At 42.4% G+C, this 453,633-nt stretch overlaps 8 protein-coding genes and 2 long non-coding RNA genes across 22 annotated transcripts; 3 read left to right on the plus strand and 7 right to left on the minus strand.

Annotated features, from left to right (window-relative positions):
• Nucleotides 1–4,688: 4,688 nt before the first annotated feature.
• On the minus strand, nucleotides 4,689–15,636 carry LOC137153439 (uncharacterized). Its single transcript, XR_010919806.1, has 3 exons — nucleotides 15,397–15,636; nucleotides 14,946–15,058; nucleotides 4,689–4,979 (listed from the first exon to the last, which is right to left on the minus strand). It is a non-coding gene; the product is annotated as an uncharacterized lncRNA (long non-coding RNA).
• On the plus strand, nucleotides 8,764–68,838 carry MDH1B (malate dehydrogenase 1B). 2 transcript variants are annotated; one of them, XM_067548764.1, is made up of 13 exons: nucleotides 8,764–8,845; nucleotides 48,467–48,579; nucleotides 50,380–50,514; nucleotides 50,670–50,812; nucleotides 51,876–52,378; nucleotides 53,021–53,162; nucleotides 54,779–54,942; nucleotides 55,867–56,006; nucleotides 56,905–56,953; nucleotides 57,521–57,589; nucleotides 59,030–59,098; nucleotides 67,837–67,911; nucleotides 68,585–68,838. In XM_067548764.1, the coding sequence occupies exons 1-13, from the start codon at nucleotides 8,827–8,829 to the stop codon at nucleotides 68,659–68,661; spliced, it is 1,698 nt and encodes a 565-aa protein (XP_067404865.1). In that variant the 5' UTR covers nucleotides 8,764–8,826; the 3' UTR covers nucleotides 68,662–68,838. The 2 variants fall into 2 exon arrangements, with proteins under 2 accessions (XP_067404865.1, XP_067404866.1); XM_067548765.1 differs by lacking the exon at nucleotides 50,380–50,514.
• FASTKD2 (FAST kinase domains 2) lies at nucleotides 27,391–45,866 on the minus strand. 3 transcript variants are annotated; one of them, XM_067548761.1, is made up of 12 exons: nucleotides 45,602–45,866; nucleotides 42,681–43,494; nucleotides 41,162–41,265; nucleotides 39,025–39,133; nucleotides 37,139–37,262; nucleotides 34,988–35,127; nucleotides 34,023–34,192; nucleotides 33,361–33,524; nucleotides 31,420–31,644; nucleotides 30,428–30,515; nucleotides 28,139–28,253; nucleotides 27,391–27,690 (listed from the first exon to the last, which is right to left on the minus strand). In XM_067548761.1, the coding sequence occupies exons 2-12, from the start codon at nucleotides 43,395–43,397 to the stop codon at nucleotides 27,571–27,573; spliced, it is 2,076 nt and encodes a 691-aa protein (XP_067404862.1). In that variant the 5' UTR covers nucleotides 43,398–43,494; nucleotides 45,602–45,866; the 3' UTR covers nucleotides 27,391–27,570. The 3 variants fall into 3 exon arrangements, with proteins under 3 accessions (XP_067404862.1, XP_067404863.1, XP_067404864.1); XM_067548762.1 differs by having other exon boundaries at nucleotides 43,396–43,494; nucleotides 45,602–45,860; XM_067548763.1 differs by lacking the exon at nucleotides 42,681–43,494 and having other exon boundaries at nucleotides 45,602–45,860.
• A 6,755-nt stretch (nucleotides 68,839–75,593) lies between the features above and the next one.
• Nucleotides 75,594–119,686, plus strand: DYTN (dystrotelin). Its single transcript, XM_067548768.1, has 15 exons — nucleotides 75,594–75,645; nucleotides 78,575–78,649; nucleotides 88,247–88,448; nucleotides 90,244–90,329; nucleotides 90,688–90,776; nucleotides 91,736–91,807; nucleotides 92,161–92,324; nucleotides 94,559–94,670; nucleotides 96,714–96,862; nucleotides 98,382–98,550; nucleotides 102,051–102,121; nucleotides 111,058–111,217; nucleotides 112,785–113,289; nucleotides 117,248–117,397; nucleotides 119,153–119,686. The coding sequence occupies exons 1-14, from the start codon at nucleotides 75,627–75,629 to the stop codon at nucleotides 117,349–117,351; spliced, it is 1,977 nt and encodes a 658-aa protein (XP_067404869.1). The 5' UTR covers nucleotides 75,594–75,626; the 3' UTR covers nucleotides 117,352–117,397; nucleotides 119,153–119,686.
• LOC137153441 (uncharacterized) lies at nucleotides 94,765–117,299 on the minus strand. The gene is made up of 4 exons (XR_010919807.1): nucleotides 117,077–117,299; nucleotides 102,661–102,725; nucleotides 98,846–102,153; nucleotides 94,765–95,345 (listed from the first exon to the last, which is right to left on the minus strand). It is a non-coding gene; the product is annotated as an uncharacterized lncRNA (long non-coding RNA).
• A 17,235-nt stretch (nucleotides 119,687–136,921) lies between the features above and the next one.
• FAM237A (family with sequence similarity 237 member A) lies at nucleotides 136,922–141,488 on the minus strand (the record flags this gene model as incomplete). Its single annotated transcript, XM_067548769.1, has 2 exons — nucleotides 136,922–137,202; nucleotides 141,065–141,488. Coding segments are annotated over 2 exons (567 nt in total), but the record flags the coding sequence as incomplete, so codon positions are not given.
• Nucleotides 141,489–169,271: 27,783 nt separating this feature from the next.
• On the minus strand, nucleotides 169,272–408,761 carry ADAM23 (ADAM metallopeptidase domain 23). 4 transcript variants are annotated; one of them, XM_067548777.1, is made up of 26 exons: nucleotides 408,372–408,761; nucleotides 341,661–341,887; nucleotides 311,862–311,938; nucleotides 288,253–288,316; nucleotides 279,083–279,165; nucleotides 277,883–277,946; nucleotides 275,474–275,546; nucleotides 274,673–274,752; nucleotides 273,515–273,580; nucleotides 259,358–259,429; nucleotides 251,512–251,678; nucleotides 247,392–247,476; nucleotides 246,763–246,853; nucleotides 245,048–245,096; nucleotides 244,266–244,365; nucleotides 223,198–223,269; nucleotides 221,850–221,936; nucleotides 219,520–219,600; nucleotides 213,029–213,079; nucleotides 212,011–212,074; nucleotides 209,863–209,968; nucleotides 207,855–207,974; nucleotides 204,131–204,299; nucleotides 197,211–197,322; nucleotides 185,128–185,218; nucleotides 169,272–174,509 (listed from the first exon to the last, which is right to left on the minus strand). In XM_067548777.1, exons 1-26 carry the CDS (start codon nucleotides 408,397–408,399, stop codon nucleotides 174,461–174,463), a joined length of 2,328 nt encoding a protein of 775 aa, XP_067404878.1. In that variant the 5' UTR covers nucleotides 408,400–408,761; the 3' UTR covers nucleotides 169,272–174,460. The 4 variants fall into 4 exon arrangements, with proteins under 4 accessions (XP_067404878.1, XP_067404875.1, XP_067404879.1 ...); XM_067548774.1 differs by lacking the exon at nucleotides 408,372–408,761 and adding an exon at nucleotides 343,016–343,223; XM_067548775.1 differs by lacking the exons at nucleotides 169,272–174,509; nucleotides 185,128–185,218; nucleotides 408,372–408,761 and adding exons at nucleotides 190,263–191,012; nucleotides 343,016–343,223.
• On the minus strand, nucleotides 380,944–427,818 carry ZDBF2 (zinc finger DBF-type containing 2). Of its 4 annotated transcripts, XM_067548770.1 has the most exons (9): nucleotides 424,166–424,400; nucleotides 419,992–420,049; nucleotides 419,817–419,912; nucleotides 419,524–419,635; nucleotides 418,639–418,712; nucleotides 418,029–418,080; nucleotides 410,858–410,957; nucleotides 409,325–409,452; nucleotides 380,944–393,438 (listed from the first exon to the last, which is right to left on the minus strand). In XM_067548770.1, the coding sequence occupies exons 5-9, from the start codon at nucleotides 418,688–418,690 to the stop codon at nucleotides 390,654–390,656; spliced, it is 3,117 nt and encodes a 1,038-aa protein (XP_067404871.1). In that variant the 5' UTR covers nucleotides 418,691–418,712; nucleotides 419,524–419,635; nucleotides 419,817–419,912; nucleotides 419,992–420,049; nucleotides 424,166–424,400; the 3' UTR covers nucleotides 380,944–390,653. The 4 variants fall into 4 exon arrangements, with proteins under 4 accessions (XP_067404871.1, XP_067404873.1, XP_067404872.1 ...); XM_067548772.1 differs by having other exon boundaries at nucleotides 419,817–420,049; XM_067548771.1 differs by lacking the exon at nucleotides 424,166–424,400 and having other exon boundaries at nucleotides 419,817–419,898; nucleotides 419,992–420,438.
• A 4,843-nt stretch (nucleotides 427,819–432,661) lies between these two features.
• On the minus strand, nucleotides 432,662–451,198 carry LOC137153447 (zinc finger protein ZFP2-like). Of its 4 annotated transcripts, none has more exons than XM_067548782.1 (3): nucleotides 451,046–451,198; nucleotides 449,359–450,459; nucleotides 432,662–433,668 (listed from the first exon to the last, which is right to left on the minus strand). In XM_067548782.1, the coding sequence occupies exons 2-3, from the start codon at nucleotides 450,357–450,359 to the stop codon at nucleotides 432,840–432,842; spliced, it is 1,830 nt and encodes a 609-aa protein (XP_067404883.1). In that variant the 5' UTR covers nucleotides 450,360–450,459; nucleotides 451,046–451,198; the 3' UTR covers nucleotides 432,662–432,839. The 4 variants fall into 4 exon arrangements, 3 of the variants coding, with proteins under 3 accessions (XP_067404883.1, XP_067404882.1, XP_067404881.1); XM_067548781.1 differs by lacking the exons at nucleotides 449,359–450,459; nucleotides 451,046–451,198 and adding exons at nucleotides 434,277–434,384; nucleotides 437,730–437,884 and having other exon boundaries at nucleotides 432,662–433,966; XM_067548780.1 differs by lacking the exons at nucleotides 449,359–450,459; nucleotides 451,046–451,198 and adding exons at nucleotides 434,277–434,387; nucleotides 437,730–437,884 and having other exon boundaries at nucleotides 432,662–433,969.
• LOC137153446 (zinc finger and SCAN domain-containing protein 2-like) lies at nucleotides 442,990–444,776 on the plus strand. Its single transcript, XM_067548779.1, has one exon. It carries the CDS (start codon nucleotides 443,374–443,376, stop codon nucleotides 444,394–444,396), a length of 1,023 nt encoding a protein of 340 aa, XP_067404880.1. The 5' UTR covers nucleotides 442,990–443,373; the 3' UTR covers nucleotides 444,397–444,776.
• Nucleotides 451,199–453,633: the final 2,435 nt, after the last annotated feature.

Here is a 453,633-nt window from a genome sequence, read left to right on the forward strand (position 1 = left end):
CCAGTCTGTCTGCTAGCTATGATTTTTGCAGTGTGCTGTCCATATACTACTAATGGAAGCATCTTTGTTGGGGCATATAGGCTCACAACCAACACCACCTAAGCATACATGAACACTAAGGAGCATCCTTAGTGCAACTTAACCTAGGTCTCCAGAAATGAGAGGCTAGTGCAAAAACTCACTGACTCCTAACCTAATGCAAATCCAAGATCCAAATGTTTATGGGGGGGTATGAGAACTTTGTAACCTATCTGGATTTTGTAGCAATTCAAGAGCCTCCATTTTGGATGTGAGCTTAATTTCTTTCACTGTCTTTATCACTGCTCCCTCCCCAGCTTTGTGGCCATGAAAATAAATTGGCTTTGGCCTGTCATATCTGTGGAAGGAAATCATGGGCACAGCATGTCTTGTAAAAGCAATATGCTCAGTTTTATATTTTATTTATATTATAATTGGATTCCCCATCTGGTCAAGAAAAGCACTAAGCTCCAAAGAAGCCAAAAGAAAGGAGAGGGGAGGAGAGAGTGCTCTCAAGTTGTGTTACTGTTTACATGCACCAGGCTATCATGGAGAATCCAAAATGGATTCAGGGAAGTTTATTCTCAGGTCCATTAGCCCTTAGTCATTCTGTCCAGACTTCCAACAGCATATCACACAAGCAGCTTAAGCGAAGGAGAGTTTGAACTAGATGGGACTGAGACACAAAGAACCAGCTCCTCAGCTAGCATAAATTAGCATACTTCCATTGAAATCAACACAGCGAGGATGACTTTCAACAGTTGATGCTCTGGTTCAAAATCAGGATCCAATTAGGATACAAAGCCTGAAGTGTTTAGAGCCAAGGTGTTGGGTAGGGCCCAATCTCAGGTTTTCTCTTGTGGTGGAACCACTGGGTTATGCAAATAAATAAAAGTGGAGCGGCGTTTAGGGCTTAAGTGGTTTAACAGAAAATAGCTGCTGACAATCTGAATAGCTCTTGAAAATGGACACAGCTGTTTTTCACAAACTCTCAAGAAACTTATTTTTCCATCTTCTCTGCACATTGTATTATTCATTTCATATTATGCTGCCCCTGAGACATCTTAACTTTGCTGAACAAGGGCCATATTGGGAACTTGCTGTGAGCCATTGGACCACACTTAATTTACCTGGCATGGAGCAGAAAAAAGAGGCTGCTTAAATGGAGTTTCACATGACTGGGCGTGTAGTTTGTAGTTTGTCCACGTCTGTATTAAAGACGGGAGGTTATTGACAATATTCTAGAGTTCCCATCTGTCTAATTTTGGCCACCCTGTTCTAACCCAATGATCATCATTACAAATAAATGACTTCTGTGTGTCTTACTTATGTGAGTAAGACAAGCAGCATTTGGCTGCAGAACTTGTCAGAAAGCAAGTGGCTGAGTGTAAAAGTGATCTTGGGGGCCACAATAAAGAACAAAAATCTATTTTTTAATTAAGCAGGGACACTCTGCCAAATTCTGATTCACTCACAGGTGTAAATCAAAAGTAATCCCACCAATTTCAGTGGAGTTATGCCATGCTTATACCAGTGTAAATGAGATCAAAATGTATTTCTCTCCCCCCCCCCGGTCACTAAGCACTGAAAGAGAATCAAAGAAAAAACAACAAAGAAATACAAGACAAAGCCATGCAGAGGATTCAAGGAGCAGGTGGAGGAAGGGAGTTTGAGGAGAGATGTTATGATTAGGTAGTTTGTTTTCCTTTACAATTTCCTTTTGTAAACTGTGGGTGACCTAGTAGTTCCTGCATAATACAGTCTTCAGTGTAGTTCTCTAATGTATATAAGGATTCTGTTAAAGGCACAGAAAATAAATGAAAAAATCAATAACAGCAGGTGGAGATGAAATATAAACCCTCATATAACATACTTAAAGATCAATTTCCTGCAGCCCTACCTTTTAGGGGCTGTCACTGGCTCTTGCCATGATGATCCCTAACTATGCTGTGAGCACTTGTGCAAAGTGTCTGCCATGGGGTGCAACATAGGACTGCTTCCTCATAGCCTTCAGTGATCTCTTCACTATACATAGTGTGTGAGGCATCCTTGTAACAAAAGAAGGATGATCACTGTGCTGGCAGGAATGCAACAGCCAAAGATTTGCTTTTGCCGTACTGTCCTCCACCCCCTGCATACGGGAAATGCTATGGCTGAATTCCCTGGCCATGCCATTCGCTGGGTTCTTCTCCCTGTGTGCAGGTAAGACAATGAAGCACCATGGGCGGGTGCTGGTAAACCTGCTAATTAAACTTCGGACAACACATCGATTTTTATGTTTCTGTTGAAGTGAATTGCTGGTTAACACACATCTGGCTACTACATGTCGTGTCGGTGCAAACAGTTGTAAAGACCCCAAACGTCGGCAGCTTAAAACTTCCCCTTTAATTTTCAGGATCTCATAATGACTTTGAATCTGATAAGAAGTGTTTGCAGGGAACATCTAGCTATGTATGCAATCATGGGTTCATTTTATAATGTGTCTGTTATAACGCACAGAGGCCAGCTCATTTAGGCATCTCTTCCTATGGTGCAGCGACATCTGCTGGCAGTGGCAATTGCATTGGATGCATTCAGAACGCTGATAAATCTTACGTACAAAAGATTAAGGATTGTTCATGATCAGCCCTTGATAGTTTAAGGCCAGCTCATGATGATGGGCTCTTAATGTTCTGAAAACACAATTTACAAACGAAATGTAAAGACTTACAAGACACACCTTAAAACAAACATAAGTTTGGGGAGCGGTGTTCCTACGGGGAAAAGAGCTAATTAGTGCCACCATCTGCTGCGAGCCCGGTGCAGACACACTTCACTGTAAATTAATGCCTGCCATTGGAAGGGCAGTGCTCCAGGGAACCCACAGGAGTCAGTCTTACTTACACCATTTGGTGTTGGACTTCAGAAACCAAACAGTGGAGTCAGGATTGATTGGCTGGTAGTGAAGACAAATTTACAGTAAAATGACATTGATGTGCTCTGGGAAATTGGCAACAAAAGCTCATTTTAAAATGCGGTGTGGGGGAAAGGCTCTGGGATCTCTCTGATCAGCCCTTGTGATTAAAAGAGAGGAATGGTTTTGGGGTTAATGATAGTGAAGAACTTGGAATCAAGAGATCTGACTACTATTCCTGGTTTTGCCACAGATTTCCTGGGTGACCTTGAACAAATCACTTAGCTTCTCTGGGCAGGATAAAGCACTGAAGTTTGTCGGAAAATTGTGTTATCTTCCCCAGGAAATTTTTGTTTTCCCCAAACAAAAAGTTAAAATGAAAATTTTCGGTGTTCATCCAAAACATTTTCTATTTTCAATAAAAATTTGAATTTTTTCCCCCATGGAAGGTAGATTTTATTTTTTAAAATTGTTTTGCCCAAACCCCATTTTACTGTGAAAAAAGAAAAATTTTGACCAGCCCTACTTATCTGATCTACATCGGGGTCCTTTAGTGCTGTGAACAATTGGCTTACTTTAGTGACTAAAACAGGTGTTTATTCTCCCCCCCGCTTTCCCCCTGCAGTCAATAAAGCTAGAAAAGAGTGAGCTAGGGTCTGTTCTGGTTCAACTGCAGGAACATTGTTACTGGTGATGATGCCTGAGACTGTAAGACTCTGCTTGGCTTCAAATCTGAGTGAGTTTGCAGGACTGTCAGAAATCAATGGAGATGCATTGATTTATGTCTGCTGGGAATCTGGCCCATGAACTTGTTCACTAAGGACATTTGATGGGGCGTCACCAAAAAGCCAAGTGGGAAGCCCCACTATGTGTTTTTTAAGAAAGTTGCTTTGCAGAGTATACCCCTTTAAATACTGCACTTTTAGGGATTTCAGCCCAGTCTGTAGGGAAATATTTTTAACCCATATTGTGTTGTGGCAGAAAAATAAAGAAGTCCCCTTCTAGCCTAGTTTGTGGAGATAGGAATAGCTCCTCATTGTTCTCTTCACTCTTGTAGTTATGTACCAAGAATGCTTAATTTCTGTCTTTCATTTATTTGCCTAAATGCCTGAAAAAGAATGACAGGACCAAGTTTCTCCCACTCCTACAGCACCCCTTGTGCTTGGTTATGACCACCTTTGGTTTGTTATGATCTTTACCTGGTTTGAGTTGCCACAGCTTCTTGTAACAATCCCGCTGCCCTCACGTGCACGCAATTCAGGCCAGGAAAACAAGAATCAGCCCAACTTACTGAAGTGAGAACAGCGATGGCAGTAAGAGATCTCAATCTCGCTCACAGCCTGCTGGTGCCAACCATGGATGGGAAAATGACGGGTTTTGGCTGGTGAGTTCATTGTGGTGGGGGGATCATGAGAAGAGCAGGGCTATGCCTGACAGAATGGGCTGTGTCAATGGAAGGCAGTCACTGAGACCATGTCTAAGAGGGCAGTTTCCTCCCCTTGCATATTCAAACTGGCCTCTTGCGGAAACAACAAGCAAGGATTTTGAAATTAATATGGGCTTGCCTTAATGTAAACAAAGGAATGGAACCGAACCTTCTACAGTGACAGGTCCTGAAGAGCAGGGATTGTATTTACAGTCTTTCTTCATCCTTTCCTCCCCCTCCAAAATACCCCCAGATATTTAAAAACACTGGAGAACTCTTTGCATTTACAGTCATGGTCATTTATTTAAACGCTATCACATTTAGCTCCCTGGTAATGTCAATTTTTCCTTTCAAAAGGAAAATTCACTGCATGTGAGTTACTTATGACAAGGTCCATGCGAATAGGACACTTAGCCACAGCCACAGGCTGCCAGAGGTCACTGCTACCACACTGTTTGGGAAATACTTCTGATTTACATATTCTATGATGGTCATTGCAACGCAGCAGTCTCCTCCCATGTGGGCTGGATCTGGTCTGGCAGTAGGATAAATCCAGAGGCACACGGTCTGGCAGCTCAAACATGTAGGAGAATAGAATGCTAGTCACTTGAGTCCAATCCTGTGAGGAGGGAGAGTTCTTGTCTATGAATTTAAAAATACAGGTGAGACACATGTATTAGGACCATTCTTTATAAATGACCCTAGCCATAGTTTATCCAAGATTGTTACCAGATCCCTGAACCAAGCAGTATTATCACACCATAGATAGCCATACTTCACAGTGGGAAAACTTGTTCTAGATGAAGTATGTGATTGCATTAAAGATCTTTCCATAGAACGTGTGTAGGGCAAATACCCCTCCATAAAAGAGTATTATGCCATAACCAGAGATGCATATCCCTTCTTCTCAAGTCTTTGGCCTTAGCCACTATTGGAGACAAGATACAGGACTAAATGGACCATGATTTGTTCTGGTTTTGCATTTCCTTCATTGATACCATTTGGAATTTCCCGGTATATTCATTTTAGTGCAATCTTAGTCCAAACCTGAAAAATCCCTGACTGTTGTCTGTGGCAAGACCTCATTGTTCCTCTGCATTGTGGAGCTCTCGCACCCGGCACATTCCATGTCACTACCAACACTGGCCCAAGAGCAAACTAATTTCTAAACATGCCAGCGTTGCACAAGAAAAACACCTTATGTCCACACTCAAGACAGTGCAGGGCATGCATTAAAGCACATGCAACTCAAGGTCTGACTAATGCAGACATTGTGCCTGTGTAACTTACAAACATAAGGGAGTGCGTGTTTTCTACAGCCAGTGAATTGACACATTATGAATATTATCTACACCACCACCCCATCACTGTGACTCAACCCTTATTTGGAGGGAATATCTCTATGGGTAAAGGGGTAGCTGAGTCTCCATAACCTCTACTGAAACTGCCAATAAGAGTGCTAGCCATCATCATCTAATGCCTTCCATGACATGGATACCTGTCCAATGGGAATAGGCTGAGACCAACTTATTTCATACAGAACATAAAACAACTATCAGATGATAATGGCTGATAGTTACTATAGACCTGATCTGGATTTGAATCACTGACAGATAGGTATGGTGAAATCTCTTCTTCAGTGAAGTCAATAGGAGTTTTGCCATTACCTCCACAGGGGCCAGTATTTCACCCTATATCACATACCAGTCCCCTTGTGTGCCTGTAATACTCTCCTAAGGAGTTCTATATAAGAACTAGCATCTGACTGATCCTTTGTGGTGTCAGTTGTTTAACATATGAAAGGGGTCCACAAAGCATCCTACATTCAAATGGCTGCAGCTTACATACTCACCTAAACCAGCTCATTCATGATCACTCAAAGTGGAAGCAGAGTGAAACAGCATTATCGACCAACAAGGCACAGGGATTACCTTGCCCACCTCATGAAAAGAGAGAAATCTCAAAACACAAACTTACACAAAACCAAAGAGATAGGTCCCACTGTAAAATTGGTCCCGTGCTTTTCCGTCAGTGCAACAGTTGCTTTCTCTGCTGCTTCCATCCATAAGTGTGAAATAGAAACAAAGTCTTAATTGGTTTTGATGACCACATGAACTATTTGGAAAACACTCTGCAAAACTTCTGTCCAATTTTATTCACTCCTCTTTTGGGTAAAAGTTTGAAACTTTTGACAAAAAATGCTGAAATTTCAAAATTTGTCCAGCTAACAGATGCTCCTTTTTTATTGCAATGGTAGAACTGTGCAACTGGAGAAAGAGGATCTGCATAATAGATCTTCACTGTCAACAGAGTTCTGAGTGGTTGTGGCACTGATAGATAGGTACAATAGATCACAATCTATTGACCACTCTGTGGTACACGAGGCCCCCACTGCCACAGTATTTGACCTTCCCACAGTCTTTAATGTATTTATCCTCACAACACCACTGGGTGGTAGGGCAGTGCTATTATCCCCACTTTAGAGGAGAAACCGAGGCATAGTGTGGCTAAGTGACTTGCCCAAGGTCACTGAGAAAGCCTATGGCAGAGGAGGGACTCTAACCTAACTCTCCCAAGTCCGAGGCTAATGCCCTAAGTGCTGGACTTTTATAAACACACATTTTTAAACTGAATATATCAGGCCTGATTTTAAAACACTTAGCGTATGTTTACAGTGCAATTAAAAACCTGTGGCTGGCCCATGCAAACGCATTGGTGTGCATGATTGCCAGGACAGTATCCACAAATGCAAACTTTCTAATGGCATTCCTGGTAAAAATGTAGGTAAATGAGGCATGTCTTTTGGGTGACTTCCAAGGGTATGGCTACATGGCAATTAAAAACCCAGGGCTAGGCTGTGCCAGCTGGCTCGGGCTAAACGGCTGTTTAATGGCAGTGTAGATGTTCTGGCTCAGGTGACAGACTGAGGTCTGGGACCTTCCCACCTTGCAAGGTCCTAGAGTCCAGACTCCAGCTCGAGCCTGAATATCTAGCAGGAGACACTAGAAATTTGTTGGCACAGCCATGGCACACAAAACTGCAGATATATTTTCTGCACGTGTCACTGGATTTGAGGTTTTGAAAAACAGGCCCATCAGGGCATCCCCTCGGTAATAATATCCCTAATAATCAACTGCTAATTAGTGAAGATGAAGGATCAGGATTAGTTACTGAGATAGCTCAGCCAAAAAAGATTTGCAGTCACCACACAGCAATGTATAAGACTGAGATGAGAAGAGAATGCCCTAAAATAATAAATTAAGGATTTCAATGCTTCACAAGCTTCCAACCACACTGGAAGCTGCACGTGTTCTTTAAAGAACAGTTATTACTGATTTTTTTCCCTCTTGATACCTCATCTGTTCCTTAAGACAAATGCCAAGTCAATACCAATACATACTCTAATTTATTTGGTAAATACAGCAGTACTAAAGAGAGGCAAACGGGGCTGGGTATATTATTACATAGACATGAGACAAATTTTAACCATGGAGCAGATGATCAAGATGTACAGAGTTAATGCAAGCATAGTCCTTTACACTGACACTGAGAGTGGCTCTGTTGCCTTACCAAATCATGGTGGTTACTTGCCAAATCTGTCTTGTAACTGTATGGAATAAGAATGTAATGTCCATGAGAGTGAATAGTCAAGAAGCACAAAACATCACTCTTCCTTTTTTTCTATAAATCTGGCCACTGCTTTAGTCTCGGATTCTGATTCTGGTCCTGTTTCACAGGAAATGAGGCTGCTGCAGTTATGAGATGCACCAATACCTGTACAGGAATTAAAAACCAAAGCTAAGTAGAGATATTCACAAAACCCAATTTTGAGAGGATAGTGGCATTTCCATTATAGTCTTAAAATTGGGGACTAGATGGCTCACAGGGGTCTGGTAACATTGTGAATGAATGCACCCCTGTATTCATACCCTACACACTAATTTAATAATCTTTGTAAAAATATGCCATGTGAGGTATCATTTGAAAACTAATAACTCACTGTTCAATAATATCATGGTGAAATATGCATAGCTACATTCTGTGTAAAGTTATGAAATCCCCTCCATATGATGCTAAAGGCACATGTTCAAATTCACATAGCCCTGATTAAGTAGAACTGAGCAAGCAGGCCTGTCTGAAACAAAGAGATGTATGTTTACCTCAATTTACATATAAAGTGTAAACAGAGTCCTCAGACAGAGAGGGAAAAAAGACAAATAAAATCTGCATTTCAGCATGCACAGATGAAAAGAAACATCATGAAATCACCTTCCTCCACCAGACTCCATGTCTTCTTGCTCTCAGCTGAAAAGAACTTCAACTAGGATCACGCTCAGGAAAATGAATTTCAAAGGATAACTATAAAAATGAGGGACAAAAACACCCCAAGTTATCTCTCCTAATCTCTCTCTCTCTTTTCACCTAAGATGACAAGAGAAACAGCCATTGGACTTTGTGAGCAGACCCGGGCCTGAGAAGTTGGTCAGCAATGTTACTGGGAACATATGGTAAGCGACTTCATTTTGAACCAAGTCTAGTTTGTTAAGTTTAAAAAGCATTTTATCTTTATTTTTCTTGTAATTATTTCTGACATTAATGCCTCATTATTTGTACTCACTTAAAATCTCTCTTTGCAGTTAAATAAACTTGTTTTGCTCTTTAATCAAAATTGTGAATTGTTTGGGTAACTCCATTTGAGGTGGCAAGCTGTTGTGTGTTAATCCCCTTAGAGGGGCAATGGGCCTAGTAGATCTGGACTGACCAGGAGGGGGTGGACATTACTGAAGACACTTTTGGGGGGGAAACTCATGACTGGGAGTGTGTTGGGGTCACCCTGCAGGTAGTAACCAAGGCTGCTGAAGCCAGAGTGGGGCTGGTGTTTGGTGACAAGTTGCCAGGGTGAGAGATGTTGGATGCTCAGGGTGTGACTTGCATGCTGGCAGGCTGATTGTGAGTGACCCAAGTTGAAAGCTACTACAATGAAGCATTGTAAGGCACCCCAGGTTGCACAGCAGAGATGACACAGCCCCTCACTTTTCTGGACTGCACCCTGGAACGTCATAAACATACTGAGCCTTTCACTTCTCACTCCAAGATAAGGACTGACTGAAAGTAAATGCTACATAGATATGAAATGAGTTTCGTGGCCACAAACCCATTCCTAGAGAGAGAATCTAGCGGCCAGGTGTTGACATGATAAAAACACTTTGTTTGTGTGTACCACCACTGCTTGCACCTTCGGAGACCAAAAACTGCACTGGGGTCTGAGGCAATCTGTCACCCAGAGAAGTGGTTTCTCCAGGTTAGCACTGAGGAGCCGGTTGGTGAGGTGCTCTAAAGAAGCTTGCACTGTCACCTGTTGTCTGTGGATAAATAAAGGGCTTTATCCAATGACGTCAGTTTGACACCTTTCATAAGCACTGCATTCATTTCAAAGGGAGACAACTGAACTTAGGAAAAACATTAAAATTAATGCTGGTGGAAAATATTTTCATCAAACCTATTTTTCAATGGAAAATTGGATTGTCAACTAAATGAAACTTGTTTTGCAAATAGTGTCTATTTTCCATGGACAATTCCATTTTTTTTTTTAAATGAATGCCCCTGAACTGAAAAGTTTTTGGTTTTCCACCAAATAAAGAAAAATTTAATTTTAAACCTGAAATATTTCAATCTGCATTGCCACTGTGATGCCTCATGGGAGCTGTAGATAGGTTGTCTCCTGTCCCCCTTGTCTCCTCAATGAGTCAGCTCCTGAGCCAGACTCCATCTCCAATGAGACATTGAATCCATGGGCTGCTGCATGGTGCATCCATCACCTCTCCTAACCAAGAAGGGAGACCATGTTGCATCATGGGAGGTACAGTTTGACTAGGGAATCCAGCCCATAGAGAAGAATGGGAACATGAGGTAACTGAACCACAACTCCCATGAGCATCATGGCAGCACATCTGAATTGAACTACTTGAAATATTTTGGTATAATACCAAGTTTTTGAAAAGCTGGACAAAAAGTTGAAATGTTTGGGGGGGGGGGGGGGAACATCTTCTCAAATGTTAATTTATAGCTTGGATTGATAAGAGGGGCAAAAGGGGGAATTGCTCCTGCTTTTCAGATATTTTCTCATAACCTCCATTTCAAGAGGTCCAGTGGAATTTTTACTGGAGTTCAGCATTTCCCAGCAGTAATGAGAAGGCCTCCTGAAGTAAGGCAGGGATGGAAAGGAAATGCAGGGAAATCTGCTAAAAGATCTGTGTAAAACGTACGCCCTGATTTTCAGACATGGCCTATATTTTTGCAGAAGCCATTTTCCACCTACAAATTGCCCTTATATGTTTACAGCTATAATTCACTGCAAGCACAAACATTTGCAGTTAGATAACTGACTACTATTACTGTCAGTATCTAATGTTTGTACTTGCCTGGAATTAGAGGCACAGTTATTTAAGGAAGCAAAATTATTTGTGAGTTTGCAAAAACAAATGCCAGGCTGATGCCAGGTTGAAAATCAGGATCTTAATATTTTTGTAAACGAGATTTCAATTTATAAGCATCTCTTGAAGAAACCAAAAATGTGTGTTCCCTTGCAGCATGTGGAATACAAGATATACACTGCTCAGATGACAGTCTGTTGCTCTTGCTATATATTTATGTCTCAAAATCTGAAATTCTTGGAATTTACTGCACCAGGAGGCCTTGAAGGTATGGTTAAGATCTGTCCCAAAGCAGGTGCCATTCATATGTGGAGAACAGGATTTTTTCCACAGACATTCCTGATCAGAAATGGTTTCAGCTATGTAATAATACAGTGTACTGGAAAGTTAAAGATTAAAATGCTATAGCATTTGCACTTTTAGTGCATGCCTAGTAACACTTTTATTCAATGACACTGCTGTGTGTGGTGCATTTCTAAATATTGATCATGCCAGGTCATAGGATTTCTTCCCTGGCACTCCCCTACATTAGTGCAGGGATCCCAGTTTAAAAGACAGCCCTAGATTCTGGGGTACCTCAGTGTCTAAGAATGATTATAATGGAATCCAGGCTGTGTCTCAGATTCAATAAACTCATCTGATTTTTCTGTTGTCTGCCAATCTCCCCATTGCACATCAGTTCTGTGCCTCTGCCATGTAGTGGCCCTTGCCCTGTTTAGCAGCTGAGTTCAAACTCACACTATGCACTGCCTGTGCCCACTTCTTCACTGACTAACCAGTGTGACGGAATACAAGTAGTGGAGGTCTCCAAATCCTGATATTATTCAATCTAGTGAATTTGGATTTGGAAGGCACCAGCCTTAATGCAGACTCAGCTCAACAGGGAGAAAGATGGGTGCCATTTAGAGGCAACTGTGTTTACAGGGCCTCATGAGGGTTCCAACAGTATCTCCATGTTGATATACTGGGGAGAGGGGGAAATGGCCATGACTCAGAGAGCAATGATGGAGCTGTCTGTTTCTCCTACTGGTGTTACTGAAGCATGAGTAAGGATACAAAAAAGTGAGGGGTGAAGATTCCTCCATAATGTGTTCTCTTCCCCATGCAGTTAAGCTCAACTCTGAGGAAAAAACACCCTAGAAGAACTGAATATTTCTGGTGGGGGGAGGCCATCTACCCTGCGTACAGAGATTCCCCTTAGTTCTCTGCAGGCTTAGTGGGGTTCTCACTTGCTCAGATGTCAGAAAAAATACCCTCCCTATCTTTCTTGGTATCTGGAAGCCCACCCCAAACCAGAAAATCAGATCCTGGTATCTTCGACAGCATCCCATGGCAACTGTCTGATCAGTGCATAACTTCAGCCAGAGAGAGAGAGAACTGACTGCAACTTCCAGGGAGTCACTGGGGCTAATCAGCAATGAACACCTTTACACTGCAAAGGAAGGGGCTTCCAGACTCAAAGTGGCATTAAAAATAGTGGTACAATGTGACACTGTTGAAGGTATTCCCTCAGAGAAGTGAAGGGTTCATAAAAAAACTATTGGAGTCCACACCACTGAGGACTAGTAGAAGGCCTTGGCCCCTGCATAGTTTTGGGGCTAGAAAGGTGTGGATTTTTTCTCAGAAAAACTACCTTCCCTTCCTACCAAAGGAAGCTGCAAAATTCACATTTGGATACCTTTATTGTACCAGAAATGAATACAATATAAATACAGTGTACATCTATCTTTACAGTCCAGTTCCTGGGTTTTCATAACTTACTGTTGTCCAGGAATAGATATAACCATCGATATTGAGAAGTGGCAGGATATACATGTCCAAGTTCTGGAGGAAGCTTTTTAACTTTGGGTCAGATTTGTAATTTTGTAAAATCCGAGAAAAAAAGAGCACAAAAGACTAGCATCAGATCGTCTGATACAAATCAATCACTGGACATGAATTCATTTAGAATTAGCACGGAATGGTTGGCCACTCTGGAAAATCTCCTTGGGAAGAGACTCTACTTGTCCACAAAGCATACTGACATACCTATTGCACCTTCAAAGGCATTTCAAAAGTGATCAGATTAGATTTATAATGCTGTCTCCATTGGTACTATTTTGCATTATTGTAAGGTGCATAGACATTACAGTGAGAGGCACAGTATACCTATGGAACATTGCTGTACAACATCCTCTAGCTCTTCAATCATGGGATCAGAAATGGAAAATGGTTCCAGATTTCATGGTGGCTTTGTGAGGCACAAAGAGTCAAAGCACATCGAAGTCAATAGCAGGCTTCTCACTGACTTCAGTGGGCACTGGATCAGATCCAAGTTGAGGATGCAGCGTGCCAAATACTTTCATTTGTTATGTCCCAACCCCTGGTTTGAACTTGGGTCTCCAGAAGTGATCGTGTAATGCACTAATTCAAAGTCCAATCTGTCTCTAAAGAAATATCTTAATTTCTTATAAGTAGCAGCAGACACTGAGGAATCCATAGCTATCTGCAATTTTTATAGTGAAATGGGAAAAGGACTCACTTCTTTCACAAACCATTGGCAAAAGGCAGGAGAGAGCCATTCTCTGGCATGAATCCCACAGTCCATCTAAATAATTTTCTTGGCCTTATTTGATGGTTGACTTATCTAGGGAGTGTAAAAGTGATCTGTGGGAAAACTGTCAATAAAACAGCCTAACTTATTATAGTATGTGAAGTATGATCCTTGATATATTGCTTACCCATCTGCAATATTTACCATAACAGACTTCATTATGACAGGCTTTCCTCCCTAATAGCCCAATTTCTGCATCAACCCAGGTCAAGAATCTTAAAGTGTGCATTGAACAAAGAGTATCAATAAAGCAGCTTCTAATTCTTATATGGCTTCCTTCACTTATATTAGTCATTCCATAGACTGATTGTTCTAATTTTGAGGTTCTTTTCTAAGTAAGGGGAAAAGCAGAAAGAGAGAGAATCTAATTTTTCTCAGCGATGGAGACAGATCTTATAAGAATTGTCATGAAATAGTCAAGATAGAAAGGTCACAGATTATAGAGAAAAGTGAAAAACAAAAACCCTCCAGCACACACATTTATAGCAAACATACTTATGCCAGGTTGACTATGGTATACTATATTTCAAACAGGATTTTAGCCAAATCTGGTGTCTTCATATATAACAGTGGTATCAAAGACTGATGACAACTGTTGATACAAAAGATAGCAAACTTCTAAAGTGGATTTTCTAGGAGCTAAAACCTCTCCTGTTATTTCAGCGAACCCGGATAAGAATCTTTTAGAGAAGATTTGAACCCTGACATTTTGCATCATCATTTTATGGAGATACCCTTTATTTATCTTAACACTTTCCCCATTCACCTTCAGGTCATACATTAGCCCGTTCTCATATGTCATTCCTAGATAATGCTGTGTATCACTAGTTCACTAGGGCTCTCCTTTATCTGGTACATCCAGTGATAAATCTGAAACAGTAATGGGGAATTGTTGCTGTTAATAGGGAGTTCCCGTCTCTTTCTCCCCCGTTTCCCAATAGCAAATGTTTTATGTTTCTTAGCTATACAGTATATGTCTCTGAGCATATTGCAGATTGTGATACTACTTAGCACTATTCAAGACCAAATAAAGGGGGAAGACATTTCATTTACATCAAATTAAATATAAAGTAATACATTTCAGAAGGGGGCATTAAAAGTCAGTGTCACTGTAGGATAGCAAAAGCACTGCCTGGGATTTCTTTGGCACCCCTTTCAATGCTCCAACCCCATCGAAAGCCTTTCTGTTGACTTCACTGGGATTTGGATGATGCAGTCAAATCCTAAAACTATCATTGGGCTGATCCATCAGTCAGATGATTATTAATTTTTCCACATTTCAGTTCAGTAGCACTTACCAAAGGAAAACCATACAAATGTTTACAGTAAACACATCATGTGCCTAGAAGAGGAATTACCACAATGTTCTCTCCTGGCATGTATGCTCTAAATTGACTGTGAAATATACCAATGAGAACAACAGCCAACCTGTTATTCCTTGGTCTTCTCAGTGCATCCCATCTTCTCCGCTTTTACCTATTATCTTGCAAGCTTACTGGGAAAGGGATGATCATCACTTCATGTCTTGTTCAGTGCTGAGCACAGTGTCAGTGCTTAAATAAATCACAGTTTCCTTATTACCTCTTCCACTGGATGATATTCAGTGTAGGAGTAGCCCTTGGAACCCTCCAGTGATTGCTGCCCTCCCTCAGCGTGCTGCTGTCCAGCCATTCTTGTGCATCACGTATAAGGACCTTGAAGAAAAAATGAGAGAAAGATTGAAGTTCTGTAAACAACTAACTGAAGAATGATTTTGGTGGATACTTTGTCAACACCCTTAAATCAAAAACATGGCCTTTACACCATGGGCCACCTCAAGCCTCTTGCTTGTCTGGGCACTAGATATGGCAATAAAATAATAAAATAATAATAATAATTTCATTAGAACAGGTCAATGTGGTCTGAATATTGAAATTTTTAATAAAAAATTCAAATTTTGACCCCTCCCCTATTCTCACCCAACCCATCCCCTCCCTCAAAAAAAAAAAAAAAAAAAAGGCAACCACAAAGATGTTCAGGTTTTTTTCCTCACCAGCTATAGCCCTGGTTAGATTTTTTTTTTCCAATGATCAAAAAAATCAACTTGAAAGTTTGTCATTTGGGGGAAGGGGAAGTAGTTTTCAAAATAGTCACTTTTTAAAAACGTTTTTAGGAAGACTTCCCAATGGTGCTTTATTTGCAGATTTGCAAAATTATCTTTGCCCTGGAAAACAGATGATCCAGCAGGTTAGCCACAAATTAATTCACTGCATCATGGACCTGCTTCAGTGACTGCTTAAGTCACTGAAAGATTCCCATTGGCTCCAATTTGCCCTGGATCAAGCCCTGTGCTTTGGTAGAAAGACAACACAGCCATGTGCCCACTGTTATAAATCTGAAGTAAATGCTCAGAATAAGACTACTGCAAAAGTAATGTAAGTTCACACATTGATTTCATGCACTGAGAGCACTAGTAGGATACTCTGTTGTCTCAAGCACTGACTGGCATTTCTGAAAGGCTGCCCTTTTAACTTCTGAGAGTGCTTTCAGCTGAGCCTACAGCTGGGACACAGCCTCTGTGATTCCCTGAACATGGGACATCAATTATGGCCAGTTGTTTCACCAGGCCACACAAAGGAGGATGGGAAACCTCATATTTTCCTACACAATCATGTACAGGCAAGGCTCAATCCAGCCCTTTATTAGTAAATATCCTAGATACAGCTTTTTTAAGCTTACTTTTTCCTTAATTTCTATCCATAGTTAAATACAAATTTGTTCCATAGAAATAACTTTGCATCATGTTTCTTGTAAACATTGTTAGCTTCACTCACCAGCAAGGTATCGCAAAGATGCTGAAGTTGCTGGATGTGCTCAAATGTTTGTGGCACGACTCACAAAACTTGGTCCCTGGAAATAAGAGTAAAAAAATTAATTGAGCATCTGCTGAAAATTTTCACCTTTTCCATAAAGAGTTATTTTGTTATGCAGAAGGGAGTTAGCTCATATTACTGAGTCCTACTTCATTGAGAATAGTACTGGCTTATGAATTAATAGAATATTTTAGATATATGAAGGATCAAGTTCTGTAGATTCTCTGAGTACCTCAGTAGGGCCCTACATTACCTTTACTTATTTGCCAGTGCCCTGATCTTTCAAACACTTGAGCAATTTTATTCATCTTAGCCTCTGTAATTGCCGAGGTAATTGCTCACATGATTAAAACTGTCCATGTACTTAAGTATTTGCAGGACTAGGGGCTTAATAAAGTTGGCAATAATATAATGTGAGCTATTTACTCCATCAACCTTGACCTTTTTCTGTTCATGAATTATCCACAAATAAATTTAGTGCTTTGCATATTTATTCAAAATTGCTTGGCAAAAATTTCATGCAAACCGTTTCTTAATCAATAAGATGTTTACAAACTACTTGCTGTATGTTTGACTATTCATTATTTGTGGCTTGTGATGGGTCACCTAAAGTTTCCTGCAGGTAATTTTCCTGCTCCCTGATTGGTAGACTGAAACTTTAATAAACAGGAATATCTAATTAAAAAAAAAAATCAGTGATTTCACGATGACTGGATGAAGACTTCCTGTCTGGAGATGTATTTACAGGAGTAAGCCTGAGATTTTCACTTTCTGAAAATCTAGATGAAAAAAATATTGAAGATATACAGAGAATAAATAAAAAAGGCTACAAATGCAGTGGATGCAAATGTGTGGTTTCTATTCAAAGACTGTCATGCTGGCTGGATTGGGGGGCAGCATTTAGTATATTGTTTGACATCAGATATGCCATGTCAGCTACTGTTAGAAAGGCTACAATGTGCTAAGTAAGATTATAATGTTTATATTCATGTGTTATGTGTGTAATGGAAGTTATGGATATATTTGATATATCTGTATTTCAAATTGTGCTGTCTGGGTCACATTCCAGACAGGATGGCTGCAGAACAATAGCCTGCTCAATGGCCCATTGAGACACTCACAGGTGCAAGGGGCTCCGGAGGAGAAGTCAGGGATATACCTGATGAGTCACCATGACTTGCTCATGTGACTCTGGAGTCCATTTTGTGAAATTCCACAAAGAGCATGGCAAGGGTCAGAGGACATAAAAAGGCAGAGGCCTGGGATCCATCTTGTCTTCAGTTGGGTTCAGCCTTCAGCCACCTATCTACCTCTGGATCAAGTCATCTGCAACGGAAGCTGTGAAACAAAGGATTGAGACCCATCCAGATACTGGATGTACACCAGAGGGACTATACAAGCCTGCAAACTCCACAATTTTTCTAGAAACCTGATGTACATGGACTTTCAAATCATTTGTATATATCTGATTGCTTTAATCCTTTAACGTTTCTCTTATTGTTTGTTCCTTTCTTTTTATAATAAACCTTTAGTTTTAGTTACTAAAGGATTGGCTGGCAGCATGATATTTTGGGTAAGATCCAAACTTATATTGATCTGGTACTGTGGCTGATCCTTGGAGTCAGGAGGAACCTTTTTGGCAAAGAGTATAGAGTTTAAATAACTGGTCTCTTTACCGGACCTAGTGGCTAATTGGGAGCCAGAGACTGAAATGCAGTAAAGGGGGCTGTGTATATTTGTATACTGACTTCTTGATAACCAGTGTGGAGAATCAGAAGCACAGTTTGTGGCTGGTTGGGAAGTCTGGCTTCAGTGTCACCCCCCAGTGTTGGGAGAATCTGCTCTCCTTTTGCAGGCTGCCCTGACCTTATCATTTTCAGGTGGCTACCCTAGGCACAGAGGGGTCACAAAGACATCTTCCTAAATACTTTTTTTCTGAAATGTTAACCCAACTCAGCTTTCTAGTCGTGTAGCAAGCGGGTATGGAATTTCAAATTACATAAGGAGTTTTTAAAAGCAATAAATGAAAGATTTTGATGAGAGAATGTGCCATCATAACTAGGAGTAGATTTTCATGATTTTATGTTACATTAGATATGCAGAGGTAAAGTATCTTTAGAAGTGACCAGCTACTAAAATTATGAAATCAAAGAGGTACCAGAATATTTCTATTTCTTAGCAACCACTAGTTTACAATCTTCTCCCCTGATTTCAATGGGCTTTGGATCAAGTCCTTATAGTACATGTATTGTCAGGAAAGATTTTAAATGCAAAGATTCTACTATAATGGAAACTAATCACAAGAGCTTTGTGTAGCAAATCATTAATGATCACCAATATAATGTGCGCTTATTGCATGAGCAGTAATTGCTAACTGGGCATTTGCCCTCCCATCATAAATGTACGGTATCAGCTCAATACATGTGCAAAAAGAATTTGCTAACTCTCCCATTAGCTACCGAAAAAATAAAGGAAACATCTTAAAAATCCCTGCTCTTTTAAAAATATGCTGCTTGCTGATTAGTTGAAACACAAAACAGGTCCAGTTTCTCTGACAATTGGAATTGTACATACCAGGGATGAGTGTCACTCTGTTGCACTTTTGTCCATTAGGCAAAATAACACTTGCATTGCTAACTATTTGATACAACCACAGTAAAAGTCGATGCAATAGAACTGTGTAGATACATGATAAATGCCTCCTACTCTGAAAATGAATCTCTCAGCTGCAACTGGGAGTTTATTTTCCATAAATGCCTGGGCTTGCTTTGCTCTTTGTCTGTCAGAAAAGAAACAATATCCTGTAATGCTTTTCTGTCCCCATTGACATTATGTCTTAATTACACCAAATGAAAGAAATGCCAGACAGTCAGATTGCTGCCAGATGGCCGGCTCTTATTTACTGATAAACCTTTTACAATGGCCAACATGGAGGCAGATAATTTTTAACCGTATGCTAAGTTTATAAAGAATGTGCCAATTTATGATTATGGACTAGGTTTCTCAATGACAGAACTGCAAAATTGATCCATCAAGCCAATGAAGAACAGTTTTTCAATAATAGAAACACAATGAAGCATCCTCACTATACTAGACTACTAGTGTCACTATAAGCTGTGTGCTGATTGGCTGGTTAGAATTTCTACCATATATAGAGAGAGAGAGAGAGAGAGAGAGAGAGAGAGAGCGCGAGCGCACACATGGCAAATTAAGATAAAATAACATATCCTTGTTGGTGTTTTCCAGAGTCATTTTCAATGAGTTTCCTTTTATTTAAGTAGTACCCTGCTCCCAACTCAAAAACACAAGTTAGCTGGGCTGAGCTAGCTTTAATAATTCTATTCAAAGACTGGGCCAAGGCCCAAACCCAGTTTAGCTGGAAGCTCAGTCCCTGTCATCAATTAGAACCCAAGGTGACAAGTCCATTGCCAAAGAACCAAGCACACTGAATCCTATGGGAGGTTTTCCATTGAATTAAATAGGCTCTGGACCTGGCCCTAACAAAGATATTCTCTACAAGGAGAAGGGGTCTGTACCTACTGTGCTGGAGGTGTTGGATAGCTACCGGGAGAGGCAGGAACCCATTTAAATAAGCTGCCCATCACCTGAGCAGATCCTGATTTTCTGACGCTGCCTGTTGGGGCATCCCTGGACTATTGTTACTGTGGTAATTTCCACCACCGGGGTTGCTCAGTGTAATTCAAATGGTCTTGGTGTAACAATTACATAGAGACAATTGTTACGTAACAATTATATTTTAATATAGTATATATTAATAATTATATACTTATATTAATATAATTCTATATTACATTATAATAATTATAACAATATATTAATCTTATTAATAATATAACAACAATTATTACCGAGACAATTGTTGTTACAATTATAATGAGATAGTCTCGGTGTAATTCTAGTTATGGAATTAGACACTGATATTTTTCTTTCCTCACATCACATCCTTACCCCCAACTCACAGCAAATCCCAACCTGCTGTAAATCAATCTGTTATTAATTACATAGGACCAGATTTTCAAAGGTATTTAGAGGCCTCACGCTGAAGATAGGATTTCAATGGTAGTTAGGTGCCTAGCCAGCTTAGGCACTTTTGAAATCCCGCTAGGTACCTATCTGCAGTTTTAGGCACAAGTTGAAACCGAAAGCCTGCATCAGAATCTGCACAGATGGAGCTCCTTCCATGTCGAGGTAGGGCAGGCTTGAAAGCCAGTGTTTGAAATTGCTCCACATATATCGTGGACTCATTGTATGATGCATCACAAAGCCCTTGTAACTTGAAACACGCACTGGGACCTTACAGATGGTCTGAGTTCTGCTATTAAAATTGTGGACTTTATCAAGATGCAGCCCACAAAGGCACTTTTTTTGCAACGCTTTGTGCAGAAATGGGGGTGGAGTATGATGCTGTGTTGTTTCATATGGAAGTCAGGTGGCTATCCAGAGAGAAAATGTTGCAACATGCTTATGAACTGAGAAATTAAGTTCAACTTTTTCTACTGAATTTGAATTTCAGCAACATAGACACACTATGTGATCCCTGCTGGCTTGTGCTTTGGCTTACGTTGTTGATATTTTTGACAAACTAAATTCTCTAAATGTCTCATTGCAAGGAGCGGAAAGTACTATTTTTGATCTGTACAACAATTCAGCATTCAAGAGAAAGCAAGATCTCTGGAAAGCAAAGATTGAAACTGATTTCCATTCCCGTTGTTAACTGATGTGATAGATAAAACAGAATCTGAACTATTGAGTATTATGAAGCAAATCAAGAATCACTTGATTTTTCTCAGAGCCAATTTGGATATTTTCCTGAAGGAATTGCACCCCTGTATGACTGGATTATCCAACCTTGTAGTAGCTGAGGTAGTGATCTCTCCAATGACATTCAGGAGAAGCTGATTGAGTTTCAGAGTGATAGGACACTGGAAATTCATTTTGAAAAACAGTCTTCGGGGGATTTTTGGTTAAAGTTGGCTCAAAATATCCAGCTTTGTTAAAGTGTGATATCAAAGCTCTTTTACTGTTTGGTTCATCTTATTTGTGACAGCCTGGATCCTCTGCACTGACTGTGCTAAAGACAAAGTACAGTTCAAGACTGGAAGTGGAAACTATCTCAGAGTATCAGTTTCAAAGATCTCCCCACAAATTGATAAACTGTCAGCAGAGAAACAGACACCCCCTTCACATTAAGTGTCTGTGTATTTGAAACTTATAGGTGTAGGCAATTTAATTAAAGTTCTACTAAGCTCTCTCTTATGCTTATGAGTGGGCTATCTATTTTTGTCTGGGTTGGTGGGAGATACGACCAAAAATTGTAACTCAAACAGTGAGTCAACTAAAAAGTTTGAAAACCGCTGAGCTAGCGGATAATAGGGGATAACTAATAGCCAACATTGGTTCGTCAAGAACAAATAATGCCAAACAACCTAATTTACTACTTTGACAGTACTGGCCTACTGGATGGCGGGAAGCTGTAGATGCAATATATCCGGATTTTAGGCTTTTAACACGGTCCCACATGACATTCTCATAAGCAAACTAGGAAAATATAGTCTAGATGCAATTATTATAGGACAGGTGCACAACTGGCTGAAAGCCTATAGTCAAAGAGTTATCAATGGTTCAACATCAAATTGGGAGGACACCTCTAATGAGGTCCCACAGGAGTCCATCCTGGCTCTGGTCTATTTAATATTTTCATTACTGAGTTGGATAACGAAGTAATCCAACTTGCTTATAAAACTTGCTTATAAAATGCTTATAAAATTTGTGGGTGACACTAAGCTGGGAGTAGTTGCAAGCACACACTGCAGGACAGCAGAGTTAGACTTCAAAATGACCTTGACAAATTGGAGAATTGGTCTGAAATCAATAAGATGAAATTTAATACAGACAAGTGCAAAGTATTACCCTTAGGAAGGAAAAAAATCAAATGCACAAATACAAAATGGAATAACTGGCTAGGCAGTAGTACTACTGAAAAGGATCTGGGTATTATAGGAGATCACAGATTAAATGTGAGTCAATGAGATGCAATTGCAGGTGAAGATCATTCTGGGATGCATTAACAGGAATGGCCAATGTGATATCAGACACATAGATTAACACAATTTGTTGGAGAAGAGTCAACACGGCTTTTGTAAAGGGAAATCAGACCCCCAATTTATCAGAATTCTTTGAGAGGGTCAACAAACGTAGACAAGGGTGATCCAGTAGATGTAGTGTACCTGGCCTTTTAGAAAACCCTTGACCAAGTCCCTCACCAAAGGCTGTTAAGCAAAGTAAGCAGTCATGGGATAAGAGGGATGGTAACTGGATAAGACATGAAACAAAGGATAAGAATAAATGGTCACTTTTCAGGATGGAAAGAGATAAATAATGGTGTCCGCAGGGGATCTCTACTGGGACCACTGCTGTTCAACATATTCATAAATAATCTGGAAAAAAGGGAAAAAAACAGTGAGGTGGCAAAATTTGTGGATGATACAAAATTAGTCAAAATAGTTAAATCCAAAGCAGACGGTGGAGATCTCACAAAACTGGGTGACTGGACAACAAAAGGGCAGATGAAACTCATTGTTGATATATGCCAACTAATGCACATTGGAAAATATAATCCCAACTATACATACAAAACAATGGGATCTAAATTAGCTGTTACCTCTCAAAAAAGATCTTGGAGTCATTGTGGTCAGTTCTCTGAAAACAGCTGCTCAGTGTGCAGTGGCAGTCAAAAAACCTAACAGAATATTAGCAACAGGATACATAATAAGAGAAAATATCATAATGCCACTATATATCCATGGCATGTCCACACCTTGAATACTCCATGCAGTTCTGGTTGCCCCATCTCCATACAGTTTATATAAAAGATTATACACAAAAGGGACCTGACCTTGCCCCTTTTTCCATAAGAGCTTTTATTACTCATGTGAAAAAGTCAATTAAATTCAATGGGACTACTCACAAAAGCAAGGGTTAGAGAATTAAGCCCTATAAATTGTATTTTATGTTGTAACAAGAGGATGTCCAGGGAGTAGCAAACTATTGCTGATTGTAGCATGGAGAAACAGGAGGCAAGGAGAGCAATATCTGCAGCTGCCCTCTGATTGGTAAGATAGTTGTGTAATGCTTTGCCTACAGAGAGAAATAGCCTGGAATAGTTATGCCACAATAGCGCGCGTGTGGATGCTTATCCCACACTTAGGGATAGTCTATACTGCGAACTTACATCAGCAGCTACGTCTCTCAGAGATGTGAAAAAGCCACACCGGTGAGAAACGTAGATGTGCCAACCTAACCCCCAGAGTAGACAGTGTTGAGGCAAGAATTCCTCCATTGACCTAGCTATTTCCTCTTGGGGAAGTGGATTAACTACAGTGATGGGAGAACCCCTTCCGTCACTGTAGTGAGCGTCTACACTGAAGTGCTGCAGCTGTGCTGCTGTAACATTTTAAGTGTAGACGTACCCTACAAGTGCCTATGTGGCTTTAGCTTACTCCACTTTAATGAAACCACACAAAAGCATTCTTAGGGCTTGTGCACACTACCACTTTTGTCGGTATAACTTGTTGCTCAAAAAACTCACTCTGAGCGACATTAAGTTACACCAACAGAAGCACCAGCATGGACAGCGCTATGTCAGCAATAGAGCTTCTCCTGCTAACATAGTTACCACCACTCATGGAGGTGGTTTTATTATGCCAATGGGAGAGGTCTCTCTCATCAGCATAGCACAGCTACATGAGAGGTCTTACAGTGGTGCAGCTGCATCAGTACAGCTGTGCTGCTGTAAGCTTTCCAGTGTAGATATGGCCTAAGATTGAAATATCTATTGCACTTTAAATTCACTCTCTAGCTTATTTTGCAGATAGCTTCCCCATGTAGACAAACTCTTAGCTAATATTTCACAAACTCATAACAGGGAAATAGAATGTCACATGGGTCTTCTATTCAGATTTCCTTGTGACCCAAGGAATAAAACATGCTACCTCCTCGCATGGATCTGGCCAAATATATGCCAGCTCTAAGAAGCAGAGTCTACTCTCTCTTTAAAAAGGAAGTTACAGCTTCATCTCAAGTGGAACAGATCTGAGATACACTCTCCACATCCAGAACTGCTGTAATAAAATAGCCAATTAAAAGGACACTATTTACTACATCACAGCCTGCGTGACATTCACTTTGTTCAAAATCTCAGCTTTCATTTCAGAAAGAAGTGTCTAGTTATCATTAGAAAGAAAACTTTCCAAATGTGAACAGAGGGGAAAGACACAAGGCTGTCTTTCTGAGTCTGCAGCCAGCCTGAAACAATGGCTCAGAGAAATGTGAACTCCTCTGTCCCCTAATAATCTTGCTGGAGTAAGAACTAAAACAATCCTTTAGGGTCAACATTAACTTTATTCATTGATCATTTTAATTGATGAAATGGGTGGGAGAAAAGCCCAGAGTGCTGAGAAATTAGGAATTGCTGTGAGGAAAGAAACAGAAAAAAAAAGAATGATAAGGAAGAGGAAGAGAAAGAAAAATGAGTGAAGAAGAGGAAAAGTGGGTGGTGATCCCAAGAGGGGGCCACATGTTATCCCAATCAGTGATACTGAATGTGAAAACAAAGTACTTAATACACAATAGTAATTAATAAGTTGAATTATTGTATAATAGCCAAATTCTACACTTGATCAGTGTGCAAACTTTCCATTGACATCAGTGGAAACATAAGTATATACTCTGGCCCAAAATGCCTAAAAATGGAATTTGGCCTTCACTACTGACTGACACCTGAAAGTCTTGTTGCATTTCAGATGCTATGGCATGGTAACTTTTTAATGATCGCCACTGTACTGTGAATGATATCACACTCAAGCTAGAGGGAAATGCTAAGAGGCAAATTCAGTGGATGCCACTTAATAGGAATCCTGATGTTATCAACTTCCAGTTAATAGCAACATTTTGCCAGGAATTAATCCCGCTCCATTGACTTTAATGTTAATGGGATTCGGATATTGGCGATAGGCATGCTGCTAAGTGACAACTTTTTGATGTGCTTCCCTTGGTTGCAACTCTGCAAGCCTCCCGGGGCTGTAGCCAGGGAAGGAAGAATGGGGACATGCAGGCACAGCCAAGACAGCACAGGGAAAGATGCTGTACAGTCCCTCCACAGAAAGCCCCAGCATCTGAGCTGCACCGCCCTGCTTCCCAGACACAAGCAGGCTTGTGGGAAGGCAGGGGGAGGTACCAGGTGTGTCCCCAGTGCTTCATTCCCTGGCTGCAGCCCTACAAACTTACATTCTGCTTATTGGCAACCTTTGGATAACCACCACTTTTTGCTGGGAATTAAGAGGTTGCTAACAACCACTGTATGAGAGAAAGAATTGGGTAAAAGACTCAGGAAATCTAAAAAAAAACCCAAAGGCCTCAGTGGGAGCAGATATCTTTCATGACTATTCTATAGCTGAGTGTTTATAGCACTATATAGGCAAGATGCAGGAATAATACAAGCACCTAGTGATACAGCATGAGCAAGGTATGCATATGGCATGGAATATGCCTTCTATTTGGGGCTATTACATTATAATTAGTGTAATGAGGTGTATCATTGGTTCCACTCACTACTATTTTTTCCAGTGGTCACTCATTCAGTACAGTAGCCATGAATACTCTACATCTCTCATGTAGAGTTTTGATAGCAAACAAAATCACTTGCATGCCATCTTGGCTAGAAGAAAAAGAAAGGTTCATGCAGATAATCAGTATTTCTTGGTGTATCTGATCCAGAAAGAGGAATATCCCAGCAATGAGCAAATCTCTTTGGTCTGAAAATGCAGTTTTAAATCTCACAAGATCAGGTTTTCTGGAAAAGATTCCATGGTTCAGGGTTTCAGCCAGTCAAATACAGCAAGGACAGCTCTTCTTGTGGTGTGTTACCAGTCTTGATAACTCTGTATATATCTATAGTAGCAAGTTACCCTCCATAAACATATACCATATTCAGCTGACCTACTGCAAGAAGGGTAGGGCAGCAATTTAAAATAACACCTTTCTTTTTTTCACCTTAATCCTTTTACCACATCATTGCAAAGCTTCAACCACATCCTCAGCCGAATATAGAAACAAAGCAGCATGCAGTTCACAGCTCACCATGATGCAAAGCAAGAGCACCACCATTAGGTTACTGCAAAAGACTGCCATATTTTACTAGTTCTGGTTGAACAATATTGTTAACACAGGACAGATCATAACTCAGAAATGGGCAACAGATTTGCAAGACCTCATGTTTCAATATTGTTACTAAGTAAAAGCTCAAAATGCCCTATTCAAAATTGTAGTTCTTTAAAACAAAAAATACATTTTAATTTCTTTTTGGTCAAGTTTTCGTTGACTGATTCTAGAAGGCAACTATCAATTAATATTCTCAAGAACAGGATGGAAGAGCTATGCCTGCCTCTTCCACTCCTTCAACTTAGAGCATTACATCATCTTGGAACTTCTGGGTAAAGCAAATACTTACAGCAGTGGCCAATGTCACCAATTCCATAGCATTATTTTGGTTTATCCCCTACTACATAATGGGCCAGTGCAGATTGCACTGCATCACGTGATGAATCAAACTAAGTATTGTGCCCCCGCTGTAAGTAGTCTTGAAAGAGCTAATACTGAAACCCAAGTAGATGTCAGAAGTCAGTTTATAATGATACAAGGGTCACAACCTCACATCTATGAGTCTCAGAGCACTTTATAACAGGAGAAAGGGCTTCAGACTGAAGAAAAAGCTTGGAAAATAAGGAATCACTTGCTATCCCAGACTTCTTAAAATAAGAATAGAAAGTTATTTTCTGAATTACAAACTTGTCAGAGATGTGGGAGTTTTGATTTTCCAATCTAGTCAATATCTAATGATTTACTGCTTTTCTGGTTGGAGTTCTTACTGGAAGCTAATGACAGATTGACTTTTTTTATTTCATCCTCACTACAGCAAGAGCATTCATGGTCCCAACTACTCTGAAAGGTTGACACACTCCCCCAGTTCAAGAACACATGGGAAATTTGGCCCACTGAAGTAGCCTATAGGTAGTTTTAAAAAAAAGTCCGTGTTTTTTTTAAATTGAAGTCAATTATTGTTTAAGGAGCCTTATCTATAGCATTCTGAAATACAGTTTTGAAAGGAACTGTTTTTATTGCTAAAGAACTCCATCAGTAGATATAGTTGCATTTACAAACTTTCAACAGGATACAATATCTTGAGGCATTTTTCAGGAATATATGAAACTACTTCCCTCTTCTTGTGAAAGGCTGTGATGGGAAAAAAGCAGGAGACCCAAAGTTCTCTGTCCATTTTAACAATTATCCTGCAAATTCACACAAGAACCATGGAAAGCTTCGGCTGAATAGATTTTTCCCTTCAACCACTTAATTGCTTCTTCTTTCTTCAGTGTTTTAAACTTGTGGTAGTGTACCTTAGTGGAGAGGAGAGGAAGGGAAAAGGGTGCGTTAGTTCTGCTGCTAAACAACAAACTCACAGTGTCTTGTGAACCAACACACTCAGTAAAGGGAAACAGATGTAGTGAATCCCTGTATTCCAGAAAGTGATTGGTTCAGATCAGCAATTTCACATGAAAACAGGTGAATGAATCAATATCTGATCAAATTCATGCAAGGTTCTTAGATACCGGAATTCAGCAACTTGTGTTTTAGCTTTTGGAGAATTATGATGTAGCCCATGACAAAAAGGATCAAACTCCACCTGGACATAGCTTACCATCGTGGAGTCCCTTTGCCCTTTATAGCAACACAGAATACCACCACCTGTCAAGGAGTTTTTCTAGCAGTGCCAATTTGGGTTAAGCTCAACATACACATTATACATGTCACTATACTGATAAAAAGACCTAAATTTGGACTTACCAGTATCACATGATAGCCCAGTGCTTTCAGATGCCTTATCTTCATTGCCAGCATGCCTTGGGGATGACTTGTACCAACACAGAAATCAGATATATGACCACAGAGAACAGCCAATCTAAAGCCAAAAACAGTAATAATTTTTAAGGCAGCTCGCAAACAGCATTATGTTGGTGCAGTTTAAGTATTCTTCACAGTTAACTGTTCAGAGAGTGCCTTTAATACTAAGGAATAGCACTGCTGTGTTTGCTTATTACAAACACTTTTGTCCACTTCTAATTTAATCATTCTTTTGCTTCTCCAGACTTAAGCAACTAAACTTCCTCTCTCCTGTAACGAGTTTTATTTAGGTGCAGAGGTCTGCCTATGCAGTTCTTATGGCAGGATTGAATTCCTAGGCCTTAAGTCATTCTGCAATTAGGGTTGGAAAAGTTCAGAATGGTGCATTATGTGAAATAGAAGCATCCAAAATATGAGATTGCATCAGGGATTGCCAGATGCTGGGGCTGCCAGATGTTAGAGCTGGACAACAGGGGTAGATCACTCAGTTAATGGCCCTGTTCATCTGGCATTGGCTACTGTCAGAAGACAACAACATCGGTGCACAGGCTGTGGCCCTTTAAAACTCCTCCAGAGCACAGCTGACTTCCAGATTTTGGCTGTAACAGCAGCAGATCAGTAGCTCCCTGTGGCAACTTCTTTCTCAGGCTCCAGACTGACCCTCCAGACAGGGGGTAGTGGTGAAAACAGCTTCCTCCTCCCAGTGGGGTGGGGCATAAGGGGGGAGGGTGAAACAGCACAGACCCAGGCTGCTTCTGTTCTGCATGCCTAAGATGCAATACAGGCACAGTATAGTACAGGTATTTGCTTCCCCCCCCGCCCCCATCCGACTGCTGCCTGATTGCTTACTTCCATTTTCACATGGTGTTCAGTTGACGGGTCAGTTTGTAACTCTGGTATTCGTATCTTTGAGGTTCTACTGTATTAGTACAAAGACCACCAGCTCCCTTTTCCCCAACAGACAGACAGACAAATTCATTTGCACAAGGCCATGCATCACTTAGGTCCTACTTAATCTCTCAAAACAGGACTTAAGTGGAGCACAGGCCTTTGTGCTGAATTTCATCAACAGGGGATACGTTATTTTTAGGAATACTGCAGTTTTTGTATCATTATGGTCTCAAAGCCACAATTTAGGTTTCCTAGTTTGTAACATGGTCCAAGAATTGGGTCAATAGATTTACACATACTTCATTTTCTAAAACAGAGAACATTTCTTAGCACAGAGCTAAACTGGCCTCTCCATTCTAAAACGGATCAGAGAGACAGTTTTTCACTCAATGCATAATTAGACTGGAACTCTGCTACTGGATAAGCATCAAAGAGGTATTCAATATTTAACAGATAACAAGAATATTCACAGTTAAGGCAAAACAAAATTTAGGAAGGGAATCAAAACCTCATGTTTCAGGGTTTATGACAAACTCTAATTATTAAGAGAGGAAGCCCTGTTCTGATGCCCACAATTTAAACATGATGTTGATAAACTGGGGAGGGTTCAGAGACATAGGAATGATTAAAGGATTGAAAAACATGCCTTATAGCAACAAATTCAAAAAGCTCAATCTGTTCAGTTTAACACAGAGTGTTAATGGATGACTTGATCACAGTCTCTAAGTACCTACACATGGGGAACAGAAATGTGATAATGGGGGGAGGGGGGGTTGGTTTCAATGTAGTGGACAAAGGTATAACAAGATCCAATGGCTGGAAGCTGAAGCCAGACAAATTCAGACTGAAAATAAATGTGCAATGTTTTAGCAGTGAGGGTAATTAACCACTGGAACAATTTACCAAGGCACGTGGTGGATTCTCCATCACTGGCAATTTTTAAATCAAGTTTGGATGTATTTCTAAAAGATCTGCTCTAGTTCAAACAGGAATTAATTCAAGGAAGCTCTATGATCTATGTTAGGCAGGACATCAAACTAGATCACAGTGGTTGCCCTTCTTGTTTTATAACCTAGGAGACCTTTATGGGGGCAGATTATTGCACACCTACCCACTGTGGAGTTTCTTGCACTTTCAACTGAATCATCCAGTGCTGGGCCATTGAAGGCAGGATACTAGATTAGGACCTGGTCTGAACCTGTATGGTAATTCTTATGCTCCTCTGAGTGCATACAACACGTGAAATACTTGCTCTGCCTCTGAAGGTCAATGAGCCAGAAAAGCAACATGAAGAGCCTCATATGAAAATGGCCTGGAAAACTTGTAATCAAATAAAGGTACCTTTGAACATCTAAATCATCAGCAAGGTCATCTGCTTCAGTTACTGGAAGCACTTTTTTTCTGTCTGCATCCATTTTGATTTTAAAATCTGAAAGCAAAACAGTCAAGTATTAAATGCCACAAGAGGCTTTGACCATGACAAGATTTCAACATATTTCAAGGGGTCAATTACTGCATTTTTGTGACAGTTTGTATAATATTGCTGCTACTTTGAGAGCAACAAATAGATTCAGCTGGCGCGTTGAAAGTCAACAAAGGTGCTTGTAATCAGAAATCGTACATAAAGTACGTATAGGTGTATCAACTCAAGATTTACAGAAACAAGTTCTGACCAGGTTGCAATGAAACCTTACACAGATCCATACATATTCTCTGTCCATTTTATCACTGGGTTTGATAAACTTAGGAACAAAGTATTATAAGTGAGTCAGGTAGTAAGAGTAATTTGCAGATGCTATAATCACAGAAGTATAAACCTTGCATACAAAAGAAACCACACACCACGCAACTTTACTAAATTTATAAATGGTCTCTCAGTGAAGGTCATTCCCTGTTCTTTAGATCAAAGAAAAAGCAAACCTGTTCCAAAGCTAAAACAATAATTTTGAAGTCTCATATTTTGCCACTTTTATAGTGTTTTTTAATCCAAAGGTTAAAAAAATGTGTTAGCATTAAAAGGTCAGTGTTGTTTAAAATAGTTATGGCCTATTGAGTTTATATAGCATTAGCTACATCAAAAGCCAGATTTTAACCACTAAAAGTCCAATGCAAATTTACAAACTAGAGCAGTAACTATATTTTAGTGAACTGTCCATCTATTAACATGAATGTCATAGAAAATACAACCACAAAGGCATAACTGTCAAATAGACCTTGACACCAGAAATTTACATTTTTAAACATCTTATACTATGCGTAAATAGTTGCCAGTCCATTACTTTACCACTATAAATCAATATTCAAAGGCACATGACCATGAACCGGTTCCATACCAATTTTGTAATCATATGGCAGCTCGATATTTTGCTGAAACATGCTCTCATCTCCCAGAAGTTTAAGCAGAGCCTCCTGAACCTCAGGAAAACCATAAACCAAACGTAAGGAGGATTTCTTTATAAACACAGCTGCTGGTTTGGTGAATGAAGAAGGGCTATCAAGTTCCAGACACACGTTCACATAGTGCAGCATCATATTATTCTGCTCTTTCTTAATGCCATCTGTAAAAATGATCCAAAGATTATAATGAGTCCACTATATTACTTTGTATAAAACTTTATCTCATTAAATTCCCAATTTCATTGGCTACTATTTGCAGAAAGAATAGATTTCATCTTGTTGAGCAGATTAATTTCAAATTAGCAAAATAAAACTAATTGTTTCTTGAAAAGATGCCATCAAGACATTGTTAAAGCCTTCTTGTTCTATATATCTATCTAAACAATTTACATGACACCCATTACTGTAGAATCAACCCCCTGGGGAGGTAGGGCAGTGCTATTATTCCCATTGTACAGATGAAGAGCTGAGGCACAGAGTGGCTAAGTGACCTATCCAAGGTCAATGAGGAAGTCAGTGGCAGAGCAGAGTGTTGAACCCAGGGCTCGCAAGTCTTAGCTTACCACCCTAACCACTGGACCATCCACTCTTTGAAGTCTGAAAACTGTTCATTTACCCACTTTTTCCCTTCTATTGCACACAGCTACACAGATGTTATCCTGCTACAGCAAGGTTACTAAGTGAAAGACATTTATGTAAGCAAGACAGTACATAGGGAGGCTATTTTTTGTTTTTAAAAAAGACAAATACTTTAATGGATATTGATAAAACACATAAGAAGTCAAGTCACATTTTAGATGTCACTTTGAAAATGTTCTTTAACAACAGTACCAAATTATAGAGCTGGGCAAAATTTTTCAGTCAAATGGTAAATTCTCTGAAAAAATGCAGTTTTGGGGTGAGTGAAACTACTTGCAGATTTGGATCAAATTCAGTGACGTTTCAGACAAAAAGAAAAAAAGAAAAAAAAAAAGGAGAAAAATTTGCAAAAAATTTCATTTGACCTGAATGGAATTTTTTCCTTTCAGTGAGAAAAGACAACAACAACAACAAATCAGTTTCAGTTCAAAACAAAATGACTTTCCCCCCTTTGGTTCAGCCACTGAACAGAAGCGTCAATTATTCACTCAGCTGTACTGAACTATTCAGGATCCAAGTAGATAGCCCTTCACTTTCAACAAAACAGTCTATCAGAACTTTCCAGAGTACACACACTCTGCAAGCAATGTATACACTTACACCTTTACTCAGCATCAAACTAAGCTATTAGCTCAGTAGAATTAGAACATGAAGCTGAACCACTACTCTGAACTATTTCAATTAGGGTCCTTCATCCTAAAGCAAAACAGTCAAGCAACTTCTAACTACGAGTTATATTTTGAGCTAAACTTTGATTTAGCTGAAAAACATGCATCACTTTGGTTATTTTTTTTAATGTTCTTAGAAAACCTTGAATGTGTGTCATAGAAGTAAGAATCCACAATTTATTCACATTTGACTTACTACAACAAATCTTAAATTTTTATCCTTCTGTCCCACACACCATACAGAGTTACCTTGGAATCACTTTCCTCATTATTGAGATGTCTCATCTGAAAATTCTCTCTCCAACAGCACAACACACTCCAAAACCATTATGAGGGCATAGGTTCAGTGCTGAGTCTGAGGATACAATCTCCTGAATCACTAACACCTCCTCTTGCAGAATTCAGTTTTTTATTTCATATCTGATACTAACCAGTCTTGCCCCACTTAGCTTCTGAGCTTCAACACAACCAGACCCTAACAAGTGATTGTGCTGAAGCTACTACTACTACTCTTCTCTACACACTAGTTTGAATTTCAATGGCATAACACATGAAAAATTAATATCTGACCTGATGTTAGTAGCTCATTGAGGATGTCCTCTTGCAGGAGCTGATTAAGTGCAGGCTGTGGCAGATATCCTAAAGTGCAAAATGAAAACACTGCCTTCAGCAGATCTACATTAGAAATCCTGGGAAGGTACATATTCAAGGCATTACTGAGAGACTCCAGGAACCTTCAAAGGAAAAAGAGAGACATCTTTCATATAAATTTCTAAAAAAAACTCAGACTTTATTTAAAAATCACTATAAAATATAAATCAGTATTTTTCAAGTAAAAACCCAAACAGACATTCTGATTACTTTGGATAATCAGAACTCAAGTCCAGTACTTAAACTATGACTTCTAGGGCAGCATCTAAGTTTAGCTAGCCACAACCTGTTCATTACTTTTGTCAGTCAATCACTTGAGTGATGGGCACCCACTCTATTTTACATTACTTTGCTGTTTGGAAAAAAATGTGTATCTGCCTTTTTTTTTTTTTTTTTTTTTTTAAACAGGTGCAGTGACAGGTACAGCAAGTTCATCTCACAGATAAGTAAAATAGGACCAAGTGAGAATTATTTCACAACTGAAATCCAAGATTAGTAGCAGGTATTTTTTCAGATGACTGTTCAGACCCCCACATAACAACTATGTAATATAATACAAGGTGTTCTAAGCCAGAACCTACTCATTTTGGCATTTGGGAACATGATTGAGACGTGAATACGCCCGGAGAACAATCAGAATAGCCTTCAAGTCCAGTAATTCAGGATCATTTGTCACCTTCTCAGCAAAAATATCCATCAGCTCAACAGCTCGAAAGCCCAAATCCTCGAAGACAGACAGAAGTGGGGTAATCTAAAACCAAAAAAATAAAAGTATATGAAAACATTGTTTAAGGCTAAGAAACAACAAATTAAAACTAGAGTAAGAGCCTCAATATGGAAATTTACTTAATCTATTTCGTGTCATAGTTTCAGAGGGGTTTTTAAAAATGGAAATTAACTTTTAAAAACTAAGTCTTATCATGAGCATGACTAACTGTATTATTTATTACCATATTGCAATAAACAGGAAAGCAATAGGTTGTTGAACTCCCAAACACTATTATTAAAATATTTAAACTAATATTGTCTCAGTTTCCCTATGATCCTCCAGCTATGTGTCTGTAGCTCTCTGTTGTTTCTTGTCTTGCACTTAGATTGCAAGCTGTTTGGGGCAGGGATTGTCTTTTGGCTCTGTGTTTGCCCAGAGCCCAGCACGATGACATCCAGGTGCATGATGAGGTTCTACACAAATACAAATAATAACCACAGCTAATGTACCAATTTTATTAAAGATTTCCCTCTGCCAATTTGTGCAAATACACAATGTTGTTTCAAAGATATACATCAAGAAAGAGAAGTTTGAAGAGAAAAACTGCACTGTTTTTATGCCCTTTGAATTTTCTAACATCATGTAGTTTCACACAAAAAGACTGCCCACATATACAGCAAAACTGGAATTTATGCCCCACTTTAAACCCATTTCAGAATGCAAACTTAAGTACTGAGTCGCAACTAGCAACTTTACAAATTGTGTTTGTGTGCCTGTGCACACAGCTTACTGGCAGTTCTAGTGGTGTCACTATAAATCATGTGGTCACTAATTCACCTCGTCAGTGTTCCACATGAAGATTCCTGAAGTCACGTAGTTTGCCATTGCTGAACACAGAGCCACATTGTGGTACTGAAGGATGCTGCATGATCTTAGAACACGGATTGACTCCTCAAATGGAGTATGATAGATATTCTCTGTAACAGAGGAACAAAAAACAAAAAAAAGAACAATGATTGTGAGCTGCCAGTTTCAGGGCCTTAAAATATTTTGAATGGAGGTGCAGACTCTTTTGGAAATCATAGACATCGTCTGTGGACCCCCAGGGGTTCGTGGACCACAGGTTGAAAACCACTGATCTAAAGGTTCCAATGAGGCTGATGACCTATGTGGGTATCAGTATGATAACACAGGATGGAATTAGATTTTTTCAGTTTGTTTTCAAAACCCTAGGAAACTACACATACGGATGCGCACGCACATGCAAACCTCAAAACAAAATATATTAAAAGAAAAGTATCAAGGTTGCAAAGTCAAACACTAAAAAATTAGAAAATGCCAGAATTAAGGCTTCCTGTATAACCTTAATTCAATCCCCTTGTGCATATGCATTGTGATACAGTCTGTAATTTCATGATCACATACTATTTTTTCCACAAGACCTGTGCCTCATTCATTGCACAGGATGGATCTGATCAGATTATCAGGGTCATGTGATGAAGGAGATTGTCATCTGTAGGATCCCCTGATTAATTTGTTGCAGTAGTTGGAAGGTGTATATTGAATGAGACAGAGGACTGCAGAAATAAGAAGGATGGTCTCATGGTTAAGGACACTTGAAGGTCATCCTGGAGAACTGGATTCTATCCCTGCCTCTGTCTCAGCCATCCTACGTAATGCTGGGCAAACCACTTAATGCAACATGTTCCTCATTTCATGCATGCCCAACTTGAGACCCCGGGATCTGATTTGCAGGACTGAGCACTCACAGCTGCATGTGAAATCAAGAGGAGCTGTGCTTCAAACATATAAAGTGCTAGATAATGCTAAGTCCTCTGAAAAAAAGCAGGACCTATGCATCTCACATTGGGCACTCAAAATTAGTGGGCACTTCTGACCTTAATCTTTCTGTGCTTCAGTTCCCCATATTTAAAATTCAAATAATACCACCCCACTGATAGGTGCTGTAAAAATAAATCCACATCTGTGAAGCACTCAGATATTATAGTGATAAATGCCACAGAAAAGCAAATTAAGAAATTAATAATTCTGTCTTCAGAGCAGTATTTGAATAACATGTAGTAAATGAGGCCTAAACAATGAGGATAGAAAAAGGGTCCAGTAGCTTCTCATGCTATGAACACCATCCATCCTGCACACTAATTGAAGCAGGGGTAGGTTCCTGGATTGGTCCTCTTTTGGGTGTACGGTTGCTGGTGAGTATTTGCTTCAGGTTGGGGGGCTGTCTCTAAGCAAGGATAAGGTGTATCTACAAGGGGGCCAAATTAAGGTAGCACAGACAACCTGAATTCTGACATTTCCTACCTTTTGAGGACTTGACTTTGCAACATTAATGTTCTTTTAACACAGTTTTGGATGTAACAGTACATATTGATCAAATATGCCTATAATACTTATTGGAAGGATCTGAGTGGTGGTCAGAGTATTAATCTTCATTTCAAGTTCCTTTGGGCTAGATTGTCCCATCATTTATTAAGCAGAACTCAATTATGAAATCCACTTAATGAGTGAACATGTCCCCTTCTGTTTACTCCCTACTCCTACAACACAGACTTGTCAATTCGTACTATGATTTGCAAATTCCCAGTTCAGAAAATTTTAAAACCACATCTGAAACCACTGATTTTTCTTTCTGGCCTTTAATTTTCTTTTCCCCAAATTCTGTAAATAGGGAAAATGCTAACAGAATTTTAACTACAGAGCTATGAAGAGTGCCATTACAATCCACAGAGATGACATCTCATGGTATTAGTGAGGCCAAAGACCACAAGAACTAATTTATTTGATCATCAATCAGTCCTCCACAGTTTTTGTACTGCCCTTTGTCTGATGGATCTGCATTTTTAGACTAATACCCTTCAAAACAAACATGTTTCCTGGGCTTAAAAAGAAATTGGACTAATACAGTCTCATTAGGAAGAGTTAGAGGAGAGGAAAGGGGAAGTTTAAAAATTCACTTTTACTCACCAATTATTTTGTTACTGCAGGCATTCAGGATTGGAAAGGAGCAGTAATTCATCGCAGCCAGAGCACTAAATGTCTGTTGAGCATCTGAAGAACTAAAGCGGTCCAGCTCTTTCAAAATTTTATTCTAAAATTAATTCAATTTTATTAGAGTCTTCCTTCTTGACATTAGCAATCCAAGTTATCACTGCCTAAGGATGAAGTGAGTCGGAAAGATCAAAACCACTCCAATCCTGTATCCTCACCAGATTCACACTGAAGGAAGGGTCGGAAGTGGTGGAAGGAGCTTAAAGTATCTCCATCCAATCACTTTTCTTATAGAAACAACTGCAGCTAAGCAAATGTTTAGTGTGACCTGTCCTTAAACAAATTCTCAAGTGCTCCTGTTTCTTTCTTGAATAAAAATCAATATAAAAGAGGACACTATAATACTTATTACAGGTTACTATGTTTATAGTTTTCCTACCAGTGCTTGAAAGAATGGTGGATTGCTACTTAGCATGGATGGCATATTTACTGCTATTGCAGTCAGAATGATAGCTAGTCTTTGCAAGAGCTCTAAGTTATTCTAAATCCTTAGTAAATGACTTGCTATTTTCTATTGCCCTTTGTGGTACACCTTTAACAGATGTACACTAAATTAAACAAGTTTTAAAAAACTGGTGAAGCTAAAGTTAATAGGCTCACTTCTGATGTCATTTAAGCCACAGTAAATCAGGAGTGACTATGTTTGTATAGTTAGAGTTAAACAGGTGCAACTAACGGCAGAAATCAGGCCCACTAATTTCAGTTTCACCAGCTCTTAAAATATAGTTTCACCCAGTACATTCTCCCAGTACATAAATAAAGGGCAATGAAGAAATGTATCAATAATAGAAAAAAATGTCAAAACAGTAGTGGTTTTCAACCTTTCCAGACTACTGTACCCCTTTCAGGAATCAGATTTGTCTTGTGTACCCCAAGTTTCACCTCACTTAAAAACTACTTGCTTAAAAAAATCAGCCATAAAAATACAAAAGTGTCGCAACAAAAATGAGTCCTGTAGCACCTTAAAGACTAACAAATTTCTGCCTGCAACTGTTACTGAAAAATGGCTGCCTTTCTCATTTTTACCATATAATTATAAAGTAAATCAACTGGAATATAAATATTATACTTACATTTCAGTGTGGCATTTGACCCTGTTTTTCCACTTGTGAGCTTTGTCTGAAGCCCGAGCCCCGCTGCCCTGAAATGTGTTACTTAGTTTTGTGGGGCTCCAGGCAATTAACCTATTTGCCATGCTCTAATGCCGGCCCTGCAACCCCCAGGTTGAGAAACACTGATCCAGATGAGTTGAATACCCTTGGAAGACCTCTGCATACCCACAGGGGTACACATATCTCTGGTTGAGAACCACTGGTTTAAAAATACTGTATCAACCTCAGCTCCTTTCACTGAATTCAGAGAACATTATAAGAATCCCATTCTATTAGGAATAGGGCAGACGTAGTTACTTGTCTCTCAATAGCATGATTCATTACATAGAAAGCCCTCTTACAATGAAGCTCACAGATAGCTTCTGGTCTTCTATGCCACCAGTTTCTTACATAAACACCTCCATGCTTTCTACCCCTATGCATGGTTCGACCTTACCATCCCCTCCACACTTAAGTCCCTCCTGCAGACATACCTCTGCAGTATACTCATTTTAAAAAATGTTGTTTCCACTTCCTCAAATCACTATTTACTTGCCTACCTGTCCTTGGAGAAGTTACCATTCATTTTCAATGTCTGGAAAATGCGTAGCATTCAACAGGTGCTACCATAAACAACTAATAAATAATAACATAGGAGTAGTAGCTATGCAGCAGTAATAGTAGACCCCACCAATTATTTTCATCTTTTACCTCAATTTTCCTTTTGAGAGAGATCGGGGCATCTTTTCCAATGCATTTCATCAAGCTTTGCAACATAAAAACGTCACTAATCTTTGGAATTTGCTGCTCCACCAATATCCTGATAAGGAAAGCAATGGAGTCAGTTTAAGGAGGCCTAGTCTACATACAAGAGTTGCACCAGTACAGCTCTGCTTATTTCGGCAGGAGCAGGCACACATCTGTCTCCCATGGAGGTATCCTGAGTTAAAGTGGTATAGCTCCTCACTCCTCTTCCTCCCTCCACCCCCCCCCCTTTTTTTTTTTTTTAATTAAATTGGCATGGCTCTGGCTCTACATTGATGTAGTTACATTGACTTAGCAGCAATGAGGACATCTCCTGACACTAAAGTAACTACACCGGTGTAAGATCTCAGCAGGAGGACTTCTTACCATCTATTGCTCTGTGAAGAACTGACCTGTCTGGCAACCTTTCTAAACTTCACTGCATAGGCAGTGCAGGGGACCCTAGAATACCCACCCCCATTGCATCATGCTTACACTGATGCAGAATGCTGCTGTGAGGACACAGTGCTGCAACATACACCAATGCAAGCGGAGCAGAGTGAACATACTCCAGGGAAATAGAGGTATCAATTTAACTAAACCGATGTAACGTATCCCAGTACAATTTCTCTGTGGAGACGAGCCCTTAGTGACACGTGAAATTCAGGGGAGCCTTGTATAGGAGACAGCAAATTGGAGTAGATGGAAAGGAGAAATAGTGACACTATGAACTGTAGGAGAAGAACAGAATCTTAACATAGCAGAAGCCAAACCATCACACAGAGCTGGACTCTGATCTGGTGTATCTGTGGTTGCCATTTTGGCTCAGTGGGAAACAAAATGGCTAAAGAAACAAAACCAAACAAACAAAAAACCTCTTTAAATCAGCATTTTAAAAAAAAATCCAATATCAGAGCACTAGTTTTGGAAATTTCTATGTCTGTATGGCAGTGGAAGGTTTTGAAATTGATCCACTGAGATAGCCATTTCCCTGTAAATGGACAGGAGTTTGATTAACCAAGATGGATTCAAAGTCTTCTAAATGAAAAATGGATAGGGATAACTGACTTTCCTCCAAACTCCCAGAACTGAGCACCTGAACTTCTTATAGAATATGCTATTGTTATTTAACGAACGTGCTCATCCTCTTGCAACTGGATCTGAAATAGGATTGACACATACAATATAAATCCAATAATATGTTCTGCTAGAAGCTCAGGAACACTGTGTCTCTGCAGGGGTGAGCAGATGGGGCTTTAACAGAAAATCTGTATACAAAGACACCACACACAAACAAGTTATTCCGAAACAAGATTAGATGTAATGCATCTCCTGCCCCTATATTTGAATACATGCTGAATACAACTTAAAATGGTATTCCAACTCAACTACTTTTCTTACTGAAATCAACAGAATACCTAGCTGACACACAGGGCTTTTCACTAATAGATCTCAAAACACTATAGTTTTATCCTCACTCTACAAATGGAGAAACCGAGGCAGAGAGAGGTGAAGTGACTTGCCCAAGGTCACCCAGCAGGCCAGTGGCAGAGATGGGAATAAAACCCAGGTCTCCTGTGTCCCAATCCAGTGCTCTATCCTATCTCCAGCCTTTCTGTAGAGAATGCCAACAATGGTGTCAAAGAGATCTATTTGTTGCAGCTTCTATCTGATTGTAATGACTTGGACCCCAAATTCTGCAATGAGCTTCTAGGGGTGGACCCTGCACAGAGCACCCTTTCGGAGGGAGTCCATCCACACAGAATTCAATGTAGGATTAGAGTCATGGTCACTACAGAGCACCACAGATAGTCTAAGGCTAAAGTTACTTAAAGGTTCAAGTGTCTTCCTGCTTTGGACATTTCTACCATATTTTAGATATGAGCATACTGCGCTTATTACTAATACGTTCTGATACAATGGATCATTAAATCTTCAAGAAAATGCTAAAAATATAGATCAGAAAATATTAGTGTATTTTGGGCAGATGGGTAAAGATGATCACTCTCTTTTCATCCATGCTTATTTTCCACCAACAGAAATAAATGTTCACATGACAAGACTTGTAAGTAAGGAATCTGTCAAAAAAATTCATTGTTCTCACCATATTCCAGCTTGAAGGGCATCTACATTCCTGCTTTGTTCCATGATTGTTAAGGTGTTTGCCACAACAGAGAGACATCGGTTATCAAATTCATTGAGGCGCTCCTATTAAAGATATATTTTCAAGATGTTAGAAAATTCTTAAGACTAAGTGGTCGAATGGTCAATTTTTACCAGCTATCTTACCCTCATCACCTCCCCAACAAACAAAGAGAAAGGTCAAGTCACTGGGTCTGATTCTCCTTTGATCTACAAAAACCTCACTGATATAATTCTACTGACTTCTGTGTAGTTACTCCCAATTTACCCTGAGACAATGAGAAATCAGGCCAAAAAGAAAAAACACATTAAGGACAAAAGGAAGAGCTTGTGTAACGTACTATACATAGTATGGATAAAAGCTGGTGAAAGTTATACTGGTCATGTTCAAGATTTCCTCTCTGAAATGTTTAGAAAATATATAGCAGAGTTTTGAAGTACTGATTCAAGCACATCTGGGGCCCAACCTTGGTCATACTTGGTAGGGACCCTCCCCTCCATGTAATAAGTCTGTATCCTCTTTCCCCCTAAAAGCTGCAGGCTGCTTTATTAAAACACATACCACTCTCCAAAGTAGGATGGGTTGGCCAGGCACAGGGAATTAGGAGAAGAAGGTAGGGAGGTCAGGGATGGGGACAGACTGGTAGGGTGGAATGGAAAGGGAAGAAACAGGGAGAAGAAGTTGCACAGTGGGTTGGTGGGAGTTGTCGGGGGGAGGGCAGAGGGGGTTCTGAAGAAAGTCAAGGAAAAAAACCCTCAGGGCAACAACAGGTCCAGAAACGGAAAATCCCCCACCTAGCACAGCATGAAATAGTCATATGTAAGGTTAAGATTCTGTCACAGGTACTTTTAGTAAAAATCAGGAATAGGTCACGGGCAATAAAAAAATTCAGAGAAGCCACAACTTGTCCCTGACTGTTACTAAAAATACCTCCGGGGGGGGAGAGGAACAGAACTGCCGAGGCTTGCAGCTGCTCCAGTAGGCCAATCTGCTGCTCCAGTCCTGCCCCAAAAGGTACAGAATCTGATGACATTCAGAGGAAGTCCCTAGTTGGCAGCAGCAACTGTGGAAAGTCCTGTAAAAACCCTGAAGAAAAGGGAAGCACAATACAGCTAATTGTGGGCAGACCACAGAAAGCTCCCAGAGGCAGCGGGTAAAGCAACTGGGAATCAAGGACACTGCCCTCTCAAATCAAAGTATCAAAAATTCCTTTCCTCACAACTGCTCACTCTCAAACCTGCCTTATCTCATGTGAGGAGAAAGGAGAGAGGAAAGTTTTTCTCAGTCTGAAGCAGATCTAAAGTTCTGGCATGGCCTGAAGCGAATGTATTCTTTGAGTCCAGGAGAAACGAAAGGAAAGCATGGGCAGGACTCAGACTGCCAGCATTCATTTGGAGACCTTCTGAGACAGTAGCTTCCACAACCTGTAACAACTGGCCCTGGAATTTTATTCCAATCTTTAAAAGATTCCACTACTTACCTGACAGACCCTCAGCAAGGTCTGAACCAGTCGAGTGTCCTGGGATACCCCTAGCTTTACCAAAGCATGCAGACTGTGTACCAAGTCATCACACCACATGCTCCTAGACACTTGCATCAAATGCTGACATAGCTGCTTAAAGGCAGGATGTTTGAACATCAGTTCTCTCTCATAATGCTTCTGGTCTTTGGACATCTTTCTGGTGACCGTCCACATAGTAGTGAAACAACTACTACAATACTTGTAGGAAATAGCAGACGTCGAAGCTAAGTCTAATACATCACAGGGAGATGTGCATTTATGAAGGTCCTCAAAGAACTGCTGGGATTGACTCTTTTCACTCTTCACTACCAGATTCTCTTCAACAACACTTCTATCTTCTTCTAGGGGGCCCAAGGCACTAGAGGAGCTTTGCACAACATGTTCATCTAATAAAGTCTTCACTGCATTTTGTTCTTGTGCATTGCAATCATTTTTACTAAAATCAGGCCTCCCCTGAGACAGCAATCGGAGAGATGATTCAAGCCAGCAAGGAGAAACATTTAACAGGAATATCCTTAGGTTCATACTTGGTATTGCACTTTTATGTCTACTGATCCCTAACATGTATGTCCTCACTGCAGTTCTAAAGCTGGGACCCAGTTTAGAATCACATACATGAAAGCATCTGATTGTCCTTATCAAATAACCCACTTTACTGTTCATTTTTGCTAACATTTTATAAACAGCTTTCAAATGCCAGCTCAGAAGACGGAGGCTTAATCAAATTCAAGCAGTAGAAACAGGTCTTTGTACATCAGGCAGGATGCATAATCTGTGAAATCAATTGAAAATTATAAACTCATTAACAAGCTTTTAGTGTAAAGGTTAAAATACCACATCTACTAACATAACTTTTAGAGGGAGATCCTGAAACAGACAACTCTGGAAATAGTTCATTTTCATTTTTTATCAATCATGAGTTAGTGAATGTATTCTGCTCCTGATTCCACAATTCCACAGGGTTGCATGGTTACACAACTGTTGCAATTCCACACTGCAATTGAAGAAGGACAGGATTTGAAGAGAAACTGGACAGATTTAAACCCTGATCTTGCATCTGCATTGGCAGATTGTTTTCACTGAGTCTCCACGTACACTGTCACAGGGGTCTGTCCTCCTGGATGCACTTGCAGTACCAGGGCCAAAGTCTGCAATGTGTACCTTCATTTTCCTGATTCCCTTTTCCCCAAAGCCGTGCAGCACTCCTGATTTACCAGCAGTGATAAAACTGACACCTGCAAGTAATTCAGCAGTTGGACACCATAAAGATAGGAGAAACTAGATATGCCTGAGATAGATAGAAAACCACTACTATGAAAATAAACAGGACCAGCTGAAAGATAACTCCATAAATGCATAACTATTAGCAGCCTCCTCCACATTTCTTTGCACAACCCAAGGGCTTCTATCAGAGGTTGCATCTATTTTTGTGGTGCAGGTATAAGTCATGGATCCAGCGAACTCACGGGGAGTCTTGGGTGTTCAAGAAATATATGATCAAGATCTAATAACATTTGTAGTTATTAAACAAATTATGACAAGTAAATAAAGATCAAAATTCATGGAACAATCTGATCTACTGGGACCAGACAAGACTCCCTTTCTCTCATGAACAGCACTCCACAAGTGGAAGACACATTTTTGTACACATGGTAGAAATCTTCCAGGATTTTACTTTCAGAAATTCTGTGGAATTTCTGAAGGGAGCTGGATCACCTGTTCTATTCATTCCCTCTGAAGTACCTGGCATTGGCCACTGTCAGAAGACAGGATACTAGGCTAGATAGGCCATTGATCTGACCCAGTATGGCTGGTCTTATGTTATGACACTTTTTTATTTTTCAATCCACTTAAATCTACCATATGTTTTAATGAGATATAATTGAAGGTATGATTGTAAACAGAATTCTGTGCATTTCAGGGCAACATGGACTCCTTTGTTATGGCAGACTAGCAATTTTGCAGCAACTTCAAGCAAGATATAAATTAAACATTTTCTATAATTACATATGAAAGTTAACAACAATTAGTATGGTTTTCCTTTTTTATTGAATTTTGATTTTACAATATTGACAAATTTTTAATCATCAACATGATAACAACTGTGCAAAAACAAGAGTTGTATATTAGAAGTTGTATGGGGAAAATCCGGAGATTTGGGCAGCCAGATAGCAGTTGAGCATTTAAGTAACTGGAATGGCACTTCTTCCTTTTCCATTTGCAGATGCTGGCAGGGGACTTTAAGATGAAGGGGAGGCTTCAACCCCAACTTTTGTACCCCAGCAGCCAGCTGCCCCATTAACTGCATGTTTCTAATAACATGATCAGAAGCAAAAGAGTTAATGCTTGACATTTAAGCAGCTACCTTTAGGTTTCATTATGAACAACCTGTTGAAACCCACGGCCCGTGAGGCAGGTCACACACCTCTCTGGGGTGCTGTTTCAGGCTGCCTGCAGAGTCGGGCAGACACTGCTGCTTCGGCTAACTACCTCACTTTTACCATGCTATCCCTAAACCTGCAGTCACCACAAGGCTTCTGATGACCCTCCTTAAAAAAACCCCTCCGGGCCCGAAGCACCCTGGCACAGCCGGGGTGGATGCTGCGCCTCAGCTGCCCGATACACGAGCCCTCCCTGATCGCCGCGTTCCTGACACAGGAACTCCCCGTCGCTCGCTTCCTGGCCGAGCCTACGGAAACCTCCCCACCCCAATGGGGACCGGGGCAGACCCTCCTCGCGTCACCCGCCCGGGGCCGGTGGGGACCCCAAGGTCCCCGGACTCCCGTCTCAGTCCCGCCCGGGGCCTCCCCCTATTCCAAGGCAGCAGCCAGGCTGCTTCCCCCGAGACGACGCCGCCCCCGCCCCCGCCAGCCACTCACCGGGCGCGCGCACACTGGATGAAACGGGCAACCCGGCTACGCCTCACATGAGACCAACGGACCGCCTGGAGTCGCCATGATGATGCGGATGATGCCGCGCGTGCTCTCTGCAATTCTCGCGAGAACAACGCTACGGGGTGAAAACAGCCGGGGACAACCAACCAACTTCTCGCGCTCTCTTTAGCTCGGCGACGTTGCTAGGTGTCGCCGCCGCCACGTTGCTAAGCAACAGCCAGAATTCTGCTGCCGTGCCCAAGCTGCTCGTGCCCCGCCGCCAGCAGCGCCTCATGGCAAAATTCGTGCTGGCTGGTGAGAGAGACTCGGTCGCCGCTCCAGGGACTTGCCCAAGGGGCCGAGGACTCGGACGGGGAGTGGGAGGGGACCGACGTCCGGCGGTGGAGCTGAGGGGCTCAGGGGGCGGGGCCTGACTATGGTCGGGCGGAGTCTCGAGGTGGGGGCGGGGCACAAGGAGGGGTGGGACTGAGAGACGTGACTGATCCGTCATCGTCCTTTCCCTCGGTTCTCCTCGCGCTGCGGTCTGCGAAGGGAGCGAGATGGGGAAGGGCTAGAGATGGGACATAAGGGGCTAGTTAGAGGGAGGTGGGGGCAGTTGGTTAGAAGGGGCAGCTCGGTGCTTACTCAGTTCATGTCCTCCGGGCCCACCTTGGCTTGTTTCATGTTCTCTAGTGTTTTGCCCAGCCTGGTTGTAGGACTGTCTAGTGACCAGGCCCCATCTGCTCCTTTCTCACTGCCAGGGAGATTTCCCTTAAACCCACACTGCATGTTACCCTTCAGCACACTCAGCATTGTTGCCGGCCTTTTCAGAACTCCTCCTAGCTGTTACTGTCTATTGGGTTTCATTTCTCTCATCCATGGTATATTAGTATTTTTGATTATTTTATTCCAGATACATTACTTATTTTTTCAAGTGGAATTTCATTTTGTTATGTTCTGGCTGTTTTTTAAATTACTCTGTGTCCAATGGTAGCAATAAGTGAGGAATATAAATCATACAACTCCCAACTTGGTCTCATTTGGAAATTTCATATTCCTTTCTGTTGTGGTTCATTAATGAAGATTTTAAATAAAATAACCATAACAGTAACTGTTATGATTACACTTTCTTTATGGTTGTTCAGCCAGTTTTCAGGCACAGTTCCTAGCTAAACCAATTTGAATATAATTGGAGAGTAAGATGTCATGAAAAACTTTATCAAATGCTTTACAAAAATCAATATATTACCTCTACTGTTTTCCCCTCATCCACTAAAGTAATTGACTTAAATGGGACATAAAGTTAAGCAGGTGCTTAAATGCAATCCTGAATAGGGATGCTTTCCTGAGCTGAGGTTCAAGCATGTGTATCATCCAGAATGACTGATGTGTTCATATCTTTCAAGTCTTACTTGTAGAGTAGAATATTGCTGTTCTGCAGACTTTATAATTCTTAAAAGTAATGTTGGTGTCTTCCCATCTCAGCAGAAATGTAATACCACGGACAGCGCTGTAGTGATGTCACATATTACTGTGTCTTATTACATTTACAAAATATGCTACAGAATATTTAGAGTATGTCTACACTGCAGTTAAACACCCATGGCTGACCCATGTCAGTTGACTCAGGTTATGAGGCTGTAAAGTTGCAGCATAGATATTTGCATTTGGTCTGGAGTCTCGAACCCTCCCTGCTCACAGCATTGCAAAGCCCAGGCTCTATCCTGAGCCCGGATGTCTTCACTGCAGTTTTATAGCTCCTCAGCCCGAGCCCCATGAGCTCAAGTCAACTGACACAGGCCAGCCACAGGTGTTTAATTGCAATGTAGACATACTCTTAGAATTATATCCTGGAGTATGGTCATACATAATCAAAATGGCACTTGACATATATATGAACAGCATGCACTTATAATTCTGTATCCTTGCATTTTTAAAAATTGCTTTGTCACTTTGATCCTGTCTGCAAAGTTTTCCATGTGGGTAGTCCCCTGTTGACTTCACTTGGGCACCATGCCTGTGCAGTGCAGCTCAAAGGATTGTGGCCTAACTTGTAAAATTCAATTATCCCGATTAGAGTCTCCCTGTCATTAGTATGAATTAGTCAGGTGCTTCTTTTTAAAGAGACTCTTATACTTCTGGATTTCCAAGCTTCTTTTATTTTCTTGTTAAAGGCAGGGTTTTTTAAAAAACAAAAATTACAGTATCTCCTCTATTTCTGAGTCATCCTTAATTTCACCTCCCTCTTCATTTATTAATGGATCTTCTTTCTATTGTTACTCTCCCCCTCCCCCATATGTTCTCCTTAACCCTTTAAAGTTAAGCGTGTGCATAAGCACTTTTGTTGAATTGGAGTTTAAATGTCTTAGCTCCCTAAAATGTTCTTTCCTGATATGTAATATCATTATACAGGGCTGGATTTAGGGGCAGGTGACCCAGGTGACTGCCTGGGGTGCCGGGCTTAGAGGGCGACAGGCTCGGAGTGCTATTTATGTTAGCGACAAATAGGAAAATAGAACGTTTGAAGTAAAATGTTTCAGGTATTCTGTATGTGGATTCATTTTTCACTAATCTCCTAGAATGTTCTGGACCTTTGTAGAATCTCATGGAACCCTCCAGACGTTCTGAGAACTATATTTTCCTCAAACCTCAAATTGAGGGGTTGGGCACTGAAAATGCTCCTTGCCTTGGTCTAGTGCCGGCCTTGTCCTTCTACTACTGCTGACTGTAAGCCTACAGAAAACTGGTCCTGTAAATTACTCTTTCTTATTCCTTTTAAATCATAATGATTTTTTAAAATGTGTTTCTTAGGAGGCTTTTATCAATCATTCTAATAAATTCTAACAGTTATGCTAATTCCCTTATTTCCAGGTAGGGCAGACTGTCCATACTTTGCTAAGGCAGAACTTCTGGCTGACTATCTGCAGATTAATTTGCCTAACTTCAAAATATACAAGATTACTCAGCATCCTGACAAGTGGGAGGTAAGGGTTTTTAATTCCGTTCATTAATAGATGACCATGTGCTTTAAGCAGAGCATGGAATATGCCTCTGATCTATACTTTGCTTCCTTTGTTGCACATGTTGGCACCACTTTCTGGCTCTGAGAACTACAGAAGTCTGAAACACCACATTACTGTTGTAGATAGTCTGGGCTATTTGCAAATCATAATACAAAATATGAAACCAGAATGATTATCAGACTAAGATTATATTTTGGTATTAAAATGTTTTAAAAATTGCTATTTCCTTCAGTGTATAAGTGGCTGCTTTGCCTATTATATACTGGCCCTGTAATACTTGCATATTTCAGATATATATTCCTTCTCAGTCATTTGTCAATAAATCTGTGGAGAAGGAATTCTAGATTCTAACAGCTTTATGTTACAGTGTCTGAAAGTATTGAAATTAAAAGCCACATTCTCATTTACACTAAGTTCCTTTTACAGCACTTTGGTGGCATCATGTACATCACATTACACTGACAATACTATCTCATTGTTTCCTGGTGCTCATCTCTCTGTTTATTAGTATCAACCTTTTTTCTCTTGACTTAGACTGTGAGTTTGTTGGGGTGTGTTTGTACAGTGTCTAGGACAATGGGGTTCTGGTCCAAGACTGGGGCTGCTAGATGCTATAGTAATACAAATAATAAATTATAGTAGTAGCAGCATGTTGTAAAGTCTTGTTAGCGTAAATGAGAATCTGGCATTAAGTGCGTTAATGTGCAATGGATACAATCAGAAAGGTCCAGCTGAAGATAATTTCCCTTTTATTGTGGCTATAATATACTAGATCACATCCAGAGTAAATCAAACTCATTAAGAATCAGGATCATCAAACTATGAGATTACTTATGAAATTGATTTCCACTAATGTTTCTAATAACCAATTAAACTAAATCAGTACGCACTTTGTAGAGTGCAGCATAGTAAATAGTAGCTGTACTTGTATGGATGACAGTAGTTACAAAATAGCATTTGATAAAATACCTTTGAGAAGCTACAGTGAACAACTAGACAACTCTTTCAGCCTCATCTATTTAAAAGAAATTGAAACAATCTTTAATAATCAAAAGGGCAAAGAAAAAGACAATGGAAAAAGACAGTTGCCTCCTTCAACCCTTCCTTACTGAAGTGGCTTCTCTTGCATGTGTTACAGAAAAATTAAATCTCTTAGATGTAATTTCATTTATTATCTAACTGCAGGTAGCTATTCAGGGTAATGTTATATCTTATCTGCAGCCAAGAGACTAGGGAAAATTATTAGAAAAAAAATCCCAGATCTATCTCATGAGTCAGACAATGCTGTAAGAGAGGTTTTACTAATACTGTCACCTCTTAGATTTTGCTGAGTTCCTCAGTTAAGCACCACGCACACCTATAGTACTGAATAGGTAATAATCTTTGCTGCTTACTCCCCTTTCATCTTAAATAGAAATCCTAAACTGATTCTTGTTTCAAATGGTCTGTTGACACTACATGTTGCTGCAGTACTGCTAAACCAACTGAACAATACTTTTCATGATGATATGATCAAGGAGACGCAAGTACAATATTTTGTTCTCATGCTAATTAATTCCTTGCACAATACATCACAGCCATCTGGTTGGTAGCATTCCTTTGTTTTTCAAATGTTCACATTTGGGAGACCTGTGAAATATTCCACAGCTGTGCATTTAGAAAAATTACTATTTTACATTGGAAAGTACCAGCAATAATTTTAATTTTGCCTTTCTGCATATGAAAATATTATTAAAACTGTTTGGGGGGTGTTGCCTATAGCAGTGGCTTCATGACATCTGTGAAAAGAATGAATGGAAACACAAACGCTCTCCGATTGTTTGGAGGGAATTATTGGACCGTGGAGGGAAGGGCCTGCTTCTGGGAGGATTTAACGATTTTATGGAGCATGCACAGGTAACAAGACTCTCAGAACTGCTAATCCACATTTTGTATTCTTTTCTCATTCCTTCCTCCTTTTTCAGATGTTACATAAAATATTGTTATGTGGTAAAGCTTAGATGTGTTTGGGGTCACCCTCTGATTACTGAATGTTGTTTCCTCATTGTTAGCATTACTATGGCATCACCTCAGACATGTTGAGTGAGCAGATGCTGAGAATTGCAGAGGAGAATTTGCAGACCCATATAGAGAATGAGAAAGAAGAGGAAGACCGTAAAAGTCTTATCAACCCGTTGCAAGTCTGGATCAGCAGGTGAGAAAGCAAACAGACTGTGCACAGTAAGATTTCACTGATCTTTAGAATAATGCATTTCTTCTTATATAATACAATCTTCCTGCAGCTGATTAAATGAACATGGGGTTTGTACATAAAATACATTTTAATATTGTTTATAGGTACATAAATTGCTTGTAAAGTGTATCTTCTTCTTTGTAAACTATTTTTCTCTAAAATCCTAAACTGTAAAACACATTAAACACCAACTTCTGATGTCCCTTTTAACTAAATTCTAATGTAAATTAAAAAACCTTTTTTTGTAAAACATTGTCTACATCTATAACAATTTATTTAAAAATACTATAAATCATTAAATTGTTCAAACACTTGCTGATTTGTTTACTTGGATTAGGTTATATAGTCATTTTTACCACACTCATCACTATGGTTTATGGGCATTCAATAGCTATTCCAGAAGGTATTTCTATTTTGATTGCAGCTTCCAAAAAAAAGTAAGGTGAACTTAAAGGAACGCTATTGGGCCAAATTTAGCCCCCAAATGACCTTTGGAAAAAGAACATTTTTACAATATCGGAACCCAATAGAAATATTTTGATGAAATATTTTATTTTAAAGTATAGTGGAAATTTTTACATAAATAAATATTCCTATGTAGTGTTGGTATTCCAAATATTGCAGCATTATGCTAACACATGAACAGCAAAAATTAAATTGAATAGAAATAAAAGAAAAACGGATTGGGCTATTTACATTGTCCACCGTAATGGAAATGCAAAAAGGAAACAAGCAGCATAGAAGAGTAAATTAGACTTCAAAAGTTCTTGCACATTTATTAATTAGTTGAATTTTTTAAATATGATTTTTAATCTGAAGGGAAGCCTGATCTGTATTTATTTTTAACATGCTGATATGAAAGCAAGACTGAAAAATGATTTAAGGTAATGAGTCATTTGAATATTAGTCAACTTAGTCAACAAGATCAAGTTCTGTATCATCCATTTTTATAATACATTTTATAATACAAATGGCAGCATTTACTGATTAACAAAGATTTTCCATATCTAAATTTTCTCATCAGTGCATCAGCTCCTGCCTGCTACAACCTGATTCCATTATTGGCCAGTGGAGAAGTGTTTGGGATGGCAACAGAGGTTAGCATCCATCTGCTCGACAATAACCACTACAAGGAAATTCTGCATGATATTGTAATGGAGGCTCAAGATTTAGCATTCCCCCTCCTTCGCAGTGTCTCAATGTACACTGAATTAGATGATGCCTTTCTTCAGGCTGATGTTGTCATTTTACTTGATGATATTCTCCTACAACATGAGATCCCATCACTTGAAAACTGCATCAAACAGGTGACTGAGCAATGTAAGGTGTATGGTCCCCTGATTGAGAAGAACGCCAACAGCAGGGTCAAAGTTATTGTGACAGGGAAAACCTTTGTGAACCTTAGGGCATTAATGATTATGACATTTGCCCCATCCATTGACCCACAGAATATTATCGCCATGGCAATGTTATTGGAAAGCGCAGCTAAAGCCATGCTGGCCAGGAAACTGAATATGAATTCAGCAGGTGAGTAATTTGTATTTGTACTCTCCAATATCAGTCATAAACTGGGAACTTCAGTGGTTAAAATTATGCGTCTGAACATTTAGCACACATTTTCAATGCATGATGCAGTTGGAGTATATGTAAAAATACAGGTACACCCATTGCACCTGCAGAATGCCAGATTCGCATAAGACATACGCAGACGTTTGTAGGTAAAATGGATGCACACACATTTTTGCAGGTACAATCAGTGCCTTTCTTTGAAGTTAATATGCTGAGTATCCGATTTGGTTATTTGGGGAATTCAGGTATTTCCAAAGCTGTTTGATTTTTTTATTTAATTATCTTTTACCGGTCACCATTAAGAATCAGTGTTCTCTTGTATATGAGGCTTTAAAAGAAGTATTACCATGTTTGCAATTTGTTTTGATTTGTTATCCAGTAACTTAAATAGGCACTACGATGTACACCAATATATACAATAGCATCAGATATGTTAAAGTTCCTTCTTCAATTTATGTCTAGGTTTCATATATTAATGAGAGTTCTTTTGTGTTGTTGTAACAATTGTGAGGTAAAATAACTCCTGCTACTAGGCATTATGTGTTATGTAAATGCCTATCTTTCTGTTCACTACTCTTTATATATATTCTCCTGTTGCAGGAGTCAAAGATGTGACTGTTTGGGGTAATATCAGTGGCAAAAGCTACATTGATCTGTCTAAAGCCAAAGTTTACAGATATGACAGTGCAATTTGGGGTCCACCTAGTTTTTCACGCCCTTTGCTGGACATGATTTATGATGGGTACAGTATAGATTTATTTTTCATTATGATTCTTTAAATGTTACCAGTTTTCTTTTTTAATCCATATCAACTTGAGGCCTCTCACAAATACATGGAGTTTATATCAAATATGACACTTTCTAGCATAATACTAAAGGGACACAAATCAACTTGAAATAGAGCCATTTCCCAAAAATGAGTTAAAGTAGTTTCATGAACTACACTTATTTGTCTGTTCTCTGCCAATTTTTGAGATTAAAAAGTAGGAAATTGTATAAGGTTTTTTTTCTCTCCCATGTTACCATGTAAAGGACTACAGAAACAAGGAAAACTCACTACAGGCTAGATTTTCAAATGTATTTATACACCTAAATAAGCAGATAGGCACCTGGTGGGATTTTCAAAAGTGCCTAAGTGAACTAGGCACCTAGGTGCAGATCCACAAAGGTGCTTAGGCACCTAAATCCCATTTTTAGGCACCACAGCAATCCACAAAGTATTGCTCAGCTGCTGCCTAACTCTGTCGGTATCTAAACTCACTCAGTGAGTATGTTTTAATGTTCTGTAAGCGCCTATGTTTCTGCCTCTGGCTATGGCTCCTGCTTCCTCACTCTAGGCATCCGGGTGCCTACCTTGCACCTGAGCCCCAATACAATCCACAAATGGGGGAAGATAGGCACTTCTCCACTTAACTTACATGTGGGGCTTCATCCAGTAGGTATGCTCAGTGGTTGCCTCACAAGACAGCTGGGGTGGGGTCAGGGGCAGGGAAAGACTTCCCTTATAACCTTTAATCCAGTGGTTAGGGTATTCACCTGGGATGTGAGGAAAAGGGATTTGAACAGGGAGCTGTCACCTCACAGATGAGTGCTCTCACCACTGGTCTACAGGATATTCTGATGAGTGGCTCCCACAATCTCTGCTGCTGAAATTGTTCTACTTTCACTAAATAATTGAACATTAAATGGGTCGTAGAGAGTGAGACTGACTCTATAGCCCGGTGTTCAAGCCAGTGATCTGGGAGATGGCAAATTCCTGTTCAAACCCCTTCTCAGCAGGCCAAAGAGGGACTTGAACTGGTGGTCTCCCACATTCCAGGTGAGTGGTCTAACCCCTAGACTAAAGGTTATAGCTCCCTTAGCTATTTTGTGAGTTAGTCAGTCTCTATGCACACCTATCAGCTCAGGCCCTGCACTGGAGTTAGGCACAGGAGCACCTATCTTTCCTTGGTTCGTGGATCACTAGAAGAGATAGGCGCCTATTCTCCATGAGGGGGGTGAAGCTTAGAATCCGTGACTAAATCGTATCCTCAGTTATGATCAAGGTGTTGCAGATTCAGCATATTCCCTGGGCTACCTCAACCAACAGGGCCCCACTACAATTTAAAATTTCCCTGTGCTGAAAGAAGGCACGTGAATAAATTACCTGCACCTGCAACATCCTTCACCTCTGATAACAGGCCACTTATACCTCTGTGCTTTTATCTATGGCTATAGGTGACTAGCTTTAGGCACTCAAGAGTGAATTAGTCCATACTGACATCTCCCATTGTCTTTAGTTCTTATTTATTCTAGAAGACTACCTGATCTTAAGTCTTCCATAGTTGTATCAAAAAATCTCTCCTTTCTTGATGGCAGCAACTGGGTGCATTCAGAATTCGCGTCTGTACTGAGTACATTGAGTTCCCGGGAGCATCACTGCTTAGGCATGTCACCTGCTCATGTAATAGCCACATTGCTGAGATACTGGTATCAAGACTCTCCTCCCGGGGAGATTGTCTCAATGGGAATACTCAGTGAAGGTAAATTTTTATTTATAGTTCACACATACTCTGAAGATTTCTCTTTACTCTATAACTTCCTTCAGTAAGTGTAGTAGTAATTTTTTTACTCAGATCTTTATTTTAACAATTTTAAATTAAATCATGATACACTGAGACTAAGAACTTACTTCCTTAATACAAGCGCCTCCAAATCTAAGTACTTTTTTACAAGCATCTCACACAATTACTCATCTGTTTTTGTGGTTTCATTTTCCTGTCCATCTATTTTAAACCACTAATTCGATATATGATTTTCATATTCCTTATTGATTCTTTGGGCTACATTTTAAAGGAATATCCTTTAAGTGTGATTATGCATCCAAATACCTTTAGAAATATTTTTGTAAGTGCCATTTAAAGCACAGATGGAAATAAGGAATTTTGCATATCCATTGTTAAGGTACACAGTGATTTTGTGGATTCCTAATTAAAACATGCAGTTATGATAAATCAGGGAGTTCAGTGTTCTTAGTATTGTAAACTGAGAAAGGCAATAATTTGTCTATTTTAGGGTTTTATGCTGCTACTCATTACTATAGTATTTGAGCACATCAGTGTGTGGGTATGTCTACACTGCCGGGGCTGCATGGATCAGTGCAGCGGGATGGATTGAGCGGGCAATGGAGACCCGCTCAATTGATCCCGGAATTGCTCTCCAGCCAACACAATAAATACACGCCCCCCCCCCCCAAAAAAAAGAGTAAGGCTGTGTTGACCGGAGGGCATCTCCCATCAACGGAGCGCAGTGGAGACGCTGTGGTAAGGGAACATAAGTAAGTCAACGGGAGATACGCAAGCTACAGTGTGTAGCTTGCGTATCTCTTGTCCACGGCCTCCGGCAGTATAGACCAGGCCTAAGTTTTAATCAGAAAGAAACATGTTTTTGGGGAATTTTTTCTTTAGGTCAGTTTTGTGTCCCCGAGGGGATCGTCTTCTCCATGCCTGTGAGGTTCCAGGATGGTAGCTGGGAGGTCATTACAGAAACGGAAATTAATGAAGAAACTCAAGAAACTCTGAAGCGTTTAGCCCATGATCTGATACAGGTGATGTCACTCTCCATCTAGTATTATTTCCATTTGACCATCTGCTGGTGTGTCACAGAGTCCTTGGCAGCACCTCCTTCTGGCTGTTCTGGGGATTAGCTCTGCCAGGCCAGTGCTCCTTCCTGTAATTGCATTCCATCACTCTGACTCTATGGCCCACTCTCTTGCTCCAGGAGCTGCAGCTTCCTCTTTATGACTCAGCCCTCCATTCAAGTCACTAAGTGGTATTCCCTTCTGGGCTATAAAAATCTTTCCATACCAACAGTCTCAGGCAGTCTTTTCCTGCATTGCCCTGATTGTGCCACTTCCTCAGTGGCTGGTAGGGGAACCCAGGTTCACCTGTACTCTGGGTTCCAGTCCAGGGCCCTTATCTCTAGTAACAGGGGCCTGCTCACTCCCAGACCAGGTTGCTCTTACCTAGACTCCTTCCTACATCTTCCTACTACTCAGTTTTACCTTCTGGCTCCCTCCCTCTTTCGATTTATTAGCCAAAAAGAGTAACTTCAGGCTACTTGGCACTGTAGCCTCAAACACACCTCCATACTCCCAGGAAGTGACAGCAGACAATTCCCTTGCAGCCCCTTTCTGTTGTGCCACATGTGCAAATACTGAAGGCTGGGTTTTTTCAAAGCTTAGCTTATTTTGTGTTATCTGAGAAATGATAACAGCACTTTCTTTTCAGTTTGTCATTCACACTAGGTTGAAAATTGTTATTAATATTTGAATACAAGAGAAGGACTGATCTCAGAGTCCACCTTAATGTCATTCAGATTTTTATTCTCTTTAGTCATGTTGATTGTATGAAGGCTATATATTCATCAGAACATTTTAAATTTGTGCTATAAAATTGTAAGTATTATAAACAGTATATGATAATAAAGCTCTCTTTCTTATATAGGAAAAACAAGTTGCACTAGGGGAAATATCAATAATGTGTCCATATAAAGGTAAAACCATTAGTAGTAAATATTGGTTTAAAGCTATGCCGCATAACAGAGGACATAAAATAAGATTTTGAGAGGGATTTAAAGCAATGGGTGTGATGACTGGGTTATATGATTTTTTTTTCTTTTTCTATGGATTAAAATTCTGCCTTCTGAAGTTATTTTAAGTGCTGATATAAAGGTCCCAGATCCTACCATAATGTTATAAGCCCTTAGAGAGTGCAATGGTGGTGACAATCATGTTTTCGGTTGTTGATTTTCTAGCATTCAGAGACTATAAATATCATCATTTGGTTGAAGATAATTTCAAGATAAATCAAATGTAGGATTTGTATTTTGTCATTATTTAATATTAAACATAAAATCTCTTTCCATATTGAAATGACTAATTGGAAAATACTTTTGCAATATGTCCTGGTTAAAGTTTTTGAAGCCACTCTGATATACCATACCATCGGTTCTTTCGGCCTCTTCACTAACTATCTGCCATTAAAAAAAGGAGAACCTCAGATGCAGTAAGGGATGTTGTAAATGTGAATTTTGATCTTTTCATTTTGATGTTTGTTGCAGAAACTGCATTCAATGGCTTCAATCTGCTAGCACTGCTAGAAGAGGAAAATGTTCAAACACCCACAGAGGGTAGGCTAATAAACTAAATAAAAGCCCCTATTATTCCAGAGAAGATCATTTCGATATTTCACGGTTACATCTTGTCACTTCCTTAGGGGATCCCAATTACAACAAAGGAGAGATCTTTTATACCAGATCCACTTGGCTTCACTTAAAGCAAAATTCCCAGGTTACCATGACAGAGTTCAAGTGCATAACCACATAAACCGAACCCTATCAATACCTACAGAAAACTCCAGTATCCCTTCTCTACTTTGAGACATGAGCAGGAGTAGTTGGGCAGGACCTGCAAGCCACGTTACAATGCCATGGCAAACTGCCCAGCCTTCTCCAGTCTATTTTTCCCATCGAGAATACAAGGCCAGGTCTTAGTCCACCTCTTCCTATGCTTCATTTCTCACCAGTCTTGCTACTTGGATTCTCTGTCCTGTCACTGCAGGAAGATGACATGAGGGGAAAAAAAAGAACATCCACTAAGTTGAAAATTTCCTAACCTGAAAGCTGTGTGTATTCTTGGGTTTATTCCCTTTTCCTATTTTTTCTCACCTTTCTTCCATCTTCCAGTTTTATTTTCTTAACTACATTCCATTTTCTCTTTTTTCATCTTTTTACATTACAGTTCTCTCTCAATTTTAGTTTGTATTCTTTCCATGTATTTCTCACTATTGCTCTTTTCCTGGATCCTTCTCATTTCCACTGAATTTTTCCTATCTTATTTCCCAAATCTCTTTCCCTTTGCTCTCACAATGCCTCAGCTATCTCATTCCTTTTCTTATACAGGTGCTGCTGTCTGTTTCCCCTTGCCTAAATTGCTTTCCATCTCCCAGATCCCCTCAAATTCCTTCTTTTCCAGGTCATATCAACTCTTTTTTCCCTCAAAACTTTTCTTCTTTCTCATCACTCTATAGATGCACATACTGGGAGACGGGAAGAGGAGTGGGAGAGGTCTCTCTCCAGTTCCACACCCCCAGTGAGCACCTGGGTATTTTGCTCTCTCTTTGCAGCCCACAGCCCCAGTGATGGATTCTTGATGTATGCAGGATTCAGTGATCCACACTGACTACATCCTGGTGCTCTCAGAGATACACTTTCAGTGAGAACAGGACTCTTCCTACCTGGCTGGCATCTGGTGCCCCATGCTGCTCTTTTGCAAGACTGCCTCATCCCATTGTGACAAGAGAGGCCACACTGGCAGCTCAGCAGAGGAGCAACTCAGCTACAGGCAGTCAGCTAGCTAGTAGTAACCTAAATACTCGTGATAGGTGGAGACCCCCGCAAGTCAGATTTCCCCAAGGCTTTGGGGGATCTTAAAATCAAATCTTCATAGCATCAAGTTATTCAGATAATAGCAAAACATATCAAAATGACTTTCCTATCTCCTTGCATATTTAAATATGAGGAGATGTGTGTTTTAAAATACAGAGCATTCTATTATTTTGTTTGTTACAGACCTGGAAACTTTATCCAGTGGCTTACTTCAGCCAGAGAAAGGAGAAAAAGTCCAAACAACCAGAGATGGTAAACTATGTGTTCCAGAATATCATAGCATCTACAAAATTTTTCTTATTGAGAACATCTGAAGCCTGTAGCTCTTTATGCAGAAGCAGGTTGAAACCCAAAAACAGTGCAAACGTGACATTCCGAGACAAGAGGGCAAAGCTTCTTGGGATGAAATTCTGGTCCTACTGAAGTCAAAGCTCCCATTGATTTCAATGGGGCCAGAATTTCATCTTTTATGTTTAGTGGTTTGTAGCCTTGTAGGCCAACAAACTATTAAAAATCTTCCTTTACTGTCCAAAATCTTCCTTTACTGTCACATTAAAGTAATACTGAACAATGGTATTCACAGATAAAAAGAATTGTTTCACAGCCCCAAGCTGCTGCCTCCTCAGGAGGTCATAGATATAATAAATGGCAACTCCTTTGTAAGAATATATATAAACAAGGGGGCGTAGTTAAGGTTGAACTTTCTTTTTGAAAGTTATGTATCTAACTTTAGTTTTTTTGGTGAAATAGAAACTTACAGACACACTCACTGATAGCTAAATTGAGATGATAATCCTTTCCAGAAAGCATTCAAGAAAATACGTATAACATCAATTTCCAATAGGTCCTCCTACGAAATTGGTCATTAGGATGGTTTTTTCAATCCCACTGCAAATGGTTAGCTAAAGTTGTCTTATTGAACATATTGGTTTGTAATTTACACTTGTGGTCATAAAACAAGTGATGATATCCGAAACTTAAGACTACACTATCATATTTGATGACATTTGCAAAAATCTCCACATCCTCTTAAAACCCTCCCTATTAAACAGAATATCATCGATATCTTCCTTAAATATCACTAAAGAGAAGTAGCTTGTTCCACTAATCAAGAAATATATGTAGATGAAAACAAATGTTGCCTCTATTGTTATCTCCTATTAGGATCTGAACGAAAGTCCAGTGGGAGTCTTTTCCTTCATTTCAATGGGCAATTGTGGGTCTTTAATGGAGAAAGAAAGACTTATTGAACAAAAAATATATGCACTGTTTAATACTGATGAGGCCAGCAGGAGTCCTTTTGAAATGCTGAAAAACTCTTCTACTAGCCTATTCTCCTCCTCTAATACAACTAGACAAAAACCAGGCAAATACGAGAACAGTGGAAGAACATGGAAAATTGGAAATAATTCACTTGTGAATGTAAAGCATTTCATCCTCTAATTCTGTTTACTGCAGAAGCTGAAGTTTCTTCCAGTGACTTATTTCCTCCAGCCTCTAGAAGGAGAAAAATTCCAAACTCACACTGAAGATGTGCCAAGAAGCTTAATTAAATGACCCTTTTATTTGTTCATGGTCAAAAGAATGTCACAATATACTCTGTCACATTTACTTATTGCTTGCCTCTGTGCCAGATACCTTTTCTTTTAACTCCTCTATCTCTTTAGAAGTGTGAATGCTCAGCACTTCTTGGGTCTGATTTTTTTTAGAAGTATCCAATTGGGCACCCAAGAACAAATGCCCCAAAAATCACTGACCACTTTTGAGGAAATGGGCCTTTTCCTGACTATCATCAGTTTTCTCATTTATAAAATGATACTTAGCCACATTTGTAAAGCACTGTGACTATATTAGTACCAAGTATTCTTCTTTGAGGGCTGGTCCCTATTTTGATTCCATACGTGGATGTGCATACATGCCATCCACCAGAGTTGCAACTGTTTGTAGTAGTGTCTGTCGACCCGTGTGCGCGTTTTGTGTTGGCCCTGTGGTGCATCCAAGGTCTTATGAGGCTGCATGGGTCAATGCCCCTCTTACTGCCACATGGCCAGAATCAGAAAACCCTCTTCCTCTTTGCTCTTACTTGCTACGTAGCCTTCTTTTTGTCTGAACAAGACTGTTTTTCTAGTTCATTGTATGTAGTTCTTCAAGGTTTTTGTCTGTTAGTTAGCTTTCCATTACTTTACCCCATGCGGGGTGTCCTACCTGCCATGGGGAACTATGCCCTGGCAAGCCGGCTTTAAAACTGTACTTCATGCCCGTGCTCCATCTTCATGAGCGATGAGCACCACTGCTGCTTTTACTGCCTCGGTGAGGCCCACATCGTCCCTGTTGCTCCATTTGCTGCTCCTTTCCACCATGGACCTGTGAGACTTGAGAGTTTTGTCTCTGAAAGTACCTAATGGAGGAAGTGATGCACCTGCATGCGCCCTTGGATCTGGTATCGACGGATCTGACAGAGCGTCACGCCTCACCATCAGTGAGCACTTCTCCGGTTCCTTCCTGGGCAGCACCAATGGCACCAGCACCACCACCAACACCCCACTGTGCTCATAAGAAGCACAGCCATTGGCACAAGATCGTCTCCCTGATGGGGACCACCCCGAAATGCAACATTGCCTCCTTGAGCCGCGCCAGTTTGGGTAAGAAGTCATGTGTTGATCCAACTTCCCAAGAAGTCTCGGATGGAGCATAAAACTAAATGTCGCCAAGCCCAGATTGTATCATATTTGGCCTTTTCACCCCTGGCTCTGTCCACACCGCCAGGACAGTCTAGCCTTTTGTACCCAGCTCCGTGCATGCCCAGCCATTTGTCTGCACTTACGCCAACATCTGAACTGCTTCTGTCCTGTGCTAGCTCCCTTCCACATCTCGGATCACTGGTGGCTTTACAGCTTCCATCACTGGTGGACTAACTGCTACTGCTCAGTTAGTGCCCTGCTCCACTCCTGTTTGTGCCGTTGGTTCCGCAGGCTGGAACCTCATCTTAAACCTGCTTCATACCGACAGCACTGCCTGTCATGATGGCACCACCCTTAGCAGACCAGCCCTCTGATTCTAACTGGTCCTCAGAGCTGGAACCCATGTTTTCACATGTGCGATCGGATAGTCTGGAACCTCAACACCTGCCCTACTCACTAGTGCATGGGCCTCCATCCAGGCATGGTTCTGGTACTCCCGTGGGCCACTGGTACCCACTGACCTGTATGCCTGTTGGCATACTTGGGACCCCTACCACAGCTTCATTGTCAGCCTTTGATGCGCTCATCCTGCCTTCTCTTTCTCCTCCGGACAGCTACAGTCAGTACCAAGACTTGCTTTATCACATGGCTGGGGCCCTCAACTTCCCAGTTGAAGACATACAGGATCCACAGGACCATTTTCTGGGCATTCTTCAACTGGTAAGGCCTTCTCATACTGCTCTACCCATCCTTATTACCCTTCTCCAACCAGCTCAGGGTGTCTAGTATGCCCCAAGCTCATGTGCTCTCACTCCCAAGCCAGCAGAGTGATACTATTTTATCCGTGCCAAAGAAACAGATTTTCTTCTCCCTCCCACTACCCACCACAATTCTCTCATTGTTCAAATGGTAGCCAAGCGAACCAGACAGCATCACCTTAAGACCACCCCTCTGAATCGGGTGGCTAAAACACTCCACCTGCTTGAGCACAAGGTCTACTCATCGGTGGTTCTGCAATTCCATATTGCCGGTTACCAAGCTATTCTGGCAAAGTATGACTTTTTGTCATACTCCAAGCTGGCGGAGTTCCAGGCCTCCCTCTCGGAAGACAAACGAAGTCCCTCATTAATAAGGGCAGACTGGTAGCTAAGGTAGCCCTCCGACTGCAGTGGACATAGCAGACACCGCATCCTAGTTCCTGGCCTCAGGCATGGTACTTCACTGGGATTCCTCCAATTCTCCAATTTCCCTAAAGAGGTCCAGACTACCCTTCAGGACCTCTCTTTTGACAATTATAAACTATACAGTGACAAGATCGACAAGTCCCTCCATTTCTTTATGTACTCTCGCACCACACTCCGGTCATTTGTGCCTTTACACTCTGGCCCCAACCTGCCGACCAACACCGTCCTTTCACCCCCACTGTCCTGCCCATTACCTTCCACACCAGCAAGAACTGCCCCGGTCACTATCAACCATCCCAACAATCCTGCTATCCCGCCGCTATAGCCTCTGCCACCTCTGCTTTCCCACAGCATCCTTCCAAGCGCCCTGTGACAGGGCCAGACCTGATGGCTACAGGAGAGTAGTAGAGGGGGTCTATATTAGCCCCAGAATGAACAAATCCCTGTTCCCTGGGTGATCCATCTAGGGCTACTCCGGGGCAATTAGGCCAGCTGAGGCCAATCAAGGAGCTTGCCCCAGCAGTTAAAAGCCTCCCTGTCAGGCAGATGGGAGCAGCTGGAAGGGAGTTAGGAGAAGAAGCAGAGCAGAGCGGAGGAGAGCTGCTACAGGACTTGGAGCAACCACTGCCACATACTACCAGAGACAAGAGGGGGTACCTGTCTGGCTACGGCCAGGGATCCAAGGCACAGGCCTGAGAGAGAACCCCTCCCCACCCAGTTCCAGGAAGCAGACTGCGAGCAGTGGGGCCAAAGACAGGCGACCCAGGGAAGGGAGTAAGTCACCGACTGGGCAGTTTGAAGACTACTCCACACAGGGTCCCTGGGTTGGGGCCCGGGGCAGAGGGCGTGACCGGCCCCCCCCCCCCCCCCCCCCCCCCCCCCCGCTCCCACCCAGGCACATCATAGTCGTAGCCGAAGAGGGCACAGCACTCACAAGAGGGCTGAACAAGCCGCCCTTGCCACAACACCTTTTGAGTCCTCCCCCGAGAGCCGCAAACCTCCCTCCACCCCTCCTATGGTTCCTCCAGTTGTGGTCAGGGGTCGTTTTGCCCTCTTGGCCTGGCTGCTGGACATAGTATGCCAGAGGTGGCTAATAGAGTTCCTCCACTTTCCTCCTCATCATCCCCTCCATCCTATGGTTGACCAGGAGATCCCTCCCAACGCAATCTCCTCCAAAAGGAAGTTATTCACCCTACTCCAGAAGGGCAGACTGTGTCCCACACCACTACTGTGGCCATGGGTTCTACTCCTCCTATTTTCTTATACTGAAGAAAGGGGGAGCCTTCACCCCATTTTCGATCTCCAGGCACTAAACCAATTCATCTATGAGTTCCATTTCCAGATGATCACCCTCCCCCTCATCACCCTCTCCCTTTCATCTGGAGCCTGATTTGTGGCTCTCGACATCCACCTCTACATCACAAGTTCCTCCACTTCATGATGGGACTACCAGTTCTGGGTTCCTCCCTTTGGGATTGTACTGCTCTCTGCATCGTCACAAAGGTTTTTATAGTTGTTGCAGCCTACATGCGTTGCCTCGGCCACTCCTTGTTTCCATACCTGAACAACTGGCTCCTGGTTGAAGCTTCTGTGAAAGCCTACTTGCCACCATCCACACTCTGTGTGATCTCCTTGCCAGCTTGGGAATTTGTATCAATGAGGACAGGTCAATTCTTGTACCCATCCATGCTGTCACCTTCCTAGGGTCACCTCAGGACTCCCTTGCGGGACGAGCCTTTCTCCTGCCAGACTGTTTCACCATCTTCACTTCGCTCATCGCCCACCTACGTTGTCATCCCCACACGCCTCTGCGTCTTTCTTCTCGGCCAAATGGCAGCCTGCACTTCCATTACCCCTTATATCCGCCGCCACATGGGCTGCCTCCAGCTGTGGCTCCGGTTGCTCTACAACCCACAGATGGATCACCTCTGCAAGTCAGTTCTCATTCCCAAAATGGTCCTGGCTTCCCTCTCGTTGTGGTGCACTCCATCCAAAGTTCTGGCCGGTAATCCTGTTTAACACTCCCACACCCAGCACCACTTTCACCACGGAGCCTCCCTTGTGGAGTGGGAAGTCCACTTAGAGGGCTACACGGCCCAGGGCCTCTGGTCCCCCAGGGAAGTAAGGATGCACATCAATATTGTGGAACTGTAGGCTGTCCACCTTGCCTGCAAGGTGTTTCTACTCCTCCTTGACTCTCGCCACATTGAACTCCTTTCATACAACATGATGGCCAGGGTCTATATAAACAAACAAGGCAGTGTCTGATCTCCCTGTCCCTTTGCATGGAGGTGATACACCTCTGGAACTAGTGCCTCCACAATGGGATTACACTCCATGCTTCTCATCTTCCGGGCATCAACAACTCCCTCGCGGACACGTTCAGCCGCATCTTTTGCAACAATCATGAGTGGGAGCTGCCCAAGCCCACTCTCCACTCCATCTTCCATCAGTGAGGCACGCCATACTGGGATCTCTTTGTGACTACTGCCAACCATAAGCTTCCCTTCTTCTATTCCAGGGATGCTCTCAGGCCTGGCTCTCAGTGCGACACACTTCTTCTACCCCGGACAACTGAACTTTGCTACACCTTCCCCACCTATCTTGCTCCTCGCAAAGCCTTCACAAGATCCGGCGGGATTGGACAGTCCTCATTTTCATAGCTCCCTTTTGGACCTGCCAACACTGGTTCATCAACATCATTCACCTCTCCTCCTACCCTTCAATCCACCTTCCCTCTCCCCCAGATCTCCTCACACAGGCACATAGTCGGATCCAGCACTGCAACCGAGACCTTCTTTACCTCATGGCCTCGTATCGTAGCTGGATGGGGCTCGCGTGCTTCGCACCCGTGCATGATGTCCTTGTGCACAGCAGGTGACCATCCACCAACGCCTGCTACCAGATGAAGTTGTGATGCTTCACCGCATGGGCTTCCCGCCACCAGCACCCCCAGGACTCTGTTTTCATACCCACCATCCTTGATTACTTTCTCCACCTTAGGCTCTCGGGCTTCACCCATTCCTCAGTCAGGGTACACCTAACAGCACTCAGTGCCTTCTTACTGCCCGTGGATGGCTTTTCTGCCTTCAGCCACTTTTCCTTCCAGTCTGGAAGCCCACCTCCACTTAGGACCTTAACTTAGTCCTCTCTGTCCTCATCAGGCCACCTTTTGAGTCCCTGGCAACCTGCTCCCACACCCACCTCTCTATGAAGGTCATCTTTCTGGTAGACATTACCTCTGCTAGGCAAGTTAGCGAACTGGCAGCTATGCTAGCGAACCTGCCCTGCACTGTGTTCCATAAGGGCAAAGTTTACTTTCAGCTCCATCCCAAGTTTCCCCCCACAGATGTCCTCGCCATTCCACCCCAACTAATCCATTCACTTTCCAACCTTTTACCCCAAACCGCACGCCTCTGCCAGGAAGCACATGTTACATTCCCTCAATGTCCATCATGCACTGGATTTCTAGCTTCAATGCACCTGCGCTTTCTGAGCCTCACCATGGTGGAGCACTGCCGCAGCCACGCCCTTTCTTCGCAACACCTCTCCAAATAGATCTCCTGCTGTATCATGGAAAGTTACTCCCTCTCACATCTCTCTGCCCCCTGAAATCACTGCCCACTCCACACAGGCACAGACCATCACATCTACTTTTCTCGCAGATGTCCCATGGCAGGACATTTGTAGGGTGGCCACATGGCCCTCTGTCCACACCTTTACCACTTACTGTGCCATCACTCCAGCAACGGCAGCTGATGCAGCAGTCAGCTAAGCCATCCTATAGACTCTCACTTCAGGCGAGCCCTTGCTCTCACCTCCATGCTGAGTATTGCTCACTACGCTATCCATGTATGGAATCCACATAGGGACCAGCACTCGAAGAAGAAATGGAAGTTACTTACTGTAACTGGAGGTTCTTTGACATGTGTGGTCCCTATCTGGATTCCTATTCTGCCCCCCATCCCCTCTGCTGCGAGCTCTGTGACTGTCAGTAAGAGGGACATGGAGGGGCATCAACCCATGCAGCCTCATAAGACCTTGAATGCACATACAAGTCGACGGACACTACTACAAACAATTCCGGCTCCAGTGCATGGTGCACATGTACACCCATGTATGGAATCCAGGCCGGGAGCACGAATCTTGAAGAACCTCCAGTTACAGTAAGTAACCTCCATTTATTATTATTAATTATTATTCACAGAGAGACTATTAGTAAGCCAGACTGTTTCTAAGCATTGGTCAGTATTTAGACTAGATACCTATCTATCTAAAAATGACTGTTCACAAGGAGTTCTAAGTGCGAATGATAACCATTTACACATTTTAGTACCAAATGTCACAAATCACATGTATTTCGGTGATACATCGCATGCCAAAAGTCAAATGATGATCCTCTATTTTATTCAAAGAATGTCAATTTTTCTGAAGGCTTTTCCATAGTGCTTGTCACAGTACTATCTAAGCACCTCACATACATTACTGATTAAATGGTCAAGGCAAGATCACACAGGAAATCTGTGCCAGAAATGGGAACAGAATCCCTATCTGCTGAGTTCCTGCCGAGTGCATTAGCCACTATCAACCTTCCTCTCTTCATTCATTTCTAATCTATTCCACCTCTCATCTTCCTGAAGCCTTAGTCCTGGTCTACATTACACGTTTATGTTGGTATAACTGCATTGCTCAGGGGTTTGGATTTTCCACACCCCTGAGCTACATAGTTATACTGACCAAATCCCCGGTGTAGACAGCACTATGTTGACAGGAGGGCTTCTCCGGTTGATATACCTACCACTGTCAAGGAGGTAGAGTACTAGGCCAGTGGGAGAAGACCTTCTGTTGGCATAAATAAAGTTTTCACTAAGCGCTACAGCGGTGCAGCTGCACTGTTGTAGCACTGTAAGTGTAAACAAGCCCTCAGTTGCATATGTCTTGGTCAGGGTTCCTGAAGGAGTGTTGGAGAAGTGTCCTAGGCTGCTTTTGATACCTAATTTCACTCTCAGAAAAGGAAAGAGACCAATAAATTCAAATAAAATAGAGCAAAGAAAGAGCAATTCAAATCCAGGAATGAATGTTGTAAAGGTACAGCATTTTAGCCCTTTCATTTTGTTTATTACAGAACCTGAAGCTTCACCCAATGGATTACTTCAATCAGAGATACTGGAAGAAGACAAAGTCCAAGTGCCCATAGATGGTAGGCCAAGATGCTTAAATTTTTTTAAATTTTTTTTTATTGTTCATAATGTTCAATTTGCAGCTGTAACACCCTTTGACACACACACATACAAATCCTCAACTTTTCACAGGGGCCAGAAACAAAACAACAGAAAACTTTTGTAGGTAAACAGGATAGCAAAATACCAGGTCTGAATAGTTTATTCAATCACTGACCCAGTTGGTTTAATTTAAAAACAGAATATAAACATTTATCCATTCAGTTAATGGAAAATATAGCATAAACAATCCTAACAAGTATTAATAGCTTCTCAGTGGGAATACTGGTTGCGGAGCACTTTTGAATGTCTGGCCATATCATTTAGGTGCCTATATCGGAGATAAGCTCTTTGGAAAATCTGGTCAATGAAGTTTACTTGTTCCCTAAGGGAGTGTCTACACAGCAGCTCGGATGTATGATTCCCAACTCAGGTAGATATACACAGAGCTAGCGCATGTTCATCTACCTGAGGTGGGAATAACACCTCCCAGCTGCTGTGTAGACATTCCCTAAGATGGACATTTCCACACAGAGCATGATCTGGCTCCTAAAGAGCATCAGAAAACCAAGAACAAATAGGGTGAAACTCCAAAACAAGAGAACATGTCTTGAAAACCTAAAACATGTAAATATTTTAAATCTGTTTTTGCAGATCATGAATCTTCATCTGATGGCTTACTTCAATCAGAGACCAGTATGAGCAATGCAGAAAACAATGAAAACTCTTAAATCTTTTCTGATCAAGTAAACTACAACAAAGAATATGCTACAGTGCTTAGAACCTATTACTTCTGTGATCTGACAAATTCTGATGTGCCGCTTTGAATCTTCAGGGGTTTTCTTTTGTGGTAGTTATGAAAGAATGTATAGAAACTGGCAAATTTGTTGTATTAAAATAAGAAATTAAAATAAGTGACGCCTGTGTAGCATTAATGTTACATATTTAATGTGTAGTTTTACTCTGAGAAGTGACAGTAAAAATGGCATCTCCTCAACTCAACAAATCTGATTCTATATGCACAACAACAATGCATCAATTTAGTGACAAAAATACTCTTAGCTTTGTAGAGCCAACAGAACTAAGATTGAATAAGATGCATATTCTGTTCCATCTTGCACAGCATCAGCAGATTGTTTACTGAGTTCCAGTCAATTATACCTATGCCGTGCAAACCCATTGAAGAGAATGTTGTTCCACAGATAAAGCTGAGTCTCAGTTTGTCTTACAGAACCTTTATCAAAGATGCTGATGCAGAGATGAAAGCCCAACTTGATCTTCAGAATTCAGAATGAGTTGGCAGTTAAGAAATAAATCTTTTTCTTGTGTACTGGGCACATTTGATACAGAAATTATTGAGACAACATGGAAGCCATCATACCAACTTTGCAAAATCACTTTTCAGACTAAAATTTCACATAGAACAGAAAAGAGTCAGAGAATGAAATAAAACTGGGGCATTAAAATATTGAGGCTCTAAAGCAATAATTTCCTTTTTTTTTTTAAATTTTTGCTGGGGAAGTCAAGATACAATAGTAAAGAAAATCACCTTAGCTGGATACTATAGAGTTGTACTTTTTTTGTGCAGCTCCATAGGTTTTAAACTCACCCTCTCCTTAGATACATGCAAACCAAAAGAGCCTTTAGCATATCTGTACTTGACTTCAGTACCTGAGGATCATTAGTGGAGCCTGGGAGTCATATCTGGGCAGGGCCACGAAATCAATAGGAATACTCATGTAAGTAAGGGTTGCAGGATCTGGCATTCTGTAAGTGAATGAAATCAAAGGGTTATAATGAAAGCTTTTATGCAACCTATAGGAAACTCAGACTGGTTTTGCATATCCAAAAAATCATTTGAAAGGTTCACAAAACTTTAAACTCTGCAATGTTTGCGCAACCCACAGTAATTCACAAACAATACATTTTCAAGGGTCATTATTGTCACTTGCTAGAGGGGAAAATTCCATCCATATCTATTACAGTTAATAAAACAGTTTAAGTTAAATGTAGTGGTGCCAAGACCACTCCCTTTGTAAAGGGAACAGAGATGAATGAAACTTTACTGAGAGGTGTTCTCTGCCTGCTTATGGGCCAAGGCACAGCTCCCATTAAAGTCAGTGAAAGTTTTGCCTGGGTAGAGACCTAAGGATTTGGCCTTAATTTCTTGACAAAGTCATTAAAAGCATTTTCTTTCCAAATGTAAATTCTATGTAGCACAGTCTGATCAGCACAGCAAAAGTACATTTTGTTCTCAAGATTAGCTCTAGAAAATATAAGCAGTAATAAAATGGGAGATTTAATAGTCATACTCTGTGTGATCAGCCATGCTGTGGTTCTTGACATCCCAGACTCAGTTACAGGACAGCAGTGTTTTGGTCAGGGCAAGAATTATCTTTAATCACAAAAGTTCATTTCAATGCTTTTTAGTGCTTCACCTTAAAAGGAAGAAAAATTATATTTTTTCTTTCATTTTCCCCCTCCATTCATAATTTCATTCCATTAGTTTTGAAAGACATTACTTACATGCTTAAAGGTAAACAGATACTTAAGTCTTGGCTGAAATCAGGACCTTGGATAGCTGCAGTAGACCTTTTCATATCCACTCAGAGCTGATTGTACACTAATATTGGGAACGCCTTTATCTATTAAAAGATGTAGACTAAAATAAATTAAATGCCATTTTACATTCTTAATTTCTTTATGCTGAACATTTTGGAAACAGGATAACATTTTGCTATTATTTGCAGCAAACAAATAGTTTTTGAATAAATGCATTTCTGTTCAAATGGAGGCTCAGTCTCCTAATGGATAGAAAATCCATCTTACAGGGGAGAAAACCAAGATGAGTTCTTGGTTCTCTGCCAGTTGAGATGGACCAAATGGAAGAGGGAGTCTGGTGGGTCAAAAGAGAGAGAGTTTATGAGAAGAGTGTTCAAGTGACCTAAAGAAAGGTGGGAGCTTGGGTGTGGACAGGCAGATGGAAATGGACATTTAGTGTCTTACAGAAGGAGCAGCACAGATGGGAATAGTGTCATGGAGGCAACAAGTGAGGGACTTAAATTTCTCATGGGGGCAAGTGTCTCACTGGCAGAGTTCAAAAGTCTCCTGGGTGTCTTAGGAAAAGCATGTAGAAGTCAGATTTTTCCTGGGTCAAGGGCACTTCAACAGAAGGGCAGGTTTCAGGGAATACATGTGGCTCTACTCCAAACCAGTTTGTCAAATTTTCTTCAGAGTTTGTAGTTACATTCCCTTTGGCCTTCAGAGTATTTCTACCAATTTTTAGACTGGACTAGTTTTCTAAGCCAAAATTATAGGGTTGTTAAAATCTGACATAGTAACAGATAATGTATTTGTTCATACATTGTCAGATTTAGTACCTTTTAAACCATAAATAATTTCCAGTACATACTTTCTCATGAACTATTGTTTAATGCTACATATTCTGGGAATGTCTAGAGCATCGAGTTCTGATATACTGCTTGTCAGAATAACCGGAAATGCTTAATTTTAAAAACTTCTTTAAAATAAATGAATTTCTCTTGCCAATTTTAGCACACGCGTTGCACAAACTGTACCAATGTGTAAGCTTTTTGGTTGCACTAACAGTGCTTTACCTAAAGGGTTACATTACCAGTTAGGCTTATTATTTTCCCTGTTTTAGTTGTCAGACTAGCTGGTTGACACAGGACACTTTGCTTCCTGCCTTAGAGAAAATGACTCCCTCCAGCTTTTCAGTCTCCATAGCAACATCATGTTTCTCAGCAACCAGGAGATGCTTGTTTGTGTTCCCCCATTCTAGAAATATTACCTCGAAGTATAAGAAAAATGGCCTTTTGAAACACCGATCAAGGAAATTGTGTTTAATTATTAAGAATATTTATTATTAATTAATTACCCTTCTCTGTTTTGACTGCTGAGACAACATATGATGCCTTGAGCTGAGCCTTTCCCATGTACTGCCATGAACAGCATTCATTGAAAAGCAAAAGCTTTTAGAAGGGTGACTTGAATTAAGCTTTTAACTATTGTAAAACTACTGGACTACTTCCACAACACCTTGTGACTTCCAGGCCATTGGTAGATAATAGAGAAAGGTAAGAACCGCGACTGTATTTGAGAAGAGATTGTATTTACAAATACAGCAGGAGAAAAATTCCCTTTCCCCTCTGCTAAAATATAAGATAATGTTTTATATTAGACTTACTCTGTACTTAAATACACTGAACACACTGAATGTCACCTGATTCAGTTTTGCCTGACTATGGTCTGCAGGATTGGGCTTGTTGATCTACCATAGATTTCTTTGCCTTCCAGAATTTTAGTTAACCTTTCTATATGCTTTATCTTGATGAATTTCTCTTTTTTTTTAAAAAAAAAAAGGTGCTGCCAGGATGTAGTCTAAAGACTGCTTCTGCAAACACTCATGCAAATGAATAACTAATGTATGTAACTATTCCACTAGCTTCAATGGAAAACTCATGTAAGTAATGTTACTTTTACCTTGCATATATATTGTTTCTTGTGTATTTGCAGGATTGGGCCCTAAGACTATGAGTTCTGTCCTGCATATTCATGATTAATCTTATACTACTACTTTGTTTAGTGAAGGCCTACTTAATTATTAAATAAAGCTCTTAGTATTAGACTTATTGTTACTTACATGCTATACTGTGCATCAAGTATTGTACATCAGATCCCACTGAAATTGATAAGAGCTGTTAATGCAGCAATTAGTTGATACTGAGATAGATGGAGACTACTTTTACCTTTTTATTTTGCTTAATTTATGTATAGAACAGGTATTAACCTTGGGCCAAATCCTGTTCACCTCAGAAGTAGCCCCAATAAAGGCAATCAGAATTCAGTTACCGCTTTCTTTAAAACACAAAAGTTATTACATTCATAATGTGTGTGAGAGAATGTAATAATGCCTTTAAAACACTTTGGCTCAAATGCATTGCTGATGCAAATCCATTGATATCAGAGGGCTTGATCCTGCAAGACACTGAGCACTCTAGTCCAACACAGCAAAACACGTAAGCATGTGTTTCATTTTAAGCACTTGAATAGTCCCATTTACTTTAATAGGACTACATCTATGTTTAACTTTTAGGATATGCGTAAATGTTTTGCTGGATCAGACTAAAATGTTCAACAGCTTGCAGGCTCTAACAGCTCTAACAGATTTGCGCTTACTGCATAACTTCATTGAAGCCAGTATAACTGTTAAAATTTAGGTCAATAGCAAGTTTGCCCCATGTACCTTTATCCCCAGTATCACCTCTTGCTTTGTTTTGTGTACCTTTGTTGGAGGAAGAAAAAAAAAAAAAGCAAGAGGTAATTCATAAAGTCACATCGATCTCCGAACACCTGCGTCTACACTGGCACTGCAGTTAAGTCGACTAAATTTGTGGCAAAAGTTGACTTAATAAAACCACCCTTGCAAGTGGCGTAGCATCTAATTCAAAGTTATTGCTTCGATTTAACATCAGTGTAGGCACAACTTCACTTAAATCGACGTTATTGGCCTCCAGGAGGCATCCCACAATGCCCCATCGTGACCACTTTGGACATTCGTGCTATGCTGTACTGCTGTACTGTACTATGCATGCTACCCGGAAATGTCCTCTCCCCTCAAGCCCTGGGAAAGTTTGAATTTTCATTTCCTGTTCAGCCAGCATGGAGAGAGCTTTGTCACTGGACTCCTCATGGTTATTGTAAAGCCCAAACACGCTCCAGTATGGAGTAGACCAGAGGTCTTAGATCTCATCGGTCTGTGGGGCGAGGAGTCCGTTCTGGCTCAGCTCAGAGCCAGCAAAAGGAATCTGGACACTTACAGGAAGATATCCCAGGGCATGCTGGAGAAGGGACACAAGAGGGACGTGTAGCAGTGCCACGTGAAGATCAAGGAGCTGCGTCAGTTATATCAGAAGGCCAGGGAAGCTAACAGCCATTCTGGCTCCTCGCCCAAAACATGCCGCTTCTACGATGAGGTGCATGCAATTCTCGGTGGAGATCCCACCACGATGCCATCCCGCAGCATCGATGCCGCCGTTAGGTCACAGTCCATGGACAATGATGAGAACTCTGTGGACGAGGAGGAGGCGGCTGAGGAGAGCAGGGTGCAGGAGAGTGGGGTGTCTGTTCTCCCAGAAAGTCAGGACCTATTCCTGACCCCAGAACAGTCCAGAGCAAATAGCATGGTGTGTACACGCTGCAGCGACTTCTAAAAAATCGATGGGTGAAAGTCAACTTTAAGTAAGTTGACTTCACTTGGCAGTGTAGATATACCCCAAGTCTTGTAAGAAAGGTGAGACAGCCTTTAGATAAATATACCTTTAAGAGCAACATAGGCCCTAACAGTGACCCTTGCTGCCCTGGGTCTCCCACTGATTTCCCTGGGACTGCACTAGTACATCGGTGTGGACCACTACCCCAATCCTGGGAGGACTTTAATTAGCAAAGTTATACACCTACTTAAGTATTTTAAGAATTGAAGACTGGTAGTGCCGAGGGAAAAACGGCCATAAACTGTAATAAGAAAGAAAGTAAAGCAATAATGGAATAAGGAGAATAAAAAAGTGATACTCCTTTCAAAGCAAGAGTTTTGTAAGAGCGATGGTGTTTTAGTCTATAAATGAAGAAAAAAAAGTAACTGTAGGTTCCTCTACTTAAAATATTAATATGAGAGGAAGATTAGGACCCACAGTTGCAGCTTTCACCAAATAAAATGGTAATCAATACATCTATAATAAACCTCATTTTTCAGACCCAGTAATAACTGCAGATCATTGAATTTCTTTGTTATGTAATGTTTCAGATTGTTTCCAACTCTGATGAGTTTGCTCATTTCTTGTTCAATCAAATATCAAGATGTTTTAAGTCTGAAGCATACAGAATGTTTTTGGAGCTTCATGTTACTCAGTTCCCCTGTGTTGCTAACGCTGAATGCATAACTAGAAGATGAACTTCAAGGAAATTTTACAGCAGCTAATAATTTAATTTATTGCATTTCTGACATATAAGTTTTACAGCAGGGCTTGAAGGCTCCACTATGCTCAGTGGTACGACAACTTATTTTCCAGAGCAGGGGAGAAGTACAGAGGTAGTTGTGTGTATGTTTTCCCTTCTACCTTTCTATGCTCACCTCTGAAAAGAAATAAGAGCACCTTAGCTGAAGAATCTTACTCCAGTTGGAACCATCTAAAAAGTTGAGTTATTAAAGCAAGTGCAATTGCTTTGCTAAGTGGGTAGCAGAATTCAATGTATGCTTTCTCCTCTGGAACTATTTCCTCTTCATTAGGTGGTAATGTTGTTCATGCACATTGGATCACTGACTAGCAAAGGATCCCATTCTACCACATACCTGCACTCAAAATTCCCATTGGTTCTGATTCTCCTCTCTCATCAATTCACACTGAAAGGGAGAGAGGAGTCAGGCCCATTGTCCTCAATTTAATGGAAGTTCTGCACCTGGAAAAACAGCAAGACAGGGTCCATTGTAAAGTAATAGCTTGTTTTATGTTGTTTTTGTTTAAATGTATCTTGAAAATATTTCCAGTAAATGATGCAGATTAAGATGTCCAGTTTAAAAAGCTTTTACATAACCCTGGCTGGGAGCTGTGGTTTAATACCATGGTTTGTTTGGTTACAGGACGTCCAGTGGCATCTGCCCATTCTAAGCCTTTTTGTGATGGATCCAGACCAGCAAGGTAGTGCTATTGTCAGGTGCTTCTAGCCTTTCACAAGAGAATTCCTAGTGTCCAAACCAATGAACTTAACTGAAGTTGTTCTGTCTTCAGAATCTTTTAGTTGTAATGCAGGAGACAAGCTCTAATGCTATGGCAGATCCACCTCTTGCTTTAGATGATGCAGTCTGGAAGGAGGATTTCCTGGCTGTGTTATTCTTGCAGCATTCCCTGTATTACACTATGCAAAACAGTAGCTGTCCTGCTATCTCATCTGTCATTTAAGTCAGTAAGGTGCAAAGCTACTGGACAATTAGATGTGAGGTGTAAGGAAACAGAATGAGGACAAAAATATGTGGGAGTGGGGAGGAGATTTACTGTGTTTGGCTGGAGAGCACTTCCAGGATTGATTGAGTGGGTCTCCACTGCCTGCTCAATCGATCCCGCTGCATCAACCTGTGAAGCCCCAGCAGTGTAGACATGCCCTCAGTTTCTAAAACCCTCCCAGCTATAAATTAATGATTCCAGAGTTGAGTTTTTTAAAAACCTCGTGTTCTCAGGGTGTAATTCACTTTGTGCAGAGAGTCAGCACAAGGCCTAGCACCACATAAGGGCCACTTAAGCCCTGGACCTGCACAACACCTATGCCCCAGTTAAGTCCCATGAAAGCTGTCCACGTAAAGAGGATGTGGTGCATAGGCTTCCTACTGGTTCTCTGCACAGGGGTGAATTTCACCCCCAATCAGAAAATTAGAGATTTAGTTTGTGTCTTGTACAATGTTCTCTCATCAATAGTAATTCTGATTGATATTTAACTTGGGATAGCATCTTCTTAGCATGGACACTTTGCAGATTAGTTATAGAGACATTAATTGATTGGTACAGAATATGAGCAATCAGTGACCTAATGGTTGTTAAGGATTGATTTAGAAGTTTAAAATATGGTGAAATGTTACCAAAGCAGACTACTGAATATTGCAGATGGTTACTGGTAGCCAATGAGCCTGAGAATCTCAGATGATAGCATATAATTCCCTCAGGTGAGAGAATCTTATTCACAGAAGAATTTATTGTTGGATCTCATGACGCCTTACTTTAATATTCCTTATTCTTCTTCTACAAGACAGACTTGGGACCTGATCCAAAGCCTATTAAAATCAGTGAGAATCTTTCCACTGACTTTAATGTGCTTTGGATCAGGTCCATGAAGGAAAAAAAAATTACTAGTACTACAAGCCAGGAAAACCAAACAAAACACTTTTTCCATATTACATTACTTGCTAGAGTACATTATGCTGCATAACTTCTCCAAACAGCAGACAATATAACCTGACAAAAGCAAGACTGGACAGATGGCATAGCAGACACAGGTTTACATCTATATCATGGGAAGCAACTGAGAACTAGGAAAGCCCATAATTTGCTGACTATTAGCATTATACTGGCACATATTCGAGGAACCACAAATTGTCCCATTCCCACAGGAAACAAGTGGAGAATTTTGTGACCTATTTCCACTCAGTTATGCATGTTTGCAGTTTATCTACACCCTTCATCATCTATAAGCATTTGCCTCCTATTTGACCTTCAGGGATATATATGGCTCATCAGGTGAAAGGAATGAGCTAGTTTGTCCTTTGATAGCTTCTAAAGATACTGTGAATAGGCATTTTTTAAAATACAAGTTTACATGTTTATCTGTAAAGTGCCAGGAATATTTTTGGCACTGTATAAATTATAACACGTCAAGTCATGAAGCCATTACTCAGTTCCTACTCAAATACCCATTGACTTTAGCAGAGTGAAAAGTAGTAACACCACAGAATTTAACCCACGAACTTCAGTGAGATTGCCAAGGGGAGGGATCAGGAGCCATTCATGTTGATAAATTGTTTGATTTTAAGAGAGCCAGAGATGCAAGACCCTAGCATTATTTTCAGAGTATAAAATACAGCTGGTTGAGAAATTGTTTTTCCCTAAAAAAGACTACAAAAATGAAATTGTTTTGGTTTTCATCAGTTTTCCTTCAAAGTTTTAGATTTTTGTGGAAGCCAACTTGTTGGGGTTTTTTATTTGAAACAAAAAAGTTTTTCCGGAATTTTTTTTTTTTAAATAGAAAATAGTTTTACAGCAAAAATTGTTTCAGTGGACATTTTTGACCAGCTGTAGTCTAGCATGAGCTCTCTGTCTGTCTGTCATACCTCCCCCAAAATGGCATTCTCCCTCTCGTGGCTCCAGTGATGAACAGGCTAGTCCCTCTAGCATTATTTATGGGGAGGCTCTAAAATAGTGATCAAACTACTATAGTGGTCTCCCTTAAAAAAATGTACATCAGGAGAGCAGTCTGTTTTTCTGTCTCACTTGTACTCTGTACTGTAAAAACAACACTTGCATCTTGCTGTTCTGGAACACAAGCCTATCAGTTTCTCTGGGCGTTGTCTCTATTTGTGGAGTAGAATAAAGATGACTGAGCACTGTGCATACCTTTAGCCAAGTTAAGAATAAAATAATAGTTCTAGAAGCAATGCCCCTTTTTGATCAGTGCAGAGATGCTATTTCTACAAGAGCCTATACAATTAACCTCACACCCCGCAGGGCTACAGTGTTGGAGTGAGTCCTATTCCATGCATTGAGCAAGTTCTGTGTTAAAAATAACATCTGTGGCCCTCATAGAATCAAACAATTTATCAGCATTAATGCCTCCCCTTGACTATCTCACTGAAGTTCTTGGGTAAAATCCTGTGTCCTTAGTCAGTTTTTATTCCCTAGTTGTAACTGAGTTCAGATGCGATCAGGTGTGAACCGGACAGTTTGAGAAACCCAGTCTCAGAGGTCCGGTCTTTGAAAGCTCCTTTCGTATTTTCCCCATATTCTTTTAAGAATTCCACCATCCCTCCCCTTCATAACTAGCACAAGACAATCTATGGTAATTTATATTTGTTTCCCTTTACAGACGCTCTAAATGACATTCAGAATTCTGTCTATAGAACAGCCCTGAAACTATGCTCAGTGCAAACCGTGTGTCAGTGTAAGTAGCACAAATCTGGAAGAGTGCTGGATCGGAGTTGCAATCATAAATGATACTTACTTGCTTTTCTCGAATGCTTTCCATCTGAGGATCTCAAAGAACATTAATGAATTAATACTTCACAAATGTGTTAGTGCCCTTCAATGGAGGATCTCAAAGGAAGCTAAGTATCATTATCCCCATTTTATTGATTGAGAAACTGAAGGAGAGAGGGGTGAATTGTCTTGCTCAGAATGACTGTTGAGTCAATTGAACAGGAGTAGAGCTCAAATTCTACCTTTTCTAGTAACTAAATAATTTCCCAAAGCCTCTCAACACAGATGTGACATGGATAGGTATCATTATTCCCATTTGTGGTGTTATAAAATAAGTCCATATAGAACTGTTCAAAGTATTTTCAACAGAATCATCAAAAATGGGGTTTCACTGAAAACAAGATTTTCTGCAGAAAATTTGGATTTGAGTAAACTTTTGTTTGAAAAAATTTCAAAAGGAATGAGAAAATTTAAAACTTGTTTTAACATAGCAGGAAAATACCTACTTTTCCTCAGTTCCTCTCCCTCACCCCCTTTTTCTTCTCCATTGGAAAAGCTAAATATAAAAGTTGGATTTTTTTAAACTTTGACTTTTCAATGGAAAATTTAAAAAATGGAGTAAGAGGAAGTTGAGCAAAACTTACTTCTATCTTTGAGTGATTGCTCATGTCCATTCTAATATAGGTGTGTGCACGCCACAGTGCATGGTTCCTGGAACTTCTTTCCCCTTAGCAGACCCCGTAGGGCCGGCTCTGGTGCCCCCTGGAGTGCCGCGCTCATGCTGCAGCACATGAGGCACTGCCTGCCCTACGCACCCTCGGTCTCTTCTTTCCGCCCGTGACTGTCGGATGGAACTAGCACTTGCTCCCTGCAAGTGCCATTCCCCTTCTTTTATCTCTTTGTTAATCAAAGTACCTAGTTAGTTTAAGTAGTTGTTAAGTGTTGTAGCTTAGGAAGAAGTCCCTGACGGACTTAAGGTGGCCGGGCTCTGTCCCAGCCGCCTGGATTTAACCCCCACCCCCGTCTCCCCCCCTCGGTACCTTAAGTGCCTGGGGGGACAGCAGACAAGAATAAGATATGCAAGGCTTTAAACAGTGACAGAGAGATCAGGTTAAAGCCTTGCTCCTAGCGCAGCGCTCCGCTCTGTGTCCGGGTCGTCCTGCTCCCCCTCGGTGCGGAGCACACCGTCGGCACCGGATTCCACTCGATGGAGCAGCATCCCCGGTGCCGAGGACAAGGACAGCGCATGGAGCGCGGACACTCCCCTGCGCTGTGGTTACGGGCAGGGTCGAGGACAGAGATGCACCAGCCACAACCCGTCGAGTCCCCTCCGGGTCTGCATCTCTGTGCAGGGGTCCACCCCTGACTCTTCGGAGTGGGAGAGTGCCCCTGCCAACGCGGAGGCTGGCGGCATGAGCCTTGTTGGCCGGCCTATGCCACCTCGGCCCCCCCCACCCCCGCGGAGGGAGAAGGGGCTGGGGTCCCGGGTGTGGGTTCCTGGTGGAGATCCCCAGTACAGGGAGGAAGATCTCCTGCCAGGCGGCCACCAGGGGTAGAGCGGGGACGCTCCCCCAGTGGGTCAGCACCAGAGGTCCTGGCGGCAGCAGGCTCGCCCGGCACCGGACCCCCAAGGTGGTGCCGGAGCCCCGGTGCCAGCTGGGCTCCAGCCGGCTCCGCACCCAGTTGGCCGGAGCAAAAGAAGAAAAAAAAAAAAAAAGCGGCAGCGGCGCTCCCGCCATCTCCTTGACCCCAAGCGGGGCCGGAGCCCACAGCAGCAGCTGGGCTCCAGCTGACTGGCGCCCCCCCACCCGCTTTGTGGCTGTGGGTGGGGCCGGAGCCCCCCGGTGGCAGCTGGGCTCCAGCCGGCTCCGCACCCAGAGGCCGGAGCGAAAGAAAACGCGGCGGCAGCAGGGCTCCAGCTGACTGGCACCCCCAGCCAACTCCGTGGCTCTGGCTCTGGGCGGGGCCGGAGCCCCCCAGCAGCAGCTAGGCTCCCGCCGGCTCCGCGCCCCAGGCGAGGCTGGAGCCCCCAACAGCAGCAGGACTCCAGCCGGCTCCGCACCCCAAGGTGGGGCCGGAGCTCCCAGCGGTGGTGGGGCTCTCGCCGGCTCTGCGCTCCCTGCCGGCTCCGCAGCCCCAAGCGGGGCCGGAGCCCCAGGCGACAGTGGGGCTCCCGCTGTCTCCGGAGCCCGAAGCGGGGCTGGTGCTCCAGGCAGCAGCTGGGCTTCCGCCGGCTCTGCAGCCCCAGATGAGGCTGGAACCCCTGGCGGCAGCGGGGCTCCCGCTGGCAGTGGGGCTCTACCGGCATCGCAGCCCCAAGAGGGGCCGGAGCTTGCAACAGTGCTGCAGCTCCATGCGGCACCCGGGTCCACGCGGCACTGGGACTCCACGCCCTACTGCAACTCTCCACAAGGCTGAGGGGCTCTTTGGAGCTCCCATCAGCGGTAGGCAGCGGAAGCATGGTCCCCAACGTGGACAAGGCACCCGGGACCTAGGACAACCGCCTGTGGGGCGGCTCGGGTCCCACGGGGGGGCAGTCATCGGAACAGCCAACGCCCCCTCAGTGTGTCCAAGCACGCGGCAAAAAGTGCTACTAGGGGTACAGTCCGTGCCCTGGCACAGTCTGAGGCCCATAAACACCACTCCTCGGTTGAGGAGTCGGACCCCATGGAGACACCCTTGCCTCGATAGTCCTATTACCTCTTCCTGGACGAGGCAGTCTCCGGGGGCCACATGGCGCCACTGAAAGAGTTGCCCAGGAGTTGCCCAATAGCGGGGCCCCTACATTGAGGTTGGCTTCCGCCGTCCTGCATGGAGGAATCACGCTGGCTAAGGCAGCACTCCAAACGTCAAACGACACTGCTGCTGCGATGGGTAGGGCCATAGCCCTCGCAAGTTCCATGAGGATGTGTTCATGGCTGCTACCATCAGGCCTGTCCAGGAGGTGCAGCAATCTATCCAGAATGCCAGGATCCAAGAGTCTAGTATGCCGCCCTCGCCCTACAAGGACGCATACTTTCATGGGTCCATCCTTCGGAGCCAACAGGGGCTGGCTCCTACTACCAATTTACAGCCTGCTCCTTGGCCTATCTTCGGCTCCAAGGATGTTCGCAACTTGCATGGCAGTAATGGCGGCCCACCTCAGGCGAAAGTGTGTGCAAATCTTTCCCTTCCTGGACGATTGGTTGATAGGGGGTAGGTCCAGCTTCCCAGTGCAGGTCAGCGCATCTTACGCTGCTCCATGTGCAGCAGGCTGGGTCTGCTCATAAATGAACAGATGTCCGCTGACTCCAGTGAAATGCATAGAGTTCCTTGGGGCCACCCTGGACGCTCCCCACGCCAGAACCTTCCTGCGTCAGCCATGTTTTCAGGTGCTGGTCACTATCATCTCCCAGCTGCACCGATACTCCATGACAACAGCCAGGCACTGCCTACGGCTGTTAGGCCACATGCCAGCCTGCACATACATAGTGAGGCTAGCTCGCCTGAGGCACAGGCCGCTTCAGGCATGGTTGGCCTCAGTATATGTGCCGAGCAAACACCCACTGAACTGGGTGGTCCAGTTCCCCACCTGCCCTAGCCTCCCTGGACTGGCGGAGACTCCCCAGGGCAGTAGGGAAGGGCGTTCCCTTCACGGAACTGATCCCGTCGGTCACCTTAAGCTCTGACGGCTCGTATGTGGGATGGGAGCCCACATGGGTGCCAACCTGAGCACTCGGGGGCTCTGGTCGGTGGAGGAAAAGTGCTTGCAGGTCACCGTGGGGGAGCTGAGAGCCATTCGCCTAGCGTGCAGGCTGTTCCTCCAATCCCTGACAAGCAGAGTGGTGCAGGCACTGCCGGACAACACTGCAGCCATTTCACATGAAGAGGAAGGGAGGGGCGCCCACCCGGCCTCTCTGCGAGGAAACTACCCGTCCGTGAGGCTTTGCCATGAGGCACGACTCTGCTGGACTGCCTCTCACCTCATGGGGATGAAGAGCGACGAGGCAGATCGCCTCAACAGGTCGTTTCTACCCCACCACGACTGGTCGCTGCACTCAGGGATAGTGACTGCGACCCTCCAGAAGTGGGGTGTCCCCCAACCGGATCTGTTCGTGTCGGTTGGGAAAGCACAGTGCCAAGGCTCGGCTTGCACCGGGGTCTTGACACTGGATTGCTTTCAGATACGTTCATCAGTAATGGGACGGGTACCCTCAGATATGTGTTCCCGCCCACTCCACTCCTGCCAAAGGTCTTACTGAACATAAACAGGGCAGGGCGGATGTTATATTCACTGCTCAGGCCTGACCGAGCCAACACTGGCTCAGCATGCTGCTGGACCTTTCGTTCGCCCTGCCCATGGGGCTCCCAAGGCGGCATGACTATCTCTCCCAGGACCACAGTTGCCTGTTGCATCCGATCCTGGATTCCCTGCAGCTCACAGCCTGGAGGCTCTGTGGCTGACGGAGGTAGGAGGGCCTGCTCGGTGCAGGTCCCACAACTCCTGCTGGGCAGCAGGGACCCTTCTACACAGGTCGTGTATCAAGCTAGTGGTCATGGTTTACCTCTTGGGCGGAGTCCCGGGGCATTCCGCCAGCCTCTTGCCTCCGCAGGCGACCCCGGAGTACTCCGGGGTCTGGTGCTGGCCTCGTTGACGGTCCACTTGACAGCTATTTTGGCCTTCCATTACCCGCTAGCAGGAAGATCCCCATTCTCCCATCCCACGTTGGTCAGGGTGCTCAACGGGGTGGAGAGGCGGTATCCCCAGGTCCGCAACCCGGTGCCTCCCGAGGATATCAGCCTGGTCGTCTCGAGACTCATAGGGGCCTCCCCTTTGGACATGACTTCACGCCCTCTGCCGCGCTTCGTGGACGGTAGCCTTCCGGGCAGCCATTACCTCAGCTTGGGGGGTCTCCAACTTAAGGCCTTGACCTCGGAGCCCCCTTATACACTATCCTATACGGATAAACTGCAGTGGAGCCCATGCCCGGCCTCCCAGCCTGGGTTGGTTTCCAAACCTCGTTATAACCACGATTGATCTCTCCCTGTGTTTCCCAGAACGCGTGGTCTGGGTTTGGAGATGGCATTCACTAGACGCAAGATGAGCCCTGGCCTGTTACATCGAAGACACGGCCGTTTCAGAAATTGGCGCAGCTCCTCGCTGCAGGGGGGGGGACCGGATGAAAGGATCACCGGTCTCCACCCAGCACATCTCCACGTGGATCACATCCTGCATCAAGTGCTGCTAGGAGCAGGTGAATGTGCCGCTGCCGGGTATCTTCACAGCACATTCACCCAGAGCTAAGGCCTCCTCTGCGGCCTTCCTGGAGAGAGTGCCCCTGTAGGACATCTGCAAAGCAGCCGCCTGGTTGTCGGTCCACACCTTCACGTCCCACTACGCCATTGTTCAGCAGGCGAGAGAGGATGTAGGATTCGGCAGAGCCGTGCTGAGGGCAGCTCACCGGTAACTCCTACCCACCTCCGAGGTAGGGCTATTTAATCACCTATATTGGAATGGATATGAGCAATCACTCGAAGATAGAAAACAGGGTTACTTACCAGTAACTGTTGTTCTTCGAGATGTGTTGCTCATATCCATTCCACACCCACCCCCTGTCCCCACTGTCGGAGTTGGCAGAAAGAAGGGACTGAGGGTGAGTAGGGCCGGCAGTGCCTCATGTGCTGCGGCATGGGCGCGGCACTCTAGGAGGCACCAGAGCTGGCCCTACAGGGTCTGCTAAAGGGAAAAAAGTTCCGGGAACCGTGCACTGTGGCGCGCACACACCTATATTGGAATGGATATGAGTATCACATCTCAAAGAACAACAGTTACTGGTAAGTAACCATGTTTTTCTCCTTCCCACTAGACCAGTGGGGGAAACGAGAGATTTTTTTATAAAAAGAGAGCATAACAAGTGAAAGAAAAAAATGTGGAGAAAATGTGTGTTAAGTGGGGAAAAACCTAAAATTGATGTGAAATATTTTTAAACCAAACCAAGCATTGCTTTATTTAAAATATTGTTTAATTTTCTCATTACAAGATAATACAATATGAAAGTTTTCAAACAAAATGAAAGTTTCATTCCTCCCCACTCCTGATTTTGACCAGCTTCAGTAGTAAGAAAGAAGAGCATCAGACCATCGCAGCAATAAATTATTTAAATTTGGGGTGAATCTGGTACTACATGTACAAACTTTTGCTAGCAGAAATCATGCTTAACGCCCTTAGAAAGTTGATCACGGGGAAAGGTAATGGTGGCAGAAAGCAATCAGACCCTCACCTATACTGAGGTCTCTGCATGGAGCAGAAATGGGCAGCATGGGCCTGGGAAGGGCTGTGGCTAAGTGGAATCCATCAGTTCAGCATATCCCTTTCACAGCTTTCATTGAAAGGGCTTTATTGAAGCTCAGAGGCTGAAAACGACTGACCAGAGGAATCCCCAAGGGACAGCAGCAGTAGAAATATAACCTTCTCTTCCAGATCCTCAAAAGCCCAGATCCTCAAAAGGTATTTAGGTGCCTTACTCCCATTGGGAGTTAGGTGCCAACATACCTTTGAGAATCTTGGCCTAAATCCCCAGTGGAGTCTGGGCCTCATGAGTGCAATTTGTATCTTCCTCTATTAGGTGTGGTGAATTTGACTGGAGCTTCAAAAAAAAAAAAAAAAAGTGTTTTTGTTTCTTTGGAGATTTTTTTGCCCTATTTGCTTCATCTGTTTGACTCATTCTGTATAGACTAAGTTAAAATAAAAGGAAAATGAGGAAAAATTTAAATAGCTCCTAAAACTTGAAGCCAGACTAACTAAAATAGAGTCTAGACCCAGAAACCTGCTCCTCAGTATGTGAAGTAGTTGGTGTTGGAAAATCAGTGACCAGGCAAACAACAGCAACAGTATTCTTGCAAACAGATTGTACCCAATAGGATGGCAGACTCAACCCAGAAAGAGAAGCAGATGTTCTCCATTTTGCTTTGGAACCTGGCTTTGCCCTGCCCACACTTACTATTGAGTAATTCCTGGACACCACAATCAGCTTCAGCTATGGAACCCTGCAGACAATTATGTACAAGAAACCCACAGATTACCACACTTACCTCACAGATCCAGTAATCACCCAAAACGCACCAAAATATCTGTTATCCACAGCCAGGCATTCAGATACCACAGAATATGCCCGGAGGAGAAAATCTGGGATACACACGATAACACACTTAAAAGCACCTTCACCAAAAAAGAACACTCCACCAGAGAAGTAGATTGCACAATGGAATGGGCCACCCAAGTGCTCCAAGATAATGGCAGTAGAAGATGGTTCAATGCATGGCTGAAATTCAGAAGAACTCCCTTTAATAGATCTTTGTAAACAGTTCTACGTGCTGCCTTAGCATGGCACTGCAGGCATCTTTGCCTCTCACACCCCTTGTTGATCACCACTTTGGTCCTATGATGGCCTGTTTCTCTCCACATCTTGCCCTCTGTTTAAGTCACATTCAATCCCGATACCTTCTGTTACTCCAGAAGGCCAGCTAGAAGTCCACATGTCCCAACAAGAGATCCTTTTACCCTTCTTGGGCTACTCCTAAATCTGTCTTCTGGGCTCAGTCCTGAGCCCCACTCTGGGCTCAATAGTTCTTAAGATGGGGTTTTTACATTCTTTTCTCAGTTGATAAGGGAACCCAGATCTACCCCCCTCCACTGTGGGTTCCAGTCCAGGGACCTTTTGTCAAGCAGCTAGGTCTGCTCCTTTAGATCTGTGGCTGTTTCTCTGGGCCACTTCTTACCTCCAAGATCCTGGTGTTTTTTCCTAAAAGCTCACGGATAATACAGCCTCTCCCCTGGCTCCAAAGCTTCTCCTGAGATTCCCCCAGTTCTTTGTTCCTACACTGGAACACTAACCAACAAGGTTGCCTCCTGGACCTTTATCCTTTTCCAGCTCCCACCACAGGAACTAACACTGTCTCCATGGCTCTCCTCAATCTGTCTTCACCAGGCCCTTTCCAGAAAGGGTATTTTCTTCCTTTTCTAGGTAGTCTCCCTAATCCTTCCACAGCTGGGATCACTAATTGTAAGAGTCCAGCTTGGAGATAACTGTAAAATCACAGACAAGGCTAAACCCAGCTATCCTTAGAAGGCCAGCCAGACTCTGACAGTAGAGCTTTTAAAATTTTTTGCAAGATCGGGAGTAATTTGCATTATTATTACTACAATATCTGTTGCTATCATAACATAAAAGTTGCCAATAATTATGGAATATCATTTATATTCTTGTTAAATGTCAAAATCTGATGTGTAGCTTAGGAATTGATTTATTGGAAACAGTCATGGATCATTGAAAATGCATGGGCTATTTGCGAACATTTTGCATATTAATGCTATAAATATTAACAAGACCAAAATCAATTATAGACTATAAAGGATCTATTCAGCACTCCTTTCCCAGGCAAAACTCTCATTGAAGTCAGTGGGATTTTTGTCTTAGTAAGGTGTTACTGAGTAGAGTTCTGGGCATTTATTTTGCTCTTTAATTCTGGGTGCAAGTTTAACACTGAGTGGAAGCATATGAAATTGGTTGTCTTTGTGTCACTTTCATGAAGGTAAATACCCCAGCACCCTCACTTGAAACAGTTTGTTGCTGAAAATGTACAAAAATAGCAGTCATTGACTTTAAGGCAAAAGACACTACAGAGTGGAAGATTAGCCGTGTGTTAAGGCAATTAAATTAGGATTCACGCACTCTGGGTCCAATTCCCAGTTCTGCCACAGACCTACTGAAGGCAAGCTGTTTTTGGGTGGGAATTTCAAAATATTTAATCACTTAAAAGATGCTTTAAAAATCCAATCCTTAATCTCTCTCTGTCTTGGTGTTCTTTTCCTAAGAGGGGGATAATACTTTCTTTCTCCCATCCCTTGTCTGTCTAGACTGTGAACTCTTAGTGGCAGGGACTGTCTCAGAATATTATGTATGTACCTACTATATCTGGCACTGGGGGTCCTGATCTCAACTGGATGTGACCTTTTAAAAAACAAACAAACAGAATTCTGTCTGCACTCTGTGAACATTAACTATCCCATGGCACTTTTTTTCTAATAGGGGGATGCCCCACTATTCTTGGCCAAACCATTTCCCATTCTCTTTCACGATAGTGGACCTTGTAAGAAAACTTACAGCAAAGGGTAAGGAAACCTGAAATCCCACTGAAGCCTTATTTTGAGGTTGTAAGTGGTACATGGGCTTTGTGTTAGCTCTCTGCACAGGGGCGAATTGCATCCCACATACAAAAGTTACATGTGCAGTTTGGATGAACAATTGATCCTGGACTTTTTCCGCATCACCATTTTAAAATATCAGGTCCGTGAAAGCTCAGTTGATCTTTTCCTTCATTGGACTCAAAAGTTAGCTTAATATGTAAACCCAGGAGAAGAGCTCTTGCAGGGTATTTCCCCATTCAGTTTTATGCCAAGTATAGTAAGTGGCTTTGCTTTCCAGACATGTCTTAGTTATGCATTATCAATTAAGAAAAGTTCAGCTTCCATTTATGATAAAGACGTAGGGTCTGATTAATTTCTCCCTTTGTTTTCCCACAGTGGGTTTGACTGATGTCTCCCTGATTCAGCACATCCTGCCAAGCCACCAGTGTCAGAGGAAGAAGCAGAACTCCCTGACAACTCAGCAGTTATTGCAGTTGCTGAAGGAGCTATTCCAGAATGTCAGATTAGATAAACCAGGCCAGGTAGATGCACGGGCCCCTGAGCTCACCCTGAACCTGCTAACTACCATATATGACAGGTAAAAGCAAGTGCACCAGTGACTTCATCATCACTATAGTAACACCTATTTCCATGACCTCCTGCTTTTACATACCACTCCCCACTGCTCAAAAGGCATGTGTTGTTATTTAAATTATACATCGTCAGAGGGCTTCAGCTTCAGATCTGGCTTAAGTTTAGGCTAAGGTTTGAGGTTCAGGTCAAAGCTCAAACCTGGGCTAAGATTCAGGTAAGACACTACCAAAATCTTGCAGACTTGTTCTCAAGAACTTTCAAGCCAAGTTGGTGCAAATCTCACAAGCTGTTTTGCTTTTGCAAGATTTCTGCCATTTTGAATCAACCTCCTTGTTGGCAATCCCAGCCAAGGGGCTAGGGACTGAAAGAGCAGGGAAGGTGAATGACCTCTTCAGCCTTAGAAACAGTGCTTCTAGGTGAGGGTTGAGAGATGTTGGCAGAGCAGTGCAAGGAAGCTTGCACAATGGCTGCCTGTTCTGCAGCTGTTCAATCTAATAGAGGAATCAGTCTCCAGGTCTGTTGAGCTTCACCCACTAATCCCAGTTATCAAATAGAATGAGCACTAAGTTCACCAACAACAACAAAAAAAGGGAAATGTACAAGTGAGTTTTTTGGGTAAGAACCAAGACCTGGAGAAGCTATGCTGGTGTTTGCACAACCTCACTCATGCTACAAAAGAGCAATAGTTATGTACAGCAAGGGTTGAATCTGTGGTGCCTTTCCTTGCCCTGAAGATATGTAGTGCTAGGTTACATGGCATGAACTATGATTGCTCTGTGCAGATCTCACCTGAGAAACCAAGTGTTGGTGAACTGGAAAGGTGGATGAACCTGATTTGCTGTTGAACAATGCAGAGGATAACCTCCTTCACTGGACTGGAAAGAACAGCCAAAACTGTAGGGTGACAAGCAGAGAGAGTTCACACAGACTGCAGTGGCCCATTAGACAGGGGAAAAGTAGTTCTGACATCTGGGTTTTACTAATAAGCCATAGTACTGAGCTACTCTTAACTGTGATGGGAAATTTTTGCAAAAATTTCACTAACGAACACAAGGCTTATCAGACAGTTTTGCAAAAATTAATTTGAAGCCCAAACAGTCATTCAGTTTGACCCTCTGCTAGCACCTGTGTTGCTATCCATCATTCTCCAGTTTAAAAAGTTAGTCATCCAGTCATAAGCAGAAGCAGTCAAGAACGTAAGAAAAAGGTTAAGTTATTGCTTAATTTATTCACAGTGGATGGAACTCACCTCGTGCCAAGGGCCAGAACAAAGCCTGTACACTACTTAAGTCACTTATGCCCTCAGAACTTAAGTGATTCTTTTCATGATACATAAGACATAGTAGAACCCAGCTTTCTCTCCCAGTTGTATTGGGTCTGCTGGAGTCAAAGATAATAAAAACTTAGGGGGGGTTTTCAGTGAAATAAGCAGATCTGAAGCAGGTCTATTGAGTAAGAAAATGCCATTTTATAGGCATCTTTCAAAACAGAATCACATTTTAACACAGGGTTCAGATGGGACATAATCTTGTCACAGATGGTGATATCACAATGTGAAATCTACTTAGATTGTAATCTTTTGGTTTTGTGTTTGTACAGAGTCTGGCACAGTGGAGCTCTGGTTAACAACTGTGGCTCCCAAGCACTGCCCACTACAAAATAAATAACATGCTACATCAAGGCATGTACATATATAAAGACCTGGATTCTTATGCAGTTGTCTTCCAATATAACAACACTTCTTGCTGTAGTAGCTTTAGCTTTCACATGCCTAGCTTTATTTTTTAATCTTTTTCTAGGACTGAAACAGGTTTTATCAAAACCAGATCGGCTGCAGCTGCCCTAATTGCACTCTCAGGAGACAGTCTGCTTACCAAATACAAAGGTGGGGAAAAACAGACCTTTACACATTACCAAAGGTACTATGAACTGAATGTTGACCAAATCTCCAATGTATTTTATTTTTACACAAAAAGAAAACAGGGTCCTAGTGTGCATGAATGTAAGTACATGGGACCAAAATTTACCACCTTATTGTAAGAAAAAGGTTGATAAGAAGAGTAATATCCATCTATTATATGGTACCCTTTGGGTAAGCATCTCAGAAACAGTCATGGACAACACGATGATATTCTTGGTAGTGGTTTGTTGATGAGGCACCCAGTTCTTGCTGGAAATAAGTTGCATTAAGAATCTTCAGACTCTGCCAGATTTCTAAAACTGTCTTCTCTTGTCCTGTGCAGCTTTTTTTCAGCTCTATGCTGACCCTGATGGGAGGGGAACCCTGATCACTCGGAGTGCCATGAGGAGCTTGCTAACAGACTTACATCAGGTGATGTCACTGCTACTCCACATTTGGAATGGGTACAAAATGTACATGACTAAGTGTAGTAACATGGTTGTGAAAGGGCTAACTGAGTTACCCCGAATATTATGGAATGGAGCCCTGCTCCACACTTCCCTTCTTGTTTTGTAAGCACAAGGATCTGCCATGCAGACCAGTTGCTGGATCAAATCCTGTTGTCTTCACTCAGTCAAAATTCCTATTTATATTAATGCCTTTGCAGCTTGAGTTTTGGCTAAGATGATGGCAGCCAGACCCTGCATGTACTTCCATGAGCACGGAGCTTCACCCATGCAGAATCCTGGCAGTGTCAAAGGGCCTCCATGCAGGCAATGAACTCCTGTCCGGAGCTGCTTAGAGTGTAAGCTCTTCGGGGCAGGGACCTTCTTTTTGTTCTATGTTTGTGCAGGGCCTACCACAATGGGGTCTTAGTCCATGACTGGGGCTCCTTTGGGCAATGAGAATACAACTAATAACCAACAGCAGCAACAGCAGACAGGCAATACTCATTGGCATGGCTCCGAGAACAGCAGCTCTCAGAATAGCCTCCAAGAAGCTACCCAGATAGGAGATGCTGTGAGGTTTGGGGGTTAAGGTGGGAGTTCTCACTTCACTGTGTTTAGTAAAAACATGCAATAAGCTTGTGTTGCAAAAGGAGTCTGTCCTGCTACTGGGTTCAGTACTGTAGCCCGACAGCACAATCTCTTGATTCATATCTAATTACTGGGCTGGAGGCATCATTCTGGTTCTGACACATACTCGGGTTTGGAATTACACTGGTATGTGGCTGAATGGAAACAGTCTTTCTCCTAGTACAGGAAGTAAATGGTTTTTCCATCTACACTTTGCTATCTGTGCTCTGTCACCACATCAGTATAGCATGGTGGAAACAGCTGTCTTTTATCATGGTGTTTCTGAACAGATGTCTGTCTTTCTTCCTGCCATAGATCCCAGCTGTTGTGGGGGAAAGCTGCGCTCTATCTTGTGTGGAGATTGCTGTTCGAAGCTGTTTCCATGGGGCAAGTAGAATTCTGATGATTCTGGGAGGTGACCATGAATGTTGCGGACATTGAAATTGCTGGGGTACCACAGTACTGCAGTTAAGGTTACCTCATTTTAAAGGGCAGGCTTGCTTCCTGATTCTAACTGATAAACCTGAGACCACCAGAGAAGAATATTCAGTAAGATACTAGTAGATATAGTAAGATACCAGGGAGAGACCCTTTGAAGCCAGTGGTATTCTACATTGGTGGAGTGGTCTCTGCTAGCAGATCCTAATCTAGCATTAGGGTCTATATCATGAGCTGTGACAGAGGCAAAAATAATTTTATTTAAGTAAGTGACTGAACTAAAGATTGGTATTCTTTTCCAGGTTCTGAACTCAGCAATTGGTGAAGAGACATTCCTAGCTTGGCTACGATCTGAACCCGGCCTTCTCCTGTGGCTTCCTACCTGTTACAGATTATCAGCCACTGAAATGGTTACTCATCACGTTAGATGTAGCATCTGCAAGAATTTTCCCATCACTGGGCTAAGGTGCAGCATGCTTACTAGAGAGTATTATTTGTACTGTGCAGAGATCTGCTGAGATCAGGATCCATTGTGCTAGGCTTTTTACATGGACATCGTTAGAGAGAGTTGCAGCCTTAAAGAGCTTACACTATAATTAGACAAGACAGATGGGGAAATAGAGGCACAGAGAGGAAAAAGTGATATGCCTAAGATCACACAGCAGGCCAGTGGCAGAGCTGGGTATAGAACTTTGGTCTCCAGTGCCCCAGGCCAGTACCAATGCTGCCATATAGCAAAACTTAACAGCAACATATACTTCCTGAGCAAATACAAGAAAGAAAACATCCTGAGAGATCTCACCATCTATAACCCTCAGACCACTACATACAACAGTTACCACCTTGTTTCTAATATCCTGGGAATGACCCAGCTACATCTATACTACATACATTGTATCCATGGTGTATTTTTGTGGTTAAATATTGTTTTGCTTTCTGTGGTTGGTTGCCTACTATATTCTTTACATCCATGCAACTAAAAATACCTCAGAGTATTAAAGGAATGCTATGAGATAGCTAGGGCCCAAAATATATGCTTTGTTTAAAAGCAAATGAAAGATAAATGCCAAAAGCATAATATTAATTTAAATATTTTCATGAACATAGATCATGGTCTGACTTTAACCATTCCCCTGCAGTATTTATCTAGATCTATTTACAAAAGATCCAACAAGTTCTGTAAGGCAACAAGGATCTCAAGAACTGTACAAGTAACAACTGTCTGGTGAGGGCTATACTGGGAGCAGACTGTTTTCTATCCTAGTCTAGCTGTTATCAGGGCTTCTAAGTTTGAGTTCTGCATCTCACACCTGGTGTAATAATAATGGGACAGGATTCAGGTGGAACTGTGAATAACTGATTTTTTGGTTCAGTGGCTGAACTAAATAATTGACAGGGAAAAATGGTTCTGAGTTGGCACAAAAAAAATTTCAAATTTTTCAGCAAACCCAAAAAAGTAATTCAAAGTGAAATTTTTTTTTAAATGAAACATTTCCTTTAGTTTTGGGGTAAAATTGCAGGAAAATTTGAAACAAAAAGGCTTTTTTAATTGAAAAATCAAAACATTTAAAAAAATCTTGAAACAAACATTTCAGTTTCTGAATTTTTTTTTATTGAAACAATTGGATCTAAATTCTCAAAATGTTTCAGTTGACTCAAGTCAGCATTTTTAATTGAAAGAAGTTTCAGCAGAAAAGCTTCACCCAGCTCTACTGCCTGGTTCCCAGCAAACCAGGAGTTAACTGCAACTCATCTGTCCCCACCTCTTTGATAGCTTCTATGGGAAGGGTGAAAGGAGAATGTCTGAGAGAATACAGGACTGGGCCAGATGACTGATGAACCCAGGACAGGGACTTTTACTATTACACATTTGTGGCTTATGTTAAAAGTCAATAATGCAAGTTAACTTTGGAAAAATGTATAAGGTCCCACTTTGCTCTGATGCACCAGCATGCATCATGCTGTGGTATTACAGCCCACAATGAAATGTATTTAGAGATGTACTGAAGCATGTAAAATATAATGAGGATACAGAAATGGTATCATGGACAACTATTGCTCCACAATATGAAATTCAGTGCAGCAGTTATTTGCTACAAAAATAAAGCTGTTCTAAGTATTAGAACATTGTCACCTGATCAGTGGCTTGATTATGGCTTTGATGATGAACTCCTTGGCTATTCCCTAGCTATGGGAAACCATTTTTACATTGATAGATATTTATCAGTAAAGCTGGGTTTTTTGATTAACCAATTTTTCACCAAAAAAATGCCAAATTTGATGACCAGGGGAAAAAACTGACATTTTCAAATGAGAAAGTTTCAGTTTTGAGTCAAAATAAATTTTTGTTTCAAAGTTTTAGTAAATTTAATTTAAAGTGTCATAATTAAAAAAAAATCAAAAAAGGTCAAAATCAAAACAAAACATTTTAAAATTATCAAAAAGGAAATGTTTCAATTGACCCAAACCAAAATCTTTTTCAGATTTTCAGTGTGTGAAAGTTCAAGATTTTGACTTATCTTGATTTAGGACAGAAAAGTTTAATATCTCAAATTTTCTTGGAACAGGAAAACTATTGCCTGCCCAGCTCTATGTATATCACCAAACATTCATTAGTGTTGATTTCCAGTATCCCAGTTCACTTATATGAAATTCCTAGTCCTTGGAGGTTAGGCTTATCCTTTTGATTTTCCCTGATAGGTATCGCTGTCTGAAGTGCCTGAATTTTGATCTTTGCCAAGTCTGCTTCTTCACTGAGCGTCACAGAAAGCCACACAAGAAATCACATCCTGTGATGGAGTACTGCGTGCAGGTACCATGCCATTTTACTGGCTCATCGGCTTGCTTAGCCTATTGGTGTGGATAGTTAGGCTCTTGGGCTATCATGATTTTAGTGTGTGTTTCAGATCACTCCCCCTGAAACATCCACGGTAGCTGCCCAGCAACATTAGGTGAATGAAAGAAGAAAGTGCGGTTTTAAATTTAGAATTTTCACTCTGCTTTGAGATAAACACACCTTCTAGTCACAGGGGGCATTGTGGAGTAAAATCTGTCTCTTCCTGTGTGTGGGGTATGTCAGGTCACCAACCCCAGGCATCCTCCATCCCATTTTTGGACCTGTGGAAGGGGCCGTCAGGGTTTTATATATGCAAAGTGGTTGGGGAGTGGGTAGGAGGGAAGAGAGCTTGGTGTGTGGCTGGAGGAAACATGCATCCTTGCCCCTCTTTTCCACCCCACTACGTGTCCACTCAGGAGCTAATTCAGTCTAAAGCTGTGCGAGCTCCTCAATAAAGCTTCTTTTAAGTTGGTTTAATCAACCTTTGCCCGAAAAGAGGAGGCCCCACAGGCTGTGCTTGACAGGACAATTCCTTTTTCATCATGGCTCCACTGAAGCTGTGCTGATGGCAGTGTGCAGGCACAGACACCAAGGAGATCACCTCTGAGTTATAGGACACCAGCCTCTTCCACAGGGGGAAAACCACCACATCTAGGAAAATAATGTATTAAATGGACTAGATTACAGCAATAGCACATAGACGTCACAATCCGATGCCAGACACAGTGCAAACATATAGTAAATGAGTCTATCCCACAGAGCTCATAAATTTAAAAAGAAGGGGGAGGGGGGAAATGGGACAGAACAGGTGAATGAGACAAACAAGCCAGACAAACAAGCCACAGAGAGCAGTGAGGATGGGATTCCCCTTGCAGAATTTCTGAGTTTTCAACAGCTTGCCGCAAGATGATCCACAGAGGGGAAACCCTTACACCTGCACAGAACCTCTCTGAAATCAATTGGTTCCCAGGAAGCCATACGATTCCAGTCACAGGGATTAGTTTGCAGAATGAGGGTCTTAAGGTGTGTTGCGCTGTGTTTTAAAGTAGTTGACAAGACACAGTTACTCTCTAAGCCAGGGGTGTCAAACTCGCTGATGGTGATGGGCCAAATTCACAAACTGCATTTCACAGAGGCCATGCAATGCCCTCCACCAAGAAATTCGGGCCAACTTCCCCTTTTTGGTGGCGGGATTAAGACTCTCTTAAAGTGGCAATGGCCTCTGCCGGCAAATCTCTTAAAGTGGCAATGCCATACGCAAAGAAATGCGTCAGCACAACTCACTTACACTGGCCGAACGTGGGCCAGATCAAAAAGGTTCGCGGGCCAGATGCGGCCCGCAGGCCATATATTTGACACCCCTGCTCTAAGCCAAACTGCGCATAGGCTTTACCGTGCCCAAGAGCTGATTCAGAAAATACTAAAAAACTCAGATGAAAATAGCATGAGTGGCTACTGACCATGGTATAGCCCATCCTCTATACTGTCTCTCTCTGCCCCACGCACCAATGTTTGAAATGTCACTGCTGTTTTTCTTTTACCAGTAATACCTTGTGGTAGTTTTATTACCAGTGTAAGAAATGAGCAGAAGATACATTGTTTGAATCATTTTTTCATTTGCCCTTTCCCAAGTCCCATGTAGGTGTACTAGGTGTATAACGAGCATCAAATGTTCCCAGTTCAGAATGGTATTTTACACTCACTTCACACAGCAGGAAAGGACTACACAAAGTGCAGGAGAGTGGAGAACTAGGCCAATCTCAGGAGGGGCAGTAGGTTCAATCCTATCTATAATACAAAATCATATTAAAGGAGGGTTCTATTAAATTTCAGGCAAACTAGGGAAGAGCAACTAAAGTTAGCCAGTATCCACAAAATTCTGGAGTTACATTTGCTTTCTTGTGGATGGAGGGGATAGCATCACTCAGCTATGACTGGGACAATGTTGACTGACTGCTTGCTGCTTCTGAGCAGGCCTTGTTTTAAATCCACTCCCTTCTCTGTTACATGTTGTTCCAGCAGATGTCAGCAAAGGAAAATGCAAAGATCTTTTTACGCACTGTCAGAAACAACCTGCTTCAAGAGCGCTGCAGAAGAAAGGAGGCTCAGAGAAGGCAGATGCTGGAAATGATGGAGGGAGGGAACTTCCCAGAACATGAGCAAGCACTGTGAGTGTGTCTGTCCCAGCATATTTATACCAGAGTTGTGAATTTGAAGAGACTGTAGCACATTCACCACCTGCATCTAACAATTCTAAAATAGAAGCAATTTCAGTGATCAGTCCATAAAACACAAATTAAGATTGCAGAATGAAAGGGTTGAAACTGTGTAGTCAAAGCAGCTTCTTTCCATACTTATTTTTAAATACCAGTCATTTGACTCAAGTCTTTGCACAATATATTGATACTGTGCCCATAAAGTATCCATTACAGTTTATGGGGACATTGACTGACAACCTTTTCCACGCCATGACTCCATGTTACAACAGAAAGTTTTGCAGATTCCTGCTCCTCTCCCCCCAAAGAATGAGAAAGTGGTCACAGTTGCCCTTGGAACTTGTTCATGGCCCCCACAGAGAGAATCCACCAACCCTTTATGATTCTTGGCAGCAGAGTAGGTGATTAATGAACTTGAAGGCAAATGACCTCTTACACGAACCTCCTACACATTTGAGTACTATAGCGATGTGGGTCACACTAGTAGCTATGTAAAAACAACAAAGATGGAATTAGAATTATGGGCACCATTCACAAATAGGCACAACATTATTGTTTTCCCTTCCTAACATTATATCTTTGTGCCATGTTCTATCATACCTAATCTCAGGCCCAGCTTTGCAAAACTTACTACCAGTCAGCACCTCCCACTGTGGATAATGTTATTAGAAACCAATATTTTCAATACATTCAGATTAATCAAGGACTAGTGCTAGAGTATGAATAGTTTGCTGGAATACAAACAGCATCAACAAGCTTTTGGTCATTGAGATATTGCTTAAGTGTTTATGCCTTAGCATGGAATGTGATGGAATGCAACTTGCACATTAATTCTTTCAGAGTTGATATTTCCTTATTTAATTTAGCAACAAGATCTCTCTTCTTCACATGAACTTTACCTTAATCCGTTTTTGAGTTCACAAGGTCATTTGGTAACTTGATGGAGCTTTGCTTACATCACATTTGGGCAAGATGAGCCATCAGTGAGAGCACAGAATTTTGGGTTGCCATTCCAGGTGTCATTAAAAGGATCATTAGTACCCCAGCCTAGCACAAGTTAGGCTGCAGGATTTCTGGCCTTCTAAAATGTTCCTTAGTTGAATTGCCTAGTTCAGTTGGCCCTCTACTGCCAATGGCTAAGAAACCAGGGAAGTTGAAAGAGATAGCAGCTGTACTGTTGTTAAATGGAGGGGAACTGGAATTCTATGCTAGAGACTTTATGGTCTCCATTCAATAAACAAAATGACATTTACTATAGGTAATCTATTCTTCAAGCCAAATATGGTGCCAGCTAGCAGTGAACATAACTAATCCAAAATTCTCTCAGGCATGATGCTTAGTTATTACTCTATTGAAAACAGAAGTTTTATTTATGAAAATTCTAGATTCCAGATAAAGGAACTTAAGTGTTCTCCTGTTGAACTTCTCATTTCATCCTCAATGTAATTTTGCTTTTTTTCCTGGTATACAGGCCCTCTGCAGAGTTCAGCACCTCCCCACAGCCTGCCAAGCATTACCTGTTGTCCTCAGGGTGTAGACCAGCCCCAGGGTTACCCAAGCACTTAGTTGAAAAGGGGTCTGCAGTGCAGCAGATTGAGAATGACAACAGGGCACCAGCACAGGACAGGACATCAGCTCAGGTGAGCAAAAACAAGATAGAGCTACACTGAACAAATCAAGGTAAGTATTGAAGCGGTGGGGAGGGGAGACCCAGAACAATTCCCATTCAGTTTTCAGGCTACCTATTAAATACTGATCCTAAAATGTCCCCTTAGTTAACTTCAACCCTGTTAATTTCTCATGTTGGAGATAGGGAGTGAGCAGGAGAAAGTGAGGGGAACAAATCAAGAACCTGGAAACTTGGCAGAGTGAGAGTCACCCCTTAAAGAACTTGACCATGTTTCAATATTGGTGACTGAGGAAAGGTTGACTCACCATTTTCAATAGTTGCTCCTGCCCTGGTCTGCCTAATCTTGCAACTCAGCTCTCTGGCCAGGTTACATTTTAGTTCCACCCCTTTTAGGCATAACAAAAAGTCCAACCAATAACAGTCCTTAGAAAAGGTCCTTTGTCCTTACAAAAGGTCTTCATACCCTTCTCTCAGGGGCACCACTCCTTATCCCCCTCTTCAGGTGCTTCCTGCTACCTTTCCAGAGGCTGGTAGGGAAATCCACACCCTCCAGCTCCAGGTACACTGAACCAAGTAGTAATAGTCTACTGTCAGACTCCTTGCTGCTGCAGCCCAGGACCTCTTCCTACCAACTGCAACCATCATGTCAAGGTTCCTGCAGTGATCCACTCTCCAGGCCCTACTCAGCTCCTCTAGCCTTTCCTTACTTCTTATAGACCCTGCCTCAGAGACTCCCACCGTACCCTCTTGTTCTCTGTAGCTGCTGCTGCTACTGTATCCCTTCAGACTTCAGTCCAAATGCCCCTTAGGCCCTACCACCTCTTTGCCTTTAGTTCACCTAAACTTTCCAGCTACTTCTCATCTAGGTCTTCTTCCTTCCTATTGCCCTTGCTCCTTCCTTCAGGAAGGCCCAGCTCCTCCCAGCTGGGTATGATCATCAGTTATGCCTGAAACACCCACCCTGGCCTAATTGGGCTCAGGCTCCATTAACTCCTGGTTAACAAGTCTAGGGTTTGTATACCCCAGCACAGTGACTAAGGCCCAGATTCACAAAGGGATTTAGGCATCTAAACCCCAGATTTAAGCACCTAAATCCTAGTTTTTAGGCTCCCATGTGATTCACAAGACTCCCACTGACCCTGTAGGTACCTAAACTCACTAAGCACTAAAATTTTCAAGAGTAAAAGGTCCCTAAATTTCTGCTCCTAGGTATGTGCACTGCTGCTCCATGTCAGGCAGCTGCACACTTTTCTTCCACCTAAACCCAGAGCAATTAAAGAGCCATTGAAAGATAGACATTCCTCTGCTTAACTTGCATGCAGAGCTCAATTCCATCAGTATGCTCACAGCACGCCTTCCAGATTGGGCTCTACAGGTGAGCTCATACAAAATGGCTGGGGTGGGAAGGAGGATCTGCTTCTTCATAACTTTTAGTCCTGTAGTTAGGACAGTCACCTGGGCTGTGAGTACCCACTCCACCTGATGAAGAGAAGTGATTTGACTAGGAATCTGACTTCTCACAAGTAGTGCCCTAACCATTGGGCTCTAGGATATTCTGATGTGGGTGTCCCTCAATCTCTCCTGTTGAATCTGTTCCACTTTGGACAAATTATATCAATAGTCCAGAGAGAGCAGTGGCAAGCATAAGAATGACTCTATGGCCTGATGGTTAGAGCATTTACCCCAGAGGTGGGAGACCCAGGGTCCCGGCCCCTGCTTTATTTATACACACCTTCAACGGGAGATATTGAGGGAGCCCCACATCAGAATATCCTATTGACCAATGATTAGGGCACTCACCTGGGAGGTGGCAAATCCCTTTTCTTCATCAGGTGAAGGGGGTACTTGAACCAGGAGTCTCTCACAGCCCAGCTGAGTTACCCTCCTCTCCCCAGCAATTGGCAAAAAACACTTGGGGCACCTAACTCCGGAAGAAGGTTCACAGCTGAGACTCACTAGCAATTATAAGCATCGCCCACTCATGAAGATTGGCACCTAACACACACCCCTCTTGTTGGCATCTCCCACAGGCTAGCATAGGCAGTACCCCACCTTCTTGCTGGCTTTGTGTATTACAGTCTGAAGTGCCTTTCTCTCCTTGTTCATTGTGTAGGGAACCTAATCCCCTAACTTAGGCTGTGTAGATCACAGTGTTGTTCCTGTGATATGCTGTGTGCCTAAAAGTAAGGTATTGTAATGCTGAGCATCACATCACCTAAGTCCTTTGTGAATCCAGACCTAACTGCCTGAATGTGATAACACACACAGGTATTTGCATTGTATGGTTATTTGTTCTGTTATTTATTTGCATTACAGTAGCACATTAGAGGCTCCAGCTGAGATTGTAGCCAAAATATAATCACCCCTCCCTTCTGAAAACAACAGTTCAAGAAAGAACATCATGGGCCTCATTCTCACTTAGGCTCAGGCCATTTTGTGCTACTGTGACAGCATAAAGGGGGCAGAAACAGTCCCCTTGAAGATACACCCAGAATAATGATTTTCTCCAGCCAGTGTAGAATTGGCATAAAGGCTCTAAACCAACCCTGCACCCAACCCCCACACAGCAGCCATGATAGGGACATCCTGGGGGTGTATGTAGGTGAATGCACTACTCCACAGCTTTTCTTTATTTTCCAGGAGTCATGGGAAGCAGAGTGTAAGCAAGAGTAACCTCAGGGTAGGCAGCCCCTTAAATAGTTCTAGATTAGGGGAAGCACAAAAGGTGGCTCAAGACCAATTTTGCCTCCTGCCCCCTCTGTCCCTTCCCCAGCTCCAGAATGGAATAAAAGAGACTCAATCCCCATGTATTATCCATTTTGCCATCACACCCCTGCTTTGCCTCTAAAGACCTCTCTTCAGGAGCTGTACTTCCATGGAGAACGTGAAACAGTGTCAGCCAGCATATATCAGCAGTAGCAGCTGTAAGCATCTGCAGGTGCTCACAGCAGGAGCACTTCGCCAGGCAGATGCTCATTTCAGAAGAGAGACAGACAGGACTGATGTCTTTGGGCTTCCTGCAATGTATTCTTTCTCCATTGGGTGAGGTAATGTAGGAGCTTGTCATGCTGGTTGTTGATTAGTTTAGTTTCTCCAGGGGCTGAGAATTCTTTCTGGGGAGCTTTATTCTCCTTTTCTGTTCTACGCTGATACTGTGGAGCTCTTTCAGTGCTGCTTTAAAAGAAACAGACTGGAAGTCCTGTTTCATCAGAAGGTAGATAGAGAATGTACTGGATCAGACATGCTTCAAATTAAGATGCTTAGGAGTTCCTGAGAATCTGCTTCCAGGCACAATGGAAAAGTATGAGCCATAGGGGAGGGTCCAGACTATCTGTTAGAAATGTGCTAATACCTCCAGTTAATGACAGTCAATCAACTCAAGTAAACTCTAATGTAGACATGCCCTAAATGTGAAATAACTGCATATAGCAAGGTTTACACTAGCAAATATTACAAGCACCACACTGGTAAAAGTCAAAGCAGAATCTTCTTTCTTTCTTTCTTCCATAGGCAATAGCCTTTATTAAGGCAGAATTGTTAAAAACTCATGAATCCATCAAAGCACTTCACCGTGAGAGAAGGTGGGTAGGTGTGTTAACAGCAAAGATGAAGCCTAGTGGAGATAATTGTTTTAATATTAAACCAGATGACTTGGTTAACTCATTACTACTTTTTTCCTCCCAGTCCCAGCCCTTCGTTTCCAACCCAAAGCAGGAGAAAGGTTTTTATCCTTGCACCGTGTGTATGTGTTTATCCATTGGTGTGTAGCTGTCAAATGCTGGGAGACAGATCTCATTACATTGTTCAATGAGACAGTTTGCGAATGCTAAATTATTCTTAATTCTGCCATGTTGGCATCAATTTGACAAGGCAAATTTTCTGCTGTGTAGATTGGCATGGTTCCATTTAAATCAAAGGAACTATGCCAATTTACACCAGGGAAGAATATAGCCTTACACATGATGCAGTAATATATAAACAATATATAGCATTAAATGCAGTATATGTTAATTGTGGCCTTTTATTTGCTTTTCCTGTTCTCAAGAGCCATGCCAGAGAACCTCATTAATATGTGTTGTCACCTATTAATTTCCCTTTAAATATTGTTACAATAATATACCTGTTTTTACTGGTTCCTCATGAGCACAAGCAAGATATTCCAGCTCCTATCATCCCTGCAAAAGACTAAAAATATATAAGTAGCAATTGTCCCAGTCCTTATCTAGATTACTATAATATTATCATTTTATTTGCTACTAATATGAGCAAAAATCTCCTGCCATTTCCAGAACACAAGTTGGAAATAACTCCTAGAATGCAAATTTGGATCTGCACCCATGTTGTTCAGCTAAACAGTTTGACTATGCCATGGTAAGAAAAACTTCACAGCATCAACCAACAAAAATGTCCTTAAAAAAATTCACAGTTTGATTGTAAATTGGATTTCAATGACAGCTCCTCCTCCTGGTGTGAGATCACTATTGTGGGAGACTCACGGCCATATGAAAACCCAGTGCATATAATTATTAGCCAGCCTTAGGTTTGCTAAAATACTGGTTGGAAAATGAACTCTGCTGTAAGAAAAATAGACATTTTGGGTGGGATTTTTAAAAGTGCTCAGGGATGGCCCAACAACTCACACTGAAGTCAATAGGTGTTTTATCATTTCCTTTACTAGGAATATAATTATGTGAACACTGAGCACTTTTGGGATTCCCACCCTGTCTTAAATGTTGATATTCAAACTAGAAATTGTGATGTCCTGTCCCTTTAAATGCTTGAGCACTTTTCCCCTCCCCAATGCAAAGTTTTAAGTTTTAGTTTTGGTGTTAGTTTCAAGTTTACAGCCAGAACAATAAAAATTTCCAAAGCTAGCTCTGCTGATACAAGCTCCTCTGTGTCTGGATCTCTGTCTCTGCTAGGCCAAGCTACAACAGAAATAAAGTGCAATTTAAAAAAAAAAAAAAAAAAAAAAAAAAAAGAGTAAGTGACCTCTGGAATATATTTATTTAGGGACATGGTGGATTCACCATTATTTTGAAGTCTTTAATCAAGACTGGATGTCATTGTAAAAGTTATGGGCTTGATACTGAACTTATTGGGTGATGTTCTATGCCCTGTATTATACAGGAGGTCAGACTAGGTGATCATAATGCTCCTGTCTGACCTTAAATCTATGAAATATTAAAACAGTAATTCCTAAGCTATGCACATTTTTCTACTCTTTTGTTTTCTGTCACTTGGGCCATGCAGAGACCGTAACTTTTTCTCCTTTTTCCCTTTTGTTGTTGTTATGAATGGATTTCTGATAAGTATGAGCATAAATGCAAAGGGCCAAAGTTTGTGCCACCATAGCTCCACTGAAGTCCTGGAGTTACACTAGCAAATAACTTGGCTTCAAGCCTAAGCGTGTTTAGTTCCTTCTGTTCTTGATTTATCTGAATTGTAGCAAAGTAAGACAGTTGCTTGATGCCAATCCTATTCTAAAATCTGTAAACCATAAAATCTGTGTCATTGTTTATAAATAAGGACAAGAGCTTCTGAACTTTTGCACACTGAGAACTAAACAAAATGGCTATGGTTTCCTTTTATGATTGCATCCTTCCCGCACATTCACCTCTCATTGAGGGTATGTCTACATTGCAATGTAAATTCTGAGTTAATGGGGCTTGACTCAGAAGACGTCTGTTAGGAAACCCAGGGCTTGAGCATCTACACTGTTTTTTAAACCTACATTTATACTTTTCTAACCCATGCTTGAACCTGGGGCTCTGGCAGCCACACTGCAACATGTAGACCCGAGTCAAAGTAACCATATTCCAGAGTCCCTAGCATATGACACACACACCCTGAAACATGGCTACTGTAGCCCTAGGACAGTGGTGCACTGTGGGAAAACATTACTGCCTGCCCTACACATTACAGGAAGTTTGAATAGCCCACCAACACAGCCCACCAAGCAATCAGTGAGGTCCATACACTCCCAGCTACCAGAGCCAGCAACATAAAGAAGGCACCGTTTGATGAATTTCTCTTGCTTGTGCTGTCATGCTTGTCAGGCACCTGGCATAGTGTCTGTGAAGTGATGGTGGACATTTCAGTGGCATTTTCTATCCCACTCAAGATACCTGATGAAAAGTTCCAGAGGGGTAGCCGTGTTAGTCTGTATACAACAAAAACAATGAGAGTTCTGTAGCACTTTAAAGACTAACAAATTTAATTTCTGCAGGCATAAGCTTTTGTGGGCTGTAACCCACTTAGTCAGTTGTAAGGAATAGAAATCAGATTGGGGGTATATATATATACACATCTAACGTTAAGGAACAATAATGGGGAAGTTAGTTATAAGCAAAGTCCATTCAGTTAGAGTAGTTGAGGCCTATTCACAACTATTGATTAGGAGGTGAGAATGAGATAACCATTCCAAGTCCCTATTTAGACCCGGTTTGATTTGTCAAGTTTGCAGATGACTTCCAATTCTGCAGTTTCTCTTTGAAGTCTGTTTTTGAAGTTTTTTTTGTAGAAGTATAACAACTTTCAAATCAGCTACAGAGTGTTTTGGGAGGTTGAAGTGCTCTCCAGTTGGATTATGGTTGTTACCATTTTTTATGTCTGATTTGTGTCCATTTATTCTTTTGCATAGTGACAGTCCGGTTTGGCCAATGTACATGGCAGAGGGGCATTGCTGGCACATGATGGCATATATTACATTAGTAGATGTGCAGGTGAATGAGCTCCTGATGGTGTGGCTGATGTGGTTAGGACCTGTGATGGTGTCACTAGAGTCGATGTGTGGGCAGAGCTGGCAATGGGGTTTGTTGCAGGGGTGTTCCTGGGTTAGTGATCTTCTTGTATGGTGTACGGTTGCTGGTGAGTATTTGCTTCAGGTTGGGGGGCTGTCTGTAAACAAGGATAGGTCTGCCTCCCACAGCTTGAGCGAGTGAGGGATCATCTGCTAGGATAGGATGTAGATCCTTAATGATGTGTTGGAGAGATTTTAGTTGGGGGCTGTAGGTGATGGCCAGTGGTGTTCTGTTGTTTTCTTTGTTGGGCCTGTCCTGTAGTAGGTGACTTCTGGGTACCCGTCTGGCTCTGTCAATTTGTTTCTTCACCTCTCCAGGTGGGTATTGTAGTTTTAAGAATGTTTTATGGAGATCCTGTAGGTGTTTGTCTCTGTCTGAGGGATCGGAGCAAATCCAGTTGTATCTTAAGGCTTGGCTGTGGACAATGGATCGTGTAATGTGTCCAGGGGGGAAGCTGGAGGCATGAAGATATGTATTGCGGTTAGTTGTTTTCAGTATAGGGTAGTATTAATGTGACCATCCTTTATTTGTTTTGTAGTGTCCAGGAAGTGGATTTCTTGTGTGGACTGGTCCAGGCTGAGGTTGACAGTGGGGTGGAAATTATTGAAATCCTGGTGGAATTCTTCGAGGGACTCTTTCCCGTGGGTCCAGATGATGAAAATGTCATAAATGTAGCGTAGGTAAAGAAGAGGTTCTTGGGGATGAGTGTTGAGGAAGCATTGTTCTAGGTCAGCCATAAAAATGTTGGCATACTGTGGGGCCATGCGGGTGCCCACAGCTATGCCACTGACTTGGAGCTATAGATTGGCTCCAAATCTGAAGTAGTTGTGGGTCAGGACAAAATGGATTTACTGATGGATCAGTAGGAGGAAGAGGCAATGCAGGTGAAGGAGTATGCTGGCATTGTAGACTTGGTATAATTGGCATAGCCGCTGATGCCCCCTGTGTAGACCACTGCTTCTGGTGCAGGGCCACAAGCACAGACTAGTGGAACCACTGTCATGCAGACCTGGGGTAGCCAGCAGTGGTTCCAGACCTTTTGCATGATGAAAGCCACATTTCTGGAGATTTGAGCAGCTTACCCCCAGCCTCCACAGTAAAGAGACAACTGTCACCCTTGCCAGTCCAGAAGTGAGTTGCTATAACCGTCTGGCAGCTGGCTACCCCAGACTGCTATAGGTCTGTTGTCAAACAGTTTGGGGCTGGCAAGTCGACTGCTGGTAATGTGGTGGCAGAGGCTATTGAGGCAATCAGGCATGTGATTTAAGGTGGCAGGCATTAAAGATAAAACCAGCTGTTACCTCCAGAATGAGTGAATGGGGTTTCCTAACAGTGCTGGGGCCATGGACGGGACTGTAACCTAATCCTAACACACTTCTAGAAAACCATTGACACCCCACTCATACTTTGGAGAAATGACTGTGACTCACAGACTGCATGGATTACCTCTAACTGAAATGGACTAGATTTGGAAATAGTAAACTGTGTGTTTTGGGAAACAGTATTCTGTGTGCAGGCAGGTCCATGGATCCAGGAGTAGTGATTACAGAGTGGCAGATTTCTTATTACTGAGAGAAAAACATGAATGACCCTAACAAACATCTGTGACTTAACAGTTAAAATAACCTTTACAGCTATTTATGAATGTTTGAAATTCCAAGTTGCCATTTTGAATGCCACAGGTCGTGGGAAGGGAAGGAGAATGCTACAGCACTGTGCTACAATCCACTATTGTAATGCTACATGCTGATATCTGGGACTTATTTCTGCATTGCTTCCTGGAGCAGAAATCTCTCCCATTACTATAATAATAAATTGTAAATTTGAGTCATACACTTACCAAGTTCTGGGGCAGTTTCCATCTCCACTGGGTTTGCTGCAGGCTTGGCAGTGGGTAGGGGGAATCAAACAGCTCTTCCGAGTAGGGACGAAGAATTAGCTGTTGATCCTAATCCACTGCTTGCTCTGGGACTGGTTTCATTCAGAGAGTCACTGCATGCTCTTCACTGGAAGCCTGCTCCTGGCTCCCATCAGTCTTCATGCTCAATTGAGGGGCCAGCAGACAACATCCTGGCACACCAGGTGGTCATGAAGCACAGTTGGATCTGTGCTGGGTGCAGTGCCCAGTACCCGGTCAAAGTCATCATAAAGTGGGCATCTCATTAGCGAGTTGCCTGAGGTGTGGTTCTTGCCCCTAGTCTTTTTGCATTCGCTCTTCAGCCTTTTAATATGCTCCCTGCACTGACCACCTGTCCAAAAGTCTGCAGAGCTGCCAGCTTTTTAGCTATATGCTGTTACGCATAGTCATTCCTGGTGCTTTTGCTAAAGTCCACAGTTTTACTGGCCTCGCACCAGAGATTCACCAAAATGTGGCTGGTGTTCCTGTGACTATGAAGCAGCTCGCTTTGCAAAAGGCTTGATTGGTTCAATCTCCTTTGCAAGCCTAAAGACTCTGATAATGTGCTTGCAGTTTGGTGATCAGAAGAGAATGTGTTAACGCTGATCTGGCTTCCGTTTTCAGAAGAGCGGATTGGAGATTGTTGGGAGAGAGAGGGCTAAGGAAGTTTTCCCATGGAATTGTGGGGTACTTCTGTCAGACTACTGGGACGTGAGTCAACTGGACTGCATCTGCACTGCAAAGTAATAGGGCTGAAACCCTGGATCCCAGCTTGACTTGTGCTTGTACCTTGTGCTGGGGGACCCTGGAATCGAGCCCTGGGTTAGTGCAATTGGGGGGTTAGGCTTACATTGCAGTGTAGACATATCCATGGGGCTAGTCATGTGAGATGCTGAACATCTTCAACTCCCATTGAAGTTAATGGCAGCTGAAATGATGCCTGTGAATCCTGCTCCTTTGATAATGTACTCTGTCCTGACTCAAGAAAGACCCGATCCTGTAAACAGGCAAATGAGTAACTTTGCTCAGGGGAGCAGTCCCCTTCGTTCCTAGTCAGGAGAAATACACAGGTTAAATTATTCATGTGCATGTTTGCTGACAGGATTGGGCACAGAAATAGCTGAAGGTGGTTAGAACCTCACAGGACAGGGCCATTAAAGGACTAGTGGAGCTGGTCAGGAATTTTCCAATAAAACATTTTTCATCAGGAAACAGGGGATGTGCACAGGAATAAAAATGTGGTCGCTTTTTGCAAGGCACCTTCTGAGACCCTCAAAGTTGGAGGAGCTGTCATCTCCCGTCCTGCCCTGGCCCCGGAGGAGATCTGTGGCCCGACCAATTGGGCGGCCCATTCCCCTCTTTAAAAAGGTCAGTATTCCAATTAAATGTTTCGATCTGAAAAAGTTTTGAGAGCATTGGTTCACAAAAAAATTTGAGATTGACTTTTTGTCCCATCTCAGGGTGGGAAATTTTTTTTTTTAAATCTGAAAAAACCTCTCAGGATGGAAAAACCTTTTCTAAACCCAGATCTAATGCTAGTGTTAATTTTGCGTGTCCAGACTTTTTACAGGCCTTATGGCCAAATTTTTCTCAATTGACATGAATAATCCAATTGAAGGGGTCAATGGAGCTACTTTCATGAGAAAAGTGAGCAGATGAGCTCTGTCTTTACCCCTAGTGTAGGTTTTTCTGAGTGCATATTGACTGATGTGTTTCTTCTTTCTAAAACAGATCTGGAAGAAGCCTTTTAGTAAAAGATTACCTTATAACAACATTGCTTTTTGCTTATGTGAACCAACACATTATCTAATGGAAAGTTGATAAACTGTGTAATAGAAGTGTGGAGAGAACTCGCAGCTCGTTTGCTGCTCTAGTGCTAACCAGCTCTTATCTCTCTGTCTCCGCCTCAGCAGTGGGCAAGACACAGCCATATTGCTATCCTGTGGGCAACTCTTATCAATAAAATTCTACCTCTAGATTAGAAAAGTGGGTGATATTTTGTATTGTCTGCCATGAGAAGATATTGTATGCACAGTCTCTAATTCTCTTGCTGTACTACGTGCGTGGGTAGCACTTTTGACTGTAATAACCTCAGCATCTTTCCAAGAACAGTGACCTCTGTAGAAACTTTCTGTGCAATCAGCTCCTTTATGTGCTAAGTAAGCTGTCACGGGATAAGAGGGAAGGTCCTCTTCTGGATCAGTAACTGGTTTAAAAAATAAGAAACAAAGGGTAGGAATAAATGGAAAGTTTTCAGGATGGATAGAGGTGAATAGTGGTGTCCCACAGGGGTCTGTACTGGGACCAGTACTGTTCAATATATTCATAAATTATCTGGAAAAATGGGTAAACAGTGAAGTGGTAAAATTTAAGATGATACAAAATTACTCAAGACAGTTAAATCCAAAGCAGACTGTGAAGAGCTACAAAGGGATCTTACAAAACTGGGTGACTGGGCAACAAAATGGCAGGTAAAATTCAATGTTGATAAATGCAAAGTATTGTATACATTGGAAAACATAATCCCAACTATACATATAAAATGATGGGGTCTAAACTAGCTGTTACCACTCAAGAAAGATCTTGGAGTCATTGTGGATAGTTCGCTGAAAACATCCATTCAATATGCAGCAGCAGTCAAAAAAGCTAACAGAATGTTAGGAATCATTAGGAAAGGGATAGATAATAAAACAGAAAATATCATATTCCCTCTATATAAGTCTCTGGTATGCCCACATCTTGAATACTGAGTGCAAATCTGGTTGTCTCACCTCAAAAAAAGATATTTCAGAATCGGAAAAGGTAGAGAGAAGGGCAACAAAAATGATGAGGGGCATGGAAAAGCTTCCATATGAGGAGAGATTAATAAGACTGGGTTTTTTCAGCTTGGAAAAGAGACAAATAAGGGGAGGAATATGATAGGAGTCTATAAAATCATGACCGGTGTGGAGAAAGTGAATAAGGAAGAGTTTACTTCTCATAACATAAGAACTAGGCGTCACCAAATGAAATTAATAGGCCACAGGTTTAAAACAAACAAAGGAAGCATTTCTTCACACAACACACAGCCAACCTTTGCAATTTCCTTGCCAGAGGATGTTGTGAAGGCCAAGACTATAACAGGATCCAAAAAAGAACTAGTTAAGTTCATGGAGGATAGGTTCATCAATGGCTATTTGCCAAGATGGGAGGGATACACAAAACCATGCTCTGAAAAATGTCCCTAGCCTCTGTTTGCCAGAAGCTGGGAATGGGCAACAGGGGATGGATCACTTGATGATTACCTCTTCTGTTCATTCCTTCTGAAGCACCTGGCATTGGTCACTGTTGGAAGACAGGACACTAGGCTAGATGAACCATAAGTCTGACCTAGTATGGCCGTTCTTACATTCTAACGGAGGCCACACAGAAGGTTCTTAGCAAGGAGAAACGTGTTCAGGAAACAATAGGGATGATTCATCCCTGTTCTGCACCTAGGACAGACAGCTTGCACTTCCCCAACTTAAGAACTGCCAGGCACAGGGGAGGGCAGCCCATCTCTTGTCCCCGCTGTGATGGCCCCATGAGCCATTGCACAGGGGTGTGGAGTCATCGGGCCCAGGACCATCTTGGTCACACCTTCTCTCTCCTGCCCATGTCCTGGGCTTCCTGGAAAGCCCACTGTGCATATGCTATTTGGAGGCATCTCAACTCCTAGAGTGGCCCCTTTGCATCTGCCCAGCAACAGTATTTGTTCTCACTCATGCTCTGCATTAGGGAGTGTGCATGGAGTCCATTTAGTCCAGTAACTCTCCTGTCCCTTTCTGTTGCCCGGCAGGTACCTGAGAAAGCAGTTAAAGAAATGGAAAGACAAAGTGCAGCTCCTCCACAACACCCAGGAAAACAACAGCGGCAAACTAGAAGCAAAGCTCCAAGTCCTGATAGCAAACCATGAAAGCATGCAGGAGGAGCTGCAGCAAATAAGGCAGGAAATAAAGGTACAGAGATCAATGTGCCAAGAATCTTGACAATGATTAAGCTATTGGCATGCTCTGAGCACTGCTTTTCATGTGCACCAGCATTGTCTCAGTGTTCCTTTGTGCTCCCTGTTGTTTCTTGTCTTTTAGATACAGATACATAGATAGATAGATTGTAAGCTCCTAATGTTTGTACAGCACCTAGCACAATGGGGCCCTGGATTCATGGCTGGGGCTCATAGGCACTACCACACTGCAAATAAAGATAATCAGAGAGAGTGAGAGCACCCCTTTGAAAAATTCCAACCATAAAAAATGTCTCCAAAGAGAATTGCTCGGTACATCTAAAGCTAGACTGGACCCATCACAAGAAAGTGCACTCTAAGGAGCAATTTTACATTGGCAGGAGATAAGAATTAGAGATCTAGTCTGACAATTAAAGGAAAATCTTTCCCTGCTGTGGATCAATATCTTATTTTGCTTTTTTTTCCCTGAATATTTTAATTCTGATTAATTTAAAGTAACTCTTGGTTTTTAAAGTTTAAATGATGTTCTTTAAAATACTAGTTCATGTGAAATACTAGCTATGTGAATACATCCCATCTTACAGCTGGATATACATGCAATTTGTTTGTATGAATCAGACATGCACACATATATATATATATATATATACACACACATATACGCACACACTCTGCATGTGTATATATACACATTTATAAGAATAACTAAAAATCAAATTGCATGCATGCACACACACACACACACATTATATATATATATATATATATATATATATATATATACACACATATATACACATACACACATATATATATATATATATATATATATATATATATATATATATATATATATATATATATACACACACACACACATATATGCGCATGCAATTTGATTTTCTTAGTTGAATTCTTTTAGAATAATTTTCCAGCAAATTAAGTGTTGGGCTACTATCACTTCCCCTTTTTACTGGCATAATAAGGTATGGTATCTTGAGACTGAAATTACAACAAATTGAGACATTGAAAATTAGGGAATGAAGCCTATGTAAAATATAATTCGACCCAATACACAGAAAATGAGGCAGGGGATAAATAGAAGAAAAAAAGCCAAGACAGGGTGTTTCTTGATAGACACCAGAGTTTTTATGGGCCTTATCCAAAGTCCATTGACATCAATGGAATAACTTCTATTGATTTATATTTATACTGTAGGAGTGCCTAAAGTCCCCAACCAAGATTAGGACTCCGTTGTGCTAAGTGCTGTACAAACATATGAAGAGAATGTAGCTTTTCAAGACGGACTATGTAGTTACTCAAGACAGACAAAGAAAGCATTACTATCCCCTTTTTACAGTTGGGGAAACTGAGTCATGGAGATTCACTGATTTGCCCATGACACACAGGTTGTCTGTGATAGGGATGGGAACTGAAACCAGATCTCTTGAATCTCATTTCAGTTCTTTAAACACAAGACCATCCTTCCTGTTTAACAGGATTCCATTGGATTTTTATCAGATTTTATAAGCACGAGGTTTCCTGTGTTGTGTTCATTTTAGGCAATGTTACAAGCACCAAACCATCCTTCATTTTTACTGTGCCCAAATATGATGCCAAGAAGGGAGAACCCCTGGGAGGAAAGAAGGCTTCACAACGGACAAGATTCAGCTCTGGCAAAGCCCGTCACCACTAGCTATACTGAGTGGAAGTCCCTGGATTCCTCCTCTTCTGCAAAAAAAAGGCAGCTACTGCAGACAGAGAGTGATCCAGTTGCAATGAATCTGAGATCATCAGGTACCACTTTGGGGCCAGTATTCCTGCAGAATGGCAATCCGCTAACAGGACAGCATGAAAAATCAAGAGAGAAGGGAATTCCTCTGACATCTCAGGAGGGGGTATCACAACCTGAAAAGACCAGGAACCTTCTCTGGGGAATTATAACCAGAGCTCCTAGTCTCACTGTAGCAGAAGTACCATTTAATAAGAAGGAAGTGAATGAGGAGGAGGAACTGCAGCAGCTAGTGCTAAAGCTGAAGGATGCTTTGTCTCTTCAACTGCAACCAGGTAAGAGTTCCCAAGTCAGAAATACTGAGCTTGATTGTCTTTTCAGCTACATCCAATTTACTCCAGCCTAGTTTATTAGACTTCAGTGGAGCTACTCCTGACATATATAGGTGGGTGAATAGAGAATCAAACCTGATGGACCAAACTCTATTCTGGTCTGAGTGAGTGCAGCATCACAGACTTTAAAAAGTGCCACCATTGACACTGACAGAGAATTTAGCCCATTGAGTCTGGCATGAGGTGCCTTGATATGTAAACTTTGGGTCATGAGCTGCACTCATTTGCACCCCAAGCACCTCTAGAAATTGCCTAGAACGTAAAGGTGGCATGTGAGATGCATATTAAATACCACTCACACCTGTGCTCGGGGAATATTGTTCAGTCTTTCTGTGTAATTAGATTTCACCTTTAGAAATGCTTTAGGGGTTCAGCAGGTTTTGTTCCCAGCAAGAGGGTGCTCATTTACTTGTCTTCTCTAAGAATTTGAGATCTCAGTTGAATTTTTTTCTCTGGTTCAAAATTACTCTAAAAAGGATGCCCAGAGTTCACATCCATTCTTTAAACATAGGGGATGTTTCCTTCACATCCCCTCTTAATAGATGTTCCAGAGTATGTAATCATGGCACCTGCTGTTTTTCATCAATTTGTACATATTTTGGTGACACAGCATGTTATTAACAAGATAACTTGTGTTACTTAAATTTCTTTCATTGCTAGACATGCAGTAACTAAACCTTACTGCATCCTTTGACATTATCAGAAAGCTTTTACACGAAAATCTGAAATGCATGGGAGATGTAGAACATAGGAATGGCTATATTGGGTCAGACCAGTGGTCTATCTAGCACAGTATCCTGTCTTCCGACAGTGACCAATGCCAGGTGCTTCAGAGGAAATGAACAGAAGAGGTAATCATCAAGTGATCCATCCCCTGTCACCCATTCCCAGCTTTTGGCAAAAAGAGGCTAGGGACACTTAAGAGCATGGTTTTGCATCCCTCCCATCTTGGCAAATAGCCATTGATGGATCTATCCTCCATGAACTTACTCGTTCTTTTTTTGAACCCTGTGATAGTCTTGGCCTTCACAATGTTTTCTGGCAAAGTGTTCCACAGGTTGACTGTGTGCTGTATGAAGAAATGCTTGTTTGTTTTAAGCCTGCTGCCTATTAATTTTATTTGGTGACCCCTAGTTCTTGTATTATGAGGAGTAAATGATACTTCCTTATTTACTTTCTTCACACTGATCATGATTTTATAGACCTCTATCATATCCCCCCTTAGTTATCTTTTCCAAGATGAAAAGTCCCAGTCTTATTAATCTCTACTCAAATGTAAAAGCTTCCCCTAATCAAAAGAACCCCTAATCATTTTTGTTGCCTGTCTCTCTACCTTTTCCAATTCCAATATATCTTTTTTGAGATGAACAACCAGATTTGCACTCAGTATTCAAGATGTGGGCATACTAGGGATTTATATGGAGGCAATATGATATTTTCTATCTTATTATCTATTCCTTTCTTAATGATTCCCAACATTGTTAGCTTTTTTGACTGCCGCTGCTCATTGAGTGGACCTCACACATCCTGAGACCTACCTTGATGGTATGTCTTCACTTTGCCACCGTCAGATCGATTTCGCGAGATCGATTGAGTGGAAGTGAAGACCTGCTCAATGGATCCGGAAATCAACTTAATAAATCCACCCCTGGAAAAAGACTAACATTGTACCAATAGGAACGCATTTCCTGTGAGCGCAGTATAATGGAGACGGCATACAGAACAGATTTTAGGAAGTCGATAGCTTGTGTATCTCCCATTGACTGCCCCTGAATTTGCCAGTAAGTGTAGATGAGGCCTGAGACAATGGATCTCAGGATATTTGTGTTAGATGTGCTTCTTGGTGCTGAAACTACTAAGGAGGGAGTAACATGGCATTCTGAGGAACCTGTAGTTGTATGTCACTCACTGACAGGAAGTGGCTAGATTTATAGCACTTCCATGTTATGGTGGATAGATTTTCAAGGTGGGGGGAGTTGGATTCAAGAAGATGAAATAATGCTGTAAAAATGAATGGGAAATATTTTAAAAATAATGTAACTGTTTAAAAACTGAAATCCAGTAGCATTCTATTGGGCCTTATCATGCAAGGCCCCAGGCCCTCCCAATGCCCATAAATATCTATCACACATAAAACACAATGCTAAAAGAACATTATTAAGATTGCAAAGTCAAGCATTAAGAGTTGGAAAATGCCAGAATTAAGATGGCCTGTGCAATTTTAATTCAGCCCCCTTGTGCATGTGCATTATGAGTCAGTGGTTCAGTGTGATCACATGCTATTTTTTTCTACAGGACTCTTGCCTGCCTCCCGCTCCTCCTCCCCCGCCACCTCCCAGTTCCAGTTTACTTGACCAACAGTTCTATTCTTCCTTCCCCTACCTGCCTTCCAGCCTCGTCTCTTTGCCCCACCAGTCCCAGTTTCTGCTGTCTACAATACCTTCCAGTCACAGTTTCTTTTCCCCCTCCTTTAATCCCAGTCTCACCAGACTCCTTGTCCCAATTCACTCTTCCTCCTCCCCCAGTCCAGCTTTTGTTACCTCTATTCAAATGAGACAGCTTTCTCCTCCAGGCTAGCTAAGTGCCAGTAGGGGGTCATTGAGAGCACAGGAGAGACAAGCTCCCTATTTGTAAGTTCCAGTGCCAGCCCCACCCTGGCCCAGAATAACCATTACAAGGAAGGTTTGACTTTGCCTGGAGAAGCATGCTCAGAGTTGCTATGTGGGGATGGCACCTGTGCAATCCAGTCACATGCAGAAGCTGTGAGGGGATGGAGCAGGCTTAGTGAGGGTGGACTCTGAAGATTTTAGCTGTTAAGTTCTTGCACATGCTCAGCAGAGATGTGTTAACTGCCATTCTTCAAAGGCTTATAACTTAGTCAATTTTGGGCAGATTTTCCCTGGGATAGAAAGAGGTACATCCCTGCCAAAGAGACCACTCCCTGATGAATTTCTACTCCCTGCTTCAAAAATATGGGAGGGGGGCAAGAGTATTTCAAAGAAAAGGTCACTAGAATTTTTTAACATGGTCAAAACAATTTTTCCCTATCCTTGTTCTGAGAAATGGCTAGGCCATTTTGGCTGAAATTTTCCAGACAAGTTCAGCTTGAAACAGACATTCAACACAGAAAATTTTATCCCAAATGGTTAAAGTTTAGCAAAGTTATAAGCAACTGAAAACAGGGTCTTATAGTGGGAACTCCTGGACAACCTTAACATTCAATGCCACCAATCCTACTTGTCATATGGAAGGGGCTTAGGAATGGGCCCAAAGACTACTCCCTTACTATGATTAACCCATTAAAGTCACGGAGTAAAGATCTACTCAACATCAGAAGAGGCACTCTGACCATAACTCATTAATAGTTTATAAAGAACATATTATTTACATGGTAGAGCCAGGCTGTGAACTCAGATTGCCCAATTTCTATTGCAGTACTGTCACTATAACACTAAACTTCCTCCCTCAGCTTGCAGTTAGTCTAGAATTACTCCAGATTTGCACTCATGCGAGATCAGAATTTAACCCTGAATGCTTGAGTCATTTAAAACTGGAGGTGACATATTATTGTAGAGGAAGTCTCTCTCAGCAGTCAATAGGGAACAAATTTGCATTCACAGGGGGATTGGAGATCTTTTCTATTTCCAGTATCTATGATTGTTTGACCCCCCCAACCAGCCTCCCAATCACATAGAATCCCTTTGTAATCAATGGTCTTATTACAGCATACCTTTGCTCAACTCTCAAGGTGCCTCACTTTCAGTAATGAGGATGGAATAAGGAAAGCCAGCAGATAAAACTTTTGTTTCCACAGAGCTACCTTGAATTGGAGTTTTATAAGGAGTCATACATGGACTTAGCTGTATGCAAGTGCTCTGAAAGAACCTCTTCTTCTTTCCAGCTCAACAGTCTACTATAAAGCAGGAGTTGATCTCTGCAGCTGAGCGTGTTTGCAGGTCCTTCTCTGACCTCATCAACCACATAACTTTGCCAGCTTGGAAGTAATTGGATGGCAGTATTAACCTTACTATTTCATTGCACTATTGTCCAGGTAATTACAGCCATGTGTTATCGCTAAAGTTACTCAGATGCAATGTAATAATTAGAGCCCTGCAAATCTGTGGATATCCACTTTATATCCACGGCTCATTTTTGCAGATCATAGATCGGCTGCAGATATAAAGTTTGTATCTGTGCAGGCTCTGGTAATCATCTAACATAATGGAGTTCTCTCTCTGTGGTCTTCACCAGACTTTTCTGTTGTGTTAGAGAAGGGATGTTCCCTTATATTAGTACCACATATTCCTAGCCTATTACTAACCTGAAGAAAATGTAGGGCCAGATCTTGGCCAATGCAAATCAGTATAGTTCTGTTGACTTCAATGAGGCTATGTTAACATACACTAGCTGTTGAATTGGCCCATACTGTCTTCTCATTGCTATAGTACCTGATAATTGCTTGTGTTTCAGGAAAAAGAGCATTTCCCCCTCACCCCAGTCACACACAGGAGATGGCTTTAGTCACCCACTCTCATTGATACGTTGTCAGGCACTGTATCAGAAGCACTGAATAGAAAGAGTAAATCCTTAGTTGTCCATCATCTCCAAGATGTCCATTATCTCCAACACCTGACAGTCAGGTATTTGTATTTTACTAAATTAGTAACTAGATTGGTGAGAAGGAAGAGCTATGAACAATTAGAGGCATTTTATTGCTTTAGAAGTCCCTCCCCTTAGTTTCTTTATATGTATATACACATACACACACAAAGTGCTTCAAGTAACATTAAGCTCTTTAACTGTTCTGAACGTTCAAGAACGTTACTTGAAGCACTTACATTTCAGAAAATAAACTTTGTTTCTTTTGTTGCCAGCACAGTATGTTTACGAGAGTCAGCTGAAGACAAATTATGAAAACATTTCAAACACATTCAGAACATTGAAAATATTGAGAGGATGGTGTTTATATTTGGAAGGTTTGTGTGATATAGACAGACATTGGAATGCTTATAAGGGTTTAGATGGCTATTTAGGTTGTTGCTAGCTGACCACCAGATCCTCTGCCCACTGAAGCCAATGACAAAGCTTCCATTGACTCAGCAGTACAAGATAAAGCCTTAGATGTCTTGGGGGACAATCTGAGATTTGAACATGAGGAAGATAGTGGATAGGAGAGGAATAATATATCACTATTGATTTATCTATTGGATATGCCACATTCCCATTTCTCTCCTCCTGATACATAGGAGAGGGATCTGGAAGGAAAGGATTAAGCTGACACTTAGAAGAAAAGCTACTTATACTATATGCTTTCCTTTAATATTTTGTCCTTAGGCCTGATTCTCCATAGTTACATCTGTTTTACACCAGTATAACTCCCCTGATTTCAATGGAGTTATATTGACATAAAATTGGGGTAACGGAAAAGAGTCCTGTCCATGATAGTGTTGTTCTACAGTTGCAGTGCTGAAGATTGAGATAATGGTGGGTAGGCTAGGCGTCATGTTTGAGCTATTAATTTGAGTGTTACCACAAGCTCTGATCTTTTTGCGGATAACTGTGACCAAAAGCATCCCTGCCACTTTACACACTATTGTAATAATCTTTGTATGAAATATGCCTTGTGAAGTATCATTTGAAAACAACAACTTGCTGGTCAATAATTTCATGACGAAATGTATATAACAGCATTATATGTGAAGTTACAAATTCCCTCTGTATGATGTTCACAACCAGACAGCCCTGACTTGACAAAAGTTGCTAAACGGGCATATTCTAAACAAAGAAATGTATGTTTACACTTCAGTGTACATATAAGTATTAAACAGAATCCTCAAGATAGCACGGGGAGGAGATGACTGGAAACAGAACAAGTTGGATTTCAGCAAAGACAGGTGGAGAAAAAAAAAGAGCATGGACCCTCCTTCACCACCAGACTCCATGTTACCTCCTTTATTGCTTGAATAAACTTTACGTTGAAGGATACCCCTCAGAAGAATCCACTTAAAATGTTCACTGGACTATAAAAGAAAGGCGCAGAGAACCCCAAGTTCTCTCTCTTTCTCCTAAGAAGACAAAGGCACCAGCACCTTTGGGCTTCTGGGAGAAATCCTGATCAAGGAAAGGGTCAGCTTCCATCTTGCTGGAAGACTGTGGATGAGAAAGGCCAATTTTAACAAAGCCTTGACCCAAAATTTATTAGATTAAGTTTTAGACTTTTCAATGCGCGTTTTCACTTTTAGTTGCTGGTAACTATTTCTAACTCTCTTCTCTTGCATGCACTTAAATCCTATCTTCTTTTGTTAATAAATTTGTTTAATTTTTAATCTAAACTAGTCCAATGCTGTATTTAAACTGAACTGTTTGGTAACTTCTGTTAAAATAAACTGTTGAATAACGACTCTTTACAGGAGCAACAAACCTTAATATCTGAACTTCCCAGGAAATGACTGGACAGTGCAGAACACACATTTTTGGGAAAATCCAGGACTGGGAGCATGTTGGGATCACCTGCAAGTAGTAACCAAGGCTGGTAGAAGCCAGAAAGGGATTGTAGACAGGCTGGTGGAGTCAGAGCTGCTGAACGAGGATTTTCTGTCACACAGCTACACAGGGTGCAACCTGCATGCTTATAGGCGGGCTGTGAGTTGCTCACGTTGGGAGCTACAACAGGGAAGCATTGTTAGGCACCCCAGGTTACAGGGCAGGGAGTGACACAAGCCCTCGCTGGTCTGGGCTGCACCCCAGCATGTGACAGTGACTTATTGGATTGGAAGCAGATACTTTGTTAAATGAGAGGATGAACTAAGCATTGGTTCTCACACTGGGGGTTGCAACCCCTCACTGGGTCACAACATGGTTACATAGGAGTTGCAAGCTGTGAGCCCTGACCCCAGCCAGGTGTGGGGTTGCAAGACTCCCTGCTACCTCCTAGCGCAGGACTTGTAGGGGAGTGAGGAGTGACACACAGATACTGCTCACCACCCCCAACATTCATCCACGCCCCCCTAGGGGACTACGAGCGGGGGAGCAAAGAGCAATGTCAGGGCTCCCTGCATCCAGGTCATGTTCCCCACCTGGGCTGTGCTGTGAAGTGAGCATCAGGAGCTGCTGCTCTCTGCCCTCCCCTTATGCAGCCCAGGTGAGGAACGTGATCTGGATATAGGGAGCCCTGACATTGCTGCTTGCTCCCCCCCACAACCCCCGAGAGGTTCACGGCGGAGCACCGTTCGAAGGGGGAGCGAGCAGCAGTACCAGGTGCTGTGTGCATGCAGGTGATATTCCTCACATGGGTGCGTGTGCAAGGGTTAGGGGTGAAGGGGAAGTGGGGAGTCCATGGGGGTTGGGCAAATTTATGCTATAGGGATTAAAATTTAGCATTTAACAGAGTGTTAATATCTAAGAGAGAGGGGGTCACACTCAGTGGCTTGCTGTGTGAAAGGGGTCACCAATACAAAAAGTTTGAGAACTTAGTTCAGAAAACTGAACTAAAGTTCTATCTTCGAGTGATTGCTCATATCCATTCCAGTATAGGTGTGTGCGCGCCCCGTGCAAAGATCCCCGGAACTTTTTTCCCTTAGCTAGCCCCGTAGGGTCAGCTCCGGCGCCCCCTGGAGTACCGCGCTCATGCTGCGGTACATAGGGCGCTCCTGACCCTGCAGCCCCTCAGTTCCTTCTTTCCGCCTGTGACGGTCAGACGGAACGTCTGCCTCCTGCATTCAAACGCAAGTAGCATCCCTTACAGTTAGCCTTTGTTGTTAGAGTTTTTTGTTTTTGAATAGAATAGTTAACAGTTAGTTAAAGGTAGTTAGTGCCCTTAGGGGCTAGAGCGGAGCCATGCCTGGATCCACAGGCTTTAAAGCCTGCACTCAATGTGCAAAAGCCTTTCCTGTCAGCGACCCTCATGATCGCTGCCTCTGATGCCTCGGAGAGCAACACAGGAAAGAAAAATGTAAAATTTGCAGGTCCTTTAAACCGAGGACCCAAAAGGAGAGGGACACCCGGTTAAAGGCGATCCTCATGGAGTCCGCGCTTCGGCCGGACTCCAAACCGTCGCGCTCCCCGGTGGCACCGAGCGTTTCCTTGGTGCAGAGCGCTCCATCGGCACCGACATCACCGGCGCCGGCACCAAGTGCATCGGCACCGAAGAAGAAGAAGCGGCGCGAGGCCGCGCACATGGACTCCCCCCTGCTACCGGGAAAGCAGGGGGTCCAACAGGAGATACCCCAGCCACATGCCGTGGAGAGTACTCCGGCACTGGCATCTCCTCGCAGGGAGCCTCCCACGACTCCTGGAGGTGGGGGAGCGCCTCCGCAAGGGCCGTCGACACCAGAGGCTTTCGCTGCGGCACGCGCCCTCATGGGCCTGCCCATGCCTCTGTCCCCCCCTCGGCCAAGGGTTCCGGGACCGGTGTCTCGGGGTAAACCCGCGTTGGGTTATCCCGGTGGGTGGAGGAGACGGGAGTCGAGGTCTCCCCGCAGACGGCCAGGGAGGGTAGAGAGTGCGGGCTCCCCTCCCAGCTCCGGCTCCCAGTCATTGAGCTCCCTGCACCGCGGCACCGAGGGCGGTCCAGGGAAAAATGCTCGAGGCGAAGGAGATACAGTTCCGCCTCGAGTTGGGACCTGAGTATGGGCTTTGGCACTCCGGTGCGGAGCCCGATTAGACATCGTTCCCCAGCACTGACTGCCCCGACGCAGACCAGTCTGCCTTCCGCGGCACCGAGGCTCATGGCGGCACCGAGAGCCCCGGCACCGTTGGCACCGCCGGCACCGTTTGCACCGCCTCCGCCGTCGACACTGCCTGTTGTGGCACCGACAGTCTCGGCACTGACGTCGCGTTCCAGATCTAGGTCTGGGAAGTACCACCACAAGTCGTCTAGGGGGAGAGGCCGTGATAGCTACAGCTCTTCCAGCAGCTCCTCCCCTCACAGGCACCGCAGACGTCGGCACCGAAGATCCTCCTCATCTAGGAGCCGCTCCCCTTCCAGAGCCCATAAGCACAGGCTGAGTGGCTCGGGCTCTAAAGGGGGAAGGATGGAGCTAAGCCAGCAGGCTCCTGCACCGGCACCTGCATGGCCCCAAGGCCCCTGGCAATGGCCATATTGGGGGCCGTGGGGTACTCAGATGGGGCCGGGGACCACCTCTGTTCATACTTCGGTGGCCCCACCAATGCCCCCCACAACAGACCCACAGGAGGGTCACCCCTCTGAGGAGGGGTCTGACCCAGAGGAAGGGCCTTCCACAGGATCCATTCCACAATCCTCCTCCTCCTCTCCAGATGAGGCGGCAGCCAGAGACACTAGGGCCCCCCTCTTTGATTTCAAGGGCCACCAGGACCTTCTGAGGAGGGTGGCTGATAATCTTGGTCTGGAAATTAAGGAGATGGAGGAGGAGGAGGATCCTCTATTTGGTGTTTCAGACACAGCAGGCCCATCATGCTTGGCACTGCCTGTTCATGAGAGGGTCATGAAAATCGCAAAAACCGTCTGGCAAACTCCCTCCTCAGTAGCTCCCACCTCAAAAGGGGCTGAGAGGAAGTACTATGTTCCAAAGGAGGGGTTTGAATTCTTGTATACTCATCCCGCTCCAGGTTCACTTATAGTGGATGCAGTGAACCAGCGGGACCGTCAGGGTGGTCAGGGTAACACCCCTAAAGACAAGGACAGCAAAAAGCTGGACCTTTTTGGGCGCAAGATGTATTCCACTGTGGCCCTACAACTGAGGGTAGCGAATCACCAGGCCCTCATGGGAAAATACAATTTAAACCTCTGGTCCTCGTTACAGAGGTTCTCCTCGGGGCTGCCCCCCGACCAGGCCACAGACTTCGCCACGGTATTACAGGAGGGAGTGGCGGTAGCTAGGGTGGCTCTGCAGTCCGCCAGTGATGCAGCGGATACAGCCAGCAGGGCGATCGCTTCGGCCATCGTCATGCGCCGCTGCTCCTGGCTCCAAGCCTCAGGTTTGTCCCAGGAGGTCCAACAATCCATTCAGGACCTTCCTTTTGACTATTCCGGCCTCTTTTCTGAGAGGACCGATGAAAAGCTGCACGCTTTAAAGGACTCACAGGCTACCCTGAGATCTCTTGGACTTTATACACCTCAGGCCTTGAGGCGCCAGAACCGGCCCCAGGCATAGAGGCAGCAGCAACCTCCACTGAGGCTGCCCCCTAGACCTACTCAGCCCAGGAGGGGTAGGGAAAGGTACCGGGCGCCTAACCGCTGCGACCGGCAGGGACCCCATCAGGGGTCACAACAAGGCCCTAACAAGGGCAATGTACCCCATAAGAAGTTTTGACGGGGTGCACAAGGGCGGCACTTATTTCACCGCGCCGCCCCCTCCCCCCAGATCAGTCCAAACTCTTTCACCACAGACTCCGGCCATACCTAGCCGAATGGGAAGCCATCACCACCGACGAATGGGTCCTCGGCATAGTTCGCAGGGGCTATGCACTACAGCTCACGGCTTCCCCCCCACATTTTCCCCCAACCCAGTCCCTCTTCAGGGACCCATCTCACGAGCAACTCCTCATACAAGAGGTCAATTCCCTCCTCATGCTAGGTGCAATAGAGGAGGTTCCTACACAGGAGCAGGGAAGGGGATTCTATTCTCAGTATTTTCTAATCCCCAAGGCCAAGGGGGGCCTGAGGCCTATCCTGGACCTACGTCGCCTGAACAAGTTTATCAGGCGAAACAGATTCCATATGGTTTCCCTAGCCTCCATCATTCCCACCCTAGATCCAGGGGACTGGTATGCCGCCCTCGACTTGAAGGATGCGTATTTTCATATAACCATCCTTCAAGACCACAGGAAGTTTTTAAGGTTTATGGTAGCTGGATTCCACTACCAGTTTTCTGCCCTGCCATTTGGCCTCTCATCCGCGCCAAGAGTGTTCACAAAATGCATGGCAGTGGTAGCGGCCCACCTGCGCCGCAAAGGGGTCCAGATTTTCCCCTACCTGGACGATTGGCTGATCCGGGGCAAGTCCAGGGCCCATGTCAAGGACAGCCTGGCCCTTACCTGCACCACATGCACCAGACTGGGGTTGCTCATCAACGAGCAGAAGTCTACTCTCACCCGGTGCAGCACATAGAGTTTATAGGGGCCATATTAGATGCACGAGAGGCCAGAGCCTTCCTTCCTCAGACCCGGTTCGAGACCATGACCGCCATAATCAACGATCTCCACAGGTCCCCCACGACGACAGCCAGGCATTGCCTTTAGCTGTTGGGACATATGGCGACATGTACTTATGTGGTGAGGCTGGCTCGCCTCAAGTTAAGGCCCCTCCAGGGGTGGCTGGCCTCAGTGTATGTACCGGCCAGACACCGGCTAAACAAGGTAGTGACGGTTCCCGCCCAGGTATTGTCCTCCCTGGATTGGTGGAAGGACCCAGGGGAGGTGCTGAGAGGTGTTCCGTTCAGGGACCTGGCTCCCTCAGTGACGCTAATAACGGATGCCTCAGACGACGGTGGGGAGCCCACATCAGCAGAAACCTGAGCACCCAAGGGCTATGGTCAATACACGAGAAAGCCCTCTACATAAACGTCAGAGAGCTCAGAGCAGTCCGCTTGGCCTGCAAAGTCTTCATCAACTTCCTGAGGGGCAGGACAATTCAGGTCCTCACAGACAATACGGCGGCCATGTTTTATATCAACAGACAAGGGGAGCACGCTCATTGGCCCTTTGCCAAGAAGCCATTTGTCTTTGGGATTTTGCCGTGAGGCACGATTTTCACATCTCTGCCTCTCACCTCCCGGGGGTCAGAAACGACGAGGCAGATCGCCTCAGCAGGTCGTTCTTACCCCGACACGACTGGTCACTGCACCCGGAGGTGGTGACTTTCATCTTCCAGAAGTGGGGGGTTCCCCAACTGGACCTGTTCGCGTCGTCCTGGAACAGGAAGTGCCCGAGGTTCTGCTCGTCGCGAGCTGGGCTCCCTTTCCGACACGTTCCTCCTAGACTGGACGGGGCACCTCTTGTATGCGTTTCCCCCCATCCCGCTCCTGCCCAAGGTCCTCTTGAAGATCAAGAGAGACAGAGCGGATATGATACTGATTGCGCCAGCGTGGCCACGACAGCATTGGTACAGTATGCTGCTTGACCTGTCTATCGACACGCCGCTCCCACTTCCGAGGCGCTTCGACCTGCTCTCACAGGACCAGGGTCGCCTGCTGCACCCGGACTTGGACTCCCTCCACCTGACGGCATGGAGACTCTGTGGCTGACGGAGGGAGAGAGAGCCTGCTCGGCGCAGGTCCAACATATCCTGCTGGGCAGCAGGAAACCTTCCACCCAGGTCGTGTACCGGGCCAAGTGGAAGCGTTTTACTTGTTGGGCGGAATCCCGGGGTGTCCCACCGTCCAGCTCGCCCATACAGGCAATTTTGGAGTATCTACTCCACCTAAAGCTCCAGGGCCTAGCACTGGCGTCCCTGAAAGTGCACCTGGCAGCTATCTCGGCCTTCCACCGGCCGATGGAGGGGCGTTCACTGTTCTCCCACCCCATGTCAGTTAGGTTCCTCAAAGGGGTGGAGAGGCTGTATCCCCAGGTCCGTGACCGGTGCCTCCCTGGGATCTAAACCTGGCCCTCACCATGTTAACAGGACCCCCCTTCGAGCCCATGGCTACATGCCCGCTGCTCGTCCTGTCCTGGAAGGTAGCTTTCCTCGTGGCCATTACATCAGCTAGGAGGGTCTCTGAGCTTAGAGCTTTAACATCAGAGCCCCCCTACACGGTCTTCTATAAAGATAAAGTCCAACTGAGGCCCCACCCAGCCTTCTTACCCAAGGTGGTGTCTCAGTTCCACTATAACCAGAGTATCTTCCTCCCCGTGTTTTTTCCAAAACCACACGGTTCGGAGGAGGAGAGGAGATGGCACCTGCTGGATGTCAGACGAGCCCTGGCCTTCTACATCGAGCAGACCAGGCCATTCCAGAAGTCGACGCAGCTGTTCGTGGCGGTAGCGGACCGGATGAAGGGTTCACCTGTCTCTACCCAGCGCATCTCCACCTGGAGCACCGCCTGCATCAAGACCTGCTACGAGCGGGCGAAGGTGCCGCTTCCAGGAGCTGTGACAGCGCACTCAACCAGAGCCCAGGCTTCATCGGCGGCCTTCCTGGGAGGAGTGCCCCTGCAGGACATCTGCAGAGCAGCGACCTGGTCATCGGTCCACACCTTCATGTCCCACTACACCATCGTGCAGCAGGTGAGAGAGGACGCAGGATTCGGCAGAGCAGTACTGGCGAGAGTAGCTCAACGCTGACTCCTACCCACCTCCAAGGTATGGCTATTTAATCACCTATACTGGAATGGATATGAGCAATCACTCGAAGATAGAAAACAGGGTTACTTACCAGTAACTGTTGTTCTTCGAGATGTGTTGCTCATATCCATTCCAAACCCACCCTCCGTCCCCGCTGTCGGAGTCGGCAGAAAGAAGGGACTGAGGGGCTGCAGGGTCAGCAGCGCCCTATGTACCACGGCATGAACGCAGTACTCCAGGGGGCACCGGAGCTGACCCTACAGGGCTAGCTAAGGGAAAAAAGTTCCGGGGATCTGTGTACGGGGCGCGCACACACCTATACTGGAATGGATATGAGCAACACATCTCAAAGAACAACAGTTACTGGTAAGTAATCCTGTTTTTTCTGACTTGGCTCCTCAGTAGTGCTGACTATTGCTAATTTCGCTCTTTGTCAACCCATTCTTGCTCTGTGATATATTATTATTTGATAGATTATTTCCCTGGAATTCAGCTCTCTGTTTCCAGTTGATGACACCAAAGAGAAATCTGTAACTTCAGAGTAATTAACGTACTTTAATGAATAAGAAATGGAAGTGATTCAATATCTCTTCAGACAGTGGAATTACATACAGATCTCAATCTTCTGTCAATGTTCTGCAAGACTATCCAGAAGACATAGTGAACAGAATACAGAGAGATGGATTTGCATAAATGATGAGAGCAGGCATAATTCCAAAATAATGTAGCTACACTAGATCACTTATAGGTGAAGTGAAGGGAGCTACACCAACTGACACTGAGAATCTAGCCCAGAGAAACAAAACTTTAAGGACAACAAGAGATTGTTTGTGGCTTTTAAGAACTAGAAAAATGACCTTGACTTGGGGGAATTTAACGCACTGTGGGAAGAAGACAAAGTGAAAGAGATTATATACTGAACCAGAGCTCCATAAATAATGCAGCAAAATTTAACTAGATTGAAACATGGAGTTTAACAAAGAAAGGCAGCCTCAACAGACAGCTCTCTTTTCTGCCTAGAAAAGTTTGTTTTTTTAGAAATCTTGATGGGATTATAAAGCATCAAGATAAAGGGGACTAGCTGACTCGAATCAAGATGAATAGAAGGTTTATGTTTCTTTGGCGTGACCTCAGCCACCCACTGAAGAGACCTTAAAGTAGTGACCATGGTAATAAACATTTCTAACTCTTCATATAGACTTTGGTCACAGAAGCCCAAATCATTCTTACCACAGCCATCAAAGAATAAATATGACAAATGAATGGAAGGAGCGAGAAGCTAACAAAACTGTTTATCTACAAACAAACATACATTAAAGAAGGTAAGATTGTAGTTGGCTGGTGATAATACAAGAAGAAATGGAATAAATTATGGGACTAGGGACCAGTGGGCAGCAGATACAGCAATATCACTATAAAGAGAGAGAGAATGGGGGCACAAGATCTGGATGGGAACTTAGTAGCCTTGGCAGCACTAACAGTATAGTACACAGTCCCATCTGGCATAAGATACTACACTTGGTGAACCCAGGCTGAGACACAAGAAGTACATTTTCATGTAGTGCATAGCTGTTTGGGTTCCCATTTTCCAATAAATAAAAGGTATGAAATCATGAAGCCTTAACACTGTTTTTACTCAGGTTTTCCTCAGGCCCGCTCACCTGAAGTCTGAGACCTAGCCCTAGAAAGACCTGAGTGAGGACTTCAGGGTTTGCAATTTCAGATTTCACATGGAGGATTCCCCATGCTCCATATTGACACTTCGCTGCAAGAAGGCGAGAATGATCCTCTCCGAGAACAGAGGAACATGATACTTTTTCTATAGAATTCCATTTTAACAGAAATAGGGTCCAACATAGCCTGACCTTGATGCCCTTCCATGCTTGGTGTAAAAGCCAACCATTTGACGAGGATTTGGGGGCAAGAGTGAGGAGAAGCTAGGGGTATGTTCCTGGTGTGCTAAAAGTGCAGCTTTCCTGCATTGATTGGCTGAATTCATTCATTGTTTGCACATTTTCTGCTGGGTGCTGATGATTCGAGGTTATATGTCTAATTGTTAGGGCATGTGGAGCTTCTTGACTGGGAGTTATATTTAAATATAAATAAAATGAAGGTATTTTCCATTGAATCAGCTGATCTAAATGTTACAGATATTAGGCTAAATCCTCAGCACAGCTGAGTATGGGGGTAAAAGGTGGCTCTAACTCATCTTTCCATTCTTGTAGTCAGTGAGGGCCAAAATATCCCCCATCATCCTCTAGAGTAGCCTGTGGGGACTGCTGCACCAGCTGAAGGTCAGTCCAAGTACAGTGAGTGAGTTCCCACTCTGTCCTGACACATCCTCTCTAAGAAGAGGAAGGGCTGTGGGGGTATAAAGCTGATTATGCCAGCTTTATACCATCTAAGGATTCTCTTATAGCAGGGGATCCCTGGCTGCCCCTTTACGGTAGGCCAGACATGGGGCTGAGGCCCATAGTTTGCACTTACCACAGGAGATGGATTCCTTCACACAGCCATTGCTACCAGAGGTATCCCGTGGGGGGTGACACAAGAAGAACTGGAACACGTGGTTGAACGGGTAACCAACAGGACGCAGATGCAGCTGGTCTATTAAAAATTGGTCAAACAGCCACAATCTCCACTTTGGGGCAGAGCTTATGGTCTACTCCACTCCCTTTATCATGCTCAGGTTAAGGAATAATAAGGAAGAGGCAGCAGCTTCTCAGAGCTCCCTTGGCTCACATCAGGATCAGGGCTACTTCTAGAGGTGCAGGGGGTGGTGTCAGGCAGCTCGGGAGGCTTCCCATTAGCAAGGAGCCTGATTCCAAGAATTCAGTTTTAAGCTTGCAGGGCAAGGCCCAGGGAACACCTATACTTGCAATTTATAATCAGGTACATACTTCCATCTTAACAGTTATATTGAGTAACTGTAAACAGTTCCACTCACTGCTGTAGCACACTCCAGTATTAGAGCACTGGTGTTGAAGGGAGTCAGTATCTAGCATCCCCTGGTGTCAGACACTTAGGTCCCACAGTGGCCTTTTTCCAATCCAAATTTCCCTCTGGCTAAGCCACATCCAGATAGAAGAGGCCCAGACCAGACTTCTGTTACCCTAGAAGTTCACACAGCCCAACAAGAATTCGCTCAGCCTCTCTTGGGCTACTACTCAGCCTATCCTCTGGGAGCAGAAGTCCTTGTGAGACAGCTTTTTAGGGTCCTTCCTCAAGGCTGGTAGGAGAACCCAGACCCAACCTCTGCTCTGGGTTCCAGCCTGGGGTCCTGTGTTAAGCAGCTTGGTCTGCTCTTCTAGAGGCCCTGCTCTTTCCCTGAGCCATATCCTATCTCCAAACCTCTTGGGCTGTTTGTCACTAACCAGTTATTAATACAGCTCTCCTCTAGTTCCCAGGCCTCTCTGGGTGTGTCTATACAGCAGCTGGCACACTAGCACATTACAAATAGTTGTGTAGACATCATGGCCCTGGTGACGGCTTGGGCTAGCCAACCAAGCTCAGAACCAGGCAGCAGGGTAAGCGCGAGCTTAGGTGACTAGCCTAAGCCTCTGCCAGTGCCACAACAGCTATTTTTAGCATCCTAGTGCAAGTCTGTCTGAGACTGGGGGGCTCACTGTTGGCTGTAGTGTAGGCATACCCTTTTCCCTAGGTCTGCCCAACTCCTTTGTCCTTCTGTAGAACACTAGCCCACAGGAGTGACTCCCTGAGATGTACCCATTTTCCCAAGCCCACCCTGCTGGACAGATACTCTCTCTGCCTGCCTCGCTGTCAGCAGACCCCCAGCTAGATCTTTCTTTAGCTAAATTTTGCTGCTGGTGGGCTCTCTCGCTCACTCTTTGTAGGCCTCCCTGATGTTTTCACAGCTGGGATCATTGGGTGTAATTAACGCACTACCTCAGGATCAGCTGGTACATAGTTACTACCCTAATGGACAAGCTGGGCCCAAGTCCCCTTAAAGGGCCAGCCAGCCTGTTGACAGGGTCCCAATTTAGACTCATAGCTCTATAACAAGTAGCAACGTCATCTTATTTTCAGTGTCTTCAGGTTGCATTTTTCATGCCAAGCAACTGAGCTCCAGTCAAAAACAACGTCTATGCTATGCAATAGAATTAGGCTCTGAGGTCGTCAGACAGGAGACATTGCCTGAGGTAAACAGTTCCCTCAGAAAGTTCATTATTTGCAAGTTTACATTTAATTGCCTCTCTTTTATTTCAGCATGGTTAATATCATGAATTGTTTCCCTTACAGCAGCAGCTTTGTGACCTCTGTGTATCATGACATTATGTTATAAACTAAACCAGTCTTCCAACCTCATACCCACACACCCACCTTGCCCTGCTCATTTCCTCAAAGGCCAAATGACAGCTACAGTCTGTTAATGAAGGGAAAGAGCTGATGCAGAGCAGCAAGGTGGATTGGTTCAAAGCTGAACGTTGTTTTGGCCAGCAATTACTTTTCACCAACAGTCCTGCTATTCAGTGAGAGAAAGCAGAATGACAGGAACCTCTTCCTGTGGGTTGCTCTTGTGAGATAGGGGAAAATATATAAAATTACAGTAGTAGTCTCTTCCTGAAGGCCCCTCTTAGGGCATGTCAGAGATCGAGAGCAGTGTCTTCTGAGACTCACTCTGCTGCTTCTGACTAATGAAATATTGGGTGAGAGTACCAGCTCTCCCCATCTATTGTTTATCCATAGTAATAACAATCACAAGTGTACATACATATATATTGAATTCTTTTACTCACCCTCATAACCTCTATCATTTGGCTTCATGATGGAAGTTCTTTGGGTCAGGTACTGTGTCTTCAGATGTGTTTGCACAACTCCTAGCACCATGAGGCCCTGATACTGATTGGGGCTTGTGGGTGCTACTGCAATAGAGTGCCAGAATGGTCCTTGCAACACTCTCAGGTAACTACTGAGGATGCTGTAATAGGCCATAGCCACAACCTGAGACACTTAAAGCTGATGAATGCTGCTAAATACTTGAAAACTAAGGTTCTGTCCCTGTGTTCATGCTCCTTGGGTTGTTTCCTACTGATATTTTAGGCACTTAAACACAAGCTTAACTTGAAGTACATATGTAGTCTCACTGATGTCAATGGGTGACATCCTGGCTAAACTGAAGCCAATGGGAGTTTTGTCATCAATGTTAATAGCGCCAGAATTTCACCCAAGGGAATATGTGTATGCTTTAAGTCAACTACATGCTTATTTGTTTTTCTGGCCTGAGGCAGAGTGCCCAGCACCTTTCAGGCCTGAGTCCTTCGCTGAATGAGTTTTCTGGCAGAAACATTTGCCAGAATAGAAAATATTGCAGACTATTCAAGGGAAGTAATTTAAAATTTGTAACTTGCAAGTATTTGCCCTGGAAACCTCTGCAAGCCAGGGTGTGATTTCCCCTATTCACGTACACACACATACTTGTGCTAGCTTTCATTGAGACGGTGTGAGTGTAAATTGCAATGGCATTGCGGTACCACATATCGTGGCCACGGAGACGCCAAGTACAAATACACTGGAAACCAATGGGTATATCTTCGGCCCCACTCAGCTGTGCCTCCACTGCCACTACCAATGGTACTGTGACTACGCTGCTATTTATACACCCACTAGCTCAATGAGAGCCATAGAATCATAGAATATTAGAGTTGGAAGGGACCTCAGGAGGTCATCTAGTCTAACCCCCTGCTCAAAGCAGGACTAACCTCAGCTATATCATCCCAGCCAGGGCTTTGTCAAACCTCAGCTTAGAAACCTCTAAGGATGGAGATTCCACCACCTCCCTAGGTAACCCATTCCAGTACTTCACCACCCTCCTAGTAAAAAACTTTTTCTAATGTCCAACCTAGACCTCCCGCCCTGCAACTTGAGACCGTTGCTCCTTGTTCTGTCATCTGCCACCACCGAGAACAGCCTAGCCCCATCCTTCCCAGAACTCCCTTTCAGGTAGTTAAAGGCCGCTATCAAATCCCCCCTCACTCTTCTCTTTTGCAGACTAAACAAGCCCAGTTCCCTCAGCCTCTCCTCATAAGTCCTGTGCTTCAGCCCCCTAATCATTTTTGTTACCCTCTGCTGGACTCTCTCCAACTTGTCCACATCCTTTTTGTAGTGGGGGGCCCAAAACTGGACACAATATTCTAAATGCGGCCTCACCAATGCCGAATAGAGGGGAATAATCACTTCCCATGACCTGCTGGCAATGCCCCTCCTAATTCAGCCCAATATGCTATTAGCCTTCTTGACAACCAGGGCACACTGCTGACTCATATCCAGCTTTTTATCCACTGTTACCCCCAGGTCCTTTTCTGCAGAGCTGCTGCCCAGCTCGTCGGTCCCCAGTCTATAGCTGTACATGGGATTCTTCCTTCCTAAGTGGAGGACTCTGCACTTATCTTTGTTGAACCTCATTAGATTTCTTTTGGCCCAATCCTCCAGTTTGTTTAGGTCACTCTGTATCCTATTCCTACCTTGCAGGGTATCTACCACTCCCCCCAGCTTAGTGTCGTCCGCAAACTTGCTGAGGGTACAATCTACCCCATCCTCCAGATCATTAATTAAGATGTTGAACAAAACCGGCCCCAGGACCGACCCCTGGGGAACTCCGCTTGTGACCGGTTGCCAGCTAGACATGGAGCCATTGATCACTACTCTAGCCAGTTCTCTATCCATTTTATAGTCCATTCATCCAACCCATACTTCTTTAACTTGCTGATAAGAATACTGTGAGAGACAGTATCAAAAGCTTTGCTAAAGTCAAGGTATATCACATCCACCGCCTTCCCTACATCCACAGAGCCAGTCACCTCATCATAGAAAGCAATCAGGTTGGTCAGGCATGACTTTCCCTTGGTGAATCCGTGTTGACTGTTCCTGATCACCTTCCTCTCTTCCAAGTGCCTTAAAATGGATTCCTTAAGGACCTGCTCCATGATTTTTCCAGGGATTGAGGTGAGGCTGACCGGTCTGTAGTTCCCTGGATCCTCTTTCCTCCCTTTTTTGAAGATGGGCACTATATTTGCTTTTTTCCAGTCCTCAGGGACCTCCCCCTGTTGCCACGAGCTTTCAAAGATAATAGCCAATGGCTCTGAAATCACCTCAGCCAACTCCCTCAGCGCCCTCGGGTGCATTGCATCCGGCCCCATGGACTTGTGAATGTCCAATCCTTCTAAATAGTCTTGAACCCATTCCTTCAGCACTGCGGGATGCTCGCCTCCTTCCCATTCTGTGCCACCCAGTACAGCAGTCTGGGAGCTGATCTTGTCTGTGAAGACAGAGGCAAAAAAGGCATTGAGTACCTCAGCTTTCTCCACATCCTCCATCACTAGGTCGCCTCCCTCATTCTCTAAGGGGCCCACACTTTCCCTAATCTTCCTCTTGTTGGCAACATGCCTGTAGAAACCCTTCTTGTTCCCCTTCATGTCCCTTGCTAGCTGCAACTCCAATTGTGCTTTGGCCTTCCTGATTTCATTCCTGCACGTTCGAGCAGTGTTTTTATAATCCTCCCTAGTCATCTGACCAAGCTTCCACTTCTTGTAAGCTTCTTTTTTGCGTTTAAGTTCGCCAAGGACATCTTTGTTAAGCCAGGCTGGACGCCTACCATATTTGCTATTCTTTCTGCACATCGGGATGGTTTGCTCTTGTGCCCTCAATAAGGTCTCTTTAAAATACAGCCAGCTCTCTTGGGTTCCTTTCCCCCTCATATTAGCCTCCCAGGGAATCCTGCCCATCAGTTCCCTGAGGGAGTCAAAGTCCGCTTTTCTGAAGTCCATGGTCCGTATCCTGCTGTTCTCTTTTCTTCCTTTTGTCAGGATCCTGAACTCAACCATCTCATGGTCACTGGTGCCTAGGTTGCCACCCACTTCTACTTCCCCTACCAAATCTTCCCTGTTTGTGAGCAGCAGGTCAAGAGAAGCACGGCCCCTAGTTGGTTGCTCCAGGAAATTGTCAGCGACACTCTCCAAAAACTTCCTGGATTGTTTGTGCTCTGCTGTATTGCTCTTCCAGCAGTTGTCAGGGTGATTGAAGTCTCCCATGAGAATCAGGCCCTGTGAACTGGAAACTTTCCCTAGTTCAGTAAAAAAAGCCTCATCTACCTCATCCTCCTGGTCTGGTGGTCTGTAACAGACACGCACCACGACATCACACTTATTGTTCTTGCTTCTAAACTTAACCCAGAGACACTCAACTGACTTATATCAAGTTTCATACTGGAGCTCAGAGCAGTCATAGTGCTCTCTTACATACAGTGCAACTCCTCCCCCCTTTCGCCCCTGCCTGTCCTTCCTGAACAGTTTATACCCATCCATGACAGTGCTCCAATCATGAGAGTTATTCCACCAGGTCTCACTTATTCCAATCATGTCGTAGTTTCTTGACTGTGCCAGGACTTCCAGTTCCTCCTGCTTGTTTCCCAGGCTTCTTGCATTTGTGTACAGGCACTTGAGATAAGTAGCCGATTGGCCTACTTTCACAGTATGAATCGGGAGGCCTCCCCTGCTGCACCCTCCTTCTTCTGCTTCCTTGTGGTGTCCCTCTTCCCCACTTACCTTCGGGCTTAGGTCCCCGTCCCCCGTCGAAACTAATTTAAAGCCCTCCTCACTAGGTTAGCCAGCCTGTCTGCGAAGATACTCTTCCCTGTCTTCGTTAGATGAATCCCGTCTCTTCCTAGTAATCTTTCTTCCTGGAACAGCATTCCATGATCAAAGAATCCAAAGCCCTCTCTTCGACTAGCTCGTAGTGTAGACGTAGCTTAATAGTTACATCCAGCAAGGTAATAGAAACATGTCATGTGACCTAGTCAGCCACTAAAAACTGCTAAAATTTTTAATACTAAATTCTTGTAATGAATTGCACATTTAATCAGTTGCCTCAACTTAATTTATCATTTGATGCTAATAGTTTTAAATAATTCTTGAACTTGAATCTTAGTTTGAGGAAACTGTGATTTATCTGCAGACAAGCTGCAAACAGAAAAAGCAGCAAAATTTGTCAAATATCCAGAATATGACACATGTAGCTGATGGAAAGTTTGCCATCAACAAAATATATTTTTTTATGTAATATGGGTCCCCCCCCCCCCACACACACACACAAGGAAGACTGTATGTGGGAAATATTCTCTTGGTTTACACTTTCCAATTTCTGTCAATGAAAAACCAAAACAATTTTTTAGGGCGGGTGTAGCCGGGAGGTGTAGCCTCCCTTGGCGATTGATCCACTACAGGGGATCTTCTACAGAGGAGGAAGGATTTGATACTGTATTTTTGAGTTTTTTGATTTTTCACATTTTTGCTGAAAAACTAGGAGCTTTCCATGAAAATTTTTGAAAAGAGAATTTTGTTTTAACTTTTAGCAGAAAATATTTACTATTTTCCAACCTTGTTCTGCCTACAACGTATCGATGAGCTTTCTGTTCCTGGTAAGTATTTATGGTCCAATCCCGCATTGTGATCTGCATGGGCACAGTCCCTTGGGCTCTGTACAGGGAAAGCAGCTTGATTGTCTGGGTCACAATACAGGATTGGGGCCTTTAACTTTACTCTAGCATCCCTTTGACCCACTTAATCTTGGGAACTGAAATGTAACCATGTGCTGATTGAAATTGACACAGAAAGCATTTGTAGGTGTGCTTTCTTCAGAATATATTTGTTTCTTACCTTTTATTTTTATTTCATTTCGGCTTCCAGGGCCTGATCCTGCTCCCACTGAAAGTAATGGCAAAACTCCTATTGACTGCAGTGGAGCAGGATCAGGTGCTAACTGAGTGAAACAGGTACCACTGTACATCATGAAAATTAACGTGTGTTGTGTATGGATGCTCCCTCTGAAATGCTAACTTTGAGGACAGCAGTTCTCTTAAGAGAATGTTTGGGTTTTAAAGAGAATGTGGAGAATGTTTGGGTTTTAATAACCTATGGGACAAAACTGGAAGCTTGAAGGTACTGGATTTTTAAATTATTTGCCTTTTCTTTTTAAAAAGGCAATGATTACTTCAGTCACTGTTTGTGCCTTATTATGCATAAAAATATACCTAAGAGCAAGGACAGCTACTTGGCCCCAATCCTGTAATTGGGTCCATACAGGCAGAATTGCTGACTTCAATGGCGCTCCATGTTTGCCCCTGCTCTGTCTGTGTACAACCAGTTGCATGACTGGGCCTTATTCTCCAGCAGCGCCCCAGACACCATTTCAGTAGCTGATATACACAAGATGGTGGCCAACTGCTTATAAATCATGCGGTTTACTAAACAGCCTGAATTCATGGGTATTATTTTTAAAAAAAGAGTCCAAAAAGTCAAAGTTAACCCAAAGGTACAATGTTTATAGTTACAGGCACTCCCCCTCCATGTACAGCAACTTTTCAATGAAGATTACAAACAAAAAACAAAAGGAAATTGGTTTTAAAATATCCACTGTACAGATAAATCTTAAACTAGACTCATTGTTTCCTCTTTATCACTAGCCTCTCAGTAACTCTTCGGAGTAAAGCAGATCCACTCTTGTGCATATGGATGCTTAATAAGTCTTCAATCAGCTCTTTCTTCTTCAGCACAGGTGTCCTCTGATTGTGAGAAAACATCCCTGGAAATTGGGAGGAAAAGAAAAAGAAAGGGACATGAAAACATGTCTGAGGAAATTAGTATCAGCTTCCAAACAACGTAAAGTTGGCTTTCATCCTCCAGGTTTTGCCAGTCTAATATTTAACATTGTGTAAAACATTGTATCCAACTGATTAGTCAATAGTTGGCATCAGATGCAATCTTATACTGGGCAAAATTAAACAAGAGTCCCTTCAGTTTGCAAGTATTCCTGGTTAGCACATTACTTTGAAATCTGTGGTTTCCTATTAGGGACCATATCTATTGCTGCCAGTCACAATAAGGACCTGATGGCCTCTCAATTTCATTGAGCTTTGGATGAGATCCATAGTGATCCTTTACCATTTAATTCAGAAGGAGTTTTGCTCTTTACTTCAATGAGTACAGGATAAAGCCCAAAAGCCAGCAAGCTGATTTAAGTATAGTTCTAGTCTGAAAAGTAGGACCCACTAACTCAAAGCAGCATCAGACACTGCCAGAACAGATGCAAAATCTGCAGCCATATAGCCACTGCTACGATGACCAATACATCCACAACATATCCTATCACCACATGTGATGTGCCTAATCCAGTGCACTAAATGCCCCAATAACAACTACGTGGGTGAAATCAATCCCTATACTCTCAAATGAATGCACACAGAAAGACAATAAAAAACAAAAACATTTTTCACAAAATGACCACTTCATATCTGACCTCTCAGTCCTCATCCTCAAAGAAAACCTGTATAACACCTTCCAAAAACAAGATTGGGAGATTAAATTCATAATTTTGCTAGATGCTAAAAGTCATGGTTTTAACAAAGACACTGGATTTATGGCTTATTACAATAATCCTCCTCTTTTGTCCTATGACTGAAGAGGTGTTAATAGCCCACTTCATTTTGAATGGTTCCTTAGAATATGCATTAACTACCAATGCTAAACAATCTGTTCAATCTTCATTTAGATATGACACTGAAGACCTAATCCAGACCTGAAGAAAAGCTCTGTGTAGCTTGAAAGCTTGTCTCTTTCACCAACAGATTTGGTCCAATAAAATATATTATCTCACCTACCTTGTCCCTCTAGATAAAGATAGCCCTTCTTAGTCAACAGACTTGTTCCCTGTGTGCATCACAATCATAGCTTCTCATTTCAATGACACAGATAAGCTTTTACTACATTTCACTCCCACTTAGACCTGTAGAGCCAACACAGCTAAAAGGGAACAAGGTACATGCTTTTCCATCTTGTGCAGTCAGCAGGAGTGCATGCTAAAAATCTAATTATGGGTTCAATTAGATACACCTGTACAAGCCCACTGAGGACTGTGGAAGTTGCACAGGTGTTAGTGGAGGCAGAATTTAACCTGATGCAATAGTATAAGAAAGAAAGAGCCAGTGCATATTGAGTTTGCAGGGTTGGGAGTTAGAAAGGCTATCTCTGGACTTCTGACTAGAACCTGTTTGCTTTAGCACTTTGGAGAGAGAATAAGCACCTCATGTGGGAGTGTTCTTTTTACACAACTGCAGAGCAGAGAGTCAAACTGTAAGTGAAAGCCTGAAGGGTACTATGGGGGCTGATTCTCCCTGGTAATTTCCTGTTTCTGATTTTTACAGGTCTTGTAAAATAGTTTCCCATAATATATCTAGATGTAGGATCACAGTCTATAAGATGTACGCCTGTGAAATCCTCACCTACAAGCCACTGTGGTTTCATGGGGGATGTGGGAATAGGAAATACAAGAGCTGGTGTGATTTTGGTAGTTCGGCAATGTATAAAATGGTGTTTGTTTGAAGGACTCTTTAGAGATTAATCTTGAAGCTTAATTAACAATCCCTTGAAGGGCAAGTAATGTACTGCTTGGTCAATTCATACTTCAGTACTTAATATTTCAGTGGGTGTGAATTATTTGTCATATCACTTGGTATATGTGATGTATAAAGTGATGGCTTTTTTTCTGTAAATGATATTGAACTTTAGGATAGTTTAGTTAAAAAAACACCTTTTTAGGCCTGGTCTACACTGGCTGCGGAGTTTGGCGGCAGTCGACTGGAGATATGCAAGCTACGTACAGTAACTTGCATGTTTCCCATCGACTTCCTAGAGTCTACTTATCGTGGTGTCTCCAGTGTGCTGATGGGAAATGCCCTCCTGTCAACGCAGCACTATGCTTCTTGCTGGGGTGGATTTACAGAGTTGACTTCCAGCTTCAATTGAGCGAGTCTTCACTGCTGCTCAATCAAATCCACAAAAATCGATTCTGCACTGCCAGCGGTGCATTAGATAATATTGATATAATTAGTGGAACTCATGAGACTTACCTTTTGGTATCCAAATCTGATGGTATTACCTAGCTTTTTTTGTTCACTACACCTCAAGAAATATAAAGGAGGTAGCATTAGGCCCATTTTATAGATGGGGAAACAGAGGCACAGCGAAGTGAACCCAGGTCACACAGCAGGTTGATAGCAGAGCTAGATATAGAACTTGGGTCTGCTGACTCTCCACTCACTGTCCTATCCATTGGGTCTGAAAGCTGAGCTGCACTGATTTTGTTTTTGCCCAGTTTGATTAATACCAGTATAGCTGTGTATCCTAGATAGCACTGTGATTACAAGCTCTGAGGCTACTTCAGATATTGCACTATTGTTGCATGCTAGGTTTAAACAGTGTAAGCCAGCATTAAATATTTTCAAAAGGTAAGACAAAGATCATTTCAGTTTGTAGCAACAGAGTCTGAAAAGACACAATAGAAGTATGAAGGGAGAAACTTGGAATGTTTAATATATATATTTAAAGAAACCCACTGAAAGGTGCCTTGGCACTTTCATCTAGACCCAGAATTGGTCCATGAAATCATTCAAATGCTAGTAGTTCAGCCCAAACTAAAGAAATGGGCTTGCACAATTTATGCTTAAGAAATGGCAGTTCAAGTCCTCATATTTCAGACAGCAATCTCCTTCTAGCAATTGACTTTTGGTTTCACTGACTAAGCAAGACCAGAGGATCAACGGTTACAAAGATATGAACAAACTGGCTTTAAGACGCTACAAGACCTTGGATGAGAACTTAGATAGTTCTACAAGAACCACAAAAATTAGACTGTCACTGCTGTAGTCTGACCACTACCAGCTGGTGTTAGTCAACAGCATTGAAAAATCAGATGGTGTTCCCCTTACTTAATGTCCTGATGTACAGTATCAGTCTTAAGCAGAAGGTATTTCTTTAAAGAGAACCAGTGCACACTATAGACACTAACAACCTTCACCCAGCTTGATTCCCAGCTTTGTCTACCAGTAACCAGGCCCTTGCTAGAACTTGGAGACAGCTAGTGGCTGAATAATATACTGTAAATAGATTTTTTCATTACACTCATGTTTAGTGTCCTATTCCACAATGGTTCCAGTGGGACTGCTCAATGTGAGACTGGCTGGTCTAGGCCAGCCTTAACCCAATAAAACTGTTAATGGGGCAGATAATCCTCATGTGTTTGGTTACTGATCTATCTTCCCTGCCTGTATCCATTCACGTAGAAATGAACCACTCAAAACATCTTTTTATGATCCCTGTGGGGGAAAATCAGTCCTATTGGGCCTGATCTGCAGTTGTTTCTCTGGCAAAACTCCCAGACAGATCTCTTGGAGCAGCATGATGCTTCTTTATTGAACATATTTATCTTTAATTTGTACAGCACCAAGCAGCCTTTATGCTAATCAGACCCTCACATAGTTCTCACTCTCCAATTTAAACTTCTATCAATATGTTTCTATTTCTCTACCAGTTTCTGAGCTGATTTTTATAAACATTACTGCTGTTTCTCCCCCACAAGGTGTCCATGTATTGGATAGAGAAATAATAACCTTGCTTTCTGGCTGTGAACTGAGAAGGCAGAGCTGTGATTTTCTGTTCAGCCTCTGCCAGTTGCCTCCTCCCTAGGCCATGGGTTCTGGAGAGCACACAGTCTACGTAGATATCCCAGAAGAGCTGAGCCAGGTCCCAGAACAGAGCCCCATGCTTCAAGTTCTCTGATGACTTCAGGAAGATCATAAAGTCCCAAAAGCCACTGACGGAGTCAGAAATACGTGGCTTCCTCATCTCCAGCAAGGCAGCAGAGGAGGACTCCCAGCACTGGGGGTCAGCTCGGCCAAGGGCAAGAGGATCAGTTTGGCTTTGGCAGAAGAAAGGAGTCACACAAAACATGCCCATGATTAAGAGACAGCAGATAAGTCTCATGTTGCAGTGAATTCTTCCTCTGTTCCCAGGATCCACAGTATCACTGAAACTTCACACAAACAAAAGAAGTTGAAAAAAATCATCTAACTTTCATATATTGCTCGACTAGATGAAGGAATGAGATGGGTGAAATCCTGCAGCCTGTGTTTATACAGGGGCTTGGTCTAGATAATGACATTGGCCCCTTCTGTCCTTAAGCCTGGTGTGTACTTTGTATTTTAATTCGAGTCCATTTATATTTGATATCAACATCCAAGTTTATTACCCAAAAGCTAAATCCATTAAACTCATCCAAAATTTCTTCTTGTCTAAGATAGTTTGTCCCCTGATGTAAATTGGCTAAGAACACCCCTCTCATAGGAATATTTAGTATATTTATTTCAGAATATTTCCAAAATAATGTATAACTGAGTGTATGTGTACATTTTGGAAAGGCTCTGGAATGAAGTGTGCAGGTAGTATTAAATATACACCCTTGTAACAGGAGACTCCGTGACTATTTTATATTAATCTAGAATCATGAAATTTGATACATACTTGTTATAGGCTGCAAAGAGAAAATGTTTGAAAGCTGACCGTCCCATCAGCTGTCCCCAAAAGACCACCACTTTAGTCAATTTGTAAATGCTAAATACCACTAAATACTCTTACACGTGTATTAAGGGTAACAGTTCACCAGAAAGACAAATTCTAGTAACTTATACAGTGAGTTGATCATGCTGTTAGAGATCCCCCATTTCTATTTCAGACTTTAGCTATGAAATAGTCTGTGAATGTATTTTATTGGATGGGTGATGAAAGCTGCCTTTCCACACATTGCAGCAGGTTATATCACTTTTCCAGATTGCTGCAGGGAACAGTCGAATATTTTATCTTGGGAAGCCAAAGCTAACTTCTGAAATTATATCTAGGTACAGTATCGCTTTGTATGTAAATACTTTTTGTGCAGCTAGGCCTCTTCTGTGCTTTGAGGGCACAGAAGTTCCCTGGGCAACATAAACAGCACAGTTCTGCTGTGCAAGGGATATACACTCCCTGCTTTGCAGGCAGTTCAGCTCACGAGTGAGGGGGACTTCCTAAATAGCAGAGTGCCAGGCAAGAACAGTTGTGCTGTTCTTGGACCCTCCCTCCATTGGAAGGTTCTGCTAAGGACTTTTTAGGAGAAGTTTCATGTCTTGGGAGTAAGATTCTTCCTCAACACTCACCCAAGTCAAGTAGCAGGGCTACTTGAGGGTTGGGGGAGGAGCGGTATTTACACCCTAATGAGACTTAACATTCTGGAGACTTACAGTAATTTATAAAGTGAATTAGGTGCCCATGAAAAACTCTAGCTTGACAACTCTGGATCTGAAGTCCTACATTTATCAACAGAAAAGGGGCACCACAAGCTTTCCCGCCCTGCCCTTGTGGAGTGCCAGCTCACCACTGCTGTGGTGGTGATCTCGTGATGTTGATGCCTGTCTAATATGAACTGGATCTGCCTCATCTTCAGCCTGGAACTGAAGCCACAGTTTCCCAGAGTACCTTCTGCCCTTAACCCTATTTCTGAAGGTAGGAGTTGGTTGAATACTCTTTTTGGTCAGTCTCCACAGCTAAGCTTTGGTGATGGTCTTAGGGTGCTTTCAGTTAGGCCCTTCCTCTGTGCCACTGCCACCCTTATGATGTAGTGAAATACATACCCACTTACTCTGACTTTTGAAGGTGACTTTAAGTTTCTTTAAACCTAGTTGCTTTAAAAAGTGAGTTTCAAGTAATTCCAGGTGCTACAGGGTCCTCTGATTCCACTGACAGTATCTTGCTTTAGTTACATGTTGTTTCTAAAAAAAAAACCCTCTCCTGTTGCTAAGTGAAAGAGCCACACAACCAAAAGCTGTGTAAGAGATTGGCCATAATGCAAGGGAAATAATGAACTGACAGATAAAAATGCACATAATGGCTAGCTCTCTTCAGATGTAGATCTCAAAGCACTTTAAAGACACTCACTTCCTTTGTATCCCTGCTTTATAGATTGAGAAACTGAGCCACAAGTAGGCCAATTTACGAAGCCTCGGTGCCTCCCAGTAAATGGAGAGAAACTCTTATTTTTGCCTAAGTTTAGTAATCTCAGATGCTGCCAGTAATATAAATAGATAAATACTTCAGACAGAAATGTGATAAGTTGGTGTCCCTTTAAGGGATGTTCTGCCCTCTGTGTGGGGAGCAATCTGTGTGTAGCCATACTGATCAGTCCTTGTACACCCATTTTTACTCTTGGAAACTCTTCTATAATTTTTTACCAAACCAGTCAATTAATTCCTAGATGAATTGGTGACTTAGATAATGAAGTCTACTCTTTACATGACATTCTGATTTTTTCCCCCCCTCCCCCTGCCCCACAACAATGCTGTTTGAGAACCACTGTCCTAGTGGCTACAATCAGGGGTATGCATAACAGAGGTCTTCCAGGAGGTATTCAATGAAACTAGATCAGTCTTTCAACTGGGCGGGGGGTGGGGGAGGGTCATAGGATGGGTTTAGAGGGGTTGCCAGTGCAGGATCAGCATTAGGAGGGTGGCAAGTAGGGCAATTGTCCAGGGCCCCACAAAGCTGTTACATGGATCAGCCCTGCTGTCTGGGGCTCAGGCTTCAGACAAGGCTCACAAGTGAAAAAGACTTTCAAGTATCTCACTGGAATATAAATATTGTACTTAGATTGAAATATATGTTATATGGTTAAAAAGAGAAAGTAAGCAGTTTTTCAGTAATAGTGTGTTGTGACATTTGTATTTTGTCTGATTTTGTAAGCATGTAGTTTTTAAAGAGGTGAAACTTGGAGGTACGCAAGATAAATCAGACTCTAAAAAGGGTAGTCTAGGAAACTTAAGACCCAGTGGCCGAGGTCTTTCTTCCTAAAGGTTTTTTTAAATTTAAAGATAACGGAAGAACTAGAAAGACCGTGATTTGTGCTATATATTTCAGCCTATTAACCACACATAGCATCCATATCAGAAGAATCACAGAACTATCTGAACCATATATCAGTCTAGACACTGAATACACCAAATATTTACGCTTAAATCAAGTCCCAAACCATGGAAATATTGCTGAGAATACAATCCCTAATGATGACAGGGAAATATTCACCAAATCCTCTCTTGACAAAGTCAGCTGGTAGCTACATATCATTGAGGAGCTAGACACTTATCAGGAGAAACTGGCTTCTTCTATATTGGAACAGTTTGGAGCTAAATATTATATTAGCATAAATCTCTGTGGCTATTAACTTTAACTGGGTGTCATTAATCTGGATGTCCTCAGAGCAGTGGCTCTCAGCCTGTCCAGACTACTGTACCGCTTTCAGAAGTCTGATTTGTCTTGCATACCCCCAAGTTTCACCTCACTTAGAGTTCTTGCTTACAAAATCAGACATAAAAATACAAAAGTATCACAATACCCATTGCGCTAGGTGCTGTACACCATATAATGAAGAGGGTCTTTGCCCACAAGAGCAGAGTACCTTCACCTTGTCGCTAAACAGGGAAGGGCTTGAGTATTTATCAGCCCAGTAAAGCAGTTATATGCAAGTTGAGTGGGGTAGATTGCAGCTCCTCCGTGATGGGCCTATTTTCCCTGTTCCTGGATCTATGCGGGGCAGTAGGAGTGGCTGCCTACGCTGCCCTGGTCTTTTGTAATCGTTCCATCTTGTAAGACCCCCGCGGCCAAGAAAGGCGAGGGGAAGGCAGGAGAGCACTCCAGGGTCCAGCAGCAACACCCAGCCCTTAGGAGTCCCTAGAAGTTGCGGGGGAGCGGAGGGTGGTGTGAAGAAAGCTGTGCGGACTAGTGTGGCCCAGGGCTCGGGGTCCCTTTAGGCAAGTGCTACTTTCCCCCTTTACAATCCCCTAGAGCGCCAGACCCAAGCCCGGCAGCCGCTCGGGGCTGGCGCGTACCGGTAGCTGCCTGCCTCCCTCCGCAAGTTTCTTCAGCTGCAGGTTTTGTCCCAGCCGGTGCCCGGCGCCCGCTCCCTCCTGGCCGCGGAGTCAGAGGGGACCGAAGCCGCCCGCCGGCGGCACGCGCCCCGCAGGCTGAGGCTGCACGCGCCCTTGGCAAAGCCCGGGGCCGGCGCGCGCTAGGGGGCGTGCGCAGTGCGCGGGGCTTGGACTTTCCCGCCGGGCTCCCCGCAGGCAGCTCTGAGGTGAGAGCAGCCCCGGGCCGGCTCCCGCCACTTCCAGGGCGCGCCCCGCTCCCGGCCGGTGCCGGCGTCCGGAACCTCGGCTAGGCGTGTTGCCCGCCGCGGCTGCCGGCCCCGAGCTCAGCCTGGCCGGGCTGGGGTCTGTCCCCAGCCTCCCTCCGTGCGCCCAGCCCCGCACAGGGCTGCAGCACCCGGGACAGCGCAGGAGGCCGCCGAAGCGCGCCCCGCCCCGCCGCGGAACCCCGGCCACTTACCTCCGCGGCTGGCTCCCGCCGGGTGGCGCCTGGCTCTTGTCGCGCTCCCCCGGCTCCCTTTAAGAAGGGGGCGCGCTCGGTCCCTCTATTTTACGTCGAGGCTCCTGGGAGAAGCTCCCCCCCCCCCCCCGACACCGGCTCGGAGCAGCTGCCGCCTCTAACCCACGACACCCCCGCCCCCGCCGAGCCCGCCCCCGGGACTCGGGCCCGATCCTGCCGGAGCCGTTTCAGAAGTTCAGCCCCGGCTCGGAGAACCAGGTTTGGGGAGCCAGCGCCGCCGGTGAGGGCGGGAATCGCCCGTGGCTGCTCTGGCGCCGCACCTCGCTGCGCGGCTGGGGCTCGCTCGGGTTAGGTGGCGAGAAGGGGCTAGATCCTTAGATCCAGGTGCACCGGAGCCGCGTGGGGGCGTTAAGCCCCGACAGTTAACCCGGGACAACATTACTGCTCACTTCCAGGAAATCCAGGGGCTGAATCAGACTTCAGATCAGGCCCACATGCAAGGTACACATTTAAAACATTTCTAAGATTGTTTTTTTTCTTAAGTGCGCCTTGTTTTTGACAGATACACTTGAACCACATTATATACAACTGCCTCTAGGGGAGACTTTTATTTTGCAGGGATAGAAAGAATGTTGAGAAACTAAAGAAATAAGTCTGCGGCTGAGCTTATGTGGTTCTAGGACTTGCCCTATATTCTCCCTTCCTGGGTAATGATCTCGTTCCGAGAAGTGAAGGATAGCAAGGGCGGGCTTATTCTTGGAAGGCGCACAACAAAGGCTGCCTCAAGTTAAACTAGCAGAATCGGAACTATATTTGCCTTCACCAAGAGAACTCTTGGCTAGAGAGCCTGAGGTTGCAGCGAAGTGTCAGATGATTAATATGTACTTAAATAGGTATCTAGGAACCAGATCCCTCAGCTATTGTAAATTGGCTTGAGTCAATGGAGCTATGCTGATTTGGCTTCTATAGTAAAGAAATCCAGAGCTCCATGTATATTCAATAGCCCAGTTGTCACACAGGATATTCTACTCACTTTTGCCTTGTCCATCATGATTGCTGCATTATAAAAATTTGCACTAGAACAAACCACTTAAGTAAAATATCCAAGAATCCAGTTAACTGCTAAATAAGTATTTTGAAGCCATACTTGCTGACATAGTGTGATCACAAATTTTTCCTTCCTGTTAGTTTCTCAGCTCCTGTAAATCTGTATCCTTCCACTGAAGTCTATAGAAATGTATCAGTTTACACCAGCTGAGAAACTAGCCCATTTTTTTTCCCCCAGAGACTTTGTCCTGGCCAACTACACATCTGTCAGCTTGTGCTGCTTTTGTACTTGAAGTGCAATCATCCCTTTTTGTTATAACCTTATTTCAGCCAGAGCCTCACCAGCTATAAATCAGTACAGCCATCCCACTGACATCAGCTGAAGAACTGACTCCAAAGCCTCATCTTCTTCGCATTACTCATCTCCTGGCACACCAACTAGTGTGTAGGGGTGTTTGTTTGAATTTATTGTCTAAGATGTATCCAAAACATACTATATAGTCATCCCTTTATATTATGAAGGAGCAAAACACATACTGTTGCTTACAAAATAATGCATGAAATGTATCTAAATAAAGACAGCCATGGTAGATTTCAGATTACATCCTGTCTGACAAACACACACATACTGCAATATTTCATTATGGTTCATGGATGTGTATGTTGTACATCTGCATGTACAGAATTCTTACTGAATTCAAGATATTCATTGTGTGTGTTGAGACACTGGGTTTGAGCCTGTGGTGCTCAGCAATCTCCACTGCTGTCAGTTTTTTAATAAGAGCTGAGGAGTCTCTACACCTTGGAAGATGCACTCCCACTTTGGCAGGATAAAACCCATTTTGCTATCAACTGAGGTTTCCCTCCTCTTCCCCCCCCCTCTCCCCCCATTTGATGCATGATCAGAGATTGTCACTGGACCTATTTTTGATTTAATCTAAATATTGGTTCTTAGATTATACTAATGCTGATTCCAGGCCCCATCCCTATGTGTGGCTGGAATAGCATACATAGGCTAGGGTGGGGGAGCTTTTGTCCACTGCAGGAGCAGTATAAGGCAATGCAAGCAGCCCTATGCTGCCTCCCCTCTTAAGCCCTGGCATAGAGAGTGCAGTGGGGATAGGGCAGGCAATGAGAGGGGGTGGATCAAAGTAGGGAGGAGGCATGCCCATACCATGCAACAGTGGTGCTACTGGGATTCTTGGCTGCGGTGCAGCCCATGGGCAGCTGTGAAAAGGTTGCCAGTCGAAGGGGCTGCTCTAACTTACACCAGGGCCCTTTTTCAGAGCCCGAATACAGATGACACTAAAATGACCTCTTGCTCCTCACTCCCCTACCCCTACAGTGCAGCACCTTTGCTATGTCTCTCCAGAACTGCAGCATGGACTCTGCCCCATTCCATCTAATCCAGAAAAGTTCTGAAGGTTAGAAGTGAAAGCAAATTGATGAATCTCTGCTAGTCTATTTAATTTGAAGTCTTCTCAGATTTGTTCTAAGTGAGTTTGTTTGCTCTTTCATTGACGTATTGGATCAATATGATTATTTTCTATCAGTATGAAACTGTCTTCTAGATTTGAGGATAGCTAACCAGGGATCTGATGGAGATAAATCAATGCAGAGGGAGAGAATGTTTTACAGCTAAAATACTCTGCTCTGTAAAAGCTTTTAATTTCTGGGGGAGAGGCTTGTAAATGGAATGAATGAGGATAGTTAGAAAGGGAAGAGCTTGGCTATGTTCTTTAGAAAGACTCATTTTGAGCCCAGAGTTCGGTGTAGTGGATGTGTTCTTTACCACCCCCCTGGTTAGGATATGAAAAGCTTCTACTGTACAGCATGTTTCATCCCCTTGATAATCCTTAGTCCATGTAGACACTTTGAATATGTTTGCCATATCTTGATTTCATTCAGATGGGTGCTAAATAATATCCAGCTCACACAGTCACATGTGTAGAATTACACACAGAAAGAGCTTGTAATCCTTGAGCTACCAGCGGAGAGATTCTCACTGCTTATTAAGAACAAGCTTCTTAGTTAAAAACAAACTATTTAGAGGAGCTGGCTGACTAGTGCAAACAATGTTCCACCAATAACTCTGTATCATCTGTTATTCCCTTCTTGTGTTCACTCCGCAAACATTCATGCAGTGGGATTTTTGCTAGTTAAAAGTGCTTGTGAAAACCAAAGCCTCCAGTTTCCACTAATATTTGCATCAGATTTGATTGAGAACTATGCTCATTTAGGCCCAAGTATAGCAAAGCTCTTTAAATAGATGTTTAAAACTAAGATGTTGGCAGTATTTTGCTGAATTAGGACATAAATGAGCATAACTCTTATGGGTGAAATCCTGGCCCTGTTGAAGTCAATGGGTCTCAGTAGGGCAAGGATTTTACTCTCTAGCTTTAACAAAGGATTTACAACACATACATAATCAGCCATGCACTGGGGAGGGAGTTTCAAATGCACAAAAGGGAGTTGGGCTAGATCTAACCCCCTTTTGTGCCTTTGACGCTTTCCCCAAGCAGGTGCTAATCAGCATGTTTAAAAGCTTTGTTGAAACAGAGCCTTCCTGCCTGTTCCAAAGCTCACTGACGGTGGTGGTGGTAGGGTTCCCACTGACGTCAATGGGCTTTGGATAGGGTCTCTACTCAAACATAAATAGCACCCCTTTGACAGCCCCCCACTAAACACAAAACAAATTTCAAAGCAATAAGAGTAAAAAATTGGAAGGGGTTCTGCAAACAGGTAAGAGGACAAATCAGTCAAGCTAGACATAATTGATTTGCTCAATCCTACTTACCAGTGTAACTGATATGCTTATCAGAAGTTATATTGTGGTACTGGGGTAGGCCACTCAACACCAAGGCACACCTTGCATTTGGGCAGTGTCATGGTGAGTCTGCCCCTAGTCATTCACCCACCTTTGGGTGTAGTCCCTGCATGTGGGAAGCTAATTTGAGGATGAGTCAAGCATTGCCTTTCTCCTCTCAGGATATGCAGAGTCCAGTCTACAGTTGTAGGACCAGTCAAGGGAGTCTCCAGGCCTACCCTAAATTTGTCTCAAGGTCTCTATTCCCTTGGTTTCAGGGCCTTTTTCTTCATTCAGGTTTTCTTATGCTAGCAGCCATCAGCACCGCTAGCAGTTGGTAGGGGAACCCACATCCACCTTCTCCACTAGCTGCTAAACCAGGGCCCTATGGTAGGCAGCAATGATCTTTACCAGAAGCACCATACTACTGCTTTGCTGGATTGTGTCCTAACAGTCCCCTTCTCCCAAAGAGGAAAAAGAAGACATTAAACAATATAAATCAAAAGTAAATCCCAGACTTTGAATACTCCTAAAGTCCTTTTTTCCTCAGCAGGTTTGGGAGAGTCATCATAACCAAGATCCCAGACAGCTGGAACTCCTCTAGGGCTTCCTCAGAGGCACTAAGAGCATGCGTTTATTCATCTCCAGAGGCTGCCTCCTATTGAGCTTTTTGGTCTGGTCTTCTTTTGGGCTCCTTCTCCAGCCCATACCTGCTTTACAGGTGTGGTGGGGTGGAGCTGCTTGAGCCCAAAGTAGCTCCTTAATCCTTTTCTTTCCAGCATGGGGTATAGACACCCCATCCCAGGTACCAATATTGCACCAATAGACACGTAAGTTGTAAGAAATTTGATCTTAAAATGGAAAATAAAATTTTCTGCATATATCCGCAAAAAAAAAAATTCCCTAGCATGCCTAATGTATATAAACACAAACTCTGTAAGCTCTTTGGGGCAGGAACTGTGTTGCATATTTCATTGTGTGTACACAGATCCTAGCACAATGGGATCCTGACTTCTTTGAGCCTCTTATTACCACAATATAAATATTTAATTTTCAAGCTGCTTACTCATGTTAAAGTAGTGGTTGGGATGCATATTTAATCAGTAGGTATTATCTAGTTAAGCATTTTAAAATACAATAGTATACCTAAAGAAAATGAAAGTAGCTGAATAATTGTTAGAAAGAATAAACTACTTAATGATCAGGTCATGCAACTGATAGCCCAGACACAGCAGTCTTTCTGTACACTACCAGTTGCAGTAGGGGGGCCTAACTATCATGTTTCTAGAGTCAGAGCAAACACCATACCAAATTTCAAAGCAGCCTCCAGTTCTTGACAGTTCTCATGTCAGTTTCTCTCAATGCGGCAGGGGAAACAATTGTATCCGTTCTCCTTATCTTCATGCTGTGGTGAAGTAGCCTTACATGGTCCTGCATTGTGGTGTGTGAATCCTCCACACTGTGCGCCTGCTGATCCCTGCCCTTGAGCAGCTCCTGCAGGCTGCTTGCTCTTGTATTAATGTTTCGGTGAGTGAAGAGCATTTTGCATTTCTTCAGATTTGGAAGCTGTTGCTGTAGCGAAAACCCGGGGTGAAATCCTGGCCCAATTGAAGTCAATGGGAATTATGCCATTGACTTCAATAGGGCCAGGATTTCCCCCAGTGTGACTTAAGCTAATTCTGCTGTACCCCTAGAAGAGCTTGTACTGTCTCCACTTCTGGCCAGTCTGCTCTGAGCTGCCTGTTTTGAGCCCTGACTTTGTTGCTGCCTCGTTCTTGCAGCTCAGAAAATTCTTCCAGATGCACTACTTTTTACTATTCTATTTAGTTTTCAAGTGGAAAATGTTGCTGCTAACAATGATAAAATATTGCTGTCTTGACCTGGGGTGGGAGTTATTTTGCCCCCTTGTAGATGACTGCTGCATTGTTTTAATGAATGTAAGGTTCACAAACAGTTCAAAGTCCTCGGGCTCTTCTATTTATTTGCTGCATAGGTGCCACTTGCGCAGCAACCATAGACCTTTTTACCCTTGGCTATGCTGTGATCAACCAACTTGCCATTGTGCCTCCACCTTGTTCTGGATGGCCTCACTGAAGAGGGGGAGAGGATGGTTCATTCTTCATTCCTATTGAACTCTTGGTCTCGTTGCTGAGACTGCCAGATGGAATGATAGGTTGAGATGGACAGTCCAGTAGGGACTAGGCTGAAGCAACTGGCTCAGAACACACACTACTGGTCAGTCTGTTTTCCTCTCATGTGGCACTGATAGGCCCCGATGTTCTGGGCACTGTACTGTACCCAGTAACTGTCCCTAGAGAACTTATTTTCTCAGCCCATCAGTTGATAGTGACTTTTCATCACTCCCCACCTGCCTTGGGTGGATTTTAGCCCCTAACCAGGGTCTGATATCCCACTCTGAATCTCCAGAACCAGCCAGTTTCCCAGCTGTCCCTTTGATATTATAGGATAAAATTTTACACCCCATTTCCTAACACAGCTAAGTTACTTAAGAGTCTTCGACCCAGTGGCTTTCAATAGGACAGAAGCACTTTTGAAAATGTGACTTAACATTTAAAAAGTAAGGCCCCATGAGAAGCAAGTCTAAGGAGAAAAACAGTTCAAGAGTTGGCAGTTTTTCAGAGAGACATTATTAAGGGCACAAGAGCAAACTATCCCCCTGCATTGAAAAGATAAGAAGATAGCAAGAGACCATCTTGCCTTAACCAGGAGATTTTCAATTATCTGAAACACAAGAGATTCCTACAAAAAGTAGAGACTATTTACAAAGGATTGTAAATCCCAATTACAACGGATGAATGTAAACAAATAACACAAGTATGTAGGGACAAAATTAGAAAGGCCAAGGCACAAAATGAGATTACATGAGCTAGAGCCAAAGGTTAACAAGAAAACATTCCACAAATACAATAGAAGCAAGAGGAAGATCAAGGACAGGGTAGGTCCATTACTCAATGGTGCAGGGGGACGACAATAACTGAAAATGTGGAAGTGGCAAAAGTGCTAACTCACTTCTTTGTTTGTTTTTTCACCAAAGAGGTTAGTAGCGATTAGACATCTAACATAGTGAATGCCAGTGAAAGTGAGGTAGGATTTGAGGCTAAAGTAGGGAAAGAATAAGTTAAAAATTACTTAGGTTAGATATCTTCAGCTCACTAGGGCCTGATAAAATACATCCTAGAATACTCAAGGAGCTGACTGAGGAGATCTGAGCCATTAGCGAGTATCTTTGAAAAGTCATGGAAGACAGGAGAGACTCCAAAGGACTGGAAATGGCACTATATTTGCCAATCTATAAAAAGGGAAATAAGGACAACCAAGGGACTTACAGACCAGTCAACTTAACTTCAGAAAGATAATGGAGCAAATAATTAAGCAATACATTTGCAAATACCTAGAAGATAAGGTGATAAGTCAGCATGGATTTGTCAATGTAGAGTGGGTGGCTGTCTCTCCCTGTCAGTTTTGGAGGGAGGCCATACCCACTGCCTACCCTGCTTTGGCAGGGATTGGCCCCGCTCGGGGCAGGGAAACAGTCTCCGGGCTTGGTCAGGGCAGCCCAAAGGCAATAGCCTGATCCCCGGCAGGGCAGCAAACAGTTCAGGCACTCCCAGGGTGGTCAGGGAAGGGGGTGGGGGACGCAGGCCCACCCGACTCCACTGCGTCCCAGCCCAGGTCCCTAGCCATGGCAGAGGGGTTCCAACCGCAACATGCTCACTCACTGTCTAGTCCCCTCCCCTGGACTATTTCCTGCCCCCTTTCCTTTGGGTACCTGGTGTGCCACTGTCCAGTCGACCTCGTCCGGCTAGTCACCCAGGGGCAGGTTACAGAACCCCTCGATATCATTTGGGCGGGGGGGGGGGGGGAGAGTAGTAGGCAGGGCAGCTCATCGGGGAGGGCAGCGTGGGGCAGTTTCTCCAGGTCTGGCCCCGTCAGGGCTCTCACCTCGTCGTCAGCCTCTGGCAACTTCTCCAAATCTGGCCCTGTTATGGCCACCTCTTCCTCGTCCGTGTCCGGCAACTCCTCCAGGTCCTGGCCCCTTTCGAACACCGGGTCAGGCAGGGTGTTTGGCTCCAGGGGTACCTCTGGGCCCCAAGCTGCCTGCCGCTCATTTGCCGGTGCCCGGGTACCAGGTCCCGGTCTGCTTACCCAGATACCAGGCCACAGGCAGATCTGAATAGTAGGGACATCCTTCTTCTCCAGGAGCTGGCTGCAGACTGAGCTCCTGAGCCTCTTTTATACTTCCTGTCCCACCCCCCTCGCTTCTGGGAAGGGGGACAGGCAATCTCTGGCTCTGCCTCTGCAGGCCTGGCCTGTTCCTTCCTGTCAGTTTCAGAGGGAGGCCACACTCACTCACTACAGTCCAGAACAAATCATGGCAAACCAACCTGATAACTTTCTTTGACTGGGTAACAAGCCCTTTGGATGGGGGGAAATGGTAGATGTGGTATATCTTAACTTTAGTAAGCCTTTTGCTACTGTCTCGCATGACCTTCTCATAAACAAACTGGGTAAATGCAACCTAAATGGAGCTACTATAAGGTGGGTGCATAATTGGTTGGAAAACCATTCCCAGAGTAATTATCAGTGGTTCACAGTCAAGTTGGAAGGGCATATTGAGTGGGGTCCAGCAGGGACCAGTTCTGTTCAATATCTTCATCAGTGATTTAGATAATGGCATAGAGGGCACGCTTATAAAGTTGCCGATGATACCAAGCTGGAAGTGGTTGCAAGTGCTCTGGAGAGTAGGATTAAAATTCAAAATAATCTGGACAAATGGTCTGCATTTCTCTTTATTGAATTTCATCCTATTTATTTCAAAGTGCTCCACTTAGGAAGGAACTATCAGATGCAAGCGTACAAAATGGGAAATCACTCCCTAGGAAGGAACATTGCCGAAAGGGATCTGGGTTTCATAGTCGATCACAAGCTAAATATAAGTCAACTGTGTAATACCATTGCAAAAAAAAAAAAAAAAAGCAAACATTCTGGGATGTATTGGCAGGAGTGGTGTAAGCAAGACATGAGAAGTAATTCTTCCACTCTACTCTGTGCTGATTAGGCCTCAACTGAAGTATTGTGTCCAGTTCTGGGCACCGCATTTCAGGAAAGATGCGGCCAAAGTAGAGAGTCCACAGAAGAGCTACAAAAATGATTAAAGGTCTAGAAAACATGACCTATGAAGGAAGATTGAAAAAATGGAGTTTGTTTAGTTTGGCGAAGAGAAGACTGAGAGGGGACATACTTTTTCAAGTACATAAAAGGTTTATTACAAGGAGGAGGAAGAAAAACTGTTCTCCTTAACCTCTGAGGATAGAACAAGAAGCAATGGGCTTAAATTGCACAAGGACAGTTTAAGTTGGACATTAGGAAAAACTTCCTCATTGTCAGGGTAGTTAAGCAATGGAATAAGTTGTTTAGGGAGGTTGTGGAACCTCCATCATTGGAGATTAAGAGCAGGTTAGACAAATACCTGTCAAGGATGGTCTAAATGGTCTAAATAATGCTAAATAAGTGCAGGGGACTAGACTAGATGACTTTGCAAGGTCCCTTCCAGTCCTACAATTCTATGACTTTTAAAGCTTCTATGTCCCATTATCTAAAGTGCCTAAGTCCTACTGAAAGCCAATGGGGCTAGGTTCCCAAATGACTTAGGTACTTGTGGAAATTTTATCCAAAGTCCTATGAACTCAGAGGGTTTAGTACAACACATCTGTTTGACAAGAAGTTTCAGATTACATGTGTAATGTTTGTATTTTCCAGGCTTTTAGATGGGATCTAAGAAATGGAGATAGCATCCTGTAGCCTTCTAAACACTCAGAGATGAACATTTAGTGATGTGTTTTGGGGGGTGTTTTCTTTGTTTTCCTGCCACTGCATTTAGTGGGAGTTCTTGGCCCAGAAACCCTCTGTTTTGCAAGATTTATGTTTTCTGACCTCTGCTATGTAAAGCAGATGCTACTCATTGATCATTTGGTATCTGGCAAAGACCATTCTCCATTTGCCATTAGCATCATGCTCTTAAATCAGAGATTCTGTTTTCTACTTTTTGAGAGACAATTTGGACACACATGGCCTAATTCTCATTGCCACTCTACATCATACTGACAGCTGAAAAGGGCCTTACTGTAATTGACACCTACTTTAAAGCTCCCTTTACACCCCAGAACAGAGTAAAATGTAATTTAGGGCAAATGAGAATCAGCTCCTATTTTCCCTTCCTGGCTCTGAGGTTTGTTTCTTGCTGCCAACTTCCATTTCTGGAAGAGTGCAAGGAACTGACAAGTAACCTTACCTCCTCTTATACTCCTATAGCATTTGGATTTAGTAAAATTTAAAGAAATGTTTGCTCTGAATGTTACAATGAAATACAAACAAAATGATATAGGCTAGTAATTAAGATAATTCAATTCAAACTCTGGAAGATAAATTATTTTGATAAACTGGGGTAGGTTCAGAATATAAATTGCATAACACACTTTGCTTCCTTAGTCTCTAATGAGTTGCAAACATCTGATGCTCATTATCTTGGTATCTCAAGAGTGATTTACAGAATATCTCTAGAAAAATCCTGAAAGTATCTTTGTAATGAAGGTGCCGACAATTAACTGCATGTGGCCTGAGGACAGGTTTCCTCATTTCAGCCATCTGGAGCAATTTTTAGAGAGATTACAAAGACTTTGTAATTAATTTTAATGAAGTCCAAGAGTAGTTGTGTGGCCTTCGTGTTTTCAGAAGAACATTAGTTTGCAGATGAAGGGGAGACCCTATTGCTGGGGTGCTGCTTTAGCACTTCATGCCAGATAGTAAAATCATTAGTTTTTTCTTTTCCTTCCTGTGTTTTTCCATTATTTGTAGGCAATAATAGAGCCCACTTCACTGAGGCATTCTAGGAAGGCCATGAGTCACCCTGCCTGTACCAGAGTTCAAAAGGGCAGTTCTGGGTGAAACACTTTGATGGGCATCAGCCTAAAACTAAGAAGGCAAAACCCATTACAGGATAGCAGATACTTTCATTTATGCCCTTTTCTTCTACCATTTCACGGTCAAACCTTCTGAGCGGAGGGGTGAGGGAAAGATTTTTTTTTCCCCATGCTTTAAGAAAAGTAGGCTTATAAAAGTAGGCACTTGGGAAAACCAAGGGTGGGTGATCAGGGAATGCTATGTCTCTTGCCTGGTTGGAAGTTAGGGTGCATTTATCTCAGATCAGTATGGTCAAAACTTCAGCACAACCTTCTTCCCTGAAAATACATCATCTTTACCAATTTAAAGTCTTCCTCTCAACTTAGTAGCTACCTTTCCAGTTTAATATAGTGTTACTGCACTGTGTTGGCCAAGCCTACAGTATATTGTTACTGTAGTATTGTTCTAAAGCAGGAGAGGAGGAACCAATTTAGGAAGGAAGAAGTTTGTTTTTGTTGAGTATTCAGGGAGGACTGAGGTGTGTATGTGGGGGCTGGGAGAACTGGAGGTGGGGATATTTACTGTGGTCTCTCTAGAAGGGCTGGATTTTGTGGGATCTACTATCACTTTTATACTATTTATTTCTAGTTGGAGGACTTCCTCTAGGGCATTTTGTGACAATTCTCAAATAGTCAAACATAGAATTGGCTACTCCCATAACCCTCTTCCCACTTCAACTATTAACATTTAGGTTTAATTGTTTGTTAGGGCCAGAACCTGGAACAGGCTGCTGCTTGTATAGTTGAATGAAAAAAAGTCAAGCATAACTAAAGAAAAAGGACAGTAGGAAGATGATCTACAATGCTGTAATCGGTGTTAGCACTAGAGGGGGAAAAGGAATCATTTGCCATAGGAATGTTAGGGTTGTGTTAAGGAAGGGAAACTATTTGTCTAAGAAGAAGGATAACTACTTGGCAGTGAGATGAATCCACCCGGGGAAGTCTCCAGGGGAGTGGTAGAAGCCCCTTATTTAGTGTAGTTAAACTGGACAAATGTACAATACAAATTGGGAGGTGCATGGACTAGATGTAATAGATTATGGGCTTGTCTGCAAGGTGAGTTATGGCACTGCAAGTTCAAGTGTAAATGTACAGTGCACTGGTTTGCCACGTGATAACATGCTGTGTGGATGCTGCAACAGTGCAGGGTAAGTCCTAGAACGCAACTTGGCATGCTACAGTTTGAAAGCATGTTGTGCTAAGCCGCTTTGCAGGACTTTCATTGCCCCCATGGGACGTTACTGTATGGGTGGTGCTGTAGGTTCACAGCCTGGCTTGCTGCACACTAACTTGGCCTCAGATTTCATGTGCACCCAAAGAGCATTTTCCTTTTAACAAGGCATATTCAAAACACCCGTCCTTGCAAAAACATACCATTTGAAATCCTTTCTCCACTACCAAATATCCTTGCAATTTCAAGGCAAATTCCAATTTGCTTTTTATGTCTGAAGCACAGTTGCTAATACCTTTTAATATCTATTTGCTAAATCGTTAAAGGATCTTCATCCCAGACTGAGTTTGCATCCGCCTTCTCAACTGCAGTCACAAAATTGTAGTTGCAAATTTTTTTGGCACAAATCATAGAACTGATATTTCACTACCTGATTTTGTAGATGAAATTGCATGAGAGAGAGCTAGGCCCAGAGTGGCTGGATCGGCTGAGCTCTGCTTAGTGCCAGTCTGGGCTGAGGGGAGGCAAAGTTGATGGCAACCCACCTTTCCGGCACAAGACAGAGCTTTTTTCTATCATACTTAGGCTGTCAATGGCCCTTGATGGGCATTATGGAAAGTGGCAATTGTGTAGCTCCCCAGCCATGCCCCAAACTCGGGCCAGAAAGAGGGTGGTAGAGGAACCACTAAACCAGAAGCCCTATGTAGCTGGGTAAACTGGCTTTAAATCTGCCCTAAAGCGCACCTAGTCTAAAATCAATAAAACTGACACAGGGTGGGTGGAAACAGAAGCAAAGCAAATTGTCCAAAGTCAAACAGCAGGTCCATAGTAATGCTGTGAATAGAGCCTCAGTCTTCTGACTCCCACAACAGCACTGTACTCTCTCTGGGCTACACTGCTTCTGTGGGATAAATGACACAAGATTGTCTTAATGGAAGGGAATTATTTTTCTTCATTCTCTAGAATGAAGCAGCTATGACTCTTGAGTTCAGAGCCTCCTCATTAACCACAAGAAGATTTAAAACCCTAATTTCCTGAAGCTCCTCAATGACTGCTTGAAGCTACTATAACAGTTCATGCTTCTTGGAATAGCACTCTCATTCTGCTGAAGTCTTAGTCCAGCATGTATTATCTGTAAACTGTATTGCCATTAACAATATCTGTAAGAATAAACTTCAAAATGGAGCAAGTCTCAGTAACAGAAAAACAGGACTCTGACAGCCTAAAAGGAAAGGGGACAAATCAGTTAATTATTTCAAAATAAATAAAACATGTTCCCCTCTGCTACAGGTTTGCATCTATTTGGTATTATATAGATACTGTTCTACTCTCAGATTCAGATATGTTAAGAGGGGAAAAGAAATGAATTACTTAATCTATTTTTGTCATTTTTTCAATAGGAGGTTTAGGGGTGTAGGAAGGCGTCGTGGCCTCCCCCGGAGCCAGGACCTGAGGAAGGGCCGTAGCGACCAGGCTGGACAGGAGTAGACCCCATGGACAAGTCTGTCCGGCAACCAAACAGCCGGGCTGTAGGGCTGGCAGGCCAGTCTGCCCGGCAACGCAAGGGCCGGGCAGGGATAGGACCGCCTGAGCTGCCCCATCAGCCACAGCAGGCCGGAGCCTCTCAAAAAAGGGGCAGTATAAGAGACAGGCCCCAGAGCTCAGTCTGGAGGAGACTGCTGCCGGAGGCATTCGTGATGCCCTGCTGGCTGAGGCCTAGGCCAGAGTCAAGACTCCCACCATCCCCGAACCAGGGGACTGGGTAGGGCCTTCTCGTAGCTGGACCAGGCAACCCGGCCAGAGAGACTGGGCCGAGATATCCGAACCGCGGGACTGGACCAAGTCCCCTGAGCAACCCGGTGGACGATATCCTGAGGCCGGACGCGACCTGGAGGAGCTGCCTGAGGCTGTGCCCTCCCCTGAGCCCTGCGACCTAGAGGAGCTGCCTCTCGCAGAGGAGCTCCCTGCATTGCCGTTGGTGGACGAGGGACTGGCGGGCCTACCCGAGACGGAGTGCCCCAGTGACCCTGGTACATGGGGGTATGGGGAGGAAGTAGCCCAGGGACAGCCGTAGACAGAGGCTGAGTCTGGGGCAATCCTGTCGGTGTGTTGCGGCAGGAGCCCCCGCCAACTCAGTGACAACGCGTTTGCCACTACTAGGGCCCTGGGCTGGGATGCAGTGGAGACGGGTGGGCCTGCATCCCCCTCCCCCCATTCCCTAGCCACCCCAGGGAGAACCTCATCCTTGCTACCGCTCCAAAGAGCGGAACCACTGCCCACCCGCCCTGCCGAGGGCCGGGGCAATAGACTGCTCGCTCACCCACCCGCTCTGCCGAGGTGATAGACTGCTCGCTTGCCTGCCTTGCCTGACGGCTGGGCTAAGACCCACAAGAGAGCGAACTGTTCCTCCTTTAGGAAGGCGCTGGGGCCTCCCCCAGAACCAGGACCCAAGGAAGAGCCACAGTGACTGGGTCGGATCGGACGGCCCTCTAACACGTGGTGGTGAATGCAGGCAGCCTCCCCTGATGCTTAGGGGACCTGCTTGCACGAGCACTTCAGCGACCACTGGACACCGACTGGTCCAGCGATGGAGGCAGAGAAGTTGATCAAGTGGTGGATGAAAATCCAGCAGCAACAACAGGCAGCCCAGCTGCAAGAACAGCAGCAACTCTTGCAAACTCTGGGCACCCAGCAGCAGCAATTAATATGGCATCTGAGAGCTCAGCAGCTGGAGTTGCAGCGGCAAATGTTGCAGCAGCTGGGTAGCCCCACGGGGACAGGAAACCTGGCCCCCAAGAAGGCCCCAGCCCGCATGCGGCCTGCACCGGGCCCCAGCCCGCATGCGGCCTGCACCGGGCCCCAGCCGGGCCTAACGAAGCTAGGACCCGCCAACAATCCTGAAGCGTTCCTCGTGACCTTCGAACGGGTCGCCACCGCCGCCGGGTGAGACCCTACTCAATGGGCAACACTGCTAGCCTCGTACTTGATGGGGGCCTCCCCAGGCAGCCTCTCAGGCCTGGGTGATGACAAGGCCCAAGACTACCCGACAGTCAAAGCTGCAATCATGGATGCACTTGACATTAGTCCGGAAACGTTCTGCCGGCGATTCCGGGAGAAGACGTATCCTGCCGGGGCCCATCCCCGGGCCGTGGCTCAGGAGCTCTTGCACACCGGATGGCATTGGTTGCAGCCCGACCAATGCACCGTGGCGGCAGTAGCGGAACAGCGTGCTACAGTGCTGTACACCATAAAGAGACTGAATACTGATCTAGGGATCCAGATGAAATCTGTCCATCCTACAGCAGTGGCTCATAGGGGCTTTGATGTGCATTAGATAAAGGGCTCACAACCATAAGCAGTTAATCATAGGGACATTGCTAATGATGGAACCAGAGCAGTCACCACACAAGCTGAAACAGACACAATGTGGCTTTACCAGTTGCTGTTGCTGAATCAGGCAGGTAGACAATGGGGCCAAAGCAGAGGCAGGGCAATGTTGGACAAAAGGGTGAGACAATAAAAATTAACTTATGAACAAATTAGAAAAGCCATTTGTTTCAAAACTTACTCACTTCCCCAGCCAAATTCTGGTGCCAACCCCAATGGGTACATTCAAATAATGCAGCATATTATACCAATCAAAACATGGATTCCAAGTTCCAGAGCAAAATATTTGTTTTAAAACAACAGCCTACAGTATCCAAACACTTGAGAGACAGAAAAAAACAAGGTTACTTACCAGTAACTGTTGTTCTTCGAGATGTGTTGCTCATATCCATTCCACTATAGGTGAGTGCGCGCCCTGTGCACGAGTCTGTGGAAGCTTTTTTGCCCTAGCAACCCCGGCGGCTCGGCTCCAGCGCCCCCTGGAGTGGCGCGCACATAGCACGGCATATAGGGTGCTGCCAACCACGCGGGCCCTCAGTCCCTTCTTTCTGCCGACTCCGACAGCGGGGACGGAGGGTGGGTGTGGAATGGATATGAGCAACACATCTTGAAGAACAACAGTTACTGGTAAGTAACCCTGTTTTCTCTCTTCGAGTGATTGCTCATATGCATTCCACTATAGGTGATTAGATAGCCATACCTTTGGTGGCGGGAAGGAGTCACTGGCGAGAGGCCCTTCTCAGTACGGCTCTGCCGATGGCTGCGTCCTCTCTTGCCTGCTGCACGATGGTGTAGTGAGAGGTGAAAGTGTGGACCGATGACCAAGTTGCCGCTCTGCAGATATCCTGAAGGGGCACTCATTCTAGGAAGGCCGCAGAGGAGGCCTGCGCTCTGGTTGAGTGTGCCGTTACCGGTCCCGGGAGAGGCACCTTCGCCCTCTAACAGGTGCAGATGCAGGCGGTGATCCAGGTGGAGATGCGCTGTGTGGAGACAGGTGAGCCTTTCATGCGGTCCGCGACTGCGACGAACAGTTGCGTGGACTTCCGGAACGGCTTGGTCCGGTCTATGTAGAAAGCCAAGGCTCGCCTGATGTCCAGTGAGTGCCATCTCCGCTCCTCCTCCGAACCGTGGGGTTTAGGAAAAAACACGGGGAGGAAGATATCCTGGTTATAATGAAACTGGGACACCACCTTAGGCAAGAAGGCCGGGTGGGGTCTCAGTTGTACTTTATCCATATAAAACACTGTGTAAGGGGGCTCTGAGGTCAAGGCTCTTAACTCAGAGACCCTCCTAGCCGATGTAATGGCTACAAGGAAGGCCACCTTCCAGGAGAGGACTAGCAGTGGGCATGTAGCCATAGGCTCAAAGGGGGGAACCTGTGAGCATAGTAAGGACCAGGTTTAGGTCCCAGAGAGGTAATGGTTCGCGGACCTGTGGGAACAGCCTCTCTATCCCCTTGAGGAACCTGATGGACATTGGGTGAGAGAAGATAGACCTCCCTTCTACGGGGCAATGGAAGGCCGAAATGGCCGCCAGGTGTACCCTCAGAGAGGCCAGGGCTAGGCCCTGCGTCTTTAGGTGTAGCAAATACTCCAGAATGGCTTGTATGGTAGAGGCCAGCAGCAGGATACCCCGTGACTGCGCCCAGCAACTGAAATGTTTCTACTTTGCCCGGTATACAACCTGAGTGGAAGGCTTTCTGCTTCCCAAGAGGATGCGCTGGACCTGCTCCGAACAAGCTCTTTCCCCCTCTGCTAACCACGGAGCCTCCATGCAGTCAGGTGGAGGGAGTCCAGGTCCGGGTGGAGTAGGTGACCCTGGTCCTGGGAGAGGAGATCGTAGCGCCTCGGGAGCGGGATCGGTGTGGCGATGGATAGGTCGAGCAGCATACTGTACCAGTGCTGTCTCGGCCATGCCGGTGCGATCAGGATAATGTCCGCTCTGTCCCTCTTGATTTTCAAGCGAACCTTGGGAAGCAGTGGAACCGGGGGAAACGCATACAGTAGTGGTCCCGCCCAATGTGTCTGAAATGGAGCCCTGCTCGCGCCCGTGCAGCAAGCAGAACATCGGGCATTTCTTGTTCTGTAAAGTGGCAAACAGGTCCAGATGGGGAACACCCCACTTGCGGAAGAGAAACTCTGTGACCTCCCCATGAAGTGACCATGCGTGGCGGGGTAAGAACGACCTGCTGAGGCGATCCGCCTCGTCGTTCCTCACCCCTGGGAGGTGAGAGGCAACCAAATGAAAATCGTACCTCACCGCTAGGATCCATAGTTGAAGCGCCTCCTGGCACAAGGCCGAGGAGCATGCTCCCCCTTGTCTGTTGATTTAAAACATCGCTGCGGTGTTGTCTGTGAGGACTTGCACCACCCTGCCCCTCAGGAAGCGGAGAAAAACCCTGCAGGCTAGGAGGACTGCACGGAGCTCTCGAATGTTTATGTGGAGGTTTCTCTCCTGTGGCGACCATTGGCCTTGTGTACTAGGGTCACGGGTCATGTGGGCCCCCCAACCAACATCGGAAGCGTCTGTAATCAGTGTTACAGAGGGAACAAGGTGTGCAAAGGGGACTCTGGTCATTATCCGTCTCGGGTCTGTCCACCAGTTCAGGGACGCTAGGACCAGTGACTACTCTGCTCAGCGAGTGTCTGGCTGGGGCGTAAATTGAGGCTAACCACCCCTGAAGGGGCCTGAGTCTGAGGCGAGCCAGCCTCTCCACATATGTGCATGCCGCCATGTGCCCCAACAGTTGGAGGCAGTGCCTGGCTGTCGTCATGGGGGACCTCTGTAACTGGGAAATGATGGCAGTCATGGTTTGGAACCGGGGTAGTGGGAGGAAGGCTCTGGCCTGTACTGCATCTAGGGTGGCCCCGATGAATTCTATGCGTTGCACAGGGGTCAGCGTGGACGTCTGCTCGTTGATGAGCAGACCCAACCTGTTGCATGTTGCGCACGTTAGGGCTAAGCTGTTTGTCACATGATCCCTGGACCGTCCCCGCAGCAACCAATCGTCCAAGTAGGGGAAGATTTGAACCCCTCTGCGCCGCAGGTAGGCTGCTACCACCGCTATGCACTTTGTGAACACCCTGGGCGCTGAGGAAAGGCCGAAGGGGAGGGCCGAAAACTGGTAGTGGCCACCAGCTCCCGTAAAGCGGAGGAAACGTCTGTAGCCCGGGAGGATAGAAACATGAAAATATGCGTCCTTTAAATCGAGGGCAGCATACCAATCCCCTGGATCTAGTGTGGGAATAATGGAGGCTAGGGAGACCATGTGAAACTTGGGCCGTCTGATGAACTTATTTAGACGGTGAAGGTCCAGAATAGGCCGGAGGCCTCCCTTTGCCTTGGGGATAAGGAAATAACGGGAATAAACCCCCCTGCCCCTTTCCGTAAGGGGGACTTCCTCTACTGCCCCTAGGCGGAGCAGGGAGCGAACCTCCTGGAGAAGGAGTTGCTCGTGAGAGGGGTCCCTGAAGAGGGACGGGGTAGGGGGGGAATCCGGCGGGAAGGCTGAAAGTTGCAAGGCGTAACCTCTCCGCACCACACTTAGCACCCAGCGGTCTGAGGTTATGCCCTGCCACTCTCGGAGGAACGGCCACAGCCTGTCTCTGAAGGGCAGGGTGTGATCCAGGTCGGCTACGAGAACCGTGGGAATGGGGGAGGTGCCACCCTCGAGCGTCCCATCAAAAGGGGCGCTTATTGTTTTTCCGCGGCCCTGGTTGAGAGCCCTTGGCAGGGCCTGGGCGGTCCTGGCAGTTGGGCTGTCTAAACCGCTCACGACCTCTCCTAGGTTGAAGTGGTCTAGGGGGTAGTCTGGGAGCGGGTTGCTGTTGCCTCTGAGGCTGCTGTCTGCCCTGGCGTTTTGGGGCTTGAGACACGTACAGGCCCAAGGACGTCAGTGTGGCTCTTGAGTCCTTCAAGGCGTGTAGCTTGTCGTCCGTTTTATCAGAAAACAGGCCTGTGCCCTCAAAGGGCAGGTCTTGTATTTCCTGCTGAACCTCGGACGAAAGGCCTGAGGACTGTAGCCAGGATGATCGACGCATGACTACACCTGACGCCATTGCTCTTCCCGCTGCGTCTGTTGCGTCACTGGCGGATTGTAACATAGCACCGCCCACCGTTGTCCCCTCTTGGAGCAGGGTGTTAAAATCCACCGCGAGGTCTTGGGGCAGGGCCTGTGCAAACCTCTGGAGTGACGACCAGAGATTTAGGTTATATCGCCCCAAGAGGGCCTGATGGTTGGCTATGCGAACTTGTAGTGCGGCAGTTGAGTAGACCTTCCTCCCAAAAAGGTCCAATTTTTTATTTTCCTTGTTCTTGGGAATGTTTGATTGGGCACCCTGTCTTTCCCACTGGTTAACAGCATCCACTACCAGTGTGCCCGGGGCTGGGTGGTTATAGAGGTACTCAAAGCCCTGCTGTGGGACGTAGTACTTCCGCTCCGCAGTCTTTGATGTGGGGGCTACCGAGGCTGGGGTCTCCCAAATAGGTCTGACCAGCTTCAATACTCGGTCATGAACGGGAAGTGCCACCCTAGATGGGCCTGCTGAGGCCGAAGATAGGGTCCTCCTCCTCAGAGAGCTCTTTGAGGTCGATCTTTAGGTTCTCCGCTAGCCTTTTTAAGAGCTCTTGGCGTGTCTTAAAATCGGGGAGCGGAGTCCTCTGGTCCCTGGATGTCGTGTCAGGGGGAGAGGAGGCGGAGGACTGTGGCAGGGAACCCGTGGAAGGTCCTTCCATAGGGTCCGAGTCTTCATCGGAAGAGTGGTCATTGTCCTGTGTACTCTTAGGTGGGGGAGGAGGTTGGGTCCTCATTGAGGGTAGAGACCCTGTTCCCTGGGCTGTTTGTGGTGGCCAGGGTCCCCAGTAGGGCCATTGCCATGGTCCTTGCCCCCAAGTCGGTACCAGGCCCGGTACTGGGTATGAGATAGCCCCTGTGTGAGCCGGGCTTAGGGAGCGTCGGCTCGTCTTGTGCCGCTCTTTCTGAAGAGATGGGCTGCGCGAGAGTGGTGAGCGGTCCCTGTGGCGCTTGCTGGGCTTGCGGGAAGGAGAGTAGCTGGAGGAAGATGAAGACCTCCCACGTGCCTCGGTTTTACGGCGACGTTTGCCCACGTGAGCCCTAGGACTGCGAGAGCTACGTCCCCTATCCGGGCTATGGCGAGGTACCGGAGGGATCCCCGGTGCCGAGGACTCTGGTGCCGGGGCCCGTACGGGGCTGTGCGAGTGGGTTCTCGAGGTGTGGTGGTGCCGATGATGCCGTGCCCGTCCGGGGATTGAGAACGCCGATGCGGTGCCGGGGCATCTCTCGGTACCGAATGGCGCGACAGTGACTTCGGCTTATACTGGTACCGAGAACTGTCCCTGGGTGCTGGAGACTGGGGCCGCCGATGCCGCCGATTGTGCCGGACTACGTGTTCGGGACCGTGAATAGTGGTACCGGTCCCTCTCCCTCGATACCGGAGGGCGACTCGTTGGGCTCAGGGTCCGGGATCGAGGTCTAGTCTGGCGGCTAGGTTTCTCACGCCGCCCTGGATGACTGGCGCTGACTGAGCAGGAGTGATGACCTTCTCCCCGCGCCGGTATTAGGCTCTCAGCCGGGGATCTAGACCGGTGCCGTGTTTGCATTTGGGTCACCGGGATCCGCACCGGACTGTGCTCCGAAGATCGAGAGCGTCTACCTCTTGTTGGCACCGTGTCTCTCGGCACCGAGGATCGTGGTCGGTGCCGGGTGCCCGAAGATGAACGAGAACGGTGCCGTGCAGAGCTGGAGTGGCTGCCCTGGGAACCTCCGGACCTCCCCGGTGCCGCGGTGTGGAGGGGCTCGACAACTCGTGGTCGGCGCGGGGGGGGGGGGGGGGTTCTCGTTTTCCCCCTCCCCGACCATCTGGGGGGAGACACTGAATCCCGTCTCCTCTGCCCACCGGGGTAGCCCAGCGCGGGCTTACCCCAAGACGCGGTCCCTAAATCCCTCGGCCGAGGGAGGGATGGAGGCGTAGGCAAGGCCATGAGGACTCGTGCTGCTGCAAACGCCTCTGGTGTCGACGGCCCCTGCAGGGGCTCTCCCCCACCCGCCGGGGTCAGGGGAGTCTCCCTGCGAGGAGACGCCGGTGCTGGAGTGGTCTCGATGGCCCGTGGCTGGGGCATCTCCCGTATCACCCCCTGCTGTACCGGTTGCAGGGGGGAGTCCATGGTTGCGGCCACCGGCCGTTTTTTTCTTTTTCGGTATCGTCTTCTGCGGTACCGGTGCCGATGTCGGAGCCGGAGGAACGCTGCGCACAGATGAGATGCTTGGTGCCGTCAGCGACCTGGAGGGCTCAGAGTCGGGGCATAGTGCCGATTCCATCAGAATCGCCCGGAGGCGGGCATCTCTGTCTTTTTGCGTTCGGGGCTTGAACGATTTACAAATGCGGCACTTGTCTTTGCGATGCTGCTCCCCGAGGCATCGGAGGCAGCGATCATGCGGGTCGCTCACTGAGAAGACCTTGGAGCAAGCCACGCAGTTCTTGAACCCCGTGGAGCCCGGCATGGTTCCAGTAAAGCCTTTAGGGCTAACTATTTACACTATAAATGAATAAACAACTTAGAGTCCAGAGGTTGCTACTTGTGACGACGCAAGGGGCAAGCGTTCCACTGACCGTCACTGGCGGAAAGAAGGAACTGAGGGCCCGCGTGGTCAGCAGCACCCTATATGCCGCGCTATGCGCATGCCAGTCCAGGGGGCGCTGGAGCCGACCCACCGGGGTTGCTAGGGCAAAAAAGCTTCCGCAGACTCGTGCACGGGGCGCGCACTCACCTATAGTGGAATGCATATGAGCAATCACTCGAAGAGAGAATTATTATTTATCACTTTTCAGAGAAACAGTCAGGCACTAAATCAGGGACCTCCTGCATATTACAGTATTTAGGTTATCACAGTGATATGCAGTTACTCATAGAACTAATATCAAAATGGATGTACATCCTGGGCCTGATATCAAGCCCACTGATTTCTATGGGTTTATGGGCTCCCTATATGCTTGAGTATGTGGTTCAAAGGGTATGTCCACTCTGCAAACAGAAGGTGTGATTGCAGTTCCTGTAAACATATGCAAGCTAACTTTGATCTAGATCAAAGTTACCGTGAGTAAACAGCTATATAGCTATGGCAGCACAGACCAGCTCCTTGACTATGTATCCAGGATCTTTGATGGGCTGTATTCAGGAGACTGGCCTGTGCTGCCATCCCTGCTGCTGAGGCTGTACTGCTGTTGGAGGAAAACTGGCTCAGAAATGCCTACATGATCTATGATCACACCGCCTGATGGCAGTGTAGACAGACCCTAAATGAAAATCATTTATGTATTGCATGAAGCTACAAACATGAAGATGCACTGTGGGTACATTTACTGCTGAATGAAAAAAGCTCTGACTTGATTTAGAGAATGTTTGATCCTTAAGGTTTTTATTTTTTTATTTTTAAGAACTTTTGCTTTAATAGCAGTGTTTAATGTTACTACTACTAAAGTATATATTTATGGGTCCAGTTTTATTAAAGAAATCAGACCTCCTGTTTGCTTTGAGCTCTGATGTAACGTAAGAGGAATGCACTTGATCATATGTCACCCATATAATTCATTCAAGTCCTATGGGTCCAAGTTCATTAATTACCGGCTGCTTATCCAAGTGGGTTATTTCTTGTTTGTACATGACTTTTAAAAATAGTAGCTAACTTTTGCAGCAAGTGCCGAAGGGAGATCTCCGAATGTCTCTGTTATAACAGCGCAAGTTTGAAATCCAGCACTAGCCTGCCATTTTTTCTTGTATCACTTAAAGCAGGCTTGAAGCTAAATACTGCCATTATGTCCGTATACCATAGGTCTAATTTTATACATTGAGGTTGAGTAGTTTTAATAGAGATAATCAACTACTGCGAAATCAATTAGTGTGTCTGTGGGGCTGACCTTTATATACTGAAGAAGTAGCAGTTCAAATGGCAGGAAATATAAGTGGAGATTCTAAATAACAGCCCAAGTAGAAGTTTATTAGATTTCAATGTTAGCATGGGGGCAGATTCAAAAAAAGAGTTAACATACAGTATTGGGAAAAGACCATGAGATTAAAGGATGTAGTCAACGCATTACAAAGCTAAGAACACAGCTATTATGCCTTGGCACCTTGCTATTCATGTTTTCTGCAATTAGTTTTTGTGTCTTAAATTCCAGTTGCAGGTCTTTAGAGTACAGAACAGCCAAAGATGTGAAAGTAAATAAATATGTTCCAAAAGTTCAATCAGTATTAGACATTTCTTAGAGTACAGATTTTTCAAGATGTCCATTTTAACAGCTAGTGCATAGTAAAATAATAAAGAAAAGTAAAGAATAGATCTTAACACCAGAGTAATAACTCATTTTTCATTTCTAAGTATCATATATCAGTGTGTCAGCTTAAACATAGCTAATAGTTTTATGGATCTTTAAGTTTGAATGATTTTCTTGATAATGAGTAACTACTACATAATGCTACCAGCCTTTGCCAAGAAATGAAAATGTAAAATCTAAAAATCAAGAAAAGAAAGTTTACAAACCCTCAAGCTGGCAAGCATTTCCTACAGTGAAGTTTAATCATAACTCAGCCATGGCAGCACTACAAACATTATCAAGGAATCAGTTAAGTCATATTAGTCCTGATCCAAAGCCCATTAGAGTTTATGAAAACACCTGGATAAAAATTTTCAAAAGCTCCTGTGTAACAGGCACATTTTTGAAAACTTTACCGTCAATGGATTTTGAATTTGGCCTATTGTAAAGAACCTTTGTACTTAGGGATCATTTTGACTATCTACTTAGAGGGCTTTAAAAAGTGTGGGCCAGATCCTCAGCTGCTGTCTATCAGTGTAACTCCACGATGACAACTGTCATTTTACACCCTTCCATGTGATACAATAGCACTCTTTGCACACCTGCAGAGGTTTACAGCTATGTGGCTGGGATACAACAAGAATGATAGCTGGTCCAGTCCAAAGTTCCCAGTCAGTCTGATTTACATCTGCATTACCACCTTATGCACTTTTGAAAACTAAGATTGAGTCCCACTGAAAAGCAATGGGTTTTAGACTAAAGTTCCACCTGACTTCTACCTCCATGTGGAACACTATTGACTTTCAATGGGACTTAGGCTTCTTTGTCACTTTACTCAGCTTTGAAAATTTCACCCATATACTGTGGAGGACAGAAATTGGTTCTTATTCACTCATTTACTATATTGGTTTTTATGGTGTATATGTAAGATTTCATTTCTCGAAAGCAAAAATATTTTAAAATTTCCATATAGTTCAACATTTTATACCTTTTTACAAATATATCACTGCCCCATTTAGCTATGGCTCTGTATTAAAGACTTGGTAGCAAAGTAAGTCAGGGTGATATCTTATTTTTTAAACCAATGGAGAATGCAGAAGCATTGTAACTCCCACTGACTTCAAGGGAGTTTCATCGGGGGAACAAGAAAGAATCATGGGGTTTTAGCTTTTTTTGATGAAAAAGTAATGTTAATAGAGACCAACCCATTTCTTTGTGACCTGACTTTGAGCAATGGGCAGGAGATTAGAATTGGCATTTCTACTAATACCACTCATCTAGCTTTTTCTTCTGAAGGGAAAAGTCTGTACATTTTAAAATCAAAGATCTCACCTGAAATTAATAGATAGAATCTTTTAGCGCATGAGGTTGGATAAGTCTTGGTCTGAATCTATAATCAGATACTCTTATTGAGGCTTCTGATTGTTCCTGCAAGCTTGGTGACATTCTGAACACAGGAATTTAATAAAACGAGCATACAGAAAAGAAAAAAAATGATCAACACACAGCTACAACATTCCATGTTAACGATGTTTTTAATACTCATTTTACTAAGAGTTGCAGAACAATGACTATTGAATTTCCATTCATCAGCAGCCAACAAGATATGAATGAGCATTAACTCCAAATAAAAACTAGCTCATAACATCAAATTGTGCATTTAAAAAAATAATTACAAATCGTTTTTAAAAGGAAGATTAATAGTGGAAGCAACAATGAATATAAAACATGGTTGATAGGCTTTCAAACAAAAATAAATTCAAGTATTATTTTGTAAAGTTCCTCAGACATTTGTCTTTAAATTTTATTTGTGCAATACCCATCTTTGCATAGTAAAGAAAACTTTATAAAACTCTAATTCTATGTAATTTGTTTCTTTTAACATGCACCTACAGTATATTTAATTTGTCTCAGAGCTCTCTGATAAAAGGATTAGGTCAATTCAGTGGGATCATGCAGCATACTAGTAAGAGCTGTATAGTTACTGTACATTTTCTTGTCCAGATAATCATTAAATAATGGAGCAAAAATATAGTGGGTGAAATGGGGACTTGTCATTGCTTAACATTTACTCTATTAATATTAAAATGTGACACTTGTTATGATAAATTAACATATGCAGCAGGTGTAATCTACTAAATGTGTCAAATGAGTGCCTTAGAAAATCAATATCTAGCTAAATGGTTAAGACTACATAACCCTAGTACCACAGAAAAGATTTATTAGAATCCACTTTTGTGAGTTATGTGATGTCACTTACATCCTGTACATACAGAGCATAAAGCTTGTGGAGCTAAATAGTGGAGCGTAAATTCAGTCAAGAAACCATATTTCCTATGAAACGGCTAGTGTAACAAAAAGTTACACCAACACTTACCATATGTACATAATATTTGGGGACCACTGTGGTCTGATTAAAAACATCACATCGCACATTTACAATGTTATTTGTGAAATGCTTATCATCAAAGTTTTATTATACAGGTACTTACATTAGACACCTAATTGATTTTGTAACCACAATGGCATTTCTACTGTGGTTACCACATTGATTCTGGAGTAGAACCAAAATGTGCAGCTTAGTGCCTGTCAGAGTGATTATACCTTCCATACCCAGTAGCAAAGTGGAACTAGGCAATATAGTGCCAGCAGGCACTATCACAGTGCAAGTACTTTGAGTTCCCCTCAAGTATTCATTGTCATCTAACATTAATACAACCAAATTTCTTACCCTGAAGTCAGGTAATGTTGAAATAATGCTGTAATAGCCCTGTTATCACAATATGATCTAGATCTATATCAATACAGACTACCTAAGTGTAGCACCTCTTACTCATAATGCAATAACAGTGGTAGCTTTAACATAATCACAATATTATCTAAAATATCATTTGACAAATAATTCTCTTGTCTGCAAAACAGTATAGAGTAGTTTTTGTGGGAAAGACTTCTTCAAGAATATCCAATCCCAAAGTATTTGAAATACATTTACAGGCAAAAATGTTTTATTGAACAAAGTAAAGCCAAAACAATACTGTAGTAATTGCTGCACTAATTTTTTCCATGTATTTCCTTTTAAATAAATATTAAAGCTAAAGTCGGAAACTGACAACATTTGAGCAAGGAAATGAATGTCAGGAGTATGAAATAAGACCTAAATGGAGTTCCAATTATAGGACTAGTGCCCTCTCATTTACACTAATCTAAATCAGGGCTAATTCCACTAAAATCTGTCAAGTTACCACTGTAAACCAGAGTAAGTAAAACTACGAACAGGCTCTAAAGCTTTTCTTTGCCCAGCTCACTAACGCCTAATTCCAATGCCTGTTAAAGTTAATGGGAGCCCTTCCACTACATCAGTGGGCTGGATTGTGCCCTGTGTGTGAACATACAAGTAACAGCATTGATGTGTCAACCCTCTGAAGTGAAATCTGAACAAATCCTAGGAGTGACAGTAACCATCCGTAGTAGAAATAGTAACTCTCCTGATTGTACTTTGAAAGGTGATAGGTACTAAAGAGGGAAACTCAGAGTGACTTGGATGTCTGGATCATCTTTGCAAGCCTGCCACTAGGGGAGACAGGAGAATGGATGGGAAAATAGAGACTAAAATGGGAAGCATTAGCCTGTTTCAAGCTTTCAGCATTTTGTGAATATTTTAAGGCTCACTTAAGCTTGTTTTCCTTTCACTTGGGAAAGCCAGACAGAGTAAAATAGTTGTTAAAATTAAAAAGATATGAGCTCGGCACTTCTGTGATTAATTTGAGGGTGTCAATTTTCTTACACTATATACAGAAAATTTGCATGACAGCCAAAAAAGTAATTCGAGAGACTTATTAAATACATAAACATTTACACATTTTAATGGTTTTGTTGGGTTTTTGGTTTCAAGCATACAAACTTTAGATCACGCCTGCTTGGTGCCAGAACTCCCTGCATCTGCATGCTACATCTGCCTTTTTTGAGCAAGCCCAGAACACCCTCTATACAACATGCTAGAAAGATTAAAAGGGGAGCAAAATTAAAGCACCAAAAATAGATTTACAAAGAGAACAGAACCTTTGTAAGGAAATCCTTCAATAAAAATCTGTGAAATATGATGTCAATCTCTTATTTCCATTTTTTCTTTTTCTTTCTTTCTTTAGAAGAACTATAGATTATCATGACTGCTCAAAAACAATAGCTTCCATACCCGAAGGAATTTTGGTTCAAGAGAGAAAACAGGGACAATGAATCCACAAAATAGGGAGCTATGGTATCCAGAGAGAAAGAATGCACTGTATTGGTGGAAGAAAATTTCATAAAATGAGCCTAATGTAACACCTTCTCTGCGTTCTGTGTTTCTTGTTTTCTTCTCTGTATATATTTGGGTGCAGATCTTGCGTGGGTTGGCTTGCTAGCTTGTTTGTTGTATATATGCCATGCAGTTTACCCTTTCCAAAATTAGCTGCTCATGCCACTGGAGTTTGTAATTTAATATGAAAAAAAATAAGTCATGCGAATTCAAGTTACAAGTTAGAGTGCCAACAGGCTGGGGAAAAAATTGTCTATTTTACTGTTGTGAAATAGTTCTCGTATTGCACTTGATTGGTTTTTGCCCCCTTTTTCATTGTTTGAAACAAACAAAACAAAAACAAACAGTAGTCCATCAATGTCTTCATTTTTTTTTTTAAGAGAAAGGTGAAAGGAAGGGAGTATTTGAACTTATCTCCAAAAAAGACAATGTTCCTTCACCCCATCCCCAGCAACCCAACTTTAGGTTTGTAGTCATTGCCGTTTCTAATGTTCTTCTTTATTGACTGAGTTCCTGCACAGTGAGAGCAAAGACTTCATACCCAGAATCCAGTAGTGCAAGAAGAAGCTTTTCCAATTAAGTTCCTTCAGATAGGACCTTGCTGATTTGGATCATACCTTCTCTTTTTGACATTTCTTCCAGTTTGCGTCAAAAAGGAGATGAAATGAGGAGGAAGAACACAAAACATTAGTTAGTACTACTTCTCTCACATTATGCCTAATGCCATAGTAAAGTAATAAGCTCACTTTGAGGTAGTCTCACAAACTAACCTTACAGTGAAGTGATCTTGAGGGGGTTTGGACACACATTGTATTACAATATCAATTCCTGGTGGCTCTATGAAGTTTAAAATTGCACATTAAATCTATATAATGTATATAATTAACTTTGGTTTTTTTTTGCACAGTACTGCAAGTGGCAGTCAATCCTATTTAGATGGAAAGTTCTTTTAGACTGCATGACATGTCTGTACATTAAGCCAGGAGAGCATTTGTACATCACTTGGAACCATTCAAAATAGCCTTTCTGTAATTTAAGAGTATCTGGCTGTTATAACAGGTGCTCATTAATGTCCAAAACAGATCTTCTACAAATGAGGTGACCATGCCCACTCAGGTATCCATCTTTGACTGGCTCCACTGAATCCACAGATAATTTGGTCCATTATAAAATTATCTTAGTGCCTCTGTGAGCCTTTACTATACTATGGATAAAGTGCTTTGAATCTCCAGTAAGGTACAAAATATAGCAGATACTGAGACACTGCATTCGAAGGAGAATGGACAGAGACTTTTAATTGGACAATTACAATTTAGCTTTTATACTAATGTCCAGTCTCCTACGATATTGATGCCCTATATCAATAAACAGCAAGACATTACAAGGCAACAACAAAAATTGGGTGCAACCTCCCCATAATCTGGCTTTATGTGGGGCATCAAGCAAGGGGCTCATGCATTTAGTCTTAACATTGGGCATGTGCACCACTACCGCCACCAAATTGTCATGCAAAAGACATAGAACAGGAATTAAAAATTATATACACAAAGCCCAAAATGTCCTTTTTGTCTGTGCTCTCCCATAACCACCATTGCTGTAGTGTTTAAGTTGAAAGAAAGCCTTTGCTAAATTGTACAGGTGACTTCGGGATCAGTGCAAAAAGAGAAATTCTGCAGGACAGATCTTTCAGAGAACCCGACAACTTTAATCTTGTGCCAGTGCCTGCTTAGCTGTCTGTAACTCAGGCATGCATGCATTATAAGAGTTACAGGCTTTTCAAATTTCATTAATTATTTCACTTTTTATACAAAAGTGTTGTACTAATCCTCATTGTGACTCAAACTGACCGCACTATTTAGATACATCAACCCAACAACCTCTGTAGCATTCATACTCTATGAGTAGATTGATATTAATAGATACCCTTCCTAGACAGAAAAACTATATTAGGAAGTTTGAATAATATTGACGATTTAAATCCAAACCAAAACTTGCCTGGATGTACTCCCTCTGCCAGTTTCTGTTTTCTGTGGTATGTGAAAAGGAGTACTTTAAATGACTGTCTATTTTTTGTTACATGGCATACTGAAATTCAAACCCCATTAACCAGTTTTATTTATTTTTAAAACAAATCTGAAAAAATCAGATCACCAATACACGTGGAAAAAAAAAGATGATTTAATCCAGTCCATTGAGCTCCAAATTAAAAGGAGTATTCTGGAAAATGTTTGCATTCATGTTATTTTAAGGGAACAAGGGACTAAAAAAGCCTATACTAAAGTGAGGTGGGCTGCCTCAAGTTTTTCTATTACACTGATGAGTGGGCTCTGTGACTTTTAGTACAAAGTTACAGTGGGCAGATGTTTTGCTAGCTTCCCAATATGACTCTCCAGTCTTTCCAACTGAATCCTTGCTAGAATAGTACTCCTGAGCAGCACAACCCTGCTAATGATGTCTCTGAGCAGTGATGGACGTGCTTTGGAACAATTACCAAACTCTTGTGGAACCATAACACAGTCCACATCATATAAAATGTCTTCTATGGTCTATTTCTAAGCCACAAATCTCACTTCACTCATGCCCTACAGTTTATTAAATGAAAGCCCATTCTTTCAAAGGTAAAAATTAACTAAGCTAATGCCTTTCTTCTTTTTCAGTATTTCCTTAATATGTTGAATCAAAATGTTAATTTTCCTCTGGTCAATCATTAGTAACAACAGTTTTCTCCATAATAATAGTCTTACAGTCATCGTGCCTGAAAATGAAGGGTGTTGGGATCTAGATGTGACACTCAAAATGAGCACATGAAATTGTTTTTGAAATACACTAGGCTTGATGTTCAGCCAGTCAATTCTGCATATTAATTTTATGGTTAGAAACAACCTTGCCCTTACATAGCTTATCTGAGTATCTCACAGGGCTTAACCAAGGTGGATAGCATTATCTCACTCAAGGTTATACAATAAGCCAGTGGTAGAAGAATTCAGGCCTCCTGACCAAGAGTCCCATGCTGTAACCACTAAAAAAACCCCATCTCTACTCAAAACACGCTATATGTTGAGATGAAGACACCAGTCCTTCATTTAAAAACATGCACACAGGGGTGAACAAATCTTGGGTTCCAAAAAGTCATTACTAGAAGTTAGGGAACTGACATTACAACTGAAGGATCCTCATTTATTCATTCAAGTGAAGGGTAGCAATTTAACATAACGAATGTCCTACTCTGTTCTGCTAATCCTCCATAATAGCTAAGTTTCAAGCACTGCTAGAGAAGACATATTGTATATTCCTTCACTGTCTTCCTGACAAACACTGATCAGCAGAATCAGCTGAGCCCTCCAGCATGTTTTATCAAGATCGTCACCTGTCTGTATGATTGTTTCCCTCACCCCTATGCTTTGCAGGGTTTGGTACAAATGCAGTCCTTGCATTCAGAAAGCACAAGGACAGTCAGATTAGCGCACACAGGAACGTTAGACTCCCCAAAAGAGCCATGCTCCTCCCACACACTAGCCAGCAGAACAGGCCATATGTGCTGTCAGGGTGCAGAGGCACATGCCACACTCTGTTAAAGGATGTTGCAGAGGCTGTGCTTTGTCCCAGGAAGCACAGTGCCTCAGGAGCTCCCAATGTGGCTTTGCACTGACCCCTACCTGCAGGTTGTGGCTTCAAACCATGCATTAACCCTTACTATTTAAAAATAAATGTGTCAACAAAGCCCAGTTCATATAATGGACTAAAGGCTACATTCAAATCCAATTTCATCAAAGACTACTGTGCTATATTTTTGTAATTTAAAAAAGCCAAACACAGCTTCTGATTACAAAACCAATTACTAGCAGAAACAATGTATATCAAAGTGCAAACCATTTTTATCGCAGAGTTGTAAAATACTTAAAACAGAGGTTTAAAATGGAAGTGTTGGAAGATCATTAGTTTTAGCAATGCCTTGTTAAATGTTTAGTTCCCCAGAACTAAGCACAAACTCAATCACATTCATCCCCCAAAGGAGTACATTTGGCTTCCATTGAAGAGAACACAAATTTGTGCATCTGAGTGCAGAATTTGGCCTACCACAGGAGGGTAGCTATCTGGGTCCTATCTTGAAGGGGTGGGAGACAGGCCTGGCTAGGATTGTCAGGTCTGTGGTCTTTCCCTACTGAATGGCTCACCTGCCTTTGGAAATAGCTGTGCTGAGATACTGAAGAGCAGCCAGACCTCTCTGGCCAGTAGGGGTATCTCTACATAGCGTTTTGAAGTGAGCCTCCCAGCTGGGATTGACTCCCTTCCTACGCTTCAGAGCCTGATCTCCAGCCTGAGTTTCAACTTCAAAATGGTGGGTAAACAGCTCTTTTTAAAGGATTAGTACAAATCCTGCTACCCTGAGTGTCGACTGGGAGGCTTGTTCCAAATGCTGTGTAGACATACCCTAACAGGAACTTCACCTGGCTTCAGTGCTGCTTCAGGGAGACAGGTATACTTCCTGTGTGCTAGCAATAGCTGCTCTTTGGCACGCTTTCTTGGCTCCTTCTGATCATTCTTCCTCAGCAGCAAAGAGCAGAAGCACTAAAACCACTTCCCGTCCATTCCACGAGTGGTTGCTCTTTAAGGCTCCATATCCTCCTCCAGCACATGCAGGCAGTTGCTCTTCATGACTTCAGGCCCACTCATGCTCATTAGCCATCGGAGGAAAAAAGACAGTGTGAGTGCCTTCACTAATGCAGTAAAAGCACCAGTGGGAGAAAGCGATGAACCCTTGGAGGAGGGGTCATGCTACACAGAATGAAGCTGAGGCCACCATCTTAATTTCTGCATTGGCTGGGGTTTCATTGTTTTTTTGGTACACTTTAGCCATAGAACTCTTGCATGGAACACAGCATTAACTAGTTTGTTTTTTTTTACATTTTATTCCAGGTTCACAGTAATATAATTCAGCTTCCATTAAGCCCTGACTCCAAGAAAAAACAACTTTATTACTTCTGTTTAAAATAAAATACTCACAACAAAACTGTAACAAGCCACAGTGCAAAGTAATAATCACCTACAACATTTAGGATAGTTGCTATGACAGCATAGTTTATTCTTTGCAAAAATAATTATACAAAAAAAGCCTTTGCTACCCCACAGTCAGTAACTGTGATGTAACAATATTCTTCTCCTCTTTCCTTGTGTGTTTTGAGAAGAGCACAGTATTTTTTTTTAAAAATAGAACAAGATGCAGATAAGAAACTAGTGCACAAATACACACTGCCTATTTTATATTGCAGCTAACTATTAGTGTTGCTATTACAGTATTTTATGTTCTTACAAGTCAGTGCTTTCCTCCATGTTCACAGAAATACAAGGTTTTGCCAAAAATTTTAAGGGATACTCCAAAGATCACTAGTCCCTACAAATAAATAATGCCTCTCTCAAGTTTCCCCACACTAAATCTTGAAAATGTGAGCAAGCCTACAGTAAACAGGCTGGCTGCTATGTGAAATTGCAAATTAAAACAACAAAGCTGGGGGATGTGATCAGCAGCCTCAAAACAGTGACAGAGCCTAGGGCACCAGCTTAGCTGGCCCTAGTGCCATCTGTCAGCATGAGGAACAGTAGACATAGCATGTTATTTGATTTTGAGCAGGTGGATTCATGCTGTGCATGGGCCCACTGAACACACTTTGCAAGGAAATGCAGAGTGGAAGGAAAAACAGATGTGACTGACAAACCAGAGAGCTGGTATGTAGTTCCTATATAAAAGATACACAGCGTTTCAGAATGTCACTGCACAGGCTCTCTACTCTATTGCCCTACAGCATAACAGAAACATAGCATTTCTGATTTTTTTTTAAAAAACTTTCCTGTATCTACATTAAAAAAAGCTCAGGATTTGGCTCCATTTGAATTCCCAAAGGTGCCTTTATGCAGAAGTTTAAGGATTGGGCAAATCTTTGGTCCACCTAGTAATCCTCCACTTGGCAGGAAAACTCTGTTTTTTTAGCAGATACTACTGGGAATAATACTGTACCTAAAATTTTTTACCTGCCAAAGCACCTCCCCGAGTCTGGTTATTTCACATTCTGAGGACTATTATGCAGTCTCAAATGAAATTTTTCACATTTTTTTTAATTTAATCCTTACCAGTACTACTACTTAATAATATTGTTATTTATTTACCAAGAATCCCCTTTAAAATGTAAAAAACTATCAAGCCAGCATTTAAAAAAGCAACTGAATTCCTTACTCTTCCAGAACTACACATGTATATATTCACCGCTGTCAAGTAATTCTATATTCAAAAAAGAACTGGAAATTGGGCCTAAATGTGAAATTCAGAGGGCACACACACACACGACTGCCCACATTATCTAATCCCTCATTCCATTTCCACTTCAGTCCTTAAGGAAGCATTGTAATGATTTGTAGGGAAGTCCATGGACCCATGAGAGAGGCCCCTAAACGCTACTGCAATACAGAAAATAATAACTATCAAAATATTAAGCAATTTTGTGAAGCAAAATATAATCCTTAACAGGAACTAGCAACATTTAACTCAAATTCACTAAATATGTACCCTAAGATCAATGTGCACTGAACATTTTACTGGGAGTTAATCTCAACATCTTTTCTTTCTTATTTTTATCTGTATCTTTCCATAAAATGTCTAAAAATAAATCCAAGACCGATTGTTCTATAGTTAACTTTATTTCTTTAAAGAAAAACTTTGTTTTGCTAATTTATACCAAACTGACCCACTAACTTCATGAACAAAATTTGCTTAATTGCAGCTTACGTTTGATTTGAACTTGACACCACAGTACTGCTAACCTGTGGAACAGAAATCACATCTCCTAGTTTGTAAAGTATTGGTTACCTTTTCTCACATTCCTAAAGACTGACACATCACTTGCTTAAAAGGAAAATTAAAACCCACACTATTAGTCTTGGATATCCTACAAAAAAAAAAAAAAAAAAAATCTGGAAGCAAAGTGTGAGAGGGCCTACCTTGTGCTAGCCTTCTTCCACATACGAGGGAAAAAGCCTTTTCAATTTTCCCCAAAAAACATGCACTTCAAGCTGTGAGCTAGGCCAGGCCATTGTATTTGAGGTTCTGCTACAGAATAAATATTCATATCTTGCTCTTTTTAAAATATTGAACTTCTGATATTTTCAATATGATAGCCTACTCATACAGGGATACCAAATACTTTTACATTTTTGTATGACAGGATGACATGAGGGATGCAAAGTGGAACATTTGTATTGGTGGTTTAAGTGATGGGGAGCAGGTTAGTTTTGTTCTGGACAAAAATATGCTGACAATACAAAGAAAAGCAATTAATGTTGTATTATTTAAGCCAGAGTTGGACCATTTAAAGTACTGATTCAGGAACATACTTAAGTGTGAATTTACTTTTATCCCTATTCAGGACAGCACTTAACTGCTTTAAGCAAGTAGGTTAAGCATATACTAAACTGCTGTCCTGGACAGTGATATTTTCCTGAATCCAGATTTACAGTACTAGTATCCAGAAGCCACTAACACACAAGATAGATCTTTAAAAGAGTTTCTGGGTCTAAATTTAAAAGAATATGCCTTGGAATACATAACATTTTAAACAATTTTTTACCTCAGATGCATTCTAAAATCTATTTTTTAGGGCCGAGCACCAACATCTGCACCTGGATAAACGTATATGGCTCCCATTTTCTTCACTGGGAGCTGCATGTGTCTAATGGCCAAACACAGACTTCAAGGCACATTCTGTCATTTCTGAATAGGTTATTCAATCATGTAACTCCCATTGTGTTAATTCCAAGGAAAAGAGTCCAGAAGTGGAGGAAGGACAGACTTAACATTATTACTTGTAGGTGTAGAAAGGAACAAATTCTGCAGTCCTTAATTACGTAAAGACTTCAGTGGGACATTTGCTCAAACAAGGAATACAGAATTTGGCTCAAGGGCCTAAATAGAATTAACAATACTATAATTAAAATTAGTTCTCTAAGTAAATTACATATTTCTATAAAATGTATATGCTATATTAATGTAGACAGCTAATTTTGTTTTATAATTTTGCATCTAATAGAACCTGTGCTAGATAAGATGCAAAGTACAACACAACAACACTAATTAATGTTTCATAGATTGGGCCTTTATACATTATAAGCAATCTTGCATTCTCTTTGCTTGCAGAAGGTCCAATTACTTCATCGGTGAGTCTGCATGCAAAAGACTGTAAATCAAGACCAGAGGCTGCATACTTCAAAATACCTCAACTATTGTCCTGCTTTTAACCATGCATTGAATGTCGTAAGTAACAAAGAGCCACATTCTTCCATCTTTAAATGTGAGACATTGTCAGAAATTTTGTGAGAAAATTTGATGAACAAATACAGGTCGTCATTAAGACTATCTTGCTAGGAAGATATATTAATTTGGGGCCAGATTCTACCCTTATATTTAGTCAAAGCTATTGGCAACAAAGGAGAGGAGGGCAGAATTTTATTCTTAAACTTTGATATGTTGTCAGTATGGTAAAAAAAAAAAAAAAAAAGGATTATAAATAGGCAAGTGGGATATTTTTTGCTCATGTCTAAAGCACAGACAGAATAAAGTATTTTTACCCTTTTCTTTCTTTTTAATTTCATTTCGTTTTGAGCTGCCATCATACCACTTTAATTTTAGTGGGTTCACATACCACTCCCAAGGGAACTGTGATTGAAAAATTAGGAAAATAATCTTTTTTTTTTTAAAACCACAGATTGGATGTCACTTCTCTTGCCTTATTTGAACATGCAAAGCAATTTATATGTCCCCTAGATTTCTGGCTCTTAATATAGCTGATCTGAAGTGCTTTTTAAAAATTCAAAATCAATAAATACTAAAAACGATTTAAGCACTTCAGTGATTATTGCTTGCATCCTGTTCCCAGCCTGAATAACTTGGCTGAGCACTGGTGGCAAAAGTAGGAAGATATTTTTCATTCAGGTTGCTCCCACTCTCCCTCTGCTACTCCAGTTCACTGTCTGAGAGTAGCCTCTTCTGACTCCAACCCGGCCAATACCCGGCCCTCCCCTGTCAAACTGCACATAAGCTGCTCCCATGGAACTGGACTCTGCAATCCTGACCACCGCAAAGCCTAAAAAGAGCCCTCTGCAACCATAGAGATGGAGGCAAGACTTGTCCCTAATAGAATAGAAATGTGTAGCATTAACATGACATATTAATGGGTTTTAAAAGTAAACAGATTTTTTTCTAACCTACCCAGATTTGAAGTCAGGGTTGTGTTTCTCCTAGAAGAATTAGTGAATCCACAAACATAAAAAACAGTACACAGCTATATTTCTTATAAAGCTTTAGATGATTTGATGTAATAGGCTTTTGCAGGAGAAACTTAGAATCCTGAAATCTGATGTTGGCTAGTATGCAAAAAAGGAAGATTTCTAAAAATTGTGTTTCTAAATACATGTGTAATTTTCATGACTACCCATGTATTGCATGTATTATCAAAGATTTAAGGTCTTAAACAAGTGATTTTTTAATTTGTACATTTTAGATCACTGGTTCTCAACCAGGGGGACACTATCCCTGGGGTTATGCGGTGGTCTTTCAGGAGATACATTAATTGATCTAGATATTTGCCTAATTTTACAACAGGCTACATAAAAAGCACTAGCAAAGTTAGTACAAACTAAAATTTCATACAGACAATGGCTTGTTTATACTGTGCTATATACTATACATTGAAACAGAAGTACAATATTTATATTCCAATTGATTTATTTTATAATTACATGGTAAAAATGAGAAAGTAAGCAATTTTTCAATAATAGCGTGCTGTGACACTTTTGTATTTTTATGTCTGATTTTGTAAGCAAGTAGTTTTTAAGTGAGGTGAAACTTGGGGGTACGCAAGATAAATCGGATTCCTGAAAGGGATACGGTAGTCTGGAAAAGTTGAGAACCACTGTTTTAGATAACCTTCAGACAAACCCACAATTAAGGGTCAATTGTTGTTGCCATGCATAGCTGCACAAAAACACACCCACAATCTTAGCTGTCTTCTCTGACTGCAAAATTGGGGAGCGTTATCACCTTTGGTGGTGGCTAAACACCTTGGGCCAGATCATCAGCTGGTGTAAATCAAGCTAACTCCACAGAAGTCAGTGGAGCTTTGCTGATTTACACTAGTTCCAAATTTAGACATAGTGTGTTAGTTTGATATGGGCAGGATGTGTGTAACTAACACTACAATGAAAAGCATGATTTTATACCTTATCATACATAACAGTCCAATTCTTTAAAAATATAACTATTTTGGTCAATGGGAGTTACACCCGGAATGAACTTAGCTCAATATATGTTTTATATCAATCAGTGATAATATACTAGAACTGCACAGGGATCAGTTTTTTTGTCTCAGAAAAAATTCCGAGATTTTGAAATGATTTCCCATCCCAAATCCTGGACGAAAAGTCAAAATCTTGAAAATGTTCATGAACTGACAATCTGCAAAAATAAAAATATCAGTTTGGGTTAATCAAAAATCATTTGTTTCAATAATTTTGAAATGTGTTGTTTTGATTTCTTTTTTAAAACTATAAATTAACAACTTTCTAAATAGAACTTTTCATTCTGAACATGTCAAACATTCCATTTCAACACTCTCAAAAGTTTCCTCAACGTTTTTTCAAAATGGGAAATTTCTCGAACCTGACCATTTCCCAGGAAAGGTTTCTTTTTCAATGAATCAGCATTTTTGGCATAAAAACATTGTGTCAAAAACCAAACACCTCAGAACAAACTCTATAGTGTACTTCATATCTCGATTAGACACAGAGCAGCCGTGCATCAGTTTTCTAGCATTGCTGTGCACAACTTGTGTTCATGTATTTTTCAAAATATCCCTTTTGATTTCCTACCACTATGTTTCGCTCTCTGCAAAGCATGCCAAAATAATACTGATATAGAGAGATGACTAGATCATCTTCCTGAGAAAAAAAGTATTTCTTTTTTCACTTTTAGATTTGTTTTCCATAATCGTATGAAGGTTAATCCGCAGGTACTACTGTTCTCCAACTTTGCACCCTGGTGACACCTGTGGGTTTTTAGTACATTTCTCCTTTTTTCAGTGCAAGTTTATCTATTTATTTTAGGCAGTATTTTTCACTTTGAGTCTTGTAGCAGGAACTCAAAACTTAGTGATGTAAGCAGAAAATAGAAATGCCATAGCCACTGAAGAGAAGACATGCGGCATTGCTTACTTAAAGCCCCATCCTGTCCCCCCAAGGACAATAGCTGCTACCAGGATGGCACCAGCGATGGAACCTATTATAAGATTGGTGGCACTAGGACCTGTGACAAAGGATTACGGGAAGAAAGACATAAGAACCAACCACTTCATTCATGACAAGGGAAACGTAATCAAGCAATTTAGGAAAACAAATTACCTACAAGATTTCTCTAAACATTTTCAAAGGGCCCAACTTGCTTTTCATTAATTGTAGGAATAAACAAAGCTATTGTAATGTCTCTCACTGTGCTATGCTTCCTTTCTAATACTAGATTTTTACCTATTTCAGAAATTAACACTGTCATTCACTTCATTTTCTATCTTAACTATTCCAATAGATACATAGTAAAAAGGCTTAAAATAGGATTCAAGGGGTAATAAAATATGAATGTTGTACTTAATGCCTACTTATTTCACTCCCATGGAAAATGAAAAAACCAAAAAGCTCACCAATTCTTTTTCATATAGTTTTGATCTTGTAAGGTGCTGAGTACCCTCAAATCCCACTTATTCCAATTTGAGGTGAGTGTTCAGCATCTCTTAAGAGGCACACAGCACCGTATAGTCCCTCTGGTTATGTCAACCCTAAGTTTACTAACTAGACAGAGTCTGGCAGAAATGGTGGAGGAGTAAAAGGGCATGATACAAACAAAAAATAATAAAGATCTGTAATTGAAATAAAGGCTGCATTCCCACTAAGCATTCCAAACATCAGAGCATCTCTTCATCATCCTCAAGGAGCCACTGAACAACAAAGCAGGGCAAAAAGGGAAAAAGAGAAGGAAAAAAAAGTGGCAAAAATCGATTTCATGTAATTTTCTCTGAAAAGGCAAGGAAACACTTGAGGATCAATTAAGAATCTCTTACATAAGTGCTTTATTTGCATGGGGAGGAGGAGAAGAAAATAGATGTGACTATGATGATTGTTTGCCCAAATTAATTCCACACGACAAAATTCTCCGCTATCAGGCATGCTCTGATGTAAAACTACTGTCCCTAAATCCAAGGCAAAGTGAAATCTACTACAATTATTTTTTATATCACACATCTTATAATTGAACATAAACATTTAAATGCCCATTAATAGCCTTTCAAAAATAATACTAACGAGAAAAATCCAAAGAGAGCTCTCCTACTACAGTGGCCATTTTGCTATTCTAAATAGCACAACTGTTTTTGGTATCACAAGGTATTTGGAATACTGTCAGAGAGAGATACAGGGAGGAAAAGAGGAGACTCAAGAAAAGATGGGAGAAGGAAAGCAGAAAGGGGCAGGTGGATTAACTGAAGGAGTTCAGGGGCTAGTTCAGTGTCACAGATACCTTCTAATACTGCCATATCCCAGACAAATCAGTGAGAGAATACTCTACATTTTAAAATAATTTATCACAGGGACCTGTTTTTGAACAATACATAAGTCAGTTGTTTCTTTGGATTTGATTTTAGATATCAGGTCAGACTGAATAAAAAGCAAGCTCATCAACTTTTATTTGCAACATACAGTGCAAAGCCGTTCTATGTACAGCATATGTTTTACTAGTTCACGTCAATGCATGATTTAGAGATTAAACAGTATACATACCATGCTGCAGATCATTCGTGACTTATCATTCTGAATTAATATACAGAGCTTATAAAATTATTTTCTTGTCATCCTTAAAAACAATGGCTCAGATTCTACCACCCTTATTTATGTTGAGTAATGCCTTAGTCTTCTAATAATCTCATTTATGTCAAATGGGACTACTTGTGGTTACTCACCACAGATGAGAGGGTTGACTATGGCCCCCAAAATTATATCAAAGCAGTCTAAAATTCATTAAAATAGACCCTTTTAAAAATACTTCCTGTCTAGACAACACAAAGTATTCGGAGATGTTAAGAAGAATCTGAACTTTAAAAAGAAAACATAGTGAACTTAACAGATATGAGCAGTGCACAAACGTAACAATAAAATGTAAATTTTCTTCCAATGGAAAATGTATCTTACTGAACTTACCTTTCATAGTCAGACTTGGCTACAAATCAGTAACATTGAGTATGTTGGAGGATAAACAAATGCTGGTACATGGGCATTCTATTTCCAATTAAGATATTTTTCCCTCAAGTACCAGTAACCTTATGATTTTTCATCTAATATATTTGCCTGACGCAAAGCACAACTTCTATTGTTTTTTTGGTTGATGGATTTGGATTAAATGCAAGCATAATATTAGTAGAGGTTTTGCATACACAGCAAGTAACTGATTTACACAAAGTTTCAGAAGCTTTGGGAAATCCACAAATTATTTTTCTGCCTGGCCGGAGAAAGTAATTTTTCCACAAAAACACTGCAGCTAGTATATTTATCTGATAGTGACATATTTGTAATTTGGAAACAGAAGTCCAGAATGGCCATTTCTGGATATTTGAAACATGTACTTCTACAGAAAATAATATTTTCCATGTGTTTATTATATGTTTGATAAAACGTTTCATATATACTTAACAAAATTTAGTACATGTTAATGATTCAACAGTAGACTTGGAGTTAAGGAAAGCAAGCGATGACAGTACTGTCTGTGAATAAGTTTCCTGCCAAGCTGATTCAAATCAGATTCAAATAATATTAGACAATTCATGAAAATTAGATTTAGATAACAAGGAAAACCCTTTAAAGTTACTATAACTGTGGTGAATATCCATAAAGTCCTAATACAAATCATCTATTTGGGGACTTACCCAATGTATGTGTCACTGTAACTAGAAAAGGGATCTCTTTTCTTTCTAGCACAGAAAATAATTTAAAAAACCAAGCACCTGTGCCAAGAGCCTTAAATAGGGTGAAAGAGCATTATACTGGACAGTTGAGGGCCTTGTTAAAAAGATTCTTGCTAAAACTACCCTTGTTCCTGTGGAACCAAAGTAAATACCATAGTCGATAGATTAAGCGTGACAATTCCTATTCCTACAGATTAATTCCTCTTTTTGATAAATCTATCAAATATAGAAACTGAAAATGCCTATGGATTACACTCTGGGTGAAATCCTGCCCCATCGAACTCAATGGAATTTTGTTATTGACTTCAATGGGTCCAGGATTTCACTTGAGTTTTCAATGCAGAGACATGTCTAGTGTGATTCCTTCTGTGTAAAGAATTATAATAATAATTCCATGGTGCCTACAAGCCCCAGTCACAGACCTGGACCCCTGTATGCTAGGCACTGTACAAAAAAAAAAAAAAAAAAAAGATACAGATTAATTTGTTTACCAGAGAATTCTCCAGGTAACTAATATCAGTTTGGAAATTTATAAAAAGATTAGAGATGTATACTGGAAAACTATTTTTAAAGAATATATTACAAGATTGAGCATATGAGACAAGATAATTTTAAACATGAAAATTGGGCATTTTTATACTTTACTGTTTACCTTGTTTTATGTTTTTTTCAAATATACACATTACATTTTATCAAACAAATAAATACATAGGAATTTATATTTTTATCAAAATGCCATGATTTAGCTGCTAATTTTAAAACCACTAGACATTAGTTCATTATCTCAATGAATGATAAAAAGTACCATTTGTGGAAGAACCATCACCAATATATTTCAGCCATATAATTTCTATAGTCGCTGGATTAGCATGGAATAAAATGCAAATTTAAAGAAAGAAATTTTATTAACTATGGTATTTTGGAAGGATTTTCTATTCTGCCTGGTGGAGAGATTTAAAAGTTGCAGTGAATAAATTCTTTCAGGTCTATTACTACTACTATTGATCTGCCAACCCCATGTACTTCCCACCATGTAGTCTACAGCTACTTCTTCTGAATGGAAAGAATCCCATTGACTTCAAAGGGTTTTGGAACAAGCTCTATACTCCCATTACCAGGATGATCCTATTGAAGACAGCAACTAAAATTAATGTCCTGTATATCTATTTCTGATAATATTAATTGTATTTGTAGACTAGGCCAATTTATTATAGGCAGGGCTGGTAGTGCTGCCTTTAGTTAAGGTTGCCAGAAATTTTTCATAATAAGATTCTGTTTTCAGTTGCTTATAATTTTGTCATACGCAAATGTTCAGGCTAAAATTTTCAGTGTCAGACACCGCTCTCCTACTTAATTTTTTTGGAAAGTTTCAGATAAAACTGTTGTTACATCTGAGAATGAGATTATGGGAAAATACTATATTGTGTTCAAGTTAAAAAAATTATTTCAATCATTTAATTTAGAAGCTCTAGCACCTCCATACTTGGGGGAGAGTTTGAAATTTGGCAGTGGGATTGCCCTGGTGTCAGAGACGTGCCTTTATTCAAGTAATAAGCCTCTGAAAAATACCAGTTTGCACGTGCTCAGAAGAGAATTGTTCAGAGTTTGGCAGCTAAATCCTATAAAGCAGGGGTCACAGTAACCTGAGAGAGGCTGGAGATGCAAGGTCAGAGTGATCTGTAATCACAAGTGTTCATGCTTCTTCAGAATCTGGAATTGAACTCTGTAGTCCTACATCTCTACAGTCTTCTGCTGTCAATAAATAGCAGGGAAACCCACTGGCAAAGTGTTTGTCTCATCCTACTGTAATGGGTGGTCCACATAGGGGATAACAGCCTTCTACTGCTAATAACTCAAGTGGCAGAGATCAGTATTGTGGATCTACTAAACTGTACCTTGCTGAGGACCCTAACCGTGAGTCAATATGATTCCACATAATACAGTGTGTTTTAGAAAATTGTGTTAAACAAAAAACTATCTTTAAAGAATGTTAAGGTTGCAGAGTCAAGCCTCAGAAGTTAAGAATGCCAGAATTCAGGTTTCTTTGGAAACTTAATTTGCCCTTCTTGTGTGCATGCATTCTGATACAGTCTGTAATTACATAACACACACTACTCCCATAGGGCAAATACTCTGATTGGATTGAAATTTAGATGAAGTCTGTGTGTAGTTAAATTAGTGGGCAGAATGCAGATGAAAAAGGTCAAAAGACCAAAACAATGGCAGTTTATTCCACAGTTTGCAGTGTATTCCATGAATGCAGAATTAAAGGAATTTACTCATTTATCATAACAATCTCATTTATCATAACATATCTATGATAATCATATGATTATCATAACCACATACATTGTGTAAATACCAGCTCTTGTTAAAACTTAGAGGTAATTAGTGTGCTGATACCTCAGATTTCAACTGTCCAAAATGATAAAAAAGACAAAATATTTGTTGCTCAAACTTTACATAATGTATTGCCCTTAGGTAACTGAAAATCTTAACAACGGAACATTCAGAAACTTTGTTGGAAAGTTGTCTATATATGCTATAATTTCAACTGAGTTATTTTCTTTTTCTTAACTGGATTTTATGACCCACTGTTAGAATGAATGCCCCATTCATTGGAATAAAAAATATGAAATTATATCCAATAGTCCATCTTGTTCTATGAGATTACATTTTGCAAAAATAGATAATCACAATCTTTAAATTACTATTTTTTCATTCTTTTATAATTTGGAGAAATGAAACATTTAGACATTTAATTGTATTAATTGTGATGATGTAAAAATTCACAAACTTATTGTTGTATGCCCCACATTGTCCCAGACAGGAGAGGGTTCAACACTGCATGAGCAAATCACATAACACGGACACGTTCATATCACACAACGAATACGGTCACCACATGACACAAAGCTAATGGGATAGTACACAGAGGGCTCAGGTGCGTACCTCACACACTAGGCACCAAACATAAAACTCTTAAACTAAGAAAAAATGCTTACTCTATTCCCCACCCTGTGCCTCCAAAAATCACCCCCAGAGCCAGAATGGTCCCTGCCACTGCACCTATTAGCCTGTTAGTGGCCATGCTCACTGTTTGGAGGGAAAAGGGAAGATATTTTTAAGGAAATGATCACATACTGTATATGTCTGAAATGAAAAATAAAATAGCACCTCAGAGATATTTTACTTTGAAATCCATTGTTTGTGAAACAGTTGAAATCTCCCAATAAACCTCTCTCTACACAAATACTATAGCTTGAAATATATGGAAATAGGTGAGCCTATATTTGGCTTTATTTGAATGCTTACAACTGTTACTTTAATAAGAAGTTTTACTGTAAATTTTAAAACTAAGTAATGTTTCATAATGTGATTACATCACATTTTTATTTAAAATAAAATATCCTCAGCTTATGTAACATAAGCCTACAATTTGATCACCAATAAGAAAACTTATTTGTCACCAGAAACATACTGTATCCAGATCATTAAACTAAGCAGTTAAAGATAATCATTGTTAACTGATTGCATTGCATAGAGTTGCTTACAAAAGACTGAAGTACTCTCAGAAATCTTTAAACACTGAATAACTGCAATGAACTCTTTGTAAATGAAATGCAGTTTGTTTAAAAAAATCCTGTGGGGAGAAATAATATGTTCCAATCATTGTCACACCATCCGTGTGTCAGAGAGAGAAACCAGGATATTTTGCATTATGTACTATGGGCCTGTTCATACTTCCATTGAAGTCAATTAATTTTGCTATCCAACTGAAATTGAGCAGGATTAGGCCCAAAACTAAAATTGAGTGGGATTAGCCCTAGACGCCCTCTGGGGATAAATTAATTCTTTGTGTAATTCCACTAATTTACATCAGAGACTAGTTAGGCCCATTATATTTAAACATTTGAAGGGCCTCAACAGGATGGCATTTATTTTCACGGGTTATCAACTTCAGTACCTACTGCAGATCAGTAGTTTTCAACCTCTGAGCTGCAGACCCCCAGGGTCTGCAGACTATGTGTTAAGATTTCCAAAGGTATCCACACCTCCATTCGAAATTTTGTAGGGGTCCGCAAATGAAAAAAAGTTGAAAACCACTGCTATAGATACAATAGGCCCAACTCTCCACTGCCTTGTACTCTGTGCAGTTCATAAACCTGTGCAAAATGACTGCAAATGAGGTGTAATGTGTCACCAAATCAGTATGGTAGTGTTTTATACCCATTTAAAACAGGCATAAATGATTACACAGAGGTCAAGGCAGTGGAGAATCATGCTTATAGAGTCCTTATAAAGTAATCCCCAGTTTGAGAACCCCTTTTATAAAGGGTAAATTTTGAGCATAGTTAGGTTTGAATTTCACTCCCCTCCCTTCCCCCCAACACTAACTTCTGATATTTTTAAAAGAAGGGTCTTGGGTTTTTTTATTTTTTTTGTTTGTTTGTTTTTTCAGAATAGCCACATATTAAAGTTAGGCTCAAGGCTGAGAATATACTCGCCAAATTTCAGTCTAAAGCAAATTTACATAACTGATGTATAAGAGACCTAGTATAAATATTTGTAACTTTGATGCCTTTGGTTAACCATAAAATGTGAATGAGAAATTAGGGGCAATGAAAGGGATTTATTTATTTGGTCCTGGTATTTCTCACAGCTAGGATGACAAAACTCAAAGTACATGATATTGTCATAGCTAGTGCTTCTTGGGTTGGTGCTGGCTTGACTCCCTGAGGATTTTCCAATTTTGTGAGAGCCCTGAACGCCAAATTCATAGTACAGGAGTCCTGTGAGTGGAGATGGAGGGAACAGGGCACCCCACTCCATGGTATGCTCTTCTTTGAGCCTGGCAGATATTTGGGCAGGGTTTAATGCTGCTCCAAACAGCATTTGCTGCCACTCTGTACTTGCACCCTCCTCAGGGATGGGTGTGTGCATGGCAAAGAACTAGCCATCACCACATAGGCTGGCACAGAGTAACATTTCATTCTCCTTTCCCTATGGCTCCCCAGGATCTGAGGTGTTCGGAGGCCTGACTCTTGTGAAGCCCCCTCACAAACCCCTCCTTGATGGAAGCGTTCAAGGTAAAATTTGTGAGGTGAATTTTGAGGAGTTTCCTGGGCCTGCTGTCTCTCTCCTGAGGGTTTTACTGCAGGAAGCCCTTGGTCATTCCAATATGATAGGGTTTTGTCTCTCTCTCTCTCTCTCTCTCTCTCTCTCTCTCTCTCTAAAATCCCCTAAACTATCTATGATTCTCCCACTACCACAGTATCTTATCGCCTCACAATCTTTAACATATTTATCTCTGAGATAGGGAAGAGTTATTATATCCATTTTACAGAAAGAGAACTGAGACACAGAGACATTAAGTAATCTGACCAATCACATAGGAAATCTTGTGGCAGAGAAGAGTATTGAACCTGGGTCTCCTGGGCCTCAGCCTAGTGTCTTATCCAAAGTTTTTGTTGGTTCCCCTCCATCATTCCCTTTTCCCGTTTTTCCATTCTATAACTTTTCCAAAACTGGAGATGTTCTGAAAAGTTACAGAGTAACAAAAGGAAAATAAGATGAACTCAACTTTTCAAAATTTCTTCAATATTTTTCCTACTTTTCTCATTAACGTTATAAAGAGAAAGTTACAGTGTTCCATTTTTATTTTTAAAAAGTTGGAGAAATTCATAGTTACAAAGTGGAAAACGAAAAGGAAGGAGGGGAAAAATCAAGAAGTGGGAAAATCAAACCCCCAATTCTTTTAAACTGAATTGAAAATGGAATTGTAAATCAAATCCAAATGAAAACGGGTTTGTTTTGAAATTTTTTGTTGAGAGAAATTTTTCTCTCCCCAAACAGATATGAATGAGAATATTTGTGTTATTGAAACAGTAATGCCATACTAAGATGGACTGATTTTTGTTGTTACTGTTGTTGGGGGGGAGAGGGAGGGATTTTAAATTATATACTTTAGACACATGTAACAGCAGTTTTAAGAGAAAACATTCATAATAAAAAGCATTCTTTAGGCAACAATTTGAGATTTCAGTATTTTCTACTTGCTGATGCTCTCTTAATTACATGGGGATTTATTTTTCAGACACAGAGAGAAACTCTCCTTTAAGGGAAGAAAAATTGCCTGTATACTTCCTGTATTCTAAAAGATTAAATTAAATAGTAGTAAAGACTGTAGCTGACTTCCTGAACTCACACAGGCATGAGTCTCTGTGAATCTAATGTGTACCTGTTTTTCTAGATTTAATTATCAGAGACTTTATAAGAACAGGGTCCAATATTGTAAGTAGCTTCAAGTTTCAGTAGAAGCCATTAACTAACAGCAGGAGAATTTCCTTCATTTCCAAAAATTGCTACTGTCCTGCAATACTCTAGCCTTGGTCTGCCAGTGCAGGATACAGTAGGTTTCTGAATTTAGACTAGCTCATAACATCATATGAATTAATTCCAAAAAATAATTAATGACCGCTGATTTTTTTTTAAATCTTGAAATACAGTAAAGAGGCAAAAGCAACTGATGGATGATATAAAGGTCTGAAAAGAAAAACAGAAGTGGAACAGAAGCAGCAATCAATCATCAATTACCATAACAGAATAAAGAAATAGCAAGCAATATGTTAGCTATACATGATACCAATCATAAGAAGAAAAATGCAGGAATTTATGGTGTGAAAAACTGTTAATTATATGAATTTTCACATCTCAGAAAAAGTGTTGGTAACCTTCCCGCAAAGAATTATCTGCTCTTATGCTATTTAAGGGCATGTTTCAGCACTAGAGAACACAGTAGACAACTGAAATCAGAAAAAAATAAACATTCTCCAATTTTGTTAAATTCTTCAAAGAGAACAACTGACTGTTATTGCAATTCTTCTTTCAGCTGAGTCCTTGTCAATATACATCAGTATGAGAATTCTAATTGATCTGCATTTTGTTTTCCCCATAACTAAGTCAGTGGGGCTCCAGGCACACAGAGGCATCTTCCTGTGCAGATTCATTTGCAGGATTGGGCGTTGGCTTGATTTAACTATGTATTAAATGTATATAATAAATTTAAGTATATGAAATTAAAGTTTATGACTGTCTAAAACACACTTTCTTCAAAAATAAACAATAGTTCTTAAATGTAGACAATTAATACATATCCTGATATGATACTTTGGAGCTGTTTTCCAGATTTCTTTGCCTTCTGGAAGTTACATTTGAAGGAAAAGAGAGATGGGCAAGAGAGATCACTACATCTCACTCTAAGAGAAGTTAACCTCTTAGAACACTGATATATATTGAAGTGTAGTATTTGCAACCAAAAAAAGTAAAAATGGAAGGCTTGAGATGAATTCCACTGAGGTGTCTATCAGATTTATAAAGGTTCTTATTTTCATGTATTTTTCCTTGCATTGATTTTGTGAGTCAGAGTGCAATAATCCTAGCATGTTTTTTTAAACCTGTGGTCATACTAGATGACATTTTGTGACACTGGAGTTAATCTAGCTGTGATGTTCTCACAATTGAATCTGTGTTATCTGAATCTTGAGAAAATTGAGTTTCCTGCTTCTGACGTTATGGAACTCACATTTTGAGTGCTGAAGAAATATAGAAAGTATTTTAGTTCATGTCTGTTATTTGTATGCTGACATGTGAGTCATGTAATTTTAGTAACAAAAAAACAATCATAATAGAAAATGCACAAGTTCTTTAGAGCTTTATATCATTGTTGAAAACTATTTCTTTACACTTCCTGACATCTTTTCCCAATGGGATTTCTCTATTAGCACACCAAAAGAAACTGGAGAATATAGTCAATGTCCAATTGCCTATCATGAATCTTTTGGGGATTCAACTTCAATAAACTAATATTGCCACAAATTAAAAAAAGATTGTCCATTCCCCTTATGACCCATTCTTGTATCAAAATAAACTAAAAAACCCCTAAATATATACAATTTATTTTTCAATATAGGCACCATATTGTATGATAGTAATCCATTTGTCTGTATCTGCAGGTGCAATCTTATTTATCAATATCACTGGGGACATCTATCCACGAAGACATTTTCCCAGAATGTCTCACCATTGGTATGTTAATTTCTACAATGGTTTTTCCATTTTGAAAGTAAGAAAAAGTTTGAAGGATAGGAATTTGATCCAGGTAACAAGATGAACTTCTCTATTTGTCTTTATTAGACTTGTTTATAAATTAAACAAGGGCTTTCTTTTTATTATTTCTTATCTAATGCATCTGCAAGACAAGTATTAAAGTATTCTTAAATGCCACAACAAGAACTGGATCTAATCCTCCTGCACAGAAAGGAAGACTCCACGGAATCAGGAAAGATCTAGAGGAGGGGAGAGGGCAAGGAGCTATGCTAGGTGAAGTAGAAACTGGACAGCCCTATGGTGGTTGATGGTGGGGAAGGAGGCAACTCTAGGGTTTCTTTAGGAAAGAATACCTATTCCATTTTGGTTTTCCACAGACAGTTAAATATTGAGTGGACTGTACAATTTTGCTGTTTTTCTTGCCAATGTGGTGATTTGGTTTTTGGAGGAGGTGGAGAGCCACAATTTCAAGTGCAAATCTTTCCATGTGAAAATTATTTCTGATGGGTATTTCCCTAGTAGTTCCTCTAGGTTTTTCTACTTCTTATATAGTCAATGAGGCATCTATTAAACATGCAAAAGTAGAAAACAGTAATAATAATACAAGAAAACAGTTCCTAACATCTTTTGTTTCTTTTCCTTCGCACTGAAATCTGATGCTTAGGAGGCCAAGCTTTCTAAACACTCTTCCAGGTCCACAATGAGTTGAAGCCCTCTTCACAGTCAAGGTAACTGTAAAAGAAACTTTTGTACAAGGGAGGCTCCATTTTCCCCCTTCATTATGTCCCAGCTCTCAGGAACAGCTTAGAACAGTCAAGGAACATCAGCAACTGGAAAATCTCTACTAAAGGATAAATAATAAACTCACCATATGGCCCATAAATGGTAGAAGCCTAGTAAATGTAGGTTTTAATTCTGAAAATGGCTATTAAAGGACAGAATAAAGGGGGAAAATTGGGATGAACAGAAATGTCTGTGTTGACACCTTTCTAAGAATGGGATCTGGAATTATAAAAGTCAAAGTATATTCACAAACAATATTCAAACTGACATGCCTTCAATGGGAGGCATAGTTTTAATATTCTCAGGGGTGTGATTCTGAATCTCTCTCCTTTCCCACATGTTAATTCTACTGGTACTAGTAGAGAAGAATAATCTAAATATTGAAACTGAAATCACACAAACCCTTAGGTCCTTCATCCTTCTTGTTGGAAGTATCCCTGATAGGGTCATCAATACTGCAATCTGTTCCTGCCCAGGAGAAATTACAAATGCAAGTGGCTTCATTACTACAGACCTAGAAAAGAAGAAAATGAAAGTAACTGTTTTTTAAATACTTTCCATTAAGGTTATTCAGCATATGATAGAAATAAGTTATAAGATTCCCAGGATAAAATTTACCAAACACATACTATTACAAGAATGATTATTGTTTAGAAACTTCAAGAAATCAATAACCCCAGCAAGTGCGTAACAGGTAATGATGGGGTGTTCACCCTCACACCAGCCAGGAAAACATTAATGTGGCTCAGAATGAGGTAAGTAACCAGATTGTTCATCAAACCTAACTTTCTCTCAGGTGTGATCTAAGCACTGATTAAGCACAGGGCCCAGCTGAGGAGCAGTAGCAGGTGGGGCAGATATAAAGCCAAGCAGTGAGGGCAGAAGGGGGCCACAGTCTACCTCTTAATTAATTTGCTCTTTTAATGAAGCACACAATGCTTTTAATGGACACACAAATTAAGGTATTTGTTACATGTATCCATTTTCAAATTGATCATTGTAATCAGAACCACTTTCAAACTTTGGGCCTCATATTTCCCTAGGCAGCTTGTTCCCATGTAAGAAAGAGGAAATTCTGAGTGTTAACTAACAGTTTCTTCCTCATACTTCCAGGTTAGTGGTGTCTGTCTACTCTCCAGCAGAAGAGGCCAGTGATTCATGTTAAAACTGCACTTAGAAGGATACCGCTGTGAAAATCTGGGCTTAAGCCCAACAAAAATTACATTACACTTGTAATAAATATGTATTCCTACCAAACCCGTAAAATTTAAAAATACTAAGCAATAGAGGATGATGGCTGTAAACTGACCATGGTAAAAAAAATAGAAAGACAGAGTAAGTTGCTGAGGAAAGTGACTGAAGGAAGATGTGGTGTGAAAGCAAATATAAGAGAGAGAGAATGAAGTTTTGATTAGCAAGATTAGAAGAGCAGTTAGTCACCATTAGAGGTACTTAATCAACTGGTATGTAAAGTATAAAAACTATAGACTACATAGTCTATAGATAATGCTTAACCAAGTTCACAGAAGGTACAATGCTGACGGTCAAAGTAAATAAGACAGGTATTTTTTGTTTATGCCTTTATCTCATTCTGCATCCTCTAAGTTCACTAAAGAAGCTTATCAAGAAGGATACAGATAAATTTAATCTTACTTGTAAGAAAGGTTTGTTGAACTGAAAATTTGAATTAGCAAAGGCACAATAGGAATGTGGAAAAAAACTTTCAAGTTGTCAAGAGAATTTCTGGATCCCTTTCTTAACGCTCATATTGCCCTCATTCTCTGCGCCTTTATCTCTTTCGCCTCCATTCTGAACCCAGTTCACCCTCTTTCTTTCAGTCTCTCCCCCTTTAAGGATTCTCTTCTCATTTGCATTTTTCCTATAATAAGAAAACAACTTCCTAATATAGAGTCTAGTTTCATATCTATAGCAGCACATATCTATAGAAATTATAGCAGTCTCTTATCCCTTGTTGGCCTTGCTCTCCTTAAAATAGAAGGTGGAGCACAATTAGCCAGGAAAACAAAGTGTTTGATCAGTGGTGTAGTTAAAGACACTTGATAACTCAGTCAAATAGGCTCAGAGGAGAACTATGAAGCGTAACATCCCTCAGTGTAAACTGATGTGGTTGGATGGAAAATAATGTCAAAACTAGAGTATAGTTTAAACCGGGGTTCACAAACTATGAGTCGTAGCCCACCTTGAGACAGTCTCGGGTGGTATGCCAGCACAATCATTTTCTCCAGTCAAGCTCTTAGTAAATCTTTATCCCCATGTAATTCATGTAATCTAAGTAAAAGCTATGTAATGTTTTGAACTGTATATGTTAGAGTAGAAAAATTTTATTCTTTAAAAAAAGCTGTGATTGTCTAATTCTCGTGAGTACAAAAAACAGTTATGAACCTTTCGTACTGTTCTTCAAAATGTGTTGCTCATATCCATTCCATGTTAGGTGTGTGCACAGCGCATGCATGGTTGCCAGAGATTTTTCTCCTAGTGACATCCATAGGGCTAGGTCTAGTGCAGTGGTTCTTAACCTTTCCAAACTACTGTACCCCTGAAGCCTGAGTCCCACCCCCACGGGGCTGAGGCATGTAACTTAGTTTCATGGCGCCCCTGTGGCTCCAGGCAATTGCCTTTCTTGCCACCCCCAATACCAGCTCTGCACTTGCGACCCCTCTAAACCCCCAGGTTAAGAAACACTGGTCTAGTGCCTTCTGGACCTGCATGCATATGTACCGGTAAAAGGGGCACCACCAGCCTCATGCCCTCTCAGTTCCTTTTTACCGGTGATTCCAACTGAGGGGCAGGAGGGCGGGTCATGAAATGGCCATGTGCAACACATCTCGAAAAACAACAGTTACAAAAGTTTGGTAACAGTTTTTTCTTCTTCGAGTGCTTGCTCACGTCCATTCCATGTTAGGTGATTCACAAGCAGTATTCCCCGAGATGGGCTCGGTGTTCATAGATGTGCTGATTGCAACACTGCCCTCCCAACACTTGCATCATCTCATGCTTGTTGAGTGATAGCTTAGTGGGACGCGAAGATATGCACCAATGACCACGTCACGGCTCTGCAGATGTCCTGGACTGGTACCTGAGCAAGGAAAGCTGCTGAGGATGCTTGGGCTCTGGTGGAATGGGCTGTCATGATTGCTGGAGACATGACATTCGCCTGCTCATAACAAGCCTTGATACAGGCGGTTATCCAGGACGATATTCTCTGGGATGATACCAACAGTCCTTTCATCCTCTCTGCTATCACTATGAAGAGCTGCGTGGACCTGCGGAAAGGCTTTGTCCTCTCAAGGTAAAAGGTGAGGTTTCTCCCCTAACATCTAATGCAGTGTTTCTCAATTAAATTTGGCCACGGAACCCTTTTGAACTCTATGAATAATTGTGGAACCCCCTAAACTCTTAACACAAACAACTAGGTCGTTTCTCAGTTAAATTACACTTACATTCCATACCCTCTGCCAAAAAATCCGGGACATCTTCCCTTTTTTGGCTGCGCGGGCGGCGCGGAGAACAGCGGCGCGGGGAACAGCTGATCGGCGGCGCGAAGAACAGCTGCTCACGGAACCCTAACAGGGTTCCCATGGAATACCAATTGAGAAACACTGATCTAATGTATGGAGTCTCTGCTTTTCAGCAGACTTCAGGTTTTGGGAAGAAGACTGATAGAAAGATGTCCTAACGGATATGAAACTGATATCACCTTTGGCAAGAAGGCCAGGTGGGGACGCAACTGGACCTTGTCCTTGAAGAAAACTGTGTAGGGTGGCTCCAGTGTGAGGGCCCTAATGTCAGAATCCCTTCTGGCTGATGTGATTGCAATCAAGAAGGCGACCTTCCAAGAGAGAAGAAGCAGGGAGCAGGAGGCAGATTGCTCAAAGGGAGGCCCAGTAAGGCTGGACAGGACCAAATTCAAGTCCCACAGTGGAGTGGACTCACAGTGAAGAATGAGGTGGAGAGAGATTCTATTCAGAGGCCCAGTAAGTGAAATGTTTCCATTTCACCAGGTAAGTTGCTCTGATAGAAGGCTTTCTACTGCCTAACAAGCCCTGTCTAACTTGTTCTGAACAGGCCTGCTCTACAGGGTTCTGACATGCAGCAACCATGCCGTCAGATGCATGGAAGTGAGGTCTGGATGCAGAAACCTTCCATGGTCCTGAGAAATTAGATCCAGATGCAGTGGAAATGTGAATGGCTCGGCCACTGAGAGGTCCATCAGTGTGCCAAATCAATGCTGGCGTGGCCATGCTGGTGCGATGAGGACCACCTTTGCCTTGTCCCGTCTGATTTTCAGGAGGACTCTGAACCAGAGGGATTGGAGGAAAGGCATACAGAAGATGGTCTGTCCACGAGAGCAGGAAGGCATCCGAAAGGAAGCCTGGGCTGTGCCTACTCAGTGAGCAGAACTGCTGGCACTTGTTCTGGTTGGTGGCGAATAGGTCCATCTGAGGAAACCCCCATCTCTGGAAGATGACCCTGACAACTGCAGGATGGAGGGACCACTCTTGGTAGACGAGAACGTACAGCTGACATGATCCATGAACACATTTTTGACCCCTGGAAGGTATGCTCCTTCAAGGTGAATGTCATGCTGCACACAGAAGTCCCAGAGACTCAGGGCCTCCTGACACAGGGCTGAGGACCGGGCACCCCCTTGGTTGTTTATGTAAAACATGGAAGCGGTATTGTCTATCAGGACCTGTACCACTGCATCCAAAATTCTGGGGAGGAACACATGGCAGGCCAAGCATACCGCCCTGAGCTCTCTGACATTTATGTGAATTGCAAGTTCCTCTCAGGAAAGCTTCTGCTTCTGTTGGGTGCCGGAGCTCCGGGGACTGGTGCTATGCCAGGGATCGGCGCTGTGCTGGTGATTGGGACACCAGAGTCATTTGGGGCTTGTCCCAGAAGGTACCCTAGGGCCCAGTGCTGGAAAGGGGGTTGGTGCCTCCTGTTCCTTCCTGCCTGAGGGGGTCATTGGGTGTTCGGTGTCCCAATGGAGTTGGTGTCCAGAAGGGACAGCAGGTGACTGGCTGCCTGGAAAGCTTCCAGCACTGACAGAACTGCCAGACTGATGGTCATACCTGGAGTTGGCAGGGGGGTCCTACGCTGGACTCTGCACTCCCAGTGGAATCGACAGTGCTGACGTAGGTCCCAGGGTAGCAGAGTGGCTCGGCTTCAGTCACGCTCCCTCTGCCCACTTATCCTCTTTCTGTGCCAGTAAGAGCCCTCTTTCAGCGCGCTGCTTTTTGTGCTTCTTCCATGGCACCGGATATAGAGAATGGTGCCAGGAAGAGCTAGGTGCTGGTGGCACACTTCACACTGAGGCCAACATGCTTGGTGCAAAATTGAAGCGGCTAGGCTCTGAGGCAGGTTGGAGGGTGGCTGCCATAAGAACAGCCTTTAGTCTTATATCCTGCTCCTTCCTAGGGCAGGGTTTGAAGCCCTGACAAATCTGGGACTTCTCTGCCGTGCAACTCCCCCAGGCATTTCAAACAGTTGGCATGTGGGTTGCTGACAGGCACATGGAAACTCGGGAACTGGGGCATACCCAACACCAGGAACAATAAGTCTCCCAATGATGGGGACTTATGCCCTACTACTACAGTAACTATTTACACTATTATATATAACAAATATATAAACTATACACACAAACTATTAAGTAAAAATGAGTCTTCTTTTGGGTGGTAATACGATGTGCTCCATCGTTTGTGACTGGTGGCCACAATCGTATACAGGTGTTTGACTCATCTTCCATTTAAAGAGGGTCTGTCCACATCTCCCATGAGATGTCCTGATGTGATTCAATCTGCACCAGTCTTTCCAACATAAATCAAAACCTGGTGGTTCCTCAGTAGGGTCAACAATGAGCTGTTTTCTGAACTATCAAAATGCTCCATGTGGCTCTCCACTGAACCTCAGTGTGGAAGTGCCTGTTGCAGCTGCAGAGGTGGGCCTCAAGGAAAGAAGTTTGGGAATCCCTGGTTTAACCCCTAGAGAAATGAGTTATTAACAGTATCAAGCACTAATTACACTACCTTTGGAGTTTCCTGACCAGCACAGTTCAATAGACAATAAATGGAACTGGAAGGCTCATATATATGAAACAATCTTGGTATTTATCTGTGAGAGCCTGAGAAACTATGATTAAGAGGTGTCCTAATAAATGCTATCAAATTAAGTTTAATAAACCAGAAGAGAGGGATATAGGTTTATGTTAAGAGGAAGTATACAGCATGCAAAAAGAATCTGTTGAGAATAAAGAAATGAGCTCTGCTGCAGGAGGGGAGGACCAGTAATTTAGTATTTGAATAGCGAAGTCAGCAAGTAGGACTGATTGCACACAAAAAGCACAAGTAAGAAGGTCTCGCCTACATGTGGGGTTTTCCTTCTAGGCTACAGCCCGTGGTGGCAAACTATCAATGTTGCTGCACAGATGCAATCCCTGACATAGACAGGCAAAGTTATTTGCACCAGTGGATCTTAATCCAATTCCAAGTAGGTATAGAAACCTCAGCCAAAAGGAGCTAGCCAGACTTCAGATCAGGACACAGCCCTGAATACTGCTTACTTATGGCTCCCCACACACGTAAGGTTAAATGTGATCATCCTGAAAGATGAATTTGCTCAGTGCTGTCTAATTTTCTCCAGTAGCCTTTCTGGAGCACCACTGAATGTCCATTTTTATTCCCTGTTGCTGCTGCTTTCCCCATCTGTTCCAATTCAAAATCCTAATCAGTGTCCTGTGCCCTTGTCCCACTTATTTCTGCTACCACCATCCTAAAGACCTACCAACCAGATATCAGCATAGGGCTTTCACAGTCTCTTCAAGCAGCCCAGAACACTGGCTATGTCACACTGATCCTAAGTTTTATTGGAAGAACCCTGAATTTCTGCAGCAATAGTCCTGGACTCTGTGGCAAACAAACTATTCAGAGACCTGAAATGTGCGGGGAAACATTAGAGGTTTTTACAATACTGGAGTTTACCATTGACGTCAGTGGGAGCACAGTTAGCCCAGTGATAAATGCTTTTGAAAATCCCACTCTAAATGTTAACATGAAAACCACAATGAATTGTGTTACACAATTTAATTTAAAAATCTTGTTTTCTCAAATGTTATCTATGCCTCTCATGATGTCATAGAATTAAAGTTTGTCACAAAATCCAACATTAGTGTGCTCAGGAAATCAGGAGGCCTTGCTGAAGATTTTAGGGACAATACACAGTACTGTACACTAGGAGCTGTTTATACTGGAAGTACGGACAGAGGTTTAGCTGCTATCATGCAGATATGGACTTACCCCATGACCGGAACAGACTTTTCCATTAGAACCAATAGGGCAGCTGCTTATGTTCAAGGACTGAATTGGTAGGCACTTCCTGTCTAGACACATCATGTGAGGGCCACATGGAGCTCCATCCTCCACATATCCTAAATCCGTATCGTCATCTAAAAGCACATGAGCACCACTAGGAGAAGACATTTTAAAATACTATTAATATTATGGCTAGAGCCTTTTAAAAATATTAAAGCACAATAAAGGTATGGATGTTAAAAGGCTATACTCCTTCATTCCATAGCACACTATAAGAAAGAATATGGTATGCACAAATTCACACCAAAATATTTCTATTTATCACACAACTCTCACACTAGCACTGACATGAAGTAGCTGTGATATGGAGAAGAATTCTAGGTATAGACTTGCAATCTTAATTTGCTCCTATATTTTACATATTTATAACTGACAGAACAGCTTTTTTATTCATACCTTAGAATGATATTTCTAGAAAATGTTACTAGTTTATGTATATATATTTATGCACATTTTATGAGAAATGTTTCATGCTTAAACTCTAATCTCAAATGGGAATGGAGTAAATATGGTGGAGAATAGTTCTATTTATATAAAAGAGTATTCTTTGTTATTTCAGTATGCTTAATAATCAAAAATTTTATTTAGATTTTTTAGAAGCATCCATCCAATAATCTACGTGCAAGACAATAAAAACATCTACCTCTCCTTTGACCAATTAAATTATAACTAAAGATCTCCTCCTACCACAACCATTAATATAAAACAAAATTCCTCTTGCTGAGATAGTACTGCTCAAAACCATGAAGTCTTATATATGGATCTTTTGCTCTTCTGGATTATAATTCTTAATCTTTTCATGGAAGAGCACTGTGATGCTGAACATTAAGGTTTGATACCAGTCTCTAGAAGGTAACCTGTGAATCAATACATGTTTAACCCTTAAATGGAGAATCTTACTGGTTTTTAATAAAAGGAGAAATACCATTTAAAAAGTGATTTTTATCTTTAACAAATTTAAATTTAGCTGTTTAAAATTTTTATCTTTATCATACCTTCCTAAATTCCAAGATCAGAAGGGATGATTGTGATTATCTAGTCTGACTTCCTGTATAACACAAGCTATATCTACACTTAAGACTTTGTCTATACTAGCACTTATTCTGGCAAAACTTTTGTGCTCAGGGATGTGAAAAAACACACCCTCTCTCCCATTGATATAAAGCTCTCTCCCATTGATATAACGCGGCTACACAAGCGCTCTTGCAGCAATATAGCTGTACCAATACAGCTGTGCTGCTGTAAATTTTAAGTGTAGACTAGCCCTGAAACACTATAGAGGCACAGCTGCAGCAGGGGTTCTCCTTTTGCTGTATGTAATCCAGTTCCCTGAGGTTATGTCTACACTGCAGCACTAATTCGAATTAGCTTAATTTGAATTACAGAAAGCGATTTATAGAAAGCGCTGCAGACTGTCCACACTACAGTGTTTGTGCTGGTTTCTTGCGTCTACATTGGCCAGCCTTAATTTGAATTAGAAAGCAGTGCAATGTGTGATGCTATCCCACAGTGCAACTAACCACAGATGCTGTTGTGACGAGTGTCATCATCCCAGGATGCAGCGCTGCTTCCCCCACCCCCAAACAAACAGGAAAAGGATTTTCATGCTTTTTTTTACTCCCCCAATAGCCATTGCTGCAGGCACATGGAGCTAGCTGAACTATGCTCTCATTTTGACTGTGACAAATACATCGCATCTTAGCCTGGATTACTTTAGAACTGTATGCTGTTTGCCTTTTATGCTCCCCCCATCACCCCCTGCTGTTTGCCTTTTATGCTCCCCCTATCATCCTCTGTATATTGCTTGCCTTTGATTTTTCCCTCCACTGAGGTGTCTGTAGAATGTAAGATAAATAACAACGGAGTCAGTTAGTATATTAATACAGTGATACAAATGTTTCCATTTCACTGATGGAAAGCATGATATAATGTATCCACATGTACCACTGTGAATAAACTCTTAAGAAAGTATCAATTTCCATGATTGGCCACTGAAACAATGTAGCAAAGAATTTCCTCTCACTGCTGGCAGTTAAAACGCATTCACCACACAGGGAGGAGGGTGGGTGGTGAAATCTTTCAAAGAGACAAACTTTAAAGGGCTAAACTTTCAAAGGGACAAACTGCAAAGGGCTTGTGTGTGTGTAGGGGGTGATCGCAGCTTGGATTTTAAACCCATTCACTGCAGGAAAAGAAGATTTAAATCTTCCCGGGGCTGCTTTGGGGAGGGTACTGAAATGGGGCATCATGGGATAGTCTGGAGGCCAATTAATTCGAATTAAGTCCCATTGCGTCCACACTCACACTAATGCAAATTAACAGATGCACTTCAGGTGCTAATCCACTTGCAGAGGTGGTTTTATTAATTCGATTTTAAAGGCTCCTTAATTCGAATTAACAATGTGCAAGTGTAGGCACGGGAGTAATTAATTCGAATTAAGGGACTAATTTGAATTAAGCCACCAGTGTAGACCAGGCCTGAGACAGGTGGTAGCTAGTTTGACAGAATAATTCTTCTGTCAGCCTCGTGCTGTCTACACTGGGATTAGGTCATTTTAACTACATCTCTCAAGGCTGTGGATTCTTCACACCCCCAAGAGGTGTAGCTATGCTGATGTAACTTTTCAGTGTAGACAAGCCCCCAGGCCATAAAACTTTACCAAAGTAATTCTTCAGCCATGTATTTTAGAAAAACAGCCAATCTTGATTTAAAATTTGTCAGCGATGGAGAATCCACCATGAGCCTTGGTAAATTGTTCCAATGATTAATTATCCTCACTGTAAAAAATGTACCCCTTATTTCCAGTCAAAAATTTGTTTAGCTTCAGTTTCCAGCCACTGGATTGTGTTATACCTTTCTCTACTAGATTGACAAGCCCATTATTAAATATTTGTTCACCAGGTAAGTACAGTAGACTGTGATCAGGTCACCCCTTAACCTTCTCTTTGTTAAGATAAATAGACTTAAGGACCTCAATCTATCAATACGAGGCATATTTTCTAATCCTTTAATCATTTTCATGGCTCTTTGACTCCTCTCCAATTTATCAATCTCCTTCTTGAATTGTAGACACCAGATCCGGACACAGCATTCCACCAATACCAAACACAGAGGTAAAATCATCTTTCTACTCCTACTTGAGAGTCCCCTATTTATGCATCCAATAATTGTTTTAGCCCTTTTGGCCATAGCGTCATACTGGGTGGTTGTGTTCAGCTGATTATCCACCACAATCCCCAAATCTTTTTCAGGGTCATTGATCCTCGGGATAGAGTCCCCCATTGTATAAGTGAGGCATATGTTCTTTGTCCCTCAATGCATACATTTACCCATATTAAAACTCATATTGCTTGTGCCCAGCTTACCAAGTGATCCAGATCAAACTGTCCTCTATTTACCACTCTCCCAATTTTTGAGGCATCTGTAAACTTTAGCAGTGATGATTTTATGTTTTCTTCCAGGTCATTAATAAAAATTGTAAAATAGCATATGGCCAAGTACCAGACACTGTGGGACACCGCTATAAATCCCCTTTTATGATGATTCCCTGTTAATTACCTTTTGAGACCTATCAGTTAGTCATCTTTTAATCCATTCAATTTGGTTACGGATAGAAAAACCGTTTGTGTATGCTGTATAGTCTTTTACCTGCAGTCCACTACACGCCCCTGATGGTAAAAAGAGGTTGGGGTAATTTCTCCCTGAAGATGACCAATTCGTGGAACTCGAGTAAGATTAGTGCAGAGCAAAAAGCCACAGAACACATCACTGCAAAAGAAAAACGAAACACAGATATCAAAGTTACCAAAGAGTCATACTAACAATACTTATTAGATGCAAAGTGTGTCAAAAGTGATGAAGGCATGAAACCAACAATATTACTGAAATAAACAACTTAAGGCCAGCTTCTACCACTGCTGGTCACATTAAGTAATGACTTACTTAGTGAGTAGTAGACTTTGATGGTACCAAAGTAAGGTACTACTTGATGTGAATAAGGATGGCAGAAATTAGCCATAGCCAGCAGATGGTGTTAATGGCAAAAGCAGAAACAAAAAATCTACCAATTGGTTAATTATGAATAGCAGTGTTCCCCAAATGTTTGTCTGAACAAAAATCTATTTCTACAAAAGTACCTGAATATCATATTAAAAGGGGCATACACATGGACTAACCATATATAGTTTTGCTATGCCAGATTACATTACTTTGTGCTTTTTCAGGGATTTTGCTTACTATATGCTAATGATGCAGTTTTGTATTTTATTTTATTCTCCTTGTCATCACAGTAGAATCATAATGATTATAAGAATTAGTAATGTGCAGGGAGCACTACTGCATTCTTGGGAAAGAGACTGGGTATCTGCTGCCACTTTCCCTTGCATTGACTGTCCAAACTTTACATTGAAGTCACACATATAGCTGGATGAATACTGCAAAACAATGGTTGTGAATATCTGTGCGCATTCAGTCTGACCATGTTTGTGCTCCTTTTTATTAGCTACTTTCGAACATCCATGCAAATATTTTTAGGTTTTTTTGGTTTTTTTTTTTTAAATATGAATGTTGGAGTGAATGGCTGTTCTTCACATAAAAACTCATTCACACATTAACGAGCATTCAACGTTCATTATTCTCCTACTTTCAAAATGTCAGTCATCTAATCAGGGAGCAGATATATCATATGACAAAGAGCAAACCGTTGTAGTGAACAAGGTCACAAACCATCCATAGGTCAAAATTTGTTCACTTAATCTGTTCAATTACAAATAATGACTAAATTAACAAACATCTAAGTCTACTCCTGAATGATTCCTGAGTTGGAAAAAAAAAGGGCTATATCAAAAAAGCCTTACCTCTAGTTACATACTTTCTCAACTAGCTCCCATCTTGGAAGTTCAACATATGCCCAAGACAATAGGGAGAGGTAAAGAGGAGCTTGCACTGGCAGGACCAGTTAGAGCCAGAGGAAGAGCTTAGTACTGCTGAATCAATGGTCTTTATCCCATTGGCACTATGGCTACTTATGACATATGACACCAGCTACCGGACATCTTTGGATACACATTGGTAGGATGAGCATTTTCCTTCCACAGATCAGTCAGCACTCACTGTTGTCCATGGCCTAGTAGTGTCTTCCAAATATTTGGTCATACTGAATGTGAGGAGGTCCAATATGATAGGAGATCATGGTCTTACTCAGTGAGAGCAGATTACCACCAAACTGCTACCCCACTCACAAGGTAGAATTCCCCCTGAGATCACAGGATCTAGCATAGATTCCTGGGCCACATCTGGACCTGGAACCAGTATGCATATCTTTGGCCACTTATCCTGACCTTGTATGCATGTATATTACAAATGTGTGACTTTTTGCTGCTATCTCCTTTAACTTCTCTCCACAAGCCCAAATTGCCAGTCTTCTGCATGAAAATCTAAATGTGAGAAACTCCAAAAATGTGAATTTTTGAGCAATATGGGAATTTTGCAAACCAATCAGACATTTTGGGGTTCTGAAAATTTGAGAGAAAAAAATAGAGAATTCAAAACCACGCAAAACAAACTGCTGAAAAAGTTCATTAAAAAAACCTGGAAAATATTAGGCCAATTTCACCTAGCCAGAGTATTTAGACAGTTTCTACAAAGCTAAGCTTACTGTTTACTGCACTGAATCCATCGGTCTCCATCTTTTCCACAGTTTCCTTTTTTTGTGCCTTCTGTATTAAGTTTCTCATAGCAGAATTTGTCAGACCCTGTAGCCTCTGTTAATGAAAGAGAATGTACTTTACATTGACAGCACCAAATATTTCCTTCATAAAATAAATGTAAAATATGTAAAGAACTGCCACAAGAAAATATTAATGCAATACTTTGACATTTCATCCTGTGTTTTAATTTATGGAGTAGATTTTGTTCACACAAAGAGAAGGGGAGGAGAGGGGAAAAGATACAGAATATCAGGCAGTTGAAAAGGGGAAGTACTTCCCACCTTACACTGTGGATTCCAATATTTGAGCTCAACATCAGTTTGGAGACTCTCTTTCAGTGACTTGTCTAAGCAACCTCTGCCTAGGCTGTATATCTTCTTTACTTTAATTCTCTCTGTGTCTAATTCTGCTCACTCATCAGTTTCACAGTGGTGTAATTTAACTGCACTCATTGCAGTCATTCCTGATTTATACTGGTGTGAGAATAGAATTGACCATCTCTCTGTAGCATCAGAGATTTGCCTCTTGATGTATCCAGGAAAAGAATTAAGGGGCTTTATTCTCCTCATTTACACCAGTGTAAATGAGGAGAATGGAGTTAAACAGATATAAAGCCAATATAAGTGAGAACATCTTAAGATCCCATGGGATTTCTGAGACAAAGGGCAGGTCTACACTAGAAGCACTGCAGTTGCGCCATCTGGTGAAGACACTGCTTAGGTTGCTGTAACCTGCATCGCTCGGGGGGGGGGGGAGGTGATGTAAATTAGATTGACATAAGCAGTAGTGTAGACCTGCCCTAACTCAAGGCTTTTCAATGCAAGCAGAGAAGTCCTAATTTTCATAATAAAGTAGGATTAGACAGAAGAGCCACAATCTACAGCATTTTCCACATTTCTTTTCTTTAGTCTTTTTGAATTTCCTCATATTAGTATGCTTGCCCTAAGAATAAACCTTAGAGTCTCACCTACCTAAAAAAGGTAGAACCAGCAAGCTGGCTGTGAGGAGGCAGAGCAAACAATACTGGGAAATTGTTGAAAGAGAAAAGTAGAGAGAGAACAGAGGCAAAGCCTGTAGAGATGTTCTCAGAATTTCATCTCTGATGTTACTTTTCTGTGCTTGTGGGTGGACCTATAAACATCCTTCCAGACTCATGGAGTTAATAGGGAATTTACTCATTAACAAGCCCATTAGGCCTCCTTCCATTTAAAAAAAAAATAGTCTCCATTATTTAGAAAAACAAAAAGTAACAACTAAATAAAATGTATTAGTTACAGCATAGACACTTACGCAGAAAATAATCTAAATAATTTAAATTAAAATATAATAACCAAAGTACAAGATAAGAGATTGGATGCAGTACACACCTCAAACATTTAACCTTACAGTTAGAGAAAAAGGTTCTGCTGACTCTGAGCGAAAGGAAAGGTACTAGGAGTCAGCTAAAACTGTAAGGTGGAAATCTCCTATCACTGCAATGGGTGGGAACATTTTTCTCTCTCTCTCTTTCTCCACGTGCGCACGCATAATCACTTAGGGTATAATGAATCTGGCATACATAAACATCAGTTTATGAGTGCAAGAGACTGGGATATACTGGTAATTCAATTCCCCTGTCTTATGCTCAAAATCATTATCCAGTGCATTTCTCCCCCTGAAGATGAGGGAGTTGATAGTTATGTGTGATTTATTTTTAAAAAGCCCATTTATATTGAGGTATATGAAGAAATATTCTGAAGACAAAAAATATTTATCCAAAGATATTTACCTAATGTGCCTGCAGCGTTTAGTTTTGTGTTTTCTGGAGAGTTTCAGCCTGGGTTAGCTGCAGTATATGCTTCTGACTTTACGAATATCTACAAGTACAGCAAGTTATAACCACCCTGGCAAGTCCCATGTCTCCAACGTATCACAGTGGCCAAATATCAAGGGACATCACAAGTCACCCATATTATCTCAACAGACACATTTTTTCTCTGATCTACAGTGTAAACTTTTAACTGAAGGAGGAAAGTACAGTAGATGGAAACATTGAGAATACAAACTAAAAAATACACATGAATAAAATATACTTAAGGTAGGCAATGTCAACCTACTAATTCCCCAGATGTATTTGCACTGATTGTCTCTTGTCTTGCATTCTCCATTATAGCAACGTCCCTAAATAAAACAACAAATTAGTGAATGGAAACTGAACATATTACTTTATTTCTTTTAAATCAAATGTTGTCCTTTAGCTGTCTTTACAAGGTCTCTTTCATTTTAATTGTTTTATTTTATACATTGAGATTTACTCTCCTCTTAATGTGCTTGTGTGTGTGTGTTGCGGGAGGGTGGTAGTGGGGGGGGGGAGGGAAGAGTGGAAGACACATTTATACACTGAGGGCCTGATTCTCTACTGCACTTTACACCATTCAAAATGGGTTGAAAATGCTACCAAAATCAGATTTTGCATTCACCCATGCTAGTGGCAGCATTACATATCCACTTTGCAAAGGGTAAAGGCCTGCATAAGACACAAAGTAATGAAAGATCTGGCCCTTCATTTCTATGAACTTCAATGGAACTAACACCTGTAAATCACTGCAGAGTTATACAAGAATATACACCTGTACATTTGGGTGTGCACTAATCTTCACCAATCTGGTATTTCTATTTTCTGCGCACTGCCTGCTGTGCAGAAATAAAAGTCAAAGGAGAAAGATGATTTTTTTAAGTGAATTGAGAAGGGCCAAACTCACTACACATAAAACTGAAATTCTCAATGTTAAAAATAGAGCATGGACAACACAGGCAACATCAGTGCAAGTTTCTTCACACAGCTACAAGCAGTATGCCTGAACTCTAACCAAGCAAGTGAGAGACTAGATCAGTCCCCATGTTTATGCAATGGCCCACCAGATGCCTGGACAAAATATTGAAGCACTACAGAGAGAAGGATGGATGATATCCTCAAATTGAATAGGTACTTCTGTTTGTCTGCACTAAGTTTGACAAGCCCTTCGGATGAATAACTGAAACACTGAATTTAAGAAATAAGGAAGAAAAGTGATTTAAGAAATGAAAATTTACATTAGATTCATTGATTTGCAAAGGTTTAAAAATATTACATACCTGATTAGAATCACAAGCATATCCATCTTGTTTATGAAGATTTAGTGGGCACTGAACATCAAAAGATAAAAATCCTTCATCAAATAATATTTGGAATTGTAGGACAGTAAACCGTGTATTGCAAATTTTAACAATAAATTATTTAAAAACAAAATACTTGGCATGAAATACATGCATAGGAAGTGTGCAACAGAAGAGAGCATTAAGAATGCAAAGGGCCCCAAGGGTTATAACTACCATATAAGAAGTCAGAAAAATTCGGTTTCTATTTGTTAGAAAATAGATTAATAGGAAATATGACTGTGGTGTATAAAATTCAAAGGAAAAAAAGAATGGAGAAGACGTCTTATATTTACATAGTATCCAAAATGTGGTAGGTGCTTTACAGACAAATTAAAATGATACAGTTCATGTGCCAAAGAGGTTATACTCTATTTATAGACATGAGATAACAAATAATAGATGGAAACGGAGGAAGGAAGACAAAGGTTACACAAGTCATCTCACACAGCCATTCAAGAAATATTACAACGCTATTTGAGAGTGAAACTCAAACCAAGATTGAACAGAATGAAACAAAGAAAGAACCAGACAATAAGGAATCTCAGAATAAACTTTGAATGAAAGTAATTCCAATGGTAATCTGTTCCACAATAAACTGCAGAAATTCCAAATATATTCAAAACAGTGTAAGAACTTAAGGAAAATGACTTTACAGAGCGTAAGTGCTTGCTGGGTAGGTGGACAGACAGACAGACATGTGACAGGTCACTTTACTACTCCTCACCAAAACATTATCTTATTAACATTCTCTTAACAGTTCTGTTTTATCTGGTACTTTATTAAGGTATGTGTATAAATAGATTAAATTGTATAGTGTAATACATCCACATAAAATACTAAATGTCTTCTGTACAAAGAAATCTTGTTGGCACAAAGGGGCTGCAAAGTAGTTGCAGGGCCCTGATGGACTGTTCCTGATACAGGAGACCCTCCAGACAGGTACAGAACAAACTATACCAGATCTATATCCTCCTTTCCCCTGCAAAAGCCACTGACATGGGAGGAAGCATTCCTGGTCATGTGACAGGTGAAAGGAATGTGGCTAGGGCAGTCCTGTACCTCAGCTATTCCTGACCTGCAACGAAGTCCATAAAGTCCTTGAGCAGCTGAGCATAAGTTAGGGCAGTCCTTAGGGTTGTTCTAACCAGCTATAGGGACCAAACTGGCTCTCAGTGGCTCCAGATTCGAGTGGGCACAAGCCCAACTCTTAGAACTTGTACAGAATTCTGCAGAGGATGAATTCAGCTGTGGTGGAAGCATGTCAATTTAGCTGTAGAAGATCTTGGCTGCAGAGTAATGCCATCAATATATAAATCACACAAAGAATAATTTCCCATGTTTATGCTCAGCAATAGTGATCGACACAAGAAAAAATGAAAATGCTGCACAATGTAGAAAAGAAGTGATTTAGAAAGAATTTAAGATTATTTGAAGGTTCATTAACTTTTAACATCAACCAAATACTAATGCAGCTTTAGACAGCTACATAGATTTCTGTGTTAAGTTCATAAACAATCACACAATTGCAGATATTGAATTATATGATAACCAGCCACTTCCCGTTCTTAGAGACTTAGTTCTGATATCAAACCAGTGAAAACTTGCCTATCATTAATACATACTAGAAACCTGCTTCACAGAGATGTCCCGTGAATGGTGGAACTGTAGAACAAGGAACAAAGGACAGAGATAGAATAACTTAAAAAATAAACAAACAGCAAGCACACTACTTTCCCAGTGCCCTGAGCCCTTACTGGGACCAGGTCCTGAGGTCTGCCAATTGGCAGTGATTTTACATTGCCAAAAGACAACTAGCCCTAAGCTGATTGACTTTTTTTGTTTTTCTCTCTGTATACAGATTTTATGACATTGTCGGGAACATCAACAGAAATGGCTAAATTGTCATGCAGTTCATTTTTGGGGGGTGGGTATGCAAGTATTTGTTAGATATAGTTGTTACAGAGCAACAAGTATGAACAAAAAAGTATAATCAATTAAAAACTAGTGGTAAATAGCGTTTCCTCTTTAATGTTTTTGATACCAGAATGGTAGATTTGTTAAAAATAGCACAAAAGATTTTTCTGAGGTTGAGAACAATTTTTAATAGCTTAAAAGGAAAGTTATTTACTGTGTACAGTAACTGGAGTTCTTCAAGATGTGTTGTTGATGTGCACATTTCACTGATGCTGTGCATGTGCCTCATGAAGTATAAATGTCTTTGTGGCCAGCAGTACCCATAGGGTGCACATGCGCTCTGCAGTCATCATGCTTTTCTGCAGGGGCATATAAGGGCAAGGCACGCCCACTGCCATTAGGTTCCTTCTCACTGCAGAATCCCTTATAAGAGGACTCTGACTTAAGAGAAGCTGGAAGGGCAGGTTGTGGAATGTGCATATGGAAAACACATGTCAAAGATAACCAGTTACTATATATAGTAATTAATTTTCCTCTCTCTGTTGAGTGATTGTCTATATACACATTCCACCGACATTCGCTCCCATCTTCAATGGGCATAAGGATGATTACTTGAAGCAGAACAATTTTTAGAGAGACATTGGGGCATAAAAAGGCCGACATTATCCCTGTAAATATCTGCAGGCAAACTCAGAAATGTCTTCCAAACCTCTCAAACTGAATGCCTCATAACTTTCTTAAGAGATAAAGCTTCATTTTGTTCATATTTAACTTTCCTCAGAGGCTACATTTTGACCAACCTATTTTCACTTTTTAGAGGTTTATCTGTTTATTCAGTGCCTGTGCTAAGAAATTTGGGAATCCATTTTTTAAAAAGTCATTTTCCTTCTATTTCTCATGTTGATTTAATCATTCATATTTGCCTATTTTACTTAACTTTTCTAATATGTGCAGGATTTTTAAACATTTCTGCTACTAAACACACATTCATTATTTCTTAGTTGGATTGTGACCATGTTCTTCTTGCTTGAGCTTTAATTCTGGCCATCAATATGTTTAAAGTTAAGATGCTAGGTTAATTTTCCAAGGCTCTCCTTTTTTCATTCACACCAGCTATCCATAAACTTAGATCACAATTCTGCCACCTTGACTCATATGTATTATTGTTTAACATATATATTGTGGTAGTGGCTACATGCCTCAACCATATCAGGGCCTTATCAAATAAGTCATTGTACAAACATATATAAATTAACAATCCCTACCCCGAAGAGCTAAGTCTGAGAGACAGGCATAACAGCTGGATGAGACAAACAAGCAGACTGTGGGGAGAATGAAGTAACAAAAAATAACTGAATGTTTTAGCAGAGATTTAGGGTTTATCTACATGGGAAATTATTCTGAGATAACTATTCCTGATTAACAACATGTGAGGATGATCTTACTCTGGAATAAGAATGCCTTATTCCAAATTAGCTTAATCCACTTCTAAAACTATGGAAGTGTTAATCCACTTTAAATTCACATGTTATCTTCTGGATTCATTTTCATCTGCAGACTAGCTCTGACTGTGTGCACAAGTCTTAGCCACATATTAGCAATAATCACAATTTAACACTTTTCCAGCCATTGCTAGATGGCAGTTTATGGTATATATTATGGCAAAGGTGAGCTTTGAGAAGGGGTTTGAAGAAACCTGGTGATTAAGGATTTTGACTGGGAGCTTTTCCCATGCACAGGGAATGGCATGGAAAAAAACACAAAGGTGTTTGAGGGAAAAGCAGACAAGAGGGTGATCAAGACTGGAATCACTGGCAGAGAGAAGGCTGGAGTTGGCCTTGCAGTAAGATAGTAGAATGGATAGATAGGGCAGGGCTAAACTATGGAAAGTTATCATAAGAAATTTAAATTAGATGTGATGGAAGAGGGGGAGACAATGGAGGACTAAAAGTGTGGTAATGTAGTTTTAGTGACAAGCCAGATAGATGACCTTAGGAGTAGCATGCTGAATGAACTAGAGCAGGACAAGGGTACCGGCAACAGGGCCAAAAGAGAGATGCCCAATTCAAAAATGAAGCCAAGATTATCAGCTTGAGAGACAAGATAATAAGGTCCACCATGACAGAGAAAGGGAAGGGAAGAGAAGGGCTTCAGGGAAAAGTTAAAAGCTGTGTTTCGGCCATGTGAGTTTCAGCTGATGACCTAACACCCACAGAGAGAGAAAGGCAAGGCCAGATTTTAGTCTAGTTGTAGGGAGAGAGGTCCAGACTAGAGAGGCAGACTTCATAAAGATGGTCGTCAAAGCCATGTTTTACAGATAAGTTCACCCAGAGGTAGGGTGGAAAGGGGGAAGAGGAAGGGGCCAAGGATGCAGCCCAGAAGGTCCCACCACTGAAAGAGTCAGAGAGATGGAGAAGGAGAACCCACTGAACAAAACACCAAAGGAGTGATCCAACAGTCAGAGGGAGAACCACATGAGGACAGTAATGAAAGCCAATGGATGACTGGATTTTAAGAAGAATGTGCTGATGATACCAATCGCAGCTGATAGGTCAAGGAGGACGAAGATGAGTTACTGTGCAAGTTGGTCCATTGGAAACAATGGACTTACTTGCTGAGTAATATACTAGTCAAAGTGAGTGTGTGTAGTAGAACTGGATCTAAAATTATTTAATTTGTATTTGGATCCTTCTTTGTTTGATGTGCACATTTAGAGTGCCAAAGATCATCATGATATTCCTGCTATGTCCTCTTAAGTGAGGACAGGAGGGTGGTTTTAAGGTTTTTCTGTAACACCCATTACCTTAGTATGTAAACACTAACCTCCTACTCTCAAGCTAGTTTTCTATTGTTGCTTACTCTACTCCTGCTGCCAGCAGTGTTAGAGTAAGTGTAACTAAAAGGCTACTTGTCAGAGAGGATATTAGCTACTTTCATTGTGCTATTTCTGCTAATCAAGTGAAGCACCATCAAAGAAACAATGCAGGATGAGATGGAAGAAAGTGACAACATGGTGGAAATGGGGAAGAGACAGAGACTATATAGAGGGGAAAGGGAAGAGAAAAACACAGGAGAGGGGAGTTTTCTCCTGAATCAAAGAGTATCTTTGATTAAAACACTTTCCCCTATCCTTTCTTTGAACTTAACCTCTTCCATCTGATAAGAGGAGGCTGGAATTTTAGCTCATTAGCACTCATTAGCTCTGAGGGATAGATGGGTGTGAGGACATTGCCCCACACTCTCCCTACAAACTCTGGAGATACTTCTGCTGGCAGCATTAATTTTGTGCATTCTTTGTATTCAGGATCACTTTGTGATTGGCCTACAAAGCTTTTCCACTTGTGCATCCTGCAGGACCAGACAAACTTACCCAAAGTGTTTTGGGAACCAGTGTAAATGACAGACGCTTAAGCATTATTCTGTTATTTTCTTATTGCTCATTGCAAGTATATGTGGGGGGAGAGAGGAAGATGAAATTGAGCACATTATTCTCACTACATTTCTAGAAGTTCTCTAAGATGGAGAATGAAAGATGCCCTACTTCAGAGAAATCCTGTTTCTTTGTTAAACAGAAACTAATGTTTGCTCTGAAGATAAAAACATTTAATCAGTAAAGAATAAAAGTTCCATTTTTCTTTAGTTTTCAACCAAAGACTACTATAGCCAAAGTCTCTAGGATTCCCTTTGAATCATGTACAGTTTAAGTAGCCCACACCAAAATCACAAATAGCATATTGATTATACTGGTATGAATAGCTAATGGCTTTAATTGTCTGATAATCCTTCAAGTATCATGTTAAATTCTATTCTTATTGCACATCTCTAATGGAAATTAAGGAGATGAGTCAAGATATGAAATGTCAAGGCTCCACAGTGGGTAGAATGAAATATAGCTTTACATGCACACCTTTTCTTTGATACTTTAGCTAAGTTGTGTCTTCACTTAAGCCCCAGGGCATCCCAATGGAGTTTGAGTATGGACAGACTTAGTCTCTCTGCCATTATTTCTTTTAATAAGTAATGTTCTGAAACAAATCATTCAGCACAGCACATAAACAGGTTTTATTTTATTTTACTTTCCTTATTTTCTACTGTAATTGCTTTCTTTCCTTTTGCTTTCCATAAACAATTTCTTTGCTTTCTTCTAACACATTCATACCTACACTGTGCATCTATAATAAGTGCTTATTGCCAATAACCTATTTATCAGATTTAGATATTTTGCTGGAGTTTGTGTCATTCACTCTTCACATTGTTTTATGAGTTTTCCTTTTTACTTTTGTAAAAGAGGTTATACTTATTAAGTAATTGAGAACAACAGCCAGTTGCTAATCACAAGAACAAAAATAGTCTTCAAAGGCACTTCTATCAAACTACATCTTTAATTTGATGACTAATGAGGGAACCAATCATTTTGGACATATGTTGTATCAGCTTGTTACTCAATATTTTTTAATCAGGATAAAAAGATTAAAAAATTGAATAGAGTATGCAGAGTGCTTAAGTATACATACCTGACCAGAATCACCAGTACAGTACTCTGTAATATCACACTCATTCACTGCATATCGACAGTCATAGCCTCGTGGGAAAAACTAGAAAACAATGATCATTCATTAGGACTGATATTATATTATATAATGGCACAATCCTATATATTCCAGACTCTTGTTTAGAAATATTCTTCATGTTTCAAAACTATGCTTCTCAATTTTCAAATGAGTCTCGGTATCAATATCCTTTGGGTCTTACCCACCTAATAATAGAGGGAACAAAACACCATCTAGAAGAAGCCTTCAGTACAGAAATAGTGTATGACTTACTCTGGAATCTAAATTTTGTAAGACTTGTGTACAGCCCACCAACAGCAATTTGAGGTCCCAGGGCAGAACAGTCACTGGCCCCCTAGAAAGGGATGGCTCAGCTCCAAGTGGGCTTCTGCTGGAAGTTTTTGCTGGTTTATTATGTGTGATGCAGATCCCCGGATGACTGAGGAGGCGGTATCGGCTACTCAGTTTCCCAGGTCCCTTGGCTACCCAGGGAGGTCACTGATGAACCTGGGAAGCTGAGCAGCCGATACCGCCACCTCAGCTGCTCAGGAACCTGCCTGGTGCATAATAAATAAACTCGGCTCAGGGGAGGGGCAAAGACTGCAAGAGGCAGGGGCCTCAGCAGAGAAGGGTATACATATCTGCCTGGGCCCTTTTAAATTGCCGGCCCCTGGGCAATTTCCCTCGTTTCCCCCCCCCCCCCCCCCCCCAACGGGTCAGCGCACACACGTGCACGCACACACGGGATTCAATAAGTGCTGAATTATCTAGGAACAACAAAAACCCCACTGGTGGCTTCTGGTTCAACTGAAAGTGATGCACATCAGTAATCTGAAAGGTACTTTTCAGTAATACATCTCTGCTAAAAATATTTTGCATACCACTAACACGCTATGTGTAAGGAAAACTGATAAAGATTTATTTTTTGTCAAGAAAATATTGAGACTTTAAAAAAAGGAATCAACCAACCACTCATCCATTGGTTTATCAACAACACATCTACTTCTAGGTTATACAGGTTAGGTGTATGTTTAATTTAACAGGGCTAAAATAAAGAGCAGCAGCATGTAAAAAATATCGTTAATATTTATCAACAGACATACTATATCTCAACCTAGTCTCATCCTGTGTCTTTTAATTAAATTTAGATCGTTATCTGAGAAATTATATCAACTGCCCCAAATCAAAAGATAGGTTATACTCCTGTGATGTTGAGACACAACTCTTCTAGTTCTCATGGAACAGTTTCTGGTAATCTCAAGCAAAGACAAAATAGATTTCTCCACAATAGAGATTTTAAAATACATCCTTCAGGATTTCTCATCTTTGCTCCGTCTCTGAAAAATTTTTCTAGATACACTAATAATTCACTATATCCTGCTATAAGCCACACACAAGAGTCCCATTGACTTCATTTGAAGTCCTGTGCATGCAATAACAGGCTATCAGAGTGTGGCCCAATATTATCACTATGAGGCCAGCATCTAAATTATCATTTTCTAAAGTACTAAAGCAGTCTAGAATTTTGGACCACAAATCACCATATTTAATAAGGAAAAATCAAGTGGGAGGCTGCCTAGCAGTGCCCTTCAATACCTGCTATTGGCAAACTGCATCAGAGAAGAATGCCTGCACTACCTATTGTAGCAACTATTAGTATGTATCATACTGTGTGGCGTTCAGAGATTTCAGCTGAATGAGAGGTAACACTATCGAAAGTACAACTTCAATTACTTGCCATGTCTTGCTGAAGAGAAGCGCACATTACAACTGATACTATCAGATCATTGCACCCAAAACACCAAGCAGCTTAAAATTCACTCTACACATAATGAATTCATTTTCAACCATATAAGTAAATAGATAAATAAATATAATCTGGTTTTAACCTCAATAACATTTTCAAAGCATTGATCAACGTTTCAGCTATATGAACCGTATCAAAGTCAATGAAACTTTTGTGGCACAAATCAGCACAATGGCTTTGAAAATTTAGGTAAAAATCTTTAATTCTCAAGATTGTTCAAATATATCATGATGGTAAAATTAATCAAATCCAGATGTACAGTATAATATTGTGTACATCAACAATACCAATGTATATATAATCCCTATCTCCTCCCACATTGTTTGAAGGTCAGTAATCATGTTATGTTCCTTAAAAATATTTTGATTCAGTATATGTGGGCTATTTCCCCCCATTGTCACCTAGTGTTTGACCTATATTAGGTTAGACATTAGTTCTAGGGAAAGCTGAGAGATTAAATAGAAAGAAATGCTATAATAAGACTCACAAGACAGGATGTGTTACAGCAGGGTCCATCACTACAGTGAGCTCCATTAGAGAGAGAGCACTTCTTACAGCAGTTTTCATAGCACTCCTAAAGAAAATACATTCAGTGATCTATGAATCTTCCATTCTAAGCACTTCGTCCTCTCAGCCATCCAAACACACCATCCTGTATCATCATCAGAGAAAGGATTCAATCTGCTAAAAAAGAAACCAGCTGGAAGAATCCTTTATGCTATTCAGACATCAAACTAGCAGGGAAACCAGTGAAAGGAATCTTATAGCAGCAACCAAATATTGGATTTGGGACTATCAAGAGAGACAATGCATATCTTCTCAAATCTGTCTGTGGTTGAGGGTCCATGCCATTGTAAGCTATGGAGGCATTTTGTACTCACTATAGAAAACCCCTAAGAGAACTAACTGTATACAGTATACATTTTCAAAAGAGCTAAAGGAACCTAAATAAAGGTCAGCAGATGCAGACTAAGACACAGCTAGAGGCTCCCTGAACGCTCTTGGCAGTGGAAGAGAAGAAACTGAGGCTGCACTACCTAATATAATCTTAGGCTCTTAACATTCAATGCAGATAGAAGGTACAGGTGTGCAGCTCTAGACAACAGAGCTTTGGAAACATGTTCTGTTCCTGAAGTACTAAGAGGCACAATTCACTACAACTGAGAATGAACAGAGACCCTTGAAGATAGCCAGCTCAAGTGGGAATTCCCAACCCTTTTATTCTACGTATGCCTGATCTTTATACAAGTCCCTTCTTTCCCTCTATATCATTTCTCAATCTCAGGGCCAAGCAAGGGTCATAGCCAAAATCCCTCTACACCCACACCCAAATCCAGGGGAGATAAGAGGCAAGAAGGAGCTTGTTCTCTCTTCTGCCTTGAGCTGCTTGCCACTCTGCCCTGACCCAGCTTCTTGCTCCTCTCTCTTTGTGCACTTATGCATGGTGTAATGCTGTTTACCCTGGCCCACATCATGGTCCCCACTGTTCACAGGGCTTAGCCAGCTTCACACCATCTTTAAGAGGCACTTCTCAGAGCCAAGTGTGGTGTGGGCTGGGAAAATAGGGAAGGCAACAAATTTCTTCTGTATTTGTAAGAATGAGCATAACAGAGTGCAGCAGAAACAAATATTTTCTCATTAGGGAAAATGCTCCCCCTCTTTTACAGGAAGCTGACTAATATAGTTCCCTGATCAAAGTTGTCCCACAAGACAGGCAGCATAAATTCAACACAATACTCTTCCTCCTGCCATTTTAACATCCATATAACTTTTGCTCAATACATTATTGTGCAAAGGGGTTGTAGGAACAGTATATAATAACATTTTAATCTTACCATTCGGAAACCACAATCACATTCTTCTCCTGCTTCTACATATCCATTTCCACACTCAGGAGTTTCGAACAACTGAAAGAGACACAAAGAATAAAAACATTGTGAAAAATGATGGAAGCTAGCAACTGTCTCAGCTGAGCCTTTAAGGATCAGATCCTCATCACAGTGCTGCTAAGCCACCACTCCAGAGAGAAGATACCCAGAGCTACTCTTCTGGGAGGGCAGGCAGCATGCAGCCCCTTGTGCATCTAGCCAGCCAATTATTCAGGAGTGCAAAGTGTGGGGGCTACTTATACCCTGCAGCTGTGAACAATCTGGCCCGAAGAAATAAAATCAGTAAAACGAAAATATGCAGACAGTACAACGCTATAGTGGAGCAGTATTATTACCTCATTCCAATCCTATATATTCCCATTATTTAAGTAATTCCTTCTGGGATATATATGTAATATAATTTTTGGGGATCCACACAAGCAATTTGTGACAATTTGGGGAATCTGTCCATGTACAACTTATGATATTATGAAGTCACTGTGTGTTTAAGCCTTAAGATGATCTGTACTGTGTCCTTGCATCATAAGCCTTGTGCCACTGAGAAAGGAGTGGTACCTGCATGTCGGTCTCTAACTAGGTCAGTTGTTGTCAGCCCCTCAGTAGAGGTTGCTCAGAAATAACAGAGTAACTGTATCCTAGATCAAACCTGTCTTCTCCAACTTCTCTGAAGGTTTGGAGCAGTGGAATTTCCCCAAACGGTAAACAAAGAAACCAGCTTCCAGTACTAGCATTTAATAACACAAAAACAAATGGACTCTCAAACAAAAAAAGCTTGGGGCAGGAAAGAAGAATAAAAGGCTGGGCTTTCATCGCAAAGGAGACGTTTTTGACTGTGGGAACAGTCCAGCTGAAGGAAGCTGGCTACAGAAGAGGTAGAGACTCTGTTTTGAAGGAGAACCCATGTTTAGATGGGAGATCCTGGACACCTTGGAAGATTCTGGCCAAATCTCAAGTGGTGAGGAAACCGAGGCAGAATTTCACATGCAGGTGTTTCTTCTTTTTCCTAGGTTTGTGTATCTCCTGTGCTGTTTCAGTAAAGAGTCATTGTTTCTAGAAATCCCTTTTAAAAAGCCTTTGTCTGTCTGCTTCAACTATTATATATTCCTGAACAGGTAAACTGTAAGCAGAGTGCCCATAAGGCTGGCAGTCTTGAAGAGTGAGTATCAACAACTGGGGAGTTCGGGGTAAAACAAGGTTACTTACCAGTAACTGTTGTTCTTCGAGATGTGTTGCTCATATCCATTCCAATTTAGGTGTGTGCGCGCCCCGTGCACAGATTCCCGGAACCTTTTTCCCTTAGCCTGCCTGCAGGGCCAGCTCAGGCGCCCCCTGGAGTGCCGCACTCATGTCGCGGTATAAAGGGTGCTGCTGGCCCCGCGAGTCCCCAGTCCCTTCTTTCTGCTGTTTGGAATGGATATGAGCAACACATCTCGAAGAACAACAGTTACTGGTAAGTAACCTTGTTTTCTCTCTTCGAGTGATTGCTCATATGCATTCCAATTTAGGTGATTGAGTAGCCATACCCATGGAGGCGGGTAGGAGTCACTGACGAGCAGCTCTACTCAGTACGGCTCTGCCAACCGCTGCATCATCTCTCGCCTGTTGAACAATGGCATAATGGGTCGTGAAAGTGTGAACTGACAAGCAGGTGGCTGCCCTGCAGATGTCCTGCAGTGGCACATTCTCCAGGAAGGCTGCCGATGAGGCCTGAGCCCTAGTCGAATGTGCCGTCACCGTTCCTGGCAAAGGCACTTTTGCCTGCTCGTAACACGCCTTAATGCAAGACGTGATCCAAGAAGAGATCCGCTGGGTGGAGACGGGAGAGCCCTTCATCCTGTCAGCCACTGCTACGAACAGCTGTGACGATTTACGGAAGGGTCTGGTCCTCTCCACGTAGTGTGCCAGGGCCCGCCTGACATCCAGCGAATGCCGTCTCCGTTCCTCTTCCGAACTGTGGGGTTTTGGGAAAAACACAGGGAGGAAAATATCTTGGTTACAGTGGAATTGGGACACCACCTTGGGAAGGAAGGCCGGGTGGGGCCTCAACCTGACCTTATCCTTGTAAAAGACCGTATAGGGGGGCTCCCAAGTTAAGGCTCTTATCTCAGAGACCCTCCTGGCCGAAGTGATGGTCACCAGGAACGCTACCTTCCAAGAGAGGAGTAGCAGGGAGCATGTAGCCATGGGTTCAAAGGGGGGTCCTGTCAACATGGTGAGGACCAGATTTAAATCCCAGGGGGGGATTGGATCTCGAACCTGAGGAAACACCCTCTCCATCCCTTTCATAAATCTAACCGACATGGGGTGGGAGAACAGCGACCGCCCTTGCAGCGGCTGGTGAAAAGCTGAAACAGCCGCCAAGTGTATCTTCAGGGATGCCAAGGCTAGGCCCTGGGTTTTAAGGTGTAGAAGGTACTCCAGAATAACCTGTATAGGTGAGCAGGTTGGTGTGATACCCCTGGCTTCTGCCCAACCCGTAAAGCGCCTCCACTTAGCTCGGTATGTAACCTGTGTGGAGGGTTTTCTGCTACCAAGCAGAATCTGTTGGACCTGTAAAGAACAAGCCCTTTCACTCTCCGTCAGCCAGAGAGTCTCCAGGCTATTAGATGGAGGGAATCCAGGTCCGGGTGCAGAAGGCGCCCCTGGTCCTGGGAGAGCAGGTCGTATCGCCTGGGGAGTGTAGTCGGTGTGGCGATAGATAGGTGGAGCAGTGTACTGTACCAGTACTGTCTCGGCCACGCTGGGGCAATCAGTATGACATTCGCTTTGTCCCTCTTGATCTTGAGAAGGACCTGAGGGAGGAGCGGAATGGGGGGAAAAGCACACATCAGGGCCCCTCCCCATTCCACTAGGAACGCGTCGGATAGGGAGCCCGGCTCGCGACCTCGAAGCGAGCAGTATGTGGGGCACTTCCTGTTCCAAGACGACGTGAACAGGTCCAGTTGGGGAACTCCCCACTCTCGGAAGATTAAAGCTGCCACCTCCTGGTGCAGCGACCACTCGTGCCTGGGTGAGAACGACCGACTGAGGCGGTCTGCCTCTTCGTTCCTGTTCCCCGGGAGGTGATAGGCAAACAAATGAAAGTCGTGCCTCACTGCAAATTCTCAGAGACGCGTGGCTTCCTGGCACAGGGCCAAGGAACGCGCTCCCCCCTGCCTGTTCATATAGAACATGGCTGCTGTATTGTCCGTGAGGACCCGTACCGCCCTGCCCTTCAGGAATCTGAGGAAGGTTCTGCAGGCTAAACGGACCGCCCTGAGCTCACGGATGTCGATGTGTAGGGCTCTCTCCATCGGTGACCATAACCCTTGGGTGCCCAGATTGCCGCTGATGTGGGCTCCCCATCCCACATCCGAGGCATCCGTGATAAGGGTTACAGATGGAGCCAGATCTCTGAACGGGACTCCTTTGAGCACCTCCCTCGGGTTCATCCACCAACGGAGGGAGGACAGCACCTGTGGGGGAATCGTGACCACCTTGGTCAGTACATGTGTAGAGGGAACATAAACCGAAGCTAACCAGACCTGCAAGGGTCTTAGCTTGAGGCGAGCTAGCCTTACCACGTAGGTGGAGGCTGCCATATGTCCCAACAATTGTAGGCAGCGCCTAGCTGTCGTCATGGGGGACCTATGCAGCTCTGCGATAATGGAACCCATTGCCTCGAAACACGGTCGTGGCAGGAAGGCTCTGGCCTGAACAGCATCCAGAGTAGCCCCAATAAAGTCAATGCGCTGCACCGGGGTAAGTGTGGACTTTCGTTCATTGATGAGAAGCCCCAGTCTGGTGCATGTGGCGCAGACCAACTCCAGGCTGTTTTGCATGTGAGACCTTAATGAGCCAGTCATCCAAATAGGGGAAGATCTGAACCCCCCTACGGCGTAAGTAGGCCGCCACTACAGCCATACACTTTGTGAAAACCCTCGGGGCTGAAGACAGGCCAAATGGGAGGGCCGCAAATTGATAGTGACCTCCTTCTATCGTGAATCTCAAGAATCTCCTATGCCCTGGCAAAATGGAGATGTGAAAATAGGCATCCTTTAAATCAAGGGCCGCGTACCAATCTCCTGGGTCTAATGCCGGAATTATGGAGGCTAGGGAAACCATACGGAACTTGATACGTCTGATATATCTGTTCAGACGGCGGAGGTCCAGGATCGGTCTTAGGCCGCCCTTGGCCTTGGGGATCAGGAAGTATCTGGAATAAAATCCCTTTCCCTTTTCCCTCCCTGGGACCTCCTCAATCGCACCGAGGTTCAGGAGCGAATGGACTTCCTGAATGAGTAGTTGCTTATGAGCGGGGTCCCTGATAGGGGATAGAATGGGAGGGGAGTCCGGGGGAAAAGACATAAGCTGAAGGGCGTAACCCTTGAGGACCACCCCAAGGACCCAACGGTCCGTAGTAATCCATTCCCAAGCCTGATAGTAAGGCCGAAGTCTATTTTCAAAGGGTGGGTCAAGCTCCCGGGGAAAAGGAAGAGCGCCACCCTCATAGTCGCTGTCAAAAGCGTTTATTACCGTTGCCACTCCCAGTTTTTGCACCATGCTGCGCCCACGCCGAAGAGCCCTGCTGACCACAGCGGTTAGGCCCTCTGAAGCACTCCCGCCCCCCTCTCTGCTGAGCGGCCCTGGGGGCTTGTCTTGGCGGGGGAGGTGGCTGCCTTTGTGGCTGGGGGCGAGACTGGCACCTCGACGCCTGAGGGGTGTATAGCCCTAAGGACCTCAGGGTAGCCCTCAAATCTTTAAGGGCATGTAATTTATCATCTGTCCTCTCTGAGAAGAGGGCGGAACCTTCAAAGGGGAGGTCCTGGATGGCTTGCTGGACCTCTACCGACAACCCTGATGCCTCTGCCATAGTAATGCGCCGATGTTCCTGGCTGCAGGCCATTGCCCTGCCTGCGGTATCTGCCACATCGCTGGCGGATTGCAGAGCTGCTTGGGCCACTGCCTCACCCTCCTGGCCTGCAGCTTGATCAGCAGGAAGCGCTGAGATCAGACGCTGCATTCATACCCACAGGTTCTGATTATATTTTCCCAAGAGGGCCTGATGGTTTGCCACTCTTAGTTGTAAAGCGGCCGTGGAATAAACCTTGCGGGCGAAGAGATCTAACTTCTTCCCCTCCTTATTTTTGGGGGTACTTCCCTGACCTCCCTGGCGATCTCTTTGGTTTGCCGCAACCACAACTAGAGTCCCTGGGAGGGGATGATTGTACAGGAACTCGAAGTTTTCCTTCGGCACATAGTACTTCCTTTCTGTTCCCTTCGATGTTGGGGGAACAGAGGAAGGCGTTTGCCAAAGGGCCTTCACAATTTTCATTACCCTCTCATGGACTGGGAGGGCCACTCGAGAGGGGCCTGAGGACCCCGAAGGGCCAAAGAGGGGATCATCCTCCTCTGACATCTCCTTAAGCGGTAGCCCCAAATTGGAGGCTACCCGCTTAAGGAGGTCTTGGTGCGCCCGGAAATCGAAAAGGGGCGCCTTATGGTCCCTGGACGTCCCTTCATCCGGGGATGAAGAGGAGGACGGGGGGACGGGCCCTGTGGAGGGACCTTCCTCCGGGTCTGACTCCCTATCAGAAGGGAGTTGTGGAGGCAGCTGTGTCGGGAGAGGTGGGGGCTGTACCACCCCAGAGTGGAGCGACTCAGCAACCTGACCAGGCTGAGCGGTCCAAGGTCCCCAATATGGCCACTGCCACGGCTCTTGCGGCCACCCTGACATAGGTGACTGCTGGGTGTCCACATATTGTCTCTTGTGGCTTGAGCCGCCAGACCGTCTCTTGCGACCTTTCAGCGGGGAAGGGCTCTGGGAAGAGGAGGAGGACCGGTGCCGACGCCTATGGTGTCTCCTTGAGGAGGATCGGCTGGAGGAACTGGTGGACCTCCTGCATCTGCGTCCCGACCGTTTGTCAGGACCGGGAGTGACGGCTCCTTCAGCTGCGTGCCGTCGAGGCGGAACGGGAACACACTGGTTTTCCCGGTGCCGAAGTCAGCGGTGCCGGAAACCCCGGTGGTGCATATGCTGATGGCGGAGCCGCATACATCGGTGTCAGCAGATACATCGGTGCCGGCGGTACCGCACCCCCCGGTGCCGGTAGCCCTGGAGGTACCGTGGACTGGCCCATTAAGGTGGACCACGCCAGGGAGATGTGTGATGCCGCTGACAGGGCCGGCGTCGTAATCGGTCCCAACAACGTCTGTGCCGCAGTCGGTGCCGGAAGAGACGGTGCCGCTGCTGCTGGGGCTGAGGGGGCCTCAGGGTCGACATTACTCGGTGCCGCCCGGGTGTTGCTCGGAGAGCGATGCCGCGACCTCCCCCGCACCGGAGAGCTCGAGCCCGAGCTGTGGGTGGTGTCAGAGTCGGCGCTGACACTTCTGCGCCGGCTCTTGGTGCCTCCTGACCGCCCCCGGTGGTGCGGTGCCAAGGCGCTCGACGACTTGGAGTTGGAGCTTGGAGGGGATGCGCTCTCCATCCTCCGTGGTCGTCTGGGTGAGGATGGGGAGCGATGTTTCCTCCACCCACCGGGGCTATCCAGCGCGGGTTTGCCCCAAGACACTAGTCCCGCACCCCTCGGCCGAGGGGGGAACGGAGGCGTAGGCAAGGCCAAGAGGGTCTTTGCCGCGACGAATGCCTCCGGCGTCGACGGCCCTTGCAAGGGCACTCCCCCACTTCCAGGAGTCGGGGGAGGCTCCTTGCGAGGAGACACAGGTGCCGGAGGAACCTCCACGGCACGTGGCTGGGGTGTCTCCTGAGCTTCTCTCTGCTTCGTTGGTCACAGGGAGGAGTCCATGGAGGCGGTGCCGGACCGCTTTGATTTCTTGGGCACCGAAGGCTTCGGTGCCGTTGTCGGTGCCGGCGATGTGCTCTGCACCGAGCATCCGCTCGGTGCCGGTGATCTTGATGGCTCGGAGGCCGGACGGAGCGCAGACTCCATGAGCAAGACCTTCAGCCTGGCGTCCCTTTCTTTTTGGGTGCGGGGCTTGAAGGACTTGCAGATTTTGCACTTCTCTTTGCGGTGCTGCTCTCCGAGGCACCGGAGGCAGTGGTCATGAGGGTCACTCACCGCAAATTGCTTAGAGCAGATGGAACAGCTCTTGAAACCAGCCGAGCCCAGCATGGTTCTTTAGCGAAGAACCCCTAAGGGCAACTGACAGTGTTGAACTGCCGACGATCAACTGAATTTGAACAACAACGAACTAACTAAGAACTAGAGCTTGAACTATAGTAATTAGGCTAAGGACTGCTGCTTGCAATGGCAAGGGCAGAAGTTCCAGCAACCGTCAGAGGCGGAAAGAAGGAACTGGGGACCCGCGGGGCCAGCAGCGCCCTTTATACCGCGACATGAGCGCGGCACTCCAGGGGGCGCCTGAGCTGGCCCTGCGGGCAGGCTAAGGGAAAAAGGTTCCGGGAATCTGTGCACGGGGCGCACACACACCTAAATTGGAATGAATATGAGCAATCACTCGAAGAGAGAACCAACACTAGTCTCAGGGCATAGGCAGCTGGCATGCAGGATCTCATCTTAGTCAGAAGATGGTGCTAGATGGAGGATCTTAATCCTGAGTGTGCGCCTAGAAATTCAGAACCAGAGGTAGTGCCTGGACTCTTCTCAGTCTCAGGAAATTTTAAAAGCACAGAGGTCCAGTACTGTGACCGCAACACAGCAGTCTGGTGATTGTCCAAAAGGGAGAGTTTGATTTAGATTGTTGCACACCTAGACAGTATATTTGCCAGTGAAGCTAAGCAAGGAAGATGGGGTCTATTACAGTTTTTTTTAATAGGAAAATAGCAATCAAGAAACACCACACAAGCATCAAAGGATGTTCTCTGTCTTATTCACCAGTTAACATATGATGAGTCAAATCAATATGAATAAATATTGCTAAATAGCTATTCCTAGGATCAAAAGAAATATTCATCTACATTTCAGAAAGAAGAGTAAATAGCCAAACATAAAACGTACAATGCTTAAAAAGCAATAGAGAAATCAGCTCTTCAATAATTACGCAAGTTACATTTTGTTTTTTGTTTCAGTGGTAAGCAACAACAGATAGCTGAACCTGGGTGTTAATAATGTGCCCACCAAGCCAAATTAAAACACCATTCAACCTCCCCTAGCTGAGGAGATTGGAATCTAAGAACATCCTCAGGACACCATCTCCTGAAGGGCAGTTCATTTCACTACCCAATAAGCCACCACAGGGGTCAACAACAGTTTTGATTTACATTTTGTGTAATCTTATTTGTGAACTATTATATTTAATTGGTTCATTTGTCAGTTCACTCTCCTAATTTTTCCCCTTTTCCATCTTTTGACCCCCCCTTACTGCTACATCTATTGCGACACCCACTGACAGATACAAGACAACAACATGCCTGCAGGTTTCCTTACTGCTGAGTTTTACAAATGTCTGTGATACAGGACTCATAAATCAACTTAGTCATTCTAGGTCACTTTAAAATCCCTCTTTGTCCAATTTTCTCATTTCTCAATGATTTTTTGTTGACCTCTAGAATACATCTCCATCCTTTAAGTGCAGTAAAATCACTTCATTAAACCTCTACAGGACATAAATTGCTCCTCTAGCTCTCAAACGTAGTAAATATTTAAAGCAGAGCTATGATGATTTTTACAGCTCTGCCATTTTACAAAGTAATTATTTTTCACAAGCATTTCCTACTTGTGACATTTAGTAAATAGTTATGTTATAAAAAACATGAAAATAACAAGACATTTGACATTAATTGGGATATATCAACCATTAGAATGCTACTGAATATCCAAGGTACATCTAGGTACCTGTTTGCCTGTTGTTTTCCTAAATGTAACAAACATCATAACATTTCACTGAACTCTTCTTTGGATACTTTTGAAAAAAAGACAGACAGTTTTAAAATATTGCTCTGATGAAGGACGAAAACATTTTTTCTCTTTTACAGAAACTATTTAGCTAACTGAAAGGGCCTATAGATTTGGGCATTACAGGCTGAATGAACATTGTACTATCTCTCACACAGTCCTTCACTAATAAAATGTAAATATGATTTAACATAAAAATTCTTCTCTATGAAGATATAAAAATTAAGACTTCACTTTTTCCCTACAAGTCATCAATACTGCTGTACTGACAGCAAGATCTCCTGCTCTTACTCTGCTCTTGAAACTCCGTTTTCCATCATGCTATCATCTTCACACATGTGCTTCAATCATTCTCCAGGATCATTTTCACTAGAATAAAACAGATTCTGGTCTCCATCTTCAGTCAACTGAAGATTTACTCATGTTCATCCATTAGTCAACCATAATCTTACTATGATCACACTCGTCATGAAATTGCGCTTTTTTTTCCTCCACGTTCATTCAGTTTGACAATCATCTATATGCAAAGGCTGCTAAGGATGTAAAATATAGTGTACAGGTACAAGGTTTTGGATTGTTGTGGGGTTTTTTGTAACTTGGGAAAATCCAATGACTATGTAATGATAAAAATCAAACCTTTCCAATTAATGGAAGTTAGGGAGAAGATATAGTAAAGTATGCACATTGACATAGCATATAGTCTCATTTGGGATTAAAATCTCCAAGGCTGACAAATTGGTAAAATGTCAAACTACAGCTTCAATTAGTTTTACAAGGGAAATATGGATTGTTTTTACCCTAATCTGGGTTTAATAGGATGGGAAACTACTGTTGTCTGTCAGAAAAAAAACAGGGTTACTTACCAGTAACTGTTGTTCTTCGAGATGTGTTGCTCATATCCATTCCATTATAGGTGTGCGTGCGCCCCGTGCACAGATTCCCGGAACTTTTTTCCCCTTAGCAAGCCCATAGGGTCGGCTCAGGTGCCCCCTGGAGTACCGCGCTCATGCCGCGGTACATAGGGCGCCACCGACCCCACAGGCCCTCAGTCCCTTCTTTTTGCCGACTCTGACAGCGGGGACGGAGGGTAGGTGTGGAATGGATATGAGCAACATATCTCGAAGAACAACAATTACTGGTAAGTAACCCTGTTTTCTCTCTTCGAGTGATTGCTCATATCCATTCCATTATAGGTGATTAAATAGCCATACCTTGGAGGTGGGTAGGAGTCAGCGTTGAGCTGCCCTCGCCAGCACGGCTCTGCCGAAGCCTGCATCCTCTCTCGCTTGCTGCACGATGGCGTAGTGGGACGTGAAGGTGTGGACCGACGACCAGGTCGCTGCTCTGCAGATGTCCTGCAAGGGCACTCCTCCCAGGAAGACCGCAGATGAGGCATGGGCTCTGATTGAGTGTGCTGTCACAGCTCCTGGAAGCGGCACCTTCGCCCGCTCGTAACAGGTCTTGATGCAGGCGGTGATCCAGGTGGAGATGCGCTGGGTGGAGACAGATGAGCCCTTCATCCGCTCCGCCACTGCCACGAACAGCTGTGTTGACTTCCGGAATGGCCTGGTCCTCTCGATGTAGTAGGCCAGGGTTCGTCTGACATCCAGGGAGTCCCGTCTCTGCTCCTCCTCCAAACCGTGCAGTTTAGGAGAAAACACGGGGAGGAAGATATCCTGGTTATAATGAAACAGGCACCACCTTAGGCAGGACCTTATCTTTGTAGAAGACCGTGTAGGTGGGCTCCGAGGTCAAAGCTCTTATCTCGGAGACCCTCCGAGCTGATGTAATGGCCACTAGGAAGGTTACCTTCCAAGAGAGGACGAGCAGCGGGCACGTAGCCATGGGCTCGAAGGGTGGTCCTGTCAGCATGGCGAGGACCAGGTTTAAGTCCCAGGGAGGCACTGGGTCGCAGACCTGGCGATATAGCCTCTCCACCCCTTTGAGGAACCTAGCTGACATGGGGTATGAAAATAAGGATCTGCCTTCCATCGGCTGGTGGAAGACCAAGATGGCTGCCAGGTGTACCCTAAAAGAGGCCAGAGCTAAGCCCTCTAGTTTCAATTGGAGGAAGTACTCCAAAATCGCCTGTATGGGCGAGGAGCTCGGTGGGATACCCCAGGACTGTGCCCAACAGATAAAACGCTTCCACTGGGCTCGGTACACCACCTGGATGGAAGGTTTCCTGCTGCTGAGCAGAACCTGCTGGACTTGCATGGAACAGGCTCTCTCTCCCTCCGTCAGCCACAGAGTCTCCAAGCTGTCAGGTGGAGGGAGTCCAGGTCTGGGTGGAGCAGGCGACCCTGGTCCTGGGAAAGCTGGTCATAACGCCTCGGGAGCGATAGCAGCGTGGCTATGGACAGGTCCAGCAGCATGCTGAACCAGTGCTGCCTCGGCCAAGCTGGGGTGATCAATATGACATCCGCCCTGTCTCTCTTGATCTTCAAGAGGACTTTGGGCAGCAACGGAATGGGGGGAAAACGCATACATAAGGGTTCCCGTCCAGTCTCTAAGGAACGTGTTGGAAATGGAGCCTGGCTCACGACCCCAGAGTGAGCAGAACCTCGGGCATTTCCTGTTCCAGGACGACGTGAACAGGTCCAGTTGGGGAACACCCCACTTGCGGAAGACAGAAGCTATCACCTCCAGGTGTAGCGACCAGTCGTTCAGGGTAGAAACGACTTGCTGAGGCGGTCCGCCTCGTCATTCCTGACCCCCGGGAGATGAGAGGCAGATATATGAAAGTCGTGCTTCACCGCCAAGTCCCAAAGTTGAATGGCCTCCTGGCAAAGAGCAGAGGAGCGCGCTCCCCCCGCCTGTTCATACAGAACATGGCTGCTGTATTGTCCGTGAGGACCTGTACCATTCTGCCCTTCAGAAATCTGAGGAAAACCTTGCATGCCAGGTGGACTGCTCTGAGCTCCCTGACATTGATGTGGAGGGACATCTCACCTGGTGACCAGAGCCCTTGGGTGCTCAGGTTGCCCCTGATGTGTGTTCCCCACCCCACATCCGAGGCATCTGTGATCAGAGTCACTGATGGTGTCAAGTCCCTGAAGGGAACTCCTTCAATACCTCCCTTGGGTCCTTCCACCAGATAAGGGAAGTTAGTATCTGTGTGGGCACCATGACCACCCTGTTCAAAGGGTGTCTGGCTGGGCCATACACGGAGGCTACCAACATCTGGAGAAGGCCTGAGTTTGAGGCGAGCCAGCCTCACCACATACGTACAGGCTGCCATGTGTCCCAACAGCTGGAGGCAATGCCTGGCTGTCGTCATGGGGGACCTGTGGAGATCGTCAATTATGGCAGCCATCGCCTCGAAGCAAGGCCGTGGGAGGAAGGCTCTGGTCTGGGTGGCATCCAGGGTGGCCCCAATTAACTCTATGCGCTGCACCAGGGTGAGAATAGACTTCTACTCGTTAATGAGCAGCCCCAGGTTGGTGCATACTGCACACGGGAGATCTAGGCTGTTCCTTATATGGGCCCTGGACTTGCCCCGGATCAGCCAATCATCCAGGTATGGGAAAATCTGTACTCCCCTGCAGCACAGGTGGGTCGCAACTACGGCCATGCACTTCGTAAATACCCTGGGGGCGGACGAGAGGCCAAAGGGTAGGGCCGAGAACTAATAGTGACCACCAGCTACTACAAATCGGGGAAACCTTCTGTGCCCAGGGAGGATAGAGATATGAAAATATGCGTCCTTTAAGTTGAGGGCAGCATACCAATCCCCTGGATCTAGGGTAGGAATGATGGAGGCTACGGAAACCATGCGGAACCTGAGTCGTCTGATGAACTTGTTCAGACGGCAGCGATCTAGTATAGGCCTCAGGCCCCCCTTGGCCTTGGGGATCAGGAAGTACCGAGAGTAAAATCCCCTTCCCCTTTCCTGTGGAGGAACCTCTTCCACAGCCCCTAGCTGGAGGACAGAGCAGACCTCCTGTGTAAGGACCTACTCATGAGAGGGGTCCCTGAAGAGGGACGGGGTGGGGGGAGGGGTCTGGAGGGAAGGCCATCAGCTGGAGGGCATAGTCCCTGCGGACTATACCAAGGACCCATTGGTCCGAGGTAATACTTTGCCAGTGGGCGTAATACGGCCCGAGTCTGTGGGCAAAGGACCGGGTGAGATCCAGGGGAAAGGAAGAGTGCCACCCTCGTGCGCACCGTCAAAAAGTCTTTTTATTGTTTTGGCCCTTGTTTTTGGCCTTGCTGGGGCCCCGCCGAAGAGCCCGAATGGTCACAGCAGTTAGGGCCCCGGAACCGATCCCGACCCCTCCTGGGTTGAGCGGGTCTAGGGGGCTGCCTTGGGGGAGGCTGAAGTTGCCGCTGTGCCTGAGGCCGAGACTGACGCCTCGAAGCCTGTGGGGTGTAGAGCCCTAAGGACCGCAGCGTGGCCCTTGAATCCTTGAGGGCATGGAGCTTGTCGTCAGTTTTGTCCGAGAAGAGGCCAGCACCATCAAATGGTAGATCCTGGATGGCCTGCTGGACCTCTTGGGAAAGCCCCGATGACTGGAGCCAGGAGCAGCAGTGCACGACTATGGCTGAGGCCATAGACCTGCTGGTAGCATCCGCCACGTCACTCGTTGTCTCTAAGGCCGCTCTTGCCACTGCAGCACCCTCCTCGACGATCGTTGAGAAGTCCGCTGCTTGATCTTGAGGCAATACCTGGGGTAGAATCTTAGCGAGCCTCTGCAGTGAGGACCAGAGGTTAAGATTATACCTCCCAAGGAGCACTTGGTGGTTAGCTATCCTCAGCTGCAGAGTCGCTGTCGAGTAGACCTTGCGGCCAAACAGGTCTAACTTCTTCGTGTCTTTATTTTTGGGGGTGTTACCTTGGGCCCCCTGTCTGTCCCGCTGGTTGACCGCATCCACAACCAGGGAGCATGGGGCAGGGTGATTGTATAGGTACTCAAACCCCTCAGTAGGCACATAATATTTTTTCTCAGCGCCCTTAGAGGTAGGGGCAACCGAGGCAGGGGTCTGCCAGAGGGATTTAGCCAGCTTGAGTACCCTCTCATGTACCGGTAAGGCCACTCTGGATGGGCCTGCTGTCCCCGAGACCCCGAAGAGGGGGTCCTCCTCCTCCGAAAGCTCTTTCAGCTCTAAGTTCAGGTTGCTCGCCACCCTCTTGAGCATGCCCTGGTGAGCTCTAAAATCGGGCAGTGGTGCCCTATGGTCCCGGGAGGCCACATCGTCCGGGGACGAAGAGGAGGATTGAGGGAGGGGCCCTGTGGTGGGAGGGGGGTTGTAGGAGGATGGTGGGGCCACCAATGAGTGGACCGAGGTGGTAGCCTGACCCAATTGTGTACCCCATGGCCCCCAATATGGCCACTACCAAGACCTCTGAGGCCACACTGGAGCAGGCATCGGTACCAACTGGGACACCTGGTGGCGGGACCTGGACCCGGAGCCGCTGGACCTCCGCTTACTTCCCCTGACAGGAGAGTGGCTCTGGGAAGAGGACGATGACGATGAACACCGGTGCTGTTGTCTATGGTGCCGACGCGGAGAAGAGCTGCTGCTGGAGGTTGAGCGTCTCCTCCGTCTCGACGTTTTCCAGCGACACCTCCCACCTCGGGAGCGGTGCCGTCACGTGGAGCGGGACCGCATGGAGTGGGACTGGCTGCGAGGTGCCGAAGCCGCCGGTGCCGATGGTCGACAGGTGTCAGGAGGCACCAGGATCCGCGCTGGGCTAGGTGCCGGGGATCGAGACCGGTGCCGTGTGTCAGTCAGTGATGCACGGTGCCAAGCTGGGCTCTCCATGGAAGAATGAGAGCTGCGACCCCAGCGTGAGCCTCTGGACCGCCCTCGGTGCCGCAGTGTCGAGGAGCTCAATGACTTGGTGCCAGAGCTGAGAGGGGAGCCCACACTCTCCACCCTCCTTGACCATTTGGGGGGAGACTTGGACTCCTGTCTCCGTCAACCACCGGGGCCACCCAGCGCGGGTTTACCCCGAGACACTGGTCCCCTCGCCCTTGGCCGAGGGGGGGATTGAGGCGCGGGCAGGCCCATGCTGCAGCGAACGCCTCCGGCGTCGACAGTCCCTGCAGGGGCTCTACCCCACTCTGCGGAGTCGGGGAAGGCTCCCTGCGTGGAGATGCCGGTGCCGGAGTAATCTCAACTGCACGTGGCTGGGGCATCTCCTGACTCCCCCCAGGCCGGGTGGGCGGTGCGGGGGAGTCTCGGCGCGCAGTGTCTTTTTCTTTGCGGCGCTTCGGTGACGGGCCCTGGAGTGATGAGGTTGGTGCCGAAGGAGTGCTCCGCACCAAGGAGACGCTCGGTGCCGCGGGGGAACGCGCCGGTTTGGAGTCTGGCTGGAGTGCAGACTCCATAAGGATAGCCTTCAAGCGTGCATCTCTCTCCTTTTGAGTGCGAGGCTTGAAGGCTTTGCAAATGTGACATTTGTCCTTGCAGTGCTGCTCTCCGAGGCATCGGAGGCAGCAATCGTGAGGGTCACTCATGAGGAAAGCCTTAGCACACGGGGTGCAGGCTTTGAAGCCAGTTGAGCCAGGCATGGCCCAATCTGAAAAAACCCTTGAGGGCTATCTATCTAACTTAACTACTAACTACAACTATTTAACACTATTTAACAGTTAACAACACAGCAATCAAGAACAAAGGGGATGCTACTTGCTAGGCAAGAGGCAAACATTCCAGCAACCATCAAGGGGTGGAAAGAAGGAACTGAGGGCCCGTGGGGTCGGCGGTGCCCTATGTGCCGCGGCATGAGCGCAGTACTCCAGGGGGCGCCTGAGCCGACCCTACGGGGCTTGCTAAGGGGAAAAAAGTTCCGGGAATCTGTGCACGGGGCACGCACACACCTATAATGGAATGGATATGAGCAATTACTCGAAGAGAGAATTATAATTTTGTTGAGCTGTAAAAGGGCAAAAGGAGACTGGATGGCTAAGAAGACTAGTAATACAAATGGAGGTTACTTACCTGTAACTGGAAGTTATTTATTTGAGATATGCAGTCCCAATCTGTATGCCACAAGGGTACACGTGCTCCATGCATCTGAGACTGGAGATTTGTAGCAAGTAGTCTCAACTGGTCAATGTATGTGAAGTTGCTCTCCTCATGCTCCAAACAGAGGGCATAAAGGGCAGCGTGGAGCAATGCCTCTCCAGTTCTTACCTGGAATCAGATGGGCTCCAAAGTAGAAGGGAAGGAGTTCAAGTAGTGAAATACAGACAGGGACCATACATCTTGAAGAACCTCCAGTTATGGGTAAGTAACCTCCATTTCTTCAAGTGCTGGTCCCTATGTGTATCCTGTATGTGGGAGATTGGTAAGCAGCATTCAAACAGGAGGAGGGTGTGAAGATGCGGTTGGTATGGATGTCTGTAACCCTGCTGTCACCACAGCTGCATCTGCTGAAGTAGTCTAGACTAGGGCATAATCCTTCATAAAGGTATGGATGGGGTTCAGGTACTACCTTACAAATAGTTCTATTGGTACTTCTCAAAGAGATGCCATTGTGGTCATTCGTGGTCATTGTAGTCATTGTAGTCACTGTGGTCATTGTAGAGTGGGCCCTCACACTGTCTGGGGGAGGAATGTGTGCCAACAATAGAATGATGCATCCAGAGATCCAGTTAGGGAATCTCTGGGCTGATAACGCTTGTCCTCATGATCACTCTACTACAGCAACAAATAGTTCTGGAGTTTTTCTAATTAGTTTAATTCTTTGCAGATAAAAGGTCAGGGCCCATCTGGTGTCAAGGGAGTGCTGCCTCTTCTCTTCATTGGAAGTATGAGGTTTTGGGTTGGTTCATGTGAAACTCTGAAATTACCTTAGGATGAATTATGGGTGGAGACAAAGGGAGACTCTCTCTGTGACAAATGGTATATGGCAGGTCAGCCATGAGTACACCCAGTTTGCTCACTCTTCTGGTCAATTTGATGGCAACTAAAATTAGGCAACTTTCATAGAAAGATGTGCACAGAACATGTGGCCATCAGTTTGAAGGGTGGTCTGGTAAGTGCTGAGAGTACCAGGTTGAGGTCTCACTGTGGTGTGGATTTCATCACCAGCTGGAAGGACCTAATAAGGCCTTTCAGGAATCAAATTGTGTTAACGTGAGTAAAAATAGAGTGGCCTTTCATCAAAGGATGGAAGGTACCGATCGCTGCCAGATGGAGATTCGACCAGCTACTAGGAAGTCCTGACATCCTGAGGGCAGGAGATAGTCCAAATTGGCAGGGATACCTGCAAATTCTAGTGTGAACACGTAAAGAAATGCCTCCATTTGGCTAAATAGCATTTTCTAGTAGAGGTTTTTTTGCTGTGATTAAGGATAGTTTGGATGGTCTCTGAACATGAACATTCCAGGTCTGGCACCCATCCAAATACCAGGCTAAGAGATGAATAGGGTTTAGGTTGGGATTTCTGATCATGCACTTCTCATCAACTAATGTATCTGGAAGAGTTGTATATAGATGAAAGGACAGGATGACATTTGTAGGAGGTCCAGAAACCAAAATTGTCTCGGCCAATTGGGTGAGATGAGGATAACCTTGGCCCTGTCATGGCAAATTTTCCGTAGAATCTGAGGTAGCAAGGGACTGGAGAAAAGGCATACCTCAGATGGTCTGTCCAAGGTAACAGAAGGGCATTTCTCCTGAAATCTTGATCTAATGCTACTCTGCAGCAGTAGAGATTGACTTTCTTGTTTGTTTGGGAGGTGAACAGGACCCAAGATGGTGTTCTGCACAGGGTGGAGATTTTGGTCAAGACAAAATTGTGTATTTCCCACTTGAGGTCTGCGGAGAAGTGCCTGCTGAGATTTTCCCCTAGAGTGTTTTATGCACCAGATAGGTGTGTCACTGATAGTATAATGTTGTTCTGATGCACCAGTTCCATAAATTCACTGCCTCTATACTCAAGAGGAAGAGACTGTGCTCCATCCTGTTTATATAAAATACGGTTGTCATATTGTCAAACATTAGCTGGATGTGACAAAAACACATGAGGGAGAGGAATGTGTTGCAGGCTAGGCATTCATCTCCAATAGATTGACATGCATTCTGGCCTCCTATGGGACCATGTGCTTTGTGCAGTGTGATTGTCCATAGGGGTTTCCCTTTCTATGAGCGATGCATCCATGATTGTGGTTCTGCTGGGTGTGGGTGAAAAAAGGGGGACTCCCATTCGCACTGGGTCCAGTTTTGTCCACCATATGAGAAAAGCTCTGACCTTTTGTGGGATTGTTATCCTGGTATTCATGTTGTCTTTGTCCAGTGTGTAACCAGACCAAAACCAGGTCTACAGGCAAAAGAGACGAGCGTGGCACACAAAGTTATGTATGTACTTGCAGCCATGTGGCCAAGTAGGGGGAGAGGGTGACTTGATCTTTCAGGCTGTTCACAGCCTGAAAACTGCCTATAGGAAAGCAAGCCTTTACTGAGGACAAGTCTAGGGTTGGCTCCTATGAAATCTATCATCTTCGTAGAAGTCAACGTGGACTTTGGGAGACTGAACAACATGGCATCATTATTGGTACACAGTCCTCAAGCATCCTCTCAAAAGAAACCCTTGAATGGTTTGTGGGCTGGGTAGCAGTCATATATATGGAGGAAGCCATATACCTGGGTTTTTGAAACCTCTGTTTACTTGGTGGTCTGTAAGTGTGGTGATAAGATGCCTAAGGGGAGGTCTGGGCCTCTTTGTGGTGTTTTCTCATCAGGGCTGGGGTGTAAATGCCCAGGGAGTGGAGAGTTGTCCTGGAGTCCTTAAGAGAGTGTAATGACACACCAGTCTTCTCACTGATGAGTTTAGACTCAAAGGGCAAGTCCTCAGTGGTACTCTGGACTGCACTGAGGAACCCCAAAGAGTGAAGCCACAATTCGCACCTTCTGACTATAGCTGTGGCGACAGCTCTAGATGCAGCATTAGCTGCATCCACTGCCTCCTGTCTTCATCAATGAGAGCTTGGAACTGAGCCTTGTCTTCCTGGGGAAATTTGTCTCTGAATTCCACAAATTTAGAATAACTGAAGAAATCATATTTTGCTAAGGTAGCTGGCAACTCTGAACTGGAGACTAGCTGATGAAAATACTTTTCTCCCCAAAAGGTCAAGGTGTTTAGCATCCTTGTCAGTCAATACAAACTGGTGGATTCCAAAATGGCTTCGTTGACTGGAAAGGCCACCCTACTTGACCCAGAGGGTTTTAGGATGTCCAATAGACAATGTTGCGTGTCCTGGGCCTCCTCAAGAGGTATCTGGAGCTCGGCTGCTACCTTCTGTAACAGTTCCTGGACTACAGGAAGTACATCAGGCAAAGAAGGGGATAATAAAGTAATTGTCTCCGGTGAGGAGACTGACACACCTGGTAGGACTGACTTCTTCCTCCAAAAACTGATGGACCTGGTTGGAAATGGCTGGGAGAACAATGTTGGTGCAATTCTTGCATGGATCCAGGGTATCTACTCTGTAGATCCCAAGAGGCCCAGTAAGGCCAGTAAGAAGGTTCAACCAGCTGGGGGGCCTCTGGATACCAATGGTCCCCTGGCTATTTGTAATCAGGAGGAGGAGGGCAGCTCCAATACCTTCTATGGGTTCCATCTGGGCTTGTCACCCTTGGGGAGGGATTGGGCGGGGCGCAGGGGACTCATCTGGAGCATGGGATTTGTCCGATGAAAAGATAGACTCCTGTTCTGTCAGCAGTGTCAGTGGTACTGAAGGAATGCTCCTACTTGTGGATGCAGCAGGGGAGAATCCTCTTTTTCTCAAGATGGTTTCTTCTGGTGCTGAAATGTCCCTGAGGACTGGGCTTGATAGAAGAGGAGACTGTGGACAGGTCAGAGTGAAAATATCCTCTGGCAAGGTAAAGGTTTCAATTCTTCCTGAAGAGTCCCTGATGTGGGAACTTACAGATCCAAGTTGTATAATGGTCTGGTATTCAGAGGATCCCACTAGGAGCGAGCTGGAACCATCAAATGGAGGTCCATTGTGGAACTCCCTGATGGAGCCGGGGAGGTGCCGATCTTTTGGCCTATGGGCCAGAGCCAAAGCCAGTACCATCGTATCCTTCTTCTTCTGCGCCTTTCCTTCTTTGGCAGAAGATTTATGCAGACCTAATTCTTTAGGACCCACGCATAAGGAAGCACCCAACTTGGACTGAGGCAGGAAGGGATACTTAGAGGCAGATCTGGATGGGGATCTGTCCCTATGCTTATGGTCATATCCTCTACTCTCAAGAGACAGTTTCTTACGCTCAACAGTTTTGGCCTTTATTCTGGAGCTTGTGCTTGGAAAGGCGATGCTTGTAGTCTGAGGCTGCTGTACAGGAGGTTCTCCCCAGCCTGGGTCTGACTAGGTCTCATGCCATTCTCCCTGAGGTGCTTCCACAGAGGGAGCTCTCATCCCTCCTGGGTTTGAAGACAAAAGAAGTGGCAGATGCTGCATTTTGTGGCGATGTGAGCCTCCCCACAGCAGTAAAGGCAGCATTGGTGTTCAACAGACAAGGAATGGGAGCAGCAGATACTCTTCTTAAACCTCGAGACTCTTAGCATAGTCCTTCTCTGCTAGGAGAACTAAACTAAACTAAACGAGGTTTAAAACACTTAACACTAAACTTATTATAAACTATTTACAATATATATTTACAGACGTTGAAAGTAGAGGAAGAGCTTTAGGCTGCCAATTCAAATCCAATCCAGGTTAGTAGTGATCAAACATTGTTAATGGCCTATGTGAAGCAAATTATTGATTTCTGTCCAGTTCATAGTGCACTAACTACTAACTACTCTTATGTCTACACCTGGGTTTGTTTTACACTATTTTTGGCTTAAAGGAATAGGGCACTAATGCTGAATGAGGCTCCAACTAGGCACAAGTGCCTATCTATGAGTATTAGATTAGGGTCTAAACTAGGGCAGGGTTAGGCGTAAAATATTAGCTGAGCATGAAGAATTTACTGAAGACAAGCTTTAACTTCTCCTAATACTCCCTATTAATTCAAATGACTGCTGATGAGGAAGATGATCCACAAAGCTGCATCTAAAAACCAGAAAAATCTGTAATAGCCCAAATGAATCTGAATAAAGCCTTTGAGGGCCAAGAAGGTTCAGTGAAACCATTTCATCTTCACTGCAATATCTGCTAGTCAATAGATGTCCTGGCAGTGGCTTCATCTTCTAAGTGAAATTACCTTTGTTGGCCTGTTGAAAAGACAGGCACCTCCTCCTCTGAGTAAAAATTCTTTGTATTCTGCAATGCTGCACCTCGAAAATTTTCTGGAGTGATACACCCTAAAATGACAAAGAATCAATTGAGTAAATAATTCACTGAACTCAAATACTAGAGAAGAAAATTATAACCCTCTGAGCTTAATACAGTTTAAAATGTTTACAAAAAAAGTTGGCATTCTTTTTGTCTGAAAGTAGATATATAAAAGGTAATTTTAACTATTGTCTGGAAAACAAGAATACAAATTGGACATATCAAAAGAATCAGTACAAATTCTGAGATTTTTTTCTCTTCAGAAAGTTTGGGTTGAAGTAGCTCAGCTGTGAAATTTGGTTTTGCAACATTAAGTACTAGTTCCCTTCCATTTTGTAATTCTAGACAGCAGGCATTAGTGCTGTAACATCTGCCTGTTCTTTCATGGCTAGAGATTTGGTATCTCTTCTCATATAGGGACACTGAACAAGGTAAGTCTGGGCTGAAAGTCCCATGAGCTCCCCCCCGAACTCCACTCTAAAAATATAAGGTAGAATCAAAATATCCCATTTTACGAGTCAATGTTATGTTCCTTCATTTTTGTTTGAGTTGTTCAGCACAAATGTTTGTCATATCTGCTGATGTACTAGGTTTTCATCTCAGTAGTGCTGAAGAAACAGATTTATAATGCCCAACAAATAAATATTTATGTCACAATGTGCACTCTGATCTCATCTCCAAAGCTCTCAGTCACTGATTATTACAGCATACCCTGTTTCTTCCATGATGCAGCCACCCCAGGATTCTGTGCAGTCACATTCTTTACAGACAAAGCCGAAAACAAAAAAAAGAAGGATATTTGTTATAAATATACTGGCAGCAAAAGTAAAACTCTTTATATAGAAGATTTTGTTTAGTATATATGCAGGTCAGATGGCTGTTTATCATAACAGAATCTAGCTTAAAACTGGAACGTCCTTGTGCATATGACAGCTAGATTTTTGTTTCTTCTGCTTTGAATTATTATTAGTAACATCCCAAATTATCAATCAACTTATGTTCATTACATACAGAGCAGACAGTGGTTGAATGAAAAGTTTGTGCTAGCTATAGTATCTAAGTCAACAGTAACTTATTTGTTAATTAAAAACACAGGAGTAAGATGTTCTTCAAAGTAAAAATGTCTTAGAATCTGTAAGACAAGAATTATATAGTGCAGACAAGAATGTTAAAAAGAAATACTGTGTTCTGGATACCTCTGCAAATATTCAGTATTTCTGAACACAGAATAACCACATCATGTGGTAGGATTGTTTCTTTTCTACCCATGTTATTTACATCTTGGTCACTTTTCCATTGCTAGGCTACTGCATCTATCTGCTGGGTAATACTACTAATGCTTGCATTTCTACCTCCGCTTTCAAAAATGATGTTGAGACTCAATTTACTAGCCACTCTCTGCAAGACATACCTAAAACAAGGATACAATTTCTTGATTTTTTTTTTAAAGAAAAAAAAGCTAGAATTTTATTCCTAACTCACCCCAACAATGAGAGGAAAAGGTACTCCTCATTAGATTCTGCTGTTTTTTTTAAGGATTTGATGACATCTCCAGGACACAACATATGTCAATATTTATTACACAATAGTACTGGAGATGGCACAGTTATTTCCTATTCTACGTAAAAGGAAATAATGTTGTATCTCAGATACATGATATGGTAACTGCTAGTTAATCATGATCACTTAAGAATGAAAGGAATACTGCTTTGACATCTTTGGATGACAGACACTAACTATAGTACATAAGCATGTCTGAGATACTCAAAACGGGGGCCTCATCCTGGACTCCTTGGGCTCAATTCAGAAGTGATATGTAAGGTGGTGAAAGTTAGATATTCACTTAGAGCCGAATCCAAAGCCCACTGAAGTCAGTGGACAAACTCCCATTGACTTTAATGACTTTGGATCAGGCTCTTAGAGTCCCCCATAAGTACTTATACACCCTCTCTACTCATGTGCTATAGTGTCTAAGTTGGTCTAATTCACCTGCTCTGGAGCAGAAGAAGGTGTAAAAAAGATGTTGGACTCTTTTGCACATGACCTAATTACATCTATTCTCCTTAAGTTATAAGTAAGGGAATCTGAGAAGAAGGGGGCAGAGGTCTAAATTAGTGTAACAGGGTCTAAGTTACACCACTGTACACACCAATTATGAATCTGAGCCCTTGAGTCTGATAAAAGTGTCACAGTGTTGACTGTAAAATAAGTGCAAAATTGGGTCTTGGTGTATTGGGCCTTGATTCGGCTAAACTCAAGTTTTGGTTCTTATTGTAATTCTCCAGAGTATAACAAAATCAAGTGCTGTATGTTATTTACAGTTATGTCAATGTACACTTTTATGTAGCCACATATCTTACAAGAAGCTTGTATGTTTAGCGAAAGAGGAAGACAGAAGAAAGTCAATGCACAATGACAATACATACTCGGTTTTCTGGTTGCTGGCTCCCACTGTATTCCTAGGTTCTGAGCCAAACTTTGTGATAATTCCTGTGCCATTGCCAATGGAAGGGCATACTGTTTTAAGAGGAGAGGATAACAGTAAATATAGCACACAAAGTTCGTTATTGCAAGTTATATTACAACACTTTATTCTGGTTTACTACTAATTCAGTACCTTATACAGTAATTTTATCAAACCCATGTGTGACTGCATGCATACACCAAAGAAATGAAGGCCAGAAGAACTGGAACCCTGCCCTTATCAAGCTGTCATCTTAGTCCACTCTGTACTTTTCACAATGAAAATACAAATTTTTCAAAGTGAACGAATTACCATGATATATATATCGGGCCAAATTCTCCTCCCAGTTCTGCTGGTGGAACTGCGCTGTAGTCAATGGGATTCCCCTGGCTAACTAAGAGAAGAATTTGGCCCAGTATATAGAAGACAAAGGTTCTGGGTAGTAAAGCTAGATCTATGCAATTACACTGGATTTTCAACAGTGTTGTTGCATTTTTGGTGATATTGCAACAAAACAAAGTGCCAAATACAAGAGTTGGTGAAGACAAAGAGGAAATTGTACTTTTAAAACATTTGAAAACAAAGAGTTACCTCATTCACTCCAACTCCTCTGGTCACGGAACAAACTCCTCCAAAGTAACTCAAGCTACTCCTCTTGTAGTGGAATGTCACATTACTTAAGAACAAAGAAAAATACATCGGATATTAAATGGGAAATTTCATGCAGTAAACTTCAATAGAACACCATTCAGCCATCTGAAAGATCAAATTCCCACATAATATATTTTAAGCATGTTAGTATTTATTTAATATCCATTCTTTTAGAAACAAATTCCCAACAGTAGCTATGATCAGTTTTTAAAATGAAACACATCAAAATAATGGACTAGAAAAAACTTGCAACAAGGATAACACTTATTCTGTAGACTTAGCCCCACCTTCAACCTGGGGGTGGTGGGGGCAGAAAGTGCAAAGGTATGAGATTCTTAAGAAAAAAAAAATCCTGTGATGCCGTTTCTATGAAAAAACAAAAACAGTGAAAATGTTCCAATTTACTCTAAGTTGTCAAGAAAGAATTTCTGCAGTAAAATGTATCTAATCAGTTTAGCACATCTCTAATGTGATGTTCTTAAACTAAAATTATGAGATTGATTATATTTTACCTTGACTCATTTTATTTTCAACCTGTTTAAAAACCGTATAGAATTCAGTATTTTTCCTGTAAGTGTATTCTGCCATTTTAAATCTTGGCCTACCTCTTCCTCATTTAATCAGTTTTTTGCTTCATAACAAATGCTACTGTATAAGCATTCTCTAAACAGAATGTTTTTTGTAGAATGGCGAATACCCCATAGAAATAAACTGTATGATTTTACAAAAGAGTCTTACAACAATTATGGATAATAATGGATGCATAACCCCAATGAATATGTATACACCAATTGGCCCTCAGCTTCAAAAATTCTCCTCCTCCTTCAGGGGGAATTTCTTGCTCTGCATTCTTGTTAAAAAATATCCAAAAACAATGACATTCCAGCTACACAGGAGGAACTCTGAAGGCCAGGACCTCATGGCAATTGGGTTCTGAGCAATAACATCATGTACAGTCCTTTGCTGATGTCTCAACAGATTTCTTCTCTAAATGACTGATAGGAAGGTCGGATGGGAGAGAAAGGGCTGTGCAACCTGAAGACATCTACCTAACTGACAGCTCCACAAAAAACAGTGGCAAGTGAAAGGGCCCCAATGGCCTGGAAAACCTTACCTACACAATAATCACCACCACCATCAAATGAAGTCATAAAACCCACCGACAGACTTTTTCTTCTCTTCGCCACCCCTTGCATTACCATGACCCTAAGCTTGAAAGGCTAGATTCTGGAGCACATTTCTACATTTTGGAGAGTATCCTGCAGCCTCCAGATTGTGGAATCTATAGAACCTTAGTTAAAGTAAGTTGTAAGTACAAGAGTAAGCAACAAAACACCAGATGCTGGATCTACTAGCTCTTGCTAAACCAAATAGGAATATTAAGTATTGTAGCATTCTGCATCTTTGGATCTGTTTAGTATTTGGACAGATGATCCTTTGAATACACTTGATTTTCCAGGTTTGCTGACTGTCTAATAACAGTAGCTGCTCATAATGGATTTCTTTGTTAATAAGATTTTATTTTGAATGATTTTATATATAGTACAGTACTTGATGCCTTGACTTGAAACATAATGCTAGTGCTCTACAATGCTATACTGAAGACCTGGCCATGATTAATTTTCCTGTTGCCTTGCTCAATGACTTCAACTGTAAAAAAATCAACAGCCTACTGCTGTATTGCCATGAGCTGGGATCTTATTGAAAGTCACAAGCTAACCAAGGCCAGGCCTAGTCAGTTCTTGGACAGAACACTTCCAAAGCAAAAATGAATTTGAAAAAACAGGGTATCTTCTGTGCACAAGACTGTTGTCATTATTCCATCTCCTATGGAACCTCATCCTTCAGTTCCAATTGCACTGCTACTATCAGTTTTTCTATTACATTTCACATTTAATTGTCTTTTAAAGGATATTATATAAAAACAGATTAATGTAATTTGAAAGTTCAGTTACACAAGTGTCAGTAAATTCAGATGAGAGTCTCACAGGACCCCTCTTTTGTGTACATACTTTACAATTTCAAGAGCTTTTATTTCATGACCAGGCAGTACTAAGAGATACAATATATCAATTCATCAAGTGACAGTATAATATTTATAAAATAAATGGCATCCTTTCTAAGTCCACAAATACGACACTTTGTATAATTATAAATCTTATGAAATCATGCCATGAATATTCTGTTGTAATTCATAAATACAAGGAGGTAGAGTTATGGAAACTGTGAAAACCCTAACAGCTCTGGGTTAATGTTCTATTAATTAAGTTGTTTTCTATCTTGCTGTACATGTTGTAAGTTATTCTACAAGGAGGGGAAAGAACATTGAAGTGAAAGTGGGACATTGAACTACACTGATGAATATTACAAGAATAGCACTATTCCTAAGATAAAACTCTTGAAACTGAGCTGCACAGCCTCTAATTATAAAAAATGCACATGAAAAAGCTTCACAAATAGGAGATTGTTGTGAATAGTAATGTTATACCTGAAAAACAGATTAGTGTCCTCCTGGTTGCAGTGAATACAGTAATCAACACAAAAAACCTTGGAATTATGGCATAAAACCATATTCCACTACCAGCAAGATTTTTTTTTTCATAAGAATAAAAAAGCCACTATCCTGTAGTCCTTGCACACACAACACTCCCATTTAAGTCAATGAAAGTAGAGTGTATAATTTTGCAGGATTGGGCCCTAGTAGACTATGGAAATTTTCCCTCCTCCGTACAAAAAGCAAGTATACTAGAGTTGTAGATAGGGAAAATGCCTAAAAGCCTTTGCTTATATCTATGTCCATACTTGCAACAAATGTAACGGTTCCTACTGTCAATGTAAAACTAAAAATGCAGACGTAAATCTACACCCCAACAACCAGACCAACTAGCTTGGCTGGATGCCAGGGATATCAGTGAATGTAAGGAGGAGGAATTCACACCATCCCTGCCCTGATTGTTGAGTCAGACAAAAACCCTGAAGCCTATGGGTTGGAGTAACTTCTGTGTCCCCAGCATTCGCCTTTGGCAGATGGAAATGAAACTGAAGAATTGTGGACAGACAGATTACCTACTACCTAACTTACCCTGCCCCCTACAGGTTGTTGTACTAGAGTGCTCCTGCAGAGCTGGGCTCTGAACAGCATAGTGGATGTGCAACCCTATAAATTCCCCCCAAATCCTATTCTTCCCCCCAATTACATGCAGCAAAAACACCATAGTTTTGTTGCCAGAGGCTTCTCCGTGCCCACAGAAATGCAGGTAGGATTCATTCCAAAATGCATAGCCCCTCAGGCCAAATTCATTTCTGGTGTAAGCATGTGCAACTCCCACAACTGATTTCAGTACAGCCATAGGGATGAGTAAAATATGGCCACTGGAACATTCCTGTATAAGGCATCCTCAGTTCTGCCTTCTGCTACTCACTGAAAGGAGAAGGTTAGGTTGCAGAGCTGAATGACATCTCCAAATCCCCTCAAGGGCATGCTAATAACCATGTTTACTCAATCCTGTAGCTGCACTGAGTTCAGCCATAAGAATATAGCAGCACCATCTGGGACCATCAAGAATATCTTTGGGATCTGCTGGCCTCATCATGGGAACCTCTGCATAAGAGAATCTAATATACAATATAAAGACTATCACAAGATGAGCAATAGAAAAACATTCAGGAAACTAGTGGGCTATGCTCCCTGATAAATTAGATGCATATACAAGTAGTTTTTTTAAGATAGCAAACTATCACATCAATCTAATCTAATCTAATTAATGATCTAATCAAAGAAATGGCTAGAGCCATATGTTTGGGCTCTACTTACAACAGTAACAATAACAGTTGTATAGACATCAAAATTTCATAATGCACATCAGTATGCCTTAATATACCTTGTTACACACTGGAGACAGGACAATTACTAGATTAAAATACCAGAAACTGGTAAATATAGGCAAAGGTTAGTTGACGTGCAGACAAAGAAGAAGAGAAAGAGGTAGGCTGGCAAACAAGCAGACATTCTATATGTGTCTAAAACTCATGGATTAAACCATCATCTAACAGTACATACGAGAGTAGGTGTACAGCATCAGTATGCTGTTTGATGTAGTACTGTCGATATTTGGAGAAATCATGAAGCATCTGCAGAGGGTCAGGGCGAATGTTAATACGATCCCTGTCTGTCCAGGTTTCCACAGCAACCAAAACCACCCTGGTGTTGAGCTGTTCCTTGTATATCTGGGGGCAGAGACAGGACAGGCACAGGAGTAGAACACTGGGTCAAACATGCACACTTAGCCAGTCAGTCAGCGGAAGGACAAGGAGGATAAAGAAGGAGGGAAACATGGGGAAATAATTAGCGGCTATGCCTAAAAATCTATAATCTGATAATCTTATTTTATTAAATTTAGTATTCTAGAGGACAAAATCCATTTTCCAAATTCCAATTCTGACCACCTATTTTCCCCCCTTAGTGTTTCTCATGTCTGATCATTTTAGTAACTGATCACTACATAGGAATATCTACATTTCCCCATCACCATTTCCGAAAGATACACTGTTTGATCTCAGTGGCCAAGGAAGGGTTACACCAATCCTCAATCAACCTGAAGGAAAGTATCTGTGTTTTCTCCAAAAAAGTTCTATCAAAAACTTTTTAATTCACATATAGCTAGACTCATTTACATTCAGGGCACTTCACTCCCTCTTTAATTCCTCTTTACACTGGCAAAGTGATATAAATACTATTTACACCAACTTTAAGGGCCATCTTATCCTGTCAGAGCAGTGTAAATGGTAGAAATGTAAATGAGAATCAGGCTCAAAATATTTAATTAATGTAACTTTAAAATATCAGTAATCTTTATTCAAAAATATTTATTTCAGTGATAGATAAATGTACTATATAATTCAGAGTTTAAAGTATTATATTTTCTATAATATATTCAGGACTTGCAAGTTTGCAAAGGAGCTTATATTCCTCATTCATATTTGTTTGAAATTAGAAAGCATGGCCAAGGTGACACATGAAGAGGACTCACTAGCCAGATATAATTAGCAATGATTTAAGCCATTGATTTTAAATTCATACACCATACAGTTACCAAAGAGCATCTCCAAGAGTCACTATTTTTTTTAAACAAATACTCTAATTTTTTTCATCAAATTATATCTACAATGGACAATACAATGTATAACTATCCTGCGTACTGAGTTATGATATATGCACCCACTGAATAAATCAACAATCACGCTAGCCCTTTTGTTAGAATATCATCCAGTTTATGCTTAAAAGGAGTCAGCAGGCAACACAGAGGTTGGAAAAAAGGTAGTGAGCATAGGGGTAGGAGAGATCAACTAGATAAACTTAATTTTGTCCAGGAAAGATTTTAAAGAAGGAACAGCATGTCAAAAAAAGTCCTGTGATAATATGTTCTTTCTAGAGGAGCCAGAGTATTTGTAATCCATTGTTTGTGAGAGGGTGATTTATTGATTGCCAAAAGCAATATCATGAGATTATGGAAATCCAATAAGGCCATATGAATGAAATAATATTTGATGGCTGGCAGTTACTCTATTTTCTGAAGCAAACAGATATTGTAAATAGATGGAGATGGGGGGCATGTAAGGACTTGATACTCTCAAAGTGCCAGTAACCACTAACACTTCTGCAAGAAACACAGCTACGCTACATAAATCCATGGGGGAATGCAAGGAGGAAACTTTCTGCTACATTTCAGGTTCCCTTTAGAATTCAAAGAGAGGCCACACTACAAGCCCTCCATGAAAGGAACAGTGGACAGAGCCTGAACATTTATGTACATACACTGCATGACCTAGCAGTCGCTTGTGTACACTCTCACTAACACCCACTGTGCAAATTATTCCTGCACTGATCAGTGCTAATTTGTAAGGATGGGAGGATATGCATGGGACAACTGGCAGACAGAATAAGGACACATGATAGCATTGTTAAGAAGTATTTTGATCAAATTCTGCAGTAAGATACACTCTGTGGCTTCCCAGACTGAAAAAATTATTACTCTGAAATTAACTACAAGCAAAAAAGGAGAAAAAGAGGGAATGAATAAAAACAGAAAGGGAAGAGAGATCAAATGAGTTCTATTAAGCACAGGAAAAATACCAAGGGAAAAAAAGACCAGAAAAAACTAAAAATATAGAGTTTTTGTATCTTTTTTAAATTCATCCTACTGAAAAAATTATAGTACAATATATTTTATGGGGAGATTAAGAATCATACCCTGCTTGCTAAATGACAGCCCATGTTGAAGTAGAGGAGGTGTTTTGGAAGGGCTTTTCATCAGTGGGACCTAGCAGTGCATCCAATCTTGAACTCTGATCGATTGCACAGTGTTTTGTAAACATACGTATAGAGGTCCAAGTGGCTGTTCTACATATGTCCAAACGTTGTTTAGAAAGGCTGTTGAAGTTGAAAGATCTGGTTGACCGAGTTCTGATCCCTGGTGGGAACTGTATGTTCTTTTGTTGATAACAGATGGATGCATCCCTAGATCCATTTAGATAGTCTCTATGTAGATATAGCAGAACCTTTGGAGCATTCTGCAATGGAAATGAATAACTCTGGGGATTTTCTGAAAGATTTCGTTCTATCAAGGTAGAATGCTAGAGAGTGTGTGACATCTAAAGTACATAACACTAAGTTCCATGTACTCCCTTATGGTCGGGGAAGAATGAGGGAAGATGGATTGATTGATTCATATGAAAGGAGAAAAGTACTTCAGGCAGAAATTTTGGATGAGGTCTTAGAGTGACCTTATCCTTGAAAAAGTTGGTGTAAGGTAGATGTGTAATGAGGGCCCCTAACTCGCCCAATGTTATAGCCACTAAAAATGTTACTTTCATAGATAGGTTTATCAGAGTACATGCCGCCAAAGTTTCAAATGGTGGTCCGATGAGGCAGTGGGAGCACTAGGTTCAAGTCCCACAGTGCAGTTGGTGCACGTACTTCTGGATAGATGCTCCAGATTCCCATCAGGAAACGCCTGGTGATCGCATGGGCAAATATCGATGTCCTTTCAATCTTAAGATGGAAGGCGGTAACAGCTGCAAGATATACCTTGATTGAGCTAATGGAAGGTGTGGATGTCTTTAGTCCCAAGATATAGTCCAATACGACTGGTAGGGGTGTGGAAACAACAGTCCTTTGTTTGGTCATACGTGGAACTTCTTCCATTTCAAAAGGCAAATATTATGCATGATTGACCTTCTACTGTTTAGTAACATGTTTTTAATCTGTTCTTAAACAGATTAGTTAGTCCTGATGGAACCAGATAGGAGCCATGCTTCCAGGTGAAGTCTCCCCAGTTTCGGGTGGTGAACCTGTTCAGCATGCTGTAACAGAAGGTCTGGCATAAGTTGGAGAGTGCCAGGCTTGCATACTGCCAACTGCAATAGGTAAGAGTACCAAGTCTGTCTGGGCCATGTTGGGGCTATCAGTATGACCTTGGCTTTGTTGGTACGTATTTTGTATATCACTTTTGATAACAGAGTGATCGGGGGAAACACATATAGCAGAGGTGCATCCCATTTGAGGAGGAAGGCATCCCCCAAGGACTGACGCGCCCCACATCTGCTCTCAAGCAGAATTGTGGACATTTGTGGTTCTGGGATGTCACAAAGAGATCGATGGATGGATGATGATGGATGATGAACCCACTGTTTGAATATGTTCTGTAGGACCTTATTATTTAGTTCCCATTCATGGTTCTGAGAAAGTTCTTTGCTCAGTGTGTCTGCTGTAGTATTTTGACAGCTTGGGAAGTATGAGGCTGAGATGCTGACACTGTCAGATACACCAGTTCCATAGTTTCATGGCCTTGATGCATAGGGAATGTGATTGGATGCCTCCTTGTTGGTTTATATAAAACATGCATGCAATGTTGTCGGTCATTAGTCATATGATCTGGTCCCTAATCAATGGCAGGAAACGGAAGCATGTGCTGCGAACTGCTCGTAGTTCTGAGATTTATGTGTAACTATCTCAGGAGGGGTCCACCGCCCTGAATTGTGTGGTGCTGTAGATGTGCTTCCCAGTCTATCAGGGAGACATCAGTTTTGAGTATCATTGAAGGTGGAATCTGGGTGAAAGGTACTCCCATGCACACGTTTTTGGTTTGTGTCCACAAATATAGAGTCTGACTTTGATCGATATTGCAAGACATCTGTTTAGGCTGAGTTTTTGTGGTATATAGATGGCTCTTAGCTAGCCCTAAAGACAGTGCACATGAAGACATGCATGTCATACCACAAACGCGGTTTCTGCCATGTGGCCTAACAGTTGGAGATAGGTTCGTGCCAATATGCGTGGACTATTCAGTACTGAGGAGATGAGGATGGTCGTGCTAGTAAACCTATTAATTGGTAATGATGCTTTGGCTTCCAGGGAGTCCAGGTGGGCCCCAATGAAGTCCAACTTCTGTATGGGGCTTATAGTTGATTTTTGTAAATTTATCTGTAAACCCAGTCTCAGAAAGAAGGTAAGTGTCCTGTGAGTAACGTTGAGGGCATCTGCCCAAGTGGAGCTTTTAGTAGACAATTGTCCAGACAGGGGAATATTACTACCGCTTGTTTGTGAAAGTGCGCTGCCACCACCGCAATGATTTTGGAGAACACTCACAGTGTTGTCGAGAGACCAAAAGGCAAGACTTTGTATTGGTAATGATCTGTTCCCAGCATAAATCTGAGAAACCTCTTGTGAGCGGGATGTATAGTTATGTGGAAATAGGCATCTTGGAGGTCGAGAAGTGAGAACCAGTCCCCTTATTCCAGTGCTGATACTATGACTGCTAATGTCACCATCCTGAAACTTTGGGCCTTTATGAATTTGTTGAGCTTTCTGAGATCTAGAATAGTCTCCATCCTCCATTCTTTTTCTGGGTTAAGTAGTAATGAGAGTAAAAACTTCCCCTCTGTGTTGTAGTGGTGCCTGTTCCACGGCACCCAGGTGTAAAAGGTGGTTTACTTCTTGCTGTAGAAGGCGCTTATGAGAAAGGTCCCTGAAGAGGGACGGGAAGGGGGGTGGGGCTGGAGGTGAATGGGATCAAGTAGCTTATGTGGATTATTTCTAAGGCCCATTTGTCCACAGTGCTGGAAGCCCATGTAGAATAGAAAGGGGTCAAACAATGTCCAAATCGGGGGATGGTCAATGTTTTCAGCACTGATGGATGTGGAGCAGGTGGTGGAGGCATAGTTTGTTTTGGTGCCACATCTTTAGGCGGTGCTGCAATGGAGGAAGTAGGCTTTTGCTTGCCTCAACTTTGAGCCTGCTCATTTGGGATCGTCAGATGCCACGGTGCGGGTGGTGCCGGAAAATCCCCGTACATCATATGTATTCAGCCTTGGTGAAGTTGGTACCAAGGATAAAGAATTGTCGGGGACCATTTCTTCTTCAGCAGCTCTTTGGGAGGAGAAATTGCTGCTCTTTTCCTCATAGATGTTTTGGAGGAATGAGCCTTCATCTGAGAAGAGGGTGAGGTTGCCGAGGAGCATTATCCAGAGGAGGTCTGCTGGCCGGGATCGGATGCTGGTCACAGAGACATCTCCATAAGGATAAGTTTGAGATGCAGACCTCTGTCTCTCCTGGCACGAGCCTTTACGTTGCTGCAGTGAGCATATTTTTGTGGAATGTGACTCACTCAAGCAGTGGACACATTGAGAGTGTCCATCCGTTATCAGAATTGCCTCCTGGCACGAAATGCAGTGCTTGAAGCCTGGTGAATAGAGCCCTGTGTGGATACAAATATGTGGATCTGCATCTGATGGAATAAGCTTTTTCCCAACCCGCAATCCGCCCTCCCTCTTTTAAGATTTAACTGCATCTGCATCCTCACATCAGCTGTTTTGGAGCCAGTAACCCTTCATCAGCTGTTGAGCTCTGCCAGCCGCCTAACAGCTGATCAGCTGTTTGCTGCACCCCGGCTGGCTGCTGCTCCAGCCCTGCCCCAGAAGTCATAGATGTCCTGATCTCCATGACCATCCAACCCGCGATCTGCAAGAAATGGTTCACAAGTATAAAGCGGATATCTGCAGATTTGCAGAGCATTACCAGTGAACCAAGCATGACTGTGAATAATGATTCACCTTCAGGGGGAAGGTTTTTGTAAGGGATGGAAAAGAAGGTTTTTTTTTTAAATGAAGTAAATGAGGAAGAAAGGTAAGTAAACTAACTAGTATGCTAAAACGATGATGCAAAAATCTATTTTAAGCAGTAGGTAAGCTGACATTTCTCATGCTGCTGGGAGCTCCATCTCAGGCCGAGAACAGTTGAGAAAGAACTGAGGGAGGTCAAGTCACACATGCTTGATGAGGCACCGACAGCACTGTTAAACAGGGACGGCGCTAAAATTCTCTGATCCAAGGCACAGGGAGGCACCATCATCTGAAGTGGAGCACCCCAAGGACATCACTCAAAGAACATAAATTTACAATGGAGCAGAAATTACAATAGTTTTGATGCACATTTTCTACATTACCATCTCAAGCCTACTGACACAGTGATGTGATTTATTTACTATCTTTGAATAAAAAAAGATGCAAACATTTAATGTCAGTACATGACTCTTAAACAGCATCTTCTACTGATTATGTGTTAAGTCCCATGCATTGACTTCATCAAATTCAAAATAATATTTGGGAGAAATCCTGGGGTCAATGGAAATTCCATAACATAGCAGCATCTGTATGGTACCACTGTGTGCAGTGCTGGGATAAAGAGCATTAATGCAGTAGTACTTCCACAAACCCCTTCATATCGCAGAATTCAGCTCTGCAGTCACTTAACTGTGGGTGTCTCATGGATCAAGAAATTGTACAGATCCACAATTTGCTTATTAAGTTTGTAATGGCTTCTGGCTACTATGCCTGCTAATGTCTTGCACTAGCAGTCCTGGTGCACCTCCACACTGGCTATTGCAAGATGGGACTGATGATTCTCAGGCTTTCCACTGTGTGTTGGAGCAGACAGCTTATTCAGTCAGGATGTGTTTCCTTTTCCTGAATTTAATCACAAGGTACAAAAATGTCATGTTGCTTTAAAACAGACAGCTGAAACTGGATTAGTTTCCAAGTATTTTCTTGGTTCCTATTGGTTTCCATTGCAGGCACATACAAGGGCAAAATGTGGCCAAATATATCTTAGTATGAGCTTTTAAAGGGAAAAGCACTTATACTATTCAGACATGCAAGTAAGCTTAAAGGAAAACAGTCAAATCAGCACACAGGAATCTGGTGTTCCTTCAGTATGCCACATAACTCCAAAACATGTATAACTAGGGGAGAGAGAAAGCATATATTTTATCTCCAATCTTGTTTTCAGTTTATAGAATAAGTTTCATTCAAAACCAGTTCACTTCCATGTATGTGTTCTATGCATATTGTGAATTCTATTTAATGCTCTCCATCCCGCCCACTAATAAAGATGTTCCTTCACAAGAGGCTTTTTCACTGAAATGAAAATGCTTATTCACAGGCTTCTGTTATACTCCCATCAGATATCTCTATTCTCCATGGGCTGTGCTCACAGCACTGCCCACTTGTGGCCACTAGGAGCACTGCAGGCTTTTTCTATATCAAAGCTTGATTAAATCTAACTGTTCAGCAGTGACTCATGTGGAAAGCTCCTTTGCAGGAGCTTGTGGCAGCTGCAGCCTTTGAGACAATGCCAAGAATAAATCTGTGGTTTCTTACAGATAGGAACCTTTCTACATAGCAGCCTGAGTCAGTCCTCTGCAAAGAAACTGTAAAGTAATTTCTCAACTATTTAACAGGTGGTGATTGCATTTATTTTCATCCTAATGTCTGTAAAGACAACTTTCCATATAATGACTTAAAATAATCAACTCAGTGATAGAGTTTTCAGGAACCATAATGATACTTACAGCATCTACAAGGTTGACCACAGATTTTGCAAAGTTGTTTGTGTACGCAGGGGAAGAACGATGTTTTTTGAACTAAACGAAAAAAATAAAAAGAAATTAGAACTTGAATAGCAACTGATGATAGAGTATCTGTTTCAGCAAGCATGGAAAATGAATAATCTCAACAAATACTAAGAGAGAAATCACAAAAATGGTCTTTCCAGACCACAGTATGCCTCCTAATGTATATACCTCTGTGGAATTTAACGAAAGCCTTTGCCTGACTCAACAACATTTACCATATACACATACAAAACATTTTAGTAAAAAACAGTTTTGCAACTATTATTCTTTGAGATGTATTGCTCATGTCCATTCCATGATTGTGCCCAGTTGCCAGAGACTTTTCCCTTAGGAGTATTTGTAGGGCTGGCTCTAGCACCCTCTGGAGCCACAAGCATATGCACCAGTATAAGGGATGCCGCCAGCCCCATGCCTTCTTAGTTCCTTCTTGCCGGTAACTCCGACAGAAGGGTAAGAGGGTGAGTCATGGAATCGACATGAGCAATGCATCTCGAAGAACAGTTACAAAAGGTTAGTAACTGTTTTTCAAGTGCTTGCTCATGTCCATTCCATGCTAGGTGACTCAAGCAGTACCACTGGAGGTGAGCTCAAAATTCATGAACGTACCGATTGCAACAACGCTCTCCCAAAACTGGAATCATCCCGGGCCTGTTGGGTGATAGTGTAGTGGGACACAAAGGTATGAACTGACAACCAGGTGTCAGCTCTGTAGATGTCCTGGATTGGTATCTGTGCGAGAAATGCAACTGACGAAGCCTGGGCTAATGTGGAATGGGTGGTCATGATGGCTGGAAGTGTGACACTCACCTGCTTATTACAAGCCCAGATACAGGTGGTTATCCATGACAAGATTCTTTGGGATGACACATATAATCTTCTCATCCTTTCAGCTATTACTACAAAGAGCTGCGTGGACTTGCGGAAGGGCTTAGCCCTCTCAGTATAAAAGGCGTAGGCCCACCTAATGTCCAGTGTATGAAGCTGTCATTCTTCCGTGATTTGTGAGGTTTTGGGAAGAAAACCAGTAGAAAGATGTCATGGTGGTTATGAAACTGCGACACCACCTTTGGCAGGGTGGCCAGATGGTGGCACAGTTTGACCTTATCCTTGAAGAATACCGTGTAGGATGGTTCTGACATAAGAGCCCTGATTTTAGGAGACCTTTCTGGCTGAGGTGATCTCCACCAGGCAGGCAATCTTTCAAGAGAGTGTTCGGACAGGTTAGTGATCCCCCAGAGTCAATAATGAGTCAGTTAGGGAATAAATGAATTTTATTATAAACACAGGAGTAATATAGATTTTTAACTAGTTATACTCATTTAAACAAACAATTCACTATAAAATATAGACTAATATAAAAGGATATAAAAACAATTAAGCACAAAACATAAATTGATATAAAAAAGTATTAAACAGGCAACTAACTATAAAGACCTAAACTAATATTAAACAGACAGTGGTTCCCTGCCTGTGAATCAAACCCTGGTCTCCCACGTAGCAGACAGGGACACTTACTACTATGCTACACAGACAATTAGTTGCTGGCAGGAAACAGAAAGGGGGGTCACACAGACAGTTAACTATAAGGCACAGAGGCAGAAGCAGTTAACTGCAAGACAGAAGGATTTTACACAGACCCACAGAGATTTCACACAGACAGTTAACTGCAAGACAGAAACGGGCAGTTAAACAGACAACGTAGCTGTAAAATACAGACTGATAGTTAACTTCTCACCAGACTAATATCCACAGCATTATTCGATTCGGCCGGCAAAACACGTTTCACGCTTGGGGAGGGAGGGGGAAGACGTGAGCGGGGAGAATCGGGACCAGATGATCAGGCTGGTTTCGATGAGACTCTCCAAGGGGGCTTGGGAAAGACCCCTCTTTATGGACTAAATGGGACATGGAGGGTTAACTGATTGGCCAAGGAACATGATATGGGCTTCGTGCCAGCACTGGATTGGCCGGGAGACACTTGCAGTTTTCCTGGTTGCTGGGGAGTTTCGTCTCCCCTAGTCAGTTACATTCCTCATATATGACGTGGGAGCCAAAGGTGCAGCCGATTCCATGGTAACGCCCTAATAAGGTCAGGTCGTGGGTTGACTGTTAGCCCGAATGGATGGGGAGGAGTGCGAGGGGGGGCCATGTGCAGGAATTCGTCCAGCAACAGAGAGAAGTAGCAGGAACGCCGATGCTAACAGCTCGTAGGGGGGGGGGGGGCCGCCCATGAGTCTGGATAGGACCAGATTTAAGTCTGATGGAGTGGGATAGGTTAATGAACCTGAGGGTAGAGCCTTTCCAGCCCCTTGAGAAACCTGATCATCATCTCATGGGAGAACACTGATCTGCCATTCACTGGGGGGGTGGAAGACTGAAATGGCTGCCCAGTAAATCTTAATAGATGAGAGTGCCAGACCTTGATGCTTCAGCTGGAGCAGGTAGTCCAATACAGACTGCAGAGATTCTGTCCAGAGGCCTAACCCATGAACTATTTCCATTTAGCCACGTAGGTAGCCTTGGTGGAAGACTTTCTACTGCCTAGCAAGACCTGCCAAACCTGCTCTGAGCAAGACTGCTTTTTGGGGTTCAGCCATGCAGCAACCATGCAGTCAGGTGCAGGGCGGTGAGATTCAGGTGAAGCAACCTGCCGCGGTCTTGTGAGATCAGGTCCGGGCAGAGTGGGAGCACGAGTGTTGCTGCCACTGAGAGGTCCAGGAGCATGCCGAACCAATGTTGGCATGACTATGCCATCACGATGACCTTTGCTTGTCACACTTGATCTTTAGAAGTCTGTGAACCAAGGGGATTGGAGGGAAGGCATACAGTAGATGATGTGCCCACAAGAACAGGAAGGCATCGGAGAGGAAATCCCTGCTGTGCCTGCACAGTGAGTAGAACTGATGGCATTTCCTGTTCTGTCTGGTGGCAAAAAGGTCCACCTCTGGAAGAAGGTCCCCACCTCTGGAAGAAGATCCTGATAACCTAAGGGTCCCTGAAAAGGGATGGGGATGGGAGTGAGAGGGAGGGATAAAAACTGATGGGTATATCCAACTGGCACTGTGCTCAGGACCCAATGGTCTGATGTTATGGATGCCCAGGCCAGGCTGAAGCATGATAGATGGTCCAAAAATAAAGGGGGGGGGGGGGGAAGGGAAGAATCTGAAGTAGTGACTGGTACAACATTCTCGGGAGCACCTTCAAAAGCCTATTTGGCCCCATCAGAATATCCTAGGATCCCTTACTTGGAGGCTAAAGGGCACGGGAATGCTTTGGTGTCATTTATAACCTCTGCCTTTCCGATTGTAGGGTTCTTGTCTGGGAGGCTCCGAGAACTGCAAAGGCTGCTGGGGCCTGAAGTGCTTCCTGGAGGCCAACAAAGCAAACAGGCCTAAGGATCGAAGGCTGGCCCTGGAGTCCTTCAATCCATGAAGTTTTGTGTCCGTCTGCGCTAAGAAGAGGGCAGAGCCTTCAAACAGATGGTGTTGGATAGACTGTTGGACCTCATGGGGAAAGCCGAAGGACTGGAACCAGGGGCAGTGCCTCATGGTGACCGATGAATCCATTGTCCGGCCACTGAGCAGGCAGTGTCCAGAGCTGCCAGGAGGGAGGTTCTGGCCACACTCTTACCCTCTTCCAAGAGGGCCATGAACTGCTGTCTCAACTTGAGACTGGGATTCTTTGAATTTATTTAGGGAGTCCCATAGATTAAAATGGTATCTTCCCAGCAAAGCCTGCTGAGTGGTGATACATAGTTGGAGGTTACCTGTGGAATAAATCTTTCTTCTGAAAAGGTCTAGTTTCTTTGTGTCCTTTTGTTTCAGTGTAGCACTCGACTGTCCCTGCCTGTCCCTCCCATTTGTTGCAGACACCATCAGGGAACGTTGACAGTGGGAGTACAGATAGTTGAACCCATTTGCTAGCAGATACTTTTTCTCTGTCCTCTTTCAAGTGCAGGCCAGAGAAAAAGGAGTTTGCCATAGGGCCTTAATTGGTCCTATCACTGCCTCATTAATGGGCAGGGCCACTTTGGCTTGAGCTGCTGCAGTCAGGGTATCTATCTGGCTGTGCAAAGCCTTTCTGATCTCCTCTATTTCCATGCCCAGGTTTGAAGCAACCCATTTCAGCAGGTCCTACTGGGCCTTGAAATCATCCTGGGGAAGTAGGTTGCTGGTCCCTGCCTCAGCCTCATCCAGGGATGACAATGAGGAGGCTTGTACCAGAGGAGGGACTCCCTCCACTTCCTCTATCTTGACTATGTTGCCTGGAGGCATCTCCTGGACTTCAGTACAGGGGTCGGTACCAGAATCAGGGTCAGGATTAGCAGGAAGGGGCGGTATCCCCTCTATCGGAGACCACCAAGAAAGAGTAGTGCGAGGGAAGTTCCAGTATCAGGGGAAACCCCCAGGGGTTCCAATATGTCCACTACATCAGTCAGTGACCCCACCAGCCAGGCAACCACCGGAGGACCAGCACTGAAGCCCGATGGGGCACAGGCTAGGTTTGTTGGTGGTCTTTCAGTGGCACATAGGATTCCTGTTCAGACTCTGAAGAGGATTCCTCTCCAGGTGACACTGTGGAGTGGTACCCACTTCCTCCTCCACATGATGCCAGAGTTCCAGGGACCCGCAACATGCCAGGGATCGGAACACCAGAGTCATGTGGGGCTTGCCCCTGCATGGTGCCGGGGGCCCTGGTTCCAGGAAGGCATCTGGCACTCCCTGCTCCTCGAAGTTGTGGGCACCACGCGCCCTGTTGGGGTTGGGAGGACAGGAAAAGAGACAAGGTCCCTTACTGCCTGACAGGCCTCTGGCATCGATGGAAATACCAGACCACTGGTACTATGGTGGCTTCCCAGTGTCGGTGGAGGGTCCTGCACTGGACTCAACGCCCTTAGTGGAGTTGATGGTGCTGACATGGGTCCAGGAGTAGCAGAGTGGCCCGATGTGGGTCTCATTCCCTCTCCCTGCTTGTCTCTCTTCTGTGCCATTGAGTGCCCTCTATCGATGCACTGCTTTTTGTGCTTCTTCCTCGACTCCAGGAATGGAGAACAGTGCCAGGAAGAGCTTAGTACCGGCTGAGTGCTTGCACTGACGCAGATGTACTCGGTGCAGCATTGGAGTCGCTTGGCTCTGAGATGGATCTAAGGGCAGCTTCCATGAGAATAATCTTTAGCCTAATGTCCCAGTCCCTTTTTGTGCGGGGTCTGAAGTCCCAGCAAATTTGACACTTGTCCTGTACATGAGATTCCCCCAAGCACTTCTAGCAGCTGGCGTGTGGGTCATTCACAGGTATAGGTTTGCCCCAAGAGGCAGAGGGTTTGAAGCCCAGGGATTGGGGCATGCTGGCCCCTGGAGCAAGAAGTCCTTCAACAATAGGAACTACATATACTAACACAATTTATGGAACTATATGCACTAAACTATTAGCACAACGAACAAAGAAGAGTCCGAAAACCACTGAAGAAACCTTGCTGGAACAAGGAGTCGTTGCAGCAATCATCATGAGCAGTAAGAAGGAACTGAGAGGGTGCGGAGCCAGCAGCATCCTTTATACCAGCACATATGCACGTGGCTCCAGAGCTAGAGCTGGCCCTACAGATATCACTAAAGGAAAAATATCCAGCAACTGTGCCTGCAGCATGCACCCACTTAGCATGGAATGGACACAAGCAAGCATTTGAAGAACTGTTCAGCCATTAAAGAGCCTCTTAAACCTTTCTAAGAGTTTAAATAGTCAAATTAAAAAAGAGACATAATTAGGGCTAACATGACTTTTTCTAGGGCTCAAACTTATAAATGAGAGCTCAGAATTGGACCCTATTTATCATGTCTAAACTTGACCATTTAAATATCATTCACCAGTGATAGTGCACCACAACCTGATCTCTGACACCAAGGAGATGCCACTCTCTAGCTGTCATTCTACATACTGTACAACTCTTTAATAACCTATCTTTTCCCCATATAACCTATTACAGCACCAAACATCACCAGCTATTAGGGTCGGGTACACACAGAAGAATGAAAAGAGGGCAGAATTAAGTTTGCAATGCTTGGTCTGTTTTATGATAATGGTGTTTGAGGGTGGAGAAATAGAAAGCACGTATTGTTAAGGTAGCTTATCTTTTCATTGTCTTTCTTTTGTGGATTTATGTTGCATGTGTAGCAGCTCTAACTGCTTATAAAGTATTTTGTGTATTCTTATAAATGTGTGAGAGACTTTCTGAATATTGGTCTATCAATCCCTTCTGCCAACAAGTCATGCCAAAGATGATTGAGACTCAACAAAATTGTAAAATTACAAGCTAAAATTGTATTATGATTTGATACAATAGGATCTGCAAAGAGGAAAGTTTGTGTCTTCAAAATTTCATGGACAATGAACTCAAAATCTGCACAAAACAAACTAGCTAAAACTTTTCCACGAAAGTTTTCAGCAATTTCAATTAATCCTGCTTCATAGCAACAGGTCTTCCTACTAAAGAGTCATATTATCAGATCCCACAAAAGTCTTATCTACTCTCATTCTAAAGCATAGTACACTTAATGTGAGAACTTGAGACAAGAGGGTTCATGTGCCAAACTCTAAGCAACAAGTACTCAGATGCTTAAAGCCATGATCATGCTTAAATACTGTCCCGAATCAGGGTGAGAAAAACAGACTTCCTGGACTCTAACAGCCATGCATGGAGCCTCTCGCAGAAGGAAATTTAAAAATTACAGCTATTTATCATTTTTATCTAAACAGCCAGTCACTTTACCTCTCAAACTGAAATTATAGAAATAATCTCTGAAAGCTGTTAAATCACTTGATATTGTTATACCATTTTTTCTCTTCATTTCGACTGATGCTATTTTTGCCTCACACAAGTAATGCAGTTTTATATAGGTGAAATGCATCGAGATGGTGGATTTCACTCTTATCAGCTTTGACTCAAATAGCAGCTACAGCCAATCTACTTCACTTGTACAAGGTGATAAGCCATTGATCTGTGTAATCACTGATCTCATGGCCCTCTCCTGTGGCCTACTTTGAATGACACCTTCCTCTGTGACCTATGCACAGCCAGTGCTGGTATCCCCACACCATCTAGGATTGGGAGGGGACCCTACTTATGCAATTGCTCTGTTAGCAAATCACCTCATGCAGCCTCAACATGGGGCTTAAATGGTACACACCAGCGCTGCTAAGGTAGGTTTTGTGGTTTTCCCTTAAGGAATCCATTAGTCTAGTATATATTTTATTCTTAAGCTGAAAGAATTTCCTGGAACTGGAATGTGAAAACAGTATTCTTGTGTTTCATTTTTCATTAAAATATTTGAATACAGGGAGTTACACTGACAGTACATTTTAAAATACCAGAGAAGCCCCAGAAATAGAAATTAAGATGAATATAACTGTCTAAAATAAGGAGTGAACATTTTAAGAAAATAAGAAAAAGCAAATTTAAAAGTTAAACAATTATCAATACTTGATACAATTCAATGTCTGAAACACTGCATAAGACGAAACAACAAGAGTCCTGGTAGCACTTTAAAGACTAACAAATTTATGTGGGCATTAAACTTTCATGGGCTGCAACCCACTTCGTGCATCTGACAAAGTGGGTTGCAGCCCACGAAAGCTTATGCTTGCAGAAATTTGTTAGTCTTTACGGTGCTACAGGACTCTCATTGTTTTTGCTGTATACAGACTAACACAGCTACCCCTCTGGAACCTTTCTACATAAGAGGAGGATTCTTTCAAAATAAAATCTTACTGCAGGAGACATCTGCCCTCTACTGGTAAGCAAAAGATCTTAAGTATATGTTTATAAGCTCTCGATAGTATAACATTGGTGAACACTCAAAAGTAGCCTCATTTGACTATGTCAAAAATGACATTACCTATTTCATTACCAATGACTCAGAAGCAAATGATTTTGAATGCTTATGGATCAATGTTCTAACAAATAAAGCACAAGATGGGGTACTAGCTGGTGTCTGCTACAGATCACCAAATCACACTAGAGAACTGTATGACTGGCTCTCTTTAGAATCCATCTATAATGTGTAAGGAATAAGATGTATTAACATGGGGGCTTCAATCTGAATGACATGCTGGATGTGTCTTGCTGCCAATAGTAAAATATCCTAGTAATTTTTAAATATTATAGATGACAATTTCGTAATTCAAAAAGTGTCACATCTAACACAGTGGAATTATGTATTAGACCTCGTCTTAACAGATAAAGAGGAATTAATCACAGAACTAAAAAATTAGTGGCTGCTTAAGATGCAAGTGATCGAGACTTGATTAGATCTGTTATGAATAAAGAATACAGTCCAAACCAGTAATACATATATTTGATGCTTTAAAGGGACCAATTTCTCAAAGATGAAAATAATTGTAAGCCATATCACCTGGGAGAAATAATTTAAACAGAAAAGTCTGAATGATAATTGGGAAATGTTTAAGAATATTTTACTAGATGCCCAAAAAAACACAATCCCACAATTGAGAACGAAGGCTATGCTGGTGTTAAACAAAAATAAAAAAACTTGCTTGGCAGTGAAGTGAAAGGAGCAGTCAAAAATAAAAAATATATAGAGAGAATGGAAAAAATAATTAATATAAATTACAAGCTAGAATTGTAGAAAATTGATAAGAGAAGCAAAAGGACACAAGGATACCTCTATGATCAGCAGAGTTAAGGACAATAGGTAGTAGGGGTTTTTTAATGTATTTCTAAAACAAAAGGAACCCTAACAATGGTATTGGTCAGCTACTAGATAGAAGCAGTAGAACTGTCAATAATAATGCAGAAAAGGCAGACGTGTTCAATATTTTTTTTTTTTTCATTTGGCCTTTTCCCAAATACAGATAATCCTATGATGATGGCTACCTTACATTTCAAGAATAATATAAGAAGATACTAAAAAGCTGCTACTAACCTTAAAACATTCTTAAATTAGGAAGTCTAGATAACTTGCATCCAATAGGTTTAAAAGAGCTAACTGAGGAACTCTTAGACTATTAATGTTGATTTTTAATAAGTCTTGAAAGTTCCAGGGGACTAAAAGAAAGCTAATGTTGTACCAATATTTTAAAAAGGCAAATGGGATGCCTTAGGTAATTACAGGCCCGTCAGATTGACTTTGATCCTGGACAAAATAATGGAACAGCTAATATGGAGATCGATAAATAAAGAATTAAAATAGGGTAATATAATTAATGCCAATCAAAATGGGTTTAAAGAAAATAAATCTCATCAAACTGACTTCTCTTTTTTTTAAAATAAGACTACAAGTTTGACTGATAAAGGTAATAGTGCTGCTTAAATATATTTAGACTTTTTACAGGACATTTGACTTAGTACTAGATGACATTTTGATTAAGAAACTAGAAAGACACCAAATTAACATGGCACACATTAAATACATTAAAAATTGGCTGATAGGTCTCAAACTGTAATTGTAAACAGGGAATCATTATCACCAAGCGGGAGCATTTCTAATAGGATCAGTTCTTGGCCCTCTCCTATTTATCAACGACCTGGAAGAAAACATAAATCACCCCTGATAAAATGTGCAAATATGACACAAAGATTAGGGGAGCGGTTAATACTTGAGTATAAGTCACTAATAGAGAGCTATCTGGATCATATGGTAAGCTGCATGCAAGCAAACAAATATGCATTTCAATACAGCCAAATGTAAAGTCATACATCCAGCAACAAAGAACTTAGGCCATACTTACAGAAGGAGGGACTCTATACTGGGAAGCAGCAATTCTGAAAAAAGACTTAGGGATCATGGTGGATAATCAGTTGGACATGAACTCCCAGTACAAAGCAATGACTGAAAGGGCTAATGAGATCCTTGGATATATAAACAGGAGAATATCAACTAAGAGGAGAGAGACTATATTACTCCTGTATCTGGCATTGCCGCAACCAATACTGAAATACTGTATCCACTTCTGGTGTGCACACTTCATGAAGGATACTGAAAATAGGAGAAGGTTCAGAGAAGAGCCACAAGAATGATTTAAAGGATTGGAAAACATGCCTTAGAATGAGAGATTCAAATAACTCATTCTATTTAGCTTATCAAAGAGCAAGTTAAGGGGTGACTTGATCATAGTCCATAAGTACCTATGTGAGGAGCAGAAATTTGATAACAGAGGGCACTTAATCGAGCAGATAAAGGTATAACAAGATCCAATGGCTGGAAACTGAAGCTACACAAATTCAGACAAAAACAAGGCACAAACTCAACAAAGATTGTGTAGGATAAGGATAAATGTTCCTCACTGGCAATTTTTAAATTAAGATTAGCTTCTAAAATATATGCTCTAGTCTAGTTCAAGCACAGCTATTGGACTTAAGGAATTAATTAAGGGAAGTCATATGGTCTGCATTATTAAAAAAACCCACTATAATAGAGGCTCAAAACGAAGGTATATCCCAAATCAAAAACAACAGCAATAGGACCAAAAAAGTACTATAATGGCTACACAGCAGAGGAACAGAAGTAGTTAGAGGCAAAAAGGAATCCTTTAAAATTTGGAAGTCCAATCATACTAAGGAAAATAAAAAGGGGCATAAACTCTGGCAAGTCATGTGTAAACATATAATAAGACAGGCCAAAAAAAGATTTTGAAGAGCAACTAGCAAAAGACCAAAAAACCCAACAGCAACTACTTTTTTAAGTCCATAAGAAGCAGGAAGCCTGCCAAACAATCAGTGGGACCACTAGATGATCAAGGTGCTAAAGGAGCACTCAAGACAGACAAGGCCATTGTGGAGCACCTAAATGAATTCTTTGCATCAATCTTCACTGCAGAGGATGTGAGGGAGATACCCACACCTAAGCCATTCTTTATAGGTGACAAATCTGAGGAACAGTCCCAGACTGAGGTGTAAATAGAGGATGTTTTGGAACAAATTGATAAATTAAACAGTAATAGGTCACCAGGACCAGATGATATTCATCCAAGAATTCTGAAGGAACTCAAATATGGAATTGCAGAACTAACAACTGTGGTATGTCATCTGTTGCTTGAATCAGCCCCTGTACCTCTGGAAAAGGGGGTAAACAGTGAGATGTCAAAGTCTGCAGATGATATGAAATTACTCAAAATAGTTAAGTCCAAAATTGACTCCAAAGAATTACAAAAGGATCTCACTAAGATAGGTAACTGGGCAACAAAATGCTGGATAAAAATCAATGTATAATTTTGATGATAAATGCAAAGTAATGCACATTGGAAAAAATAATCTCAACTATACATACAAAATGATGTGGTCTACATCAGCTATTACTACTCAAGAAAAAGATCTTGACGTAACCATGGATAGTTCTCTGAAAACATCTGCTTAACGTCCAGTGGCAGTCAAACAGAATGTTAGGAACCATTAGGAAAGGGATAGATAATAAGACAGAAAATATCATAATGCCACTATATAAATCCAGGGTACACCCACACCTTGGATACTGCATGAAGTTCTGGCCTCCTCATCTCAGATATATTAGAATTGGAAAAGGTACAGAGAAGAGCAACAAAAATGATTGGGCTATAGCACAATTCCATGTGAGTAGGTTAAAAAGACTGGCACCATTCATCTTAGAAAAGAGACGACTAAGGGGGATATGATAGAGGTCTATAAAATCAAGAATGGTGTGGAGAAAATGAATAAGGAAATTTATTTACCCCTTCACGTAACAGACGAATCAGGGGTCACCCAATGAAATTAATAGGCAGTGGGTTTAAACACACACAATGAACGTGTGGAACTCGTTGCCAAAGAACGTAGCAAAGGCCAAAAGTATTAATGGGTTCAAAAAAGAATTAGGTAATCTCATGGAGGATAGGTCCATCAATGGCTATTAGCCAAGATGGTCAGGGATGGAGTCCCATGCCCTGGATGTCCCTAAACCTCTGAATGCCAGAAGCTGGAACTGGATGACAGGGGATGCATCACTTTATAACTGCCCTGTTCTGTTCACTCCCTCTGAAGCATCTGGCACTAGCCACGGTCAGGAGACAGGATACTGGGCTAGATGCACCACTGGTCTGACCCAGTATGGCCATTCTTATGTTCTTATTATTTAGGATGTCAGACAAGAGGATCACAACGGTTCCTTCTGGCCTTAAAGTCTAAGAATACAGTAATGAACCTAGGAATTGGCAACAAGGAGATTACTCTTATGGATTAAGTGCTCACCAACACAAGGGTTACATATTCTAGCCCTTAATATTTAAAGCATCTCAAATGCTTCTTTTAGAGCTACCTCTCTACAATCAATTCTACAAACAAAACATTCAGCACTGTGTATCAGAGAGTAAAATTTTCCCCTTACATTGTACTGCAAGTCTTCACAGTCTTAAATATTTTTTCTGGTCAATAAACAAACAAGAGTTTGTAATGCATCTAAAGAATTAAGAAACATCTGCTGGAAGACAATTCTGACATTTAATATTTGTGTTAAATCAGGAGACCGGACAAAAAGAAAGGCATGGTATAGAGGGAGAGACTGGCAGAATACTTGTACTCTTGGTCCATGGTTATAAACCTTAGCACATTTTTGGCACTCAAATATTTTGGTTAGGCTCTTGCTACCAACAGATAGCACTTCAATATCCCTGTCTTACATTATTCATAAAATTATTGAATTATTATCTAATCATTAAAAAAAGAATACTTAAACAAACAAGTACTTGCAGCTTCAGCTTCTTCTGAAACCAAAGTGCTTGAAAAGACCCATATCTATAGGCATGTGAATAGTAGACAAACTACTAAAAAAAATAAACTATATACAAAATTCAGGTCAACAGAAATTTTCAATACATTCTTGTAAAAAATCTGCAGACTCAGTCCCTTCTAAACATCTCAATTCTACAGAACACTGAGGCACAAATCAAGCCCTCCTCCTGAACAACATGCAGCAGGGCCAAAGTGAAGGGGAATACCCTCAAGACTGTGGAGTTCAGGAATTCAAGTACCGGTACATAATGTGCTGGAGGGGAGGGGGGGAGGGAGAGGAGTAGATGGGCAGGGTTTTGTGGCCCCACATGCTAGGCAGAGGGCCTGGTCGTCTCAATTCATGGATAACCTGAGATTTGGGGAATTTCCTCATGCATCCCACAACATCTGTTGAGAGGCCAATACTACTCCTCAGGCCCCGCCTTTTGATTTAATCTTCTGAACAGGCAGGGAGGGTACTGATGTTTTGATAACCCTAACTTACTTGGCTCAATTAATGAAAGCAATAACATTTAAATGGCAAGTGTCAGCTGATCTAGTTTCTTCAATATATCCTCAAGGCAAAGAAGAAATAAGAGCAGGATTCTTTGTAAATGTAACACATTTAATCCAATGGCAGATTTATTGTGTAATTCACTACCCTGACTATTTATAAGCATGGATTTACGAGGAAGAGAAAAAAAAAAAAAGAGAACTTGACATGTATGTCTTACTGCCAAATATCAAAAGCTAGTTACTCTAAATTGTGTCCTACCAGTCTCAGCAGAACACAGAATTTAATTTTTAAATTCTAATAGTATTGCCAATTAACAGTTAAATATATAGGTTACAGATATACATAATATAATGTAGGTATATAGATTTCTATGCATACATACATATATACAACTAATACATATTAAAACACTAACATAAAATGTATATTAGTTTGATAATGTTTGTAAAGTGCTTTGAATACTTAAAGTGCTGTTTAAAATGCTAGGTATTATTATTAATTACTATGGTTACATTGTGTCTTTCAGCATATCACTAGCAAGGGATAACCCCGGGGGTACTATGCCTCAGACACACTCCTCAGAATCATATCACCCTATACTCTCCTGCTCTGCAGGGAGAAGTAAATTTCTACAGCCCTTAAAAGGATGTAATTTATTTTCCCCATTGCGCATAGCTACCTAATCTTGCCACCGAAGAGGGGTATGGATTCCCTCTCCACATTCAAAAATCTGTGCCAATGACTAATGTACTCAGATACAGTGCAATATAGAAACTTAGACAGATAGGTATGGACCAGCCTCTGAATCAGATCACAAGGAAGACTGCCACTGAATCTATATCCTTACCATTTTATGGTCATTGACAATCATGAGCTCCAGATATTTCATCTCTTCAAATATACCACGAGATGCCTGTTGAATTTAAAAATACTTTGTGAGAAATGACCGTGTGATGATAATTTTTAAAAATAACTGAAGCTGGCCTAGCTATCTAATAACAGTGGGAGTCCTAAGTTCGTATTCCTCACTGGCTTTAACAGGACTACTCTCATAAATCTTACTCAATGTGAATAAATTTGCCAGAATTGAGCCAGCTCATTAACTAGTGTAAATCAGCATAGCTCCATTCACTTCAATGGAGTTACATGGATTTATCTCAGCTGAAGATCTGGACCATTTCATTTAGAATAAATTCAGATCCAAACCTTTTTGCCAACGTTTATAGAAAAGGCTATTGTTGCCATAATACTTAGCATTTAGAAAGACCCAGAAAACAACATTAGAACCCATTGCTCCATTGCAATATTTGCTAGATCTAGGAAAAGAATAATTTTTAAAAAATAGTTGGGGTTTCAAAATCCAAACATTGTGCTGTATGATCCCAGGAGAAAACTGATCTCATACTGACAAAATGGGTACAAATTCATATTAATGAAAGCTAAAACATGCCACAAGAATAGTCATTCACATATATGTAGACAAAATGGAGTCCAAACTGATGTATCTAAACAAGTTATTGTGTGTATTGTATCTGCAGACTGTGAAAATTGTCTATATTTCTTTTTTCTAAACAACCCAATTTTGGATTACACATTAGTGGCTTGTGACTTTGGTCATGCTACTTAATGAGCCATGTGACCACAAAACAGAGCATCTATAAAGTAGTCAGACTTATCTAAAGTTGTACTTTGTTCACAACAGTCTCAGGCCTTAATGATCATTGAACTTTTAATCACACTTTCACTATTAAATCTCTGTTCTAACCATATATGCTGTCACTCTATAAACTATATCTGTTTTACTCTGTACATTCAGGATAATTCAAATCTAATGGCATCATATGGTGGAAAACAGAACTATATTTTAAAAATATGAAAGACATATTTCAACTTTGTTTTAAATGTCCAAAGGCTTTTGTCTGCTAAGAACCTATGCTCACTTATAATTAAAGAATTTGGAAGTTTATGCAGCACTGCAGAGGTCGAAACTTGGTGTCAGACTTACACTCACAGCCCTCTTTCTTCTCTTTTTCCTCAGCCACTGTAATTCAGACAGGAAGGACCACTCAGAACTAGATTCAGTCTCTGAGGAAAATTAAATTAAGAGAATAATTCAAATATTTTATAATTTATTCAGGAGAACATGCAGTTTAAATCCTTTTAATCATGGAAACTGTTTACAATGATTATATATAGTAATTAAAGATGGCAAAATTCAAAGTTAAAAAGTTTCTTGAAATCCTAAGAAAATTCGATAAAACATATTAAAAATCATTGTGATGTGGACACTTATCCAGTGGGAAATGGACTGAGACCACGTAATTCACAAATATCTCCTCTTAAAGGTGAATTGCAAAGCATTGTTTAAAACTCTAACTTTTATGGATCCCACTTCAATAAAACACGTGAATAGATTTAAAATTACAATTAAACATGCATTAAAAAGGAACATAAAGAGGCTAAGACCTAACCATCGGGTTTTGCATTTTCTCTTTCATTTGTTGATGACAATCACTAGCATCCAAAAAGTAGCAGCTGATTAAAGTATTAATGATGAACTCAACAGCTATCCTCTGCTAGAAGTACCTAAACACAAGTCTTGATAGGTGAAAACACTTCAGTTCAATTTTAACTATTCTGAAATTCAATATGATGATAAATCTGGTATAAAGAAGTCAACTTGATAATGGTCTTTTTCTAAAAATTCAGCAGATTAACATAAGATCAATTAACTAGAAACTCAAACTATTTACATTAAAACTAAAATTATTTCTGTTATTGAAAAAATAATGTAACCAATACACACCAACATCCTTCATTTGTTTAGAGGTTTGTGCTCCTAAAGTTCTCTGGATAATATGTGGCCTGCCTGTGCTTTTCTAAAAAAGAGGGGGGAAAAAAAAGAGTATAAAAACATTTCCAACTTATTAACAATCTCAAATGAAAAGAAAGATGTACTTATCACAGTAGATTGACATGTTATTTGTTCTTTTCCCTAAAATGAAATAGTAATATCCACTGACATAGATGTAATTTCCTTAACTTGGTGTTGTGTAAACTTTACCAGGATAACTTCTAAGCATTAGGTTCCTGGAACATTAATCCAAATACGAAACTTGCACTGTTTAGTATGATGTACTTTTCAGTTGTAGAAGGCCTTAATCTGGAGAACTCTCACAGAACAGGTTGCAAACTCCTGATTAACAATGCTGTATATTTCTCCAGGGCCAGAAGAGGTCTCTCAGAATGATTGGTGGTCAAGCTTCTTCTTGCCTCTTTATTTATCATCCTGCCTTGGCTACTGATTGGCTTTGTGATGAATCACTTGGACTCTCTGCCTCAGTTTCCTAATCTAAAACAGGGACAATATATATTTATCACCTACATTGCAAAGGTGTCATAAGGATTAATTCATTGATTATAAAGCTCTTTCAGATCCTTAGAGAATACATTAATAGAATGTGTTATGTCAAGAATCCAAACTCTACCTAGAGACAGTCTTCCTGCACCAGCACAAAAATAAAGACATGCCTATTATAGATCACAAAGACTAGCTGCTTAATTGCATTGAAACTCAGAAAGAACAGTAAGATTTGTCTCTTTCAACATGATTAATGAACAGTGCCTTAAATCTATATATAGGGCAAAAAAGAATATATTCAAGTTGTCTCTTTTTTTAAAAGTCTGATAAAAAAATATATGTTTGATGTGTGTCCCAATGGATCTTAGTCTCCTCTCTCGTCACTACATCACCTGATCTTGTCAAGGCAAACAATGCTTTTCAAAGGGAAGATTGCTATTTTTATGTAATTCCTATGAGAGATTTGTGTAAAACATGGAAGTAAAATATTCAAAAATTCAAACTGCACAACATGTACAGTAAATACAATTTAGTTTCATATACTGCCTCCATACCTAAGGTATCCCAAAGGGCTTAACCAACCGAACAATGAGAGTAACACTAGCAATCAAATAACTGGTATAGACACCTATCCCAGGTATTATGCACAAAGGTGGAGATTAACTTGCACTGACTTTCAATTCAGATGCCTCACACAGAAGTGTCAAAGAAGATCTCATTTTAAAATATTCCATAAATTACAGTACTAACTGCATAACATCTAAAAATAACCCTAGTTATTTCCTTCCATTCCCTCAAGCTCGGTACTGAAGTATCAGCATGAAGAGTGAAATTCTACTATTCTGGGAGGAGGCTCTCCTAACTAAGAAGGGGTTACCAAATCCACAATGGTCAACATATGGTTGATTTTCAACCAATAGCCAGTGTCATATATAGGTTAAGTTTAAGTACAGTATATAGCTTTATAACAAGTGGCCTTGCTCCAGCTGTCACACTGAATGCTTCCCAAATTATTTTCCAATGGACTATCATTCTAACTAGGATTAACATTATACGAAGCATCTTTGGGCTGGAAGTCAGAGCAGATCATTCAAAAGATATTCAAACAGTGTATTATCCTATACAATATTCTCTGAAGGTATTACTTATCACACAAAGACCAAAAGGTCTTGCAGCTCCTTTGCAGGATTCTGTCATGTTTACTGTTACCAAGAGATGTTTCAAAAGAAATCAGTAAGAATTACAGTACTTTGTGTAATTTATCATGCACTGATGAGGTGCCAGGCAAGATACAGAGCCTGAACATGATCGTCTTGATGTTGAAAACCCAAAAATGTCTCTTGGAAATCAAATGCAAGCACTGTCTAGTGTACTGAAATTTGTAAACTAGCCTTATAGCACAGTCATCTCTGTTTACGTCAAGACCTTCAGGAGCAACAGTACAAACATACTATACTTAAAGAGAGCCATAAATTAAGTAAAGGCGGCTCAGTGTGAGAGTAAAATATTTGGGTAAATACATTCCCAAACTCTGACCCCATTTATTTGCATCTAACCTCAGGTCCAAAACATAGGTTTTTAAGCAAGTCAAAGAAAGGATCTAATTCACTAGCTCAGATAATAGAAGCAACTTTTATAGATCACAAATCATTCACCATGGGAATAAACCCTTAGAATCTACCAATATGAATGGTCTATTTCCAAATCTAAAGTGAATTAAAGATTAGAAAATTCAAGTTAAAACATGGGATTAAACATACGTCTTTAATAATTCAGACTTGCAAATTACATACTGACATTTAGGCATCCTTGTAAAAATGAAACCAAAAATATTACAAATCAATATAAACTTACTACACTGTGGGTCAGATCCATTGGTTCTATGACGTACACATAGATGCTATCTTCAAACATGCCACTAGAACATGAGAAAGAAAAAGGAAGAGATTTAGGACCAATACAAGTACTAATGGAATAATTTTAATCCAACAAATGGTTTTTGGTCAAATAAATCCAATTGTATTATTGAAAACTACAAGTCATCACAAAAATTCCAGTTGTAACTAGCAAGGTACAGTAGTAATGCACATCTGCAAAATCAATACTGTGCTAGACAGGACCCTTAAGTAATGGAACACCTGACAACAATGGAAAGAGTAAAGATTTGATCTGCTCATTCCTACCACACCAATTAATGTGCAGAAGATGAGTTATATACACACACTCAACAAAGAGCCTACTGACCATATACTATCTTACATTATTTACTTATGTAAAAATAATAATCAAAAGACTGATTTTTCAAAATAATAATTCTTGCTATGGCTGTACTGGAATCATAGTAATGTAAAGCAGTGGCTCTCAACCTTTCCAGACAACAGTGTCCCTTTCAGGAGCCTGATTTGTCTTGCATAGCCCCAAGTCTAACCTCACTTAAAAACTACTTGCTTACAAAATCAGACATAAAAATACAAGTGTCAGAGCACACTAATACCGAAAAATTGCTTACTTTCTCATTTTGATCATATAATTACAAAATCAATTGGAATATAAAGATTGTACTTACTTTTCAGTGTATAGTATATAGAGCAGTATGAACAAGTCATTGTCTGTATGAAATTTTAGTTTGTACTAACTTTAGTGCTTTTTATGTAGCCTGTTGTAAAACAAGGCAAATATCTAGATAAATTGATGTATCCCTTGGAAGACCTCTGCATATCCCCAGGGATACGCGTACCACTGGTTGAGAATCACTGATGTAAAGAACTGAAGTCGGATTCTTGTTCATATTTCTGATCTCTTATTTGTCTTAATCAGCCACCTTGATGAACATATGTCTAGGTATTTACAATCGGCAAGGGTTTGACTGAGGTGCCATTCAAGCCATTGTTTTTTAAACAAGACTGGCATGCTTGTATGTCAGAATGTCAAAAATCTCTGAGATCTTGGGGAATTTCAGTCTGTCTCATGCCAAGAGATGAGATCTAAGAACAGGATCCAAGAGTAGCAAGCAGTTAATATATTCTCTTTGGAGGCATGAAGATTTGTACTCACTTAAGTCCATTACATGTTGAAAGGGCAGCTCTGGAGTTCTGGACACCTCTGATGTTTCCATGATAGTAACAATGCTCTCCTCCCTAAAGATGTTAAAAATAATTAAATGATTGCTTTAATTTCATGCATTTATTTTTAATGGGAAAATGGATCCTATGTATCAGGTGAAGAAATTTTGAGGAAAGATTTTAACTGTTACATTAACAAACATGGAGCCTTCTGATCACTAAGAAGGGGGAAAATATACTGTGCCTAGAAAAAAGTACATAATTTAGTTATATATGGCTTCCAGCCATAGCAAAGATTTCCTTACTCAAAGTCACAATGTTCTTAATTATTGTGTTTCCTTGAAGAGCAGTTTCCCCTCCAAAAAAATATTCTTTCAATGTGGTATTATGGGGTACCACATCTATTATTTCTCAGTGACTGCCAGATCAAAACTATTGAAATTACGAGCGTTTAAAAAAAAGTGCTAACTGCCACCATCATAAACTCTGCCTGGAATCTGAACATCAAACTTAAGTTTGTCTTGCTAAAAAGTCATCAAGAATGAAGCATAAGTATAATGGGAACTTTAATTAAACAATATGGTTGTTAATGCATGAGTAAAAGAGACTCCAAAGCTTAGAAACTCAGAACTGTATTGTCTCTAATATGCAAACTGAAGTAAACAGTAGTAAAAACTTGATTTTGCCGCATGAAAAGATGTAAATACTGTAAATACAAACAAGAAGCAGATCATTTGACTAAGAAGATGCTATTTTTACATATCAGCAGACAATTTTGAGACAATCTTTAAATAAAATATATAGTTATTAAGAGCCACAAGTATTTTCGGCACTTTACAGGAAGATATGAATGCAAGGTGCATGCCTCAGAGAACTTACATAGTAGATAGTTAACCTTCACACATGAAGGGAAGTGAGAACCAACACAAGAAAATGACTAAATGGATTTCATCCACTAAAAATTTGTTTTGTTCTCCTTGAGCTCTGCCACACTCATGGCCAAACAGCACTATTTCTTCAATTTCATTGATGAATACGTCCACAGACTCCATCATCTATTTTGCCACGGTCTACTTCCGCTAACAAAAACAAAAGTCCTCTCCCCCGAACAGAAAATTTCTGAAAATTTTTTACCACTTCCTGACCAACCCATTATACAGTTTTAACTACACTAATACATACTACTATTTCCAGAGGAGCACTACCTCATTCCATGCACAGAATGGTGCTCTGAAAATGAGGCATTTCTATTCTCACTCCTCTATAACTAGACCCAGGCCTCTTGCATGGCACACCATATAAACTGTGTGGACAGATTCTGTTTGGCCCTTATTTGGGTGCCTAGTGATGGGGAGAATGTAAAAAGTTTCTTCCCAAATATGCAGGGCCTGAATAAAGGCAAGACAAAATTGAGTAATCTTAGCTGTAAATTATGAACTTTTATTGTTTGAGAATATCTAATAAACCCCAGGGAAAAAGAAACCCGACTGAGTGGCAAAATGACAAAATGAGCAAGAGGGAAATATGGGAGTCAGCAACAAAGATAGAAATAAATGACAGAAATGTTGTCAAAATATTCTTTGGTGTTAAAAAAAAACCAACACACACACACATCCCCAGTTACAACATATAAATGATCCAGGTAGCAGGTATTTGTATTTTCAGGTCATCACATGCAAGAACTTCTAGTTTCAGAATAAGAACATTTTAAAGTCTCTTATATTCCTTAGCCTCTTTATTACTGCCATCTTATTTGACTCCCCTTCACAAATGCTCATTTTCTTCCTTGTCCCAAATCTTTTCTATTTAATTTCTATATGCTGGAAAGTAGAGCAGCACTGTGTTATTAATAAATATTTAATTTTGACTGTAAGAAGCCAAGTCTTTGCAAAGAAAAATTATTTAGAGTACGCTATGGATTCTGTACTTTAGGCAACTGTGCAAATACCAGCAAAACTGAACAAAATCTATAATCTGATAGGCTTAATATCTAATTCTATCCTTATTGCTGAATAACAAAATTACTAATCCCTAAATTACTGTGAGCCACTTGAGTGATTTTTTGATGGGACTGCTACAGGCTTAAGGGACTGTTCATTGTGAATAAGGGTGGCAGAATTTGGCTTCATGTGAATAGTTCAATCCAGTAAACAACTACAGTGCATTTAATTTTTATTATTAGAAGGCTGGCAGCAAGAGCAAACCTAGAAACCATTCAAGTCTTATATGCTTAAATTGAAAACATGAGTCTCAATTTAAACTTTTAAAGAGTGAACATGTAAGAAGTGCTGTAGAATCCAGAAATTTTCAATCCCAGATCCTCAGCTGGTGCATGTCAATGTAGTTCCACTAAAGTCAATGGATCATGCTGATTTACTTCAGTTAAGGACCTAGTCTTTAATATTGGTCAAAAACAATCCTAGCTAAAAATCAAGGTGAAAAAATATGCTTGCAAAGGTTTTATTGAGAAAAGTGTAATTACAATGCAGCTATATCTATGGGTTTGTCTACTTGATGCATTAGTCCACATCAGTGGGGTGTAAATTCCAGTCCACTCCAGCATGTTGCATGTTTACTGGCCTTGAGCACTAAAAGTTCCCTCTTACGCATTAACACAGCCCTGTTTCAAATAGTACTATGGCAACATGCACTAGGAAACTCAGTGAGTGCCAGCAGGGTCCACACAGGTCAGTTAATGCATGACACGCTGATGTAAATGAGAATTCACACCCTACTGAGTAGACAAGCTCCATGATACATCATTAGTTATTGTTTCATTTAAAAAGGCACTATTCAACCTCAACACTTTTACTAAGTGTTGTATGCCCCCTGAATCCAATCAGCACAGTCACACTGCTTCCTCCAATTGTTCTAACCTACCATGTACCCTAAGGAATTACCAGACGTAATGCTTTTTAATTAACTGTAAACATCAGCATCAATTTCATTTTGTATCTTGTTTATTTTATTGAAATGTTCTGTTCAGAATCTGAACAGTATAGCACAACCTTGTTGTGCACAATTAAGTTCATGTACTCTAACAAACTTAAGTAAAGCATCATAGTTACACAACAGTTACCCAGACATGCATTATGCAACAACTTGTATCGTGGAGTTTATGGAACTAGGCCTATTTAAACAGTTCTTCCTAAAAGAGCTAAACTGTGGTTATCTTATTCACACAAGTAGTTCCATGAAAATTAATAAGATTACTTATTTTGAGGCGTGAGATCACCACAAATTTATTTTCAGCCCTACAAGAAAGCTATCTACTGTAGGTCTAGAAAGAGATGATTTCATCAATATTTCACTTCTCTATATCCAGCAAGAAATAAACAGTTCTCTCTTCGAGAGTTGCTCATATGCATTCCATGTAGGTGAGTGCGCGCCCCGTGCACGAGTCTGCGGAAGATTTTTTGCCCTAGCAACCCCAGCGGTCAGTCCCGGCGCCCCCTGGAGTGGCGCGCGTATAGCGCGGTATATAGGGCGCCGCCGACTGCGCGGGCCCCCAGTTCCTTCTTTCCGCCCGTGACGGTCAGTGGAACGTCTGCCCCTTGCCTCTTCGCAAATAGCAACCTCTAATCGTGTAGATAAGTTCTTTTTTTGTTTTTTTTGTTTTCTTAGATTACTATAGTCATTAGTAAATAGTTAGATAAGATAGTGTAAATAGTTAGCCCTTAGGGGCTCGTCCTTAGGAGCCATGCCCGGCTCCACCGGGTTCAAGTCATGTGCGGCCTGCTCCAAGGTGTTCTCCGCCAGCGACCCGCATGATCGCTGCCTTAGGTGCCTCGGGGAACAACACCGAAAGGATAAGTGCCGCATTTGCAAATCATTCAAACCCCGCACTCAAAAGGACAGAGATGCTCGCCTCCGGGCGATCTTGATGGAGTCGGCACTTCGACCCGACTCGGAGCCCTCCAGATCACCAACGGCACCGAGCATCTCGTCGGTGCGCAGCGCTCCCTCGGCACCGACATCGACGGCACCGAAGAAGAAAAAATGGCTGGCGGCCGTAACTATGGACTCCCCCCTGCGACCGGTACAGCAGGGGGTGATACAGGAGATGCCCCAGCCACGTGCCGTTGAGGCTGTCCCGGCACCGGCATCTCCTCGTAGGGAGCCTCCCCCGACCCCGGGGGGTGGGGGAGCGCCCCTACAAGGGCCATCGACGCCGGAGGCGTTTACAGCGGCACGAGCCCTCATGGCCTTGCCTACGCCTCCGTCCCCCCCTTGGCCGAGGGCCTCGGGGACAGCGTCTCGGGGTAAGCCCGTGCTGGGCTACTCCGGTGGGAGGAGGAGACGGGACTCGGTGTCTCCCCCCAGACGGTCGGGGAGAGGAAGAGCAACATCCTCCCCTCCCAGCTCCGACCATGAGTCGTCGAGCTCCTCCAAGACACGGCACCGGGCGTGCTCTGGAGGTTCCCGGGAGAGCTCCGCATCCAAAACAAGATCTTCGGAGCCCTCGGCACCGGTCAACGCTGCAGGGAAAGACCCGGACGAAAGAGTCACGGCACCACTCCCGCTCGTCTTCGGGCTCCCGGCACCGACCTTCACCGACGCCGGGCGCCTCGGTGCCGGCAAGAGATCGTCGTTCCCGATCGTTGGAGCACAGTCCGGTGCGGATCCCGGTGCCCCAGATCCGGCACCGGTCTAGATCCCCGGCTGCGCGCAGAGACAGGCGCCAATCCCGCTCGGTCAGTGGGCGGCGGAACACTTCGACACTCCGGGCTCGATCGCGTTCCCGGACTCCGAGCCCATCCCGCCCTTCGACACGCGATGCTCCTACATCTAGCCAGCATCACCCTCCAGCACCGAGGGTACGAGCGCGGTACCGACATACGCGATCGAGATCAGCTAGTTCGGTACGCTCGGAGGCACGGGGAAAGACATCGGGACACTACCGACGCTCCCGATCCCCGGTACCCAGAGACAGCCCGCGGTACCGAGGTAGATCGAGATCGCCAACGCGTTCTCCGACGCGACGTGCGGTACTGAGGGAGGACACAGCACCGCATCGGCGCTCCGGAGCCTCGGTACCGAGGGAGGGGCATTACCGCTAACGCTCGAGGTCCCTCTCAGACAGCCCGGTGCACCATTATCGGCACCGAAGGGTCTCTCAACCCCGTTCCCGCAGCCCGACGCGAGCCCCGGCACCGGGTGTCTCGGCACCGGGGGTCTCTCCGGTACCGCAGGTTAGCCCAGAGAGAGACGGCGTTCGCGGAGTCCCAGAGGCCATACCGGGAAACATCGCCGCAAAACGCAGAGGTACTCATCTTCCTCCAGCGACTCTCCATCACGCCGGCACAGCAAGCGCTGCCACCGCTCCCCCTCGTCGCGCAGCCCATCTCCAGCTAAAGGGCAGCGCAAAAGGAGCCGGAGATCTCTAAGCCTGGCTCACGCAACCATGGCGCCATACCCGGCACCAGGCCCGGTACCGACATGGGGGCAGGGCCCATGGCAATGGCCTTACTGGGGACCCTGGCCGCCACAGACAGTACAGGGGACAGGGTCACTCCCCTCATCCTCAAAGCCCCAACCTCCTCCCCCACCTAAGAGCGGATCGCAGGAGGAGCGCCCACAAGGGGATGACCAGTCGTCGGAGTACGAGTCCGACCCTATGGAGGGGCCATCCACGGGTCCCCTACTACAGTCCTCCTCCTCTTTTCCCCCTGATACAACATCCAGGGACCAGAGGACCCCGCTGCCTGATTTTAAGGCGCACCAAGAGCTCCTGAAAAGGCTGGCAGAAAACCTTAAAATAGACCTCGAGGAGCTCTCGGAGGAGGAGGACCCCATCTTTGGCATTCCGGCCTCTGTGGGCCCTTCTAGAGTAGCGCTTCCAGTACATGACCGGGTACTGAAACTGGTCAAGCCTATCTGGGAGGCTCCTGCCTCGGTGGCCCCAACCTCAAAAACGGCGGAGCGGAAATACTACGTACCGCAGCAAGGGTTCGAGTACCTATATAACCACCCAGCCCCGGGCACCTTGGTTGTGGACGCCGTTAATCAGAGAGAACGGCAGGGTGCCCAGGCTAATACTCCCAAAAACAAGGAGTATAAGAAATTAGACCTTTTCGGGAGGAAGGTTTACTCGACTGCTGCTCTCCAGCTCCGCATAGCGAACCACCAGGCTCTTTTGGGGCATTATAATTTAAACCTATGGTCGTCGCTCCAGAGATTTACATCGGCCCTACCTCAAGACCTCACACTGGATTTTACCACCTTGCTCCAGGATGGGTCAACTGTCGGAGGAGCTACGCTGCAGTCTGCCAGCGACGCTACAGATGCGGCGGGTAGAGCCATGGCATCCGGCATAGTTATGCGCCAATCGTCCTGGCTGCAGTCCTCAGGCCTCTCAACCGAGGTACAACAGGCAATTCAAGATCTGCCCTTTGACGGTACAGGCCTGTTCTCAGACAAGACTGACAGTAAACTACACGCCCTGAAGGACTCGAGGGCCACCCTAAGATCATTGGGTCTGTATGTACCTCAAGCGACGAGACGCCAGGGCAAACAACAGCCTCAGAGACAGCAGCAGACCGCTCCTAGGCTACCCCCCCGTCCATCACAACCTAGGAGAGGTCGGGACCGGTTCAGACAAACCAACCGCCGAGACCGTCCAGGCCCTGCCAAAGGTTCCCAATCAGGGCTGCGTAAAAACAATAAGCGCCCTTTTTGATGGGACGCTCGAGAGCGGCACCTCTGCCATTCCAACGGCCCTCGTAGCCGATCAGGATCATACCCTACCCTTCAAAGACAGGCTTCGGCCTTTCCTCCGAGAGTGGCAGGGCATAACCTCAGACCGCTGGGTGCTAAGTGTGGTGCGGAGAGGTTACGCCTTGCAGCTCTCGGCTTTCCCACCGGATTCCCCCCCTACCCCGTCCCTCTTCAGGGACCCCTCTCACGAGCAACTCCTCCTCCAGGAGGTCTGCTCCCTGCTCCGCCTAGGGGCAGTAGAGGAAGTCCCACCTACGGAAAGGGGAAGGGGGTTTTATTCCCGGTATTTCCTTATCCCCAAGGCAAAGGGAGGCCTCCGGCCTATTCTGGACCTGCGCAACTCTTCGTCGCAGTGGCGGACCGCATGAAAGGCTCACCTGTCTCCACCCAGTGCATCTCCTCCTGGATCACATCCTGCATCCGCACCTGTTATGAGATGGCAAAGGTACCACTCCCGGGACCGATTACGGCGCACTCAACCAGAGCCCAAGCCACCTCAGCAGCGTTCCTGGAACGAGTGCCCGTGCAAGATATCTGCAGAGCTGCAACCTGGTCATCGGTCCATACCTTCACCTCCCATTATGCCATCGTGCAGCAGGCAAGAGAGGACGCAGCAGTCGGCAGAGCCGTGCTGAGAAGGGCTTCTCGCAACTGACTCCTTCCCACCACCAAAGGTATGGCTATATAATCACCTACATGGAATGCATATGGGCAACTCTTGAAGAGAGAAAACAGGGTTACTTACCAGTAACTGTTGTTCTTCGAGATGTGTTGCTCATATCCATTCCAAACCCACCCTCTGTCCCGGCAGAAAGAAGGGACTGGGGGCCCGCGCGGTCGGCGGCGCCCTATATACCGCGCTATACGCGTGCCACTCCAGGGGGCGCCGGGACCGACCGCTGGGGTTGCTAGGGCAAAAAATCTTCCGCAGACTCGTGCACGGGGCACGCACTCACCTACATGGAATGGATATGAGCAACACATCTCGAAGAACAACAGTTACTGGTAAGTAACCCTGTTTTTGCTATTTTCAAATATATCTAAATAAAATTGAGCACATTAAATAATCCCTAAAAAGTATATTTTCTTTACTTTGGTTAACAATGCTTCTTGGGGATCATATGACCTCAAAAGCCCTATTAGAGTGTCTAAATCAATCAACTCAGAAAATATCCTACAGAAAGTTTGGATAAAATTACTGCAGCATGCAAAGGTGGCTCATTTGCTGAGTCTAAAGTTCTAATATAATCCTCCAGTTAGATTCATGATTCAGCAACCGCAGTGCTCATTGCTGGTGCTGCAGCTGACAGTTGCTTGAGTCTGTGTAAATGCCAGAAGGAATTGTTGTCTTGCTTCCTTTAGCATTTCTGTCTGCTCTCCTGAGTAATAAGTCATAACAAAACTAAGCAATTCCTTTGATATGCTGCATGACATTTTTTCCAATCAGAGTATAAATTGATTAGAATAAAAGATGCAATATTTGAACTCTAAAATCCTCAGTGACGAGATCAGATTAAGCAATGGACACATAGCAACTGGACAAATCACTACCACATAAAGGGTGAAATTCACCCTGATTTTGAGAGCATAAATAGGTTTTACATGTTGTGATGTCCTTCTGCCCTCTGAACAGAGGCAAGTTTCATGAATAGTGACTTGGAACTTCTACTGTACTCTAGCACTGATAGCTGTTTTAAAAGTCCAAGAGCTCAGTTAACTTAAACAAAGACATTCTTCCCGTAACATTTATTTTATATCCTTCCTTTATCTCTGCTATTCCACATTCCAGTAATATAGTAATCTTCCCTTGCACTACCTAAAGCAAACAAAAACATGTTTATTTGTGTTCCCCTTTCTACTCAAAGGACTAAGTCAGGCAATCCTCTCTCTCAGGGGTGAAATTTATCACTGTCCAAAGCCTATGCACTGCTTAAATTCTACTTAAGCTCTAATTTGAGAATTTAAGTGATGCATAGGCTTTCTGCTGGCTTTCTGAAAAGGGGTGAATTTCACTATGTATTTTTCTGTTTCATGGTTTTATAAAAACTCTTGCAAAGAAAAGCCATTGCAAGTTTGTTTACTTACTTCCCATTAACACCTAGCCTTGCATTTTGTGCTAAGAACAGGTAAACTTTTAATGATGAATTTAGTGATGGTGACCTCTGGCATGGGAGCAACTGAAAAAATTATACTTTAGAAAATGTTGTTTTGTTCATCTTTGGTACTTTCACTTGCAGCTAATGCCCACACTTTTTACAATTTTTCTCCTGTCATCTGCTGATGAATCTTCATCAAGATCATAGTTCCTTGACATATGTGGTAAATGCCTTCTGGCATTTGACAAATATTATAAACAAACACAAAGTTTTATGTTTTACTACGTTATTGTGGGGGGGAGGAGGGAAGGACACGACAAGTCTCTGCTATTTAATATATATATAATACCTTAGAAAACTGTGGTTTTCCATCTTCATAGTGAATCTCCACATAATCGGAAGATAACAAATCACTGTAAAGAAAAAGGAAAGATTTAGTATGGTATTTCTTAAATGTTTATGTACAGTAGAACCTCAGAGTTACGAACACCAGAGTTACGAACTGACCAGTCAACCACACACCTCATTTGGAACCAGAAGTACACCATCAGGCAGCCGCAGAGAGACAGGAAAAAAAAGCAAATACAGTACAGTACTGGGTTAAACAACCATAACATTTTGTTCAGAGTTACAAACATTTCAGAGTTACAAACAACCTCCATTTCTGAGGCATTTGTAATGCTGAGGTTCTACTGTACTCACGGTTATTTCATCATTTTAGCCAAAACCCTTGAATCATTTTTTTCTACGCTGGTGAATTAAAAGAACCAAGAAAGCTGTCTCCAGAAAATGGTTCGCTGTTGCATTTTGAGGCAAGAAGGACTTTAGACTTTGGGGAATTTGATTCACTAGCTGAATTTTCATTATGTTAGTCTTACATTAATATGATTTCATTTGTTTTTAATGTATACAAGAATTAAAATTAATACAAATTGACTGAGTTTTGTTTCCACTGGTTCTAACGGACCAATGTATAGTTAGTTTCATTATTGTTTCCAATTAAACATCAAGGTTACCAAGGATGCATTAACACCAGGCTATGTGAATTTCAGCAGGGGCAAAATAGGCTCTTGTTGCCTATTTTGGTCTAGTTTCGAAACAAAATCACTTGTTCTTGCTTCAGAGCTTCCTCAGCATTGGCTGTTGCCTGAACACTGCTTCATTGAGTCAGGGTCAGCACAAAGATATGGGACACTACAGAAATAACCTAGTTAAACAAAGATCAGATTAGTCAATATTTGCTCCTGTCTGGAAGTCTAAGAACTGGTTCACTGGTGAAGATATAACCCACTTTTAGGAAAGCCACTGTGGAATATTCATTTATTTAGCTTCCTCGACAGAGAGCAAATTCAGTTTAGGTCCAAAAGGGTTAAACATTAATCGCGCTAAGGCTTACCTACACACAGTAAGTATAATGAAAAGCTTCTTCAGTAATAGCTGGATTGCCAAGAGTACTTTCCCTTGTTTACCAACTCTAAACCACATGTAAACATACCTGCACAATTTCAGCTCTGTTTAAGAGTATGTGTTACAGAAGTAATACTGGCATTTCATAAGCATTCCCTATATTTATGCAGTGAATTTGACTAGCCTGAAATTAAAAATAAATACATAAAACAACTCTGAATCTTGCACTTAAGGTCTCTGTATGCAAACGTTTATCAGTTAAAAAGCACACTGCAATTTTACAACTGTGTTACACATTTACTGCTTAAAAATAGTTGAAGCTGATCCCAGTCTAATATCTATGAACTTCTGTTATTAAGAAGGGCAGCTTTTTAACTTAGCACATAGACATTTCTTTAAAAATAATAACAACATTAGCTCCACCGGATACATTAACTTTGTCTGCAGGGTTTATGGCAATGACAATATAGAGTGGAATTTTCAAAAATGTCTGAGGGTATTAGGCACCCAGATCTAATGGACTGTCAGTGGAAGTTTAGCATCTGACTCAGTCGTTTTTGAAAATTCCACCAAGAGTCTTTAATCTTAAAAAGGAAACTTTTCCATATCATTTTGGAGCACTGCTTCCAAGTGAATTTTGTATCTCGTATCTGAAGATGTAATTAGACTTGGTGGTGAGGATCAGCTACCCCGTCCCCTCTTTATCCTCCCCTTCCATTTGGTCCCTCTGCCCCCCCCCCCAAAAGCCTATGAGAATAAACTCAGTCACAATAACCCTGTTTGTCCTATCGTGACTGTTCCCAATGCCCCCCCCGACGCGGATATTCTCTGCTGGTCTGGAATCCAAATTCCCGCTGGTCCCCAAGCGGATGGAGAAGAGGGCCCCACCGTCCATCATGTGAATCAGCAAAAAATGTTAGCAGAAAAATCCTGGAGCACAGCCTTGGAATGGCTGGCAAGGATTGCTGACACCCTCACATTCACTACGGTGGCTGTGGCAGCAACTCCCAGTCTTCTCTCAGAGCCACAATAAAGGCTTAGGGGTGTGAGTTTCCAAGGAGCCCCACTGATTTCTGTTGCTTTCTGTATCTCTTTTTGGCTTAGGTTTTTCTTCTTCCAAGTCTCTCTCTGATTTTTCTTTCTCCCCCCACGTTTTTCCCTGCTTCTTATCCTCCCTCCCCTTTCCTCTGTCACTTTTTCTTCTTGTTTCAGAGCTAAGGGTTAAAGCCAAGTTGAAATGTTAAGGAATGCTGCTGCTGTTAGCCTGTATTTTAAAATGATTTCACAGGACTAATCGGTTGCTTTTCAACCACCCCCGCCTTCCTCCCCCTCCCCACTTGCACTTTTGTTTTTCTGAAATTTTAATGGAGGGAATTTTGGATACAGTTTGGATGTGAAAAGGTTTTGACAAAGCATAACCTAAGGTAGCTGTATTGCAAAAATTGTATTTGGTGGCTCAGGCACAAGCACAATATGCCACCTTAAGAACGCAGCTCAGTAAAAACAGTGGCTAAGTGAAACACAGCACTCTGTGTGAAATAATGAAGCTTAAGATCACAAAACTACGTTGCCAGTGAAATGTTAAAGCTATGGCAGCAAGAATGATATAATAAAGCTAAAATATGGTTAATTAAATGCAAAAGTGATTTAAAGGAAAAAAGTGTTAAAGGTAGCTTTTGTAAAAGTTAATATTATAAAAGTTAAAAACAATTAAACAGTTGAAAGCTGTGGAATTGTTAAAAGGTAATAGTTGTGGAAATGGTATAAGGGTAACAGTATTATAAAAATACTTTGGTTTAATAATATTCAATAAGGTAAATGAATATATGTATAATTTGGTACAGTCACATTGCGTGAAAACCTGATAGTTAAACAAATTACACAAAGGGGTCAGGTAGTGGCTACTACCATGTTTTTGTCCCCAGGTGCCTTTACAGCTATTCTGAAGGAAAATGGGCCCTTTTCCTGAAAGAATTGTCTGTAAACAATTAATTATAAAAAACTGCTGTGAGCAGTAGGCAGAAGGACAATTGATTTAAATAATTTGATTACTGAACAATTGGTCAAATTTGCAAAAGGGAATAAGGGGTGCCCATTAAAACTTGACTGTCTCTGAATGTACAAGATGGGAATCTGAGTACAAGTGTGTAAAAGAAATTAAAGTAATGTACGGAATGTTAAGCAAACACAGACAGTGTGGCTTGGCTTTGTTATTAAGCATTTGATTGTTTTTTTGGATACCTCAATAACAAGAGGACATAATCTTGACAGGGGCAGGCAGAATCAGAATAGTAAAGGAAATTCTGGATCAGGAAAATCAAATTCGAGATTTGCAAAAAAAAAAATCTAACCCAGCCTTGGTGGGCTCACATTTCTCAAGTAAAGTGTTATAGTTCATTAGCCATTAGCCAAAAGGAATGAAGTGATTTTGTTTTTCAGAACTGTGGATGTTCCTGTAAATAATTTCCACGGCTTCTTGGGTGGAGTATGACCGAACTCTCTATCCACCCCTCGATCCAGTAGACCTTCGGGAGCAGCAAAAACCAAAGCCCAATTTACCAGAGTAGAGGGAAAATGCTGCTGTGGGCAATTACAAACTCAGCAGGGGTTAATCTCCGAAAAAGACGGGATGTTGTTAACTATTTGTGGGAAGGGTGGAATCTAACTCAGCAGCTCGAGTCCAAGACCTGGAACATGCTCTGGGGCTACTAGACAGAGGAGGAATATTGCAGGGATCTGCACTGAGCTCCACTGACCAACTGCTAGGAACGGTTATTTTAACCCTTGGAAACCTCACCAAAAGCCTTATAACAAATTTAATGAAAAGTGTTAAAACTATTTTATGGAAAGAACCTTGTGACCAGGTTCAGCAAACTTTAACGAATCATTTTATAAACCTCTTATGGGATGCCCATCTGGGGGTATGGCCTTCTGGATTAGAGGGTACCAATGTAAAGCAATTAAAAAGCTATTGGCCTTTTCCTCGGGGAAAAGGAGTAGCTAGAGGGAATTGGACCTCTGCTACCCTATTGCAAGCAGGTTTTGGAGGTGAGTGCAAATGGGGATGGTCCCAAAAGCCAGTGTGGCAGGTGCGGGTTGGAGCAAACGACACACGGTTTCTGGTTGAGCCAAAGGTATGCTATCCGTGTATGGGACTAATTTGGGCAGGACAAGGTAACACATGGGAGGAATGGTCACAAGCACCACCATCATTATGATGTATAGAACCAGTATCCCCTCAGCATTGGGTGGAACAGGGAAATAAAATCTGCTGGGAGGGAGCAGCCGTGCTAAATGGTCAGGGGCTAAAGGATGGAAGGTGTGTGGAACGGGTAGGATTTGGACCAGGAAACTTTTCCCTGCAACTAGGAAACTCCACCTATCAAATCTGCATACCGGCCATAAAACAGCTTAATATAACAGGACACCTAGCAATTCTAATGAACTGTACTGAGGCTATACCAGAAACCTCCTGGATAAATTGGGACTGCCTGACACAGCTTTTGAAACAACTCCAAATTGAGCAATGCAGAACACAGGTTTTGGAAGCCCAGGCCCTCTGAGGAACCAATGCGTTCCAACTAGCCGCTGAACTGCCTGCTGACTGTGTGTGGACTGATGTAGCCTGTGCCCTTCAAACAGGCTTAACAGACTCTCATTCGCTCCTTGGTCTTATTGCTCATGTTCTAGGAATATTAATCATATTAGTTGTTTTTTAATTATGTTTATGGGATGTTTAAAACTTTGTACCATCCTAGCCTCTCCCCGAAAAATCATACCTGTAATTTTAGGCATATTGTCCAGTCAGTAACACGTCTCCCTCGTCTCCCTGTAGCATGACCAGTGGATCAAGGCATTGGGCCACCTGGAGACAGGGCCTCCTGGAGCAGTGCCCCACCAGCCAGTGTGCAGAAAGGATGAGCGCCTGGGCCTTTCTTTGAAATTGAATGGGGGAGTGTAGGAGAGTAAAGAGTTAAAAGCTAGACAAATGGTCAGGCCTAAGCTACAGGGAACGGGGTCAAGGCATGGGCAAACCTTGTTTCTGTTAATTAGTGTGAATTCTAGTTAGAGCCTGTTATCTCTCTTCTTTTCCTCCCTTCCTGGCCATCTGCGCAGGGGATGAGGCTCACATAATAACTATCGCCACTCCTGCACAAGGCGTTTGGTGGGAAGAAAGCATTATCTTCCTTCCCCCGGCATACCTTTATTTCAAAGTATGTTAGTATAAAATGTATAAGTTTTAAGGTGATGTGCCTGACCTCTGTATGGTAATCCTGTAAACAACAAACAGGGATGGGTATAATTGTATTCATTATGTAGTTAATATTCATTTTATAGGTATCAATATAACCAAATAAGGGTCTATGGGGAGTTGCTGGAAATGTATATATGTACATACCGTTATGGATAAAAGAATGGTAAAGTAACCACCTCGTCGCTCACTCACAGTGTCGAGGTGGAACGAGCAGGCAATAAAGGGTTCCATCTCCACAATCCACCCCAGGGACAACCTGTTTGGTTATTTCTAACAGAGAAACTAAAGATGGAGCCCATAACAAGACAGGCAATATCTGACTTATTTGTGTTTCATATTCTTTAAATTATGTTTATCTTAGGTACTAAAGAATCAACTGATTGCTTGTGTATTGTGTACATGTTTCAGACTCAGCACTAATGACTGAACAACCAGTTGTGAATTACTTAAGCCTAGTGAATTACCACATAAGCAAACAAAACAGTTAGCACCAAGGATAATGCATCACAAGATATGTTTTGCTGATTTGACAACAGTAGCTTAATTACTATATCATACTAAAAAGTGAAGTATTAAGTATTCTTGTTATAAAATTTTGATACTAGAACTTTAAGTGGAGGGAGCCAGATCCTGGTCCCAATATAAACATTTTGTGCCATGCTAGCAGTGCAAACCAGCCTTAAAATTGGGTTTAAATGGCTATATGCGGGCTCCCCTAAATATAGCTAAATCCTTAGGTGTGGAGATGCGTAGTCAGTCCTAATCACCCCTCCCATCTTCAGAATAAATGATGTGGTGAGGCCTGCCAGGACATAGCCAGAGCGATGATGTACTCTGGTACTTACAGCTGTGGAATGGCCCTTTGGGGGCCATTTAAACTGGGTGTAATTTAGAACAGCCCCTAGCTCAGTCCTGATCTGATTCATTCCTGTAGATTCAAAAAAAGTCCTCCAGCAGAAATACTCTCTGTAGCCTTGTCCCTATTGTCAATCCCAACTATACCCAAGTACACAATTTGCTGAAACTTGATTGTTCCTATTGAAGTTTATTATTAAATTATGCTTCCACTATGTATTTATAGTAATCTCAAGTTTGGTTGCTGCCTTTGAAGTTGCTCTGACAAGAATGTCACCCAGGAATAGTACTGCAGACAAATTCCTTGTGATTTCAAACAAGTAACCAGCTTTAGTATTATTTTCATATATTCCCTGCAAACTGTTTATAGGCCAAATGGTGGTGTTTTGTATTAAAACTGTAGGTTTAAAAAAGCAAATGTAAGAAATTACTGAAGACTTGGATGAACTGAAATCTCCAGGTAACTTTTAAGAGATCTGTGTAGGAAAGGAAGTCCCCTAGTATTATTATTGTTCATATGAATGATGATTCCATATTGAAACCTCCATAAATGGTACATCTATTTAAAATCACTTAGGATCTAGTACTGCTCTGGTTACTTCTAATTTCTTCCAAACCACAAAAAACCCTCTTTCCCACCTAATTATAGGTCATATAACTACCAGAAAAAGGATGAGAAATAACTTTTCTTTAGTGCTGAATGAAAATGGAAGGGGAAATGTATGTCAATTCTATGGAGTATCTCAAGCTGATACATTCCTTTAGTATTTTGCTGGATAATGTGCTAGCCACTCTTGAATAAATCCTGATAATCTTCCCTCATTTCAGAGGGGTTTCTAAAAAGGAGTCAAGGAATCATATTAGAGTCTCATGACTAATGATGCATTGCCAGATTCTTTTCTACATCTGCCTCCTGTGTGATCTCTGTTTAAGAACCAGCTTCTCCTCTCTAACACAGTTTGGGGCACAGCAATAGGGGCATGAAGAAATTCTTCATTTATGCCTGAATTACCTCTTTTGAAGAGGAAGGATCATACTTCTCAGTTATGTCAGCAGCCACCTTTTAAAGTGGCAGCCTCAATGGCTCTTCAGAACCTTTGAATGGATCCTCAGCATCTCCTTAATATCAGATTGCCATAGCTTCAACCACAGATTTCTCTCCTTGTGGCCGGCCTGGGAGGCCATGGACCTTTAAGAACATCTCAGTTAATCAAAGGAGTTAATCAAAAACATCTGAAAAAATTAAACTGCCAAAGATATTTTACAAGAATCTTGAGCTTTCATTTTTTGCTACAGGAAATGCCTCAATGTCACTGCGCTATGACAGAACTACTGTGGGTAAGTGACAAAACTGATGTTTTAAGAGATACTATAGCTACTTCAAAACTGTATCTTAATTATTCCTATACTCATCTGTCTGCTGATCTTTAAAGGAGGGGAAAACATTCTCTCCATGGGAATCACCTTATCTTTAGCCGGGTCTACAACTAGGCTTGGCAGGATTTGATTTAAATTGACTGATTTCAGCAAACATTGATTTCAGCTGGCACACTAAAATCAATGAAATAATATATACATCGGTAACAGCTGGCATGACTGCAGCCTCCCCCCAGCACCTTGCACTTGCAGGATTCGAATGCCACTGACCCTGTGGCAGCGCAGAGAGCCCTCTGCAGCCCCCGTCATGGGAATAAGTCAGTGGGGCTGTGAAAGTGGAACTGCAGAAGGCTCCCTTATAGCCACCGGACAGGTGACACTGGCTCCATGCAGGTGCAAGGTGTAGGGAAGCCTGCGGTCCTGGAAAGGCAGAGCAGAGATCCCCCAGACTGGGCTGCAAGGACAATAATGACTGGTTATGGGGGAGGCCACCATGTAGCTAAATGGCTCCTGCCCAGGAAGGGAGAGCCATTTAGTTGTGGCATGGCCTTCTCCACAGCTGGGGGCTCCTACTGCCCCTGCAGTCCTGGCGAGGGGTCTCTGTTCTGCCCCACCAGGATCACAGCCTTCCCTCACACCTTGCGCCAGAAGGGTTCCAGCAGCACAGAGAGCCCACGACAGCTCTGCTGTCTCAGCCATGCTTTCACAGCACTGCTCGCTCACTCACCAGCCAGGTGTGCAGGGATATCCCTCAGCAGGACCTGGTCAGGAGCAAGATGGCCTGCCTCAAAACCAGGGGCTTGTCATCTTCCTCACAGCCTTGACCAGGCGTGTCTGCTCCATCCACATGGTCAGGACCACACCCTTCCATGCCCCTTGCACATGGGTGTGTTGGGCTCCTCGGCCACACGAGGAGTCCCCAAAAGCTCCACTGTCAGCACAGCCCTAACCCCAACCTTCCCCACTTAATTTCTTGCAACTGTAAAAAGTGAAATAGTTTAAAAACATTTTTAAAAATCAATTGTCAAAATTGCAAAAAATAAAAATAAAATCTATCATGCCTAGCAATATCATATGTATCCACCCTAGCGATAGTGGACAATTCTGTTTTATCCATTTGCATTTTTAATAAATTTTATGAATGTCTATGAAGGCATTTACCTTTCTTGAGATGTTTCCATTTAGTACTAACTATTTGCCAAAGATTTAATTAAGACATTTGTACTTACAAAGAGAAAGGAACCCTTTCATTTTTATTTCTTTTTCTCTCCCAGATTTGACTGAATTCTCAACCTGTTTTCAACTCTATTATTGTTATTTATTGGACATGTTAAATAATACTAAGCTCTTATATAGCACTTTTCAGCAGCAAATCCGAGAGCACTTTACAAAAAGGTAGTATTGCTTTTCCCATTTTATAGATGGGGAAACAGAGAGAGGTGAAGTGACTTGCACAAAATCACCCAGAAGTCCCGTGGAAAAGCCAGGAATAGAACCCAGGTCTCCTGACTCCCAGTTCAGTGCTCTAGCCATTAGATCACACTGCCTATAGTCTTCCCACGTTTTGTAGATGAGACTCATTTTTCCACATGTAACAGTCCACCTCTTCATTAGCAGAAGAAGAGTCAAATGAGCAATAGAAATTAATGTTGTGTCTGCTCTGTTTAATTTTCTTTTTCTATTTCCTTTATTTCATTAAGGTTAACAGAATATTTTTGTTTGTAAGAGAAAAAAATTGACCTGACCCTGTCAATTTGAAGAATGACCATATAGATTCTGAGACCCTTTCCATAATTTACTTTGGCAGTACACTCAGCTGATTTCCTAGGCCCAAAAAAATAATACCCACTTTCTTTGCCAATATGATAAGCAGCCACCTTAACAACTTTGGAAGAAATCAATTCCATCGAATTCCCTCCTTTAGTAACCCCAGATGGATTATTTAGAACAATTTTGCTTACAACAATGTCTTAGGTCCCTTGCTGTACTGGCAACATAGTCACATTTTCCTCAGATGCCTTAGCATCTTATGCCCTAGTTATTTATGTGGCTGACTCTGGTATTATTCCTATAGTATCTCCGAGGAGTCTAACCTCTTTCTGATGCTCTGACTCTAATCCAAAATGTCTCAGATTTGGCTAAATGAATTCAGAGTCACGCCTATAAATTGAGAGGAAGAGTAGGATTTGTATGGATGGGGCATCAGTTCTCTGACACACAATGTTCCCAGTCCAAGTAAATTAGGTCTTGAAATGCAGATACAGGCAGCCTAAGCCAGAGGTTTTCAACAGCCTACAAAATTATATAACAATCCTCAGTTTACCACCAACTTATCTGTAAATATTGTATTTTTGTTTTATATACAGTTATGCATACACTCAATTGTGCCATGGTTCTGGCTCCAAAGTTTAGTTACGAGTTCCATTTTAAGCTCCATTTTCAGTTCCTCTAATTTTAATTAGGAAATTTCATTTGGCCTGAAAATTGTCAGTTTTTATGCACAGCTAGAAGAAAATTGGTCATAGAGTATTTACATTAGAAACCATACAAAATAAGAGAAGGTTACTCACCTTGTGCAGTAACTGAGGTTCTTCAAAATGTGTCACCCTCTGGGTCCTCCACTGTAGGTGTGGCAGCACGTTTGCCTCTAGAGTCAAAGATCTTCAATAGCAGTGCTCATCAGACCATACCTCCTCTGCCTTGCACAGTGCACGGAAAGTATATACAGCACCATGCAGTTTGACTGCCCTCAGTTCCTTCTCTGCTGCAGAGCCCATATGTTACTCTCCGAAGCAGATGGGAGGAGAGCAGGTAGTGGAGCACCCATGGAGACACAACTCAAAGAACCTCAGTTACTGCACAAGGTAAGTAATCTTCTCCTTTTCTTCAAGTGATGTCCCCATCGATGCGCCACTATAGGTAAATACAAAGCAGTGCCCCTACCTGGAAGGTTGGGGCTTTGGAGCAGCTTGTGTAGCTGAGGATAGGACTGTAGGTCCAATGACAGTGTCTGCAGAAGAATCCTGCATAATGGCATAGTTCTGGGCAAATGTATTTGAGGATGCCCATGTGGTTGTCTTGTATATGTCAATAATTGGAACATTGTTAAGAAATGCAATAGAGATAGGAGCCTGATCATTATGGAGTTCATAGGAGAGGCGTATGCATTGCAAAATCCATTTAGAGACACACTTTTGATATAGCATTGCCCTTGGGCCTCAGTGGTGCATATGAACAGGCATGGTGATTTTCTGAATGGTCTAGATCGATCCAAGTAGAATGATAATGCACCCCCTACGTCCAGTGTATGGAGAGCTGCGTCTCATTGGTTAATATGTGGTTTGGTAAAAAGGTGGGGAGGTGCATAGATTGGTTCAAATGAAAAGATGAAAAGATTTTGAATAGGAACTTGGGATGTGAATGAAGTGTCACTTTGTCTTTATGAAACACAATATATGGTGGATGTGCCATTAGGGCCAAGATGATGGCAAAAAGAAAGATAGTTTTCATAGGTAGGTGTAAATGTGAGCATGTTGCCACTGGTTCAAACAAGGGTCTCGTCAAAGATCGTAAGACTAGGTTTGGGTACCAGGTAGGGATGGGAGCTCATATCTGTGAGTATATATTTTGAATGCCCTTTATGAAACGCTTAATGAGGAGGGGTATAAATACTGAGTATCCTTCAATAGGATGGTGAAAAATAGTGATGGCAGCCAGGTGTACTCTAAACAAGCTGTTGGCTAGTACACTCTGAGTTGGAAGAGGTATTCCAAAATGAGTGGTACTGGGGCGCGAGCTGGCTCTATATGCCTAGGGATGTATCTATGTTGGAATCTATTCATTTGTGTATGTACATGCATCTAATAATGTCACGTCTGCTATGTAATAAGATATGTTTTATGGGGTCAGAGAAGGCTACTTCTGGACCCCAAAACCAAGAAGGAACCATACTTTTAGATGGAGTGTTTGTGGGTTGGGAAAGGAGTCACGATGCTGGATGAAGGTTGATAGATCGGCATGGTGTCATACGAAGCAGGTAGATGTACCATACTTGTCAAGGCCATGTTGAGGCTATTAGTATGATGCAAGATCAGTCTTCCTGTATTTTGCTTAAGACTCGGAACATGAAAGGAAAAGGGGGGAAAATGCATACAGTTGTGGTCCATTCCAAGTCATGAGGAAAGCTTCCCCCATTGATCCTCATTCCAGACCTGCTCTGGAGCGAAACTGGGGGCAATGGGTGTTCTGTTGGGTGGCAAACAGGTCTACGGTAGGATGGCCCCATTGATGGAATATCGGTCAAAGTGCTCTCATGTTTAGTTTCCATTCGTATTCGTGAGACAAGGTCCTGCTCAGTGTGTCTGCTGTGATGTTCTGAAGTACGTAGCCGAAATGGAGGAGTTGTTTTGGATACAAAAGTTACATAACTTGATTGCTTCCAAACAGAAAATGGGATCTTAATCCTCCCTGCCTGCTGATATAGTATATGCAGGTGAGATTGTCTGTCATCATTTGTATCGTCTGATGTTTGAGGAGTGCTAAGAAATGTCAAGAGGCATTGCAAACTGCTCTTAGCTATAAAAGGCTGACGTGAAGAGTGGATTCAGTGGGTGTCCATCTGCCCTGTATCTTGTGTTCAAGCAAATGTGCTCCACAGCTGATGAGGGAGGCAAGACATCAGTAGTTAAAATCATGGTAGGTCAGAGATGGAGAAAGGCAACCCCAGCACAAACTGTTAGGTTGTGTCCACCAGAACAGAGAGTCCTTGACGTGTCTCACCATGGACAATAGTTTCTGCATGCTGTGTGAGGAAGGTACACAGTGTGGCACCAGCCCTGGAGACATGTATATGTAACCTTGCATATCTAACAAAAGTGGCTGCAGCCATATGTCCCAGGAGCCGGAGGCATGTATACGCTGTAATCTAGGAGCACACTCGTGCATCTGAGATCAGGTCTGTTACGTCTGTAAACCTGTGAGGTGGCAGAAATGCTCTTGCTTGTACTGCATCAAGTTGTGCGCCAATGAATTCCAATGTTTCCATCAGTCTTAAGGTGGATTTTTCGAGATTGATAAGGAGACCTAAACTTTTGAAAACATTCATCGTTGTGTGAAACACTCGGAGCGCTTTGGCCTTGGATGGAGCTTTGAGGAGTCAATCATCCAAGTATTGGAAGAGCATGATTCCTCTCTTTCTTAAGTGGGCCACAATCACTGCAAGTACGTTAGAAAAAAGTCAACAGCATTGTTGATAGGCTGAAAGGCACTACTTTGTACTGGAAGTGGTTGTCACCCACCATGAACTGCAAGAATTGTCTGTGAGCGGGATGTATAGTGATATGGAAGTATGCATCCTGTAGGTTGAGGGTGGCCCTGCAGGAGACGCACTTCTTAAGCCTGGGAGAACCAGGCAAAAGGGTGAGATAATGCTTCCCAACTGGAAAGGGAGGGAAGCAGGACAATGGAAACCTACACTATTCTAAATACTGTAGGATCACAGAAATTAAAATAAAATAGTAGGAAAAAAATTAATACTAATGATAAATTAGTAAGGAAGAATGAGGGAAAAAAACAAAGAACTAACTATCTAACGGAGAGTTTACTACAGAACTATCTAAGGAAAAGATGAAAAAAGGGCTCTGCTAAGGGTTCCATTCCAGACCTCAGGCAGTAGAGAAGGAACTAGGGACAGTTGGACTGCACAGCGCTATATATACTGCTGCACACTCCACAAGACAGGGGAGGTGTGCATGTGTGGTCTGATGGGCACTGCTATTGAAGATCCCCAACTCCAGACACAAAGGCACTGCCGCCCTACAGTGGAGCACACATAGGGACATTACTCGAAGAACTCTTACTTGAATTTATTTTTATTAGAACCTTGTTTATCTTTGGATTCTTCCTGCAAACTTTTCATACGGGTAAATCTCCCTGAAAAGTGGTCACTGGCTGCACCATTTTCAAAGAAAACTGGTTCTTAAAGTTTTTGAGGACTATTCGCAGAGCATAAAAGTTAAGTACATGCACAAATATTTGCATAATCAGAGCCTAAATTAAGTTTGCTCCCATACTTACAGTTATAATGTATATATAACATCAAACATTACTGTTAAAACTGAAACAAAGGCACCAAAGCAATTATGGAAATTAATCTTTAAGGGAAGGTAGATTAATACTCAAATTCCATTACAATTCATACAATCTCTTAAACAAGTCTGTTTTCCTTTGTGTTTTTAATTATTGGTTGTACTCAGTAATTGAGAAGCAAGCTTCTTTACACTGCCACATCGCTGTTATAAATAAACCCTACCAAAGGCAAAGGAAAAATAATTATCCAGGCTAATTAGTCTTGATAAATACAGGCAGCATTTAGGTCCTGATTTTACAAACCCTTTGTACGTGGAACTCCCACTGAAGTAAATGAAAATTTTGCAGAATGCTTATAGTACGGGACACATGCCCTCTACATAAGATATGGAATTCTATTATCTAAAGCTGAAACTCCCTGAAGTATCATACATATACATAAATGCACACACCACACTCTGAATATGCACTTATTAATCATATAAAAAACCTCAAACACCAGCATTAGTTACGTTAAAAATTCAAAAAAGTTAAATTATAAAATTAAGCTGGCTACAATAATAGTAACATACATTAAAAACATGCATGTATATTTGAAAAAAAAAGACTTAAATTTTGACATTTCCTGACTATTTTGCAGAATTACCAGAAGGTTTCTATTTATTTTTCCATTTAAATATTTCCTAAGTTTTCAGGGGGGAAAAAGTAGACAAAGGAATAAAATATAAAATCTGGAGGTAACAAATTACTGTTCTGCTGGCTTTGTCAGCAGAATTCAAAAGTTCTTTTCTCCACTACTGTTCATCACCTTGAATTAAATTTATCCTGTGAGGAGGTTTAGTACAAATACTATACAAACTTAAGCAGAACTTAATGGTATAGCACAGGACTTATGCCAGCCCTCAGCACAGAAATGAATTTAATAGATTCATAGATTTTAAGGCCAGAAGGAACCCTTACGTTCATCTTGTCTGATCTCCTGCAAAACACAGGACTTCCTAGGATTAACTCCTATTTCATGTCCAATGGCTGTGGTTGAACTAGAACATTTTTTTTTAGAAAAACATCTATTACATTTCACCATTTTGAAAAACCAGTAAATCTTATAAATTCTTTGTACTGACAGGCGTACATACCTGACTATGGCCCCAATCCTACAAAGACTTGTGCACAACAATGTCAATGGGACAACTCACAAGCCACAAAGTCTTTGCAAGATCAAGTCCTGTAACTGTAAAAATGTGTTGTGCAGTTATGGACATATGGAAGTTTTGTACTGCAGATGTTCAGTATCCATTTTTTAATAATTATAACTTTGTTAAATCAAAATTAATTTTCTTCAAACCAATGAGAATTGTGTCCATCCAAATTTCAGGCTGTTTTTGCTGTAGCCTTGTTCTAAGAAGTATGGTTATAATTTCTAAAACATAAGGGTACTTTTTCCATCTTTAACAAATTAAAACCTCTGAAATCCAACCTTCCATCTGAGCCAAAGCACAATTCCAGCCACAAAAGTGAATGGTTCCACCAAATTATGGGGCAAACACATGCAAATCAATTTTTAAAAAAGATCATCAACTTCAGAGCACTGTATTTCTGAATGAATTTGAATTTCAGTCACACCTTAAAGCCAGACCACATTTCTAATATTTTATTTCAAATATTTAGCAGTAATGCTAACAATAATGTATCTAAGTAATTAAGACTTCTTTACTGTGTATCATATATAAGAGCACTTGTTTACCACCTATCCTCTTTATGGTACGTTTTGTTCAGTTCAGACTCCCTACAAAACCAACTAAACAAAGAAAGCTTGCCAAAACAGAATCCGAGAAAGATCTCACCTTGCAGAAAGGTCTTCTAGTTTCCTGTTGCTTAGCAGTCGCATATACAGACACAGCATCTGAAATAACTTACTCATATGCTCAATAAAGGAACTCAAAATTAGAGGGAAAACTGAATCTTTCATTTTAAGCATGTGTAAGGTCAACAGTTACCCTTTAAGTTTTTCACAGCATTTCTCAAGGAAGGTGCCACTTAAGTTGATGCCTTAACATTGGTTCAGACCCCAGAGCTAATGCTATATTGTTTTCACATTCATCACCAGTTTCACAATTTGCTATAAAAAACAAAATCTCAGTGAAAAAAGTGAAAGGCACACTTTGTATCACTTTTTCTGCTTACTGTGCAGTGAAAATATGTGAATGTGATGATCATGCAATTAGTCTCAGCAAGGCAGGGATGGTAGTGCAGGCAGCAGGTAGGTTCCTGGGAGACTGCTCTTAGACTCTCTCTAAGCTTACAGAAGGACTAAGAGCAGGGACCATAGGAGGGAAGAAAAGAAAACATGGGAGCTTAAGAAAAGGAGGGCTTGACTTTCCCAAAGAAAACAGTAGTTTTTTCTGAGGTGATAGTCCAGGTACCTTCTGGTCAAGAATTCAACAAATGCATCAAGAAAAGTGGTAGATAAAATGTTTCCAATTTGATAGAAGTATTGGCATATGCTGATGTGTGTACCTCAATGCTCTGGATAAGCCAAATGTACATTCTTATCTGGAAGCAAACTTGAGATCATACCAACACCTTAAGGTTGTAAAGAGATTTTCTTCTTAAGGTATTCTAACAACATGTTGCCAGGCTAAGAGAAATTTAATGAAGCAATTTCTGTCAGTTGTCTGTGATGATACAACCAATGCCCCCAAATAACAGTTGTCAATATCATTTTATAGTTCTCATATCACTGCTTAGTAAATATGTTGAACAAACAGGTGGGAAGCAAGTCAAAAAGCTGTTCTACTGCAATATGTTGCTTTGAAGTCACAAATTTTAAAAACATTTTGAAGGAATATTGCAAACGCTACAGAAATAAAGACTATTTATCACTAACTGAAGTTATTCTAGAGTGCTGCCTTTGCATATTCGTGCTGGTGAAAAACACCCCCAGCACAGCTTTGGAACCATCTGGGAAGTAATGCGCCTTAGGACCAAACACAATAACCTCCTCACAGCATCAAATGTTCAGACCTAAGAGGATCATCTGGTCCCCATCATCTCAGTGCCGTCTTTAGCACAGTTAGGTGAGGGTGTAGGAATCTCCTCATGCCCAAATTTTGTTTAAAACCACATTCTCTTCTCTTAAAGAGAGTGTAAGTGTTGTTGTGGTTTTTAAAACCATTTTAGGTAGTTAGGATACATAAAAGATTCTGTGCTGTTGCCCGGGTGTTTTCCAAGACCAGTTTCAGCTTGACGCAAAAAATAAAGACAAACCCAAATCCCAAAAGACCAGGTTTTAAAAGGTGTGCAATCTATTCCTCCTGCTTCCCACAGTCAGATGTACATATCTGGTGTTTAATATGCCTTGGAGATGGTCATTCTCCCAACTGCACCTCAATATGTTGAGTCTTCACACCACAGGCCTGGAAAGACAGACAGACCAGGCTCCACCCCTCAAAGCAAAGATGATGAGAGTATATACCTCAAGTCCATCTGAAACAAGGTCCTTCTGAGCCTACGCAAGGGCCTAAAAGACCTTTTTTGGCACCTAAGTTCTCGTTGCCAAATAGAATTGGCACCAGTTTTTTCTTTCAAGTTTTTTTTTTTTTAAACTAAACAAGCCCATACCTTTTATGGGGGGGAAGGGGGAACAGAAAAATTCTGATGTTTTTTATTCAAAAAAACAAAAATCCTGAAGCCAAAAGTTTTCTGTTTTGAGATATTGCTTTTTTCAACAAACCCACGAAACAGTTCAACAAAAACAAAACTTTCTCTCTCACTCACACTCACCCTCCCTCTCCAGGTTTAAATACCATGGCACCATCCTCCAGAGCCATATGAACAGCCAGACTGGTTCAAACAACTGATCCACCTAGCCCAGTATCCTGTCTTCCAACAGTGGCCAGTGTCAGATGCATCAGAGGGAATGAACAGAACAGGATAATTATCAAGTAATGAATACCCTCTCATACAGTCCATGTTTCTGGCAGTCGGAGGTTTAGGCACACTTAGAACATCCCTGACCATATTGGCAAATAGCCATTGATGGACCTATAATCTTATCCAATTCTTTTTTTGAACCAGATTATACTTCTGGCCTTCACAACATCTCCTAGCAACAAGTTTCACAGACTGATTGTGTGCTGTGTGAAGTAGTACTTCCTTGCTTGTTTTAAACCTGCTGTTTCTTAATTTCACTGGGTGATCCCAGCTTCTTTTGTTATATGAAGAGGTAAACACTCCCTATTCATTTTTTCCACACCATTCATGAGAAATGCTTCAGTAAATTTCTTACCCTTTCTTACCCTCGCAACATGTTATTAGAATATCTTAAGAAGAGATTCTCTTCTTAACCTTAGGGGTGTTGGTATGATCTCAACAGACCCCTATCATATAACCCCCTTAAGTCATCTCAGTTCTCAGCTGAACAGTCTGTCTTTTTAATCTCTCCTCCGATAGAAGCTGTTCCATACCACTAGTAATTTTTGTTGCCCTTCTCTGTACTTTATCCGATTCTAATTCTCTAATTCTCTGTACTTTATCCGATTCTAATACATCTAATACAAAAGCAGAACTGCACATATTATTCGAAATGTGGGCATACCATGGATTTATATAGTGACATTATGGTATTTCTCTCCGCCTCACTGTAAGAATTTTTCCATATTCTGGAATCAAATTTTTCATTCAGACAATACTCAGTACTATTTTTACAAGTGCTCGAAATTATTTATTAAAATTATGACTAAATTGAGATTAATTAAATTCTACTATATCACACCATACTGATAGGTATCTACTTTAAACAAAAACTCTTTTCTCCTGAGAATTCGCTTTTTCTATTCTCTCTTAGTACAAAAATGAATTCACTGTAAATCATAACAAAAAAGGGTTTATCCCCCCCCCAACTTTAAACAAACTTGCACAGCAGCCAACAGTGTCTGTGTCTAGAGAGTTACTCAGTTGCACAAGGCCTGTAGAGTAGAGACTCATACATTTGTAATGATAAAGCGCTCACAGACATGTGGCACAGAAGAGAACAATCAAGATATCAGCTTGTGTTACCTCTTTGATGCCTAATGCTGCATAAAAGCTTAGATCTAATTGCTAATGTGGAAATATAGATAGTGCTATTTATATACCCATGATACTCTGGTTACCAGTTTGTTTTTTGGTTGCTAGTCAGTCTAAAATTTTGTGGTTAACTAGTTTGTGTTATCGCAGTTGCAAGTTACTTTTTATTATACCAAATTAGGGGACAGAGCATTAGCTGATAGAAATCAACATAGTTCAATGCAGTCAGGAAGTCAGATTATTACTAGTTTCTAGTGCACAAGAAGCGGAGCTTGCTATTGATGTAATTGATTTACACCAACTGATGATCTGGTCCCAGAGTGTTTACTTGTAATCTGGATAAAAGGCAAAGTGGTATATGGAGCTATTCTAAAATTGGAATTTCTTGCCTGAAGGAAATTCTGATATTTTGATATTAGCTTTTGTCCCCATTCAGGACAAAAAAGACAAAATACCAAAACTTTTTGTTTTAACAGTCCTAAATCGAAACATTTCATTTCAGGTCAATATGAATCTCTCTAACCACCTGAGCCACTGCAGGGCCTCATGTGAATTGCAGTTCACGGTCTTTCTTCCAATATCCTCCTATATAAACAAGCTCTTACTCTTGAGCCCAGACACTCCATCTTCCATAATGCATTGGGATCTTTTCCTGTGGCTGAAACACTGCAGGACCTAATCAACTCCCATGAGGCTCTAGATGTCTCCAGGCTCTCTTTCCTCTCTTTTGGTCCTCCATCCTGCTTACCTCCCAGAGCCTCTGTTCTCATCTCCTAACGTCCTCGCATGCTTTTCACCCATTGTTTCACATTTTAAAAGTGAAGGCGCAAAGGTTGAAAAGTACGATAACAAATGTAGTTCCATGTAATGCATTAGCTGGGGGGAAAACAGAACTCTAAGTTCAGCAGTGGGCAGATAAAAAGACTTCCAGTTCACCTTTAAAAACAAAACATCTTATGCAGAAGAGGTAAGTAGCAATAAGCAATACATACAGAAATATTGTGACTCAGCAATTTTTAAAAAGCCACAGCTTGTTGCTCTGTAAACCCAATATTTTATACACCTGCATCTTTTCCCCTCAAGAAACTTTCAGTATTGTTGACAAAATGATCAAAGTAAGACCTCAACTGGACACCTCTATTCAGCATTGGTGATGCTGCATTTGGAGTATTGTGTCCAGTTTTGGGCCCTCCACTACAAAAAGGATATGGGCAAGTTGGAAAGAGTCCAGCGGAGGACAACAAAAATGATTAAGGGGCTGGAGCACAAGACTTATGAGGAGAGGCTGAGGGAACTGGACTTGTTTAGTCTGAAAAGAGAAGAATGAGGGGTGATTTGATAGCAGCCTTTAACTACCTGAAAGGGGTTCCAGGGAGGATGGAGCTAGGCTGATCTCAATGGTGGTAGATGACAGAACAAGGAGCAATGGTGTCAAGTTGCAGTGGGGGAGGTCTAGGTTGGATATTAGGAAAAGGTTTTTCACTAGGAGGGTGGTGAAGCACCGGAATGGGTTACCTAGGGAGATGGTGGAATCTCCATCTTTAGAGGTTTTTAAACTGCGGCTTGACAAAACCCTTGCTGGGATGATTTAGTTGAGGTTAGTCCTGCTTTGAGCAGGGGGTTGGACTAGATGACCTCCTGAGGTCCCTTCCAACTCTAATATTCTATGATTCTATGATCGAGAAAAGAGCAACACCTCTTTATTATTGAAGAACACTAATTTCTGTTGATTCATTGTTGTTTAAAATGTGCACAAATGCTCAAGGACAGCACAAGCTGAGTATGCATTTTTTATGCAGTGCTTACAGAATTTTGCACATCAAAAATGTAATACTTACTTTTTATACCCCTATTCTTTTTCCTCAGATATCACCTTCTGTGTCAGTACACACAGTGGCAAACATTGGCACTATAGGATTCATAGGATTCTTACTGTCTTTAGAAGTATAGACAGTGGCATACTTATGTCAACATATTGATAGACTTAGGGAGAAACATTAGAGATAGTGCAACTGAACAGAATGAGACAATAACGGTTTCTAATTAAAACTGCTTTACACCTCTAATCTTACATTCCAGTGAAATAAAATACCAATTGTAAATGAGCTTCTATATTGTCACTAGGGTGACCAGATAGCAAGTGTGAAAAATTGGAACAGGGGGTCGGGATTGTCCCTATAAAATCAGGACACCTGGTCATTCTAACTGTCATTTTCACATGTAGCTCAAACAGTATGATCCCCTGTAGGAAAGTGACTTGCTACTGCCATGGCCCCCAATTCAGCAGGGGTTAAAAGGCTTGGTTGCTAAATAAATAAATAAGCATTTATATAGCACATTAAAAAACCAAATAAAACAAAAATACCTTGACAATGGTGATGAGCATTATTAATCCTATTTTACAGATAGGAAAACTAAGGCACAGAGAGACCTGGACATACTGAGGTTGGACTTAAAATCAGTCTAACTTGCTGTCCCTTCTGGATACAAGAACAAATTGGGACCTACTTCTGGTAAAAGAACTATGTAAGTGTCTCAGTTTAACGCAAATATACAATCAGTCAATGGCAAAGCTAGAAATAGAATCAGATCTTTTAACAATTACTCTAGTGCCCTACACATTGAACCACATGTCCTCCCTTAAATAGAGATGCGGTAGAACACTGTGTCTATGACTCTTTCTGTAACAGTATTTAAAACAATCTTCACTTAACAAAAATAGCAGCTAACGCATTCAGCATGTGGAAGGCAAATTGAGGACAACCAATGTGACGTTATTAAATCATATTTAAAGTGCAGTGAGCAGATTTAAAACCCCTATTAAAAATCCAAGCTCAAAAATATCTATACAATCTTTTGATACAATATAATACTTTTCTGGTACAAATTTGGGGCGAAATAAAATAGCAAAGTACAAAAAAAAGAAACACCAGTAGTCATTCATATCATTTGATTGCATGTTCTCTATAGTGAGGCAAATGAAATTTTTATTATAAAAACTGGTAGCACTTTAAATATAATTATGAATGTATAATAAACATAGTAAGTGAACTGTTAGATTCAAGTGTAATGAAGTATAAATTATTGACAGTTAATTTAGTTACTATTCAATTAATGTGCACTAAAAATATTTAGTCCCTTTAGGAAGTCTACATTTTTTCAAAAAATTATATGAAAACAATAAATTTGACATTTTTATTATTAGTGATACACAAGTTAGTAAATATTTAGTTAATGTATACATCACAATACCTTGATAAAGTATAAACATTATTGTGGAAATCCCTGAGTTACAGAAGAAATGCAGAGAAATGGGCTAGAAATTCATTTCAGTTCCATCTCCTTTGCAATACCTGAGCCTTGCAAAAGAGATAAAATCCAGCCACCGCTGATCAGACAAAAATTCTCTCAGAAAAGGGGAATTCATAGGGAGAGTAAAGCCAACTTGCCCCCTAATCCTGGTATAAATATTAAGGAATGGAAGGAATATGGTGGAGTAGAGAATGTACAGGGGAGCTCTGCTTCACTCTCTCCCCAATAGGAATTCTCAGCTGGTGTCAGATCCTTTAGGGTAGGTCAACACTGCAGATGGGAGCATGACTTCCAGCCAGGGTAAACAGATGCACACTAGCTCTGCTCCTTCTAGCACAGCTAGCATGGGTGTCTTACCGGGCTGGGAGGCACACTCCCAGTTGCAATGTAGACATATTAGGGATTTGCATCACAGACACGTACAGAGGAGCTTGAGAATCAGGGAGCCAACTACAACTTCCTCCTGTTCATTTCTCTCCTGCACACGTTGTATCGGTGCAGGAAATAAATCTGGCCCCTTTTTTTTTTTTTTTATACCTGTCAAAATTTTTCTGGCACTTATGTAGCAAGAAAAAAGGCATCTTAATGAACAATCGTCTTTAAACAACTAAATTCAGTAACTTACAAATATCCTGGCAAACCTCATAATTTAATATCTGTTAGTACAACTTACATTTTAGTTCTGTATCATTCCTTACTTTAAGTACATATGTCTCAAATTGGCCCTTTATGAAGATATATGGAACACTATTAACTCTCCAAGCCTCAGAATGTACGTTCTTCAATGGAAAACTGCAATGGTTTATCAGTTACTACTATTTACATCTGGTCTATCCAGGATTCCAGACAGACCAGAAGGAAATGTCCCTGTTCACAGTCTAAGACAAATCTAAGTTTTAGCTAGTGTTGCAGATGAATACAGTAAAGTACAGTGATATGAATCAGGCATATGTATATTAATCCAGAACTGTTATTTAATGGTAATTCCTAAAGAAAGTGTAACCTTACAACATGTATCTAGACAAGAAGTCAAAGTAGCAACCAAAAAGACAGGAAATTTCTTCCTCTACTGTTATGCAGCACGTGGCTTGCCAGTTTTCTTCCTGATTGCCATCTTCTGCCCAACAGATGACGGTTTTTGAGTGGTGGACTGAATCTTGTACTGTATATAATGTGCTTAAGAATGAAAAGGGTAACAACCATAATGTATATATAATGAGACACTTTCATAATTAAGAGGTTTTGGGCCTCAGCAAATATGTTTTGGTTCCTGAGGACCCAACTAAATTTATATTTCTATTTTTCCTCTTTACATACCAATATATTACAGCACTGATCAATAGGAACATACCCTTTCTTAAAGAAAGCTATATTTTGGGCTCCAATAAGATTGACAGTATACCTAGCTTACGCAAGCTTTCCATCTTTCATGAATGTTTCAGTATATCAATGCATCTGGGTAGTGCGGTAGTTTCTCAAAGCTCACAGGATTCCACCTGCTCTACCCTACTGCACTACCCTTCAGAAATTGCTCAATAATTTTCAAAGAGACAACCATAAGTAGCAGAAAACAAAGAAACCCACAATTGTACACTTACTTATTCAATGTGAGGTCAAGGATGAATTTGGAGCCAAAGGCCTCAATCTGGAAACTTGCCTGGGCCAGATGCACAGCCTGCAGACATGAAAAAACAAGAGCCTTTACTTTTCCCATGTTTAAAACAAGTTAAATCAGTCATGAAGATCTGTATTTTTATTATAGTAAATTGTGCAGTATAAAGTAACTTATTTAGAGTTCCCATAGAAATGTCTGCATATTTTGTATGCCATAATTTGAATCTGTATAGTAAACGCATAATAAGTAGCTACTCCAGTATATGCAACAAGTTCTAATTTTAATCACCTCATAGCACTCACTTATTTTAAAAGAGTCTGAATAATTATAATTAAGGTCTTTATGATGCAAGAATGTAAATAGAAAATCATGCCAAAGCTCCTATTATACAGTATGCAGGATTTCTTCAAAATAAGATCAAAGGCTTTGCATTTGTGGATGTAGCCATCCTAGTGGTTAATAGATCAACAATTCCCAACACAGTCATTCAATAGTTAGTCCGGTATCTGAAGCTTTACATTTGGGCTTTAACTTTAAATTAGTCCGAGATGCCAAAAACAGAATGACCTCAATTCTCTAACCTGAATTCTCAAGTCAGGTTTCTCAATATTGTTCTCAACTGGACTAACAATATCTGAAGCATATTTATGAATTAGCTAGACAACCAGTCACAACACACTACCCAAAATTTTATTTAATAAAAGATCGTCACAGATACTTGTCACAAGTTTCAGGCTGACTGCACCTGTATTCCCCTTTCATAGTCTCTCAAGAGTACCCACTTCAAGGTTTCCAGCTCCCAGCCGTCCCCTCTTCCAGGCAGAAACCCACATCTCACTCACTCCTGACTGGGGAATGCAGAGCTCTCTGGATTTACACTGTGATACCTACCCGTCCACTCCCAGCAAGCCAGACAGGCCAATGCCTGCACTTCGCTTTCTCTCAGAAGGCTATGATCAGCACATTGCCCGCAGTTATAAGTCACCATACAACCCCTTCTAAGACAGCACATTTATTTTTAAGGTGAAAGCATTACAGAGAAAACATATCAGAAACAATAAAATAACCTACACCCTTAATCCCAATGTCTTTGTACTTTAAAGATCCTCTGTTTCTGCCCCACTTCCCCCAGCAGTGCCGCCTTGGATAATTAGAATACATATTTTCTTTAAATACAGCCTACAAAACAAGATTTAAATCTATTTTAATTATATGGAAAGTTTGATGAGCTTGTGTTATTCCACTGTTAAGGTCATTCGGGATAAAGAATAGACTGACAATACATTTAAGTCCTAGTTTAAAATGAATTTTAACTCAAACTAATTAATGAATTTGTACATTTTCAAGAAAAAGTCATTCTGCACTCAAAGTAGAAGTGTTGTGAGTTGAAGAAGATAGACTATATTTTTCATACAATCCAGAGAGGCAAAACAAAACTCAATCATAATCATGGATTTGTGATTGAGGTCTCTATAATGATTAAATACACACATGCACGCACGCGCGCGCACACACAAAATTATTCTTTATTTCTTGTGTTACAGTAAAGAGTTAGTGCATAACCGAGATTTATATACAGCACTTCACTGTTTCAGCTCCAAAGAAGTTTTATAGCCCTGTCAAAAGTGAAATCCTAGCTCAATCTTAATCATGGAGCCACTAACAGTGGTTCCATAAAGAAACAACCATGGAATGAAACAAACATATTACTTGTGTTAGCGTAATCTCATCACTCACATGTGGCAGCGATACGTCAGTGAGTCTGTCACCCCAATGAGTGAAAACTAAAATAGTATTTCACCTTGGCAACTGATTTATATTATTTATAACAAGTTAGTATAAAGCAGGGGTTCTCAAACACGCCCCCGCAGGGGATAGTGAAGTTATCATGTGGGGGTCGCTAGTACATGCACGAAACAGAGGGCAACTGCTATAAAATATATAATTTAAATCTAGTGTTTTAGAAAACTACACACATGCTTCCGTCGCAATGTAGTGTATTTACTTAAAAAACTATTGTAAACGTATAACGCAGCAATCATTGTTCCTAAACAAAATATATATTTGTATTATCACCACTTTAAATAAATTGGACTCCAGGGACCGTAGTATCGTGCGCGCAGGTTTGTTGTCCTGAGAATAAAAAGGTGGGACTGAGACAACATTAGAGGGCTTGATTGTTTAGCAGCTGAAGAGCTGCATTAAACTGCCAACCAATCAGAATACTGAATTCAGCCAAAAATGTAATTTATAATGTAACAGGCACACAGGCAGGGGCAGTGCTGGGGGAGGCTTGCAGGAGCAATAGCCACCCCAAAATTTGCCTTACCCCCCCTCGTCCCAGCGCAAAGATAAACATTATGCAGAAATAAGGGTTCCATTGTATGGCATTGCCACCCTTACTTCTGCAGTTCTTTGCTGCTGCTACTGGCAGTGGTGCTGCCTTCAGAGCTGGGTGCCCAGCCAGCAGCCACCACTCTCTGGCCACCCTAAAGGCAGCACCTGCCACCAGCAGCAGTGCAGAAGTAAGAGGGGCAATAGGTCACTAAGTTTGCTGTGAAAAGTGATATTTGTATGTTTATTAACATTACTTTTCACTGCAAACTTAATAGTGCCCCATTGCCCCTCTTACTTCTACACTGCTGCTGGCCGCAGCGCTTCTTGCAGAGCTGGGAGGCTGTGAAAAGTGATACTGACAAAGTTTCTTCATGCCCTACCAGTATTAAACAGTAACTATTTAAAAAATAACTTTTCTTCTTGTAACAATTCAATAAAATTGTGTTTTAGTCTTAATTTAAAAGCAGTAGAAAAGGTAAATTCATTTTAAGCAATCGGGTTATAAATTTAGCATTTAAAATAGTGTTAAATATAAAAAATGTGTTGTTAATTTGTAAGGGTGGGTTACACTCAGACTTGCTGTGTGAGAAGGGTTGCTGTACCAGGCTGGGTCCCCTTTTTCACTCCACATGGTCCACTCCCCCTGGCCCCAAAGGACTCACTACACCTTCTTTGGTTGCAATCACCCATGCTCCTTTATTTTTACAGTGCATACAACTTAGTCCCACTTTCTGCCCCAGACACCCTAGAGGTTCCGAGGCTCGGGGTTCTGCTTTCTTCCTAGCCGGCAGGCAGCCTGTCTCACAGACTTTCCCCTGCCCTACTTGGCCACACCTCCCCCTGGATTCTGGCCTATTTATCTCCCTGGGCCAGGTCACCAGCTGTTCCCCTTTCCCCCCTTAGGCCAGGGCTCTGACTCAGCCTAATCAAGGCCGCAGCTGTTACCTGCTCTGCCAGGGCCTTTAGGCCCTGGCCAACAGAGGCAGATGAGGGGTTTACCATCCACTGCTCTGTTACAGTCACCGATACAAAAAGTTTGAGAACCACTGGCATAAAGTGTTTTATTACTTTGTTTTTCAGCCATTATGATTTTATGTAACATGCTGCGTTCATAGGAGACGGAATATTTCTGAAGAATGTTACACGCTATTGATAACGCTCTCTTTTAAAGATAATACATTAATCCCTCTATTGTGGGATGCGGACATTCCAGTGTTTTATAGCGCTAAAGTGCTATTTGAAATTTGTTTCCTCTTATATAAACAAGTCAGAGATAGACAGCATAAATCAAAATAAGAAATGATGTTCCTGGAATGTGTATAACACTTCGTTTATATGTACACCCTTTAGATATTTCCTTATCTGTGCATAAGAAAAAGTACATTTACTGCTTGTGCAGTCTGTATGCATGCACACACTTGTATACACACACAGGATATATGTGACTTGATGTGTACATACACGAGTATGTATGTGCACACAAAAACCTATACTCCTGTTGTTCCCATCTAGTTATTTACAGTTTAAAAGACAAAGAGAATGGTTTGCTTCCTCAGCACAAGTGCTTGTTATGACGACCACAGGCTACTCTCTAGCTGCAAAGCTGCAATATTACATTAAGCAAGCTTTCCTGAAGCAAAGTGCTACCAACCAAATGCAGTGGAACTAACTCAAGAAGGAAGGGTCAGATTCTATTTTCCATTTTGTCTGCCCTCAAAATAAAATTCTATGAAGAGTCCTCCCCCATTGCTCTCATAGCACAGAATAGTCATTGTGATAGAGATTCATAGCACCAGGAGTGGTTCAGGGAATAGAGTTGCAGTCTCTTATATGCAGCAGAATCTCTAAGTTTCTCTCCCCCCCGTCTAAATGCCCTAAATTCACAGACTAAAGTAAGTAAATAAATTATTATAAAGGCTCCTATTTTGGCATGGGTATGTTTATTAAAAATCATGGACATGACGCAGGCAATGAAGAATAAGTCACGGATTCACTGAAGCCAAAGCCCCACCAGCGAGTTGAAGCTGAAGCCAAAGCCAAAGCCAAAGCCCAAGCCTCGCCACCTGAGGGTAAATTACAGGAATTTTCAAGAGGCCATGGAGGGCTAATAAAATCACGGAATCCGTGATCTCTGTGAGAGATTCATAGCCATGATTATATATTAAAAAAAAAAAAATTAAGGTTTCCATGAAATTCAGTTGTTTAACTCAGTGTCCTAAAAAAAAAACCGTGAGAGTTAGGGACATTTTGTGAGTGTGAACTTTCATAGCCTGACTTTTGTTAGTTTGTGCCACACCTCAGTACTAGACATTCATTTACCTATTTTTACTGTAATCACCATCATAGTATTTTAGGATTATTTAATTGTAATTCATCTGTATGAATTTCATAGAATTTTTGTAATTTTAATTTTACTTTTAAAAAAAGCTAATAGTTTAAAATCTGTGTTACTTCCTTTACAGGTCAATATATTAAGTAACCAAGTTTATTCCAGGTTTGTTTAAAAGGATAGATATTTGGTAAATATACAGATTACTTAACCGGTCAATATTAACAGTTCCTTTAGATCTCCTACTGTGTATCAGTTAGATATGGATTTTAGCAGTGTAAGTTTGCTGCTTTTAGAAATATGCATTTTTAGTAGCAGGCCTTGCTACCATGTAAGAGCCAGATGTTGCTTTCCTTACTTGGGCAAAGTTCCTGAGTTTGCTATTGTAAAAAGTGAAGAGTCGATCTCTAGATCCATATTAAAAAGTGGATTTTCTAAAAATTTATAGATCTAATGATTCAGAAGTATACCCACTTGTCTGTAAGGTATGCCTGGCTTTTTGTACATCTGTGCTACTGTTATATATGTGCTAAAATCTTTATAAATGCTTAGATGGAAGAAAAAGGTATGTATGCATGTATCTAAGGCCTGGTTTACACTGACAATGGAGGTCGATGTAACGCAGCTTACATCGACCACCTAAAGTATGCATCTCCACTAGCACGTCAGTTCCGCCGACCTAAATCATGGTAAAATTCAACTTAATAAAACCACCTCCCCAAGTGGCGTAGTGCTGAAGTCGAATTCTATGGGTCAAATGAGCGTCAGTGTAGACAGAGCGCAACATAAATCGACGTCATTGGCCTCCGGGAGGTATCCCATAATGCTCTGCTGTGACCACTCTGGACAGTTGCACTCTGCTGCACCGTAGCCACGTAAACAGGAAATAGCTTCTCCCCTCAAGCCCTGGAAAATTTTGAATTCCCATTTCCTGTTTGTTCAGTGTGGAGAGAGCTTTGTAGCTAAACTGCTCATGGTGACTTCATGCCCCAAACGCACTCCAGCCTAGAGTCAACCTGAGGTCTTGGATCTCATCAGCCTGTGGGGTGAAGAGTCTGTTCTGGCTCAGCTCCAAGCTAGCCAAAAAAATTTAGATATCTACAAGAAAATATCACTTGGTATGGTGGAGAAGGATCACAACAGGGATGCACAGCAGTGCCACGTTAAAAATCAAAGAGCTGAGGCAGGCATATCAGAAAACTAAGGAGGCGAACAGTCGTTCTGGCTTGTCACAGAAGACATGCCGCTTTTATGAGGAGCTGCATGCGATTCTTGGCGGTGACCCCACCACTGTCCACTACACAGCATTGATACCTCCGAAGAATCCCAGTCCAGGATGAATAAGGAGGACTTTGTGGATGAGGAGGAGAACAGGGGGCAGGAGAGCGGGGTATCCATTCTTCCTGAGAGCCAGGACTTGTTTGTTACCACCAGAGCAGCACAGCCAGGCACAGGACAGTATTACAGACCAAGATGCCGGGGAACGCACATCCGGTGAGTGTGTACAGCAAATCGCATTTCTGTGGTTATGTCCACAGTCCAACTTCTTATTTTTAGGAAAAAAAGGAGTTTGTGTTTTTGTGGGGATGGGCTTCCTGGGAGTTGGTAAACTTCAGCAGAGGGTTACCCCCTAAACAGACTATTTACATGCACAGGGATGCTCCGAGAATCCTCTGTAGATATCTCCAGGAAACTTTCATGTAGGTACTCTGCAATCCTTTGCAGAAGGTTTCTGAAGAAGAGGGCAGCCTTATTTCTTCCACCACGGTAGGTCACTTTTCCCCACCACTCTGCTATTAAGTGAGCAGACATCATTGCAGAACACAGCATAGCAGCATCAGGGCCAGGCCTGTACCCCGCTGCTTGCAGGAAATCTTCCGTTTCTGCCTGCATTACCCTCCGGAGACTTACATCATACATGGTCACCTAGGGAAGATGGCGTAAATTTACCACACCCAACCAATATAGTCACTGAATGTTATTCCCCTACTGTAGACAGCATTCCTTGGCCCCTACACAGACAATTCCTAGCTATGATATTGTTGGCATGGGCGTCATGGGTCTGGGAACTTGTGCCCCTTTTTTTCCCCCTCCAGCAACACTTCACCCACACCCTCCTCCAATCCCTTTTGACCACCTCCTCCCAAACCAGTCTTTGGGGTGGTAAAGGGGAGCCCAATGATTCTCCTTGGTTGTGTGTGGACTGGGAAATTTAGTGCTATACAGACTTCCCTGTAATGGACGCAACAGCCCCTTCTTTACCATGTCTGGAACCCCACTCCGACCGGTGTGATAGATACAGATTGGTATGTGGGTCTGGCTTTGCCTTGTGAATAAGAAAGGGAGTTCTTTTTACATTGTAACATTTCTTGTACTCCATGGGGTCAGCTAACAATGGCAACTTTGTACTTTGCTTGCCTTACAGTGGACACCTCGCCCTTCATCCTGTCTTCTACCCACACAGATTAGGAAGCAGAAAAAAAAAAAAAACCACTCAGGATGACATGTTCAATGAACTAATGAATGCCTCTACGGCTACTGACACAGAGCTCAGAACCTGGAGGATGTCCCTGTCAGAAAAACTAAACATGGACAAAGAACACAAAAAAAAAAAATCAGCATAGGAGCAGGAGTGTGCAATGCAACAGGAGATGTTGCGTATTATGAGGGATCAGTCTGACATGCTGAGGTGCCTGGTTGAGCTTCAAGAAGAGCAGTGGCAGGACAGATTCCTTCTGCAGCCCCTCCAAAATGCTCAACCAACAAGCACTTTCTTACCAGCCCCCACTCCCAAGAGCTCTAGAAGGAGGTTGAGCAGGGTGCAGTACATGCTCCACTCCATGCTGGTGGAGGGGAGCAGAAAGAGGCAATGGTCCCTTTAAGAAGTGGGAATGTGCATGCTTTGCTGTTTGCACAATCACACTTTGCTCTGGATGGCCAAGCAGTGTGATGAGAATCTTCCCCCCGCCTGAAACGGATCATGAATAAGACTGTGCTGCTTTAAAAAACATTTGTCTTTATTCATTGAGAGCTTGGGGATTGTTGGCGGGGAAAGAAGAGGAGGGGGCCAATGGTGCGAGGGTGGGGGATGGGAAGGAAAGGCACAGCATTGACAGAGACGTACATTACTGCAGTTCATTAAAAAAATGATTCCCTGAGGCACAACGCTCCACTGTTGGCTCTTAGTGTAGCACTGGAATCTGGCTGCTCAAAATTAGTTGCCAGCCTATCAGCTGATCCAACCCTGGGAGAGCTTTTCCCCCTTTTGTTCCGACAGGTTAGTGATCCCCCAGAGTCAATAATGAGTCAGTTAGGGAATAAATGAGTTTTATTATAAAAACAGGAGTAATATAGATTTGTAACTAGTTATACTCATCTAAACAAACAATTCACTATAAAATATAGACTAATATAAAAGGATATAAAAACAATTAAGCACAAAACATAAATTGATATAAGAAAGTATTAGACAACTAACTATAAAAACCTAAACTAATATTAAACAGACAGTGGTTCCCTGCCCGGGAATCAAACCCTGGTCTCCCACGTAGCAGACACGGACACTTACTACTATGCTACACAGACAATTAGTTAATTACAGGGCACAGAAAGGGGGTCACACAGACGGTTAACTACAAGGCACAGAAGGCAGTTAACTACAAGACAGAATGCTTTTACATAGACACACAGAGATTTCACACAGACAGTTAACTGTAAGACACAAACAGGCAGTTAACTGCAAGACAGAAGGATTTTACACAGACACACAGAGATTTCACACAGACAGTTAACTGCAAGACACAAACGGGCAGTTAGACAACGTAGCTGTAAAATACAGACTGATAGTTAACTCCTCACCATACAGACTTAGGAAAAACACACAGCGTTACTCAATTCGGCCGGCAAAAACATGTTTCGCGCTCGGGGTGCAGACACGGGAGCGGGAGAGTCGGGACCAGATGATCAGGCTGGTTGTGATGAGGCTCTCAGCGGGGGCTTAGGAAAGACCCCTCTTTATGGACTAAATGGGACATGAAGGGTTAACTGATTAGCCAAGGGATGGGATATGGGCTTCGTGCCAGCACTGGATTGGCCAGGGGACACTTGCAGTTTTCCTGGTTGCTGGGGAGTTTCGTCTCCCATGGTCAGTTACATTCCTCATATAAGAGTGGGAGCCAAAGGTGCAGCCGATTCCATGGTTACGCCCTAATAAGGTCAGGTCGTGGGTTGACTGTTAGCCCGAATGGATGGGGAGGGGTGCGAGGGTGGTCATATGCAGGAATTGAGCTGCAACACCTTTGTTTCACAAACATTATGGAGCACATAGCAGGCAGAGATAACAGTTGGGATGTTGTGTTTACTGAGGTGTAACCTAGTGAGCAGGCTGCGCTATCTTGCCTTTAAGTAGCCAAAGGCACATTCCATCACCATTCTGCACTTGCTGAGCCTATTATTGAAACACTCCTCGCTGTCCAGGTGCCCGGTGTCCCTTTCACTAGCCAGGGGAGCAAGGGATAGGCAGGATCACTATTGGCATTTCAACATCACCAATATGTATTTTTTGGTCAGGGAAGAAAGTGCCTGCCTCCATCTTTTAACAGACCTGAGTTCCTAAAGATGCACGCATCATGCACCTTTCCAGACCACCCTACATTGATGTCGGTGAAACATCCTCTGTGATCCACAAGGGCCTGCAATACCACTGAGAAGTATCCCTTCCAGATTACGTACTCTCTGGCAAGGTGGTCCGGTGCTAAGATAGAGATATGTGTGCCATCTATCGTCCCCACACATTTTGGGAAGTCCACTGTGGCAAACCCATCCACTATGTCCTGCACGTTTCCCAAAGTCACTACCCTTCTTAGCAGAAGTCTATTAATGGCCTGGCACACTTGAATCACAGCAGTTCCCACAGTGGATTGGTAAACTCTGAATTGATTCCTAGCTGACTGGTAGCAGTTTGGGGTTGCTAGCTTCCACAGAGTGATGGCCACTCGCTTCTCCACTGTTAGAGCAGGTCTCAAATGAGCATTCACATGCTTCAGGGCTGGGGACAGTTCTGCGCAAAGCTGAAGGAAAGTGGCCTTTCGCATACGAAAGTGCTGCAGCCACTGATCATCCCACACCTTCATAACGATGTGGTCCCACCAGTCAGTGCTTCTTTCCCAGGATCAGAACCAGCGCTCCACCAACTGAAGATGCTGCATGACAGCCTGCAGCAAACAGGAATTGTTTCACTCTATGGCTTATAGTAGGGCAGCCTCAGTAACATCATAATTTTCTGCTCTGCAGCTACTGTCACGGCCTTGAAAGTACTGCAGGGTAAGTTGTGAGGTGTTTGTGATGCTCACAATGATAGTGAAGAGCTGAGCAGACTCCATGCCTCTCTGGCAACGGCATGCACGTGGCAGACTGAAGGGTTTAGAAAAACGGTGCAAAAAGGCGTTTGTCCATTTGTTTGGGACAAGAAGGGAAGGGGAGGGAGCACATTGAATCCTGGGAGGACAACCACCTACCCAAAAACCTCTGTGTCTAGTTGCACTATGGGATAACTACCCACGGGGCACTGCTTTGATTGTCAACCCACGCATGGCTAATGGGGACGCAATACCCCGACGCAATGAGTGTGGTGTGATCACGCTCCTGCGACTTATAAAATTAATTGGGTGAAAACTGATTTAAAATAAATTGACTTCACAACGCAGTGTAGACATACCCTAAAATAGATAACTAGGCTTCTCTCTTTTTTTTTTTTTTTTAAACCAATTATTTTTAGTTTTTAAAAAATGAAAGTTTTTGAGTTATATAATCTTAAAATAAAAATAGGTTTTTTTTAAAAATGGACAACCTGGATTTTTTTTTTAGTTGATATGGGAAATAATTCTTCCACACTGAGAATTTGATTACTAACTTTCAACTGAAGAAGAAGAAGATTTTCCTGGCAGTATTGGAATAAATCCTTATGGTGTGACTCTACAATGAAAAGTGACTAGTTAGAAATGTGTCATCCTTTGCTCCAGAGATTTACTCCTTGAATATATTCAATAGGATATCTGCCAACTTTAGTAACTAAGGCCCTGATCCTGCAAAAGTGTATGCACGTTTAACTTTATGCATTCTAAACAGCTCCACTGACTTCAGTTTAACTCCCATTAAAGCCAGAGTTAGTATAACCAAGGAAATAATTTAGCTCTAAAGTATGCTTCTAGTTGTAGGAGAGTAAAGAGTTAAAAGCTGGACAAATGGTCAGGCCTAAGTTACAGGGAACGGGGTCATGACGTGAACAAACTTTGTTTCTGCTAATTGATATGAATTCTAGTTAGAGGCTGTTATCTCTCTTCTTTTCCTCCCTTCCTGGCCATCTGCGCAGGGGATGAGACTAACAAAATAACTATTCCCCCTCCTGCGCAAGGCCTTGTGTGGGAAGAAAGCATTATCTTCCTTCCCCCTGGCATACCTTTACTTCGAAGTATGCTAGTGTAAAATTTATAGATTTTAAGGTGATGGCCCTGACCTCTGTATGGTAATCCTGTAAATAACAAACAGGGGCGGGTATAATTGTATTCATTATGTAGTTAATATTCATTTTATAGATGTCAATGTAACCAAATAAGGGTCTATGGGGAGTTGCTGGAAATGTATACATTTACATACTGTTATGGATAAAAGAATGGTAAAGTAACCCCCTCGTCGCTCACTCGCAGCGTCGAGGTGGAACGAGTAGGCAATACGCCCCAGGGTCAGCCTGTTCTTTATCTCTATCACTAGTGTTTTTACTCCTGTTAGTACTGCAGACAATACAGTAATACAATAGTTGGATTATTTTCTGGCTCAGGAATTATGAATTGCTTCCAAAGGTCCCAATCTTGCAAAGGTCTACACATGTGCTTAACTATATGCACTGTGAGAATTCCCACTAAAAATCAATGAAACTACTCTCAGTGCATAAAATTATGCTTATCTGTAGGTATTTGCAGGATCAGAGCATAACTTCCAGTTGAAGGGCTATATTCTGTGCTAAATTCCATTTAATAGAATCATAGAAATTGTAGGACTGGAAGAGACCTTGAGTGGTCATCTCGTCCAGTCCCTGCACTCAAGGCAGGACTAAGTAATAACTAGATCATTCCTGACAGGTGTTTGTCTAACCCGTTCTTAAAAACCTCCACTGATGGAGATTCCAAAAACAACCTCTCTCAGCAATCTGTTCTAGTGCTGAACAACCCTGACAATTAGGAAGTTTTTCCTAATGTCCAACCCAAAACTCCTTTGCTGCAATTTTAGTCTGTTTCTTGTCCTATCTGCAAAGGTTAGCAATAACAATTTTTCATCCTCCTCCTTGTAACAACATTTTATGTACTCGAAAACTGTTATGTCCCCCTCAGTCTTCTCTTCTCCAAACTAAACAAACAATTTTTTCAAACTTTCCTCAGAGGTTATGTTTTCTAGACCTTTAACCATTTTTTGTTGTTCTCCTCGGGACTTTGTGCAGTCCTGTTGCCTTTAGTGGATTTGCACAGATGTAAACTGATTGGAACTTAGTAAACAACTCTGATGTTTCACAAGAAAAAACAGAATCCAACTCTCTCTCTCTCACCTATTTTGGCTCGCCAGGCTTACAGGAGTGAAAACTTATTTTTGACACTAGAGTCAATAGATAGGATCTGGAATACACATTGGTGGCAGACTGCATAAAAATCTGTGATTGCATCAATGTGTCAAACAGTAGTCAAAATTTGGCTTACAGAATCTTCATGATGGTGGTGAAGCATGTATCAGAAAGAATTCAAGCTTTTCCACTGATGCCAGGCTTACAGACTCCACATGGCATAGCTCAGTGAGACATAAATGGAACCACATAGTGCCATGAAGAATAGCTGGCTGAAACTGAAGCCAAGCAAGAACTGATGTTGGTGGGCAGCGGAAGGTATTTTCAATCATTTGCAGCCAATTTCCTTGGTTGAAGGTAAGCAAGCACAACTGGTCAATGAAGTTGAGGAGGACTCTTGGAATCCTTAATGATACTAAGATCTCACAAAGCAACATCTACAAGTATCACATTCTATCATCTCCATCTGGTTAAGAGACTCTATCCCACCCTGGTGGACGATGACCTGGCCTCAGTTATTCACACCTTTGTCACCTCTTGGTCGGATTGCAGCAACATGATGCAAATACCTGGGCTTGAAGCTTTCAGTGCTTAGGAAACTCCAACTAGTACAGAATACTGCAGCACATCTTCTCAGCAACCAGGGCTACCGTGAGCAAATTAAATCTGTCCTCCACTCTCTACACTGCTTTCCCATAAAATTTTGAATCAAGGTCAAGTCTTGGTCTTTATTTTTTATCTTTTTTTTTCAGTCTCTATTCCCTGCCCTAAGTCCAAAATAGCTAAAGATCACCTAAAATTAAGGATTGAAGGTTGACCAACAACAACCCTACTCTGGCACAACGGAACTTTCTACAATAAGGGTAAAGCTCCTCTGGTACAGAGTAGAGCTTTCTTGGGGCCTCCCCCGAGGCTATGGAACGAATTCCTCTAGGAACTAAGGACCATCACAAACTCACCACCTTCTACTCCACATGCAAAGTGCATTTCTTTGACCTTGTCATCTCTAACATAAATACGCAGAAACATGTATTAAAAAAACTACCAGAACTAGACACTCCAAGGCACATGCTACTACCGTTGGGGAGAGGATTAGAGAGTAAACACCATGTGACAGAAGTTAGTCATGTTGCTTAATGCACCGTTGGAAGGTACTCAGATAACATGGTGATGTCAGGGATATAAGAACATATATAGAGAAGAATTTTTGCAGTCAATTTTCAGAGAACCACACTTATTTTTAATAAAGAATTTATGAACATACATACACATATACAGCATACTATAAACAGCATGTTCAATACTTTTTTAGTAACAATTATACTTTTATTTAGTGTATCATTAAAAAACCTTCTTTATTGTTATTTTAAATCAATGGATTAAAAGAAAAGATACAATACTAACAGGTTTTCAGCCATTCTGAAAAGTTCTCTGCTTGATCTTTCACTGAATCAGACAAATCCCCAACATGTCTACCTTTGTTGGGGTGCCTCATGGAAAGCTGTCTTTTTGTCTCTTATTTTTTGTAATGCCTGACTTTGTAAAGTCCTGTAGCTTTGAATTTGTTCTTAACCATAATGCACTATACTTAATAATTATTATGGGACTCTCAACACCTTTATTTGAAAAGCTATTTAACGTCAGTGTATTTACAACATTAAATGATATTCCAAAGGTACTGGCCACAAATATTCAAAATTAGGAAAATTTCAGCAACCATAAAGGTAACTATTACCTTCAAAAACGAAGTGCTACTTATTTAAAGCTGTGCTGTAACACAGCATCACTGCAATTAGGTGACTGTGCTGGGTCACCACGATAAAAAAATAAAACAAAACACTGGATTTTTACAAGCCCAATTAAGAAGACGACACCTCAAGAAGAGGGCTATGTTGGAAAGTAACTTATCTACCAGTAATAGTCACACGGTGTCCTTTAGTATCTTTTGTATCTAGAAAGCTGTTGAAAAATCAATTTATGTCTCACAAACTCAAAAATATTTAACAGCCATCTTCCAACCATATTTTTCAAATCATAGATCATTAACTTTTTATGAGTTAATTAGTTTTGAGAATGTTCCAACATCCTGAAGAACTCTCATTTTAACAGAGTTCTCACAATGGTAGGTAATCCTGACTGGCTGAAAATTGGTGAAGATGTTCACCTACAGAATTCACCACCACCACCCTTTTCTCTACTGCCATTTGTCTTCCACCCTTACCTACCCTAACTACAAACAGGTACAAGATTGTAAAGGGCTAAAAATTAAAGAATTATTCATATAAAAGAGAGTCATTTCACAATAAAGACATTAACATATACATAACTCAGACAATTGAAAGTTGGGCGATTCAAAATTTTTGAACCAGTCATAATTTACAGATCAGAACCATCACCAAACAGTGAAATTCACTAAAAAAGTAACTGGAGAATGCCACACACTCCTTAAATCAACAGCAATATATACTCTTTAATATATTCATTTATAAGGAAAATATCATTTGACTAGTCTACACTAGAGGTGCTTTATCAGCGCAGCTGCAGCGTGTCTGGTGAAGATGCTTGTATGATGACAGGGAAGCGCTCTCTCATCAGCATAATTACTCCACACCCATGAGAGGCAAAACCTATGTCAGCAGGAGAGCGTTTCCTGCCGACATGGACAGCGCTTAGATTGCTGTAACTCACGTCACTCAGAGGATGGCTTTTTTCACACCCCTGAGCAACTTAAGTTACATCGACTTAAGCGATAGTGTAGACCTGCCCATAGGTATGAGATTAAGTTGTTGCCCATTCATCTCCCTGTGTCTCAGTTCCATATCTGTAAAATGGGAATAATGATACATCATTTTTGTCTTATCTGCTCAGATTGTACACTCTTTGAAAAAGGAACGAAGGAGTTTGTGCGTCTCTGTATGTACACACAGCACAATGGAGCCCTGATCTCATTTGGGGCCTATGGAAGTTCCTATAATACTACTACCCAAACAAGAGGACTTATAGGTAAAAGATCATCTCTTTTGCAACAGAAACAAATACCAATTCCCCTTTCTCCCAATTCCAGACACCGAATGTCCTCAATGTTGCACTGACAGTTCTTCTGAACTGGAGGAACAAACTACAGAGAAAGCCCTTGGGGAAACTCCACAACCATTCCAAACCTGGAGCTGTCCGCATTTAAAGTCCTCTTAAACAGCTATTTCAGCCATATTAACTATACTGAATCAAGCTGATTTGTAACAAATGGTATATAAATTGCCTAGTGTTATTGTTCTCCTCACCTCTGTGTCTCCATTTGTCCTTAGATTGTGATTTCCTCACAGCAGGGATTATCCTTTTTCAGTGTTTGGAAAGGTTCTAGCCCAATGTTTAGTTATTTGTGATAATGCCCAACATCTGTTACTATAGTTCATGGGATGTAACAGTGGAGTGGCCATGCAGCCATTTGCTCTACACCCACACACCAGGTTTAAAGGTGGAAAGGAGTCCTCTTCCCTACCCCCAACCTTACAAGATATGTCTACAAAGTAGTTGGGAGCATACATCCCAGCTTGGGTTGACAGCATGCTAAAATAGAAGTGTCCAAGTATGTATCCAGGGGGTCCAGGCAAGTTTGTACTTGAGTGGCTAGCTCAAGCCTCCACCCATGCTATTCCTGGCTACACTGCTATTTTTAGTGTACTAACTCAAGCAGAGCTAGCAATATCTGTCTATTCAAGCTGAGAAGCCGCTTCCAGATGTAGTGTAGATATCTGCTCATAACTCATTTACTGAGGCTTTGCATGGAGATGCAAGTGGAAGCATTTGTCCTTCAGACAGAAGAATTTGTTATATATTCTTAATTCACAGCTCTTCACAGTGCCTTTTGCTCTTCTACTCATTAACAGGATGTGAAACTGCTATTAAAATATCAAAGGAGCAGTGGTACAGAAAAGTCCTTCACAGGGGTCACTAAACAAGAAGGTATCAAACATTGTGTCCACTCTAATACAGGAAAAACCGAAGCCTTTGCTTCAAACAAATATCACCTCAACAAGGAACAAGAGTACAAAAGCTGCAGATTTCAAACAATTTATCAGTGCTATGAAAATGTTCAAACCAATTTTGGCTAACTATTTCTACACTGTGCTTTATAATTCCATTGCTTAGTAAACTACAAAATAACACCCTGTATGTAAAATTTAACACACCTTTAAATAAAATGAACTGTTCTGCTGAACTGCTCTACTGAACGTAAACAGCAGCAATTTTTACAGGTATTAAACGTCAACAAATTAAGCTAATTTGTTGAACATCTTGCCAAAATGTGCTTTGATGAATGACATATGGGAATTAAATCCTGTCCTTAGAAGTGTTATTTATCCAGATCAAGTACGTTTTCTAATCTGACACTACAGAAGTCAAATGGCATTTCAGAATCAAATCCTCCATTACTTTAAAAGTACTTTGATTATAATCTGAAAATATTTTACTGTTAAACTGCAGTTAAAATAATGTATAAATTAAAAACTGTTTATTGAGAAACAACATACGATAAAAGACCTCAGATCAACGTTAGTGCCATAGTGAAATCTACTTACACCTTCTAATTAATTAGCTACGGTTGAACTTGAATTTGCAGGCCTTAGCAGAATCATCTCAAATGAATGAGATTAAGACACCAGTACAAGCATAATACACTTCTCAACTGAGTACAAATGAATCAACATCTCTCTACCAAGAAATCAGGTCAATGCACCAATGCATTTCTCTGCTGCCCAACACAACACTAAAAAAATGTATACTGTTTAATATATGTAGAGATCCTTGTCCACAGAAAGTAGAGATAAATAAAAAAAAAAAAAAAAAAAAGAGCAAAGTAAGGTTTATTTTATAAATTAGCACTAAAATCAGATACTAATTTAAGCATAAACAGCTAAGTATTAGCGTACTATATGAATAGCTGTTTGCAGTGTTGTAGCCATGTTGATTCCAGAATATGAGAAACAAGGTAGGTGATGTCCTGTATTTTATTGAACCAACTTCTGTTGGTGGAAGACACAGCTTTCAAACATCACAGAGCACTTCTTCAGTTCTGAGAAAGATAAACAGGTAGACTCTGTTCATACAGGTCTGTGAAGATTGAAAGCTTGTCTCTTCCACCAACAAAAGTTGATCCAAATTAAGATAGTACTTCAGCCATCTTGGTTCTCTTAAATGAAGTCTATTTGAACATTTTCACTATACACTTTACAGATTATTAATGCACTGTGAGTTATTAGTTGATAACATTAACATAAGGCATATTAATTCCTGAGTAAACCATTATTATTCTCAAGGTTAAGATCTTGTCACAAGCATTCTTAATAAAAGCCACAGACAGGTCATGAGCAATAAACAAAAATTCATGAAAGCCCATAACCTGTCCCTGACTTTTACTAAAAATACCCTGGGCTGTGTTGAGGGACTAACAGCAGGAGTCCTTCATCCCCTGGGAGCTGAATGCCAGCCACTGCTTCTGACCCAAGAGTTGCTCCAGCCTCTGGGGCTGACCACCGGCAGGAGCTGAAGCCGAAGACGACAGAGGTCCACTAAAGTCATGGAATCCGTGACCTCCATGACAGAATCATATCCTTAATTATTCTAAATATTTCACTGTAAATATTTGTATATGCTTCTGTATAGCACTTGCTTATTTACTGAGTTCGCAGTAAACTAACTTTCCAGTCTAGGTAGTTATCTAGTTAGATTTTTAAGCTCCAAGAACAGATACCGTGCCTTCCATGTAGAGTACCAAGTTTATCACTGGAACAAATAAAGATTAATTGAGTTTCATGCAGATGCTTTTTATAGCTATTAAATACTGCATAATAATAATAAACAGAACCACATTTACAACAGCAACCAACTCTCTTTCTTCTCCCCAAGATCCTACCCTAAATAGAGCTTCCTATAACCAGACAGAGGAGAAAAGCTAAAGATTCCATGAACTCCACTAGCAACTTTGCTATGCTAAGAGGTGCTCTGATACTACCAAGACGGGTGCCAGTGCACGATAACTCTAAAATAGATAGTAGGTTTGCTACTACCTATCTCAATTATCTTTCCCACAAAGGAAAGTTTTTATACTTGGTGAGGTCACTGCTAGGAAACATTTTTTATGATCATCCTCAAACTGGATTCTATGATTTGGGGCCTCTAGCACAGTGGTTCCCAACCTTTTTGAGTGAAAGCCCCCCTAACTAACACTAGGTAAAACATGCGCCCCCCCACCCTCCCCAACCGTACCCTCCCCAGCCATAAACACATATAACCCCTGTAAATACATATGATAACACTAAATTACATTAATAATAATGATAAATTATTCTTACCTGTTCCGTGCACACTGCACCATCTTAGTGAGAACCCTGGGAGGCGTGGGGTAAGGGGGTGCTGTGGTGCAAGGGGCTTGGGTGGCTGCTTCCTGAGGGGGGGCACAGCTGCACCTCCACTACAGCGGCACAGAGCTCAGGGCTGCAGCTCAGTCAGTGGAGCTGCTTCTCTCCCATCGGCACAGGATTCAGGGGAGCTGCTGCACCCAGGAGGTGTGGGGCTTGGGGGATGCTCTGGCACAAGGGGCATGAGCTGCTGCCCCCAGGGGCAGCTGCTCCTTCGCTCCAGTGGCATGCAGCTCAGAGCTGTGGCTCCCTGGGGGGATTGCTTCTCTGCTGCAGCTGGGCACCTGGCAGGCATGGGGCTCGTGAGGGCTGCTGCGCCCAGCCGGCACAGAGCTCGGAGTGGCTTGACTGGACCTTAATATTACAGGAGCTTCATGAACCCCTTGTAATCTTTGGCGCCCCCCAAGGGGGTTGGGGACCCCAGGCTGGGAACCACTGCTCTAGCAGATTGCTTTCCATCAGGTGTATGTTGACAATACTGGTGAGAAACACACACTGCACTGTCCTGTGTGTGAGGTTTTGTAGCAAAGTCACAATTTAGCTCTTACTGCTTTCACAACTTCCAGCATGATTTATCATAGCTTCTGTTATTTTGCTGATCTGGCAATTCTATTACAGCTTTCGGTGGTTGTTTTCAATGAAGCAGGGATAACTGTACTTGCAAGAGGTACTGCTCAGGACAGAGGCTGGGTGAGTCTGAGCTTGTTCTCTTTTAGTATCTAGAACAGACAATTCAGTAGATCAGGACTCAGTCACTATAGAAGTAGAGTTTTCTTGGTTTCCTTTATCTTGCTGATGTAAGTTTTTACTAACTCCATGTGCTGTAGGAAATTTATGAAGTTTACTGCACCACCTCCAGCTTACTCTCCTGACTTTATATGTATGATCATCAGCTAGTATTCTACATTTACTAAATAATACTCCAGAAGGATAGTATCTCCAGAAGGATTTAATATTCGGAAGGGTCCTTTAAGCATTAAGTTGAGATAACCTTCCCCTACTCTTAAAAATTAATTCATTCTATAACTAAATAGTATACACAACATTGCTGTCACAGTCAGCACATGCATGCATGCTTACAACATACAGGCCATCAATGAAGGAACAACCCTAATTATCTGCTTCATATCACTAATAAGAAGATCACTTATTAGCAAACCACATTGTCATTTTGATGAATGTCAGTTCCACAAATCAAAGAAAGACACTTTTATCTTATCGATGCACATGTCCTGCTAACTCTTTATATTGCTCCACAATACTTTAAAAGAAAAAAATGAAGATGGGCAGGCAAGGGCCACTACTTTCATGTAATATAACTTGATTCAGGAGCATTTTCAGAACCCCAATTCACAGAGTAAGAAAGGGTACCTGATGTACTATGATGGTAAAAGCACCCCCTTAGCCCTTTAGGATAGATCACAGAAGTGGTTCAGATTCTCAATAAGAGAGTAAAGGCTGCAGTGATAATGGAGAAACATGTAAAGGTACAAAAAAATTCACTTGAAGTTCTCACACAAATGTCAGCTTTTGCAGAATCTAAGCTTTTCATTTTAAAAATATTATATTTCTAGCCCTTATGTTTGAAGAAAATTTTACAAGTGTGACTCAAGCATAGATGCTTTCTTCCTAGGTCTACACAGCTTTCTTCCTGGGTCTACACACAGTTCCAATGCCTCTGCTGCTGCTGAGTCTTGTCAATTTTCACTGCAAATATGCAAAACCTTGTGGGCAGTAGTGACAGTAACAATGATCAGGTTTGTTATACTCTGCTGTAGCACAGGAAAGCTACAAGCAGTAGAAGCAGGCACTAAGCTATTCACTGGAGAGGAGGTCCCAAGAATAAAAAAAACTGGAGGAATTGATTAATAGAAACACACCATCATCTTTGCTTCAGCCAGGACACTGAGATGTGACTGGTGCTGGGGGCAGGAAAAATGTTTATTTTCCCTTCCAGAAAGGAGAGAGAGGGCTAGAAAAAACTTCAAATTTCAAACACCTATTAGCTAGAAGCTACAAAAAAAAAATCGAACCTCCTCAAGTGGTCATTTCTCCTGAACTTGGTCTTATTTTAGTCTTCATATATATTACAAAAAGTGCCCATTTGCACATAAAAATTCCAATCCATCACTTAAGTCATTGAACAGAAAGGCCGTGTAGTGAATATTATTGCTACAAGGATTGCACCCAGCTGAAGATGCCACTGTTTTCTTCTGTGCTGAATACCTTGATAAGTCTCAACCATGTAGGAACTCAAGGTAAAGATACATCCAATGACAACAGCTAAAGTCCCATAGTTTTTCCCCAGGATTGTTTTATCAAGACGACAGTTTAAGCTTGAGTAAACTTTAGGCTGCACTCAGTCTGTTAAAAACGAAAGCCTGAGGTCTTAGGTTGGGTGTGTCTCAGCCTCACATCTTGTAAGCAGGGACACTTAGGATAAAAATATAGCCCTAAAGCTGGCTGAGATGATCTCTTCAATTAAACATAAGCAGCTATTGTATATCCTTGACCGAAGAACGGTACTCCTCTATCTAGGAAGGTAATCCTCTTCAACAGAGCGCACAGCTTCAGAAGGGACACACATGGAGCAGTGAGGGACGAAGGGAACACCTACCAAGCCAGCCAGATCAGCTGAATTAACCCTGGCAATCAACGGGGTGACACAGGTCGTAGCCAGATCGCCCTCAAACCTGAGCAGGCAGTGTCTCAGAAGACCTAATGTATGAGGTTTTTTGTTGTAGAATTCTCTTAGCAATCTGAACTACTCTTTCTGCTACTCCATTCCCTTGTAGCTGCAAGGTGCTGAAAGTAATATTGTATTCCAAAGTTGTACTGCATTCCAACAGCTTGGAATTCATAGCTGGCAAAATGTTGCCCTCAGCAACTATTTCTTCTGGAATTCAAGAACAAAAGCCTTTTAACTTCTCTGTGAGCTACTGACAGTCTAATGAGAAGAAAAATGTCTACCAATCTAGAAAAAAAGTCAATGGCTATTTGATAGGTATGTCCCTTTTTCTTCACATAGGTCAAGTGCTAATTCTTTTCCAAGGACTACCAATTAATACTGAGTATGAGAGGCTCTTTGGATTGTCTTTCTGGCCACTCTAAATGACATACTTCTGTCATGTTTTAAGACTTGTCCCATGCTGGGACACCACATATTCTGGCTTGCTCCTGTCATTTTGTGAGACTCTGATGTGTCTCATGTATTCTTCACAATGAATCATCTTTCAAGGACTATAGGATAACACAATTGCCATATACTGTCAGCTTTGGTGAGTTCTTCTATGATTGCACGGAAGTCACGGGCTAGATGTAGGACCTTGATAAAAAACTGCAAGCTATGTCTTACAATCCTGGATACAGTGGAAGGTTGTGAATCAGCACTAGTGTATATTTTAATCAGTTCTAATATTGATTGGGAGGCTAGCAGGCCATTCAAAATGGTACCCACATGTAATTCTATATAACTGCAAGCTTCTGCAGAATCTTCGTAACCAACAGGACTCCTTGATAAGGCTCAGCCACCACTATAAACTTCTCTGGAGCACATTTTACAATAGGTGTAAATCTCACCAAATGGACTAGCAATCTCTAGCATGTAAGAGGCACCCTATCTGGGTCTTTACTATTTCTTAATGGAGACAGTGGATTGTGATCTGTGAAGCTTAAAAATACCAAGACCCTGCAAATATCTTGTGAACTTACAGTCAAATGTTCTCTCTCTATCTTTATATATTGGTCCAGGAGTCTAAAAGCCACCTGGAAAAATATGCTACATGTTTCTAATAATTTCTACATAACTGAACTGTCACCATGCCCAGATTATAGCTGCCAGCATCTGCCACAATGGCTGTAGATTTAGAAACATTTTAAAACATATAGGAATGGCGTAAATATATTTAGATCCTTAAAACCATGTTCATGTGCTTTAGCCCAGATTCAGAATCTGTTGTAAACAGCTCATAACAAGCTTGGCCTTTTGAGGATAGGTTAGATATGAATTTGCTCGATAGTTGTATCATTCCAAGAAACTGCACAGGTTCTGAATTTTTTTTTAGGTGGTGGCATTTCAACTATACTTTGACTGTCTGGATCTGCTCTCCCATCCCCCTTTATCAATCATCAAGAACTGTAGCTCAATTTTCTGTTTAGTACCTTTTCCTCTATTTTATTTTAACCCAGTAGCCTCAATTGCCATCAGAACTTATTCTAATCTTACAATACCTTTTTTCTCTAATTTAGAACAAACTAAAATGTCACCCACATATACTTCCACTCCCTTCAGGTCTTGCAGAATTTCTCTCCTTTTCCTTTGGAAGATTTCTCAGGCACTTGTGACACCAAACAGAAACAATATAAGCATTCATTTTTTGAATGGCATCATCTTGGTTGCAAGCTTGACACTTTCAGCATAAAGCAGAACTTGCCAGAATTAACTAGCTGCACCTAGATCCCAATTCAGCAGCGTAGTTACACACTTGCTTAACTTTAAACACATGCTTAAGTACCATTAAAGTCAACATACACATAAAATAATTTTACAATTTGATATATAGTATCTAAGGGGATCATTAAGGTCCTAATCATGCAAGGCGCAGAGAGTGGTCAGTACTTTGCAGGCAGTTCTCATTACTTCTCAAAATCAGGCCCTACAATTTCTTGTGCCAGCCAATTCTCCAATGGCTCATCTATACTTACAGTGTGGTAATGGCACCCGTGCATCTGCACTGCTGTGCTACCTACACCAACAAGAGAGATCCTCTCATCAGCATAAGTACTATACCTCCTCAAGAGGTGGTAGCTATGAGAAGAGAATAAGCCCTCCCATCAACATAGAGCTGTCCACACCAGAAGTTTGGCTGGTATAACTGCGTCACTCAGGGGTGTAGATTTTCCAAAGCCCTGAGCAATGTAGTTATAATGACATTAGTTTCTAATGCTGACCAAGGCCAAGCACCATACATGTAAAGCTTACAAATTTACATATATACAAATTTTACATGACAGAGTATGAAATTAATTAGAACACTTACATAAAACAAATTTAAAGCTCTTTCATTAGTGCAGTAACATTTATGAAAAGTTATAAACCTCTGGTTTAAAACTCAGGATGGGTGCCTGTTTGAGAAGGACAGCCTTAACTCTGCATTTCCTAGAAACATAGTATTTGAGGATTTTGGATTGTTTGGGATTTTTTTTTTTAAACACATTCCTCATGTTCTTGAAAGGTACTACTGCACTTAAATCATTTTTTTTTCTTTTGCTTGGAATAGTGTTTATAATGGATGAGATCATTTTCAGTCTAGTGGCAGATAAATTAGAGAAAGTTTTAATCTATGTAAAGGAGTGAAGAGCACCAGGCCTGACTGCTTAAATAGAAAACAAAGACAGGTTATTTTCTCACTGTAAAATGCTACACAGTCTCCTTGCAGGAGCACAGGCCTCCAAAGGATTTCTGAGGACTTATTTCAACTGGAACTCATTTTATTTGCATAAGGAAGCAAGTCATCATTTCATCTGCTCCTGCTTACTTTTCACATAAAAATGTATCTTCTGTACTCAGCACCTCCTTATTAATTGTAATGTTTAAATAGTGGTGCATGAGAAATTACCGTTTATCTGTACTGCAAAGGTGCACAAAGACCCAATTAGAGTCAGGGCCCCAGGGTGCTACTGCAAACACAATCCTTGCCCAATGATTTATAAATTTAAGAGCCAGATGGCAAACCCCTCCTTACACAGGAGTAGTCCTACTGACTTCAATAGAACTATTCATGTGAGTAATTTCTTACTTTATGAGCAAAGGGTTCACTGTGTGGCTCTAACTCAAGATGATGCAACAAATAAATAATAAATAAATAATATGGGGGGGGGGGGGAAGGAGGATAAGGACAACAGTAATAAGAACTTACCTTTTCCTTTCATAATATGATCTCAATGAACTTCACTACCGCCCCCGTAAGGAAGGAATTATACTCAATTTATAGATGAAGAAATTTTGGTACACATGTTAAAGTGTCCCAAGGTCAGTCAGTCAATGGCATAGATGGGAAAAGAAGCCAAAGCACTGACTCTGAATCCCCTATTCTAAATACTCCCTCCCCAGGAAAATTGATTTTCTTAAAAATAAAATAGGAATATTTTAATGTTTATAAAACACTACACTTGCATGCAACTTGCTTGGATAATACCAAAAGGAGAAGGTGAATCTAAATACCTTATAATGCCATAAAGATGTGCTATTATCCCAATCAAGAACATCTTCTATTATATATTTGATGATTTTCCAGAAATCAAATAGCCTGGCGAGCTCCTCAGCCATGGAGCCAAAGCAGCACTCAGGTACCAAAATGTTTTAAAATATTCTACTTGCTGCTTAAGGAGAAATATATTAGACATTCAGTGCTGCACTGTCTACACCTTAGAAATTCAAGATTTCATTTAGCCAAAAAGATAGTGAGGGTGGGTTTCTGTCTGGGATCAGAGAAAAATGTGGAAGATCAGAAGATAAAAAAAGATTGGGAGGCCTTACTGATAATTAGACTATTTAGAACTAATTATGGTGGCCTTATAATGAACAGATGATAAACAGAAAGATCACTGAGGGATACAAAGCCTATATAGTGCAGATGCTTGTGCATACATATATAGTAGATAGTAAATAGATTTTACAAGATACACAAATAGTACGTTCATCTGAGAAGACAATCAAATCTGCTAAAGGCTACTTTAAAAAAAATTAAGTGTGGTACTATTTTAAATATTTTTAAATGGCTGTAGTGCTCATGTGCGGTACCAGGCTGGCAGTAGTGGAGACTAAAGTCCTCTAGCCACAGAACATGTACAGCATACACAGTGGCACTGCAAGATTCCCCACACTGCACTGTGGCTGTACCTCACCCACGACTTGAAGTATGAAGCTGTTTCTTTCATTTGTCTGTTTTACTTGTATTACAGTAGCAAGTAAAGGCCCCAGGCAGGATCAGGTCATGATTGTGCCATTTACTGTAAAAATTCTTATTTAAAAAAGAAAGTCAGTCCCTGACCCAAAAAGTTTACCATCTAGGTTACAATGATAAACAGTGGATATGATATGTTGTCAGCGGTCATGCATCCACCACACAAAAATATAAGAACTGAAAGAAACCATCAGCTCATTACAACTGCACAGGTGTTGAAATGAATTGACTGTCACCGATATCCTGGGCCTTATTTATATCGATGACAAAATTATGAAGCTCTGAGCTTCATAACTAATCTTCCAGATCCACTCAATCCCTCACTATGTTTTATGTAAACTTCCATTCATAAATGTTTGGTATAATGTATATTTTGTTGTTCATATAAAACATTTGTATTTATAAAACAATTTTTCATATAAATGGATGTTGACAAATGATTTAGACCCCACACATAATTTAAGTCTCTGCAACTTAATGTTTATAGGAAATGTTTTAATTAAATCCTTTGAATTTCAGTTAAACAGCTTTCTTTTTTAGTTAGACATTCCCCTATAGCATTCACAAGCCAAGCACTACAGAATAGAAGAATCAGAAAAAGAAAACTGACTATACAAAAGACTCAAAACAGAATAAGGCGTTTTTAAATAATCTATACTGTCACAAGTGTTACCAGTAAGGACTTTATAAATATATTGGACCAAATTCTCTTCTCAGTTACACCTGTGTGATCCCAACTATTTCAACTGGATTACACCAGTATAACTGGGAGGAGATTATGACCCATTGTTTTTATCTTGACAGTATCCCTTTAATTCATATACATCTTCCAAAATAATCATTCTGTAAACACTTTATCATCAGGAAGAGATTTTAAAGAAAAAAATGCTATTTTAAAACTCCTTCTACATTGTTCTATTTCTCCTCCTTCATACACCTTTCCCCTTATACACACCCATACATCTATAAGCATTGCCTAGTGATTCAGCATTTAGGGGGCATTCAGACCCAATGCCACAGTCAACCATATGGAGAGTTCACATACCCATTATCTTCAATGGCAGCTGCACATAGAGGGCTTGCTGGATTAGGCCCTTCGTTACCAGGCACTTCAATGCCAATTACATATAGAAGATGCAATAAAACAATGCTCACAAAACAAGATTTAGGGTCACACAACTCATTAAAATGCATAAAAATATCAAATATTTATTTCCTCAACTAAAATGCACATTTTAAGAAGGCTGACACATTTGCCCCCTTGCTATTTACATCTAAATTATCAATCCTAAAAATAGATCCCTTTTTGACTGATTTTGAAAATTATTAATTTGTTTAGCACTTACAATGAGATCACTCTGTAAAATAATACATAAAAGAAATGCTGACCAGAAGGACTTCCAAAAGAAAACGGACACTTAGAAGACAAAATGCAGTAGGAAATCCAAAGGTGCATATAACTTCTTTATTTGTTGTTGTTATAATATTTGGGAGAGGTTAAAAAATACTCATTTCACATGGTAAGGGTAGTAATCTTGGCAAATTGTGACTGGGAGATTATGCATTTTTAGTGCATTTTTGTGCTGTCCTCCAATATACAAATACATAGAAGGAAGAAATAAACAAAATGTTGAGAGAGGAATTGTTGGTGGAGTAAAGAAAAAGGGCAGGATATGGGACAAGGTCCAAAATGAAAGCTAGGCTGGATCTGTCACTATCTTGGAAGTACTGATGAGCAATTTAAACAAAATGCAATGCACAAGGGAGAATCCAATGAAAGTACAGTCAATCCCTTTGCTGTGTGAAAGGGATCAAAGAAGTGGAAGTTCAGCTCCAAAAGGGCAAAAGCCCATCTGAGGGAAGAAAGCCAATGTGACATGTTCCACTTGACCTTCAAGTTTACTGAAATTCCTCTATAAGAACACTGCATAGTAGGGCTAGTCAGGTGTAGGGGGCACAACTGCATGGAAAGGAGAGCCATTCTATACAGTACTCAGCCCTGACCGTACCCATTGAAATTAATGCTAACAAGATCAGCATTAACTCCTGCATTAACTCTGCTCCATCTACACAAACCTGAGATGGAAGCTAGGGCACAGGGAGGTAAGTAATGGCATCAGATTCCTGAAGGAATACATGCAGAATAATACAAGGAGAGACTTGTAGAGGGGCTGGCTGTGTGGGTGCCCCAAGAGCTGCAAAATTTCCCCACAAATCTCAGATCTACATATTTCCAGACCTACATCCCCAAACTTTTCTGCAGGCCTGCAAACACTTTCTCCCCACGACCCTTGAGTTTCTTCCTTAACTTTTCCCTTTCTACAGGAAGTCGTGAGAGAGAAAAGAGCAAGGCCATCCTTACCAGCAAATTTGGAAGACACTAAGGCAAGAGAATAAAGAATTTCTAATGAGCAACTACACAAAGGAAATGTATTTCCAAAGTAAACTAGAAAAGTAGCACATCAAGTCAAAGGCAGGCAACAATTACAATACAAAGAGCTTTACTAATTTTGTTTATATAATAATTTGTTTTAAAACGAGGAGCTGGACAGATGGATAAATGTAGATACGTCCGGAAAGTATTCCGAATCCAGCACTGATGAAATATGTAGATTAAATATTTTCAATGTGCTAGTGTTCCCCCCTCCTTTTGGGAAACATGCCATAGTATTCCCAATCATTTATCATTCTGAGAAATACTTAAAACTTCCTAATCCCCAAAAAACCCACACACATACACAGACACTCCAACCCCAGGAGTACACACATTGGAGAATGACATTTCAATCCTGTGAGACACTATGATGTCATTTCTGCAAGTAGCATAATTGGAAAATGAGATTACTAAAAAGGGTTCCAAGAATGGGCTCACTTTTCTATAGTATCCTGGAATATTTCTGGGAATTGTATGAGTATCCATCAACACCTGCCAGGATCTTGTATTTTCTGTACTGAATTTTCTAGTAAGCACCTCTTTCCTCATTAAACCATTATCTGAGACTCAGAATAATTTTTAATGAGGAGGCCCAAATGAAATTATTTATGATTAGCTCAAAATTATATCCAGCTATAAAATGTTACACAATACATATCAAAATATTAACAAATTCATAGTTATTTAAATAAATAACATCAAGCATAAGAATTTGTTTGATATTAGTAGAAATCTAATGTAATTCAATACAAACTCTAATGCAGAAGAGTCTCAGAGCAGTATTCTATACACACATCCACCTTTTCATAATAAGGAACAGACACATCAATCTCTTCTTGCACAAATCCTCTTCACCTTCCAAAATGTTATCTTTTTAACACACAATCTAATGGCAGGAGTTAAATTTCTCCATCCTTTTTCAATGTTAAAGCATTTTTCAAGTACTATAAAATCACTTGTAAAAGATATTTTTTAGGTATATTTACTTCTAGACCTGATCATTACATAAAACCAATACCCTATTCTAAATCACAGATCAATTCCAACACAATTCTACTGACCAGCTCAGGTTTATAAATCTGTATCGGCACAAGGTAAATATTAAAGTAACATTTCTTTTTCTATTTTTAGTTATAAAAGCGTTGAGTTTCTAACTATAGACTTTGAAAACTGGCAGCTTTTTATAATTATTGTTGCTGTACATGCACTAGTAGGAAACCCGTATGTAGTTCATTTAGCTGCACTTTGATCTAACTGGTCTCATGCTTAAAAACAATGCGAGGACCTCAAACTCTTGAGTAGTCTAGGACAATTTTAAAGAGTCTTTTGCTGCTCAAGGTATCACAATTCAGAGGAAGTCAAACCAACATGATCTATATTGAGTATATAGGCCAAAAAATTGCAGAATTCTGATCCAATTCCAAACTTCCCTGAATTACAGGGATAAGTGAATTGGATCTAGAATTTCAGTTCAGGCCCATCTTTAAATTTCCACGATTATAAATTAAAAAAAAAAAAAGAAAGTGTAAACATATTCTAGATTGTTTTTTTTCCCTTTCACTTCTAAAAGTGGTGCAATGACCTCTGAAGTCTTGGTGTCCTACTGAATAAATACTCTAAAGTAATACAGTTCTACAACAGATACTATAATTTGTAAGCTAATGTACATTAACCCTCTTTTCTCCTTACCTTGTTGTGTTTCTGCTGGTGTCTTGCCTTAGTGTCCAGGATATGGTAAGGGCTTTCAGAGTCTCTGTTGATATAATAAACCAGTCTTGAAGGCAGTGTGATTTCTTTCTGGATTTCATTACTGAGACTGTTATTCTTACTGCTACTGCTGTTACTCTGTAAAAATGCATTTTCTTCATTTGCCAGTGTTCCTGCTATTCCTCCTGTAGTTTCATTCCAATGCAGAGCTGAGGAAAAAAGATGCCAACCATAAACTAAAGTGCAGAATGTGTCTCTCCATAAAATGAAGCTATAGATTTGGTTTGCTGTATTCCAATGTATTATTCGCTTAAACAGAAATGATAGCTTGCTCATTAATGCAGTATGTTTGATTTATTTTTACACTTTAAATATTTTTCTGCTAGAATGTATTATTTAAATTCATGTACATTTTCACATGCCATCACAGATGTTAAGTATTTTAAAGTCTTTCATCTTTAAGTGGGGGAAAAAAATATCTTAATGGACATGCAGTCCTCCCTTACACTTCTCTCTGCTAGTCTGGCTGCACGCACACACACTATGCTGTACTGAACCATACATACATCTGTGAAACTGCTGGGAACACTCGCCATACTCCTAAGACAACTTGAGTCCCAAGTCCATGTGCACTGAATGTTAATCGATTCCCCTTACATAATGGGGAATTTTCCCTATTCCTGTAAGTTTAAGAATGCCAAGAGCACTTCTCCTGGCAGGCAGCATTCCAGGGTTTGCCTGCTCAAACCCCCATTTCCTTTCTGTTCATTTTCAAGGTATATGGTATCAATCTGGTAAGCAATATAACAGCAGTAATAATAATGGCATCTTGAAAATAAGTGCATCCAGCATTCTGCATTTAATTTAAATGCCACTCAAATGAAACCAAACCTTCAAAAACGTACTGTATTTTCAAATATGTTCTCCTACAAACATCCCAAAATACCCTCCCAAACATTTTTTCACTGCTTCAGCAATGCATTTTATACATACCCCTCTCCTCCATTTCCTCAAAAAACAAACAAACAAACAAAAAGGAATAAAGGGTTTAAGGAGGATTTGGGTTTTTAACTGGATACATACTCCCGCCCCAAGAAAAAGGGAGACACTGAGTGTGGAAATAGTTATGACAATTACTATTAAATGCAGAAAACAGACTGGCATGGAAGGTTAGTAGGATGGGTGAAATGGATGGATGGACAGATCTCTCTTACACACCCACACACAGAGATGGGCAGATCCGCCCCCCCCCCCCCGCGCGCGCGCGCGCACAAACACACACACACCAGCCCCCGTGTCCCCGGTGCCGCCAGCCCCAAGGGCAGCTTTCTACCCACCGGTGGCTGCAGCAGCTCCCCAGGGCGGGGGCCGAGCGGGGCCGGAGAGGAGCAGCAGCCCCAGGAGCAGCAGCGGGAGGCGGCTCGGCAGGGGCGGCAGCCAGCCCCTCGGGCAGAAGGCGGCTTCGGGGAGGCTGCGGCTGTCGAGGGGCTGCCGCAGGGCGCTGCTGCCAGGAGGCTTCATGGCTCATAGCTCCCGGGGCACGGCTCTCACACGGACTGGGGGGCGGCCGCTGCCGGGGAGCGGGCTGCCCCTCTGCGACAGGAATCACAGCTGTACCGCCAACCTCATGCTGGCCCCGCTGGGGGGACTCTGGCGCTGTCCTGAGGGGGCAGCTTCCCGCCCCCAGCCGCACTCTCCACACCGGCTCCCGCCCGCCGCTTGGCTGTAGCTGACTGAACTGAAGGTGAGCGGCCGGCGCACGCACGCGCGCGACTCAGTTCCTTCTAACCCCCCCCCCAACTCTCCGTCGCTGGCGCGCGTGCGCCGGGGGGCTGGGAAGGAGCGGGTGGGGTGCGCACGCGCGCACCCGCTCGCCGCTCCCTCCCACCTGTTCGATTTGCGGTGCGGCGGCGCGAGCCCGCTCCTCTCCACCGAGAGTCGCAACTGTCGCTGCGCGCGCTCGCACCAGGGCGGGGAGCGCCTCGCGCGCAGAAGCGGGGAAGAGCGAGCGCAAGGCACTGTGCCTTGTGCTGGCGGGACGCATCCGTGCAAATGCAGCAGCAGCAGCGGACCCAGCCGCAGCACAGTGCGCCATGCCAGGTGGCGATGGGGCCCAAGTCCTGCGCGCGGTCCCTGTCTTGTAAACCTCCCAGAGCCTGCTGCAGGGGCGGGGAGCCATGTCACGCTTTGAACGGGCACCTCTGCTTCCGCTCCCCAGGGCTCTGCCCGCCTGCCTCAGGCTGGTGGCTCACAGCAGGGATTTACCGGTTGCCTTGAGAAAGGGTGAGCGCTGGATTAGGAATCAAATTGGACACCAACGTCTACTGGTTAAGTGAAATGAAATGGGCCATCTTCTGATCCTGCAGTGCAAACAGAAAGGTTCCTTGTAGCCGCTTAGGACTAACTGGAGAGAATGGGAGAAGTTGTATGGCCTGTGCAATGCAGAAGCTCAGGCTGGAGGATCACAATGATCTCTTGTCCCCTGGGAATCTATGACCCAAGCCAACTCATATGTCAGAATGTCAGATTTGTATAACTTGGGTTCCTTCCTCATTGGAACGAAACCAAATGTGCTGAAAATTCTTGGCAAACTGAATATTTCATTTGCAGAAATGCTGGAACACAGTTTCTAAAACCAAATATGAAAGTGACATTCTTGTCTGTGATCAGCAGTGGTGACAAGATTCCCAGCCTCTGCGGCACCAAGGTCAGGCCACTATGCAGCTTGCCCTGGGGCCAGGGACCCTAGAGCTTCCAGAAACCCAAACTCCCTAGGCTCCTCAAGTCCTGATGCGGAGCCAGCAACTTTAATATTTTCGTTAAAAATGCTCAGATGCTGGAAGGATGAGTGAAGAGGAAGAGCATAAAATATATGATCTTCAGTGGACAGTAGATGATCCTGGTAGAAATATATTAATCTTTTTTTGAAAAATATATATTGAATGAAGATAAGAAAGCCACACATGCAGCACCTGGTTTTGAATGAAAAGCATTCAATGTCATGGAAAACACATAAAAGGCCACACTACAGTCCTTACCCAAGCAAAATACTCGTGAACTTCAATGAGCATTATGACTCGGGACTGCAGGACCGGGCACAAACGGTATGCAAATAGCTCGCTGTTTATGTGGCCAATGATTAGTTAAATTAAATCACTGCAGATACAATATAATTTGATCAATATTCAAGTGTTCAACATTCAGACATTATACACTGCACTGAAATTAATAGACATAACATGACCTACAGAGAAGGGGACAAAATATCTTTGGAGAGGAGTTTAACATATATTTACTTTAAAAAATAAAAGCAAGCTTTAACAACTTTTATAAATCCCTTTATATTTCATAACTGTCATCTGATCAAGCAGAAATAGGTAGAAGTTGTTTGTTTGCTTTTAAAAGACAGATCATACTCCCAAAACTGAGATCTACAGAGAAGGTATAGATTAATGCTGATACTGACTAATGAGAAGTTTTAGTTGTAATTGGAGGAAGGAAAGGTTTGTCAGGACTGATGAATTGGGAATATTTTTTTAACTCAGCTATGGTTCTAAAATATTTTATTCCAATGGCAAAATCAGTATTGGACAGTGGTTTCTCTCCACGATGAAAACTTCAAACAAGGGAGGCAGAGTTGTTCAGTGGATAATGCACTGGTCTAATATCAGGAGATCAAGGCCTGGTCTACACTGGTGGCTTAATTCGAATTAAAGTCCCTTAATTCGAATTAATTACTCCCACGTCTACACTTGTGCATTATTAATTTGAATTAAGGAGCCTTTAAAATCAAATTAATAAAACCACCTCTGCAAGTGGATTAGCACCTGAAGCGCATCAGTTAATTCGCATTAGTGTGAGTGTGGATGCAATGGGACTTAATTCGAATTAATTGGCCTCCAGATGATCCCATGATCCAGGTATCCCATGATGCCCCATTTCAGTACCCTCCCACAAAGCAGTCCTGGGAAGATTTAGATCTTCATTTCCTGCAGTGAATGGGTTTAAAATCCAAGCTGCAATCACCCCTCCCCCCCCCCCTGCACAACAAGCCCGTTGCAGTTTGTCTCTTTAAGGGTTTGAAAATTTCACTCCCCCTTTCCCCGCGTGGTGAATGCGTTTTAACTGCCCAGCAAGCCCTTGGCAGTTTGTCCCTTTGAAAGTTTAGCCCTTTAAAGTTTGTCCCTTTGAAAGATTTCACCACCCACGCCCGTCCCTGCGTGGTGAATGCGTTTTAACTGCCAGCAGTGCGAGGAAATTCTTTGCTACATTGCTTCAGAGGCCAATCATGGAAATTGATACTTTCTTAAGAGTTTATTCACAGTGCTACATGTAAATACATTATATTGTGCTTTCCATCAGTGAAATGGAAACATTTGTATCACTGTATTAGTATACTAACTGACTCCCTTGTTATTTATCTTACATTCTACAGGCACCTGTAGAATCAAAATCAAAGGCAAGCAATATACAGAGGGTGGTAGGGGGAGCATAAAAGGCAAACAGCATACAGGTGGGGGGCTTCGTTTGGTGAAGGGGAAAAATCAAAGGCAAGCAATATACAGGGGGTGGTGAGGGGAGCATAAAAGGCAAACAGCATACAGTTCTAAAGTAATCCAGGATAAGATGCGATGTATTTGTCACGGTCAAAATGAGAGCATAGTACAGCTGGCTCCATGTGCCTGCAGCAATGGCAATCGGGGGAGTAAAAAAACAGCTGTTTGTTTGGGTTGGGGGAAGCAGCGCTGCATCCTGGGATGATGACACTCATCACAACAGCCTCTATGGTTAGTTGCACTGTGGGATAGCTTCCCACATTGCACTGCTTTCTAATTCAAATTAAGGCTGGCCAATGTGGACGCAAGAAACCAGCACAAACACTGTAGTGTGGACAGTCTGCAGCACTTTCTATAAATCGCTTTCTGTAATTCGAATTAAGCTCATTCAAATTAGTGCTGCAGTGTAGACATAGTCCTAGGTTCTATTCCTAGTTCTACCACTGACTTGCTATGTGACTTTGAGCAAGTAACATTGCCTCTCTGCCTCAGTTTCCCCATCTGTATAAAGGGGCCAATGACACTTGCCTTCCTTTGTAAAGCAATTTGAGAGCTATTCTGTAAAAATATATATATAACTTCTATTATTGGTATGGTAGGAGTCACCAGAGAGCACTGTTACAATTCCTACAAATTCTTTTTCTAAATGCACAAGTAATTTTTCAGTCTTTGATGAAATCCTGTAATTTTTTTGTTTTGTTTTGTTTTGTGGTAGTCCTTAGAGAAAATCTGTGGCAAATAGCAGAGAGTTTGCTCTATGCTTTATTCTGTATATTTGAAGGTAATTATTGGAACACAGTGGTTTCTTGAGAAAAGGGCATTGGTGTGGGGGGTGAGATTTCTGGAATACAGGAGCACCTGTGTGGTGTTTTTGTGAGTGCCCATTTCCTCTGAGCATCAGGAAATGCATCTATTACAGCCCTATTCTAAGAAATGGCATAAGATGGAATAAAGTAGTTCCAGGGTATTGTCACCAGTCAAAACAGAAACTTACATTCATCATGAAAAATAAACACAGAAAACAAATTTAAACTTTTTACACAAACCAAGAGTTCATGCCAATCAACTGCACCCCTCAACGTACTGAAATTCCTTGGAAAAAGGGGTCTGAAGGAAACATCGGGCACACAAAAATAAAGTGACTACAGTTGCCCCTTTGGCTCAACCAGTTAGCCAATACTTGTGGCCTTGCCAGGTTGTTTCTCTTAGGAGAAGAAATTGATAACACAAGTCAGGCATACTCTGGTGCAATCCTGTTTATTTAGAAAGAATGTACACGAAGTCCTGTTTCCCTGAACACAGCAGGAACAACCAACAGCTGGCAGTTTTGTTCACTGTGCAAGTTCTACGCCCCAAAGAGCTCTGTCACACTGCTCCCTCTCAAGGCCACACTCATAACTGCCTCTCTCACTCCCTGCTTGCATTTTTGGCTTTCTGCCTCTCCCACACACAGAGACAAGGTGGATGAGGTAGTATCTTTATTGGACCAATTTCTGTTGGTGAGAGATACAAGTTTTTAGGTTTATATATAGAGCTCTTCAGTCTGGGAAACTTACTCAGAGTGTCGCAGCTAAATACAAGATCTCTTCCCCACACACACAAACACAGGTTGCCAAAGACAACCCGCTAGCCCCTGTACGTCCAAAAAGGGAACCTCTCAAAGTTTAGCTTCTGATCAATGGCTTCTATTGTTTTCAGTCACCAGTGTAAAAGGGACTTAATTGGTGTTTCCATTTAGTCTGAAAAATACATTTAGCACAACCATCGGCTTTAACCAGGTCTGGTATCCTCTATAAAGAAAGACTCGCTTGACGGCAGCCATTAACACCTTCTAGCATAACAAAACCCCCTAATTTAGCTCTGTCCATCCTTCAATGAAGCTTAAAATGATGATGACCCTGAAGGATTTATTTCCCAGACAGAAAGAAAAAAAATCATTTAAGAAATTAACATTTATACAAGTTTAGCTATTTACATAGCATCTTTCTATCATGACATTTCACATCACTGAGCCAAATTGATTTCACTTCCATCCTTTGTAAAATGCTTTAGAGGTATGGATGAAAAGTGCAAAATACGAGCCAGGTATGATTATTATTATTATTAGAAACTTTTAGTCATACAGCCCTTTTTAGAACAGTCATAGCAAACCTCAAATGATTCTCTCCCCCTCACCCGCACAAGATGCTATAGAAAAATGAAAAAGTGAACTACAAAAAACAATGTAAAATGATACAATAGCTGAAAAGACATAAGTTCTGTAGACCTCCAGCCATACTGGGAATATAGAGGGGCCAGGAGGAGGGGAGAGCATGAGGTGTCCTCAAGAAGACTTCTTGTGCCTCCCCCTCAGGTGCCCAGTTCTTGCCAGCTCCAGGGAGCAGAGTTAAGGTTGCATGGAAGGACTAGTATATGTATACCCTCACAGTATTTCTAGTGTTTCAGAGGTTTAAATAAAAATGAATTCTACTTTCTGGAAGCAGACAAGGCATTGCTGGTCAAGCTTAACTAAGTTTTTGGCCAGTAAATTAATATATTTAAATCAGACCAGATTTCTACTGAAGTCACACTATTGAAAATATATTTTCAGCTTATTCATTATTGGGCATATGCTAGATCCCTGATGCTGGGCGTTCATTCAACATGCGGAAGGTGTTTGACCAGGTAGAGTGGAGATAATTTTAAATTATTGGGCCAGGCTCCAAGATGTAGCAGAGCAACACGAGGTGCAACTGAGAATGATGGGAGCCTGGGGGATTTTCCACCATTTTTCTATCTTCCAATCTTGAAGGCTGCCAGGTGCTGAGGTGGCCTAAATGCAAGATAGAGCAACCTCAGAGCTGCTCTAATTTCCACCAGTGGGTAATAGCTTCCAAACAGCTATTCTGCTGGTCCGGATTTCTGGAGTAAATTTTGCTCTGTCCTTTGCACCATCTACTGTGACACCTCCCCAACCTGCCCCAGAATCCTTTCTACACCAGAAAGGCCAAGCATGCAAGGGAAATATTCAGATGCTGCCTTAGTACTTAGTGTCTGTAGTCTACAGGGAAAAACAGTATTCTTGGCAGGTCTGATGTCATAGAAATCCTAGAAGGACTGGGAGGATCTTAATAGGTCATCTAGTCCAGTTCTCTGCACTTATGGTAGGACTAAGTATTATCTAGATCAATAGTTCTCAACCTTTCCAGGCTACCATAGCCCTTTCAGGAGCCTGATTTGTCATGTGTACCTCCCCACACCCAAGTTTCACCTCACTTAAAAACAACTTGCTTACAAAATCAAACAAAAAAATACAAATGTGTCACAGCTCACTATTACTTAAAAATTGCTTACTTTCTCATTCTTATCATATAATTACACAATAAAGCGATTGCAATATAAATAGTGTACTTATAGTTCAGTGTGAAATTTGAGCCTGTTTTTTCACTTGTGAGCCTTGTGTGAAGCTGGAGCCCCAGGTGGCAAGACTAAAGCCCAAACCGCGCTGCCCAAGGCTGAAGGATGTAACTTAGCTTTGTGGGGCCCCCTGTGGCATGGAGTCCGGCGATTACCCTACTTGCCACCCCCTAATGCTGGCCCTGAACTTGCCTTCAGCCTAAACCCATCCCTTGACCCGCCCTGAGGGTCAAAACCCCAAGGTTGAGAAACACTGATCTAAATGAGTTGAGTACCCCCTGGAAGACCTCTGCATGCCCCAGGGGTACATGTACCCTTGGTTGAGAACCACTGATCTAGATCATCCCTGACAGGTGTTTGTCTAACTTATTCTTAAAATCCTCCACTGATGGACATTCCACAACCTCCCTATGTAATTTATTCTAGTACTTAACTTCCTAACTATGGTATATCATAGTCTGTAGTATCTTTCACATAGCTTACTGCTATCGGACCTATTAGCATTCTTGGTGGGTTCAACTTTTTCTTAGATTTCCTGGACTCTTCACAGCCGCCTTCTCCTCTTCTATTCCCTCAGTGCCCAGCTGCCCCCAGCAGCAACTGTGGCCCACTGGTCACATTCAACTCTTACTTTCTATTGCACTAATTCTCCATTCAACTTTTACAACAGAAAGTAACTGTTAAGAGTGCCCTGAGAGGCACACCGGGTAGGTAGTTTTAAAACTGATCCTTGGTTCCTCCCAGTAGATGACCCAGCTAGACTCCGTAGTGCTTGAAAGCTGAATCTAAAAGAAAGCTGCTGGAACAATCAGAATCCAAGCACCCCACGGAGAGAACAGGGGATCTGAACCTCAAAGAATAAGCAATTGAATAAACAGGTTGTATGCACAGTTATTGTGTAGAAATATATGTCAAGTAAGATCTTTTATGTAAGCTTGTAATGTTTTGAACTTGATGGTCATTAGGAGACATGTATACAGGTTATGGTTATGGAAGTTCGCATGTGTATAAGTGTAGAAAATTCTAATTGTAACCTGGATGCAACAGCAGCATCACCTCACAAACGGGGTGAAGTAATCAGGCTGGGAATGTCATCACCCAGTTTACAGAAACAAACTAACTACAAACACCTAGCATTGTACAATCTAGGGAAGGACAATGGTAGACCATTACATTTATGGAAAGACATCGGAACTGAAAAGAAAGCCCCAGTCTTGGAAAACTAAGGAAGAAGGGAGTTTGCCCCACTCAAGTATAAACGTGTATTACCATAGGTTATGGGAAAGGGGAAAAAAACTTGCAAACCTTGTTTAAAAAGGAAGAGAATTTGAACTGAAGGCTATCCAGAAACTGAGGGCCAGCATCATAGGATATGTGTACGCTGTAATTAAAAACCTGTGGCTGGTCCATGCTAGCTGACTCAGGCTCAAACGGCTCAGGCTGTGGGGCTGTTTAATTGTGGTGTAGACATACCCTATGATGCTGGCTCTGGATACCGGTTTTTGGATAGCCTTCACTTAAAATCCTCTTCTTTTTTTAAGGGGTGACAACACAGAGGGAAAAGCCTAAGTGCCTGGTAGTTAAGAATTAGTGGAGATGGATTTAGGGGAACTCGGGATCAGAGAGCATTGTTGAGGTCACCCTGCAAGGAGTAACTAAGCTGGTTGAAGCTGGGGTTGAGACCTTTATGTTTGCCGGCTGACTACTGGTGTCAGAGCTCTGAGCCCTAGCGGCATAGCATTAAGACACCCAAAGTTACAAGGCACATGGTGACAGAACTTCTTACTGGTCTGGGTGATCCCCAAAACATCACAACTGCCATGTCTCTATTTCCAACCAGATGTCTGGATTGAGTTTCACTTTTCTGAAAAAATAAATTGAGAGCAAACAGGCAAATAGTTCACAATCCACCTTTTAAAAAAATCACCTAAAACTATTTCTTGAATGGACTGTCATTTAAATAACTCTCATGATGCAGTAGAAGGTGTTATACACAATAGCAAATGAAGCCCTTTATCCAAATACTGCAATATTTGACTTCACTGGAAGTAAGAGGTATATCTGTCTCCACCCTTCTCTAAATCATAATTTCATTTCCTTTACAGATTGGTTGTTTGGAGTAAGGGGAGGGGGCAACAAATGGTATCCAAAACAGTATGTATAAAAGGAAGAAAAGGATAATATATTGTTCAATAAATCTATAGAAAACATTTAATATATTAAGAAGATACAGAGCCAGATCTCAACTGTTGTTTAAATTAGCAGAGCTTCATTGAAGACACCAACTGAGGATGTGGACTATAAACTTAGGTACTATCCAGTTCCTTTTAAGTGCCTCTAACCTCTCCTAATGCTGTCCAGCATTCCCAGAATAAACTATCAATATGATGAATATTTGCTAAGATAAATATAACTTCAAAGGGAGAGCACAAAATTAACCTGTTTCTTTGTACTTGTTCTATGACTCCAGGAGTCAGAAAACCTTCAAGTTTATTTCAGAGAGAAATTTAGCTTTTAAGCTCTCAGCACGCATTTCACCCAACAATCTTTAGCATCCCAAAATAGGTATGTTTTATTTTGGTGCATGACTCGTTCCTTCAGCAATAATAAAGATGTTTCTGCTTTCCTTTTTGATCTTCCTTCTTTATTTTTGGTAGTTTCCTCCTCCTAGCCTGAGTCTGCGTGTTGCATGCAGTTCCAGGAATAGATGGATTTTCTCACCTTCATATAGCAATTTCTCTTGGTTCTCAACTCTCTTAATACTCTCTTCCCTGTTCCAGGAATTATTTTCTTATAACTGTTTATTTAGAAAAAATAAGCAATTTTACAAATCACCACACAAATCGTGGCATAGTAGCAGTAGTGTTATTATTTATTTGCTTGAGTACATGGAATCCCCATAAAGGGCCCCATTGTGTCAGGCAGCAGGTCTCTGCTCTAAAGAGCTCACAATCTAAACATATGATGATAGACAACAGGTGGAAAAGAAAGAAAAAAACCAGGTGGGTTGACAGGAAATCTGAAAGCATCAGAGGTAATATCCCACTCTTGGGATTTCTCCCTTATCTAGATCTACAGTGAAATCTATAATAGTTTTCAATATAAATTGTGTCTTCCTTGACATTCATTTTACCAAAATATTTCCAACAAAGTCCACTTGACCCAGCAATTCCTTGCCACGAAGCACTCCAAGAATCTGTAGGTCAGATTCTCAGCTCACATTAGTCCCATTATCTGGTCGTCCAATGTGTTAGTTTGTTTGTTTATAACAATGCAGATACAACTAAATAAATGCTTTAACTAAGTCTAGGAACTTCTTGACTTTAAAATTTATAATAAAAATATACCAGCCAAGCAATGGTGAACACTGGAAATAACCTCACCCTATACACCCGTCAATTCTTATACATCCCATCCTCCACAAATCCAGAGGATTAAGATAGATATTTGCAATAACAAATGCAGAATCTCCTCACACAGATTATAGCTCCCTATCAAAGCAGGTGGTTTCAGATTTCCCAACTGTAAATTTTATCATCAGGCAATAATTTTTAGCCAAGCTATACAGTGGCTCATTCTTTTGTGCTGTAGAACCCTGGATTGGCTCCAGCTGGAAGCAGAATTGGTTGCTCTTTTACCCCTTCTCAATGTGCTTCACTCAGACTACTACCAATTCCCTAAAGAGCAATTAACAATTACCGTTGCATCTAGAAATACTTGGCGTACTACATCTACTAAATTTAAAAATCACCTCTTCCATACCAAGGCCTCTACCTGTGGTAACTCAAAACTCTATACAGCAGGAAACACCATCGTTTGGCAGACTGGATTATCAGCCAATTTACTGAAAATGATATCTTCCTACTTTTTACAGCATTAAAAGAACATTATCCAGATTACCAAGACCTACGGCAACACGATATGCACCCCAGGCCAACGAATTTGAATTAAATATGGATTCAGTAATAAAGAAATGGGAGGAGGAACTGGGCCAATTATTCTCTTCTAACCAATGGAAACAAATTTTAAGCAGTGCTCTGAACTGCTCCTTGGACTTCCAGTTAAGGTTAATCCATCAGAAAATCATAGACCCCTCTCTGATGGTTCAAAACAGATGCTGCTAAATCAGACAAATGCTGGCACTGTGATTTAGCAGCTGCTAATTAAACCCATCTGCTTTGGGAATGCTCCTACACCTGTATGTTTTGGGCAGAACTTAATTACAGAGTTATTTTTTTCCTATCAAATAAAATTGTGTTATAAGATAAACATGTAATTTTAAACTTAATGGATGTTAATTGGAAGCTGGATAAATATGAAAAACTTTGGCTCAGCAGATAACTAATAAGTGCTAGAAGATTAGTGCTATAAACATGGAAATCCAAAAAGCAACCAACAATTAGAGATTGGAGAACAGACATCATAAACTTGGCCACCATAGAAAAAATTATATACCATAACAGAAATACCCAAGGAAGTCTCAGAGATATGGGATGCTTTCCTGGAAGTATATGAATGATCCTATTAAATGTAGGGGCCTACCCTTGCCTCTGCCTCTTCTCTCCCCACTTCCTTCCCTCCCCTTCTTTTTTCCCTTCTTTGAAGTTTGCTTCTTTTCTTTATCCTATTCTAATTTTTTTTCCAATTTCTCTGTACATAAAATAAGAATAAGGCAGGATAAGATTTAAAACTAATAGAATTTTTATAAACAAATTTTGTTTATTTGTAAACTGTAATACAAATAATTTATTTATATTTTAACCATTCATATTGTATATAATCAAATGTTACAAGTACGTTAGATAGCAAATAATTTATGTATAGTTTGTTATGTGTGGTTTTTTTAATCTATCTATAGATTGATAAGATAGATATAAAGTAAAAAGTTAATAGGAAAAAATAGGCTTTGCAGCATGCCCTAAAGGTCAACAGATTTGGGCTATTTAAGACCAAGGGAAAGAGAAAGCATCTCAAAGGTCTTTTGAGCTCCTGAAGTCTGCCAAAAGTACTCCCACTGATCCCAACTGTAGCTGTATCTCAAGCAGAGAGAAGCAGTTTCTCAAGTCAGCTGATCCTAAGTCACTTATGATTGTATAGCTCAAAACCTACACTTCAAAAACCAGCTGGGAATCCTCTAGTGACCAAGTGCAGCTCATGGAGCAATGGTGTAATGAGCTTGTGGTGAGATATCCCAATTAACAAGACGGCAGCTGCATTCTGTACCAACTTCAGTCTCTGAACAGTTTTAAGGTGTAGCCCCATCAAGAATCCATTGCAGTAGTTTAATCTTGAACTAACAAAGGTAGCAACATCTGCATCCAACAGAAGCATTGACAGCCGCCTGAATAGTTCCAAATGAAGAGAAACAGCCCTGAATGCTGCCACTATCTGATTCTCCAGCACTAGCTAGGCTATTCCTGGACCTCAGAAAGTAAAATCAAGTTACAAAAGGCAGACACGCACCTTCAATGAGGGTGGTAGATACAATCCTCACCTTATCTTCTAGTTGTGTTTCCCACCCTACCATGATTGCTCGTCTTATCTGGACTGAGGATCAGCCGAAGTCTCCACAGTGAGAGATACTTCCAGAGGGGGAGCCGTGTTAATCTGTATACAGCAAAAACAACGAGAGTTCTGTGGCACTTTAAGGACTAACAAATTTCATTTTAGCAGGCTCAGCTCACTTTGTCAGATGCAGAGGTAGAAATGAGAAACATAGGATCATCATATACAAGTGCATAGAGAACAATGGGGGAGGTGGATGAAAGCCGGGTACTTGAGGTCTAATGACAGTCATTGAGTAGGAGGTGAAAATGGGTGAGCAAAGCAATTTACCTCTTGTAATGAGAGAGCCGTTCCAAATCTCTGTTTAAACCCAGTTTGAATGTGTCAAGTTTGCAGATCATTTCTAACTCGGCAGTTTCTCTTTGAAGTCTGTTTTTGGAGTTTTTTTGGAGAAGTATGGCAACTTTCAGGTCAGTGACAGTGTGCCTGGGAGATTAAAGTGTTCTCCCACTGGTTTATGGATGTTATTATTTTTTATCGTCTGATTTGTGTCCATTAATCCTTTTGCGTAGTGATAGTCCAGTTTGACCAATGTACATGGCAGAGGGGCATTGCTGGCACATGATGGCATATATAATATTAGTGGATGTACAGGTGAATGAGCCCCTTATGGTGTGATTGATGTGGTTAGGACCAGTGATGATGTCACTAAAGTCGATGTGTGGGCAGAGCTGACAATGGGGTTTGTTGCAAGGATGGGTTTCTGGGCTGGATTTTTTGTAGGGTGTATAGTTGCTGGTGAGTATTTGGTTTAGGTTGGGGGGCTGTCTGTAAGCCAGGATGGGTCTGTCGCCCACTACCTGAGCGAGAGACGGATCATCTGCTAGGATAGGTTGTAGATCTTTAATGATGTGTTGGAGAGATTTTAGCTGGGGACTGTAGGTGAAGACTAGTGGGGTTCTGTTGTTTTCTTTGTTGGGTCTGTCCTGTAGTAGGTGACTTCTGGATACCCGTCTGGCTCTGTCAATTTGTTTCTTCACTTCTCCAGGTGGGTATTGTAGTTTTAGGAATGTTTTCATAGAGATCCTGTAGGTGTTTAGGATGCTAAACTACAGTAGAACCTCACCAGCTGGCATTTACCTAATCCACACAATCCATATTTGCACCCAAAAATGGCAACCTTTCCCAGCAAAGATTTGCTCTGAGGGATCGGAGCAAATTCGGTTGTATCTTAAGGTGTGGCTGTAGACAATGGATCGTGTAATGTGTCCAGGGTGTATTGCTGTCAGTTGGTTTTCGGTATAGGGTGGTATTAATGTGGCCATCCTTTATTTTTATTGTAGTGTCCAGGAAGTGGATTTCTTGTGTGGACTGGTCCAGGCTGAGGTAGATAGTGGGATGGAAATTATTGAAATCCCAGTGAAAATCTTCGAGGGACTCTTTCCCGTGGGTCTAGATGATGTGGAGTGGGTCCTATAGGAATTTAAGGAAAAATCTCTGTCTTCTAATAAAAGTTAGTCTTCCTTTAAGCACCCAAACACTTCTTCCCATGCAGCCAGAGAACTAGATCTTGTAAAACACAAGACAGCTTTTTCCTAAATTGGTCAATTGTGTAGAAGGTAGATGGAAGAAACAAATTCTTCTGCTGCAGATAGAATGTAAATGAGACATGTTCAGGTAATGAATTATCTGCTGTATTTTGGTATCTATCAGAAAACAGGGCTGTTCAAGGAAAATTTGTTCCAATTCCATATATAAAACTAATGGTTATCACCATCATTACTTATTGTGAATGAGGAAAGCAGAGCACTAATTATTCAGTTCAATATGCAATTTCCAATGTTTGTTGTCTGCCATAAGATGCACAGAACAATATTTCAGCCGTAAAGACAGTTAAGAAATGGTAACTGAAGACACATCAGGTTAGACAATGTAAAACTGGCACTGCAGCACTAACTGGGATAATGCAATAGAGGACAGCAGGCAGCACTAACAACAGTTGAAACACTAGTAACAATTACTAAATGCAGCCCTACAGCAATCAAGTGGGAGCAAGATTCAAGATGTTACATCAGCAGATGGTGTCATGGTGCAGGAAGGACTGGACTGTAGTCATGAGATTGAAGTGTTGATTACTGAGTACTCTAACCAATCTAAAATAACCATTAGATGTCATTCATTCAGTGCTGTCCTAAGAGAACACAAGTAATACTTCTAGGGAGAAGAAGATTGCCACGCTAGTGACTTGTAAAGCAGTAATTTCAGAAAGGATGCTAAACTACAGTAGAACCTCACCAGCTGGCATTTACCTAATCCACACAATCCATATTTGCACCCAAAAATGGCAACCTTTCCCAGCAAAGATTTAATAGCAGGTACGGGGCAGTACTGAGATTTCACATGACTGAAGTTTAATTATTTTCATAAAATATACTGTAGAACATTTAATAGTGTTCTATTTAGTACTGGCATGAATAATTTAAACTAACAAATCTTTGCAAAATACATCAACACCATGATACCTACTCCTAACTTTTTGATTGTATATAAAATACATTACTCATTACTGTATATACAAAGAGAACGCCTCCCAAACCCCAGATTTTTGGACATCTATATAAATTGCTAAAAATAAACAGCAAAAAATGAAATTAATAAAGCCCGAAAAACAGAAGCCTTAACCAGACACCAAGAGCATGACATTATTGCTAGCTACTTGTGGTAACGGTAGCCTTATACAAATTAACCCTTTCATGAGTGTCATATACTCCCAAGTTATGACTCAGAATATGTGGAATTATTAGGAGTCATCTAAATTTTCTTGACTCGGTGAAATTTTGGTGGGGAAGAGTGGGTGAATAAAGTAGGTTGAGAAAAAGAGCAGAGCTCACCAATATTCAGCAGGGAGAGAAATCATTTATGCTACCAACAGAAAACAGGTCAGAGGCTTTCTTAATTGCACTTAAATTACTATTCAGGTGAAATTTAGCATCACTAAGCCACTTCTGATACCAAAAAAAGATTTATTTTAAATAAATCCTGGTAAGCTGTATATTCAGAATAAACTCACTGCCTACTCATGTGTTATGAATAAAGCATTCTATTAGGCATCTGCAAGTAATGGAACATTCACATCCAGAGGGTTTTATAAATTGGCTTGTAAAGTTCTTTAGCAATATTTTAAATTACGGTATGTTGCCAACTGTGTACAATAAAAGATACAGCCAAGCAGTGAAGCGCTTATGCCTTCAGGAGCAGACATACCATATTACTGATTCCCAGTACTCAGATTATTCACCAGATTGTCATTTGCTAACAAGATGTGCAATAAAAGCAGGGATATGCTGATCGGCTGGGCTATCTGGAACACTTCTGTCACTTTGTCTGCCATGGCTATACTTAGCAAGTAAACAGGCTGGCTGCAGAAAATGTGCTGCCCTTCTAGTAAGCAAATCCTTCTAACTGTAGCTACAGAATCATGCCTGCTATTTGACAGTTTATTTCCTGCATCTGTGTAAGTTAAAATGTAAAAAGACAGAAGGAGAAAAAACTTCTTTAAACAAATGTGTATCAATTGAGATTCCTTTGCCTTGAATCCCTTAGAACTAGATATGCAGAGATCTAATACAAAGAAGGATATTTTTCAGTCAGAACAATCTAGAGGTGTTATCATGGCAGCACAGTTGCTTATCCATGTGAACCACATTCTTCTATCAGGAATGGATATCCTCCACATCTGGTCACAATTTCCCATTTGATACATATGAAAAATTGATAGGAATTAAGGCACAATTCTGACAAGCCAGAATAGGTGGGACAACCCTGGCAATCCTGGGTGACATGCCACAGATAAAAGGCCTTCGTAAGTCAGTTAAATACCAGCCAAGTAATGAGCATATTGCTGCTGGTGTCACAGACCCGCTGATGTCACTGGCTTCCGCCAGCCAAGGCTGCCTAGTTGCAATACAACATTCCAGACCTGGGAAGTCAGAGGAGCAGATTACACCTTGGGAAGTTAGCTATGAGCCATCCGTTTGACTTGACTGGAGATTAAAGGCTTAATGCTAATGTAACTGAAGTCAGAAAGATTCCCATGGACTCCAATGGGTTTTAGATTTGAACATAAGAGAGGAAGAGGTGAAGAGGATTTATCACTTAGATACAAGCTGTGCCTTTTTATTAGAATTGGTCAGAAAATAGGGTGTTGTTTCTGCAGAAAAAATTATAAAAATGAAAAAAATCATTTTTGTTTAAATTTTTTCATGGAAAAATCTGACTTTTCCCAAAATAGCGAAAACAGAAATATTTCCTCCCAAACTGATTTTTAGTTGAAAAACTTTGGTTTCTGAACAAAACAGTTCACTTTTCAGGCTTTTTTTTTTTTTCTGAGGAAACATCAGAATTTTTGAGGAAACTGTTCAAAAACAGTTTCAGCAGAAAATTTTTGACCAGCGCTATGTCATCAGCACCAAAGAACTGCATTGCAGTTCACAGCCCTGGATATAAGGTCAGTGTTCCTCTTAACTCTTCTGAATTATTTTAAAATATCTAATATCTGCTGGTTTGGGGCTGGGGACATGGGTGGTCCAGCTTAGTGGCTGGAGCAGACATCAGACCTGTGTGATCAGGGCAGGCAGCAGGACCAAGCATTGGAAACCAGAGGCTAGGGTCAGAGACGGAGTCAGAAGTCAGAGCCAACAGTCATGCAAGAGGTCAGGAACTGGATACCAGAGCCAAGGGTCATAGATGGAGGCAGGAACCAGAGGCCAGTGCTGAGGGTCATAACCAGGACTACCCTAGGCAAGCAAGGTAACAGGTAACGTGGGGTCCAAGGCAGGGACAAGGCTGAGGCAAGGCTGGGTACAAGTCAGGAGCAGCAGGAACAAGGTAACATTGGAGCAGTCTCAGCTGTGGGTTTGAGCATTGAGCAGCCAGTGAGCTGCTGCTGCTGCTGACTTAAGATCCAGCCTACTGGTAGCTATAACTTAGATGTAACATAGTTAATCTATTTCATGATCTGGAAGGTCCCAGGTACTGATGATCCAGCTTCACAGAGGGACAAGTTAATCACAGATTCTGGGTGGACAACGAAACCTCATCCTCTATCCCAAAGCTGGGATCAGCATACCATTTGTAAAGTTGCCTTGGTGACTTGTAACTGCCTCTGGAGTCCCTAGTGTACTTACTAGTAGTTGGCAGGGAGTTTGATGATGACGGATATTGATGATTCAGAGGGGATCTCTGGATGTATGCAAGGATGGAAACCATAGTTAGCAAAGAAGGGTGTTTGCTTGATGGAGTTTGTGGCATTGCTGTAGGCAAATCAGCATAAGGGATCAGAGACAGTCAATCATCTTGATGGAGCCTACATTGGACACAACAGAGATGCATGTGGCTGGCCACCAGAAGCTCCTGGATATAGTCTTGGAACACTCAAAGTGGCCCACCAGGGGATCATCATGGCAGAGTTGAAGGACTTGAAGCCATGTGGCTCCTTTGGGTACATAGATGCTTCCCGTGTGGTACAAGATCCCATCTTGGAATGTGAACACTGCGGAGGTCTGGTCTTGATTGTAATCTGAGGCTTGATGGGTTTAGATGGCAAAGGGGTGGCAAGGCAATTGAGGACGGATGGAGACTAAAAGGTCAGAGGCTATGGTACCAGAAATGAAGTTTGAAGCCTGCAGGATCATGGAAATAGTCTCCTTGCCAGGCTTGCAGTACTCATCCTTCCACAGCAAAGCAGCTGCTTTCCTGTTCCTTGCCCCAGAATGGTAGGTGACCACGAACTCAAATCACACAAAGTAGAGGGGCCAGCACGCCTACTATAAGTTCAGGTGTCTGGCCATCTTTAGGTATTCCAAGTTCTTATGATCTGTGAACCTAGCCCCTTCCAGAACATGGCAAAATTATTCCAAGGCTGCTTTAATGGCCAATTGTTCTTCATCCAGGATGCTAAAATTTCTCTCAGAAGGAGTGAGTTTTTGTGTTTCAAATGATCAAAGACGCTGTGAGAGGTGTGGCTAAAAGCAGAGAATCCTGGGATAAATTATCTATAAAAATTAGCAAAACCCAAGAAGGGTTGGATTCCACAGACATCCTTCAGTGTCACCCACTCCATGATGGCCATCACATTGCAGGGTCCATTGTCAAACCTTGGGGGTGAGATAATATACTCAAGGAATTCAAGAGTGTCTTGGTCAATCTCACATTTCTCTAGCTTGGCAGATAGATGATTCTGAAGTAGTCTTTCCAGAAATCCTGCATGTGCTGGTCATGAAGAGCCTGGTCCTTGGAGAAAATGAGGATATCATCAAGGTAGATAATGACAAATTGGGCCAGCATATCCCAGAAGGTATTTTTCATATAAAGTTGAAAAGTTGCTAGAGCATTGCACAGGCTGAATGGCATGACTAGATATTTGTAGTGACAGTATGGACTACGAAAAGCAGTCTTCCACACCAGGTTATAGGCCCCACACAGATCTAGCTTCATGAAAATATGAGTTAGTCAGTTTAAAAGTTCATTGATAAGGGGAAGTGGATAGCAGTTTTGTACTGTGACTTTGTTGCTGGCCCAATAATCAATACAAAGCCTCAGTGAGTCATCCTTCCTCTTGACAAAAAAAGATTGAAGTATCTGCTGCACACATGGACTGGTGGATGAAACCCTTCTGAAGGTTCTCCTGCAAATATGTGCGAAAGGCCTGGAGTTCAGGGTCAGGCAGGGCATATATCCAGCTGAATGGGATCTCAGTTCCAGACTGGTGATTGATTGGGCAGTTGTGACTCCAATGCAGGGGCAGGATGTTCACCTTCCCCTTGTCAAAAACATTGGCAAAGTCATAGCAGGAGGAGTTATGGGGGCTTCTGAGGTTCCAGGAAGTGGCATGAACCGCAGAGTGTACCATATTGGTTCTTGGATCCTGGGATGCAGGATTGCCAGCAATACCGGGAGATAAAGTGTTGGTCCCTCTCCACCAACAAATGTAGAGGTCATGGGTAGTGAGGGCACACCTAGGATTACTGAACTACTGGAGTCCTGGATTAACCCCATCTGGAGAGTGTCTTACTCCCCAGGAAAGTACAGCCATTACTGGCAAGGTCTAATGGGTACACTACTGCTCCCAAGGAGAGAAGTGACTCATCAATATTCTCAACAAGAACTGGAGAGTTCTTGCGTATGGTGGGAATTGCATGGGCTTTCACAAAATTCAAGTCCATAAAGTTCCCCAAGGCCCCTGTGTTGACTAAGGCCTGAAAATGAATCTTGGAGCTTGCCAGTAGTTAAATCAGTAGATGTATTCAGAGCTGCACTGGAAACTGGATTGGTGGACCATCTGTGCCAACTGTGGCCCATAGGTACTGGGGACTACCAGAGAGGGGAGAAGACCAGCTCAGGTCACACCCACCCCTTAGAATGACATTTCCCAGTCCTAGCACAGTCTTCACCAGGCACTTCAAGGCAAGTTGGCTGTGTTCCCCACAATAAACACCGTCTGGATGAACATGTTAGTATTTCCAGTACAAATAATGAACATTGGCTTCAAAACTCATTTCCTTGAACATGTATGATTGGGGCCCAGTCCTAAGAGGTGGCCAAATAGGGCTCAGCTCAGTAGCTGGGGGCACGTCTTTACACCACCTTTGTGCTCCCTGATCCTGGTGTCATCTTGGGCTAAGGCTGTTCACATTTTCACCAGCTGCCCATGTCGCTAAGGGGCTACTCTGGCTACATGGGACAAGGGAGCCCTAATTAGGACCAAGGTAGTCTCCTTTTCCACAGTGACAGCCCCCGCTTTGGCAATAGGAAGGAAGGGAGACTGCCACATGAACTCTGTGCTACCCAAGGATCTCCCTACTTTCTTTTGGGTGGGTAAGGAAGATTTAGGGCAGCTTTGCAAAGCTTTAGGGTTAATACAAGGTGTGATTCAGTCTGGGTGTGCACATAAAACATCACCCAGATGGCCAGGACAACCTTAACTCTTTTGTTTGTGTGGTTTGCTATGGTGTTCATCACCATCCTGATGATGCATCAGTTCTGCTGATCGCACTGGCTTTTGCTAATTGCCATTGTCTAGCAGCAGCAAAACACCCCAGGCTCTGTGAACCAGAGGAAGAGGGGATGTCTTGAGAGCCTCTCTGTTAGTTTCCCGTTAGCTGAGTTTGGCTGATGTGTGGGAGAAATAGAAGTGAAGAGATTTAGCACATGGAGACATATCACCACAGAGGTGGTAGAGCACACGTGACAAAGTAATTTCAGCAGCTCAGAAGTTTGGATTAATGTTTCTCTTCCCTCCTTGAAATATTTTTTTTCTTAGACAGTATGTCATTTTGCCAGTTTGATAATTTCTTGCCAATATGAATTTCGATGACTAGTGAAAATAATACTATATACAGTCAGTGATAAGCACAGAAGGTGCTTTTTGTTCATTCTCTGAATATTTTGTTAGACAGGCAGAGGAGACTCAATAAATGTGTGTTTATCCAAGTAGTTGAGGCACAATTATTTCCTTATTTGGACTGTGTAACAAAATGACCATGTCCACAGAGTTTGGGTTTGCCTGAACATTACAAAAATGTGATCAGAGTCAATACCCTAACATTAATCTAATGCGTAATACTCTAGTTTCAGGGAAAGTCAATGGTTGTAGCAGGGGAGCACATCCATAACAGTACCCCAAGAACTGTTCTTCTGTCAGGGACTGTCATCCTTTATTATTTAGCCTACAGCTTTTTAATTGATGCACATGGAAAGGTTATGGGGACACCACTAAGCCAGCCAGATCAATCAGTATAGCCATGTGGGATGATACTCCTTGCAACTAGATCACACACTGAAATAATGTATAAAAATCATACTATAAATCAGGTACATTTCTAGACTTGCACTTTTCAAAAACACTCCATTTCCTGATCCAATATCCTTTTCTATGTAGAGTGCCTTGTCAGACGAACACCTCCAAAGAATGGTAAATTGGAATTAAAAATGCTAAAATGCATTTTTTGTGAGAGAGACATATACATACAGTCACAATATTTCATATGCAGTTCAATTAACCTCATTTAGATTGTGTAAAGAAGTGACCATATTCATGGGAAGTGCAATATTTCTTTGTGGATTAATTTATGGGAGAACAATGGTTTCTATTACTAGTTTCGTGGATGATACTCCTGATTCAGGGAAAGTCCATGGTTCTAGCAAGGGAACGGAGCCAGAAAGATACCCCATTTACAGTACTCCTCTTTTGGGGAATGTTGTTCTGCTACACCAGTTCACAGCTTTCAGTGTGATGCATGTACAGATGATGGGGAACACTCTAAACTGCTGGGTCAGTTAATATAACTCCAGCAACTGAAGTACTGAAATGTGTCAAAGCAAGATCACGCTCACATATTTAAAGTCATTTTAGTATCAATTAAAGATGATGTAGCCATCTTTCTATATTGTAATCATGGGATATGGAACATTGTCTTTATAAGGTATTTGAGGTTCAATTAACTCCTACGTTAAGCTAGGTAATGGTATGACCATGCCCAGAGACTTTGTGTCTGTCTGAAGATTACAAGCAGTATTACAGTCAATACCTTAACATTAGGTTCGTGGATGATACGCCTCCTTTAGGAAAAGTCAATAATTTTTGCAGGGGAGCACATCCATAACAATACCCTAAGAACTATACTCCTCGATCCGGGAATGTTATCCTGAAGGATGTAGTGCACAGCTTTTAGCGTGATCCTCCAAGATCCAGATTGTATTTTTCAGTGAGCAGGGTACAGGGACATTAAACATCCAGATTATTCAGTATAATCCTGATAAATTAAGTGACAATATTTGCTTCAGACAGATTACCCTAAATACTGGGATGAGTTTGCCACTTTATTATGCATCTGGTGCTCCATTAGAGTGTCCTAAATTACACTGTTCCCTTTTCCTCTCCCAAATTATGTTTCCCCTACATTGAAGGCAGTTCTGAGTAAGGTGATCTAAATACCAAATTTTCAGGCTGGGGTGGTTCTGCTTAACTGTAGTTCCCCTCCTCTTTGTAATAGCTTTGGAAAGATTTGAATTCTCTTGATTACTTTCATGGAAGACTTCACTTGACTCAGTCATATAGTGTGGTCACATGTGCCAGGCAAGAATAAATTCTATAGGTGCCATGCCAGCTATTTCAGGGCATTCTGTTTTGATTTTAATGGAATTCCAATAGAATGTGGCGGCACCAATGTTGGAATGCTGAAAAACAGGACATGACAAGTCATCATCCAAATTCCAAAAATGCTGTCCACATTCGTATTCCTGGCCTAGGTGAAAGAAGCTTCGTGATACCCTCTTGGACTCCAGGTCCACCTTGTGCCATTGAAATGTCTGGTTCCTGGACCATCTCAGCTCCTGCATGAACAAAACTTCAGAACCACTATATTTACCTGCTGTTTAGGCTTTAGGAACATTCCACTGTTGAACCAATGGGACTCCTGGATTGCCTTGCCTTGCCTTCTGGACCACCACCATGGATGAACCACCTGAGCTCTGCCTCCTGTCTCAGAACAAGTTATGTGTTTGGACGACCTCACATCACTAGAGCTACCTAGGTTCCAGACCCTTTTTGGAGCTCTCAGAAGAACTGATGGAGAGAGAGGTGGATACGTTTCTAGAGTTCTACTGTCAGTATATTATAAATACTCTTCAGTATTACAGAACTCCAACCCGCTGGGCCATTCGTATATAAATTAGTGCACTCTGTCTTCTGATATCAGTAAACAGCCAATTTAATCTTATCAATGATTTATAACCCCTCACACATACAATCTAGTACCTTGCCTTCTAGAAACAGTTATAATGAAGGCTAGTTGTGAGGGTATATAATTATGGTCTGTGACATAACATTTTTATGTCTTGTTACTAGCAGACATTAAGTTTTATCTCCTGTAGAAAACTACAATCTCTTGTGTATTTACCCCCAACCTTGGCAATCACGTTGCTCAGGTGGTTGGGCATTTCTGCTGTTTTATTTCAGAAGCAGCAGGTCCAAAAACTCTTACAATGTGTTATATGGGCAACATACCTATATAGAATTTACACACCTCTGTGACATGCATTAGCATAAAACTGAAGACTCAATGTAAAGTATGTCCTTGCCCTTGAAGAGTCAACTAGAAATATAATAGATCTTGTCGTTGGCCAAAATTCAAAGTCCAAGACCAAACAATCAGTAATGTGTGGGTCTTTTCAGCCATGTACCAGAGGAGGGAAAAGCCACCTTCACTCCACTCCAGTCCTCCATCCTCCCTGCCTTTAGGGCCTGAAGTTAACGGGAGTCTTTCCAATGATTTCAATAGCAGTTGTGTCAGATCCATTGCATCGTGGGGGATTTAATCAGTTCTCCTAGGTGGCTCTGCCCTACAAATCCCTGCAGTCATGGCAGGCAGCTGTAATCCTTCATCTCGTTAGACAAAGAAGTTAATCCCTTCTCTACCATCTGGACAGTCAATATACCTTATCCCTGGAACCTGAAAAAGTGGCATCTCCCATATAGAATTGTTAATTTAATCCAAAATTACATTGTAGTTCCTATTAGTTTTCCATAGAAAAGAAAACGTCAGTTCTGATTAGCATAAAATGGAGAAGTTGAAATGTATCACAGTAGAACTACATTACAAAGAGAGGGATTTTTCATCACATCTTAATTTTTAATTTCAGGCATATCAAGCCCAGTAGGGAAACAAAAATTATACTGTGTTATTTAAGTTATGAAAGATCCCGCATTTCACTTTGACAGCACTGTAGGCTGATGGAATAATTACATATTTAATCATCCAGGCCTTGCCCAGTTTGACAAGAAGAGCTGGATTGTACAGTAAATTCAGATGGCTATTTCAGAGTGGGATAGAGAAAAGAGCCTTCCCTACACTATTTGTCGGTTTTGTCTCTTTGTTGTGTCATGTAGATTGTGACTAACTTGTGCAGAGAAAATTCAGTTTCATGGAAGATTTTGAGATTTCAAAATTTGGGTTTCATTCTGACTTGCAACAAAATCCAAAACATTCAAAATTCTCCATAAAAGAGAACGGAGTCCTGGCTGCGGGGCAGCCACTGAGCTGCCCTCAATCTGCAGGCCATGAAAGCCCTGGGGTCCCCTGAAATTCCCAAAAGTCGTGATGGCTGGCTGCCCCAGAGCCATGGATTTTGAGGCAGTCAGCCTGCTATCTGATGGGGTGTCTACTCCACATAGGCAGAACAGGTTAAATGAGATCAATTAAACAGATAGGCTGCAACTAAAGAAAAGACAGGGATGGAAGACTGACTGAAGTTACAGCCCAGCTGATAATGAGCAGGCAGGACTGGTGTAAAGCCAGGAAGATAGTAGCAGAAAGGGGCTACTGAGTTAGGTAGTCTGCAGTCACTCCCTGGGGAGATGGAGTTTCGGCTGATAAACTCAGAAAGGCAGGTGGCCAGGAGATAGGAGCAGAGAAGCAGGAAGGAGTCCAGGGAAATAGCAACAGAGTCTGGGTGCAACCAAACAATAGTTGCTGGATATAGAATCTCTAGAATCCAGAGAAGTGCATGGGCCCAGGTTCCCAAATTAGCTACTTAAGAAGTGACACAGATTGGGCAGTGGAAGGGAAGATTGCCTGGGACAGCTGATCCAGTGGGACTTTGATACACCAGAAGAGGAGGACTATACAGCGACCTGGGGGCTAAGTCACAAAGATAGAGCACTTTGAGTTGCAGAAAGAGGTGGCAGGGAGTGTGGACAAACGGCAGAAGGGGGTGTCAGACCTGAAAAGAGCTAATCCTCAGAGCAGCCAGGAGGAGATGCCCCAACAGTTGTGACACTGCCACAGAGCTGTGGATGCTGAAAGCCCTGAGGTTCCCAATTCCGAGGCAATGCACCTGGCTGGCTGCCTCAGGACCGTGACCTGGGGTGCCAAGGAACAGTGAGACTGATAGCTTGGGAGTTAATCCTCCCAGGGCTTGCAGGCTAACACCTCTCCCTCACCTCACCAGGTGGGCTGCCAAGGAGCTAGGCAGGTGAGCTGGCAGGAAACGAGACAGGTTTTCAGCAGAAATCTGCTAGGCAGGCAGTCTTCCATCATAAGCGTGCCTGCTTTCCATAAGATTTTCATCAAAATTGAGTCCTCTCGATGGAACGATTTAGATGAATCAGCATTCTCAACAGAAAAATGTTTCATTAGATGAATTCTAACCATCCTTAATTATGAGCTCCAAAGGTGGGAACAGTCATCCCTGTTCTTCATCTGCACACAGTGCTTAACAAACTGAGGCCCTGATCCTGGACTGGAGCTCCTAATACAAATAATACATAAATAACAACTGGCCTGTTTGCCAGTTCATGTCTTACTTCAAATAAAAAAATGAGTAAGGCTAAATTAAGCCTTTCTAAATGTCAGATTAGACACTGGATCCCACAATATGATAAGAACCTATCAGGAAGTGCTGAGCTCCCCCAACTTCCATTGACTTCAGTAATAATGTGCAAAAATACACTGCAGGGACCAAGCCTAGATGGAGCTGGAGGCTGCATAGAACTTTTTTCTACAATTCCAATTTCTGTGATTCTATTAAAATCCATGGCATAATAGCTTTGCGAGGCTTGAGCCCCATCTCAGAGATAAGACTTCACGCTGGTGCACATTAAAAATAACCAGGAGTAAGATCCTGTTCCTGTTTCTATAAAAGTTCTCCTATTGATGATAAAGGTGGTAAATAATTTAACAAAGTAATCTGATAGTACTAAATGTGGTAGTCTCATCTATATTTAAAGAGATCGCTTAGTTAGAGAGAATTCATGAGAGAGACAGGCCTCTTAGTTAATAAAGAAAACATTTTCAAAATCATTAGCACAGTGCACACATAAGCCCCATACCACTCTATGCCATCCCTTGCGCATGCTGAGTAGTGCCTTACTTGCAGAGTAAGTCCCCACTGAAATCACAGTAAATTTTTACTCATTGTGGGTGGGGGAGGGTGGAATCTGGCCCCAACTAACTAGGGCCCAAACTGCATTTGGTTACACAGATTACAAGTCTGGCTGCAGGCAGGAGAGACATCATGGGTCACTGCCGTTAGGATAGTGATCTAAAAAAAGAAATGAGTTAGGATGCCTGAGCTCTAACACTGATGGCTCCCCTGACACTCTAGCACTGACACTGCCTTCAACTGGCAAGTCACTGATGACCAAATTTTCCATATCCATTAATGCTTTTGGGTACTGACCTTGAGGCACCTACAGCCTCATTTTCAGAGGCATTGAGCACATACAGCTCCCACTGACTTTTAATGGAGTCCTGGGTGCTCAGCCCCTTTAAAAATCAGGGCCAAGGTGTCTTGAGTTGGAAATCCAAACATTGGGGCACACAAAATTAGTGGGCACTTTTGAAAATGTTGGCCTTAGCCTCCCTACCTCAGTATCCCCACCTTAACTACAATGCAGGAATGTTCTGAGGATTAATTAATAAATGCTTGTAAAACATTTAAAAAATGTAAAGTACTATTTCAGTGCCCATTCATAATATTATGTATATTCTTTCACTTGGATAGTGTACATGAACATTCCTCACTCTTAACCCTGGGAGAAAAAATATGGAAGCAAAACTAAAATTGTGCTTCATGTCTGCTGCATATGATTTTAAGATGTTCCAAATTTTAATGCATTATTTAATGGGGTTTCATATCCTTATTTCATTAGACAAACTATTTCTATTACTAAATCTATAAATATGGAATTTTGGGGTTCCAGGTAGCTTGTAGAGATGTTTCAGAGAGCATTTCCTACTACTATGATTTTTCTAATATAGTTTATAAAGAGATGGTCGTGAAATACGGATCGCAAAAACAAGCCTCTCGTTAGCTTGCTTGAGGCAGCACTGCAGTTGGAATGAGTAGACACACAGGTAGCATGTCTGATGTGGTCATCTGTGTTGTGACAAATGCTGTCAAAACAACAGTTAAGAACATAGAAAAAATTAGCAAGTCAATTCGGAGCAGAGTCGAAAGATTTGATTTTAAGCTGCCAGTTATGCAAGCCATAATGAAACTGAACTCAAGTTGGAGAAAATATAGAATGTCTACATTGGAGGCAATGGGTGGGAAGCTCTTTAGTGCAACTGTTTTTTGGGGATGTTTTGGTATGAGACAGATAAATGTGTCTATGTATATATAAATGGGCATATTTTATGTCAATATGCAGCATTTCCACACCCAGGATAGCTGCCTAGCAAAATAATTCATATATTAAAGAACCAGAGAAACATGCAAAAACAGTCCCTTTGTAGCATACCAAATCCTATTTTAGGGTCTGATCCAGAGCCCATTGAAATCAATGGGAGTCTCTCCACTGACTTCAGCTGACTTTGGATCAAAGCAATGAGTTTGAACTAGAGGGGGGAAAAGATAGCTCTCCCGCGCTCTGCCCACAAACTAATCCCCCCCCCCATCAGAGATGCTAGGAGATGCCACTAAACAGAGGATTGTATAGCTCTTTGTAAGAGCTGTCCCTTTATTTCTTATGTGCTTTGATCAGGGATGAAATAGTTAACATGATTTGACATTTACAGTATCATAATTATGTTTCAGAATTAAAGGAGCAGTTCACACCTCTGAGGCATTGTTTCAAACTGTCTGCAGACTCAGGCATCATACCAAATTATGCTCAGTTCACAATGTTAACTCTCTGCATTCATAAAAGCTTAGTGACAACTTTTTAAATGAAATCTTAGTTTCTGGAGCACAAGATGGCCATTTCAAATAAGGTACCGGCTCAATGAGCTGTTGCAAACTGGCTAATCTTCGCCCCTACCAAAGATCACGGTGTCTGGAAGAATAGGTTTGCAAAATCGTGACGGGTCTGATGCAAAGCCCATTGAAATCATCTTTACGTTGACTCCAATGAGTTTTGGATTAGGTCTACTTCATGTTGCTGTAAGATTACTAGAAGTTTTCCTTTCACCGTCATTCAGCCTTTCATGTCCCATCTAAAATGCTTCCTCTTCTCTCTTTTTACCTTTGTTATTGATTTTTCAAGAGAAATGCAAACAACAAACAAAACTAATGCAGAAAGCAAGACATTTAAACTAATGTAATGAACATTATTACTGACCTGAAGATGAAAGGCTGCAAATACAAGTCTATCCTTTTCCCCACTACCTTTTTCTTTAATCTGGACACAGGAAAGCCCTGTGCATGGCAATTAAGTCACAGTGTACTAATTACAAATGCAGACTCCAATGCATTGCCTGTGGACAGACTACTGAGTCCTTGGAGAGCCCCATTGACTTCCGAGTGTCTCCATGCAGGCACAGCAGTCCACCTGCATGCCATGAATTGCAGGATTGGGGCTATAATCTAAAAGATGTGTCTTTACTGCTGGCATCATGAATGATCCCTGTTATATCACAATAGCATCAATGCATCCATGGAACACATCATGAGTTTAATTTTTGCCATTCTGCAGGTAATGTAGAGTTATTTTCTCCACCAAAGTTGTGCTGTGTTTGACAACTTTATCACCCATCCTGAATAAATTGGAGGTATGTTAGATTTCCACATAGATGCAACACCCATTTCTTGATGTTGGCTGGAAGATTTAATTTCTGTACTAATTCCAGGATACGGACGTTTGGAAAGGAGCATATATTTGCATTTAGAACTACGGACTGACCTTGTATGTATTGTTCCAGTATTTTGTAACTTGTTGGGGAAAAAAATGATGTGGGACAGTGAGCTGCAGGTGGCACCTGCAGTATTTAGTAAATTTAGCTAACCCTGCAGTAGATATTCTAATGTCCAGCTAAATTGATTTTAAATTTCGTTCTGGTAATTTGGAAAGATAATTAATTGAATGTATCTAACAGTCTGCCCTTTCTTTCTAATATTCTTCTCACAAAGAGAGAGGTAATTCAACCCATTTCACTTCCCTCTCTTTTTCTTGTTGCTTTCTTTGCATCTTCAGTGTTTAGGTGGGCCCTCCTCTGAAAGGTCCAAGCCGCTTGGCACTAGTGCAGGCCAGAATCCCCGGAGAGTGCATTTTAAATTGGCAGACTATTCAAGGAGAGATACATTTTCAATTTTGGCAGGAGCAGCATGTAAGTGTTATATTGCATGAATGAAGAACCAGCAGTACTGAAGTGGCTGAAGCGATTACAAGAGATACAGGAGGATGGAGTATTGCAAAACGCACATGAGACAGTCCCAGAAACTGTTTCTAGAAGGATGGGACATAATCAGTTTGTTTGTTTATTCTCTCTGGTAATAAAAAGAAGAGAAAATTTGCAAGGTATCTCAGCCAAGGCATCTAAAAGGAATAGTGATGGATACATTAGAGCTTGCTTGGCTTTAGAGCTTGACATAGGCCAGAGATACCAAACTTACCCTATGCTATACGGGAAGTCAGACTAGATGATCACAGTGGTCCCTTTTGGCCTTGGAATCTATGAAGGTTGACCTAGAGATGGTTCAAATGGGGAAGGATCCCATATGTTCCTCATTTCTGCAGACATGGTATTTGCAATGGAATCCTTCCCTTGCTGCAGATTGTGTGTCAGAATCTAAGCTTTCATTTAATATTTATCCCTGCAGTCCTCAAAGAAATCCAAATTTCATTAAAAAAACACCACCACTCAACATAAAATTCACACTTGAGTTCACTCCACACACACAGTAATTAGTAGCTGAAATTTGGCTCAAATTCCCCATGGCAGGTTTATAAAAAAGGATTCGGAACAAAGGAGACACATGGAGGACCCAAATCCGTATTCTGATCCATTTTTAAACATAAATACAAATATTTTTTTAAAAAGTCACCTCTATCTAACAAATACACAGAAAAATAGAGTTCCTTCAAAACTACCATCGCTTTATTGAAGATTTTCTTATTCTCAAAGCATTTTTAACACAAAGAAAACCTGTGACCCTGAAAATTCTGATGCAACCTTAGCTACAGCCTCTCAACTACTCCTCCATAATATGTTTCTAATAGTCAGCAGCTTTAACTGGTTTCAGGACCCACTACAGAAACTGGCTCCACTCCTGTAGCTCATTCCCTCAGGCGCCCCCTCTGCTGAGTTTCCTCCCTTTCTAAGTCCTACATCTAGAGCAGTGTTTCTCAACCTTTTAAATAGCAACTACCCCCTAACTTCTGAAGATTTTAATAAAGTACCCCAACACTCAATTTTCTAGTCTGAAAAATACAATCTTTTTCACCTTTACCACTGGACAACTGTATTTCTTGTAATGCAGGAGAGTTCTGAGTTCTGCAATGCTATGTGGCTGTGGCAGATCACAAAAACCCCTGCTGTTTCTCCCCTTCTTCCTCCTCCCCTTTTTCCATATAGGAGCAAAGGTCAACGCCAGCCAATCACTATGGCCTGATGGCAGAGTCACGTGGTGTTCTCCTTACACAGGCAGGAACTTGTGAGGTATGAGCAGGCACTAGCATCCCACCAGAGTGGAAAGCAGAGCTCCCCATGGCCATCCCTAGCAGGGTGCAGGCCTGGGGCAAATCACACTGTGTGGGCCTCTCTTAAGATTTTTATACAGGTAAAATCTGGGGCTGTCATAGTTGTCAATTTCACGGCTCAGCTAGAGCAACTGAATTGACAAGTAAGCCTGCAGGTAGAGCCTGGCTCCAGGACTGGGCAAACCTCTGGGCTCTCCACCTGACTTTCTGGGCACCGGGCTTTGAGCCGGGGAGGGGAGATGCCACTTGGGCAAGTTGCAGGTGGCTGCCACATGGCTGCCAGCTTGGAAGGTGAGCTACTGCCACCTGCTCCGAGCTGGGGCAGAGGAGGCTTCCGCGCAGGCTGGGACCTGGGGACTTGGGCAGGCGGCACGCAGCTACTGCCCATCCTCAAGCCAGGACACAGGAGGCTGTCTCTCAGCTCAGAGCCAGGGGATGGGTAACAGCCACCCAGCCGCGAGCCCATGGCTGGCTGCCACCTGGTGTCCCAGGACTGGGGCGGCTGCCGTCTACCTCCCAGATAGGAGTGGGACTGGGCGGGAAGTTGGCAGCTGCTGCCTGCCTCCCAGTTGGGAGCTGGGACTGGGCGGGAAGCGGGTGGCTGCTGCCCGCTTCCCCAGAAGTCGGCGGCTGCCGCCCACCTCCCTTCATTAGGTTTTTTGCTGTGTACCCCCTGCCTGAGTCTTTCGTACCCCAGGGGATGCATATCACAGGTTGAGAAACTATGATCTAGAGTAGATGTGGCAGGGTGGGACTAACTAAACAGGGCTGGCTAACCCCAGGCCTTCCGGCCCTTAAAGGGGTAAGCCACTTTGTTACAGTGACAACAGGGCTTAGGCACCATGGTCCCTTAAGCACCTTTGAAAGGGTTACCTCTTATCTCTATCAAACTTCAAAGAAATTAATGTATTTCCAAAAAAGAAGAAGAAAGTGTTGAACTTTCATCCTATCTCTGTCAACTAAGAGGCAGGACTTGTACTTACAATACAGACATGTGGCAGAGCACAGGTAGGAAAGAAATGAGAACAAACCAGCACCTGAGAGGTAATCAGGGCAGATGAGAAAAACAAAAATGGGAATTATATGTAGTTTCAGCCTCTCTAATATTAATTTATCAAGCCTTGACATGTAGCAGAAGATGACTGGAAGAATGATCATTATGGCAACAGAAAGCTTGCTAAACTAACCTGTCCAGCATTACTGGCAATGTTCTATAATGGGGCTTGTTAGACATTTTAAACACACTGAACAGAATGTATCGGTTTTCAAATTGCTCTCATCAGTATAGTATCCAAGCACCTCTGGTAGTACATTAACCAACATAACTACATATCTATCATGTGTTGTTTGTTTGCTCATCCTCTTCTGACAGGGTGAAGCATGCATTTCTATATAGATACGTTATATACTGTAGAAAATTAAATATCTCAAGGAACGAAGCAAGACAACATTATCTAAAAATCTCAATTGAAATACAGTCAAAGCCCTCATACAATAGCAGTTTCCTACCCTAGGGCAGGCAACTATCAGCAGCACTCACCAATTTACAGAGCCAGACGGGTACCCAGAAGTCACCTACTACAGGACAGACCCAACAAAGAAAACAACAGAACACCACTGGCCATCACCTACATCCCCCAGCTAAAATCTCTCCAACACATCATTAAGGATCTACAACCTATCCTAGCAGATGATCCCTCACTCACTCAAGCCGTGGGAGGCATACCTATCCTTGTTTACAGACAGCCCCCCCCCCCCCAATCTGAAGCAAATACCAGCAACCGTACACCATACAACAAGAACACTAACCCAGAAACCTATCCCTGCAACAAACCCCGTTGCCAACTCTGCCCTCACATTGACACCACCACAGGTCCTAACCACATCAGCCACACCATAAGGAGCTCATTTACCTGCACATCTACTAATGTAATATATGCCATCATGTGCCAGCAATGCCCCTCTGCCATGTACATTGGCCAAACTGGACTGTCACTAGGCAAAAGAATAAATGGACACAAATCAGACATAAAAAATGGTAACATCCATAAACCAGTAGGAGAGCACTTCAGTCTCCCAGGACACACTGTAGCTGACTTGAAAGTTGCCACATTTCTACAAAAAACTTCAAAAACAGACTTCAGTGAGAAACTGCAGAGCTGGAACTCATGAAAACTTGACACAATCAAACTGGGTCTGAATAGGGACTTGGAATGGTTCTCTCATTACAAGAAGTAATTATCACTGTTCACACATTCTCACCTTCTAATCAATGGTTGTGAATAGGCCTCATCTACTCTAACTGAATGGACTTTGTTTACACTTACCCCCCCCCACACACCCCCCCCTCCGATCTGATTTCTATTTCATGCATCTGACAAAGTGAGTTGCAGCCCATGAAAGCTTATGCCTGCAGAAATGTGTTAGTCTTTAAAGTGCTACAGGGCTCTCGTTGTTTTTGTTGTATACAGACTAACATGGCTACCTCTCTGGAACTCACCAAACAAACACTTTGTTTCAGTTCCCATTCCCCAACCTTCTTCCTAATCACAGCCACCTGCAACCCAATTTGTAGAGGAAGGAGGAGCCCAACATGCACACTTCATTCAAACTGGCACAAAAAAAAGGGGGGGGGGGGGGCATATATATTCATATTTACATCCAGCAAACACAGATGTAACGTGAAATATTTAAATGAGGACTGTTCAAAAACATTTTGTCAAAACTGTTTGAGAGAAAATGGTTTTTTACTAACTTGATATTTTTCACAAGTTTCTGCTTTATACAGAAAATGTTGATTTTTTATCAGAAGCCAAATGCCCGAAAACCAAAGTATTTCAGTTTGGATATCCTGCTATGGAAACTCATGTAAACTGTAGTTTGTCATGTCCCCATTCTCCTGTGAGCCAAGCTCCCCAACTGGACTCCATCTCCCATGATACATTAAGGCCAAGGACTCCCATAATGGTATCACCTTCCCTCACCATGAGGGCAAGGCACGGTGCATAATGGGACATGTAGTCTGACTATGAAGCCTGGCCTATAGAAGAGAATCGGAGCATGGGTACATGAACTACAGTTCCCAAGAACAACCACAGCAGCATTTTCAAAGCAAAATATGCAACTTTTGAGGCAGAATATTTCAGTTTTAGCTTTTTCACCAAAAAAAATCAAACTTTTCCATGGAAAATTTTGACAAAATTTGTGGTTTTGTTTTTCCATCAAAATTTTCCATGGATTTAAAAAAAAAAAACCACATTAACCAACCAGCTCTAAATGGATAAATAGTTTGATAAAGGAAGACAGAAGCTCTGAGCTACTTGCCCACACTGTGCAGCTCTCAAGAAGACATCCTGGGATTACAGCAACATACATGATGGTATGGAAGTTCAGCCATCCTTTGAAACCTTCATCAGAGAGCAGAGCATATGCGACTCTCTCTGTAACATAGCAGTCATCGTAGACTAACAGCAAGCGCCCCTTACAAACAATAGTGGACCCTCTTATTCTTAAAGATTACATTTACAGAGAACAGTATTATAGTTATATAAAATTATATACCTCCTGGAGCTGAATCAAAATCCTAAATCTCAATGACAACACCTCATCCTGAACTTTGAGAAAATTTGAATTTGACCTTTGTATTAGGGGCTAATTTCTATTTAAAAATGGAGGGGTACAAGGAGGAAATTGCAAGGCAGAATTTGCTAAATACAAAACAGAAGAATGGAAATCTTTTTCATGCTTTTAGAAAGGTTTTAAAAACAATGGAGAGTACAAAAATAAACAGATAAATACATTAAAAAACTTACAGAGCTTCATGATAGTTTCCTTTTGTAATCTCCAAGATAAATAATGTGCTGCATTTATAAAGATGTGCAATGTATGATAGTAGGCTTTCTACCAGGGCATCTCATTGGTGATGCACATTGAATAATGAAGTCTAAACTGAGAGAGTGTTAAAAAGAAGAAATATTAAAATAATTCTCGATAATAACCATACTTAGCACTTATAGAATTCTTTACATCCACAAAACACTATGAATATTGACTAATTTCTGAAGGTAAGAATATACTGACTTTGGTTGCAATATTATCCTGACCTCAGACTTGATAAAACACAGGCACCATATGTTGGCAACCACTCAAAAATGACAATTTTCTAGAACAAACTGGAATACATGGTGGTGCTAAAGAGACACACTGGCAAACCTAAGTCAGAATTAGGCCAGAATACAGGGTTAGCACCTCTACTTTTACAAAAGTAAAACTGGACCTTTCATGACCATATGTGGTCAATACTTCATTTTCTATTTCATCGACAGCAGCTCCAACTGCGCCTCCTATCATGATACTGGACCATTGGCTCACTAACAATTTTAGACCCTGATTCCTCAAAGCTCTTCCTCTACCTCAGTGGGTCCAGCACTTCCTTCTAGCAACAGGTCAGGGAACTGCTTCACTCCTTTGTGTTCTTCCACCCCCTAGTTGTGGGGGAGGGTAATACAGTTGCTCTAAGATGGCTGCTCCCTGCTGGGTCCCAGTCCTATCCCTGGTTCTCAGACTCCCTTGCCCCTTCGCTGAGGCTCTTGCCCCTCCAGTGAATGGCTGGTGGGGCGGGTCCCAGTCCCACCCTTGACTCTGGGCCCCAATCCAGGGACCCTACAAGTAGCAGCCTCATGCTGTGGCTTCAGGAAAGCTGCTAGCTTCCCTGGGTTATTTCCCTGTGCCCCTTGATTTAATGTCTGGACCCTGCTCGGACAGCTGTCCTTCTTAGCCTCCTTGCCAGGGAAGGCTCTTGTCCTCTGACAGCCCCACTGGGCATGGTAGTGCTGAACCAAATATCCAGTTCGATCTTCCCCTTTTGGCAGTCTTTTCCCTCAGGCCTCCAGACCTGGGAAAGGTCCTTTGCCCTCTTCAGGCAGGGTTTCCCCTCCTACAGTCTTTGTACCTGCAGGGTTCTCCCTTGCCACTGTTCTGCTCCTTCTCCTAAACCCTCCTGGTTTCTGACAGCATCTTACCTGCTCACACTCTGGTAGCTCATCTCAACTCTCACAACTCTAGCCACACCGTTTTCTGGAGGGGAGGTTTTTAACAAGTCCTGGGCAGGGCCTTGATTGACTCCACATGTGTTTATTAACCTGGAGTAACCCCTGCTCAGCTACGAGGGGAAAAGGGACTTCCTGGGCCTGGGGGTGATATATTGGCCTTCTAGCACTCTCCGGTAGCCATCTAGTCTGACCCTGTCACAATATTTAATCAATTTAAACAGATAAAAGATATAGCATTCTGTTTACCAGAAAAACAACGTATTTATGCACAAGGTGCTTTCGATACAACTGTTCGCATTATAAGCGATCACATGGTCAGTTCTGGTTTGATCTACGGGATTACAGAGTGAAGCCAAGTAGTCCAATCCAAGATGGAAAGTTACATGAAACTGTAACAACTCTAAAACATTGCCCTAGTTTATTACATCAAGGTTGTCAAACTGGCCCATGGGCCACTGGTGGCCTGTGGTGAAATGGTTGGTGGTCTGCAGGGATTTGCAGGTTATATGGTAATGGTACTTCTGATTTCCAGCTGCTAAAATGCATTTAAAGACGCCTAAAATATATATTAAATGCTTTCCCAAAATTATCATCTTTCACTGTAAGAAACTGCTGTCATTGCCACAGGGACATGGGGTGGAATCCTGTCTCCACTCAAGTCAATAGTGAAACTCCCATTGACTTCAAGGGGGCCAGGATTTCACCCATTACGAGACTGTGAATGTCCACATCAGTTATGACTGGGAGTGGTCATCCATGAGACAAACTCTTATTTAAGATTTGGTCCACTTTATGAAAAGCATAAATTGTGCTGATCTCTCCAGAGTAAATAGTGCCAGTTGATGATATATTAAATCACATATCAGGAATAAAGAAACTAACAAAAATGCAAAATTCAGTCTTTATTTTATTAAAACAAAACTTGTGATGTTTAGTGGTTGGAGGAATGAACAAACTCATATCTGTAAAATTTTACAAGCAAACAACAAAGAAAACCTTTGTTTTCTGGGAATGCTCAGACCTATGCCACTGGAAAGTTTCCAGGAAAAGATGATCTAAAATATTTAATTTATAATAAATCAAACCATTGTACAAAACAAATTTCTGCATACATAACTGAAATATTTTATTTTACTTTCCCAGTCTAATCCATAATTATCAACAGGCATTCAATAGTTAGGATGCCCTCCTTCTGGAATAATTCATAGTTCATTTGGTCCCATACTAATGACTCCTGTAATTTGTTTTCAGATGAAAGATTAATTTTTTTTAATGACATAAAATGCAAAAAAAAAAGAGCTAACGTAAACGACGATGCCTTAAGGAGAAATGGGCAAAAACAGGAAATCTGAAAACCTGTGGGATTAAGAACTATATTAATAAAATTGAAAAGCCATCTAACTGCAGCACAAGGCCAACAATCAACATGTAAGACAAAGTGAGCTTGTAATAACAGTAATGATAAGTGACTGAAGAGACAGAAAAGAGGGAAAGAATTACATCAAAGGAGAAAATTCAAAATAAAGATAAGAAAAATAATGTGAAGCTATTAAGCCAAAAAAAGATAGTAATACCAGTTGGGCACCAGTTCAGCAATGTACTTAAATACATGTGTAACACTGAGTAGTCCCGGTGACTTAGTTATGTACATACTTACATACCTTTTTGAATCAGGGCCTGGAAAAGGAACATTTTGATACAACGATCATGAGAACATCAGATACAAATTAGTACATGAAAATTAGCTAGAAAACTGGAGAGGAAAAAAAAATCAAAACAGAACCAGAATTAGAGGGGGAAACTGCTAAATTTAAATTAGATTGTAAGCTCTTTGGGCAAGAACTATCTTTTTGTTCTATGTTCGGACATAGCACAGGGGGTCTCTGTCCATAACTGGGGCTCCCAGATGCTACAGTAATACCAACAAACAATAATAATAAAATAATAATAATAATAATCTCTGTGGGGAAGAAAAGCCAGGTTTTAAATGGTGGCGAAAGTATGGCAGGGAAGTCAGACAAATCACAAGTTTGTTTTGATGGAATGTGAAAAAATGTGTAAAAGTCAATTATATATAATATGGGACAAGAAAAAATGGGTGGGAACTATTCTCTCTCTCAGCTGTTATACAAAGAATAAGCTCTCACTAAGTTTATTTTAGAAGTGCGTTTTTTGCTACTATTCATTTATATTTATAACAACAATCTAAATCCATTCTCTTTTTTGCTTCCCTACATGAATCTGGGTTGAAGTTTTCAGTGTATGTATTTAGATTTAGATTTATTTGATTTAGATACACTGGGGGAAATCCTGGCCCCACTGAAGTCAAAAGTAATAATCCAATTGATTTAAATAGGATCAGAATTTCACTGCACACACATCCATTTTCACTGGACCAGATTCAGTCATCTTTACTCATGTCTTTTGTTTCCAGTGGGTCTACTCATGAAATTAGGTACTACTTAACATGAATGGTAGCAGAATCTGGCCCATTCATTTTAATGGAAAATGTGTATCTAGGGAATTAGACATATCTCAACCATTATGAAAACGTCAATCCTGCCCTTTTTAAACAAATGACTCACCTACCCCACAAACAAATACTCTGGCTTCCTATGTGCATCTCTTTGCCACTACCTCCCTCAATTTTCTTTCCAATTCAGTTTCTTTATGTCATTGTTTCCCCTATGTTTCATATTCATTAAGCATGCACAGAAAAGGTCTTTAACAGTCAAAAGTCAGGCATATAAAGGAGTTTTAACATACAATAAATGTTATTTTGACACTAGCACAGCAACAGTTTGTCAAGACTTGTACTCAAACTCCTTTTCTTTAAAAAAATAAGTTGTTATTCTTCATACTGGTTTTAAAGGAAAATATATAATTATTTAAACTCATTTAAATAGTCAATTATTTAATTTTTAAAAAAATCACTCTGATTTAGAGTCCTATTTACAAAAGACTGTTCATGCAAAATTGCATAACCGTTTTTACATTATAAAGTCTTCAACATGTGGCTATTTACAAGATTTCAAGGAAAAGCTGTGTATGTGGGAGAAGCACACATTTACAACTGATGAGCACAAAAGACAGGCCATTTATTGACTGTAAAAATATATATATATATATATATATATATATATATACACACACACACACACACACACAATTGTTCTCATCAAGTAGAATGTGCACAAAACCTTATTTACAAACAGAACTATACATATCCTTCATTCAAATAACAGTTTAGAAAATGAGTCAGAACAGGTTAGGTTGACAGGACATTTTTATACCATAAAAATATACGTTAGCATGAGATTTATCTATTGTGCTAACTTAGTTTAAAACTCTGATTTAAAACAACTTTACCTCTTAAAAAAACCTTTGCTTTAAAACTTTTCTTTAAAAATTAACTTTGCTATAAAAACCTTTCCTTTACAACTTTGCTTTTAAAAAAATCAATTATATTATTAGATAAAATAGCAATTAAAGAGGCACAATTACTGGGTTATTAGTGGTGGGGTTTTTGTTTTTTAAAAACCGTTATTTCCAGTGATTTATAACATGGTTCTAAAATTCTGTCTTGGACTGACAACTATATGGGAAGGTCTCCTGGAAAATAGCTTTTGTTTCCAAAGTTAAAAAAAAATCAGTTGGACCCTGAGTTATAAAGGAAACTAATCCCTGGTGATGTAAATACATGCGTACCTCTTATTTCTCATGGGAATTTTGTACATGCATCAAAAGAAGAGATCCCAAGAGCATAAATTTTTTAAAAAGCCATTAGTGGTTTATGATGCCTTTTTATTTAATAATACTCAGAAATGGTGTTTTTAAAACCAACATTTGGAAGTCTATTAAGGCCTTAATTCAAGCTAGTGACCATGAGCACTTTGGAAAAAATGCAAATAAACCAATTATTTAAACTTTTTTTTTTCTTTTTGCACATGCACAATCATACTGTGCACAGGCAGGGCAATGTATAATATGGTCAGATGGGTCTTTTCCACACCAAATTGTTGTTTTTTGTTTTATTTTCATATGAATTTTAAAGATTTATTGTGTATGTGCAACATCCAGACAGGCATTTGAACAACAATTCTGTATTGTTTATTGAGTTGTACATCTGCAAGTGAAGGTACTGATCCTGGAGATATTTAAGCACTTGCTACAGTTGACAGAGGTGAACAGTCTCATGGAGTTTAAAGTGTAAAAGTGTTTGCAGTATCAGGGTCTGTGTCTTCTAATCAAGCCTTGAAAAAACAGGCTGTCACCATAATAGTTCTAAAAGAAAGTCTATGGTCCTTTATGTCCTACCCAGAGGTATATGGAGTTGTTAGACTGCCAATAACCAACTATAAATCCATATGGAATACGATTATTTAAAAACTGCAGTTAAGTATTTACAAAATAGTCCTTAGCCATCTAAACTCTCATGGCCTTAGACTGTTATTTTTCAAAATATTTTACTAAGTTTTAAAAAAGAAGGAAATGCTCAACTACAGTAAACTAAGTTTAAGTATCAGCAGGTCTGATTTAAATACACAAAAAGCTGAAAGGATCTCACAGTTAAGGCTGAAACTTAGAATAATCCATTGCCACTCGTTCTCACTAGTAAAACATTTTTCTCTGCTCTATTCAAGAATGCAAAGGTGAGTTATGAAGCCAACTGTTAGGCTAAACTTTCACATTTAACTCTATATTTCTTTTGGTTTTTGAGATTTTTGGGGCCATCAATGTTGCTTGTATATGGCACTGGAAAGATTATTATTTCCTTAGCAGCACCATCCATTATTGCTAGAGTGAAAGTCCACAGTGCTCTTGTTTTGTCCAATAAAGCTGGACATGGTTTTAGAAAAACACTAATTATGCAACTTGGTACAATAATTGTATTTTTTTTGAAGACACCATGGTACTGATCTGCATTGTATCATACTGTATTAATTTAAACTGCCTTTGAAACAGCCTTGAAAATTTATTGTATATTTAATTAGGTGTGAATATACACATATAAACACAAAATACATATTCCCTTTATATTAATATTACTCCATGTAATTTCTAGCAAAATTGTTTATTCATATTTTTGCACTTTACAATTGTGAGGAAAGGTAGGCACAATAACTAATGTTGATTCTACATGATACTTTACTATAGTCTAGTGCACCTTAATACCTTGTATTTAGTATCACAGAATACAATATGATACAATTCAAGCTCATAGTTTGTCTCCTGTAAAGGGTGACAGAGAAGCACTGAAGTTTTCTAAATAAGGCCCTAAGTGCTTAATTCAAACAAACAGACAATTTCTGTAACTTTACATAATAGAACTGTGCAATGTGTTGTGTGCCCATATTCAGCCAACATGAAATGAGTTTGTAGTTATAGTAGCTTAACACTGGACCTTGGAATCATTCTATTTGTAGCTCTGGCACATCAACTAGATTTTCTATAATCACCTTCTATTCACTTTCTTTTTCCTTAGCCTGTTCCCAGGTGTTGGGCAAAAGGAGGTTACTTACCTGTGACTGGAGATTCTTCGAGATGCATGGGCCCTATCTATTCCTGTGATGGGGTTTACCAGGCCCTGAGGTCCTCCTGCTGGAGGCCTCGTGGTCCTACTGCACCCTGCCCAAGAAAGGAGCCCAAGAAGGTGAGTCCTCCAAGCAGCCAGAGAGGCTGCAGGGAAGCAGCCAATCCAGGGCAGAGGCCCATATAAAAGGAGCAGCAGGACCTGAGCAGAGTCAGTTGCTGCCAGGAACCAGAGGAGGAAGATCAATGCTCCTGGCTGGCTGAAGGTACTACAGGACCACTGATAGATCAATTACTGGCAGGGACTGGGGGAGCAAGAAGGTGCTCTTGGCTGGCTGCTGGGACTGAGTACAAGATTGCCCTGAGCTAAGGGTGAAGGAAAGGTACTGGGAAGCCCCGAGGAAGTGGCCCAGGGAATTGTAGCAATGCAGCAAGTAGTAAAAGGATGCAGTGGGTGTCTACTATTCATAGGGTTCCTGGGTTGGGACCTGGAATAGTGGCTGGGCCCTGGTGCCATCTCCCCCTGCACTGACCACAAGTGGAGTGGCCTAACCCCAGAGAAGGGAGTTTAATTAAGCGCTAGAAAAGGGAGTTCAGAAGGCCCAGAGAAGGGGCTGAATATTGTATTGTGATACACTACGAGAAGGGGACCTTTAGTGGCCCAGCTGGAGAGCTGATACCAGAAAGGCCCAGGGAGAGCGAAGCGACTCCAGGGAGACAAGTTCTGGAGGCACAGCCCCATACCAGGGTTGAGGGATTAAGTAAGGACCTGAGCCTAGGGAGGGCTCCAGGAAGACAGACCAACCAAGGGATACTGGCATAGGCTTCTGTTGGACTGTTTACCCTAGAAGAAGTCTGCTTTGTTTTATTGAAAAAAACAGACTGTGTGTGGCTTGGGGAGGGCTGAATCACGGAAACCACTGGCAAAGGTCACCGCAAACACAGTGCAGGCACACTCCCAGCCAGCAAGAGGCACTTACAAGAGATGAGTGCACCCAGTTACAATTCCACTGAGGGTTTACACGCATGCACCAGGGATTCAGAACTGGAAATTTTGAAAGTAGTAGTGTCTATTGGTCCATGCATGCGCCCTTGGTCCACCTCTTGATTTCTCAGAGGCGATAAACGGCAGGTTGGACCAATTGCACTCTCAGTTCCTTCTTCACCACAAAGCAAGAAATCCGCATCAGCAGGAAAGGAGGGCAGGACTGGAATACAGACAGGGACCATACATCTCAAAGAACCTCTAGTTACAGGTAAATAACTGCCTCTTATTTGAGTGATGGTCCCTATTGTATTCCATGGAGGGTGATTAACAAGCAGTACCTAATTAGGAGGGCACAAGGAAGATGATGGAACCATGGAATGGAGAATAGCCATGCCAAACGAGATATCCATCGCAAAGTCTCGCACCAAGGCGTAATGGGAAGAGAAGATATGTACCGAATTCCACGTGGCCGCCCTACATATGTCCATAAGCAATACGTTGTGATGCACAGCCATAGTCGATGCTTGCACTCTCGTTGAGTGGGCTCATACCAAAGGATGGAGACAGTCCCAATAACTGAAAACAGAGTGTAGTGTGCCCTGAAATCCACTTAAAAATCCTTTGAGTGGAAACTGCTTGCCCATCAATCCCTTTCACTATCGCAATGAAGTCTATCAGACTTCCTAAATGATCTCATCCTCTGCAGGTAGAAAGCCAGGGCCTGGTGGACGTTGACTGAATGAAGGAGCCGTTCCTCCACTGAGGTATGAGATTTCATAAAGAAAGTAGGTAAGTGTATGGGTTGGTTAAGATGAAATTGGGGTACAACCTTTGGCAAAAACTTGGGGTGCGAGTGCAGGGAAACTGTCTTTATGGAATATGGTAAGGGGGCGGGGGAGGTCCGCCATCATGGCTCCCAGTTCACCAAGCCTTCTCATGGAAATAACAGCTACCAGAAGGGCGACCTTCATGGACAGGAGAGACAAGGAGCAGGAGGCTAGAAGTTCAAAGGGTGACTTTGTCCACATTGTGAGGACAAAGTGGAGATCCCCCTGGGAAGCGATGAGTTGAATGGGTGGATAAGTCCATAGGAGATCCTTCCAAAACCTGGTAGCTGAGGGGTGAATAAAGATAGAGTGCCCTTACATAGGGGGTTGGAAGGCACCGACAGCAGCTACATGCACTTTGACAGAGTTGATAGTGAGGTCTGACGTCTTCAGGAAGAGGAGATAGTCCAAAAGAAGAGGAATGTCCACATCTTCAGGGGTAAGACCTCTCTGCTGGTCCCATGAGGTGAAACGGTTCTAGTTGGCCCTATCGGACTGCCTTGTGGACTCTTTTTGTTAATTGAAAGGACATCTTGTACTGCTGATGAACATCCCCACTCTAGCGAAGATGTCCATCCAAAAACCAAGCTCTGAGGTGAAAAATCTATGGACTGGGATTCCAAATCCTGCTGCTGCGTTGCATGAGGAGTTCCAGGAAAACTGGCATCAGAAGCAGGGGACACACTGACATGTTGAGAAGGAGGGGAAACCACAACTGGCAAGGCCAGAACGGGATGATCAAAATGAATGATGAGAACATGATGGGAATGAATGGATCGGAGAAATGCATGACACGTGCTCCACACCACCCAAAGTTCCAGGATGCTGATGTGCATTTGGGATTCCTGAGTGGTCCAAGTCCCTTGAGTCATGTGCTCACCCATGTGGGTGCCCCCCATCCAATGAGCTACATGTCTGTGATGATCCTTGTGCCTGGGGAGGACAGAAAGAATGGTATCCCGGTGTAGATCTGACCTGGATCTGTCCATTACTGGAGAGAGGAGAGAAGCTCATGGGGAACCATCAGCAGGAAGTCCATGATGTGGCACGTGGGAGAATAGGCCCTCTGGAGCCACAGCTGTAGGCAGTGAAAGCGGAGTCAAGCAAAGACAGTAATGTATGTGCAAGCTGCCATGTGGGCCAAGAAGAGAAAATAAGACCTGGCTGGAACAGAAGATCTAGAAATCACCTTGGAAATCTGTTCCTGTAAGGCCTGGAACCTGTCTTCTTGTAGGTAGGCACATGCTGAGATCACATTGACACAGGCCCCAATGAATTCTGGGACTATGTGGGATCCAAAGTCAATTTTTTTTTTTTTTTTTTTGGTCATTTACACTCACCCCCAGGGAGGAGTGTGAGCAGCATGGAGGTTGAGGCTCGAGCCTCCCTTTTTGATCCTGCTGCTAGCAGCCAATCATCAAGATAAGGGAATATACAGATCCCTCGGCACCAGAAGTGGGCTGCCATGGAACAGTGGTGAGTCTGAATGGTAGAACCCTGCATTGGAAGCGATGAAGGCCCGCTGTGAATCTCAGGAAACATCTGTTGGTGGGATGGCTATCCATGTGAAAGTAAGCATCTTGCATTTTGAGAGCCATAAACCATATGCCGCTTTCTAACAAAGGAATGACAGCTGCTAGGACCACCATACGAAACTTAGGCTTACATATAAAATTGTTGAGATGGCAGATGTCTATAAGCCATCTCCAACCGCCCTTCTTCTTGGGGATTAGGAAATAGGTGGACTAGAACCCCGCTCCTGATAAGTTGTAGGAACAGGTTCTATCACTCCCCTTTGCAGTAGGAGTCCACTTATAGGGTGAGGATACTGTCATGGGAATGGTCCATGAGGCAGGGCTGGCGCAGGGGATGTAGATGAGGTAATGTTGTGAACTCTATCGTATAGCCATATCAAATGACATCCAGGACCACTTGTCCATTTTTAATCGCACTCCAAGCTAGTAAAAATAGTGCTAGATGCTCTCTGAAGTGGGTGGGTTGGGTGTACAGTGTGAGGCAGGGTGTTTGGTGGTTCTCTAGGTGCACTCAGAAATACAGCATCTTTGAAGACTGAGTATGAGATGCTGAAGCTGTGATGATGAATCCAGAGGGCACGGCCGTTGGATCTTCTACCATTTTGTGAGGAAGTTCACCGAACAGCTCATGGAAGAGTTGGAGAGCTCTAAAATGTTGCGCCAGTGGTGGGCAGTAAAACTTGTGCGCTGGTGTGTAGATACCCAGCGACTGCAGAGGGGCTCTGGAGTCTTTGAGGGAGCGAAGGGAATCGTCAGTCTTCTGATTGAAGAGATGAGACTCATCGAAAGGGAGGTCCTCTATGGTGTTCTGGACTTCCCTTGGGAAACCTGACGAATGCAGGTATGACTCCCTCCGCATGACAATCCCCGTACCCATCATGCGCGAAGAAGTGTTGCCATGTCCACCGCCACCTCAAGTGTTATCCTCGCAACTAGTTTCTCATCCTTTAGGATAGTCTGGAAGCAGGCTTGATCCTGCTGGGGAAGTGTGTGTGTGAAATCCACCAACTTGCCGTAAGTAAGGAAATCGTATTTGGTGAATAGAGCCAAGTAATTGGAGATGCAAAATTGGAGGTTGGCAGAGGAGAATAGCTTGTGACCCAGAAAGTCCAGGAGCTTTCCCTCTTGGTCTGCCGGGGTGGCGCACGGGTGTTGTCGAGCCCGCTTCATTGCTGCCTGTATGATGAAGAAATTGGATGTGGGTGAGAGAACAGAAACTCAGACCCCTTGGCAGGTACATAGTAACCTCTTTTCCGCCCCGTTAGGGGTGGGTATGCAAGTGGCTGGAGTGCACCAGATAGTCTGGGCTGGTTGGTATCGCTGATTGGTAGAGCCAAGCTGGCCAGTACTGAGGCATGTAAGATGTCAAGCAGCTGATGCAGTTTGTCTTGTACCTCCTCCAGTGGAATATGAAGGGCATCAGCTATCCTATGTAACAGCTCCTGGAACTGATGATAGTCATTCGGTGGCGAGGAGGGAGTCGAAGACACTGTGGCGTCTGGAGAAAATGAAAGGAACTGCTCCGGTTCCAGAAGTACTGCCAGAGCTGGACTAAGCAGAGCATCCTCCAACACTGCTTCAGAATGCCTACTTGATGACGATCAAAGAGGCGAGATGGGAGAATCCTCTCGAACAGAGCAGGAAGGTTCTGAAGGCAGATACTGTGGCCACAATCTCCAATATGGCCAACAAGGTGGATCCAGCTGTTGCTGTAGAGGGCCCCAAGGAACAGAGTACCAATGGCTCCATTGCTAGGGAAAAGGAGGGTACTGCCACTGTGTCAGCAGAACCTTAGGGTAGTCATATCAGCGGTACAGGAGGTGTGGACCCTGCACTCCGTCCAAATCCTCAGATGCCGAAAAATCAGAGTCCAGTTCAAATGGCCGTGCCATCGGAACCATCAGAACTGCAGGAGCCGTATGGGAGTGGGCGGGAACATGACCTGAAGTAGGCAAGTCTAATGTAGAAGAGCCTATGCCCCTAGAAGGTGATGGCACTTGAAGATATGGAGACCTCACCTCCTCCAAGGCAGAATTTATGAGGCTTGGGGGCCAACTCAAGTCTTCTGGGTGTCAGAGGTATACACACTGCTGTTAGAACCAGAACTGAAGCCAGAACCAGAATGGAAAACTGAAGATTCCCTTCACTTTGGCAGTGCCAACCTGGAAGGAGTACAAGGCTCAGTGGATGGAATCAGCAGATCCGACGATCGTACAACTTATCATGCTTGTGAACCTTGGAACATGCCACTTCTCCATGGCTGGAACTCGTGGATGCAGCAGTATCCTTTTTGGGTCTGGTGAAAGACTTACTGCCATGCTTATGCACATGCTTCCTTGCCTCACAACTAAGCCCCAGCATGGGGTCCCAGAGCACTGGTACCAGTGGAACCAGACTGGAGCTCTACGGTAGGATACTTCAGGCTGATGTACTGAGGTTGTTCCCCCACCCGGATCAGACTATAGCCTCATGGCAATCTCCATGAGGTGTTTCTTGAGGCAGAGAGCCCAGCCTTCCTAGCTACGGCTTGGGAAAGAGAGGCAGATATTGCATCTAGATGTAATGTGGGTTCCCCACCCAGCAAAGGCAGCGCTCATGCTTGTTGCTGACCAAGACCGAGCGAGTGCAGAAAGTGCAGCTCTTGAACTCTGGCTTAAGCATAATCCAGTACCCAGGTGTGGTGCTGGGGGAATGGGGGACCAGTAAAATGGCATCCCAAAGATCTTAAAATCCTGAAAACTACTACTAACACTAAAACTATTACAAAAATACTAACTATATACAAGAATAAGACAGTGCGTCACAAGAGACAAGAGAACAGTGGGCTGAGACCCAGACCCTGAGGCAATGAGAACGAACTGACGGCACGGTTCATCTGCTCCACCCTTTATCACTTCGGGAAAAATCATGAGGCAGAGCCAGGGCACATGCGTGGACCAACAGACACTATTTCAAAACCTCCAGCTGCGGATGCATGGCACATGCATATAACTCCTCAGTGGAATGCAATAGGGACCATCACTTGAAGAATAAAAGTTTGTTGTTTTATTACCTAGGTCTCTCCTGGTAAAACAAGACAGCCTCCCAATACAGGTATACTAGAAGTTCTAGAGGGCCGTTTCACAGTACTGGGGAAACTTATCTCCACTTATCTCCCAGCTCTTTACTTTGGAAGAAGTTAGTTCTGGCTTTTTTGGAAAAGACCCAGCTGTGACCTTCTGCCTCTTTACAGTCATTTCAGGAATTACTGTAGAGTTCAAAAATTTCCTCTTGGGCTTCCTCCTCACCTTTAGCTTTTTAGCATCCAGTTTTTCTTTTGTGAGGTGTTTTCCCAAAGTAGGTTTCCTTGTCTGGTGCCCGTGGATGGAGAAGACAGAAGAAGATTTTGAGGCAAAAGAGGAAAGATTCCTTCTTATCCAATCCTTTTTTTGCTTTTTAGTTCTGGATGCTTGTTTGCCTGGGGCTACTTTACTTGCTGTCCTCACAAAACCACACTTGACTGACATGGGTCCTGAAGCCTTTTTGGAAAAACCTGGTTCTCTACTAGTGCCTTCCTTCCTCTTCCACATTGTCTTTGGAGTTTCTCTCTCTAACTGCTCGCTCCTGATTGACTTCAAAGGTGTTTTGGCAACCCTACTGTTAAATGGAGTTAATCTATCTCCTTCCATCTGAGACTCATGGGAGTTGAAAGGTGAAATGACTGAGTGTTTATAGGACATCTCTGAGTGAACAAATACTGGAAAATCAGATCTTTCAGTGGAAATGGAAGATCCATCTGTCCTCTGACTTGAGTTCATATCATTCCCTTTAAGTGGATCTGACAGGAAAGCTGCTGAAGAGGAACTATAATAGGCTGACCAATTGAATGATTTAGAAGGTGTACATTCTCTCTGTGCATCAAATAGTTTCTTTGTGTTTGCATCGAGGCTTAGACTCCTAAACAGTTGTCGAACATGGGAGGGCTTTTTGACCTTTTCTCTAACTGTGCTCTTGGGTGGTGTTTTCAGAATGCGATTTGTCAGTGGATCATAATACTTAAGAGAACATTGTTTATATCTGTACCTTATAGAATTTTTGCTGTCTGTGGAGTTGTGATTTCTCCTCATTTTGGGAACATCTATGGGTTTGCCTTTATATTGTTTATTCTCTGGACATGAAAGGACATAGACCACTGTCTTGGGCTGCAGAGGGCTCATAATTTTGGTATATCCTTCAGGAAGCTTGAGGGCGCATAATCTGGTTTTCATGTTTGAAACTCTTTCATTATCTGACCAAACACAATTTGTGTTCTGATCTGGTGGATCTGGTTCCTTTCTAATTATTTTTCTTTTTACTACTGGATAATTCACTAAACTGGTTTGGGTTCCATGGCTGACTTTGACCACTTGGCATCTTGAAGCAAGGCGCCATGTCCTCTTTCTAGGCATTTTAAGTGTTTGTGGGTTGCACAGTGTATCTGTGGCCAACAGAGTATCAAAATCAGAACCACCACTTAAAGCATCGTTAAATTCTGGCAGTGCTTTAACTGATGCCGTTTCTGTTCCTTTACCTGTAACAATGTCACTCTTCCTTTCATCCTTCTTTTTCTTTCTCATCCTCTTCCCTGTACAGTTGGCTGAGGATTCACTGTCAAAGTAACAATGGAAACGACCTTCCCTGAAATCACGCACAAGTGCTTCAACTTTTATATCATCCTCGTACATTATCTGGGACCATGTCTTTCCCACAAAGGAAGGAGGCACATGAGGCAGAGCTGGAAGAACTGGTTCCTCATTGTGATCTATTATATCCTGTTTTGCTGCTTCCACTTGCTCTGCTGAATCACCTTTTAAAACAGAACTAAGTTGTGTTCCATAGTCCCTATCTTCCAGATTTACCTGGACATCTTTTAGGAATTCTAGATCTTTTATATTTGCCTTGGGTAGGCCTGCTATTGAGCAAACAGGTGCCTCACAAGCAAAACTTATTTCAGAGCCCTCTAAACTACTGTGGTCCAGAAGTGATGAAATATTTAAATAGGAATTATTCTCTTCATCTTTGCAAGGCAACTCATTAGGTGGAGCTCCATAGCAGTACTTCAGAATGACTTCTTCAATTATCTCATCTACTGAAGTTTCATCACCTCTACTCATCTTGATGTCTTCGCATCTTGTTAATTGTGGGGATGTCCCAAAACTTAATGAGCTGCTGGTACCCACAAGATCCCTGAGACAGAAGTCAGACACCAAAGTTTCATCCTGAGATCGTAAACCATCTCGTTTAAAAAAAGATTGACCTGAGGTAATATATAAAGAGTTTCCTAAACTGCAGGTGGGACACTGATGTGAAAATGAAGTGGTTCTTGGATTGACTGATGCCAGAACAGAATTAGGATTTGTGTTCAATAATCCATCCTTATGCCATATGTTCTTCTCCAGGTGATCACAGCTGCTACTTGGAATCAAATTTGATGTTGCAGAGTACCTAATATTTTTTGCAATTACAGGGCTAACAGGAGAACTGTGACATAAAGGGATGACAGGCAAATGGTGAGGTACTGGGCTCACAGCTGTAAACTGGCCATTATGGCTACTATTTGCAATTTGAGCACCATCTGTTAGTGTATGTTTTTTCCCATTGTTACAGATATCCACAGTTTGCTGGGAAATTTCTAAAATGTGTTCCTGTCCCCTCTTTAGTTTTTGGATAAATGTCTCTAGCACAGAAATCTCCTTCATGCCCTTCTGTGATCTGCAAGGAGTAGGGGAGCATGATTTAACAATGGATTCACCGTCTGTGCCAGACATCTCCCGTCTGTTCCTAACCACCTCTTTTTCCACCTCTTCTGGAAGCAGGCAAACATTCCGAGGAGCCATTGGAGAGATGGGGGATGGCATGTCATCATATGTTGGTCTGGAAAAAAAAACTGTATAAATGTTGTAAATACACTTAAAATTTTTCAAACAAAGGAATTAAGAAATCCATTACTCATTAAGTATAGTGCATTAAGGCTATAAACAAATTCAAACAACTAGCTACAAAGCAAGACTTCAAGAAAAGAAAGAAAAAGAATGTTCCATAGAGTACTCCAAAGGAGGAAGACAAATTGGGCATTTGTCTGATTCCATAAAGGACCAGATAGATATTATTTTTATCCTCTCCTAGCTGATAGCAGAGAGAGGGAAGATAATCTTTTTCTTCTTTTAATCCCATTGATTTAGAAAGAAGAATGAAGTTATTTTATAATGTACACTACATAAAAACGTAGTTGAGCTTCTAAACATGCTGCTATACTATGCTTTATACGCATCTTTGTATATAAGCTCTTCTTTAAAGAGTGGCTCTCTGAAAAATGACTCTGCAAAGATGGCACCATGGGTTCCATGTTAACAAATCGGTATGATACAGTAAAACCTGCAAACTCAGCCTGGTCTCTGCAAAGCAGCCTGGGATCTTTCTGATACATGCTTCAGCACCAATAATAAATATTCTGCAAGCCAAATTTTGACCTCAATCAAGCTTGTGAACCCCACTGCTGCAATGGCAGATTTTTACATAATCTGCAACAAGCATATATACAGAATCCTAACTTTTGACTCATACCAAAATAAGATTTCATTCCTTTTAGTCTTGCAGAGCCAAATACACTGAGGGGAGGGGAGGGGAAGGGAAGTTGTATTCAATTTCTTCTTGTGCATCACTATACTAGTTTACTAAGTTCCAATCAGTTTACATCTGTGTAAATCCACTAAAGCCAACAGGACTGCACAAATGGAACTGAGCACAGAATATAGCACTCCAACTGGAAGTTAGGCCCTGATCCTGCAAAGTAATGTGCTTAATTGTTTGCACCCTGTATGCAACCTGTTTAATTCCAGTGGGAATACTCATGGTGCACAAAGTTAAGCACATGTGTAGATCTTTGCAGGGTCAGGGCCTTCATTAGCAATTATGTTCAGGATGCTTGAGCCACAAAAGAATCCAATTGTTTTATTGCTGTCATGTCTGCAGTACTAACAGGAGTAAAATAAGAAAAACGTATTTTGAGCTAAACTATTTCCTTGGTTACACATGCTCAACTTCCACTGGCTGTAACAAGAGTTAAAGCTAATGGGAGTTAAACTGAAGTCAGTGAAACTAATCACAGTTAAACATGCCGAATTAAGGCTTTAGTTACAAAAGTCAGCAGACAGGACACTGAATGCACACAGGGAGCAAATCTGTAGAGTAAGGAGCAAGTGTTTCTACCTAGTCACTTTTCATTGTAGAGTCTCCCCATAAGGATTTACTCCAATACAGACATTAAAATGTTTGCTGATTGAAAGTTGGCAGACAAATTCTCAGTGTGGAAGAACTGCTGCCTTCATCAATAAAACATTCAGTTTCGCTATTTTTTCAAAAATTATATTTGTATGTAAAAATCAAAATGTTTATATAGCTCAAAAGCGTTTCGATTTTTAAACTTAACCATATACACCATTAATTCATTAAAGAACAAACAGCCTAATTATCCTGTGTAGAAACATACAATTTCTTCCATCTGAGCATTTATGAAGATTTTAACATATATATTACAGTAGTAGAGATATACCTCACAGACAGGTGTGTATACTTTTAATTAATCATTTCATTTATTAACTTTTTTTAAATCTACTTTTTAAAAAGCCAAATATGGATCCAGAGACCAACCTTCACTCCTTACAACAGCAAACTCAAGAGTTTTGCCCAAGTAAGGAATGCATTTGGGAAGACAAATTATATACTGTATTATGCAACATGGTGGGCAAGGCCTGCTACTGAAAAAGGAGCATGTCCAAAGGCAACAAACTTATGGCGCTGAAATGCATATCTTCCTGAGACACAGTAGAAGATCTAAAGGAACCGGTAATACTCACTAGTTAAGTAATACATATTAATTTGTACTATGAAGACAGCCTATTTGGAAGAGAGGTATACTGGTATGAAAAGACATAATTATCTTTGTCCATGAAGGTCTGGCCAGGTTGAAGATGTATCACACTATTCATTGTCTTGTAACTTGTATTGCCACCTGAGAAATAAATGATTATTTCTATTCCTGGCTCAGATGCTTTTTATCATATCAGCTCAGAAACTAGAATACTTGCTATCTAGTGAAAATGTGTCAGTTATATGGGCTGTTGCCCTATTTGCCTGGTCAGTCATAAAAATATGAAAATAATATGTGAAAGTGAGGCTACTTTTGACCTAAATGAAATCATTGTCTCCTAACATATTTATCTTATTTCTGTAAATCATTTGAGGGGTGGTTATCTTAGGGAGGGTTAATCTTGTATTTTTAATTCGTGTCTAAAATTTCTCTCTTTTTTTGGAATTATCCATTTAAAATTTATATCTACTGTATTATGTGTAACGGCATAGGGCTAAAAAACTACATTAATAAAACTAAACTAACACGTAAGCTTTGCTATTGGGCAAATAGTTATCTTTTCAAAAAAGTCTAGTGCTAGATCAGATTAATAAATTTGTTTACTTAATACATTGACCTGTAAAGGAAGTAACACAGATTTTAAACTTTTATCAGCCGTTTTGTTTTTGTTTTTTAATTAAAATGACAAAACTTTACAACGTTAACACACATGAACTACGATTTAAGAATGGCAAGGTACTTAGTACTAAGGTATGTAGCTAAGGTACTACAGTGATAAGCTTAGTAAAAGTAAGGAAACAGAGGGATAGTACTGAGATTGTAACACAAACCAGACCAAGTCAGACTATCAGAGTTCACACTTAGATAATGTCCTTAACTCATAATATTTTCTCCCAGAATACAGTGAGTTAAATAATTGAATTTCATGGAAACCTTAACATTGGTGTGTGGGATTTTTGTTTTCTAAGACTGTGAATTTAAATAAAATGTAGGGCGGCTAAAGGGAGTCAGGCAATAATAGTTCAACCCCACATTCTGTCCCAAACTCACATCATTCTTCCCCCAGGACATCATGAATTAAAGATCTGAATTTTGAATTTCATGGAAACCGAAACATTCTTTAAATATATATTTTGAGTTTGCAGTCTGTGAATTTAAATACTGTGTATGAGGGGAGGAAAGACTTGGAGATTCTGCTGCCTATAACAGCATAGTGCATGAAGCACTATTCCCAGAAGCACTCCTGGTGCCAAGAATCTCTGTCACAGTGATTAACAGTACTCTGACCTACTAGAACAATGAGGAAGAACTCTTTATAAAATTTTATTTGGGGGACAGCAAAAACAGAAAAGCCAATCTGCCAGTTCCTTCTTGAGCTAGCTCTGCTGCATTTGATTGGTAGCACCATGCTGCAGGAAACCTCAATGTAATGTTGCAGCACCGTAGCCAGAGTAGCTTGCTGTCATCATAACAAGCACTTGAGCAGAGGAAGCAAACCATTTCCCTCATGACTTTAAATGATAAATAGCTAGAAAGGAATACCAGGAATATAAATGTGTGTCCACACACATACAGAACACTCATATACATAGTGGAATTGCATCTGTATACATATGTGCGCACACATAGACTGCACAAGTAATAAATAAATGTAATTTTTCAGATAGATAAACATTCAAGGGGTGTACATATAAACTAAGTGTTATGTGCATTCTGTCAACATCATTTCTTATTCTGACCTATCCCTTCCATATGAGAGACTTATTTATATGTGAGGAAACGAATTTCAAACCACATTGGAATGTCAGCTGTTCAGAGAGTACTATGGAATGCTACAGATGTGTAACAACATCCCACAGTATAAGGATTAATCCACTTCCCTTTTGAAAGAAAACATTGTAAGCAGTGTGAAATATTCTTCAGAAATATTCATCCTTCCACCACTGCAGCACATAAAATCATAATGGATCAAACACAAACACTTTCACTCTCTTCTTATAAATAATATATAGCAGTTGCCAGGGTGAAATACTATTTTAGTCTTCACTCATTGAAGTGACCTACTCACTGATTCTTTTGGCTGTCACATGTGAATGATGTGATTACACTAACACATAAAGGTAATATGTTTATTTCACCCCAGGAATTGATTATGGAAGCATTGGTAGTGACTCCATAGTTAAGGATGAGTCTATATTGGTTCAACTTGACCATTAAATTGCAAAATTACAATTTAGCAGGGGCTTATCTTCTGTATCAGCCAGCTGCTAGAGAGGAACATGAGATGTTTAGTTATGTGGTGTAAGCGTGTGTATGTTCCTGCATGTCTCTGTATTATAAAGAAACACAGATGCTTTGTAGATGTGTAACATCTAGAGGTGTCATGTTCAGACAGTACCCATTATATATAAAATATGTGCACTGTCTGAGCTAGTGTGTGTATGTGCATACGTCTGTATTATTCACATATATACATTACATTAAAAAAAACCACATTAAAAGAAAGGCAACTAAAGTAAACCAATATGGCTAAACAACAAGGTTCAAGAGCCACGGGGAAATCCTTCAAAATTTGCAAATCTAAACCTAGTGATGCCGATAAACAGGAACAGCAGGAAATATACAAGGAAATTAAAAGGGCCAAAATGGATTTTCAAGAGCAAATAGCTGAAGACGTAAAAATAAACAAACAAGAGAATCAGAAGCTGGAAGCTTGCAGAAGAATTGGTGGGGTGAGTCTGCTGTATCACCAGGGATTAGAGAGAAATTAAGGAAGACAAGGACATTGCTGAGAGGCTAAATGATTTCTTTGCAAACCTACTCTAATAAAAATAAAATACTGTCACAGATTGAAGTGTCAGAAGAAGTGGTGGTAGAGCAAACGAATAATATAAAAAGCAGTAAGTCACCAGGCCCAGATGGTATAACATTCAAGAATTCTGAAGAAGCTTAGGTATGAAGGTTGTAGGGATCCTGAGCTAGGAGCAAAAATATGCACTCTCTCATTAAGAACAGCCCGTTCTAGAAAACTGGACGGTAGCAAATGTAATACCTAAATTTAAAACAGGTTCTATGGATGATCCTGGGAATTACTGACCAGTAAGACTCATTACATCTATACCTGTTAAGCTGGTTTAATAAAACACCTGGAAAACCATGATATGATAGGGTCTAACCGGCATGTTTTATGCAAAGGAAAATGGTGTCAGAATCCTTTGAACATGTCAAAAAAGGAGTAGATAAAGAAGAACAGGTTGAAATAGTTTCTTTAGATTTTCAAAAGGCCTTTGACAAGGTCTGACACAAGAGGCTACTAAAGAAGCTGAAAAGTCATGCAGTGAGATGGAAAAATGTTGTCATGGATTAAAAATTGGCTGAGAGACAGAAAAACAGATTAGGATTAAATAGTCAATTTTCATCTTGGCAAAAGGTTAACAGCTGGGTGCCTCTAGATTCTATACTAAGTCCTGTGTTGTTAATACATTTATTAATGATCTGTAAAGGGGGAATAAGTAGTGAGGCAGCAAAATCTGTATATGACACAGAGCTATTTGGGTTAGTTTTAATGGGGTACGTACCCACCCAGGGAAGAAATGGGTTACTGTGGACCTGAGTGGCCATTTATGCTATCTGGCTGTATCTTGAAGGATGGGCCAGATTTAATTAAAAAAATGATGCCCCACTGGAGGAGGAGCTGGATGGTGAATATAAAGGAAAGAAATCTGGAACAGAGAGGGGCAGTACTAATGTATTAAACAACAGTTTTAGTATGCAGGAGTTTAGAAAAAGTTTAGGGTTTAGTATGCAGCCATTAGAAAAAGGAGAAAAACAGCTTCAGGTAAAGATAATATAAGTAATGTAAATTTCAACACTTGTCAAAAGGGAGTCTAAAGATTCTATTGAGATTATATAATTATATATGGGAATAAGGACTGCTGCCAATAGAATGGAAACAAGTACTGATGATACCAATTAGGAAACAGGCAAGATATATACAAGACCTGATGCTTACAAGACTATTGCGCCCACATCATGTGTGGGAAAAATCATGGAAAAAATGATAAATATAAGACTAGGGGAATACTTGGAGAAAAATGATGATATAACTGAGGTGCAAAGTGGTTTCAGAAAAGGAAGATGCATAGTTGACCATATAGTGAGAATGGAAACAGAGGTACAAAAAAGCATAATGACTAAGACCTTTATAACAATAGTCTTCATGGACAGTGAAAAAACAAGACACGCTATGAAGGGAAGGCCTCTTATATAAAACTAACCAAAACGGGAATAACAAGGGTGAATATTTTAATGGATAAGGGACTTTTTAAGTGACAGAACTATACAAGTCAAAGTGGGAACAGCTTTATCATCAAGAACCTACAAGCTTACAAACAGAACTCTACAAGAGATTATCATCAGCCCTACTTCGTTTCCATTGTGATAAACGGCCTCCCAGAAAGCACATAGATGGGAATATGTATTTCCTTTTTCACAGACAAATGTACTATATGGACTCACATAAAAGACTTAAAGTGGCTGTGGAAAAGACAAATGAGGCACTCCAGAGAATAAGTGGGGAAATGATTGGGGATTTAAATTCTCACTTGCAAAAACTAAGGCAATGTTTTTAACCAGGAAGAAAATTAGGGAAGACTGGGACTTATTTCTTTATGATGAACAAATTCAGATAGTTCAGAAGGTTATGTTCCTAGGAGTAGTGTTTGTTAATAAATTAACTTGGAAAGGTCACATAGATAATATCATACAAAAGTGCAAAGCAAGATGATCTTACTTAAACATGTAGCTGAAAACAAATGGGGTGGAGATAAAGTATTGGTAATTAAGTACAGAGTATTAATCAGACCAGTTTTAAGCTATGGATGCCAAGCTTTTGGTTCAGCCCCAAAACCAATTCTTAGAAACTTGGAACTGCTCCAGGCCCAATCTCTGTGCCCAACACCAATGTGTGCTGCAAGCAGAGAAGCATGTATAAATCTTAGGATGAAACTATTAGATTTAAAATTTTGGGCTAAGGTAAAAAGGAATAATGAATACAGAAGTACACAACATTTTTACGAGGATAGATGGAAGTTTAGTAGACAAAATTATAAAGACTACTACAGCCTTCCTCATACTGTCTGGGTCAAAAAATTGGGAAAGAAAAAAAATGTAAAAAAAATTGAGAGAACTAAACATTTTTAATCACGGGAAATCAAAGTACAGCTGGACAATTATTTCCCCATTTCTGGATCTGGAATTGCATAACAAAACTGATGGAATTTAAAAACCACACATTACAACCAATAAAATTTCTGAATTTATTTCTGAAAAATGGGTCCAGCTTTGTCAAGTCTACACCGATAGATCAAAAGATAACAGCATGGATTAAGTGAGAACAGCTTTCTATGCTTCTTGTCTTGGAATTCAGGAATCTAAAAAGCTATCAAATTATGTGACCTTTCCGATGGCTGAAATAATGGGGATGATGTTGGCACTAAACTGGCTGCAGCTATAATTTTATCTGATTCCTAGTCAGGCATTATGACAATCAGAACAGGGACTTTATAGAAATGACATCATAAGTGAAATAATTCTACTAAATTACAAAAATAATGCAAGCAGGTATCTGTGTAACAATAGCATGGATTCTGGTAGATACTGAAATATGCAAAAATGAGATGGCTGACAAAGCAACAAAATAAGTTCTAAAAATGAGGAGCTTTATATCAAGATACCCTTAAATAGACAAAAATTTAAAGGTGTGGTCATGAAGGAGCTCAAGAACTATAAACTAAGGAAACAAAAGGACAAATGTATGATGTACGTTCAAAAAGCAAAGATACTGTCATAACTATACTCCATAGTCATGACAGAAAAAGTGAAGCAGTAATTTTTAGGGTATTAACAAGTCATTGTGCCTTAAGTAATAAGTTAAACTTATTAAAAAGACAGATGTGCTGGGTAATGTGTGCAAACCCAAAGAAACTGTCTATGATGTTTTACGGCATTGTGGGCAAGATTCTATGAAAAGAAAGCTTTATGAAAAACTGAGTCAGCTTGGAAACAAAGATTTTTCCCTGAAGGGATTAGTAAGAATGTCAGAAAAATGGAAATAGTGTAAAAAAAGCCTTGCTGTGTTTCCTTCAGGATACTAGACTGAGTGAAAGGTTATTAAAAAACAACAAAAAATACCTTGGCTAAAAATGAAGGAAGTGGCGGTCACAGCCTTGCATGATGAAAAAAGGGGCTACCAGGAGCAACTCTACAGTCTCTCTCCGGGACTAGAGAGACGTCCAGCAGGCTCTAATGGTAAGCCCAGATAAAATAGCAGGATCTAGATTCTAGGGAGAGCAACATGGGTAGTGTTCAATGGAGGAATAGAGCAAGGGGAATTTAAGAGGCATGAATGGCCAAGCCCAAGAAGGGCAGAAGTTGGTTTAAGTTTATGCTTTTAGTTTGAGATTTTGTTGGAGGATTGTAGAGGAGAGTGAACCCAGAGATGTTGGGAGAAGGCCTGGTAAAAGGCTATATAGTAGGAAGAAGCTCAGGGAAGTATCAGGAATGGGTATGAATAGACAGATTTTTGCCTGCTCACTGCAGGATCCCTAATCTGGAACCCAGAGGAGGGGGCGTCACATCACCTTCCCTGGTGGCTAGTAGGGAAACCCAAGCCTTCCCACTCCTCTAGGTTCCAGATAACAGGATAAGGACACTCAAAGCCCGGAGCCAAAAGGGCACAAGGCCTATAAGGCCCAGAGTCAAAGCCAAAGAGCTTTTGTAAGGGCACTGGAATGTTTATTTGTGGGACACTTATCTCAGAAGGACCTAGCCAGAGGGCTGAATTACAAGGAAAGAGACCACCATCAGCATGATGTGAGTGAACGCTCATATTTCACAAGACTAGAAAGGACTACAAGGAACTTCAGAATGACAAACTAAATGAATGGGCAGTACACCTGCAAATGAAGTTTAATTTTGATAAATGCAAAGTCATGAAAATTGGAGGGAAAAATTTAAATGCTTCATACACTGTACAAGATTCTAAATGAACTGTATCAACTCAGAAAAGGGACATACATAATAAAAGTATATAAAGTAATAAATGGACTAGAGAGGGTACATTAAAAGCTTCTGTTCTCCCTCTCTCAAAAACAAAGGGATAGAAAATGAAAATAAAGGGAGGGAAATTCAAAAATGATAAAAATACATATTTCTGACTATGGAACTCAATGCCAGGAAGACACTGAGGCAAAGATCATAGAAAGATTCAAAAGAAGACTGGACATTTACATGGATATTGAGAATACCAAGAGTTATTATAATTAATGACAAAATTTCAGGGCTTAAGTAAAAAGATGGTTTGTATAGCTACCATCCTAGAAAAAACAACGAGAGCTCTGTGGCACTTTAAAAACTAACAAATTTAATTTTTGTAGGCATAAGCTTTCGTGAGACTCAAGCTCATTTAGTCAGATGCAGAGGTAGGAAGATACAGTAAATAGGAAACAGATATACAAGAGCATACAGAACAATGAGGGAGGTGGATGAAAGCTGGGTACTTAAGGGCTAATGACAGTCATGGGGTAGGAGGTGAGAATGGGTGAGCAAAACAATTTACCTCTTGTAATGAGAGAGCCATTCCAAATCTCTGTTTAAACCCAGTTTGAATGTGTCAAGTTTGCAGATCATTTCTAACTCAGCAGTTTCTCTTTGAAGTCTGTTTTTGGAGGGTTTTTTTTTTGGAGAAGTACGGCGACTTTCAGGTCAGTGATAGTGTGCCTGGGAGATTAAAGTGTTCTCCCACTGGTTTATGGATGTTATTTTTTATGTCTGATTTGTGTCCATTAATCCTTTTGCGTAGTGATAGTTCCGTTTGGCCACTGTACATTGCAGAGGGGCATTGCTGGCACATGATGGCATATATAACATTAGTGGATGTACAGGTGAACGAGCCTCTTATGGTGTGATTGATGTGGTTAGGAACAGTGATGATGTCACTAGAGTCGATGATGTGTGGGCAGAGCTGACAGCGGGGTCTGTTGCAGGGATAGGTTCCTGGATTGAACTTTTTGTAGGGTGTATGGTTATTGGTGAGAATTTGCTTCAGGTTGGGGGGGCTGTCTGTAAGCTAGGATGGGTCTGTTGCCCACTACCTGAGCGAGAGACGGATCATCTGCTAGGATATCACATTACACGATCCATTGTCTACAGCCAGACCTTAAGATACAACCAGATTTGCTCCGATCCCTCAGATAGAGACAAACAAACACCTACAGGATCTCTATGAAACATTCCTAAAACTACAATACCCACCTGGAGAAGTGAAGAAATAAATTGACAAGAGCCAGACAGGTACCCAGAAGTCACCTACTACAGGACAGACCCAACAAAGAAAACAACAGAACTCCACTGGTCGTCACCTACAGTCCCCAGCTAAAATCTCTCCAACACATCATTAAAGATCTACTCATCAAACATATGTCCATTCAGGTGTGGCCTTCAAGTTCTTTGTGTATTTTCTTCACGAGAAAATGGGTAGCACGTTCAAGCTAGAGCAAGGACTAGTACTTTTTATTAATGTTGATGCGTGCATGTCCCAATTAATTTGACAAGGACCTGCCAGAAAGCCTGTTCTGCCACATTGTCTTCTAAGATCAACTTGACCAATTCCTGACAAGACAGGCTGACTCCCCACCAGCTATGTTCTAGCACTTTACCTGAATGCATTTGGGGATGTACAACTTTGTCTACAAAAGAAAGCTTGTCTTGAGGAGCAACAGAGAGGTTGACATTATGGTGCTGACTCTCTAGAATGTAGAAAGGTGAGTGTGAAGGTACAATATGATTGATGTTCTTATACGATGCCCATCACTGTGGTATCTGAGTGCCTACAGGAGACTGTAAATCAGGAGTGAAGCCTGCTTAGTTTCCTTTCAGCTGGCTAGTCTAATAATCTTACACAAAATACCTTATAGTTAAGGTTGTTCTAGTAATACACCCACACACATAAGTAGAGCCCTACCAAATTCACGGCTGTGAAAAACGAGTTACAGATTGTGAAATCTGGCTATTGTAGGGGAGACCAGAATTCACAGAGCTGGGTGGCTGGAGAGCAACAGCTGCTGTCCGGGAGCCCAGGTCTGAAGGCAGCACCATTGCCAGAAGTGGTGCAGAGGCGATGGTAGCATGGTATGGGGGGCTTCACCACTTTTGGGTTGGGGGGACAGGGCCAGCCTTACGGGTGGGCAAGCGGGCAACCATCCAGGGTCCTGTCATCAGAGGGTGCCATGGTCACCGCCCACACACACAGAACCAACCCAAGGACCCTTTAACTCCCAAGTACTGAGCCTGGAGCCGGGAAGAGGCAGGGCTGGGAGTGCCCCAGCCAGGGGTGCCTACTGTGCACTGGGCTCCAGCTACTAGTCCTGGATGGGCTGGGAATAGATAGGACTTCCTTTTCCTCTGCATGGACTGCTTCTGGGGCCAGGTCAGACCCACCTCTAGAACCACCCTCAGCTGCAGGAAGCTCCCTGGCTACTGGCTGGGAGTTCAGCTCTGAAGGCAGCACTGCCACCAGCAACAGTGCAGGAGTGAGGATGGCATAGTATAGTACTACCACCCTTGTTTCTGCGCTGCTGTTGGCGGCAGCGCTGCCTTCAGAGCTGGATGCACGGCCAGCAACTGCCTCCGACTACCCAGTTCTGAAAGCAGCAGTGTAGAAGTAAGGGTGGCAATCCCATGACACCCCCCCGCCCCACAATAGCTTTGTGCCCCATCCCTCCACATCCCCTTTTTGGGTTGGGACCCCCCCAGTTACAACAACGTGAAATTTCAGATTTAAATATCTGAAAGCATGAAATTTATGGTTTTTAAAATCCTATGACCGTGAAATTGACAAAAATGGACCATGAATCTGGTAGAGCTCTACACATAAGGAAAAAAAACCTATACAAAACCTAAGCATTAAGTAGTATGGAAGAAGCCAGTTAGGACTGTTTACATAACTATCCCATTACCCTTACAGTTCATAAATTCACGTAGTAACAACACTGACATGTAAAAATTCATCTTACATAATTCATAAATTACCTTAATCATAAGCAACAAGGCATACTTCTGAACTCTTAACACATGCTTCAAAAATTTACTGAAAGTCTAGTATTTATACAGTTGATGTACACGTGGTAAGGGTTTGTGTGTGTCTGTTATTTTAATGTTACTTATTTTCAATTTATGTCACATGCCTAGATGCTACCGTGATGATTACATTAAAACAGGGTGGATTGATTTAAATCATTGATTTAAATCACCAAGAGAAAATCATTGATTTAAATCAAGTTTCCCACTGATACTTCTTCACATATTTCTTAAACAATGGTGCAAATCTTTACAACTCAATACAGCCTTTTACAACATCTAGGAGGGTATATTTTGTAATTTTTTAGATAAATTAATAAAAATCAAGTTAGGAAATAGTACATAATACTCATTACCTGTGTCAAGCTGCAGATGCAACAGCAGTACATTACGAATGGTAAGAACTAAATCACAAACACAAGAGCACTTATTTTATTAAACTAAATGTTACATAAATGTTTCACATTTGCAATTGCAGCAGTCTCCTGAGTTGACGGCTGTCCTTAAACTTTTTTTTTTAAATTTTCAAATTTTATTAAATCCAACAGACAAGTCATCACAGCACTAAATGTATGCTGTCCTTAAAACTTCTGCAACTAGCTCTCATCTTCCCCACTCCCACTGTCATTTTTATTCATGGACTGAAACAGAAATACGACTTTTTCCTGCTTTTTCAACTCCCAGTCGATTTCTTAGCATAATACCAAATGATGAAAATATTCTCTCTGTGCCTGCAGAGGAAGCTACTGCTGTGAAAAGTTGGCTTAGCAACTGAAGAAATTCTGTTTCAAGGTACCTGGATAATGATTTTCACTAATTCAGGGGAGTCACTTTGTTCAAAACCTCATCAGTAAACATGTACTGTTTAAATGGTTCCGCTCCAGCCCTGAAATTTATTATGACTGGCATAACTGAGGAGTGATTTTGAGATGCCCGTGCCATGTAAGCAGCATCTTCTTCAGAAGGTACACATCTACCTTTATATCTGGGGTCGAGAATGTTCGCAAGAAAATGAGGTAGAGTTAATGCTTGATCCATTCGCTTCTTTATCGCCTGCAATTTAACTTTCTGGTGAAGTATTTCTTTCTTAAATGTCTCTTGAAGGGCCTTCCAAATTTCGACAGCATCTGCAATGCAGCAACAATTTCTCTGAAGTTTGTTTAAGGCTATGGATATAGGCTTCAGTATACTGTGCATGTCCTCTACGGTCCTCTTTAATGCAATGTTAGACACTTTGGATGAGATACTTCCATCTATTTTATCATGGTTTTCTTCACAAAGTTTTATGAGAATAGGCCAATTTTTAATAAATTGTTCAAAACAATCAACCACAGAATTCCATCAAACATCTTGAGGGAGAATTAATTTGGATCCTCCTGCTCTCTTCAATGAAGCTGAAGCAAAATGGTTGTTACAAAAGTAATTTGTGACTTTAACAACATTTTCTTTTATTCCTGGAGAAGATGTACTTAAGTCTTTGGCTAAAAGATACATTAAAGGGACACTGCAGCCATATGTTATTAAGGAGCATCCTTCCATTTCTTCTAAGTATCTTCTCATCTTTGCCATGTTTGCAGCATTGTCTGTGACAAAACTGCACACATGACAGTTGAATTTTTGGTTCACAGTTTATTACAGCTTTCACTGCCACTTCTTTTAACTATTCTGTTGTGTGGGCATTTCCCAATGTATCTATTGTTTCTGAAAGATATGCAACCCCATCTTCTTGTCACACAGGCACATATTACTGGATCGTGTACATTGCTCCACCCATCAAGGCTTAAACTGGCACGTTTCCCCGCAGTATTTCTTGCGCACTGTTCAAGTTCCTTCTCGTACACTGTATCTAGCAACTTCCACCAACGTCTGCTCTACCAGGTGGAGTGTAGCTTGATCACAAGGACTCAGCCATGTCAATGAACTGTTTATTGTTAATGTGAAAAGCAGAATTTGTGGCATAAATGAACTGAGCTATCTTTTTCTCTATGCTGTCTTCTTGGTATTTGCTGGTCCTTACTACAAACTCATCCATGGTGGTGGTTTTACTGGATGATTGAAATCTTTTGCTCGCTACTGATACTTTGTTATCTGAAATACGTTTAGTTGCAGCACTGCTGCTAAAAGTACTAACGGATGATTCTGAAGTTGTTGCAGACAGACAGTCACAGTCAAAGTCTCTTATGCTTAAATGGGATCCTTAAACAAAATTCAAAAATGATTTTGAATAGTCGTTTTTCTCAGTTCTTCTCACTCTATTATTCAGTTAATCATTTACATTTTTTTCAGCAAGGATGCAGATCTGATTCCAATTTTACCAAAAAAGCTAAGACTAACTGCTCTTCGGGTGCATTTAATTGTGGAGTAAGCCCCATAGAGCTCACCGGCACTTCTGTTTTTTGAGAAAAGTAGTATAGTATGGGGTTTCCTTGGGAAAGCTGAGTTATGCTGAAATAAAATAGGGAATAGACTTATGGCATCACCATTACAGTCTGTGGCCATGATGTTCCAAAATAAGGGGCATGTATTATATAACATAAAATAAGAAAATGACACCCAGTGGCAACTGGCAACTATAGATTTCTCTTACTGCAGCTTTCTTTACTGTATACTTGGTGACAGATTCTAAACCTAGTTAACTAATTAAACAAGCCATAAGGATTAGCTAAACTAAACTTTTTTTTCTAGCAACATCCAACATAGCAAACAGCTTGGGAATCTCCTTGTTAAATCAGACTTATACTAAAAAGCATAGTGTCTTGAAGAATGATGCATTACAAAGTGAATTATTTAAGTTACTAACCAGCTGATCCACATTGTTCTTCAGACATATCCACATCTTAGTCCAGAGCATTTTCTCCCAATAAGCAGTTTTCATTATGATGTTTCATTCTTGCAACTAGGCCTCCTTCTTGCACTGCTTACACTTGACACGTTTTCCTTTTTTACCCAGGGAACGACTTTCTTCAAAATATTCCCAGACAGTCTCTCTTACGCCCAGAAGCCATGACAGTTTTTCTGTGGCAAAAGTGTGGGGGAATATAGGAAGCTGTGTGTACACTGAATAAATGTCTTCCCTTTTTCTTTCCAGTCCACTCTACTGTTCCTTTCTACTCTGTCTTCGTCCTTAATTAAGACACTGTCTTAAGACAGAGAGATAAACTCCTCTGCCTTGCTTGGCCTAGCTCCACCACCACATAAGCACAGAACAACAACAATCCTATCCAGCCTGTCTTTCTTTGTACATGACTTTAGTCTGCTGAGAAACAGAAACTGAAAGCCCAGAACTTTCAAGAAGCAAGAGCTAGTAGTTAGGCTGGACAGACTAGAGTCATCAATTTATTTTTTTTTAGACTAAGTGTAGGTTTAGTATGTTTGTGATGAGATTTAATTGCAACTGTTATTTTTTAAATGAGAAAGAAATTTAGTATTTTATTGATTTAAAAAAAATTAAAAAATCTGATTTAAATTTAAAAAATCCTATTTTTTTTTTTAAATCATTGATTTTTATCCACCCTGCATTAAAAAGAAATAAAGTGATAAAACGGAAAGGTCTGTAGTAAGTACAAAGGGAATACATAAAATACTGACCACATCTATTCCTTTTATGTAAATAATTTTTATTTTTAAGTTGCCTTCAGTGTGGAAGTTCCTGTCTTAATGTAGAATTTACTAAAAGTTTTGTATTTCTACAGCTATGCTGAACCATACCATGCATTATACCAACACACAGATAAAAAAAACTGTATATTATACCTGTTGTCATGGTATCTGTGGGGATGATGTTGAAGAACATCTTGCAGGAAACGCTCCATCAGGCTAGTGGTACCTATACGATTCCTGCAGTACATGGTGAAATGTCTGTGCTGGGAACTGAAAACATGCTGAAAAGACAGAAAACAGATCACAAGCTTGGTACCATGGCTGACACGGGGTCTATCCAGGAAGGTAGTTTTCATTTTCTAAGTTTAAAATTTTCCATGTTGCAATGAAAAACAATTTTTCTTCCTCTTCTAGTTTTTAAGGACCTGATTCAGCAAAGTACTTCAGCACGTGCCTAACTTTAAAACCAATGGGCAGTCATTAGGACTACTCATGCACTCAAAGTTAGGCATGTGTTAAAGCACTTTGCTGAACTGCTGCACAACTGCATTCATCTTACAGCATCTGTTGTTCATGGTAAACAGTCTCTAAACATATCTACAAATGATGATGGAAAGAATAACTTCTTGAATTTCAGATGTTCAGGAAATATAAACGAATAATCCAACTGGAACACTCCCTTAAATTGTCTGCAGCCCTACACAGAGGCAGATGAAGACAAAAAGATTCCTGCTATTTGATCATCATCAAGACAATAAACACTTTTAGACCAAGACAGTTAAAGAACAGGGAAAAGAATATCAAATATTCATGTCCTCAGGATATGCAATTCAGTTTTGATAGTGAACATATTCATACTGCTATCTCATATTTTATAGTAATATTAGGATTGAAGACATTCCCATTGAAAAAGCTTAACAGGTGCAAAACGAAGCATCCGGTAAACTTAGCAACACAGGCTACAGAGAGCACATCACCCCTCTGCTCCACTCTCTGCACTAGAGTCCCTATTAAACACAGAGCTGAATTCAAGGTTTCTGTGCTTGTCTGGAACAAACTATCTGACAGATCACCTTTCACTCTACAACTGTGACAGTAACACTCCAATGAAATAACGAAACTGTCTATCGGCAGAGAGAGAGACTCAGGAGTTGGACCAAGACTATGAAACCCATGGTCACAAAAGAATGATCACCGGCCTCACCACTTTCAGAAATAAATTCAAAACTCATTTCTTTGACTTATCTTTTCTTCAATCAGTTTCTCTCTGACACACACCACACACACACAAAAATCCCACAAACTAATCAAGCAACTTCTCCTACAGTGTAGGAAGGAAGAAAAAGAGGGAAACTGACATTTCTATTTCTAAAAATCTTGGAGGTGCTCAGATACTAAGGTAAGAGGAACCTAATAAGCACATAGATATGATAGATTCCTATGATGCAACCATCCACGATAGAAGAAGCAATCAAAAGTTATGTTCTATTCAGTATTGGCTTAAAAAAAGATGCTCAATACTAGTGATTGAAACAGTCAAACAAGCTGGTCAGGCAACATTACTGAGTGCCTGTTATTTTAACCATCTCTTAATACAGAACATAATGATATGAGAAATAAAGAGGAAAAACAGATGAAATCAACCTCCCCATTTTCCAATTTCCTACTCTCCTACAAATGTCTTACCTGTTCAAGATTGCTGTAGTGCACATGGCAGCAGTTGCAATAGCCTTGTCTATTTTGCACACTGGATATCCCAGGTCCAGCCCGCTCTGGCCCTAGTACACTTACATTTACAGAAGAAAAATGTACTAATATTACTAGCAGTTTTCAGTGAGAAAAATGAGATTTATAAATTTATTATATTTCAGGTGTTTAACAAAACATTAAGATTTATACTATCAAAACACGTATTTAAGCATAATCATTTAGATGGATTCACGGTGCTGAGCTTAAAATCCACTCATGCTGCTGAAGTGCCAAAGCTTTTCCTGAACATCATATGCAAACCTAAAAAGGAGCCAGTCATGTATAGCAACAATTCACCATGCTCTGTCAAGTACTCATGATATTTTGCATACAATAAAAAAAATGTCTTCCTTCAGAATACTGCAGGGAAGTTTTGCAAAAAGTCTACAGGTGCTATAGAAATTACCCTCAGAAAGCTATCTTTCTGTCTGGAAGAACCTATACAACTCTACAGATTTCTGAGGGACACACAGGAGTTTTCAACAACTGTACAGTCAGAACCCCACTATGTATATATAGTATTGGCCAGAGAGTATAATTATCAAAATTAAAAAAAATAAAGATAGTGAGAAATGAAATAATGACCCAAAAATAACTTTGAAGAATTTAAATGTAAGTGCTGATTGCTATCAGGAAACAAAAGATGTTTTTAAATAAAGACATTTTAAATGAAGCAGATTAAACCAACTCCTGAATACTTTCCATCATATAAATGTCAAGAAAGCTGATATGGTTTAGATTTATATGTCAAAATGACTACCATGCTGTGGGAAGTGAAAACCATATTTCTTCTGAAGAGTAGGAACACTATTGAGGAGAAACAACCAAATGAATGCACAAGATGTAGCTGTGTGGGAGAGTGAAAAAATGAAGAAACTGTTAGTTTAAAATTAATTCTGTCTTGCTACTGCAATTTGTGAATATTTGCAGTTCACTTTTAATCTACAGAAATGGCATCAGGCAGCTTCCAAAGACTTAAAAAAGACGTCAGGAGGGAGGACAAGGAAGAGAAGGGGAGAAAATGTGGAGAGGAGGGGAGAATGCAGAGAAAGGGTGATGAAGAGGAAAGGATGGGGTCCACCAGATAAAACCTCTAGTTATATGTGGTCCATGCCATGAAGAAGTCTGAGAAGCTTAGGAGGTTCAATAATAGGAGGGAGAGAAATCAAGAGGTACAAAAGTGGGGAAAGAACCATTTTTAGAAGAGACTGAAGTGACATGTAAATTGATAAAGAGAGGCAATATTTTATCAAAACGCTGTTGTAGCCAGCAGCTGCAGAGGAGGGAGTTCTGATAGTGACAGTGGCAAGAATGTGTGGCAAGACATGGAGGCAGCCAGTTCAGAGGGGAATAAAAAGACATGATCCCATAAGACAGGCTGCTGCAAGTCCTTGCAGGGGATTTTAAATAAAAGGAAGATAAATTTTGAACTGAACTGTAAAATGAATGGGAAGCCAATGGAGTTGTTTAAGGAACATAAGAAAACAACATAAAAATGGCCATACTAGGTCAGACCAATGGTCCGTTTGCCTAGTATCCTGTCTACTGACAGTGGATAGTGCCAGAGGGAATGAACAGTACACAGGGCAATTTTGAGTGACCCATCCCCTGGTGCAAAGTAATGCATCATCCTGTCAGATGGAGTTCCTAGGGACTGCCCCCCAGAGCATGGGGTGGTATCCCTGACCATCCTGACTAATAGCCATTGATGGACATATCCTCCATGAACCTATCTAATTATTTTTTGAAAGCAGTTACACTTTTAGCCTTCATAATATCCCTTGGCAACAAGTTCCACAGGTTGACTATGAGTGGTGTGAAATACAGTAGAACCCCGTTTATCCTCCATTATCCAGCACTCCGTATTAACTGAACAACCGGCGCACATAGATCCAGAAGCGGGAGGTCCTAGAGCGCACTTTTCCATTCTCCGGATTATCTGAATTTTTGTTTATCCGATCTGGCACTGGTCCCAATTAGATTGGATAAACAAGTTTCTGCTATATTTTCTTTTGTTTGTTTTAAACCTGTTGCCTGTCAACTTCATTGGGTGACCCCTAGTTCTTGTGTTATGTGAAGGGGTAAATAATTCCCTACCCTATTCACTTTCTCCATACTATTCATGATTTTATAGACTGCTTTCATATCTCCGCTTAGTTGTCTCTTTTCAAAACTGAAAAGTCCCAGTCTTTTTAATATCCTTTCATATGGAACCTGTTCCATACCCTAAATCATTTTTATTGTCCTTCTTTGCACCTTGTCCTATTCTAATATATCTTTTTTGAGATGGAGCAACCAGAACTGCCCAAAATATTCAAGGTGTGGGCATACCATGAATTTATATAGCGGCATTATGACATTTTTTATTTTATTATCTATCCCTTTCCTAATGGTTTGGGTTGATTCCTAACATTCTGTTAGCTTTTTTTTTTTTTTTTTTTAAACTGCTTCCATAGAATTGAGCGGATGTTTTCCGAGAACTACCCCTGATGACTCCATGATCTCTTTCTTGAGTGGTAACAACTAATTTGGAACCCATCATTTTGTATATATAGTAGGGATTATTTTTCCAATGTACAATACTTTGAACTTAACATTGAATTTTATCTGCCATTTTGTTGTACGACTAGTTTTGTGAGATCCCTTTGTTACTCTTTGCCGTCAGCTTTGGACTTAACTATCTTGAGTAATTCTGTATCATCTGCTAATTTTGCCACCTTGCTATTTACCCCTTTTTTCAGATAACTTAAGAATATGTTGAACAGCACAGGTCAGTATAGATCCTTGGGGACACTGATACTTACTACTCTCCATTTCAAAGACTGACCGTTTATTCCTACCCTTTGTCTCCCATCTTTTAACGTTACTGATCCATGAGAGGATGCTCCCTTTTATTATCCCATGACTGCTTAGTTTGCTTATGAGCCTTTGGTGAGGGACCTTGTTAGAGGCTTTCTGAAAGTCCGAGTACTCTATATCCACTGGATCTCCTTTGTCCACATGCTTGTTGACAGCCTCAAACAATTTTAATAGATTGGTGAGGCATGCTTTCCCTTTACAAAATCCATGTTGTCTCTTCCCCAACATACTGGGTTTATCTATGTGTCTGATAATTCTGTTCTTTACTATAGTTTCAACCAATTTGCCTGGTACTGAAGTTAGGCTTACCAGCCCACAATTGCCAGGATCACCTCTGAAGTCTTTTTAAAAAATGTACATTACATTAGATATCCACCAGTCACCCGGTACAGAGGCTGATTTAAGCCATAGGTTACATACCATAGTTAGTAATTCTGCAATTTCATATTTGAGTTCCTTCAGAACCCTTGGGTGGATATCATCTGGTCCCGATGACCTATTACCATTTAATTTATCAATTTGTTTCAAAACCCTCCTCTACTGACACTTCAATCTGGGACAGTTTCTCAGATTTGTCACCTAAAAAGATTGGCTCTGGTAATGGGGATCTCCCCTACATCCTCTACAACAAAAGCCAATATAAAGAAATAATTTAGCTTCTCTGCAATAGCTTTGTCTTCCTTGAGTGCTCCTTTAACACCTTGATTGTCTAGTGACACCACTGACTTTTTAGCAGGCTTCCTGCTTCTGATGCACTTAGGTTTTGCTGTTAGTTTTTGTCTCTCTAGTTATTCACTCTACATATTCTTTCTTGGCTTGCTTTAGTATAATTTTACCCTTGATTTGCTAGAGTTTATGCTCCTTTCTATTTTCCTCCCTACGATTTGACTTCCAATTTTCAAAGGATATCTTTTTGCCTCTGAAGGCATAATTAAACCACTCCCAACGAGTGGCAGTAGCTACATCTCTTGCCAACATAGGACTGTCCACACCGGTGCTTCTGTTGATGAAACTTGCATCGGTCAAGGGTGTGTTTTTTCACACCCCAACCAACAAAAGTTTTACTGATAAATGTGCTAGCGTAGACGTAGCCTTAGTCTGAGCTTTATTATAGTGTTTTTAAATAGTCTCCATGCAGTTTGCAGACTTTTCATCCTTGTGACTGCACCTTTTAATTTCCATTTAACTAGTTTCTTCATTTTTGAAGTTAAATGCTACCATGGTGGTTTTCTTTGGCATTTCCCCTCCGACACAGATGTCAAATTTAATTACATTACGGTTATTATTATCGAGTGATTCAGCTATACTCACCTCTTGGATCATATCGTGTGCGCCATTTAAAACTAAATCAAGAATTGCCTCTCCCCTTGTGGGTTCCAAGACAAATTGCTCCAGGAAGCAGTCATTAATGGTGTACAGAAATTTTATCTCTGTATCTCTACCTGAGGTGATCTTTGTAGTCTCTCTAATCTCCTTCAGCATTTCACATCACTGTCACCATCAGGGTCAGATGGTTAGTAGTATGTTCCTACTGCTATACTCTTATTGTTCAAGCATGGAATTGCTATCTACAGAAATTCTATGTACAGTTTAATTCATTTAAGATTTTTAGTTTATTTGACTCTATACCATATTTCACATATAGTGCCACTCCACCACCAACATAACATACTCTGACATTCCTATATATTTTGTACCCTGGTATTACCATGTCCCATTGTTCATCTTCATCAAGTTTCTGTGATGCCTATTATATCAAAAACCTTGTTTAATGCCTGGCACTGCAGTTCATTCATCTTAGTATTCAGCTTCTAGCATGTGTATACAAAGACTTGTACATTTTGTCAATATTCTGTTGCTTGCCTTCATGAGTTATATTTAAATGGGATTCTTTTATGTTTGACTGTTCCTCACTTGCTCCTACCTGTACTTTACTAATTTCTTTCCTACTCTCTTTACTAGGCTAAGCTAGGCTCCTTCTTTAATAAACTGATCCCTCAAAGAATCTGTGTGCTTCTCTGCACCTGTCAGCTTTCTCCCAGATGTTAGTTTAAAAAATCCTCTACAACCTTTTTAATTTTACATGCCAGCAGTCTGGTTCTATTTTGGTTTCGGTGGAGTCCATCCTGCCTGTATAGGTTCCTCTTTTCCCAAAAGGTTCCCCAGTTCCTAATAAACCTAAAATCTTCTTCCTGACACTATCATCTCATCCACACATTGAGACCATAAAGTCCTGCCTGTCTTTCTAGCCCTGCGCATGGAACTGGAAGCATTTGAGAGCATGCTACCAAGGAGGTCATGGACTTTACTCTTACCTAGCAGCTTAAATCTGGTCTCCAGGTGCGCTCTCCAATCTTTCCCTGTGTCACTGGTCTCCAGGGGCGCTCTCCAATCTTTCCCTGTGTCACTGGTACCTACATGTACCATGATACTGGCTGCTTTCCAGCACTGCGCATAAACATGTCTAGATATCTCATGAGATCGGCAACCTTTGCATCTGACAGACAATTTACCATATGGTTCTCCCGGTCATCGCAAACCCAACTATGTATATTTCTGATAATCAAATCCCGCATTAGTATTATCTTGCTCTTCCTAATAACTGGGGTTCCCTTCCCAGGAGGGGTGTCTTCAATGTAAGAGAATACCATGACATCATCTGGTAGAAGAGTCCCAACTATTGGTTTGTTTGCCTCTTCCCCAGCCTGATGTTCTCCTTCTCCAAGACTTTCATTCTCATAACAACACAGAAGCTGTCAGACTAGGGGTGGGATAGCTCTATTGCGTCTCTGAAAGTCTCCTCTATGTACCTCTACGTCTCCCTTAGCTTCCCCAGGTCAGCCACTGTAAGCCACAAGAGGCTGAACTGTTTCTCTGAGGGCCATAAGCTGCTTGCACCATTTGCACAAATACACCACCTGCTCACAAGGCAGTTAATGGTACATGCTGCATTCAGTGCAATAAACTGGATGGCCTTCAACCATGGACTTCTACCGGCATTGTTTTTATTCTTGCAAGGTTGCTTTTTTGGTTGGGTGGGTGGGCAGGGTTGGTTTTTTTTTGGGTAGTGGTTATTAGACTAATTGTAGTTTGTGTCTGTTAGATGCATCTGGCTCTCATGCTCCCTTGCAAAACTCCCGTTTGCTGCTCACATTCACTAGCTCCTTTGGATGCTTAGGGGACGGCTTTTTAAACCCTTGCTCTCCCTGAGTTATCCTACTCTTGTCAAGGGATGCTAAAGTGGTTAGGGAAGGGAGTATGTCATTGTTTTGTTTTTTTTTAAATATGCATTTGCTGGAAAAAGGAAGCTGGGACTTGGGAAGGCGACAGAGAAGGAAATGAGAATAATTCAAACAAAAGAAAATGAAGACCTGGATACTGAAGCTACCTAAGCTACCTAAGGATACCTAAGCACTGAAGCTGAGGCAGTGATATACACAGGCAGCCCTGCAGAGAAGGTGAAGACAGATCTACAGACCTGAGAGATACAACAGAGAACTCAAAGTCAGCAATGACAACAGTTATGAACAGAGGAGACAGATGGGAAGTATGGGCTGACAATGAAGACAGAAAAGATGCAGCTGGACTTGAGAATTAAACTGAAAGAGAAGAGAGAGAGGAGAAGAGGAAACAAAAGCAGAAAAAGATGACAAAAGGGGATCAGGAAAAAAAGAGCCAGGAAAACAAAAGTAGCAGCAAAAGAGGTAGATTTTTTAATTTCAGAAATGAAACAACTCCACCTCAGCACTATCAACATTTCTATATAAAATCCTTATTAAGTATTTTTAAAAAAATCAAGAATCTTTTTAACGTAGCCACAGATAAATGCCATCAGAAACCATGGCCAGTCTACATGATTTTTTTTTTTTTTTTTAAATAAAAAAGACAGCGTAACAGAAACTGAAGTCACATTTAAACCTTCTGCTAATATTCAAAACACAACTTTGGTCTAGATGACTGCTGTGTTTTTTTTAGATTCTCTGGATTTCTGAAGCCAAAAATGACAGCAATTGGCCTTCAATCTCATTGCTGACATGATGGTCTCTGGGGGGGTCTTTGGGCACAACTGCAACATACGTATTTAATGATACCTATACACAGGTTAAAGAGAACATTAACCCTACAGTTGAAAATATTGCATCATTATTATAAGTTGTATGGGGTCAAATTTAATGTCAAAAACTACAATCTCCCTAGTTTATTTAGTGTAAGCAATAAAGTTTGATGCTAGTTGTATCATCTAACTCACCTGCTACTGCTCTCCTGTCGTAGGGAGCCTTCGATACCTCGTCTTTCTATGCCTATTTAAAAAAAAAGTAAAGCTAGAAAACCAGGCAAAAGAAATCAAAACTGGTTATTGTTATCGCTACATCTAGCTGTTCAGTGTCAAAAATAATGTGTTTTATAGGACAAAAGTAGAATTGATTAAATTTAGGAAAACTTACATTTATATACAATCATTTACCCCCAAAGTGCTTCATAAACTATAAGCACTATCTTTTTACAGTTGAAGTCATTGGGAATTTTTCTATAGATTTAACTGGGATCAAGATTAGATCATGTATGCTGAAATCTCTTCACCTGCCATCATAATACAGTCAACTCTGGGGTAAAATGCAGCAGCTGTTTAACAAATCACTATACAACAAATCATTACACCTACAAGAAGGTTGAGTAAATTATTTAAAAAGTCTCTCTTCTATCCTTAACTTCTAGGATTCTATGAATTTAGGACAGGAAGTGACAAACTATTAACCCAACTGAAACAATAATTAACAGATATATTTTTACAGTTAAAATAGATGCTATTTTTGTGTTTTGCATCTCGATATTTTTGTTTTAATAATTAAGTTGCTTACCTTGTGCTGAAGAAGCAGAGGCTTCATCAGCTGGCTTGCTCCTGTCAAACATCTGTAAGCCAAATATGAAACCACTGAAAACAAACACAAAAAGCATTTCTTGGCTTTTACTCCTTCCTTAATGTCAGCATGTCTGAGTCCCATGAAAGTGACATCACTGAACACAATACAATTTCAGATAAGGATTACACTTTAATCGCAACTGAATCTTCATGATTAAAACAAATGCGTTTCATTAGATTATTTTCATGTTATTCTATAATGCCACATTCTATCCACTATCAAGGACCCCCTCATTGTACGAAGACTTCTGAAGCAATCCAAACGTAGAAAGATGCAGTTACAGGCTTTGCATGCAGCAGGCCAGTTTATTCAAAAGAAACTTATCTATTAGGGAAGCAAAAAATCACCCCCAAAAATCTAGAGCTTTGGTCACAAACTGTGCAGATGCACTTTGGTATTTGTACATTAGCTCAGAAAATGTCTCCTTCTCCCCTAATAGATAAACATTATCCTTAGGTATTCAGGTCTTAAACTGCATTAGTAGACCTATGCAATGTTCCTGCCAAAATCATTTAATGGTTTAATTGCTTCAGCTGCACTTAAAAACACAAACCAAAAATCTATATAGTAAAAGCCATGCATGAAATGGAACAAATATAACAACCATGCAGGCTGAGAAAAGCCATCTTTATTGCTCAGCATTATCTCCTGATGCCCAGTCCACAAGCTGATATTGGCACCTACTGAACTGGACAGAAACCTGGCACTGCAAAAACATCCAACTTCATGTTTTGGTGTACAGGAATACAAAAGAGCTGCAGTTTCCCAAATTAGCCTTTCAACGCTGGAATCTAAATTTAAAATTAACCTTCAGGTACTAACCTTGGTGTTGTCAACCTTTGGCCGCCACTGAAAGCTGATTTCAAGGCTGTTGAACACTAGATCTCAGACAGGAGGTCATTTTCAGCACAGGACACTCATCTCCACTGGCAACCTGGTAATAATGGTACCAAAGTGTCTTTTTAGCTAGTTACTGATGTGTATATTCTAAAGAAGAAAAAGTTTCAGTCTACATAGAACTGTTCTGCCAGCACACTGGTTCACAAGATGGACAAAATTCTTTTTAAAGCAGCCAATTAACATGTTTAAGACATTAATTGACAGAGATTCCTTACCAAACTTTGGCAGCCTTTTATGTAGTCCCTAGAATTCCCAGCACTTTCCTGTATGGTGAGCTCACTCCTCTTCTCACAGTCCCTATTCAACATATACTATTAGGATGTTAATGCTTATGCATTTAAATGTCTAAAGTAAGTGAAATTCAGTTTCTAAATATACGGTAAATTATACCTTGAGATGATTGTCATGAATAAAGCCACCAACATGCTTTGAAGAATCACTTTTTCTTCTGCTCATATTGTGTAAACCAGCTAGATTAATAAAATATTAACTGGCACAGTCACTGCACTTTACATGTTCAAAGCATTTTCCAAGTGTTATTAAATTAACCATTATAACAACCCAGTGAGGTAAGTATTTAGCAGCATGTTACAAATGGGGAAACAGTGGTAGAGAGAATTATTTGCCCAAGGCCACAGAAAAATCATCAGAGCCAAGCTCAAAGCTCAGAACTTGCGAATTCCCAGATCTGTGCTCAGCCCATTAGATCACAGTAATATATTTGATTGCAACATGACAAACTCTAGGTTTCAAACCTTTTTTTTTTTTTTTTTTTTAATTTTTTGCTCTCATGAAAAGGGTTTCTTAGGATCACCTTAAATTTGCATGTTTTTTCTGCCCCTCTCTCCCCCAAAGTCTCTGTTCTCAGACTTGGAGATTCATTTACACTCCAATAAAAAACCTGCGCCTTTCCACATTTTGTGTAGAGCTATCCAGTCTATGTGGTTTATTTTTGTTATTGTTTTGCATTTTTCCACTCACTGTTCTGAATATATTTAGAATCTTCCCTCTGTTTGGATGTCATCCATGCAACTGTTTCTGTGCATTTGTTATTGGGGTTATTTTTTTAATTGCATTCAAAAGTGAGCTGATTATAGCCCTGCCTAAAGCCAGTACAGAGTGGGTAGGTACTGCATAGGAATAGAAAAGTACCTGAATTCTGACTTCAGTTAGTCTCGTTAATGAGCATGATCTTGCACTAATAATGCCAATGGGAGCATTGCTATAGACTTCAGTAGGTATAGGATCAAACCCTGATACTGACTTTGGACATTCCTTAGCAAACAAATAATGTGACTATCAGAAATGAATGCGGTGATGGTTTTGTACCCAGGACCATTCATTCCTACATACAATTATGCATGTTGCACATGTAGGCCCTAATCTTGCAAAGAATTAAACACATGCGTAATACGGTTGGCCTGAAAATAAGAATTTCAGCTGGCAAAAAATGTCAAGGTTTCGACATCTGTTTTAATTCTATATCAGAACAAAAACTAGACCCTTCAAAAAATTTTACGAAGAAAGACACACTGCAGAAAGCCATTAGCCCAGTGGTTAGAGTACACACCTGGATGTAGAAGACTCAGATTCAAGTTCCCACTCTGAATCAAGCAGAGCAGACACTTAAACCAGGGTCTTCCACATGCCAGGTGAGTGCCCTAACCACTGGGCTTTTGGCTACTCTGGGATGGTTCTCTCTTTCTCTCTCCCCCTCTCTGACCATAAATTCCATCCTGGACCTGAGAAACCTTCCCAATGAAATTTTCGTCTAAACAGATATAATTCTGCAAAGATTCGATAAATTGGCATTTTCTGATAAAAAAATATTTCATTGAAAAATTCCAGATCAGCTCTAATGTTTAACTTTAAGTAGCACACTTGAAGTTAACATACGTAAGTGTTTGCAGGATTGGTATATTGAGTTAAGTCCAGCATGGCTCACATTGCTCACTTTTCACACTGCAAGGCAGTGTCATGGACCAGATGTTCTCACTCACTAAGGATAGGGTGTAAATTTGTAAGGCCTCAAATTTGTAAGGCCTCAAGCACCTTACAGGTGTCAGAGAAATATCACAGTTTCAGAGCAGAGTGTTTGCCAAGATTATGCTGTACATCACTGAAGCATAAGAGACAAATATATCTCTAGGACAAGAAGAATGTTTAAGTATATTGGTAGACAAATGAAAACACAAACCCAAATTGGCTACAGCCAGCTATTGCCTAAAGGCTGAAAGCATGCTCAGGTCTCAGTTTAGTAGAGCAAGGGAATGCTCATACTTAGATACCTTGTGTGGCCCCTACCAAAATCTAGAGAGTGGGAAAGGAGCACAAATCCTCATGTGTGTTTGGTAATGCAGTCTCATTTAATTTCTAATTTAGCTAAGTCAAAAGATATTTCTTCATTTGATCTATATTTTTATAACGGGTTCTGCTTTGTATGAACAACTCTTGTTCAGTTAAAGAATCTCTAAACTTGAAATAGCTCAATATAACTGTAGTACAATAATATCAATTATTTCTTAAAAATAGATGACTAGTGTATAATCTGTCTTTAAAAATATTTCACCATTGTAAAAAGTCTGCATTGTGTTGCAAACATAATAATGACTGGCCTCAACTGAGAATGGTTGATTTGGCAGATTTATAACCCATAGGGCTACTGTAGCTGTCTCTTGCAGTTAAAGATAGATATTTCTTGTATAGTTTTATTGAATCACATGGCATACAGCAGTCACTGAGCATGAAGAACTGTAAGGAGTCCTGAACTAGTGGCGCTAATGAGAACTGAAAGGAGACCAAAAGAAAGGTAACCACAAGGCAAGAAAAATATTTTTAAAAATCAGCACTTTCATGTTGATAGCACATGAAAACGTCATAGGCATCAAAGAAACTCTGGAGACCCCATCTGCCTTCCACTGCAACAGGTAAATTACAAACAGAAAGGGGCAAAGGGGAGATAATGATCAAAATGAATGAGGAGGGGGTGTATATACAAGAATATATACACTTGTTCTGAAGTCCAAAAGGAGGTGAGAGGCAGACCAGTTAAAAGTCTCTGGGTGAATATAAAAGGGGGATAAAACAAAGGTGATGTCATGGTAGACGGGTCTACTATAGACCACCAAATCAGAAGAAGATGGATAAGACACTTCTAAAACACGTAACAAATACCCAAAACACAAGATCTGGTAACAATAGGGGACCTTCAACTACCCAGACTGTATTGCAAAAGTAATACAGCAAAACACAAAATGTCCAATGAGTTCTTAGCATTGCTGGGGACAACTTTTTGTTTCAGAAGGTACAGGAAGTGACGCCGGGGGGAGGGGGGGGCGATTTTAGACATGATTATAATTAGCTGGTAGAAATCAGTTGCAAATCTAAAGGCTAAAAACAATTTGGGTGAAAGTGATCATGAAAAGAGAGTTCATCATTCTAAGAAAAAGGAAGGAGTAAGAGCAGCAGAATAAGGACAATGGACTTCAAAAAAGCAGACTTTTTAACAAACTCTGAGAACTGGTAGGTAAGGTCCCAAAGGAAGAAAATCTAAGGGAAAAAGGAGTTCAGGAGATCTGGCAGTTTCTCAAAGAAACAATATTAAAGGCCCAAAAGCAAACTACCTCAATGCAAAGGAAAGATGTGAAGAATAAAAAGAGGCCAATATGGCTCTAACAGGAGCTCTTTAATGACTTGAAAATCAAAAAGGGATCTTACAGAAAGTGGAAACATGGACAAACTGCTACAGCTAAGAACAAAAGAATAGCACACACATGGAGGGACAAAATCAGAAAAGCTAAGGCACAAAAAGAGTTACATACAGAAAAAAGGGACATAAAAGGCAATAAGAACAGGTTGTATAAATACTTCAGGATCAAAAGAAATGTGAAGGAAGTGTAGGTCCTCCACTCAGAGGGAAAGAGAGTTAATAACAGACAACACCAACAAGGCTAAGGTGTTAAAATGTCTATTTTCCTTCAGTCTTCACTAAAAACGTAAGTTGTGACCAGATTTTTAACACAATTAATATTGACAAGGGGGAAGGAACACAAGTCAAAACAAGAAAAATTAAGGCTGAAGACTATTTACATAGATAAATTAGATGCATTCAAGTCAGCAGGGCCTGACAAAATTCATCCTAGGGTACTGAAGGAACTAGCTGAAGCAATCTTGGAACCGTTAATAATTACCTTTCATGGAGGACAGGTGAGGTCTTGAGAAGGGCAAACATAGTACCTTATCTTAAAAGGACCTGAGGAATTATAGACCAATCAACCTAACTTTGATACTGGAAAGACACCGAAACAAATTATTAAATAATCAATTTGTAAGTGCCTAGAGGATAATAGGGTTATATGTAATAGCCAATATGGCTAAGTCAGAAACAAACCATGCCAAACCAACCTAATTTCCTTTTTTCGGCCTATTGAACAGGGGGAAGCTGTAGATGTGATACATCTTGATTTTTAGTAAGGCTTCTGACAATCTCATAAGCAAAACTAGGAAAAGGTGACCTAGAAGAAATTAGTATAAGGTGCAAAACTGGTGCAAAAAGAGCAGTTACCAATGGTTTGCTGTCAAACTGGGGAGATGAATCTGGTGAGGTACTGCAGGGTTCTGTCCAGGATCTGGTACAATTTAATATTTTAATTAATTACTTGGATAATGGAATTGAGAGTATACTTATAAAATCTGCAGATGACATTAAGCTGAGAGGGGTTGCTAGCACTTTGCAGGACAGGATTAGAATTCAAAATGACCTTGATAAATTAAAGAATTGGTCTGAAATCAACAAGGTGAAATTCAATAAATACTAGTGCAATGCGCAAAGGAAAAATCAAATACAAAATTACTCTATGGAGAATATCTAGGTAGGCTGTAGTACTGTTGAAAAGGATCTGGCGGTTATAGTGGATCACAAATTAAACATGAATATGAGCCAGCAATGTGATGCAGTTGCAAAAAGGCTAATATTATGGGGTGTATTAACAGGGGTGTCCTACGTAAGACACAGCCAGCAATTGTCCCGATCAACGCGGCACCAGTGAGGCCTCAGCTGGAGTACTGTGTCCAGTTTTGTGCACCACATTTTAAGGAACGTGGACAAACTGGAGAGCCTCCAGAGCAGAGTAACAAAAATTATAACAGGTTTAGAAAACTTGAGCTATGATGAAAAGTTAAAAAACTGGGCATCTTTAGTCTTGAGAAGAGATGACTAAGGGGAGACCTGATAACAGTCTTAAATTTTACGTTAAGGGTGGTTATGAAAAAGACAGTGATCAATTGTTCTCCAGGTCTACCTCTGGCAAGTATTCTACCTCTACCTACTTCTGACAGGAAGTAATCAGCATGGGAGAATTAGATTAGACATTAGGAAAATTTTCCCAAATACAAGAAGAGTTAAACTCTGGGATAAGTTTCCAAGGAAGGTTTTCAAGAACAGGTTTAACAACTCTATCAAGGACAGTCTAGGTTTACTTCATCCTGACTCAGAGCAGGAGGCTCGACTAGAAGACCTCTCAAGGTCCCTTCCATTTCTATGATTCTATGAAAACTGAAAGCTGATATTTCAGTTAAGATACTTCAGAACTATCTTTCTTGATCCTCCAGTTGAGGAAGCCAGCATTGTATAGGAAATCAAGGAGAAATAGAGGAAAAAGCTCTCTTAAAAGGGACCCATCGTCCTCCAATAGTATTACTATCACTACTATTATTATTTGTATTACTGCAGCTCCTAGGAGCCCCAATCATGGACCAGACCCCATTGTGTAAGATGCTGCAGAAAACAGAATAAAGACCGTAAACTTTGGCACAGGGACTATCTAAGCAATAATTCTTTACACAGTGAGGTGGTTTCCAAGAGAGAAGATCCAGTTGGGCTTAACTGACAATTCTGGCAGAAATCTACTGCTACTAAAGTCTATCTTTCTCTCCTCTTGCTCAGACCGTGTCTCGTGCATCATATTTTGGATCCCTGTACTAGCTACCCATTTTACTGTTTCACTCTTAATTTACGGCCCTATCTCATTCAATCCCAGCCTACCCCTCTGATCAGGTCTCCTCTTACTTTCACATCTCATCCCTCTGTTCCACCAGTTACACTGGCCTCTTACCCCCTTTGCTTCCAATCCTCCTCTCCCACTTCTAGGCCATCTCCCACTCCCAACTCACCAAACTCACCCTATCCTTGATAAAATCCCTAAACGTACTTCCACCATGTTACCTACCAGCAAATTAAAAACAAGTATTAAGAGAATCACCAAAATGCACACCAACCTAATGTGAACGACCAGAGATCTTATTAATATAACTCATCTCACTTTACATTCCTTACTTCCTTTTGTTCACTGCTCTGACTTATTGCTTCAAGTCTAACATACAGAATGCAAACTCTTGGAAGCAGGGACCTGTCTTTTATTTGTTCAGTAAAGCATCTACTATGATTTTAGGTATTAGAGTAATAAATAATTATATTATTGTGCGCCAATTGTAAGAACTGCAATATAATCTGGCCATAGTATATGAGAGTGCTGGCTCCCATAGTACAAATTGTCTTTCAAAGAAACCTGGACAAGGGTCTGTGTCTGTGGTACTTCAATACCAGCAAGTTGCAGTAGAAAACTCTTAGAAACTAAATACAAGGTGACGTTCCCTGAAATATTTCTGATTATGTAGAAACTAAATACAAGGTGACGTTCCCTGAAATATCTCTGGTTATGTATTTCAGGAGCAGCTAAATATCTAACACATGTAGAGATGGTGATGCAGAAAGGAGAGGGTTAATTTTAAATGAGGCACCAGGGAACCACACAAAAGAGAAATCCGTAAAAAGGGATAGTCTATGCCTTAGTTGGAAAGGAACAAAAGCCTCGTTGAACAGAAAAATCAAAGGTTTTGGGAGTGGTAGTCTGAACTGGGTGCTGAGGAGTAGTCAAATTAGAGAATGAAATTTACTATGGACCCAGAAATTCAACACACATTTTGCGTTTGTACAGCAGCCTCCTTTTGAGTATCTTGCTGTGCTTAACCAACATTAAGCCTCACAACAGGTCTGTGAGGTAAGAAAATAACGTTTCGGGTCCAGAAACACACACAGATGGTTAAACAGCTCATCCAAGGCCGCACGCCAATCAGTGTGCGCTGCAGAGCTGAAATAGGACCAGGCATCTGGACTTGCCAGTGCCCCACAGCTCAGGACAGGAGTGCAAGTGCAATGACGTCTGAGGGCAGGCAGGGGCAATCCAGAGAACACAGCATTTGTCACAGGGTAATGGCCTCCAGTTCCAGCCTATCTGGCCACGCTCGCTCCCAACTTCAGACCCCACAATTCTCCTCCACACTCCCGTGAGACTCCTGGGTACCTTATCAGGGGTATTTCTGGAGAAAATAAGGAGTCACCCAGGGTGTGGGAGGCCGACGCGCACGTTCACCGGACCAGCCCCTTGTTGGGATGAAAGCTCTGGTGATGCCCCTTTCCCTTCCCGCCCCTTTCAATTCCCCTCTGCTCCGCGCCCGACTTCAGTCTCGGAAGGTGGCCCGCCACCCGGGGGGGGGGGCCCCAAGGGGATGCTGGGCTGGGGTTTATACAAGGCCACACGTCAACGTAACCGCGGGGGGAGGCAGGGAGGGAAAGAGCCCGACACCGACCCATCAAGTGACCGGAGAGGGACAGTCCCGGCTCCTACGCCAGCAGCACCAGGTGGAAAAGGGCCAAGCCGTGTCCGGCCGCCGCCGCCGCTCCCCTTCGCCCCGCCCACCACACAAACGACGTCCCCTCCATTCCCTGGCCATACTCGGCGAGGGGAGGGGAGGGAACGTCCCGGTCGGTCACTGCCCCCCCCCCAGCCTACGCAGGAACCACAGGGCCCGCGGGCGGGGCCGTGACGGGACGCCGTGTCCGGGGCACGCCAGTCCGGGCAGCGCTCGCGCCTTCGGCCCGCACATGCGCAGCACGCGGGGGAGACGGGGGGGGGCTCGCAGGTTTTGTAAACAGCGATGAGACCCCGCCCCCCTGCGTGCGCGCGGCTGCAGCAGGAGCTTCTCCTCCGGACCCCGCCGGCGGCTGCCGCCCAACCCCTCACACTCCGCCCGGCAGGAGCATGGTGTTCCCGCGCACAGAGAGGCCGCCGGACCGGCTGCCGCCAGCTGGCCTCCCCCCGCCCACCACCCAGGTTCACTCACCTCAGCCGTCGCTTACTCGTTTCCCTTCGCCCTTTTCTCTTCCGTGCCACATCGCCGCCACGCCGGGCTCAGAGCGCAGCGCGCGCCTCCCTCCGCTTCCTCTTCCGGGTCAGGCTGGGCGGGAGAGGCCTAGTGGCGGCGCGCGCGGTGCTGGAGACCTCGCTGTGGGCCAGTTCGCCTGGGGCCAGCAAATAGCGGAGTGTCTTGGTGACTGGCCGGGAGTTCGCTGCGAGCTTGGCCCAGCACTGCACCAAGGGCCACGTCTACAAAGGCTTTTTGGCACCCAGGGACGTGAATAGGCAGCTAGGATCTCTAAAGCACTTGGGCAGCTAACACCCATCAACTTCAACGGGAATCAGAGGCCAATGAAAATCCCACTGGATGCCTGTGTGCATCCTTAGGTTCTTAAATACCTTTAAAAACCTGGCCCTTTCTCACCAATAAATAATGTTTCTGCATAACGTCCAAGTTCAACATGGGTTTTTGGGTATGGAGCTTTGTAAGAAGAGGTTGGACAAACCCCTGCCAGGGACGGTCTAGGTTTCCTTGGTCCTGCTTTAGCATAGGAGGCTTGACTTGATGTCCCTTCCAGTCCTACATTTCTATGCTCCTCTGCCCTTCCAGCTTTCTATCAAGCCACTCTTCAGAGGAAGGGAGGAACCACACTACATATTCTCCTCTCCCAAATGAACTTCTCTCCTCTTTTAGTCCACCTCTCTCCCCCCCCCCCATCACACACTCCCCAGGTGCAATCAGTGAGGTTACTGACACTTTCAGGCTCCCTTAGCCCTTCTGCAGTTTATACAGGGTTTACATCCCATCACCACATCAGAATATACAGATTTACATAGCTAAGCAAACTCTGCTATAGGAATCTTAGCTTCTGCAGTTCTATTTATCTTAGGTGTCCCCATTAGTGCAATATCTAAGCACCTCACAATCTTTAATGTATTTATCCTCACAACTCCTAATACCTTTGTGGATCTGGGCCCAACTGACTTTCGCAAGCTCATGCAGAAAGTCTACGATGGAGCAGGAACTTGAACCAACCTTTCAAGTGCTAGATTAGTGCCCTAACCACTAAACCAGCTTTCTTCACTGCATTCATTTTAAACAAGCAGCCTTAGTTTTGCACTAATCTTGCTTTTTATTTATAACTAATTTGGGTTTAAGGAAAGTATGTTTGCCTGCACTTCATTTTAGCATTGACAAATAGACTTTGAACTTTATCCTCATTAAGATGCATGATGTAAGAAATACATATTCTGAACCATTTTGGACAATTAATTTAATTAACCTATTATCTACCAAGTTTTTCAGGCCTAGACAACACTACAACATTAGGTCAGTATAACTACATCACTCGGGTGTGAAAATTCCACACCCATGAGCGAAGCAGTTAAACACCTAACGTCTGGTGTAGACAGTGCTAGATTGACGGGATAATTCTGTTGATGTAGCTACCACCTCTGGGGAGGTGGAGTACCTACACCACCAGGAGAAACCCTCTCGTCAGCATAGGTAGCATCTTCACTAAAGCACTACAGCGGGAGAGCAGCAGCTTTCCTTCAGGTTCTTTTTACATCTGTTCCACAGCTAAGATACAAACTGGAGAGGTATTGTAAATATATCCATTTATTAGCCAAAATAGAATTTCAAAAGCAATTAAGAAATTACAGAAAGTAAAATAAAGATGGTTAGGTGATAGTATTTACAATGTTTAAAAGAATGAATTAAACATGTCATGTTACAGTTGACCAAAAAATAAGAAATCCAACCATTCGCTTTCTCTTCCATCACTGTCTTGTGTAAGCACACTTTGACCTAATTCTGTACTGTTCTGGGCAGGTGACATTGGTACCAATTTGAAATAATGGATCCTTAAATACCAATCCTTCTCAATGAAGCTTGTATGCTATTTCAATTCTGGGTCAATTATAAACTACTCTAAAGTTAGAATTTAGAAATTTACACAAGTTACTGAATTACTAAGAAAATCAATTCATAATGATCTTGCCCAAGAAAGACTTGTAGAAAAGCTTTTAATGACAAGTTTCTCTCATTGAAAAGTTGTCCCCACACAAAGAATGATGATCAGATATTGAATCTGAAATAGAATACGTAAGTCATGGTTTTAAAATTATTCTGATATACAGATATTGTAGCACTTTAACTATATTGGTGTTCCTAAAACAGTACAAGCCCTCTAGTGTGGACACAGTTATATTGGTACAACCATATTTATACTGGTAGTGCCAGTTTAAGGCACCTTTATACTGGTATAGCTGCACCAACACTAGGGGTTGTACTAGTATAACTGCACGGTAAAACAAACAAAACACACACCATACCCTTAACCAATGTAACCAGTACAAAACTGCAGGCCAGGCCTAATTTCCCTCAAATTTGACCAGTACTGGCAACTTTACTGCAACTTTAACCAAATGTTCCAACAGCAGTAAAAATCTTTAGCTTATAAGCCAATTCCAACCTCTCTCTTTTTCCTTAGAAGTCATTAATTTCTTGTGACAATGAAAGGTGAGACACTTTTAGGCTGATTGTTTTAATACACTCAAGATCTCTCTGTACTGAGCGGTATCTTTGCCTTGAGGAGGCACACACTTCCTGTTATAAATAGAAAGCTTAGGCCTTGCCTACATAGGAAATTTGCCCTGGTTTAACATAAATCAGTTTTTAAAAGATCAACAGATTGTGGATGGGGAAAGAAACAGTTATTTACTGTAACTGCGGTTCTTTGAGATGTGATGCAGCTGTGTGTTCCACTTAGGGGTGTGTGCACCCAATGCACCAGAGTCAGAGAAATTTGCCTAGCAGCACCCGTAGAGGGTGGCACTCATGCCTCAGGGCCGTAGCAGAGCAAGATAGAGCAAGCACCATGCGTGGGGATCGCTGTTGGGGATCACTTCCCTACATGAAGGACAGGGTTTGAAACCGACTCTAACTAACATTAACTCTAACAAGTACAACTAACACTACAAAGGTGACTACTAACTTATATACAACAAGAGAAAAAAACTGGTTGAGAGGTTGAGACCACACAGAGCTCTGACTCCAGCCATGGGCGGTAAGAAGGAACTGAGGGCTCGTCTACACTAGAATTGCTACAGCAGGACAGCTGCACCATTGCTAATGCGGACGCTCTATGCCGATGGGGGAGCTCTCGCCTGTCGGCATAACAAATCCACCTCTGTGAGTGGTGGTAGCCATGTCAGCGAGAGATTGAGACGCTCTCCCACCAACATAGCGCTGTGTGCACATCGGCACTTAGGTCGCTATACATTATGTCACTCCGCAGGGTGGCTTTTTCACACCCTGAGTGACATAAGTGATCCCGACATAAATGCTAGTGTATACAAGCCTGAAGAGGGTTGGGGCAGCACCACTCCATATCGCCACGCAAGCGCTGTCCCTCCTGTGGATACTGCTAGGCAAATCTCTCAGGCGCCAGTGCCTAGGGCACGCACACACCTGAGTGGAATACACAGCTGCCTCTATTTGAAGAAGATAATGCTCTAGTGTTACCAACTCTTAAAAATGTAATGCAGCTCTCATTATATTTGGCGTTTTATAGCCCCAGCTGCTAGGATCAAAAGATTGAATAAGAATCTCAGCTTTTTTTTTTTTTTTTTTTTTTAAAGGTAGGTTCTAGCCCTTGTGGTTGCAGGGAGAAGATTGAAAATGCGAAGCAAGTGCACGCTAAAGGCTCAGAAACCAGAAGGCAAATATAAAGAACTTAACATACATTATTTTTTTTTAAATTTCAGGATTTTTAAGCCAATCATGTTTTAGGGGGCTGGACTCGTGATTTTGGCAAGCTTGGGATTGGCAGTGTGAGGGCTTGTCAACATTACAAAGTTGCATCAGTTTAACCTGAAGTGGGAATTTAAGCTGATTTAGTTCAAATTTTGCAAATCCCTGTGTAGACATGCTTATTTCAGTTTGAGTGGCTTATTTTGATTAAGCTTATAACTGTTCCCAATCAAACTGTTCCATGGATTTTCTTTGGCAGAATTTTTTCTGCTTTTGTTTTATTTTTCTGAATGAAATTGAAGATTTGTTCTTCCCTAACACTGGAATGAGGGCGTGACAATTAAAAGAGCTATCTTGAAAACGGGTGGTTCCTATGGCAGACTCAGCTAAGTGAGCTCAGATAGCATTAAGATGATACATAGGTCTCCACTTCCGGAACCCAAACACTCTATTCCTTTCTGCAGGGCTATCCTTAGCAGCTCAGCTAGTATTTCATCAGTGTGGAGTTAATCATAAATGGTGTGGAGCGCACAGACCATTCATGACAGAATTTTCAGGAGCTTGCCAAAGAGAAATGAGTAATTTAGGTATGCAGAAAATGGGGGTTGGCTCCACTGGCAAGTCAAGGCACTTTCAAGAAAGGAGAATAGGTGGCCCCAGATGACTCTGGTCACCCAAATGGGAGACAGGAGGAATGGGGCAGGGAGGGGATGGAAGGTAGAATTTAATTATAGGCAGCATACATATGGACACCTCTAGTTAAGGTTGCCCGACACATCAATTCTGTGCACTGAGTGAGGTAGTGGCCCTGTGGAAAAAAAGGTATGTGACAGTGTAAATTACAAATTGTACCACCATGCATTTGCACAAGGGAGCAGAATTAAGGTTGTATGGGCAAAATCATGCTACAGTTCTGGATCAGTTTGAGAGCCCTGCCCTGGTCTTTAGGATGGCGGCAATAGGTCTCAAGTTAATTTAGGGCCTGAGTCAAGTAGCTTTCTCCCAGCCCCCACCCACATGAGGAAAAAGGAGCTCCTGGGGGGTTCTCCTCTCTCCTACCATGTGGACAAGAGGCAGTGGCTTGGCTGGCAGCTCTGCAGCAGGAGATGCAGCAGTTAAACAGGAGATGATGTGAGCTTCTTTTACTCTGCCTAGGACTTGCTAGACGATCACCACCCATCAGCCTGGGGGTAGCTCCTGCAGTCAGCTGACATGGTAGATGTGCAGACAGATGGTACCGAGAGGCCAAACACCGCTGTCATTCATGGGAAAGCCACGTATGCCATTCACTGGGGACTGCCCTGGCTGGGGCATTGTTCCTCCACCAGGTGGTCTCTCTGGTGCATGGTAAGGCTGGTTTTCTTGCGGAAGCCCTTTCCACACGCAGGACAGGCATAGGGTGTCTCGCCGGTGTGGATTCTCCGGTGTGCAATAAGGGGGGAGCGTGCATAGAAGCCCTTCCCGCACTCAGGACATGTGTAGGGCCTCTCTCCGGTGTGGATCCTCTGGTGGGCTAGCAGGGCGGAGCTCTGGCTGAAGCCCTTACTGCACTCAGGGCACCTGTAGGGCCGCTCCCCCGTGTGGCTCCTCTGGTGCTTGACGAGGGCAGAGCTGTTTGTGTAGCTCTTCCCGCACTCGGCACAGTGGTAGGGCCTCTCGCCAAGGTGCAGCCGCTGGTGGGCGGTGAAGTCTGAGCTCTGCGTGAAGCCCTTCCCGCACCGGGCACACTGGTAGGGCCGCTCCCCAGTGTGCACTCTCCGGTGGGTGGCGAGGTTGGAGCTCTGGCTGAAGCCCTTCCCGCACTGGGGGCACTCGTAAGGCTTCTCTCCCGTGTGGAACCTCTGATGGATGATGAGGTGGGAGCTACGGCTGAAGCCCTTCCCGCACTCCGGGCACTGGTAGGGCTTCTCTCCTGAGTGGGTTCTCTGGTGGGTGATGAGCTGCGAGCTTTGGATGAAGCTCTTCCCACAGCTGTGGCACTGGTAGGGTTTCTCCCCCGTGTGGATCCGCCGATGCTTAGCTAGGGTAGAGCTCACAGTGAAGCCTTTCCCACACAAAGGGCACCTGTAAGGTTTCTCACCTGAGTGGATTCTCTGATGTCTAGTAAGAGCTAAGCTCCCACGGAAGCTATTCCCACAGTCGGGACACGTGTTCTTTCCTTCTCCAGTGTGGATTCTCTGCTGGATTGTGAGGTCACCTCCCCCAAGCTCCATGGATTTCCCCAGTCTCTTTGCTGGAGGGTTGCTTTGCTCTCTTTTTGACCTGCCTGGACTAGCAGAAGCTTTTCCCTGCTCAAGATGACAGAAAATTCCCTACTCTTTGGATCTTCCCAGTAACATCCCATGAAGTTCCACTTGCTCAGGACCTCTGTGCTGAGGATTTTCCTCCTCATTTTCATTCCCCATCCCATGACCTGCTGGGATAGAGAGAGAGCTAGACAGGAGTTGCTCCCTATGCTGGGGAAACAGGAAGCTTCAGAAAGGGGAGGGAGGTTGCAAACCAAATAACTTTTTGGGAGGCTGAATCCCCTGCCATTCCTCCAAAGAGGGGCTGGTTCTACCTCCTCAGGTCACCCAAACTCTTAGGGGGACAGGCAGCCACCAGAGGGAATTACCACAAGATGGCAGTCAGGATTACTGGGAAGCCACAAGGATATGACACCTGCCCAATACAATCCTAGCTTTATACACACTCACCACAGGATTCTTTATCAGATTCCCTACCTGTACAGGTGCGTCTTAGGATCTCCTTTTCCTTGGAGGCCTGAAGACTCAGGACCAACGGCTCTTCTCCTAGTTCCATCTGAGAGATCACACTAGTAATTAGACATACTGCTGGGTGGAGGGCACAGGGGGAGAGAAAACAAACCAGGGTAAATTACACGATTGTGGAATCCCTCTTATAAAAATATTCCATGGTTTTATACCCATCCTATTTTCTACAATAGTAAAATTCCTGAGCTTGCTCTCAGTGCTGAAAGCCACCGGATTCTGCATCAGCCAGTACTGAGTCTCAAGGTCATCTCCAGCTCCTGTATTTGTAACCTTTTCCCCTAAACTCCAGCTCTCCAGCATTGCCAGCCTTAAGAAATCAAAAATCATGAGTTTTTGGGTTTGTTTGTTTTTTTAAATCAAACCATGTTTTTCCATCTGTCTTTTGACTTTTTAGCTCCCCTGTATTCCTCTGCCAATGGGTGTGTCATAATTTCAGCTGAAAAGGCAATCTTTAATGGACACAAAAATGCAAGTTACTCCAGTCACCCTCTCTTCATTCCTAATGCAGAGGCGCTGCCATCCACTTCTTAGTACTGTCTTGACCCAGCAGCACCATTACCCCAACTCCCTGCCCCAGAGCTTCTCCTCTAGCTGGGTCCCAGCAGCACAGTCCAAGCTCCCCAATCCCTGCCTCCCATTCCCCCAGGACCCTCTCTCTGGCCCAGGGCCACACAGGAAGGCTGGGCAGGTCTGTGTCCTCAACCCTGCAACTCTTGCACAGAACTCTGCTCACACGCCCAGCCCAGAAACTGTGGGATTGCAGCTGCTTCTTGTGTCATTGTGACAGCTCCTGCAAGCAGCAAAATCCTGTGACTCATGATCAGTAGGACAGTAGGGTAGCGCTAGAGTCCCTGAAGGAGTGTTGAGTCTTGTCCGTTTTATCCGAGAACAGCACCTGGCCACTGAAGGGCAAATCCCCAATGGCCTGCTGGACATTGGGGGCAATGCCCAAATTCTGCAGCCACAGAGGCCATCGCACTGGCTGAAGTACCTGCGACATCCACCGTAGATTGCAAAGAAGCCTTAGCCAACAAAGCCTACGGTCCCAAATGCCTGAAATTCCTCCCTCGAGCCTTGGGCAGCTAGTCTGCAAAATTTAGACATAACTGCTCAGTGACAAAGTTGTACTTGGACAGCAGTGCCTGCTGATTAGCAATTTGCATCTGCAAGGAAGAAAGGCGTAAATGTTTCACCAGGCCCGTTCGCTTAGAGTCCTTCTCCTTGGTAGTGGACTTAAACTGGCCCTGCCAGGATCTATCATTCACTGTGGTTATAGCAAAGGAATTTTGCGCCGGATGGGAATAAAAACCCTCAAATCCCTGTGTGGGAATGAAGTGATGCTTTTTCATGTGCTTAGCTGCAAGCAGTACTGAAGCTGATGTGCTCCAGAGGACCTCGGCAGGTTCAAGGTGTGCATCATTAATAGAGTGACTCTCTCAGGGGCAGATGGCTGCAGGATATCCACTAACGTGGGTGTTCTCCTGTAGGAACTCCACTTGAATACACAGGAAAGCAGCTATGTGCTGCAACAAGTCCTGATACGCCTTGAAATCCTCTGGTCTTGAAGGGAAGGAAGAGCCTGGCACCGCGGAATCGTCCGGGGGCAAGGATGAGGCAGTTAAGTGTGCCAGAACTAGATCCTGCTCCAGGGCTGATGGCATGGGCAGGAGGACTCTGGAGGCACCTTGAGGGGAAGGTTCACTAGTACCTGGACCCATGGCAGATTGACAATCACTGCCACAGACCTGGCTGGTGATCTTGGCTTCAAGCAGGAGGAGGAGCAGGACCTCTGCAACTGAGGGGTAGCTTGTGGATTCCATGGAGGATTCAACTAAATTCTATGTCCCCACCCCACTGCCTCTCCCCATTTCTTTGAGCTTAAAAAAAAAAAAATCAAATGCTGCGAAGTTAGCAGGTAAGTTCCAGTAACATTCTGTAACGATGATAAGCCCTAAGGATCAGGGAAACTCATGGAGCAGAAGCAGCCCCTGGCTCTTCAAAGACACCCATGGTTTCTAATAAAGGAAGGGAAAGGACAAGGACTCTTTACCCAATGAGATCGGTCTCATTATTCCACTACATGACATCACTGTAGTGAGCCCTCTAATGATGTATCAAAATGCCTAATGCCTACACAGCCACCGCCTTGGAGTCACTGGCCCCCGAGACACCCACTGGCTGCTCATCTCTGATTCCCCCCTTCAGCCCGGCCAGGCTGTGAAACACCCACTGACCACAGAGACCAGGGAACCCTCCAGTATTGCCCAGGCTTATGATTTAATCACGTCTTGCAATAGTTGGCAGGTTTTTCTAAAGTCCCGACTTCCAACGGCTCTTGCTGGAATCAAGTTATTACCTCAGAATCACAGCCTTTTTCTTTTTTCTGAGTAAGCCCCTAGCTCTCCTGGCTTCAGAAAAAGTGTAAAAACACGATCTCTAAACACTCCAAAAGGCAAATAAAAAGACCCAACATTATTTTTAAATCTCATCATTTTTAAGCCACTCTCACGATTTTGGGGGATTATGGCTTCCTCAGAATTTTTGAGCTGGCAATGCTGCTTTCTGCACAGAGAGGGGAAATGTCTGAGGAATTTACGCTTTGGAGTAAGAACATTGTTTGTTTTGGAGGGGGATGCTGAAGGGGGCCTGCGACACTTCCATGCCTGAGTTTGCAGACAGGCAGCTCTGGCACCTTTGATGAGGCTCACAGGAGCCCCAGCAATAATAGAGGGAAAAGACAAAACAGAGTGAATTCCAAAGCTTATTGCCAGAGTCCTCTAGGTCCCTTTAGCCCTGACCATAATCAGGTCAATTTCACGCTGCATTTCTCAGGATAGGCGCAGCAGTGGAGCTATTCATAGCTGAGGGGAATCCGAAAATGGAGTGTTGGGTGCCGGGATGGGGGGCTGTGGAGTAGTGCAAGCCCTGCCTAGTGGCTCTCGGCACAGCCCAGCCAGGCTCTGGCTCACTTCCAGCTGAGAGGGGAGGAGAGAGAGATCAATGTTACCCCACCTCCTATGTGAGACTGTGCCCGCTGAGCAGGGTCGGATGGGTCCAGCAAATCCTAAGTGCCCGTCTCAGCTCCCAGGCGCTGTATTTGGGGGATTGGGCTCCCACAGGGGCTTGGCTGACGGATTCATTCCCTTCAGCTTTCACGCCTGCCTCTGGCTAGCAAGCTTCATCCTTTGGCTAGCGGGACCCTGGTACGTTTTCCGTCTCTGCTCCTGGGGCTTGTTTCCAGCTGCAAAGGAGGGGGAATTTCTACCTCCCCTTCCTGCGAGCCAGGCCCCACTGCAAACACCCCCGGCCGAGCTGTCCTGTCAGCTGCCATATCTCGGTCACTCTCTCCCCCCTTCCAGGGAAAACCCGCCAGCAGCAACCCGGAAACTCCGAGCTCCCTACCTCGGCCAGCTCTGCTGCAGCCATGTCCTGGCTCTGGGTGGGCGGGACGAGCTTCCTCCTCCAGCGGGGCTATTCGGACACGCAGCTCCCCCGAGGGGACCGGCTCCGGCCGACAGCGACGCCGCGCTAGCAGGAGCCACAGCCTGCCGGGGCGTGCAGGCAGGTAGCGGGCGGCGCCGGGCGGGCCTCGGACACACAAGTGGGGAGGGGAACAGAGACGGAGGAGGACGGATCTGGCGGCCGCGCCATCCCCTCCCCAGCACACGCTCCCCGCCCTGCTGGTCTCTAGCGCGCCGGGCCCGTGGGAAGGGAGCGTCTAGGCTGCTGTGCAGGCCATCCAGGGCGGAGCCGGGCAGGATCCAGCCCGAGCCAGGCCCCGGGCGGCCCGGCACAGCCAGGGTCAGGGCGCAATGCCCATCCCGGCTGGGTGAAGAGGGGGGGACTGACACAGGAAGGAGCCGGCGGCCCCGGTCCGGGGAGGCCATTAGGCAGGACGGGGTGAGACGGACCAGACGCCGGGAGTCAGGCCCGGGCGGCTCCTGGTTTGAATGCCAGGGGCAGGGCCCAGCCCAGCCAGCCGGAGATGGGACCGTGTCCCGCTCTCCCCGGGCCTGGGAGTGCCGCGGGCAGGCCAGAGGGACTGAAAGGGGTAGAGGAAAGGCGCTGCCCTGGGGCAGAGTCACTGGTCTTCGCTCAGGCCGGGCGAGGAGCAGCGAGAGGCAAAGCCAGGTGCTGCCTGGGCTGGGTGCGGTGCGTGGCTGGGCTCAGTGTGGGGGTCCCAGCCGCCTACCCGTGCTCCCGGGAGTCAGCTCCGGACTAGCCCTCGGACTAGTCACTGGGCGGGCTCCAGAGACTGCCCCTGCGTGGAAGAGCCGGCTAGGTTTGCACGGCAATGAACAAAGCATCTGATGGTTCCCTTCCCGCCCAGCATAGCTGCTGCCTGGTTCCCAGGGGGAGGAGCCGGCCCCAGGCCCTGCTCAAATCTGATTCAGAGAGACTCTGCTCTGGGGATCCTCAGCTGTCATTCAGTGTGATAGTGTCATACAGTGTGGGCTGGAAATCTGTGCTGTGATCATTCCGTGGCAGATAATTCGTCAAGACATAGGAGAGGAAGCTACTTTGGGGTACAAGGACTAGAACCACCCAGGCATTCAGCCAGGGAACTTACTTTTGGTTGGATGGTTCACTGGAGTCAAAGACCCGATTTCCTTAACTGGAAACCTGAGAGGCCACATGCTCCCGACTCCTGAGCTAGACCACGCTCCAACAGCCCAGTGAACTGAGCAGTTTCTTGCTCTGCGTTAAGAATCAGGCAGAGAAACGCCTGCCAAATGTGGTCTTTATCCTGCTAAAGCACAAGTAAAAATGGGTCTTTCATGGAGCAGGATGAGTGCTTGGACAGACTCCGACATTTCATTTCACCAGCCCCAGTAGTCATGTACAGCAGATATTTTGGAGCATGAGGCAGATAGTAGCTGCCCTGCTCGATATGAACAGTGGGCCTTCTCCTGCCATTATTGCTGGTTCTACAAGTCCCAATCCTGATTTAGGCCCCAGTTCAGCCCAGCACTTAAGTATGTTTGTGATTAAGTAGAATTTGCATTCATAAAGCTAAGTACAGACTTGCTACAGCACTGCCTTCCTCTGCTAGACTGAATTAGGGCAGTGGGAGCCATGAGGCCTTGGCACTACTCCTGAAAGCCTGCCTCCAGTGTGTCTAGCAAGACAGGAGTGAGCTGGGAATCTGCTCAAGATTTACAGCAAGGTTGGGTCTCTCACTGGCCAACAATGGGATTGCATTGGTTGTTTAGATCAGCGGTTCTCAACCTTTTTTTCCCCAAGTACCACTCGGGCCAGGTACAGTCGGGTCAAATACCACTTGACCCGACTGTACCCGACCCGAGTACCACTCGGGAAAAAAAAGGGAGGGGACTTGCGGCAGGGTTTCGCGGCGGTGGTGGGAGGGATTTGCAGCGGCGGGGAGAGACGGGCAGCGGGGTTTCACAGCGGAAACAATACCCGCCGCCGAAACCCTTCCGCCGTTTCCCCATTTTCGGCGGCAGGGTTTCACACGGGCGGGTGGGAGGGCCCTGGCGGCGGCGGATTCAGTGGCGCACGTACCACCCAGCCTTCCGGTAAGTACCACCGGTGGTACGCGTACCACCGGTTGAGAACCGCTGGTTTAGATACATCTGTAATGCCCCTGCACCAGTGATAGATAGAGGCCACTATCTATTTCAGGGCTAGATTTGAAATCCCATCAGACCCATCCGACTTTAAAAGTGACCTGCCAAAAAAACCCACCCTACCACCAATACAACCCACCTAGGTTTATTCCCTCTTTTGCTCTGTTTTGATGTATAAAAAGAGCTGAAAGATTTGTTGGTTTTCTACCTTCCCAACATCTGGACCATCCCTAGTTTTGCTGGAGAACTCGCTGTGTTTCAGATCATGTGTCTTAGGAGGCCCTTAATTGATGGGGTGTTTAATCTTTAACAAAGATTCTGTCATCCAAAATGTTCATTCATTAGTAAGGCCAATATTATGTCACTGAGGTCACAGTGGTCATGGATTCTGTGACTTCCAGAGACCTCCGAGACATTTGCCACTTCAACCAGGGGCGGGGCTGGCGCTGGCAGAGGCCCTGGAGCTCCCACTGGCAGGTCCCCAAGCGGCAAGCCCCCCAGCTCTCAGCATCTGTGAGTGGCGGCTTCAAACAGACCCAGGCTGCACAGGGACCCCGGAGTTCTGAGCCACTTCAGGTCGTGGGGGGTTTCCACAGCCCCAGAACTCTGAGCCACCATGGGGGCCTCCACAGCTCTCAGTTGCCTCATGCCTGCCCCCAAAGCTCCAAGCAGCTGTGGGAAGTGGGGGAACCCACACAGCGCCAAGCCAGGACCCAGCAGCGGGGGACCCTGCAGCTCCCTGCTCCCATGGGCAGTGGAGGGAGTTCCAAGAGTGGTGAGAGAACCGCACAGCTCTGAGTGGCCCCTGGAGCAGGGCATGCCCAGGGCTCTGAGCTGCCTTGGGTGGTGAATCCTGCAGCTCCCTGCCACCGTGGGTGATGGAGGGAGCCCAGAGATCCAAACAGCCCCAGCTGGCAGGGGGACCGCAGGGCTCCAAGCCCCCCACAGGTGGCGGAAGACCCCTGAGCTCTAAAACACCACAGCTTCCTGCTGCCACAGTCGGCAGGGGGAACCCAGAGCTCAGCCAGTCCCCACAAATCCCAAGCAGTGGGGGCCCTGGCAGCTCTGAGCCTCCAGGGCAGCAGGTGCGGGACCCCACCCCTGCTCCTCTCTGGCAGCAGGGCTGGGGCTCCCATCCCCCCATCAGCTCCATTTGGTCAAGGTTATTTTTAGTAAAAGTCAGAAGCAGGTCACAGTTCTGTGAATTTTTGTTTACTGCCTGTGACTTGTGCTAAAAATAACTACGGCAAATTCTCAAACTTATTCATTAGTTGCTAGTGTTAAATACGGGTTTAAACAGTTTGACTTACAAGCCATTCCCCCTGTCTCCTCTTGGCTTGTATGATGTCACTGTCAGAGACGTTCTCTAGTCACTAGTTTTCCAGTCCTTGCCAAGGAACGCTACAAGGGGGGGCTTATTAGCAGTGCTTTGCGCATCTCTGGCTAAGCCCCTCTCCACAGATTTCTGATCACTTTTCAGTCAGAAATGAAATTGTTCTCGGAACAGCTGCCGCCCTCCCCAGCCACACATGCACAATCTGACACTGTCTATTGACCTTTGTCCAGTCCAGTTTATGGAACAAGCTTCAATAGCAGTGTGAGGTTTAATTCTAGCCTGTGACCAATATTAACTAACTCCCGGGCACTGCAACCTGCCTCTCCCAACTTTATTACTGTGCAGCCCTAACCAGTTCCTTCCTCCAGGACTAAACCCACAGAGACATTTTTAAACCCTCCCTCCCAGTACGAGAAGCTTTGAAATAAATGCTAGAAAAGAGCAGACTCAGAGGCTCGACTTTGGGGTATCCATCTGATATGTTCCCTAGGACAGTATAGGTCCTTACGTACTAACTAGGCAGTGGAAAGGAACTGGTTTTTCCTCTCATCTCACCTTATTTAAAAAAAAGTAAATCTGGCCAGTGATGATGCAGTAAATGGACCCAGACAAGTCTGGGAGCTTGAAAGTAAAAGCAGCTACAGAAGCAAAATATAACTCGGAGCCTCATCACAGGGTCTTCTACGGGGATGTCATGCAGGAGAAATACGAGCCTCTGATCTTCCAGGGTAATGGCTTGTTCTCCTTCATTTATGAGAAGGCTGCACTCTCTGAAGGACTTTGGTCAGGGATCTTCCCAAATACCTTAGAATGCCAGGCAATCGGCCCTATACCACAGTCCTCAGAACCTGTGAGTGCGCCATAATCCCACCTCTTCCTAGGGAAAAGGAGATTCTGAAACATAATGGCAGTGCTATTTTCCCCATAGCCAGTCAGGGAAGAGATACAATATTTGTCCATGGTCATTTATACACATGTACGATCACTGTATTTCTCCCCTTCCTGGAATTGGCTTCATCCTCGGGGTGGGTTCTGGACACACTAAGGGTTTAGTAATGGGCAAGTGGCTTAATGTTTGCACCTCAGCTGACTCCCTCAGTCCTCCAGTGCCTGGGGGAGTCTGAATCTCTCTCAGGGTCACATCTCTCTCCAGAACATTGCCTTTCCCAGAGAATGTCACTGAACTTTTTCCCATCCATTTTGATAAAACAAGCCCCAGGACAGAAAGATGCTGGGTTTAAAATCACAGAACAGTCTTTGTAACAAGCCCCCATCTCCCATTTTACTTTCCATGAGCATGATTTCTGACACCTAAACCTGACAGGATCTCTTGCATGGAACAAGGGGAAAAGCTGTGTGTCCCTGGAATCAGGGGAAAGTAATATCCCAGCGATACCTGTACAGGTGAGAAGAAAACCCAAGTCAGAAACCGTTCATGAATGAAAAAAAAGCATTGAAGTCCCAACCATGCCACTGTGAGCACTCATGTTCGTGCTTCATCAAATAGAGTATTATAAACAGCTGTTCTCTCATGTCCACCACAGATCTCTGGGAGGTCTTTCCAGAAGCCAGTATGCCTCCCTTCACTCAGCCTTTGTAGAACTGCAGCACCAACATCCCATATCTACAATGCTCTCTCCTCTGGAGAAGGAGTTTAAAAGAAATTGGCTCCTGAATATCAATCTTAATTAAAACAGAAACAGAAAAAAAACATCATGAACCCTCTGCAGTTTCCTTTCCCTTGAACACTGAGAATGAGATGTATCTTACTTTTTTGTTTATTCAGCAGATGTTTGGATCGAGAGTGAGAGTGCAGAGAATCTTCAGCAGAAAGGTCTTAAGACAGGGGAACCAGATGGAACAATTTCAGGGAGATTCAAAGGGAACATTTCCGAGAATCCTGATCAAGGAAGAGCCTGTGAGAGTAGTAACTGCCCAGAAAGACAGTGGGTAAACGCTACAAGAAAGAGAGAGTAAATCTACTCACCGTGGATGAGATTTCACAAACCTCAAAGGCACCAATGTCCATCAGAGTGCTCTCCATAGGAGATCAACCAACACTACGTGTTGCGAGAAAAAGTAGAGCAGGGGCTGAGGCCTCGATGGCCACCAAAGAGCCCCGATGGGAAAGAAATCCTATCCATGTGCAGACTGTGGGAAGGTCTTCAGCTGGAGCTCAGCCCTGATCACCCACCAGAGAACCCACACTGGGGAGAGGCCCTACAAGTGCCCTGCCTGCGGGAGAGGCTTCAGCCAGAGCTCCAACCTAGTCAGGCACCACCGCATCCACAGTGGGGAGCGGCCCTATGAGTGCGGTGAGTGCGGGAAGAGCTTCCGCCTCAACTCTCACTTCCTCAAGCACCAGCGCACACATGCCAAGCCCTACCCCTGTGGAATCTGCCAAAGAGGCTTCCACAGCACGTCGGCCTTGGGTAGGCACCAGAAAGCCCACGCAGGGGAGCAGTGCTACACATGCGTAGACTGCAGGAAGAGATTTCGGGTGCGCTCAGCTCTGGCCCAGCACCGTAGGACACACACGGGTGAGAGGCCCTTCCAGTGCTCCAGCTGTGGGAAGGGCTTCAGCCAGAGCTCCAACCTGCTCACACATCAGCGAGTGCACACCAGGGAACGACCCTTTCAGTGCACCGAGTGTGGGAAACGCTTCGCTGTCAGCTCCCACCTTAGCACTCACCAGAGAAGCCATCACGCGGAGCGGCCCTGCCAGTGCACTGATTGCGGAAAAGGCTTTACCAACTCTGCCAAGCTGCTCGCCCACCAGAGACGCCACACGGGAGAGCGGCCCTTCCAATGCCCTGAGTGCGGGAAATGCTTCAGTGACAGCTCCCTCCTGGTGAAACACCAGCGTATCCACACTGGGGAGCAGCCCTTCCAGTGCCCTGAGTGTGGGAAGAGCTTCAACCGGAACCTGACCCTGCTCAGACACCAGAGAGTGCACACTGGGGAGAGGCCCTACACGTGCCCAGCCTGCGGGAAGGGCTTCAGCCAGAGCTCCCACCTTATCACTCACCAGAGAGTGCACACAGGGGAGCGGCCCTACACCTGCCCAGCCTGCGGGAAGGGCTTCAGCCAGAACTCCAACCTGATCCGGCACCAGAGGAACCACAAGCAGCAGGGCACACTGTAACCAGCTCATCAGCACTTGCATCACACAAGAGAAACCTGCACATGCACACATTGTGGGAAAAGCTCAGACCTTACAAGGCACCACAGAAGCCACATGGGGTGGCTGTCAAACAAATCAAGTTCTACAACTTGAATAGTGCCGGGGAAGTGCTGCAAGCAGGAAGCTATGCACTGTGGGGGACTGATTGCTTGGTGGTATTTTTTGGATGGAGTAGAGGGAGGTACAAGATGCCAAAAAGAGGGGAGCTGATAAATGTACAGGCATTTGAAAGGGATACATGCCAAGGGCAGAGAGAACTTATTTAGGGTTACACCAGGGATGCAGCTAAGAACAGTAGGATGAAATTAAAAGGGTGAAGCATTTGTTTTAAAAAGTTCTTGACAGGTCTATCTATTATTGAGCAGCTGGATATTGCCCCCAGGAAGCAATGGTAGCTCCTTCACTTAGAACTTTTTGACGTGTGTTTTTCAGGTTAATATACTGTAGGGAAACAGTAGGGAGATGGATCAGATCAATTAATGAGTCCTTTCTGCCTCTCAAAAGATAAAACAAAGGCAAAGTTGCTAAAAAATATGGGGCCAAGGAAGGTGAATTAATTTTAATCTCATGTCTATTGAATGTTCCAACCTATCCTTAAAATGTATTCGTTACTGATACCGAAGACATGATTCCTGCCACCCTCCTCTCCAGAGCAATTGTAAGCCTATCTGCCATTTTGGTTAGACAGTTTCAGTAAACTATTTAATGCTGCTATCTTTATTGTAAAGTTCAGTGATATCTGAGACCAGGACAGAATGCAAATAAATTCCCCTGCCTCTCTAAGGAGTAAGAATGTAAGGTTTCCAATTTTAAACCCAGATAAGCAAATCAGACAGAACTTGTTGCAGAAAGGAAGGTATCTGAGGACTAAAGCCACAGATGTTGCAGTCCTTACCCAGCCAAGAGGAACATTATTTATTAACAAAATCATATGTGAATTGGAAAGGGGAAATAATTGGACAAAACTACAGCAAGATTATGTGGATTGTGAGTTGGATATAAATGATTTTTTTCCATACAAATTGCAGACATTGAAAAAGAAACACTAACATAGAAGCAGTTTGATTCACCAATACTATTTTGTAATTCTGTTCAATTAGTTCTGTCCTTTGAAATGTTTCCAGTTTTCTGTGCTGTGATTTTACTGTCTGAATTGTCACTGAAATGTCTTAGCTCTCCCCCCAAATCCTCAAAGACAGACCAAGTATACTTAAGAATGAGAACCCTCCAATTTTACTAGACAAGCCTAGACATGACATTATCGGAATAGCTAAAAGGATTCTTATATATGCATATTAATACTTTTTTTCAAGCAGTGTCTTGTATTGGTATCCTGATAACAGTATACTTACAAAAATACACTATTTTGTTCACCATTAATGGGATGTACACACAGGATGAGAACCAAAGGAAAACTATGAATTTGTATGTTGACAGCAACAAAATGAATTTGGAAAGGATTAAATCCATTTGTTTATAGGTCACTCCCATTCTCCTAGCCTGGTGTTTGCTGTTTGCTCCAGCTTACATGTTCATTGCACCAGCACAATGTCTCCAGTTGTAAAGAGGCACTGAGTCTGCTAGTGATGGATGTCACTGGGCTTTCAGTTTGTAAAATTAAACCACTCTAAAGGGTGCATTTTTTTTTTTAACCTCAGGCACATTACTAGAATGTTTTAAAGAGAAACAAAGTATTTTTAAAAATTATTATTTTGCCATATTCCTATAATATGAAACAAACCACTATTTTTTTTTTTAGTGCCTGATGAGTAAATTAGAGGAGCATTGTGATGAATGAGACTGAGCAAGCACATGACACTTTGGACAGCTGAATCCTACTTCGGTGGGAAACTGCTCTATTGTAAATAATCCCTTTACTATTTTCTCAGCACAAATGGGTAAGACATGTCAGGGCTGGCCCAATCTCTTCTAAACACTCAAATGATTACAGAAAGAGGAAAAAGGTGAAATCTTTCCATGGGAAAGGTAGCACTTCACCTAAAAAGCTTTCCCACCTCCAACAGGGAAAACATTTCCCTCCTAGAAACAACAATCATTGCAGCATTGGTTGGATCTTGAAATTCAGATAATTAGAAACATGTAAGTTACTTCAGTATTGAAAGTTACGTTCACTTTTGGGGAGGGGGGAGGAGACACAAAAATAATTCTTTCTGCTTCCTCTCTTTGCATTGGGCTGAAAAATACAGGGATTGACAGTATTTCTGTTAGTCACATTTTTTAAATATAACTCTTATGGGAGAGCAATGTCAATCTACAGGATTTGCCCAGCCTTACTTACATCAGTATAACATGCAGGGCATAATAGAACATACTTTCATTTTTCCACTCTGAAATACTCCTGGAACTTGTTTTTTTAAATTTACAATTTCTGGGTCGATCCTGCATCCTGGGCTTCTGGTCACTGGGTGAAGACAGCTGACAGAGCAGGAAACTGAAAAAGCAAAAGGGGAAGATTAAAAAAAAAAAAGAGGGGGGGGATGTAAAATGGAAATAAATAAGCACAAAGGAGCAACATGGAGGGAATGAGATAGCCCTTAACAAGTTCCTTTTGTCATTGCCTTTCAATTCTGAGTAGAAGCGGTACACTACATTGCAAGAAGATAGTGTGCCAATGACTTCTACATTTTGTAAGGGGAATACCACAACTATCAGAAAAACATTATTTAGCTAGCTAAAACAATTGAAAAGTTTTAAGAGAAGCTAAACTACTACTGATTTCCATTTTACGTTGGTCAGCAAATAGTTTAGGGGATTAAAAGGATTAAAATCAGAAGTGTCATGATGGAAAAACAGACAGCCATTTATACTGATTATTTTAATAGGAGTATTGAAGTACAAAAAAGATTAACTCTACTTGAATGGCACTGCTGCATCACTGGATTGTAGATATATCTCAGTGAATCTGTTCCCTCTCAAAAAACATTACAGTTCACAACAGAATGAATCTAAAGTCTGTAGCAAAAGTTTGCCATATAAGTTACCATGACAATAAACTCTGACTTATATCAGAAGTTCTATTTGTTTGTTTGAATGCTGCAAGTGTACAATTCAGTTATATAAAAATATCAGGTGTGCGAAAGATGTTTTTGTACCTCAGTACATCCACTGTACAGTAAATTCTGAAGACAAGTCAAAGGATTCTTTCATCAGTTTTGTTAACTGTGAGTGTGCTATTAAATTGAATTAAATTCCCCCACAGTGTAATTTCTCTGACTTAATTCTTTGATATATTTACAATGCATACGTTTTCATTCCAATTGCAGCAGTACATTTTTGGCCTAAAAACATGGAGTTGTGAATATGCAACAGAGAACCAAAGACCTTTCTAAATATATCCTTAAAGTGCAAAATATGTGTTTCCACAGAATGGCATGAAAATATACTTAGTCTGAAAAAGTCAATGCGCTCAATATAGAAAATAAGGAATGTGCATTTAAACATGCTCAGAGTATGGAAACAATTACTTCCTCTTTTTTTCCTGGCATAAGTGATTTTTTGTGTAATAATAAGTGATAAGTAAACATTTAAAATAGATGCTAAAATGATTTAAAGCTTATAAGAATTTAGGATGACGCACTGATTTAAGAAGAGCTATGCTTTGATAAAGGCACCACATTTTTTCCTGTTGTTTCACTTTAAAAATATGTTTAACACTCCTTAGAATCTATAGAATGTTATCTCAATCCTGTTAAAGATAATCTTTAGGCCATGATCTCTGCAGTCATTTATGGTATTTCCAAGTTTTCCCAATGCAATAGATATGCTAACCAAAAAAAATACTTTAATAGTATGCTTGATTTGACCAAATAAGGACAGATCAGAATTTCTTTCCACCAACAAATTTTCTATTCTGAAAAGTTTAATTTAAAAAAAAAATCATTCAGTTTTGATGCAAGATTATGTTTTGGAAGGTCAAAATTGTTCAAGTTAACCGGAATTACAGATTCTCCCTACTTGCCGTATTTATTTTTTGAAAAGGATGAAAAAAGTTGCTCTTTAGCATCAAACAATAAGACCAGCCACTCTTCAAACATATTTCACTCAAGACACCAAGCAGTACTTGGATGCTGAGTGGAATTTCTTTTGTCATGATTCCTTGGGGAAATAAGAAAAAAAGAAAAAGACACTATTTCCTAGATATAAAACAAATTGCACTTCACAGGTTACAATTCCATTAATTTTTCCCAACCCAATAGCTGGTACCAGTGTAAGCAAAATATCAGAATCCATTTTGTGCAGGAATGTCACTTCCATTAATTTTCCAATCTTCACCCAAGGGATCTTAATTTACTTCTTGCATGTAAAGACTCACCATATTTCCCCCCCTCCCTAATCTCTATAAAATTGAATGTTTTGGATGACTGGTGACCTTTACAACTCTAGCTTATAAGAGGCATCCTACCTATTTAAAACAAAATAGCTAAGGATAAACTTAGTGGAACTCTTATCATAACCATGTAACATTTTGAACACAACACTGATCGTATGGAGCATCAGGGGACTTCTTGGAGAAATGTCTGGTATGACAAAAGAAAAGTGTTTGCATTGCACCTTTAATATGCAGAAGAATTCCGCTTCAAAATGTTTTCTTGAACAACACTGGTGTGACACAGGGTTTTCATTTGAGAGAAATTAACTCAGCCACTCTTTCCCCCATTTGGGATGGGGATAAGGGGAACCACACCCAATTTTGGTTTTTGTGATTATTACTGCTCTCCATCTTGTTGCTGCTCTCTGTCAGGCTGATGTTGTTGTTCTGGGTTGTCATCTTGGTGCTGCTGTTTCTGCTCCTGCCTTTTCTTTTCAGCCAGTGCTTTTGCCCTTGTAGTCATTGCTCTGGGCCTGATGTCACATCTCTCTTCATCCTGTTGGTGCTTTTTACAATGTTTCTCAAACGTAGACATTTTGGCATAAGTCCGATTGCAAACCATGCAATGATACGGTCGCTCCCCACTGTGTGTTCTCATATGAAGCTGCAGATAAGAGGACCTAGAAAAAGTTCGGCTACAAACAGAACAGCGGTGAGGCTCACGGGCTTCATGTGTTTTTAGGTGCTGCTTGAGAGATGAGGCTTGCTTGAAGGCCTTACTGCACGTGGTACATTTGAAATTCCTCTCCCCAGACTCAAGGAGCTGATGCGACATGAGGTGAGCAGAGGAACGGAAGTTTTTCCCACACTTGTCACATTTGTAGGGCCTTTCACCAGTGTGAAGGCGGACGTGCAGGATCAACCCTGCCTTCTGTGTGAAGGCCTTCTCACACTGGGTGCATTTGAAAGGCCTCTCCCCTGTGTGGACACGTCTGTGAGTCTTCAGGTGTGATGCACGCCCAAAGTTCTTTCCGCAGTCCTCACATTTGAAGGGCTTTTCCCCTGTGTGTATTGCCTTGTGCCTCACAAGGTGTGAGGACTGTAGGAAGAGCTTTCCACACACATTGCACTTGTACTTTCTCTCACCTGTGTGCGAACGCAGATGCAGGGCCAGGTGCGAGGAGGAGATGAATTTCTTGCCACAGAGTGGGCAAGTGTGGGGCCGCTCACCAGTGTGAATGCGTTTGTGCAGTACCAGGCCAGAGGACAGAGCAAAAGTCTTCCCACACATGGGACACTTGTAAGGCTTCTCTCCTGTGTGAACACGCTGGTGCTTCACCAGAGCTGATGTCTGTGCAAAGGTCTTTCCACAGAGCTCACAGCGATATGGTCGCTCTGCAGCGTGAGACATCTCATGAAGCTCCAGTTCTGTCAGTTGGGCAAAAGACCTGCCACATTCAGAGCATTTAAACGGTTTGCTAATGAGAATTGATTTGCTGGTCGGATTGTTTGTTGGTAAGTTACTAGTCATGGAGCTATTAATAACAGAGCTGCTGGGCACCATTGTTGGTAATGAGAAACTTTGAGAATTCATCGTATCAGCTTAGCATGTAATGTAACGATGGGGAAAACGGTACTTAGCCATGGAGAATCATAACTATACTTTCACCATCAGGTCCACAGATGAATACCACCTGAAAGAGGAAAAAAAGAAGAATGACATTCACCCTCACAATGCAATTTCACAGATGAATTTGACACAAGTGAGCCCATGTTAAGCATGGAGATTGTCTAATTACGTTTCTCCACATTCTGCTTGTGAACGACTGCGCGGTGGAACCTCAGGCTTGGCCGTTTGGGTTAGTTCTGGTTTTGAATGAAGACGTCCCTGCCACCACTCCTCGGACCTGCATCAGAGTGAGTCCGGGAACATTTCCAAAAACGCCTCAGAGGCTCTAGGAGCCGAAGCCTTATTTTCCACAGCGGCCGAGGCACCTCGGAGCCGAACCCCACGGCCCCTTCTCACCCCTCCCGCAGTCACCCCGTCTCAGCAGCCGCCCGGGATCCCAGCACAGGACAGCGGCCGCCCGCCCTGACAGCCGGAGCCGATAGCACCGAGCGGAGCGGCCCGCCAGGGCTGACAGCAGCCAGGCAGCCGCAGCCTCCGACACGGCCCGGCCGGCGCCGCGAACCCGGACCGCCCGCGACTCGCCCCGAACCCGGCCCGGCCCGGCCCGGCCCGCAAGAAGAAGCCACCCCGCGTCCCAGAGCCGCAATTACCGGCAGCTGCCGAGCGTGACGGCGGCGACGAGCCTTCGCTGCATGACCCGGAAATCATCCCTGTGATGAAACGCAGCGACGGCGCAGCTACTGCCTGATATTGCGCATGCGCTTGCTCAAGGCGGGGACCGTCGCTCTCTCCGGGACCCGGATTCAGACGGCAGGCGTAGGCGGTGCGCGTGACGTGACAGCCGCCCTAACCGTGCCGCCGTTGCATACAGGCGGAATTTTTGACAACTGTGCGGGGGTGGGCTTCAGCCTGTGCCCTGACCCCACTTGACCCAGCCGGGCGGATACATCCCTCTACCCGGCTGTGAACGGCGAGGGGCAGGACAGGGGGCGGGGGGCAGGTTTCAGGTGATTACCGTTATCATTCTCCCTATTTTCTACGGTAGCCCTTAGCGGCCAGAACAGAGCACGTCGTGCGCAGAGGGCGCACGGCCGACCTAAGGCTCAGCGCCTCGCTGCCGCTGTCCCCAGGGGAACGCCTTCCTTTACCCTCGGCCACGCGGCGTGCTGTAGCCCTGGCCTGGCCTAAGGGAACCCCACGCGTGACGTCAGTTCCGGCTCCGCGCCCTATAGCGCGCCGCGGCCCCGTGCCTGCCGTAAAGCTAGTGCGTAACCGCTGCTCCGTAACGGCCGCGTGCCTGGATCCAGCCAGCAGCCTAACCTTATCGGTAACCCCCATCCCCCCGCCCTGCACTTCAACCCGGAGTCTAATCCATGCAGGCAAGCCGCCCTCGTGTACCCCTGTCCTGCTGTCCTAACCCCACGCTGGCCCCTCACCTGAGGGCCTGCTTCTCACCTAGCACATAACTGGCTGCAACCCTAGCACCTCAACTCTCATAACCTCACCCTGGCACCCAGCTTGCCCTCACATACCATGGAACTGGCTGCAGCTCTAACACGTCAACACTTGCTACCCTATCACCCAGCCGCATGGCCTGCCCTCACCATATAACCAGCTACCCTCCCCTGTAAACTTTCGTAGCTTGACCCTGTCACCCCGCTACATGGCCTGCCCTCACGTACCATGAAACCAGCTGCAACCCTACCACATCAACTCTCATAATCCCACCCCAGCACCCTGCCTGCCCTCACCTACCATATAACTGGCTGCAACCCTACTATGTAAACTCTGGTAACCCAATTATGTTACCTTCGCCACAGCCTGCCCTAACAACCATAGAGCCGGCTATAACTCTGCCCCATAAGATCTCTTAACCTCACCATTTCACCCCGCTGAACAGCCTGCAAATTCCATGTAACTAGATGTAGCCCTGCTATGTAAATTCTCATAACCACCATGCCACACTGCCACCCCTAACCAGACCTGTAAATGACTGAAATCCTACCATGTAAGCTCTCCTAACCTCACCATATCAGGTCACCCCTCCACAGGGCCTGCCCTAACCTACTCTGTAATCTAATGTAACCCTGCCACGTAAACTCTTGTAACCCCACCCTGTGACCCTGCCACGTGGGTCGCCCTATTCTTCCCTGTTACTGGCTGTAACCCTGCTATGTCACTGTGCCACACAGGCTATCCTAACCTACCTTGTAACAAGCTGTAACCCAGCTTTGTAAACTCGTAATCCCTTCCTATTACCCCACCATACTGCTTGCTCTAATCTACCATGTAACAGGCTGTAATGCTGCCACGTTATCTCTCGTCACCATGCCACAAGGTCTGCACTCACCTATCATGTAACTGGCTGTAACCCTGCCATGTAACATCTTGTACTCCACCGGGTCACTGCCGGGCGTCCTACCCTAACGTACCATGTAACCAGTTGCAAATCTGCCACAAACTCTCGTAACTCCACCATGTTACCCCACCAACCTACCCTACATGCCATGTATCTTGCTTTAATCCCGCTATGTCACCATGCTGCAACCCTGCTATGTAAGCTCTCATACCCCACTATGTCACCCCACCACAATGCTTGCCCTAATCTACCATATAAGCAGCTGTAACCCTGCCACGTAAATTCTCGTAACCTCACCATGTCACCACGCCACATGGGCTACCCTAATCTGACCTGTAACTGATTGTAACCATAACACGTAAGGTCTCGTAACATAGCCACATAGCCTGCCCTAACTCGCCTTGTAAAGTACTGTAACCCTGCCACATAAGCTCTCGTAATGCCACCACGTCACTGCGCCACACTGCCTACACTAGACTATTCTGAAACAAACTAACTGCCACGTAAACTCTTGTAATCCCAACGTCACCCTGCTACATGGCCTGCCCTGCCCTAACCTACTATGTAACAGGCTGTAGCCCTGCCACATAAGATGTCATAACCCCCTCATATCATCCCTCCACACAGCCTGCATTAACCTACCATGTAACTGGCTGTAACCATGCAACAAATTCTTGTAACCCCATTGTGTCACCTCGCCATATGGCCTGCCCATACCTACCATGTAACTGGTTTTAACCCTTTCCCATAAACTCTCGTAACCCCACCATGTCACCCTGCCATTCCCCTACATACTATGTGACCATAGAATCATAGAGTTGGAAGGGACCTCAGGAGGTCATCTAGTCCAACCCCCTGCTCAAAGCAGTACTAACCTCA

Source organism: Emydura macquarii, unplaced genomic scaffold (genome assembly GCF_026122565.2).
Source record: "Emydura macquarii macquarii isolate MOO-44397 ecotype Brisbane River unplaced genomic scaffold, CSIRO-AGI_Emac_v2 contig_1253, whole genome shotgun sequence".
Classification (NCBI taxonomy): domain Eukaryota; kingdom Metazoa; phylum Chordata; order Testudines; family Chelidae; genus Emydura; species Emydura macquarii.

What these genes read in the sequence shown, in the direction of transcription:
- LOC137153447 (XM_067548782.1), bottom strand. Translation starts at nt 450,359, where the DNA reads ATGAATTCTCAAAGTTTCTCATTACCAACAATGGTGCCCAGCAGCTCT. An exon ending in AATCGGACTTATGCCAAAAT is followed by an intron (nt 433,669 to 449,358) that starts GTCTACGTTTGA and finishes CTTCCGTGGGAG; the next exon opens with CTTAGCTCTTACTAGACATC.
- ADAM23 (XM_067548774.1), bottom strand. Translation starts at nt 343,199, where the DNA reads ATGAAGCCTCCTGGCAGCAGCGCCCTGCGGCAGCCCCTCGACAGCCGC. An exon ending in GAAAACCACAGTTTTCTAAG is followed by an intron (nt 279,166 to 288,252) that starts GTATTATATATA and finishes TAACATCTTTAG; the next exon opens with GGAGGAGAGCATTGTTACTA. An exon ending in TTTTCAACAGGCCAACAAAG is followed by an intron (nt 223,270 to 244,265) that starts GTAATTTCACTT and finishes TGTCTCTTTCAG; the next exon opens with TTGTTCGAAACTCCTGAGTG.
- MDH1B (XM_067548764.1), top strand. An exon ending in TAGCCCATGATCTGATACAG is followed by an intron (nt 56,007 to 56,904) that starts GTGATGTCACTC and finishes TTTCTTATATAG; the next exon opens with GAAAAACAAGTTGCACTAGG. An exon ending in TGTTCAAACACCCACAGAGG is followed by an intron (nt 57,590 to 59,029) that starts GTAGGCTAATAA and finishes TGTTTGTTACAG; the next exon opens with ACCTGGAAACTTTATCCAGT.
- FASTKD2 (XM_067548761.1), bottom strand. Translation starts at nt 43,397, where the DNA reads ATGTTAGCAAAAATGAACAGTAAAGTGGGTTATTTGATAAGGACAATC. An exon ending in GTTCCCAAATGCCAAAATGA is followed by an intron (nt 33,525 to 34,022) that starts GTAGGTTCTGGC and finishes TTTCCTTTGAAG; the next exon opens with GTTCCTGGAGTCTCTCAGTA. An exon ending in GATGATTTAGATGTTCAAAG is followed by an intron (nt 28,254 to 30,427) that starts GTACCTTTATTT and finishes TTTTGGCTTTAG; the next exon opens with ATTGGCTGTTCTCTGTGGTC.
- DYTN (XM_067548768.1), top strand. An exon ending in CTAACTACCATATATGACAG is followed by an intron (nt 88,449 to 90,243) that starts GTAAAAGCAAGT and finishes ATCTTTTTCTAG; the next exon opens with GACTGAAACAGGTTTTATCA. An exon ending in TTCGAAGCTGTTTCCATGGG is followed by an intron (nt 91,808 to 92,160) that starts GCAAGTAGAATT and finishes ATTCTTTTCCAG; the next exon opens with GTTCTGAACTCAGCAATTGG.
- ZDBF2 (XM_067548773.1), bottom strand. Translation starts at nt 418,690, where the DNA reads ATGTTTGACAGGAGCAAGCCAGCTGATGAAGCCTCTGCTTCTTCAGCA. An exon ending in CTCTGCTTCTTCAGCACAAG is followed by an intron (nt 418,081 to 418,638) that starts GTAAGCAACTTA and finishes TTTTTTAAATAG; the next exon opens with GCATAGAAAGACGAGGTATC. An exon ending in ACTACAGCAATCTTGAACAG is followed by an intron (nt 409,453 to 410,857) that starts GTAAGACATTTG and finishes CTGTCTTTTCAG; the next exon opens with CATGTTTTCAGTTCCCAGCA.
- LOC137153446 (XM_067548779.1), top strand. Translation starts at nt 443,374, where the DNA reads ATGGGAAAGAAATCCTATCCATGTGCAGACTGTGGGAAGGTCTTCAGC.